The sequence below is a fragment of the Mobula hypostoma genome, chromosome 8, assembly GCF_963921235.1.
Source record: "Mobula hypostoma chromosome 8, sMobHyp1.1, whole genome shotgun sequence".
Lineage (NCBI taxonomy): Eukaryota > Metazoa > Chordata > Chondrichthyes > Myliobatiformes > Myliobatidae > Mobula > Mobula hypostoma.
In genome coordinates, this window is record NC_086104.1 from 109,935,338 (window position 1) to 110,390,597 (window position 455,260).

General features: G+C 45.0%; 5 protein-coding genes and 1 pseudogene across 6 annotated transcripts; 3 read left to right on the forward strand and 3 right to left on the reverse strand.

Annotated features, from left to right (window-relative positions):
- The first annotated feature begins 12,953 nt into the window (after positions 1-12,953).
- On the forward strand, positions 12,954-328,747 carry kif25 (kinesin family member 25). 2 transcript variants are annotated; one of them, XM_063056604.1, is made up of 10 exons: positions 12,954-13,046; positions 16,158-16,223; positions 17,125-17,238; positions 19,762-19,897; positions 22,035-22,138; positions 106,794-106,861; positions 190,273-190,446; positions 284,625-284,779; positions 302,539-302,679; positions 321,168-321,987. In XM_063056604.1, the coding sequence occupies exons 1-10, from the start codon at positions 12,987-12,989 to the stop codon at positions 321,230-321,232; spliced, it is 1,083 nt and encodes a 360-aa protein (XP_062912674.1). In that variant the 5' UTR covers positions 12,954-12,986; the 3' UTR covers positions 321,233-321,987. The 2 variants fall into 2 exon arrangements, with proteins under 2 accessions (XP_062912674.1, XP_062912675.1); XM_063056605.1 differs by lacking the exons at positions 17,125-17,238; positions 321,168-321,987 and adding an exon at positions 328,494-328,747.
- Positions 328,748-333,406: 4,659 nt separating this feature from the next.
- Positions 333,407-340,001, forward strand: LOC134350838 (platelet-activating factor receptor-like; annotated as a pseudogene).
- Positions 340,002-352,736: 12,735 nt separating this feature from the next.
- Positions 352,737-356,112, reverse strand: LOC134350202 (platelet-activating factor receptor-like). The gene has a single exon (XM_063055189.1). The coding sequence runs from the start codon at positions 355,317-355,319 to the stop codon at positions 354,318-354,320; it is 1,002 nt and encodes a 333-aa protein (XP_062911259.1). The 5' UTR covers positions 355,320-356,112; the 3' UTR covers positions 352,737-354,317.
- Positions 356,113-388,775: 32,663 nt separating this feature from the next.
- On the reverse strand, positions 388,776-389,327 carry LOC134351180 (platelet-activating factor receptor-like). Its single transcript, XM_063057291.1, has one exon. The coding sequence runs from the start codon at positions 389,325-389,327 to the stop codon at positions 388,776-388,778; it is 552 nt and encodes a 183-aa protein (XP_062913361.1).
- Positions 389,328-422,812: 33,485 nt separating this feature from the next.
- Positions 422,813-424,419, reverse strand: LOC134351181 (platelet-activating factor receptor-like). The gene has a single exon (XM_063057292.1). It carries the CDS (start codon positions 423,362-423,364, stop codon positions 422,813-422,815), a length of 552 nt encoding a protein of 183 aa, XP_062913362.1. The 5' UTR covers positions 423,365-424,419.
- A 12,189-nt stretch (positions 424,420-436,608) lies between these two features.
- On the forward strand, positions 436,609-440,255 carry LOC134350203 (platelet-activating factor receptor-like). Its single transcript, XM_063055190.1, has one exon. The coding sequence runs from the start codon at positions 437,671-437,673 to the stop codon at positions 438,670-438,672; it is 1,002 nt and encodes a 333-aa protein (XP_062911260.1). The 5' UTR covers positions 436,609-437,670; the 3' UTR covers positions 438,673-440,255.
- Positions 440,256-455,260: the final 15,005 nt, after the last annotated feature.

Genomic DNA, 455,260 nt, shown 5'->3' on the forward strand with positions numbered 1-455,260 from the left:
AAAACACAGCAGGCCAGGCAGCATCTATAGGAAGAGGTACAGTCGATATTTTGGGCCGAGACCCTTCGTCAGAGCATAGTACCATATTGTCTGGACAATAACCTTTCCCTCAGTCAACAAAACAAAAGAGGGGGTGGGAGGCAGGAGAATTGTAACTGAAAAATAAAAATGGCACGATCACTCTGATGCAATTATACTATATAGACTATCTTCTCCACCCCAGTAGCTGCCAAGATGTTGAACAGATATACTGCCAGATTAGTGAAAGGTTTAAAAAGAACAGTTGTTTGTTTTCCTGACTGACTTCAGCTTCCCCAAATATAGACTAGGATCTTAGTGCAAGAGGCTTAAATGGGACAGTGTTCTGTGACTCAGAAGGGGGGGGGCGGGGTGGGTGGAGAAGAGGTGAGCAGCAGTAATAGGGGATTCATTGGTTAGGAGATTCTGTGTGCAAGAAGAAGATTCCCAGATGATACGTTGCCTCCTAAATGCCAGGGTCAAGGGCATCTCAAACTGAGTTGACAGCATTCTGAAGGAGGATGGTAAACAGCCAGGGTTGAGGTCTAACAACAGGAATTCTGCAGATGCTGGAAATTCAAGCAACATACATCAAAGTTGCTGGTGAACGCAGCAGGCCAAGCAGCATCTATAGGAAGAGGCGCAGTCGACGTTTCAGGCTGTTGAGGTCTATATCAGTTTCAATGGCATAGACAGGAAGGGTGATGAGGTCCTGTAAAGTGAGTTCAGATGGTTTGGTGCTGTTAATGGACAGGCCCTCCAAGGTGATGACATCAGGATTGCTACTTGTGCCATGTGCTAGTGAAGCTAGAAATTAAAAGTTAAACAGTTTAACGTCTGGCTAAGGAAATGGTGAGGGTGGGAGGGCTTCAGATTTTTAGACTATTGGACTCTTCTGGGGAAGATGGGACCTGTACAAACTGGATGATTTACACTTGAACTGGAGGGGCTCAAGATCCTTTCAGGAAGGTTTGCTATTGCTACACCGGCAGGTTTAAACTATTAGTTGCAGAGGGATGGAAACCACGGAGAGGTTGTGAAAAAGACATTAAGCCTGCATACAAAGACAAGAACCTAAAGTTTGAGCATGGTGGGACAGATATCCTCAGTTGCAACTATTTCATGCAAGGAATATTATTGGTAAAGCAAATGAGACCATAACATTATAAGATATAGGAACAGAATTAGGCTATTTGACCCATCAAGTCTGCTCTGCCATTTCATCATGGCTGATCCACTTTCCCTCTTAGCCCCAATCTCCTGCCTTCTCCCTGTATCCCTTCATGCCCTAACCAAGCAAGTGAGTCTATCAACCTCTACCTGAAAGACTTGTTCCACAGCCACCTGTGGCAACTAATTTCACAGATTCACCACTCAGGTTGAAGATTTTCCTCCTCATCTCCATTCTAAAAGGATGCTCCTCTGTTCTGAGACTGTGTCCTTGAGTCCTAGACTCTCCCACCATCAGAAACATACTCTCCACGTCAACTCTATTGAGGCCTTACAACATTCAATAGGTTTCAATTAGGTCACCCCTCATTAAGAAATCCAGTGAATTTAGGCCCAAAGCCATCAAACACTCTCCATATTACAAGCCGTTCAATCCTGGAATAATTTTTGTGAGCCCCCCTTTGAATTTCCAGTGTCAGCACATTCTTTCTAAGATAAGGGACAGAAAACTGTTCACAATACTCAAAGTGAGGCCTCACTAGTGCTTTATAACGCCTCAACATTACATCCTTGCTGATCCTCTTGAAATGAATGCCAACATCGTATTTGCCTTCCTCACTGCAGAATCAACCAGCAAATTAACCTTTAGCGAATACTGCACAAGGATTCCCAAACAACAGGAATTTTGCAGATGCTGGAAATTCAAGCAACACACATAAAAGTTGCTGGTGAATGCAGCAGGCCAGGCAGCATCTCTAGGAAGAGGTACAGTCGACGTTTCAGGCCGAGACCCTTTGTCAGGACTAACTGAAAGAAGAGTGAGTAAGGGATTTGAAAGTTGGAGGTGGAGGGGGAGATCCAAAATGATAGGAGAAGACAGGAGGGGGAGGGATGGAGCCAAGAGCTGGACAGGTGATTGACAAAAGGGATATGAGAGGATCATGGGACAGGAGGTCTGGGAAGAAAGACAAGTGGGGGGGGGACCCAGAGGATGGGCAAGAGGTATATTCAGAGGGACAGAGGGAGAAAAAGGACAGTGAGAGAAAGAATGTGTGTATAAAAATAAGTAACAGATGGGGTACGAGGGGGAGGTGGGGCATTAGCGGAAGTTAGAGAAGTCGATGTTCATGCCATCAGGTTGGAGGCTACCCAGACGGAATATAAGGTGTTGTTCCTCCAACCTGAGTGTGGCTTCATCTTTACAGTAGAGGAGGCCGTGGATAGACATGTCAGAATGGGAATGGGATGTGGAATTAAAATGTGTGGCCACTGGGAGATCCTGCTTTCTCTGGCGGACAGAGCGTAGGTGTTCAGCAAAGTGGTCTCCCAGTCTGCGTCGGGTCTCGCCAATATATAAAAGGCCACATCAGGAGCACCGGACGCAGTATATCACCCCAGCTGACTCACAGGTGAAGTGTTGCCTCACCTGGAAGGATTCCCAAGTCCCTTTGTGTGTCTCTTATTTGGATTTTCTGTTTAGAAAATAGCCTGCCCTTTTATTTCTTCTACCAAAGTGCATGACCATGCACTTCCCAACACTGTAAGCTGTTTTAGTCAGCATTTCTCAACCTTTTTGCCCTGGAGGAACCCTTGAAATAATTTTCAAGTCTCAGGGAGCCCCTGCATAAAACTTATTATATCTATAACTCATGGTATGTTAACATGATCAGTAAGTTGTAGATACAATAATCCAAAAATAATTGTCAATGCTCTTTTGAGTAGGAAATGAATTAATTTTTAGCTAACGTTTCTTGAAAAAAAAAACAGGTATAGTAGTCATAGTCATACTTTATTGATCCCAGGGGAAATTGGTTTTCGTTACAGCTGCACCATAAATAATTAAATAGTAATAAAATCATTAATAATTAAATAGTAATATGTAAATTATGCCAGGAAATAAGTCCAGGACCAGCCTATTGGCTCAGGGTGTCTGACCCTCCAAGGGAGGAGTTGTAAAGTTTGATGGCCACAGGCAGGAATGACTTCCTATGACGCTCTGTGTTGCATCTCGGTGGAATGAGTCTCTGACTGAATGTGCACCTGTGCCCAACCAGCACATTATGTAGTGGTTGGGAGACATTGTCCAAGATGGCATGCAACTTGGACAGCATCCTCTTTTCAGACACCACCGTCAGAGAGTCCAATTCCATCCTCACAACATCACTGGCCTTATGAATGAGTTTGTTGATTCTGTTGGTGTCCGCAACCCTCAGCCTGCTGCTCCAGCACACAACAGCAAACATGATAGCACTGGCCACCACAGACTCGTAGAACATCCTCAGCATGATCCGGCAGATGTTAAAGGACCTCAGTCTCCTCGGGAAATAGAGACGGCTCTGACCCTTCTTGTAGACAGCCTCAGTGTTCTTTGACCAGTCCAGTTTATTGTCAATTCGTATCCCCAGGTATTTGTAATCCTCCACCATGTCCACACTGACCCCCCGGATGGAAACAGGGGTCACCGGTACCTTAGTTCTCCTCAGGTCTACCACCAGCTCCTTAGTCTTTTTCACATTAAGCTGCAGATAATTCTGCTCACACCATGTGACAAAGTTTCCTACCGTAGCCCTGTACTCAGCCTCATCTCCCCTGCTGATGCATCCAACTATGGCAGAGTCATCAGGAAACTTCTGAAGATGACAAGACTCTGTGCAGTAGTTGAAGTCTGAGGTGTAAATGGTGAAGAGAAAGGGAGACAAGACAGTCCCCTGTGGAGCCCCAGTACTGCTGATCACTCTGTCGGACACACAGTGTTGCAAGCACACGTATTGTGGTCTGCCAGTCAGGTAATCAAGAATCCATGACAGCAGGGAAGCATCCACCTGCATCGCTGTGCAAAGCTTAGCTTACCTTTATTGAAATTAATCTTTCTTTCCCCCTTCATAAATTTTAAAAACTCAAAGAAAACATAATAAATTTCTCAATTCTGGGTCAAACTTGAGATAAGCACATCTGGATTTCACTTTCAATTGAAATGAGATGACTTCTCTCCTTGCTCTTGATACTTGATAAGCAAGGAAAAGCTTGCTCACATGTAAGAAGTTGAAAACTGCAGCAAAATGTTGATTACTTTCCTATGAATGGCAGGATTCTCTTCTTCCACAGAAATCCAGAACTTGTCCAGTGGCAGGTCATGAGGAAGGAGAGGCTAATTTCACAGCCCCAGTTGGGCAAGTCCATTCAATGCTTGGAAAATACTCTTCACGCTCATCAGCTTACCTCCCCTCCGTGCAATACAGCACTCACCAGTTATCAATGTTCTACTCTATTTCACGTCAAAAACTGAGAATAAACACAATCCTACTGCACACTGCCATACAGGGCTGAAAGATCTCTAATGAGATTGCTAACAGAGCTGCTCAATCACTGCCCACTACTGCAAGAACTAGCATAGTGCAGAGTTTTTTTAAAAAAGGTTTTTTTTATATCACAATCTCTCACGGAACCCTTAGTGATCTCTTGTGGAATCCCAGTTGAGAAACCCTGGTCTAAGTCCTTTTGTAGCCTCTCTATTTCCTCAAAACTACCTGCCTTTTGACTTATAGCGTCTGTGAACTTTGCAACAAAGCCATCATCTAAGTAATTGACGTATACAGTAATGCAATAAGAAGTGGTCCAAACATAGACCCCTGTGGAACACCACTAGTCACTGGCAGCCAACCAGAAAAGGCTCCCTTTATTCCCATTTTGCCTCCTGCCAATCAGCCACTAGTTTATCCATGCTAGAATCTTTTTTGTAATACCATGGGCTCATAGCTTGTTTAGCAGTTGTTTGTGGCACCTTGTCAAAGGGCTGAAAATCCAAGAACACAGAATTTCAGAATCAGGCTTATTAACATTGGCGTGTGTTATGAAATTTGTTAACTTAGCAGCAGCAATACATGATAACACAGAAAGAAAAAAATAAAAATTAGAAAAATATATATTTCTTCAAAGAGTTCCAGTAAATGTCAGGAGAAATTTTCCATTGAGGAATCCATGCTGAGTACGGCCTATTTTATTGTGTGTCTCCAAGTACCCCAAAACCACATCCTTAACAATCAACTCCAACATCTTCCCAACTACTGAGGCCTGACTAACTAGCGTATATTTTCCTTTCTTCTGCCTCTCTCCCTTCTTGAAGAGTGGAGTGACATTTGCAATTTTCCAGTCTTCTGGAACAATCCCAGAATTCAGTGATTCTTGAAAGATATTACTAATGCCTCCACAATCTCTTCAGCCACCTCTTCCAAAACTCGGGTGTACACCATCTGGTCCAGGTGACTTATCTACCTGCAGGCCTTTCAGTTCCCCAAGAACCTTCTCCCGAGTAATGGCAATTTCACACACTTCTGACCCCTGACACTCTGCAAATTCCACCATACTGCTTGTGTCTTCTGAATAGCTTCCAGAAATTCCAGCCATTGCTGTCCTTTTCTGATCAATTTTAGTCAGCTCCTCTCCCATGTCTCTGTAGTTCCACTGTAATACTGATACATCTGAATTTAGCTTCTCCTCAAATTTCAGCATGAATTTGATCATATTATGATCACTTGCTCCTAAGGGTACATTTACAAAAAAGGTCTTTAATCAATTCCGGCTCATTGCACAATACCCAATCCAGAATAGCTGATCCCATAGTGGGCTCAACCACGAGCTGCTCTTAAAAAGAAATCTTGTAGGCATTCTAGAAACTCCCCCTCTTGGGATCCAGCACCAATCTGATTTACAAAGACAGGTGTGTAAAAAGGAAAGATCATTGGGGACTTGAGTCATCCCAACTACAAACTGTTCCAGCTGCTGCCATCTGAGAAACGGTACTGCAGCATGAAAGACAGGACCAACAGGCTCCGGGACAGCTTCTTCCACCAGGCTATCAGACTGCTTAACTCATGCTGACATAACTGTATTTCTATGTTATACTGACTAACCCGTTGTACATACTATTTATTATAAATTACTATAAATTGCACATTGCACATTTAGATGGAGATATAACGTAAAGATTTCTACTCCTTATGTATATGAAAGATGTAAGTAATAAAGTCAATTCAATTCAATTCAATCTACCTACATATTGGAATTCCCCCATGACTATTGGTATGCATTTTCTATTTCCCATTGTAATTTGTAGGCCACATCCTTATTACGGTTTTGGGACCTAAACTCCCATCAAGTTCTTTTTACCCTTGTAGTTCCTTAGCCTCTACCCAGAATGATTCATCACCTTCCGACCCTATGTCGCTCCTTTCTAATGATTTGATTTCACTTTTTAACCAAGAGCCACACCACCCTCTTGTCCTTTCAATACAATGTTAATCCTTGGATGTCAAACTCTAAGCTATAATTTTCTTTCAGCCATGATTCAGAGTTGCCCACAACACCATACATGCCCATTTTTAACATCTTATTCCGTATATAATGTGCATTCAAATATAACACCTTCAGTTCCATATTCACCCTTCTCAATTTTGTCTGCCTCTTACATTGCAACTCATCCTGTTGACTGCAATTTTGCCCTATCATCAGCCTCTCCTTACTAGGAGTCTCACTACAGACTGCCTCTGTTTGTAAACCAGCTACCTCATCCTCAGCACAATCACTCTAGTTCCCATCCCTCCGCCAAATTAGTTTAAATACTCCCAAACAACTCTAGCAAACCTGTCCACGGGGATATTGGTTCCCCTCAGGTTCAGGTGTAACCCATTCCTTTAGAGTATGAATCAGCACATGAAATTCCGATATTGTAAGCATTAATAAGACTTGGTTACAGGATGTACCGGTCTAGCTTAATGTTCCAGGGTTCCATTGTTTTAGACATCATAGCATCATAGTGGGAAGCTATTAAAGGGGGAGGAGTGGCGTTACTTGTCAGAGAAAATGTCATGGCAATGCTCAGACAGGCTGAACTGGAGGGCTCATCTCCTGAAGCTATAGGGGTGTAATTGAGGAATAAGAAAGGGATAACCACATTAACGGGATAATATTATGGATCTAGAGGATTAAGAGGACCAAATTTGTAGAGAGATCACAGACTGTTGCAAGAAAAATCAAATTGTGGTAGTAGGTGATCTTAACTTTCCAATTATTAACTGGGACTCCAGTTAAGGGCTCGATGCATTTAGAGATTGTCAAATGTATTCAGGAATGTTCCTTTAGCAATATACAGAGATCCCAACGAGAGAGAGAGCAATACCGGATCTCCTGTTAGGAGACATGACAGGACAGGGGACAGAAGTGTGTGTAGCGGAACACTTTGGATCTAGTGATTGTAATTCCATTAATTTCAAGGTAATTATGGAGGAGGATAGCATAGCTCCAAGGGTTAAGATTCTAAATTCGAGGAAGGGCAATTTCAATGCCATTAGAAAGGATCTGGCAGGTCTGGATTGGAATATGTTGTTTTCTGGCAAAGAGATTCTTGGTAAGTGGGATGTCTTCAAAAGTGAAATATTAACGGTACAAAGTATTTTCCCGTTGGAATAAAAAGTAAGGATAACAAGCTTAGAGAACTTTTGTTTTCAATAGGTATTGAGGCCCCCATTAAGAAGCAGGAGGTGTGAGGCAGGTTTAGAAAGCAAGGAACAAATGAGATGTACAATTCTTCTGTGTATTCCTGCTGTCTCTTTTTGATGTCTTCTGCTTCCGTTAAGGTCCCTCCCTTCTTTGTCTTTTATTATACTAATTTTTTGAATGAAATGTTCCTTTGATTTCTCTAATCTTCTTGAATAGATCTCTTGTTTTTCCCATTCTGTTGGCTTCTTCAGCTTCTTTCCATCATTCCTTTAAGTAAATTTCCTTATCTTTCCTTATTATCTTCTTGAAATTTGCATTCAGTTGGAGGTATTTGTTCCATTCTCCATTGGCCTTCACTTCTCTTTGCTGCTCAGCCACTTGCAGAGCCTCCACAGAAAGCCATTTTGCTTTCCTGGTTTTCTTTTTGCTTGCAATATTTTTTGTTTTCACCTCTTGTATAACACTCCTTACTTCTATCCATAGTTCTGGCTTTCTCTCTACCAGGTTTAATCCATGAATCTGTTCTTCACCTCCACGGCATATTCTTGAGAGATGCTATCAACATCAAACTTTGCTGGTTCATTGGTTTTCCTGATGCCCTTCAGTTTCATTCTGAATATTACAACAAGCAGCTCTTGATCTGAGCCACAATCTGCTCCAGGTCATGTTTTAGCTGACTGCCTAGAGCTTTTCCATCTCTGATTGCAAAGTATAGAGTCAATCTTATTTTGGTGTTGACCGTCTGGTGATGTCCATGTACAGAGCCGCCTCTTGGGCTGTTGGAAGAGGGTATTTGCTATAACCAGAGAGTTAATTAGGCAAAATTCTACCAGTTGCTGTTCTGTTTCATTTCATACTCCAAGGCCAATGTTGCCTGTTACTCCAAGTGTTCTGTGATGTCCAACTTTTGCATTCTAGTACACACCACATCTACCTGTATACCAACTGCCTCATCCTTTGATCTATCACTCTGTTTCCCACCCCTGCCAAACTAGTTTAAACTATCCCCAACAGCTCTAGCAAATCTGCTTGCAAGGATATTGGTCCTCCTCAAGTTCAGGTGTAATCCATCATTTTTGTACAAGTCATACTTTCCCCAGAAGAGATCCCAGTGATCCACAAATTTGAAACCCTGCCCCATGCACCAATTCCTCAGCCACACATTCATCTACCAAATCATCCTGTTCTTATCCTCTTAGCACCCTGTATTCTTTCTTCAGGACTGCATTCCTTTTTCTACCCATCTTTGGTACCATTATGTGCCATAATTTCTGACTGCTCACTCTTCCCCTTTAGAATGCCATGGACATGATCTGACATGTTCCTGATGCTGGCACTGGGAGGCAACATACCATCTGGGAGTCTCTTTCCCATCCACAGAATCTGCTGTCTGCTCTCCTAACTATTGAATCCCCTATCACCACTACATTCCTCTTTTTCCTTCTTCCCTTCTGAGCCACAGAACCAGAATCAATGCCAGAGTCCTAGTCGCTGTGGCTTTCCCCCAGTAGGTTAGTCACCCTCCACCACACTGCCCCCAACAATTTCCAAAGCTGTATACTTTTTATTGAGGGGAATGGCCACAGGGATACTCTGCACATTCTGACTATTCCCCTTTCTTCTCCTGACAGTCACCCAGTTACCTGCCTCCTGCAACCTAGGGATGACTACCTCCCTGAAGCTCTTATTTGTCACCTCCTCATTCTTCCATATGAGCTGAAGGTCATCGAGCTGCAGCTCCAGTTCCCTAACACAGCTGGAAGCACCTTGTGCAGATGTAGTTATCAAAGAAACTGGAGGTCTCCCAGAACTCCTACATCTGACATAAAGAAAACACCACTGACCTTGCACTCATTTTCACTACACTAGCTAGGCACTAAATCTGTTTATTCTTTTTTACAAATATTACTAAGTAGTATAACATTTTTTTAAGTGAACCAAGTAAATTTAAAAGGAGATTGTGAAGCAACAAAAATCTGCTGGAGGAATTCAGTGGAACTCTGGGAGAGAGGTATCAGGTCAAAACCCTGCAGTTGAGAGCATGTGAAGTGCATGGATATAGTGGGAAAGGATTGAACCAAGAGGGATACACTTTACATGCCTCAAGTTCCTCAACAATTTTCAATTCCCTGGTCCTGACCGCCTCATTTTCACCATGGATATCCAGTCCCTATACACTTCTATTCTCCTATCAAGAAAGCCGTAAAGCTCTCTGTTTCCTTTTGGACAACAGAGTTGACCAGCTTTCTCCACCACCCTCGTCCTTCTGGCAGAACTGATCCTCAAACTCAACAATTTTTTTTCGGCACCTCCCACTTTCTTCAAACTCTAGGTGTAGCCACCGGCATCTGCATGGACCCAAAATATGCCCGCCCTTTCGTTGGCTACATTGAACAGTCCATGTTCCAAACCTTCCCTAGTAATGCTCCCCAACTCTACCTGCGTACATTGACAACTCAATTGGGGCTGCTTCCTGCACCCATGCTGAGCTCATCAATTTAATCAACTTTGCTGTCAGCTTCCACTCTGCCCTTAAATTCACTTGTTCCATTTCTGATACCTTTCTTCCTTTTCTCAAACAGTATCAATGTCTGGAGAGAAACTGTCTACTGATATATTTCATAAACCTACCAACTGTCACACCTACTTTGACAATACTTCTTTCCACACTGTAAAAATGCCATTCCCTGTTCCCAGTTCCTTCATATCTAAACACATCTGTTCCCAGGATCAGTCTTTCCTTTCCATGACATTAAAGATGTCCTCCTTCTTCAAATAACAGGGTTTGCCTTCCTGCACCATTGACGCTGCCCTCACTTGCATCTTCTCCATTTCCCAGACATGCACCCTCATCCCATCTTTCTGCCATCTTAACAGGAAGAGAGCTCCTCTTGTCCTCACCTATGTACCCCACCCCCCATGAGACTCCTCATCCGGCACATCACTCTGTGCAACTTCTACCAAACACACCTTTACACCCTACAACTTTCCACTTTCTGCAGGGATTGCTCCCTCTGTGATTCCCCTGTTCATTTATCCCCCCCCCCCAATAATCTACCACTTGGCACTTATCACTGCAAGCAGCCTAAATGCTACACCTTGTCATACACCTCCTTTCAGGGCCCCAAAAGTCCTTTCAGATTGACACTTCACCTGCCAATCTGTTGGGGTCAACTACGGCTCCTGGTACAACCTTCTCTACATTGGTGAGAACCGATGAAGGGTGGGGGATCGCTTTGTCGAGCACCTTTGCTCCATGCACGAAGAGCAAGATTTCCTGGTGGCCAACCATTTTAATTCCAATCCCCATACCCATTCTGACATGCTGGTGAATGGCCTCCTCACCTACCACAATGAGGCCACTCTCACGCAGGAGGAGCAACACCTCATACTCCGTCTGGGTAGCCTCCAACCTGATGGCATGAACATCAATTCCTCCAACTTCTGACACCTCTTCTTCAATTCCCCACTCTAGCCTCCTCTTACTTCTCTTCTCCTCATCTGCCTATCAACTCCCCCTGGTGCCCCACCTCCTTCCCTTTCTTCCATGGTCCACTTTTCTCTCCTATCAGATTCCCCTTCTTCTCCAGTCTTTTCCTTTTCCACTTATCGCCTCTTAGCTTCTCTCTTCATCCCCCCTCACCCACCCACCTGGCATTAATTATCACCTTCCAGCTTGTATTCCTTCCCTCTCTCCCCAACTTCTTACTCTGGCTTCTTCCCCCTTCCTTTCCAGTCCTGAAGAAGGGTCTCAACCTGAAACATTAACTGTTTATTCCTTTCCATAGATGTTGCCTGACCTAAGGAGTTCATCCAGCATTTTGTGCATATTCTCTGGATTTTCAGCACCTGCAGGATCTCTTGTGTTAAGAATCTCAAGTACCTGCATTTAATTGACTGCTTCTCACACAGCTTCTCCTCACCTCATTCCCCTCAACTGCCCACCCACCTTCCCCTTCACCTGATCTCATCTATCACCTGTCGGCTTGTACTCTTCCCTCCCTCCCCCACATTCTGGCTTCTTTCCCCTCTCCTTCCACTCCTGATGAAGGGTCTTGGCCAGAAATGTTGACTGATTATCTTCTCCATAGACATTGTCTGAGTTACTCCAGCATTTTGTGAAAGGCCTAGATACAGTCAACTTAGAGAGGATACTTTAAATAGCTGAAGAATCTAGGAACAGATGGCACAGCCTCAGTATAGTAGGACATACTCTAGAACAGAGATGAGGAGGAATTTCTTTGGCCAGAGGATGGTGAATCTGTGATATTCGTTGCTACAGATGGCTGTGGATAGCCAAGTCATTGGATATATTTAAAGTGGAGGTTGAAAGGTTCCCAAAATTTACCAGGAAAAGGCAGGAGAATGGGGTTGAGAAGGAAAATAAATCAGCCATATTCAAATGGTGAAAAAGACTCCATGAGTTGAATTGCTAATTCTGTTCCAATGTCTTATGATATAGGGGATTATCAGAGATGTAGTAGCCACAACAAGGTAACTTATTTTGAAGGGGCAAACTCACTTAAGTCAGAGATGGGCAGATGTTGTTCCTTGGGACTAGACCCCTGGGGCCTCTGATGAGATGGCACCAGAATAACAGAAAAAGGATTTCTATAGATACATAATGGAGAGCATTCTGAGTGGTTGTATCGCCGCCAGGTATGGAAGCCCCAGTGTACAGGATCTCAAGGGACTGTAGAAAGTTGTCACTTCAGGCAACTCAATCACGGACAAGAGGAGGACCATTACCAAACAGGATATGCCCCGTTCTCATTACCACCACCAGGGGTTTAGGTACAAGAGCCCGAAGACCCACACTCAACGATTCAGTAACAGCTTCTCCCCCCCCCCCCCCCACCGTCAGATTTCTGAATGGTCCATGAACACGATCTCATTATTCCTTCTTTTGCTCTATTTATTAATTTTTAAAATTTTCAATAACGTTATGTTTCTGACAGCGCAAAACAACACATTTCACGTCAACTAAGTCAGTGATTATAACTCTGATTCTGGGCATACCAGCGGGGAATCGCGGATGATGGGGTAAGCGGGAGGTTCAAGCAACTGTGCCTCACCTCATTCTCTGGTCTTACTAAAGTCAATAAATGTTCTTATTAATAAGAAACGTTCAGCAAACCCGCCGTATTTTCCAACCAGTGCGTTAGACTTCATTGCCGCAATTGGGAGCAACGGTCTGTTCTCCCGCCACTCGCCCGCCCCGACCAATCAGAGTGGTGAGCGCGTGTCAGCGGATTGCGCCGGCGCGGAGGCCCCCTCCCACTCCTGGGCGCGTGAGTCGGCGGATGACGTTCGCGATGAACGTGCTGGAGCAACGGCACCGGCAGCTCGAGCGGGCGATGCGCGTGAGTGGTGACACTGGGGCAGAGCGGGGACGGGGACGGTTATGGTCCCGGTCCCTGTCCCTGTCATTGATGTTTATGGTGGCCTTGGCTGCAGACTCTGTGTGGAGAGAGTGTATATTGTAATCTTAATCCACAATTTTAGCTTTCGTTAGTTATCTCCAGCGCTTGAGTGTTCTTTTGACTAGTAATCACCAGTCTTTAGCTAGTAGCTTTTCCCTAATCTTTGACTATTAGTCTCTAAGTGTTTGTATAATAATCTGCAGTTTTGTTACTGATAATCCCCATCCTTTGACATTAATTCCCACTTTTTGTCTAGCAATGCCCAGATTTTTTTTATTAATATGAAGAACAATAAAACAAATGGCAGATGCTGGGAAATAAAAGGCAAAAAATGTGGTAGTCAACAGGTTTGGTAGCATCTGTGGTGAAAGAAACAGTAAGCATTTCAGGTTGAAGATAGTTTTCAGGACTGGGAATAAGGGAAAAGAAGTCTTCATTAAAATGCGGTGACAGGGTGTTGGAATGGAGAGAGAGAGAGAGAGAGAGAGATAGGAGCATGCTGTCTCTGGGGTCCAATGATCCTGGTTCAATCCTAACATCTGCTTTGTCTGTATGGGTTTCTCCTAGATGTGCTGATTTTCTTCCACATCGCAAAGGTTTGCTTTAAAAATCAGTTATTGGGTTAGTTGGCTGTTGTACATTTACTCATGGGTAGATGATTTGCGGGTGATACAGGGTTGATGGGAATGCCTGAGGGAAATAGGGATTAGTATACTCAGGTGCTCATTGTTGGTGCTAACATGATGGGCTATACAAATCTGAAGCAATTTCTCTCATTCTATCTGAAATGGTCAAAGTTGAGTTTATTTATGCACAAGTGAAATGGAAGATTTACTTACAGCAGTATCACAAGTACATAGCATGATATAACCAGTTGACAAGAAAAATAAATTTTGACAAGAATGTGGAATTAGAACAAAAAAATCAATTTTGGTGCAAAGTGATGAAAGTGGTCATAATGTTGCTAAATTCTAGTGTTCAGGTTGATTCAAGAACCAGATGGTCGAAGGGAAGTAAATGGTCTTGAACCTGATGGTCTGGTTCTTCATGCTTCTGTACCTCCTTCCTGATGGTAGCTGTGAGAAGGTGGCCTGGCCAAGATCGCTGGGATCTTTGATGGATGTAGGTCTTGCGCTAGTGCCTTCTGTAGATAGTATTGATGGTGGGGAGGGATGTGTCTATGATGTACAGGCTTTCTGTCTCTCTGGCAGCTCGAAACGAGCTTTCTGTCTAACACTCAGAAACATGACATTTTATAGAACTGGCGAAGCAAAGAACAGTCAGTTCCATGGATATTCCCACCAAATCAGTTACAGCAAAACTTAATTACCAAGATTAGAGAGTACACTAAATCACGTGTTTTAATTACAGACAAATTCCCTTATCAGTAAAACTTGAATAGACAAAGATAGGAGCGTAGATCAATATGTGAACTCATAAGACATGATGTATGCAGCATGTGTGAACACAGCCCACAGATAGTTCTCAAAGGGACAACTGTGAGTTGTTTAAAAGAAACTGAAGGCAGTTTTTTTTCAGTCAAGGACAGTCTCTCCAACTTTTCACAGAGCAGAACATACACAAGCTGGCACCTAATTTTAACCTGCTATTTAACAGAATCAGAGAATCATTTCTTACTTCCCCAACACTCTTAAACTTCATCAATGCAACCAGTCAGGACACTTTCAACAGAACACCTGTGCAAGTTTGTTAGTGTTTGGTGACATTCTTAACCTCCTAAAGAAGTAAAGATACTGGTGCATTTTCCTTGTGATTGCTTCTTGCGCTGGGCCCAAGGCAGATAATCCAATTTGTTAACACCCAGCAATTTAAACCCTCTCTCCTTCTGGAACTTTGCTCACTAGTACAAAGCATCCACCCTACCACACCCCTCAGTTTGAAAACACACAAAAAAAGCACTACAGATGCTAAAACAAATGCTGGGCACATTCAGCAGTATAAGCTACATTTGTGAAAAGAGAATCAAGATGACAGTTTTTCTCTCCACAGGTGCTGTCTGTCCAAGTGAATGCGTCCATCAAACTCACTTGAGTATTTGCCAACCCTGTTCAATGTTTCCTTATGAGACAACTCCTTTATCTCAGGAATTAACCAATGTTAGTGCACTGAACCATATACAATGCAAGTTTATGCCACTTTAATATGGATGCCAAAACAGTTCCTCTGGCATTTTGGTGTTGCTCTTGATCCCAGTCTTTTGTGCCCCCAACAAGAGAGTGTACATTTTGCTCAAAGCCAAGAGCCCTAACCTTAATGATATGGTAGAGATTCTGGGCTTGTTTTCCTCCGAGCAAAAGAAGCTCAGGAAGTGATAAAGTTATGTTAAATTATGAGGTCTAGACAGGCTGGTAATCAGAATCTTTCTCCTATGGTCGCATTATCAAAAACGTAAGGTCATGGGTTTAAATGAAGAGGAAGGAATTTTAAAGGGAATGTGATTTTTACACAGAGACTTATGTCTGAAACTTGCTGCTAAAGGAAATGGTGGAGTCAGATACTACATTTAAGAGGCATTTGGACAGACATTCAAATAGGCAAGACATTGAAGAATGCGGGAAAATATAGATGGTCAAAAAGGATGGGATGGATATGATGAGCCAAAGGGCTTGTTTATGTGATGTACAATTCTGACCTGGTGCTGTGCGGTGCGTCACTGTTGCATTAGCAGGTGTGACTGTAACACTTAAGGGCAGTCCTGCAGGATTACTTGCACCAGTCTTGTGCAGAATATATACTTTATACTTTATTGTCGCCAAACAATTGATACTAGAATGTACAATCATCACTGCGATATTTGATATGCAGATAAATAACTTGAGTATGCAACCGTGAAATGTAATTTAAAAAAATCTGGATCTGTCCTATCAACTTGAAGCAGTAATCTCTTGCTAATCTTTGCTGTTTGTCCTGCTCAGTGTTCCCAGTACTTCCTGTTTTTACTGCATGTTCCAAAAACTGATGCATTTTGCCTTTAGATTGTTTAAGCTGAGAAGTAAATTTTAAAAAATCCCTTGTCTTCTGTAATTTCAGGGCAAGGAAGAAAGGATTGTTCAGCTAGAAACTGAAAATGCTCTGCTTCACCTGAAACTGGCAAAAGTAATGTTTCCTTTTAATATACCATACAACAAGATAGGGTTACTCAAGCTATATGTTTCCTTCTTGCAGGGAGCCAAGCACCCTTTGAATGGCTGCAACATCCTCCAGACAGTATCATATATAGCAATGTGTTAAGTTAATGTGAAGGGAGTATTTGAAAGTTGCACCATGAAGTTTCTCAGGTTTGAGATGTCTTCATGTCTGCGTCCTTCTCTAGGTCCACTGGAGGCTGAAGAATGCAGACTGTCTTAGGGTTGGATAACTGTATGTGCATGGGTGAGAGGGAGAAACGGGAGAATGTTTTGCTGCTGTTGTTTTGTTGTTTGTTGTTCTGAACATTGTGGGCTTGCTATTTTGGTGCCACTTGCAGGCTGGCCTTATCACATCCTTAGGTGTGTTGATTGTTAACGTAATCGATGCATGTCACTGTATGTTCAACGTACATGTGATAAGTGAATTTGAATCTTGATTATTGCAACATTACACCTTTCTCAGGTATAAATTGGTTGCCTGAAAAGTGACTGAATAACTAGCTAGTAACAGTGTTCTGAAAGAGCAACAGTTTATCCTGTTACCCGTACAATATCAGATCTAAAATACAATTTCAGTCAAATGTCTTTGTACATTCACAATAATGTGTAATATCTATTGACTATCACTTGAAAATCTTGTACTGTCTTCTCTTTGTCCTAAACCATGAGAGTGAGTGCCATTATATGTAAAAGTCATAGTACATTTTTTAAATTCTTTATTTAGCAGTTTTTCTCACACATAATTTATATTAGATGATACTACTACTTTGCATATTTTATACTTTTACCAAGTAGTATGTAAGGAAAAGAATAAATATATCTTATTCAATGAATTCCATGACTGTGTAAGTGTTAATCTGTTTAAATAGTGTCATGGATCAATGAGAGACAGTAGAGAAGAAGCAATGTGTTCACACAGGCATTTAGAGGATATGCAGGTGATTCAGAGAGATGTCAGTATTCAACTGTTTGCAGCAATAAAGGTAAATGCTGTTCTGCTTAGATAATTTATCATGTTTCATCCCAACCTTGTGAGATCATACTTTGTAAATTCCACGCAAATCACTATTTTTTTGTGACAGAGAATTGTTGGCACAATTAGTTCCACATGAGCAGAAAGCTTGCCTTCATCAGTTATCTAATTATCTTAGGATCACCAAACCAAGGAACATTTACAATACTGGAGGTCATTTGCTCCATTGTATGCACCATATGTTACTGATCACTTCTCCCATTGACTTGTGAGCAATGAAGACCGTAAGACACAGGAGTAAAACTGAGCCATTTGGCCTTTCGGGTCTGCTCCGCCATTCAATCATGGCTAATTTATTTTCCCTCTTAACCCCTTTCTCCTGCCTTCTCCCCATAACCTTTGGCACCCTTACTAATCAAGTTATCAACCTCCACTTTAAATATACCCAGTGACTTGGCCTCCACAGCCGTCTGTGGCGATGAATTCCATAGATTCATCGCCCTCTGGCTGAAGAAATTCCTCATCTCTGTTCTGAAGGTCAAAAGAAAGGTAGTTTGCCCTCAGCAGTAATTGCATTTTTTAGCAAAGTGTTAGTAATTATTAGAATCTTGAGAAATAAAACACTGCACATGCTGGAAATCTGTAGTGAAGGAGAAAATACTAGAAGCACTCAGCAGGTCAGACACACATCTGTGGAGAGAAAAGTAAATATTTCAGGTTTTTGATCCTTCCTTGTAACTGGGAATGTTTTATGGAGTAGGTGTTTTATTTGTGGAGACAAGGGAGGGATGAAGGGGACAGAGGGAATACCTAGATGGGGCAGAGACCAAGAAAGGCTGAATGACATTAGTGGTTATTGTGCCTGCTGAGAGAGGGCAATGAATTACGTCTGATTTGATTGGAGGAAATGAATAAAAACAAGAGACAGAAACAAAAAGAACAACAGTACGGATTTTAGAAATCTGGACGAGAATTTTGGAAGTACTGAGCAGTATTTCTGGAGACAGTACTTGTCTGTCATTGGACAGTGTAAAACAGAGCTAATGTTACAGATATTGACCAATTGGCAAATTGTGTATGTTCGTCTTCCTTACTTGCGTGATCAGTCACCATTCACAGTAGAGGTGTTAAAAGTCAATGGAAACTACAAGCTAATAGCCTGTGATACTTTGAAGTTAGTAAAGTAATTGACCCCTAGTTAGTGTTAGCTAAGGCAAAAATTTGGTGAGCAGAGACGTTATGTTAGAACCATGTACTAAATACCACTCTGCCAAGGACAGTTCCAGGACAGGCTGTGAAAGGAGGGTTGGGCATGGGGCTAGTAACCCCATTCCATTTTAGAAAAGCAGTGCTACAGAAACACAAACAGAAGCTCTAAAGACCTTATTCCTGGGAGAGGGAGGATTTTTGAAGATTGGCTATGCCTGGGACAACTTGAAACAGTGGTCCAAGATGGAGGACTCTGGCAAGCTGCAGTCAGTGGTTTATGCCCCTGTAGGGATGATAGGCTTGAGAAAAAGGAGGAACATGTACAACATTGCGATTGCAGCTTGAGAGCCAAATACAGTTCTGGTCTCCACATTACAGGAATGATGTGATTGGACTGGAGAGTGTACTTGGATGTGTATTTGATGGTCTACTGTGCTGGAAGAATGGGTTTGTCACTGTCTTTAATGGGCAGACACAGTAGGATGTAAAGCTTCCTTCACTGTAATAAATTTTCTCAATTTATTTAAAGGATCTAGTGCTTTCCTGGCATATATGATGGATATACACTTCTCGAGCTTCCAGCCAGGTGCAGGTATGAAATATAACTGAAGTTTTCATGTCAAACTCTGCCACCTCTGTTGTTCATGAAGAAAATGGTAGAGTTTGTTATCAAAACGTTGGTTATACTGTAATTGATACCTGTACCCAGCTGGAAGCCTGAGAAGAGTTTATATTTCTCAGATTTCTTCAGAAGTAATATTTTATATGGCTGTAAAGAAGATGAGTTCATTTAAATCCACCTACACATACAGAAGTTCTAAAACACATTCAGCTATCAAAATAGTTAATCTGTACTTTTCATTTCCATGTTGTGTGGAGGTAACTGAAAGAAAACGTTTTTTATTTGTAAAGCAGTAAGGTTCAATAATTTTAAATTTCACTGTTTAACTGACTAAGTGTCATCATTTTCTGAATGACACCATCTAGACTGGTATTGGCATCTTTCTCACCCTCATCCCCTCTCTCATTGAAGGAATTAGTTTAGTTATTAGGTCTAATTGCTTGTTTCATTAGTTCAACATGACATATTCCTATACTATACTGTTCTATTTTCTACAGTAGTGCTTATATGAAGCATTTAAAAATATTTTTATATAGTTTTTACTGACTGTAATTTTAAATGAACAATGGTTAATAAAATATACATACATAGTATTTTAAGATGTTAAAATAACATGAATTTCTCACCATTTATCTTGTGATAAAATGTTTGCTGAGCTTTCAAGTCCTTCTCAATAATTTTGTTTCATCTGTACTTGTGCAGGTCTTGAAGCAAGAGCTAAAGTCCTTGCAGTCACTGGCTAAAGACTTTGAGGAGTTTCAGGAGAAGTACAAGACAGCTTTGAAGGAATTTTTATCTGCCACTGAAAAACAACATGTGAACAATGTGGATGTGAATCGTAAGCATAATGCTATTAAATATAATTTGATAAAGTTTTTCATTCAAATAAAAAAAATCACGTTCCCAAGCTTGACAGAGTTTGGTATGTGAAGCAAGTTGTGGAATGTGTGATTTCCAAGTAAATTTATTATCAAAATATGCATACTATATACTGCGCCTATACCAAGTATTCACCCCCGCCCCCCCCCCAGAAGTTTTCATGTTTTATTGTTTTACAACATTGAATCACAGTGGATTTAATTTGGCTTTTTTGACGGAGATCAACAGAAAAAGATACTTTTGTGTCAAAGTGAAAACAGATCTTTACGAATTGATCTAAATTAATGGCAAATACAAAACACAAAGTAATTGATTGCGTAAGTATTCACCCCCTTCAAGTCAGTATTTAGTAAATGCACCTTTGACAGCAATTACGCCATTGAGTCTCTTTGGATAGGTCTCTATCAGCCTTGCCCATCTGGACACTGCAATTTTCCCCTTTCTTTTTTACAAAATTACTCAAGCTCTGTCAGATTGCATTGTATCATGAGTGAACAGCCCTTTTCAAGTCCAGCCACAAATTCTCAGTTGGACTGAGGTTTTGACTCTGACTTGGCAACTCCAGGACATTAACTTTATTGTTTTTAAGCTACTCCTGTGAAGTTTTGGCTTTATGCTTGAGGTCATTGTCTTACTGGAAAACAAATCTTCTTCCGAGTTGTTCGCTTGCAGACTGCATTAGGTTTTCATCTGGGATTTCCCTGTATTTTGCTGCATTTATTTTACCCTCTACCTTCACAAGCCTTCCAGGGCCTGCTGCAGTGAAGCATCCTAACAACATGATACAGCCACCACCATTCTTCTCAGTAGGAATGGTGTGTTTTTAATGATGTGCGGTGTTCGTGTACATAGCCAAACAGAGCATTTAGTCTGCTGGCCAAAAAATTCAACTTTGGTTTCATCAGACCATAGAACCTTCTTCCTGCTGACTTCAGAGTCTCCCACATGCCTTCTAGCAAACTCTAGCCAAGATTCCATGGGAATTTTTTTCAACAGTGGTTTTCCCTTTGCCACTTCCCCATAAAACTGTGACTGGTGAAACACCTGGCTAACAGTTGTATGCACAGTCTCTTCCATCTCAGCCAATGAAGCTTCTAACTCCTTCAGAGTTGTCATAGGTCTCTTGGTGGCCTCCCTCCCTAGTCCTCTTCTTGCACACTCAATTTTTACAGCCTGCTCTAGGCAGATTTATAGCTGTGCCATACTCTTTTCATTTCTTTATAATTGAGTTAACTGTATCTAAGGGATATTCAGTGACTTGGAAATTTTCTTGTATTCTCTTTTGACTTGTCAAAATTTTCTTTTGAAAACTTGAGAAGTCAAATTTTCTTTTGACTTGTGCCTTTCAATAACCTTTACTTGGAGTTACTTGGAGTGTTATTTTCTCTTCTTGTAGCTTTTGCCAGGATACTGACTCATCAGCAGTTGGAACTCGCAGATACAGGTGTATTTTTACTACAATCAATGGAAATATCTTGACTGCACATGGTGATCTACATTTAACAAATATGTGACTTTTAAAACCATTTGGCTGCACCAGTGATGAATTGTGTGTCATATTAAAGGGAGAGGGGTGAATACTTATGCAATCAATTATTTTGTGTTTTATATTTATAACTAATTTGGGTCACTTTGTAGAGACCTGTTTTTACTTTGACATGAAAGATTTTTCTTTTGATCGGTGTCAAAAAAGCCAAATTAAATCCACTGTGATTCAATGTTGTAAAACAATAAAACATGAAAACTTCTGGGGGTGGGGTCACGAATACTTTTTATAGGCCTTGAGATTTATTTTCTTGCAGGCATCCACAGTAAAATAAAGAAATATGGCAAGGAGTTTACAAAATGTCTCATTGATTTTGATTCAGAAGGAAGGAAAATTATTCACTATTTAAAAGCCTGATTACTTTTGCTGTATGTGAGCACGTACTGAGATATACCCAGAATTAATGGAGTGTGGTAGTTATTCATGAAAAAATACTCCACCAGAGTTAATGGGATGGGAAGAAAGTGGTGGAAGCAGGGATCTGAGGCAAAGTCTGTAGAAGAAAAAGCAGCCAGAATAAAACAGTTATTCTTCTCATCTGTGATTACAGAACTCCAAGAGCGAGTCTTTCAACTCGAAAAATCTCTTCAGGAAGTTAATGGTAGATATAATGCTGAAAAGCAGAAAAGGAAGATGCTTCACAATGCCCTCACTGTAAGTACTATTCTACACATTGTCAAACAACCTCAAACAAAATATAATTGTGTTTGCATTTACTTTTTATATTCTAATACGTTACATAAAATATTCGTTTATCAAATTTAAGGCAGTATATCAATTTCCATTTTTTATTGGAGTATAGTAGTAGTCGCAAACCTTTTTAAGCCCAAGATCCCCTACCTTGGCCTTAGTGAAAGGCAAGATCTACTCACTAAATCGTTTAGAGAAAAAACAACTCAGATTGTACTTCCAACTTGGAGGCCTTTTATTTGGGCTAATTGTATTTGAATTACCTAAAATGCTTTTGTCAAATTTTCAAATTAATTCAACCAAGAAAGCACTGTAACTAGCATATCAAATAGGCCATAGCTGTCTTTCTTTAAGAATATTACAATACTTCATACCTTTTGTAGTAACTTCTACTTTGAAAAAGGACCACTCGACAACTTCATGTCTGGAGGAACAACTTTATCTGGGACGGCAAAACCAATGCAGTGGAGGGGTTTCTACATACATGTGCAGAAAAGACCGGAAATAAAACCCTGCAATCCCGGAAGCAACCTCTGTTTACAAACAGCTTTCCGTAGTGGGAGTATTGCTATATTACCATTATCCTAATTGGTATTAACTTATCTTTATAATGCTCACATTACAGCACTTTTCCCCCTTTAAATTCCAACATTCCCCAAATGTAAAAGAACTGGGAAACAAAAAACAGTGGTGTCATTATCTTGCATACCTCTGAAACTTATACCAGTATCTCAGTAACAGTTTACCAATACAAAACACTTGAAAAACGTGGCAGATTCAACATTCAGTCTAACAAAGGAAACTGTCCATTCAAATATTCAGTTTGCGAGGATGCTGTGCTGAAACAGATGAAAATTATGAAATCTAAGTACAGGAGCTGTCTTACTGACAGACATCTCACAGACTGTCTCAAACTGGCTGTCTGTAGTTATGAGCCAAATTTCAGGGAACTAGCAGAAAGTATTCAGCCCCATTCATCACACTGAGTGCAACAGTCAATTTTTATTCATTTATTTTTCGTGTTGAAATAAAATTAAATAATGAAACATAGAATTAAAGGTGTTGTAATGTGAGCATTATAAAAAAAAGTAATGCTAGTTATAATAATATTTCCAGGTTGCAGGGTTTTACTTCCGGTCTTTTCTACCGCGGTGCATGGTGGGGGAGCTACACACGTGCACTGGGCAGAAAGATCGGAACGAAAACCCCGCAAACCGGAAACAATTTCTCTTTACAAACAGCTTTCAGTAGCAGAAGTATTGCTATATTACCATTATCCTAATTAGTATTACTTATTTTTATAATGCTCACATTACAACAGTATTTGTGTATTTATTTTTCATTTTTTTCGGGATAGAAACATAGAAAATAGATGCAGGAGTAGGCCATTCGGCCCTTTGAGCCTGCACCGCCATTCAGTATGATCATGGCTGATCGTCCAACTCAGAATCCTGTACCTGCCTTCTCTCCATACCCCCTGATCCCTTTAGCCACAAGGGCCATATCTAACTCTCTCTTAAATATAGCCAATGAACTGGCCTCAACTGTTTCCTGTGGCAGAGAATTCCACAGATTCACCACTCTCTGTGCGAAGGAGTTTTTCCTCATCTCGGTCCTAAAAGGCTTCCCCTTTATCCTCAAACTGTGACCCCTCGTTGTGGACTTCCCCAACATCGGGAACAATCTTCCTGCATCTAGCCTGTCCAATCCCTTTAGAATTTTATATGTTTCAATCAGATCCCCCGTCAATCTTCTAAATTCCAGAGAGTATAAGCCTAGTCGATCCAGTCTTTCATCATATGAAAGTCCTGCCATTCCAGGAATCAACCTGGTGAACCTTCTTTGTACTCCCTCTATGGCAAGAATGTCTTTCCTCAGATTAGGGGACCAAAACTGCACACAATACTCCAGGTGTGGTCTCAGAAAGGCCCCGTACAACTGCAGTAGTACCTCCCTGCTCCTGTACTTGAATCCTCTGGTTATGAATGCCAGCATACCATTTGCCTTTTTCACCGCCTGCTGTACCTGCATGCCCACTTTCAATGACTGGTGTATAATGACACCCAGGTCTCGTTGCACCTCCCCTTTTCCTAATCGGCCACTATTCAGATACTAATCTGTTTTCCTGTTCTTGCCACCAAAGTGGATAACCTTACATTTATCCACATTAAATTGCATCTGCCACACCTCTCCCGTGACGGGGCGGCTGAACTCGAACGTCCAGAGGTGGCCTGAGCGGTACTCAGTTGTAACGGGACCTCTCCCCACCCTCATTTTGTGCGTCTCTCCCTCTCCCCCCCCCCACCCATTTGCTGTCCCACAAGCCTGGAAGAAGAGGACACCCCTTCGATCCCCGCCGTGCTGGTCACTTCTCTGCCTGGCCCAGCTCCAGAGACGGGTCCCGGGGAGCGGGAGGGAGCCCGCAGCTCCCCGCTCGCTCGCTGCCGGCTGCGCTCCTCACCGTACCTGGTCGGCGCCCAGCAGCTCGTCCACAGGCACCTGAGGAGGGCGGAAAACGGGACGCGGGAGAGGGGTCAGGCCCAGGCCCCAGATCCCGAGTGGGAACTGGCCATCCGGGGCCAAATCCAGGCCTGGGACGCGGGCGATGAACAGCCCGCAGGGCGAGAACTCAAGCCCTGGGACTCCGACATGAAACGCCTGGAGAAACTTCTGAAATGCCCCCTTCACTGCCACTGCCACTGTGGGGTAACCGGAATCTCTGGAGCAGAAGGCCCCGAATCCTCAGCTTTGCTTGTTTCGGCAGCAGGGGCGAGGTTGAAGGCGGGATCTACTGGGAAGTCTCAAAGATCGACTGGTCGATTGTGATCGACCGGTTGGCAACCACTAGAGTGCAGGATATTGCCACATATTTTGAAGAACACTGTTTTATTTGAGGTTTTTGGTGTGAAATGGTTGAATTCGTTTATTCATGGGACTCAAGACTTCTAGAGTGATTTGGGCTCCAATTCTCTTCATAGTTCAGCGACTATCAATAGCTTTAGTTAACCCACAATTCTGCAATTGAAATGTCAAAGAAATATTACATTAATAAAAGCAAAGACTAATTGTTATTACCAAAGATAATCTCTAGAGTTTAAAGCTAGAGTTAAGATGGCAATTGGAAAAATATGCAACTTGGTGTTTATATGCCAACATTCATAGCTTATATTTCTTAAAAAATTCTATTGATGCAATTTTTTTATTGAATTTCTATGAGGAATGTTTTACTTTCTCACAATCAACATTTAAAGATCCTGTCAAATTGAATTTTATCCTTTTTATTGTTTTTAATGCACATTTAAAGACTGTTCAATAGTTACTAACCCAAATAAGATACATAAAATGTTTTCATGAGAAAGGCTTCTACAGCTCCGAAATACCACCACCAGGTTCAGGAACAGTTATTACCCTTCAACCATCAAGCTCTTGAACCAGCGTGGTACGTTCATTCACCTCAACTGTGAACACAACCTATGGACTCTTTTTCAAGGACTCTCCAACTCATGTACTCAGTATTTACTAATTAATTTATTATTATTGTGTATTTGCAGTTTGTCATCTTTTGCACATTGGTTGCTTGTGTTTTTTGTAGTTTTTTTATTGATCCCATTGTGTTTCTTTGTATCTACTGTGAATGTCTGCAAGCAAATGAATTTCAAGGAAGTATATGGTGACAAATACATACTTAGATAACAAATTAACTTTGAACTTTCTCCAATTAATGTAAACATATAAAGAGAACTGAGAGTTGTGTAGTCTTACATTTTTATCATCTTCTTCCTATTAGTATTTGGAAGAGATCAATATATAGAAAAATCATTTAAGTAATTCACAAAATAAACCTTGGACAGCAAGGTTTACTCCAGAAACAGGTGCACAGGCAACTGTTAATTTCCCTGCAGGAATCAGAAATACTGCATACCTTAGGGCCATGTGTCTGTTTTAATACATTGATTTCTGTCAGTTGATGCTGTTGTAAAAGATCTTGGGAGGTTTTATTCCCTGAAATGTGCTAAATAAGTGCACTTTTTACATTAGGCAATAAAGGGTTTGGCATTTGTACCATGTGGTTATTTGTTTAGATAGGAGTAAAATTCTGGAATATTCTTTCTAGCAACTAATCTAACACTGCATGAGCTCTATTCTTACCTTTCCCTCTACTTTACTAATTTACTAATTAGGCTATCACTAATCCTATCATCATTAAAATTAATTAAACATTTGAAAGCTTATATTTTTAGCCTTTTAATATTTATTATTTTTTCTGACTGAATTAATTTTTGAATATTACTAACAAAGCCAGCATTTAGATACCCTATTGCTCAGCCTTAGATACCCTAGAGAGGTGGTGATAAGCCAATTTCTTTAACCACTGCAGTCCTTCTCGTGAAAGCATTCCCACTATGCTATAGGTAGTGAGTTGATAGGATATATGCCAGGTTTCTACGGGAAGTGAAGGAAGAGGTTAATGCATCCTTGGGAATGATCATTGCGTCCTTACTGGCCATAAGAGTAGTACCAGCTGATTGGGCAGTGGCAAATGTTATTTCTCTGTTTAAGAAAGAAAGAAAGGATAACCCTGAATTGTAGACCAGTGAGTCTTACTTCAGTGGTGGGCAAATTATTGGAGAAGATTTTTAGAGACAGGATTTAGAGTCATTGTCTGATTAGGGATGTCAGTATGGCTTTGTGAGAGGCTAGTCATGCCTCATGAGCCTGATTGAATTCTTTAAGTATGACAAAGCACATTGATGGAGGTGAAGCAGTAGATGTGGTGTATATGTATTTTAGCAAGGCTTTTGGTAAGGTTTCCTTTGGTAGCCTCATTCAGAAAGTCATGGGTCATGGGATCTAGAGAAACTTGGCCGTGTGGATTCAGAATTGGCTTGCCCGTAGAAGGCACAGGGTGGTTTTAGATTGAGCATATTCTGCTTGGATGGCCTGCAGGTTTCTGTTCTGGGACCCCTGCTCTTTATGATTTTTATAAATGATTTAGATGAGGAAGTAGAAGGATGGCTTAGTAACTCTACAGATGACACAAGAATTGGTGGAGTTAAAAATAGTGTAGACAGTTGTAGGTTACAACAGGACATTTGCAGAATGCAGAACTGAACTGGAGAAGTGTAAGCTGATTCAGTTTGGAAGTCTAAATTTGAAGGCAGAATAAGGCTTTATGGCAGGATAATGTAAACACAAAGTCTGCAGATGCTAGAAATTCAAAGAAACATACACAAAATGCTTGAGGAACTGAGCAAGTTGGGCAGCATCTATGGAACTGAATAACAGGATTCTTATCAGTGTGGAGGAGCAGAGAGAATTTGGGGTCCACGAAAAAGGATCCCTCAAAGTTGCCATGCACATTGATAGAGTGGTTAAGAAGACATATGGTGTGTTGGCCTTCATTAGTTGGGGAATGAGTTCAAGAGCTGCGAGATAATGTTGCAGCTCTACAAAACCCTGATTTGACCACACTTGGAATATTGTGTTCAGTTTTGGTTGCCTCATTATAGGAAGGATGTAGAAGCTTTAGAGAAGATACAGAGGAGATTTACCAGGATGCTGCCTGGTCTCGAGAACTTGTCTTAGGAAGACAGGTTGAGCTAGCTAGGGCTTTTTTCTTTGGAGTGAGTGAGGATGAGAAATGACTTGATAGCTATGTACAAGATGATAAGAGGTATTAGATTGAGTAGATACCCAGGGATCTTTACCAAAGGTGGAATGGCTAATACGAAGAGGCATAGTTTTAAGGGCATTTGAGAAACTCTTAGATAAGCACATGGATGATGCAAAAAATGGAGGACTGTAGGAAGGAAGGGTTAGCTTGATCTTAGAGTAGGTTAAAAGGTCGCCACAACATCATTGGCCAAAGGACCTGTACTGTGCTGTAGTGTTCTATATAAACCTACTCCATGATCAATCTACTCTTTTCTCTTACTCAACACATAGCCTTCCATTTTTCTTACATCCATGTGCCTCTCTAAGAATCAATCTCTACTACCGTCTCCATCAGGGCATTTCATGAAACCATAAGACATAGGAGCAGAATTAGACTATTTGGCCCATCAAATCTGCTCTGCTATTCCATCTTGGTTGATTTATTATACCACTTAATCCCATTCTTGTGCTTTCTCCCCATAACCTTTGACATCCTGACTAATCAAGAACCTATCAATCTCCACTTTAAATATACTCAATGACTTAGCCTCCTCAGCTGTCTGTGGCAATTAATTCCAAAGATTTACTACCCTCTGGCGAAAGAAATTCCTCCTCATTTTAGTTCTAAATGGACGCCCCTGTATGCAGAGGCTGTGCCCTCTGGTATTAGACTCACCCACTATAGTGAATACCTTCTCCACATCCACTCTATCCAGGCCTTTCAATATTCGATGGGTTTCAGTGAGATCACCCTCTTCTAATCTCCAGCAAGTATGCCCAGAGCCACTAAATATGTTAACTCTTTCTTTCCTGGAATCATTTTTGTGAACCTCCACTGAGCAGCACATTTTTTTTTAGGTAAGGTGCCCAAAACCGGTCACAATACTCCAAGTGCAGTCTGACCAATGCCTTATAAAGCCTCAGCGTGACATGCTTGCTCTTGTATTCTGTCCTCTTGAAATAAGTGTAACGTTGCATTTGCCTTCATTACTATCAACTCAGCCCTCAAGTTAACTTTTAGGGAATCCTGCACAAGTACACCCAAGTCCCTTTACATCTCTGATTTTTGAATTTTCTCCCTGTTTAGGAAAAAGTCTATGCTTTTATTCCTTCTACCAAAGTGCATGGCCATACACTTTCCTATACTGTATTCCGTCTGCCACTTCCTTGCCCGTTCTCCCAATCTGTCTGACTCCATTTGCAGACTTCCTACTTCCCAAGTACTATCTGCTGTTCCAACTATCTTTGTATCGTCTGCAAATTTGTCCACAAATCCATCAATTCCATTTTCAAAATCATTGACATGTAACATGAAAAGAAATGGTCCCAGTACTGTTCCTGGCGGCACACTGCTCGTCACCGGCAGCCAACCAGGAGATCCCCTTTATTCTCACTCATTGCTTCCTGCCAGTCAGCCAATCTTCTATCCCTGCTAGTATTTTTCTGGTTCTTATCTTGTTAAGCAGCCTCATGTGTTATACCTTGTCAAAGGCCTTCTAAAATTCAAGTAAGCAACATCCACTGACCATCGTTTGTCTATCCAGCTTATTACTTCCTCAAAGAATTCCAACAGATAATCAACCAAGATTTCCCCTTCAGAAAGCCATGCTGACTTTGACATATTTTAACACTTTGGCCCATTTTATCACATGCCTCTAAGTAACCCAAAACTTCATTCTTAATAATGGACTCAAACAGCTTCCCAACCACTGAATTCAGGCTAAGCTGCATATAATTTCCTTTCCTCCTCCCTCCCTGCTTAAAGAGTGGAGCGACATTTGTAATTTTCCAGTCCTCTGGATTTCTGGCCACCCACCACTCTAAAAGAAAAAAGTACTTCTGACACTTACCTTAAACTTCCCTATATTCACCTTAAATTGATGTCCTCTGGTATTGGCCACTGCAGCCCTGGGAAGAAGATGCTGACTCTCCACTCTATGCCTCTTGATACAGCACTATCAAGTCACCTTTCATCCTCCATCTCTCCTAGTACACTCAACCCCTCTTCATAAGACATCCTGGTATCCTGGTAAATCTACTGTGCACCTTTGCTAAAGATTTAACATCTTTTCTAAGATAAGGCAACTAGAACAGTACTCTTAAATATGGCCTCACCAAGGTTTTAAACAGCAGCAACGTTAACCCTATGGCTCTTGAACTCAATCCCCCAACTAATGAAAGCTTTCTTCACTCTCCACGCTCCATGTCATCTGCATCTTAGTAACCCACCCCTTCATTTCCTTATCTAAAGTTTGTTCTTGTTTCGTATGACATTGCATCTGCTTCTGTCTGTTCGAGAGCTAGGGTTGGATCAATCTTTGTGTGGCATCTCATTCACTGCCATTCCAATATGGATGGCCCTGAGTTGGCATTGCCTGATGGAGTCCTTGCAGCACACAAGTCTCCACATGTAATGGGAGATAAGGAGATGGCAGAGGAACTGAACGAGTATTTTGCATCAGTCTTCACTGAGGAAGACATCAGCAGTATACCGGACACTCAAGGGTGGCAGAGAAGAGAAGTGTGCGCAGTCACAATTATGACAGAGAAAGTACTCAGGAAGCTGAATAGTCTAAAGGTAGATAAATCTCCCGGACCAGATGGAATGCACCCACGTGTTCTGAAGCAAGTAGCTGTGGAGGTTGCGGAGGCATTAGCGATGATCTTTCAAAAGTCGATAGATTCTGGCATGGTTCCGGAGGACTGGAAGATTGCAAATGTCACTCCGCTATTTAAGAAGTGGAAAAGGAAGCAAAAAGCAAATTATAGACCTGTTAGCTTGACATCGGTGGTTGGGAAGTTGTTGGAGTCGATTGTCAAGGATGAGGTTACAGAGTACCTGGAGGCATATAACAAGATAGGCAGAACTCAGCATGGATTCCTTAAAGGAAAATCCTGCCTGACAAACCTATTACAATTTTTTGAGGAAATCACCAGTAGGCTAGACAAGGGAGGTGCAGTGGATGTTGTATATTTGGATTTTCAGAAGGCCTTTGACAAGGTGCCACACATGAGGCTACTTAACAAGATAAGAGCCCATGGAATTACGGGAAAGTTACATAAGTGGATAGAGCGTTGGCTGATTGGCAGGAAACAGAGAGTGGGAATAAAGGGATCCTATTCTGGTTGGCTGCCGGTTACCAGTGGTGTTCCACAGGGGTCCATGTTGGGGCTGCTTCTTTTCACATTGCACATCAACGATTTGGATTATGGAATAGATGGCTTTGTGGCTAAGTTTGCTGACGATACGAAGATGGGTGGAGGGGCCAGTACTGCTGAGGAAACAGAGAGTCTGCAGAGAGACTTGGATAGATTGGAAGAATGGGCAGAGAAGTGACAAATGAAATACAATGTTGGAAAGTGTATGGTTATGCACTTTGGCGGAAGAAATAAATCGGCAGACTATTATTTAAATGGGGAAAGAATTCAAAGTTCTGAGATGCAACGGGACTTGGGAGTCCTTGTACAGGATACCCTTAAGGTTAACCTCCAGGTTGAGTCAGTAGTGAAGAAGGCGAATGCAATGTTGGCATTCATTTCTAAAGGAATGGAGTATAGGAGCAGGGATGTGATGTTGAGGTTTTATAAGGCGCTGGTGAGACCTCACTTGAAGTACTGTGGGCAGTTTTGGTCTCCTTATTTAAGAAAGGAAGTGCTGACGTTGGAGAGGGTACAGAGAAGATTCACTAGAATGATTCCGGGAATGAGAGGGTTAACATATGAGGAACGTTTATCCGCTCTTGGACTGTATTCCTTGGAGTTTAGAAGAATGAAGGGAGACCTCATAGAAACGTTTCGAATGTTGAAAGGCATGGACAGAGTGGATGTGGCAAAGTTGTTTCCCATGATGGGGGAGTCTAGTACGAGAGGGCATGACTTAAGGATTGAAGGGCACTCATTCGGAACAGAAATGCGAAGAAATTTTTTTAGTCAGAGGGTGGTGAATCTATGGAATTTGTTGCCACGGGCAGCAGTGGAGGCCAAGTCATTGGGCGTATTTAAGGCAGAGATTGATAGGTATCTGAGTAGCCAGGGCATCAAAGGTTATGGTGAGAAGGCGGGGGAGTGGGACTAAATGGGAGAATGGATCAGCTCATTATAAAATGGCGGAGCAGACTCGATGGGCCAAATGGCCGACTTCTGCTCCTTTGTCTTATGGTCTTATGATGTCAATGTGTTAATCCAGCTCGTGGAGTGTCACAGAAGTACTCACAGAGGACCTGCTGGAGGGCTCATCACAATTTGGGTGGAGCTCAAAAATAAGAAAGACACAATTACACTGATGGGATTATACCGTTGGCCTTCCAATAGCCATTGAGATGTAGAGGATTAGACATGTGGAAGAATTATGAAAATTTACAGAAACAACAGAGTGAGCATTTAAGAAACCTTAGAGTGGGGTCTGCAAATTCACGGTATCGATTGGAACTTCCTTTATACAGAGGCTCTGATGGGGTACGATTTCTTCAATGTAGCCAAGAGGGGTTCTTGAAACAGTATGTGGACACTCCAACAAGAGGAAGAAACATACCAAAGCTGGTTTTGGAAATTGAGCCAGGCCAGGTGACAGTCCTGATAATGGGTGAACATTCTGGACATAGTGACTGCATTACCTTGTGTTTTAAGATAGTTATGAGTAAGGATAAAATCAGGTCTTGCTGGAAGGTAATAAATTGGGAGAGGACAAACTATGACACAATAAAATAGGAGCTAAGGGACATTGATTATAAGCAGCTATTGTTAGACAAATCCACATCGGATATGTGGAAGTTGTTTAAATACCAGCTGAGCAGAGCTCAGGATCAGCATGTTCTGTGAAGGAGCAACGACAAGGATGGTAAGGTAAGGGAATCTTGGATGACCAAAGAGGTCAGGAAGGAAAAGAAAGCATATTTAAACCTTAGGAAGCTAAAATCAAACGGTCCCCTTGGAGAATGTAACAATAGCAAGAAAATACCCAGATAGGCGATGACCAGGAGGAGATTCCCAAGGCATTTTTATATTTATCTTAAGAAGGAGAGTAACACATAAGGACGAAGAACTCAGCAGGTCAGGAAGCATCTATAGAAAGTAATAGAATGTCAATATTTTGGGCCTAGATCACTCTTGTGTTTATAACTAAAGAGAGGGTTTGTCCACTCAAGGTTGAAGGAAGGAAGGAATTTGTGCATGGAATCAGAACAAGTGGCTGAGGTAGTAAATGAGTATATATCAGAATTATGAATGAAGCAAGTGATTGCTGGGGCTTTGACAAAGATCTTTGTGCTTTCACTATCAACAGGCAAGGTTCCAGAGGACTGGAGAGTAGCAGATGTTGTGCCTTTGTTCAAAAAGGAAAATAGGGATAATCCAGGTATTTATAGGCCAGTGAGCCTGATATCAGTGATACAGAAGCAGTTTGAGAGAATATTGAGCTACTGGATTTATGCACATTTGGAAAGGCATGGTCTGCTTCGGGACCATCAGCATGGTTTTTGCAGGGCAGATCATGCCTTCGAAAAGCATAGAAGCATGACAGTTTTAGCACGGAGAGGCTAAGTAAGTGACTTGGGTGAGTGCAAAACTCAAAGGTTTCAGAGAGAAAGTGCAGATGAGAACCGGTAAGCCTGTCTTTTGTTGTCGTCTCTAAGTCCTTAGTCTTTAATTCGGTGTAGGCAGGATTGTAGTTAAGGCAGTGGAATGCTCTTCCTGTGAGATGTACTGGACTTGATGTTGGGTAATGAGCCTGGCCAGGTGACTGGTCTTTCATTGGTGAGCATTTAGAGAATAGTGACACAAGTCCTTAATTTTCAGGGTGGCTATAGATAAGGATAGGTATGGTCCTTGCCGGAGAGTCTTAAATTGGAGTATAGCAAATTATGAAGGCATTAGGCAGGAAGTAAGAGTTAATAAGGAACACCTTTTTTTTCTGGCAAGTCCACATCAGACACGTGGAGGGTCATAGAGTCATATTTAAATCATCCTTCGAGACACATAAGTTGTAGGAAAATTGCTGGAGAAAATTCTTAGGGATAGGATATATGAACAGTTGGAAACCCATGGCCCAATTAGCGAGAATCAGCATGGCTTTGTGCAGTGCAAGTCGTGTCCTACCAAGTTGATTGAGTTTTGATGGAGGTTGAGCAGTGGATGTTGTCTGCGGGGATTTTTGTAAGGCATTTGACAAAGTCCCTCATGAGAGGCTAATCCAGAAGATTAGGATGCATAGGGTCCATGGTGAATTGGCAATTTGGATTCAGAACTGGGTTGCCCATAGAAAACGGAGGGTAGTGTCAAAGGGATTTATTTGAGTGGTGTTCTGCAGGGATTTGTGTTGGGACCTCTGCTGTTTGTGATGTATATAAATGACCTCGTGAAAATGTAGATGGGCGGTTTAGCAAATTTGTGGATAATACCAACACTGGTGGAGTTGTGGATAGTGTAGAAAACTGGCAAAGAATACAGCACAATATAGATCAGTTGCAGATGTGGTCAGAGAAATGGCAGATGGAGTTTGATAAATGATCAGATGGAGTCAGGTAAGTATGAGGTGTTGCACTTTGGTAGGGCAAATACAAGGAGATAGTACACTGTTAAGAGTAAAACCCTTAACAGTGTTGCTGAGCAGAGAGATTTTGGAGTCCAAGTTCATAGCTGCTTGAAAGTGGCTACACAGATTGATAAGGTGGTTAAGAATTCTTATGGAGTACTTGCTTTTATTAGTCAAGGCACTGAGTTCAGAAGTTAAGAAGTTATGTTACAACTTTATTGAACTCTGGATAGTCCACATCTAGAGTATTACATACAGTTCTGGTTGCCCCACTATAGGAAGGATGTTGAGGCTTTGGAGAGGGTGCAGAAGAGGTTACCAGGATGCTCCCTGGTTTAGAGGGCATGTGCTTTCATGAGAAGCTGGACAAACTTGGGTGGTTTTCTCTGGAGAGGTGGAAGCTGAGGGGAAATCTGATAGAGGTTCATAAGATTTTGAGAGGTGTAGATAGAGTAGACAGAGAGTATCTGTTTCCCAGGCTAAAAATGTCGAATACCAGAGGGTCTGTTCCTGTGCTGTACTGTTGTATGTTCTACGTCGGATTTCAGGGTATCTAATAGTCTCCCTGATGAGCTACATCTGCGGCAAATGCACCCAACTTCGTTTTCTGACTGACTAGGTCAAGGAACTGGAACTGGATGTACTCAGGACCATCTGGGAAGCTGAAATCCTCATAGATGAAACTTGAAACTGATGTAGTCACTCCCAGAGTGCAGAATTCGGATAGTAGATGCGTGACCACCAGGAGAAGTAAGGGGAGTAAGAAGTCAGTGCTGGGATCCCTGTGCCATTCCCCTCAGCAACAAGTGTACCCCTTTGGATACTGCTGCAAGGTGACCTATCAGGGCACAGCAGCAGCAGCTAGGCTGTGTGGCCTGCTCTGAGGCTGAGCAGGGAAGGGTAAAGTCAGGCAGAGTAATAGTGATTAGGGGACTCAGTAGTTAGGGGGATGGCTAGGAGATTTTGTGGTCATGAAAGAGATACCAGGAAGGTGTTTTGCTTTCCAGATGGTTTGCTAGTGCCACTTGGGAGGATTTAAACTAGTTTGGCAGGTGAACGGGAACTAGAGCACCAGGTCAGAATGTAGAGGGATGAAGAGAAAGGTAGATCATGGCCTGTAAAAACAGGCAGAACCAAAATAATAGATACAATGGGAGGAATAGTTTGAAGTGTGTGTATTTTAATGCTAGGAGTTTTATAGAGTTTTATGGGTAAAGGTGGTGAACTTGGATCAGTACATGGAACTATGATGCTATAGTGATTTCAGAGACTTGGTTGAGAGAGGGACAGGAATGGGTGCTTAATGTCCCAGGATTTTGATGTTTTAGAAAAGATAGGGAGATAAAGGAGGTTGAGGAGTTGCAGTACCAATATCACATGCATTCACAGGGGACATAATGGAGGCCTCATCTACTGAGTTTATATGGATAGAACTCAAAAATTGGAAGAGTATAATCACTCTGGGATTGTACATCTGTTAGTCTTGCGAGACCATGGATCTGCACCTGGAAAGTCTTCACTCTCCAAGGCGCAGGTCTGGGCAAGGTTGTATGGAAGACAGGCAGTTGCCCATGTTGCAAATCTCCCCTCTCCACGACACTGATGTTGTCCAAGGGAAGGGCATTAGGACCCATACAGCTTGGCACCACTGTTGTCGCAGAGCACTGTGTGATTAAGTGCCTTGCTCAGGGACACAACACGCTGCCTCGGCTGGGGCTCAAACTCACGACCTTCAGATTGCTAGTCGAGTGCCTTAACCATTTGGCCACGTGCTCACAACAGGCCTCCTAATAGCCACAGGGACATTGAGGAACAGATATGTAGGCAGATTAAGGAAAGGTGTAAAAACATTAGGGTTGTTATCATGGGCTTCAGCTTCCCTAATATATACATTTTTCTCTTAGTGCGAGAGACTTAGATGGGGCAGAATTTGTTAGGTACATCTAAGAAGGGTTCTTAAATCAATATGTAGATAGTCTAGTAAGAGGAGGGCTGTACTTTACCTGGTGTTGGGTAATGAGTCCGGTTAAATGACTGAGCTTTCAGTGGGTGAGAAGTTAAAGAATATTCTAAATGGAGAGACAATTCAAAAATCTGAGGTGCAAAGGGACTTGGGAGTCTTTATGCAGGATTCTCTAAAAGTTAATTTGCAGGTTGAGTCAGTAGTGAGAAGGCAAATGTGATGTCAGCACTCATTTCAAGAGGATTAGAATATAAAAGCGAGGATGTAATGTTGAGGCTTTATAACGCTGTGGTGAGGCCTCACTTCCAGTATTGTGAGCAGTTTTGGGCTCCTTATCTTAGAAATGATATGCTGACATTGGAGAGGATTCAAAGAAGGTTCACAGAAATGATTCCAGGATTGAAAGTCTTGCCATATGAAGAGCATTTGATAGCCCTGGGCCTGTACTCACTGGAATTCAGAAGAATGAGGGGTGATCTGCTTACAACAAGGGAAGCAAGAGTCAGATACTAGAGAGTACCCTTGTGGCTGTCCCCCTGAACAATAAGTACTCCTGTTTGAGTACTGTTGGGGAGGACGGCCCACTTGGGGGAGGCAACAGTGGCCGCACCTCCGGCACACAGTCTGGCCCTGTGGCTCAGAAGGGTAAGGAAAGGAAGAGGGTAGGAGGAGTGATAGGAGACTCGATAGTTAGCGGGTCAGACCGGTGATTCTGTGGATGCAGGAAAGAAACACGTATGGTAGTTTGCCTCCCAGGTGCCAGGGTCTGGGATGTTCCTGATCGCGTCTACGGTATCCTGAAATGGGAAGGAGAACAACCAGAGGTCGTGGTACATGTTGGTACCAACGACAAGTAGGAAAAGGGAGGAGGTCCTGAAAACAGACTACAGGGAGTTAGGAAGGAAGTTGAGAAGCAGGACCTCAAAGGTAGTAATATGCAGTAATTACTGCCTGTGCCATGTGACAGTGAGTATAGGAATAGAATGACATGGAGGATAAATGCATGGCTGAGGGATTGGAGCAGGAGTCGGGGATTCAGATTCCTGAATCATTGGGACCTCTTTTGGGGCAGGCATGACCTTTACAAAAAGGATGGGTTGCACTTGAATCCAAGGGTAGGTTACACTTGAATCCAATATCCTGGCGGGGAGGTTTGCTAAGGCTATTGGGGAGAGTTTGAACTAGAATTGCTGGGCAGTGGGAACTGAACTGAAGAGACAGAGGAAGGGACAGTTGGCTCACAAATAAAGAAAGCTTGGAGCCAGTGCAAGAGGGAGGGTAAGGAGGTGATAGAGAAGGGATATGCTCAGACCGATGATTTCAGATGTGTTTATTTTAATGCAAGGAGTATTATGAACAAAGCAAATGAGCTCAGAGCATGGATCAGTACTTGGAGCTATGATGTTGTGACCATTACAGAGACTTCGATGGTTCAGGGGCAGGAATGGTTACTTAGAGTGCCAGGCTTTAGATGTTTCAGAAAGGACAGGGAGTGAGGCAAAAGAGGTGTGGGTGTGGCACTGCTGATCGGAGATAGTGTCATGGCTGCAAAAAAGGAGGAAGTCGCGGAGGGATTGTCTACGGAGTCTCTATCGGTGGAAGTTAGGAACAGGAAGGCATCAATAACTCTACTGGGTGTTTTTTATAGACCACCCAAAAGTCACAGGACAATCAAGGAGCAGATAGGGAGACAGATTTTGGGAAGGTGTAATAATTACATGGTTGTCATAGTGGGAGATTTTAATTTCTCAAATATTGATTGGCAACTCCCTAGAGCAAGGGGTTCAGATGGGTTGGAGTTTGTTAGGTGTGTTCAGGAAGGTTTCTTGACACAATGTGTAGATAAGCCTACAAGAGGAGAGGTGGTACTTGATCTGGTATTGGGAAATGAACCTAGTCAGGTGTCAGGTCTGTCAGTGGGAGAGCATTTTGGAGATAGTGATGACAATTCTATCTCCTTTACCATAGCATCAGAGAGAGATAGGAGCAGACAAGTTAGGAAATCATTTAATTGGAGTACGGGGAAATAGGAGGCTATCAGGCAGGCACTTGAAAGCATAAATTGGGAACAGATATTCTCAGGGAAATGTACAGAAGAAATGTGGCAAATGTTCAGGGCATATTTGTGTGGAGTTCTGCATAGGTACATTCCAATGAGACAGGGAAAGGATGGTAGGGGACAGGAACCGTGGTGTACAAAGGCTATTGAAAATCTAGTCAAGAAGAAAAGAAAAGCTTATGAAAGGTTCAAACAACTAAAGTAATGATAGAGATCCAGAAGATTATAAGGCTAGCAGGAAGGAGCTTATGAATGAAATTAGGAGAGCCAGAAGGGGCCATGAGAAGACTTTGGCGGGCAGGATTAAGGAAACCTCTAAGGCATTCTACAAGTGTGTGAAGAGCAAGAGGATGAGACGTGAGAGAATAAGACCAATCAAGTGTGACAGTAGAAACTTGTGTAAGGGACCAGAGGAAACCGCAGAGGTACTTAATGAATACTTTGCTTCAGTATTCACTATGGAATTATAGACAAGTGAGTCTTACTTCAGTGGTCAGCAAGTTGATGGAAAAGATCCTGAGAAGCAGGATTTATGAACTGTTACGAGAATACACATAAAATTAAGATGTTTGCTGGCCTGGGCTAGCATCAGTGGCATCAGCAGTTGGTCTGCCACCTGCCCTCAGGGGAAGGAGAGATAAGGAACAATGGAGCAGCGTCTGGAGATGTGTAATGAAGGGACGGGGAGGGAGAGCTGTCTGGAGCGGCTCCCCCCTTTGAACCCTGAACTGTTTGAAGTGATGGACAGGCGATACCCCAGCAGGGGGATAAAAAGGGGACAGGTTCGCTAAGACAGACACACGCCACCCGAGGTAACGAGACCCTGGAAGCGGTGCGCCTCTCACGAGTGGGTGAGAAGTGCCAGACAACGACAAGGGTGGAAAGGTACGATCAGCGGGAACCCGGTGTGTGTCCGCCCTTGCCTGGGTGCCGGGTTCACTGCAGAGGATCGACCGCATCTGGAGGAGGGGTCACAGTCGGTGACCTCAGGTGACATCACCAAGGACCCGCCCAAAAGCTGTTTGTGAGCCATCTCGCTGGTCTGTGAGTGAAGCTGTGCTGAATGATGAGTTGTTCCTATTCTATCTCTCTCTTCCCCCACGTTGTCCACCGCCATGGCAACGATTACTGCGAACTGAACTACTAACTGGACTGAACTTTGAGTCATTTTGAAATTGGTCATTTACCCCTAGACAACGATAGAGCTTGATTGATGCTGTTATCTTAATTCTGTGCACATGTGCGTTTATCATCGCTGAACTGTTGCATTTATTATCCTTTCGATTAATGTGTTGCTTGTTTCTTTAATAAAACTTTCTTAGTTCTAGTACTCCAGACTCCAACTGAGTGATCCATTTCTGCTGGTTTGGCAACCCAGTTACGGGGTACGTAACATAAGTGGGGTTCTCGTCCGCGATTTTGAACGCTAAATTTGGGACGGAGTAAATTGATTGGGTTAAAATTCCCGAAAGAAAGAAAAGACAAACAGCAGAAATGGAGGTTGAGGAATTTATAAAGGCGCCGACCTTGGAGGCATTAGAGGATGCCAGGAAATCGGAATTGATAGCTGTGGCCAAACGGGTGAATCTTGCTAAGGTGAAGTCGACAATGAGGAGAGAGGAGATACACAGAGCTATTGTAGAGCACAATGTATCTAAAGGTGTGTTTCCCCAAGGTGAGCTGGGGGTGGTGTCTATTGAAAAACCTGCTGGAGACGCGGTACAGGTACAGCTTGAAAAACTGAGACTCGAGCACGAGTTCCGGGTACGGCAGTTAGAACACGAAGAGAAGCAGTTAGAAAGGCAGGAGAAAGAGAGAGAGTTAGAAAGGCGAGAGAGAGAAAGACAGTTGGAGAGAGAGGAGAAACAGAGGGAAAGGGAATTTGAGCTGGAGAAGTTAAAGATAAGGGCCGAGCAGGGGCTCGTGCCGAACCAAGGTGGAGGGTTCCGGGCGACCCAGGAGGTAAGGCTGGTTCCCCCTTTTGACGATACCGACGTGGATCGGTACTTTCTCCACTTCGAAAAGGTGGCTATAAATCAGGAATGGCCGAGGGATAAGTGGGTTGTTTTACTTCAGAGTGTACTGAAAGGGAAGGCCCAAGAAGCTTACTCCGCTTTATCCGCGGAAGATACCCAGAAGTATGAGGTGGTGAAGGAGGCCATCCTCAGGATTTATGAGTTGGTCCCGGAGGCATACCGGCAGAGGTTCCGGAATGCGAGGAAGCGGTGGGACCGCACGTATTTGGAGTTTGCTCGCGAGATGCAAACATATTGTGAGCGTTGGTGCGCCTCGAAGGGAGTAGAGGGGGATTATGACAGACTGCTGCAGCTGATTCTGATTGAGCAGTTTAAAGGTTGTGTCCCTGAGGGTATGAGACCCTACCTGGATGAGAAAGAGGCAGCCACGTTAGCCGCAACTGCTAAGTTAGCGGATGAGTATGCGTTGACGCATAAAATGAAGGTTGCCCCGAGTAAAGGCTACCAGAAGGGTAGTCAGGACGGCGGGGAGAGTCCGCCGGAAAAGTCAGAAAGTAAGCCGGGGACTAGTGAAAAGGATAAGGTAGACCGGGAGCAGTCTGGTAGGAAGTCTCCTGGGGTCGTCTGTTATAATTGTGGGAAAGCCGGACACTTTGCGTCCAGGTGCTTTGCCCCAAGGAAGGAGACGGGAAAAGGAAAAACGGCAATGTTGAATGGCTGTATTGAGCTGTTAAGCGAACCGCTAGGGAAGGACAGGTCTGAAAAAGTCCAGGAAGGGCGCGAGAGGTTTATCTCGGCCGGACTGGTGTCAGTGAAGGAGAGGTTAAAACCAGTTCCAGTGCGGATCTGGAGAGACACGGGAGCGTGTCAGTCACTAATACTGAAGAGTGTATTAGAGTTTAGCTCAGAGACCCAGACTGGGGAGGTAGAGGTCAAAGGTGTTGGGGAAGGGACAGAGTCAGTCCCTTTGCACCAGATACATTTACAGAGCAACCTGGTCTCTGGACTAGTCACGATCGGGGTGAGGTCCGAATTACCGATGAAAGACGTGGAAGTCGTGCTCGGTAATGACATCGCCGGAGGGATCGTGTTCCCAGTCGTGAGATTGACAGGTCAGCCTGCCAGCATGGAGGCCCCGCCCGCGATGGTGAATTTGGCTGAAACATTTCTGCCAACCTTGTATGAGACAGGGTGTAGTGAGATAAGAGGTAGTGAGGGAGCTGGGACGGACGTAGCAGTAGCCAGGAAAGAATTTGTGCAGACGCAGGAGCGAGACGAGGGGCTGATGGTTTTTGCCGAGACCGCTCTCTCTGACACAGCCTTGACAAGCTATTGTGCGGATGAGGAAGTGCTAAGGAAGAAAGGGAAATCAAGTACAGTACCCGCAGATGAGGAATGGGGGTGGTGCAAAAGAGTTATGGGGATGAGGTTTTTAACATGGCCCACGAGGTACCCCCCGGTGGACATTTTGCGGTGCTGGAGGAAACAGTTGGTGGAATCATGAAAGAGATTTACCGGCTGCCCAGGGGGAAGAATGTTATTGATCATGACCGACGCGAACTGAGACGGTCACCGGCTTTTGATATGCTAACAAACCTAGTCGGTGTTAGCGTGGAAATCAATGAAGCTAGGGGCCCCTTGATAAGAGGAAAAAACCATTTTGAAAAGATTAGGATGGGATCGGTCAGATGGGAGAAGGCTATTGTTTTGGCCAGGTCTCCTGATAAGGTCTCTCCCTTAATCCCCGAACAAAGCGAATCTTTAGAAGGAGTAATTAAACGACTCGCACCTATGTGTTTGATTGTCCCGAGGAAATGCAAAGAACTGGGACGTTGGGTGATTGTGGTTACAATAGGGCGGCCAAGTAAACAACACCCATATTTTTCGAGTAATTCAGTGACTAAAGGGCTGATGAACACAGAGGTGTGTATTGGCAATTTAACACGGCTGTCCGAAGCCAGCTTGATAGTGAACCTTGAAAAAAATGAATTCGGCCACACGAGGGTCACTTACCTGGAAATTGTGGTGACACAGGGGCAGCTGGCAGCGATGCAAGCTACACTGCAGGCTATCGCTGACCTCCCAACCCCGACAGACAAGAGGGCCCTCAGAAGGCTTTTGGAGATGGTGGGGTACTGCAGGAAGTTTTGCAATAACTCTGCGGTCAATACCCATCCCCCTCCTACTAAGCCCTTGCGAGAGAAAACTGAGCCGGAATGGGACGACCCTTGTTGTTGTGGTCCGGGACAAAACCAAATGAGAGGTTACATTGGTCGCAATTCATCAGTGTTTTTGGCCACTATGAAGTTTGCTGAGTTGGAGCCTGGTCTAAGGGATTATTAATAACACGTGTAAAAGGAACAGAAAATGTGATGACTGTCTGTCAAGGTGTGACAGCTTCAAACTCGCTGTGTTAGCCAAATGGCTGATAAAGATGTACATTGTGTATGTATCAAATAATGTAGTCATGTTTGTAATTTTTACCTCCCGGTAAAAATCCTTAAAGGGGGGAAGTGTTACGAGAATACACATAAAATTAAGATGTTTGCTGGCCTGGGCTAGCATCAGTGGCATCAGCAGTTGGTCTGCCACCTGCCCTCAGGGGAAGGAGAGATAAGGAACAATGGAGCAGCGTCTGGAGATGTGTAATGAAGGGACGGGGGAGGGAGAGCTGTCTGGAGCGGCTCCCCCCTTTGAACCCTGAACTGTTTGAAGTGATGGACAGGCGATACCCCAGCAGGGGGATAAAAAGGGGACAGGTTCGCTAAGACAGACACACGCCACCCGAGGTAACGAGACCCTGGAAGCGGTGCGCCTCTCACGAGTGGGTGAGAAGTGCCAGACAACGACAAGGGTGGAAAGGTACGATCAGCGGGAACCCGGTGTGTGTCCGCCCTTGCCTGGGTGCCGGGTTCACTGCAGAGGATCGACCGCATCTGGAGGAGGGGTCACAGTCGGTGACCTCAGGTGACATCACCAAGGACCCGCCCAAAAGCTGTTTGTGAGCCATCTCGCTGGTCTGTGAGTGAAGCTGTGCTGAATGATGAGTTGTTCCTATTCTATCTCTCTCTTCCCCCACGTTGTCCACCGCCATGGCAACGATTACTGCGAACTGAACTACTAACTGGACTGAACTTTGAGTCATTTTGAAATTGGTCATTTACCCCTAGACAACGATAGAGCTTGATTGATGCTGTTATCTTAATTCTGTGCACATGTGCGTTTATCATCGCTGAACTGTTGCATTTATTATCCTTTCGATTAATGTGTTGCTTGTTTCTTTAATAAAACTTTCTTAGTTCTAGTACTCCAGACTCCAACTGAGTGATCCATTTCTGCTGGTTTGGCAACCCAGTTACGGGGTACGTAACATAAGTGGGGTTCTCGTCCGCGATTTTGAACGCTAAATTTGGGACGGAGTAAATTGATTGGGTTAAAATTCCCGAAAGAAAGAAAAGACAAACAGCAGAAATGGAGGTTGAGGAATTTATAAAGGCGCCGACCTTGGAGGCATTAGAGGATGCCAGGAAATCGGAATTGATAGCTGTGGCCAAACGGGTGAATCTTGCTAAGGTGAAGTCGACAATGAGGAGAGAGGAGATACACAGAGCTATTGTAGAGCACAATGTATCTAAAGGTGTGTTTCCCCAAGGTGAGCTGGGGGTGGTGTCTATTGAAAAACCTGCTGGAGACGCGGTACAGGTACAGCTTGAAAAACTGAGACTCGAGCACGAGTTCCGGGTACGGCAGTTAGAACACGAAGAGAAGCAGTTAGAAAGGCAGGAGAAAGAGAGAGAGTTAGAAAGGCGAGAGAGAGAAAGACAGTTGGAGAGAGAGGAGAAACAGAGGGAAAGGGAATTTGAGCTGGAGAAGTTAAAGATAAGGGCCGAGCAGGGGCTCGTGCCGAACCAAGGTGGAGGGTTCCGGGCGACCCAGGAGGTAAGGCTGGTTCCCCCTTTTGACGATACCGACGTGGATCGGTACTTTCTCCACTTCGAAAAGGTGGCTATAAATCAGGAATGGCCGAGGGATAAGTGGGTTGTTTTACTTCAGAGTGTACTGAAAGGGAAGGCCCAAGAAGCTTACTCCGCTTTATCCGCGGAAGATACCCAGAAGTATGAGGTGGTGAAGGAGGCCATCCTCAGGATTTATGAGTTGGTCCCGGAGGCATACCGGCAGAGGTTCCGGAATGCGAGGAAGCGGTGGGACCGCACGTATTTGGAGTTTGCTCGCGAGATGCAAACATATTGTGAGCGTTGGTGCGCCTCGAAGGGAGTAGAGGGGGATTATGACAGACTGCTGCAGCTGATTCTGATTGAGCAGTTTAAAGGTTGTGTCCCTGAGGGTATGAGACCCTACCTGGATGAGAAAGAGGCAGCCACGTTAGCCGCAACTGCTAAGTTAGCGGATGAGTATGCGTTGACGCATAAAATGAAGGTTGCCCCGAGTAAAGGCTACCAGAAGGGTAGTCAGGACGGCGGGGAGAGTCCGCCGGAAAAGTCAGAAAGTAAGCCGGGGACTAGTGAAAAGGATAAGGTAGACCGGGAGCAGTCTGGTAGGAAGTCTCCTGGGGTCGTCTGTTATAATTGTGGGAAAGCCGGACACTTTGCGTCCAGGTGCTTTGCCCCAAGGAAGGAGACGGGAAAAGGAAAAACGGCAATGTTGAATGGCTGTATTGAGCTGTTAAGCGAACCGCTAGGGAAGGACAGGTCTGAAAAAGTCCAGGAAGGGCGCGAGAGGTTTATCTCGGCCGGACTGGTGTCAGTGAAGGAGAGGTTAAAACCAGTTCCAGTGCGGATCTGGAGAGACACGGGAGCGTGTCAGTCACTAATACTGAAGAGTGTATTAGAGTTTAGCTCAGAGACCCAGACTGGGGAGGTAGAGGTCAAAGGTGTTGGGGAAGGGACAGAGTCAGTCCCTTTGCACCAGATACATTTACAGAGCAACCTGGTCTCTGGACTAGTCACGATCGGGGTGAGGTCCGAATTACCGATGAAAGACGTGGAAGTCGTGCTCGGTAATGACATCGCCGGAGGGATCGTGTTCCCAGTCGTGAGATTGACAGGTCAGCCTGCCAGCATGGAGGCCCCGCCCGCGATGGTGAATTTGGCTGAAACATTTCTGCCAACCTTGTATGAGACAGGGTGTAGTGAGATAAGAGGTAGTGAGGGAGCTGGGACGGACGTAGCAGTAGCCAGGAAAGAATTTGTGCAGACGCAGGAGCGAGACGAGGGGCTGATGGTTTTTGCCGAGACCGCTCTCTCTGACACAGCCTTGACAAGCTATTGTGCGGATGAGGAAGTGCTAAGGAAGAAAGGGAAATCAAGTACAGTACCCGCAGATGAGGAATGGGGGTGGTGCAAAAGAGTTATGGGGATGAGGTTTTTAACATGGCCCACGAGGTACCCCCCGGTGGACATTTTGCGGTGCTGGAGGAAACAGTTGGTGGAATCATGAAAGAGATTTACCGGCTGCCCAGGGGGAAGAATGTTATTGATCATGACCGACGCGAACTGAGACGGTCACCGGCTTTTGATATGCTAACAAACCTAGTCGGTGTTAGCGTGGAAATCAATGAAGCTAGGGGCCCCTTGATAAGAGGAAAAAACCATTTTGAAAAGATTAGGATGGGATCGGTCAGATGGGAGAAGGCTATTGTTTTGGCCAGGTCTCCTGATAAGGTCTCTCCCTTAATCCCCGAACAAAGCGAATCTTTAGAAGGAGTAATTAAACGACTCGCACCTATGTGTTTGATTGTCCCGAGGAAATGCAAAGAACTGGGACGTTGGGTGATTGTGGTTACAATAGGGCGGCCAAGTAAACAACACCCATATTTTTCGAGTAATTCAGTGACTAAAGGGCTGATGAACACAGAGGTGTGTATTGGCAATTTAACACGGCTGTCCGAAGCCAGCTTGATAGTGAACCTTGAAAAAAATGAATTCGGCCACACGAGGGTCACTTACCTGGAAATTGTGGTGACACAGGGGCAGCTGGCAGCGATGCAAGCTACACTGCAGGCTATCGCTGACCTCCCAACCCCGACAGACAAGAGGGCCCTCAGAAGGCTTTTGGAGATGGTGGGGTACTGCAGGAAGTTTTGCAATAACTCTGCGGTCAATACCCATCCCCCTCCTACTAAGCCCTTGCGAGAGAAAACTGAGCCGGAATGGGACGACCCTTGTTGTTGTGGTCCGGGACAAAACCAAATGAGAGGTTACATTGGTCGCAATTCATCAGTGTTTTTGGCCACTATGAAGTTTGCTGAGTTGGAGCCTGGTCTAAGGGATTATTAATAACACGTGTAAAAGGAACAGAAAATGTGATGACTGTCTGTCAAGGTGTGACAGCTTCAAACTCGCTGTGTTAGCCAAATGGCTGATAAAGATGTACATTGTGTATGTATCAAATAATGTAGTCATGTTTGTAATTTTTACCTCCCGGTAAAAATCCTTAAAGGGGGGAAGTGTTACGAGAATACACATAAAATTAAGATGTTTGCTGGCCTGGGCTAGCATCAGTGGCATCAGCAGTTGGTCTGCCACCTGCCCTCAGGGGAAGGAGAGATAAGGAACAATGGAGCAGCGTCTGGAGATGTGTAATGAAGGGACGGGGAGGGAGAGCTGTCTGGAGCGGCTCCCCCCTTTGAACCCTGAACTGTTTGAAGTGATGGACAGGCGATACCCCAGCAGGGGGATAAAAAGGGGACAGGTTCGCTAAGACAGACACACGCCACCCGAGGTAACGAGACCCTGGAAGCGGTGCGCCTCTCACGAGTGGGTGAGAAGTGCCAGACAACGACAAGGGTGGAAAGGTACGATCAGCGGGAACCCGGTGTGTGTCCGCCCTTGCCTGGGTGCCGGGTTCACTGCAGAGGATCGACCGCATCTGGAGGAGGGGTCACAGTCGGTGACCTCAGGTGACATCACCAAGGACCCGCCCAAAAGCTGTTTGTGAGCCATCTCGCTGGTCTGTGAGTGAAGCTGTGCTGAATGATGAGTTGTTCCTATTCTATCTCTCTCTTCCCCCACGTTGTCCACCGCCATGGCAACGATTACTGCGAACTGAACTACTAACTGGACTGAACTTTGAGTCATTTTGAAATTGGTCATTTACCCCTAGACAACGATAGAGCTTGATTGATGCTGTTATCTTAATTCTGTGCACATGTGCGTTTATCATCGCTGAACTGTTGCATTTATTATCCTTTCGATTAATGTGTTGCTTGTTTCTTTAATAAAACTTTCTTAGTTCTAGTACTCCAGACTCCAACTGAGTGATCCATTTCTGCTGGTTTGGCAACCCAGTTACGGGGTACGTAACAGAACATTTGGAAAGGCATAATATAATTAAGAATAGTCAGCATAGCTTTGTCAAAGCAGGTTGTGCCTTACAAACCTGATTGAATTTTTTGAGGATGTGACTAAACACATTGATGAAGGTAGAGCCATAGATGTAGTGTATATGGATTTCAGCAAGGCATTTGATAAGGTATTCCATGCAAGGCTTATTGAGAAAGTAAGGAGGCATGGTATCCAAGGGGACAAGGCTTTTGGATCCAGAATTGGCTTGCCCACAGACGGCAAAGAGTGGTTGTAGACGGGTCATATTCTTCATGGAGGTGGGTGACCAGTGCTGTGCCTCAGGGATCTATTCTGGGACCCGTTTTCTTTGTGATTTTTATAAGTGACCTGGATGAGGAAGTGGAGGGATCGGTTAGTAAATTTGCTGATGACACAAAGGTTGGGGTTGTTGTGGATAGTGTAGAGGGCTGACAGGGGTTATAGCAGGACAGTGATAGGATGCAAAACTGGACTGAGAAGTGGCAGATGGAGTTCAACCCAGATAAGTGTGAGGTGGTTCATTTTGGTAGGTCAAATATATATAGAAATTCTACATTCAAATGTAGAATATAGTATTAATGGTAAGACTCCTGGCAGTGTGGAGGATCAGAGGGATCTTGGGGTCCGAGTCCATAGGACACTCAAAGCTACTGCGCAGGTTGACTCTGTGGTTAAGAAGGCATACGGTGCATTGGCCTTTATCAACCGTAGGATTGAGTTTAGGAGCCGAGAGGTAATGTTGGAGCTATACAGGACCCTGGTCAGACCCCATTTGGAGTACTGTGCTCAGTTCTGGTTGCCTCACTGCAGGAAGAATGTGGAAACCATAGAAAGTGTACAGAGGAGATTTACAAGGATGTTGCCTGGATTGGGGAGCGTGCCTTATGAGAATAGGTTGAGTGAACTTGGCCTTTTCTCCTTGGAACAACGGAGGATGAGAGGTGACCTGATAGAGGTGTACAAGATGATGAAAGGCATTGATCGTGTGGATAGTTAGAGGCTTTTTCCCAGGGCTGAAATGGCTGCCACGAGAGGGCACAGTTTTAAGGTGCTTGGAAGCAGATACAGAGGAGATATCAGGAGTAAGTTTTTTATGCAGGGAATGGTGACTGCGTGGAATGGGCTGCCAGCGACGGTGGTGCAGGTGGATATGATAGAGTCTTTTAGGAGATTCCTAGATAGGCACATGGAGCTTAGAAAATAGAGGGCTGTGGATAACCGTACAAACCCCATTTCCAGAAAAGTTGGGATATTTTCCAAAATGCAATAAAAACAAAAATCTGTGATATGTTAATTCATGTGAACCTTTATTTCACTGACAAAAGTACAAAGAAAAGATTTTCAATAGTTTTATTGACCAACTTAATTGTATTTTGTAAATATACACAAATTTAGAATTTGATGGCTGCAACACACTCAACAAAAGTTGGGACAGAGTTAAAATAAGATTGAAAAGTGCACAGAATATTCAAGTAACACTGGTTTAGAAGACTCCACATTAAGCAGGCTAATTGGTAGCAGGTGAGGTATCATGACTGGATATAAAAGTAAAAAGCTCAGTCTTTGCAAGCAAGGATGGATCGTGGCTCACCCCTTTGTGCCAAAATTCGTGAGAGAATTGTTAGTCAGTTCAAAAGGAACATTTCTCAATGCAAGATTGCAGAGGATTTAGGTCTTTCAACATCTACAGTACATAATATTGTGAAAAGATTCAGAGAATTCAGAGACATCTCAGTGCGTAAAGGGCAAGGTCGGAAACCACTGCTGAATGCGCGCGATCTTCAAGCCCTCAGGCGGCACTGCCTAAGAAACCGTCATGCTACTGTGACAATTATAGCCACCTGGGCTCAGGGTTACTTCGGAAAACCATTATCACTCAACACAGTCCGTCGCTGCATCCAGAAATGCAACTTGAAACTATTACACAAGGAGGAAGCCATACATCAACTCTATGCAGAAACGCCGGCGAGTTCTCTGGGCCCGAGCTCATCTCAGATGGACCGAAAGACTGTGGAACCGTGTGCTGTGGTCAGGTGAGTCCACATTTCAGCGAGTTTTTGGAAAAAACGGGCGTTGAGTTCTCCGTGCCAAAGATGAAAACGACCATCCAGATTGTTATCAGCAAAAGGTGCAAAAGCCAGCATCTATGATGATATGGGGGTGCATCAGTGCCCACGGCATGGGTGAGTTGCATGTATGTGAAGGTACCATTGACTCTGAGGCGTATATTAGAATTTTAGAGAGACATATGTTGCCATCAAGGCGTCCTGGGACGTCCATGCTTAGTTCAGCAGGACAATGCCAGACCACATTCTGCATGGGCTACAACAGCGTGGCTGCCAGTCCACATCTATCTCCTATTGAAAATGTATGGAGCATCATGAGGAGGAGAATCAGACAACGGAGACCACAGACTGTTGAGCAGCTGAAGTCTTATATCAAGCAGGAATGGACAAAATTTCCAATTACAAATCTATTGCAATTAGTATCCTCAGTTCCAAAATGATTAAAAAGTGTTATTAAAAGGAAAGGTGATGTAACACAATGGTAAACATGCCTCTGTCCCAACTTTTGTTGAGTGTGTTGCGGCCATCAAATTCTAAATTTGTGTATGTTTACAAAATACAATTAAGTCGGTCAGTAAAACTATTGAAAATCTTTTCTTTGTACTTCTGTCAGTTAAATAAGGATTCACGTGAATTAGCATATCACAGATTTTTGTTTTTATTGCATTTTAGAAAATATCCCAACTTTTCTGGAAATGGGATTTGTACATGTTCAGCACAGAGTTGTGGGCTGAAGGGCCTGTATTGTGCTGTAGGTTTCCTAACACTGGTTTTCTTCAACTTGCCCATTCTATTAGCATATTGTCAATAATAAAATTTAGTTTGTTTAGCTTCTGATAAACATTGCTAATGAAAGACACTTTTCTTGTTAGGAATTACGTGGGAATATTAGAGTGCATTGCAGAGTACGTCCACCTACGTCATTCAGCTCTATGGAAGGTGATGCAAGTATGTTGGAAAGGTAACATATGCTGCACGTTTGTGCTATGTTATTTCCCTTTTCTGTGGCAGCTCAAAAGTTATAAGCGTAATGCCTGTACATTTAGTGCTGATTATAGATGTAGAAGTTAGATTTTTGATAGCAATTGTATTCCCAGCCTCCAAGTCTGTGGGCTACAGAGGGGGGATGGTGACATCCTCATCTAGGCTAGCTGCTGAGTCTTTGAAGATGGATCAGTCTGCCAACTCAAAGCAGTTATGTGTAAGCTCATCTATTTCCTGAGACCAGTACTATGTGACTTCCCAGCTAACACATTGGAGGTGCAGAACATGTTGTTTGAACATCATCTCCTCTGGTATGACTTATTGATTAAGTTCTATGATATTCCATAATTTACTAAATCCTTAGCTTTGTATCAGCCATAGCTGGCACACCTGGTATAGCCCCATTCATTTGACCACTTTGAGCCATCTTGGGCCAGAGAGTCCAAGAGACAGTACTGAGGTTGCACATGGAAACATAGAAAATTTACAGCACAATACAGGCCCTTCAGCCCACAATGCTATGCCGAACATGTACTTACTTTAGAAATTACCTAGAGTTACCCATAGCCCTCTATTTTTCTAAGCTCCATGTACCTGTCCAGAAGTCTCTTAAAAGACCCTTCGTATCTGCTTCCACCGCCATTGCCAGTAGCCGATTCCATGCACTCACCACTCTCTGCATAAAAAAAAAACTTACCCCTGACATCTCTGTACCTAATGTTACGAAATGTAATGTTTTAGAAATGAACCAGCAGCAATAGATTACACATGGAGTTTGGTTTTGATATTAAAACCACTATCTTTATTAGTAACTACTTATAATATAGTAACTTAACCAAGATAAACAAAAGTTAACAGTGTTATGTGTGTAAATATAACTCCCAAACTATTGAGCTTGGGGGAATAAGGCTTAAAGTCTTGAGATGGTAAAGTAGAAAAGTTCAGTAATCCACGAGATAAATGATGGGAGAGAGATATTTGTAATCCAAAGTAAAGTGTCCACAGATTCCACGATGGTAGAACGAGATAACAGTCACCGTAGATCTTGTCTATTGTGCTGTTCCAAATCCACATACGAATTATCACCGAAAGTGACCTGTCACGGGAATATCGTCTTCCAGTGGTTACCACACAACATACCTAGGCAAGGGCTACAAAAGTGGCCCCACAAGATACCCCCCCCCCCCAAAAAATCCACTCCTATGGATTGTACGAAGTGACAGTCACACATTCGTTATGCACACCGTGCCTATGCTTCACCCACCCTTGTGGGCATAAGAGAGTTCTAAGCCCCAGCTGTGACAAGCTGAAGCTTCTGGCTTCCCCAGTCTCTCTCTCTCGACTGAAGGTTGCTCTCTGTATATGAGTTTAAGTTTGCAGCAGCCTGTGACTGATGTCATAGTCCTGCCTCACTTAGGTGCTCTTAAAGTGACAGTTCACGTAAACGAAACCTGTAGGTTCCTAATATTTCCCCCCAAAAAGGGAAATTTTGATCTGCAAGAGCAACATTTTAACTGCTAATTACAATATATAAAACAATACATTTGCAATTGCCATATAACATATTGCAGAGGTGTATACAAATACCAGATTCCATTCCACTATAAACAATACATTGCAAGCTTAACATCTGGAAAGGCAATCAACAATTATATTATCTTTGCCTTTAATGTGAGTTAGCATAATATCATATTCTTGCAAAATCAGACTCCAGTTTTAACAATCTTCTGTTTTTGTCCTTTACCTTACTGAAAAACACTAATGGATTATGATATGTATAAACCACAAGTGGTTTCTGAGCTGGGCAAACATAAACACCAAAATGCTGGAAAGCCAATATGAGTGATAACAACTCTTTCTGTATGGTGGAATAATTTCTTTGATGCTCATTAAATTTCCTTGAAAAGTAAACCACAGGATGTTCAACGTTAAGGCAAACAAGGAAAAGATGGCGGTGCGACGCAGCGCGCAGCGGCCACTCCGGTGAATTATATCTGTTATCTGTCAAGTAGGATGCCGTGCACAATCCTGATTTAATGGAGACAGACGTGAGAGCACAGAAGAACATCTGAAGAATCTTCTGAAATGCCTTCTTCGCTGCCGCTGCTACTGTGTGATCCAGAATCTCCGGAGGAGAAGGCCCGGAGTTCTCGGCTTTGCTTGTTGCTCGGCGGCCAGGGCAGGGTCGAAGCGCTCGGCAGAGGATGGAGCTCGGGAAGCTGTATCGGAGGGGCAGGTCGGAGGCTTGAAGTTTTCGGACGGACTCAGAGTCAGCTGTGGTCAGGTGCTTCCAATGCATCGGCAGTTGTCAGCACCTGGAGGTTTATGGCAGGGAGAGTTTCTCCCTTTTGCCGCCTGCCTTCGGGACTATCGGGAGTCAATTGGAACTTTGAGACTTTTTTTTACTGTGCCCATGGTCTGCTCTTTATCAAGTTATGGTGGTGCTTTGCACTGCTGTAACTATATGTTATGTGGTCCTGTCAGTGTTAGTCTTTGGTTTGTCCTGTTTTGTTTGTGATATCACTCTGGAGGAACATTGTATCATTTCTTAATGCATGCATTTCTAAATGACAATAAATGAGGACTGAGTGTCCTCATGATCTAATCTAATCTAATCATCGTCACCCCTTTGTAATAATACTGCTCGTGCAGCTTCATCACTGGCATCCACAGCTATAGAGAATGGCTTTGTAAAGTCAGGTGCCCTGAGCACAGGTTGGTAACATAAAATGGCTTTTAATTGATCAAATGCCTCCTGTCAAGGTTCTGTCCAAATAAACTTTTCACCCTTCTTCAGAAGATTAGTTAAAGGGAGAATAATATCGGCGAAATTCTTACAGAATTTACGATAATAGCTGACCATTCCCAGAGATCGTCTGAGAGCCTTTTTACCAGTTGGAATGGAAACTTCAGAAATTGCCTGAACAGGAGCCAGCTTACCTTGACCTACAACATAGCCAAGATAGGTCACAATGGCATGGCCAAAATTCACTGCTAGCTAGGTTAACTGTAAGGTTGGCCTTGGAAAGCTTGTCAAACTGCTTTTCTACTGCAGAGATATGAACTTTCCATGTGCCATTTCCTGTGACTAAATCATCAATATAGGCATCTGTGTGTTCTAACCCTCAAATTATAGAATTAATCATTCTCTGGAACGTTCCTGGAGCATTCTTAATCCCAAACGGCAAAACATTGTATTCATACAACCCAGAAGGTGTCACAAACGCAGAAATTTCTCTACCTCTGCCCGTCAAAGGAAGTCAAGTCAAGTCAAGTCAAATTCATTTATAAAGCAGATTTAAAAACAACCCATGTTGACCAAAGTGCTGTACCGTCCATAAAAATTCACAAATACAAGAAACAGATATAAATAACAATGCACACAGCTTATAGGCACAAAATAAACAACACATGAGCCTAAGCACAAGCCAAAAAATCAGCCACATCAGGAAGATTCAAACGCTAGTGAATAAAGGTAAGGCTTGAGCCTGGACCTAAAAGAGTCAATGGAGGGGGCAGATCTGAACTTAAATTTAGATCGTGGGACACACCAATACCCTTTCAACAGATCCATCTTTGTAAGAAACTTAGCTTTTCCAACCTTATCTATGCAATCATCCACCCTAGGGATGGGATTAGCATCTGTTTTTGTTACAGCATTCACCTTTCTATAGTCAGTGCAAAACCTAATACTACCATCTGGTTTAGGTACCATAACACGAGATGAGGTCCAATCTGAAGTTGAAGGCCTAATAATACCATTTTCTAACATATACTCAACTTATTGTTCAGCCAGTTTACATTTTTCTACATTCATGCGATAGGGGTGTTGCTTTATGGGCGTGACCTGACCAACATCTACATCATGTGATGTGACTGTGGTTCTCCTTGGAACATTGGGAAATAAGTCTTTAAACTTCAAAATTAATTCCTTCATTTGTTGTCGTTGCTATGGCTGCAAATGCGCCACCTTGTTATCAATGTTTTCTAGAACAGTCGAATTTGTTAGTCTTACTGGGACAATGTTTGATTTAGAATAAACCTCGGATGCGTCAACTAATTCATTCCTAGGGTTGCCATACTCATTTGTTTTGACAACAACACTCACAAGTGGTGTCTGCTCTTCAAAATATGATTTCAACATACTTACATGTACCAGCTGTGTTGACTTTCGTTGGTCGGGTGTTTTGACTATAAAATTTACATCATCTATTTTAGACACTATTTGATACGGTCCATGGTATTTCGCTTGAAGTGGGTTCGTCAATATCGGAAATAAAACAAGTACCTTTTCTCCCACTTGGAATTTTCTTTCATGAGCCTGTCTGTCATACCAACACTTCATTACAGGTGTCCCCCATTTTCCGAATGTTCACTTTATGACACCTCGCTGTTACAAAAGACCTACATTAGTTACCTGTTTTCGCTAACAGAAGGTATTTTCACTGTTACGAGAAAAGGCAGCATGCGCCGGAACAGCCAAGCTCCTCCCCCGGAACTGCATTCTAGCCGGTATTGCTTAAACACGTGCTTTATCTTGATTTATTTTGTGCATCGCTTAGCAAGATGAGTTCTAAGGTATCGGAAAAACCTAAAAGAGCTCGCAAGGGTGTTAAACTTAGCGTAAAACTAGACATAATTAAGCATTTCGATCGTGGTGAACGAAGTAAGGACATTGTCCGCGCGTTGAACCATTCTCACTATTTATACACAGAGGGAAATGGCGTTTTGTTATTCGTATAAGTAAGTGTTTAACTGTGACAAAACTGCAATTTATTGGAAAAAATTGCCGAGCAAGACATTTGTTTCGATAGAAGAAAAGCAGGCTAAGGGACAGAAGGCATCGAAGGACAAGTTTACCCTAATGCTTATTATTAACGCCACTGGTGATGCTGTCCTTAAGCCTCTACTAGTGTACCATTCAGAAAATTTGAGGGCACTTAAAGGCGTTGATAAGAAAACACTTCCTATTGTGTCCCGTTCACATCCAAGTGGTTGGAATACCCAAGTGCTTTTTTCTGAGTACATGAGTGGATACGTTAGTCCTTTTGTTGAAAAATCCTGTAGAGAAAATAACCTCGATGATAGGTATCTTGTGATTGTCGATAATTGTGCTGCTCATCCACCTGGCATTACCGAGCATGGCGGTAACGTTCGTGTTGCGTTCTTACTGCCGAATACGACATCGTTGCTGCAGCCGTACAACCAAGGCCTAATAGCCACAATTAAGGCTTACTATACACAAAATGTGATGCGTTTTATTGTAAGTACCATTGACAGAGAGGGCAACTCCGAAGCGTCTTTGCAAGAGAGCTGGAAAGAATACAATATAAAATTGGCAATGGCCAACATTGGAGATGCTCTCGATAGGCTAACAGTCTCGTTGAGAAATGGTGTTTGGAAGAAACTGTGTCCCGAAACAGTGAACGATTTTAAAGTCTTTGAACTATCAACAATAAATACGGCAATACAGGTTTCTCCCGCCATCCGAAGGTAGAGCGTTCCTATGAAATGGTTCGTAAGCCGGAATGTCGTAAAGCGAAGAAGCAATTACCATTTATTTATATGGGAAAATTTTGTGAGCGTTCGCAGACCCAAAAATAACCTACCAAATCATGCCAAATAACACATAAAACCTAAAATAACAATAACATATAGTAAAAGCAGGAATGATATGATAAATACACAGCCTATATAAAGTAGAAATACTTTTCCACAATCATTGCCTGCACTGTCCACCGTAGCGAAAATCTCACGCAAGCGCAGTTGGCAAAAACACGGTGCAAGCGCTCTCGGCAGAATATCTCACGCAAGCGCAGTTGGCAAAAGCACTCTCTCCAGTAAACTATAAGCTATGAGACTGCCAAATCATACCAAATAACACGTAAAAATACACAGCCTATATAAAGTAGAAATAATGTATGTACAGTGTGGTATTACTTACGGGAATCGGGAAGACAGTACAGAGCACACTGAAGATGGTGTGTTTGGCTGAGTTGCTGGAGATTGGGGTGGTGCAGTAGCCCCCACCCTCCGGGCAGCGAACTGATACTGATCCACGAAGCATGCAGAGGTACAGCGGTGGCTGGAACACACCCAGAACATCTTTAAGAAAAAAGCCAAAACAAACAAACTAATTAATTAGGTGCCGGGTGGCAGCTAATTCATTAGCATGTTTATTTCGGCTTTTTTCTTAAAGATGTGCTGTGTGCATCCCGGCTACCACTGCATTCTCCATGGATCGGTATCTGCTGCCGGGGGGTTGGGGTGGTGGGACACTGGGGTGTCATCTCATCGTCGTCTGTTTCCATTAGGGCAGGCAGCTCATCTTCTCCTATGTCTGCCTGCCTTGATGTCGAAGGACGAGGTTCGTCGTCTGCTGTGGCTGATGTGGAAGGTTTGAAAAATGACAGTATGCTTGACTGCTTAGCCTTGCGCATTTTTCTATCATACAGTTCTTTGTAAGCACTCAAACCACCTTGCAAATATGCCCTAAACCGATGTACGCTTTCAAAATTAAAGTTGTACTTTATCATTGCAGCGAAAATCTCACGTAGTCACTTTCGGTCCGTTCGCTACTGCATTTGGTTTCGATTGTTGTCCTTTCCTCTTCCAATTGCATCAGCTCTTCATCTATCAGTTCTTGGTCATGGGATGCCAAAACCTCTTCAACATCATCTTCATCAACTTTCACAAGCCAAACTCACTTTGTCCTTACTTCATTCACCATGATCCAAACGCTTAATTATGTCTAGTTTTACACTAAGTGTAACACCCTTATGAGCTCTTTTAGGCTTTTCCGATACCTTAGAACTCATCTTGCAAACGGCTGATCACAGGCACGTGTTTAAGAAATGCCAGCGAGAATGCCGTTCTCGGGGAGAGCGGATGCTTGGGGCGCGTGCTGCCTTTATTCGCGCACTGCTTTTTCTGTGTGCTGCCTTTTTTCGTAACAGTGAAAACACCTTCTGTTAGCAAAAACAGGGAACTAATGTAGGTCTTTTGTAACAGTGAGGTTTGGTAAAGCGAATGTTCAAAAAGCGGGGGACACCTGTAGTGAGTTTGGCTACTGTACATAAATTATTTCTACTTTATATAGGCTGTGCATTTTATGCGTTATTTGGTATGATTTGGCAGCTTCACAGCTTAAAGGTTACTGGAGAGGTTGTTTCTGCCGAGAGTGCTTGCGCCGTGTTTCTGCCAAGAGCGCTTGCGCTGATAGTGCTGCCGTGAGATTTTAGCTGCACTAGACAGTGCTGAAAAGTATTTCTACTTTATCTAAGCTATGTATTTATCATATAATTCCTGCTTTTACTATATGTTTCTGTTATTTTAGGTTTTATGTGTTATTTGGCATGATTTTGTAGGGTTTTTTTTGGGTCTGGGAATGCTCAAAAATTTTTTCCATATTAATGAATGGTAATTCCTTATTACTTTACGATATTCTGGCTTACGAACTGTTTCATAGGAATGCTGTACCTTCGGATAGCGGGGGAAACCTGTATATTCTGAGAAACCTTTAAGTTTTGTCTCGCTCGGCTACAGGCTTGGTGTAATCTTTCCTTGAACTTCAAAACTTAATCTAGCAAGTTGATATTCATGTCCTCTTTAATCCACTGTTCCTTTAATAGGGTCAAAGGTCCCCAAACCCTATGACCAAATACAAGTTCAAATGGACTAAAGCCTAGTGATTCCTGTACAGATTTCTCTTACTGCAAATAAAAGCAAATGAACTCCTTCCTCACAATCCTTCTCATTTTCAACACAGTATGTCTTAATCATGGTTTTGAGGGTAGAATGGAATCTTTCTAAAGCCCCTTGTGATTCTGGATGGTACGCAGATGATGTAGTTTGTTTGGTTCCCAGTTCATAAACTACCTGCTGAAATAATCTAGATGTAAAAGTACTTTCTTGATCAGACTGTATTTCTTTAGGCAAACCAAACAAAGTAAAAAAAAAACTTTAAGAGCCTTTGCCACAGTTTTAGCCTTTATATTTCTGAATGGTATTGCTTCTGGAAATCTGGATGCTGTGCACATGATAGTTAGCAAATACTGATGGCTAGCTTTAGTCTTTGGTAATGGGCCAAACATAATCCACAATAACTTTTGAAAAGGGTTCACCAAATGCAGGTATAGGCTGCAGTGGGGCCACTGGAGTGACCTGATTAGGTTTACCCACAATCTGACAAGTGTGACAAGTTCAACAAACTGTCACAGCATCTTTCCTCAGACTAGGCCAGAAAAAATGTTTCAAAATCTTGTTCACAGTCTTATTTACACCAAGATGACCACCTAAGGGCATACTCTGGGCCAAAGTTAAAATCTCGTTCCTATAGACTTTAGAACTACAATTTGGTGAACAATTGACCACTCCTCTCTTGCAGGTATCTCAGGTGGTTTCCACTTCTTCATTAACATTCCATCTTTGATACAATACCCTACGGCACTTTCTTAATCTCATCATCTGAGAGAGCTATTTCTTTTAAAGCTTCAAAATCAGGGTCTCTGCTCTGTGCTGCTATAAACTCCTTCCTGAACAGAGAAAAATCTTTCTCGTCAGATTTAATACCTGCATCCTGGTGAAACAATGAAGGCAGAAAAATCCCTGACAAGTCATCAAAACCTGAATCCCGATTTTGGCTATCATGGGTAGCAGAATCATGCACAGAACTATCGGCATTGGCTGACTTCTTAGCCATACTTCGAGTTACTGCGCAGGAGGGATAAATGGTAGAATCCATCTGTGGGTTGTCAGTAGTTGGTTTAGTTGTCAGCTGCGCTGCAGGAACAACTTTACCATCTGCTAGGTCATTCCCTAACAGCAAAGTAACATCTTCCACCGGTAAACTGGAGCATAGTCCTATCATAACAGGTCCCGAAACCAACCCTGACTCTAAAGTTACCTTGTGCAGTGGCACAGAAACAATGCCGCCCTCGATACCTTTAATAAGATTTACCTCAGCAGTGTCAGTCTCATCACTAAACTTTAGTATACTATCCAATATAAGTGACTGAGAAGCCCCAGTACTGTATCCCGAAGAATTTTCACTCGTACCGGGGTTGACCCTTTCTTTACTGACACAAACCCATCTGACATAAAATGATCGAATCCTTTCCTGACTCGGTCAGACCTCTCAGTCCTTAACTGAGCCTCATCAGACTGTGCAGAACCCTGTTGGCTTATAGGTGCTTCAACGTGCTGAATGCAAGCATCTGGGACTGCCTCCCTTTCCTCCTCCTTCTTCAGAATGGAACAATTAGCCATAATGTGACCAGCTTTCTTACATTAGTGACAAGTAAGACCAGAATATTTCCCCTTCACTTGCTTCACTTCATCCTTACTCTTGTCAGTAGTCCCAGATTTAATTTCTGGTTTACCCTGACTACCCATGCTACTCTCTTGGAAGCTCTTACTTGGGGTAAACTTAACCTTGTGGGTTATAGCAAATTCATCTGCTAATTCAGCAGACTCCTGTAAAGATAGCAGACTCCTGCAAAGTGGCAGCATCCTTTTCATCTAAATATACCTTTATGGCATTAAGGATGCACCTCTTAAATTCTTCAATTAAAACCAACTCTTTCAAGTTGTCAAAATCATCATCCACATTCTTAGATGTGCACCATCGCTCGAAACATACAGACTTTTCATAAGCAAATTTCACATAAGTCTGGTTCACAGATTTCCTCAAATTTCTAAACCTTTGCCTATAGGCTTCTGGGACCAATTCATAGGCTTTAAGCACAGCCTGTTTCACAATGTCATAATCAGTTGCATTTTCAACTGACAGGGCCAAATAAGCCTGTTGAGCTTTTCCTTTAATTACACTTTGTAAGAGAAGAGGCCAACTCTTTTTTGGCCACTGTAGGCTCTGAACAACTTTCTCAAAATGCTGGAAGTATTTATCAACCTCAGCCTCATCAAATGGAGGGACCAGTTTAACTTCCTGGCTGGCAATAAATGGCACAACCAGTTCCCTAGAACCAGCAACTTCTTTCTCAAGCCTCAACCTATCCATTACAAACCACCTCTGTTTTTCTGCTTCCACCCTTTGTCTGCTTCTTCCCTCTGTTTGCCTGCTTCTCTAGCATCAAATTGCCTTTGTCTTTCTTTATCCTCAGCCTCCAATTTAAGTATATCATACTTCATTTGTTCCAGTCGTAACTGGATCTCCTCTTTACTTACAGGAAACCTCTTTAACACCTCCTCATCAAACACCTGCGTAGATACATAGTGCTCAACTATTTCCCTCTGAATCTCTAGCTTTCTCATAGCCTGCTTTATCTCAGTAAGTTTTAGCTCACTTGCAATGGCCAGCAATTCATCCTTTTTGGCTTTCTCCAATGTCTCAGAGGTTGGCACTTCCAGAAATGCCTCAATATCCATTGCTGCTGATTTCCACACACACAAGTCAAACAAAAGGGATTTGCCCAGTCAGATCAATAATTAATCAATCAATAAGCTCCAATTTTGTTCATGTCATGGACGAGCCCCCAATTTGTTATGAAATGTAATGTTTTAGAAACGAACCAGCAGCAATAGATTACACATAGAGTCTGGTTTTGATGTTAAAACCACTATCTTTATTAGTAACTACTATTAATATAGTAACTTAACCAAAATAAACAAAAGTTAACAGTGTTATGTGTGTAAATATAATTCCCAAACTATTGAGCTTGGGGGAATAAGGCTTAAAGTCTTGAGATGGTAAAGTAGAAAAGTTCAGTAATTCACGAGATAAAATGACAGGAGAGAGATATTTGTAATCCAAAGTAAAATGTTGAGAAAAGGCAATTATGAAGTATTCCACAGATTGCATGATGGTAAAATGACTTAACAGTCACTGTAGATCTTGTCTGTCGTGCCATTCCAAATCTACATACAAATTTTCACCGAAAGTGACCTGTCACGGGAATATCGTCTTCCAGTGGTTACCACACAACATACCCAGGCAAGGGCTACAAAACTGGTCCCACAAGATATCCCCCAAAAAATCCATTTCTATGGATTGTAAGAAGTGACAGTCACACATTTATTATGCACTCTGTGCCGATGTTTATCCCACCCTTGTGGGCATAAGAGAGTTCCAAGCCCCAGCTGTGACAAGCTGAAGCTACTGGCTTCCCCAGTGTCTCTCTGTCTCTCGGCTGAAGGTTGCTGTCTGTGTATGAGTTTAAGTTTGCAGCAGCCTGTGACTGACGTCATAGTTCTGCCTCACTTAGGTGCTCTTAAAGTGACAGTCCACAGTAAAGGAAATCTGTGGGTTTGTAACCCTACTTCCAAGTACCTTAAAACTGTGCCCTCTCGTAATAGCCATTTCAGCCATGGGAAAAAGCCTCTGACTATCTATACAATCAATGCCTCTCATCATCTTATGCACCTCTATCAGGTCACCTCTCATCCTCCACTGCTCCAAGGAGAAAAGGCTGAGATCACTCAACCTATTCTCATAAGGCATGCTCCCCAATCCAGGCAACATCCTTGTAAAATCCTCTGCACCCTTTCTATGGTTTCCACATCCTTCCTGTGGTGAGGTGACCAGAACTGAGCATAGTACTCCAAGCAGAGTCTGACCAGAGTTCTATACAGCTGTAACATTACCTTTTGGCTCTTGAACTCAATCCCACAGTTGATGAAGACCAATGCACTATTTGAGTGTCCTATGGATTTGAACTCCAAGATCCCTCTGATCATCCACTCTGCGAGTAAGCTTTAGTTGTATTATTTTCTGAGTATTTCCTCTCATGGCATGGCTCAAAACCCAGTGTCTGTTTTCAGAGCGTGCTTCAGGCATGTGAGTGACGTGACATGCTCACAAGTGTCAGCTGAGTATAACTAGCCCTTTGATACTGGGCATGTTGCCTTGGGAGAGGACATTGATATTGGTTTGCTCATCTTTGCAGTGAACTTTGAGGAATTTTGAGGTGACAACTTTGAGTTAGATACTCTACAGTGCTTTAAAGTGCCTGCTGTAGTTGGTCCTGGTCTTGGTCCTGGAAAGCTATACAATATTAGAGACCACTACTGCCTGGTACTTCATAAATTTCGTCCCAGGTTTGGTGTTTTGACATTTAAACATCCTTTGTGTTCTCAATTGATCCAAGGGCCAGGCTGGTGCATGGAAGGAGAGGTCCGCCTTCACTGAGATGTGGTTCCTGTGATATTATTTATAGTATTGTTTTGTCATGGTATTTACATTAATTGTAGCTTCGTTTTTAAATAAATGTACTTTAAGTCAATTGCAGCTGAAACATCTCTGATTAACTACCATTTAAAACCCATTGGAACAGGCCTTTGTCAGTACTCTCAGGAGAGTGCTGGCAGGGCCTGAAGATGTATCCTCCGGAATTGTGATTACAACTGATGGGACAGTCATTGTGGGGTCAATGTTGTTTTTGGAGATGGTGAGGAGCAAATTCAGATGGTGGGGTTTCATTTGTGTATGATCTGTCACAATGTAAAAGTCAAAACAAAGTTGAACAATATTACATCTGGATCACCGGCTCCAGGATCTCCATTTTAAAATCTTGGTCTGGTCAAAAAGAACCTTTCTGCAGTGCGTTGTACAATTCCAAATTAAATTTCCATATGTAAGTCATTGTCTATCGTAACACGGTTGCAGGCTCTGGCCTGTAAATAAATAATTTGGACAAAGACTTTTAATTTTCTCAACTCAGTTGACATTTCATTTTCTCCAAATTTATATATATTTAACATTTACCTTTCTATTTTTAATGCAGATTTTAAATTTTTATTTTGCCATAGGGTTAAGTCCAAACTGAAATAATGGAAACATTGAAAAAGGATGCAGGGTTGAGCAGCATAAGGCAAGAAAGGGAAAGAGTATAAAGATTATTTTGGGATCTGGACATTCCTGGCAAGGGCAGTATTTATTGGCGATCCCTCGTTGCCTTGAAAATGTGTTGAGCTGTTTCTGGTACCACTTTATAGTTCTACAACGCTGGTGGGAAGGTAATTCCAGGAGTTTGATGAGGATGTTATAGATGCAATTGGAAATCATAGTGATAGAGCTGAGGATGAGCCAGCAGGTTTACAAGTAGATAATGGGTGTAACATCGTGGAGGAAAATATTGAGAATTAAAGATTTTGATAGACAAAGGGGTTAATCTTAGCTTTCTGAGCATGGAAACCAGTTTGCAGCTTAGTTTGTAATAGATATGGCCTTGGCTTTCAGCAGAGACGGTTCTTAGAATAAGTACTTGCAGTTGCTCATCTTGTAAAAATTAGACTCAAGGATATGAGACAAGCTGTTAATACAAAGTTATACACAGGACTGAATTTTTAATTTTTGGCTGATGCCATGAGTATAGTTTATCACAAGAGAACTGCATGTGAACCTACCTTCCCTTTTCTAATTCACAAGGGCAATTGAACAGCCTTTGCTTTTGCGATTGATTTGTACATGTATAAAAAGAGCTGTACCCTTTGTATTACTTTGAGTTTGAAACCCACTGTTAGAGGTTCCACTCCCACACAATTTTGTAAATAAAGCTCTCTTCAAAGTCCATGTCTAATTTACATTTGATCAACTTTAATCAAATTTCTTTAGCAAATTGATTTCCCTAACAAACATGAATGTAAGGAAGGACAAGCCAATGATTGGGTACAAATGCAGACAGAGCAAAGAATTAAATTGTACCATAGAGGCAAAATTCAGAATGGCAAAGAATGCTGGACTGAAGGTGCTGTATTTAAATGCACATATCATTTGGAATAAGGTAGACAAACTCGTGGCATATTTCAAGATTGGTTGGTATGACGTTGTGAGCATCACTGAGTTGTGGCTGAAAGAAGACCATAGTTGGGAGCTTAACATCAAAGGAAATACTTTGTACCAAAAGGACAACAGGAAGGCATAGGCGATGGTGTGGCTCTGTTGGTAACAGATGGAATTACCTCTTTAGAAAGAGGTGGCATAGGGTCAGAGAATGTTGAATTTTTGTGGGTGGAGTTAAGAAACTGCAAGGGTACAAAAAAAAACCATTATGGGAATCATACATAGGCCTCCAATTAGTAGCCAAGATGTGGGGTTGAGATTGTAAAGGGAGCTGGAAAAGGCATGTAATAAAGGTAATGTCACAATTGTAGTGGGGGACTTCAATATTCAAGGGGATTTGGAAAATCATGTTGGTGTCAGATCACAAGAGAGGGAATTTGTTGAATACCTACAAGATGGCTTTTTGGAGCAGGTTATGCTTGAACCTAGTTGGGGAAAGGCTATCTTAGATCCGGTATTGTGCAATAACCCAGATGTTAGGGGGCTTCACATAAGGAACCCTTAGGAGGCAGTGATCACAATATGGTTGAATTCATGCTGCAATTTGAGAGGGAGAAGCATAAGTTGCATGTGTCAATATCACAGTGGAGTAAAGGGAATTACAGAAGCCTGAGAGAGGAGCTTCCCCAGGTGGATTGGAGGAGGATACTAGTAGGAATGACGGCAGAACAGAGGTGGCTGAAGTTTCTAGGAATAGCTCACAAGGTGCAGGATAGATATATCCCACAAAAGAAGTTGTTCTCAAATGGCAGGGGTAGGCAATCATGGCTGACAAGGGAAGTTAAGGACTCCATAAAAGCCACGGAAAGGACATATAAGGTAGCAAAAGAGAGTGGGAAGTTGTACGGTTAGGAAGCTTTGAAAATCCAACAAAAAGCAACTAAAAAAGCTATAAGAACAGAAAAGATGAAATATGAGGGCAAACTAGCCAATAATATAAAACAGGACACTAGAAGTTTTTTCAGTTATATAAAGAGTAAAAGAGAGATGAGAATTGATATTGGACCACTGGAAGATGATGCTGGTGAAGTAGTAATGGGGATAAGGAAATGGCAGATGAACCTATTGAGTATTTTGCATCAGTCTTCACTGTGGAAGACCCAGCAGTGTGTTAGAAGTCCATGTGTATCGGGGAGCAGGAGAGGGTGCCATTGCTGTTAGAAAGGAAATAGTGCAATGCAAACTCACCTGGGCCAAATGGACTATATCCCAGAGTCCTGAGAGAGGTTGCTCAAGAGATAACAGATGCATTGGTCATGATCTTTCAAGAATCACTTGATTCTGGCACGGTCCCAGAGGACTGGAAAATTGCAAATGCCACTCCACTCTTTAAGAAGGGAGGAAGGCAAAAGAGAGGAAATTATAGGCCAGTTAGCTAAACCTTAGTGCTTGGGTAAGTGTTGGAGTCTATTATTAAGGATGAGGTTTCAGGATACTTGGAGACTAATGATAGAATAAGTCAAAGTCAGCATAGTTTCTGTAAAGAGAAATCTTGCCTGACAAATCTGTTAGAATTTTGTGAGGAAGTAACAAGCAGAGTGGACAAAGGAGAGGCAGTGGATGTCATTTACTTGGATTTTCAGAAGGCATTTGATAAGGTGCCACACATAAGGCTGCTTAACAAGATAAAATCCTGTGGAGCTACAGGAAAGATACTGGCATTGATTGACAGGAGGCAACAAGTACGAATAAAAGGAGCTTTTTCTAGTTGGCTGCAAGTGACTTGTGGTGTTTTTCAAGGGTCAGTATTGGGACCGCTACTATTCACATTACTTGTCAATGATTTGGATAATGGAATTGATGGCTTTGTGGCAAAGTTTACGGATGATATGAAGATAGGTGCAATTGCAACAGGACTTGGACAAATTGGAAGAATGGGCAAAACAGTGGCAGATGGAATACAGTGTTGGGAAATGTATGATAATACATTTTGGCAAAAGGAACAATAGCACAGACTATTATCTAAGTGGGAGAAAATTCAAACACCAGAGGTGCAGAGAGACTTGGGAGTCTTTTTGCCAGACTCCCAGAAGGTTAATTTATAGGTTCAGTCTATGGTAAAGAAGGCAAAGCAATGTTGGCATTTATTTCAAGGGGAATAGAATATAAAAGCAAGGAGATAATGCTGAGCCTTTATAAGACACTAGTCAGGCTGCACTTGGAGTATTGTCAACAGTTTTGGGCTCTATTTCTCAGAAAGGATGTGCTCTCATTGGAGAGAGTCCAGAGGAGGTTCCTGAGGATGATTCCGGGAATGAAGGTGTTAACATATGAGGAGCGTTTGGCAGCTTTGGGCCTGTACTCACTGGAATTTAGAAGAATGTGGGGGATCTCATTGAAACCTACTGAATATTGAAAATACTAGAGAGGGTGGATGTGGAGAGGATGTTTCCAATGGTGGGGGTATGCACGACCAGAGGGCACAGCCTCAAAATTGAGGGACAAGCTTTAAAAACAGAGGTAAGAGGATTTTTTTTTAGCCAGAGAGTAGTGAATCTGTGGAATGCCCTGTTACAGACTGTGGTGGAGGCCAAGTCCATGGGTATATTTAAAGCAGAAGTTGATAGTTTCCTGATTGGTCAGGGAATCAGTCATGATATCTGTATCAAGGATATGGTGAAAAGGCAGGTGTATGGTGTTGAGTGGAATCTCGGATCAGCCATGATGGAATGGTGAAGTAGACTCAACTGAAGCAGAATTAGGCCATTTAGCCTATGTCTTATGGTCTAAATGGTAACATATTTCTGCATCAGGCTGACATGTAAACATTCAATTGCTCTCATCCTTAGGAATTGAGCTGTCCATAATTGGCCTTGTTAAATAACTGCAGTGCATTCTTTTAATGATATATACTGTAAATACTGTATACTGGTAGTGAAGGGATTGAATTCTCGGACTGGTGGATGGGATGTTAATCAGATGGACATCTTTGTCCAGGAATGCTCATAGAGACATAGTGCTACACAGTAAGAAACAACCTTCAGCTCAGCAAGTCTACACTGACCATCAGGCACCCACTTACACTAATTGTGCATGAGTGTGACTTTATTTGCCCCACATTCCCATAATCTTCTCCCAGAATCTGTCATTCACCTACACAGTAGGGACAATTTACAGTATTCTTTTAACTTATTGACCTCATCTTTGGAATGCAGAGGAAACCAAAGCACTGAGGGGAAACCTATATAGTTACACTGCAAACGGACAAACTCCAGGCATACAGATATCATGACTGAAACTGGTTCACCCAAGCTGTGCTGCCACTGTGCTGCCTGTACACTGTTGAGCTCCATAAGTGCTTTTCACGTTGCATTCATGTAAGCAAGTGGAGAGTACTCCATTACCCTCATTACTTGTGCCTTTTAGACAGTGGGAAGATTTGCCGGCGTCCAGCCTACTCTTGTAATTCTAGTGGTATTTATGTAGCTGGTTCAGTCAAGTTTCTGGTGAGTTGTAGGATATTAATGGCAGGCACTTGCTGTTGTCTTTCAAGAGTAGGTATTAAGAGTTCCATTTGCTGAAGATGGTCACTGCCTGCCATCTGGATGAAGTGAATATCACGCATTATACACTCAGTGGCCACTTTATTAGGTACCTTCTATTTTTTTTTCTGTTAAAGGTGGCGCTGGTAACTAACGACTTTGCATGTGCTCCCCCGATCAAACTGCCCTCTCCACTATCCTATACCCGAGAAACCCTTCTAAACCTCCAACCTAGCAAGATCAAGATCAACAACACCCTGGCGAAGCTACTGACCCAGCTGGAGACCATCACGCCAGAACTGCTTATTAAACTCCGGACCGCACCTGGACCCGACCAGTGAGGACCACCACGTTCCCAGAGACCTGTGGCCTGCTACCGTGCCGGAGCGCTTGGAAACACGGCCCATTCCGACCAGCACCTCTCCGGAGCAGATGACCACACAGAAGTGACGGCAGAGACCTCTGTGCCCCAAACGCTTCCCTGGAGCGACCACCGTAAAGCCCAGTTGGAGGCCATCCACAGCTGCCGGAAGTGAGGCCTCCGCAACCGTGACTCGGCTTAAGGACTTGTTTCAGCTGGGAACCCAGCCATCCGGGATTAGGTGTCGGCTTCAGGGCCCGACCCAATTGACAGCCCGGGCCCCCGGCAGCTGGAAGTGGCAGTGGAGCCTCCCTCATTACTCGCCCGACCCGGAGCGTCCGACAACGTGACCTGCCAATCGATCTCCATGGGATATGTCCACTAACTGCAAAGAGCTGACAACAGCACACTGCATCGATGGAAACCTGGAAAGATGCACTACTTACTGAGGAAGCGTGGGAAAAGAGCTGGGCTGCTGGTCAGATTGAAGCTGAGGGGCTTCAGGGTCCCTATGCCCACCATCCTACTAGCTAATGTGTAAGCCATAAAGAACAAGGGGGATGATCTTAAAGGGAGACTCACCTACTGCAGGGAGATGCAGAACTGCTGTGTATTCTGTTTCACCGAGACCTGGCTCTCCCCTGCCATCCCTAACTGTGCCATCTGACCGGAGGGATTTTCGATCCATCAGATGGACGGTAAGACGAGGGGAGGTGGTGTCTGCTTACTGATCAACACTGCGTGGTGCTCGGACACAGTGGCACTGACAAGCTCTTGCAGCCCGGACCTGGAACACCCATCGGTGAAGTATCGTCCCTACTATCTGCCACGTGAATTCACCTCGGTCATACTGACAGCGGTCTACATTCCCCCCCCAGGCAGACGTGGAGTGTGCTCTGAACATACTGTGTGCCAACATCAGTGAACTTGGGACCAGGTATCCGGAGGCTTTGCTCATTACAGCCGGGGACTTTAAACAGGCCAACCTTAGGAAGGCACTGCCAAAGTTACACCAACATGTCTCCTACCCCACTAGAGGCCCGAATATACTTGACCACAGCTACACAACAGTCAAGGTTGCCTACCGTTCCGTCCCATGACCTCACTTCGGAAAATCGGACCATCAGGCCGTACTCCTCCTCCCGGTCTACAAACAGAAACTGAAGCGGGAGGTCACGGTGTCAAAAGTAGTGTCGCGCTGGATGGAGGAAACAGATGAGGTCCTCCGTGACTGATTTGAATTGGTGGACTGGTTAGTATTCAAGGACTCGGCAGCTAACCTTGAGTATGCCTCAGCTGTCACGGACTTTATCTGGAAATGCACGGAGTACTGTGTGTCTCGCAAGACGATCTGTGTATTCCCTAACCGGAAACCTTGGATGAATTATGAGGTCAAGTCCCTTTTAAAGGCTAGAGCTGTGGCTTTTAGGTCCGAGGATACCAGTCGCTACATGGAATCTAGGCGTGAGCTCCGGAAAGCTATTAAGGGCGCCAAGAGACAATATGGAGCCAAGTTGGAAGCCCAGGCTAACCAGAGGGATGCCAGTAGACTATGGCAGGGTCTAAATGAGATCACTGGGCACAAAGAAAAGGCTGGGAATATCGATAACTGTGGCATTTCTCTTCCTGATGAACTTAACGTATTCTACGCAAGATTCGAACAGAAGAGGAGCGTCCCGCTCCCTCCGGATGAACCAGACCTGGTGGTATCGAGATTCATCGCCACTGAGGAGGACGTTAGAAGGGCCTTCCTGAAGATAAATCTAAGGAAGGCGACGGGCTCAGATGGCGTCCCAGGATGGGTTCTCTGGGCCTGTGCAAGCGAGCTAGCTGGAGTGTTTGCTGACATCTTCAACTGCTCCTTGCTTCAGTCTAAGATCCCCTCGTGTTTTAAGAAGGCAACGATAATCCCAGTGCCGAAGAAGAGCAAGGTGGTATGCCTGAATGACTATCGACCTGTGGCTCTGACATCAATTGCTATGAAGTGCTTCGGGAGATTGGTTATGGCACACATCAACCACAGCCGACCGTCAACCTTGACGCTTTGCAATTCGCCTACGGGAGCAACAGGTCAACGACAGATGCCATCTCTCTGGCCCTACGTTCCTCCTTAGAACACCTGGAGAATAAAGATGCATACGTAAGGCTCCTTTTCATTGACTACAGCTCTGCCTTTAATACGATCATTCCAAATAAACTGATTCCTAAGCTCCAGAACCTGGGCCTTAGTACTCAGATCTGCAGCTGGATCTTCAACTTCCTCACAGACAGGACCCAGGCTGCAAAAATAGGGGACAAGCTCTCCTCTGCAATCACTCTGAGCACTGGTGCCCCACAAGGCTGTGTACTCAGCCCCCTGCTGTACTCACTGTACACCCATGATTGTGTAGCCAAGTTTCCATCAAACTCAATATATAAGTTTGCTGATGACACAACAATTGTAGGCCGTATCTCGGGTAATGATGAGTTTGAGTACAGAGAGGAAATTAACAACCTGGTGGCATGGTGTGAAGACAATAACCTATCCCTCAACATCAGCAAGACGAAGGAATTGGTTGTTGACTTCAGAAGGAGCAGCGGACTGCACGACCCAATTTATATTGGTGGTGCGCAAGTGGAATAGGTCAAAAGCTTTAAGTTCCTCGGGGTCAATATCACAAATGACCTGACTTGGTCCAACCAAGCAGAGTTCACTGCTAAGAAGGCCCACCAGTGCCTTTACTTCCTGAGAAAACTAAAGAAATTTGGCCTGTCCCCTAAAGCTCTCACTAATTTTTATAGATGCACCGTAGAAAGCATTCTTCTAAGGGTACATCACAACCTGGTATGGAAGTTGTCCTGTCCAAGACCGAAAGAAGCTGCAGAAGATCATGAACATGGCGCAGCACATCACACAAACCAATCTTCCGTCCTTGGACTCACTTTACACCACACGCTGTCAGAGCAGTGCTGCCAGGATAATCAGGACATGACCCACCCAGCCAACACACTTTTCATCCCTGTTCCGTCCGGGAGAAGGCTCAGGAGCTTGAAGACTCGTACGGCCAGATTTGGGAACAGCTTCTTTCCAACTGTGATAAGACTGCTGAACAGATCCTGACCCAGATCTGGGCCATACCCTCCAAATATCTGGACCTGCCTCTTGGTTTTTTTTGCACTACCTTACTTTCCATTTTTCTATTTTCTATTTATGATTTATAATTTAAGTTTTTAATATTTACTAATTTTTACTATTTCTAATATTTTTAATGTTTAATATTTGTAACCCAGGGAGTGGGAAGCGCAGAATCAAATATCGCTGTGATGATTGTACGTTCTAGTATCAATTGTTTGGCGACAATGAAGAATAAAGTATAAGTATAAAGTGGCCACAGAGTGCATGTTTATGGTTTTCTGCTGCCGTAGCCCATCCACTTCAAGGTTTGACATGTTGTACATTCAGATATACTCTTCTACACACTACTGTTGTAGTGCATGGTTATTTGAAATGCTGTTATCTTCTTATCAGAGAGGAGAAGATTGCGGGCGACGCAGTGCGCAGCGGCCACTCCGGTGAATTGATATCTGTTATTTGTCAAGTAGGGTGCCGTGTGCAATCCTGATTTGATGGAGACAGACGTGAGAGCACGGAGGAACATCTGGAGAAACTTCTGAAATGCCTTCTTCGCTGCTGCTGCGACTGTGTGATCCAGAATCAGAGGAGAAGGCCCCAAGTCCTCGACTTTGCTTGTTGCTCGGCAGCCGGGGGTTGAAGCGCTTGGCAGAAGATGGTGCTCGGGAGGCTGTATTGGAGGGGCTGGTCGGAGGCTCGAAGTTTTCAGATGGACTCAGAGTCGGCTGTGGTCAGGTGGTTACAATGCATCGACAGATGTCGGCGCCTGGAGGTTTATGGCAGAGAGAGTTTCTCCCTTTTGCCGCCTGCCTTCAGGACTATTGGGAGTCGATTGGAACTTTGAGACTTTTTTTTTACCGTGCCCATGGTCTGCTCTTTATCAAATTATGGTATTGCTTTGCACTGCTGTAACTATATGTTATAATTATGTGGTCTTGTCAGTGTTAGTCTTTGGTTTGTTCTGTTTTTTTTATGAGATCACTCTGGAGGAACATTGTATCATTTCTTAATGCATGTATTTCTAATCGACAATAAACGAGAACTAAGTGTCCCCATAATCTGATCTAATCTAATCAGCTTGAACCAGACTGGCCATTCTTCTCTGATATCTCTCATTAACGACACATTCCCCCCCCCCCCACTGAAATGCCACTCACTGGATTTTTTTTTTGTTTTTTTTACCATTCTCTGGAGATTTGTGTGAAAATCTCAAGAGATCAGAAATTTCTGGGGCACTCGAACCACTCCTCCTGGCACTAGCAATCATTCCACAGTCAAAGTTATTTAGATCACATTTCTTCCCCTTTCTGATATTTAATCTGAGCACCAGCTGACTGCCTTGACCATGTCTGTATGTTTTTATGCATTGAGTTGCTGCCACATGATTGGCTGATTAGATATTTTCATTAATGAGTAGTTGTACCTAATAATGTGTCCAATGTGTGTATATTTAAGATAAATATATGACCCTGGTATTGTATGGCGTTAGGTAGTGGAAGATGGTCGACCTGTGATTGTTGGTTCCTGGATGGCAAAAGAAAGAGAAGCATCTAGGCTCATGATATACTAAATCAGGGTTCCCAACCTGGGATCTGTAAACCCCTTGCTTAATAGTATTGTCTATGGCATAAAACAGGTTGGGAACCCTGTACTAAATGTATGTAGAAAGGGAGTTTAAGTGCAAATAGGATCACAATAATAATGAGACAGCAATATTTGATGATTCTGGAGAATTTCAATGGTTGAACAAAGAAGAGGTTAATGGGAAGATATCTAGTTAGTTAGAAAGCTAGGGTAATTAAAGTATCAGGATAGCAGAGGGAAAAATTCAACAATTGAGGGTGCAAGTTTTATGACAGTGGGACAGAGTTCTTGATCAATGATTTTGTCCCAGTGGCATTGGATGAGGAATTAAATGATGGTCAGAACAACACACTGTCGGAACTGCTGTTTTTAAAATTACAAGTAAGAGAGAATCTTCAGATGCTGGAAATCTAAGCAACACACACCAAATGCTGGAGGTACTATGCAGCACCTCTGGAAAAAAAGTACAGTCGACGTTTCAGGCCAAGCCCCTTCAGTAGTACCGTACTTTAAATTATCCCATACAATTTTTTATCACCAGGTATACAGGGCCAGGCATTTGATTTGAAAGATTTTTAGCTCTGTACGGCACTCCCCTTGAGTCAGGTTAGATTTATATAGTGTTATATCAATGTGAACCCACAATCAAGATGCTAGTGCTCCCAATGGGATACAAATATTTCTTCAACATGAAGGACAAGTGCCATAATTAAATAAAATACAATGAGGAAACTTAAGATCATGTCACAAATATGCGTTCAATAAAAGCACAAAATAGGATGTAGCAATAATACTGGAAAGTTGATTGGGATAAATGGAAGAAGCAGCACTAAAAGAAGGGTGAAATAAAAATGTGTACTTAGCCCTCCTTCCCCCAAAGAATCACTTGTAGTAGGGTTCATTTAAAAAAAATTACAAACCCTTATACTGTAAGTAAGAGAAACTAACGCTGAATATGAACAGAGGGCACAGAATCACAAAGGAAATTATATTTGGCACAAAAAGCAGAGAGGAGATATTTGAAGGATCCCCACAGCAGATCAGAGCAGATGAAAGGACAAGAAAGCCCATGATTCTGAATGGAAGGACTTGACTGGAACTTGAAAGTATGAAATCTTTCTTCTGGGGTGAGGTGTTAATTTAGACTTGACTTGGTGCTGTTGGTGATCATTTTTTTTCAAATATTTTCTTACAATGTCAAAAATGAGATCACATCTTTTGAAAGAAGTGACATAGGGTCAGAAGACAGAATCCTTGTGGATAGCATTAAGAAACTACAAGAGTAAAAAGAGGGCAAAAACCTCTCTGCGTTCACCAGCAACTTTGATGTGTGTTGCTTGAATTTCCAGCATCTGCAGAATTCCTCATGTTTAAGGGTAAAAAGACCCTTTGGGGGTTATATACAGGTCTCTAAACAGTAAGTAGCCAGAATCTGTGGTACAAATTACGGCAGGAGATAGAAAAGGTGCATAAAAAAGGTGAATGTAACCAATGATCATAGGACATTTCAATATGTAGATAGATTGGGAAAATCAGGTTGATACTAGATCCCAAGTGAAGGAATTTCTAGAATGCCTACATAGAAACATAGAAAATAGGTGCAGCAGTAGGCCATTCGGCCCTTCGAGCCTGCACCACCATTCAGTATGATCATGGCTGATCATCCAACTCAGAACCCTGTACCAGCCTTCCCTCCATACCCCCTGATCCCTTTAGCCACAAGGGCCATATCTAACTCCCTCTTAAATATAGCCAATGAACTGGCCTCAACTGTTTCCTGTGGCAGAGAATTCCACAGATTCACCACTCTCTGTGTGAAGAAGTTTTTCCTAATCTCGGTCCTAAAAGGCTTCCCCTTTATCCTCAAACTCTGATCTCTCGTTCTGGACTTCCCCAACATCGGGAACAAACTTCCGGCATCTAGCCTGTCCAATCCCTTTAGGATTTTATATGTTTCAATAAGATCCTCCCTCAGTCTTCTAAATTCCAACGAGTATAAGCCTAGTCGATCCAGTCTTTCTTCATATGAAAGTCCTACCATCCCAGGAATCAATCTGGTGAACCTTCTTTGTTTTCCCTCTGTGGCAAGGATGTCTTTCCTCAGGTTAGGGGACCAAAACTGCACACAATACTCCAGGTGTGGTCTCACCAAGGCCTTGTACAACTGCAGTAGTACCTCCCTGCTCCTGTACTCGAATCCTCTCGCTATAAATGCCAGCATACCATTCGCCTTTTTCACCGCCTGCTGTACCTGCATGCCCACTTTCAATGACTGGTGTATACTGACACCCAGGTCTTGTTGCACCTCCCTTTTTCCTAATCGGCCACGATTCAGATAATAATCTGTTTTCCTGTTTTTGCCACCAAGGTGGATAACCTCACATTTATCCACATTAAATTGCATCTGCCATGAATTTGCCCACTCACCTAACCTATCCAAGTCACCCTGCATCGTCTTAGCATCCTCCTCACAGCTAACACTGCCGCCCAGCTTCGTGTCATCCGCAAACTTGGAGATGCTGCATTTAATTCCCTCATCTAAGTCATTAATATATATTGTAAACAACTGGGGTCCCAGCACTGAGCCTTGCGGTACCCCACTAGTCACCGCCTGCCATTCTGAAAAGGTCCCATTTATTCCCACTCTTTGCTTCCTGTCTGCCAACCAATTCTCTATCCACATCAATACCTTACCCCCAGTACCGTGTGCTTTAAGTTTGCACACTAATCTCCTGTGTGGGACCTTGTCAAAAGCCTTTTAAAAATCCAAATATACCACATTCACTGGTTCTCCCCTATCCACTCTACTAGTTACATCCTCAAAAAATTCTGTGAGATTCGTCAGACATGATTTTCCTTTCACAAATCCATGCTGACTTTGTCCGATGATTTCACTGCTTTCCAAATGTGCTGTTATCACATCCTTGATAACTGACTCCAGCAGTTTCCCCACCACCGATGTTAGGCTAACCAGTCTAAAATTCCCCGGTTTCTCTCTCCCTCCTTTTTTAAAAAGTGGGGTTACATTAGCCACCCTCCAATCCTCAGGAACTAGTCCAGAATCTAAAGAGTTTTGAAAAATTATCACTAATGCATCCACTATTTCTTGGGCTACTTCCTTAAGCACTCTGGGATGCAGACCATCTGGCCCTGGGGATTTATCTGCCTTTAATCCCTTCAATTTACCTAACACCACTTCCCTACTAACATGTATTTCCCTCAGTTCCTCCATCTCAGTGGACCCTCTGTCCCCTACTATTTCTGGAAGATTATTTATGTCCTCCTTAGTGAAGACAGAACCAAAGTAATTATTCAATTGGTCTGCCATGTCCTTGCTCCCCATAATCAATTCACCTATTTCTGTCTGTAGGGGACCTACATTTGTCTTAACCAATCTTTTTCTTTTCACATATCTGTAAAAGCTTTTACAGTCAGTTTTTATGTTCCCTGCCAGTTTTCTCTCATAATCTTTTTTCCCTTTCCTAATTAAGCCCTTTGTCCTCCTCTGCTGGACTCTGAATTTCTCCCAGTCCTCAGGTGAGCCACTTTTTCTGGTTAATTTGTATGCTTCTTCTTTGGAATTGTACTATCCCTAATTTCCCTTGTCAGCCATGGGTGCACTACCTTCCCTGATTTTTTCTTTTGCCAAACTGGAATGTACAATTGTTGTAGTTCATCCATGCGATCTTTAAATGCTTGCCATTGCATATCCACAGTCAACGCTTTAAGTGTCATTTGCCGGTCTATCTTAGCTAATTCACGTCTCATACATTCAAAGTTACCCTTCTTTAAGTTCAGAACTTTTGTTTCTGAATTAACTATGTCACTCTCCATCTTAATGAAGAATTCCACCATATTATGGTCACTCTTACCCAAGGGACCTTCATGACAAGATTGCTAATTAACCCTTCCTCATTGCTCAATATCCAGTCTAGAATAGCCTGCTCTCTAGTTGGTTCTTCGACATGCTGGTTCAAAAAACCATCCCGCATACATTCCAAGAAATCCTCTTCCTCAGCACCCTTACCAATTTGGTTCACCCAATCTATATGTAGATTGAAGTCACCCATTATAACTGCTGTTCCTTTATTGCACGCATTTCTAATTTCCTGTCTAATACCATCCCCAACCTCACTACTACTGTTAGGTGGCCTGTATACAACTCCCACCAGCGTTTTCTGCCCCTTAGTGTTATGCAGCTCTACCCATATCGATTCCACATCCTCCCAGCTAATGTCCTTCCTTTCTATTGCGTTAATCTCCTCTCTAACCAGCAATGCTACCCCACCTCCTTTTCTTTCATGTCTATCCCTCCTGAATATTGAATATCCGTGAATGTTGAGCTCCCATCCTTAGTCACCCTGGAGCCCATAGCTCTGTGATCCCAACTATATCATATTCATTAATAACAATCTGCACTTTTAATACATCCACCTTGTTACGAATGCTCCTTGCATTAACACACAAAGCCTTCAGACTCGCTTTTACAACACTCTTAGCCCTTATACAATTATGTTGGAAAGTGGCCCTTTTTGATTTTTGCCCTGGATTTGCCGGCCCGCCACTTTTACATTTCACCTTACTACTTTTTGCTTCTACCCTCATTTTACACCCCTCTGTCTTTCTGCACTTGTTCCCATCCCCTTGTTATGAACTAACCTCCTCTCTCCTAGTCTCTTTAATTTGATTCCCACCCCCAACCATTCTAGTTTAAAGTCACCTCAGTAGCCCTCGCAAATCTCCCCGCCAGGATATTGGTCCCCCTAGGATTCAAGTGTAACCCGTCCTTTTTGTACAGGTCACACCTGCACCAAAAGAGGTCCCAATGATACAAAAGCTTGAATCCCTGTCCCCTGCTCCAGTCCCTCAGCCACGCATTTATCCTCCACCTCATTGCATTCCTACTCTCACTGTCGCGTGGCACAGGCAGTAATCCCGAGATTACTACCTTTGCAGTCCTTTTTCTCAACTCCCTTCCTAACTCCCTATATTCTCCTTTCAGGACCTCTTCCCTTTTCCTGCCTGCGTCATTGGTACCTATATGTACCACAACCTCTGGCTCCTCACCCTCCCACTTCAGGATATCTTGGATGCAATCAGAAGTATCCCGGACCCTGGACTAGGGAGGCCATCCGGGTCTCTGGACTGCATCCACAGAATCGCCTATCTACCCCCTTACTATCGGGTCCCCTATTACAACTGCCCTCCTCTTCCTTTCCCTACCCTTCTGAGCTACAAGGCCGGACTCTGTGCCTGAGGCATCGCTACTGTCGCTTCCCCCGGGTAAGCTGTCCCCCCCAACAGTACTCAAACAGGAGTACCTATTGTCAAGGGGCACAGCCACCAGGGTACTCTCTAGTACCTGACCCTTCCCCTTCCTAATCGTGACCCACTTGTCTGCCTCCCATGGCCCTGGTGTGACCACTTGCTTGTAACTCCTGTCTATCAACTCCTCACTCTCCCTGACCAGACGAAGGTCATCGAGCTGCAGCTCCAGTTCCCTAACACGGTCTCTTAGGAGCTGCATCTTGGTGCACCTGGCGCAGATGTGGACGTCTGGGAGGCTTGGAGACTCCAGGGCCTCCCACATCCGGCACCGAGAACAACAAATTGCCCTCACACTCATACTGCCCCTCTCCTCAAATAACAATGAAAAATGAATACCAAACCCTCTTCGCCTTGCCCTTTTCCACCCAAGCCCGTTGAGCCGAAGCCCTTAAGCCTTCACTCTGCTCCTGGCTCACTCCGCAGCTCGCAATCTATGCTGCCCGCTGTATGAGGCTGTGTTCTTTTTAAATCTTCCGCGCTTCACTGCCCGACGTCACACGCCTGCGCAGTCCCGCCTGTCTGAACGCCGATGGAAAAAAACAGAAAAATTCAAAAATGGCTTCCTCCTCACTCCCGCTCCGATTCTCAGACTTCCTTTTCCGAATTAAACCCAAAGCAGGATCTCTGTCCTTTAAAATCTTCCGCACTTCACTGCCTGTGTAGTCCCGCCTCTCTCAACGCAGATGGAAAAAAAATGAAAAATTCAAAAATGGCTTCCTCCTCACTTCTGCTCCGATTCTCAGACTTCCTTCTCCAAATTACAACACGGCTTTTCAGAGGAACTGGTGGTCGAGCACACTAGTGAAAAGGCAATTCTGGATTGAACATGCGTGAAATGGAAGAGATGTGGTTGAGGACGGGCATTGATGGTGGAGGAAAGGAAGGCCCTTTCTTTGGCAGCGTTAGTAGTGGAGGATGAGAAGCCATTTCACTCTTCTATTTCATGCATGTCTGCTCTTACCCCATCCTCCCGCCACGCTACCAGGGATAGAGTTCCTCTTGTCCTCACCTACCACCTCACCAGCCTCCGCATCCAGCATATAATTCTCCAAAACTTCCATCACCTCCAACAGGGTCCTACCACCAAACACATCTTTCCATCCTCCCACTTTCTGCTTTCCGCAGAGATCGCTCCCTATGCAACTTAGTTGTCCATTTGTCCCTTCTCGCTGATCTCCATCCTGGCACTAATCCTTGCAAGCAGAACAAGTACTACACCTGCCCCTACACCACCTCCTTCACTACCATTCAGGGCCCGAAACAGTCCTTCCAGGTGAGGCAACACATCACCCATGAATCTGTTCGGGTCACATACTGTGTTTGGTGCACCTAGTGTGGCTCTTGTATATTCGTGAGACTCAGTGTAGATTGGGAGACCGCTTCGCTGACCATCCACCAGTACAAGTGGGATCTCCTAGTGGCACCCATTTTAATTCAACTTCCCATTTCCATTCCGATATATCCATTCATGGCCTTCTCCACTGTCAGAATAAGACCACACTTAGGTTGGAGGAACAGCACCTTATATTCCGTTTGAGTAGCCTCCGACCTGATGGCATGAACAGTGATTTCTCAAACTTACAGTGATGCCTTCTCCCCGCCCCTCCCACTTCCCCATTTCCCGTCTGCTTTTCTCTCTCTCTCATGTTATCTCCTTGCCCACCCATCGCCTCCCTCTAGTGCTCCTCCACCCCCCCGCAATTTTTTCTTCCATGGATTCTGTCTCTCACCAATCAACTTCCTAGTTCTTTGTTTCAACCCTCCCCCTCCAAGTTTCACCTATCGCTTGGTGCTTCTCCCTCCCCTCCCCCTACTTTTCATATCTAGTCCTTAGCATTTTTTCTCCAGTCCTGCCAAAGGGTTTTGGCCCGATGCTGCCTGGCCTGCTGAGTTCTTCCAGCATTTTGTGTGTATTGCTCGGATTTCCAGCATCTGCAGATTTTCTTTTGTTTCTAAGTTAGGCCTACTTTATCTCATGCTTCCAAGTACCCTGAAACCTCATCCTTAATAATGGAGTCCAACATCTTCCCAAGCACTAAGCCAGGCCAACTGGCCTATTATTTCCTTTCTTTTGCCTCCCTCCCTTCTTAAGCAGTGGATATTTGTAATTTTTCAGACCTCTGGAACCATTCCAGAATCTAGTGATTCCTGAAAGATCATAACTAATGCCTCCACAAACTTTTCATCTTCCTCTTTCAGAACTCTAGCATGTCGTCCATCTGGTCCATGTGACTTATCTATCTTTTGACCTTTCAGCTTCCCAAGCACCTTCTCCTTAATATTGGCATCTACACTCTCTTCTGCCCCCTACCACTCTCAAATTTCTGGCATACTGCTACTGTCTTCCACAGTGAAGGAAAAGGAAAGGTAAGTTGCATCCAGAATTTCTCTGGTTAGTGGACGATTTCCCTCCACGCCTCTCTGACGCCGTGGGGAATCGCGTACGAGGCAAGTTACAGTAGTGGTTTGCCGTTGCCTTCTGCTGGGTGAATTTCCAAAAGGATCACCAGCTCACAACCCAGCACGGATGGAAAGCGTGCAGGGGAGCCGGATGGATTCGAACTCAGGACCTTTCGTCCCGAAGTCCGATGCTGATGCCACTATGCCACCAGCCGGGTCCCACAGTGAAGACTGATGCAAAATTCTATTAAGTTTGTCTGCCATTTCTACCTTTCAAGCATCATTTTTCAGCAGTCCAATATCCACTCTTACTCTTTGTGTCTTTTTGTATCCTCTTTTATACTATTGGCTAGCGCACCTTTATATTTCATCTTTTCTCCCCTTATAGCTTTATTTGCTTTCTGTTGTTTTTTTAGAAACTTCCCAATCCTCTAATCTCCCATTAAGTTTTGATATATTACATCTCCTCTCTTTTCCTTTTCTGATGTCCTTGACTTCCTTTGTCAGCTATGGTCACCTCATCCCAGTGTGGGCTCCTGTAGATCGGTGAGACGCAACATAGATTGGGATACCGTTTTGTCAAGCACCTTTGCTCCATCTGCCACAAAAAGTGGGATTTCCCAGTAGCCACCCATTTCAATTCTACTTCCCATTCCCATTCCAACATGTCCGTCAAAGTCTTCCTCTACTCCCATGATGAGGCCACACTTAGGTTGGAGCAGCAACACCTTGTATTCCTTCTGGGTAGCCTCCAATCTGTTGGTATGAACATAGATTTCTCAACTTACAGTAATTGCTTCCTTCTCCCTTCACCATTTCCCATTCCTGTTTCCCTCTCTCACCTTATCTCCTTACTTCCCCATCACCTCCCTCTGGTGCTCCTCTCCCTTCCCTTTCTAATGTGGTCTCTGTCCGCTATCAGATTCCCCCTTCTCTGGCCTTTAACTCTTTCATCAATCAACTTCCCAGCTCTTTGTTTCACCCCTCCTCCTCCCAGTTTTACCTTTTACCTGACTCCTTGTACTTCCACCTCCCTTCCCTCCACCTTCTTAGTCTAATTCCTTCCCCTTTCCAATCTTGATGAAGGTCTCAGCTTGAAACATTGATTGTTTCCTCTTTTCCAAAGATGCTACCTGGCTTGCTGAGTTCATCCAGCATTTTGTGTGTGTTCTGTCATATAATCGCTGCCTCCTAAGTCTTTCTTTACCTTAAGAAAGGATGTGTCGGCATTGGAGAGGAGATTTATGGAAATGATCCCGGGAACGAAAGGGTTAATATATGAGAAGTATTTGATGGCTCTAGATCAGTGGTCACTGGAGTTTAGAAGAATGGCAGGGATATCTCATTAAAACTTTATGTAATTGAAAGGCCCAGACAAAGTGGTCATGGAGAGGGTGTTTCCAGTAGTGGGAAAGTCAAGAACCAGAAGGCACAGCCTCAGAAATAGAAGGGTGTAGAACAGAAATGAGGAGGAATTTGGTGATGAAAGGAGGCCAAGTCACTGGGTATATTTAAGGCGGTTCTTGATTTGGAAGGGTGTCAAATGTTACAGGAAGAAGGCAGGAGAATGGGATTGAGAGGAAAATTAAAATAGGATTGAGAGGGAAAATACATCAGCATGATCCAATGGTAGAGCAGACTTGATGGACTGAATGACCTAATTCTGCTTTTGTCTTATGGTCTTACATGATATTTTGTAGGTCTGTTGCTGGATCTGAGCAGGTGATTCATTTCATTAATAATGTGAGTACCATCTCCTTATTATCTAATATTAATATTATTTTTTGGTAATCTACCATAAAAGAATTATTACCTGGCATTTTAGTACAGGCGAGATCTGGTAACCCATTTTTCAGAGAGTGCGTGTGTGCTGATGGAAAGGCCTTGCCAAAGATGCACCCAGCCTGATTTCTGAATATCTTGCAACAATCAAGTCTGGCAAAAGCCAGAAAAGAAAGCTTTTACTTTTGTCATAAATTTAAAAAATAAACCATATGTTGATTTGTATCTTAGAATTTTTGCTTTGATATGCTGTCCTTTATGTCTGCCATAAATTACCATAATCCATCTATTCGTAGAGTTTTTATGAATATACCCTTAATATTGTTAGATCTCTGCAGTGCAGTCTGCAGGATATATAAAGGCCTTGTCTTGAGCTGCTCTGGATCTAACCCATTTGGCATAATTGTAATGCTCATCAGCATAATGAAGACTGGTGGAAGTGTTCGAGGATATCTTTAATCTCTCACTGCTGCAATCAGAGGGTCCCAACTGCTTGAAAAGGGTGACAATCATACCAGAGCCCAATAAGACCAGGGTGAGTTGCCTTAATGACTATCATGTAGTTGCACTCACATCTTCTGTGATAAAGTGCTTTGAGAGGTTGGTCATGACTAGAATCAACTCTTGCCTAAACGTAGACCTGGACCCACTGCAATTTGCATATTGCCACAATATGTCTACAGTGTATGCACTGGCTCTCCACTTGGCCTTGGATCGCCTGGATAATGGTAATATCTATGCCAAGCTGCTACTTACTGACTAGAGCTCAGTGTTCAACATAACCATACCCTCAGTTCCAACCAACAAGCTCCAAAACCTGGGCCTCTGTACCTTCCTCTGCAACTGAATCCTTGACTTCCTCACAAGGAGACCACGGTCAGGACGGATCGGAAATAATATTTCCTTCTCACTGACATTCAGCGCTGGTGCCCCTCAAGGATGTGGGCTTAGCCTACTGCTCTTCTCTCTCACCGCTTGACCATGGTTTTCAGTCGAGCACCGGACGCTCAGAGAGGTTCGGCAGGGGGCGGGCGCTCGGCCGGGGGCCGTGGTCGAGTGGTTGGCGACTTGGGCCGGTTCCCCAACCGGACTTAGTCAGGCAAGGAGGGTGTGAGGACACCCAGCAGGACTAGAAAAAACAAGACCTGACAAAGGGTGAATGAGCTCCTTGTGAGCCAACGGCCATCTTCCGTGGAAGAGATTAAGCCTCACCACGTATTTACGTGCTATGCATCTAGTTAGAAGAGACATGATGAACTTGGGCGCTGCACCATGTGCCTGGATCTGCCCAAGGCCTCCGTCTAAGGAAGGGCCGAGCTCAAAGAAGTGGCCGCAGCTGGAGGCCGACTGGGCCTCGGGCTCGAGTTTGGTGGGGGCGGTGGCAGGCAGTGCCAAGGCGGCCAGCGAGAACAAACTGGAGGAGAGGCTGTACTCGGTGCTGTCGCAAAATCAAAGAAGATGGAGGTGCATAGCCGCCAACCCCGGATTCGGGACGACACCCACAGACTGACTGACTACTCTCTCTCCACACCCATGATTGTGTGGCTAGGCACATCTCAAATGCTATGTATAAATTTGCTGGTGACACAACTATGTTGCAGAATTTCAGATGGTGACAAGGAAGCATACAGGAGTGTGATAGATCAACTGGTTGAATGGGGTCACAGCTACAACCTTGCATTTAACATCATTAAGACCAAGGAATTGATGGTTCAGAATGGAAAGAGTGAGGAGCTTCAAGTTCCTGGGTATCAACATCTCTGATGATCTAGCCTGGGCCCAGCATATTGATACATTTATAAAGAAGGCATGACAGGCAGCTATATTTTATTAGGTGTTTGAGGAGAATTGGTATGTCACCAAAGACACTCGCAGATTTCTACAGATGTACCTTGGAGAGTATTCTAATTGGTTGAAACGCCGATGGGTATGGAGGGGCCACTGCACAGGATTAGAAAAAGCTGCTTAAAGTTGTAAACTCAATCAACTCCATTATGGGCATTTGCCAGGACACCTTCAAAAGGCAATGCTTCGAAAGGCGGCATCCATTATTAAGGACCCCCATCACCCAGGACATGCTCTCTTCTCATTGCTCCCATCAAGGAGGAGGTATAGGAGCCTCTAGACACACACTCAACATCTCAGGAACAGCTTCTTCCTCTCTGCCATCAAATTTCTGAATGCAATAAGCCCACGTACACTACCTCAGGTTTTTCCCACTATTTATTTAATTTAATTTTTTATATACAGTATAGCGGATTCTGGATAATCGGAACCAGTACATTTTGGCCCAATGATGAAGCCATAATTTCATGGAAATAGTTAAAAAGATATTTAAAAAACAGCAAACTACCATTTAACTGAGTAACAAATTATGTATTTAAATGAAATACTGTACAAATTAGTACACGACAAATACTACTACGGTACGATAAAACTGTGTATTAGTTCCCAATAGTTATCGATGGTACATTTGCCATGTTCTTTTGATAGACTATAAACAAACAAAATCAGCATAGATGCAGTAGCTATAAAAAGTATTCATTCCCCCCCTTGGAAGTTTTCATGTTTTATTGTTTTATAACATTGAATCACAGTGGATTTCATTTGGCTTTTTTGACAGTGATCAACAGAAAAAGACTGAGACCCTTTATGAAGACTGGGAAAAAATGAGTTAGAGTAAGAGAGTGGGGAAAGAGGATGAAGAACCACAAGGTGATAGATGAAATGGTGGTCGGGGAGAAGTGAAGTAAAGAGCTGGGAAGTTTATTGGTGAAGGAGATACAAGGCTGGAGAAGGGGAATCTGATAGGAGAGGACAGAAGGCCATGGAAGAAAGAAAAGGGGCAGAAATAGCAGAGAGAGGTGATAGACCCAAAGGAGAAGGTGAGAGAGGGGAATGGTGAATTGTTTGTGGGGGGGGTGGTGGTGCATTACCAGAAGTTCAAGAAGTCGATGTTTATGCCATCAGGTTGGAGGCTATCCCGATGGAATATAAGGTGTTGCTCTTCCAACCTAAGTGTGGCCTCATTGCGACAGCAGAGGAGGCCATTGACTGACATTGGAATGGGAATGGGAAGTGGAAACTGGGAGATACCACTTCATCTGGTAGATGGAGCATGGATGCTTGGTGATGTGGTCTCACCAATATACAGGAGGCCACACCGGGAGCACCAGATGCAGTAGATGACCCCAGCAGACTCACATGTGAAGTGTTGCTGCACCTGGAAGGACTGTTTGGGGTCCTGAATGGTAGTGAGGGAGGAGGTGTAAGTGCAGATGTGGCACTTATTCCGATTGCAAGGGTAAGTGCCAGGAGGGAGATCAGTGGGGAGGGATGAATGAACAAGGGAGATGTTTAGGGAGTAATCTCTGTGGAAAGTAGAAAGTGGGTGGGGGATGGTGGAGGAAAAGACGTGATTGGTGGTGAGATCCCATTGAAGACGGAGGAAGTTGTGGAAAATTATTGTTTGGATGTGGAGGCTGGTCAGGTGGTAGATGAGGTCAGGAGGAACCCTATCCCTGGTACTGTGGCGTGAGGATGATGTGGAGGCAGACATGCGCGAAATGGAAAAGATGTGGTTGAGAGCAGAGTTGATGGAGGAAGGGAAGCCCCTTTCTTTGAAGAAAGAGGACATCTTCTTCGTTCTAGATTGAAACATATCCTGAGAGCAGATGGAGTGGAGACAGAGGAATTGAGAGAAGGGGATGGCTTGGATTCCCAGCATCTGTAGATTTTCTCTTGTAAGTAATTGATTGCATAAGTATTAATCCCCTACAAGTCAGTATTTAGTAGATGCTCCTTTGGCAGCAATTACAGCCGTGAGTCTGTGTGGATAGATCTCTGCCAGCTTGCAAATCTAGACACTGCAATTTTTTCCCATTCTTTACAAAACTGCTCAAGCTCTGTCGGATTGCAATGGGGATCGTGAATGAACAGCCCTTCTCAAGTCCATCCACAAATTTCTCAGTTGTATTGAGGTCTGGACCCTGACTTCGCCACTCTTTACTGTTTTTAAGCCATTCCTGTGTAGCTTTTGGCTTTATGCTTGGGGTCATCATTTTACTGGAAAGCAAATTTTCTTCCAAGGCACAGTTCTCTTGCAGGCTGCATCATGTTTTTTCTTCCAGGATTTCCCTGTATTTTGCTGCATTTATTTTACCCTCTACCTTCACAAGCCTTCCAGGGCCTGCTGCAGTGAAACATCCCCACAACATGATGTAGCCACCACCATGCTTCACAGTAGCATCTTCAAAGATGGTGTGTCTTTGATTATGTGAAGTGTTCGGCTTACGCCAAACATAGCGCTTAGTCTGCTGGCGGAAAAGCTCAAATTTTGGTTTCACTAGATCATAGAACCTCCTTCCAGCTGACTTCAGAGTCTCCACATGCCTTCTGAAAAACTATAGCCGAGATTTCATCTGAGTTTTTTTTCAACAGAGGCTTTCTCTTTGCCACTCTCCCATAAAGCTGCGACTGGTGAAGCACCAGGGCAACAGTTGTATGTGCATTCTCTCCCATTTCAGCCACTGAAGTTTGTAACTCCTCCAGATTTGTCATAGGTCTCTTGGTGCCTTCCCTCCAAGTCCCCTTCTTGCACAGTCACTCAGTTTTTGAGGACGGCCTGCTCTGGGCAGATTTACAGCTGTGCCATATTTTTTCCATTTCTTGGTGGTTGACTTAACTGTACTCCAAGGAATATTCAGTGACTTGGAAATTTTCTTGTATCCATCTCCTGACTTGTGCTTTTAAATAACCTTTTCATGGAGTTGTTTGGAGTGTTCTTTCGGCTTCATGGTGTAGCTTTTGCCAGGATATTGACTCAGCAGCAGTTGGACCTTCCAGATACAGGTGTAGTTTTACAACTTGACTGCATACAGGTTTCTAAAAACAGATCTTCATTTAACGAATTATTTGTCTTCTAAAACCAGTTGGCTGCACCAGTGATGATTTGGTGTGTCATATTAAGGAGGAGGAGGCTGAATACTTATGCAATCAATTATTTTGTGTTTTATATTTGTTTCCTTAAGGTTGTTAGAGTTCCCAATGATATGTGCCTCAAATAACCTCTGACAACCAAGTCCAGCTCCTGGCCTTCACGTGTGGCTTATTTACTAAGCCTGGCTAAACCATTTCTCAACAGGCAGTTTACTGGTGCCTTAAAACCGGTCAATTTGGGCAGATGAGGCTCCTCATCTGTAGTTGGTAGCTTATTCAGGAGAAGGAAAATTCTGTTCTCAAACTTCTGCTGCCTTGCAGCTATACCCAGTTATGGGGAATGCTTCTGGAGTAAACCTCAAGGGAAAAATTGTAGGCTGTATCTCGGGTAATGATGAGTTTGAGTACAGAGAGGAAATTAAGAACCTGGTGGCATGGTGCGAAGACAATAACCTATCCCTCAACGTCAGCAAGACAAAGGAATTGGTTGTTGACTTCAGAAGGAGTAGCAGACTGCATGACCCCATTTACATCGGTGGTGTGCAAGTGGAACAGGTCAAAAGCTTTAAGTTCCTCGAATGACCTAACTTGGTCCAACCAAGCAGAGTCCACTGCCAAGAAGGCCCACCAGCGCATCTACTTCCTGAGAAAACTAAAAAAATTTGGCCTGTCCCCTAAAACCCTCACTAATTTTTATAGATGCACCGTAGAAAGCATTCTTCTAGGGTGCATCACAACCTGGTATGGAAGTTGTCCTGTCCAAGACTGGAAGAAGCTGCAGAAGATCGTGAACACGGCAAAGCACATCACACAAACCAATCTTCTGTCCTTGGACTCACTTTACACCGCACGCTGTTGGAGCAGTGCTGCCAGGATAATAAAGGATACATCCCACCCAGCCAACACACTTTTCGTCTCTCTTCCCTCTGGGAGAAGGCTCAGGAGCTTGAAGACTTGTACGGCCAGATTTGGGAACAGCTTCTTTCCAACTCTGATAAGACTGCTGAACAGATCCTGACCTGGATCTGGGCTGTACCCTCCAAATATCTGGACCTGCATCACGGTTTTTTTGCACTACCTTACTTTCCATTTTTCTATTTTCTATTTATGATTTATAATTTAAATTTTTAATATCTACTATCGATTTGTAATCCAGGGAGTGGGAAGCGCAGAATCAAATATCACTGTGATGATTGTACATTCTAGTATCAGTTGTTTGGCGACAATAAAGTATAAATTCAGAGCTGGAGTCCCTAAGGCAGTCCAACATTGAACTCAACTCCTACAACCAAACTATATCGGTCTCTGTCATTCATCTGGGTTCATCAGATGTGTGGAGAGGGGAAGCTTGCTACATGGGCAACAGCTTGCTCTCCATATTGTACTGGCCAGGCTTGCGTATCTGGACAGATGGTATGTGATATGCATGGTCAAGTCTGACTGATGGAGGCCTCAGAAATTTGTAATTAGATGGGGGTGTCAAGTGATGATGTGGGATTGAGACGTGTAAATCCAGCTCTCCCGTAAAAAATCAGCAAAGTACCGTTTAAACAAAACAAAGTTAATAAATACTTTCCGAAAACTAGTTATAAACTTTGCAAGACTACTTTACGATATGCCTCGTAAACTGCAACAGAAGAAGTCTGTTGTTGCGAAGTCGCTGCGAGATGGGAAGAAAAAAGGGCCTACTGCAACGATGGAGCCTCGGACTCAGGTTGGATCTCCTTCGGAGGAGATGCATTCTATCTCCGGCGTAGAAGAACAGGGAGTAATGGCGGCGATAGCGGTCTCTTGGAAGAGGATGCCGGAAATGCGCATGCGCAAAGAAGAGCACATGCGCAAATCGACACAACTCAAACTACAAGAACCGACAGCCACTGCAACTGAAAGTGACTCAGCGTCAGAATTGAATACCACAGAGAATACAGATGAAGAAGAGGAGGAAGAACTGGAAGAGATTGGAAGTAAAGGAGATGACGGAGACATAAGAGAGGCTTTATTGCAATTAACGGCTGAACTAAGAAAAGTAAGAGCAGAGCTTAGAGACATGAAGATGTGCTATAATAAAGCTATGAAAAGACAGGATAAAATGGATAAGAAGCTTCAGAAGATGGAAAGAACAATGGAGCGTATTAATGATAGAAAAAAACAGAAAATGATCTGCTTGTCTGGAACACGGAAAGAAATTGACTCTTGGAGAAAGTGGACGTGTCGGAAAATTTCAGTAGACTTAATAATATTAAAATTGTTGGTCTTAAAGAAGGTATGGAGGGAGACAATCCAATAGAATTTTTTCAAAGATGGATCCCGGAAACTTTGCAAATGAAAGAGGAGGACCGATCAATTGAAATTGAGCGGGCACATAGAGCTCTAAGACCAAAACCACAAGATGACCAATATCCACTTATCAATTTTAATAAAATTCTTAAGACTTCAAGGCAAAGAAAGGATTCTACAGGCAGCTGCCCAAGCTGCCAAGAATAGAAAAGGGCCATTGATGATTGAAGGGAACAAGATTTTTTTCTACCCTGACATAAGTTATGAACTTTTGAAGAGAAGGAAGAAATTTAATCCAGTAAAAAAAGTCCTATGGGATCACGGTTATCAATTTATATTACGTTATCCTGCAACCTCGAAGATTTTTTTGGCTGGTGGAGAAAAAAGATTTTTTGATGATTACCGGAAAGTGGAGCAGTTTGTGCGAGATTCTCTGAATAATTACCAGATACAAGAACAAACCCAGGGGAGCGAGATGGATTGAAGATGAAGACTGGGTCAAGGAATGGACCTGTTGGATTTTTAAAGGCAGATGAATATATAAATATATTATTAATTATATGGGGGGGGGAAGAAAGGTTAAAATTTGAGGAATACTAGTTGGGAATAGTAACATTATTTATATATATATATATATATATATATATATATAAATTTTTTGTTACGGGGGAGCTGGCAGAAGCACTGACCAATTGCTACACTAATCATGTGTGCAAGCGTGGCTTTAGCCACGACCAGCAAAATGGAGGGGGGTAGTGTTGTGTACCCTTTCATTCACAACATTAGTGGGGGGTATTTTGTTTTTTCTTTTTTTGTATCTTATCTATCTTTTTTTCTCTTTTTGCCTGGATGATTGGGAGGGAAACACATAGCAACATGGTGGAGTTCAAAGAGATTCCCCAAGGAACTATGAGAGTTGAGAAGCTACGTAATGTTTTAGATTGGAGTAACTTTGTTAAGAATAATGACTAATTTATTGAATTTTTTGAGTTTTAATGTTAATGGGCTTAATGGACCAGTGAAAAGAAAAAGAATCTTAACACATATTAAGAAAATGAAGATAGATTTAGCCTTCTTACAGGAAACACATTTAACAGAAACAGAACATCAGAAATTAAAGAGAGATTGGGTGGGTAGTGTTGTTGCAGCTTCATTTAATTCAAAAGCGAGGGGAGTAGCAATTTTGATCAATAAAACGTTACCAATTAGAATACAAAATGTAATAACCGATTCTGCGGGGAGATATGTGATTATACATTGTCAACTTTTTTCTGAATTATGGATTTTTATGAATATTTATGCACCAAATGAAAATGATGCAAAATTCATACAAGAAGCTTTTTTGAATTTGGCTGATGCACATGAAAAAATATTAATAGGAGGAGATTTTAATTTTTGCTTAGACCCAGTCTTAGATAGATCAACTAAGGCTGTTACAAAATCGAAGGTAGTAAATCTAACTTTATCATTGATGAAAGATTTAAATTTGATTGATATATGGAGAAGAATCAATCCTAAAGAAAGAGACTATTCGTTCTATTCTAATAGACATAAAACTTATTCAAGGATAGATTTTTTTCCTATTATCAATGCATATTCAACACAGAGTGAAAAATATGGAATATAAAGCAAGCATATTGTCAGATCATTCTCCTTTATTAATGACAATAATAATGACTGATAAGGAAGAAGTAGCTTATAGATGGAGATTTAATTCAACATTATTAAAACGTCAAGATTTTTGTGATTTTATAAAAAAGCAGATCCAATTTTTTTTGGAAACAAATTCTCATTCAGTGGATGATAAATTTATATTATGGGATGCGATGAAAGCATATTTGAGGGGTCAGATAATAAGTTATACGTCTAAAATCAAGAAAGAATATATGGCAGAACTAGATCAATTGGAAAAAGAGATTACAAAATTAGAAAAAGAATCTCAAAGACATATGTCAGAAGAAAAACGGAGGCAACTTGTCAATAAGTTACAATATAATATGCTTCAGACATATAGAATGGAAAAAGCAATCATAAGAACTAAGCAAAGGTATTATGAGTTAGGTGAGAGAGCACATAAAATTCTTGCTTGGCAGTTGAAAACAGAACAAGCTTCCAAAACAATAAATGCAATTAGAACAAGTGCAAATAAAATAACTTATAAACCTTTAGAAATAAATGAAACCTTCAAAAGTTTCTATTCTGAATTATATCAATCAGAATCACAAAATAATGTTAATGAGATAGAAAGGTTTTTATCACAAGTATCTGTTCCAAAATTGAATTCAGAAGAACAGAAGGAATTAGATATGCCTTTTACATTAAAAGAGGTTGAAGAAGCTTTAGGATCACTCCAAAGTAATAAATCTCCAGGAGAAGATGGTTTTCCACCTGAATTTTATAAAAAGTTTAAAGATTTATTATTTCCTCCCTTTATGGAATTAATACGTCAAGCAGAAAAAATACATAAACTCCTAGAATCTTTTCCAACAGCGATTGTAATAGTATTGCCAAAAAAAGACAGAGATCCTATAAAACCAACATCATACAGGCCTATTTCTTTATTGAATACGGATTATAAAATAATAGCAAAAATTTTATCGAATAGATTATCTAAATATTTACCAAAATTAATACATATGGATCAAACAGGATTTATTAAAAATAGGCAATTGGCAGATAATGTAACTCGGCTACTCAGTATAATTCATTTGGCACAAAAAAGGGAGGAGATGAGTATAGTAGTAGCCTTGGATGCAGGAAAAGCATTTGATAGATTGGAATGGGATTTTTTATTTAAAGTATTAGAAAAATATGGGTTAGGAACATCTTTTATAAACTGGATTAAAACTTTAAATTCTAACCTTAATGCTAAAGTAGTGACAAATACTCAAATTTTAACACCATTCCAGTTAAGAAGGTCAACTAGACAAGGTTGTCCATTATCACTGCTTTATTTGTACCGGCAATAGAGCCATTAACAGAACTAATTAGAATTGATCCAGATATTATGGGTTTTAGAGTTAATCAGGAGGAATATAAAATTAATCTTTTTGCTGATGATGTTTTGATTTACTTAACAAACCCACAACATTCGTTACATAAATTATCTTCTAGATTGGATGAATATGGGAAGGTATCAGGGTATAAAATAAATTGGGATGAAAGTGAAATTTTACCTCTTACTAAAGGAGACTATAGCCAATGTCGATTAGCAACCCAATTTAGATGGCCGGTAAATGGTATAAAGTATTTAGGTATAAGACTTGATAATGATGTAAAGAATTTATATAAATTTAATTATTTACCACTATTGAAAAAAATTCAAGAAGATCTTGACAAACGGATGATACTACCAATAACATTAGTAGGTAGAGTCAATGTTGTAAAAATGAATATATTTCCTAGATTACAGTATTTGTTTCAAACATTACCAATACAATTGCCACAGAAATTTTTTCAAGAGTTAAATAAATGTGTGTGAAAATTTCTTTGGAAAAGTAAGATGTCAAGAATATCATTGGAAGAATTGACATGTAAATTTGAGTTAGGAGGGTTACAACTTCCAAACTTTAAGAATTATTATAAAGCAAATCAACTTAGATTTATTGCATCTTTCTTCGATGATCGAAAACCAGCATGAATTAAAATAGAATTAGACAAGATAGGAGAAAATAGACCTGAAGATTTTATATATAAATGGGAATCTAAATGGATACAGGAAAAGAAAAAATCTCCTATATTAATACATTTGATTGATCTATGGAATAAGATAAATGTTGATAATGAAATACAGAAATACTTATTAGCAAGGAGACCTTTGTTCCAAAACAGACTTATTCCTTTTACAATGGACAATCAACTTTTATATAATTGGTACCAAAAAGGGATTAGATTTATAGGAGACTGTTCTGAATGAGGTATATTGATGTCATTTAAACAACTAAAGGATAAATATAAAATATCAAATAACACTTTCTTTTGTTACCTTCAATTAAGGGCTTACTTAAAAGGCAAGCTGGGTCAAACAATGTTTTTGCCAAAACCTAATGAAATTGAAATTTTAATTCAAAAAGGGAAAATTAAAAAATTTATTTCTTGTATGTATAATTTGATTCAAAAACAGACGATTAAACAAGAAATCTGTAAGTCAAAACAAAAATGGGAAACAGATCTGAATATTAATATTGATGAAACAAATTGGTCAAGACTGTCTTGACAGTATGACAAATACAATAAATGTTCGACTTAGATTAGTACAATATAATTTTTTACACCAATTATATATTACACCACAAAAAATAAATAGATTAAATTCAAATCTATCCAATAAATGCTTTTGGTGTAATCAAGAAATTGGTACTTTCTTACATTCTACTTGGTCTTGTTTTAAAATTCAACCCTTTTGGATAAATTTAAGAGTCTTATTGGAACAAATTACTGGAACTCAACTTCCACATAACCCTGTATTATTTCTACTGGGTGATATTGAAGGGATAAAGCCGGAACTTAAATTGAATAAATATCAGAAAGAATTTATAAAAATTGCACTGGCAGTAGCTAAGAAGGCTATAGCAGTTACTTGGAAATCTGATTCGTATTTAAGTATGAATCGTTGGAACAATGAAATGGCTAGTACTATTCCACTGGAAAAAATTACTTATAATTTAAGAGATAAATATGAAACATTTTTGAATATTTGGCGCCCTTATTTACAAAAGATAGGATGGCACATTTAGTTGCTCCGATAAAGATCTTGGTCCCTTGGGGAAAGTAACGAATAAATATACTAAATTTATTTTGAATCCCATGGAGCATGTGGAAACCTTCCACATCCAGGCGGTTCTTTTTTTTTCTTTCTTTTCTTTTTTAGGTAGGAGTATATATGGGGGGGGAGGGTTAAGGGGAGGGGGGAGGGTGGATAGTATCTTTCCATGTATTCACTTTGAAAACTTAATAAAAATTATATTTAAAAAAAAGAAATTTGTAATTAATTTAGATCACTTTGTAGAGATCTGTTTTCACTTTGACACAGATGTTTTTTTTCTGTAGATCAGTGTCAAAAAAAGACAAAGTAAATCCATAAGACCATAAGATATAGGAGCAGAAGTAGGCCATTTGGTCCATTGAGTCTGCTCCGCCATTCATTCATGGGCTGATCCAACTCTTCCAGTCAACCCCACTCCCCTGCCTTTTCCCCATACCCTTTGATGCCCTGGTTAATCAAGAACCTATCTCATTCTGCTTTGAATGCACCCAATGACTTGGCCTCCACAGCCACTCGTGGCAACAAATTCCACAGGTTTACCACCCTCTGACTAAAGTACTTTCTCCGCACCTCTGTTCTAAATGGACGTCCTTCAAGTCTGAGTCATGAGGAAAGCAAGATGGACTGGGACTTCTTTATAACCCCTGAAACACAAGAGAGGTGACCCATAGGGGTATTTAAAATCATGAGGCATATATTCTCAATCGGTGTGTATAACATCATATAGGTAGTGTGGATAGACACTGATTGGTTCCCAAGGTGAAGTGGCTTATCCAAGAGGGCATAATTTTAAGGTGATTGGAGGAAAGTACAGGGGAGATGTCTGAAGTAGTTTTTTTTTACAGGGAGTGATAAGCATGTGGAAAGTCCTGCCTGGGGCAGTGGTAGAGGCAGGTTCATTAGGGACATTTAGGAGTCTCTTAGATAGGCATATGGATGAATAAAATTGGAGGACAATGTGGGAGGGAAGGGTTAGATTGATTTTGGAACAGGTTAAAAGATTGGCACAACATTGTGGGCTGAAGGGTCTGTGCTTTGCTGTTCTATGTTCCGTGCAGAGCATGGATAGGGTGAATAGTCACAGTCTTTTCCCCAAAGTGGGGATGGGTGGGGGAAGGTGAGTCTAAAGGTAAAGGGCATAGGTTTAAGATGAGAGGGGAAGATAAAAATAAGTAACCTGAGAGGACGTTTTGAAGTGACCAGCAGGTGATGAGAATATGGAATGAGATGCCAGAGGAAGTGGTAGAGATGGAAAAATTACAACTTTAAAATGCATTTACACTGACATATGACTAGGAAAAGTTTAGATGGATATGGGCCTAACACAGGTAAATACGGCTAGTTCAAGCAGGCAGGACGGTTGGCATGGATGGGTTGACCAAAAATCTGTTCTCTTGTCCTATACTCTATGGCCATATATTAAGGGGATTGTGAGATATAATGTTCATACAGAATAGTGGGAATCAAGAAGGAAATCAGCCTTACTTGATGAATGACTGGGAAAATGAGAATTATGATCAGCTGCATCTTTGATTCTTTATTTGCAGTGCCTATAAAAAGTATTCACTCCCCTTGGAAGTTTTCATGTTTTATTGTTTTACAACATTGAATCACAGTGGATTTAGACCATAAGACAAAGGAGCAGAAGTCGGCCATTCGGCCCATCGAGTCTGCCCCACCATTTTATCATGAGCTGATCTATTCTCCCATTTGGTCCCACTCTCCCGCCTTCTCACCATAATCTTTGATGCCCTGGCTACTCAGATACCTATCAATCACTGCCTTAAATGCACCCAATGACTTGGCCTCCACTGCCGCCCGTGGCAACAAATTCCATAGATTCACCACCCTCTGGCTAAAAGTATTGCTTCACATCTCTGTTCTGAATGGGCGCCCTTCAATCCTTAAGTCATGCCATCTCGTACTAGACTCCCCCCACCATGGCAAACAATTTTGCCACATCCACTCTGTCCATGCCTTTCAACATTCGAAATGTTTCTATGAGGTCCCCCTCATTCTTCTAAACTCCAAGGAATACAGTCCAAGAGCGGACAAACGTTCCTCATATGTTAACCCTCTCATTCCTGGAATCATTCTAGTGAATCTTTTCTGAACCCTCTCCAACATAACACATCCTTTCTTAAATAAGGAGCCCAAAACTGCCCACAGTACTCCAAGTGAGGTTTTACCAGTGCTATATAGAGCCTCAACATCACATCCCTGCTCCTATACTCTATTCCTCTAGAAATGAGTGCCAACATTGCATTCACCTTCTTCGCCACCGACTCAGCCTGGAGGTGGCGAAGAAGGTGAAGAAGTCCCGTTGCATCTCAGAACTTTGTATTCTCTCCCCTGTGACTCAAAGTTGTAGAACAACAAACATGAAAACTTCCGGGGGGGGGGGGGCGGTGGTGAATACTTTTTATAGGCACTGCACATGGTACAGATAGTGCATTACCTTTGTACAACGTGTTTGCCATTGCATCCTACAAATGTTCGTTTTCATTCAAGATGATTGTCAGTACCTTAAAATTTTTCAGTTTCAAACTTGTTGAAGTAGTGAAATCATTTAATTTTTACTCCCAGTCATTTCTGGAATCTCCAAGCCTCAATGGTGAAACCACATTGAGCAAAACAGTTCTGAATTGTCTTGCTGCTTATTTCTCACCAACTATCACTGCCATAAATTAGTTCTTTATGAATACAAACACACACAACATACTATTCAAAAACTGTTTGCTTTGAGCTTAATGTAGGGTCTAATGGCCACACAAGTGCACATGACTGATGTTAGTTAGAGACTGTTTGGCAACAGTCTCCTGTCTTAAATAAATGAAGGTAATCCTGAATATTTTCTTGGTTAGTTTTTGATATTTAAGAGTTGTCCAAAATATGCAGCTGCCCCAATTAACCGATGGCTCAATTAACCAAAATCCACTGTATATACTTATGATTATGTCTTGCAATGTATTGCTGCCGAAAAACAACAAATTTCATGGCATATTCTGGTGATATTAAATCTGATTCTTTCTTTCCCTGCCCATTGACATTATCGCCATAATCACAGTGTGTGAGCTGCCAATTACAAGTGTTCTAAGCTGATCCTTACAACAAATTTAAGGCATACTTGAGATACCCCTTTTGATTGTTGGTTGAAGAAGGTTTTAAAATGGGAAATACGATGCTTATTTGTGATTAATAGCTTAGGAACAATGCAAAGAATTCTGAAATTTTATTGAGCTGAAATTTTTCTCTTGTAGTCCTTTCCTAACTTGCAGAGTAATTCCAACATTTTCTAGTTTTATTTTTATGCTCATTTTAAAACAATTTTTGTCTCGAGTTTGTATACAGTCCAGAGAAGAAAGCAGCATCTAATTGATAACTACAAGCACAAAAAGAGAGGCTTCAGTTAGAGAAAGCAAAAGAAAAGAAAAACTAAAGGTTTTCTTTTTCCTTCCCTTCTTTATCTCTGCTCAGCTAGGACAGTAAGAATGTCAGGCAAGAGAGTTTCATGCTCTTCTTGCGGGATGTGGGAAGACAGGGAGACCTTCGGTGTTTCCGAGGACTACAACTGCGAGAAGTGTATCCAGCTGCAGTTTCTAACAATCTGTGTTAAGGAGTTGGAGCTTCAGGAGGCTGAGGGGGTGATAGATAGGACATAGAGAGAGAGAGAGTTACACCTAAGGTGCAGGACACAGGAACTGGGTGACAGTCAGGAAGGGGAAAGGGGTTAAGGAGCCAGTACAGAGTAGACCTGTGGCCATCCCCCTCAACACTGGTATATCACTTTGGATACTGTCGGGAGGTATGACTGAACAGAGGAAAGTCACAGTGGTTGGGTCCCTGGCACTGAGTCTTCCTGAGGAAGGAAGAGGGGAGAAGAGGCATGCTGTGGTAATAAGGAATTCATTAGTTAGGGGAACAGACAGGAGGTTCTGTGGGTGAGAAGGAGATTCCCGGATGGTATGTTGCCTCCCGGGTGCTAGAGTTTGGGACATCTCAGATTGAGTCCTCAGTATTCTTAAGTGGGAGGGTGAACAGCCAGAAGTCGTGGTCCATGTAGGTACCAATGACATGGGTAGGATGTGTGACAAGGTTCTGCATAGGAGCTGGATACTAGATAAGGGGCAGGAACTCCAGGTTTGTGATTGCTACCTGTACCACGTGCTAGTGAGGCAGGATCTAGGAAGATTGTACAGTTCAATATGTGACTAAGGAGTAGGTGTAGGAGGGAGGGCATAAGATTTTTGGATTACTGGGTTCTCTTCATGGGAAGATGGGACCTGTTAAGAAAAGACAGTTTTCACCTGAACTGGAGGGGCACTAGCATCCAACAGGAAGGTTTGTTAATGCTGCATGATGGGGTTTAAACTGGAGTTGAGGGTGAATGGGCAGCTGTAGCACTTAGGCCATTTGCAGGGAAAGTGCCAGGAAGGATGATTGGACAAGGGAATCACAAAAGGAGAGATCCCTGCAGAAAGTGGGGGGGGGGGGTGGAGAAAGAGGTAAAGATATGTTATCTTTTATATTAAAGGGTAGAATCCCTTGGAGATGGAGGATGATGTGCCAGATGCGGAGGCTCATGAGATGGTAGGTAAGGACAGGAGAAACTCTATCACTGTTAAAGCGGTGGGAAGATGGGGTGAGCATGGATGTTCGTAAATGGAGCAGATGCAGGTGAGGGTAGCATCAATGTTGGAGGAAGGGAAACTCCATTCTTTGAAGAAGGGGAACATCTCTGATGCTGTGGAAAGGAAAGCCTCTTGAATGAATGAATTGACTTTATTTCTTACATCCTTCACATACATGAGCAAAAATCTTAATGTTACGTCTCCATCTAAATGTGCAATGTGCAATCATAGTAATTTATAATAATTTATAATAAACAGAACAGTCAGTGTAATATAGAGTACACTCAAATCAGCATGAGTTAATCAGTCTGATGGCCTGGTGGAAGAAGCTGTCCAGGAACCTGTTGGTCCTGGTTTTTACACTGCGGTACAGCTTTCCAGATGGTAGCAGCTGGAATAGATTGTGGTTGGGATGGCTTGGGTCCCCAATGATCCTACAGGCCCTTTTTACACACCTGTCCTTGTAGATGTCCTGAATCATGGGAAGTTCACAACTACAGATGTGCTGAGCTGTGCGCACAACTTAAAGCTGTTTACCCTCTTAACCCCAGATCCATTGATGTCAATAGGGGTTAGCCCATCTCCATTCCTCCTGTAATCCACAACCAGCTCCTTTGTTTTTGCGATGTTGAAGCATAGAAACATAGAAAACCTACAGCACAATACAGGCCCTTCAGCCCACAATGCCGTGCCGAACATGTCCCTACCTTAGAAATTACTAGGGTTACCCATAGCCGTCTATATATTTCTAAGCTCCATGTACCTATCCAAAAGTCTCTTAAAAGACCCTATCATATCCGCCTCCACCACCTTTCCCGGCAGCCCGTTCCACGCACTCACCACTCCCTGTGTAAAAAAACTTAACCCCTGACATCTCCTCTGTACCTACTCCCCAGTACCTTAAACCTGTGCCCTCTTGTGGCAGCCATTTCAGCCCTGGGAAAAAGTCTCTGACTATCCACACAATCAATGCCTCTCATCATGTTATACACCTCTATCAGATGAGGGAGAGATTGTTTTCTTGACACCACTGTGTCAGAGAGATGGCTTCTTCCCTGTAGGTCACCTGGTTATTGTTTGAGATGAGGCCAATCATTGTGTCATTGGCGAATTTAGTTGGCAGATTGGAGCTGTAGGTGGCGATATAGTCATGGGTATACAGGGAGAATAATCTTTATTCTTGCTTTCCAGCACATATGATAACAGAAATCTGTTATTGCAGTGAAATAGATTGATTCACTTATGAAATACTGCTATCATTTTAAAATTACAGAAAATGACTTTTTGGTTTGGCTTGTCAAATCTGACTTATTACATGTATTGATTCATCTGACTGTGTACAGGTATTGTTGCCGGTTAGCTCTGAGGAGGGATCAAATGGGCCAGTGTTTTCTTTGGAAAAGGGGAGGCTGTGAGGGGTATTTAATTGAAAAGTATAAAATTATGTAGTGCCAAGATCGAGTAAATAGTAAAGACCTAGTTTCCTTGACTGAGAGCTTAAAAACAGGGGAAATACAGTAAATTTAAAATTCAAGTTCAAGTCATGGATAGTCATTCAACCATACGTGACTATCCAATACAAACAAAACAATGTTACTCCAGAGCCAAGGTGCAAAACACAGTACCAGTGATACACAGCACAAGGCATATATAGCACATAAAAGACATACAAGATATCAGTAAAATACAGTTACATAAAAAATATGGTCCAAGGCCCTGAGTTCATGAATGTTGCAGCAGTCTCCAGTTGAACATAATAAGGCTTGTCTTTTACCGAGTGAATGCTCGTAGAAGGATGGGGGAGACTACATGGAAGGAAAAAAATCACTGAAGGGTGGTGGGGAACTTAAAGCTTAATGCAAGTGTGGCAGAAACAGAAACCATCATACAAAGAGTATACGAAGAGTCACCGTCTGTAGGACTATGCACCTAAATGCTACAAGGTATGTTGAGGTGTGATTTGGAGGAGTAAGTTGAGGAGTTATTTATAGGTGCAAAGGATTGTTATTAAAAGAGGTTGCCCTCATTAAATACTTCAGATGCTGGGAATCTGAAATAAAAATCAGAAAATAGTGAAGCCTTTGGAGAGTCAGAAGGAACTATGGAAAGAGAACCATTTCATATTGATGAGTTTTCATCAGAGTAGAATGTTAATGTCATGTTTATTGTTATTTGCACAAATACGTGGATGTACAGATGCAATGAGAAACTTACTTGCATCATGGGCGCATAGCATCATATGAGGAGGGTTCACAAGAAAAATAGAAATTAAACATAAATTATAACAATTTTTACAAGGAAGAACACAATTAGGAAGAAAAATCAATGTCTTAAAATAGACATGTCTCAAAATGTCCCTAATGGTCACGGTGTTGCTAAACTACAGTTATACAGTTGTACAGTTTGATGCAAGAACTGAATGGTTGAAGGGAAGTAGTTCTTGAACCTGATGTTATAGAACTTCAGGCTTCTGTACCTCCTGCATGACGATGGCATGGCTCACAGAAGGGAGATCTTTGATGATAGATGTTGCCTTCTTGAAGCACACCCTGTAGATGCCACTGATAGTGGGGAGAAATATGCTTTTCATTACTTGGGCTGAGGTCACTACTCTCTGCAGCTTCTTGCGTTCCTGCATATTCAGTTATTTTTCCAGACTATGAGGATGGTTTCAACAGCACATCTATAGAAGTTTGTCAGAGTGTAGAAATTTAAATGTGTGTAAGGGGGTTTCGACTTTTATGTTACTGCGGAGGCTAATTAAAATGGCGTCTTTGTTATGTTAATCTGGGGAATGCGGCTTTGTTGTGTTAAACGCTGAGAAAGTTTGCGCTAGCAGCTTGTTTTTCCTTTAGAGTGTGATAAGTAAGTGCTATTAACCAATTGGGATAGTTGTTATGGTTTTGGTGTATTTGAAGATACCGTATGCGCGGGGTTTTGGGGCAGAAGGCGGGAGAGCGAGACAGAGGATGGACCAGGTGCTGTGAGTCCGCTAATGGGGTCGGATCCCGAGCGGGACGTTTAGCGAGGAGATGGAGACAGTCTCGTGTGGAGCGTCTGGTCGACCACCGTTGTTGGTCCCAGGCGGCCGGTCGAGGTGGTCTGAGGGGTCGCAGGGTGAAGAAGAAGGTCCTTGAGCTCCAACGGTTTTTGTGCACGAAGAGATTGAACTTTGATAAGTGTGGCGCCTTTTATTTTCCTTTTATATTTTATTCTCTCTTAATTATATAGTTCCAGTAATATCTATAAACTGTATATCATTTAATTGTATCTGGTGTATTGTCTGTTATTTGGGCGGGGTGGGGTACCTCACACAGCATCCACACAAACGAATTACCCAGTTTGGCGGGGCCGAGGCTATTTCCCTAGACGACAGCGAGCCCAGCGACCCTGAGGGTGGCCGGGAGGGGACTACATTGTGTGGGCTTTGTCCGAGATTGAATCTGCTGGTATGCTGTGTGGGTGCCCTGTTTAAATCTGTAATGTGTGTCTCTGTGGGTTATTTGCTGGTTATTGCTGTATGCATGGTGGGTGAGGTCTTTGTTCGAGTTCAGGCTGGCATTGACGAGTTGGAGGTGGCACCCGGGGCTGCCCATGCGGTTGGGAGAGAGAGGAAAGAGTGGCCTGATTTGGAGGTAGGGTCTGCGAATAAATGTTCTAGCTCTGGCAGGCTCTGCCTGGCACTTGGGATAGTGTCCACCGCAAGAGGGGCGGAGGCGTGTGAGACGTGGGCGGAGCGGATCTCTCAGTTGTTAGATGAGTGGCGGGCTCGTTTGAGGGAGAGCGACAGGGATTGGTTGAAAGTTTGAGTAGGCGGACCGGTGACGGTGTTAGAGCTGTCAGGTTCACTTACACCGTAGTGACAGCTGTCAGTTATTTGAAAGAGGGGGAAAAGTTTTCAGTGTGTCTTCTCTGGCGAGGAGGGCGGCTAAATTGCTTGCAGTGCCAGGGGGATCATTTCAGGGGATCAGTTGTTCAGCTGATCAGAGAGGTGTCGGGAAACTTAGTGGAGGACCAGTGGGGGAACGGCTTGGGGTCTCTGGGGAAGCACGTTCCCAGCAATGTACCAATGAACTTCCACAAGGAAAAGACCCTATTCCTGAAGGCTTAGAGGGGCCACGCCCCAGGGTGTCGCTATGGATAGAGGGAAGCGATGCTAAAGCCATCCTCGACCCCGGGGCACAGATCAAGTTGTTGTACAGTTCGTTTTACAACCGGTGTCTGAAGCATTTATCCTTGACAACCGCAAGGGCACCGGAGACTTTGGGTACTAGTGGCAGTAGTTATCCAGAAGACGATGATTAGTTAATGACCCTGGAGTTCATGGGGGCATTGTCTGGGCACCCAGCGTGTCGAGTTGCTTCTGAGGACGTGTGTAGCAGCCTTGAGCCGGTACTGAATTTAAACGAGACCCGGCGGTGGTACGGCTTGGGAAAAGTAGCTGAGGGTGAGACCCTCTTAGTAGATGCTCCGAACTACTACGAGGGAGGGGAGTTGACCGCTGAAGACACCTCAGTGAGAGAGAGGTCGCGGCAACTGGACCCTGGCGGCGTGGAAGATGAAGGCAGCGTGTGTGTGGATTATGCGATGTGGTTTAATGTGCTGCATCTGAGGGGTGGATGTTGCCAGATCCTGAGGAGTGCAGCTGTTGAGCTGAAGGTGGCCTTTACTAGTTCCCTAGGATTCTTCCGATCCGAAAAGATGCCCAGGGGCATATCCGGAGCCCCTGCATCCTTCCCGTGGGGCATGAGGAAGACCATGGGGGAAGTGAAGGTATGTGGAGTTTTGACGTATGTGGATGACCGCCTGGAGCTTGGATTCGCCTGGGGGGACTATGAGGCGAGGCGAGTGGCTGAGCCCGGGCGACCGAAGCGAAGTGTCAAATGTGGAGGAGTTTTTGGCCGGAGGAGTTTGGTGCAATGTGAGGAAAATGACCCGACATAGCAGTTGAACTTCCTGGTGTTGGGACAGACGGTGGTGGACCGGGGAATGGAAACCCAGGTCGTCAATCTGAATGAGACGCAGGGAAGAGAGGGGATTTGCACCGCACTGCGGTCATGTACTGATGAATTAATCCAGCGAGAAGAAACAATGTCCCACCTTCGAAGGGATCAGCAGAAACTCAAGACGTCCATTCAGAACAGATTGGAAGACTTGCAAGTTGGGGAAGATCAAGGAAGTGTTCTGACTAAGGTCAACAGAAAACCGAGAGCCCAGGGAGGGGAGTTTGACTACACTCGAGGAGGTAAAGAAATGGAGGGCAGATCTCGGAAAAGGGAGGCGGACGCTTGAAAGAAACCTGAAGATGACTATCGTGAGTTTAAATGGAGTGGAAAAACTGAAAGTTGACTTGGAAGACGTCCTCAGGAAGAAACAACCAGAGGCTGAACATTCTTTAACTGCTGCTTTTCAGGTCAGGGTGGAAGAAGCTGGTGGGGTAACTGCGTCCCAGATTGAGATGGCCGGGAACCCTGAGTCAGAACTGCGGAGGCTGTGGCGAGAGTTGAAGGAGTCCCCGAAGAAGCTGACGTCTCGACTGCAGGAGGCTGAAGGGGTAGCCCCGGCCAAATGTTTCAGTTTGGAGAAACTTAAACAGCAGCTACCGATCGAGGGAATGAGGAAGGATACGGATTCGAAGGATGATGTGCTGCACATGTGGAACATGCTGCCTTTCGCTAACTTCCCCGTGATTGAGGAAGAGACCTTTGGCCCTTCTCCCACTGAGTCAGCTGTAGTGGGGAGGGCTAGCTGTGGGCAGTCTGAGTTGCGGCAGGATCAGGAAGGAGGAGAGGCGGGGCCCCGGACACGGGACTGGGGGTTCCGAGCTATAATGGTGGCCTGAGTGAGAGAGGAGTTGGCAAGCAGGCCCAAGGTATCCCTAGTAGTGTCTGAACCTTTTGGGTTTAGGTGAGGGGGTACGGAGGTCTTGGAGGGTTAAGAAGCTCCCAGATAGGTTGGTCTATGTAGCGCCCGTGGGACGGGAGTAAGGTCCACTGTTTGGGGAGCACTGTCACTGTGTGTATCTGTGTATGTGTGTTTTGTGTGTCTGCAGGACTGGTTGGCGAGTTATTTAGAAGTCGTGAGGACATGACTTTATTTGGTGGGGGGAGAGTGTAAGGGGGTTTTGACTTATGTTACTGCGGAGGCTAATTAAAATGGCGTCTTTGTTATGTTAATCTGGGGAATGCAGCTTTGTTGTGTTAAACGCTGAGAAAGTTTGTGCTAGCAGCTTGTTTTTCCTTTAGAGTGTGATAAGTAAGTGCTATTAACCAATTGGGATAGTTGTTATGGTTTTGGTGTATTTGAAGATACTGTATGCGTGGGGTTTTGGGGCAGAAGGCGGGAGAGCGAGACAGAGGATGGACCAGGTGCTGTGAGTCCGCTAATGGGGTCGGATCCCGAGCGGGACGTTCGGCGAGGGGACGGAGACGGACTCGTGTGGAGCGTCTGGTCGACCACCGTTGTTGGTCCCAGGCGGCCGGTTGAGGTGGTCCGAGGGGGTCGCAGGGTGAAGAAGGTGGTCCTTGAGCTCCAACGGTTTTTGTGCATGAAGAGATTGAACTTTGATAAGTGTGGCGCCTTTTATTTTCCTTTTATATTTTATTCTCTCTTAATTATATAGTTCCAGTAATATCTACAAACTGTAAATCACTTAATCGTATCTGGTGTATTGTCTGTTATTTGGGCGGGGTGGGGTACCTCACACAGCATCCACACAAACGAATTACCCAGTTTGGCGGGGCCGAGGCTGTTTCCCTAGATGACAGCGAGCCGAGCGGCCCTGAGGGGGTGGCCGGGGGGCTACATGTGTATGATGTAAGGAAAAGGAAAAAAGGAAAGAATATCATCTTCAAAATGGAGGAAGGTAAATTTGATTAAATGACAGAGGATGGTGATTCAAGGCCAAAATGAGCAGTAATGGAAACAGCAGTAAACAAAAAAGCAAACAGTCTAGTTTTGAATTTTTTAATGAGGAAGACTAATGAGTCAGGAGATAAGTCTCTACTCCTTGACCTTGTAATGGGGATGATTATGGGAACTCAGCAGGTTGACCAGTGTCTGTGGAGGGGGGGAGAAATTGTTGATGGCTCAGATTGAAACTCTGCATCCAGAATAAGAATGGAGAGGGGAGATAGCCAGTATAAGGAGGAGAGGGTGAGTGATGAAACAGGGATCAAAGGTGATCGATGGACTGAAGAAGGGATTGAAGGGCAATGGGCAGATTGATCAAGCAAGGAAAGAGGGGGTTAGTTGAAGTTAAGATACAGAGGCAGGAGGAGGATGAGGAACAACACCTCATATTCCACATGGGTAGACTACAAACCAATGCTATGAACAATGAATTTTCCATTTTAAGGCAATTCTCACCTCCATTTAACCCCCACAACCCCCTATCCCCGTTGTTCCTTTTCCCGTATCTTTCTTCTGCACGCTCAGTCCTGATGTAGGGTTTTGACCCAAAATGATGATAATTACTTGCCCCCGCCATCAGATTCCCCACTTCCCTCCAGCAGTTTGTTGCATCTGCAGTCTTTATTTACTTAAGTTACGGCTTCATAATGTAATGAATCTATTTTTGTATGCAGGAAACTATTCAAGTAAAATGCAGTCGCTCTGGTCTTACAGCAGTAAACAAGATGTTTGAATTTGAACGGTAAGTGATAACAGTCACAGTGCATTTCTGATAAATACTAACAAACTGGTGAAAAGAAAGCAATAGGTTGTGTTAACTTATTGCAAAGCTGTTCTGTGTAAACAGTCTCAGTGGCTATAACAAACAGAGACAAATAAATAGCCATACCGGGAACAAAGCTACAAGCTTTGTGCATAAAAGGCAAAAACTAGCCAAGCATCTTGGCACTGGGAGAGACAGAAAAAATGCAGCAAAATGAAAAAAAACAATGGTGAGCTAGAAAACAAGAGTACAAAAGAAATTTGCAAGGTGAATCAAAATGAACACAAAATAATTATAAAGTCCTGACGAAGGGTCTCGGCCTGAAACGTCGACTGCACCTCTTCCTACAGATGCTGCTTGGCCTGCTGTGTTCACCAGCAACTTTGATGTATGTTACAAAATAATTATGATTGAGGTAAAACAGGTGATGAAGAGCAACATTAGCAACTTGTAGAGATATTGGTGACAGTATAAGTGAAAAGACAAAATTAGTATACAATGAATGATTATTTTTGCATTAGTGGTTTTGGGCCCTTTATCTGAGAAAGGATATGCTGCCATTGGAGAGGATGCAAGGAAGATTCACAAGAATGATCCCTGGATTGAAAGAGTTGATGTACGAGGAGCATCTGATAACCCTGGGCCTGTACTCACTGGAATTTTGATGAATGAGGGGAGATCTCATTGAAACCTGTAGAATATTGTAAGGCCTAGATAGAGTGGATGTGGAGAAGATGTTTCCCATAGTGGAGGTGTCTAGCCTCAGAGTACAAGGACATCTCTTTAGAACAGAGATGAGGATGAATTTCACTAACCAGAGTGTGGTGTATTGTGGAATTCATTGCAATAGACAGCTATGGAGGAAAAGTCATTAGATATTTTTAAAATGGAGGTTGATATAGAAACATAGACCATAGAAAACCTACAGCACAATACAGGCCCTTCGGCTGTCAATGCTGTGCCGAACATGTACTTAGTTTAGAAATTACCTGGGGTTACCCATAGTCCTCTATTTTTCTAAACTCCATGTACATATCTTAGAGTCTCTTAAAAGACCCTATTGTATCCGCCTGTACTGCAGTCGCCGGCAGCCCATTCCACGCACTCACCACTCTCTGCATAAAAAACTTACCCCTGACACTTCCTCTGTACCTACTTCCAAGCACCTTAAAACTGTGTCCTCTTGTGTTAGCCATTTCAGCCCTGGGAAAGAGCCTCGGACTATCCACACAATCAATGCCTCTCATCGTTTGCAGTGTGCGCAGCTGCTCCAGAAATGATATCAGTATTTGTTAAGTAGGTACCGTGCACAATTCTGATTTGATGGAGACAGACGTGAGAGCACAGAGGAACATCTGGAGAAACTTCTGAAATGCCTGCTTCGCTGCCGCTGCTACTGTATGTTCCGGAATCTCTGGAGGAGAAGGCCTCTGAATCCTCGGCTTTGCTTGTTTCGGTGGCCGGGACGAGGTTGAAAGCGCTTGGCAGAGGATGGCGCTTGGGAGGCTGTATCGGAGGGGCTGGTCGGAAGCTCAAAGTTTTTGGATGGACTCAGAGTTGGCTGTCGAGTGCTTCCAATATATCGGCATTTGTCAGTTGTCGGTGCTTGGAGGTTTAGGGCAGGGAGAACTTCTCCCTCTTGCCGCCTGCTATCGGGGGCTATTGGAGTCGATCGGGACTTGAGTTTTTTACCGTTCCCATGGTCTGCTCTTCATCAAATTATGGTACTGTTTTGCACTGCTGTAACTATATGTTATAATTATGTGGTTTTGTCAGTGTTAGTCTTTGGTTTGTCCTTTTTTTTGTGATATCACTGGAGGAACATTGTATCATTTTTTAATGCATGCATTTCTAAATGACAATAAACAAGGACTGAGTGTCCTCATAATCTAATCTAATCTTATACACCTCTATCAGCCACTGGCTATATACAGTGCCTGTAAAAAGTATTCACCTCCACTTGGAAGACATCTTGTATTATTGTTTTACAACATTAAATCACAGTGGATTTAATTTGGCTTTTTTGACACTGATCAACAAAAAAAGACTTTTCTGTGTTAAAGTGAAAACAAATTTCTATAAATTGAATTGAATTGGCTTTATTACTTACATCCTTCATATACATGAGGAGTTAAATCTTTACATTACGTCTCTGTCTAAATGTGCAATTTATAGTAATTTATAAAAATAGTATGTACAACAGAACGGTCAATATAACATAGAAATACAGTTGTGTCAGCATGAATTAAGCAATCTGATGGCCTGGTGGAAGAAACTGTCCCGGAGCCTGTTGGTCTTGGCTTTTATGCGGTGGTAGTGTTTCCTGGATGGTAGCAGCTGGAACAATTTGTGGTTGGGGTGACTCAGGTCCCCAATGATCCTTCAGGCCCTTTTTACACACCTGTCTTTGTAAATGTCCTGAATAGTGGGAAGTTCACATCGACAGATGCGCTGAGCTGTCCACACCACTCTCTGCAGAGTCCTGCGATTGAGGGAAATACAGTTCCCATACCAGGCAGTGATGCAGCCAGTCAGGATGCTCTCAATTGTGCCCCTGTAGAAAGTTCTTAGGATTTGGGGGCCCATACCAAACTTCTTCAAATGTTCGAGGTGAAAGAAGCACTGTTGTGCCTTTTTCACCACCCAGCCGGTATGTTCAGACCACATGAAATCCTTGGTGGTGTTTAAGCCAAAGAACTTAAAGCTGTTCACCCTCTTAATCCCAGATCCATTGATGTCAGTAGGGGCTAGCCTGTCTCCATTCCTCCCGGTAGTCCACAACCAGCTCCTTTGTTTTTGCGACATTAAGGGAGAGGTCATTTTTTTGTGTCAGGGTGATGATTTCTTCTCTGTAGGCTGCCTCATTATTATTTGAGATTAATCCAATCAGTGTAGTGTTATCAGCAAACTAAATAGGTCTAAATTAATTACAATGATTAAACACAAAAAATTGATTGCATGATTGCTCATCCCCTTCAAGTCAGTATTTAGTAGATACATCTTTGGCAACAATTACAGCCTTGAGTCTGTGTGGATAGGTCTCGATCAGCTTTGCACATCCGGACATTGTAATTTCACCCCCCTCCCCTGCCATTCTTTACAAAACTGCTCAAACTCTATCAGATTACATGGGAATTTTGAGTGAACAAGTCCAGCCACAAATTCTAAATTTGATTGAGATCTGGACTCTGACTTGGCCACTGCAGGACATTAACTTGGTTGTTTTTAAGCCACTTGTTTTTTTTAGAGACATAGAAACATAGAAACATAGAAAACCTGAAACACAATACAGGCCTTTTGGGGCCACAAAGCTGTGCCGAACGTGTCCTTACCTTAGAACTACTGAGGCTTACCCATAGCTTATTTTTCTAAGCTCCATGTACCTATCTAGGAGTCTCTTAAAAGACCCTATTGCATCCGCCTCCACCACTGCCGCCGGCAGCCCATTCCACGCACTCACCACTCTCTGCATAAAAAACTTCGCCCTGACATCTCCTCTGTACCTACTTTCAAGCACCTTAAAACTATGCCCTCTCGTGCTAGTCATTTCAGCCCTGGGAAAAAGCCTGTGACTGTCCATACAATCAATGCCTCTCATTATCTTGTACACCTCTATCAGGTCACCTCTCATCCTCCGTCACTCCAAGGAGAAAAGGCCAAGTTCACTCAACCTTTTCTCATAAGGCATGCTCCCCAATCCAGGCAACATCCTTGTAAATCTCCTCTGCACCCTTTCTACGGTTTCCACGTTCTTCCTGTAGTGAGGCGACCAGAATTGAGCGCAGTACTCTCAAATGCGGTCTGACCAGGGTCTTATGTAGCTGCAACATTACCTCTTGACTCTTAAACTCAATCCCACGGTTGATGAAGGCCAATGCACTGTATGCCTTCTTAACCACAGAGACAACCTGTGTAGCAGCTTTGAGTGTCCTATGGACTTGGACCCCATGATCGCTCTGATCCTCCACACTGCCAAGAGTCTTACCATTAATACTATATTCTGCCATCATATTTGACCTACCAAAATGAACTACCTTACACTTATCTGGGTTGAACTCCATCTGCCACTTCTCAGCCCAGTTTTGCATCCTATCAATGTCCCATTGTAACCTCTGACAGCCCTCCAATATTATCCACAACACCCCCAACCTTTGTGTCATCAGCAAATTTACTAACCCGTCCCTCCACTTCCTCATCCAGGTCATTTATAAAAATCATGACGAGTAGGGGTCCCAGAACACATTCCTGAAGCACACCACTGGTGACTGAACTCCATGCAGAATATGACCCGTCTACAACAACTCTTTTCCTTGTGCGGGCAAGCCAGTTCTGGATCCACAAAGCAATGTCCCCTTGGATCCCATGGCTCCTTACTTTCTCAATAAGCCTTGCATGGGGTACCTTATCAAATGCCTTGCTGAAATCCATATACACTACATCTATGGCTCTACCCTCATTAATGTGTTTAGTCACATCCTCAAAAAATTCAATCAGGCTCGTAAGGCACGAGTTGCCTTTGACAAAGCCATGCTGTCTATTCCTAATCATGTTATGCCTCTCCAAATGTTCATAAATCCTGCCTCTCAGGATCTTCTTCATCAACTTACCAACCACTGAAGGAGGACTCACGTGTCTATAATTCCCTGGGCTATCTCTACTCCCTTTCTGGAATAAGGGAACAACATCCGCAACCCTCCAATCCTCCGGAACCTCTCCCGTCCTCATTGATGATGCAAAGATCATCGCCAGAGGCTCAGCAATCTCCTCCCTCGCTTCCCACAGTAGCCTGGGGTACATCCTGTCCGGTCCTGGTGACTTATCCAACTTGATGCTTTCCAAAAGCTCCAGCACATCCTCTTTCATAATATCTACATGCTCAAGTTTTTCAGTCTGCTGCAAGTCATCTCTACAATTGCCAAGATCCTTTTCCGTAGTGAATACTGAAGCAAAGTATTCATTAAGTACCTCTGCTATCTCCTCTGGTTCCATACACACTTTTCCATTGTCACACTTGATTGATCCTATTCTCTCACATCTTACCCTCTTGCTCTTCACATACTTGTAGAATGCCTTGGGGTTTTCCTTAATCCTGTCCACCAATGCCTTCTCATAGCCTCTTCGGGCTCTCCTAATTTCATTCTTAAGCGCCTTCCTGCTAGCCTTAAAATCTCCTAGGTCTCTATCATTACCTAGTTTTTTGAATCTTTTGTAAGCTCTTCAATTCTTCTTGACTAGATTTACAACTGCCTTAGTCCACCACTGTTCCTGTACCTTACCATCCTCTCCCTGTCTCTTTGGAACGTACCTATGCAGAACCCCACGCAAATATCCCCTGAACATTTGCCACATTTCTTACATACATTTCCCTGAGAACATCTGTTTCCAATTTATGCTTCCAAGTTCCTGCCTGAGAGTCTCATATTTCCCCTTACTCCAATTAAACATTTCCCTAACTTGTCTGTTCCTGTTGTCCTCCAATGCTATGGTAAAGGTGATAGAAGTGTGATCACTATCTCCAAAATGCTTTCCCACTGAGAGACCTGACACCTGACCAGTTTCATTACCCAATACCAGATCAAGTACAGCCTCTCCTCTTGTAGGCTTGTCTACATATTATGTCAAGAAACCTTCCTGAACACACCGACCAAACTCTACCCCGTCTAAACCCCTCAATCTTGGAAGATGCCAATGGTTGGGGGGTGGGAATCAAATTAAAGAGGCTAGGCGAGAGGAGGTTAGTTCACAACAGGGGGATGGGAACCAGTGCAGAGAGACAGAGGGGTGTAAAGTGAGGGTAGAAGCAAAAAGTACTAAGGAGAAAAGTAAAAGTGGCAGGCCGACAAATCCAGGGCAAGCATTAAAAAGGGCCACTTTTCAACATAATTGTATAAGGGCTAAGAGAGTTGTAAAAGAGCGCCTGAAGGCTTTGTGTGTCAATGCAAGGAGCATTCGTAATAAGGTGGATGAATTGAAAGTGCGGATTGTTATTAATGATTATGATATAGTTGGGATCACAGAGACATGGCTCCAGGGTGACCAAGGATGGGAGCTCAACGTTCAGGGATATTCAATATTCAGGAGGGATAGACATGAAGGAAGGGGAGGTGGGGTGGCGTTGCTGGTTAAAGAAGAGATTAACGCAATAGAAAGGAAGGACATAAGCCGGGAAGATGTGGAATCGATATGGGTAGAGCTGCATAACACTAAGGGGCAGAAGACGCTGGTGGGAGTTGTGTACAGGCCACCTACCAGTAGTAGTGAGGTCGGAGATGGTATTAAACAGGAAATTAGAAATGTGTGCAATAAAGGAAACAGCAGTTATAATGGGTGACTTCAATCTACATGTAGATTGGGTGAACCAAATTGGTAAAGGTGCTGAGGAAGAGGATTTCTTGGAATGTATGCGGGATGGTTTTTTGAACCAACATGTCGAGGAACCAACTAGAGAGCAGGCTATTCTGGACTGGGTTTTGAGCAATGAGGAAGGGTTAATTAGCAATCTTGTCGTGAGAGGCCCCTTGGGTAAGAGTGACCATAATATGGTGGAATTTTTCATTAAGATGGAGAGTGACATAGTTAATTCAGAAACAAAGGTTCTGAACTTAAAGAGGGGTAACTTTAAAGGTATGAGACGTGAATTAGCTAAGATAGACTGGCAAATGACACTTAAAGGATTGACAGTGGATATGCAATGGCAAGCATTTAAAGGTTGCATGGATGAACTACAACAATTGTTCATCCCAGTTTGGCAAAAGAATAAATCAAGGAAGGTAGTGCACCCGTGGCTGACAAGAGAAATTAGGGATAGTATCAATTCCAAAGAAGAAGCATACAAATTAGCCAGAAAAAGTGGCTCACCTGAGGACTGGGAGAAATTCAGAGTTCAGCAGAGGAGGACAAAGGGCTTAATTAGGAAGGGGAAAAAAGATTATGAGAGAAAACTGGCAGGGAACATAAAAACTGATTGTAAAAGCTTTTATAGATATGTAAAAAGGAAAAGACTGGTAAAGACAAATGTAGGTCCCCTACAGACAGAAACAGGTGAATCGATTATGGGGAGCAAGGACATGGCAGACCAATTGAATAATTACTTTGGTTCTGTCTTCACTAAGGAGGACATAAATAATCTTCCAGAAATAGTAGGGGACAGAGGGTCCAGTGAGATGGAGGAACTGAGCGAAATACATGGTAGTAGGGAAGTGGTGTTAGGTAAATTGAAGGGATTGAAGGCAGATAAATCCCCAGGGCCAGATGGTCTGCATCCTAGAGTGCTTAAGGAAGTAGCCCAAGAAATAGTGGATGCATTAGTGATAATTTTTCAAAACTCGTTAGATTCTGGACTAGTTCCTGAGGATTGGAGGGTGGCTAATGTAACCCCACTTTTTAAAAAAGGAGGGAGAGAAACCGGGGAATTATAGACCGGTTAACCTAACGTCGGTGGTGGGGAAACTGCTGGAGTCAGTTATCAAAGATGTGATAACAGCACATTTGGAAAGCGGTGAAATCATCGGACAAAGTCAGCATGGATTTGTGAAAGGAAAATCATGTCTGACGAATCTCATAGAATTTTTTGAGGATGTAACTAGTAGAGTGGATAGGGGAGAACCAGTGGATGTGGTATATTTGGATTTTCAAAAGGCTTTTGACAAGGTCCCACACAGGAGATTCGTGTGCAAACTTAAAGCACACGGTATTGGGGGTAAGGTATTGATGTGGATGGAGAATTGGTTAGCAGACAGGAAGCAAAGAGTGGGAATAAACGGGACCTTTTCAGAATGGCAGGCGGTGACTAGTGGGGTACCACAAGGCTCAGTGCTGGGACCCCAGTTGTTTACAATATATATTAATGACTTGGATGAGGGAATTAAATGCAGCATCTCCAAGTTTGCGGATGACATGAAGCTGGGTGGCAGTGTTAGCTGTGAGGAGGATGCTAAGAGGATGCAGAGTGACTTGGATAGGTTGGGTGAGTGGGCAAACTCATGGCAGATGCAATTTAATGTGGATAAATGTGAAGTTATCCACTTTGGTGGCAAAAATAGGAAAACAGATTATTATCTGAAAGGTGGCCGATTAGGAAAAGGGGAGGTGCAACGAGACCTGGGTGTCATTATACACCAGTCATTGAAAGTGGGCATGCAGGTACAGCAGGCGGTGAAAAAGGCGAATGGTATGCTGGCATTTATAGCGAGAGGATTTGAGTACAGGAGCAGGGAGGTACTACTGCAGTTGTACAAGGCCTTGGTGAGACCACACCTGGAGTATTGTGTGCAGTTTTGGTCCCCTAATCTGAGGAAAGACATCCTTGCCATAGAGGGAGTACAAAGAAGGTTCACCAGATTGATTCCTGGGATGGCAGGACTTTCATATGAAGAAAGACTGGATGAACTGGGCTTGTACTTGTTGGAATTTAGAAGACTGAGGGGGGATCTGATTGAAACGTATAAAATCCTAAAGGGATTGGACAGGCTAGATGCAGGAAGATTGTTCCCGATGTTGGGGAAGTCCAGAACAAGGGGTCACAGTTTGAGGATAAAGGGGAAGCCTTTTAGGACCGAGATTAGGAAAAACTTCTTCACACAGAGAGTGATGAATCTGTGGAATTCTTTGCCACAGGAAACAGTTGAGGCCAGTTCATTGGCTATATTTAAGAGGGAGTTAGATATGGCCCTTGTGGCTACGGGGATCAGGGGGTATGGAAGGAAGGCTGGGGCGGCGTTCTGAGTTGGATGATCAGCCATGATCATAATAAATGGTGGTGCAGGCTCGAAGGGCCAAATGGCCTACTCCTGCACCTATTTTCTATGTTTCTATGTTTAATATTTGGGAAATTAAAATCCCCCACCACAACAACCCTGTTGTTATTACTCCTTTGCAGAATCTCTCTCCCTCTCTGCTCCTTGATATCCCTGTTGCTATTGGGTGGTCTATAAAAAACACCCAGTAGAGTTACTGACCCCTTCCTGTTCCTAACCTCCACCCACAGAGACTCTGTAGACAATCCCTCCATGGCGTCCACCTTTTCTGCAGCCGTGACACTATCTCTGATCAACAGTGCCACTCCCTGACCTCTTTTGCCCCCTTTCCGGTCCTTTCTGAAACATCTAAAGCCTAGCACTTGAAGTAGCCATTCCTACCCCTGCACCATCTGAGTCTCTGTAATGGCCACAACATCATAGCTCCAAGTGCTGATCCATGCTCTAAGCTCATCTGCTTTGTTCATAATACTCCTTGCATTAAAATAGACACATCTCAAACTATCGGTCTGAGCATATCTCTTTTCTATCACCTGCCTATCCTCCCTTTCGCACTGTCTCCAAGCTTTCTCTATTTGTGAGCCAACCTCCCTTTCCTCCATCACTTCAGTTCGGTTCCCACCCCCCAGCAATTCTAGTTTAAACTCTCCCCAGTAGCCTTAACAAACCTCCCCGCCAGGATATTGGACCCCTGGGATTCAAGTGCAACCTGTCCTGCCCCGAAAGAGGTCCCAATGATCCAGAAATCTGAATCCCTGCCCCCTCCTCTAATCCCTCAACCACACATTGATCCTCCACCTCATTCTATTCCTTTATTCACTGTCACGTGGCACAGGCAGTAATCCCAAGATTACTACCTTTGAGGTCTTGCTTCTCAACTTCCTTCCTAACTCCCTGTAGTCTGTTTTCAGGACCTCCTCCCTTTTCCTACCTATGTCGTTGATACCAATGTGTACCCCATGACCTTTGACTGTTCTCCTTCCCACTTCAAGATATGGTGGATGCGATGAGAAACATCCTGGACTCTGGCACCTGGGAGGCAAACTACCATCTACTTTTCTTTCCTGCATCCACAAAATCGCCTGTCTTACCCCCTAACTATGGAGTCCCATATCACAGCTGCCATCCTCTTCCTTTCCCTACCCTTCTGAGCCATAGGGCCAGACTCTGTGCCAGAAGCATGACCACTGTTGCTTCCCCCAGGTAGGCTGTCTCCCCCAACAGTACTCAAACAGGAGTACTTATTGTTAAGGGGGACAGCCACTGGGGCACTCTCTAGCATCTCCCTCTTCCCCTTTCCTCTCCTGACTGTTACCCACTTATCTGTCTCCGTAGGCCCCGGAGTGACTACCTGTCTCTAGCTCCTCTCTATCACATCCTCGCTCTCTCTGACCAGACAAAGTTCATCGAGCTGCATCTCCAGTTCCCTAACATGGTCCCTAAGGAGCTGCAGCTCGATGCACCTGGTGCAGATATGCCATCTGGGAGGCTGGGAGTCTCCTGGACCTCCCACATCTGACACCGCTTACAGAAAATCAGCCTCGCACACATATTTTCTGTCTGTATTCTACATAGATAGATATACTTTATTAATTCCGAGGGAAATTTGGTTTCGTTACAGCCACACCAACCAAGAATAGAGCATAAATATAGCAGTACAAAAAACCCCAACAATCAAACACCAAAATGCAAACTATGCCAGATGGGAAATAAGTCCAGGACCAGTCTATTGGCTCAGGGTGTCTGACCCTCCACTGGAGGAGCTGCACGTTCGATGGCCACAGGCAGGAACGACCTCCCGTGCCGTCAAGTGTTGTATCACGGTGGAATGTGGCCGAAGTCCAACAGTAAGAAGTTCAATATCCATTCTGCAAACGTGTTCCTCGATCGTAATATACCCCGGATTGCACCATCCGTTGTTAGCCAGAACAGTAAGCACCGAACTCCTTTACGCTTACCGTTCTCAGTGCACTTCCGGTCAGCTGGAACGGTATTACCCACCGAACTCCTCTTCTCCAAAAGTCTCTGTTGTCTCGATCTGGTCCTCTTTTCTCGCCTTTGTAATCCCCCTCTGTGTGTTTTCCTCCGGATTTCGGCAGGGTAGATAACCTACCTTGTCTCAACCCTTGATTGCCAAAGCCTTCCTACTCTGTCTCCCTCTACTCCGGCGCCCGTTGTATAAATCTGTCTTCTTTTTAAACTCTTCTCGCTGTTCTCACTGGCTGACCTCCACTCACTTGTGCAGTCGTGCCCCATTCAAACCGCTGAAGAAATAACTGTCACCTTTTGAAATCTTCTCACTTTTAAACTCTTCTCACTGTTCTCACAGAAATGTTTTAAGCCATTTCTGAGTAGCTTTGGCTTTATGCTTGGGATCATTGTCTTGCTGGAAAACAAAGCTTCTCTCAAGTCCCAGTTCTCTTGCAGTCTGCATCAGGTTTTCCTTCAGGATTTCCCTGTATTTTGCTGCATTCATTTTACCCTCTATCTTCACAAGCTTCCAGGGCCTGCTGCAGTGAAGCATCCCCACAGCATGATGCAGCCACCACTGTGCTTCACGGTAGGGAAGATGTGTTTTTGATGATGTGAAATATTTGGCTTATGCCAAACATAGTGCTTAGTCTGCTGGCCGAAAAGCTCAAATTTTGTTTCAACAGATCATAGAAACTTCTCCCAGCTGATTTCAGAGTCTCCCACATGCCTTCTGGCAAATTCCAGCCAAGGTTTCAATGTAAGATTTATTTTCAACAATGGCTTTCTCTTTGCCACTCTCCCATACACCTGCAACTGGTGAAGTACCCGGGCAACGGTTGTTGTATCACATTCTCTCCCATTTCCGCCACTGAAGATTGTAACTCGCCCCGAGTTGACATAGGTTGTTTGGTTGCCTCCCTCACTAGTCCCTTTCTTGTACAGTCACTCAGTTTTTGAGGACTGCCTGCTCTAGGCAGATTTACAGCTGTGCCATATTTTTTCCATTTGCTTTTGTCTTCATGGTGTAGTTTTTTCCAGGATACTGACTCACCAGCACCTGGACCTTCTAAATTCAGATGTATTTTTACTACAATCAATTGAAACACCTTGACTGTACATGGTGATCTCCATTTAACATTATATGACTTCTAAAACCATTTGGCTGTATCAGTGATGATTTGGTGTGTCATATTAAAGGGGATGCAATCAATTATTTTGTGTTTTATCTTTGTAATTTATTTAGATCACTTTGTAGAGATCTGTTTTCACTTTGACATGAAAGAGTCTTTTTCTGTTGATCAGTGTCAAAAAAGCCAAATTAAATCCACTGTGATTCAATGTTATAAGACAATAAAACATGAAAACTTTCAAGAGCAGTGAATAGTTTTTGTAGCCACTGTACTTGCCAATGGCATTATGGAATCCCTAAGATTGTCTTGACCAGCCTTTCTCAACTTTTTTTGCCCTGGAGGAACCTTTGAAATAATTTTCAGGTTTCAGAGAACCCCTGCATAAAAAGTATTATATCTACAGCTTACATTATGTTAGTGTGATCATTAAGTTGCAGATATAATCAAAAATATCTGTCAATGATCTTTTGAGTGGAGGATTAATTTTTAGCTTACCATTCTTGAAATTAATCTCTTTCTTTCCCATTCATAAATTTTTAAAACTCATAAGGCAAACATAATAAATTTCTCAATTCTGGGTTGAACTTGAAACAAGCACACACGAATTTCACCTTCAACTTAAATAAGTCAATTTCTATCCTTGCTCTTGATGCTTGTTAAACAAGAAAAAGCTTGCTCACACATGTAAAAAGTTGAAAATTGCAGGAAAATATTCATTGCTTTCCCAAAAATGGCAGGATACTCTTTCACAGAATCCAGAACTTGTCCAGGGGCAGGTCAGTAAATCTCATCTTGAGTGCATGATCAGAGTGCAGCTCACAAAGTCTTCCTCTTCTCTCAAAGGCAAGCTGTCAGGCTGAGTAGAAGATTCAGAGAAGGGGTCCCTCACCCAGTCATACACTTGTGTTGAAAGGAAGGAAAAATTCTGTTCAATTTTGTTCTACAGTTCTTCCAGAGGTTATCAATAAGACTCAAGACTTTCTGATATCCTTCCTCACGCTTGAGCCCAAGCAGCAATGAAAACGTTTCAATATTTCCTTTTGCAACATGATTTTGCCAAAAGATTCAGTTTCATTTTAAATCCAGGAATCTCGTCACTTGAAATCAAAATATTTTCTCCAAGGTCTTGCAGAGGCCTGTTCAACTAGTACATATGATGAAAAATGTCAGTTAAGTAGGCTAGTTCCTGCCGCCATTCTTCATCTTCAAAGCACTTGGCAAAATCTGGCCTGCTATTTTCTTGAAAGAACTCCTGCAATTCACCTTTCAGCTCAAACACCCTGTTGAGAACTCTTCCTCTGCTAAGCCACTGGATTTCTGTATGTAGCAGGAGATTGGTGTGTTTTTTGTCCAGGTTTTCACACAGTTTTATAAACATTTTCTAGTGAACTGCTCTTAAAGCTACTAAATAACTTGCTCCCTGAGCTTTTTTTAAACTGATTGTGACATTATTTTCAAAAGCTTTAATATGTTTTGAAATTCCAATAGTCATTTTAATTATTCAACACTCTCACGTATCATATGGCTGTGATTTGCAGTTAAGTGTCTTTTCAATTTTGCTGGGGCCTTTGCTACAGTGATGCTAGAAAGCTTATGAACCCTGTGTAATTTTCTCTATTTCTGCATAAATATGACCTAAAATGTGATCAGATCTTCACGTAAGATCTAACACTAGATAAAGAGAACTTAATTAAATAAATAACAAAAAAAAACATTATACTTGCTCATTTGTATATTGAAAAAAAATGATCCAATATTACATTTTTCTCTTGTTGGAAAAACTATGTGAATCTCTGGGATAATGCCTTCTAGAAAAGCTATTTGGAGAAAGTGATTCTAATCAATGAGATGAGATTAGAGGTGCAGATTGTAGAGGTGCCCTGCCCTATATAAAAAAATACACAAAAAGTCAGGTTATTAACAGAACCTGCTCTTCTCAAGAAAGATCTGTTTACGTGCACCATGCCTCAGGGTACATCCACACTACGCCGGATAATTTTGAAAACGCCGGTTTCGAGTAAAAACGACAGGTGTACACACTAAATGTTTTTAAAAATATCTCCGTCCACACTGACATGGGTATTTGGGCGAATTTCCTCTACTGGGCACGTGCAGGACACACAGAAAACAAGCGAAGAGGAAACAGTATACTTAGTGCGCGTTTGTCCAGTTACAGAGTAGAAAAACCTGCAGTAATCTCTGGCATTCACTAAAGTTTCTGTTCTTGCATCCACTATAAGAAAAACACTGAACAAGAATGGTGTTCATGGAAGGACACCACGGAGGAAATTACTGCTCTCCAAAAAAAAAATTGCTGCACATCTCAAGTTTACAAAAGAACACATGGATGTTCAACAATGCTTCTGGGTCAATGTTAAACATAGAAATATAAAAAACCTACAGCACAATACAGGCCCTTCGGCCTACAATGCTGTGTCAAACATGTACTTACTTTAGAAATTAACTAGGGCTACCCATAGCCCTCTATTTTTCTAAGCTCCATGTACCTATCCAGGAGTCTCTTAAAAGGGCCTACCGTATCCACCTCCACCATTGTCGCCGGCAGCCCATTCCACGCACTCACCACCCTCTGCATAAAAAAAAATCTTACCCCTGACATCTCCTCTGTACCTACTTCCAAGCACCTTAAAACTGTACCCTCTCGTGTAGCCATTTCAGCTCTGGGATAACGCCTCTGGCTATCCACATAATCAATGCCTCTCATCTTATACACTTCTATCAAGTCACCTCTCATCCTCCGTCGCTCCAAGGAGAAAAGACCATGTTCACTCAACCTGTTCTTATAGGACATGCTCCCCAATCCAGGCAACATCCTTGTAAATCTCCTGTACACCCTTTCTATAGTTTCCACATCCTTCCTGTAGTGAGGCGACCAGAATTGAGCACAATACTCCAAATGAGGCCTGACCAGGGTGCTATACAGCTGTAACGATACCTTTCGGCTCTTAAACTCAGTCTCATGGTTGACGAAGGCCAATGCACCGTATGCCTTCTTAACCACAGAGTCAACCTGTGCAGTAGCTTTGAGTGTCCTATGGACTCGGACCCCAAGATCTCTCTGATCCTTCACACTGCCAAGAGTCTTACCATTAATACAAAAGTCTGTCATCATATTTGACCTACCAAAATGAGCCACCTCACACTTACCAGGGTTGAACTCCATCTGTCACTTCTCAGCCCAGTTTTGCATCCTATCGATGTCCCGCTGTACAGCCCTTCTCACTATCCACAACATCCCCAACCTTTGTGTCATCAGCAAATTTACTAACCCGTCCCTCCACTTCCTCATCCAGGTCTTTTATAAAAATCACGAAGAGAAGGGGTCCCAGAATAGATCCCTGAGGCACTCCACTGGTGACCGACCTCCATGCAGAATGTGACCTGTCTACAACCACTCTTTGCCATCTGTGTGCAAGCCAATTCTTGATCCACAAAGCAAGGTCCCCTTGGATCCCATACCTCCTTACTTTCTCTGTTCTGTGGATAGATGAGACAAAAATTGAATTTTTTGGCAGAAATGCACATTGCTATGTTTGGAGGCAAAAGGGCACTGCACATCAACACCAAAAGCTTATCCCAAATGCAAAGCATGCTGGACAGAGCATAGTGGTTTTTGGTTGCTCTGGTGCCCCAGGGCCTGTGCAGCTTCCAGTTGTTGAGGGAACAATGAATTCAAAATTGTATCAAGACATTTTACAGGAGAATGTCAGGGTAGCAGTCCATCACCTGAAGCTTAATAGAAGTTGGATGATGCAGCAAGACAATGATAGAAACATAGAAACATAGAAAATAGGTGCAGCAGTAGGCCATTCGGCCCTTTGAGCCTGCACCGCCATTTATTATGATCATGGCTGATCATCCAACTCAGAACCCCGCCCCAGCCTTCCCTCCATACCCCCTGACCCCTGTAGCCACAAGGGCCATATCTAACTCCCTCTTAAACATAGCCAATGAACTGGCCTCAACAGTTTCCCGTGGCAGAGAATTCCACAGATTCACCACTCTCTGTGTGAAGAAGTTTTTCCTAATCTCGGTCCTAAAAGGCTTCCCCTCTATCCTCAAACTGTGACCCCTCGTTCTGGACTTCCCCAACATCGGGAACAATCTTCCTGCATCTAGCCTGTCCAATCCCTTTAGGATCTTATACGTTTCAATCAGATCCCCCCTCAGTCTTCTAAATTCCAACAAGTACAAGCCCAGTTCATCCAGTCTTTCTTCATATGAAAGTCCTGCCATCCCAGGAATCAATCTGGTGAACCTTCTTTGTACTCCCTCTATGGCAAGGATGTCTTTCCTCAGATTAGGGGACCAAAACTGCACACAATACTCCAGGTGTGGTCTCACCAAGACCTTGTACAACTGCAGTAGTACCTCCCTGCTCCTGTACTCGAATCCTCTCGCTATAAATGCCAGCATACCATTCGCCTTTTTCACCACCTGCTGTACCTGCATGCCCACTTTCAAAGACTGGTGTATAATGACACCCAGGTCTCGTTGCACCTCCCCTTTTCCTAATCGGCCACCATTCAGATAATAATCTGTTTTCCTATTTTTGCCACCAAAGTGGATAACTTCACATTTATCCACATTAAATTGCATCTGCCATGAGTTTGCCCACTCACCCAACCTATCCAAGTCACCTTGCATCCTCTTAGCATCCTCCTCACTGCTAACACTGCCACCCAGCTTCGTGTCATCCGCAAACTTGGAGATGCTGCATTTAATTCCCTCATCCAAGTCATTAATATATATTGTAAACAACTGGGGTCCCAGCACTGAGCCTTGCGGTACCCCACTAGTCACCGCCTGCCATTCTGAAAAGGTCCCGTTTATTCCCACTCTTTGCTTCCTGTCTGCTAACCAATTCTCCACCCACACCAATACCTTACCCCCAATACTGTGTGCTTTAAGTTTGCACACTAATCTCCTGTGTGGGACCTTGTCAAAAGCCTTTTGAAAATCCAAATATACCACATCCACTGGTTCTCCCCTATCCACTCTACTAGTTACGTCCTCAAAAAATTCTATGAGATTCGTCAGACATGATTTTCCTTTCACAAATCCATGCTGACTTTGTCCGATCATTTCACCGCTTTCCAAATGTGCTGTTATCACATCCTTGATAACTGACTCCAGCAGTTTCCCCACCACCGACGTTAGGCTAACCGGTCTATAATTCCCCGGTTTCTCTCTCCCTCCTTTTTTAAAAAGTGGGGTTACATTAGCCACCCTCCAATCCTCAGGAACTAGTCCAGAATCTAACGAGTTTTGAAAAATTATCACTAATGCATCCACTATTTCTTGGGCTACTTCCTTAAGCACTCTGGGATGCAGACCATCTGGCCCTGGGGATTTATCTGCCTTCAATCCCTTCAATTTACCTAACACCACTTCCCTACTAACATGTATTTCACTCAGTTCCTCCATCTCACTGGACCCTCTGTCCCTTACTATTTCTGGAAGATTATTTATGTCCTCCTTAGTGAAGACAGAACCAAAGTAATTATTCAATTGGTCTGCTATGTCCTTGCTCCCCATAATCAATTCACCTGTTTCTGTCTGCAGGGGACCTACATTTGTCTTTACCTGTCTTTTCCTTTTTACATATCTATAAAAGCTTTTACAGTCCGTTTTTATGTTCCCCGCCAGTTTTCTCCAATAATCTTTTTTCCCCTTCCTAATTAAGCCCTTTGTCCTCCTCTGCTGAACTCTGAATTTCTCCCAGTCCTCAGGTGAGCCACTTTCTCTGGCTAATTTGTATGCTACTTCTTTGGAATTGATACTATCCCTAATTTCTCTTGTCAGCCACGGGTGCACTACCTTCCTTGATTTATTCTTTTGCCAAACTGGGATGAACAATTGTTGTAGTTCATCTATGCAACCTTTAAATGCTTGCCATTGCATATCCACCGTCAATCCTTTAAGTGTCATTTGCTAGTCTATCTTAGCTAATTCACGTCTCATACCTTCAAAGTTACCCCTCTTTAAGTTCAGAACCTTTGTTTCTGAATTAACTATCTCACTCTCCATATTAATGAAGAATTCCACCATATTATGGTCACTGTTACCCAAGGGGCCTCTCACGACAAGATTGCTAATTAACCCTTCCTCATTGCTCAAAACCCAGTCCAGAATAGCCTGCTCCCTAGTTGGTTCCTCGACATGTTGGTTCAAAAAAACCATCCCGCATACATTGCAAGAAATCCTCTTCCTCAGCACCTTTACCAATTTGGTTCACCGTAAGACAAGATTAAATCAACAACACAATGGTTTAAAAAGAAGAAAATTTGTGATTTGGATTGGTCGAGTCAAAGTACTGATCTTAATTTTATAGAAATGTTGTAGAAGGAACTGGAGCAAGCAGTTCATGTAAGGAAGCCCCCCCCCAACATCCCAGAGTAGAAGCAGTTTTGTAAGGAGGAATGGCCTAAAATTCCTCCAAGCTGACGTGCAGGACTGATCAAGTTACTGGAAACATGGATGAAGTTATTGCTGTACAAGGGGGTCACAGCAGTTACTGAAAGTAAAGGTTCATATACTCTTTCCAACAAATTGATATAATATTGGATCATATTTCTCAATAAATAAATGAGCAAGTATAATTTTTGTGTTATTTATTTAACCGGGGCCTCTTTAGCTTTCGGACTTGCGTGAACATCTGATCACATTTTAGGTCATGTTTACGTGGATATAGAGAAAATTCTACAGGGTTCACAAATTTTCTAGCAACACTGTACATTTGTAAGTTGTTTGCCACAGACTAGGCACGATGGAATAGGACAACTTGGATCACCAGTCCATGTAAAACCTATTGATAAGTAGCTTTCATTGCAAAAACGGATTTTTTTTGTGTCTGTTGTTGCACTAATGCAGTGAAATTACTCAGAAGATTGTAATTCTTCATCATTAACCTTATCAGAATTGTCCATAGGCCTAGGCCTAGAATCCTTCTCTTCCATCTCAGATCTCCTCTTCAAAAATCACCACAATGGACCATCTTTAGAATAATAATTTCCCTCCTATTTCCTACTGCACTGGTAGTTTGTTCACTCCCATAAGTCAGTCAGTGGCGCGTCAGGGTAAGTTAGGAGAGGTAATTCGGGAGGGAGGGGCTGATGTTGCAGCCCAAATTTGGCGAATCCTTTCAATGCTCGGAAAACACACCACGCTCCTCATCAGCTTACCATCCTCTCATCCTTGCAATACAGTGCTCACCAATTATCAACCTACCATCCTCCCCTCAGTGCAATATAGTGCTCACTAATTATCTATGGCCTCCCCAGTCTTGCGTCAGAAACTGAGAATAGACTCAACCAAATAAACACAGTCCAACTGCACTCTGCCATATTGGACTGAGAGACTTCTGACAAGATTGCGAATGGCGCTGATCAGTCATTGCCCACCCCTGTGAGCGCTAGCATCGCGTGTTATGCTCGGATCAAAAAACAATGTTTTTTTAAAATCAGGATCTCTTGCAGAATCCCTAGCAACCTCTCACAGAACCCGAGGGTTCTGCGGAGCCCCGGTTGAGAAACCCTGGTCTTGATGGTTCAGAGAAGTGACCTGTGCATCATTAGGGGAAGCATGCGGGTTGAGGAGCTGATATGATGTAGAGCTGAATATGCAAGATAGTATTCCGCTAACCCTGCCACCTGCCATCTGCCATCTGCCATCTGCCATTTCCACGGTGTCTTTGATGGGGTCACTCAATGTCAGCCACGAGTCACCAGGGCCAACTTATAATATGACCTGGTCGAGAGACCCAACTGGATCTTGACTCAGGGATAAGTCCGAGTCTGAGAACAAGGAGGTGGCAGGTCACAGACCGATGATACTCAGTTAAAAATTACCCAAGGACCATGTCAGGCTCACCTAGGCTGGAAACCAATTCAGGTCTATAATTCAATCGTGTACGGAGGTGTACACTGCTAGTGGGTCTGACATTATAAAACAGTTATAATCACGTGAATTCAGGTCTCTTCCTGCATAATAATGAGATCCAGAACAAGTGGAAACAAACAAACCATGGTGGGCAGTACTGGTGAAAACAGCACCTGTGAGCATAAGTCTGTTACCTGGTAACACCTGTAATAGTAAAGCTGGAGTCAAATCTGTCACCCAATAACACTGGAGCACTATATTGGTAAGCACATGTCTGTCATGTTGGTGTATAGCACAGGTGTACTATACTAAACCTTACCTAATGTTGCAGAGATTTCCAGTGCTGTGAAGTAATACACTTCCTGCCAATGCCACAGCTTTCCATGTAACTTTTCACCCTACGAACTGAAGACCTCTAATATCAAAAGGTAGATTTAACGTATAAAATGGTGGAAGCACTCTGCAGACCAGGCAGCATCTGCAGCAAGACAAATAATCTGTGCTTTTTGAGCTGATGTCCTTTCAATGGTAAAGGACCAGTGATTTCATTTAGCACTGAAGTGAAGTCAAATCTTCATGCAAATTCCAAGGTGGGATTCCATGAGAATATTGTGCAATTATCTGAATAGGAGTTCCCCAAAAATCTTGTTCAAAGTATTCCTCATTAGTTTTCTCCCATAAAAATTCTTTTAATTTGCTCTCACTGTCCATACTTTTACTTCCTCCTTGTGGTTATTTCTGCTTCTTGTTGCAGATTTATTTTAAATTCCTATATGCAATCAACAACTTGTACTCCCCATTACCATAAAGAATCTTAGTCCTGATGCAGGTAAAATTCACTACAATGCTACATCTCTCATGCTAGAAACTGGGAAGTGTCAGGAGGGAGCAGTGACTATTAGTCACTATTACTAAAGAGAAAGTGCATGGGAAACTGAAGGATCTGAAGGTGAATTAATCAGATTCTGGAATGGTTCCCGGGTGAATGGAAAGTAATAAATGTCACTCCATCCTTTAAGAAAAGAGGGAGGCAGAAATCAGGAAATTATAGGCCAGTTAGCCTGACTTCAGTGGTTGGCAAGATGTCAAAGTCCATTATAATGAATGAGATTGTGGAGTAACTGGAGGCACATGGTAAAATAGACAGAAGTCAGAATGATTTCCTCAAGGAGAAATCTTGCCTGACAGACCTGTTAGATTTCTTTGAGTAATTAATAAGCAGGATAAGCAAAGGAGATTCAGAGAATGTTGTTTACTTGGATTTTCCAATGGCCGTCAACAAGCTGCCGCACATGAGGCTGCTAAACAAGATAAGGACCCATGGTATTATAGGAAATAAACTAGCATAGAAAAAAGACTAGGACAATGCAAAGAATTTTAATGAAGGAGGCCTTTTCTGGTTGGCTGCTGTTGACTAGTGATGCTCCTCAAGTGTCGGTGTTGGGTCTGCTAGTTTTCATGTAATATGTTAATGATCTTGATGATGGAATTGATGGTGATATGGCCAAGTTTGCAGATGATACAGAGATAGGTAGAGGTGCAAGTGTTGAGGAAACAGAGAGTTTGCAGAAGGACTTGAACAGATTACATGGACTACACAGACAGGAAGGTTTTCTAGTGCTGTTCTAGGAGTTTAAACTGGAGTTGTAAGGGGATGGAAACCAGTGTGCCAGGGCAGTAAGTGGAGTGGTTGAGGAGAAAGTAGATGTTAAGCCCACCTACAAAGACAGGAACTGAAAGGTTGAGCATGTGGGAGGGATGGTATTGTCAATGAAAATGTTATGGCAATGCTCAGATGGGACAGACTGGAGTGCTTCCCTACTGATGCTATATGGGTAGAATTGAGGAACAAGAAAGGGATAACCATATTAATGGGATATTATAAACCTCCCAATAGTCAGCAAGATTTAGAGTAGGAAATCTGTAGAAGCAGCATACAGTTGCAAGAAAAATAAGGTTAAACTAGTAGGTGATTTTAACTTTCCACATATTGACTGGGACTCCCATACTGTAAAAGGACTCAAATATGTTCAGGAAAGTTTATAAGTCAATACTATATATGGAGATCCCAACCAGACAGATAGTGCTACTTGATCTGTTATTAGGGAACAGACAAGATGTGTGACAGAAGTGTGTGCAAGAGAACACTTTGGATCATAATTCCATTAGTTTCATGGTAATTTTGGAAAAGGATAGGACTAGTCCTCAGGTTGAGATTTTAAGATGGAGAAAGACCAATTATGATGGCATCAGAAAGGATCTAGCAGGCACAGATTGGTTAAGGTTGTTTTCTGGCGAAAGGGTGCTTGTAAGTGGGAGGTCTTCAAATGTGAAATATGGTGAATACAGAGTTTGCATGTGCCTATTAGAGTAAATGACAAAGCAAACAGGTTTAGATAACCTTGGTTTTCAAGGGATATTGAGTCCCTGGCTAAGAAGAAGGGGTTGCATAGCAAGTATAAGCAGCAAAAAACAAATGAGGTACTTGAGGAGTATAAGAAATGCAAGGGAGCACTTAAGAGAGGAATTAGGAGGGCTAAAAGAAGGTATGAGGTTGCTCTGACAGACAAGGTGAAGGAGAATCCCAAGGGTTTCTACAGATATATCAAGAGAAAAATGATAACAAGGGACAAAATTGATCAGCATGGTCATCTGTGTATGGAGATGAAAGAGATTGGAGTGATCATAAATTGAGTTTTTTGCATCCTTATTTACTCAGGAGATGGACATAGAGTCTATAGCAATGAAGTAAAACAGTACTGTATTGAAGTTATGGACAATATCTGGATTACTAAAGAGGAGGTGCTTGTTGCCTTCAGGCATTTAGGGTGGATAAGTTCCCAGGATCTGACAAGATGTACCCTCGGACCTTGTGGAAGGATAATACAGAAATTGCAGGGCTCTGACAGAGAAATTTAAAATGTTGTTAGCCAAGAGTAAGGTACCGCAGGACTGGAGGATACTTAATGCTGTTCAATAAAGGCTCTAAGTTTAAGCCAGGAAATTATGGGCAAGTGAGCCTGAAATCAGGAGTGGGTAAATTATTGTAAAGTATTCTAAGTGATGGAATAATATAAGTATTTGAATTGATAATAACCTGATTAGGGATATACTATATGGCTTTGGGCGTGGTAGGTCATGTCTAACCAATCTTATGGAGTTTTCTGAGGCGGTCACCAGGAAAATTGATGACAGAAATGCAGTGGAAGTAGTCTACATGGACTTTAGCAAAGTCCCGCATGGGAGGCTGGTCCAGAAGGTTCGGTCACTTGGCATTCAGGATGAAATGATGAATTGAATTCAACACTGGCTTAGCAAGGAAGCCAGAGAGTGATAGTACATGTTTGCCTATCTGACTGGAGACCTGTAACTAGGTCTCCAGTGATCAATGCTGGGTCAATATCAATGATCTGGATGATAATGTGGTAAACTGGATCAGCAAATTTGTGGATGACACCAAGATTGGGGGCAAGTGGACAGCGAGGAATGTTATTAGAGCTTGCAGAGGGATCTGGACCAGCTGGAAAAAATAGGCTGAAAACTGGCAGATGGAATTTAATGCAAACTAACGTGAGTCGTTGCACATTAGGGATACTAACCAGGGTATGACTTACATGCTAAATGGTAGGGCACTTTTGGCACATTGCCCTTCATAAATCAGGACATTGAGTACAGAGGTTGGGATGTTATAAAGTTGTATAAGACATTAGTGATGCCTTAGTTAGAGTATCTTGTGGATTTCTGGTCATCTACCTACAGAAAAGATATTGATAAGGTTGGAAAAGTATAGAGAAAATTTATAAGGATGTTGCTGAGACTTGAGAACATAGGTTATCTGGAAAGGTTGAATAGATTAGTATGTTTATTCCCTGATGAGTAAAAGAATGATTTGAGATTTAATAGGGACATACAAAATTATGAGGGATTTAGATCAGGTAAATGCAAAAAGGCTTTTCCACAGAGGCTGGATCAGACTAGAATTAGAGGTCGTAGATTGAGGATGAAAGCTGAAGTGTTTAAGGGAAAGCTGAAGGGGAACGTCTTCACTCAGTGGGTGGTACAAGTGTAGAACAAGGGGTCCACAGAAGTGGTGGATGCGAGTCAAGTGCAACATGATAAGCTCATGGGAAGGAGGAGTACGAAGGGCTATCATCCAGATGTAGGTCAATAGGGCTGGGCGGAGTAACAGTATAGCATGGACTAGATGGGCCAAAGGGCCTGTTTTTGAACTGTGGTGCTCTATAATTATATTAGGAAAATGGGCAAAGAAGTGGCAGATAGAATACAGTGTAGGGACGTGTATGGTCATGCTCTTGGTAGAAGGAATAAAGTTGTAAACTATTTTCTAAACAGGGAGCAATTTCAGAAATCAGAAGTGCAAAGGGGCTTGGAAGTCCCAGTGTAGGAATCCCTAAAGGGTAACTTGCAGTTTGAGTTGGTAGTAAGGAAGACAAATGCATTGTTAGCATTCATATTGAGAGGACTAGAATATATGGTCTTATGGTCTTATTTGGGGCTGAGAGGGAAAATGGATCCGCCATGACAAAATGGCAAAGAAGACTCAATGGGCCAAATGCCCTCATTCTTCTCCTATAACTTATGGTCTTATAAAAGCAAGGATATAATGCTGAAGCTTTATAAGGCATTGGGCAGACTGCACTTTGAGTATTGTGAGCTATTTTGCACCCCATATTTAAGTAAGGGTGTGCTGGCATTGGAGAGAGTCCAGAGAAGGTTTACGAGAATGAACCCGGGAATGAAAGGGTTATCTTATGAGGAGTGTTTGGAACTGGGTCTGTACCCACTGGAGTGTAGAAGGACAAAGGTAAATCTCATTGAAGCCTATCAAATATTGAAAGGCCTAGATAGAATCGAGGTGGAGAGGAATTTTCAAGTAGTGGGAGAATCTAGGTCCAGAGGGCACAGCCTCAGAATAGAAGGCATCTCTTTAGAAAAGAGATGAGGAAGAATTTCTTTAGTCAGGGGGTGGTGAATCTGGAATTCATTGCCACAGACGGCATTGGAGACCAAGTCAGTGGGTATATTTAAAACAGAGGTTGAAGGGTTCTTGATTAGTAAGGGCGTCAAAGTTTACAGGGAGATGGCAGGCAAATGGGGTTGAGAGGGAAACTAATCAGCAATGACCGAATGGCAGAGCAGTTTCAAAGGGCTGATTGGCCTAATTCTGCTCCTATGCTTTGGTCATAATTGATAATAAGTTAACCTGAGATTTGCAATAGCAGATGACATGCTTGAGATGTAGGGATTATTACACTTCAGGTGCTAATGCTAAGTATTTATATCAGTTGACAATGCAGTGGAAATACTGTGTATTTAAAAATGCAAATACAAGGAAATCTGCAGATGCTGAAATTTCAAGCAACACACACAAAAAGTGCTGGTGAACGCAGCAGGCCAGGCAGCAACTATAGGAAGAGGTACAGTCGACATTTCGGGTGGCTTGAAACGTTGACTGTACCTCTTCCTATAGATGCTGCCTAGCCCCACCAGCATTTTTTGTGTGAAATACTGTGTATTTTTGCAGCCCACAGAGGTTTCATCAATGACAATTTCTGTATTTTGTTGTATATTTCTCTCAGTTCTACATTCCAAGTAAGATGAGATTCATTGGGTAAATTCTTTCTTCACAATAGGGTTTATGGTCCTGATGACTCCCAAGAGTCTATTTTTGAGGAAGTTCGCCCTTTACTTACCTCCTTACTGGACGGGTAGGAGCAGTATTTGTTTTTAATTTTGCATTGTTATAGTGAATCAATACTAAAATGGAAGAAGTCTGAAATTCTATTTTAGATCGAGAATTATAGAATAAATAGGTTTAACTGGCAAATTATATTCGAGTGATCTTTAGGGAAGAGTGATCAGAGTTATTCGTCACCATCATTATTATGTGCCATGTCGTATGACTTGAGCAATTATGGTCAATGACTATGAACGGTCTTGGCAAATTTTTCTACAGAAATGGTTTGCCATAGTCTTAGAAACATAGAAACATAGAAAACCTACAGCACAATACAGACCCTTCAGCCCACCAAGCTGTGCCGAACGTGTCCCTATCTTAGAAATTACTAGGCTTACCTATAGCCCTCCATTTTACTAAGCTCCATGTACCTATCTAAAAGTCTTTTAAAAGACCCTATCGTATCCACCTCCACAACCGTTGCTGGCAGCCCATTCCACGCACTCACCACTCTCTGAGTAAAAAACTTACCCCTGACATCTCCTCTGTACCTACTCCCCAGCACCTTAAACCTGTGTCCTCTTGTGGCAACCATTTCAGCCCTGGGAAAAAGCCTCTTCTATTGGGCAGTGTCTTAATAAGATGGGTGACCCCAACCATTATCAATACTCTTCAGAGATTGTCTGCCTGGCATCAGTGGTCGCATAGCCAGGACTTGGGATATGCACCAGTTGCTCATATGACCATCCACCACCTGTTCCCATGGCTTCACTTGGGGGGCTAATAAGGTGCTATATCTTGCCCAAAGCTGACCTGCTAGCTCATGGAGGGAAGGATTGCGTTACACCACCATTGATACAGAAGTATCACCACCCCATCACTCAATGTTATTTTAAAGGTTAAAAGTTGTTTATTTCATCCAAAACTATTCTTTGGTGCAGCTCAAACAGCACCACAGAAGCTTAATACCTTCAAGGTCAAAGTAGATACATATTGGTACTCATTCTTCAAAATACACTTCTCATGTCTGTAAACTCTAATACCAGAGAACATGTGAATCTGCATTCTGGTTTGGAATTGTATATCTGAATCTAAATTAAGTAATGATGAAGGAACAGGAGTATATTTGAATTTTTGGGCAAGTGGGGCTCATCAGCCTTGGACAGCAGCCCGCCTAGGAATAGGAAAACTCTGATTTTAAACCTCCGCGGCCTTGTGGCTTTGGGAGTAAACCCTGAAGAAGAAATCCAGAGCTGGATTCCCTAAGGCTGTTTGGTGTTGTTTACAACTTCACTCTGGCAACCTCTGCGACGATACTGGTGCCAGACTGTATTGGCGTTTGCCTTTCCCTTGGACTACATCAGTGACCTGGAGAGGGGGAACCTGCGGCATGGGCAACACCAGGTTCTTCAAATCTTCCCACCCAGTCTTGCGTCCTGGAGTGGACACAGTCCACCAGAGACGTAAACCCATGATCCCCTGGGATCGATGGCTGCCTACTACTAATACTACTATATTTGAATCTTGTGTTAGATTAAAAGTTACAGTAAGAAGATATTTTCCAAAATAACAGGCTGCTCCGGGACCCATCTGACAGGAAGTACCAGCTTTTTACTCAAAGCCTGAAGATCATTCCATGCACATCACTGTGTGATTGATGGGGTTAGAAGTGCTGTTCTTTGGATAAGTGCCAGGTGATTCAATATGGTCCAAATGAATAACCTTTCCCAGCACCAAAACCAGACATATCCTCTGTAATAACAAGGGTGGATGGAACCTCAACACTTGGCTGCACATTTGGTATGTGTGTTTGACACATAGCTTGATGCAATCACACACAAAGGTAGCCATCAAGACATAACATTACAAAACAACATTACTGAGCATTGCCACAAACAGCTGTGGATGCCAAGTTATTGGATATATTTAAAGCAGAGTTTGATAGTTTCTTGATTAGTAAGGGCATCAAAGATTATAGGGAGAAGGCAGGAGAATGGGATTAAGAGGGTTAATAAATCAGACATAATGGAATAGCTTGAATGGTCCAGTTCTGCTCCTTTGTCCTCAGGTAAAACCTGTAACGGCACCATGAACATCCACATCAGGGTCATCTCAAAGCTCATAACTAGATCTTTCTAAGTATTGAGAGCTGTTCCCCTTCATTCGCCTACCACACCAGTTCAAAGGGAAATTAAGACCTGGCTAGAAGGAGCCAGTATTGCAGAGCTGTTTTGAAAACACTGACTGGAGCATGTTAAAGTGGGCGGCTACCTATGACCATCACATTAACATCGATGAATATGTGGGATCTGTGACTGGCTATACAGAGCAGTGTATTGAGGACATTTTCTTTATTGAACACACCTCTGTGAGGGCAAATCAGAGGTCATAGTTGAAGTGGAAATCCGGGTGCTGCTGAGACATCTGGTCGCTGTCTTCAGTTCAGGGGATATGACGGCCTTCAGGTCAGCAAGAGCCGCACTTTCCTGCGCCATCAGGAAGGCAAAATATACACAAAGAATATACAGCCATTTTTATGACACCACAGACATGAGGTGCATGTGGTAGGGTATTCAGACCATAACAGACTACAAGTCCATCCTGCACGTCAACAACAGTGATGCCTCGCTTCCTGATAAGCTGTATGTTTTTTTGCAAATGGTTTGATGCACAGAATGATGTGCTGGTGGGGATGTTTTCTCCACCCCCCTCCCCCACCCTCAAGGAGCAAGCACTTTGTCTGGCTGCAGCTGATGTGAAGAAGATCCTAGCCGGGGTCAATCCATGTAGAGTTACGGAGTGTAATGATATACCTGTTTGGGTGCTGAAGGACAGTGTAGCCCAGTTAACAGAGCTTCTAACAGACACCTTCAGCATATCTCTGGAATAATCCATTGTCCCCACAGGCTTCAAGGCAGCCACCATTATCCCAGTGTTCAGGAAAGCGACTAATCTACCTTCAAGCAACACACACAGAAGTTGCTGGTGAACTCAGCAGGCCAGGCAGCATCTGTAGGAAGAGGTATAGTTGACGTTTCAGGCCGAGATCTCCGTCGGTGGAGAGGGAGGGGGAGATCCGAAATGATAGGAGAAGACAGGAGGGGGAGGGATGGAGCCAAGAGCTGGAAAGTTGATTGGCAAAAGGGATACAAGGCTGGAGAAGGGAGAGGATCATGGGATGGGAGGAGAGGAGCACCAGAGGAAGATGGAGAACTTATAGTGAGAGGAACAGAGAGAGAAAAAAAGAGGAAAAAAGGGAAAAGAAAAATAAATAAATAAATAAGGGATGGGGTCTGAAGGGGAGGTGGGGCATTAATGGAAGTTAGAGAAGCCAATGTTCATGCCATTAGGTTGGAGGCTACCTAGACAGAATATAAGGTGTTGTTCCTCCAACCTGAGTGTGACTTCATCTTTACAGTAGAGGAGGCCGTTGATAGACATATCAGAATGGGAATGGGACGTGGAATTAAAATGTGTGGCCACTGGGAGATCTTGCTTTCTCTGGCGGACAGAGCGTAGGTGTTCAGCGAAATGGTCTCCCAGCCTGCGTCGGTTTTTTTTTCTTTTCCCTTTTTTTTTCTCTCTTTTTTCTCCCTCTGTCTCTCTCACTATAACTCCTTGCCCATCCTCTGGGCTTCCCCCCTTTCTTTCTCCCTAGGCCTCCTGTCCCATGATCCTGTCCCTTCTCCAGCCTCGTATTCCTTTTGCCAATCAACTTTCCAGCTCTTAGCTTCCTCCCTCCCCCTCCTGTCTTCTCCTATCATTCCGGATCTCCCCCTCCCCCTCCCACTTTCAAATCTCTTACTATCTCTTCTTTCAGTTAGTCCTGACGAAGGGTCTCGGCCCAAAAAGTCGACTGTACCTCTTCCAATAGATGCTGCCTGGCCTGCTGTGTTCACCAGCAATTTTTGTGTGTGTTGCTTGAATTTCCAACATCTGCAGATTTCCTCGTGTTTGTGTTTTTAAATTCACTACTGCGAAGCCTCTTCCAGTGATGCCTACGCTGAAGAAGTTTAAACCTTCTCTTCGACGGGAGTTTAATGAAACCCTCTCTCACTGCTCCCCATCTATAATTTCTTCGGCCCTTCAACTTTTCGACCACATTTTGACTCAGACTCTCTACTACAGCCATATATCCTTCCTTGGAACGTGTCTTCACCGCCAGTTTACTCCAGTTGGCTTCAGGGTTTGTTTTCGAGCCTCTCAATTTGGACCTTCTGAGGATCCCAGGTACTCACATTTTATTGACTCTGCTTCCCATCGCTTCTCCCATCAAGCTCTGAAGGTGACCCTTTCCTCCATAAGAAGCTACTTGGCGTCTCTATCCCAGACCCTTCCATACCTCCAGGACACTTCCTTCGCCATTTGTAATGACCTGCCCGCTATTTCATCCTCTGTCGGATCCATGCCTACAATCGCCGTTTCTTTGACTTTGTCATGTTAGGCAAGGATCGCAAGATCTTACATCTGCAGACAGCAGAGCCTTCTGGCCCCGACGCTAGCAGGCATGAACTTCGGATTGCGGCCCCCACCATTGATCTTGGCGGCTCCACCAACCCAGGGCATATTCAAAACCCAGACTGCAGCACCATCAATGTGGGCTCCAATGACCATGGACACCTTCAAAGCGATTGCGCAACCACCAACTGCAACTCCAGCCTTGAACTCCAGGCCGGGTCTTCACATGCTGCTATTGTGACTCCTGTCTCCCCTTCCCCCACCACCACTCTGCAACTTTGTCTCCCTCAAATCCCACCGTCAGCTCCTGGACCCTCAGAGGCTCCATCTTCCTCTCACCCCAACCCTCCCCTCTCCACTGACACCACCAGCCTCCCCCCCCCACCCTTTGATTCTAGCTCTCAAGACTCCAGCCTTAAACTCCAGGCCGGCTGTTCACGTGCTGCTATTGTGACTCCCGTCTCCCCTTCCCCCACCACCACTCTGCAACCCCATCTCCCTCAGATCCCATCGTCTATTCCTGGGCCCTCAGAGGCTCCTTCTTCCTCTCACCCCAACTCTCCCCTCTCCACTGACACCACCACCCTCCTTCCCTCTCCCTCCTCTGATCCCACTTCTCATCCGTGTGGGGTCTTTACAATCCCCTCCAACCTTCCACTCTCTTAGGCAGAGCACTCTGTCCTCAGTAAGGGCCTCAGCTTTGTCCCCCTTCGCCTACACTTCAGCAAGTTCTTCGTTCGCCATGACGCTGAACTCTTCTTCAGCCGGCTCCGTCTTCGAACCTACTTCTTCGGCAAGGACTCTCCCACCCCCACCGATAACCCCTTCTCCCTTCTTCAACCCTCTTCCTCTTCATGGACACCCCGCTCTGGTTTTCTGCCTGCCCTGGATCTCTTTATTTCTAACTGCCGATGGGACATTAACTGTCTCAACTTCACCGCATCTTGTTCCCATTCTAACCTCACTCCTTCCGAATGCTCTGCTCTCCACTTCCTCCGCACTAATGCTAACCTTACTATAAGACCCGCCCATAAGGCGGGTGCTGTTGTAGTCTGGTGTACTGACCTCTACCTTGCCGATGCACAGCGACAACTCATGGATACCTCCTCTTATTTACCCCTCGATTGTGACCCCGCTAAGGAGAACCAGGCTATTGTCTCCCACACCATCACCAACTTTATCAGCTCAGGGGATCTCCCATCCACTGCTACCAACCTTATAGTTCCCACACCTCGCACTTCCCGTTTCTACCTCCTACCCAAGATCCACAAACCTGCCTGTCCAGATAGACCCATTGTTTCAGCTTGCTCCTGCCCCACCGAACTCATTTCTGCATACCTCAACACTGTTTTATCCCACCTTGTTCAATCCCTTCCCACCTATGTTCGTGACACTTCTCACGCTCTGAATATTTTCAATGATTTTAAGTTCCCTGGACTCCACTGCTTTATTTTCAGCATGGATGTCCAGTCCCTATATACCTCCATCCCCCACTAGGAAGGCCTCAAAGCTCTCCGCTTCTTTTTGGATTCCAGACCTAACCAGTTCCTCTTTACCACCACTCTCCTCCGTCTAGCGGAATTAGTCCTTACTCTTAATAATTTCTCCTTTGGCTCCTTCCACTTCCTCCAAACTAAAGGTGTAGCCATGGGTACCCATATGGGTCCCAGCTATGCCTGCCTTTTTGTTGGCTTTGTGAAACAATCCATGTTCCAAGCCTATTCTGGTATCTGCCCCCACTTTTCCTTCGCTACATTGACGACTGCATTGGCGCTGCTTCCTGCACGCATGCTGAGCTCGTTGACTTTATTAACTTTGCCTCCAACTTTCACCCTCCCTCAAGTTTACCTGGTCCATTTCTGACCTCCCTCCCCTTTCTTGATCTTTCTGTCTCTATCTCTGGAGACAGCTTATCTACTGATGTCTACTATAAACCTATGGACTCTCACAGCTACCTGGACTATTCCTCTTCCCACCTTGTCTCTTGCAAAAATGTCATCCCCTTCTCGTAATTCCTCTGTCTCCGCTGCATCTGCTCTCAGGATGAGGCTTTTCATTCCAGGACAAAGGAGATGTCATCCTTTTTCAGAGAAAGGGGCTTCCCTTCCTCCACCATCAACTCTGCTCTCAAATGCATCTCTCCCATTTCACGCACATCTGCTCTCACCCCATCCTCCCGCCACCCTACTAGGAATAGGGTTCCCCTTGTCCTCACCTACCACCCCACCAGCCTCTGAGTTTGACATATTATTCTCCGTAACTTCCCCCCCCCAACGGGATCCCACCACCAAGCACATCTTTCCCTCCCCTGCCTTTCTGCTTTCCACAGGGATCGTTCACTATGCGACTCCCTTGTCTATTCTTCCCACCCCCCTATCCCTTCCAACCAATCTCCCTCCCGGCACTTATCTTGGTAAGCGGAACAAGTGCTACACATGCCCTTACACTTCCTCCCTCACCACCATTCAGGGCCCCAGACAGTCCTTCCAGGTGAGGCGACATTTCACCTTTGAGTCAACTGTGGTGATATACTGTGTCTGGTGCTCCTGACACAGCCTTCTATATATTGGTGAGACCCGATGCAGGTTGGGAGACCATTTTGATGAACACCTACGCTCTGTCTGCCAAAGAAAGCAGGATCTCTCAGTGGCCACACATTTTAATTCCACGTCCCATTCTTATATGTCTATCCACGGCCTCCTCTACTCTCAAGATGAAGTCACACTCAGGTTGGAGGAACAACATTCCGTCTGGGTAGCCTCCAACCTGATGGCATGAACATTGACTTCTCAAACTTCTGTTAATGCCCCACTTCCCCTTCGTACCCCATCTGTTATTTATTTATTTATTATTCTCTCATTCTCTCTCTCTCTCTCTCTCTCTCTCCCCTCCCCTCCCCCCCCCCCCACTATACAATGTTTTCAGTGCTTTCGTGGCTATCTCAGGGTATTCAGCCTTGACTTTGATCCAGAATGCCAGCCGAGATGTTATGTCAAACATACTTTTCAGCCCACCTTTCGAGGAGTTGATCTTCTTCCCGTGCTGACATGGATGATTCACTGGCGACATTCACAAATGGGTCACGGACCCATTCCTTTGCACGCCTTGGGTTATTTGCGATTGGGAAGTAACGCTCGAATTCTGTCGACAGCGGAGTTAGGTGATCGCGCAGCAGCTGTGAGAAAGACGGTGCAGCCTCAGTCTCTCCCAAAATCCCAGCTAATGTTGGGAATATGTCAAATATGCCCCTGTCCACTTGCTGTCCCCATGTTCCAGTTTGGCTTGAAAGCAGCCGCTTTATCTGCCAACTTGAAGACAGTTGTCATTCTCCCCTGAAGTGACAAATTGAGTTCATTGAGCAGATTGAAGATGTCACACAGATAAGCGAGTTTTGCTATCCATTCCTCGTCACTGAAGTGTGCTGCCAGTGGTGACTTTTTTCCTGAAAGAAATCTCTGCAGCTGCTCTCTTAACTCAAAAACCCTGGCCAGGGCTCTCCCCCTTGATAGCCACCTGACTCCAGTGTGTAAGAGAAAGCGTTTGTGCTCTGCATCCATTTCCTCGCAAAGCTGCTCAAACAGACGTAAGTTAAGGGCTTTTGCTTGGACGTGATTGATAACTTCAACAACGTCACTCAATACGCTGTTAAGATCAGGTGACATTTTTTGGCTTACCAGCATTTCCCTGTGTATGACACAGTGTGTCGACTGGCGTTCAGGAGCAACCTCTTTGACTCGGATAGTGAAACCAGACAGCTGTCCAGTCATAGCTGCAGCCCTGTCTGTGCATATTCTGACAAAGAGTGACCAGTCCAGTTTGCCTGACATGTAGTCATTCAAAGACTTGAATAGTTCTGCCCCAGTTGTGTTAGTTGGCAGCACCAGTGCACACAACATATCCTCCTGAAGATCGTCTTGAAATATATATCGCACATAAACCAGCAGCATTGCCTTGTTGTCGACATCGGTAGTCTCATCGACCTGGATAGCATGCCATGGTGACTCGTTAAGCCGTTCCAACAGCTGTGTTTCGATGTCCTCTGCTATGTCATCGATTCTCCTTGAAACTGTGGTAGCTGAAAGAGAAACCTGTGCGACCTTGTTGGCTGCAGCTTCTCTCAACAGTTCATGGCACATGTCCTTAGCACCAGACAGAATCAATCCTTCACCAACAGTGAAAGGCTTCTTAGCCTTAGCAATACGGCTAGCCACTAAGTACGATGCTCTCAGAGCAGCAGCATTTGTGGAAGTGGTGGCTCTCAGCACTCGCTTCTGTCCCGCTTGCTCACGTTTTTTCCGCTCAAAAAACTCAACGGGTTTGTCTTTAAGTTCAGGGTGCTTGGACTCAAGGTGCCGAAGCAGTTTTGAGGGCTTCATTACCTCATTGGACAGCTTGTCTCCACATATCACTCACAGGGGGCTTGGAGCATGCGAGTCACCGGTCGTAATAAAGCCATATTTCATGTACGACTTCTCATATTTTCTGTTGAAGGAAGCTTTCTTTTTTTTGCAATCTCTGCCTCAGCTGTCTCTGCGTTATCATCATTGTTAGGCCTTTTATGTCCCTTACCACCTCTTCCAAAGAAACTCTCAAGCGATGTTCATTTTTTACTCATACTAGCTGATGACCTCCGGCATGGGTAATAACGACGCGTGCGTTCAAGCTCAACAGTGGGCATGACAGGGAATGAGGAAAGGTGCAGCTGACTCATATCACCAAATCATATCATTTCCTCGTGGCCCGGCAGCACATGCTTTGCGGCCTGGTACCGGTCCGCGGCCTGGTGGTTGGGGACCACTGACTTAGCTGATAAAACCCAGGTAACATTCTAGTATATCTTAGACAGGTATATGGAGGAATTTAAGGTGGGGGGTTATATGGGAGGCAGGGTTTGAGGGCTGGCACAACATTGTCGGCCGAAGGGCCTGTACTGTGCTGTACTATTCTATGTTCTATGTTCTTTGTTCTCTGTACTCTCTCTATTTTGTTGACGTCTCTCCTGTAATTCGGTGACCAAAACTACACAATACTCCAAATTTGACCTCACCAATGCCTTGTACAATTTCAACATTACATCCCAACTCCTATACTCAATGCTCTGATTTATAAGGGCCAAAAGCTCCTATACTCAATGCTCTGATTTATAAAGACCAAAAGCTTTCTTCACCACCCTATCCACATGAGATTCCACCTTCAGGGAACTATGCAGCATTATTCCTAGATCCCTCTGTTCTACTGCATTCTTCAATGTCCTACCGTTTACCATGTATGTCCTACTTTGATTAGTCCTACCAAAATGTAGCACCTCACATTTATCAGCATTAAACTCCATCTGCCATCTTTCAGCCCACTCTTCTAACTGGCCTAAGTCTCTCTGCAAGGTTTGAAAACCTACTTCATTATCCACAACTCCACCTATCTTAGTATTATCTGCATACTTACTCATCCAATTTACTACCCCCTCATCCAGATCATTAATGTATATTACAAACAACATTGGACCCAGTACAGATCCCTGAGGCACACCACTGGTCACCGGCCTCCAATCTGACAAACAGTTATCCACCACTACTCTCCCATCCAGCCACTGCTGAATCCATTTTACTACTTCACTGTTAATACCTAACAATTGAACCTTCCTAACTAACCTTCCATGTGGAACCTTGTCAAAGGCCTTACTGAAGTCCATATAGACAACATCCATGGCTTTACCCTTGTCAACTTTCCGAGTAACCTCTTCAAAAACTTCAATAAGATTTGTCAAACATGACCTTCCACGCACAAATCCATGTTGACTGTTCCTAATCAGACCCTGCCTATCCAGATAATCTCTAAGAATACTTTCCATCAATTTACCCACCACTGACGTCAAACTCATAGGCCGATAATTGGTAGGTTTACTCTTAGAACCATTTTTAAACAATGGAACAACGTGAGCAATACACCAATCCACCGGCACCATCTTCGTTTCTAATGTCATTTGAAATATTTCTGTCAGAGCCCCTGCTATTTCCACCCTAACTTCCCTGAAGGTCCTAGGGAATATCCTGTCAGGACCCAGAGACTTATCCAATTTTACATTCCTTAAAAGCGCCAGTACTTCATCTTCTTTAATCATCATAGTTTCCATAACTTCCCTACCTTTTTCCCTTATCTTACACAATTCAATATCCTTCTCCTTTGTGAATATCGAAGAAAAGAAATTGTTCAGAATCTCCCCCATCTCTTTTGGCTCCACACATAGCCGTCCACTCTGATCCTCTACAGGACCAATTTTATCCCTCACTATCCTTTTGCTATTAATATAACTGTAGAAACCCTTTGGATTTATTTTCACCTTACTTGCCAAAGCAACCTCATATCTTCTTTTAGCTTTTCTAATTTCTTTCTTAAGATTCTTTTTACATTCTTTATATTCCTCGAGCACCTCATTAACTCCAAGCTGCCTATATTTATTGTAGATCCATCTCTTTTTCTGAACCAAGTTTCCTATATCCCTTGAAAACCATGGCTCTCTGAAACTTTTAACCTTTCCTTTCAACCTAACAGGAACATAAAGATTTTGTACTCTCAAAATTTCACCTTTAAATGACCTCCATTTCTCTATTATATCCTTCCCATAAAACAAATTGTCGCAATCCACTCCTTCTAAATCTTTTCGCATCTCCTCAAAGTTAGCCTTTCTCCAATCAAAAATCTCAACCCTGGGTCCAGACCTATCCTTCTCCATAATTATATTGAAACTAATACAATTGTGATCACTGGACCCGAAGTGCTTCCCAACACAAACCTCCGTCACCTGACCTGTCTCATTCCCTAACAGGAGATCCAACACTGCCCCTTCCCTCATTGGTACCTCTATGTATTGCTACAAAAAAACTATCCTGCACACATTTTACAAACTCCAAACCATCCAACCCTCTTACAGTATGGGCTTCCCAGTCTATGTGTGGAAAATTAAAATCTCCCACAATCTCAACCTTGTGCTTACTACAAATATCTGCTATCTCCTTACAAATTTGCTCCTCCAATTCTCGCTCCCCATTAGGTGGTCTATAATACACCCCTATAAGTGTTACTACACCTTTCCCATTCCTCAATTCCACCCAAATAGCCTCCCTAGCCAAGCCCTGTAATCTATCCCGCCAGAGCACCACTATAATATTTTCTCTGACAAGCAATGCAACACTTGTCCTTCCAATTCTGTCACACATGAAGCAATGAAATCCAGGAATATTTAGTTATCAATCACACCCCTCCTGTAACCATGTTTTACTAATAGCTACCACATCATACTTCCAGGTACCAATCCATGCTTTAAGCTCATCTACCTTTCTTATAATGCTCCTAGCAAACAACTTTACTATTTTCTTTTTCTTCCTTCTCCCCTACATCTGTTCCTACACTCTGGTCCCCCCCCCCCTGTATCTAGTTTGAATCCACTGGAGCCTCTCCAGCAAACTTACCTGTTAGAATATTTGTCCCCCTCCAGTTCAGATGTGAACCGTTCCACTGGAACAGGTCCCACCTTCCCTGGAAAACTGCCCAATTATTTATAAATCTGAAGCCCTCCCTCCTGCACCATGTCTTCAGCCACGTGTTGATCTGTGCTATGTTACTATTTCTAAACCTGCCTGCATGTGGCACTGGTAGCAATCCTGAGATTGCTATCCTGGAGGTCCTGTCCTTTAACTTGGTGCCTAACTCCCTAAACTCGCCTTTCAGGACCTCCTCACTCTTCCTACCCACGTCATTGGTCCCTAGATGGACCACGACATCCGTTTGCTTACCCTCCCTCTTGAGAATACTGAGAACTTGATCCGAGATATCGCGGACCTTGGCACTAGGGAGGCAACAGATCATCCGGGATTCTCAATCTCTTCCACAGAACCTCTTATCTGTCCCCCTAACTGTCGAATCCCCTATCACTACTGCTCTCCTCTTTTTCCTCCTTCCCATCTGAGCTGAGGGTCCCGCCTTGGTGCCAGAGACGCAACCACTGCAACTTGTCCCTGGTAGGTCGTCCCCAGCAACAGTATCCAAAATGATTTACTTAATATTGGTGGGAATGGCCACAGAGGTGCTCTGCTCATTCTGTCTATTCCCCTTCCCTCTCCTGACAGTCACCCAGTCACCTGACTCCTGACGGTTAGGGGTGACTATCTCCCTGTAACTCCTGTTCATTTCTGCCTCTGCCTCCCGAAAGATCCGAAGTTGATCCAGCTCCAGCTCCAGTTCCCTAACTCGGTTTGTCAGGAGCTGCAGCTGGATGCACCTTTCATAGATGTAGTCTTCAGGGACAATTGTGCTCGCCCTGACTTCCCACATACTGCAAATGGAGCACTCAACTGCCCTAACTGATGCCTCCATTACCTACTCCTAAGGTAATTAAATTAATTCAAGGAACTTACCTGGGCGTACCTCATTTGGAGTGAAGCTGGTCCTCAGCCTCTGCTCGCCAAAGCCTTCCTACTCTGTCTCCCTCTACTCCATCGCCCACTCCGTTAATCTTCTCTCTTTTAAACTCTCCCGCTGCTTCACAGTCCGACTTACACACGCTTGTGCAGTCGTGCCGTTCAACTGCCGAAGAAATGACCAACCTTCACAATCTTCTCGCTTTTAAACACTCCCGCTGCCTCACGGTCTGACTTACATGCACTTGCGCAGTCATGCCCTATTCAACTGCTGAAGAAATGGCTGGTGATGCTTCCATGTCTTGTCCCAAGACGTTTGTCTTTTTCAGGCTGATAGACCAATAGACAATAGACAATAGGTGCAGGAGTAGGCCATTCAGCCCTTCGAGCCAGCACCACCATTCACTGTGATCATGGCTGATCATCAACAATCAGTACCCTTTTCCCGCCTTCTCCCCATATCCCTTCACTCCGTTATCTTTAAGTGCTCTATCTAACTCTTTTTTGAAAGAATCCAAATTCTTTGCAGGCCTGGGAGAAGCGATCCATCAATATCTGAAGGAGTTGCAGAGTGTGGGTTGTAATTGTGGGTGTCTTCTGCAAACAGCATGTTTCTGATTATAGCCCTTCTCAGAGCAAGGTGGCTCCCCATCAGTGGGGAAGCCATCGCAGACAGGGGGCAAGTAGATGGAGAGATGAAACAAATAACCAATGTGAATATAGGCTCTTACACCAAAGTTACATTTTAATGCCATGTTAGGTGCTTCATTAATTGTTAATTTACATGGTATGCAGTCAAATGAGACAGCCAGTCTGGTGCAAAAGTCAAGTGAATGGTTGGCTATTTCAATGGTACAGTAGAAAATCAAACCAATTGAAATAGATTGAAAACTAGATTATTTAGCCCTTTGTGCCTAGTAGACATTCATTGAAATTATGGATTTTTTTATTTGTAGTTTTGCTGCTTTCTTGTGGTCTGTACCTTGGCCCCATATTTCTTGAAAGCTCAACCAAGCAAAAATTTAGAGATGGAGGTGTAAGAAAGCGCAGATGCTGGAATCTGGAATGGGGAAAAAAAACAAACTCAAGCAGCATCTGTGGAGGAAAATAGATAGTCAATGTTTCAGGTTAAGACCCTTCATCTGCACTTAAAGGTAGAGGGGAGAAAACCACTATAGATGTGAGGGGAAAGGGGTGTAGCAGGTGCTGGTAGGTGATGGATGGATCCAGGTGAGGAGATGTGATAGGCAGATGAAGGAGGGGAGAATGGAAGAGGTGACAGGCTGGGAGGTAAAGGGTGGAGGCAACAAAAGGGTGCAGATGATGGAATCTGATCAGAAAGGAAGGTGGAGCATGGAACCAATTAGGGAGGTGAGAAGGGGATGGGATCAGATAGAATGGGTAAGAGGGAAAAGAAGCAGGGTGATAGGGAGCTGGGTGAGGTGGTGTAAGGAGAACTGGGTAGATCAGAGAAAGAGAAAAGGGTCAGAGGGATAACAAATTACCTTTGGTTTGTAGACTGTCCAGGTGGAATATGGAGTGATGTTCCTCTAGTTTATATTTTGCCTCACACAAGGAGTACAGGAGGCTAAGAACAGGCAGAACAGTGTAGGAACAGGGAGGAGATCTAAAGACAGCCATGCAAGACAGAACTCGGGTGTTGAGTAAAACAGTTGCCTAATCTGCCCTGCGTCTATAGATTTATTGATTACTGTCTTTCTATTCTCCATTATTTCTCTATTCTCAATTCTCTAACAGGTGAGAAAATTGCAGATTTCTAACACCCATTATTTTTTGTGGAAAATACAGCTTCCTTTAACCATTTTCACATGTAGTTTGCCCTCATATTTAAGGTTGTTGGCTAAATCCACACAGTATATTTAGGCATTAACAATTATTCAAAGTGAACAAATCATAGAAACTTAAGCCTTGGCAGGTGTCCATTTGGCCCATCATGTCTGGGTGGGTAAAAATAGATTTTTCAATTGCTCCCGTTTCAAACACTTGTTCAAAATCTTCAGTTTGAGGTAGGTTACAGTTCTTCAGTCAGTCTTGAGCTCAAACATAAGGTTTAGTCCTACTTGGCAATAGATGGCAGCTTTATGATGAAGTTGAAATAACAATTGGTTGCTTTTATCCTCACTATTTTCTGGAGTCTATCTTCTTCAGTAGATTTATAAGTGTTGATAAAAAATGTTTAAATTGTTCCTGTTTAAAGACTGGATTAACCTTCAGTTTTTATCAATCATGTCATTTTGTGTGCCACAGTTCCACATTTTGCACACCACAGTTCCCACGGAGACATTGGATTGCGTAGAGGAAGAGAGTTTTAAAAAACGGAGCGGGGGCAGTCGGCATATTTTATGCACCACAGTTTCCAAGAAGATAGTGTATTGCATAGAGGGAGAGTGAAATCAAAAGGAATGAGTGGGGGTATTCAGCACATTGCATACCACAGTTCCCGAGGAGACTGTAAAAGGGCAGGATGGGAAAGAGTTTGTTAGATGTGTTCAGGAAAGTTTCCTTAATCAGTATGTAGAAGTCCCAACTAGTGAGAGTGCGATACTAAATCTCCTATTAGGGAATGACACAGGGCAAGTGACAGAAGTTTGTGTAGGTGAACACTTTGCATCTAGTTTTGAAACGCCTTTAGTTTCAAAACAATTATGGAAAAGGATAGGTTCTTGGGTTGAGATTCTAAATTGGAGAAAGGCAAATTTTGATGGTAGCAGAAAGGATTTGGCATGTGTGGATTGGGACAGGTTGTTCTCTGGCAAAGGTGTACTTCATAATTGAGAAACCTTCAGAAGTGAAATTTTGAGAGTACAGAGTTTGTATGTTCCTGTCAGAACCAAAGGCAAGGGTAATAGATTTAGGAAACCTCGGATTTTGTGAGATATTAAGGTCTTGGTTAAGGAAAAGGAAGCAGTGCATGGCAGACTTAAGCAGGTAGGAACAAATGAGGTACTTGAGTAAAAGAAGTGCAAGAGAACACTTAAGATGGAAATCAAAAGGGCTGAAAAAAAGCATGAGGTTGCTCTAGCAGACAAGATGAAGGAGAATCCTAAGGGCTTCTACAGAGCAAAAAGATAGTCAGGAATAAAATTATTTCTCTGGCAGATCAGAGTGGTAATCTATGCATGGAGCTGAAAAATATTGGGGTGATCGTAAATGGATTTTTTATGCATCTGTATTTACTCGAGAGACAGACACTGAGTAAGGTGAAGCAGCAGCGACATTATGGACCGTATATAGATTGCAGAGGAGGAGGTGTTTGCTGTCTTGAGGCTAATTAGGGTGGATAGCTAATGTTGTTCCGTTGTTTAAGAAAGAATAATCTAGGAAGTTGTAGGTTGGTGATTCTGACATCAGTAGTGGAAAAGGTATTGGAAGGTGTCTAAGGGTCTGGATATGTAAGTATTTGGATAGTCAGGGACACTGATTAGGGATAGTCAACATGGCTTTGTACATGGTAAGTCATGTCTAACCAATCTTATAGAGTTTTTTGAGGAAGTTACCAGGAAAATTGATGAAGGCAAGGCAGTGGATGTTGTCTACATGGATCTTTGAAAAGCCTTTGCCAAGGTCCCATGTGGGAGATTGGTCATAAATGTTCAGTTGGTTGTCATTCAGGATGAGGTGGTAAATTGGATTAGACATTGGCTTTTCCTGCAAAGCTAGAGAGCAGTTGTAGGTGGTTGTCTCCCTGACTGGAAGCCTCTGACAAGTGGTGTACTGCAGGGATCGGTGCTGGGTCTGTAGGTTTTGCCATCTATATCAACAATCTGAATGATTATATGATAAACTGGATCAGCAAGTTTTTGGATGACATCAACATTGGGGCTGTAGTGGAGAGCAACGAAGACTCTCAAAACTTGCAGTGTGATCTAGACAGTTCTTAACAGTTTATCTTAACAGCTTGCCTTTAGTTTCAATGACTGTTTACAAAATCAATTGGTATAGCTTCAGGTGAATTGCTTACAGAATTTTTCAGTAAAAATGGTGCTTTTCTGCTGGGGCTGAATGAATATTTGTTTGTGATACACTGATCAGAGAATTCATTCCATGGTCTTGGAAGTTTTAGTGTGATCTATCTTCCCTTTCTGAGAAAGCATTTAATGCACTGTAAGATTACACTGGTTAAGTTATTGTAAAATCACAGATGTGTCCTAATGCTTTCTCACATCACATTCCCATGGATTCTCATGTGAAAATCAGTAACATTTCTCACTGCTGATCCCAAAACGATTGTCATAAAGATCTGTACGATAATACCCTGTTCTGATGCCTGTTGCTTTTAGGAAAAAATTCAACATCATTCCTTTGTGATGAAATCAAGCAAGAAATCAAATGCATTTAAGATTTTTCTCAGACAGTATGCCAGGGAAGAAAAAGCAAAATGTTCATTAACTTTTTAAACACTACTCAGAACACTAAATAAAGACTGAAAGACACACATGATTAAGCTGAACTTGAAGATTCATGAATTTGTAATATTGCTTTAAATCCCAAATATTTTAAATATTTATAAAATGGAATACACACTCAATGGCCACTTTATGAAATACCTCTTGTACCTAATAAAGTGGCCATTGAGTGTATGTTTGTGGTCTTCTGCTGCTGTAGCCCATCCACTTCAAGATTCGACATGTGCATTCGGAGATGTTTTTGTGCACACAAATGTTGTAATGCATGATTATTGTGTTACTGTCACCTTTTTGCCAAATTGAACCAGTCTGGCCATTCTCTTCTGACCTCTGTCATTAACAAGGCATTTTCGCCCACCGGACTACCACTCACTAGATTTTTTTTGTTTTTCTCATCAGTCTTTGTAAACTCCAGAGACTGTTGTGCATGAAAATCCCAGGAGATCAGTAATTTCTGAGATACTCAAACCATCCTGTCTAGCACCAACAATTATTTCACGATCAAAGTCACTTTCATCACATTTCTTCCCCATTCTGATGTTTGGTCTAAGCAACAACTGAACCTCTTGACAATCTCTGCATGCTTTTATGCTTTGAGTTGTTGCTACATGGTTGGCCGATTATTATATTAGCATTAATGAGCAGATGTACAGATGTGCCTGGTAAAGTGATCACCAAGTATACTTATTTAAGACCAGATGGTCTATTAAGCATTAATGCATAGAATGCCAGCAGATCTTTTGCATTTCAAGATGTAGCTGAAAATTAGATACACTAGCTTAAATTCAATGGTTCAATGTACTATCAGAGAATGTATACAGAATGAAACCTGAAATTCTTACTCCTCCATGAAACAGGAAAGATCCCAAAGAAGGAATGACAGAAACGTCAGTACCTCAAAGCCCCCTTCCCCCTTCCATGCACAAGCAGCAGCAAAAGCTTCAACATTCCCCCTCCCCTCCCCCACTTGCTCCAGCAAAAGCACAGTTCCCTGCCCTCCACCATGCAAGCAATTAGCAAGAGACCATGATCTAGAGTCCATCAAAAAACTACAGTCCATCCCAATTTGGTATCTCAGACAGGCTCGTTCTTGCAACAAACGCGAACGGGAGACCAGCAGCTTGCTGTTTCAACATTACAATCTTCTGTGTTGTTTCTCTGAGTCCCTCAACTTTAGGACTGACGGGCCTCACCATCAAAAATGATAGATAAAGAGGATCGCTCCAGTGCACGGGCTTTCTTCCGACAGCAGTGCACACTGCCTGCTGTCTTGAAGTTTCAGAATCCTGCAGCGCTTCAGTCGGCACCACTGGTGAGGAACAGGGAATTCCATCAGGCAGCACCCTGAACGTGCACGTCTTCCAGGTTGTACCCGGAGATATTGAAAAGGCAGGCCGCATGGCGAGTCCAAGAACTCATTCGCAGAGAACCGTAGTTTGAGCTGCAGATGTAGATCATGGACTCCAACAGGACCCTGGCCATCTGGAAAAGACAAAAGAGATATAAATGAAGAAGAATAAGCTGTTTTGCAGATGAACTAGATGAAGTCACGTTGGTCTGCAAAAACCTCTGGCGCCATCTTCTTTTTGCCTGAATTCATTTGATTTCCATGGATTAAGTTGGGAGACAGTTGTTTTTGGGAATGAAAGCAATCTCTGACAATAATCAGGTTTCCACGTTAAAGTACACCAAGGTGTTCCTAATATTATGGACTGAACATAGCTAATCTTAATAGTCTGGCCTACATAACTCCCATAAAATTTGAGCCAGTGTTTCAAGGATAAAGACTACAAATATGTTAAGCTGTTGAAGTGAAAGAAATAAGTGCAGTTTTCCAATCTTAATATTTAGTTCTATCTGATGCATTGGTTTATAGTTGAGTGCCTTAAACGTTCAGCTTAGGAACAACGTAACACCACTAAAAGCAAGTATTTTTCTCTATAAGTGATCTTTTAATGTTTAAAGAAAGAAAGATTAATTTTATTTGTCACATTTACAATGAAATAGACAGCAAAATGTGTCATTTTGCATCAAACCAATTCAGTGAAGATTGTGCTGGAGACAACAAACAAGTTTTGCCATGTTTCTCGTGCCACTGTTGCATGTCCACAGCTTACCAACCCTAACCCTAATTATAGGTGTTTGGAATATAGAAGGGAATTGGAGCACCTGAAGGAAATCGACATGGTCACAGGGAGAATGAACAAATTCCTTACAGACAGTTGCAGGAATTGAGCCCCGATTAGTAATCACTCGCGCTGTAAAACGATTGTGCTAACTGCTATTATAAAGTATGTTTACCACTGTTCAAGATATGTGAATTACTGTATATTGTTTTTGAGGATTGGAATTGAACTAGGCATAGTTTTCTGCCTGGTAGCTGAACCTCTTTCCTGTCCTAAGAGAAATTTTCAAGTTAGCCGTCAAAAGTCTCGAAGAGTAGAGAAATTGTACACCTTAAAAATGCTGGAGGAACTCAGCAGGACAGGCAACATCTATGGAAAAAAGTACAGTCAATGTTTTGGGCCTAAACCCTTTGGCAGGACTGAAGAAAAAAAGCTGAGGAGTAGATTTGAAAAGTGAGGGGAGGGGAGAGAGAAATGCCAACTGATAGGTGAAACTTGCAAGAGGAGGGTTGAAGCAAAGAGCTAGGAGGTTGATTGGTGAAAGAGGCAGAAGGTCATGGAAGAAAGAAGAAAGGTGGGGGGGGTGGGGAGGAGCACCGGAGGGAGGTGATGGGTGGGCAAGAAGATAACATGAGAAAGGGACAAGGGGATGGGAAATGGTGAGTGGGTGGAGGGTGTTGGAGACATTACTGGAAGTTTGAGAAATGGATGTTCATGCCATCAGGTTGGAGGCTACCCAAATGGAATATAAAGTGTTGTTCCTCCAACCTAAGTGTGGTCTTATTCCGACAGTGGAGGAGGCCATGGATAGACATGTCGGAATGAGAATGGGAAGTGGAATTAAAATGGGTGGCCGCTGGGAGATCCCGCTTATTCTAGCAGACGGAGCGTAGGTGTTCGGCGAGGCGGTCTCCCAATCTACGTTGGGTCTCACCATTGTACAAGAGGCCACACTGGGAGTACTGAACACAGTATATGACCCCAACAGATTCACAGGTGAAGTGTTGCCTCACCTGGACGGACTGTTTGGGGCCCTGAATGAGGGAGGATTGATTTCTCAAACTTCCAGTAAATGCCTCCACCAATTTCCATCCCCCATCCGCTTGTCCTTCTCTCAAGTTATCTCTTTGCCCACCCATCGCCTCTCTCTAGTGCTACCCCCCACCCACTTTCTTCTTTCTTCCATGGCCTTCTGTCTCTTTCACCAATCAACTTCCTAGCTCTTTGCTTCATTCCTCCCTCTGCAAATTTCAACTATCACCTGGTGTTTTTCTCTCTCCTCCTTCCCCCCCTTTTCAAATCTACTCCTCAGCTTTTCTTCTCTGGTTCTGCCGAAGGGTTTTGGCCCAAAACGTCGACTGTACATTCTTCCATAGATGCTGCCTGGCCTGTTGAGTTCTTCCAGCATTTTGTTGCTCGGATTTCCAGCATCTGCAGACTTTCTCTCGTTTGTAAATTGTATTCCTTGTTATTTTAGCTGTTTGTGATGTGACAGGTGAAGTAATTAAGAATGAAACATAATAAGTAATTTTAAAAGACCTAAAACTCCTTATAATCTGTTACTGTATTCCAGGTACAATGTATGCATCATGGCTTATGGTCAGTCGGGCAGTGGTAAGACATATACTATGCTAGGGCCACATTCTGAAGAAAACTTTACATTTTCCACTGAGCCAAAGGTAGATGAAGGAATTGTCCCAAAAGCTGCAAGAGAATTATACAGGTATAAAGTGCTTTTATCGCCTACTAGAGTTTGTTTGATTTTGGAGCCAAAGGTCTGTGAAACTGCTTGGAGAGGGTGATGGGTTTTTGAAATGGCCTGCCAGCATAATGAGTCATAGTCATACAGCATAGAAACAGGACTTTTAGCTCAACTCTTCCATGCTGTGCGGCCCAACAAGTTCATCTCATTTGCCCGTGTTTAGCCCATTACCCTCTCAACCTCTCCTATCCATATACTTCTCTAGATAACTTTTAAATGTTGCAAATGTGCTCCCTCAACTGCTATTTCACTTTCTAGGACTCTCATCCCATGTTCCCATTATTATTTATTTACTTATTTATTATTATTATTTGGTGTTTGTACTTGCAGTGCCTGTGTGACCCTCAGTCTTGGCCAGCACGTATTCGTCTAGGGGAAGACAACTTCTGACCCTGCCAAACTGAGAAATCTCGTTTGTGTGGGTGCTGCGTGATGTGTTGCCCAGTTACAAATACGCACCGCAAAATATCAGACAGTACACCACATGCAATTAACTGATTGAACTTTATAAATCTTAATCTGAATATAGGGTTAGTAATGAAAGTAAAAAGAAAAAGGGCCCATTTTAAGCGATGTCAGAAGTGCACGTTGGAGCTCACAAAATGGCCATTCATCAGCCATCGACCTCCTCCGAGCGTCACCGACCTTCGGACCCTCGCTCTCGGTCCACTCCGTCCGGTGGTCTACCAGCTCTCTCCATACGCATCTTCCTTCTTCTCCTCTCACCGATCAAAGACTGCGAAAATCTCTCTTCCAGACTCACAAGAAAGAACAACAGCATTCCAAACCTCGTTATCTCTAGTCATAACACAAACATTGCTGCTACTGAGAAACCATTAGATTATCTGTGAAACCTTACAGCATGTTACACTCTTCCCCCCCCGCCCCACCCCACCAAATTTAGTCATGTCCTCATGACGTTGAGATAATTCGCCAACTCTTCCTACAAAACACAAAGCTCAATCCAGGTATAAAAGACAGTGACATAGTTCCCCAACACAGCAGGGGTCATACTCTGTTCCCCTGGTGCTACGTAGGCCAACCTATCTGGTGGTCTCCTAATTCTCTGAGACCTCCGCACCCCATCATCCAACTCTTCAGGTTCCTGCGCTACTGGGGGCACTTCTCTGCCTGACGAGGCATCCCCCGATCTATCACTTGAGGCCACCTGAAATTTGGAGCCCTCTGTCCTGTGATCAGACACCGCTTCCTCCCCTGCAGAGTCCTGCTGCAACCCAGGCTGCCTACAGATAGCCCCCTGCCCCCCGCCACCCCACTTCACCTGTCTCAATGGGAGAAGGGCCGGAGTCTCATCCTCAATCAATGGGGGGTTAGCAAAAGGCAGCATATACCACACATCCAGGTCCTCATCCTCTGAATCAGTATCCCTCTCGGGAGGGGGCTGGCCTAACCTTGCCTTTTGGGAGCCCGGTGGTCACCCCGCATTTCCGAAGAGCCCTTTTACTAGGTGTAGGCTCCAAGTCAGGCTCTGGGTCTACCTGCACCTCTTGACCCAGGGGCAACAGGTGGTTGTCATGCTGGACTGACAGATGCAAAGACAAAAGTACCACAAAAACACTAACACACGTAATTCTTTTTCAAACCTTTATTCTTTACTCATAGCATGCTATGGGGGAAGTTACAGACTGATCTCCCAAAAGAGCCAGTCCAGACACTGCCCCTGAATTACACAGTTCTCCACAATTTATAACATTGATCAGGGAGCAGGAAATCTTACTATTACAAGTTCAGATAATATTAGAATCATTTCAATCACATGCTAAGATACAATTAGATGTAAAATAATCATTGGTCAGTTAGTTATAATTATTTTAAGCCAAAGCTAGCCCATCAGTTCCTTATTCGGACTCTTCCTCTTTTCTCCAGAACATTCTAGCCCCTACACTATACTTCCCATATTTAGCTATACCTTGAGCTGCTTCTGCAAGATCAGATAGTTCCTTATTTGAGCCTTCGCCTGTCTTTAGAGAACAATGACTAGTACGTCACCGGTTGCTGGGTAAAGCTTCCTTTCTGACTGTCTAACACAGTAAGCTAAGGCGCACCCAAAGTGATTGACCATTGTTCTTAGTCTATATCCCTACTTACCCACCCCATCACCCCATCACAGGTTTCCCTGGAAAACTGGTACATTTGGCATCTGACTCTCCACTACATAGGGCATAGCCGCCCAGCAGTCAGCCAACTTATACTTTCCAGGTAGCCCCAGATTCCTTATGAGGACTCTTTCTCCCGGCTGGAGTTGGAAGAACCTCATCTTTTGTTGATACCTCCTCTTATTCCCTTGATTCTGCTTGGCAGCCGCAACCCCAGCTAATTCATAAGCCCTTTTCAGCTCTCTTCTTATGTCAGACACATACTTCAGATATGTCTTCGGTGGCAAGTCACCCTCGTCAGTCCCAAAACAAAGGTCAATAGGCAACCTCGCCTTGCGCCCAAACATCAAATAATATGGCAAGTGGCCAGGTGCTTCATTTTGTGTATAGTTGTAACTGTGAACCAGATGCCCAATATGTTGACTCCACTTGCTCTTCTTGCTGATCTCCAGGGTCCCAAGCATGTCCAGCAAGGTCAGATTAAACTTCTTTGGCTGGGGATCACCCTGCGGGTGATAGGGCATGGTCCTCAACTTCTCAACCCCAAGCATGCCCAGAAACTCATGGATGATCCTGCTCTTGAAATCCCGTCCCTGATCACTATGTATTCGCCTGGAGAGGGCATAATAAACAAAATACTTCTCCCATAACACTTTTGCCACCATAGACGCCCTCTGGTACTTGGTAGGAAAAGCCTGAGCATATCTGGTGTAGTGGTGCGTGATGACTAAGACATTCGCCGTGTTGCTGGCATCGGGTTCTATTGTCAGGAAATCCATACACACCAGGTCCAGAGGCCCCGAACTCTGCAGGTAGGACAAGGGAGCTGCCGCATAGGCAGTGTCTTCCGCTGTATGCTGCGAATGCATGACTTGCAGTATTCTTCGATCTCCGACTTCATTCGGGGCCAGTAGAACCGGTCTCTGAGCAATCCATAGGTCTTTTTCACCCCCAAATGTCCAGAATCATCATGAAGTGACTTCAATGCAATCCTCCGATACTTCTCTGGCAGAACCAGTATAAGCTCTGGTTCTTCAACTCTAACTGAGGCCATTCTCGCAGTAACGGAGGCAGTGACGCGTGTTTCGTCTTCTCCGCCTGAGTCCTGGCTCCCTTTTCGACCACCGCCCAAATGGTACCAATACCCGGATCATCTCACTGAGCAGCTGCCACTTCCCAGACTCAATTTTGGCAGCAGATTGGTCTTCAGAGCAGTCAGGTTACAATAAACTTGGGGGATAGCATCATCAGAAACCCCCAATTGGACCACCACTCGATCCTGCCCCTCCTTTTCCTCTACCTTCACGGTGATAGCAAACTGACACATGGCCTTCAGCCCCAGGGCAGGAACGCTCTCCTACAAATCGTCCGCATCAATGTTCTGTCTTCCCATCTGGTACTTCAGGCTGAAATCATAGGCAGACAACGCTGCCAACCACTGATGGCCTGTGGCATCCAGTTTCACCAAGGTCAGGATATAAGTTAGGGGGTTGTTGTCCGACCTCACCTCAAACTTGGCCCCGTAGAGGTAGTCACTCAGCTTATCCACCACGGCCCATTTTAACCCCAGAAAATCCAACTTGTGTGGGGGATAGTTTTTCTCAGAGGGCGACAGACTTCGGCTGACAAGCGCAATGGGTCTCAACCCGGTGCCCTAATCCTGATACAGGACACCCCCCAAGCCCTCCCGGCTGGCATCCATGTGCAGTACATACGAAAATCGGTGTTCCGCAAAGCCAGCACCGGCACTTGGTTCAGCAGCTCCTTCATCGACTAAAAGGCCTCTTCACAGTTTACATCCCAACTCGGTCCAAATGGCTCTGACGGGTTAAGGTACTCGCCACCCTCCTGTCCCTTTCTCCCCCTCCCTTTCTTTCCCAAGGGAGGGTAACCGCACAGAAGCTGATTCAACAAGTGATTTACTTTTGCGTAGCCTTAAATGAACCTCCGATAGTAACCACAAAACTCGAGGAATGAGCGCAGAGTGCTCACAGTCTGGGGTCTTGGCCAAGTGGAAACCACCTCTATTATAGCTGGATTTAGCTACAGCATCCCGTGAGACTATGTGCTAACAGACGTATTGCAGAACTGGTGCTTGTCCAGGGAAAGTTTTAACCCTTCAGCTTTCAGGCGGCCCAGCACCTTCAGCAGCCTCACTTCATGTTCTTCCAAGGTGGATCCAAATACTATGAGGTCATCCAGATATACCAATACCTCAAGCAAGTTCATATCCCCCACCATCCTCTCTGTGACTCGCTGGAAGGTTGCAGGAGTTCCCAATATGCTCTGGGGCATCCTTTTGAACTGGAAGAATCCCAGGGGACACCTAAAGGCCTTTTCTCTTTGTCAGCCTCACTCATGGGGATCTGGTAATATCCACTTCTCAAATCCAGTACACTGAACCACTTCGCACTACTCAGACAGGCCAGCGCATCTTCAGTCCTCGGGACAGGATACTGGTCAGGGATGGTGCACCTGTTCAGAGTCCTATAGTCCACACACATCTGTACCTTCCTATCCTTCTTCCGGGCTGCTACTATTGGGGACGCATAGGGACTTCGGGACTCAGTGATGATCCCAGCTTCCTTCAGCTTACACAAATGCTGCCTCACGTCTTCCACGTCTGCAGGGGCCAGTCGCTGTGACCTCTCTCTAAATGGGGTGTCCTTGGTCACCCGGATAGCATGATGAGTGCTCTTGGAACAACCCACATCAAACTCATCAGTGGAAAAGACACCTTCCAGCTTCAACATCTTCTCTATCAACCTCCTTTTCCACACCGTAGGCATCGGTGAGTCCCGGAGGTTGAATGACTCCACTGTCAACTTCCCCCCCCCTTTTCCAATAGTTTCTCCCTGGCTTGTCTCACAGGGACACTGGACATTACCGTCTCCGGGAACAGGTGCGCCAGGGGCATCCCCCGCTTGAAGGTGACCTCCCTCTTCGCAGAGTTCCTGACAATCACTGCCATCCTGCTCGCCTGTACAACTGAGGGCTTCTGCAGCTCAGGCCTCACCAATACCCCAGCAGGAAATCCCAACTCCTCCTCGCGGTCTTCGTCACCCTCAGGAACTCTGGGAAATTTGGGGGTCCCCATCACTCTTGCTACTTCCCCGGGCCGGACCACCAGTGGCTTCGACTGGGTGAACCACACGGTCTCTCGTTTAAATTCGGTATCCGGCCCAGTGCAGCCATGCACTTCTTAAAAAGCAGCACGGAACACCGGGTGCACAGACAATGTCCCCAGAAAGCTCTTGCCAGCCTTCTCCTTGCAGGCCCCCATGAGCCTGCTCACAAGAGGGGCGTTGGTTCCCATCAGAATTGAAACGCCGCCCTTCTCAACCAGACCCTGACAAACCAGCACTAAGGTGTCAAGGACCTCAGACACTCCCACATCAGCCTCCGAGAACTACAGCTTCACTGACAAATAACTGTCATATGGATAATCACCGGCACTGGGACCCCAGATCTTCAGTGCCCTGAGTAGTCTCAATGGTAGATGCTTCAGATACCGGGTGTAAAACGAACGGTACAACAACGTGACCTGCGACCTGGTGTCAAGTATGGCTTTAGCATAAATACCGTCTATTTGTAGTGACACACTGGAGCATGGTCCCACTAAGCCTTCAGGAATAGGGTATTTCACTTTTGGGGGGGTTCCCTGGTACATTGCTGGGAATGTGATCCCCTAGAGACACCAGGCTGTTCCCTCACTGGGTCTCCTCTAAGTTTCCCAAGACCTCTCCCTGCTTGGGCACCTGGGGGCTTCCCACCACTCACATTCCCGACGGAAGTGGCCCTCTTCACTACAGTAATAGCAGATGATACTGGCCGCTCCCCTTCTCGCGGAACCCCGGCCACCCACAGCCCTTTGCGTAGTCCGCCCCCTTGGGGGGGTCCCCCTCTCTACCCATCCTATTGTACGGGGGAACCTCCCCAAGGGACATCTGCCACAATCTCCTTTGCCATTCCCTGGGTTGGGCTAGCCGCGGTCACTTCAGCACAAGGGGTGACTACCACGGACTGTACCCTGCTGTCAGAGCCCTTGTGCACCTCCACCGCATTCTCCTCCTCCCGTACCTCTCCAATCAGCTCAACAAAGGAGGGAGGGGTCGCATCTTACAGGACTGTGAGGGACTCCAAGCAATCATGTCCTGTGACTGGGCGCCCTTGGCTATCTGGTCCATTCTTAACTTATCCACCTCAGCCGCCCGAATGACCCCCGCCCCCCTGCGCCGCAAACTATTTAGCTGCCTCTGTAGTCGAAAAATGTAAGCAGAAAGCTTCTCTTCCTTCTCCTGGCTCATGTTCTGAAACCCTGCCATGAGCTCCAGTGGGCTCCATGTGGTACCAAAAGCGCTCTCCAATGCATCTAGACACTCGCCAAGGGTAGTGGAAGGTTGGGTAGTTCTCACAGCTCTTGCCACGTCAGCCGCCAACCCCTTCAAACTTTCAATCAATCTCTGTTGCTTTAAGTCAGCAGAGCACTGCCGCTCATCTCACAACTGAGAGGTCTCCACCCACGTCTCATACTCCTCTTCCCCTTCATGGATGGGCGTTATTCCAGAGAAAATTCTTAACTTCCAGCGGGGACCATCTGCCTGTGCACTGGGCCACTTATTTGCCAGGGAGGTAAGGGCTGATGCCAACTCAGAACTCTCACTCTTCACTGGGTGACAGGGACTAATTAGACATTCCAAATCCGACCACTCTTTCCCCTTACTCCTCAGAAATGATAGAACCTTGTCTTTGAAATCTCCGCCCCCTGCGACGGGACTCAACTTGTGACTCAGCCTGCTCGGCTCCCTTCTCCTCCTCTCTGACAGTATGGACAGGCCATGGCCCCGCCTCACCTCGGGCCCCGATAGACGCTGGCAGTTCCACTACCGTTATGTCAGCACTAGTCTGAACTAAAACAAGGTCTGAACCCGCCATTTTATCAAAAGGCCGCACTACGATCTCAACTTTGCCAATAGCTTTAACCATACACAAAAATCAAATTAACAATTCATCCGGGGTACGAATATCCACCCCCCTCAACACACACGCATTAGTTACCGGTAACCCCACGGAGGTGCACCACCACTCCACCCCAGCAGCATCCATACCAGCACAGATTTAAACACACAGCCCACTGGTTCAGTGCTCAGGGCAATCACACAGTATCCAACAGAATCAATCTTGAACGTAGACCCCACAATTGTGACCCTCAGGATCGGCCAACATGTGTTCATCTAGGCCAAACTGAGAAATCTTGTTTGTGTGGATGCTGCATGATGTGTTGCCCGGTTACAAATACACACTGCAAAATATCAAACAGTACACCACATGCAATTAACTGATTAAACTTTATAAATCTTAATCTAAGTATAGGGTTAGTAAAGAAAATAAAAAGGAAAAGGGCCCATTTTAAGGAAAAAAGTCAAAAGAGCACGTTGGAGCTCACAAATATGGCTATGCATCAACCATCGACCTCCGAGCGTCGCCGACCTTTGGACCCTCACTCTTGGTCCACTCCATCCGGTGGTCTTTCAGCTCTCTCCACATGTGTCTTCCTTCTTCTCTCGCCAACCAAACACCGCAAAAATCTCTCTTCTTGACTCACAAGAAAGAACAACAACATTCCAAACCCCATTATCTCTAGTCATAACCCAAACATTGCTGCTACAGAGAAACCATTACATTATCTGTGAAACCTTACAGCATGTTCCACCTGCAAGAAAATAAATCTCCGAGTTAACGTATACATACTCGACGATAAGTTTGCTTACAACTTTGAAATTTGAATTTTTGGCTGTGCATTCCAAATAAGAGCTGCCCTCTTGTCCCTTTTAAATCTCTTGCCTCTGATCTTAAACCAATACCCTCTTGTTTTTAGCATTCCATCCCTGGGAAAAGAGACTATGCTTTCACCCTGTCTGTGCTCCTTATGATCTTATAAAGCTCTGTCAGGTAATCCCTTCAGTCTTTTATGTTCCAGGGAAGAAACCTCTCCTTGTAACTCAGCCCCACCCCCCACCCAAATCCCGGCAACATTTTGCATTCTTTCAACTTTAGTTACCCCTTTCTTATAACAAGGTGAAATTTCCTATTACAGGGTGAAATGATTAAATTACTCAATGTAATTCAGAGGCCTGGATGAGCGAGATGAAAAAACGATTGAATCCCATCACACCAGCCAGGGAATTTAAATTTGACTAATTAAGTTAATCAACAGTGACCACAAAAGGACCTATATAATTTGCTTATGTCCTTTATGGAAGAGAATCTGCTGAATCTCCCCAGTTCCCAGAGGCTGACCTTTGTCTAACCACGAAAAATCCAAGCAAGCTATTCAGTGGTATGAGGGAAAAAAAGTGTTATCAAATGAGACAAGGAAAAGATATTTCTCAGACCAGAGAGATTCTCTCAAATGTCTTGAATCTGGTGTCAAAACTATTTATACTATCTCCACAGACACGGTTCATATATTTTACTCCAATGTCCTAAAAATTACCAGCATGATCCTATGATTGTTCTGTCCTTGCAGATGGACAGACCTGCTAGAATTGATGGCACAATGTATATAGTTAGTGGGGACTGCTTCATAGAATGCTTAACACTGACTCTGGTCCCTTGATGTTCCATCACATCGAGAAAGAGAGGCCTGTTGATCGTCAGTTGTTTTGCTGATGAATCCTTGATTTACATAGTTCACGGAGAATGATGCAAAAAACACCCAGTAAGCGGCAGTTCTTTGGACACAAACACTTGAGAGAGGTCAGAGGAGAATAGCCAGATCGGTTCAAGCTGACAGGAAGGCAACAGTAATTCAAATAACCATGTGTTACGGTAGTGGTGTGCAGAAGATCATCTCCGAACACACAACACATTGAACCTTGAAGTGGATGGACTATAGCAGCAGAAGATCGTGAACATATACTGAGTAGCCACTTTATTAGGTAGAGGAGATACCTCGGTATTAGGTAGAGGAGTGGCCTCAGTGTGTAACTCTTAATTTTGTTTTTGTCAGGAAAACTTAGCTCTAGACATAACTAGCCTAGATGCTGACATAGATAAAGAGTGAATTCCAGAGGCAAGGTAACAGTGACTGCCTTTGACTTCAAGGCCAACACTTGGCCAAGTGTTGAATAATGAAACAAAAAACATTGAAAGTGAATGAACACTGAGTCCAAAACTCTCCACAGTGAGTTTTAGACTTATACGAGGAATACCAATAATGACCTTAGAGAGTTAAATAGCTGCTGGAAGGAGGCAAATCCATGATGCCTCTGTCCCAAAATGTCTTGGAGATCTTGGAGCCCACAGTCCAGCAATCAAGACGTGATCATTTTTAGTCATTCGTGCTGAAGTTATAAACTACTACCTGAGATCCCTTCCATCACAATCGCCAGCTTTATTGCCAATTCAATTCACTCCATGGGATAACAGGCAGGACCTTACCTACCTGTTTCCCTCCGTCCCATCAGGCAGAAGATACAATAGTGTAAAAGAATATACTGCCAGGCTCGAGGACGGCTTCTCTCCTACTGCTATAATGTTATTGAACGATTCCCTAGTACAATAAGATGGACTCTTCTCTTCACAATCTCCCTCATTTTGACCTTGCAACTTATTGTCTACCTGCAATTCACTTCCTCTGTAACTATAGCATTTTATTCTGCACTCCATTGTTGTATGATCTTCTATTACGTCAATGCATCATTGTAATAAATTGATCTGTACGAACAGCATGCAAGACAAATTTATCAGTGTACCTCAGGTCATGTGAGAATAATAAACACATTTACAAGTGACTGCCTGCAGTGCGGTGAATACCTTGAATGATAATCCCTGACAGTACCCTGGCTAGGAAGTTGAATTCTTCAGCTTCATAACCACTCTAGGCAAGCCATTCTAATACCTTTATAACTTGGAGTACTAGTATCCAACCATTAACATTGAAAATTACCTGGAATACATTCTATCTATAAAAAGCAGGGAAAATCTAGTCACTTCATTCATTGATGTAGAAGTGTTATCATGTGATTACTTACGCAATCCTAGCTGCTCATCTTGGGACTGGCAAGGAGAACCTGGCCAAAGGTCTTATTATAATTGTGGTACAAAGGGTTGTATTCCAGAGGTGAGGGTGATAACCCTTGACATCAAGGCATCAAGGGGTTAATAAAAATCGAGAAGAAAACTTCCTTGTTAAGAAAGATGATTGTGTTACTCAGCTGCAGGACCTCTCCCCTCTCACTCCTCCTCTTCTCACGTGACCATCACCTTGCTCTAGTGCCCATCCTTCTTCCCTTTCTCCCATGGTCCACTGTTCTCTTCTGTCGGATATCTTCTTCAGCTCTTTATGTCTTTCAACTACCACCTCCTACTTCTTACTCTTTCCTCCCTCCTCCAGTAACTCATCTTCCCCTTCAGCTGGTCTTACCATCTTCCCGTTCAGCTGGTCTTACCTCTCACTGCCACCTTCCCAGGTCATGAAATAGTCCTTGTAGTGTGTGGCAAAGACTGAACAACATGCAAATCTTCACAATCAAGTAACAAGTAAAATTTGCCCAGCGTTCCAGATAATTCCTTTCTCCAATTGGAAAAAATAGAATCCAGCTATCAATAGACAATAGGTGCAGAAGTGGGCCACTTGGCCTTTTGAGCCAGCACCATCATTCACTGTGATCATGGCTGATCATCCACAATCAGTACCCTGTTCTTGCATTCTCTCCATATCCCTTCACTCCGCTCTCTTTAAGAGCTCTATCTAACTCTTTCTTGAAAGAATTCAGAGAATTGGCCTCCACTGCCTTCTGTGGCAGAGCATTCCATAGATCCACAACCCTCTGTGTGTCTTCTCTACCCATTCAACAGTACTATCATTGCCAAATCCTGGAGTGGCATACTTCCTATAATGTGGATGGTGAGTGGTCACCATTGATGAGGATCAGCTGCAAAAATCCTATGGTTACATGACAGGTCCGAATAAAGGTATTCTGTTGTGATTGAAATCTCCTCCTGATTCCTTCAAAACCTTTCCATCATTAGAGTTTAAGAGTTTACAGAACTGCTCTAATTCCTGAGATGGAGTGCAGTTCCAATAACACTTGGAAAGCATATTGCTAACCAGAGCCAAGCTCCCAACCAAACTGCTTTTCCATCAGTTTATAAAAGAATTTGTCGTGTCCACATCTAAGGACATCTGTTTAGGGTATGACATTTTGAAGGAATTGGAGGGGGGCCTTTTTTGCCCCTAGAGATTGTTTGGAATCTGTAACACACTGCTTAAGCAGCTGAGTCTCTCACAAAATTGAAATAGGGAGCACTTGAATTACAAAGACATAGAAGATTATGAAGTATTGATAAATGGTATTAGTATAGATGGATACTTAGTGATCTGCATGAATGTGCCTGTTCTGGTACTGTATGACCCCAAGGCTACTTTAGCAACACCTCCAGATTCTGTGACTTCTCTTGTAAGTTTCTGTAGTGTATTTAATATTTAAGTAATATTTTGAGTAATATTGTAAATATGTTGTTTGATTAAGCATTCATCATTGTTTACATAATTCATATGGATTATATTGAAAAGTACATGAGTACCGTATGTCATTATGCCACCACGTCATATTTGCATGCCTTACCAATGAAAAGAAATTAAGTACACACTCCTCCTGGCCTCCCATGTTTTCTTGAGTTACAAAACATATCGGTGGTGACAATAAGTTTTAAAACAAATTCAAGATGACTTACCTACCTGTTGAAGTACAGCACGTTTTTCTTCGCAAGATGAGAGAGACATTTGAGTTAAAAAGAAGTGCCACATGTGTCTCTTTGGCAGGAGAGGGAGACAGTCAAGTTAAAAAAACAAGGCAGAAAGTGGATGTAATTTATGGTTTCATAAACAGTGAGTAGCGGATGATAATTACAATACATAAAAAAGAAGCAGAGGTGCTTCTACGTTGGAAAGATAGACATTCAGTTGCACAACAGGTAACTGGCTGATGTGTTCTGAATGAATAAAGCTGTATATGAAGCAAATAAAATAGCCGATGAAAAGCGAGTGCCAGTGTTACTGAGTAGGTGGAGGAGCATACAGTTTCCATAAAGTTTGACTGCTCCAACCAAATCAGCTGAAATGAACTTTGATGATATTGCAAAAGTAATGCAGAAACACTTAGAACCAAAACCACTGTGATTGCAGAATGCTTTAGGATTCATAAGCAGAATCAAAAGGAAGGGGAGTCCATTTCAGCTTATGCGGCTGAACTGAAGAAATTGTCCAAGCATTGTCAGTTCAGTGATGGACTTAATGATGCACTAGGAGATCACTTAGCTTGTGGAATCTTACAAGAAAGTATTCAAAAACCAACTCCTAACTGAAGCACAACTCTCAAAGGGAAAATACAGTTGAAATCTCTATCAATGGAAACAGCAACCAGAAATATATTTGAGTTGCAGTCAGGAATGAAATTGAGCATGAACAAAATTGCACCAGGGCTGGCCTGGCCAAACAATTTGTGTTACCATTATGGCAGGGACTCATACACTAGACCAACGCAAGTTTAAAGGTAAAACTTGCAGAAAATGACACAAACAAAAAGCATATTGAACAGACAAAAAGCATATTGGACAGGGAAGAGAAAAGGATAAAAAGTCAAGTTCTGGTTTCAAAAAGAGTACTAATCTGTATGCTGCTGAGGAAAATTCTGATAATGATGAGAGTGACAAAGGACTAGGTAGCCTTGAGATTTACTATGTGAAAATTAACAAGGGGAAAACTATATGGCTTGCAGCACATTTGATGACAATTTAAGTAAAATGGAATTGGACACTGGCTTAGATGTTTCTGTCTTCCACAAAATGAGTGTGAATGGCATTTCAAGGATACTGAACTTATACTGGAGAAAAATAATTCCTGTAGGAATAACATTCATAATAGTGAAATACAACAACCACCAAGCCACATTGGGCTTGTCTGCATTGTGGGACCATGACTGGCTGAGATAACTACAACTTGATTGGAGATCCACCCACAACTTGCATGCCACATTGCCTGCAACAGAGTTAACTGAAAGCAAATTTAGAAAGCTACTGGATGATGCCACAGCAGTGTTCAAAGATGGCATTAGAAAACTCAAACATATCAAGAGTAAATTAGGGTTAAATGAAAATACCACACCCAATTTTACAAAGTTCGACAGGTGATAAAGTAGCCAGTGAGCTGGATCTCATGGAGGCTGAATGAATTCTTTCTAAGGTTGAGTGGAGTCCATAGGCAATGCCGGTGGTAAAAAAAAATGGGTTTATGTCATGGTGTGGTCCGTGAAGTCCGCATTCCGGTTCACGGTCCGGTCCGTGGACTCAGGACTCTGGGTCTTCCAGCTGTCCCTTGTTTGAGTTAATCATAGGCACCTGATTTCCATCTTTGGGCTTGCAATATAAGTAGCCTTGGGATTGAGTGTGGGCTGCTGGTTTGTCTTGTCAGTCCCCCTTGGAGCAACCTGCTGATGGAAGGCTAGTGAAACCATTTGTGATCTCTAGACCTGGTTGGAGGACCAGTGTTTCATGGAGCCTTGTTGCCACTTGATGGAGTAGTCTTTGCAGTATGGGTTTGGCTGTTTCCTGGGCCAGCTGAGTGGCTGCCAGCCACTCTGAGCTAGGTAGGAATCTGGCTGTTTCTGTAGCCAGCTGAGTTTGCTGGCTGAACTGAGACTTGGAGCTACCCCGGAGCAGAGATGGAATTGTCTTGTTCTTTGGTGTTTGTCTCTTTTTGTCCTTGCCTCTGTGGGGTAAGCCAGGCCATTTTGCCATTGCCTTCCGGGGTGTCCTGTCTTGTCTTGTCCTTGCCTCTATTGGGTAAGTCCGGCTGTTCTGCCGTTACCTGACGGAGAGACCTGTCCCACCTTGGTGTGGAGATGAAGTTGAGTCCCGGCTTGTCTTAGGATAAGTCCTGGCTCTGTTTATGTTCTGTCCTGTCTCATGTTAGTGTCATGTTAAAGATGAGTCCGGGCTTGTTGAAGGATAAGTTCTGGCTCTATGTTGATGTTCGGTTCCCAGTCTGTCTCTAAGCTTCAAGAACCCTAGCCTCAATGATCCCGCAGCCAAGCTCAAGACTCAAGAACCTAAGCCTCAAGGATCCCCCAGCCTGCAGCCAAGCTCAAGACCCAAGACCCCAGCCTGCAGCCATGTCATGTCCTTGCCTGGTTCTGGGGTCCGAGCCTGAGGCAAGACCCAGGTTCTGGGTCCTTGTCCAGTTTCAGGCTCAGAGTCCAAGCCTTGACTCCTAGTCAATGGTTCCTAGTCCTGGTTCCACTTTACCTAGCCCAAGTCTGCATTCTTGCCCCTGCTGCTTGCCTGAATCCTGTCACGTCCCCACTCTAGTCAAGTCCTGTTCCTTGTGCTTCAGTGTCTGTGTCTTGCATTTGGGTCTGTGACAGTCTATCAGGACCTGTGGTGATTTTAGGGTTACCATCAACCCAGTATTGAAAATAGTTCAATATTGTATGTGGCTTATCAGCGACGTCAACTGAGCTTCACGAAGAGGGACTTCTTGCAGGTCGGCGGTGGTTATTTAAAAAGGGAGCTTCAAGAACGTTTGCCCATTGTATGTGGTCTATCATGACTAGAGCACCAATTGTGTGTTAGATAGCAGGGAAGGTTCAGGCATAAAACGGAGACACTGTCTAGCAGAGTGATCATCGACGGAGTGATCTGAGGCAGAGTAGGGGTTTGGCTCATTCGGGCTTCGGCGATAACAGGCCGAGGAGAGGTAAGCTACCTGTGGGGAATAGAAACAGGAAGTACATCTGTGAAGCTGGTGTTCTGTACTGGATGTCAGATGTGGGATTTCCAGGAGACTCCAGCCTCCCGTCGGCTACATCTATGCCAGGTTCGTCAAGCTGCAGCTCCTTAGGGACCAGGTTAGGGAACCGGAGATGCAGTTTGATGACCTTCGTCTGGTCAGGTAAAGTGAGGAGATGATAAAGAGGAGCTATAGGCAAGTAGACAGGGTCTCGGTAGACAGATAAGTGGGTAACAGTCAGGAGAGGGAAGGGCAAGAGTCCAGATACTAGAGAGTACCCCTAGGGCTGTCCCCCTTAACAATAAGTACTCCTATTTGAATACTGTTGGGGGGGGGGAGGGATGGCCTACCTGAGGGAAGCAATTGGGGGTCAGACAGGCAATTCTGTGGACGCAGGAAGGAAACATGGATGGTAGTTTGCCTCCCAGGTGCCAGGGTCTGGGATGCTTCTGATTTCATCCACGATATCCTGAAGTGGGAAGGTGAACAGCCAGAGGTCGTGGTACATATTGGTACCAAAGACATAGGTAGGAAAAGGGAGGAGGTCCTGAAAGTAGACTACAGGGCGTTAGCAAGGAAGTTGAGAAGCAAGAATTCAAAGGTAGTAATCTCAGGATTACTGCCTGTGCCATGCGACAGTGAGTGTAGGAATAGAATGAGGTGGAGGATAAATGCGTGGCTGAGGGATTGGAGCAGGGGGCAGGGATTCAGATTTCTGTATCATTGGGACCTCTTCTGGGGCAAGCGTGACCCGTACAGAAAGAACGGGTTTTATTTGAATCCGAGGGGGACCAATATCCTGGCAGGGAGGTTTGCTAGGGCTGTTGGGGAGAGTTTAAACTAGTAATCACTGGGGGGGGGGGGAACCAAAATGAAGAGACGGAGGAAGGGGCGGTTGGCTCACAAATAGAGAAAGCTTGGAGACAGTGTGAGAGGGAACATAGGTGATAGAGAAGGGATACGCTCAGACCGATGGTTTGAGATATGTCTATTTTAATGCAAGAAGCATCATGAAGAAAGCGGATGAGCTTAGAGTGTGGATCAGTACTTGGAGCTATGGACAGTGGCTATACTTTATTAGGAGTTTGAACAGATTTAGCATGTCGACAAGTACACTCAGAAACTTGGAGAGCATTCTGACAGGCTGCATCACTGTCTGGTATGGAGGGGCTACTGCACAGGACCAAAAGAAGCTGCAGAAGGTTGTAAATCTAGACAGTTCCATCTTGGGCACTAGCCTACAAAGTACCCAGGACATCTTTGGAGAGCGGTGTCTCAGAAAGGCAGCGTCCATTATTAAGGACCTCCATTACCCACAGCATGCCCTTTTCTCACTGTTACCATCAGGTAGGAGGTACAGAAGCCTGAAGGCACACACTCAGCGATCCAGGAACAGCTTCTTCCCCTCTGCCATCCGATTCTTAAATGGACATTTAGGTATCGGATGGCAGAGGGGAAGAAGCTGTTCCTGACACTACTTCACTTTTTTTTACTATACAGTATTTCTGTTTTTGCACATTTTAAAAAAATCTATTCAATATACATAATTAATTTACTTGTTTATTAAGTTTTATTTTATTTATTATTACTATTTTCTCTCTCTGCTAGATTATGTATTGCATTGAACTGCTGCTGCTAAGTTAACAAATTTCACGTCACATGCTGGTGATAATAATTCTGATTCTGATGTTGTGGCCATTACAGAGGCTTGGATGGCTCAGGGGCAGGAATGGTTACTTAGAGTGTCAGGCTTTAGATGTTTCAGAAAGGACAGGGAGGGAGGTAAAAGAGGTGGGGGCATGGCATTTCTGATCGGGGTAGTGTCACGGCTGCCGAAAAGGAAGAAGTCATGGAGGGATTGTTTACCGAGTCCCTGTGGGTGGAAGTTAGAAACGGAAAGAGGCCAATAACTCTATTGGGTGTTTTTTATAGACCACCCAATAGTAACAGGAACATCAAGGAGCAGATAAGGAGACAGATTCTGGAAAGGTGTAATAATAACTGGGTTGTCATGGTTTCCTGACACAATACGTAGAGAAATCTACAAGAAGAGAGGCTGTACTTGATCTGGTATTGGGAAAAGATCCTTGTCTGGTGTCAGGTCTCTCAGTGGGAGAGCACTTTGGAGATAGTGATGACAATTCTATCTCCTTTACCTTAGCATTGGAGAGGGATAGGAAGGGGCGAGTTAGGAAATGTTATATCATGGTCCGGTCCGTGAAGTCTGTATTCCGGTTCACGGTCTGGTCTGTGGACTCAGGACTCTGTGTCTTCCAGCTGTCCCTTGATTGAGTTAATCATAGGCACCTAATTCCCATCTCGGAGCTTGGAATATAAGTAGCCTTGGGGTTGAGTGTGAGCTGCTGGTTTGTTTTGTCAAGATCCCCTGGGAGCAACGTGCCGGTGGAAGGCTAGAGCGGCCACTTGCCATCTTTGGGCCGCGTTGGGGAATCATCCCCTCATGGAGCCTTGCTGTCAGTGGTCGGAGCTGTCTTTGCGGTATGGATTCGGCTGTTTCCCATGCCAGATGAGTGGCTGCCAGCCACTCCGAGCTAGGTAGGGATCCGGCTGTTTCTGTAGCCAGCTGAGGTTGCTGGCCGAACTGAGACTCTGAGCTACCCTGGAGCAGACATGGAACTGTCTGTCGTTCTTTGGTGTTTATCTCTTCTTGTCCTCACCTCCGTGGGGTAAGTCAGACTGTTTTGCCGTTGCCCTGCGGGGGGCTGGGGGGGGTGGTCCTGTCTCGTCTTGTCCTCGCCTCCGTGGGGTAAGTCAGATCGTTTTGCTGTTGCCCTGGGGGGGATCTGTCTTGTCTTGTCCTCACCTCCGTGGGGTAAGTCAGGCCGCTTTGCTGTTGCCCTGGGGGGGATCTGTCTTGTCTTTGCCTGTGTTGGGTAAGTCCGGCTGTTCTGCCGTTACCCAACAGGTGGACCTGTCCCACCTTGGTGTGGAGAGGTTGAGTCCCGGCTTGTCTAAGTACAAGTCCCGGCTCTATGTCTGTGTACTGTCCTGTCTCATGTTGGTGTCATGTTAACGATGAGTCCCGGCTTTTCGAAGGACAAGTCCAGGCTCTATGTTAATGTTCAATTCCCAGCCAATCTCTCAGATCCAGCCTCTGAGTTATCAGCCTCCACATTTTCAAGACGAAGATCCCGCGGCCAAGCTCCAAGAACCCGAGCCTCGAGGATCCCGCGGCCAAGCTCCAAGAACCCGAGCCTCGAGGATCCCGCGGCCAAGCTCCAAGAACCCGAGCCTCGAGGATCCCGCGGCCAAGCTCCAAGATCCCGAGCCTCGAGGATCCCGCGGCCAAGCTCCAAGATCCCGAGCCTCGAGGATCCCGCGGCCAAGCTCCAAGATCCCGAGCCTCGAGGATCCCGCGGCCAAGCTCCAAGATCCCGAGCCTCGAGGATCCCGCGGCCAAGCTCCAAGATCCCGAGCCTCGAGGATCCCGCGGCCAAGCTCCAAGATCCCGAGCCTCGAGGATCCCGCGGCCAAGCTCCAAGATCCCGAGCCTCGAGGATCCCGCGGCCAAGCTCCAAGATCCCGAGCCTCGAGGATCCCGCGGCCAAGCTCCAAGATCCCGAGCCTCGAGGATCCCGCGGCCAAGCTCCAAGATCCCGAGCCTCGAGGATCCCGCGGCCAAGCTCCAAGATCCCGAGCCTCGAGGATCCCGCGGCCAAGCTCCAAGATCCCAAGCCTCGAGGATCCCGCGGCCAAGCTCCAAGATCCCAAGCCTCGAGGCTCCCACAGCCAAGCTCCAAGAACCAAAGCCTGAAGTCCCCAGCCCCCAAGCTCACGACCCAAGACCACAGCCTCAAGCCTTAAGAGCAAAGGCCCCAGCCTGTCTCCAAGCTCAGGTCTCTTGACCCCAGCCACGTCCTGTCCTGAAGCCATGTCCTGTCCTTGCCTGGTTCTGAGGTCCGAGCCCGAGGCAAGACCCAGGTTCTGGATCCTTGTCCAGTCTCAGGCTCGGAGTGGAAGCCTTGTCTCCTAGTCCATGGTTTCTAGTCCTGGTCCCACTTTCCCTAGCCCAAGTCTGTGTTCTTGTCCCTGCTCCTGGTCTGAATCCTGTCACGTCCCTACTCTAGTCAAGTCGTGATCCTTGTACGTCAGCGTCTGTGTCTCGCATTTGGGTCTGTTCCCAGCACCCCATTGTGACAGTTTAATTGGAGTAAGGGGAAATATGAAGCTATCAGGCAGGAACTTGGAAGCATAAATTGGGAACAGATGTTCTCAGGGAAATGTATGGCAGAAATGTTGCAAACGTTCAGGGGATATTTGCATGGTGTTCTGCATAGGTATGTTCCAATGAGACGGGAAGGATGGTAGAGTACAGGAACCATGATGTACAAAGTCTGTTGAAAATTTTGTCAAGAAAAGAAAAGTTTACAAAAGGTTCAAAAAACTAGATAGATGGAGATCTAGAAGATTATAAGGCTAGCAGGAAGGAGCTTAAGAGTGAAGTTAGGAGAGCCAGAAGGGGCCAGGAGAAGGCTTTGGTGGATAGGATTAAGGAAAACCCCAAAGCATTCTACAAGTATGTGAAGAGCAAGAGGATAAGACGTGAGAGAATAGAACCAATCAAGTGTGACAGTGGAAAAGTGTGTGTGGAACTGGAGGAGATAGCAGTGGTACTTAATGAATATTTTGCTTCAGTATTCACTAAGGAAAAGGATCTTGGTGATTGCAGGGATGATTTACAGCGGATTGAAAAACTTGAGCATATAGACATTAAGAAAGAGGATGTGCTGGAGCTTTTGGAAGGCATCAAGTTGGATAAGTCTCCCGGACCGGACGAGATGTACCCCAGGCTACTGTGGGAGGCGAGGAAGGAGATTGCTGAGCCTCTGGCGATGATCTTTGCATCATCAATGGGGACAGGAGAGGTTCTGGAGGATTGGAGGGTTGCAGCTGTTGTTCCCTTATTCAAGAAAGGGAGTGGAGATAGCCCAGGAAATTATAGACCAGTGAGTCTTACTTCAGTGGTTGGTAAATTGATGGAGAAGATCCTGAGAGGCAGGATTTATGAACATTTGGAGGGACATAATATGATTAGGAATAGTCAGCATAGCTTTGTCAAAGGGAGGCCGTGCCTTATGAGCCTGATTGAATTTTTTTGAGAATGTGACTAAACACGATGAAGGTAGAGCAGTAGATGTAGTGTATGTGGATTTCAGCAAGATAGGTACATGGAGCTTAGATAAACTGAGGGCTCTGTGTAACCCTAGGTAAATTCTAAAGTAAGTACATGCTCGGCACAGCATTGTGGGCCGAAGGACCTTTATAGTGCTGTAGGTTTTCTATGTTTCTAGTTCAATTCTCTGTGCCCAGTATAGAGTCATCTTTGCAAACCTTTCTGAAGGGAAACACTTCAGCAAAGAACATAAGCAATAGGAACAGGAATAGGCCATCTGGCCCATCGAGCCTGCTCCGCCATTCTATAAGATCATGGCTGATCTGGCCATGGACTCGTCTCCACCTACTTGTCTTTAATTTCCCCTGCTATGCTAAAATCTATCCAACCTTGTCTTAAATATATTTACCGAGGTAGCCTCCACTGCTTCATTGGGCAGGGAATTCCACAGATTTGCCACTCTCTGGGAAAAGCAGCTCCTCCTCAGCTCTGCCCTAAATCTACTGCCCTGAATCTTGAGGCTATGTCTCCTAGATCTAGTTTCACCTATCAGTGGAAACAATTTTCCTGCCTCTATCTTATCTATCCCTTTCATGACTTTATGTTTCTATAAGGTCTCCTCTCATTCTTCTGAATCCCAGTGAGTACAGTCCCAGTCAACCCAATCTCCCTTCATAGTCTAAACCCCTCATCTCCGGATCAACCTAGTGAACCTCCTCTGCACCGCTTCCAAAGCTAGTATATCCTTCCTAAAAGCTAGTATATTAGTGAGCTTAACTGATGCCTACCTCTAGATGGAGATGGAAGAACAGTCCAAAGTGTTTCTCTGTATAAATACTCACAAAGTGCTTTACCACTATAATAGGCTTTTGTTTTGGAGTAGCATCTACACATGCACTCTGGTAGAAAGCTGTTGAGGAGATGGTATAAGGCTGCTCAGGCTCTGAATGTTACCTGGATGACATTGTTACTGGTGAGGATGACAAGGAACATCTCCAAAATCTCAAGATAGTGTTAAAAAGATTAGAAGATTATGAACTCAGAGCACAATGTGATAAGTATGTATTATTTAAACCAAGCATCATTTACTGTGCTCACACCATTGACACACAATGATTACACGTGTGCTGAGAAAATTCAAGTAGTGGCAGATGCCCCAAGGCCAAAGAATGTGCCACAGTTGCAATCCTTTTTAGGATTTGTCAATTACTGTAACAGGATCCTGCCAAACCTGGCTACTGTGCTCTACCCTTTGAACTTATTACTACAGATTTGGAAGAAATGGCAATTGACAAAGCAGTGTGAGGTGGCTTTCCAAAAAACAAAGGAAATGGTGACCTCAGACACTGTACGCACACATTATGATCCACATCGTCTAGTGAAGCTTGCGTGTGATGCCTTGCCTTATGGTATAGGTGTAGTCCTGTTGCGAGTGTTAGAAGTGAATGCCTCTTAGCCTTTGCATCACGTTCCCTTACTGCTTCAGAAAAAAAGTTCATGCAGATTGACAGAGGCCTTGAGTCTGGTTTGGGGTGTAAAACATTTCAACCAATACTTGTATGGGAGTGAGTTTACCCTCGTTACTGATTATCAACCACCGGTGTCCATTTTCGTTCCACTGAAGGATGTTCCACGAACAGCAGCAGCATAAATGCAGAGATGGGCTCTGTTTCTTGAAGGACACACTTTAAAGGTCAATTCAAGAGGACATGTAATGGAAATGCTGACAAATTGTCCCATTCACCTTTGAAAAAAGAAATACATCTACCTAAAATATTTACAAAAGAGGACACCCTAATGCAAATCAAAAGTATCCCTATTACTGCAAAAATGATCCAAAAGGAAACTAGAAAAAACTTCATACTGTCTCAGAACTATGTAGCCACTTAAAGTGGCTGGAATATACAGCAAAAATTCCAGCTTCCCCCATTTTTACCAGTGCTATGATGAACTTACCCTTATTGGTGGTTGCTTTATGTGGGGTTTGAGAGTTGTACCATCCAAACTGATATCTAAAATGTTGGAGGACCTACATGCCAGTCATCTAGGTGAGGTCAAAATGAAAGCTTTGCCTCGAAACTTTGGTGGCCTGGGATAGATCAGCGGGGTGAGCAGCTTGCCATGCACTGTTCAGGAGAGCAGCACCTTCCATCCCTGGGAATGACTTGCATTGCACTGGCAGGGGATTCATGTGGATTTTGCAGGACCATTCATAGGTACAAGTTTCTTGGTGGTAGTAGATGCAACTAGAAAGTGGCCAGAAGTGTTCCCAATAACTTCTAGTACAGCCTCACATGCTGTTGAGGTGTTGAGAAGCCTCTTCTCAAGGACTGGTGTTCTAGAACACTTACTCAGTGACATTAGATCAGAGTTTGATGTGAAACAGTTTCAGTCATTCCTGAAAAAGAATGGAATAAGACATACAGTATTACATATGCACCATGCTGCACAACTCCAGATGGCTTGGTGGAAAGGCATATCCACAGTCTAAAGAACACACTGCAAGCAAAGACACCAGAACACACTACAATAACACTGAATCAGGAGCTTGCCAATTTCTTCCTTGCATATCAAAATGCAGCACAGCTAAGCTGTTCCTAGGTCATCCCTTGCACTTACACTTGTATCTCCTCAAACCCAATCTCAGAAGGAGTATGCAGGACTAGTACCTGAGACAAATTGAGAGCTCCTCAAACAAGTAAGTTCAATGTTTCTCTCTTGAACAAGCAGTCTTAGTGAGGGACTACAGAGATTATCAATAGTGGATACTTGGAAAGATTAAGGACAGAACTGGACCACTCTCCTACACTGTGGAGATTGAGTCTGATGTCAACTAGAGGTGACATTTCAATTAGTTGAGATCAGATTTGATTGTTAGAGAAGAAAGGTGACCAAAGCTATCAGAACCACTTCCTGCAGTTGCAGAATTAACTCCTACAACAACTATGGAGGAGGCCCCAGAAACTGGAATTTTTCACAGCCACAAATCTCACCTGCCAAGCAGGTAAAGACATTATACCACAAGAGTTAGAAATCCTCTACTGTGATTAACTCTTTAGGTCTGACTGGGATTCTATATTGAGTTGGGGTTTATAGCTAAAGGGGAAGGAGTGCAGTTTATTTAATATTTGAGTAATATTGTAAATGCATTGTTTCATTAAGTATTCCTTGTTATTTACATAATTCATTATGGGTTATATATAGGAAGTATATGAATGGCACACATCATTACGCCACTATGTCATATTTGCACAACTCGCTAAAGAAACCAAGTACACACGCATCCTGGCTCCCATGTTTTTCTTTTGATTAATTTCTGTAGTTGCAAAACATTAGTTTCCTTCCAAGTAATATACCAACTTGATTTGAATGTTTCAAAGTTCAAAGTAAATTTATTATCAAAGTCCATAAATGTCTCCATATTGTATCTTAAGATTCAATTTCTTGCAGGTATTCACAGTAAAACAGAAATATAAAAGAATCAATGAAAAACTGCACAGAAAGACTGACAAACAACCAATATACAAAATAAGTCCAAGGGTGCAAATAAAAATAAATAAGTAAATAAATAATAGTAGGTGACTTGAGTCAAGTAAGATATTCTCCTGCCTATTGGTAAGTCCTCAGATGGCTGTAGAGATTGATCTGGAATCTACATATTCTGGTGCAATATGGCGGATGTGGTTAGTGGTTGGGTCCTTTGGTTGCTCGGTCTTGACCTCTGCAACACTGCGGAGGTCACTCTCATGTATTGCATCTCCTTCTTGAACAGATTTCCTCCAGGTGTATCTACTGAGTGCAAAGTCTTCCCAGTTTTTAGATGTAATGTTGAATTTCTCCAGGCTGATTTTGATGTTACCCTTGAAGTGTTTCCTTTGCCCACCAGGGGCTTACTGCCTTCCTTTAACTGGGATTAAAGGATCTGTTTGGGGAGGCGTGAGTTAAGCATGCAGGTAGTTCTAAGAATATGAGTTGTAGAGTCTTTGAAATTGACTCCATAAGTTGCGGAATCAGTTCAGAGTTGAGGTGAGTAAAGTTATCCACACAGGCTCAGGAGCCTGATGCTTGAAAAGTATTAACTGTTCTTGAACCTAGTGGTGTGGGGCCTAAGGCTGCTGTAGTTCCTTCCTGCTAGCAGCAGCGAGAAGAGAACATGGCCTCGATGGTGGGGGTCCTTGATGACAAATGCTGCTTTTTTGTGATACTGCTCATTGCAGCCCAATAGTGGAAAGGGCTTTTCCTGTGATGGACTGGGCTGTATCCACCACTTTTTGTAGGTTTTTTGGTTCTTGGGCATTGGTGTTTCCACCAGGCTGCGAATCAATCATTCAGGATACTCTCCACTGTGCATCTAAAGAAACTTGTCAAAGCTTCAGATGACATGCCAAATCTATGCAAGATTCTAAGAAAGTAAGGCACTGTCATGCCTTGTTTGTGATGGCACTTACATGCTGGCACTTATCCCTATTCCTTGGAATAAAATCCTGTAATTTTCCGGAGGACTTCCGAGTCACCAAGAGAATGGCAACGTAGGAAAAGGTCTCTCGACAAAAAAGAACGTAAACTGCCCCAAAGTCGAAATTAGACAAATATTTAGTATTGTATAACTATATCAATAAAAGGGGCAAGGATGGAGTCTAAGTACAAGAAAAAGAAGTCCGCTCAGAAGGCTGATAAATATAAAAAGACGCAGCAAGATGAGGGGCCTAGCTGCCCCACGGCTAGCCAGGACAGAGATAATGTGGAAGAATCGGTGAATCTGACTTTGATTCTTAGAGAGATTCGTGATTTCTGACAAGATATCAACAAACAGCTGGAAGATATTAAAGGAGAAATAGGAAAATCTAATCTGAGGTTGGATGAAGCCGAAGTGAGGATTGTAGGGACTGAGGAGAGGCTGCAAAACGCAGAGGAAGTGATGGGAGAAATGCTGAAGCTACAAGAGCAGCTCCAGTGGAAGCTAATAGACCAAGAAGGCCACAAGAAGGGAAAATGTGAGCATCTATGGAGTCCCCGAAGGACCTGAAGGTAAACCCAGATTGGTGATTCCCTTTGTGGAGAAGCTGCTTAGAGAGAACCTTGAAATACCGGATGCAAAAGACCTATAGATAGAAAGGGCCCACTGCGTGTTAGCACTGTAGCCCCCGGCAGATGCCCAGCCCAGATGGATTGTAGTCAGATTTCTCAGCTACAGAACGAAGGAAGAAGTGCTTAAGCTGGCATGGCAAAAGAAAAGCTTCATGTGGAACAACGTAAAATCAGTTTAGACCACGATTACGCCTCGGGGATTCTTGCCAGATGGAAGAAATATGCAGAAACATGGAGGGTTCTGAAGGAAAACAACATCAGATTTCAGACTCTGTATCCAGCTCAGCTGAGAGTCTTTTATGACGAAGTGGCAAAAACCTACACTACAGTGAAAGAGCCAATGTTGGATCTGGCGGTTCAGGGACTACCCGTAAAAGTTATCACCCAACCGGAGTCGTTACTGGAGAAGATTCGGCAGTGGACATGGCAACCAGTGCGGCGAGGATGCTCCACTCGAACCACAGTGTCAAGCTATAAGGAAAAGCTGCAAGTATTTAGACGTGAATGTACAGAGAGTATAGAATAATTGCGAAATGTCTGAAAAGAGTAAATCGTACTTAAAGGTAAAATGAAAGCTGATAATTGAAAATAATCTAGATGGAATAACTTTAATGATAGCAATATGGTGGAGACAGAAAAAGCAGAGAATTCTCTATGACTGTTCACACTGCGGAGGGCCCTCTAACACAGACTGGAGATAGGGGTTATCCCTCTGAACTGAGATGGGTCGGTGCTCAGGCCTCTCTGTTGGAAGTCGGGAAAAATTTTCAAATGTTCTACGTTCAAAAATGCCTAGGGTTTGGTTTTTGGTTTACTGTTGAGAAGGGATTGCTTACTGTTGGTTTAGAAAAGGAGAGTGTTTTTTTCTCTATTAGAGAAAAATGCAAATTGAACTGGTAAAAATAATTTCCTAAAATGTAAATAGAGTTTTGAATCCAACTAAGAGAAATAAGATTATGTCTAAATTGAAGAAAGAGAGGGCACAAATAGCTTTCCTTCGGGAAATGCACATGAGCCAATCTGAACATGCAAAATTAAGAAGAATGGGCTTTAAGCATGTATTTTATTCATCACATAAATTAGGCCACAAAAGAGGAGTAGCTACTTTAATATCAAGAGCTCTTAATTATGAACATATTTCAGAGACTAAAGACAAGGATGGATGATTTGTAAAAATTACAGGAAGAATAAAAGGTACTAAAATAACATTGCTGAATGTTTATGCTCCACCAGGTTGTGAATGGTCATTCTATAGACACATTTTTGACCTAATGGTCAGCTCTCAAGGGGTAGTAATCTGCGGAGAGAATTTTAATGTTAGGTTAAACCCTGTATTAGATTCTTCAAGAACAATTATTCAGAATAAACCTCTGACTAGGAAAGTGAATTAATTGATGGAGGAGCTGGGAATTATAGCTGTGTGGAGGGAATTACACCCCACTAGTAAAGACTATATGCATTATTCTTTCCCTCATTCAGATTCAAGGATAGACTTTTTTTTATATTTAACATAGATTCAGGATAAAAGAGTGTAATATTGCAACAGTTGATCTGTCAGACCATAATCCAGTCTCTATGTCTCTAATTCTGGAAGGGAAAATGAGGAAAACACTATGGAGGTTAAATTCACATTTACTCAATAACCCAAAAGTAATGGAGAAATTAAGGTTAGAAATCAAAGAATACTTAGACCAAAATGACACTGGAGAAACATCACCAGTGATCTTATGGGATACATTGAAAACTGTACTGTGAAGGAAAATTATTTCCATTACTACTCACATGAAAAAATTCAATGCACAAAAATTAGCAGGCCTTCAAGGAAAATTAAAACAACTTCAAGTTGTAGATAGCAACAAAATTAGTTCTAATTTAAAACAGGAAATTAAAGTGTGAAGTGAAATTGATGATATATACACATTGGAAACTCAAAGAAGCTTTCTTTACCTGAGACAAAAGAATTATGAAGTAGGAGGAAAATCAGCTAGATTATTAGCATATAAATTACATAAACAACAAGCAGACAATAGAATTCATAAAATAAAGAATCCAAAAACAAAGTTTGTGGAGAATAAAATAGGGAAAATTCAAGAGAGTTTTGAAACATATTATCGAGAGCTGTACTCTCAACCCTAGGCCTCCAATGAGCCTTATATAGACACTTTACTGAATCCTTTATATCTACCCAAGCTCACAGATTTATAAAATGAATGCCTATTAGAAACAGTAACTGCCGAAGAACTGAACGTGGCCATCTTTAGATTAAAGGCCGAAAAGTCTCCAGGCTCTGATGGGTTTACCTCAGAGTGGTACAAATCGCTGAAGTCACAGTTAGTTCCATTATTACTTAACACCTTTAATTGGATCTTACTTAGAGGAGAAATTCCACCTTCCTGAAGAGAGGTGATTATCTCAGTTATTCCTAAAGAGGGTAAGGATAAACTAGAATGTGGTAATTCCCAGCCAATCAGTGTTGTTAATTTGGACTACAAATTATTTACATCTATATTAGCTCGTAGACTGGAAAAGCTTCTACCTGGCCTCATCCACTTAGACCAGACTGGATTCATTCAGCAAAGACAAACTCAGGACAACCTAAGGAGAACTTTACACATACTAGAACAGGTAATTAAGAATGGGACAGAGTCAATGGTAGTGGGATTAGATGCTGAGAAAGCTTTTGATTCAGTTCGTTGGGTATTCCTATATAGAGTGTTAGGAAGATTCGGCTTTCAAGAAAAGTTCATTAAAGTAATCCAGACTTTATATGACAGCCCTACAGCTTGCATTAAGATAAATGGGGACCTCTCTAACTCTTTTATTTTAGAGAGAGGAACTAGTCAGGGATGCCCAATTTCTCTCCTTTTTGCACTATACATTCAACCTATTGCCCAACTAATAAAGACAGAGCGAAATTGTAAAAGGTATCAAGGTGGCAGGGATTGAACAGAAGGTGGCGCTATTTGCAGTCTATTTGAGTGAACCAGAAAAAGCATTGTGGATTGTTTATACTAGGGGTCGCCAACCCGTCGGTCGCAATCGACTGGTCGATCTTTGAGACTTTCCCAGTAGATCCCGAAGAAAAATCAAAAATAAATACACAAATACTGTTGTAATGTGAGCATTATAAAAGTAAGCAATACTAATTAGGATAATGGTAATATAACAATATTTTCACTAAAAAGCTGTTTGTAAAGAGAGATTGTTAACAGGTTGCGGGGGTTTGTTTCCGTTCTTTCTGCCCAGTGCGCATGTGTGTAGTTCCCCCGCCATGCACCATGTTTTCAGAGTAGCCTGTGCTGCATCAAAGTGAGCAACCAGATTAGATAAGAGTACAGACTGTCGCAAACGTCAATATACAGCAGTGTCCCCAAACTCCGGGCCGTGAAGCATGCAGAGGTGCAGCGGTAGTTGGGACGCACCCAGCACATCTTTGGGAAAAAAAGCCGAAATAAACAAGTTAATTAATTAGGTGCCGCCCAGCACGTAAATGTCGGCCCAGATCAGAGGCGACACAATCGGCAATCGCTCGTGATATCCTGATAGCATAGCGGAGGCTCCACAAAAGAAGGCGAAAACATACAAATTCCATCCAGAATGGGAAGAGGAATTTCGATTTACCTTGGTGAAAGACAGGTGTGTATTATGTTGTGCCACCAAACACAAGCACTGACTAAAAGAGGGAATCTGGATCGGCACCGCAACACCGACCACCAGGGATTTAAAGATATCTACCCCCCAAAGAGCGCAATTCGGGCCTGGAAAGTTGAGCTGAAATCGGGGTTGAAGGCCCAGCAATCGTTTTCCACAAAACATGCTGCTCAAAATAAGGCTACTATTGAAGCATCATTTCATGTAAGTCACCTTTTGGCTAAACACAAGAAGCCTTTTACAGATGGCGATTTATTCAAGGAAGCAATGGCCATTACCGCAGAGATTGTTTTTAATGACTTTAAAAACAAAAACGGCATCACAACCGCAATACATAATATACCGCTTGGCCCTGCAACAGTGACAAGGAGGGTAGAGTCACTGTCAGAGGACATGGATATTTTTCACTACAATTCAATGAATCCCTGGATGTAATGCAAACAGCTCAGCTTGTTGTATTTGTCAGAATGGCTTTCCAGGATTTTACAACAAGGAGGACTTCCTCACTCTTTTGCAATTAGAGGAAAGAACGAGAGGTGAGGATATTTACAATGAGTTTAAAAAAAATGTCCGTGAAAATGACATCGCCATTCATAAACTGGTGGCAATTACTACTGATGGGGCCGAGCAATGCGCGGTGTGTGCGTTAGTTTTATGGCACTAAAAGTCACTGCCTACTTTGGGTCAACTTATCTATATGAAGCTGCATTTTCACAGATGAAAAATATTAAATCTAAGACCAGGAGCTAACTTACTGACAGACACCTCACTAGGATTGCCAACGTTCTCACTCCCAAATAAGGGACAAAAGTAGCGTCAAATCCCGGGACATTTGTGTTTACCTTGAGAAAGACTACAATGACCGTGAAGCCTTGCGCGGGCACCTATGTGCGCATGCGTGATGTGCCGATTCTTTTACCCCAAGAAACACACATCAAAGTTGCTGGTGAACGCAGCAGGCCAAGCAGCATCTATAGGAAGAGGCGCAGTCGACGTTTCAGGCCGAGACCCTTCGTCAGGACTTTTACCCCAAGAATCGGTTTTGGCTTAATCTTCATTATTTCTACTTTACATAGGCTGTGTATTTATCATATCATTCCTGCTTTTACTATATGTTAGTGTTATTTTAGGTTTTATGTGTTATTTGGTAGGTTATTTTTTTGGGTCTGGGAACGCTCAAAAAATTTTTCCATATAAATTAATGGTAATTGCTTCTTCCGCGTAAAGCATTTCCGCACGAAAGGTTTCATAGGAACGCTCTACCTTAGCGGGGGAAATACGGGACAGTTGGCAATCCTACACCTCACAGACTGTCTCAGACAGGCTGTCTGTAGTTATGAGCCAAATTTCAGGGAACTAGGAGAAAGTATTCAGCCCCAGTCATCACACTGAGTGCAACAGTCAATTTTTATTCATTTATTTTTCGTGTTGAAATAAAATTAAATAATGAAACTTAGAATTAAAGGTGTGAAGTATGTAATATTCTTAAAGAAAGACAGCTATGGCCTGTTTGATATGCTAGTTACAGTGTTTTCTTGTTTGAATTAATTTGAAAGTTTGACAGAAGTATTTTGTGTAATTCAAATACAATTTGCCCAAATAAAAGGCCTCAAATTGTAAGTAAAATCTGAGCTGTTTTTTCTCTAAATGATTTAGTAGGTAGATCTTGCCTTTCACTGAGGTCGAGGTAGGGGATCTTGGGCTTAAAAAGGTTGGTGACCACTAGTTTACACTGTTGGATGAGTTCGGGAAAATATCTGGTTATAAAATTAGTGTAAAGAAAACACAGGTTTTGTCCTTAGATTATACAGCATCCAAAAAATTGCAGGATACATATGATCTTAAGTGGGAATCTAAATCATTAAAATATTTAGGAATAACCCTACCAAAAGATCTTTCATCATGGTCACAGGTAAATTATGGGCCGTTAATTTCAGAGATAAAAGCAGGTATACATAAATGGAATCTTTTTTTAAGTTTAAATTCAAGGATAAATACCATAAAAATGAATATTCTCCTTCAGTTACTTTAACTTTTCTGGGCTTTACCTGTGGAGGTGGACGATAATCAATTCAGGGAATGGGACAAATGGATTTCCCGCTTTATCTGGCAAGGAAAGAAAACTAGAATCTGATTTAATACCTTTTTTTAATATTTTCTTTTATGATTTATAATTTAAATTTTTAACATTTACCATCGATTTGTGATCCAGGGAGTGGGAAGCTCAGAATCAAATATCGCTGTGATGATTGTACGTTCTAGTATCAATTGTTTGGCGACAATAAAGTATAAAGTATGAAGTATAACACCTTACAGTTAGGAAAGGAGGAGGAGGTATGGTTCTTCCTTGCTTGAGAAATTATTATTTTATTTTATTTTTTTGCGTTTTCTTTACATTTATTTTATAACCTGATATTTTCCCAAAGTCATCCAACAGTGTAAACAATCCTATAAATGATTTTTCTGGTTCACTCAGATAGACCAAAACATCATCTGCGAATAACGCCACTTTCTGTTCAATCCCTGCCACCTTGATACCTTTTACAATTTCGCTCTGTCTTATTAGTTGGGCAAGTGGTTCAATATATAGCGCAAAAAGGAGAGGAGAAATTGGGCATCCCTGTCTAGTGCCTCGCTCTAAAATGAAGGAGTCAGAGAGGTCCCCATTTATCTTAATTCGGGCTGTAGGGCTGTCATATAGAGTCTGAATTACTTTAATAAACCTTTCTTGAAAGCCGAATCTTCCTAACACTCTGTATAGGAATGCCCAACTAACCGAATCAAAAGCTTTCTCAGCGTCCAATCCTACTACCATTGTCTCTGTCTCGTTCTTATTAACCTGTTCTAATATGTGCAGAGTTCTCCTTATGTTGCCCTGTGTTTGTCTTTGTTGAATAAATCCAGTCTGGTCTAAATGGATTAGCCCAGGTAAAAGCTTTTCCAATCTGTGCGCTAATATAGATGTAAATAGTTTGTAATCTAAATTAAGAACACTAATTGGCCGATAATTGCCACATTCTAGTTTATCTTTACCCTCTTTAGGAATAACTGAAATAATCGCTTCCCTCCAGGAAGGTGGAGTTTCTCCTCTCTGCAAGATCCAATTAAAGGTGTTAAGTAGTAATGGGGCTAACTGTGTCTTCAGGGACTTGTACCACTCTGAGGTAAACCCATCAGAACCCGGGGACTTTCCAGCCTTTAACCTAGAGATGGCCATGTTCAGTTCTTTGACAGTTACTGGTTCTAATAAACTTTCATTTTGTAAATCTGTAAGTTTAGGTAGATCTAAAAAATTCAATACACTGTCTATATAGGGCTCATTGGGGGCCCGGGGTTGGGAGTACAGCTCTCGATAATATGTTTCAAAACTCTCTTGAATTTTCCCTATTGTACTCTCCACAAGCTTTGTCTTTGGATTCTTTATTTTATGAATTGTATTGTCTGCTTGTTGTTTTCGTAATTTATATGCTAATAATCTAGCTGATTTACCTCCTACTTCATAATTCTTTTGTCTCAGGTAAAGAAAATTTCTTTGAGTTTCCAACGTATAAATATCATCAATTTCACTTTGCAATTTCCTAATTTCCTGTTTTTGATTTGAATTACTTTTGTTGCTATCTACAACTTGAAGTTGTTTTAATTTTCCTTGAAGGTCTGCTAATTTTTGTGCATTGATTTTTTTCATGTGAGTAGTAATGGAAATAATTTTCCCTCTCAGTACAGCTTTCAATGTATCCCATAAAATCACTGGTGATGTTTCTCCCGTGTCATTAAGGTCTAGATATTCTTTGATTTCTCCCCTTAATCTCTCCATTACTTTCGGGTTATTGAGTATATGTGAGTTTAGCCTCCATAGTGTTTTCCTCATTTTCCTTTCCAGGATTAGAGACATAGAGACTGGGCTATGATCCGACAGATCAATTGTTGCAATATTACAGTTTTTTATCCTGAGTCGTTCTGTATTAAAGATAAAGAAATAGTCTATCCTTGAATAGGCTGAATGAGGGAAAGAGTAATATGTATAATCTTTACTAGTAGGGTGTAATTCCCTCCAGACATCTATAATTCCCAACTCCTCCATCAATGAATTCACTTTCCGAGTCAGAGGTTTATTCTGAGTAACTATTCTTGAAGAATCTAATATAGGATTTAATCTAATATTAAAATCCCCTCCACAAATTACTACCCTTCGAGAACTGACCATTAGGTCAAAAATGTGTCTATAAAATGACCATTCACTACCTGGAGGAGCATAAACATTCAGCAATGTTATTTCTGTACCTTCTATTCTTCCTGTGATTTTTACAAACCGTCCTTCTTTGTCTCTAGTCTCTGAAATATGTTCATAATTAAGAGTACTTGATATTAAAGTAGCTACCCCTCTTTTGTGACTCAATTTATATGATGAATAAAATACATGCTTAAAGCCCATTCTTTTTAATTTTCCATGTTCAGATTGGCTCATATGTGTTTCCTGGAGGAAAGCTATTTGTGCCCTCTCTTTTTTCAATTTAGACATAATCTTATTTCTTTTAATTGGATTCAAAACCCCATTAACATTAGAGGAAATTATTTTTACCAATTCAGTTTGCATTTTTCTCTAGTAGAAAAAAAGCACTCTCCTTTTCTAACCAAACAGTAAGCAATCCCTTCTCAACAGTAAACCAGGACATATAACCACACCCTAGACATTTCTGAACGTATAACATTTGAAAATTTTTCCCGACTTCCCACAGTGAGGCCTGAGCACCGACCCGCCTCAGTTCAGAGGGATAACCTCTATCTTCACCCTGTGTTAGAGGGCCCTCAGCAGTTTGAATAATCATAGAGAATTTTCTCCTATTTATGTCTCGACCATATTGCTATCATTCAAGTTATTCCGCCTAGTTTATTTTCAGTTACCAGTCTTCATTTTACGTTTAAGTCGGATTTACTCTTTTCAGTCATTTCTCTTAATTAATCTGTATTCTCTGTATATTCGCGTCTGAATATTTGCAGCTTTTCCTTGTAGTTTGACACTCTGGTTCGAGTGGAGCGTCCTCGCCCCACTAACTGCCACGACTTCTGCCGAATCCTCTCCAGTAGCGACTCCGGTTGGGCGATAACTTTAATAGGTAGTCCCCGGTCCGCCAGGTCCAACGTTGCCTCCTCCACCGTAGCGTAAGTTTTTGTCCCTTCGTCGTAAAAGACTCTCAGCCGAGCTGGATACAGGGTCTGGAATCTGATGTTGTTTTCCTTCAGGACTCTCCGTGTTTCCGTATATTCCTTCTGTCTGGCAAGAATCCCTGGTGCGTAGTCGTGGTCTAAACTGATTTTGCAGTTGTTCCACATGAAACCTTTCTTTTGCCATGCTCTTTTAAGCACCTCTTCCTTCGTTCTGTAACTGAGAAATCTGATCAGAATCGATCTGGGCTGGGCGCCTGCCGGAGGCTGTGGTGCCAACGCGCGTTGAGCCCTTCCTATCTGTAGGTCTTTTGCGGCCGGTATATCAAGGTTCTCTCTAAGCAGCTTCTCCACGAAGGGAATCATCAATCCGGGTTTACCTTCGGTTCCTTCGGGAACTCCGTAGATCCTCACATTTTCCCTTCTCGAGCGGCCTTCTTGATCTATTAGTTTCCACTGGAGCTGGTCTTGTAGCTTCAGCATTTCTGCTATCACTTCCTCGGCGTTTTGTAGCTTCTCTTCAATTCCAACAATCCTCGCTTCGGCTTCATCTATCCGCGAGTTAGTTTTTACTATTTCTCCTTTAATATCTTCCAGCTGTTTGCTGTTATCTTGTCGGAACTCGCGAATCTCTCCGAGAATCAAAGACAGAGTCACCGATTCCCCCTCATTATCTCTGTCCTGGCTTGCCATGGGGGAGCTAGGCCCATCGCCTTGCTGCATCTCTTTATGTTTATCAGCCTTCGAAGCGGACTTTTTATTCTTGTTCTTAGACATCATCCTTGCCCCTTTTATTAATATAGTTATGCAATATTAAGTATTTGTCTAAATTCGATTTTGGGGCAGTTTACCTTCTTTTTTGTCGAGAGACCTTTTCCTTACGCCGCCATTTCCTTGATGACCCGGAAGTCGACCGAGAAATTATTTTTATGCCTCATCGATAACCCCTCTGTTGTATTGGTGTAATAGGGAATATAAGGCTAGATGGAAGGAAATAGAATTTGGATTGGTTGACAGTTTTCCTCTACAGGCCTCAATAGCTGACAAAGGATTGATGGTCCCATTGGAAAAGATTAAAAACAGCTGGATAAATCTCACATTAAAGTATGGCAGAAGGTGGTTAACTCATGTGGAATCAATAACATGTTAAAACTTTTTCAGATAGTATGCTTATGATACTGAATTTCTTCCCAGCAGAGGAGATAGAAGATTTGAAATGTGGATAAAGAAAGGTCTTACAACCTACCCCTCATTCACACATAAAAGTTTGTTACAAAGTTTTCAATCCCTGCAGGACAAACATGGCCTAGAACATAATGACTTTTTTAGGTACCCTCAAGTACGACATCATGTTAACCAGAGTTGTAGATATACAGACTTATCAACAGTAGGATTAGAATTTTTCAAGATTCTGAATTCGGCTTGCAGTTCAATACCTAGTAAATCAGTTTCTCAATTATATAATGCACTCTCCCATGCTAAAAATGTAAACACACTGTATATTAAAGAGAAGTGGGAGAAAGAAGCGGGGTTGGTACTTTCAGAGGAGGCTTGGGGAAAAAAATGCAGCTTCCTGTGGTCTTTGACTAACTCTTTGACTTGGAGAGAACATTGTTGGAAAAATATTATAAGATACTTCAAGACCCCATACCAGGAAAAATACAAAGACACAAACGTGGCGTGTTGGAGAAGGTGTGGCTCCAAGGAGGCAAATCATTTCCATATTTTTTGGGATTGCCCTAAATTAAGTTTATATTGGGAAGGTATTCACAGAACATTAGTTAAGGTATTTAAGACTCAGATACCTCTGAACTTTGAGACTCTCTACTTAGGGCATGTATTGTCTTTGGAACAGAAGAAAGATATAAAGCTGCTGTCGGCCCTTTTCGCGGCAAGTAAGAAATCAATCACCAGAAAGTGGTTAAATCCAACATCACCTACATTAGAAGATTGGCATGAAATCATTTTGGAAATATTTAAAATGGAAACATTGACCTACTCTCTGAGAATTCAAAAGGAAAAATTTTATCAAATTTGGAATAAATGGATTGAATTTATAACCCCAGAGCGAGCAGACTTTAGGTGACTCTTTTAATGGTTTATACTGTTTGTCTCACCAACATAGTAATAGTGTTAACGTAAGAACCCTTGACTCGAATGTTTACTGTTCTTTTTTTTTGGAAAATGTGGAATTAACACAAGTAAAGAAAAGATCTGGGGAAATTTTGGACCAGAAAGAAATGGACCTGAAGAGATACATGGAAATTAGTATTCAACCACTATTATTAATATTTTTATAACAACAATTATCATTATTTAGTTTAATAGTGTGGAATTACAATTGCACATAAACATCTATTTGAGTGCCTAATTATTTTCTATATTATCTCAATGTGCACTTGTGAATGTACAAATTAATATAGATTTAGTCACATACAAAAATGGAAAAGGTTATATATGTAAAAAAAAGTTTGTGTATTACTTGTGAATACCTTATCCAAATAAAAATACAACTTAAAAAATCCTGAAATTTTCCAGTCAACAGCAGTGCTGGTGCACTTCACCACAACTGCTGTGTTTCAAGAAGACTTCACACTGGCAGCTGTGGGTAGCAAATAAATATAACAATCTCTCCCACCCAGCAATGTGCTGATGCAAGAAAAATTACATTCCTTAAAAAGGTGGAATGTAGATTCATGCCAGAAAAGTAACAGTGATTGGTGCGTAATTAATGAATTGTATAGTATTTTAATGCATTGTTACCTTCAGGGCATTATTATATTTGTTATCTTTGCAGTCTGATGTCAGACAGGCCATCTGAAACCTACTCTGTTGAAGTGTCTGTTGTGGAGGTGTACAACAATGATATCGTCGATCTACTGGAAAAATGCAGTGGCGGGAACTTGCATGTAAAACGAGAAGCTGAGACTACTCTTGCTGCTAGTAATAAGATCCCTTTTTTAGCTTCCAAGTAAGTACACTCATTATTGACATTTTTTTTGGTGTGTGAAAGGTTGACTATGCACCCGTCACCAAATGTACCATATAATGAATGAAAATGAATGTGGTATAACACCATAAATCATAAGAGTTAGGAGCAGAATTAGGCCATGTGGCCCATTGAGTTTGCTCTATCATTCCATCATGGCTGATTTATTATTCCTCTCAACCCCATTCTCCCTTCATTTTTCCTGTAACCTTTTACATCCCAACTAATGAAGAACCTATTCACCTCTGCTTTAAATATATTCAATGACTTGACCTCCACAGCCATCTTTGAGGAAAATGAATCCTTTGACTACACCCTCATCCACAGCAGAAAACTGATGCCCGTTTACTTCTTTGTTGAACAGAAGCCCCAGCAGCCCACCACTTCATTCACTTGGCAGGCTTTGTCCTCACATTGAGTAATTTCTCCTTTATTCAAGTTCAAGTTTATTGTCATTCAACCATATGCATGTATATAGCCAAACAAAACATCGTTCCTCTGGTGCCAAGTGCAAAAGGACAGTACACATAGTCACACACTATAGTTACAATCTAGCATATAAAGTCACAAAATAACATTAGCATATTAGTTCCTGACTGGCATGGCCTGAAGATTGACAGGTTGACATAAAGTGCAAGATGCATATTTATGTAAGCCAGTATAATGTAACTGACACCATAATAATAAAACAAACAGTCATATAAATATGTGAAATAGCAATAGTAAAAGATGAAAAGTGACCAGTACAGGATTAGCAACACACATCAAAGTTGCTGGTGAACGCAGCAGGCCAGGCAGCATCTGTAGGAAGAGGTGCAGTCGACGTTTCAGGCCGAGACCCTTCGTCAGGAAGCTGGAAGTTCAAGCAACACACATCAAAGTGCCTGATGAAGGGTCTCGGCCTGAAACGTCGACTGCACCTCTTCCTACAGATGCTGCCTGGCCTGCTGCGTTCACCAGCAGCTTTGATGTGTGTTGCTTGAATTTTCAGCATCTGCAGAATTCCTGTTGTTGCAGTACAGGATTAGAGCGTGTCTGTGAGTTGGGGAGTGGAGTGGAGTGCAGCATGCCATTCACATAAGGTGTACATGTGTTCAAGTTATAGGTTTAGCTGCCTGAGTGCAAAATATTCCTGGCACTTACTAGAACATTGGAACAATCCTTATTTCAGAATTACTTAGGACCCCTCCCTCACCAGTTCTCTGATACATTGATGACTTAACATTGATAAACTGTTAACACAAAAATGCTATATATATAGGCATCTGTTAGTCTCGTGAGACCATGGATTTGCGTATTGGAAGGTTTCCAGGGCGCAGGCCTGGGCAAGGTTGTATGGAAGACCGGCAGTTGCCCATGCTGCAAGTCTTCCCTCTCCACGCCACTGATATTGTCCAAGGGAAGGGCACTAGGACGGATACAGCTTGGCACCGGTGTCGTCGCAGAGCAATGTGTGGTTAAGTGCCTTGCTCAAGGACACAACACGCTGCCTCCCCTGAGGCTTGAACTAGTGACCTTCAGATCACTAGACCGAAGCCTTAACCACTTGGCCACACACCAACACTTATAAATATAAAAGTAATCTTATAAAAAACAATGTACAACTGACTGTTTGTGGCCATAAATACTGGACATACAGTGCCTATAAAAAGTGTTCCCCCGCCCCTTTGGAAGATTTCATATTTTATTGTTTTATAACGTTGAATCACAGTGGATTTAATTTGGCTTTTTTTAACCCTAATCAACAGAAAAAGACTGATTAATGTTAAAGTGAAAATAAGTCTCTACAAAGTGATCTAAATTAATTACAAATGTATACTCAGAGTAATTGATTGCATAAGTATTCATCCCCTTCAAGTCAGTATTTAGTAGATGAACCTTTGGCAGCAATTACTGCCTTGACTCTGTGTGGATAGGTCTCTATCAGCTTTGCACATCTGGAGATTGCAATGTTTCCCCATTCTTCATACAAAACTGTTCAAGCTCTGTCAGATTGCATGGGGATTTGGAGAAGCTGGGCCTCTGGGCCTCTGTACCTCCCTCTGCAATTGAATCCTCGACTTTCTAACCGGAAGACCACAATCTATGAAGATTGGTGATAACATATCCTCCTCACTGACAATCAATACTGGCGCACGTCAGGGGTGTGTGCTTAGCCCACTGCTCTACTTTCTATATACACCTGACTGTGTGGCTAGGCAAAGCTCAAATACCATTTATAAATTTGCTGATGATACAACCATTATTGGTAGAATATCAGATGGTGACGAGAGGGAGGACAGGAGTGAGATATGCCAACTAGTGGAGTGGTGCCGCAGCAACAACCTGACACTCAATGTCAGTGAGACAAAAAAGCTGATTGTGGACTTCAGGAAGGATAAGATGAAGGAACACATATCAATCGTCATGGAGGGATTAGAAGTGGAGTGAATGAGCAGCTTCAAGTTCCTGGGTGTCAAGATCTCTGAGGATCTAACCTGGTCCCAACATATCAATGTAGTTATAAAGAAAGCAAGACTGCAGCTATACTTCATTAGGAGTTTGAAGAGATTTGGCATGTCAACAAATACACTCAAAAACTTTTATAGAATGCCGTGGAGAGCATTCTGACAGGCTGCATCACTGTCTGGTATGGAGGGGCTACTGCACAGGACCGGAAGAAGCTGCAGAAGGTTGTAAATTTAGTCGGCTCCATCTTGGGTACTAGCCTACAAAGTACCCAGGACATCTTCAGGGAGCGGTGTCTCAGAAAGGCAGTGTCCATTATTAAGGATCTCCAGCACCCAGGGCATGCCCTTTTTTCACTGTTACCATCAGGCAGGAGATACAGAAGCCTGAAGGCACACACTCAGCGATTCAGGAACAGCTTCTTCACCTCTGCTATCTGATTCCTAAATGGACATTGAACCCTTGGACACAACCTCTCTTTTTTTAAAATACAGTATTTCTGTTTCTTGCATGGTTTTAATCTATTCAATATACTTATTGATTATTATTATATTTTTTTCTCTTCTATATTATGTATTGCATTGAACTGCTGCTGCTAAGTTAACAAATAATAAACCTGATTCTGATTCTGATCGTGAGTGAACAAACCTTTTCAAGTCCAGCCACAAATTTTCAATTGGATTGAGGTTTGGACTCTGACTTGGCCACTCTAGGACATTCATTTTGTTGTTTTTAAGCCATTCCTGTGTATGGCTTTATGCTCAGGGTCATTGTCTTGCTGGAAAACAAATCTTCTCCCAAATCGCAGATCTCTTGCAAACTGCATCAGGTTCTCCTCCAGGATTTCTCTATATTTTGCTGTATTCACTTTACCCTCTACTATCACAAGCCTTCCAGGTCGTGCTGCAGTGAAGCATCCTTAGCATGATGCAGCCACTACCATGCTTCATGGTAGGGATGGAGCTGAGATTTCATGTGAGGTTTTTTCAACAGTGGCTTTCTCTTGCCACTCTCCCATAAAGCTGCGACTGGTGAAGCCCCTGGCCACAGTTGTATGTGCAGTCTCTTCCACCTCAGCACTGAAGCTTTTAACTCCTCCAGAGTTGTCATAGGTCTCTCAGTGGCCTCCCTCACTGGCCCTTTCTTGCACTGTCACTCAGATTTTGAGTTCGGCCTGCTCTAGGTAGATTTACAGCTGTGCCATATCTTTCCATTTCTTGATGATTGACTTAACTGTACTCCAAGGGAGTAACTTGTAACTTTTACAAGTAACTTGTAAAATTTCCTGTATCCATCTCCTGACTTGTGTTTTTCAACAATCTTTTTGCAGAGATGCTTAGAGTATTCTTTGGTCTTCATTGTGTAGTTTTTGCCAGGATGCTGACTCACCAGCAGCTGGACCTTCCAGATACAGGTGTAGTTTTACTGCAATCAATTGAAACAACTTAATTGCACACAGGTCTCCAAAAACAGATCTCACCAGTCACATAATGATGTGATGCACCAGTGATGATTTGATGTGTCATATCAAAGGGGGCAGGGTGAATACTTATGCAATCGATTATTTCATGCTTTATAATTGTAATTAATTTAGATCACGTTGTAAAGATCTGTTTTCACGTTGACAGGAAAGAATATTTTTCTGTTGATCAGTGTCAAAAAGCCAAATTAAATCCATTATAATTCAATGCTGTAAAACAATAAAACATGTAAACTTCCCAGAGGGGTGTATGTTTTTTATAGGCACTGTAAGATTACCTTGTATACATAAACTAATTGTATGTACATAAAGTGATGCTAGGTGCAGGTGTAGCTGAACACAAGGTGATTGACAGGAAGTAATAAAGTGACAAAGTGACTTGGCAAGAGTAACTCTTCTAGGTAGTAGCAGGATATATGAAAATACAGTAAGACAATAACTGACTCAGTATAGGTATGAGGTGTGGAGTGCAAATGTAAAGTGACAGTGCATTGGGTGGATGAGTGCTGGGGGACCATGGAGTGCAGTAGCTGATGTGGATGACTTCCAAGGCCACTCATCAGAACGGAGGAAGAGAAAAAAATCGAGTTTTCAGTGGCAAAGGAAGTGGGTAGACAAATGGAAATATCTCTCATGGTGTGAAACCAAATGACTTGTATCAGTTTGATTAGTAGTTTGGATAAGATAGATGATAGACGGGAAATGACAGTATCACGGTAGTATTTCAAGTGCACAGATATATAAAAATTAGAAGAGAAGTCAGAAAATAAAAAAAATAAGTTACCTCAAACAGTCTAACAGGAAGGGATCATCACATCCCCAGCTGTAGCGTGACTCTTTATAGAGCCTAATGGCCAAGGGTAAGAAAGACTTCATATAGCACTTTTTCGGGCAGTGCAGTTGTTGTAGTCTATTACTAAAAGTGCTCCTCTGTTCAGCTAAGGTGGCATGCAGAGGATGAAAAACATTGTCCAGAGTTGCCAGGATTTTCCATAGGGTCCTTTGTTCTACCACAGCCTCCAGGGTGTCCAATTTGACTCCTATAACAGAGCCAGCCTTTCTAATCAGTTTATTGAGCCTGAAGGCATCACCTGTGTTGATACTCTTGCCCAAGCCCACCACCACATAACAGATTGTACTGTCGGCAACAGACTGATAGAACATGTGAAGGAGAGGCCTGCATACTCCAAAGAACCTCAGTCTCCTCAGGAAGTAGAGGCAAATCAGGTTCTTCTTGTACACAGCCTCTGCGTTGGTGCTCCACTCAAGTCTGCCATCCAGGTTGGGTGCCCGCTCCTATAGACCGATAGGTCAGAATGAAAGTGAGATGGTAAATTAGAGTGTGTGAGCAGAAGCTCAAGATCATTTCTGTAGATTGAAGACAGATGTCCTAGAAGGCGATAGCCCAGTTAGCATTTGGTTCCTCCAGTATTGAGGAGACCACATTGTGAATACAGTGGTCTAGATGGAGTGCTTATAAATTACTGCTTCTGCTGGAGGGCAGTTTTGGTCTTTGACTGATGGGAAGAGAAAAGGTGAAAGGAAAGTGTTGTGCCTCATGTAGCTGCATGGGAAGAGTGCTATGTTAAAGGTAGTGATATAGAAGAGTGGACCAAGAAGTTGTGAAGGGAGGAATCCTTTCAAACTTCTGAGAGCAGAGAGGAATATGTCTCTAATGATAACATTTTGTTGGAACCGATAGAAATGAGAAGGATAACCTTCTGGCAAGATGGCACTGGTGATGTTCGGTGACGTTTTGCCAGGTCACTCTTCTAGATACTCCTCTTGATATACTTTCTCTGAACTATGATCACTGCAATTGTAATTTGCTTTAAAAGACATACTTTTAAACCACCTAAATGAACTAGCGATTTTACAATCTCCTGAAGGGTTCAGTGAACTTGATGACTCTCAGGAATGCACATGCGTCGGCTTGAAGCAGACGATGGTCAACCATCACCGGAAGAGAGGACATCAGTGTGAACCTCAAGCCAAATTAAAGTGTCAAGGCCCAAGAGCTCCCCTACTCCATGCCAGCCAAGATCCCCACCTGAGCCCATGCCACCTGCCTGTGCTTTATTCGTCTCCTTCACTTCCCATTCCTACCATTGGGTAGGAGGTGCGGGAGTCTTAATCCCACACCATTAGGATCAGAAACAGTTGCTGTCTTACAACCATTTGGCTTCTGGACCGGCGTAGACGGTTTCACTTGCCTCAGCGCTGATCTGACTCCACAGCAAATGGTCTCATTTTCAGGGACCTCTGCAGTTCATGTTCTTAGCATTATTTGTTTAGTTTTTTTTATTATTTGCTCAATTTGTCCTCTTTTGCACATTGATTGTTTGTGAGTCTTTGCTATGTGTGGTTTTGCATGTATTTTATTGTATTTTCTATTATGTACTTCCCTGTGGGTGCCTGCAAGGAAAGAATCTCAAGGTTGTATATGATATACTTACTTTGATAATAAATTTACTTTGAACTTTGAAGCAATTGAATGAGAAGGCTGGTGAGTGGAAGGTCAGGACCAGGGAAACTATAAGTCTATCTCGGGGAAGTGAGTGAGAACAATAGTATGGGACACAGATGAGATATGGTCAAGAGCTCTGTTCTTTCTGCTGGTGGTAAAGCCGCAGTTCAAAGAGAAGGAAGACATTATTGGGAACATCTCTTCATTAGAGCAAATATAACGAGTTGGGAGAAATGTAAGAATGAAGACACTGGAGTAAAAGTCGCTCTGAGAGTTTGTGGGCTTATTCTTGATGAGATTTCAGTTGCTGGAACAAAAAACACAGAAAGGAGGCCTCTGACCCCAATAATGTTCCAATGAAACTAAATATATACAGGACTTAAGGTGCTGTCTGATCAGCTGAGTATTTCTGGTATTTTCTTTTTTTATATTTCCTGGGAATTTATAATGGAAGTTAGCAGAGTGGAATTAGACTTGTAGATATAAATTGTTATTCAAAATGACTATCAAGCAGTTGTTCTTTTAAAATAAATTATCATCAAATAATCCTACTCTTGTCTAATGCTAATTGATCTGATTGACTTACTGTTTGTTATTTCTACTTGGATTAAAGGATATCCCCTCTTTCTACCCTACCTCAATTTTTACTGGCACAGTTTTTTGTGCATAAATCTTATCATCCAGTTTAGAAAGTTACTAGTTTTGTTTTCAAAGCTGGCCTAGCAATCTCAGAATTTATTTAAGGAATGTGAAAGCCAATTTATAACAGTCTCCTAAGACCTACAGTAACTACTTATAAAATAATTTAAAATTATATCAGAAATTGGGCAAAAATTAATCATAATTTCTAACATAAGTACAGAAAATTTCTTGGGTCATAGTAGAAGGGGAACACAAGTATTTTAAAGTGGGTTTAACTGACGGGGAAGCCCTCTTTGCCAGCCTTAAGTTAAGTTATGCTGCAGCAGGCCCAAGTTATTCCTTGAAGACCAGGAGTTGGGGTGGGAAGACACGAATTTGAGGTAGTTGTAAGAGATATAGGTTTATAGAAGATGCCAGTGGCATCTTCCACTGGATTCCGAGAGATCTAGAAAGTGAAGGGGAGTCACAGATAGTCCAGGTAAATTTGAAGAAAAGAGAGACATTGGTTACAAAGGTGATGGAAATGCTGAGTTCTGCACAAGGAAGCAGCAGTGTAGTGGAGAAGGAGATATGGGTGGGAAGGTGGGTTGGTGGTCTGCTAGAATAGGCTTGGAACAAGGACTGTTCCATATAGCCAAGTAAAAGACCGAACTGGCATCTGTTCAAGTGCCCATGACTACTCCTCTTCTGCAGAAAGTCTGAGCAATTGAAAGAAAAGTTGTTGAATCAGGACGAGTTCTGAAAAGCAAATGAATGTGTTAGTGGAGAGGAATTGTCTGAGTCTTTGTTCAGTAAGGAAACAGAGGACACAAGACTTTCATGACAAGGGATCGACATATATGGAGACTGGATATCAATGGTAAAGATGAGCCATTTGGGACTAGGGCATGAGAGGTGTCCAGATGTGAGTAGGAAGGGATTGGGCAGGGAGAGACAGAATGGAGTCCAGGTATGAAGAAATAAATTCAGTATGGTAAGAGTAGGCAGAATTGATGGGCATACCAGCGCAGTCCTGTTTATGGATCTTGGGGAAGAGATAGAAGCAGCCAGTACAGGGTTGGGCCACAATGAATTTGGAGGCCATCGAGGAAAGATGCGATGACACCTGTAATGGTCCAAGACATGATGGACCTGTGTACATTAATGAGTTCATAATCAAAGAGACTGCAATATTAAATTCCCCAGTATAAACTCCATGATCCTCTCAAATGAGAATCCTTGCCACCAAAAAAGTGTACCAAAACATGATCGAGAGAGGTCAGATAAAGAATAAAATTACATTGAATTCAATAGGTTCACTGAAATATATCCTGTTCATGAATTCCTGTTTCAGGTACTTTACTGGCTTGTTACGAGGTCTCTATTTTCTGAGGAATGCCACCTTGCTTAAAGAACATATGTCTCTAAAATTGCTTTCCATGAGGGTCTTCATTCTGCAGGCGTAAATGATGCTGTGACATCAATCTTACATTGTGCGATCATGAAATTTCTTTTAGAATTGCTCCTTTGTGCAGGAACTCTCACCACTGGAGATGATGGTAGTTACCTCTTACCAGATTTCTTTGTTGGTGGGCTTCCTGACAGTAGCCAGGGCGTAGATAGTGCAGAGGTTGCCATGGTAGTGGAGAAGTTAGCCAATCACTTTACGGTGCAAGCAATCACTGATCAGGGTTCAAATCCCACCTCTGTCTGTAGGGAGTTCGTACATTCTCCCTGTGTCTGCGTGGGTTTCCTCCGGGTGCTCTACTTTCCTCCCATATTCCAAAACAAAATGATGTATGGTTAGAATTAGTGAGTTGTGGATATGTCATGTTAGAGTCAAAACATGGCGACACTTGCCTAGCACAATCCTCGCTGATTGATTTGGCAGAAGCAACACTTCTGACTGTATATTTTGATGTACAGATGACAAGTAAAGCTAATCCCTTTTTTCGACATACAGAACCTTCCATAGGCTCATTGAAATATACATCTAGAATAGAGCTTTTGTCCCAACTAATCCATGCCAACCTGAACGAGATCTATTTGCCTGTGTTTGGCCCATATCCATGTACCTGACCAAATGTACCAAATTTTGTAATGGAACTCACCTTTTCACTTTCTTTAGTAGCTCATACCCACCAGCCTCTAACAGGTAAGATGCTGCCAGTGTACATCAGCGATTTTCTGCGGGCTGCAGGAACCTGGACCAGTTTTCCTCTTAAATATGCTCATTTTGAATGACTGAAGCATGTAAATTTCCTCTTAACAACAGACTACAAAATTAAATAAATGATCTTCAAATCTCATGTTGAACGGTTAAATGTGAAGCAGTTAAGTGCAGCACTTTTAAGGGTCACTGCCAAGGCCAGTGCCAAAAACGTGGCAGGAGAGGCGGGATTCAAACCAGGCTGAAACGCAGAGGTTGAAGCCTCCTCTGGTGACCATCTTGTTAGCGAATGTACAGTCACTGGAAAATAAGACTGACGATCTCAGGGCAAGGCTGCTGTATCAGAGGATATGAAGCAGATCTCAGTTGTTGATGCATTGAAACTTGGTTAACAGCAATCACATTGGACGCAGCTATCCATCCAGAAGATTTTATGATTTTCAGAATGGATCAAAACTCGAATTCTGGTAAGGAAAGAGGTGGCGGAGTATATTTTTAAGTCAATTCTTGTTGGTGCATGGACGGTAGGGTTATGTCAAATTCTCGTTTCCCTGACTTACAACAAATAACAATTAAATGTAGACCATTCTACTTGTCTCGGGAGTTCTCACCCGTGATCCTGACCGCAGTTTACATACCACCAATGGCCAATTATAAGCAAGAACTCGTAAAGCTGCACAATGCCGTCTAAGCAAGAAACAGTCCATCCCGGCGTGTATTATAAATTATAATATGTGACTTTAACCAGGCCTGTTTGAAGAAAACCCTGCCCAATTATCACCAACATGTAACCTGTTGCATCAAAGGTCCCAACACACTAGACCACTGCTACACTACAATAAGGAATTGTTCCTCCTGAGACAGCATTTTGGCAAGTTGGATCATTTGACTGTACTCCTGTTTCTTGCATACAGAGTGAGCCGAAAAAGCAAGGGTCCAGGGAGGCTGAGAAACAGTTACAGAATTGCCTTGAGTCAGTGACTGGACTGTGTTCAAGAACTCATCTGAGGACCTGAATGACTACACCAGGGTCGTTACAGACTTTATTGAAACAGCTGTGAATGACTGTGTCCCCATGAAATCATTCAGCATTTTCCCCAATCAAAAGCCCTGGATGAACAGTGAAATCTGGAACCTGCTGAGAGCCAGATCAGAGGCATTCAAGTCTGGAGATCAAGAATACTACAAGAGGTGCAGGTATGATCTCCAGAAAGCCACCTCTTGGGCAAAGTGGAGATTCAGGTCTAGACTGGAATCAACAAGAGGTGTTTGACAGCTGTGGCAGAGTCTGATTGCCGTAACCTCCCATAAAGCTAGATTTTGCAACATAGATGACACGAGAGCCTTGCTTCCAGATGAGCTCAATATAGTCTCACTATCTGAAGATGACATGCTTCAAGAGAGTGAATCCAAGGAAAGCATCCGGTCCAGACGGAGTACCTGGCTGAGTACTGAAGACCTGTGCTGCCCAAATGGTTGGTATATTCACGGTTATCTTAAACCACTCGCTCTGGCAGTGTGTGGTACACACTTGCTTCAAGCAGGCTTTGATCATACCAGTGCCCAAAAAGAGCGTGGTAACCTGCCTCAGTGACTATCGCCCAGTGGCACTTACATTCACGGTGATGAAGTGTTTTGAGAGGCTGGTGTTGAAACATATCAGCTCCTGTCTGAATGGTAAGTTGGATCCGCTCCAATTTACCTACAGAACCAACAGGTCTACAGAAGATGCTATTTCATTGGCTCTTCACATAACCGTGGAACATCTGGACAGCTAAGATGCATACGGTGTCTATAAAAACTATTCACCCCCCTTTGGAAGTTTTCAAATTGTTGTTTCACAACATTGAATCACAGTAGATTTAATTTGGCTTTTTTGACACTGATCAACGGAAGAAGAGTCTTTTGTGTCAAAGTGAAAACAAATCTATACAAAGTGATCTAATTACAAATATAAAGCACAAAATAATTGATCATATAAGTATTCACTCTCCTTTAATATGACACACCAACTCATAACTGGTGCAGTCAATTAGTTTTAAAAGTTAAATGGAGATCTGTATTTTTTTGGAGACCTGTGTGCAGTCAAGGTACTTCAATTGATTGTGGTAAAAATACACCTGTATCTGGAAGGTCCAGCTGCTGGTGAGTCAATATCCTGGCCAAACTACACCATGAAGATAAAAGAACACTTTAAGCAACTCCATGAAAAGTTATTAAAAAGCACAAGTCAGGAGATGGATGCAAGAAAATTTCCAAGTCACTGAATATCCCTCGGAGTACAATTAAGTCAATCATCAAGAAATGGAAAGAATATGGCACAACTGTAAATCAGCCTAGAGAAGGCCTTCCTCAAAAACTGAGTGACCATGTAAGAAGGGAACTAGTGAGGGAGGCCACCAAGAGACCTATGACAACTCTGGAAGAGTTACAAGCTTCAGTGGCTGAGATGGGAGAGACTGTACATAGAACAACTGTTGCTTGAGTGTTTCACCAGTCATAGCTTTATGGGAGAGTGGCAAAGAGAAAGCCACTATTGAAAAAAACTCATGAAATCTCAGCTAGACTTTGCCAGAAGCATGTGAGATACTCTGAATTCAGCTATGAACTGTTGAAACCAAAATTGAGCTTTTTGGCCATCAGACTAAACAATATGTTTAGCTTTATAAGCCAAACACTGAACATCATCAAAACCCATCATCCCTTCCATGAAGCATGGTGGTGGCTGCGTCATGCTGTGGGGTTGCTCCACTACAGCAGGCCCTGGAAGGCTTGTGAAGGTAGAGGGTAAAATGAATGCAGTAAAATACAGGGAGATCCTGGAGGAAAACCTGATGCAGTCTGCAAGAGAACTGTGACTTGGGGTAAGATTTGTTAGCCAGCAAGACAATAACTTCAAGCATAAAACCAAAGTTACACAGGAATGGCTTAAAAACAACAAAGTTAATGTCGTGGAGTGGCCAAATCAGAGTCCAGACTTCAGTCCAATTGAGAATTAGTGGCTGGACATGAAAAGGGCTCTTCACTCACAATCCCCATGCAAATTGACAGAGCTTGAGCAGTTCTGTAAAGAAGAATGGGGCAAAATTGCTGTGTCCAGATGTGCAAAGCTGATAGAGACATATCCACACAGACTCAAGGTTGTAATTGCTGCTAAAGGTGCTAAATACTGACTTGAAGGGGATGAATACTTATGCAATCAATTATTTTGTGTTTCATATTTGTAATTAATTTAGTTCACTTTGTAGAGATCTATTTTCACTTTGACATTAAAGAGTCTTTTTCTGTTGATCAGTGCCAAAAAGAGTGAAATTAAACGTACTGTGATTCAATGTTGTAAAACAATAAAATATAAAAACTTCCAAGGGGGGGGGGTTGAATAATTTTTATAGGTTCTTTATCGATTACAGCTCTGTATTTAACACCATTATTCCCTCAAACCTAATCAGTAAGCACTAAGACCTGAACCTTAATACCCCCTTGTGCAATTGGGAGGCCTCCGAAAGTTAATATTGAGAGTACAGTTTGTATGTCCCTGTCAGGATAAAGGGCAAGGATTACAGATATAGGGAACCTTGATTTTCAAAAGAAAACGGAAGAGATGCATAGCTGGTATAGGCAGTTAGGAAGAAATGAGGTACTTCAGCAGTATAAGAAATGCCAAAATACACTAAAGAAAGAAATCAGGAGGGCTAAAAGAAGACATGAAGCTGCTCTAGCAGACAAGGTGAAGGAGAATCCTAAGATATGCAGATATACAGGATTACAAGAGACAAAATTGTGCCACTGGAAGATCAGAGTGGTAATCTATGCATAGAGCCAAAAGAGATGGGGGAGGTCTTAAATGGATTTTTTTCATCTGTATTTACTTGAAAGATGGACACAGAGTCTTTAGAAGTGAGGCATAGTGGCAGTGAGGTCATGAACCCTATTCAGATTACAGAGGAGCCTTGAGGCAAATTAAGGATGGATAAATCCCCAAAACCTGACAATGTGTTCCCTGAGATCCTGTGGGAGGCAAGTGCAATAACTGCAGGGGCCCTAGCAGAGATATTTAAAACATCCTTAGCCACCATGGTGAGGTGCCAGAGGATTGGAGGATAGCAAATGTTGTTAAATTATTTAAGAAAGGCTCTAAGAATAAGCCAAGAAATTATAGGCTGGTAAGCCTGACATACGTAATGGGGAAGTTATTGGAAAATATTCTAAGGGACAGGATACAGTGGCATGCAAAAGTTTGGGCACCCCAGTCAAAATTTCTGTTACTGTGAATAGTTAAGTGAGTAGAAGATGAACTGATCTCCAAAAGTCATAAAGTTAAAGATGAAACATTCTTTTCAACATTTTAAGATTAGTGTATTATTTTTGTTTTGTACAATTTTAGAGTGGAAAAAAAGGGAAGTAACACCATGCAAAAGTTTGGGCACCCCAAGAGATTTGAACTCTCGGATAAATTTTACCAAGGTCTCAGACCTTAATTGCAAACGTAGATTATTTTGGCTATGGCTTATTCACAGTTATTGTTAGGAAAGGTCAGGTGATGCAAATTTCAAAGCTTTATAAATACCCTACCTCCTCAAACCTTGTCCCAACAATCAGCACCCATGGGCTCCTCTAGGCAGCTGCCTAACACTCTGAAAATCAAAGCAGGAGAAGGCTATAAGAAGATAGCAAAGCATTTTCAGGTAGCCGTTTCCTCAGTTCGTAATGTAATTAAGAAATGGCAATTAACAGAAATGGTTGAGATCAAGTTGAGGTCTGGAAGACCAAAAAAACCTTCCGAGAGAACTGCTTGTAGGATTGCTAGAAAGGCAAATCAAAACCCCCTTTTGACTGCAAAAGACCTTCAGGAAGATTTAGCAGACTCTGGAGTGGTGGTGCACTGTTCTACTGTGCAGCGACACCTGCACAAATGTGAATTTCATGGAAGAGTCATCAGAAGAAAAACTTTCCTGCGTCCTCACCACAAAATTCAGCGTCAGTAGCTTGCAAAGGAACATCTATGTCATCTATGTTTGTGATCTATGTCAATGATCTGGATGATACTGTAATAATGTGGATTAGCAAAGTTTGTGAATGACACCAAGAATGGAGCTGTAGTGGACACCAAGGAAGACTACCAAAGCAAGATCTGCATCAGCTGGAATAATGGACTGAGAAATGGCCAATTGAACTTAATGCAGACAAGCTTGCGGTGTTGCACTTTTGGAGGACCAACTGGGGTAGGTCTTACACAGTAAGCGGTAGAGCACTCAGGAGTATGGTAGAACAGAAGGATCTGGGAATACAGATCCATAATTCCTTGTCATAGGTAGATAAAGCAAGCATGCATGTACAGCAGGCAGTGAGAAAAGCTAATGGCATGCTGGCCTTCATAACAAGGGGAATTGAGTAGAAGAGCAAAGAGGTCCTTCTGCAGCTGTACAGGGCCCTGGTGAGACCACACCTGGAGTACTGTGTGCAGTTTTGGTCTCCAAATTTGAGGAAGGACATTCTTGCTATTGAGGGAGCACAGTGTATGTTCACAAGGTTAATTCCCGGGGTGGCGGGTCTGTCATATGTCGAAAGATTGGAGCGACTGAGCTTGTATACTCTGGAATTTAGAAGGCTGAGAGGGGATCTTATTGAAACATATAAGATTATTAAGGGATTGGACATGCTAGAGGCAGGAAGCATGTTCCTGCTGATGGGTGAGTCCAGAACCAGAGGCCACAGTTTAAGAATTTAGAATGGAGTTGAGGAAAAACTTTTTCACCCAGAGAGTGGTGGATATACGGAATGCTCTGCCCCAGAAGGCTGTGGAGGCCAAGTCTCTGGATGCTTTCCAAAAAGAGATGGATAGAGCTCTTAAAGATAGTGGAATCAAAGGTTATGGGGATAAGGCAAGAACTGGATACTGATAGTGGATGATCAGCCATGATCACAGTGAATGGTGGTGCTGGCTCGAAGGGATGAATGGCCTACTCCTGCACCTATTGTCTATTGTCTATAATGGTAAAGGGAGCTTTTGACACACTGGCCTTCATAAATCAATGTATTGAGTATAGGAGTGGGGATGTTACTCTGAAATTGTATAAGTCATTGGTGAGGTCTAATTTAGAGTATTGTGTGCTGTTTTGGTCACCTGCCTACAGGATGTAAATAAGATTGAAAGAGTACAGAGAATAAATACAATGGTGTTGCCGGGACTTGACGACCTGAGCTACAGGGAAAGGTTGAACTGGTTAGGACTTTGTTCCCTAGAGTGTAGAAGATTGAAGGAGATTTGATCAGAGGTGTACATAATTATGAGGGGTATAGATGGGGTAAATGCAAGCAGGCTTTTTCCACTGAGATTGGGTGAGACTACAACTGGAGGTGATGTGTTAAATGTAATAGGTGTAATGTTTAAGGGGAACATGAAGGAGAACTTCTTCACTCAGAGGGTGGTGAGAGTGTAGAATGAGTTGCGAGCGCAAGTGGCAGATGCGGGTTTGATTTCAACATTTAAGATAAATTTGGATAGATGCATGGATGAGAGGGGTATGGGGGCTATGGTCTGGGTGCAGGCAGATGGGACTAGATGGGCTGAAAGACCTGTTTCTGTATTGTAGTGTTCTATGACTAACTATTTTTCCTCTCTTTTTGCACTTTTTTTTATATATATGTGCAACCCTCAGATTCGGCTGGTGGTGTTAGTCTAGGGAAGACAGCTTTGCCAAACGTGTGGAGTCTGAGGTGCTAAACTTCTTGTTTGTGTGGATGCTGTGTGATCTGTTCCCCCATTACAAATCAGTACCATGGAATAACAGACAGCACACCATATGCAATTAAACGATTTAACTTCATAATTCTTAATTTCGCAAAAGGGTTAGTAAAGAAAAGGGCCCATTTTAATGAAACAGTCTAATGTGCACAAGTTGGAGCTCATGGTTTCTCTTCCATTGGTCCTCCATTGATTTCCCCGGGCTTCGTTAGTTCCCGGCCCCACTCCAAGTCCACTCCATCCTGCTGTTTATGACCTCTCCTTTCTGGCATCTTCGTTCTTCATCTCTTGCCGAACAAAAGACCCAGATCACCTTATTCTCAGGCACATAACAAGAAAAAACACTCCCTTCATTAGATGGCACACATTCCAAAGCCCCCATTATCACTAGCCATAGCCCAAACACTGCTGCTACAGAAAAACTATTACATTTGCAGTGCTCCTACAGAAAGACCATTACATTAGCAGGGAAACCTTTCCTAGGGGGTTACACTCTTCCCCCCCCCCCACCAAATTTAGTCATGTCCTCATGACATTGAGATAATTTGCCAACCCTTCCTGCAAAGCACAAAGTCCAACCCAGGTGCAAAAGGCATAGCTCCCCAAAATGGGAGGGGCCACACTCTGCTATGATCTCCTTTACCACTCCCAGGGTTGGGCTATCTGTGATCACTTCAACACAAGGGGCGACTACTGAGGACTGTACCCTGCTGACGTAGCCCTCCCGCACCTCCAACATGTTTTCCTCCTCCCGTAAATCTCTGATCAGCTCAGCAAATGAGGGAATGTGGTGCATCTTACGAGACAGTCGGAGACCCCAAGCGATCATTCCTGGGACTAGGCACCCTTTGTTATTTGGTCCATTCTTAACTGATCCACCTCAGCCGTCTGAATGGCCCTTCTGCGTCGCAAGGAATTTAGCTGCCTCTCTAGCCAAAAGATGTAGGCAGAAAGCTTCTCCCCCTTCTGACGCATGTTCTGGAACCCCGACGTGAGCTCCATTGGGCTTCCTGCCGTGCCAAATGCATTTTCCAGTGCTCCCATGTAAGCCGCAGCAGTGGCAAGGGGATACTGTGACTTTACAGCTCTCACAACGTCAACAGCCTGCCCCCTCAAACTCTCAACCAATCTCTGTCTCTTTACGTCATCAGAGCACTGCCACTCATCTGACAACTGAGAGGTCTGCTCCACCCAAGTCTCATATTCCTCTTCCCCCCTGGGGGGTGGGCTTTATTCCAGAGAATATTCTTAGTGTCTGATAACTAAGATCCTCTGCCTGTGCACTGGGCCATTTATTCGCCGGAAGGTAATGGCTGATACTAGCTCAGAACTCTCACTATTCACTGGGGGACAGGGACTAATTAGACATTCCAAATCCGACCACTTCTTCCCCTCGCTTCTCAGAAATGAGAGAACCCTGCCTTTCAAGTCTCTGCCCCCGGCTATGAAAGACATGATTTGCGATTCGGTCCGCTCTGCTACACTCTCCTCCTCCTGGAAAGTGTGGACAGCCCACGCATCCCCCTCACTTGGTGCCCCAATAGTTCCAGGCAGTTCCACTACCCCTATGATAGCGCTAGTCTGAACTAAAACAAGGTCTGTGCCCACCCTTTTATCAAACCTCCGCCCCACAATCGTAACTTTGCCAACAGCTTTAACAGTACTTAAAAGTTGAATTAACAATTCACCTGGAGTCTGAATATCTACCCCACTCAACATGCATGCATTTGTTACTGGTAACAAATTTACTGGTAACTCCGTGGATGCACACCACTGCTCAACCCTGGCAGGGTCCATAAACACAGACTTAAACACACAATCCACTGGTTCAATCCTCAGGGCAATCACACAGCATCCAATGAAATCAGTCCTGGAGAAGTCCCCACAATTATAACCCTCAGGTTTGGCCGTCAGCATTAGTCCAGGGAAGACAGTCTCTGGCCCCGCCAAATGTGTGAACTCTAAGGGACAAAACCTCTTGTTTGTGTGGATGCTGTGTGATCTGTTCCCCCGTTACAAATCAGTACCACGAAATAACAGACAGGACACCATATGCAATTAAACAATTTAACTTCATAATTCTTAATTTGACTAAAGGCTTAGTAAAGAAAAGGGCCCATTTTAATGAAAAAGTCTAATGCGCACGTTGGAGCTCACAGTTTCCCTACTGTTGGACCTCCATCAATTTCCCTGGCTTCATCGACTCCCGGCGTCACTCCAAGTTCACTCCGTCCTGCTGTCTACGACCTCTCCTATCTGTCATCTTCTCTCTTCATCTCCCAACGAAGAAAAGACCAGGTCACCTTGTTCTCAGGCACACAACAAGAAAAAACACTCCCTTCATTGGATGGCACATATTCCAAAGCCCCCATTATCTCTAGCCATAGCCCAAACACTGCTGCTACAGAAAAACCATTACATTAGCAGTGCTCCTACAGAATGACCATTACATTAGCAGGGAAACTTTTCCCAGGGTGTAACATATATATATATGTGTGTGTGTATATATATATATATATATATATATATATATATATATATGTATGCTGGAATACAGCAATGTACAATATCTACCCATTAAGAGCGGGTTAAAGAATAGATGTTAAACTTTGCAGTCATCTTGTTGGAAGACAATATTTAATATTGTTATAAGATTAATTTCATTTTTAACATTGACGTTTAGTAAATGGAGGTTTCTGTCATAGTCCAGTTGGTAAAAGTCCGTATTCTGGTTCACGGTCCGGTCCATTGACCCTTGCTCCAGGTTTTCCTATCTACCCTGTTTCTGTCCTTGTTGAGCTAATTAAGGCAGCTGATGCTCGTTGGGGCTGGCTGCATAAATACCTCCAGAGACCAGGGTGTGGTTGCTGGATTGTTCTTGTCCTTACTCCTTGTATCCCTTCCTCTGCCTTCTGATTCCTGGCCTGAAGCCCTGCCTTGTCTTGCTAGTAACTCTCGCCTTGCCTGAAGTTCTGTCTCGCCTTGCTTTGCCAGAAGCCCTGCCTTGTCTTGCTGGTAACTCTCGCCTCACCTGAAGTTACTGACTTGCCTTGCTTTGCCTGTAGCCTTGCCTTGTCTTGCTTTCTGGTCCTGGAGCCACCCTGTACCGAGCTCCCTTCCTGTTCCTTGCCTCCACCCAGGTAACCCAGGCTGTCTTGCCATTACCCGGGGTTGGTTCTGTCCCTTCCTGTCACTTGCCTCTGTCGGGTGGTGATCCGCGCCCTACCCCGGAGGAGCCAAGCCTCGCCTCAAGTCTCAAGTCTCCTGCCTCCAGCCTTGCCTCGCCTCGCCCCAAGTCACCTGCCTCCAGTCTTTCCTCCCCTCATGTCTCCTGCCACCAGGCTCGCCCCGTCTCCTGCCTCCAGCCTCGCCTCTCCCCAAGTCTCCTACCTGCAGCCTCGCCTCGCCCCAAGTCTCCTGCCTCCAGCCTCGCCGAGACCCATGTCTCCTGCCTCCAGCCTCGCCTCGACCTATGTCTCCTGCCTCCAGCCTCCAGCCTCGCCCCGTCTCCTTCCTCCAGTCTCCAGCCTCGTCCCAAGTCTCCTGCCTCCAGCCTCGCCGCGTCCCAAGTCTCCTGCCTCCAGCCTCCAGCCTCACCTCAAGTCTCCTGCCTCCAGCCTCACCCCAAATCTCCAGCCTCCAGCCTCGCCCCATCTCCTGTCTCCAGCCTCGCCTCGCCCCAAGTCTCCTGCCTCCAGCCTCGCCTCGCCCCAAGTCTCCAGCCTCAAGCCTCGCCTCGCCCCATCCCCTGCCTCCAGCCTCGCCTTGCCTCAAGTCTCCTGCCTCCAGCCTCGCCTCGCCTTGCCTCAAATCTCCTGTCTCCAGCCTCGCCTCGCCTCAAGTCTCCTGCCTCCAGCCTCGCCTCGCCTCGCCTCAAATCTCCTGTCTCCAGCCTCGCCTCGCCTCAAGTCTCCTGCCTCCAGCCTCGCCTCGCCTCAAGTCTCCTGCCTCCAGCCTCGCCTCGCCCCAAGTCTCCTGCCTCCAGCCTCACGTCAAGTCTCCTGCCTCCAGCCTCCAGCCTCGCCTCTAGCCTCCTGCCTCCAGCCTCGCTTCAAGTCTCCTGCCTCCAGCCTTGCCTTGCCTCAAGTCTCCTGCCTCCAGCCTCGCCTCGCCCCAAGTCTCCTGCCTCCAGGCTCCAGCCTTGCCTCAAGTCTTCTGCCTCCAGCCTTGCCTCGCCTCAAATCTCCTGCCTCCAGCCTCGCCTCAAGTCTCCAGCCACCAGCCTTGCCTCATCTCCTGCCTCCAGCCTTGCCTCAAGTCTCCTGCCTCCAGCCTTGCCCCAAGTCTCCTGCCTCCAGCCTCGCCTCGCCCCAAGTCTCCTGCCTCCAGACTCTAGCCTCGCCCCAAGTCTCCTGCCTCCAGCCTCCATCCTCCAGCCTCGCCCCATCTCCTGCCTCCAGCCTTGCCTCGCCCAAAGTCTCCTGCCTCCAGCCTCACCTCGCCTCAATTCTCCTGCTTCCAGCCTCGCCTCAAGTCTCCAGCCTCCAACCTCGCCCCAAGTCTCCTGCCTCCAGCCACGCCCGAAGTCTCTTGCCTCCAGCCTCGTCTCACCCCAAGTCTCCTGCCTCCAGCCTTCAGCCTCGCCTCAAGTCTCCTGCCTCCAGCCTCGCTCCAAGTCTCCTGCCTCCAGCCTCGCCCCAAATCTCCTACCTCCAGCCTCATCTCGCCCCAACTCCCCTGCCTCCAGCCTCGCCTCACCACAAGTCTCCTGCCTCCAGTCTCGCCTCGCCCCAAGTCTCTGGCCTCCAGCCTCACCTCGCCCCAAGTCTCTGGCCTCCAGCCTCACCTCGCCCCATCTCCTCCCTCCAGCCTCGCCTCAAGTCTCCTGCCTCCAGCCTCACCTCGCCCCGTCTCCTGCCTCCAGCCTCGCCTTGCCCCAAGTCTCCTGCCTCCAGCCTCGCCTCGCCCCAAGTCTCCTGCCTCCAGCCTCGTCACGCCCCTTCTCCTGCCTCCAGCCTCGTCTCGCCCCGTCTCCTGCCTCCAGCCTCGCCTCGCCCCGTCTCCTGCCTCCAGCCTCGCCTCGCCTCAAGTCTCCTGCCTCCAGCCTCGCCTCGCCTCAAGTCTCCTGCCTCAAGCCTCGCCTCGCCCCGTCTCCTGCCTCCAGCCTCGCCTCGCCCCAAGTCTCCTGCCTCCAGCCTCGCCTCGCCCCACGTCTCCTGCCTCCAGCCTCGCCTCGCCCCACGTCTCCTGCCTCCAGCCTCGCCTCGCCCCACGTCTCCTGCCTCCAGCCTCGCCTCGCCCCACGTCTCCTGCCTCCAGCCTCGCCTCGCCCCACGTCTCCTGCCTCCAGCCTCGCCTCGCCTCGAGTCTCCTGCCTCCAGCCTCGCCTCGCCCCGTCTCCTGATTCCAGTCTCGCCTCAAGTCTCCTGCCTCCAGCCTTGCCTCGCCTCGTCTCCTGCCTGCAGTCTCGCCTCGCCTCAAGTCTTCTGCCTCCAGCCTTGCCTCGCCTCAAATCTCCTGCCTCCAGCCTCGCCTCAAGTCTGCAGCCTCCAGCCTCGCCTAAAGTCTCCTGCCTCCAGCCTTGCCTCAAGACTCCTTTCTCCAGCCTTGCCCCAAATCTCCTGCCTCCAGCCTCGCCTCGCCCCAAGTCTCCTGCCTCCATCCTCCAGCCTCGCCCCAATTCTCCTGCCTCCTGCCTCCAGCCTTGCCTCGCCCCAAGTCTGCTGCCTCCAGCCTCACCTCGCCCCAAGTCTCCTGCCTCCAGCCTCGCCTCGCCCCGTCTCCTGCCTCCAGCCTCGCCTTGCCCCAAGTCTCCTGCCTCCAGCCTCGCCTCGCCCCAAGTCTCCTGCCTCCAGCATCGTCTCGCCCCTTCTCCTGCCTCCAGCCTCGCCTCGCCCCGTCTCCTGCCTCCAGGTTCGCCTCGCCCCATCTCCTGCCTCCAGCCTCGCCTCGCCCGAAGTCACCAGCCTCCAGCCTCGCCTCGCCTCAAATCTCCTGCCTCCAGCCTCGCCTCAAGTCTCCAGCCTCCAGCCTTGCCTCAAGTCTCCATCCTCCAGCCTCGCCTAAAGTCTCCTGCCTCCAGCCTCGCCTCGCCCCAAGTCTCCTGCCTCCATCCTCCAGCCTTGCCCCAAGTCTCCTGCCTTCAGCCTCGCCTCAACCCAAGTCTCCTGCCTTCAGCCTCGCCTCACCCCAAGTCTGCTGCCTCCAGCCTCGCCTCGCCCCAAGTCTCCTGCCTCCAGCCTCGCCTCGCCCCATCTCCTGCCTCCAGCCTCGCCTTGCCCCGTCTCCTGCCTCCAGCCTCGCCTCGCCCCAAGTCTCCTGCCTTCAGCCTCGTCTCGCCCCTTCTCCTGCCTCCAGCCTCGCCCCAAGTCTCCTGCCTCCAGCCTCGCCTCGCCCCGTCTCCTTCCTCCAGCCTTCAGCCTCGCCCCAAGTCTCCTGCCTCAAGCATCGCCTCAACCCAAGTCTCCTGCCTCCAGCCTCGCCTCGCCCCAAGTCTCCTGCCTCCAGCCTCGTCTCGCCCCTTCTCCTGCCTCCAGACACGCCTCGCCCCGTCTCCTGCCTCCAGCCTCGCCTCGCCCCAAGTCTCCTGCCTCCAGCCTCGCCTCGCCCCGTCTCCTGCCTCCAGCCTCGCCTTGCCCCAAGTCTCCTGCCTCCAGCCTCGCCTTGCCCCAAGTCTCCTGCCTCCAGCCTCGCCTCGCCCCAAGTCTCCTGCCTCCAGCATCGTCTCGCCCCTTCTCCTGCCTCCAGCCTCGCCTCGCCCCGTCTCCTGCCTCCAGCCTCGCCTCGCCCCGTCTCCTGCCTCCAGCCTCGCCTCGCCCCAAGTCTCCAGCCTCCAGCCTTGCCTCACCTCAAATCTCCTGCCTCTAGCCTCGCCTCAAGTCTCCAGCCTCCAGCCTCGCCTAAAGTCTCCTTCCTCCAGCCTCGCCTCAAGACTCCTTTCTCCAGCCTTGCCCCAAGTCTCCTGCCTCCAGCCTCGCCTCGCCCCAAGTCTCCTGCCTCCATCCTCCAGCCTCGCCCCAATTCTCCTGCCTCCAGTCTCCAGCCTTGCCCCGTCTCCTGCCTCCAGCCTTGCCTCGCCCCAAGTATCCTGACTCCAGCCTCGCCTCGCCCCAAGTCTCCAGCCTCCAGCCTCGCCTCGCCCCAAGTCTCCTGCCTCCAGCCTCGCCTCGCCCCAAGTCTCCAGCCTCCAGCCTCGTCTCGCCCCTTCTCCTGCCTCCAGCCTCGCCCCAAATCTCCTGCCTCCAGCCTCGCCTCGCCCCGTCTCCTTCCTCCACCCTTCAGCCTCGCCCCAAGTCTCCTGCCTCCTCGCCTCAACCCGTCTCCTGCCTTCAGCCTCGCCTCGCCCCAAGTCTGCTGCCTCCAGCCTCGCCTCGCCCGAAGTCTCCTGCCTCCAGCCTCGCCTCGCCCCGTCTCCTGCCTCCAGCCTCGCCTCGCCCCAAGTCTCCTGCCTCCAGCCTCGCCTCGCCCCAAGTCTCCTGCCTCCAGCCTCGCCTCGCCCCAAGTCTCCTGCCTCCAGCCTAGCCTCGCCCCGTCTCCTGCCTCCAGCCTCGTCTCGCCCCTTCTCCTGCCTCCAGCCTCGCCTCGCCCCATCTCCTGCCTCCAGCCTCGCCTCGCCCCGTCTCCTGCCTCCAGCCTCGCCTCGCCCCAAATCTCCAGCCTCCAGCCTCGCCTCGCCCCAAGTCTCCAGCCTCCAGCCTTGCCTCGCCTCAAATCTCCAGCCTCCAGCCTCGCCTCAAGTCTCCAGCCTCGGCTCGCCCCAAGTCGCCAGCCTCCAGCCTCGCCTCGCCCCAAGTCTCCAGCCTCCAGCCTTGCCTCGCCTCAAATCTCCAGCCTCCAGCCTCACCTCAAGTCTCCAGCCTCCAGCCTCGCCTAAAGTCTCCTGCCTCCAGCCTCGCCTCGCCCCAAGTCTCCTGCCTCCATCCTCCAGCCTTGCCCCAAGTCTCCTGCCTCCAGCCTCGCCTTGCCCCAAGTCTCCTGCCTCCAGCCTCGCCTCGCCCCAAGTCTCCTGCCTCCAGCCTCGTCTCGCCCCTTCTCCTGCCTCCAGCCTCGCCTCGCCCCGTCTCCTGCCTCCAGCCTCGCCTCGACCCGTCTCCTGCTTCGAGCCTCGTCTCGCCCCAAGTCTCCTGCCTCCAGCCTCGCCTCGCCCCACGTCTCCTGCCTCCAGCCTCGCCTCGCCTCAAGTGTCCTGCCTCCAGCCTCGCCTCAAATCTCCTGTCTCCAGCCTCGCCTCGCCTCAAGTTTCCTGCCTCCAGCCTCACCTTGCCTCGCCTCCTGCCTCCAGCCTCGCCTCAAATCTCCTGTCTCCAGCCTCGCCTCGCCTCAAGTCTCCTGCCTCCAGCCTCGCCTCAAGTCTCCTGCCTCCAGCCTTGCCTCGCCCCGTCTCCTGCCTCCAGCCTCCAGCCTCACGTCAAGTCTCCTGCCTCCAGCCTCGCCTCTAGTCTCCTGCCTCCAGCCTTGCCTCGTCTCAAGTCTCTTGCCTTCAGCCTCACCCCAAGTCTCCTGCCTCCAGCCTCACCTCGCCCCAAGTCTCCTGACTCCAGGCTCCAGCCTCACGTCAAGTCTCCTGCCTCCAGCCTCGCCCCAAGTCTCCTGCCTCCAGCCTCGCCTCGCCCCAAATCTCCAGCCTCCAGCCTCGTCTCGCCCCTTCTCCTGCCTCCAGCCTCGCCCCAAATCTCCTGCCTCCAGCCTCGCCTCGCCCCGTCTCCTTCCTCCACCCTTCAGCCTCGCCCCAAGTCTCCTGCCTCCTCGCCTCAACCCGTCTCCTGCCTTCAGCCTCGCCTCGCCCCAAGTCTGCTGCCTCCAGCCTCGCCTCGCCCGAAGTCTCCTGCCTCCAGCCTCGCCTCGCCCCGTCTCCTGCCTCCAGCCTCGCCTCGCCCCAAGTCTCCTGCCTCCAGCCTCGCCTCGCCCCAAGTCTCCTGCCTCCAGCCTCGCCTCGCCCCAAGTCTCCTGCCTCCAGCCTAGCCTCGCCCCGTCTCCTGCCTCCAGCCTCGTCTCGCCCCTTCTCCTGCCTCCAGCCTCGCCTCGCCCCATCTCCTGCCTCCAGCCTCGCCTCGCCCCGTCTCCTGCCTCCAGCCTCGCCTCGCCCCAAATCTCCAGCCTCCAGCCTCGCCTCGCCCCAAGTCTCCAGCCTCCAGCCTTGCCTCGCCTCAAATCTCCAGCCTCCAGCCTCGCCTCAAGTCTCCAGCCTCGGCTCGCCCCAAGTCGCCAGCCTCCAGCCTCGCCTCGCCCCAAGTCTCCAGCCTCCAGCCTTGCCTCGCCTCAAATCTCCAGCCTCCAGCCTCACCTCAAGTCTCCAGCCTCCAGCCTCGCCTAAAGTCTCCTGCCTCCAGCCTCGCCTCGCCCCAAGTCTCCTGCCTCCATCCTCCAGCCTTGCCCCAAGTCTCCTGCCTCCAGCCTCGCCTTGCCCCAAGTCTCCTGCCTCCAGCCTCGCCTCGCCCCAAGTCTCCTGCCTCCAGCCTCGTCTCGCCCCTTCTCCTGCCTCCAGCCTCGCCTCGCCCCGTCTCCTGCCTCCAGCCTCGCCTCGACCCGTCTCCTGCTTCGAGCCTCGTCTCGCCCCAAGTCTCCTGCCTCCAGCCTCGCCTCGCCCCACGTCTCCTGCCTCCAGCCTCGCCTCGCCTCAAGTGTCCTGCCTCCAGCCTCGCCTCAAATCTCCTGTCTCCAGCCTCGCCTCGCCTCAAGTTTCCTGCCTCCAGCCTCACCTTGCCTCGCCTCCTGCCTCCAGCCTCGCCTCAAATCTCCTGTCTCCAGCCTCGCCTCGCCTCAAGTCTCCTGCCTCCAGCCTCGCCTCAAGTCTCCTGCCTCCAGCCTTGCCTCGCCCCGTCTCCTGCCTCCAGCCTCCAGCCTCACGTCAAGTCTCCTGCCTCCAGCCTCGCCTCTAGTCTCCTGCCTCCAGCCTTGCCTCGTCTCAAGTCTCTTGCCTTCAGCCTCACCCCAAGTCTCCTGCCTCCAGGCTCACCTCGCCCCAAGTCTCCTGACTCCAGGCTCCAGCCTCGCCTCAAGTCTCCTGCCTCCAGCCTTGCCTCGCCTCAAATCTCCTGCCTCCAGCCTTGACTCACCTCTCCAGCCTCGCCTCAAGTCTCCTGCCTCCAGCCTTGCCTCGCCCCGTCTCCTGCCTCCATCCTCCAGCCTTGCCACAAGTCTCCTGCCTCCAGCCTCGCCTCGCCCCAAGTCTCCTGCCTCCAGCCTCGTCTCGCCCCTTCTCCTGCCTCCAGCCTCGCCTCGCCCCGTCTCCTGCCTCCAGCCTCGTCTCGCCCCAAGTCTCCTGCCTCCAGCCTCGCCTCGCCCCATGTCTCCTGCCTCCAGCCTCGCCTCGCCCCACGTCTCCTGCCTCCAGCCTCGCCTCACCTCAACTCTCCTGCCTCCAGCCTCGCCTCAAATCTCCTGTCTCCAGTCTCGCCTCGCCTCAAGTTTCCTGCCTGCAGCCTCGCCTTGCCTCGCCTCCTGCCTCCAGCCTCGCCTCAAATCTCCTGTCTCCAGCCTCGCCTAGCCTCAAGTCTCCTGCCTCCAGCCTCGCCCCAAGTCTCCTGCCTCCAGCCTTGCCTCGCCCCAAGTCTCCTGCCTCCAGTCTTGCCTCGCCCCAAGTCTCCTGCCTCCAGCCTCCAGCCTCACGTCAAGTCTCCTGCCTCCAGCCTCCAGCCTCGCCTCTAGTCTCCTGCCTCCAGCCTCACCTCGCCCCAAGTCTCCTGCCTCCAGGCTCCAGCCTCGCCTCAAGTCTCCTGCCTCCAGCCTTGCCTCGCCTCAAGTCTCCAGCCTGCAGCCTCGCCTCACCTCAAGTCTTCTGCCTCCAGCCTTGCCTCGCCTCAAATCTCCTGCCTCCAGCCTCGACTCGTCTCCAGCCTCGCCTTGCCCCAAGTCTCCTGCCTCCAGCCTCGCCTCGCCCCAAGTCTCCTGCCTCCAGCCTCGTCTCGCCCCTTCTCCTGCCTCCAGCCTCGTCTCGCCCCTTCTCCTGCCTCCAGCATCGTCTCGCCCCGTTTCCTGCCTCCAGCCTCGCCTCGCCCCGTCTCCTGCCTCCAGCCTCGCCTCGCCCCGTCTCCTGCCTCCAGCCTCGCCTCGCCTCAAGTCTCCTGCCTCCAGCCTTGCCTCAAATCTCCTGTCTCCAGCCTCGCCTCGCCTCAAGTTTCCTGCCTCCAGCCTCGCCTTGCCTCGCCTCCTGCCTCCAGCCTCGCCTCAAATCTCCTGCCTCCAGCCTCCAGCTTCACGTCAAGTCTCCTGCCTCCAGCCTCCAGCCTCACGTCAAGTCTCCTGCCTCCAGTCTCCAGCCTCGCCTCCAGTCTCCTGCCTCCAGCCTTGCCTCATCTCAAGTCTCTTGCCTTCAGCCTCACCCCAAGTCTCCTGCCTCCAGCCTCACCTCGCCCCTAGTCTCCTGCCTCCAGGCTCCAGCCTCGCCTCAAGTCTCCTGCCTCCAGACTTGCCTCGCCTCAAGTCTCCAGCCTGCAGCCTCGCCTCACCTCAAGTCTTCTGCCTCCAGCCTTGCCTCGCCTCAAATCTCCTGCCTCCAGCCTCGACTCAAGTCTCCAGCCTCGCCTCAAGTCTCCTGCCTCCAGCCTCGCCTTGCCCCAAGTCTCCTGCCTCCAGCCTCGCCTCAAGTCTCCTGCCTCCAGCCTCGCCTTGCCCCAAGTCTCCTGCCTCCAGCCTCGCCTCGCCCCAAGTCTCCTGCCTCCAGCCTCGTCTCGCCCCTTCTCCTGCCTCCAGCCTCGTCTCGCCCCTTCTCCTGCCTCCAGCCTCGCCTCGCCCCGTCTCCTGCCTCCAGCCTCGCCTCGCCCCGTCTCCTGCCTCCAGCCTCGTCTCGCCCCAAGTCTCCTGCCTCCAGCCTCGCCTCACCCCACGTCTCCTGCCTCCAGCCTCGCCTCAAATCTCCTGTCTCCAGCCTCGCCTCGCCTCAAGTTTCCTGCATCCAGCCTCGCCTTGCCTCGCCTCCTGCCTCCAGCCTCGCCTCAAATCTCCTGCCTCCAGCCTCACGTCAAGTCTCCTGCCTCCAGCTTCCAGCCTCGCCTCTAGTCTCCTGCCTCCAGCCTTGCCTCGTCTCAAGTCTCTTGCCTTCAGCCTCACCCCAAGTCTCCTGCCTGCAGCCTCACCTCGCCCCAAGTCTCCTGCCTCCAGCCTCACCTCGCCCCGTCTCCTGCCTCCAGGCTCCAGCCTCGCCTCAAGTCTCCTGCCTCCAGCCTTGCCTCGCCTCAAGTCTCCAGCCTGCAGCCTCGCCTCACCTCAAGTCTTCTGCCTCCAGCCTTGCCTCGCCTCAAATCTCCTGCCTCCAGCCTCGACTCATCTCCAGCCTCGCCTTGCCCCAAGTCTCCTGCCTCCAGCCTCGCCTCACCCCAAGTCTCCTGCCTCCAGCCTCGTCTCGCCCCTTCTCCTGCCTCCAGCCTCGTCTCGCCCCTTCTCCTGCCTCCAGCCTCGTCTCGCCCCTTCTCCTGCCTCCAGCATCGTCTCGCCCCGTTTCCTGCCTCCAGCATCGCCTCGCCCCGTCTCCTGCCTCCAGCCTCGCCTCGCCCCGTCTCCTGCCTCCAGCCTCGCCTCGCCTCAAGTCTCCTGCCTCCAGCCTTGCCTCAAATCTCCTGTCTCCAGCCTCGCCTCGCCTCAAGTTTCCTGCCTCCAGCCTCGCCTTGCCTCGCCTCCTGCCTCCAGCCTCGCCTCAAATCTCCTGCCTCCAGCCTCCAGCTTCACGTCAAGTCTCCTGCCTCCAGCCTCCAGCCTCACGTCAAGTATCCTGCCTCCAGTCTCCAGCCTCGCCTCCAGTCTCCTGCCTCCAGCCTTCCCTCATCTCAAGTCTCTTGCCTTCAGCCTCACCCCAAGTCTCCTGCCTCCAGCCTCACCTCGCCCCTAGTCTCCTGCCTCCAGGTTCCAGCCTCGCCTCAAGTCTCCTGCCTCCAGACTTGCCTCGCCTCAAGTCTCCAGCCTGCAGCCTCGCCTCACCTCAAGTCTTCTGCCTCCAGCCTTGCCTCGCCTCAAATCTCCTGCCTCCAGCCTCGACTCAAGTCTCCAGCCTCGCCTCAAGTCTCCTGCCTCCAGCCTCGCCTTGCCCCAAGTCTCCTGCCTCCAGCCTCGCCTCAAGTCTCCTGCCTCCAGCCTCGCCTTGCCCCAAGTCTCCTGCCTCCAGCCTCGCCTCGCCCCAAGTCTCCTGCCTCCAGCCTCGTCTCGCCCCTTCTCCTGCCTCCAGCCTCGTCTCGCCCCTTCTCCTGCCTCCAGCCTCGCCTCGCCCCGTCTCCTGCCTCCAGCCTCGCCTCGCCCCGTCTCCTGCCTCCAGCCTCGTCTCGCCCCAAGTCTCCTGCCTCCAGCCTCGCCTCACCCCACGTCTCCTGCCTCCGCCTCCAGCCTCGCCTCAAATCTCCTGTCTCCAGCCTCGCCTCGCCTCAAGTTTCCTGCATCCAGCCTCGCCTTGCCTCGCCTCCTGCCTCCAGCCTCGCCTCAAATCTCCTGCCTCCAGCCTCACGTCAAGTCTCCTGCCTCCAGCTTCCAGCCTCGCCTCTAGTCTCCTGCCTCCAGCCTTGCCTCGTCTCAAGTCTCTTGCCTTCAGCCTCACCCCAAGTCTCCTGCCTGCAGCCTCACCTCGCCCCAAGTCTCCTGCCTCCAGGCTCCAGCCTCGCCTCAAGTCTCCTGCCTCCAGCCTTGCCTCGCCTCAAGTCTCCAGCCTGCAGCCTCGCCTCACCTCAAGTCTTCTGCCTCCAGCCTTGCCTCGCCTCAAATCTCCTGCCTCCAGCCTCGACTCAAGTCTCCAGCCTCGCCTCAAGTCTCCTGCCTCCAGCCTCGCCTTGCCCCAAGTCTCCTGCCTCCAGCCTCGCCTCGCCCCAAGTCTCCTGCCTCCAGCCTCGTCTCGCCACTTCTCCTGCCTCCAGCCTCGCCTCGCCCCGTCTCCTGCCTCCAGCCTCGCCTCGCCCCGTCTCCTGCCTCCAGCCTCGCCTCGCCCCGTCTCCTGCCTCCAGTCTCGCCTCGCCCCGTCTCCTGCCTCCAGCCTCGCCTCGCCCCACGTCTCTTGCCTCCAGCCTCGCCTCAACTCAAGTCTCCTGCCTCCAGCCTCGCCTAAAGTCTCCTGCCTCCAGCCTTGCCTCAAATCTCCTGTCTCCAGCCTCGTCTCGCCTCAAGTTTCCTGCCTCCAGCCTCGCCTTGCCTCGCCTCCTGCCTCCAGCCTCGCCTCAAATCTCCTGCCTCCAGCCTCCAGCTTCACGTCAAGTCTCCTGCCTCCAGCCTCCAGCCTCACGTCAAGTCTCCTGCCTCCAGTCTCCAGCCTCGCCTCCAGTCTCCTGCCTCCAGCCTTGCCTCATCTCAAGTCTCTTGCCTTCAGCCTCACCCCAAGTCTCCTGCCTCCAGCCTCACCTCGCCCCTAGCCTCCTGCCTCCAGGCTCCAGCCTCGCCTCACCCCACGTCTCCTCCCTCCAGCCTCGCCTCAAATCTCCTGTCTCCAGCCTCGCCTCGCCTCAAGTTTCCTGCATCCAGCCTCGCCTTGCCTCGCCTCCTGCCTCCAGCCTCGCCTCAAATCTCCTGCCTCCAGCCTCACGTCAAGTCTCCTGCCTCCAGCTTCCAGCCTCGCCTCTAGTCTCCTGCCTCCAGCCTTGCCTCGTCTCAAGTCTCTTGCCTTCAGCCTCACCCCAAGTCTCCTGCCTGCAGCCTCACCTCGCCCCAAGTCTCCTGCCTCCAGCCTCACCTCGCCCCAAGTCTCCTGCCTCCAGGCTCCAGCCTCGCCTCAAGTCTCCTGCCTCCAGCCTTGCCTCGCCTCAAGTCTCCAGCCTGCAGCCTCGCCTCACCTCAAGTCTTCTGCCTCCAGCCTTGCCTCGCCTCAAATCTCCTGCCTCCAGCCTCGACTCATCTCCAGCCTCGCCTTGCCCCAAGTCTCCTGCCTCCAGCCTCGCCTCGCCCCAAGTCTCCTGCCTCCAGCCTCGTCTCGTCCCTTCTCCTGCCTCCAGCCTCGTCTCGCCCCTTCTCCTGCCTCCAGCATCGTCTCGCCCCGTCTCCTGCCTCCAGCATCGGCTCGCCCCGTCTCCTGCCTCCAGCCTCGCCTCGCCCCGTCTCCTGCCTCCAGCCTCGCCTCGCCCCGTCTCCTGCCTCCAGCCTCGCCTCGCCACAAGTCTCCTGCCTCCAGCCTTGCCTCAAATCTCCTGTCTCCAGCCTCGCCTCGCCTCAAGTTTCCTGCCTCCAGCCTCGCCTTGCCTCGCCTCCTGCCTCCAGCCTCGCCTCAAATCTCCTGCCTCCAGCCTCCAGCTTCACGTCAAGTCTCCTGCCTCCAGCCTCCAGCCTCACGTCAAGTCTCCTGCCTCCAGTCTCCAGCCTCGCCTCCAGTCTCCTGCCTCCAGCCTTGCCTCATCTCAAGTCTCTTGCCTTCAGCCTCACCCCAAGTCTCCTGCCTCCAGCCTCACCTCGCCCCTAGTCTCCTGCCTCCAGGCTCCAGCCTCGCCTCAAGTCTCCTGCCTCCAGACTTGCCTCGCCTCAAGTCTCCAGCCTGCAGCCTCGCCTCACCTCAAGTCTTCTGCCTCCAGCCTTGCCTCGCCTCAAATCTCCTGCCTCCAGCCTCGACTCAAGTCTCCAGCCTCGCCTCAAGTCTCCTGCCTCCAGCCTCGCCTTGCCCCAAGTCTCCTGCCTCCAGCCTCGCCTTAAGTCTCCTGCCTCCAGCCTCGCCTTGCCCCAAGTCTCCTGCCTCCAGCCTCGCCTCGCCCCAAGTCTCCTGCCTCCAGCCTCGTCTTGCCCCTTCTCCTGCCTCCAGCCTCGTCTCGCCCCTTCTCCTGCCTCCAGCCTCGCCTCGCCCCGTCTCCTGCCTCCAGCCTCGCCTCGCCCCGTCTCCTGCCTCCAGCCTCGTCTCGCCCCAAGTCTCCTGCCTCCAGCCTCGCCTCACCCCACGTCTCCTGCCTCCAGCCTCGCCTCAAATCTCCTGTCTCCAGCCTCGCCTCGCCTCAAGTTTCCTGCATCCAGCCTCGCCTTGCCTCGCCTCCTGCCTCCAGCCTCGCCTCAAATCTCCTGCCTCCAGCCTCACGTCAAGTCTCCTGCCTCCAGCTTCCAGCCTCGCCTCTAGTCTCCTGCCTCCAGCCTTGCCTCGTCTCAAGTCTCTTGCCTTCAGCCTCACCCCAAGTCTCCTGCCTGCAGCCTCACCTCGCCCCAAGTCTCCTGCCTCCAGGCTCCAGCCTCGCCTCAAGTCTCCTGCCTCCAGCCTTGCCTCGCCTCAAGTCTCCAGCCTGCAGCCTCGCCTCACCTCAAGTCTTCTGCCTCCAGCCTTGCCTCGCCTCAAATCTCCTGCCTCCAGCCTCGACTCAAGTCTCCAGCCTCGCCTCAAGTCTCCTGCCTCCAGCCTCGCCTTGCCCCAAGTCTCCTGCCTCCAGCCTCGCCTCGCCCCAAGTCTCCTGCCTCCAGCCTCGTCTCGCCACTTCTCCTGCCTCCAGCCTCGCCTCGCCCCGTCTCCTGCCTCCAGCCTCGCCTCGCCCCGTCTCCTGCCTCCAGCCTCGCCTCGCCCCGTCTCCTGCCTCCAGCCTCGCCTCGCCCCGTCTCCTGCCTCCAGTCTCGCCTCGCCCCGTCTCCTGCCTCCAGCCTCGCCTCGCCCCACGTCTCCTGCCTCCAGCCTCGCCTAAAGTCTCCTGCCTCCAGCCTTGCCTCAAATCTCCTGTCTCCAGCCTCGTCTCGCCTCAAGTTTCCTGCCTCCAGCCTCGCCTTGCCTCGCCTCCTGCCTCCAGCCTCGCCTCAAATCTCCTGCCTCCAGCCTCCAGCTTCACGTCAAGTCTCCTGCCTCCAGCCTTCAGCCTCACGTCAAGTCTCCTGCCTCCAGTCTCCAGCCTCGCCTCCAGTCTCCTGCCTCCAGCCTTGCCTCATCTCAAGTCTCTTGCCTTCAGCCTCACCCCAAGTCTCCTGCCTCCAGCCTCACCTCGCCCCTAGTCTCCTGCCTCCAGGCTCCAGCCTCGCCTCAAGTCTCCTGCCTCCAGACTTGCCTCGCCTCAAGTCTCCAGCCTGCAGCCTCGCCTCACCTCAAGTCTTCTGCCTCCAGCCTTGCCTCGCCTCAAATCTCCTGCCTCCAGCCTCGACTCAAGTCTCCAGCCTCGCCTCAAGTCTCCTGCCTCCAGCCTCGCCTTGCCCCAAGTCTCCTGCCTCCAGCCTCGCCTCAAGTCTCCTGCCTCCAGCCTCGCCTTGCCCCAAGTCTCCTGCCTCCAGCCTCGGCTCGCCCCAAGTCTCCTGCCTCCAGCCTCGTCTCGCCCCTTCTCCTGCCTCCAGCCTCGTCTCGCCCCTTCTCCTGCCTCCAGCCTCACCTCGCCCCGTCTCCTGCCTCCAGCCTCGCCTCGCCCCGTCTCCTGCCTCCAGCCTCGTCTCGCCCCAAGTCTCCTGCCTCCAGCCTCGCCTCACCCCACGTCTCCTGCCTGCAGCCTCGCCTCGCCTCAAGTCTCCTGCCTCCAGCCTCGCCTCAAATCTCCTGTCTCCAGCCTCGCCTCGCCTCAAGTTTCCTCCATCCAGCCTCGCCTTGCCTCGCCTCCTGCCTCCAGCCTCGCCTCAAATCTCCTGCCTCCAGCCTCACGTCAACTCTCCTGCCTCCAGCTTCCAGCCTCGCCTCTAGTCTTCTGCCTCCAGCCTTGCCTCGTCTCAAGTCTCTTGCCTTCAGCCTCACCCCAAGTCTCCTGCCTGCAGCCTCACCTCGCCCCAAGTCTCCTGCCTCCAGGCTCCAGCCTCGCCTCAAGTCTCCTGCCTCCAGCCTTGCCTCGCCTCAAGTCTCCAGCCTGCAGCCTCGCCTCACCTCAAGTCTTCTGCCTCCAGCCTTGCCTCGCCTCAAATCTCCTGCCTCCAGCCTCGACTCATGTCTCCAGCCTCGCCTCAAGTCTCCTGCCTCCAGCCTCGCCTTGCCCCAAGTCTCCTGCCTCCAGCCTCGCCTTGCCCCAAGTCTCCTGCCTCCAGCCTCGTCTCGCCACTTCTACTGCCTCCAGCCTCGTCTCGCCCCGTCTCCTGCCTCCAGCCTCGCCTCGCCCCGTCTCCTGCCTGCAGCCTCGCCTCGCCCCGTCTCCTGCCTCCAGCCTCGCCTCGCCCCGTCTCCTGCCTCCAGCCTCACCTCGCCCCGTCTCCTGCCTCCAGTCTCGCCTCGCCCCGTCTCCTGCCTCCAGCCTCGCCTCGCCCCACGTCTCCTGCCTCCAGCCTCGCCTCAACTCAAGTCTCCTGCCTCCAGCCTCGCCTAAAGTCTCCTGCCTCCAGCCTCGCCTCAAGACTCCTTTCTCCAGCCTTGCCCCAAGTCTCCTGCTTCCAGCCTCGCCTCACCCCAAGTCTCCTGCCTCCATCCTCCAGCCTCGCCCCAATTCTCCTGCCTCCAGTCTCCAGCCTCGCCCCGTCTCCTGCCTCCAGCCTTGCCTCGCCCCAAGTCTCCTGCCTCCAGCCACGCCTCGCCCCAAGTCTCCAGCCTCCAGCCTCGCCTCGCCCCAAGTCTCCAGCCTCCAGCCTCATCTCGCCCCTTCTCCTGCCTCCAGCCTCGCCCCAAGTCTCCTGCCTCCAGCCTCGCCTCGCCCCGTCTCCTTCCTCCACCCTTCAGCCTCGCCCCAAGTCTCCTGCCTCAAGCCTCGCCTCAACCCAAGTCTCCTGCCTTCAGCCTCGCCTCGCCCCAAGTCTGCTACCTCCAGCCTCGCCTCGCCCCAAGTCTCCTGCCTCCAGCCTCGCCTCGCCCCAAGTCTCCTGCCTCCAGCCTCGCCTTGCCCCAAGTCTCCTGCCTCCAGCCTCGCCTTGCCCCAAGTCTCCTGCCTCCAGCCTCGCCTCGCCCCGTCTCCTGCCTCCAGCCTCGCCTCGCTCCAACTCTCCAGCCTCCAGCCTCGCCTCGCCCCGTCTCCTGCCTCCAGCCTCGCCTCGCTCCAAATCTCCTGCCTCCAGCCTCGCCTCAAATCTCCTGCCTCCAGCCTTGCCTCAAGTCTCCAGCCTCCAGCCTCGCCTCAAGTCTCCATCCTCCAGCCTCGCCTAAAGTCTCCTGCCTCCACCCTCGCCTCGCCCCAAGTCTCCTGCCTCCATCCTCCAGCCTTGCCCCAAGTCTCCTGCCTTCAGCCTCGCCTCAACCCAAGCCTCCTGCCTTCAGCCTCGCCTCACCCCAAGTCTGCTGCGTCCAGCCTCGCCTCGCCCCAAGTCTCCTGCCTCCAGCCTCGCCTCGCCCCATCTCCTGCCTCCAGCCTCGCCTTGCCGCGTCTCCTGCCTCCAGCCTCACCTCGCCCCAAGTCTCCTGCCTTCAGCATCGTCTCGCCCCTTCTCCTGCCTCCAGCCTCGCCTCGCCTCAAGTCTCCTGCCTCCAGCCTCGCCTCAAATCTCCTGTCTCCAGCCTCGCCTCAAGTTTCCTGCCTCCAGCCTCACCTTGCCTCGCCTCCTGCCTCCAGCCTCGCCTCAAATCTCCTGTCTCCAGCCTCGCCTCGCCTCAAGTCTCCTGCCTCCAGCCTCGCCTCAAGTCTCCTGCCTCCAGCCTTGCCTCGCCCCGTCCCCTGCCTCCAGCCTCCAGCCTCACGTCAAGTCTCCTGCCTCCAGCCTCGCCTCTAGTCTCCTGCCTCCAGCCTTGCCTCGTCTCAAGTCTCTTGCCTTCAGCCTCACCCCAAGTCTCCTGCCTCCAGCCTCACCTCGCCCCAAGTCTCCTGACTCCAGGCTCCAGCCTCACGTCAAGTCTCCTGCCTCCAGCCTCGCCTCTAGTCTCCTGCCTCCAGCCTTGCCTCGTCTCAAGTCTAATGCCTTCAGCCTCACCCCAAGTCTCCTGCCTCCAGCCTCACCTCGCCCCAAGTCTCCTGACTCCAGGCTCCAGCCTCGCCTCAAGTCTCCTGTCTCCAGCCTTGCCTCGCCTCAAATCTCCTGCCTCCAGCCTCGACTCAACTCTCCAGCCTGCCTCAAGTCTCCTGCCTCCAGCCTTGCCTCGCCCCGTCTCCTGCCTCCATCCTCCAGCCTTGCCACAAGTCTCCTGCCTCCAGCCTCGCCTTGCCCCAAGTCTCCTGCCTCCAGCCTCGCCTCGCCCCAAGTCTCCTGCCTCCAGCCTCGTCTCGCCCCTTCTCCTGCCTCCAGCCTCGCCTCGCCCCTTCTCCTGCCTCCAGCCTCGCCTCGCCCCGTCTCCTGGCTCCAGCCTCGCCTCGCCCCGTCTCCTGCTTCCAGCCTCGTCTCGCCCCAAGTCTCCTGCCTCCAGCCTCGCCTCGCCCCAAGTCTCCTGCCTCCAGCCTCGTCTCGCCCCTTCTCCTGCCTCCAGCCTCGCCTCGCCCCGTCTCCTGCCTCCAGCCTCGCCTCGCCCCACGTCTCCTGCCTCCAGCCTCGCCTCGCCCCACGTCTCCTGCCTCCAGCCTCGCCTCACCTTAAGTCTCCTGCCTCCAGCCTCGCCTCAAATCTCCTGTCTCCAGCCTCGCATCGACTCAAGTTTCCTGCCTCCAGCCTCGCCTTGCCTCGCCTCCTGCCTCCAGCCTCGCCTCAAATTCCTGTCACCAGCCTCGCCTAGCCTCAAGTCTCCTGCCTCCAGCCTCGCCTCAAGTCTCCTGCCTCCAGCCTTGCCTCGCCCCAAGTCTCCTGCCTCCAGCCTCCAGCCTCACGTCAAGTCTCCTGCCTCCAGCCTCCAGCCTCGCCTCTAGTCTCCTGCCTCCAGCCTTGCCTCGTCTCAAGTCTCTTGCCTTCAGCCTCACCCCAAGTCTCCTGCCTCCAGCCTCACCTCGCCCCAAGTCTCCTGCCTCCAGGCTCCAGCCTCGCCTCAAGTCTCTTGCCTCCAGCCTTGCCTCGCCTCAAGTCTCCAGCCTGCAGCCTCGCCTCACCTCAAGTCTTCTGCCTCCAGCCTTGCCTCGCCTCAAATCTCCTGCCTCCAGCCTCGACTCGTCTCCAGCCTCGCCTTGCCCCAAGTCTCCTGCCTCCACCCTCGCCTCGCCCCAAGTCTCCTGCCTCCATCCTCCAGCCTTGCCCCAAGTCTCCTGCCTTCAGCCTCGCCTCAACCCAAGCCTCCTGCCTTCAGCCTCGCCTCACCCCAAGTCTGCTGCCTCCAGCCTCGCCTCGCCCCAAGTCTCCTGCCTGCAGCCTCGCCTCGCCCCATCTCCTGCCTCCAGCCTCGCCTTGCCCCGTCTCCTGCCTCCAGCCTCACCTCGCCCCAAGTCTCCTGCCTTCAGCATCGTCTCGCCCCTTCTCCTGCCTCCAGCCTCGCCTCGCCTCAAGTCTCCTGCCTCCAGCCTCGCCTCAAATCTCCTGTCTCCAGCCTCGCCTCAAGTTTCCTGCCTCCAGCCTCACCTTGCCTCGCCTCCTGCCTCCAGCCTCGCCTCAAATCTCCTGTCTCCAGCCTCGCCTCGCCTCAAGTCTCCTGCCTCCAGCCTCGCCTCAAGTCTCCTGCCTCCAGCCTTGCCTCGCCCCGTCTCCTGCCTCCAGCCTCCAGCCTCACGTCAAGTCTCCTGCCTCCAGCCTCGCCTCTAGTCTCCTGCCTCCAGCCTTGCCTCGTCTCAAGTCTCTTGCCTTCAGCCTCACCCCAAGTCTCCTGCCTCCAGCCTCACCTCGCCCCAAGTCTCCTGACTCCAGGCTCCAGCCTCACGTCAAGTCTCCTGCCTCCAGCCTCGCCTCTAGTCTCCTGCCTCCAGCCTTGCCTCGTCTCAAGTCTAATGCCTTCAGCCTCACCCCAAGTCTCCTGCCTCCAGCCTCACCTCGCCCCAAGTCTCCTGACTCCAGGCTCCAGCCTCGCCTCAAGTCTCCTGCCTCCAGCCTTGCCTCGCCTCAAATCTCCTGCCTCCAGCCTCGACTCAACTCTCCAGCCTCGCCTCAAGTCTCCTGCCTCCAGCCTTGCCTCGCCCCGTCTCCTGCCTCCATCCTCCAGCCTTGCCACAAGTCTACTGCCTCCAGCCTCGCCTTGCCCCAAGTCTCCTGCCTCCAGCCTCGCCTCGCCCCAAGTCTCCTGCCTCCAGCCAAGTCTCGCCCCTTCTCCTGCCTCCAGCCTCGCCTCGCCCAGTCTCCTGGCTCCAGCCTCGCCTCGCCCCGTCTCCTGCTTCCAGCCTCGTCTCGCCCCAAGTCTCCTGCCTCCAGCCTCGCCTCGCCCCAAGTCTCCTGCCTCCAGCCTCGTCTCGCCCCTTCTCCTGCCTCCAGCCTCGCCTCGCCCCGTCTCCTGCCTCCAGCCTCGCCTCGCCCCACGTCTCCTGCCTCCAGCCTCGCCTCGCCCCACGTCTCCTGCCTCCAGCCTCGCCTCACCTCAAGTCTCCTGCCTCCAGCCTCGCCTCAAATCTCCTGTCTCCAGCCTCGCCTCAAGTTTCCTGCCTCCAGCCTCACCTTGCCTCGCCTCCTGCCTCCAGCCTCGCCTCAAATCTCCTGTCTCCAGCCTCGCCTCGCCTCAAGTCTCCTGCCTCCAGCCTCGCCTCAAGTCTCCTGCCTCCAGCCTTGCCTCGCCCCGTCTCCTGCCTCCAGCCTCCAGCCTCACGTCAAGTCTCCTGCCTCCAGCCTCGCCTCTAGTCTCCTGCCTCCAGCCTTGCCTCGTCTCAAGTCTCTTGCCTTCAGCCTCACCCCAAGTCTCCTGCCTCCAGCCTCACCTCGCCCCAAGTCTCCTGACTCCAGGCTCCAGCCTCACGTCAAGTCTCCTGCCTCCAGCCTCGCCTCTAGTCTCCTGCCTCCAGCCTTGCCTCGTCTCAAGTCTAATGCCTTCAGCCTCACCCCAAGTCTCCTGCCTCCAGCCTCACCTCGCCCCAAGTCTCCTGACTCCAGGCTCCAGCCTCGCCTCAAGTCTCCTGCCTCCAGCCTTGCCTCGCCTCAAATCTCCTGCCTCCAGCCTCGACTCAACTCTCCAGCCTCGCCTCAAGTCTCCTGCCTCCAGCCTTGCCTCGCCCCATCTCCTGCCTCCATCCTCCAGCCTTGCCACAAGTCTACTGCCTCCAGCCTCGCCTTGCCCCAAGTCTCCTGCCTCCAGCCTCGCCTCGCCCCAAGTCTCCTGCCTCCAGCCAAGTCTCGCCCCTTCTCCTGCCTCCAGCCTCGCCTCGCCCAGTCTCCTGGCTCCAGCCTCGCCTCGCCCCGTCTCCTGCTTCCAGCCTCGTCTCGCCCCAAGTCTCCTGCCTCCAGCCTCGCCTCGCCCCAAGTCTCCTGCCTCCAGCCTCGTCTCGCCCCTTCTCCTGCCTCCAGCCTCGCCTCGCCCCGTCTCCTGCCTCCAGCCTCGCCTCGCCCCACGTCTCCTGCCTCCAGCCTCGCCTCGCCCCACGTCTCCTGCCTCCAGCCTCGCCTCACCTCAAGTCTCCTGCCTCCAGCCTCGCCTCAAATCTCCTGTCTCCAGCCTCGCCTCAAGTTTCCTGCCTCCAGCCTCACCTTGCCTCGCCTCCTGCCTCCAGCCTCGCCTCAAATCTCCTGTCTCCAGCCTCGCCTCGCCTCAAGTCTCCTGCCTCCAGCCTCGCCTCAAGTCTCCTGCCTCCAGCCTTGCCTCGCCCCGTCTCCTGCCTCCAGCCTCCAGCCTCACGTCAAGTCTCCTGCCTCCAGCCTCGCCTCTAGTCTCCTGCCTCCAGCCTTGCCTCGTCTCAAGTCTCTTGCCTTCAGCCTCACCCCAAGTCTCCTGCCTCCAGCCTCACCTCGCCCCAAGTCTCCTGACTCCAGGCTCCAGCCTCACGTCAAGTCTCCTGCCTCCAGCCTCGCCTCTAGTCTCCTGCCTCCAGCCTTGCCTCGTCTCAAGTCTAATGCCTTCAGCCTCACCCCAAGTCTCCTGCCTCCAGCCTCACCTCGCCCCAAGTCTCCTGACTCCAGGCTCCAGCCTCGCCTCAAGTCTCCTGCCTCCAGCCTTGCCTCGCCTCAAATCTCCTGCCTCCAGCCTCGACTCAACTCTCCAGCCTCGCCTCAAGTCTCCTGCCTCCAGCCTTGCCTCGCCCCGTCTCCTGCCTCCATCCTCCAGCCTTGCCACAAGTCTACTGCCTCCAGCCTCGCCTTGCCCCAAGTCTCCTGCCTCCAGCCTCGCCTTGCCCCAAGTCTCCTGCCTCCAGCCTCGCCTCGCCCCAAGTCTCCTGCCTCCAGCCAAGTCTCGCCCCTTCTCCTGCCTCCAGCCTCGCCTCGCCCAGTCTCCTGGCTCCAGCCTCGCCTCGTCTCCTGCTTCCAGCCTCGTCTCGCCCCAAGTCTCCTGCCTCCAGCCTCGCCTCGCCCCAAGTCTCCTGCCTCCAGCCTCGCCTCGCCCCGTCTCCTGCCTCCAGCCTCGCCTCGCCCCGTCTCCTGCCTCCAGCCTCGCCTCGCCCCACGTCTCCTGCCTCCAGCCTCGCCTCGCCCCACGTCTCCTGCCTCCAGCCTCGCCTCACCTCAAGTCTCCTGCCTCCAGCCTCGCCTCAAATCTCCTGTCTCCAGCCTCACATCGCCTCAAGTTTCCTGCCTCCAGCCTCGCCTTGCCTCGCCTCCTGCCTCCAGCCTCGCCTCAAATCTCCTGTCTCCAGCCTCGCCTAGCCTCAAGTCTCCTGCCTCCAGCCTCGCCTCAAGTCTCCTGCCTCCAGCCTTGCCTCGCCCCAAGTCTCCTGCCTCCAGCCTCCAGCCTCACGTCAAGTCTCCTGCCTCCAGCCTCCAGCCTCGCCTCTAGTCTCCTGCCTCCAGCCTTGCCTCGTCTCAAGTCTCTTGCCTTCAGCCTCACCCCAAGTCTCCTGCCTCCAGCCTCACCTCGCCCCAAGTCTCCTGCCTCCAGGCTCCAGCCTCGCCTCAAGTCTCCTGCCTCCAGCCTTGCCTCGCCTCAAGTCTCCAGCCTGCAGCCTCGCCTCACCTCAAGTCTTCTGCCTCCAGCCTTGCCTCGCCTCAAATCTCCTGCCTCCAGCCTCGACTCGTCTCCAGATCACCTTGCCCCAAGTCTCCTGCCTCCAGCCTCGCCTCGCCCCAAGTCTCCTGCCTCCAGCCTCGTCTCGCCCCTTCTCCTGCCTCCAGCCTCGTCTCGCCCCTTCTCCTGCCTCCAGCATCGTCTCGCCCCGTCTCCTGCCTCCAGCCTCGCCTCGCCCCGTCTCCTGCCTCCAGCCTCGCCTCGCCCCGTCTCCTGCCTCCAGCCTCGCCTCGCCTCAAGTCTCCTGCCTCCAGCCTCGCCTCAAATCTCCTGTCTCCAGCCTCGCCTCGCCTCAAGTTTCCTGCCTCCAGCCTCGCCTCAAATCTCCTGCCTCCAGCCTCCAGCTTCACGTCAAGTCTCCTGCCTCCAGCCTCCAGCCTCACGTCAAGTCTCCTGCCTCCAGCCTTGCCTCGTCTCAAGTCTCTTGCCTTCAGCCTCACCCCAAGTCTCCTGCCTCCAGCCTCACCTCGCCCCTAGTCTCCTGCCTCCAGGCTCCAGCCTCGCCTCAAGTCTCCTGCCTCCAGACTTGCCTCGCCTCAAGTCTCCAGCCTGCAGCCTCGCCTCACCTCAAGTCTTCTGCCTCCAGCCTTGCCTCACCCCAAGTCTCCTGCCTCCAGCCTCACCTCGCCCCTAGTCTCCTGCCTCCAGGCTCCAGCCTCGCCTCAAGTCTCCTGCCTCCAGACTTGCCTCGCCTCAAGTCTCCAGCCTGCAGCCTCGCCTCACCTCAAGTCTTCTGCCTCCAGCCTTGCCTCGCCTCAAATCTCCTGCCTCCAGCCTCGACTCAAGTCTCCAGCCTCGCCTCAAGTCTCCTGCCTCCAGCCTCGCCTTGCCCCAAGTCTCCTGCCTCCAGCCTCGCCTCAAGTCTCCTGCCTCCAGCCTCGCCTTGCCCCAAGTCTCCTGCCTCCAGCCTCGCCTCGCCCCAAGTCTCCTGCCTCCAGCCTCGTCTCGCCCCTTCTCCTGCCTCCAGCCTCGTCTCGCCCCGTCTCCTGCCTCCAGCCTCGCCTCGCCCCGTCTCCTGCCTCTAGCCTCGCCTCGCCCCGTCTCCTGCCTCCAGCCTCGCCTCGCCCCCTCTCCTGCCTCCCACCTCGCCTCGCCCCGTCTCCTGCTTCCAGCCTCGTCTCGCCCCAAGTCTCCTGCCTCCAGCCTCGCCTCACCCCACGTCTCCTGCCTCCAGCCTCGCCTCGCCTCAAGTCTCCTGCCTCCAGCCTCGCCTCAAATCTCCTGTCTCCAGCCTCGCCTCGCCTCAAGTTTCCTGCCTCCAGCCTCGCCTTGCCTCGCCTCCTGCCTCCAGCCTCGCCTCATATCTCCTGCCTCCAGCCTCCAGCCTCACGTCAAGTCTCCTGCCTCCAGCTTCCAGCCTCGCCTCTAGTCTCCTGCCTCCAGCCTTGCCTCGTCTCAAGTCTCTTGCCTTCAGCATCACCCCAAGTCTCCTGCCTCCAGCCTCACCTCGCCCCAAGTCTCCTGCCTCCAGGCTCCAGCCTCGCCTCAAGTCTCCTGCCTCCAGCCTTGCCTCGCCTCAAGTCTCCAGCCTGCAGCCTCGCCTCACCTCAAGTCTTCTGCCTCCAGCCTTGCCTCGCCTCAAATCTCCTGCCTCCAGCCTCGACTCAAGTCTCCAGCCTCGCCTCAAGTCTCCTGCCTCCAGCCTCGCCTTGCCCCAAGTCTCCTGCCTCCAGCCTCGCCTCGCCCCAAGTCTCCTGCCTCCAGCCTCGTCTCGCCACTTCTCCTGCCTCCAGCCTCGCCTCGCCCCGTCTCCTGCCTCCAGCCTCGCCTCGCCCCGTCTCCTGCCTCCAGCCTCGCCTCGCCCCGTCTCCTGCCTCCAGCCTCGCCTCGCCCCACGTCTCCTGCCTCCAGCCTCGCCTCAAGTCTCCAGCCTCGCCTAAAGTCTCCTGCCTCCAGCCTCGCCTCAAGACTCCTTTCTCCAGCCTTGCCCCAAGTCTCCTGCCTCCAGCCTCGCCTCAAGTCTCCTGCCTCCAGCCTCCAGCCTCGCCCCAATTCTCCTGCCTCCAGTCTCCAGCCTTGCCCCGTCTCCTGCCTCCAGCCTTGCCTCGCCCCAAGTCTCCAGCCTCGCCTCGCCCCAAGTCTCCAGCCTCCAGCCTCATCTCGCCCCTTCTCCTGCCTCCAGCCTCGCCTCAAGTCTCCTTCCTCCAGCCTCGCCTCGCCCCGTCTCCTTCCTCCACTCTTCAGCCTCGCCCCAAGTCTCCTGCCTCAAGCCTCGCCTCAACCCAAGTCTCCTGCCTTCAGCCTCGCCTCGCCCCAAGTCTGCTACCTCCAGCCTCGCCTCGCCCCAAGTCTCCAGCCTCCAGCCTCGCCTCGCCCCAAGTCTCCAGCCTCCAGCCTTGCCTCGCCTCAAATCTCCTGCCTCCAGCCTCGCCTCAAATCTCCTGCCTCCAGCCTTGCCTCAAGTCTCCAGCCTCCAGCCTCGCCTCAAGTCTCCATCCTCCAGCCTCGCCTAATGTCTCCTGCCTCCACCCTCGCCTCGCCCCAAGTCTCCTGCCTCCATCCTCCAGCCTTGCCCCAAGTCTCCTGCCTCCAGCCTCGCCTTGCCCCGTCTCCTGCCTCCAGCCTCACCTCGCCCCAAGTCTCCTGCCTTCAGCATCGTCTCGCCCCTTCTCCTGCCTCCAGCCTCGCCTCGCCTCAAGTCTCCTGCCTCCAGCCTCGCCTCAAATCTCCTGTCTCCAGCCTCGCCTCAAGTTTCCTGCCTCCAGCCGCACCTTGCCTCGCCTCCTGCCTCCAGCCTCGCCTCGCCCCGTCTCCTGCCTCCAGCCTCGCCTCGCCTCAAGTCTCCTGCCTCCAGCCTCGCCTTAAATCTCCTGTCTCCAGCCTCGCCTCGCCTCAAGTTTCCTGCCTCCAGCCTCGCCTTGCCTCGCCTCCTGCCTCCAGCCTCGCCTCAAATCTCCTGCCTCCAGCCTCCAGCTTCACGTCAAGTTTCCTGCCTCCAGCCTCCAGCCTCACGTCAAGTCTCCTGCCTCCAGTCTCCAGCCTCGCCTCTCGTCTCCTGCCTCCAGGCTCCAGCCTCGCCTCAAGTCTCCTGCCTCCAGACTTGCCTCGCCTCAAGTCTACAGCCTGCAGCCTCGCCTCGCCTCAAGTCTCCTGCCTCCAGCCTCGCCTCAAGTCTCCAGCCTCGCTTAAAGTCTCCTGCCTCCAGCCTCGCCTCAAGACTCCTTTCTCCAGCCTTGCCCCAAGTCTCCTGCCTCCAGCCTCGCCTCGCCCCATCTCCTGCCTCCAGCCTCGCCTCGCCCCAAGTCACCAGCCTCCAGCCTCGCCTCGCCTCAAATCTCCTGCCTCCAGCCTCGCCTGAAGTCTCCAGCCTCCAGCCTTGCCTCAAGTCTCCATCCTCCAGCCTCGCCTAAAGTCTCCTGCCTCCAGCCTCGCCTCGCCCCAAGTCTCCTGCCTCCATCCTCCAGCCTTGCCCCAAGTCTCCTGCCTTCAGCCTCGCCTCAACCCAAGTCTCCTGCCTTCAGCCTCGCCTCACCCCAAGTCTGCTGCCTCCAGCCTCGCCTCGCCCCAAGTCTCCTGCCTCCAGCCTCGCCTCGCCCCATCTCCTGCCTCCAGCCTCGCCTTGCCCCGTCTCCTGCCTCGCCTCGCCCCAAGTCTCCTGCCTTCAGCCTCGTCTCGCCCCTTCTCCTGCCTCCAGCCTCGCCCCAAGTCTCCTGCCTCCAGCCTCGCCTCGCCCCGTCTCCTTCCTCCAGCCTTCAGCCTCGCCCCAAGTCTCCTGCCTCAAGCATCGCCTCAACCCAAGTCTCCTGCCTCCAGCCTCGCCTCGCCCCAAGTCTCCTGCCTCCAGCCTCGTCTCGCCCCTTCTCCTGCCTCCAGACACGCCTCGCCCCGTCTCCTGCCTCCAGCCTCGCCTCGCCCCAAGTCTCCTGCCTCCAGCCTCGCCTCGCCCCGTCTCCTGCCTCCAGCCTCGCCTTGCCCCAAGTCTCCTGCCTCCAGCCTCGCCTTGCCCCAAGTCTCCTGCCTCCAGCCTCGCCTCGCCCCAAGTCTCCTGCCTCCAGCATCGTCTCGCCCCTTCTCCTGCCTCCAGCCTCGCCTCGCCCCGTCTCCTGCCTCCAGCCTCGCCTCGCCCCGTCTCCTGCCTCCAGCCTCGCCTCGCCCCAAGTCTCCAGCCTCCAGCCTTGCCTCACCTCAAATCTCCTGCCTCTAGCCTCGCCTCAAGTCTCCAGCCTCCAGCCTCGCCTAAAGTCTCCTTCCTCCAGCCTCGCCTCAAGACTCCTTTCTCCAGCCTTGCCCCAAGTCTCCTGCCTCCAGCCTCGCCTCGCCCCAAGTCTCCTGCCTCCATCCTCCAGCCTCGCCCCAATTCTCCTGCCTCCAGTCTCCAGCCTTGCCCCGTCTCCTGCCTCCAGCCTTGCCTCGCCCCAAGTATCCTGACTCCAGCCTCGCCTCGCCCCAAGTCTCCAGCCTCCAGCCTCGCCTCGCCCCAAGTCTCCTGCCTCCAGCCTCGCCTCGCCCCAAGTCTCCAGCCTCCAGCCTCGTCTCGCCCCTTCTCCTGCCTCCAGCCTCGCCCCAAGTCTCCTGCCTCCAGCCTCGCCTCGCCCCGTCTCCTTCCTCCACCCTTCAGCCTCGCCCCAAGTCTCCTGCCTCCTCGCCTCAACCCAAGTCTCCTGCCTTCAGCCTCGCCTCGCCCCAAGTCTGCTGCCTCCAGCCTCGCCTCGCCCGAAGTCTCCTGCCTCCAGCCTCGCCTCGCCCCGTCTCCTGCCTCCAGCCTCGCCTCGCCCCAAGTCTCCTGCCTCCAGCCTCGCCTCGCCCCAAGTCTCCTGCCTCCAGCCTCGCCTCGCCCCAAGTCTCCTGCCTCCAGCCTCGCCTCGCCCCAAGTCTCCTGCCTCCAGCCTAGCCTCGCCCCGTCTCCTGCCTCCAGCCTCGTCTCGCCCCTTCTCCTGCCTCCAGCCTCGCCTCGCCCCATCTCCTGCCTCCAGCCTCGCCTCGCCCCGTCTCCTGCCTCCAGCCTCGCCTCGCCCCAAGTCTCCAGCCTCCAGCCTCGCCTCGCCCCAAGTCTCCAGCCTCCAGCCTTGCCTCGCCTCAAATCTCCAGCCTCCAGCCTCGCCTCAAGTCTCCAGCCTCGGCTCGCCCCAAGTCGCCAGCCTCCAGCCTCGCCTCGCCCCAAGTCTCCAGCCTCCAGCCTTGCCTCGCCTCAAATCTCCAACCTCCAGCCTCACCTCAAGTCTCCAGCCTCCAGCCTCGCCTAAAGTCTCCTGCCTCCAGCCTCGCCTCGCCCCAAGTCTCCTGCCTCCATCCTCCAGCCTTGCCCCAAGTCTCCTGCCTCCAGCCTCGCCTTGCCCCAAGTCTCCTGCCTCCAGCCTCGCCTCGCCCCAAGTCTCCAGCCTCCAGCCTTGCCTCGCCTCAAATCTCCAGCCTCCAGCCTCACCTCAAGTCTCCAGCCTCCAGCCTCGCCTAAAGTCTCTTGCCTCCAGCCTCGCCTCGCCCCAAGTCTCCTGCCTCCATCCTCCAGCCTTGCCCCAAGTCTCCTGCCTCCAGCCTCGCCTTGCCCCAAGTCTCCTGCCTCCAGCCTCGCCTCGCCCCAAGTCTCCTGCCTCCAGCCTCGTCTCGCCCCTTCTCCTGCCTCCAGCCTCGCCTCGCCCCGTTTCCTGCCTCCAGCCTCGCCTCGCCCCGTCTCCTGCCTCCAGCCTCGCCTCGCCCCGTCTCCTGCCTCCAGCCTCGCCTCGCCCCCTCTCCTGCCTCCCACCTCGCCTCACCCCGTCTCCTGCTTCCAGCCTCGTCTCGCCCCAAGTCTCCTGCCTCCAGCCTCGCCTCACCCCACGTCTCCTGCCTCCAGCCTCGCCTCGCCTCAAGTCTCCTGCCTCTAGCCTCGCCTCAAATCTCCTGTCTCCAGCCTCGCCTCGCCTCAAGTTTCCTGCCTCCAGCCTCGCCTTGGCTCGCCTCCTGCCTCCAGCCTCGCCTCAAATCTCCTGCCTCCAGCCTCACGTCAAGTCTCCTGCCTCCAGCTTCCAGCCTCGCCTCTAGTCTCCTGCCTCCAGCCTTGCCTCGTCTCAAGTCTCTTGCCTTCAGCCTCACCCCAAGTCTCCTGCCTCCAGCCTCACCTCGCCCCAAGTCTCCTGCCTCCAGGCTCCAGCCTCGCCTCAAGTCTCCTGCCTCCAGCCTTGCCTCGCCTCAAGTCTCCAGCCTGCAGCCTCGCCTCACCTCAAGTCTTCTGCCTCCAGCCTTGCCTCGCCTCAAATCTCCTGCCTCCAGCCTCGACTCAAGTCTCCAGCCTCGCCTCAAGTCTCCTGCCTCCAGCCTCGCCTTGCCCCAAGTCTCCTGCCTCCAGCCTCGCCTCGCCCCAAGTCTCCTGCCTCCAGCCTCGTCTCGCCACTTCTCCTGCATCCAGCCTCGTCTCGCCCCGTCTCCTGCCTCCAGCCTCGTCTCGCCCCGTCTCCTGCCTCCAGCCTCGCCTCGCCCCGTCTCCTGCCTCCAGCCTCGCCTCGCCCCGTCTCCTGCCTCCAGCCTCGCCTCGCCCCACGTCTCCTGCCTCCAGCCTCGCCTCGCCTCAAGTCTCCTGCCTCCAGCCTCGCCTCAAGTCTCCAGCCTCGCCTAAAGTCTCCTGCCTCCAGCCTCGCCTCAAGACTCCTTTCTCCAGCCTTGCCCCAAGTCTCCTGCCTCCAGCCTCGCCTCGCCCCAAGTCTCCTGCCTCCATCCTCCAGCCTCGCCCCAATTCTCCTGCCTCCAGTCTCCAGCCTTGCCCCGTCTCCTGCCTCCAGCCTTGCCTCGCCCCAAGTCTCCTGCCTCCAGCCACGCCTCGCCCCAAGTCTCCAGCCTCCAGCCTCGCCTCGCCCCAAGTCTCCAGCCTCCAGCCTCATCTCGCCCCTTCTCCTGCCTCCAGCCTCGCCCCAAGTCTCCTGCCTCCAGCCTCGCCTCGCCCCGTCTCCTTCCTCCACCCTTCAGCCTCGCCCCAAGTCTCCTGCCTCAAGCCTCGCCTCAACCCAAGTCTCCTGCCTTCAGCCTCGCCTCGCCCCAAGTCTCCTGCCTCCAGCCTCGCCTTGCCCCAAGTCTCCTGCCTCCAGCCTCGCCTTGCCCCAAGTCTCCTGCCTCCAGCCTCGCCTCGCCCCGTCTCCTGCCTCCAGCCTCGCCTCGCTCCAAGTCTCCAGCCTCCAGCCTCGCCTCGCCCCAAGTCTCCAGCCTCCAGCCTTGCCTCGCCTCAAATCTCCTGCCTCCAGCCTCGCCTCAAATCTCCTGCCTCCAGCCTTGCCTCAAGTCTCCAGCCTCCAGCCTTGCCTCAAGTCTCCTGCCTCCAGCCTCGCCTCAAGTTTCCTGCCTCCAGCCTCGCCTCGCCTCAAGTCTCCTGCCTCCAGCCTTGCCTCGCCCCAAGCCTCCTGCGTCCAGCCTCACCCTGCCCCAAGTCTCCTGCCTCTACCCTCCAGCCTCGCCCCAAGTCTCCTGCCTCCAGCCTCCAGCCTCGCCCCAAGTCTCCTGCCTCCAGCCTCCAGCCTCGCCCCAAGTCTCCTGCCTCCAGCCTCCAGCCTCGCCCCAAGTCTCCTGCCTCCAGACTAGCCCCGTCTCCTTCCTCCAGCCTCCAGCCTCGCCCCAAGTCTCCTGCCTCCAGCCTCGCCTCAACCCAAGTCTCCTGCCTCCAGACTCGCTCCGTCTCCTTCCTCCAGCCCTGCTTCGCCCCAAGTCTGCTGCCTCCAGCCTCGCCTCCCCCCGTCTCCTGCCTCCTGCCTCGCCTCGCCCCGTCTCCTGCCTCCAGCCTCGCCTCGCCCCGTCTCCTGCCTCCAGCCTCGCCTCGCCCCGTCTCCTGCCTCCAGACTCGCCTCGCCCCAAGTCTCCTGCCTCCAGCCTCGCCTCGCCCCGTCTCCTGTCTCCAGCCTCGCCTTGCCCCAAGTCTCCTGCCTCCAGCCTCGCCTCGCCCCAAGTCTCCTGCCTCCAGCCTCGCCTCGCCCCACGTCTCCTGCCTCCAGCCTCGCCTCGCCTCAAGTCTCCTGCCTCCAGCCTCGCATCGCCCCAAGTCTCCTGCCTCCAGCCTCGTCTCGCCCCGTCTCCTGCCTCCAGCCTTGCCTCGCCCCGTCTCCTGCCTCCAGCCTCGCCTCAAGTCACCTGCCTCCAGCCTCGCCTCGCCTCAAGTCTCCTGCCTTCAGCCTGCAGCCTCGCCCCAAGTCTCCTGCATCCAGCCTCCAGCCTCGCCCTAAGTCTCCTGCCTCCAGCCTCGCCTCGCCCCAAGTCTCCTGCCTCCAGCCTCGCCTCGCCCCAAGTCTCCTGCCTCCAGCCTTGCCTCGCCCCGTCTCCTGCTTCCAGCCTCGCCTCGCCCCAACTCTCCTGCCTCCAGCTTCGCCTCGCCCCAAGTCTCCTGCCTCCAGCCTCGCCTCGCCTCAAGTCTCCTGCCTCCAGCCTTGCCTCGCCCCGTCTCCTGCTTCCAGCCTCGCCTCGCCTCGTCTCCTGCCTGCAGTCTCGCCTCGTCCCGTCTCCTGCCTCCAGCCTCGCCTCGTCCCAAGTCTCCTGTCTCCAGCCTCGCCTTGCCCCAATTCTCCTGCCTCCAGCCTCGCCCCAATTCTCCTGCCTCCAGCCTCGCCCCAAGTCTCCTGCCTCCAACCTCGCCTCGGCTCAAGTCTCCTGCCTCCAGCCTCGCCTCAAGTCTCTTGCCTCCCGCCTTGCCCCAGGTCTCCTGCCTCCAGCCTCGCCTCACCCCAGGTCTCCTGCCTCCAGCCTCGCCTCGCCCCAAGTCTCCTGCCTCCAGCCTCGCCTCACCTCAAGTCTCCTGCCTCCTGCCTCGCCTCGCCCCGTCTCCTGCCTCCAGCCTCGCCTCGCCCCGTCTCCTGCCTCCAGCCTCGCCTCGCCCCGTCTCCTGCCTCCAGACTCGCCTCGCCCCAAGTCTCCTGCCTCCAGCCTCGCCTCGCCCCGTCTCCTGTCTCCAGCCTCGCCTTGCCCCAAGTCTCCTGCCTCCAGCCTCGCCTCGCCCCAAGTCTCCTGCCTCCAGCCTCGCCTCGCCCCAAGTCTCCTGCCTCCAGCCTCGCCTCACCCCAGGTCTCCTGCCTCCAGCCTCGCCTCGCCCCAAGTCTCCTGCCTCCAGCCTCGTCTCGCCCCGTCTCCTGCCTCCAGCCTTGCCTCGCCCCGTCTCCTGCCTCCAGCCTCGCCTCAAGTCACCTGCCTCCAGCCTCGCCTCGCCTCAAGTCTCCTGCCTTCAGCCTGCAGCCTCGCCCCAAGTCTCCTGCATCCAGCCTCCAGCCTCGCCCTAAGTCTCCTGCCTCCAGCCTCGCCTCGCCCCAAGTCTCCTGCCTCCAGCCTCGCCTCGCCCCAAGTCTCCTGCCTCCAGCCTTGCCTCGCCCCGTCTCCTGCTTCCAGCCTCGCCTCGCCCCAACTCTCCTGCCTCCAGCTTCGCCTCGCCCCAAGTCTCCTGCCTCCAGCCTCGCCTCGCCTCAAGTCTCCTGCCTCCAGCCTTGCCTCGCCCCGTCTCCTGCTTCCAGCCTCGCCTCGCCTCGTCTCCTGCCTGCAGTCTCGCCTCGTCCCGTCTCCTGCCTCCAGCCTCGCCTCGTCCCAAGTCTCCTGTCTCCAGCCTCGCCTTGCCCCAATTCTCCTGCCTCCAGCCTCGCCCCAATTCTCCTGCCTCCAGCCTCGCCCCAAGTCTCCTGCCTCCAACCTCGCCTCGGCTCAAGTCTCCTGCCTCCAGCCTCGCCTCAAGTCTCTTGCCTCCAGCCTTGCCCCAGGTCTCCTGCCTCCAGCCTCGCCTCACCCCAGGTCTCCTGCCTCCAGCCTCGCCTCGCCCCAAGTCTCCTGCCTCCAGCCTCGCCTCACCTCAAGTCTCCTGCCTCCAGCCTCCAGCCTCGCCCCGTCTCCTGTCTCCAGACTTGCCTCGCCCCAAGTCTCCAGCCTCCAGCCTCGCCTCGCCCCAAGTCTCCAGCCTCCAGCCTCGCCTCGTCCCATCTCCTGCCTCCTGCCTCGCCTCAAATCTCCTGCCTCCAGCCTCGCCTCAAATCTCCTGCCTCCAGCCTCCAGCCTCGCCCCGTCTCCTGTCCCCAGCTTTCAGCCTCGCCCCAAGTCTCCTGCCTCCAGCCTCGCATCGCCTCAAGTCTCCTGTCTCTAGCCTCGCCTCGCCCCAAGTCTCCTGCCTCCAGACTCCAGCCTCGCCTCAAGTCTACTGCCTCCAGCCTTCAGCCTCACCTCAAGACTCCTGCCTCCAGCCTCCAGCCTCGCCCCATCTCCTGCCTCCAGCCTCCAGCCTCGCCCCAAGTCTCCTGCCTCCAGCCTCCAGCCTCGCCCCAAGTCTCCTGCCTCCAGCCTCGCCCCAAGTCTCCTGCCTCCAGCCTTGCCTCAAGTCTCTTGCCTCCAGCCTCACCTCACCCCAAGTCTCCTGCCGCCAGCCTCGCCTCAAGTCTCCTGCCTCCTGCATCCATCCTCGCCTCGCCTCTAGTCTCCTGGTTTTCCTGTCCTTGTCCTTGCCATCGTCCTGTATCCTCGTCCTATCCCTAGTACTTCAGTGTCTGTGTCTTGCACTTGGGTCTGTTCCCATCCCATGCCCTTATGACAGTTTCACTGTGTTGCTTTTTTTTGCGTTCCCCTATTTCCATGGATCTTTATTTTGGGGTGGAATTGTTGGGAAGGATCTAAATCCAGACCCTAAGTAAACATTGCAGACCACACAAAATGCTGGAGGAACTCAGCAGGCCGGGCAGCATCTATGGGAAAAAGCACAGTTGACGTTTCAGGCCGAAACCCTTCGGCAGGACTGGAGGAAACTGGATCCATTCCTGCCGAAGGGTTTCGCCCCAAAACATCAAGTGTACTTTTTTTCCATAGATGCTGCCTGGCCAGCTGAGTTCCTCCAGCATTTTGTGTGGACTGCTCAGATTTCCAGCATCTGCCGATTTCCTCTTGTTCCTAATTAAACATTTTCCAGAGAGAAAATGAGGTATTATTCTTCTAGTTTGCAGAGGAATATGGACCAGACACAGGCAAACAGGACTAGCTTTGATTAGTACTGACAAACTGGGCCCAAGGACCTGTTTCCGTGCTGTATGACTCAGTAACTTAGGAAATTAATGAGCCCCGCCCCTCTGTCACATTGAGCAAGTTGCTGAGATGTGTCATTGATGTTTTGTGTGCAACGGATTAAGTAGAGCACTTTTAAAATCAGATATGACAGCTCTAAAACTCATTTCAGCTTCTATCCAGACATCAGATATGATGATGACTCAGATAAAAATCTACCCTGTAGATTCCATGGGATCTGGAATAAAAAACAGAACTCAACAGGTCAAGCAGTATCTGTGGAGGGAGCCCTGAATAGACTTATTACCGCAGCCATGTGTCCTTCCTCAGTATATATGTTCAGCGACATATTGTCTCATGCAGTTTCCATCTCATATTTCAGCCCTCAGGATCTCAGGTACGTTCAGTCCCTTCACTGCCTCTCCCAATCATTTGGGATTCTCTATACAGTATCCCATGGGGACAAGGCCTGCCTCTTTTTAGCTGGGATGTTGAGTAGGAACATTCCCCTGGTAGATACTACTTTCTTCCTGTTCACCAGGATTCCCTCCAGCATTCCCTGTTGCTGTTCCTCTGACACTGTCCCTATGATTTGCAAATTGTGCAGCTTGCAGCACACAGTGACAAAGAGAACGGATATGCTTGGCACTTTATGCAGGTACACTCTCTACCCCCAGACTGATGCAAACAATAATGCTGTGCCTTTTCCAGGAGGTGCTTCCATGACCCTCATAATTTCTGTGCTCAGCTACTGTAGTTAGAAAGTGAGCTAGTGAGGGGAACCAGGAAAGGATATGACTCCCCTTCTTAACCCAGGTCCCATCCCAAATTGCTGAAAATGTGCAGCAATGCAGTCTCCCATGGGGTGAGGAGTAATGGCGTTTACATGAAGAATATTTTCTTGGAATCCACAGTCCTCCACACTGAGGAGTGGAATTTTTTCTAAAATGTGATCAACTGCTTGTGAAGTACTATACTGGGCAACTAATTGAGTGCTGGGAAACCGGAAATGCAGGCAAATCCCAGTGCTCAAAGGTTGCCTGTTCCTGTGTGAATATGACTATGTCACATAGTCACACAGAAATATGTCTGAGTTTTCTGAGAATAAAATTGGCTGAGTTCTCAATAAAATAGATCATTGCAGTCAAGACACCACACACCCCAGCCCCTCCTTGTTTGACCCGCTGCCGTCCAGCAAAAGGTTCAGGACACTAAAAGCCAGAACAAGTAGACTGAGGAATAGCTTCTATCCCAGAGCTGTGGCCTCCATCACACCACTCCCACAGAACAGTGACTGAAACTGTGAGCACACACATCCACACACAAGGACTCAAATACTTGCACTAACTGCACTTTGTGCATTACTGTGATATTCTGGTGCTGCTGCAACTTATTTTCTGCTACTTATCTATTAAATACTGTTTTTCTGTTACTGTGTTTTTATCTACCGCTTTATTTAATTGCCTGAGGAAGCCAAACAGAGTTTCATTGTACCTATGTATAATACAATAAAGATCATTCAATTTTGTAGGATCTTATAATTGAATGTTAAGAATCAACATGACCTTAAATTCTACAGAGAAAGCAGTCCAGGCATAGGAACGCAGCTGAAGATCTTCTAACAGAATATCCCTTATCCTGTAATAACATAAGCATGTTATTCAGCAGAGAGGTCCAAGTAGGAGGTAATATCTCTGAAGACCCATGGAGAGATGATTCTTTACTGATAATATACAGTGTAGGAACAATGTCTGTGCCAAGCATGATCCCAAATTAAACTAATCCATTCTGCTTGCACATGATCTACCTCCCTCCCTATTCATATGCCTATCGTAAAACCTCATGAACAAACAATGCCCCTTCGTTTTCAACTTTTTTATATCGGGGGAAAACATTCTGGTTATCTTTCCCATCTACACTGGGCATAATTTTATAAATTTTATTTGCTCTCCTCTCAGCCTCTAAAATTCCAGAGAAAACAATTTAAGTTTGTACGAAGTCACATAGCTCAAACTCTCTAATCCAGGAGGTATTCCTGCAAACTTCTGCATCCTCTCCAAAGCCTCCAGATCCTTCCTGTAATGGGACAATCAGAACTGCATGCAACACTCCAAGTGTGGCCTCACTGATGTCTGCCGTAACTGTGGCATGACTTCCTGACTCTTGTACTCTATGCCCCAAATTATGTAGGAAAACATTATTTGCCTTTTTACCACTCTATTTGCTTGTATTACCATTTTCAGGGAGATATGGGCATAGACCCCAAAATCCCTTTGAACATCAGTGCTGTTAAAGGACCTACTACATTATACAGCATGTTATACTATTAGCTGCTATTGACTGTTATGTTGGTGCCAGAAGTTTTATGATACTTGCAAACTGCCCCCCAACACAATCCTCACTGATTTAATTTGATGCAAAACACTGCATTTCATTATGTTTCGATGTACATGTGATAAATAAAGCTAATTTTAACTCTATATTGCAACTCTATAACTCTATATTGCAGTTTGACTTCCCAAAATGCAACACCTCATACTTGCTTAGATTAAGCTCTACCTGTAATTGATCCATATCCTGCTAGTCCTTTGATGTACTTCTTCACTGCCCACGACTCCAATTTTCACATTATCTACAAACTTATCAAACAGCCCATCACATTGTTAACTAAGTAAATACAGTATACAGTATATATCACATACAACAGAGGTTCCAACACTAATCCCTGCATATTACCATTGGTCATAGACCTCAAGCCAGAATAACACCATTCCACCACTCTTGTCTTCTTTAGACAAGCCAGTTCTGAATCCAAACTACCAATTCAATGTCCTGATACATCCTAATCATCCTAATTCATCCTAACATGCACATACACACGTCTGTTGAACATGGTGGGGAGGGCTTTGCCTGCGATGTGTACACCACTCTTGGTAGGTTTTTCTGTACTTGGCACTGGTGTTTTCAAGTCAAGTCAAATTTATTGTCATTTAGCTATTTATATGTATACAAGGTGTATAACTATTTAAATGAGACAATGTTTCTTTGAACCAGGTTGTAAAGCACAATAGTACATAGAACACACAATAACTTAAGGCAAGGATAAAATCTACAGGCAAATTACTCATAAATAACAAACTGCAGTGTATTAATATTATATCTTATAAGGAACATGACAGCTTAACCAATGACACTTCAAATACAATGCGGCAGGGAGCTCAGAAGCCTAATGGCCAGGGGGAAGAAACTGTTTCTCATCCTGATCGTTCTTGTTTTTGTGCATCGTAGTCTCCTGCCTGATGGTAGAAAGTTAAAGAGGATGCTGGATGGATGGGTGGGTGGGATCCTTAATAATACTGAGGGCTCTGCATATGCAGCACTCCTGACAAATGTCCCCAGTGGATGATAGGGAGACCTTATGATCCTCTCAGCTGTTCTCACAGTCTTTTGTAGGGACTTTTGGTTCACTGCTCTGCTGGTGCCATACCAGATGGAGATGCAACTTGTCAGGACGCTCTCAGTGGTGCTCCTGTAAAAAGCAGTTAATGCTTGGGGTGAGGAGGTAGAGCCTTGCTTGCCTCAGTCTTCTCGGGAAGTGGAGGTGCCGGTGCCTTCTTGTTCAGGGAGGTGATGTTAAGGGACCATGTGAGGACGTACGTAATGTGAACTCCCAGGAACTTGGTGCACTTACTCTCTCTATGGAGAAGCCACGTATTCTCAGAGGGGGATGCTTTGTCTGCACCTTCCTGAAGTCCACAATGATTTCTTTTATCTTCCTCATGTTCCTGTTGCTTTTCTCACAGCAATCCACCAGCTGCTCCACTTCCTCTCTATACTCCATTGTTCTTGATAAGGCCAACCACTGTTGTGTCATCTGCAAACCTGATGACGCAGTTGGAGCTGGAACCTTTACAGTAATGCATCAGCAGTGTGAACAGCAGCAGGCTGAGCACAGCCCGTGGAGTGCCGGTGCTCAGCATAATGGGTTGAGAGACATGGACTGACTGTGGCCTTGCTTTTAAGAAGTTCAGTATCCAGTTGCAGAGGGAGGTTGTGATGCATCCAGTCAGGTTACTCTCCACCAGGCATCTCTAGAAGTCTGTCGAGGCTTTAGATTCCATTCCTAATCTGCACAAACTTCAGAGAGGTCCTGTTGTGTGTTCTTTGTGATGGCACTTGTGTGCTTGTCCTAGGACAGATCCCCTGATGTGATAATACCAAGGAATTTTAACTTACTGATCTTCTCCTTCATTATCCAAGCTTTCCTTAGCTTACTATCTTTGTCCTTCCTCACTACTAGAACATGTTTGTCCCGATCTCTGGTCAGTTGGTCTGATGTGGGCTTCATAACAGCTGTGAATTTTAAAAACGCAAACAATGTCCTGACGAAGGGTCTCGGCCTGAAACGTCGACTGTACCTCTTCCTAGAGATGCTGCCTGGCCTGCTGCGTTCACCAGCAACTTTGATGTGTGTTTCATAACAGCTATTCCCAGTTTACCCTCCACAACACCTGCCAAATAATGGTGACGCTTGTCAACGTTTTTAATGTAACAAAATAATTGTTACTCTATATCTGATGCAGCACAAAAAAACAAGATAACAGAAAAAACAATAAATATACGGTAAATACATAAGATTGCTTATATACATAGATTGATTTTATGTCCATAGAGTGACACTAGGCACAGGAGTATCTGTACACAAGATAATGATAAAGTAGTGGTGGTGTTGGTGCCCCATTTAATACTTGCTCCCTAGATCCAGATTTATCCTATTCATCACTATCTTAAAACATAGGAGTTGTAATCACTATTTCCAATACCTTCTCACATTGAAAGATCAGTCACCTGGCCAGGCTCATTTCCAAATTCAAGGTCTAGTGTGGCCCCTCCTCAAGTTGAAGTATCTGCATATTGGTTCAAGAAACTTACGTATGCATGGAACAAGAACATCAGCAGAGTAGTTAAATCAAATGTTTTTACTGAGTCATGTTACATGCTAGGCAACTTATAGTGTGGAAGTGATATACTTGGCTCGCCAAGATGAGACATCCATACTTGAAAGCCCACACAAGGAGAGAGTGCCCTCTGCATGTAGCAGGCCCAATCTATTCATTATACAATCAGTCACATGAACATTCGCCACATTCTCACGTTCGATCTGATCCAATTCATCCCTACTCTCCCCCAATAGATGGAAACAGCAGCAGAAAGGAATAAATGAGGTAAACTGAGAAAAGTAATGAAATGTCTGTCCCATTTGGTACTGGTCAACTGGCCAGAGCACCCTAGTGGACCGCTGCTGGGAGGCAGCTTCTCCGTCTGTGCCTTCCTGGTTAGCTGATGCTGAGGGCAATGGCCTGTGAATCTCCTCTTGTTCAAGCGTCCATTGGTTCATTTGCTGGGATTCTGGCTTCATCAGCAGAGGATGCTTCTGTGGCTTGCCTTAATCTCCCATCAGTTCACTGGCATATATGATCCAAATGCTGCCAAACAATTTGTCCATGGGCCAGCTCAAGTTCTGTGATTAGCTGTGACATTGTCACACTGAGTTAACCCATCTCACCATCTTGAAAGGTCCAGCATAGAGGGGCAAGAACTTCTTGGACTCTGTGAGGAGGAGCAGTTAGCACAGCCACTGACCAGGTTGGAAGGAGGGAGCTGGTCTGTGTACAGTTGGCCTGGTGTTGTTGGTGCGCTGGGGCATGACTGAGTGCTGCATGAGCTTCTTGCCAGGTCCTCCTGCACCTTGCCACTGCTGGCCCTGCAGAGAGAACTGCAACCTCTAGCTGCTGTCTCGGAAACAATGGAGGAAAAGCCATACTGGGCTTCAAAGGCTGACACACCATTGATGCATTGACCAGTTGATTGTGGGCTACTTCTGCCCAAACAGCATTGAGCGCCTAGACCCCCGGGTTGTCTGAGGCAAAACAGCACAGGTACTTCTCCAGCTCCTAACTGACTCTCCAGTTTGCCCATTGGACCCGAGTACAGACTCACAGAGGTATTAAACAGTGAGCAAAAGGCCTTCGAAAACCTGAGGACAAACTTACAGAGGTGTTAAACAGTGAGCAAAGGTCTTCCAGAACCTGGAGGCAAACTGCAGGCATCTTCCAGAATTCCATGTTGCTGCATCACCAAGTCCGCCGTCTCCTTGGTTGGCGGGAGCTTGGATAGCGGAACAAAATGCGGACCTTTGGAAGAACAGTCAACCACAAAAAAGATGACAGTGTAACCAGACAGGTTGGGGGTAAGGGGTGGTGGTGAAGAAAGACCAGTGATGAAATCCAATGACACATGGAACCAAGGATGCCAGGGAATGGACAACAGATATAGGGGGCCAGCTGGAGCTTGTGTGGGGGTCTTCTGGATGGAGTAGACTGTGCAAACCCGAACATAGCCAGTAATGTCCTCCCTCATCTGAGGCCACCAAATTAACATTCAATGAACTCAATTGGCCTCTGCACTCTGGAGTGCCCCGACATAGGCGAATCATGCTCCCACTACAGCATCTCAGGGCTAGTGGTAGCTGGAGCATAGAGGCACCCAGGCCAGGATCCGCCAGGAAGATTTAGCAGACTCTGGAGTGGTGGTGCACTGTTTTACTGAGCAGTGACACCTGCACAAATATGACCTTCATAGAAGAGTCATCAGAAGAAAACCCTTCCTGCATCCTCACCACAAAATTCGGCGTCAGAAGTTTGCAAAGGAACATCTAAATAAGCCTGATGCATTTTGGAGACAAGTCCTGTGGACTGATGAAGTTAAAATAGAACTTTTTGGCCACAATGAGCAAAGGTATGTTTGAAGAAAAAAGGGTGCAGAATTTCATGGAAAGAACACCTCTCCAACTGTTAAGCACGGGGGTAGATCGATCATGCTTTGGGCTTGTGTTGCAGCCAGTGGCACGGGGAACATTTCACTGGTAGAGGGAAGAATGAATTTAATTAAATACCAGCAAATTCTGGAAACAGACATCATACTGTCTGTAAAAAAGCTGAAGATGAAAAGAGGATGGCTTCTACAACAGGATAATGATCCTAAACACACCTCAAAATCCACAATGCTACCTCAAGAGGTGCAAGCTGAAGGTTTTACCATGGCCCTCACAGTCCCCCGACCTAAACATCATCGAAAATCTGTGGATAGACCTCAAAAGAGCAGTGCATGCAAGATGGCCCAAGAATCTCACAGAACTAGAAGCCTTTTGCAAGGAAGAAACTTATATGGACTTCAGTAAGGCCTTTGACAAGGTTCCACATGGAAGGTTAGTTAGGAAGGTTCAATCGTTGGGCATTAATATCAAAGTAGCAAAGTGGATTCAGCAGTGGCTGGATGGGAGACGCCAGAGAGTAGTGTGTCAGATTGGAGGACGGTGTCTAGTGGTGTGCTTCAAGAATCTGTACTGGGTCCAATGTTGTTTGTCATATATATTAATAATCTGGATGATGGGGTGGTAAATTGGATTAGTAAGTATGCAGATGATACTAAGATAGGTGGCGTTGTGGATAATGAATTAGATTTTCAAAGCTTGCAGAGAGATTTAGGCCAGTTAGAAGAGTGGGCTGAAAGATGGCAGATGGAGTTTAATGCTGAAACATGTGAGGTGCTACATTTTGGTAGGACTAATCAAAATAGGACATACATGGTAAATGGTAGGGCATTGAGGAATGCAGTAGAACAGAGGGATCTAGGAATAATGGTGCATAGTTCCCTGAAGGTGGAACCTCATGTGGATAGGGTGGTGAAGAAAGCTTTTGGTATGCTGGCCTTTATTACTCAGAGCGTTGAGTACAGGTTTCCCCCGCCATCCGAAGGTAGAGCGCTCCTATGAAACGGTTCGTAAGCCGAAATGTCGTAAAGGGAAGAAGCAATTACCATTTATTTATATGAGAAAATTTTGTGAGTGTTCGCAGACCCAAAAATAATCTACCAAATCATGCCAAATAACATATAAAACCTAAAATAGCAGTAACATATAGTAAAAGCAGGAATGATATGATAAATACACGGCCTATATAAAGTAGAAATACTTTTCCACAATCATTACTGAACTGTTCTCCGTAGCGAAAATCTCACGCAAGCGCTGTTGGCAAAAACACGACAGAAGCGCTCTCCAGTAACCTTTAAGCTATGAAGCTGCCAAATCATACCAAATAACATGTAAAAATACACAGCCTATATAAAGTAGAAATAATGTATGTATAGTGTAGTATCACTTACCGGAATTGGTTCAGTGCCGAGCACACTAATGATGGTGTGTTAGGCTGAGTTGGAGTTTAGGTGGTGCAGTGGCCCCCATCCTCCAGGCCGCCGAGCGATACATTGCCGCGAAGCATGCAGGGGTCCAGTGGTAGCCGGGAGGCACACAGCACATCTTGAAAAAAGCCTAAACAAACATGCTAATTAATTAGGTGCTGCCTGGCATGTAATTGTTGGCCCAGAACAATGCCGATTTCCGATTGCATCGTCTCTGATCTGGACCGACAAATACGTGTCAGTGGCACCTAATTAATTAGCATGTTTATTTCGGCTCTTTTCTTAAAGATGTGCTGTGTGCCTCCCAGCTACTGTTGCATTCTCCGCGAATTGGTATCTCTCCGTGGCCTGGGGGTTGGGGTGGTGGGACACGGAGGTGTCATCTCGTCATCCTCTGTTTCCATTAGAGCAGGCAGGTCATCTTCTATCTCTGCCCGCCTCGATGTCGAAGGTCGAGGTTCGTCGTCTGCTGTGGCTGATGTGGAAGGCTTGCTTGACTGCTGAGCCTCGCGCATTTTTCTGTCACACAGTTCTTTGTAAGGATTCAAACCATCTTGCAAATATCCCCTAAACCTACGTACCCCTTCAAAATTAAAGTCGTACTGTATCATTACTCATTCGGTTTCGATTGTTATCCTTTTTTCTTCCAATTGCATCAGCTCTTCATCTGTCAGTTCTTGGTCATGGGATGCCAAACCCTCTTCAACATCATGCTCGTCAGCTTCCACAAGCCAAACTCACGTTGTCCTTACTTTGTTCACCACGATTGAAATGCTTAATTATGTCTAGTTTTACGCTAAGTGTAACATCCTTAGGAGCTCTTTTAGGCTTTTCTGACACCTTAGAACAAACCTTGCAAACAGCTGCTCACAGGCATGTGTTTAAGCAATGCCGGCGAGAATCCGGGGGAGAGCGGCTGCTTGGGGCAGGCGCTGCCTTTTATCGCGCACTGATTTTTTTCGCGCGCTGACTTTTTATCGCGCGCTGCTTTTTGAAAGCGAAAACAGAGTACTAATGTAGGTCTTTCGTAACAGTGAGGTTTCATAAAGTGAACGTTCGAAAAGCGGGGGACACCTGTATAGGAGTTGGGATGTAATGTTGAAATTGTATAAGGCATTGGTGAGGCCAAATTTGGAGTATTGTGTACAGTTCTGGTCACTGAATTATAGGAAAGATGTTAATAAAATTGAGAGAGTACAGAGGAGACTTAGTAAAATGTTGCCTGGGTTTCATCTCCTAAGTTACCGAGAAAGGTTGAACAAGTTAGGTCTTTATTCTTTGGAGCATAGAAGGTTGAGGGGGGACTTGATAGAGGTATTTAAAATTATGAGGGAGATAGATAGAGTTGACGAGGATAGGCATTTTCCATTGAGAATGGGGGAGATTCAAACAAGAGGACATGAGCTGAGAGTTAAAGGGCAAAAGTTTAGGGGTAACATGAGGGGGAACTTCTTTACTCAGAGAGTGGTAGCTGTGTGGAACGAGCTTCCAGCAGAAGTGGTTGAGACAGGTTCGATGTTGTCGTTTAAAGTTAAATTGGATAGATATATGGACAGGAAAGGAATGGAGGGTTATGGGCTGAGTGCAGGTCGGTGGGACTAGATGAGAGTAGGAGTTCGACATGGACTAGAAGGGCCGAGATGGCCTGTTTCCGTGCTGTAATTGTTAAATGGTTATATGGTTATAAGAATGGGTGAAAATCCCCCAAACAAGAATTGAAAGATTCTTAGCTGGCTACAGAAAGTATTTATAAGCTGTGATACTTGCCAAAGGGGGTGTTACTAAGTACTGACCATGCAGGGTGCCCAAACTTTTGTTTCAGGCCCTTTTTCTTTTTTGTTATTTTGAAACTGTAAAAGATGGAAATAAAAAAAGTAATCTTGCTTAAAATATTAAAGAAATGTGTCATTTTTAACATTATGCCTTTTGGAAATCAGGTCATCTTTTACTCGCTTAGCTATTCACAGTAACAAAATTTTGACTGTGGTGCCCAAACTTTTGCATGCCACTGTACATTGGTTCAGTCGAATGGCTATATAAATCATCTGTTCCAGGGAATTGCCCCCAGTCACAACTGGTCAGGTCATCCATCACTCTTTCAGACAGTCCACTATAGAAAGCTGTGAGAAGGGCCTCATCAATCCAATGGCTCTCAGTTCCCAGAGTGCAAAATTCAATGGCGTAGGTCGCCACTGAGCGGGACCCCTGTCTCGGATTCATCAACCTCCGTGCTGCTTCTCATCCACTGACAGGGTGGTCAAAAACCTGCTGCAGCAGGTACTGAAGGTCTCCTGACAGTCACATACTGCAGACCGCTGCTCCCAGAGAGCGGTTACCCACCGGAGAGAATTGAGATCATGTACAGTAAATGACTTGGGTCCTCTCGTGGTTCGGCTGCAGCTCAAAAACAAGAGAACACTGTGACACAAAGCCACAACAGGCCTCTGGGGAGCCATCAAAATGAATTGGGCATTCTCTGGAGATGGCAATCGATGTGTTAGTTGCTGCTGTATGTTGCTCGTGGGGTCTGGTGGGGCCAGAAGTGTGGTCATAGATCAAGCTTGGGGAGTTGGAGGTGGTCGGGCTCTCAACTCCTGGACTGCCTCTGTCACCTGTGCGAGGGTAGTCACGAGCTGCTGTATTTGTTCTTGTGTGCCCATGAGAGTCCCCTGGTTGTTCGAGTGCCACTTGAAAGCTTTCATTGTCTGCTGCGCTCATGTTGGGGCTCAGGCTTGCTGTACTGGTGCAGGCAGGTCTGAGCACAATTGCAGACAGAGACAGAGTTGGTCAAATGACTTCAAACTTTACTTCCACCGTCAGAAGTGCTTAGTACAATTGCCTTGCCCCATTCACTGGTTCAGATTCCAACTAAAATACACAGGCAACTTAAGAGGTCACAGAGGATATAACAAAAATGCTTCAGATAAGCTCTCTCACAAGATCCAAGGCTTCAGGAGAAAATCAGGCAGTCAGTCCACAAAACAAAGTGTGGGTTTCCACATGCTAGATTCTAGGTAAGTCTTTTCTCAGTACCGACACGGGTAAGTAATTCCACAGAGAATGACTAACTCTAGCAGTTGATTCTAACAAACTAAGCGAATGTTAAGACTGATCAACTGGTAGACACAAGCACCAGCTTTAAACACCTCTCTCAATCAGTCTCAGGTGTGTCTCCTAATCCAATTGAGAATTCTCCCAGTGATTAGGGGTGAGGATCTCTGCTCAGATAGGTGACATTATTGCTCTTGGAGGTGTCACCACCTCAAGTGTTACAGGTATGTTGTTTGGCATTCTTCCTAATTAGCAATGCAACTCCTGTACTTCTCTTATCTGCTTCTGTATCATGTCTGAACCATCAAAATCCTGGAACGCTGAGCTGCCAGTCCTGTCCTTCTTGCAGAGCATGTCCTTTTCCTCTGCCTTGAGGTCCTTGTTCAGCCATGAGATCCCCATCCTACCCTGGAACTAGTCACGGCCACAATGGTGCTTTCAGTAATGGAGCACTGGCAGCAATGTCACTACTGAGGCACACACAGAGTGCGTATCTCAGCAGGTTAATGGTGTAAGAGCATTCAAGTGTTAGTTGCAGCTCTCTCTGTGCACCTTGTAGGATGTTTGCTCACCAACAGTCACTTCAGAGGCATCAGGTCAGGTCCCTTGGTGCCAGTAGAATGTTCTTTTATATTGTGGAAGAAAAGCAACAAGCTTATATAAATTGCACCTAGTTTTGCTTCGACTGTTCCTCAACTCAGAATTATCTCCAGTGGATTTACTGCAGAATAGGGTAGAGTCAAAATTCAAATGCTACTCAATCCACTTCCTAGAATTAAGTGGCTGGATGTTTCTGGAAGTGTTCTGCAGCACACACCCAGCAGTGTATCCAAGATCATCATTGTACAGTGTACGTTGGATAGCGTTCTTGGGCAATGAGGATTGAATCTTCAGGTGGAAGATAATATGGGGAAATCTGAGAACTTTTTCAAAAAGATTATCAGTTTAGGAAGGTGGTGCAAAAAATGTGATTCTACAAAAGAAAAAGTATTTCATGATATAGTGTTTCCTCATAAGCCAACTTACAGCCGCTTGTGGAAATATAAACCTTATATGATGTGACCACTGAAGCTTCAGCAGAGGTAGACTTGTAATCCTTCTCTGACTTACAAACACCCAGCAATGTTCATCAATCTGTGACTGCTCAGAAACAAAGGAGCCTGTGGACAACCCTGAAGAGCCCAACCTTTGAAGCCAGGAGTTGTACAACCAAAGCTATTACTGGGAACTACCATGCTAGGCTTTGGACACCACTCCATGGGTACTAGTCTGAATGCTGGTGATATGCTGCAGTCTATTCACTGTTGTACAGCAGTGAGGTCAAGACCAAGAGGAGGCACAAATCTGAAAATAATAAGCCCCTTCAGTTCAGTAGGAAAATAGGACAGATACAGCTACCGAAGTCCTTGCATTTATCATTACGTGCACCACTGGTTGCCAATGTCAGTTTCTACCTTATCTTAAGATAAACCAACTTTGAAACTAGCTCTTGCACGGCCACAAGCATTTATCATCAATCTCTATCTCATCATTCTACATCCTGTTATTGCTTTTTTCTTGTACTAAAAGGAGGGAGATTTGATAGAGGTATACAAAATTACAAGGGTTATAGATAGGGATAATTGCAAACAGGCTTTTTCCACTGAGGTTAGGTAGGACTAGGTAATAGTTTAAGGGTGAAAGGTGGAATATTTAAGGGGGAACTTCTTCATCAGAGGCTGATGCAAGTATGGAACAAACTGCAGCCTGAAGTAGTGGATTTCAATATTTAAGAGAAGTTTGGTTAAGTACGTGGATGAGAGGGCATGGAAGGCTGTGATCCAGGTGTGGGTCAATGGGATGGGACACAATACCAGTTCAGCAGCAGCTAGAGGGGCCAAAAGACCTGTTTCTGTGGTATAATGCTCTGTGACTGCATTGATGTACTTAGGTTTCGAAATGACCTGTATGGATGGCTTGTTAAACTGTTTTCACCGTATCTCGGACTTTTTTTAACTATATCTCAGTGCATTTGACTATAATAAACCAATTCCTTCTCCTCACAGGAAAAAGCATATGGTCTCTTTGTTATCTACTAAGATTGTGGCTGATATGAAATTTGACCTTCATTCCATTTTTTCTGTTCATTTTTCATCACTGTTGACTACACTATGAACAAATATTTTTGAACTAAATGTATTAAAAGATTTGAAGTACATTTATTATCAAAGAATACAACTCTGTGATTTGTCCTCCTGCGGGCAAATATATTAACCAGAATGCTGGAATGCTGGAATTTTTCTTATCCAAAGACTTGAATGGATCACAATCCTCTGAGAGAAGAAATTCTGTCCTAATTGGCCTCCCCCATGTAATTTCCTAATTCTTCATCAGGGAAAATATCTTCACAACATCAATTCTCTCATAAATTTGTATGTTTCAGTTAAGACTGCCTTATTCTTATAGAAACATAGAAAATAGGTGCAGGAGTAGGCCATTCGGCCCTTCGAGCCTGCACCGCCATTTATTATGATCATGGCTGATCATCCAACTCAGAACCCCGCCCCAGCCTTCCCTCCATACCCCCTGACCCCTGTAGCCACAAGGGCCATATCTAACTCCCTCTTAAATATAGCCAATGAACTGGCCTCAACAATTTCCTGTGGCAGAGAATTCCACAGATTCACCACTCTCTGTGTGAAGAAGTTTTTCCTAATCTCAGTCCTAAAAGGCTTCCCCTCTATCCTCAAACTGTGACCCCTCGTTCTGGACTTCCCCAACATCGGGAACAATCTTCCTGCATCTAGCCTGTCCAATCCCTTTAGGATCTTATACGTTTCAATCAGATCCCCCCTCAATCTTCTAAATTCCAATGAGTACAAGCCCAATTCATCCAGTCTTTCTTCATATGAAAGTCCTGCCATCCCAGGAATCAATCTGGTGAACCTTCTTTGTACTCCCTCTATGGCAAAGATGTCTTTCCTCAGATTAGGGGACCAAAACTGCACACAATACTCCAGGTGTGGTCTCACCAAGGCCTTGTACAACTGCAGTAGTACCTCCCTGCTCCTGTACTCGAATCCTCTCGCTATAAATGCCAGCATACCATTCGCCTTTTTCACCGCCTGCTGTACCTGCATGCCCACTTTCAATGACTGGTGTATAATGACACCCAGGTCTCGTTGCACCTCCCCTTTTCCTAATCGGCCACCATTCAGATAATTATCAATTCCATTCTGTTCAATCATTTCTCAAAAACTATGAATCATCCCATAAATCAAACCAATGTATTGCCTCTTAAGGGGAAAAGCCAAAATAGCTACATAGAATATTACAGTATGATAAAGGCCCTTTGGCCCACAATGATGTGTCAAACTCTTAACATACTCCAAGAGCAATCTAAGTCTTCCCTCCCACATACCCTCCCATTTTCCTTTCATCCACATGCCTATCAAGAGTCACTTGAATGCCCCAGTGTATCTACCTCTGCCACCACCCCTGACAGTGCATCCTATGTATTTACCACTCTTTGCATTAAAAAAACTTATCTCGAACATCCCTCTATGCTTTCCTCCAATCCCCTTAAAATGATGCCTTCTCATATTAGCCATTGCCACCCTGGGAAAAAGACGCTGGCTGTCCACTCGATTTATGCCTCTTATTGAGTCACCCCTAACCCTCCTTTGCTTCAATGAGAAAGGCACTAGCTCCCTCAACCTTTCCTCTTAAAGTCTTTCTCTCTAATCCAGGCTGCATCCTGGTAAATCTCCTCTGGACCCTCTCTAGCTTCCACATACTTCCGATAATGAGATGACCAGAACTGAACACAATGTTCCAAGTGTGGCCTATAAAACTGCAAAATTTCCTTGTGGCTTTTGAACTCAATCCCTCAATTAATGAAGACACTTATTGTACACCTTCTTAACCACTCTATGAACTTGCATGGCAAATTTGACAGATCTATGAATGTAGACCCCAAGTTCCCTCTGTTGCTCCAAACTGCTAAGAATCCTGCTGTTAACCTTGTACTCTCCCTTCAAGTTCAACCTTTTACAGTGTATCGCTTCACATTTTCTGGATTGAATTCCATCAGCCCAGCTCTGCATCATGTCAACGTCCCATTGTAATGTATGTCAAACTTCTGCACTATGTTCAACAATAGCAACCTTTGTGTCGTCTGCAAGCTTCCTAACCCAGCCTTCCACTTCCTCCTAGGTCATTTATAAAAATCACAAATAGCAGGGGTCCCAGAACAAATCGCTACAGAACACCACTAGCCATGGACCCCAGACAGAATGCACTCTATCTTAAACCACCATCTGCCTTCTATAGGCAAGCCAATTCTGCATTCACACAGCCAAGTTTCTTTGAATCCCATGCCTCCTGACTATCTGATTGAGCCTATCATGAGGAACTTTGTTGAATGCCTAATTAGAATCGATATACAACACATCCACTGCTCTCCCTTCATCAGTGTGCTTTGTTACATCCTCAAAGAATTCAGTCAGGCTCATGTGACGTGATCTGCCCCTCACAAAGTGATGCTGCCTATTGCTAATCAGACTATGCTTCTCTAGATGCTCGTAAATGCTGTCTCTATGGTTCCACTCGAATATTTTGCCCACCACTGATGTAAGACTAGTTGGTCTATAACTCTCAGGATTATTCTAATTACCTTTTTTAAACAAAGGAATGACATTTGCCAGCCTCCAATCTTCAAGTACTACTCCTGTGGCCAGTAAGGATGCAAAGATCATCACCAAAGGTGCTACAATCTCTTTCCTCACTTCCTGTAGTAACCTGGGGTGTATTCCATCCAACCCCAGAGACTTATCTCTGCTAGGGGTGATGGCAAAGGCAGATTAGGCACATTTAAAAAACTCTTAGATGGGCACATGGATGATAGAACAATAGTGGGTTATGTACAGAGAGAAGGGTTACATCGATCTTATGTAACACATTCTGTGTTGTAATGTGCTATGTTGTAATATTTTTTTTAGAAGTTCTAGATACTGTACTCTCTTTCTTAATGCCGATATGCTTCAGCATATTAACTTGTTCTACGCTGTCCTCACATGGTAAAGATGTTGTCCTGAAGCCTTGAGCAGTTGTAGGAAGGTCTTTTTAATCATCAGATTAGATAACCCCTTTTCAAACACTAACCTGAAAGAACACAGACCTGAAAGTGATGTAGTTATGCAAGTCTGATACACGATACGTAAATCACTCTCATGCCTACAGTTGTACATCTACAAATATTTAGCTCTTCCTCTTCCAAGAATTTTAATACAGTGCAACTACAGCTGCTCAAAAGTGGTAGAAGCAGGTACTCCAAGGGTTAAGTTTAATCAAAGTCCTGTTTTGATATTTTTGAGAACCTTGGCACCACTGACAAGACCTGTATTTATTGCCGACTGTTGGCATAGTGGCATAGTGACATCTACTCCTGGACTTTGAGGTGATTGGTTCAAAGTTGGAATCAGCATGCTTTCCATCGGAATGGGTTGGGTATCAAGCTCGCAACTCGGCCTTGAAAATAACAGACAAATGCTAAAGAAACTGTGTGTTGTGGGAGTCGGAAAATCTAAGGCTGAGCCCAGAGACCCAAGTTCTTTGGGCACAGAGCTTGGAAAAAGCAACACAATGGACTTTTAACATCATAAACCAGTGAGTTGTTTGGTAAGCACAAAATAATCTGCAGATGCTGGGGTCAAAGCATCACTCACAACACGCAGGAGGAACTCAGCAGGTCGGGCAGCATCGGTGGAAAAGATCGGTCGACGTTTCGGGCCGGAACCCTTCGTCAGGACTGTAGAGGGACGGGGCAGAGGCCCTATAAAGAAGGTGGGGGGAGGGTGGGAAGGAGAAGGCTGGTAGGTTCCAGGTGAAAAACCGGTAAGGGGAAAGATAAAGGGGTGCGGGAGGGGGAGCAGGGACGTGATAGGCAGGAAAGGTGAAGAAGGAATAGGGGAAAACAATGGGTAGTAGAAGGAGGCGGAAACATAAGGGAGATGATAGGTAGCTGGGAGGGGGGCAGAGTGACATAGGGGTAGAGGAAGGGAGGGGAAGGGAATTACCGGAAGTTGGAGAATTCTATGTTCATACCAAGGAGCTGGAGACTACCTAGATGGTATATGAGGTGTTGCTTCTCCAACCTGAGTTTAGCCTCATCATGGAAGTAGAGGAGGCCATGTATGGACATATCTGAATGGGAGTGGGAAGCAGAGTTGAAGTGGGTGGCTACTGGGAAATCCTGTCTGTTGTGGCGGACGGAGCGGAGGTGCTCGACGAAGCGGTCCCCCGAAGCGGAGAGGCGTGGAGAGGGAAAGATGTACTTAGTGGTGGGGTCCTGTTGAAGGTGGCGGAAATTGCGGAGGATAATGTGCTGGATCCGGAGACTGGTGGGTGGTAGGTGAGGACAAGGGGAACTCTGTCCCTGTTGGTTGTTCCCTCTCCATCCCTCTCCACTTTCCGCAGGGATCGGTCCCTCCGTGACTCCCTGGTCCACACATCCCTCCCCACGGATCTCCCACCTGGCACTTATCCCTGTAAGCGCAAGTGCAACACCTGTACCTACACCTCCCATTCAGGGCCCCAAACAGTCCTTCCAAGTGAGGCAACACTTCACTTGTGAGTCTGTTGGAGTCATCTATTGCATCCGGTACTCCCGCCTCTACATCGGTGAAACCCAATGCAGATTGGGGGACTGCTTCGTCGAGCACCTCTGCTCCGTCCGCCACAACAGACAGGATCTCCCAGTAGCCACCCACTTCAACTCTGCTTCCCACTACCATTCAGATATGTCTATACATGGCCTCCTCTACTGGCATGATGAGGCTAAACTCAGGCTGGAGGAGCAACACCTCATATACCGTCCAGGTAGTCTCCAGCCCCTTGGTATGAACATAGAATTCTCCAACTTCTGGTAATTCCCTTCCCCTATCCCTATGTCACTCTGCCCCCTCCCCCAGCTGCCTACCACCTCCCTCTTGGTTCTGCCTCCGTCTACTACCCATTGTATTTTTCCGTGTTCTTTCTTCACCTTTCCTGCCTATCACCTCCCTGCTTCCCCTCCCCACCCCTTTATCTTTCCCCTTACTGGTTTTTCACCTGAAACTGACCAGCCTTCTCCTTCCCACCCTCCCCCCACCTTCTTTATAGGGCCTCTGTCCCTTCCCTCTACAGTCCTGACGAAGGGTTCCGGCCCGAAACGTCGACTGATCTTTTCCACAGATGCTGCCCGACCTACTGAGTTCCTCCAGCGTGTTGTGAGAGTTGTTTGGTAAGTCTCCCCTCTCGCTGTGAAATGGAAAGAGAGAGCCTAATAGTGGGTGAACGAGCAGTCCTTGGGGTACTGCAAGTCTGTGTCTTTCCAGTTGCTTTGCTCACATTTGAACACTCGGTGATTGGTACCGGTGCTTTTTCTTGCCAGTGGGGGGAGGGGCAGTTTATGAAAATCAAGAGAGGTGTTAGACAAAGGTGTGTTTTCTCCCCTGATTTATTTAATGTGTACAGTGAAACAATATTACAAAAAATAAGAGACATCTTAGGAATCAAAGTTGGCGGTGAAAACATCAATAATTTCAGATAAGCGGATGACACTGTGTTAATTGCAAGTACGGAGGAAGAACTACAAAACTTAATTGATATAAATGTTGAAGAAAGTGCAAAAATGGGTCTACCTATCAATTGCAAAGAGACAGAATGTATGGTGATATCCAAAAAGAAGGAGAATCCTATCTGCAGGCTGAGAATAAATGGGGAAGACATAAAACAAGTACAGAACTTTTGCTACTTAGGAAGCTGGGTGACATCAGATGGCAGGTGCGACATGGACATCAAAAGAAGAATAGGGATGGCAAAAGCCACCTTTATGAGAATAAAGAGTATACTGACCAATACTAAACTAGGCATGACAACCCAGCTCAGAGTACTGAACTGTTATGTTTATCCAGTTATGATATATGGCCCAGAATGTTGGACAATATCCAGTAACATGAGGAAATGAATTGAAGCAGCAGAAATGTGGTTTTTGAGGAGGATGCAAAGAATATCATGGATGAAACGAAATATCTAACGAGGATGTCATGAACAGAGCAAACAGAAAAAGAGAAATAATGTATGAGATCATGAAAAGGCAATGTAACTTCATTGGACATGTGATTAGGAAAGAGGAGTTAGAATGCACAGTAATTATGGGAAAGATTGAAGGGAAGAAAGCAAGAGGAAGACAAAGACAAATGATAATGGATACAGCAGCCAGAGAACTGAAAATGAATACCAATGAATTGATCCACTTGACCTGAAATAGGAGTGTGTGGGCCATGGCAGTCAAAGCTCAAACTGGGCATGGCACCTGATGATGATGATGATGGGGGGGGAGGGGGGATTGTTGCTGCTGCTTATGCATGGGGGGGAGGGAGGAAACTTTGGGGTTCTAACATTTGACTGTCATTCATGCTTTGTGGCACTCCTCTAATTTTGTGGATGGTTGCGAAGAAAAAGCATTTCAGGATGTATATTGGGGGGGATCCAAACAAGAGGACATGAGTTGAGAGTTAAAGGGCAAAAGTTTAGGGGTAACATGAGGGGGAACTTCTTTACTCAGAGTGGTAGCTGTGTGGAACGAGCTTCCAGCAAAAGTGGTTGAGGCAGGTTCGATGTTGTCGTTTAAAGTTAAATTAGATAGATATATGGACAGGAAAGGAATGGAGGGTTATGGGCTGAGTGCAGGTCGGTGGGACTAGGTGAGAGTAAGAGTTCGGCATGGACTAGAAGGGCCGAGATGGCCTTTTTCTGTGCTGTAATTGTTAGATGGTTATATTGTATACATTTTTCTGACATTAAATTGTACCTTTGAACCTTTGATGCCCACAAGGCATGGAGTGAAACAAATTTCCTTCAGATGTTGTTGTGAACTGTGGCTTTCAACCATTACACTGTAGTTTGTAGATATTACTGCAAACATGTTGTGCCAGTGTTTAGGGTAGTGTTACGAGAATACACATAAAATTAAGATGTTTGCTGGCCTGGGCTAGCATCAGTGGCATCAGCAGTTGGTCTGCCACCTGCCCTCAGGGGAAGGAGAGATAAGGAACAATGGAGCAGCGTCTGGAGATGTGTAATGAAGGGATGTGGGAGGGAGAGCTGTCTGGAGCGGCTCCCCCCTTTGAACCCTGAACTGTTTGAAGTGATGGACAGGCGATACCCCAGCAGGGGGATAAAAAGGGACAGGTTCGCTAAGACAGACACACACGCCACCCGAGGTAACGAGACCCTGGAAGCGGTGCGCCTCTCACGAGTGGTGAGAAGTATCGGACAACGCACAGGGTGGAAAGGTACGATCAGCGGGAACCCGGTGTGTGTCCGCCCTTGCCTGGGTGCCGGGTTCACTGCAGAGGATCGACCGCATCTGGAGGAGGGGTCACAGTCGGTGACCTCAGGTGACATCACCAAGGACCCGCCCAAAAGCTGTTTGTGAGCCATCTCGCTGGTCTGTGAGCCATCTTGCTGGTCTGTGAGTGAAGCCGTTCTGAATGATGAGTTGTTCCTATTCTATCTCTCTCTTCCCCCACGTTGTCCACCGCCATGGCAACGATTACTGCGAACTGAACTACTAAACTGGACTGAACTTTGAGTCATTTTGAAATTGGTCATTTACCCCTAGACAACGATAGAGCTTGATTGATGCTGTTATCTTAATTCTGTGCACATGTGCGTTTATCATCGCTGAACTGTTGCATTTATTATCCTTTCGATTAATGTGTTGCTTGTTTCTTTAATAAAACTTTCTTAGTTCTAGTACTCCAGACTCCAACTGAGTGATCCATTTCTGCTGGTTTGGCAACCCAGTTACGGGGTACGTAACAGTAGTTAATGGGGTGTCAATCAAATTGATTTCCTTGTCCTTGGGTGCTATTGGAGCCACACCCATCTAAACAACGAAGAATATTCTGTCACTCTCCTGATATGCCCTGTGATTGGTTGAAAAACTTTCAGGTATCCAGGGGTGAGTTGATGGGCTTTAACTATAACATCTATACAAAGTATTCATTCCCCCCCCCCAGAAATTTTCATGTTTTATTGTTTTACAACATTGAGTCACAGTGGATTTAATTTAGTTTTTTTGAAACTGATCAACAGAAAAGACCCTTTCACGTCAAAGTGAAAACAAATTTCTGCAAATTGGTCTAAATTTATTACAATTAATAAACATAAAATAATTGATTGCATAATTACTCACCCCTATTAGTTAGTATTTAGGAGATGCACCTTTGGCAGCAATTACAGCCTTGAGTCTGTGTGGATAGGCCTCTACCAGCTTTGCACATCTGGACACTATAATTTTTCCCCATTCTTCTTTTCAAAACTACTCAAAATCTGTCAGGTTACATGGGAATGGTGAGTGAACAGCCCTTTTCAAGTCCAGCCACAAATTCTCAATTGGATTGAGATCTGGACTCTGACTTGGCCACACCAGGATATTAACTTTCATAAAAGTTGCTGGTGAACGCAGCAGGCGAGGCAGCATCTCTAGGAAGAGGTACAGTCGACGTTTCAGGCCGAGACCCTTCGTCAGGCCTAACTGAAAGAAGAGCCAGTAAGAGATTTCAACTTTTATGTGTGTTGCTTGAAATTCCAGCATCTGCAGATTTCCTCGTGTTTGTGAGGACATTAACTTTGTTGTTTTTAAGCTATTACTATGTAGTTTTGCCTTTATGTTCAGGGTCATTGTCTTGCTGGAAAACAAATCTTCTCCCAAGTCACAGTTCTCTTGCAAACTGCATCAGGTTTACCTCCAGGATTTCTCTGTATTTTGCTGCATTCATTTTACCCTCTACCTTCACAAGCTTCCAGGGTCTGCGACAGTATGATGCAGCCATCACCATGCTTCACAGCAGGGATGGTGTGTTTTTGATTATATGCAGTGTTTGGCTTACGCTAAACATAGCGTTCAATCTGATGGCCAAAAAACTCAATTTTGGTTTTATCAGACCATAGAACCTTCTTTAAGCTGACCAGAGTATCCCACATGCCTTCTAGCAACTCTAGCTGAGGTTTCATGTGAGGTTCTTTCAACAGTGGCTTGATCTCTCGTAAAACTGCGGATGGTGAAGCCCCTGGCAACAGTTGTATGTGGAATCTAAGCCATCTCAGCCACTGAAGCTTGTAACTCTTCCAGATTTGTTATAGGTCTCTTAGTGGTCTCCCTCATTAGTCCGCTTCTTGCATGGTCACTCAATTTTTGAGGACGGTCTGCTCTAGGCAGATTTACAGTTGTGCCCTCTTTTCATTTTTGATATTTGACAACTGTACTCCAATTGATGATCAGTGACTCGGAAAATTTCTTATACTCATCTCCAGACTTGTGCTTTTCAATAACCTTTTCATGGAGTTGATGGAGTGTTCTTTTGTGTTCATAGTGTAGTTTCTACCAGAATACTAACTCACCAGTAGTTGCACCTTCCAGATACTACAATTAATTGAAACACCTAAACTGCACACAGTGATCTTCAATTAACTAATTATGTGACTTCTAAAACTAAATGACTGCACCAATGATGATTTGAAGTGTCATCTTTAAGGGGGTGAGTACTTTTGTACTCAATTATTTTGTATTTCATATTTGTAATTCATTTAGATCACTTTGTAGAGATCTGTTTTCACTTTGACACGGAAGAGTCTTTTTCTGTTGATCAGTATCAAAAACAGCCAAATTAAGTCCACTATGACTCAATGTTGTAAAGCAATAAAACTCCAAAGGGTTGAATATTTTTGTAGGCACTGTGTGTGGATAGACTGAAGAAGCTGGGGTTGCTCTAGGAACAAAGGAGATTAGGAGGGTACCTATAGGTAACATCCAAATTCACCACAGACTTAGGCATAGACCCAATCTATTCCTCTTGGCACAGGGATTTGAAAGCCAAGGGACATATAGTCAGTGGTAATTTCATTAGGTACGTCCTCTATCTAATAAAGTGGCCATTGAGTGTATGTTTAAAAATGCAAACACGAGGAAATCTGCAGATGCTGGAATTTCAAGCAACACACATAAAAGTTGCTGGTGAATGCAGCAGGCAGCATCTCTAGGAAGAGGTACAGTCGACATTTCAGGCCAAGACCCTTCGTCAGGACTAACTGAAAGAAGAGCTAGTAAGAAATTTGAAAGTGCGAGGGGGAAGGGGAGATCCAAAATGATAGGAGAAGACAGGAGGGGGAGGGATGGAGCCAAGGGCTGGACAGTTGATTGGCAAAAGGAATATGAGAGGATCATGGGACAGGAGGCCCAGGGAAAAAGAAAAGGGGGAAGGGGGGGAAAACCCGGAGGACAGGCAAGGGGTATAGTGAGGGGGGACAGAGGGAGAAAAAGGAGAGAGGGAAAAAGGATGTGTGTATATAAATAACAGATGGGGTACGAGGGGGAGGTGGGGCATTAGCGGAAGTTTGAGAGGTCAATGTTCATGCCATCAGGTTGGAGGCTACCCAGACAGAATATAAGGTGTTGTTCCTCCAACCTGAGTGTGGCTTCATCTTTATAGTAGAGGAGGCCGTGGATAGACATATCAGAATGGGAATGGGATGTGGAATTAAAATGTGTGGCCACTGGAAGATCCTGCTTTCCCTGGTAGACAGAGCGTAGGTGTTCAGCGAAATGATCTCCCAGTGCGTCGGGTCTCGCCGATATATAGAAGGCCATGTTGGGAGCACCAGACGCAGTATATTACCCCAGCCGACTCACAGGTGAAGTGTCGCCTCACCTGGAAGGACTGTCTGGGGCCCTGAATGGTGGTAAGGGAGGAAGTGTAAGGGCATGTGTAGCACTTGTTCCACTTACAAGGATAAGTGCCAGGAGGGAGATTGGTGGGGAGTGATGGGGGGGACTAATGGACAAGGGAGTTACGTAGGGAGCGATCCCTGTGGAAAGCAGAGGGGGGAGAGGGAAAGGTGTGCTTAGTGGTGGGATCCCGTTGGAGGTGGCGGAAGTTACAGAGACTTATATGTTGGACCTGGAGGCTGGTGGGGTGGTAGGTGAGGACAAGGGGAACCCTATTCCTAGTGGGGTGGTGGGAGGATGGGGTGAGAGCAGATGTGCGTGAAATGGGGAGATGCGTTTGAGAGCAGAGTTGATGGTGGAGGAAGGGAAGCCCCTTTCTTTAAAAAAGGAGGACATCTCCTTCGTCCTGGAATGAAAAGCCTCATCCTGAGAGCAGATGCGGCGGAGATGGAGGAATTGCGAGAAAGGGATGGCATTTTTGCAAGAGACAGGGTGAGAAGAGGAATAGTCCAGGTAGCTGTGAGAATCAGTAGGCTTATAGTAGACATCAGTAGATAAGCTGTCTCCAGAGATAGAGACAGAAAGATCTAGAAAGGGGAGGGAGGTGTCGGAAATGGATCAGGAAAACTTGAGGGCAGGGTGAAAGTTGGAGGCAAAGTTAATGAAGTCAATGAGCTCAGCATGCTTGGAGTGTATGTTTGTTGTCTTCTGCTGCTGTAGTCCATCCACTTCAAGTTTTGACATGTGCATTCAGAGATGCTCTTCTGCACATCACTGTTGTAACACGTAGTTACAGTATTTGAGTTACTGTTGCCTTTCTGTCATGCTGAACTAGTCCGGCCATTTTCCTCTGACTTCTCTTATTAACAAGGCATTTTCATTCACAGAATCTACGCCCACTGGATGTCACTTAGATCACATTCCTTCCCATTCTGATGTTTAGTCTGAGCAACAGCTGAACCTCTTGATCATGCCTGTATGCTTCTCGGCACTGATTTGCTACCACGTGATTGGCTGATGAGATATTTACATTAATGAGCAGGTGTACTTAGTGAAATGGTCACTGAATATAGAATGAAGCCCTTTGAATCAAACAGAGTTGTTTGTTGGATCAATCACGTTATCCTCAGTGAGTGACCTCTGTGAGAGGACACATTATCTGTGGAATTAATTGCCACAGGCAGCTGTGGAGGCCAAGTCTTTCTGTATATTTAGGACAGAGGTTGATAGATTCTTGATTGGTCAGGACTTGAAGGGATTTGAGGTACATTGGGTGTATTGGGAAGGCAGGAGATTGAAGCTGAGAGGGAAAATGGATCAGCCATGGTGAAATGGTGGAGCAGACTCAATGGGCTAAATGGTCTAATAATAATAATAAATGGCTCCTATATCTTATGGTCTTAGAAACATAGAAAACCTACAGGACAATACAGGCCCTTTGGCCCACAATGCTGTGCTGAGCGTGTACTTACTTTAGAAATTAGCCAAGGTTACCCATTGCCCTTAATTTTTCTAAGCTCCATGTACCTATCCAGGAGTCTCTTAAAAGACCCTTATTGTCTCTTAAAAGTCTTATTGTTGCTGTCTTATTGTCTTTCAAGTGGACTGAGGAAAGCCCCTGAGTAATTGCTCTATTATTGTCATGTGTACCAAGGTACAGTGAAAAACATCGATCTGCAGGATAAAAATGCAGGTTAGTCCATCACATCAGTACTTTGAGGTAGTATAAGAAAACAAGCAGTAACAGGATGCAGAATAAAGTGTTACAGTTACAGAGAAGGTACAGTGCAGGAAGACAATAAGATGCAAGGCCATGTTTAGAGAGATTTACTTTACTTTATACTTTATTGTCGCCAAACAATTGGTACTAGAACGTACAATCATCACAGCAATATGTGATTCTGCGCTTCACACTCACTGGATTACAAATATTAAATACTAAAATACTAAAAATAGTTTAAATTAGTAAATATTAAAAATTTAAATTATAAATCATAAATAGAAAATAGAAAAATGGGAAGTAAGGTAGTGCAAAAAAATCTAGAGGTAGGTCCAGATATTTGGAGGGTACGGACCAGATCCGGGTCAGGATCCGTTCAGCAGTCTTATCACAGTTGGAAAGAAGCTGTTCCCAAATCTGGCCGTACGAGTCTTCAAGCTCCTGAACCTTCTCCTGGAGGGAAGAGGGACGAAAAATGTGTTGGTTAGGTGGGCCGTGTCCTTGATTATCCTGGCAGCACTGCTCTGACAGCGTGCGGTCTAAAGTGAGTCCATGGACAGAAGATTGGTTTGTGCGATGTGCTGCGCCATGTTCACGATCTTCTGCAGCTTCTTTCGCTCTTGGACAGGACTCAGTGGTCGCCATGCGGTCCATCCGATGGATCGAAAATCCCTCCAGTCAGATGGCTCAGTCGGGGGTGTCAGGGGAGATCCAGGTCTCGGTGAAACAGAATACACAGCAGTTCTGCATCTCCCTTCAGTAGGTGAGTCTCCCTTTAAGATCATCCACCTTGTTCTCTATGGCTTGCACATTAGCTAGTAGGATGGTGGGCATAGGGACCCTGAAGCCCCTCAGCTTCAATCTGACCAGCAGCCCAGCTCTTTTCCCATGCTTCCTCGGTAAGTAGTGCATCTTTCCGGGTTTCCATTGATTCAGTGTGTTGTTGTCAGCTCTTTGATGTTGGTGGATGCGTCCCTCGGGAATCATTTGGCGGGTTGCGTCATTGGACGCTCCAGGTCGGGCCGACTAACAGGGGAGGCTCCGCTGCCACTTCCATTTGCCAGGGGCCTAGGCTGTCGATTGGGTCAGGCCCCGAAGCCGACATTTGATCCCAGATGGCCGGGCTCCTGGCTGAAACAAGTCCTTAAGCCGAGTCACAGTTGCGGAGGCCTCTGCTCCAGCCGACCCTCGGGCTTGATTTCCAAGGTCTGCGGTGGAGGCCTCACTTCTGGCAACTGTGGATGGCCACCAATGGAGCTTTATGGTGGTCACTCCAGGGAAGCGTTTGGGCACCTTGAGGTCTCTGCCGTCACTTCTGTGTGGTCGTCTGCTCCAGAGAGGTGCTGGTCGGAATGGGCCGTGTCTCCAAGCACTCCGGCACGGTAGCGGACCGCGGGTCTATGGGAATGTGGTGGGCCTCGTTGGTCGGGTCCAGGTGCGGTCTGGAGCTTAAGAAGCAGTTCTGGCGTGATGGTCTCCAGCTGGGTCAGTTGCTTCGCCAGGGTGTTATTGATCTTTATCTTGCTAAATTGATGGTTTAGAAGAGTTTCTTGGGTATAAGATAGTGGAGAGGGCAGTTTGCACGGGAGAGCTTGCGCAAAGTCGCCAGTTACTGGCACCATCTTTAACGAATTTATGAGTCAACCATCTACTCTAGTAAACAAAAGGTCTGTTCAATAGTTGTATTACTACAGGATAGAAGCTGCACTTAAGCCTAGTGGTATGTGCTTTCAGGCATTTGTTTTCTGCCTAATGGGAGGGGAGAGAGGAGAGAATGTCTCTAGTAGGAGGAGTCTTTGATTATGTTGGCTGCTTTACCAATGCAGCAAGATATGTAGAATGAATCCACAGTGAAATTCCTTCTTATCTCCTCATGTGCTGAGCTGTGTCCATAACTTCCTTGGGGTTAGGCATACAACTTAAATGTGTCAAAGCCCAAGTGATTAGGAGAATGGGCAAAGAAGTGGCGGATGAAATATAATATAGGGAAGTGTATGGTCATGTGCTTTGGTGGAACAAATAAAGATGTCAACTATTTTCTAATGGGTAGAAAATTCACAAAACAGAGGTTAACAGGCACTTGGGAGTCCACGTGTAGGATTCCCTTAAGGTTATCTTGCACGTGGAGTTGCTAGTAAGAAGGCAAATACATTGTTAGCATTCATTTCCAGAGGATGAGAATATAAAGACAATGATGTAATGCTGAGGCATTGGTCAGACCACATTTGGAGTTTTGTGAGGAGTTTTGGGCCCAGTCTCCAAGAAAGGATATGCTGGCATTGGAGAGGGTCCAGAGGAGTTTCATGAAAATTATCCCAAGAATAAAAGGGCTAACATGAGGAGTGTTTAATGGCTTTGGGCCTGTACTCGCTTCAGTTTAGAAGAATGAGGGGGTAAGCTCATTGAAATATATTGAATATTGAAAGGCCTAGATGTAGTGGACATTTAGAGAATGTGTCTGATAGTGGAGGGGTCTAGGACTAGAGGACACAACTTCAGAATAGAAGGATGTCTCTTTAAAACAGAAATGAGAAGGAATTTCTTTAGCCAGAGGATGGTGACTCTGTGGAGTTCAATGCCAGACTGTTGTACAGGTCAAGCCATTGGGTATTTAAAGCAGAGGCTGAGAGCTTCTTGATTAGTATGGATGTCAAAGGTTACAGGGAGAATGGGGTTGACAGCGATAATAAATCAGCCCTGATGGAATGGTGGAGCAAACTCAACGTGCAGAATGGCCTAGTTCTACTCTTATGTCTAATGGTCTTATTTACACAACGGCATAATTTCCTTTGACTTTTGACAGAAAAGATATTATCATAGTTCCTTTCTCGTTGAGAAAACTTCTCAGACCTTTACTTCACCCTTCCCCTCCCGGTTTCACCTATCACCTTGTGTTTTTGCCTCCCCTCCTCCCAACCTTTTAATTCTACTCCTTATCTTTCTTTCTCCAGTCCTGCTGAAGAGTCTTGGCTCGAAATGTCGACTGTACTCTTTTTCATAGATGCTGCCTGGCATGCTGAGTTCCTCCAGCATTTTGTGTGTCCCCATTCCCCATGTCAATTTTTAGTTAATTTCTGAAGCTGGTTTGCAGCAATTTATAAGTTCTTAAGTCATGAAAATAATTTGCAAGGTCATGGAATGATGACTTAACATCTTTTGTCTCCATAAATGGGCATGACCTGCTGAGTTCTTTCAGCATTGATTTTGTTTCACTGCAGATCTCAGCATCTGCAGTCTCTTGTCTTGCACTTCTGTAATTCCTTTAGCAGCAGACAAACCCGGAGGTTTTTCATCTGTGCTATTTATGTGTTAGAAAAGAGGAGGATAAAAGAAAGCAACTTGCTTCAAGTTAATGTGCTCTTACCCACAAATACAGAAGCAGACTATGTAGGAAATAATTTAGGGAAGGAAGTAGTGATGTCAAGTTCACTATTGCTTTTGCCTTCCTCTACAAACCATGCACCCCGTGACAGGTTAAAGAACCAGCAGAGATGGAAAACACTTTGGAGTCCAGTATTGCTATTAACTAATGGTATTTATTAGTAACTACGCAATACAGTAATATAAATGCAGATGAATCAAACAGATTAGCAATGATTATATATAAGTAAGTGTGGAATATATATGAAAACCAAGCTTTCTCAAGTCTAGGGGTAAATAGATACAGTCTTACAATAATGAGTAAAGTTCAGTTTAGTTCATGGTATTGAGTTGAGTAGTGATGGAGAGAGAGAGATTTGAGTCTTCAGGTGAGCTGATGCCGTCGATCTTCCCGTTGTCCTCCAAAATCCTTTAGAAGTCACCGACTGTGACCACAACAAAAGGGGACCGTTCTTCTGTGGTGGAGCTATCAACTCAGGTGAGGGTTGGCCACACAAACAACTCCCCACTGGTTATGCCCTGTTCACAGTGAGAGCCACTGATCAATCCTCCAAAAACACTTTATCTGTGGGCTCAACAAAGCTGATTCAGTGTCCAAAATCATGTGTCTGAGGTCCATCATCTGACCTTCTATTTATCTCCCCGTACTGAGTACCAACTGTCATTCAAACAGCTCCTCCCTTCGCTGTCTGTGTAGGAATGTACAAGCAGGCCACGTCCTTGGAGAAAGTATAAACATCTGTGAGAAGTCTTTGTCTCTCTCTCTCTTTAAAACAAGATGTCAGTGTTAAATAACTCTCTCTTTCTCTTTTCAAAAGCACAGTTCATAGGGGTAATTCAGGACCTCGTCACATTAGCAAAAACAACAGCTTGCAAACAATGAAATTTTCATGATTTCACCCCTCCCCTATGTAAATTCCTGATCTGTGAATTCTCTCCAAAGAAAGTAATAGAATCATTAGGCACAGAAGCTGGCCTACCTTTATGCCCATCTACGTTTATTTGCAATAGGTCTGTATCTTTCTGTGCCTTGCCTACTTCATTGTCTAACTAAATCCAGTCACTCCCTATAACTGAAGTCCTCCAAATCATGCTACATCCTGGTGAATCTACTTGGCACCCTCTCTTGTCTCACCACACCCTTTACATAAGTAGTAGATTCAACAGTTTGGAAAAGTGAGGATAGAGTAAAAAGGAAGAGGAGTGCAGGAGATAATAATTTAACTTTCAGTGACAAAGGCAAAATTGAAGAGATGGGACTAAATGTGTTATATTTGAATGCATGAAGTATAAGATGTAAAAGTAGACCATCTTGAAGTGCAATTATAAATTAGCAGGTATGACATAGGCATCACTGAGTTATGGCTGAAAGAAGATCATATTTGGAAAATTAACATCCAGGGATACATATTGCATTGAAAAGACAGGCAGGTAGACAGAAGGGGTAGGGTGGCTCTGTTGATAAAAAATGAAATCAAATATTTAGAAAGAGTGACATAAGATCAGAAGATGTAGAATTCTCGTGGGTAGATTTAAGAAACTGCAAGGCTAACCACACCCTGGTGGGAGTTATATACAGGCCTCTGAACAGCAGTCTGGATGTGGGGTACAACTTACAACAGAAGATGGAAAAGGTATGTTAAAAGAGCAATATTACGATAGTCATTGGAATTTTAATATGCAGTTAGATTGGGAAAATCAGATCGGTGCTGCATTCCAAAAGAAGGAATTTGTAGAGTGCCTACAAGATGGATTTTTAGAGCAATTCATCATAAGACATAGGAGCAGAATTAGGCCATTTGGCCCATTAGTCGGCTCTGCCATTTAATCATAGCTGATCCTTTTATCCCCTCCTTAGCCCCACTCCCCGGCCTTCTCCTCATATCCTTTGATGCCCCCAAACAGTAGTCTGGATGTAGGGTGTAAGTTGAATCAAGAGTTAAAATTGGCATGTCGCAAAGGTACTGCTACAGTTGTTATGGGGGACTTCAACGTGCAGGTAGACTGGAAGAATCAGGTTGGTGCTGGACCCCAAGAAAGGGAGTTTGTGGAGTCCCCCCGAGGTGGATTCTTAGAACAGCTTGTACTGGAGCCTACCAGAGAGAAGGCAATTCTAGATTTAGTGTTGTGCAGTAAACTGGATTTGATCAGAGACCTCGAGGTAAAGGAGCCATTAGGAGGTAGTGACCATAATATGATAAATTTTAATCTACAAATTGAGTGGAAGAAGGGAAAATCGGTAGTGTCAGTATTACAGTTGAACAAAGAGAACTATGGAGCTATGAGGAAGGAGCTGGCCAAAGTTCAATGGAACAATACCCTAGCAGGGATGACAGGGGAACAGCAATGGCAGGTATTTCTGGGAATAACGCCGAAGGTGCAGGATCAGTTCATTCCAAAGAGGAAGAAAGATCCTAAGAGGAGGCCGTGGCTGACAAGGGAAGTAATGGTCAGTATAAAAATAAAAGAGAAGAAGTATAACATAGCAAAGATGAGTGGGAAGCAGGAGGATTGGGAAACTTTTAAAGAGCAACAGAAGATAACTAGAAAGGCAATACGCAGAGAAAAAATGAGGTACGAAGTTAAACTAGCCAAGAATATAAAGGAGGATAGTAAAAGCTTCTTTAGGTATGTGAAAAGGAAAAAAATAGTTAAGACCAAAATTGGGCCCTTGAAGACAGAAACAAGTGAATTTATTATGGGGAACAAGGAAATGGCAGACGAGTTGAACAGGTACTTTGGATCTGTCTTCACTAGGAAAGACACAAACAATCTCCCAGATGTAATAGTGGACAAAGGACCTAGGGTAATGGATGAACTGAAGGAAATTTATGTTAGGCAGGAAATGGCGTTGGATAGACTGTTGGGTCTGAAGGCTGATAAGTCCCCAGGACCTGATGGTCTGCATCCCTGGGTACTTAAGGAGGTGGCTTTAGAAATCGTGGCCGCATTAGTAATCATTTTCCAATGTTCTATAGATTCAGGATCAGTTCCTATGGATTGGAGGGTGGCTAATGTTGTCCCACTTTTCAAGAAACGAGGGAGAGAGAGAAAACAGGGAACTATAGACCGGTTAGCCTGACGTCAGTGGTGGGAAAGATGCTGGAATAAATTATAAAAGATGAAATTATGACACATCTGGATAGCAGTAACAGGATCGGTCTGAGTCAACATGGATTTACGAAGGAGAAATCGTGTTTGACCTATCTTCTGGAATTTTTTGAGGATGTAACTACGAAGAGAGCCAGTGGATGTAGTGTACCTGGACTTTCAGAAAGCCTTTGATAAAGTCCCACATAGGAGATTAGTGGGCAAAATTAGGGCACATGGTATTGGAGGCAGAGTACTGACATGGATTGAAAATTAGCTGACTGACAGGAAACAAAGAGTAGCGATTAACAGGTCCCTTTCGGAATGGCAGGCGGTGACCAGTGGGGTATCGCAGGGTTCGGTGCTGGGACTGCAGCTGTTTACAATATACATTAATGATTTAGATGAAGGATTAAAAATAACGTTAGCAAATTTGCAGATGACACAAAGCTGGGTGGCGGTGTGAAATGTGAGGAGGATGTTATGAGAATGCAGGGTGACTTGGACAGGTTGGATAGTGGATGGATGCATGGCAGATGCAGTTTAATGTGGATAAATGTGAGGTTATCCACTTTGGTGGTAAGAACAGGAAGGCAGATTATTATCTAAATGGAGTCAAGTTAGGAAAAGGGGAAGTACAACGGGATCTAGGTGTTCTTGTACATCAGTCATTGAAAGCAAGCATGCAGGTACAGCAGGCAGTGAAGAAAGCTAATGGCATGCTGGCCTTCATAACAAGGGGAATTGAGTATAGGAGCAAAGAGGTCCTTCTGCAGCTGTACAGGGCCCTGGTGAGACCATACCTGGAGTATTGTGTGCAGTTTTGGTCTCCAAATTTGAGGAAGGGCATTCTTGCTATTGAGGGAGTGCAGCGTAGGTTCACAAGGTTAATTCCCGGGATGGTGGGACTGTTATATGTTGAAAGATTGGAGTGACTAGGCTTGTATACACTGGAATTTAGAAGGATGAGAGGGGATCTGATCGAAACATATAAGATTATTAAGGGATTGGACACACTAGAGGCAGGATGCATGTTCCTGCTGATGGGTGAATCCAGAACCAGAGGTAGGCCATTTAGAACGGAGTTGAGGAAAAACTTTTTCACCCAGAGAGTGGTGGATATGTGGAATGCTCTGCCCAAGAGGGCAGTGGAGGCCAAGTCTCTGGATGCTTTCAAGGAAGAGATGGATAGAGCTCTTAAAGATAGCAGAATCAAAGGTTATGGGGATAAGGCAGGAACTGGATACTGATTGTGGATGATCAGCCATGATCACAGTGAATGGCAGTGCTGGCTCAAAGGGTCGAATGGCCTACTCCTGCACCTATTGTCTATTGTCTATTGATGCTATGTCCAATCAAGAAGCTACCAAGCTCTCTCTTAAATACACCCAATGACCTGGCCTCCACAGCTGCCTGTGGTAATAAATTCCACAAATTCACCACCCTCTGGCTAAAGAAATTCCTCCACGTCTCTGTTTTAAATGGACATCCCTCTTGTCCTTAGACTCCCCCACCATGGGAAATATCCTTTTCACATCTACTTTGTCTAGGCCTTTCAACATTTGAAAGGTTTCAATGAGATCCTCCCTCATTCTTCTAAATTCCTGCGAGTACAGACCCAGAACTATCATACGTTCCTCTTATGATAATCCTTCCATTTCCGGAATCATCCTTGTGAACGTCCTCTGAATCCTCTCCAATGCCGGCACATGAGGATCCCAAAACTGTTCACAATACTCAAGGTGAGACCTCACCAGTGCCTTACAAAGCCAGAGCATCACATCCCTGATCTTGTATTCTAGATCTCTTGAAATGAATGCTAACATTGCATTTGCCTTCCTCACCACCGACTCTACCTGCAAGTTAACCTTTAGGGTGTTCTACACAAGGACACCTAAGTCTCTTTGTATCTTAGAGTTTTGGATTTTCTCCCATTTAGAAAATAGTCCGCACATTTATTTCTACTACCAAAGTGCATAGCCATGCATTTTCCAACATTGTATTCCATTTATCACTCTCTTGCCCGTTCTCCTGTATAAATCCTTCTGCAGCATGCCTGCTTCCTCAACACTACCAAAAAGCCCCTCCAACAATCTTTGTATCATCTGCAAACTTGGCAACAAAGCCATCTATTCCATCATCTAAATAATTGAAATATAGCATAAGAAGATGCGGTCCCAATACTAACCCCAGCGGAACACCATTAATCACTGTCAGCCAACCAGAAGAGGATGCTTTTATTCCCACTCGCTTCCTCTTACCAATCAGCCAATGATCCAACCATGCCAGTACTTTCCTGTAATACCATGGCTCTTAACTTGGTAAGCAGCCTCATGTGTGGCACCTTGTCAAAGACCTTCTGAAAGTCCAAATATTCAACATCCACTGCATCCCGTTATGCTATGTGTAATCTCCTCAAAGAATTCCAACAGGTTCATCAGGCAAGATTTCCCCTTAATGAAACCATGCTGATTTTGTCCTATCTTGCCATCACGTACTCCAAAACCTCATCCTTAACAATTGACTCCAGCATCTTCCCAACCACTGAGGTCAGGCTAACTGGTCTATAATTTTCTTGCTGCTGCATTCCTCCTTTCTTAAACTGTGGAGTGACATTTCCAATTTTCCAGTCCTCTGGCACCATGCCAGAGTCCAATGATTTTTAAAAGATCATTACTAATGTCTGCACAATCTCTCCAGCTACCTCTTTCAGAATCCTAGTATGCAGTTAATCTGGTCCAGGTGACTTATGTACCCTTAGGTCTTTCAGCTTTTTGAACAGCTTCTCCCTTATCTTCCCTCACACCCTTCAATATCTAGCACATTGCTAGTGTCTTCCACAGCAAACACTGGTGGAAAATACTCGTTTAGTTCATCTTCTATTTCCTTGACCCTCGTTATTATTTCTCCTGTCTCATTTTCTAGTGATCCTAGATCAACTTTCAGCTCTCTTTTATTTTTTATACCCTTGAAAATGTCATGGTCCGGTCCTTGAAGTCAGTATTCCGGTTCACGGTCCGGTCCATTGACCCTTGCTCCAGGTTTTCCTATCTACCCTGTTTCTGTTCTTGTTGAGCTCATTGAGGCAGCTGATGCTCGTTGGGGCTGGCTGCATAAATACCTTCAGAGACCCAGGCGTGGCTGCTGGATTGTTCTTATCCTTACTCCTTGTATCCCTTGCTCTGCCTTCTGTTTCCTCGCCTGAAGCCCTGCCTTGTCTTGCCGGTAACTCTCACCTCGCCTGAAGTTCTCATCTCGCCTTACTTTGCCAGAAGCCTTGCCTTGTCTTGCTGGAAACTCTTGCCTCGTCATGCCTGCAATTTTGTCCTGGAGCCTGGCTCCGTTCCTGTCCCTTGCCTCTGCCCAGGTAAGCCAGGCAGTCTTGCTGTTACCTGTGGTTGGTTCTGTCCCTTCCTGTCCCTTGCCTCTGTCGGGTGGTGATCCGCGCCCTGCCCAGGAGTACCGTGCCCTGCCCAGGAGAACCGGACCCTGCCCAGGAGAAGTCTTCCTAGCCTCAAGTCTGTTAGACTCCAGCCTCCTGCCAAGCCTGAAGCCTGAAGACTCCAGCCTCCTGCCTAGCCTCAAGCCTGAAGACTCCAGCCTCCTGCCTAGCCTCAAGCCTGAAGACTCCAGCCTCCTGCCTCCTGCCAAGCCTCGCCTCAAGTCTCTAAGACTTCAGCCTCGTCCTGTCTGCCAGCCAAGCCTCGTCCTTGCCTAGTTCTGGGGTCCGAGCCAGAGGCAAGACCCAGGTACTGGGTCCTTATCCAGTCTCTGGCTCGGAGTCCAAGCCCAGGCTCCTAGCTCTCTTGTCCAGTTCTGTTCCAGGTTCCTGGTTTTTGTGTCCATGTCCTTGCCATCAGCCTATATCCTAGTCCTGTCTCTAGTACTTCAGTGTCTGTGTCTTGGACTTGGGTCCGTTCCCAGCCACCTCCTTATGACAGAAAAAGCTTTTACTATTTTGATATTGTTTGCTAGCTTGCTTTCATATTTCAGCTTTTCCCTCCTAATAATTCTTTTAGTTGCTCTCTGTAGGTTTAAAAAGCTTCCCAATCCTCTATCTTCCCACTAATTTTTGCTTTGTTTTATGCTGTCTCTTTTGCTTTTACATTAGATTTGATTTCCCTTGTCAGCCATGGTTGTACTATTTTGCCATTTGAGTATTTCTTCATTTTTGGAATACATTTATCCTGCACCTTCCTCATTCTTCTCAGAAACTCACACCATTGCTGCTCTGCTGACATCCCTGTCAGCAGCTCCTTCCAATTTACTTTGGCCAAGTCCTCTCTCATACCACTGTAAATTCCCTTACCACTGAAATACTGCTACGTCAGACTTTACTTTCTCCCTATCAAATTTCAAGTTGAACTCAATTACATTATGATTACCATCTCCTAAGGGTTCTTATACCTTAAGCTCCCTAATCGTCTCCGGTTCATTACATAACACCCAATCCAGTATTGTTGATCCCCTAGTAGGCTCAAAAACAAACTGCTCTAAAAAGCCATCTCGTAGGCATTCAACAAACTCACTGTCTTGAGATCCATTTCCAATCTGATTTAACCAATCGACCTGCATGTTGAAATCTCCCATGACTATCATAACATTGCCCTTTTGACACACCTTTTCTATTTCCTGTTGCAATCTGTGGTCCATATCCCAGCTACTGATGTATATAACTGTATATAACTGCCATCAGGGGACCTTTTACCCTTGCAATTTCTTAACTCAACCCAAGGATTCAACATCTTCCAATCCTATGTCACATCTTTCTACTGATTTGATGCCATTCTTTACCAGCAGAACCATGCCACCCCCTCTGTCTACCATGCTATCCCTCCGATACAACGTATAGCCTTGGATATTTAGCTCCCAACTGCAATTTGTGGTTCAGCCCTCTATGGGGAAAAAAAAATCTTGATGGAGTGTTTTGTAATGAACCAGATTAGAGTATGGAGTATAAGAACATAGAACATAGAACATAGAATAGAACAGCACAGTACAGGCCCTTCGACTCACATGTTGTGACGACCCTCAAACCCTGCCTCCCATATAACCCCTCATCTTAAATTCCTCCATATACCTGTCTAGCAGTCTGTTAAATTTCACTAATGTATCTGCCTCCACCACTGACTCAGGCAGTGCATTCTACGCACCAACCACTCTCTGAGTAAAACACCTTCCTCTATATCCCCCTTGAACTTCCTACCCCTTATTTTAAAGCCATGTCCTCTTGTATTGAGCAGTGATGCCCTGGAGAAGAGGCGCTGGATGTCCACTCTATCTATTCCTCTTAATATCTTGTATACCTCTATCATGTCTCCTCTCATCCTCCTTCTCTCCAAGGAGTAAAGACCTGGCTCCCTTAATCTCTGATCATAATGCATACTCTCTAACCAGGCAGCATCCTGGTAAATCTCCTCTGTACCCTTTCCAATGCTTCCACATCCTTCCTACAGTGAGGCGACCAGTACTGGACACAGTACTCCAAGTGTGACCTAACCAGAGTTTTATAGAGCTGCATCATTACCTCGCGACTTTTAAACTCGATCCCTCGAATTATGAAAGCTAATACCCCATAAGTTTTCTTAACTACCCTATCTACCTGTGAGGCAACTTTCAGGGATCTGTGGACATGTACCCCCAGATCCCTCTGCTCTTCCACACTACCAAGTATCCTGCCATTTACTTTTGTACTCTGCCTTGGAGTTTGTCCTTCCAAAGTGTACCACCTCACACTTCTCCAGGTTGAACTCCATTTGCCACTTCTCAGTCCACTTCTGCATCCTATCAATATCTCTGTGCAATCGTCGACAATCCTCTGCATTATCCACAACACCACCAACTATTGTGTCGTCTGCAAACTTGGCAACCCATCCTTCTACCCCCACATCCAGGTCTTTAATAAAAATCACGAAAAGTAGGGGTCCCAGAACTGATCTTTGTAGGACATCACTAGTCACAACCCTCCAATCTGAATGTACTCCCTCCACCACGATCCTCTGCTTTCTGCAGGCATGCCAATTCTGAATCCACCTGGCTAAATCTCCCTGGATCCCATGCCTTCTGACTTTCTGAATAAGTTTACCTTGTGGAACCTTGTCAAATGCCTTACTAAAATCCATGTGGATCACATCCACTGCACTACCCTCATCTATATGCCTGGTCATTTCCTCAAAGAACTCTATCAGGCTTGTTAGACGCGATCTACCCTTCACAAAGCCATGCTGACTGTCCCTGATCAGACCATGATTCTCTAAATGCCCATAGATCCTATCTCTAAGAATCTTTTCGAACAGCTTTCCCACCACAGATGTAAGGCTCACTGGTCTATCCCTACTAACTTTTTTGAACAAGGGGACAACATTTGCCTCCATCCAATCCTCTGGTACCATTCCCGTGGACAACGAGGACATAAAGATCCAAGCCAGAGGCTCAGAAATCTCTTCCCTCACCTTGTGGAGCAGCCTGGGGAATATTCCGTCAGGCCCCGGGGACTTATCCATCCTAATGTATTTTAACAACTCCAACACCTCCTCTCCATTAATATCAACATGCTCCAGAACATCAACCTCACTCATATTGTCCTCACTGTCATCAAGTTCCCTCTCATTGGTGAATACCGAAGAGAAGTATTCATTGAGGACCTCGCTCACTTCCACAGCCTCCAGGCACATCTTCCCACCTTTATATCTAATCGGTCCTACCTTCACTCCTGTCATCCTTTTGTTCTTCACATAATTGAAGAAAGCCTTGTGGTTTTCATTTACTCTACTCGCCAAGGCCTTCTCATGCCCCCTTCTTGCTCTCCTCAGCCCCTTCTTAAGCTCCTTTCTTGCTCCCCTATATTCCTCAATAGACCCACTCTGATCCTTGCTTCCTAAACCTCATGTATGCTGCCTTCTTCCATCTGACTAGATTTTCCACCTCACTTGTCACCCATGGTTCCTTCACCCTACCATTCTTTATCTTCCTCACCAGGACAAATTTATCCCTAACATCCTGCAAGAGATCCCTAAACATCGACCACATGTCCATAGTACATTTCCCTGCAAAAACATCATCCCAATTCACACCCGCAAGTTCTAGCCTTATAGGCTCATAATTTGCCCTTCCCCAATTAAAAATTTTCCTGTCCTCTTTGATTCTATCCTTTTCCATGATAATACTAAAGGCCGGGGAGCGGTGGTCACTGTCCCCCAGATGCTCACCCACTGAGAGATCTGTGGATCTGTGACCTGACCAGGTTCATTACCCAGTACTAGGATCTACTATGGCATTTCCCCTAGTCGGCCTGTCAACATACTATGACAGAAATCCGTCCTGGACACACTTAACAAACTCTGCCCTGTCTAAACCATTGGAACTAATCAGGTGCCAATCAATAGTAGGGAAGTTAAAGTCACCCATGATAACAACCCTGTTATTTTTGCACCTTTCCAAAATCTGCCTCCCAATCTGCTCCTCAATATCTCTGCTGCTACCAGGGGGCCCATAGAATACTCCCAATAGAGTAACTGCTCCCTTCCTGTTCCTGACTTCCACCCATACTGACTCAAAAGAGGATCCTGCTACATTATCCACCCTTTCTGTAGCTGTAATAGTATCCGTGACCAGTAATGTCACCCCTCCACCCCTTTTACCCCCTCTCTATCCCTTTTGAAGCACTGAATTCCAGGAATATTGAGAATCCATTCATGCCCTGGTACCAGCCAAGTCTCTGTAATGGCCACTACATCATAATTCCATGTATGTATCCAAGCTCTCAGTTCATCACCTTTGTTCCTGATGCTTCTTGCATTGAAGTACACACACTTTAGCCCTTCTACTTTACTACCTTTACACCCTTTATTCTGCTTCTCTTTCCTCAAAGCCTCTTTATATGTTAGATCTAGCTTTACTCTATGCACTTCTTCCACTGCTGTATCGCTCCGGGTCCCATCCCCCTTGCAAATTAGTTTAAACCCTCCCAAACCATGCTAGCAAACCTAGCAAACCCCTTCGGAGACAGTGATTGTAGTACAATTCACCCTGCAGTTTGAGAGGGAGAAGCTAAAATCAGATGTTTTGGTAGTACAATGAATTAAAGGGAACTACAGAGGCATGAGAGAATAACTGGCCAAAGTTGATTGGAAGGAGACACTGTGGATATGACAGTAGAACAGCAATGGTCGAATTTCTGGGAGCAATTTGGAAAGCATGGGATCGGTTCATCCCAAAGGAGGAGCATTCTAAAGCATTTGTGGTTGACAAGGAAAGTCAAAGACAGCTTGAAAGTAAAAATTAATAGGAAGCTTTTAAAAACGAAAAGGCAATAAGGACAGAAACAATGAAGTATGAAAGTAAGCTAGCTACTAATATAAAAGAGGTACCAAAATTTTTTTATAGAGGTATAAATAGTAAAACAGATGCCATAGTGGACATCGGACCACTGGAAAATGATGCTGGAGAGATGGTAATGGGGAACAAGGAAATGTTGAAAAAACTGAATAAGTATCTTGCATCACTCTTCACTGTGAAAGTCACCAGTAGCATGCCAGAAATTCGAGAGTATCAGGAGGCAGAATTGAGTACATTTGCTAGAAGGTACTTGGGAAGCTGAAAGGTCTGAAGGTAGATAAGTCACCTGCACCAGATGGACTACACCCCAGGGTTCTGAAAGAGGTAGCTGAAGAGATTGTGGAGGCATGATCTTTCAAGAATCAATAGATTCTGGAAGAGAGGAATATTGCTAATGTCACTCCACTTATTAAACAGGGAGGAAGGCAAAAAAGGAAATTATAGGCTATTTAGCCTGACTTCAGTGGTTGGAAGTATGTTTGAGTCCATTATTAAGGATGAGGTTTTGAGGTACTTAGAAGCACTTGATAAAAAAGACCAAAGTCAACATGGTTTCCGTAAGGGGAAATCTTGCATGATTACTACGTTGGAATTCTTTGAGAAGTAACAGACAAGACAGACAAAAGAGCTAGCAGATGTTGTTGGACTTTCAGAAGGCATTTAACAAGGTGCTGCACATGAGGTTGCTAAACAAGATAAGAGCCCATGGTATTAATAGAAAGATACTCACATGAACTGGCAGGAGGCAAAGAGTGGGAATAAAGGGGGGCCTTTTCTGCTTGGCTGCCAGTGGTCAATGGTGTTCTGCAGGGGCCCACTATTTAATGTTTTATGTCAATAATCTGGATGTTGGTTTTGATAGCTCAATGGTCAAGTTTGTGGAAGTTACAAAGTTAGGTGGATGGGCAATCTGGCCAAGAAAGACTGTGGAATCTGTATGGTCATGCACCTGGTAGAAGGAATAAAGGCATAGACTATTCCCTTAATGGAGACTGAATTCAGAAATCAGAAGGATTTGGGAGTCTTAGTGCAGGATTCCCTATAAGGTTAAGTTGCAGGGTGAGTTGGTAGTAAGGATATATTGAAAGTGGAAATTGATAGATTCTTGATTAGTAAGGGTATCAAAGGATATAGGGAGAAGGCAGGAGAATGGGATTGAGAGGGAAAATATATCAGCCAGTATTGAGTGGCCTAATACTGCCCCTATGTCTTATAATCTTATAGCTGTGGGTGGTATTAACTCTTGTTAAGTGTTTGGGGAAGAAATCATTGTAAAAATCTGTGATAGGAAGTAAAATACATTTTAATATGTGTAACTGACTTATCAGAATTGAAGAAATTCTGTTTTGAAAGGGTGCAGGCAGATAAAGAACAATTGATTTTATGTGCATTGCTTAGGAAAAATTGCCAACACTTGACTTTAAAACATAACCTGGTTACTGTCAGAAAGCAAAGGAAATGAGTGTTGGTTTTCTCCAGGTGATGCTGCTGAAAGACTCAGCTAACCCTCTCTCTACTTTTACTCATTAGTCATTCTGCAATTTCCCCTTAAAACCCAGAACTCGTGTTCCTTCTCATAAAATCTATCTCTAACATCATGATTACTGTTTTTGAGCTTAATTTCACAACTATGCCTTCAGGATCTATCCTGTATGCAGCTTAGGTTTACCAGCCTCAGCTTGTTTAACAAAGCCCAGAGTATGCAGAATTTGTAAGAGCACAGAAGTTTGTTTTTCCTACATAATTTCACTTGTTCATCCATACTCAAAACTGGATAATAGCCATGCAGAACTAGAGGTGTATCCGTGCCATTTTGAAAAGGCTTCATTGTCTTTGATGAAAACAAAGACAGATTTAGACTAGAAGCCAGCATGCAGGTCCTGTAGCTAGGGTTTGACTCTTTGCAAGAGATCAAATAGGATTTTATGTGACCTGCGCAGAATCTGAAACTGTAGTAGGAAAGCCTTCTATCTTAGATTCCATCATTTTGATTCCATAATAGCCACATAATTATCCTTCAAAGTAGCTTTCAAGGAGTACTGGAACCAAAAAAGATGTTTAAGATTTTTGTAATAATGTTTCTTGTTTATTCGTTTGTACATAACTATTTGCCATGTTACAGACATGTTGAGAATCCTACAAGTATTCTGAATGTCATCTCCCATGGTTTACAACATAGAGCCAAGCATCCAACATTAATCCATGCACATTCCTCTCGGTCCCATCTTGTGATAACAATTGCTATAACCACTAAAGCCATTGCTGACAATAGAGCAGGTAAGGAAATCTGAAAATGTTTCCGATTATGGAATTTGTTGATTAATTAAAAGTATTTTTATTTTATTGTTCTAGATGTGTGGATGCAAAACATATCATTACAATCTGCCATTTCCTATCACAGATCACAGTTCAGCACTGTCTTTCCAATCTATTGCTGCTAAGCATTCAACTACAGAGGCTTCTGTATTTTCAAAGCATCTTAAAAGCAAGCTGCAGTTGGTGGATCTTGCTGGCAGTGAATGCATTGGTAATCTGCATTAAATCCTTCCTCGGAACAAATTGCCGCGTTCATGTGTAGAAAAATAGCAATTTTGCTTCATCAGATACCTAGGTGGCAACAAGGGAAGGGTAATTTGATTTGTGAATTTACCAATGGATAACATACACTCAGTGGTCACTTCATTAGACGCCTCTTGTTCGTAATAAAGTGGCCACTGAGTCTATGTTCATGGTCTTCCGCTGCTGCAGCTTTTCCACTTCAGGGTTTGACATGCGCATCCAGAGATGCTGTTCTGTACACCACTGTTGTAAAGCATGGTTGTCTGAGTTACTGTCACTCTCCTGTCAACTTGAAACAGTCTGGTCATTTTCCTCTGACCTCTCTCATTACCAAGGCATTTTTACGAACAAAACTGCTGCTCACCGGATGATGTTTTTTTTTGTTTTTTGCACCATTCTCTGTAAACTCTTGACACTGTTGTGTGAAAACCCCAGGAGATCAGCAGCTTCTGATATACTTAAACCACCCTGTCTAGCTCCAACTATGATTCCACGGTCAAGGTCACAGATCATAATTCTTACCCATTCTGATATTTGGTCTGAACAACAACTAAACCTCTTGACCATGTTTGTGTGGTTTTATGCACTGAGATGCTGCCACATGATTGGCTGATTAGATATTTGTAGTAATGAGCAAGTGTGACTAATAAAGTGGCCACTGAGTGTAGAAAATGCTGAAACATGTGTATCACGTGGCTGGTTTCTCTCTATTGGTAACTTTGATACTGGAATTCCATAGTGTGTGAAAGACAAAGAACCTACAATATGTGATTTTGCACTTCCTATCTCCTGATCTTTGACAGGACTGTGCTAGGTGGGGAAGAAAGCAACTCAGAATCACCTATTTTACATGATTCTAACTCTTCAGCGCAAAAAATGGCCAATGTACACACATAATCAACGTACTTTTTGTCTCATTAGTGTTTAACACAACTAAACACTCATGATGAATGTTGGCTCCTGGTAACAACCCTGAGAGATAGTCGATTAATTTACCACTAAAAAAGAAAAACATGCCAAAATGTTAATGTAGTCTAGAAGTGAAATGGGATTTGATTCTGGTACTGTTGGTAGCATATTGGGTAATCAGACAGCTGTGCATCAGTAAGTCTCCAAGGCTGGGCTTTACAAGGGAGATGGGAAAGCCTTCCACCAATATATTAAGGTCAAAAATATCAGCCATGGTCAAGAGCATATCTTCATGGTGGATCAATCTCTAACAGTCCTGAAGAAGTGTCCAAAATTCATGAAAATAGAAAATCTAGACTGACCATTCTCATGTCTGAGAGATTTGAAAAGGTATTATCAACCCAGCTGTGAGTCAGTAGGCCATTTTAATCACCTTCCTTATCTTGAAAGAGAGAAGATGAATCAGCAAGGAATTCTGTTCCTGATCAAATATTAAATCTTTTGACAATCAGCTGCAAGTTGGTATTGGTGGTATCCCAAGAGTATACAGTGGTGCTGGAAAGTTTGTGAATGCTTTAGAATTTTCTCTGTTTCTGCATAAATATACCCTAAAATATGATCAGATCGTCACATAAGTCCTAAAACTAGATAAAGAGAACCAAATTAAATGAAAGAGACAAAAATACATCATACTTATTTGTTTACTTATTGAAAAAAATGATCTAATATTACATGTATTTTTTGGAAAAAAGTGTGAACTTTTGCTTTCAGTAACTGCTATGACCCCCTTGTAATGGTGTATCTGGTAATTGTTGGACAGTCCTGAACATCGGCTTGGAGGAATTTTAGACTATTCCTCCATACAAAACTGTTTCAGTTCATCAATATTTTTGGGATACCTTACATGAATAGCCCTTTTCAGGTCATGGCACTGAGCTGGCCAATTCAAAAAATAATTTCTTCTTTTTAAACCATTGTTGTTGATTTACTCTTGTGTTTCGGATTATTGTCCTGTTGCACCATCTAACTTCTATTAAGCTTCAGGTGATGGACCACTACCCTGACATTCTCCTGTAAAATATCTTGATACAATTTTGAATTCATTGTTTCCTCGATGATTGCAAGCTGCCCAGGCCCTGAGGCAGATAAAGCAGCCCCAAATCATGATGCTCCTTCCAACATGCTTCACAGTGGTTATGGGGTTTTGATGTTGGTTTGCAGTGCCCCTTTGCCACCAAACATAGCAGTGTGCATTTATGTCAAAAAGTTCCATTTTTCTCTCTGTCCACAGAACATTGTCCCAGAAGATTGTGGAACATCCAGGTGGTCTTTGCAAACTTGAGACATGCAGCAATGTTTTTCTTTGGAGAGCAGTAGTTTCCTCCATGGTGTCCTTCCATAAACACCATTCTTGTTCAGTGTTTTTCTTATAGTGGACACATGAACAGAGACTTTAGCAAGTTCTGCAGGTCTTTTGATGTTGCCCTTGGGTTTGTTTTCATCTCCTTCAGCATTGCACATTGTGCTCTTGGTGTGATCTTTGCAGGACACCCAGTCCTAGGGAAACTAGCAACAGTACTCAATTTCCTCTATTTGCAGACAATTTCTCTTACTGTAGTCTGATGAACACTCTAGAAGTGTGTTTGTAGCCTTTTCCAACTTAATGCATCTCTACAATTCTTCTCCTAAGGATCCCTGTAAGTTGTTTTGATCGAGGCATGGTGCACATAAAGAGATCTTTCCTGAGAAGAGCAGGCTCTGTTAATAACCTGACTTTGTGTGTTTCCTTTCATAGGGCAGGGCACCTCGACAACCCACACCTCCAATCTCAACTCGTTGATTGGAACACCTGACTTCAAATAGCTTTTTTAGAAGGCATTACCCCAGAGGTTCATATAATGTTTTTGAACCTGGACTGTGATTGTTTAAATGGTGTACTCAGTAATGACGAGAAGTACAATTGTTTGTGTGTTATTAGTTTAGGCAGATTGTGTCTATTATTGTGCCTTAGATGAAGATCAGATCACATTTTGTGAGTAATTATTGCAGAAAACCAGGTAATTGCAAAGGATTCACAAACATTTTTTTGCAACTGCAATTCTGCCCTTGGTAAACATGCCATAAAAAGGTACAAGCAAAGAAAGTGAAGCAAGATTAAGAGACTCTAAAATTTCATATTCATTTTGATATTAGGATAAACTTTTTAAGGGGATATAATACTCGGCAACTTTGAAGATACATTCTTCTGTTAGTATTTTCACTGCTTATTCTGAGTTATCAGAGACAGCATGTTCAATCTGTGGTTTAACTTCTGAAAGGTATGTCAGGAGTAACAGGTTCAGCTCTGAGAGAAACTTCATCTATAAATCGCAGCTTATCAGCATTGGCTGATGTGTTTGGAGCACTAGCAGAGCAACGATCGCATATACCTTACCGAAACAGCAAGTTGACTCACCTGCTTCAGGACTCCTTGGGTATGTGTATATTCTGTAAAAGATTTTCATAACAATCAACTATTTTGATATTGAGTACTTGCACTAATACTCATCGTGCATTGCAAGTAAATTCAACCACAGTACACTGCATTTACAAACTGCACCTACACTTCAAATTACCATCAACTTACATTTCATCAGCATGTTTCAAATGCATAAATACTTCTGATTGGGACTTAGCACTTTAAAATTAAAATACTTCATATTTTGTCTGGGTAGCCTCTAACCTAAAGACATGAACATTGATTTCTGTATCTTTTGGTAATTTCTCCCCTCTCCCTCTTCCCTCTTTTTTCATTCCCCAATCTGGCTTCCCTCTTACAATATTTTCTTCTCCTCACCTGACCAGCTCCTCCCTCTGGTGCTGCTCCTCCTTCCCTTTCTTCCATAGTCTACTGTCCTCTCCAATCAGACTCCATCTTCTTCAGCCCTTTACCTCTTATAGCAAATTTGCAGATGGCACAAAGCTGGGTGGCAGTGTGAAATATGAGGAGGATGTTATGAGAATGCAGGGTGACTTGGACAGGCTGGGTGGGTGGGCAGATGCAGTTTAATGTGGATAAATGTGAGGTTATCCACTTTGGTGGTAAGAACAGGAAGGCAGATTATTATCTAAATGGAGTCAAGTTAGGAAAAGGGGAAGTACAACGAGATCTAGGTGTTCTTGTACATCAGTTACTAAAAGCAAGCATGCAAGTACAGCAGGCAGTGCAGAAAGCTAATGGCATGCTGGCCTTCATAACAAGAGGAATTGAGTATAGGAGCAAAGAGGTCCTTCTGCAGCTGCACAGGGCCCTGGTGAGACCACACCTGGAGTATTGTATGCAGTTTTGGTCTCCAAATTTGAGGAAGGACATTCTTGCTATTGAGAGAGTGCAGCATAGGTTCACAAAGTTATCCCTGGGATAGCGGGATTGGCATATGTTGAAAGATTGGAGCGACTGGGATTGTATACACTGGAATTTAGAAGGATGAGAGGGGATCTGATCGAAACATATAAGATTATTAAGAGATTGGACACGCTGGAGGCAGGAAGCATGTTCCCGCTGATGGGTGAGTCCAGAACTAAAGGCCACAATTTAAGAATAAGGGGTAGGCCATTTAGAATGGAGTTGAGGAAAAACTTTTTCACCCAGAGGGTGGTGGATATGTGGAATGCTCTGCCCCAGAAGGCAGTGGAGGCCAAGTCTCTGAATGCTTTCAAGAAAGAGATGGATAGAGCTCTTAAAGTTAGTGGAATCAAAGGTTATGGGGATAAGGCAGGAATTGGATATTGATTGTGGGTGATCAGCCATGATCATATTGAATGGCGGTGCTGGCTTGAAGGGCTGAATGGCCTACTCCTGCACCTATTGTCTATTGTCTATTATACCTGTCACCTTCCACCTTCTTAATTCATCTCCTTCCCTCACCCACCTTGCCTCTCACCTGGTTTCATCGATCACCTGCTAGTTTGTACTCCATTCCCTCTCCCCACCTTCTTATTCTGGCTTTTGCGCTCTTCCATTCAAGTACTGATGAGCTGTGTTAGTCTGAAACGTCGATAGTTTATACTTCTCCCTGGATGCTGCCTAACCTGCTTTCTTAGAAACATAAAAAAAAGCTACAGCACAATACAGGCCCTTCGGCCCACAATCCAGTGCCGAACATGTCCTTACTTTAGAAATTACTTAGGGTTACCCATAGCCCTCTATTCTTCTAGAATTTTGTGAGTGTTGCTCAGAATTGCTGGCATCTGCAGAATCTCTTGTGTTTGGAATTATATTTGTTATGCACATTGAAGAGGTTGCAATAAGCACCACCATTTTAATATGTGGATTAGTATATCAATTTACCAGGTGACCTTGATCTGGTTGCTGAATTAAATTAGTGACTTACGAGTTATTTATTTTTTTTATTTTAGAGATACGATAAGGTATCAAGCCCTTCCAGTCAAACAAGGCCACGCCACTCAATTATGCCCATGTGATTAATTAACCTACTAACGTTTTGGAATGTGGGAGAAAACAAGACCGTTCAGAGGAAACCTACGTGATCACAGGAAGAACGCACCAAACTCCCTACAGAGAGTGGCGGAATTGAACCTGGGTCACTAGTGCTGCGGTAGCATTACCCTAACTTCTAAAATTAAACTGAAGTGACTTAATTGGGCAGCTTATTGGGGTTGTATAGAAGCTGAGACAGAACATGCTGTAAAGAATGGCAGGTAGTCCAATGAGCACAGCAGTATAGTGGTAAAATGACAAGCCTAGTAACTAGAGTTGAAGATTATTAATCAGATACATGAGTCTGAATCTCACCACATCAGGTGGAGAATATAAATTAGATTAACAAATAAATCTGAAATTTTAACAAAAAGGCAATCTTTACAATGGTCACGATGAGACTATGTAATGATAATGTGTTTGGTGACTGCAAAGTTCTGAACACAAGGGAAGACTTTAAGCCTTATCGGCTATAAATACCACAAGTGCTCTCACTAAAGGGAGATAATACTGTAACTACCCAATCTTCAAAGATTAGTTTACTTCCCTGTTTATTCACCATGGTGAGCTTTACTGCCAATATCCAATAATTTGAGTGGTGGGATCACCCGCCCCCCCAACTAACAAAGTAAAACACAGTTCATTTATTTACAGTGATACTTGTTAAGATCCACACAGCGCTCTTAAAACAGATTTAAAACTCAGGGAATTTCTATCTTACACATTTTCTAATTCTTACAGAGGATTTGTATCTTACCTTATCAAATTACAAATCATTTCCGTAGCACAAACCATTTTTGTAGCACAAACCATTTTCAAAGACTAAAGCCAAGCATTCCTCAAATGCAAGGGATAAAGCATAAAGCATGTGTACAAGATGATGACAGGCATTGATCGTGTGGATAGTCCCAGGGTTGAAATGGCTAGTATGAGAGGACACAGTTTTAAGGTGCTTGGAAGCAGGTACAGAGGAGATGTCAGGGGTACATTTTTTTCGCAGAGAGTGGTGAGTGCATGGAATGGGCTGCCGGCAATGATGGCTGTGGCGGATACGATAGGGTCTTTGAAGAGACTCCTGGATAGGTACATGGAGCTTAGAAAAATAGAGGGCTATGGGTAACGCTAGGTAATTTCTAAGATAAGGCCATGTTCAGCACAGCTTTGTGGCCGAAGGGCCTGTATTGTGCTGTAGGTTTTCTATGTCTCTATACAGCAAAAAAAAAGATAAAGGATTTCCAAAACACAGGTACAATTCCTACAAGTTAAAAGACATAGCAAAGATGCAGAGAAACAAGTTGTCCATTGCAGAAACTGAAGCTGGAGAAATAAATTCTAGTTCTTCCATGTTTCTTGATATTCCTTATTCCACTCCTAATCATCTGAACTGCTCTCTAAAGTTATACTCCTTTTCTCCCACTTGAGTGACTTCACCAGCATGTGATATTTCCTTTTGGAGACATGGATCTTAGCTAGTTACCATTAATGTTGTACAGTTAACTTCTGAAACCTTTCATAAATTATTTGGACTACAAACACATCAGAATATCATATATTCTAAATGATATTATCTATCTGTTCTAAGAGCTTCCTTGAACTTAGCAACTTAAGAGTCAGCTTGTCAGTTCAAAACAACCCAAAATAAACAACCCATTGTGTTATACTCTGCTCCTGAGCAATAATAAAGCAGGCCCAGTGACTCTTTACAGACAATCTTCAATGTACAGAGCCTATTTGCAAAGCTGTGTTTTTGACATTAATCTGGTTTCCATTTACACTTTAAAAACTGAAGGCTGACTTCCATTTATGACCAGAAGTTAAACAAAGCAATATAGTTGAAAGTTTACTTACAACTGTTTGTGACCTTTCCAATGGCAGCTGCTATTTAGAAATCAAGCTTAGCAAACATGAGATAGAAGCCAATATATATTGCAACTATCATTAGTAATCATCATCTTCAAGAATTGCATTAGTTCCTGATTGAGTTTTGCAGAATGGAGGATAGTACTGGAAATGGGGCCATAATACTTAGCAAAGGAAGGTCAAATAAAGGGAACTACACACGTAAGAGAGAAAATAGTGGAATCGCTAATATAAAGATTACACCAAGAGAACAAGTAGAATCATAGAGTAATACGACATAGAAGCAGGCCCTTCAGCCCATCTCATCCATGCTAACAAAGAAGCCCTTTAAATTAGCCCCTAGCAAAACATGATAGGTTTAGAAGAGTTCGCATTGATTTAAGAAAGGGAACCTTATTTAACTTATTTATTGGAGTTTTTTGATGATGTGACTGGTAGAATAGGTAAGTATCCTAGGTGTATTTAGATTTTCAAAAAGTTCTAGAAGGGCCCACACAGCAGGTTGGTCAACAAAGTTAGAACCCATGGATTGGGGATACTATACCAATGCAGTCTGAGAATTAATAATTGGACTGTGACAATAAATGGGTATTTCTCCGGTTTATAAACCATAGAAACCATAGAAACTACAGCACAGAAACAGGCCTTTTGGCCCTTCTTGGCTGTGCTGAACCATTTTCTGCCTAGTCCCACTGACCTGCACACGGACCATATGCCTCCATACACCTCCCATCTCTGTATCTGTCCAATTTATTCTTAAATGTTAAAAAAGAATCCGCATTTACCACCTCGTCTGGCAGCTCATTCCATGCTCCCGCCACTCTCTGTGTGAAGAAGCCCCCGCTAATGTTCCCTTTAAACTTTTCCCCCCTCACCCTAAACCCATGTCCTCTGGTTTTTTTCTACCCTTGCCTCAGTGGAAAAAGCCTGCTTGCATTCACTCTATCTATACCCATCATAATTTTATATACCTCTATCAAATCTCCCCTCATTCTTCTAAGCTCTAGGAAATAAAGTCCCAACCTATTCAACCTTTCTCTGTAACTGAGTTTCTCAAGTCCCGGCAACATCCTTGTAAACCTTCTCTGCACTCTTTCAATCTTATTTATATCCTTCCTGTAATTTGGTGACCAAAACTGAACACAATACTCCAGATTCGGCCTCACCAATGCCTTATACAACCTCATCATAACATTCCAGCTCTTATTCTCAATACTTTGATTAATAAAGGCCAATGTACCAAAAGCTCTCTTTACGACCCTATCTACCCGTGACGCCACTTTTAGGGAATTTTGTATCTGTATTCCCAGATCCCTCTGTTCCACTGCACTCCTCAGTGCCTTACCATTAACCCTGTATGTTCTACGTTGGTTTGTCCTTCCAACATGCAATACCTTACACTTGTCAGTATTAAACTCCATCTGCCATTTTTTAGCCCTTTTTCCAGCTGGTCCAAGTCCCTCTGCAGGCTCTGAAAACCTTCCTCACTGTCTACTACACCTCCAATCTTTGTATCATCAACAAACTTGCTGATCCAATTTACCACATTATCATCCAGATCATTGACATAGATGACAAATAACAATGGACCCAGCACTGATCCCTGTGGCACACCACTAGTAACAGGCCTCCACTCAGAGAAGCAATTCTCTACCACCACTCTCTGGCTTCTTCCATCAAGCCAATGTCTAATCCAATTTACCACCTCTCCATGTATACCTAGCGACTGAATTTTCCTAACTAACCTCCCATGCGGGACCTTGTCAAAGGCCTTACTGAAGTCCATGTACACAATATCCACTGCTTTCCCTTCATCCACTTTCCTGGTAACCTCCTCGAAAAACTCCAATAGATTGGTCAAACATGACCTACCATTCACAAAGCTATGTTGACTCTCCCTAATAAGTCCCAGTCTATCCAAATGCTTGTAGATTCTGTCTCTTACTACTCCCTCCAATAACTTACCTACTACCGACGTTAAACTTACTGGCCTATAATTTCCCGGATTACTTTTCGATCCTTTTTTAAACAACAGAACAACATGAGCCACTCTCCAATCCTCCGGCACCTCACCTGTAGACAGCGACATTTTAAATATTTCAGCCAGAGCCCCTGCAATTTCAACACTAGTCTCCTTCAAGGTCCGAGGGAACACCCTGTCAGGTCCCGGGGATTTATCCACTTTAATTTTCCTCAAGACAGCAAGGACCTCCTCCTTTTCGATCTGTACAGTTTCCATGATCTCACTACTTATTTCCCTTAATTCCATAGACTTCCTGCCAGTTTCCTTAGTAAACACAGACGCAAAAAACCTATTTAAGATCTCTCCCATTTCCTTTGGTTCAGCACATAGCCGAACACTCTGATCTTCAAGAGGACCAATTTTATCCCCTACAATCCTTTTGCTCTTAATATACCTGTAAAAGCTCTTTGGATTATCCTTCACTTTGACTGCCAAGGCAACCTCATGTCAAGTTGCAACCAGTGGGGTACCACAGGAGGTCATGCTATTCAGAATCAGATTTATTATTACTGACGTAGGGTGTGAAATTTTTTTGTTTCATCTCAGCAGTACAGTGCAAGTCATATGTTACAAAAATAAATAAAAGGCACAAAAGGGGAATAGAGAGTTAATGTTCATGGACTGTTCCGATAGCTGTTCCTAAAACTTTAAATGTGGGTTTTCAGGCTCATGTACCTTCCCGCCCAGTGGTAGTAATATGAAAGGGCATGTCCCAATGGTGAAGGGTCCTCAAAGATGGATGCTACCTTGAGACACCGCCTCTTGCAAATGTCCTCAATGGTGGGAGGGTTGTGCCTGCGATGGAGCTGATTGAATCTACAACCCTCTGCAGCCTCTTACAATCCTGTGCATTGGAGCCGCCAAACCAGGCAGTGATTCAACCAGTCAGAATGCTCTTCACTGTATATCTGTAGAAATTTGCAAGAGCATTTGGTGACAAACCAAACATTCTCAAACTCCAAGTGAAGGACAGCCATTGGTGTGCCTCCTTCATGATTGCATTAATGTGTTGGTCCAAGGACAGACCCTCTGAGATGTTGATGCCGAGGAACTTGAAGCTGCTCACTCTTTTCACTGCTGAATAGTGTGTGTTCTCCTGACTTCCCCTTCAGTTTTGTTGAGGGAACTAAATGTCACATTTCCAAGTCTGATAATGCAAAACTGGCTCAATTCCACCGCTGTTTGTAAGGAATTTGTATGTTCTCCCCTGAACGTGTTGAGTTTCCCCCCGGTGTTGCAGTTTCCTCCCATTTTCCAAAGCTGTATGGGTTAGTAGTTTAATTGGTCACATTTGTATAATTGGATGGGGTGCACTTGTTGGACCAGAAGTCCCTGATACTGTATCTCTGAATAAATGAATGAATAACTAAATAACTCACTCACTCATCCAGGTTCTAAGTAGTGGAAAGGATGAAAAGAGGCCACAGACAAGTTAAGTGAACAGGCAAGAACATAGAATATAATCTCGAAAATATGAGTTTATTCACTTTGGTGCATAAAACAACAAGTCGGGAGACTCTGTCTACTGCCCAATGGAGTGACACACATTTTGTGTGGCTGCGATTGATTCTTCCTTTTCCCCAGTTTAAACTTAGAATTTTTAACTTTTATTTGCCGGATCTTAGAGGGGAATCGTTGTTATTATGTCACAAGCTTTAAGAAGTGGAAAGCAGGTTTTTGAATTCAGCAATGGAAAGGGGAAAACTGCGAAAGGAAAATCAGATGATATGTCTGTTTGGGCTGAGTGTTTAGAACATTCACTGATGGCTCTCGACAGGAAAATAGACAACAACACGGTAAAACTTGATGTTAACTCTGCTGAGATGAAGTCGTTACGAGAGAGTTTTCAATTTGTGCAGGAAAATATTATTTCCTTGAATTCTTATCTTAAAGAGACAGATAGCGAATAGTTCAGCCCGCTTGCAAAAGTCTCAACATAAGGTTATCGATTTGGAAGCAAGATCTCGTCAGAATAATATTCAAATTGTTGGACTGAAGGAAGGATCTGAGAGTGGGGATTTATTGGACTATTTTGCTAACTTGTTTCAATCTCTGTTTCCGGATATTTTACCTCAACCTCCCGATATTGAAAGAGCACATAGAATTTTCACTTCAAAATCTCAGGATCCGAATAAACCAAGGTCAGTTTTAGTCTGCTTTCTTCGTTTCAAAGTTAAAGACTAAATTATGAAATATACAAGGAAACACAGAGTTTTTAAATTCAAGGGTTCCGAGATTTGTTTTTATGAAGATTATCCACGGGAAGTTATGGACCTGTGGTCTAAATTTGCTCCAACCATGAAGATAGCCTATGATAAGGGATTATTCCAAACAACAGGAATTCTGCAGATGCTGGAAATTCAAGCAACGTACATCAAAGTTGCTGGTGAATGCAGCAGGCCAAGCAGCATCTATAGGAAGAGACGACTGCGCCTCTTCCCATAGATGCTGCTTGGCCTGCTGCGTTCACCAGCAACTTTGATGTACGTTGCAGGGATTATTCCCATCACTTGGCTATTCAGCGCGATTAAAATTATTTCCCAAAGATTTGACTCCATGTGTTTTTCTGGACCCCAAAGCGGCATTGGACTCTATTTCGGTTGCAGCCGAGGTTTGAATGGTTTTAGGTCTGCTGAATAATTGTTATTTCGGAAAGAAAACAGGCTTTGAAGATTTCTGATTTACTTAAGATGTCCTTTGATCGAGGGACCATTTAAAACAGCAAGTCAAAAAATATATGTGAAAGGGAAAGTTGAAGTAACATTTTGTAGTCATAGATTCCCACCAATTGCCCCCCTTGAGAACATCTACCATAAACGCTGCCTAGGCAGGGTGAAAAGCATTATCAGGGATGCATCTCACCCTAACCATGGACTTTTTACTCTCCTCCCATCCGGTAGGCGCTACAGGAGCCTCCGCTCCCGCACCAGCAGGCACAGGAAGAACTTCTTCCCTGAGGCTGTGACACTGCTGAATCTCTCATCACAGCGCTAAGCAGTATTGCAACTGTATTGTACAGTCTCAGTACTTTTCTATTTGTGTGCTTTAGCACTTTTTTATTTGCAGTTATTTTGTAAATAACACTATTCTTTGCATTTCTGGTCAGATGCTAAATGCATTTAATTGGCTTTGTATCTGTACTCGGCACAATGACAATAAAGTTGAATCTAATCTAATTTAATCTAATCTAATCCTACAACACAGAAACTTCGATCCACTATGGCCATGCTAACGTTTTTCCTGTCTCCGTTAATCTCATTTTTTCACATTAGGTCCATATCATTCTATTGAAATTCTACCTAAATATCTCTTAAACATAGTAATTGTATCTGATTCCACCAACTCCCCTAACAGCACATTCCAGATACCAGTCATTCGGTGTAAAATAAAAATCCACTCATCTTCTTTGATACTCCTTCTTCTCACCTGAAGTCTAAAACTATGCTTGTCAAATCATTTGAATATGGCCCAAGTGCAGAGAGAGAGACACTGAAGCAGGTAGACAGTTCATGGACTTTAATGGGCACTTTCATAATTTTAGAGAGAAAGGAAAACAATAAAAGTCAGGCCAACAGGGCTGTTGAATAAAACTCTCAAAATGAAAGTAAAATGCCAACACTGCGGCTGAAAGCAATATCTTAAGTACCAAACGAATACTGCATCTTTTCAAGCATCAGTCAAAATGGTAGTCCTCTGAGAAGGACAAAGGTAAACAGGGAGTGTAACATTGCTGTGCTTTTACCCAAGTCTCAACAAGACTGCAATGAAAAGAAGGGAGTTAAATACCGCCATCATGAAATAGTAATTTGCTGCGTAATTGCCGAACCTACTACACAGCCCGCCTGTTGAGACATGTAGACCCTGCAGCAGAATCTGTGGTTGTGACAGGGCCCTCCTCCCTAGGTGGAGCTCCTGACCTGTGCCCGCTGGAAGTCCTGGATGAGAGGTTTGTCCCAGATGTCATTTGCCATGATCCAAGAACATTTCTCAGAGCCATATCCTTCTCAATCCATGAGTTACTGCACCTTGCCCCATACACACCAGGAGGCCTTGCACGAATAGACCAGGGATCCATCAACCAACTGGCGAGGAGGGGGAGGTGGGGTGACTGGGGCCAGGGGAGAGGTAATAACTGGCTTGAGCTGGGAAACTTTGAACAGTGGGTGGATCTTCATTGATGTTTGTAGGCGCAGTCTATACAAGACCTTGTTGATAGCCTTTTTCACTGCAAATAATCGATCCCACGTAGCACTGGGCCAATTTGCAGTTCTCAACCTTCAGAGAAAGATCCCTTGATGTCAACATTGTAGTTATTCTTGGCCAGAGTCAAACAATGGGAAAGAAAGGCACAAGGATGCAGTTGGCTATTTGCAGAAGAAGGCTGAGAGAGTACAGCTCCAATAGCAACGTCACATGCATCCACCTCAACAATGAGTGGCCAAGATAGGTTCTGGTGTTGCAGTACTGGGGCATTGGCTTACTGCTAGTGTCCCTTTCCAGTCAACTTTGGCCAGTTCACCTCTCATGCCATTGTAATTTCCTTTATTCCACTGAAATACCGACACATTGGAATTTAGTTTCTCCTTCTCAAATTTCAAAGTGAACTTGATCATATTGTGACCACTGTTCCCTAAGGGTTCCTTAACCTTATGCTCTCTTATCACTCCGGGATCATTGAACAACACCCAATCCAGCACAGCTGATCCCCAAGTGGGCTCAACAACAAGCTGTTCTAAAAAGCCATCTCTTAGACATTCTCTCTCTTGAGGCCCAGTACTGACCTGGTTTTCCCAATCCATTTTCATGTTAAAATCCCCGATTATCATGACTTTGCCCTTCTGACACACCTTTTCTACCTCCTGCTGTAATTTGTAATCCACATCTGGCTGCTGTTTGGAGGCCTGTATATTGATGTCTGTATCTGGGCTACCAATCTGTCATCCTATCTCATCTGATCTGTATGTCACAGAAGGCTCAACAATGTGTTTGATTCTTATCTGCATATTTTGTTCTGCAGAGGTTAGATATAAGCAATAAATGCCAGGCCAGCATTGACAGAAAGATTACGGAATGAAGGTTTTTATTCTGCATTAGTTGAATCCAGCTGACATTTTGCTCAAGTGTAGAGAGCAGAAGAGCAAGTTCTACAACAAAAGGGCAAGGAGGGAGAATTCTGATACCCACTTTTCTTTTTGCTATACTGCAAGTTCTCTTTGCCTTCCCAGTGTTATATTTTTTTGCATTCAGTCATGATTGCTGTCAAGTTGCATGGTGTGGTTGCTGTACCAGTTTTGTTTCTTCCTGCAGAGTGAAGTCAAAACTTTGCAAACAGCTCTTATCTCTAACCCTTGTCAGAATGCCTAATTTTTATTTACATTCACACTTCCCTTCACACAGGCTGCAAATGGTTAGTACATGCTACTCTTAGTACATGTTACTGGGGACATATTTACTGGCCAGAGCACTTCTCCCATTTCTGAGGAGGGTGATTCACTTTCCTACTGCAATATTTTTTAAAGGATTCAAAAATAATTAACCTACTTCATCTTCTAGCAAAGTCCACACACAAGCTGCACGTTACTATTAATGTAACAGTATAGAGATTTGTGAATGTCTGGAAATACATGCATCTTTGATCATTTCTGTCTGTCATCATTTTGGGTCAGTTTATTTTCTATTAGCCTGCTGACTATGTCCCACAGCCCTACTGTTACGACACATTGCAGAGACAGAAAAGCCTGCTACTCTGGTGCCCACTTTAACTCATTTGGGCTCAGTCTCTGAGACGGATTGCCTTTGTTCTACCCTTCCCTCTCCGACATTATCTGCTACTTAAACCCATCCAGTTTCCTGTCTTTCCCAGTTCTGATGAAGAATCTAGGATCTGAAACCTTAACTCTTTCTCCATATACAACCCTGAAATTCGTTTTCTTGCATGCATACAAGATGTTGCCCGGCCTGCTAAGTGTTTCTAGTATCTTCCGTTTTGAATTCCGACTTTCAGCTCCTGCATCTCTTTTTTTTAAATTTCCATGTACTGGATCTCCGAGCACTTTACTGAGGAAACTTTGTGCATGTGCTTCTAGTCTCACTGGTGGTGAAATTTGACGTCCCTAATTGAAATATTGATGTTGCAAGTATTTCCTTTAGTTCCTTAAACTCCTCCCCACAATTTTATCAGCAGGCAATGCTGCAAAAGTACTTTTCAGTAAGTTTTTTCATCTTTTATAGCTCACACAGTCACCACAATGGCATAAATTTTCCCCAGTATGGGATCCAGGATTTGTAAATTCAGTCTGCAAGAAAATTTACCCTATTTTTCCTTGAAATGAGAGATTCTCATGCAGCCTTGTCATCCTCCAGTTTTTATGTTAATCTCAGGGGAAAAGAGTGGTTTCCAATGAATCATCTCTTCTGGAAACAAAGTTCAAAGTAAGTTTATTATCGAGGTGCATATATGTCATCACATACTATTCTGGGATTCATTTTCTTCACAATCAATACAAAGAAACACAATAGAATCAATGGAAATCCACACTGATTTTATTGTGTTTCTTTGTATCACTGAATACAAGAAATATTTATGTCACTGAGTTGGTTCAATGATCCCTTGTACAAGAAACAGAAAAATTGCTTTGTCTGTGATTATACGAGTGTGGGATATTTCCATTTCATATTAGGAGATTTCCTTCAAAATTAATGAAACGTTTAGTCATTTTAGAAGCTGCACCAAACAGGGAAATGATAGATGTCCAGCCCTTAAGTGCAATTATGAAGGAAGTGTGGCAGCACCTCTACTTCCTTAGAAATTGCGAAGTCTAAAACTTTGACAAACTTCTACAGATGTGCGGTGGAGAGTATATTGACTGGCTGCATCATGGCCTGGTGTGGAAACACCAATACCCTTCAAAAGAACATCCTACAAAATGTAGTGGATATGGCCCAGTCCATCATGGGTAAAGCCCTCTCCACCATTGAACAGATCTACACATATGCTGTTGCAGGAAAGGACACTCCTCCACCAAGCCATGCTCTCTTCTCACTGCTGCCATCAGGAAGCAGATACAGGAGCATCATAGAAAATAGAACAGTACAGCACAGTACAGGCCCTTCGGCCCACAATGTTGTGACGACCCTTAAACCCTGCCTCCCATATAACCCTCCACCTTAAATTCCTCCATATACCTGTCTAGTAGTCTCTTAAACTTCACTAATGTATCTGCGTCCACCACTGACTCAGGCAGTGCATTCCATGCACCAACCACTCTGAGTAAAAAACCTTCCTCTAATATCCCCCTTGAACTTCCCATCCCTTGAAATTCCCACCCCTTACCTTAAAGCCATGTCCTCTTGTATTGAGCAGTGGTGCCCTGGGGAAGAGGTGCTGGCTGTCCACTCTATCTATTCCTCTTAATATCTTGTATACCTCTATCATGTCTCCTCTCATTCTCCTTCTCTCATGACCCACACCACCAGGTTCAGGAACAGTTATTAGCCCTCATCCATCAGCCTCTTGAACCAGAGGAGATAACTTCACTTGCTCTATCACTGAACTGTTCCACCACATACTAAGCCCACCACAAACGATGGACTCACTTTCAAGGATTCTTCATCTCATGTTGTCAATATCTATCTATCTATCTGTTTGTTTGTTTGTTTATTTATTTATTTATTATTGTTATTAATATTTTATTTTGTATTTGCACAGTGTGATGTCTTTTGCACATTGGTTGTTTGTTTTGTTGGGTGTGATCTTTCATTGATTCTATTGTGTTTCTTGAATGTACTGTGTGTGCATGCAAGATAAATCTCAGGGTTGTATATGGTGACATATTTGTACTTTGACAATAAAAAATTACCTTGAACTTTGAAATATCTCAAATACATGGAAGAGAGACCTCAATGATCCTCTCAGCAGTCCTTGCAATCCTTTGTAATTAGATTCAGATGCCTTGCAATTCCCGGTAACGCAGCTGGTCAGGACACATCAGTGGTGTTCCTGTGAAAATTGGTTAAAATGGGTGGGGAGTGGGTTTGCTCACCTCAGTCTCCTCAGGAAGTGGAGACACCATTGTGACTTCTTGACTAAAGAGGGGCGGCTGGTTTCTGTGATGTGAAGAGCTGTGTCCACTATTAATTTATTCATAATGAGGCAAATTAATAGTGTAAAGCTCATTTTAACTAATGCTGTTCCTCGTCCTTCAGGGGGTGATGCAAAATTGTTGGTGATGGTATGTGTCTCACCCGGACAAAGATATATTACAGAATCTTTGCAGTCTTTAGGATTTGGTTACCGAGCTCGGCAAATACAGAAGGGTCATGCAAGGAAGATTCCAGCACGCCAAGGTAAATGCATATTCTTTAGTTTTGTATTGGTATGAAATACAGTCCTGGAGAACTTTCCTTAGCAACAAACAAATTGCTGGAGGAACTCAGCAGATCATCAATAAAGAGATGATTGATATTTCATCTTGAGACCCTGCATCAGGAGTCACTCTTAAGAGGCTTCAAGATTTCCTTTCTTGGTTTTCTTTACAAAGCAATTATTCAGCTCAGTGGTTCACTCAGTGGCCACTTTATTGGGTACATCTGTACACCTACTTGTTAATGCAGAGCCATTAGACAGATCCCTGCAGAACACCTCTAATTACAGACATCCAGCTAGAATAAATCCATTCAGCCACTACCCTTTATCTTCTATGGGCAAGCCAGTTCTGAATCCAAATGGCCAATTCACCATTGTTCCCATGCTTCTTAATCTTCTGGGTGAGCCTCCCATGATAGACCCTTTCAAACGCTTACTAAAATCCATGTTTACAATAACCACAGCTCAACCTTCATCAATCACCTTAGTCTCCTTGTCAGAAAACTCCATCAAGTTAGTAAGACACAACTTGCTCTACATAAAGCCATGCATGTTCCTGCAATTTAGGCCATGGTTTTCCAAATGCCCATAAACCCTTTCACTATAATTTCTCTCTAGTAACTTCCTGACCACTGATGGGAGACTCACTGTTCTATTATTTCCAAAATTATCTCTGGTTCCCTTCTTGAATAATAGACCAACATTAGCTACTCACCTGTCCTCTGGAACCTCACCTGTGGCTAGAGAGGATGCAAAGATATTGGTTGAGGCCTCAGCAGTCTCTTCACTTGCCTCTCTCAATAACCGAAGATATATCCCATTAGGCCCTGAGTACTTATCTACCTTAACATTCTTTAAGAGACCCAACACTATCCCCTCCTTTACTTTGAAATGCCCTACCATATTAATACTCTTGGCACTGATCTCCCTATCCTCTATGTCCTTCTTGGTAAGCACTGAAGTAAAGCATTCATTAAGGACCTCACGCACATCCTCTGCATCTCAGCACATGTTCTCCCCTTTATCCTTGAGTGGTCCTACCTTCTCCCTAGTTATCCTCTTGCTCTTGATGTAGGTATAGAATGCCTTGGGGTTCTCTTTAATCCTACTTGCCAAGGACTTTTCATGGCCTCTCCTGGCTTTCCTAATTCCTTTCTTGTGTTCTTTTCTGGCTTCTTTATAATCCTCAAGGACTCTGTTTGATTCTACCTTTTAAGATTTATATACTTCTTCTTCTTCTTGACTAAATTCATCACCTCTCTTGACATCCAATGTTCTCTTACCTTGCCATCCATGTCCTTCCTTCTGACTGGAACATACCTCTTCTTTACTCTTGTGCAGTTGGTCTTTAAACACCTTCCACATGTCAGATATGGATTTGCTCCAAAACAACTGCCCTCAATTAACTCTCTCTAGTTCCTGCCTAACACTCTTGTAATTTTCCCTGATCCAGTTTAAAGGTCCGTCACATTGTCCATATTTATCCTTATCTATAGCTCCCTTAAAACTTCAGGAGCTGGGTCACAGTTCTCTAACTACTCAGCCACTGAAAGGTCAGTCACCTGGCTGTGCTCATTACCCAATACTAGATCCAGTACAGGCCTTCCCCTTGTTAGACTATCTACATATTGATTTAAGAAACCCTCCTGGGTTCACCTAACAAATTCTGCCCCATCTAAACGTCTTGCATTGAGAAGGTCCCAGTTTATATTACGAAAGTTGAAATCACCCATGACAACAACTGGATTGCTTTTACTTTATCTGCCTGCATATCTGTTCCTACTGTGGGGTCTGTAGTACAATTCCATCTGAGTGATTGCACCCTTCCTATTTTTGGGTTCTATAGACTCAATTTAATATACATAAAATAATTTATCTTCATAAGTGTATGTTAACTCTGATAAGTCAAATTTGCATTTTCTGACTGTGGTGTTACAAAAGGCTGAATAATGAATTCTAGCATTTTGCTACCTACGCTAACTAAATACCCCACCCCCATTTTTTCTCTTTTGTTTCTTGAATACTGGTGAAGTCTTCCAGTCTGCTGAAACTGTTGAATCATTGAGGGAATTTTGGAAGAACACTACTAATACTGTATGTCCACTACCTCTACAGTCACCTCATAGAATCCTGGCATGCTGGCTGTCAGTTTCATGAGTGTTACCAACATTTAGTCCACTAAATTTCTCCAGTACGTTGCCTTCATGATGATTTGGGATTTCCTTCCATTCCTGCAATGTTTATTGCATCTTCTACAGTGAAGAAGACGGACACCAAATGTCTGCTTAATGGCCTGGACATTTTTTTATTCCCCGTTATAATTTCCTATGGTTCTTTAGACATGTGGCCACTGAGCTGTGATTCAGATTCAGATTCATTTATTTATGACATGTGCATTGACACATACAGTGAAATGCTTTGTTTGCATCAACAACCAGCACAACCCAAGGATGTTCCAGGGACAACCTGCAAGTGTCTTCACACATTCCAGAACCAACAATTGCATGCTTACAATGCTCGGCAGGACAACACAGAAGTCAATAAAACAGAATTCAACAAGCAACATGATAACAACAGCAAAGCAAGCTTCTTTTCTCCATCCAACCCACCTCGCATAAGGACAATTCTCCAGTCCCAGGACGGGCCTCCAGTCTGTAGGCTTCAGCCATCGGATGTTGACTCCCGCACTTCTGATTGACCTTTGAGCTTCAGTCTTCAGTATCAACGCCCAGACTAGCAGATGATGGGACCCCAAACTTGAATACTGGGCTTGCCGACTCACCTACCCTGAGATCCACTGACCTGGGACAGCCCAACATTCGGACTTCCTTCATCCCATGTCCACATTGCTAGCCTTTAAACGCTTGGCTACCTTCTGTAAGGAGCAGGCAGCCTGAATTGCTGTACCTGGAACAGTGATGGCCAGACAGCCCCTCAACTTATTCACCTCCAGCTTTTCCCAGGCAGCTGCAATAGATATCAGTTTTTTACCTACTTCTGTAAAAGGGATGTGGTAAGGCTTAAGGGGAATGCGGACACAGAGGCAACATGATTGTTGAGGAGGAAGGCCTTATTCATGGTACAGGCAGGAATAAATTGAACTCCATACAAGAATTCAAACCTCACAGAGTAATAGGGCACTACAACACAGAAACAGGCTCTTCTCTGGACTAGTAATCGAACCCATGACCTTCTAATTTTCTCTGCGCAAAATAATACCAGCGCTGCACTATTCAGGCATTTTTAACCCTGTTCTCCTACATCTAGTCACATAATCATAAAATACTACAGGAGAGAAACGGGCCCTTCACTCTATCTAGTTTGTGCTGAACTGATATTCTGCCTAGTCCTATCAACCCACACTTGGCCATAGCCCTTCATAACCCTCCAATCCATGTACTTACCTAAATTTCTTCTAAATGTTGAATTATGGATGGTAAAAGTTTTTATAATTGTATAAAGTGGAAAAGGGTGGCTAAAGTGAACATAGGCTCCTTGGAGAACAAGAAGGGGGAATTGATATTGGGTAATGAGGAAATGGCAGAGGCTTTGAATGACTATTTTATGTCGGTCTTCAAGGTGGAGGACATGTCTAACATGCCAAAGAGAGATGTTATGGATGCAATGGAGGGGGGTGAGGACCTCGATAAAATAGCTATCACTAAAGAGGCAGTGCTGAGCAAACTTTTGGGCCTGAAGATAGATAAGTCCCCTGGTCCTGATGGAATGCATCCCAGTGTATTGAAGGAAATGGCAGAAGTTATAGTAGAGGCTTTGGTAATAATTTACTAAAATTCTCTGGACTCTGGACAGGTCCTGGCAGATTGGAAGATGGTGAATGTCACACCACTGTTCAGAAACAGATGCAGGCAAAAGGCAGGTAACTATAGAACAGTTATTTTAACATCTGCGGTTGGGAAAATGCTTGAAGCTATCATTAAGGAAGAAATAGCGAGGTATCTGGAAAGAAATGGATCCACCAGGCAGACACAGCATGGAGTCAGCAAAGGCAGGTCCTGTTTGACAAACTTACTGGAGTTCTTTGAGGATATAACAAGCACAGTGGGTAGAGGGAACAGATGGACGTCATTTACTTGGATTTCCGGAAGGCGTTCAATAAGGTGCTACATAAAAAACTTATCCATAAGATAAGGATGCAAAGGGTTAGGGGTAATGTGTTAGCATGGGTAGAGGATTGGTTAACTAATAGAAAGCAAAGAGTTGGGATACATGGGTGGAACTCTGGCAATCAGTGATGAGCGGTGTGCCACAGGGGTCAGTGCTGGACCCGCAACTGTTCACTGTTCACGATATACATTAACGATCTGGAAGAGGGGACCTAGTGTACTGTATCTAAGTTTGCTGATAACATAAAATTGAGTGGAAAAGCAAATTGTACAAAAGATACGGAGAGTTTGCATGGAGATATAGATAGATTAAGTGAGTAGGCAAGGGTCTGGCAGATGGAGTACAATGTTGGTAAATGTGAGGTCATCCACTTACAAAGGAAAAGTTAAAGAGTGGGTTATTATTTAAATGGCAAAATATTGCAGCATGCTGCTAGGTAGAGGGACTTGGAAGTGCTTGTCATGAATCACAAAAGGTTGGTTTGCAGGTGCAGTAGGCTGTCAAGAAGGCAAATGGAATGTTGACCTTCATTGCTAGAGGGATTGAATTTAAGAGCAGGGGCGTTATGCTGCAACTGTACAGGGTACTGGTGGGGCCACACTTGGAGTACTGCATGCAGTTCTGGTCTCCTTACTTGAGGGAGGATATACTGGCTTTGGAGGTGGTGCAGAGGAGGTTCAGGTTGATTCCAGAAATGAGAGGGTTAGACTATGAGGAGTGATTGAGTTGCCTGGGAAAGTCACTGGAATTCAGAAGAATGAGAGGAGATCTTATAGAAACATATAAAATTATGAAAGGGATAGATAAAATAAATGCAGGAAAGTTGTTTCCACTGATAGGTGAGACTAGAACTAGGGGACATAGCCTCAAGATTTGGGAGAGTAGGTTTAAGATGGTGATGAAGAGGAACTGCTTTTCCCAAAGAGTGGTGAATCTGTGTAATTCTCTGCCCAATGAAGCAGTGGAGGCTACCTCAGTAAAGTCAAGGTTGGATACATTTTTGTATAGTATGGAAATTAAGGGTTATGGGGAAAAGGCAAGTAGGTGGAGATGAGTGCATGGCCAGATCAGACATGATCTTATTGAATGGCAAAGAAGGCTCGATGGGCCAGATGGCCTACTCCTGCTCTTATTTCTTATGTTCTTATAAGATAATCAAGACTTGCACCAGCTGCTCATACGACCATCCACCACCTGCTCCCATGGTGTCACGTGACTCTGCTTTGGTCATGGGGCTACACAGGTGCTAAACCTTGCCCAAGGGTGATCTGTAGGCTAGGAGGGGGAAGGAGCGCCTTACATCTCCTTTGGTAGAGATACTGCCCATAAGGAGGCAATGGCAAACCATTTCCGTAGAAAAACTTGCCAAGAACAATCATAGTCATGGATAGAGAAAAGAATAAAAACAACAGTGTGAAGGGGGTCTTTCCCACAGGCAATGATCAGATTAAAGACAACTGGAAGACCATAATCGCCCATGTCATACGACACAGCACGTAATAATGATGATGATGATGATGATCCCTGTGATCTCTCGGGCTTCCTCCCAAATCCCAAAAGCACGCAGGGTAATAGGTTATTTGGCCTCTGTGTAGGCAAGTATTAGAATCTGGGGGCAATTGATGGAAATGGAGGGAAGAAAAGTTAATGGAAGGATGGAATTGCTCTGGGAGATATCATAGTTTTGGTGATTTAAATATCTTCCTATGCCTTGAGGGCAATTTGAAAATTGAAGTACTGAAAATGGTGAAATATTCAATGGATGTGTTGGTTTATGGTGATTGACCATTCTGATAAATGATCAAAGAGCTGGAATTTGTGTGTGTCTCTCTCCATGGAAGCTATCTGACATATTTCCAGGGTTTTCTTATAGAAGTGAGGTAAACTTCATAAACATCTTGGTGTTAGCCATTGACCAATGGAGGTGGACATCACATAGATAGCCTCCAAATGGCTCTAGGCTAAATAAATAAATGGTAGTAAAGAGGTACTAAAGGTACTACAAGTGAAGGATTGATAAGCAGAGGTCAGTATTATCATAATGTATTTTTCATTGGCAAAGATATAGGACTAAAAATTCTGCTGTATGAAACAATGAATTAAAAAAACACCGAGCACACCATGCTGGCGAATTGTTACCTCACTACAAATACAAAATGGTGAAGGAACTCAGCAGGCCAGGCAGCATCTGTGGAAAAGAGTAAACAGTTGAAGTTTCAGGCCAAGATCCTTCATCAGAACCCTCATGCTGTTTTGGAATAGGCAAAAACAAAGCTATCAACACTGCTGGTGCTATTTTAATGTGCTAAATACTGATGCTGTGCTGATTATTATAGATGGCTATTTTTATGACTGTGCAGCAAGAAACTCCCCAACCCCTCAGCTGTTCACACAGTTCTTCAGAACAGGAAAAGAGCAGACTAATTAGCATGAAGGACTAAACTGAGTAATTTATTGAGAAAGAAAACCAAATAAGGAAAGTTTGTCAGTTTCCAGAACAGATAGTCATCTGCAGCCACTGTGAGAAAGTAATTATTTCACTTGGCTGCATTTTCTGAGGCAGTCCACCATTACTCAGCTGAACTAAGTTCAAGTTTGTTTTTGTCATTGGCATTCATCTCTGGGTATAACTGCTTTAAAAATTAACTTTTTGGAAGCAGCAATCACAGTATAGAGGGCATGACTTAAGGATTGAAGGGCACTCATTCAGAACAGAGATGTGAAACATTTGTTTTAGCCAGAGGGTGGTGAATCTATGGAATTTGTTGCCACGGGCGGCAGTGGAGGCCAAGTCATTTGGTGTATTTAAGGCAGAGATTGATAGGTATCTGAGTAGCTAGGGCATCAAAGGTTATGGTGAGAAGCAGGGGGAGTGGGACTAAATGGGAGAATGGATCAGCTCATGATAAAATGGCGGAGCAGACTCGATGGGCCGAATGGCCGACTTCTGCTCCTTTGTCTTATGGTCTATATTGGCATACATAAACTATGTTATGCTAACTTACACTTGTCATGTTACATGGACACATTAACAGAGCAACACTATTGAGTAGAGTAAAAGGGCAGACTCGGGTAAAACCGGTCTTTTCTCTGCAGCTCAGGTGCCAGAAGTGTAAGTGTTGGTGTCAGAGCCCTATGGAAGTTGGGAGAGAGCATATAAAAGGAGCAAATTCGGGCAAGGTGGGTCTTTTTGGGCTGTACAGGCGAGGTAAGTGTTGGCATCAGAGGCCTACCGAAGTTTAGAGTGCGAATATAAAAGAGCAGGCTCGGGTAAATCTGTTTTTCTCTCAGTGGCTCAGGCATGGGAAGTGTCAGTGTCAGAGCTCTATGGAAGTCTGGAAAGAGAGTATAAAAGTAGCAGATTCGGGCAAGGCCAGTCTTTTTCAGCTGCACAGGCATGTTAAATATCGGTGTCGCAGACCTAAACTCAGCTGCAAATAAAAGGAAGATAGACTCAGGCAGAGCAGCCGTTGTTGGGAGTATTCCAGAGATTTGGTGTGAACAATCAGAGGTACAATCAAGAAGAGGCAAGCCTTTGTTTTTAAGTATAGAGTAGTCAGGTTGGAATGCTACTGCTACTGCTGTCAGATGCGGGAATTCAGGATACCTGACGGTTTCCTTGAAGGCTACAACTTCAACGCCTGACCGACCGGGAATTGGAGCTGGAGTTGGATGTACTCAGGATCATTTGGCAGGCTGAGATATTATAGATGACTCTTTTGAAGAGGTGGTCACACCCTGAGTACAGTAGATGGATAACCACCAGAAGAGGTAAGGGGATATAAGAAGTCGGTGCAGGGTTCCCTCTGGCCATTCCCCTCAGCAACAAGTATGCCTCTTTCGATACTGATGGGGGTGGGGTGGGAATGACCCATCATATCACAGCAGCACCAGCTAGGCTGGTGGCACTGTGGCCAGTTCTGAGGCTTGAGAGGGAAGGGTAAAGTCAGGCAGTACGGTAGTTATAGGTGACTCGATATTTGAGGGGTTAGAAAGGAGATTTTGTGGCCACAATACAGACATCAGAATGGTGTATTGCCTCCCGGGTGCAAGGGTCCAGGATGTATTGGAGCAGCTGCAGGATATTCACAAGGGGGAGGAGCAACAGCCAGAGGTCTTGGTGCATATTGGCACCAATAACATAAGCAGAGGTGGGGAAGAGGTCCTAAGCAGTGGGAATATAGAGTTAGGAAAGAGGCTGAAGAGAAGGACCTCCAAGGTTTTAATTTCCGGAATACTCCCTTTGGCATGGGCTAGTGCAGGTAGGTATGGAGTGGTAGCATGGATGAATGAATGGCTGAGGGGATGATGCAGGGAACAGAGTTTCAAGTTCTTGTATCATTGGAAACTTTTCTGGGGTGGGATAGGTTGCACCTGAACTGGAGGAGAACCAATATCCTGGCTGGGAAGTTTGCTGATACCACTCGGGGCAGTTTAAACTAGTTTTGCAGGAAGCTGGGTACCGGAGCCCCAGATCAGGAACGGAATGATCGGACCAGAAGGTAGATATCAGGGAAAGCATTGAAAGGCCAAATCGAAATAACAGGTATGATGGGTTGGATAGTTTGAAGTGTGTGTATTTTAATGTTTAGAATATTATGGATAAGGGTAAAAGGCGTGGGGTGGAGTTGCACTACTAATCAGAGACAATATCACAGCTGCAGTCAGGGGAGACATAATGGAGGGGTCAGACACTGAGTCTATTTCGGCAGAACTCAGGAATAGGAAGGGTTCAATTGCACTGATAGGATTTTACTACAAACCCCTTAATAGACATTGGGACATTGAGGAACAGATATGTAATCAGATTAAGAAAATGTGTAAAAATGATAGGGATGTTGACATGGTGCATTTCAACTTCCTTAATATAAACCTTATTGCAAGAAATTTAGATGGGGCAGAATTTGTTCTGTGAATCCAGGAAGGTTTCTTACATCAATATGTGAATGGTCCAAAAAGAGGAGGGTCCGTGCTGGATTTAGTGTTAGGTAATGAGCCTGGCCAGGTCACTGACCTTTCAGTGGGTGAATAGTTAGGGAATAGTGACCACTATTCGGGATAGCTGTAGACAAGGATGGGTATGGCCCTTGTGGGAGAGTTTAAATTAGATTAGGGCAAATTACGAGGACATTAGGCAAGAGCTAAGAAGTGTTAATTGGGAACATCTTTTCTCTGGCAAGTGTGGAGGGTGTTTAAAAATCAATTGCATAGAGTACAAGAAAGGTATGTTCCTGTTAGAAGGAAGGACAGGACAGAAAGAAACGAGAATCTTGGATATCCAGAGAGGTGATGAATTTAGTCAAGAAAAAAGTCAGGATCAAATGAAGCACATGAGGAGTATAAAGAACACAGAACATAGAAATTTACAGCACATTCCAGGCCCTTCGGCCCACAATGTTGTGCCAACCATGTAACCTATTCTAGAGACTGCCTAGAATTTCCCTATTTTTCTAAGCTCCATGTACCAATCTAAGAGGCTCTTAAAAGACCTTATTGTATCGGCTTCCACTACCACCACTGGCAGTGCATTCCATGCACCCACCACTCTCTGTGAAAAACTACCCTCGACATCCCCTCAGTACCTATTTCCAAGCACCTCAAAACTATGCCCCCTCATGTTTGCCATTTCAGCCCTGGGAAAAAGCTTGTGGCTATCCACACAATCAATGTCTCTCATCATCTTATACACCTCTATCAGGTCACCTCTCATCCTGCATCGCTCCAAGGATAAAAGGCTAAGTTCACTCAACCTATTCTCCTGAGGTACACTGTCCAATCCAGGCAACATCCTTGTAAATCTCCTCTGCACTTTCTATATAGTATCCATATCCTTCCTGTAGTGAGATGACTGGAACTGAACTCAGTACTCCAAGTGGGGTCTAACCAAGGTCTTATGTAACCAAAGCATTACCTCATGGCTGTTGAACTCAGTCCCACAGTTGATGAATGCCAACACATTAAATGCCTTAACAACACTGTCAACCTGTGCAGTAGCTTTGAGTGTCCTATGGACATGGACCCCAAGATCGCTCAGGTTCTCCACACTGCCAAGTGTCTTACCATTTATATTATATTCTGTCTTTAAATTGGACCTACCAAAATGAACCACTTCACACTTATCTGGGTTGAAGTCCATCTGCCACTTTTCAGCCCAGTTCTGCATCCTATCTACGTCCTGCAGACCTCTGACAACCCTACAGACTATCCACAACACTTCCAGCCTTTGTGTCATCAGCAAACTTACTAACCCAACCTTCTACTTCTTAACCAACACACATCAAAATTGCTGGTGAACGCAGCAGGCCAAGCAGCATCTATAGGAAGAGGCGCAGTCGAAGTTTCAGGCCGAGACCCTTCGTCAGGACTAACTGAAGGAAGAGTGAGTAAGGGATTTGAAAGCTGGAGGGGGAGGGGGAGATCCAAAATGATAGGAGAAGACAGGAGGGGGAGGGATGGAGCCGAGAGCTGGACAGGTGATAGGCAGAAGGGGATACGAGAGGATCATGGGACAGGAGGTCCGGGAAGAAAGACGGGGGGGGGGGGTGACCCAGAGGATGGGCAAGAGGTATATTCAGAGGGACAGAGGGAGAAAAAGGAGAGTGAGAGAAAGAATGTGTGCATAAAAAAGAGTAACAGATGGGGTACGAGGGGGAGGTGGGGCCTAGCGGAAGTTAGAGAAGTCAATGTTCATGCCATCAGGTTGGAGGCTACCCATACGGAATATAAGGTGTTGTTCCTCCAACCTGAGTGTGGCTTCATCTTTACAGTAGAGGAGGCCGTGGATAGACATGTCAGAATGGGAATGGGATGTGGAATTAAAATGTGTGGCCACTGGGAGATCCTGCTTTCTCTGGCGGACAGAGCGTAGATGTTCAGCAAAGCGGTCTCCCAGTCTGCGTCGGGTCTCACCAATATATAAAAGGCCACATCGGGAGCACCGGACGCAGTATATCACCCCAGTCGACTCACAGGTGAAGTGATGCCTCACCTGGAAGGACTGTTTGGGGCCCTGAATGGTGGTAAGGGAGGAAGTGTAAGGGCATGTGTAGCACTTGTTCCGCTTACACGGATAAGTGCCAGGAGGGAGATCAGTGGGGAGGGATGGGGGGGACGAATGGACAAGGGAGTTGTGTAGGGAGCGATTCCTGCGGAATGCAGAGAGAGGGGGGGAGGGAAAGATATGCTTAGTGGTGGGATCCCGTTGGAGGTGGCGGAAGTTACGGAGAATAATATGTTGGACCCGGAGGCTGGTGGGGTGGTAGGTGAGGACCAGGGGAACCCTATTCCTAGTGGGGTGGTGGGAGGATGGAGTGAGAGCAGATATACGTGAAATGGGGGAGATGCGTTTAAGAGCAGAGTTGATAGTGGAGGAAGGGAAGCCCCTTTCTTTAAAAAATGAAGACATCTCCCTCGTCCTAGAATGAAAAGCCTCATCCTGAGAGCAGATGCGGCGGAGACGGAGGAATTGCAAGAAGGGGATGGCGTTTTTGCAAGAGACAGGGTGAGAAGAGGAATAGTCCAGATAGCTGTGAGAGTCCGTAGGCTTATAGTAGACATCAGTGGATAAGCTGTCTCCAGAGATAGAGACAGAAAGATCTAGAAAGGGGAGGGAGGTGTCGGAAATGGACCAGGTAAACTTGAGGGCAGGGTGAAAGTTGGAGGCAAAGTTAATAAAGTCAACGAGTTCTGCATGCGTGCAGGAAGCAGCGCCAATGCAGTCGTCGATGTAGCGAAGGAAAAGTGGGGGACAGATACCAGAATAGGCACGGAACATAGATTGTTCCACAAACCCAACAAAAAGGCAGGCATAGCTAGGACCCATACGGGTGCCCATAGCTACACCTTTAGTTTGGAGGAAATGGGAGGAGCAAAAGGAGAAATTATTAAGAGTAAGGACTAATTCTGCTAGACGGAGCAGAGTGGTGGTAGAGGGGAACTGATTAGGTCTGGAATCCAAAAAGAAGCGTAGAGCTTTGAGACCTTCCTGATGGGGGATGGAAGTATATAGGGACTGGACATCCATGGTGAAAATAAAGCGGTGGGGGCCAGGGAACTTAAAATCATCGAAAAGTTTAAGAGCGTGAGAAGTGTCACGAACATAGGTCGGAAGGGATTGAACAAGGGGTGATAAAACAGTGTCGAGGTATGCAGAAACGAGTTCGGTGGGGCAGGAGCAAGCTGAGACAATAGGTCGGCCAGGACAGGCAGGTTTGTGGATCTTGGGTAGGAGGTAGAAACGGGAAGTGCGGGGTGTGGGAACTATAAGGTTGGTAGCAGTGGATGGGAGATCCCCTGAGCGGATAAAGTCGTTGATAGTGTGGGAGACAATGGCCTGGTGCTCCTTAGTGGGGTCACGATCGAGGGGTAAATAAGAGGAGGTATCCGCGAGTTGTCGCTGTGCCTCGGCAAGGTAGAGGTCAGTAGGCCAGACTACAACAGCACCCCCTTTATCAGCGGGTTTAATAATAATGTTGGGATTAGTGCGGAGGGAGTGGAGAGCAGAGCGTTCCGAAGGAGTGAGGTTGGAATGGGGACGAGGTGCAGTGAAGTCGAGACGGTTGATGTCCCGTCGGCAGTTGGCAATAAAGAGATCCAGAGCAGGCAGAAGACCAGAGCGGGGTGTCCATGAAGAAGAGGAGGGTTGAAGACGGGAGAAGGGGTCATCGGTGGGGGTGGAAGAGTCCTTGCCGAAGAAGTAGGCTCGGAGACGGAGACGGCGGAAGAAAAGTTCCGCATCGTGGCGAACACGGAACTCGCTGAGGTGTGGGCGAAGGGGGACAAACGTGAGGCCCTTACTGAGAACAGAGCGTTCTGCCTCCGACAGTTGAAGGTCGGAGGGGATGGTGAAGACCCGGCACGGATGAGAGCTGGGATCAGAGGAGGGAGGGGGGATGCTGGTGGTGTCAGTGGAGAGGGGAGGGTTGGGGTGAGAGGAAGATGGAGCTTCTGAGGGCCCAGGAGTTGACGGTGGGATCTGAGGAAGACGGGGCTGCGGAGTGGTGGTGGGGGAAGGGGAGACGGGAGTCACAACAGCAGCACATAAAGACCCGGCCTGGAGTTCAAGGCTGGAGTCGCAGTTGGTGGTTGCGTAATCACTTCGAATGTCTCCATGGTCGTTGCTGGAGTCCGGGTTTTGAATATGTCCTGAGGTGTTGGAGCCGCCGAGATCAATGGCAGGGGCCGCAGTTGAAAGTTCATGCCTGCTAGCGTCGGGGCCGGCAGGCTCTGGAGTCCGTAGATGTAAGACCTTGCGATCTTTGCCTAACATGACAAAGTCAAAAAAACGGCGATTGCAGGCGTGGATCCGACGGAGGATGAAATAGCGGGTAGGACCATTACAGACGGCGAAGAAACTGTCCCGAAGGTGTGGAAGCGTCTGGGATAGGGACACCAAGCACCTCCTCATGGCGGAGAGCGTCGCCTTCAGAGCTTGACGGGAGAAGCGGCGAGAGGCAGAGTCAATGAAATGTGAGTACCTGGGATCCTCAGAAGGTCCAAATTGAGAGGCTTGGAAACGAATCCTAAAACCAACTGGAGTAAGCTGGCGACGGAGGCACGTTCCAAGAAAGGATACATGGCTGTGATAGCGAGTTTTGAGTCAAAGTCTGGTCGAAAAGTTGAAGAGCCGAAGAAATCACAGATGGGGAGCAGTGAGAGATGGTTTCACTGAACTCCCGTCGAAGAGAGGATCTAAACTTCTTCGGTGTAGGCATCACCGGAAGAGGCTTCGCAGTAGTGAATTTAAACGCAAACAACAGGAATTCTGCAGATGCTGGAAATTCAAGCAACACACATCAAAATTGCTGGTGAACGCAGCAGGCCAAGCAGCATCTATAGGAAGAGGCGCAGTCGACGTTTCAGGCCGAGACCCTTCGTCAGGACTAACTGAAGGAAGAGTGAGTAAGGGATTTGAAAGCTGGAGGGGGAGGGGGAGATCCAAAATGATAGGAGAAGACAGGAGGGGGAGGGATGGAGCCGAGAGCTGGACAGGTGATAGGCAGAAGGGGATACGAGAGGATCATGGGACGGGAGGTCCGGGAAGAAAGACGGGGGGGGGGTGACCCAGAGGATGGGCAAGAGGTATATTCAGAGGGACAGAGGGAGAAAAAGGAGAGTGAGAGAAAGAATGTGTGCATAAAAAAGAGTAACAGATGGGGTACGAGGGGGAGGTGGGGCCTAGCGGAAGTTAGAGAAGTCAATGTTCATGCCATCAGGTTGGAGGCTACCCATACGGAATATAAGGTGTTGTTCCTCCAACCTGAGTGTGGCTTCATCTTTACAGTAGAGGAGGCCGTGGATAGACATGTCAGAATGGGAATGGGATGTGGAATTAAAATGTGTGGCCACTGGGAGATCCTGCTTTCTCTGGCGGACAGAGCGTAGATGTTCAGCAAAGCGGTCTCCCAGTCTGCGTCGGGTCTCACCAATATATAAAAGGCCACATCGGGAGCACCGGACGCAGTAAATCACCCCAGTCGACTCACAGGTGAAGTGATGCCTCACCTGGAAGGACTGTTTGGGGCCCTGAATGGTGGTAAGGGAGGAAGTGTAAGGGCATGTGTAGCACTTGTTCCGCTTACACGGATAAGTGCCAGGAGGGAGATCAGTGGGGAGGGATGGGGGGGACGAATGGACAAGGGAGTTGTGTAGGGAGCGATCCCTGCGGAATGCAGAGAGGGGGGGGGAGGGAAAGATATGCTTAGTGGTGGGATCCCGTTGGAGGTGGCGGAAGTTACGGAGAATAATATGTTGGACCCGGAGGCTGGTGGGGTGGTAGGTGAGGACCAGGGGAACCCTATTCCTAGTGGGGTGGTGGGAGGATGGAGTGAGAGCAGATATACGTGAAATGGGGGAGATGCGTTTAAGAGCAGAGTTGATAGTCTACTTCATCCAGGTCATTTATAAAAATCACAAAGAGGAGAGGTCTCAGAACAGATCCCAGAAAACAACAGACCACTGGTCACTGACCTCCATGCAGAATATGAACCATCTACAACCATATTTTGCCTTCTGTGGGCAAGCCAATTCTGGATCCACAAAGCAACGTCTCCTTGCATCCCATGCCTCCTTACTTTCTGAATGAGCCTTGCATGGGGAATCTTATCAAATGCCCGTTACTGAAATCCATATACACTACATCCACTGCTCTACCTTCATCAATGTTTTGTTACTTCCTCAAAGAAGTCAGTCAGGCTTATAAGGCACAACCTGCCCTTGACAGAGCCATGCTGACTATCCCAAATCAGATTATGTCTCTCCAAATGCTCATAAATCCTGCCTCTCAAGATCTTCTCCAACAACTCAATGCTTCAACTTATTGGCTCTTTTCCAACAAGCCAAAAAAGAACTAAAGAAGGGAATAAGGAAAGCCTGGGAAAGTCCTTGGTAAGTAGGATCAAGGTGAATCTCAAGGCATTCTGTACATACATTAGGAGCAAGAGGATAACTAGGGAGAGGGTGGGACAACTCATGGATAATGGGGGAACATTTGCTTGGATGCGGAGAATGTGAGTAAGGTACTTAATAAGTATTTTGCTTCAGTATTTACCAAGGAAAAGCATATGAAGGACCGGGAGATCAGTGCTGAGTGTATAAATACATCAGGGCATTTAGATATCAAGGAGGAGGAAGTGTTGAGCCTCCTGATGAGGATTAAGGTGGATAAGTCCCCAGGGGCTGAGGGATTTATCCCAGGTTATTAAAGGAGGCAAGAGAGAATTTTGCTGTTCCCTTGACCAGTATATTCATGTTCTCTCTAGCCACAGGTGATGTCCCAGGGGAGTGATGAATGGCTAATGTTGTACCTCAATTTAAGAAGGGAACAAGGGAAAATCCTGGGAACTACGGACCAATGGTTCTCACATCAGTTGTAGGAAAATTGCTGGAGAAAATTATTAGGGATAGGATATATGAGCATTTGGAAACCCTTGGCCTAATTAGGGAGAGCCAGAGTGGCTTTGTGCATGGCAGCTCATGCCTTACCAACTTGATTGAGATTTTTAACAAGGTAAAAAAGAGGGTAGGGCAGTGATGTTGACTACGTGGATTTTAGTAAGGCACTTGACAGAGTCCCTTATGGGAGGCTAATCCAGAAGATTAAGATGCATGGTGTCTGCAGCGAGTTGGCTGCTTGGATTCAGAAATGGCTTGTGCATAGAAGACAGAAGGTAGTGGTTGAAGGGACTAATTTGTGCTGGAGTTTTGTAATTCATGTTGTTCAACGGGGATCTGTGCTGGGACCTCTGCTGTTCGTGATGTGCAATGTGTAAATGACCTGTGTAAAATCGTAGATCGGTTGGTTAGTAAGTTTACAGATGATACCAAGATTGGTGGAGTTGTGCGTGGTGTAGAAGACTGGCAATGAGATTTACAGGAATTTGTTGTTTCCGACTTGGCAATGCTGCCTGCTGCACTTTCAACAGTGTCCATAGGTCAGCTGCAGGGTCATCAGCTTGGATTCCCGCAATACAATGCGATATAGATTAGTTGCAAAGAAAGACTCTTGAAGCTTAACACAGATATATGCGATGTGAAGCACCGTAGTAAGTCAAATGCAAGCAGACAACACACTGTTAAGGGAAATATCTTTAACAGTGCTGTTCAGCAGAAAGATCCTTGGATCCAAGTTCATTGCTCCTTGAAAGTGACTACACAGGTCGATAAGGTGGTTAACCTTATGGAATATTCGCTTTTATTAGTCGAGGCATTGAGTTCAAAAGTCAGGAGGTTATGTTGCAAATTTATAAAACTCTGGTTAGGCCACATCTGGAGTATTGCATACAGTTCTGGTTGGCCCACTGTAGAAAGGGTGTCAAAGCTTTGGAGAGGATGCAGAAGAGATTTGCCAGGATTCTTCCTGATTTAGAGGCATGTACTATCATGAGAGGCTGGATAAATTTGGGTTGTTTTCTCTGGAGTGCCAGAAGATGAAGTGAGATCCAAGACAGGTTAACAAGATTATAAGAGGCATAGATAGAGGGGACTGTGGGTATCTGTTTCTCAAGGTTGAAATATCTAATACTAGTGGGCATGCATTGAAGGTGAGAAGAGTTAGGTTCAAGGGGATGTGAGGGCTAAGATTTCACTCAGAGAGTTGTGGATGCCTGGTGTGGTGGTAGAGGCAAATACACTGGAGAGTTTTAAGAGACATATGTATAGGCACATGAATGTAAGGGTGATGTAGGATATCGACATAGTGTAAGTAGGAGAGTTTAGTGTTTGCCTATTTTTAATTTCCTTTCTAGCTGCTTTGACACAACATTGTAGGCCTAATGGCCTGTTCCTGTACTGTACTGTTTTAAGTTCTGTGTACTGCAAGGTTGAGAAAGTGAAAAAGAAATATGGTTTGAGGTAGCCTTAGGGTTTCTCAGGTCAGTTCAAGAACCTGATGGCAAAAGCAAGAAGCTATGTTGAACATTGAGATGTTAGTTTTCAGGGTCTGTACCTCCAGCCTGGTGGCAGCATCAAACAAAGTTCATGACCCTGCAGAGATTTGTGGACACAGCTCAACATATCATGGAAACCAGTGTCCACTCCATCAACTCTGTCTATATTCACTGCCTCTGTAAAGCAAATACCCTACCCAACCTGGAATTCTCTCTACTACCCTCTTCCATAAAGCAGAACATACAGAAGTTTGAAAACACATACCACCAAGCTCCAGGACAGCGTTGATCACTCTGTTATAAGGTTATTCAATGATTTTCTAGTACGATAAGATGGACTCTTGGCCTCACGATCTACCTTGTTATGATCTTGCATCTTATCGCGACCTGCAGTGCACTTTCTCTGTGGCTGTATTACTTTCTTCCACACACTGTTATTGCTTAACCTTGTATTACCACAATGTACTGGGTAATGATTTGATCTGCATGAACAGTTTGCAGGGTAAGCTTCTTGCTATACCTCAGAACATGTGACAGTAATAAACCAATTCAATTCCAATTCCATTGTAAGTATGAAGGAGAATCCAGGAGTATGAAGGAAAAGCCATTTCTGTTAGAAGTTGCTGAAGAGTTTTTTGTTCATTGATTGAAAATGATAATTATTGAATTTTAGCTGTTGTAGATCCATAATATAGACCAGAGCGAATTACACTCTGTGGCCAGTTTATTAGGTACACCTATACACTTCATTGCTATATATATATGTAATCAGATAATCATATTTCCACAACTCAGTACATAAAGGCATGCAGACAGAGTCAACAGGCTCAGTTCAAACCAAACACCGGAATTGGAAAGAAATGTGATCTAAGTGATTTTGACTGTGGAATGATTGTTAGGAATAGATGAAGTGGTTTAAGCATCTCAGAAACTCCTTTTCTCCTGGCAATTTACAGAGAATGGTGCGAGAAACAAAAAGCATCATCCAGTGAGCTCCAGCTCTGTGGGCAAAAATGCCTAGTTAATGAGAGAGGTTAGAGGAGAACGGCAAGACTAGCTCAAGCTGACAAGAAGGCAACACTAACTCAAAGACCCACGTGAGACAACAGTGGTGTGCAGAGGAGCATTTCTGAATGCAGATCATGTCAAACCTTGAAGTGGATGGGCAACAGCAGGAGAAGAGCACAGCAGGTTCCACTTCTGTAGTCACTTTAGTCTGGACACTCCTATACCTGATTAAGTGCCCACTGAGTATGTAACTGCTAATTACTACCTTAATAAAACTGCTTTCGTAGATTTTTTTCAGTATTTGTGTTGCTTTTTTAAACATTTAATGATTCTTCTCTTACAATTACAAATTTATACTTTGTAGAGAATACTAGTGGAATATCTTCCCAAAATAACCCCCAAGGAGCTCGTTGAAGTGTTTTCAGCTGACTCATGTATTAAATAAAGAAAAGTAAATACTATGGACCCAGAAATCTAAAACTATGAAGGAAGATTTAGGCAAGATTCCATGAAATGTAATACATGCAGTCTTCATGTTAATAATGATCTTAAAATAAAAAAAAACCTCCAGCTACAGCAAAAAAATAAGGTTAAATGCTACCAAATAGTGGAGCAACAAAAAATCTGTTGGAAGAACTCAGCAGGCCGAGCAGCATCTCGATTAGGATCGACTTGGACCTAGGGGTCCAAAATCCCCTTGGTGATAGGAGGCAGGGTGATGGTAAAAGGATGTCTTTTTCTGATTAGAAGCTTGTGACTGTAGGGATTGATGCTGGGTTTCTTGTTTGGAATTATATAAATAACTTGGATGTGGATGATTAGACAACCTTGACAGTTGGAATCATTGCGAATAACATGGAAGGTTAAAGCAACAGCAGGAAACGGGACAGAGCTTTGTCAGATGGAATTTAGACCTGACAAGTGTGTGCTGATGCATTTTGGGAGGTAAAATAGGAGAAGGACACAAAGCAAACAATAGGGCACCAAGGAATTTTAATAAACTAAGGGCCCAAGGTCATTGTTCACTGAGAGTGGCAATGCTGACAGACAATGTGGTGAAGAAGACATTAAACATGCTTGCATTCATTGGTAGGGGGAAAGAATGTAAGAGTTGGGCATTGTGTTGCAACTTTACAAAGCATAGGTTAGCACGCACTTGGAGCATTATGTGCAGTTTCTGGTCACCACACCTCAGAAAGGACGTGGCAGCACTGGAGAAGATACAGAAGAGATTCACCAGGAAGCTGCCTGGATTGGAGGGCTTCAGTTCTGGACAGAGATTGGATAGACTGGGCTCATTTTCCCTGGAGCAAAGGCTGTTGGGTGACTGATGGAGGCATCAAGATGATAAGATGCAGAGAGAGAGCAGTTAGTTAAATTATTCCTTCCATGACAGGGGTATCAAAATAAGAGGACAAGAGTTTAAAGTGAGAGATAAGATCTTAAAGGAGATCTGATGGGAAGATAATTTACATAGGGTGGTTGATATCTGGGACTCACTGCCAGAGGAGCTGGTGGTGGAATCATGTTGGAGAGGCATTTAGACACACCCATAAATAGGCAAGCCAGAGAAGGATAGTGAGGGTAAGTGGGATTAGCGGCATAGCAAAATGGTCAGCATAGACTACATTGTGGGCTGAAGGAACCATATCTGTGCTGTAAACTCTGTTGCTCTTTTCTACCTTCCTAATTTGGAGTATTGTGCACAGTTCTGATCACCTACCTACAGAAAATATATCAATAAGCCTGAAATAGTGCAGAGAAAATTTAAAATGTTGTTGGCAGGATTGAGGACCTGAGTTGTAGGGAAAGGTTGAATAGGTAGCATAATAGTCTGGAACAGACTAGATGGGCTGAAGGGCCCGTTTCTGTGCTATTCTACGACTATAAATGGAGGGGCAATTTACAGAGGCCAAGTTAACCTTCCAGCCTGTTTTGGGACATGGGAGGAAGCCAGAGTAAACGGTGGAGAACCACTGTCTCAGGTAGGACATTTCAACTTCTCACCGGTAACCCCAGGGTAGGATTGAACTTGTACAGCTGGAGCTATGTGGCGGCAGCACTAATGTGCCCCTACACTGAATGGCAGAGTAGATTTAGGAAGTCCTGTGGCAGTGTGTCGCACAACAAGGGCATTGGATAAAAATGTAAGCCCTCCCGTGTGTCCCTTACAAGTGTCAAAAAAGTCAAAAAAGGAAGTAGGGATAGTCCGAGTAATTATAGACCAGTGAGCCTTACATCTGTGGTGGGAAAGCTGTTGGAAAAGATTCTTAGAGATAGGATCTCTGGGCATTTAGAGAATCATAGTCTGATCTGGGACAGTCAGCATGGCTTTGTGAAGGGCAGATCGTGTCTAACAGGCCTGATAGAGTTCTTTGTGGAGGTGACCAGGCATATAGATGAAGGTAGTGCAGTGGATGTAATCTATATGGATTTTAGTAAGGCATTTGACAAGGTTCCACACGGTAGGCTTATTCAGAAAGTCCGAAGGCATGGGATCCAGGGAAGTTTAGCCAGGTGGATTCAGAATTGGCTTGCCTGCGGAAGGCAGCGGGTCATGGTGGAGGGAGTACATTCAGATTGGAGGATTGTGACTAGTGGTGTCCCACAAGGATCTGTTCTGGGACCTCCACTTTTCGTGATTTTTATTAACGACCTGGATGTGGGGGTAGAAGGGTGGGTTGACACAAAGGTTGGTGGTGTTGTAGATAGTGTAGAAGATTGTCGAAGATTGCAGAGAGACATTGATAGGTTGCAGAAGTGGGCTGAGAAGTGGCAGATGGAGTTCAACCTGGAGAAGTGTGAGGTGGTACACTTTGGAAGGACAAACTCCAAGGCAGAGTACAAAGTAAATGGCAGGATACTTGGTAGTGTGGAGCAGCAGAGGGATCTGGGGGTATATGTCCACAGTTCCCTGAAAGTTGCCTCACAGGTAGATAGGGTAGTTAAGAAAGCTTATGGGGTGTTTGCTTTCATAAGTCGAGGGATAGAGTTTAAGAGTCACGATGTAATGATGCAGCTCTATAAAACTCTGGTTAGGCCATACTTGGAGTACTGTGTCCAGTTCTGGTTGCCTCACTATAGGAAGGATGTGGAAGCATTGGAAAGGGTACAGAGGAGATTTACCAGGATGCTGCCTGGTTTAGAGAGTATGGATTATGATCAGCGATTAAGAGAGCTAGGGCTTTACTCTTTGGAGAGAAGGAGGATGAGAGGAGACATGACAGAGGCGTACAAGATAATAAGAGGAATAGATAAGAGTGGTTAGCCGGCGCCTCTTCCCCAGGGCACCACTGCTCAATACAAGAGGACATGGCTTTAAGGTAAGGGGTGGGAAGTTCAAGGGGGATATTAGAGGAAGGTTTTTAACTCAGAGAGTGGTTGGTGCATGGAATGCACTGCCTGAGTCAGTGGTGGAGGCAGATACACTCGTGAAGTTTAAGAGACTACTGGACAGGTATATGGAGGAATTTAGGGTGGGGGTTATATGGGAGGCAGGGTTTGAGGGTCAGCACAACAGTGTGGGCTGAAGGGCCTGTACTGTGCTGTACTATTCTATGTTCTATGTTTATATATTTTTAACCAGAGCCTATCACTTTGTTTGATTCCATGGTCTTTTACTGCTAAACTGTTGTTTACAATTGCTCTTTTTAAATTCCTGTTTAACTTCAATAACAATCAAATAACATACTAGATTTTTTTTTAATCGATCGTCTTCCTTTCAGCACTAAAGGACTTTGTGATGCACACCATTTCTTAAGACATATTTACGAAAGGGAAAGGTGTATTTTTACTCAAAAACTGGTTTATAGAGGCTTACAAAATTCTGGGGGGCAAAGATAAACAGATAGATTTTTTTCTCTCCTGTACTGGGGAATCTAGAACCAGAGAGGCACAAGGTTAAGGTGAAAGCGGGTCTGAAGACAAAGTTTTTTCCCCTCGAGGATGATGAATAGCTAGTATGGAGCTTGTGGAGGCACATTCCATTGCAAGATTTGAAGAGTATTTGGGCTGGTATTTAGAAAGGGGATGAACACTTAAGCAATCAGTTATTTTGTGCTTTATATTTGTAATTAATTTAGATCACTCTTTAGAGATCTGATTTCACCTTGACACAAACGAACCATTTTCTGTTGATCTGTGTCAAAAATGCCTATTAAATCCACTGTGATTACATGTTCATTCTTTGGGGCACTCCTCTATTTTTGTGGATGTTTGCGAAGAAAAAGCACTTCAGGATGTATATTGTATACATTTCTCTGACATTAAATTGTACCTTTGAACCTTTTGAACCTTTGTTGTGAAATAATAAAACATGAAAACTTCCAAGGGGAGCGAATACTTTTTATAGCCACTGTACGTACTGCCCGTGACCATGTGGGATTCCTCGGAGTACGCCTATTCTCTCACACATTCCAGAGATGTATAGTTAGGGATAGTGAATTGTGGGCCTACTACGTTGGTGCTAGAAGCATGGTAACACTTGTGGGCTGCCTCCACCACAATCCTCAGGGGGTGTTTTCCGTTGAGGGATGGCTGTTAGTGTGGCGCTGTTACGGCTTGGGGCATTCCAGAAATTGGAGTTCAATTCCTGTGCCATCTGTAAGGAGTTTCTACGTTTTTCTTGTCAACATGTGGGTTCCTCAGGGTGCTCTGGTTTCCTCCCACAGTCCAAAGACACTGCTCAGTATGTTCTTTGTGGTCCTATTGGTATGTTCCCGTGCTGTATGGTTCTATGTTCCATGTGGTGCAAGGTTGGGATATGAAAAATAAATATGGTTTGAGGTAGTCTTAGGGTTTCTCCGGTCAGTTCAAGAACCTGACGGCAAAGCAAGAAGTTGTGTTGAACTTTGAAATGTTAGTTTTCATGGTCTGTCCCTCCAGTCTGGTGACAGCATCCAACAACGTTCACGACCCTGCAGAGATTTGTGGACATGGTTCAACACATTATGGAAATCAGCCTCCTCTCCATGGACTCTGTCTATACTTGCAGCTTCTGTAAAGCAAATTCTCCTCCCACCATGGAATTCTCTCTACTCCCCTCTTCCATGAGATACAAAAGTTTGAAAACACGTACCACCTATCATGGTCCCGTCCACGAAGTCCGGGTTCCGGTTCATGGTCCAGTCCGTGGACTCCAGACTCTGGGTTTTCCGGCTGTCCCTTGTTTCAGTTGGGCTTAATCATAGGCACCTGATGCTCGTCTTGGGGCTGGGAATATAAGTGACTCTGGGATCAAATGTGGGTGCTGGTTCGTCTCGTCAGTATTCCGTCCGCACATCTGTGGGGTAAGTCAGGCAGTTGGATCAGTCCCTTCCTGTCCTTTCCTCTGTTGGGTAAGCCAGGCCATCTTTGCTGTTACCCTGAGGCTGGACTGTTCCCTTCTCTTCCCTTTCCTTCTGAAGCCTTGCCTGTTTTGCCGTCAAGTTCTACCACCAGAGCAAGACTTGCTGTGTCTAGATAAGGAACTGTCTATCGTTGTTTGGAACTGTCTCTGTGTCCATGCCTTCGCTAGGTAGGTCCGTCCGTTTGCCGCTACCTTGTGTTGGGAACCGTCTCTGTGTCCACACTTTCGCTAGGTAGGTCCAGCCGTTTGCCGCTACCTTGTGTTGGGAACCATCTCGTTGTATTCAGCATTCTGTGTATGAGTCCAGGCTCTACGTCCTGTTCCCAAGGAAGGGTCCTGGCTCTGTGTTCTGTGTATGAGTCCTGGCCCTACATCCTGTTCCCAAAAAGGGGTCCCGGCTCTGTGTTCCATGTTCCTGTCTCTCAAGTCCAAGGTTCCATGTTCCCATGCTCTAGACCAGGGCTCCGAGCATCCAGTCCTCATCCAAAGCTCCAAGGTTTCTGTCTCCCAAGACCATGTCATGTCCTCGCCTAGTTCCGGGGTCCAAGCCTGAGTCAAGACTCAGGTTCTGGGTCCTTGTCCAGTCTCAGGCTCAGAGTCCAAGCCCAGGCTCCTAGTTCCCAATTCCTTGACCTGGTCCCGCTTTTCTAGCCAAAGTCCTAGCCCAAGTCTGTGTTCCTGTCTCAGTTCCTAGTCTGTGTTCTGTGCCATCCCTGAGCCTATTCTAGTCCAGTTCCTAGTACTTCAGTGTCTATGTCTTGCATTTGGGTCTTCTCCCATTGCCCCCCCCCCACAATAAGATGGACTCTTGACCTCACGATCTACCTTGTTACGATCTTGCACCTTATCACCACCTGCAATGCACTTCCTCTGTAGCTGTATTACTTCCTGCCACACACTGTTATTGCTTAACCTTGTATTACCACAATGTACTGGGTAATAATTTGATCTGCATGAAAAGTTTGCAGGATAAGCTTCTTACTATACCTTAGAATATGTGACAGTAATAAACCAATTCAATTCCAATTCCATTTTAAGTATGAAGGAGAATCCAGAGAATCAGCCGTTTCTGTTAGAAGTTGCTGAAGAGTTTTTTGTTCATTGATTGAAAATGATAATTATTGAATTTTAGCAGTTGTAGGTCCACAATACAGACCAGAGGCAATTACACTCCGTAGCCAGTTTATTAGGTACACCTATACATTTGTTATGTACCCCTAGGGTTCATATTTTCTCTGGACTGTCACTTTAAAATGTCGGGAGAATGAGACTGACTTTTTGACACTGTTTGAGCTGCTCCAGAAAGAGGGAGAGAGAGAGAGAGAGGCAGGTAGAGTTATTTGATGGATAATCGATGTTATGATTTCTCTGCAGCTTGTTTTGAATATACAAAGACACACAGGCACACACACTGTTAGAGTCAAGTTGGATTCGGTCAATGGAAGACATCAGTGAGTCGGTCGCTGGTTTAAACTTCCAGTAGCCCAAAAGGGATGAGTTGGGATCGATCCTGAGTATTGATGAATAACTCTCAAGTTTTCTGCAAATAGAACAAGTTTGTAGGCAGAGAAAATAGGAGAGATAGGTTTGAAACAGAAAGAACCTAGTGACAAAGAGATCACTGTTTGAACTCTCTCTCTAAGTAGCCAGTGAGGGTGAGTTTGTTTCCATTCGACTACAGAAGTGTGATTGTCACTTAGTAATCCACAAGAGTGGGTTCTCTGGTGAAGGAAACCTTTGTGAATACCACATATGTATTTACCCTTTGTCTGGGTGTGGTAGTTCACTGAAGAAAGGCACCCCTGTGGCAAATCAGTCTTGGAGTTATTTTGTATGTCATGAGACTGGATAAGTGGCTATCTCTTTGTGTGTTTGGGCTAACTTTGTGGAGTCTACCAGTGTGTCTAACCCTTGCCTGGTTTGGTAGATTATCACTTGAAGACGGCGCTCTTAAGTTGGTCAAGTTTGGCTAACTTGGAAGTTTCGGAGGACAACGGGAAGAATCGACAGCATCGGCTTATGTGGACAACAAACCTCTCTCTCTCCTCAATTCTACTTAACTCATTAACATGAACTGAACTGACTTCGTTTACCTACTATTGTAAGACTGTATCAATTACCTCTGAAGCTTGAAGAAGTTTGGGTTTATATTTCCACACCTGTATATGCATAAACTCTGCTAACCTGTTTGATTTATCGAGTTTTATATTACTATATTGCATAGTTACTAATAAAAATCATGTTAGTAAACTGTAAAAACAGACTCCAGGTGTATTCCATTTCTGCTGGTTCTTCAACCCGTCCGGGGTCCCTAACAAAATTAGGACCTGCGTCCAGGATCTGAACAAATTGTTTGGGGGCTTAATTGATTTGATTGGGGAAAATCCCTTTCAATTTGTTTGTGTGGAAAAAGAGCAGCAATGGATGTTAGAGTTTTCCTGGCCTTGCCGGACCCTGTGGCTTTGAAGAAAGCTAGAAAGGATGAGTTGCAGAAAATTGCTGAGGAACTGAAACTTACGGAGGTCAAGAAGGGTATGACAAAGGCAGTAATTCGAAGGAAAATAGTTGAACACTATACCTCTGTGAAGCAATTTGACCGGAGGTGTTAAAGGGATTTCCTGCAGGTAAAGAGGAGATCCAGTTACGACTGGAACAAATGAAGTCAGATAGACGTAAGTTCGAGAATGAGCAAGAGCAAAGATAGCACAAGTTGCAATTAAAACAGCTCGCGGCTGAAGAAGCAGAAACACAGAGAGAGTTCGAGAGGGAGATGTGGCAGCTGGGAGGGCCAGTGTTGGACTCCAGTGATCTTTACAGCTTGAAAGAGCTGGATTTGATTGAAGAATTTAAGAAGTGTGTTCCAGATGATGTAAGGGCATACCTCGATGAAAGGGATGCAACTACCTTGCGTGAGTCTGCTAGATTAGCAGACAAGGTGGTTTTAACCCACGAGGTTGAGTTTACTCCAGATGAGAGTTTCCCAGAGAGTAGCTGGGAGGATCAGGGTAACCTGGAATTTGAAACTGGGACTAGTGATGAAGGCCTAGAAGAGGCAGCTGTCCGGATTGCCTATGTTCAGGTTGTTGAAGTACCTGTGGATTCACAGGGTACTGAACCTTGTGTTGAAACTCAGTTAAGGTCTGAGGTGTCAGACTCAGTTGAAAAGGAATGCAGTCCTTTTGGGTCAGATGGACTTGGTTCAGTGAATAAGGGGTTAACCTTGGTACCAGTGGAAATTGAGGATTCTCAGTCATTTGTGTTAGACAGCATTCTAAAAGTTAGTGATGAGACGAGAATTGGTGAGGTAAATTTTATTGACGGTATTGGGAAAAGTATGGTTTCTGAACCTTTGAATAAGGTAAATTTGAAGTCTGGATTGGTTTCAAGACCTTTGACCTTGCTGAGAGAAACAGCTCTCTCAGATGCTGAGACAGTACATGTTAATTTGATACAATAGGTTTTGGAATTTCAGAATAAACAACGTGAGGTTGTTTACCAAATTTGAGATGTGGAGAGACAAAACTTGAAGTGTTGTTTTGACCAAGAGGACCATCTGTGGGTGTTAATATGGAAACCAGTAGAATTAAAGATCTTGAAGATAGAATTAATGGCTTGTTTGGAAGTTCAGTAAATGGGCTTAGTTTAGAAAACATGAGTGATAAGTTGGCACCTGTGAGGGTAAAGTGCAGGGAGTCTGTGAAGATATTTGAGCTGGTAAGCAAGCTGATCACGTGATGGCTAAGTGTTCTGTTTCAAAGTGGAAAAGGGACAATGGGTGGTCAAACGCCATCATGAATAACTCAGAATATCGTCACACACTTCATTGCTATATATATCTAATCAGATAATAATATTGCAGCAACTCAGTACATAAAGGCATGCAGGCAGAGTCAACAGGCTCAGTTCAAACCAAATACCGGAATTGGAAAGAAATGTGATCCAAGTGATTTTGACTGTGGAATGATTGTTAGGAATGGATGAAGTGGCTTAAGCATCTCAGATACTCCTTTTCTCCTGGCAATTTACAGAGAATGGTGCGAGAAACAAAAAGAATCATCCAGTGAGCTCCAGCTCTGTGGGCAAAAATTCCTAGTTAATGAGAGAGGTTAGAGCTGACAAGAAGGCAACACTAACTCAAATACCCACGTGAGACTACAGTGATGTGCAGAAGAGCATTTCTGAATGCAGATCATGTCAAACCTTGAAGTGGATGGGCAACAGCAGGAGAAGAGCACAGCAGGTTCCACTTCTGTAGTCACTTTAGTCTGGACACTCCTATACCTGATAAAGTGCCCACTGAGTATGTAACTGCTAATTACTACCTTAATAAAACCGCTTTCGTAGATTTTTTTCAGTATTTGTGCTGCTTTTTTAAACATTTAATGATTCTTCTCTTATAATTACAAATTTATACTTTGTAGAGAATACTAGTGGAATATCTTCCCAAAATAACCCCCAAGGAGCTCGTTGAAGTGTTTTCAGCTGACTCATGTATTAAATGAAGAAAAGTAAATACTGTGGACTTAGAAATCTAAAACTATGAAGGAAGATTTAGGCAAGATTCCAAGAAATGTAATAAATGCAGTCTTGATGTTAATAATGGTCTTAAAATAAAAAAAATACAAAAATAGCTCCAGCTACAGCAAAAGAATAAGGTTAAATGCTACCAAATATTGGAGCAACAAAGAATCTGTTGGAAGAACTCAGCAGGCCGAGCAGCATCTCGATTAGGATCGACTTGGACCTAGGGGTCCAAAATCCCCTTGGTGATAGGAGGCAGGGTGATGGTAAAAGGATGTCTTTTTCTGATTAGAAGCTTATGACTGTAGGGATTGATGCTGGGTTTCTTGTTTGGAATTATATAAATAACTTGGATGTGGATGATTAGACAACCTTGACAGTTGGAATCATTGCGAATAACATGGAAGGTTAAAGCAACAGCAGGAAACGGGACAGAGCTTTGTCAGATGGAATTTAAACCTGACAAGTGTGTGCTGATGCATTTTGGGAGGTAAAATAGGAGAAGGACACAAAGCAAACAATAGGGCACCAAGGAATTTTAATAAACTAAGGGCCCAAGGTCATTGTTCACTGAGAGTGGCAATGCTGACAGACAATGTGGTGAAGAAGACATTAAACATGCTTGCATTCATTGGTAGGGGGAAAGAATGTAAGAGTTGGGCATTGTGTTGCAACTTTACAAAGCATAGGTTAGCACGCGCTTGGAGCATTATGTGCAGTTTCTGGTTAATACACCTTAGAAAGGACGTGGCAGCACTGGAGAAGATACAGAAGAGATTCACCAGGAAGCTGCCTGGTTTGGAGGGTTTCAGTTCTGGACAGAGATTGGATAGACTGGGCTCATTTTCCCTGGAGCAAAGGCTGTTGGGTGACTGATGGAGGCATCAAGATGATAAGATGCAGAGAGAGAGCAGTTAGTTAAATTATTCCTTCCATGACAGGGGTATCAAAATAAGAGGACAAGAGTTTAAAGTGAGAGATAAGATCTTAAAGGAGATCTGATGGGAAGGTAATTAACATAGGGTGGTTGATATCTGGGACTCACTGCCAGAGGAGCTGGTGGTGGAATCATGTTGGAGAGGCATTTAGACACACCCATAAATAGGCAAGCCAGAGAAGGATAGTGAGGGTAAGTGGGATTAGCGGCATAGCAAAATGGTCAGCATAGACTACATTGTGGGCTGAAGGAACCATATCTGTGCTGTAAACTCTGTCGCTCTTTTCTACCTTCCTAATTTGGAGTATTGTGCACAGTTCTGGTCACCTACCTACAGAAAATATATCAATAAGCCTGAAATAGTGCAGAGAAAATTTAAAATGTTGTTGGCAGGATTGAGGACCTGAGTTGTAGGGAAAGGTTGAATAGGTTAAAACTTTGTTCCCTGGAGCACAGGAGAATGAGGAGAGATTTGATCGAGGTGTACAAAATTATGAATGCTCCCAACCCTGTCTGTGAGAGGAGGAAGGTTGGGCAAGGAGCCAGCATCCTCATCTCCTAAAATCCCAGCGCTACAGAAGCTCCAAGGAACTCATTCCTGGTAGTGGAAGGATACACTAAGAATTGAGCTGTCCCTGGGGACAACCTGAAAGGATGGTCCAGGTGAGCGTCCTATGGCCCAGTGAGGGTGACGGGCTTAAGCAAGCAGACAAAATTATGAGGGGTACAAATAACGTAAGTGCAAGCTGGCTTTTCCACTGACATTGGGTAAGACTAGTATTAGAGGTCGCCAGTTAAGGGTGAAAGATGAAATGTTTAAGACAAACATGAAAGGAACTTTTTCTCTCACAGGGTGGAGAGAGCATGGAACGAGCTTCCAGCACAAGTGGTGGGTGTGGGTCTGATTCCAACATTTGAGAGAAATTTAGATAGGATGGTAGGGCTATGGAGGGCCATGATCCTCGTGCAAGTTGATGGGACTAGGCGGGTAATAGTCCAGCACAGACTAGATGGGCTGAAGGGCCCGCGTCTGTGTTATTCTACGACTATAAATGGAGGGGCAATTTACAGAGGCCATGTTAACCTTCCAGCTTGTTTTGGGACATGGGAGGAAGCCAGAGTAAGCGTTGGAGAACCACTGTCTCAGGTAGGACATGTCAACTTCTCACCGGTAACCCCAGGGTAGGATTGAACTTGTACAGCTGGAGCTAAGTGGCAGCAGCACTAATGTGCCCCTACACTGAATGGCAGAGTAGATTTAGGAAGTCCTGTGGCAGTGTGTCGCACAACAAGGGCATTGGATAAAAAATGTAAGCCCTCCTGCGTGTCCCTTACAAGTGATTGGTCAAAAAGGAGTCTATAGTAGCCGGATAGGGACGACCGCTTCGGACGGGTCACTGACATAACCCTCCTACTAGGCACCTCTCCCGAGCTTAGAACAGCGATCACACCGAAAGCACAATCCTCTCGAGACAGATGTGTTAAACCAGTGGTCAGCGTTTCAGCAGCCATGGGCCATGCCGCACTGCGGACAGGAGGATCTTCAGAGTTCTCTGGCCAAGGGTTCAATCGCGGAATATTCCCAAGGCAGAGTTTCATGGGAATTGAGACATGAAAGAAGTTAAGAAGCAAAGCAGGAAAGTGGTGTTGAGCTTGGGGAAATGACAGCTAACTGCTCATAAAAAACCTCACCCACAACCACCTCCTGCCGCACCTACGCAAGAGCCTCTGGGTCCAACACTGGCGTCGCCAGACAGCCCAGTAGTCCCGTGGAAGCAAGTCCTCCTCCACCCTGTATGATTGTCTAATAAGGACTGAGTTAGAGAGACTGAAACGTTGTCAAACCTCATCGTTCTGCGATTTGGGTGGGTGAGTCCGGTCTCTACCGCTGGCGTGAAACCAGCACCTCTCACCGGAACTGATCCGGCCCTTTCGCCCCATTCCTGGAAATGCCGGTCTCGTCATACGTGGTTTGGTTCTGACTGAAGCGTGAGAGATTTCGACCTCCCTCCTGATCAAAGAGAAGGGAACCTGAAGGGAGGAACGAAAAGAACCAGAGCAGTTAACGCCCTAAGTCCGCGGCAGATTCTGTTCCTGTTTCTAAGACACTTCACACTCGGTATTAGGACTGTGAAATATTATTAACCGTTAGCTCCAGTCCTAGAAGTAAAAAATGAGAGATGTGAAAAAATGAGAGTGAAGCTAACAGAACGAGAGAAGTTGGAAGAGTCTGAGACTGAACTCGCTTGGACACTGATACAATTAACAATCAAGCATTCACATTCGTAGAAGAGCAGCAGCACCTGGGAGTTGTTCAAGAAACTGCGGAGAAAAAAAGTTGATCAGCACCCATCTCACAGTGCTGGGAGGAGATCGGTGGATTTACTGCTGCTTCAGTGGAGACAATTGTCTGGCAAACATGAACTGCACGAGAGACGAATTCTATGAGTTGTCTGCATTTACATCCACATTTTTAGTTGTAATCTACAGACTTCTGGAAAACATTGCAGCATGCTTTTATTTATTATTTAACAAAGCCAATAAAAGACTGACTGCAGTCAAAATCTACATGATCAATTTGACACTGGGGGACCTGATGTTCGTTGTGTTTCTTCCATTCTGGGTCGATTATTACAATAACGGAAGAAGAGATTTCCCAAAAGTGCGTGCGGTTTCTTGGGGTCTCTGTTTTACATGAACACCTACAGCACTCTCTGCTTCTTCTCACTGATAAGCTTCACCCGTTACCTCGCTGTCTCACGGCCGCTGTGAACATCTCAGTCAAAGAAAGTTGTAAGAGCTGTCATCCTTACCGCTGTAATATTGACAGAAACTGTGGGTTGTTCTTTATGGATTTTATTCAAAGGCGATAAGCACACCAATAAAAGACAGGACAACAAAACAAGCTGTTTTGAAAATTACTGCAGTGTCAATGAGTCGACACCTTTGTATTTATTGATCATTCACTCGATTATGGTGCTGACTTTCGCTGTCACCTTCGGTGTGGTGATTGCTAATTACATCCTCATCCTTCGAAAACTTTTGATTGACAAGGTAGCGTTGAGTTTGCCTCAAGGCAAGCTGAAGAAACAGGTTTCCCGAATGGTGCTGATGGTTCTAGTGATCTACAGCCTTTGTTTTCTCCCATACCACATGATCCAACTGCCTTGGGTGCTTTTACAACTTCAGGAAAAGTTTCAATGACATTCACCACATTACTCTGGGCCTGATATGCATCAACTATATTCTGAATCCTATTGTTTACTGCTTCCAAACCATTCACAGTTGATCGCAGTATCCGAATTAGGTGTGAATGTGTTGTTTCTATATTCCAGGTGATTTGTATTATTTTGCTTTGCAAGTAACAATGAGTAACTTTCGTCCTTGTACAACAAAATACAATGGCTTGTTTGCTTAAAACCAGAAAGTACCGATCAGCTCGGAGAAAATCGGTATGAGGTACGGGTTAACACTCTTTCATTTATTTTTATCAGAGCTCTTCACTTCTTTTGATTCAATGGCCATTTTACAGTTAAACTGCTGTTTATAATTGCTCTTTTTAGATTCTCGTTTAACTGTAATAACAATCAAAGAACATACGAGAATTTCTTTTGATCGAATGTGGCTTTTAAGCACTAACAGAATTGCCAGTTCTTAACAGTTATTTACGAAAGGGGAAGCAGTGTTTTTACTCAAAAAGCGTTTTATAGAGGCTCACAAAATTTGGTGTGGGGGGGACAAAGATAAACATAGATTTTTTTATATCCTGGATTGGGGAATCTAAAACCAGAGGGGCACAGATTTAAGATGAAAGAGGGAGAGGTGTAAAGAGGGTCTGCGTAGAAAGTTTTTTCCTAGAAGACGGTGAATAGCTAGTATGGAGCTTGTGGAGGCACATTCCATTGCAATATTCGAAAAGTATTTGGACTGGTAGTTACATAGGCAAATAGCAGAGGAAAACCTGCCCTAATACAGATAGTGGCAGACTAGATCGGCATTGTAGCTGGCCTAAATGAAGTTGGCCAAAGTGTCTGTTTCGCTGCCGTATATTATATGAAACACAGCAGGATTACAGTCTGATGAGTGTGACAACAGTGGCAGGGATGTTACTGGAAAATCTCTGATTTTCTGCAATGGAGTGGCAGGACTTGAGACAGCATGAAGAGGAGAAAATCAGCAGATGCTGTTTGGATAGACAGCATAGTTTTAAGATGAGATACCGTTTCCAAGTGTATGACTCTATCAGCCAATTGATCTCTGGTCATTGTCATGAAGACTGCTGATCTCAGTCAGTAGCAGTTGGGAATTTCAGTGTTTTAGAGCTATGGACGTAGCATAGTCCACCCTTTTTTGATTTCAATTAACCCGTGCTCATGGCAAACCAAACTAATGAGGAGAGCCATCTTATCTGAATGGAGTGGGATAATCATCCCAATAGTAAAGGAAAGGATCCATCCAGTGGCTTTTCCCCAGGAGCTCCAGATCCTTCCCACTTTCGAAAGATGTACTGGTTGATAAGTTAACTGGACGGTGTAAATTATCTCCAGTATAGATGTGCGGTTCAAGCTGCACCCTGTTCTGACCCGGAAATAATTCATCTTTGACTCTAAACCCTAGATCTCCTCCCCAGCAGCATTGTGGGAGCTCTGCCCCAAAGGACTGCAACCCGTCAAGAAGGTATCCCATCATTACTTCTCAAAGGCAGTAAATGTTGGCCATGATTAATACTCATCACACCCCTTCAGTTTTCACTCAGAGTTAAAGAACACAATGTCCCAAACTACACAAAATGAATATGGCTCGTAATAAATTGGAAAAAAATGTTACATCTTGCAATTTTCACAAGATTTGCAGAACATTTCTTACCAGGCCCATTGCTGTTTAATGAAGAGCTGTGTAGCTCCAATTAATGATTTAAATATCTGTGGCCTTTTTTAAGGGTCTGGCACGATGTCTTCATTAAATGAAGGTAAAAGATATTGTACTTTCAGCTCTTTCTCAAGGAGTTTTCCAGTGTTCCAGTATGTTAAAAGTGGAAATTGCTGGTCCGCCATCCGTCTATATATGTGAGAGATTACAATTCATCATCATCATCAGGTGCCATTCCCAGTTTGAGCTTTGACTGCCATGGCCCACACACTCCTGTTTCGGGTCAAGTGGATCAATTCATTGGTATTCATTTTCAGTTCTCTGGCTGCTGTCTCTATCATCATTTGTCTTTGTCTTCCTCTTGCTTTCTCCCCTTCAATCTTTCTCATAATTACCGTGCATTCTAACTCCTCTTTCCTATTCACATGTCCAATGAAATTACGTTGCCTTTTCATGATCTCGTATATTATTTTTCTTGTGTTTGCTCTGTTCATGACATCCTCGTTAGATATTAGTTTCGTCCATGATATTCTTTGCATCCTCCTCAAAAACCACATTTCTGCTGCTTCAATTCATTTTCTCATGTTACTAGTTATTGTCCAACATTCTGAGCCATATAACATAACTGAATAAATGTAACATTTCAGTACTCTGAGGAGGGTTGTCATGCCTAGTTTAGTATTGGTCAGTATACTCTTCATTCTCATAAAGGTGTCTTTTGCCATCCCTATTCTTCTTTTGACGTCCATGTCGCACCTGCCATCTGATGTCACCCAGCTTCCTAAGTAGCAAAAGTTCTGTACTTGTTTTATGTCTTCCCTGTTTATTCTCAGCCTGCAGATAGGATTCCCCTTCCTTTTGGATATCACCATACATTGTCTTTTTGCAGTTGATAGATAGACCCATTTTTGCACTTTCTTCAACAACTATATCAATTAAGTTCTGTAGTTCTTCCTTCGTACTTGCAATTAACACAGTGTCATCCGCATATTTGAAATTATTGATGTTTTCACCGCCAACTTTGATTCCCAGGATGTCTCTTATTTTTTGTAATATTGTTTCACTGTACATATTAAATAAATCAGGGGAGAAAACACACCTTCGTCTAACACCTCTCTTGATTTTCGTAAACTGACTCACTTCTCCATCTATTCTTACAGCGGCAGTTTGTTCCAAGTACAGATTTCTGATTAGGCGGAGGTCTTTCGAATCTAGATCTAGAGTTTCCTGTAATATTTTGAATAAGTTATTGTGCTTCACTTTATCAAAAGCTTTTATGTAGTCGATAAACAAACAAATCTTTTTGCACTTTAATAGCTTGTTCTGATAGTATCCTTAACATCAATATTGCCTTTCTTGTACCTTTATCTTTCACAAATCCACATTGTTCTTTACCTATTTCAGCTTGTATCTTACTTTTAGCTCTTGTCATCAAAGTTCTTAGAAGTATCTTGGTTATGACTATAGTTTGTAATGCAATAAATAAGATGAAGAAAGGAAAGGCAGCAGGTCCTGATGAATTAGTGGTAGAACAAATTAGTGGTCACCAACCTTCTTAAGCCGAAGATCCCCTACCTCGGCCTTACTGAAAGGCAAGATCGACCTACTAAATCGTTTAGAGAAAAAACAGCTCAGATTGTACTTCCAATTTGAGGCCTTTTATTTGGGCTAATTGTATTTTAATTACATAAAATGCTTTTGTCAAACTTTCAAATTAATTCAACCAAGAAAACACTGTAACTAGCATATCAAACAGGCAATAGCAGCATCGAGCTCATCCAATAGCGCCTTGAATAAGCGGTGCTAAAGCACTTTTGCTCGAATCAAGTTTATCAGTTTGACCACCGGTGTCAGTACATGAGAAAAGTCCACGACCTTCCCAGCCAAGGCCTGCTGATGAATCACACAGTGATAATTCAGGAAGCTGGGAAAATCAGGGTCATTACGGCACAGTGCTATAAAACCAACATGCACACCGCGCATTGCTGGGGCCCCATCAGTAGTAATTGCCACCAGTTTATGAATGGGGATGTCATTTTCACGGACTTTTTTTTAACTCATTGTAAATATCCTCACCTCTCGTTCTCTCCTTTAAGTTCAAAAGAGTGAGGAAATCCTCCTTTGTTGTAAAATCCTGGAAAACCATTCTGACAAATACAACAAACTGAGCTGTTTGCATTACATCCAGGGATTCATCGAACTGTTGTGAAAAACATTCACAGTGACAAGTCCTTTAACACTTGTCGATCTACGTCCTCTGAGCCTTCAACCCAGATTTCAGCTTCTCAACTTTCCTGGTATTGGTAAACTGTTACTGAGACACTAGTATAAGATTCAGGGGTACGCAAGCTAATGACACCACTGTTTTTGTTTCCCATTTCTTTACATTTTGGGAATGTTGGAATTTAAAGGGGGAGAAGTGTTGTAATGTGAGCATTATAAAGATAAGTTAATACCAATTAGGATCATGGTAATATAGCAATACTCCCGCTATGGAAAGCTGTTTGTAAGGAGAGATTGTTTCTGGGGTTGCAGGGTTTTCCTTCAGTCTTTTCTGCCCAGTGTGCATTAGTGAAAACCTCTGTATGCGAATATCGTTTTACCATCCTAGTTAGAGTTGTTCCTTTTGGGCATGAAGTTGTCGAGTGGTCCTTTTTCAAAGTAGAAGTTACCACATATTTACATCAAAAGGTTTATCAGACATAATGCATTTGTGTATTTATTTTTAATTTTTTTGAGATCCACTGGGAAAGTCTCAAAGATCAACCGGTTGATCGTGATTGACTGGTTGGCGATCACTACAACAAATTATCGCCCTTGAAGATTATGGAATTGAAAAACTTACTGATTTAATCAATGACATTTGGTAAGACTGGAATAATACCAGAAGAGATGAAAAAGTCAGTATTTATCACTCTTCCTAAGAAACCTGGAGCAACAGAATGTGAATTACATAGGACCATAAATTCAATGAGTCATATCACCAAGATTACATTTACATTTTCTAAATATTTCTGATATTAATGAATCATGGAAAAAGTATTAATAATATTTTGATGTAAATGATAGCATTGTTATTTTTACGCTCTTCAGGCTGAAAATAAACGTGGTGGAATTCATTTTAGTCTGCTAGTTTGAATCTTCTAGTGTTTTTATAATGAGTAATAAGTAGATTAGATTGTTAGGACACTCAGTCCTCATTTATTGTCATTTAGAAATGCATGCATTAAAAAATGATACAATGTTCCTCCAGAAAGATATCACAGAAACACAGGACAAACCAAGACTAAAACTGACAAAACCACAAAATTATAACATATAGTTACAACAGTGCAAAGCAATACCATAATTTGATAAAGAGCAGACCATGGGCACGGTAAAAAAAGTCTCAAGTCCCGATAGCCCCATCATCTCACGCAGATGGTAGAAGGGAGAAACTCTCCCTGCCATGAACCTCCAAGCACCGCAAACTTGCCGATGCGTTGGAAGCACCCGGCCACAGCCGACTCTGAGTCCGTCCGAAAACTTCGAGCCTCCGACCAGCCCTTCAACACTGAGCACCGAGCACCATCTCTGCCGAGCACTTCGACCCCAGCCCTGGCTGCCAAGCAACAGGCAAAGCCGAGGACTCGGGGCCTTCTCCCTCCGGAGACTCTGGATCACACAGTAGCAGTGGCAGCGAAACAGGCATTTCAGAAATTTCACCAGATGTTCCTCTGTGCTCTCACGTCTGTCTCCATCAAATCAGGATTGTGCACGGCATCCTACTTGACAGATAACAGATATCATTCACCGGAGTGGCCGCTGCGCACTGCGTCACACTGCCATCTTCTCCTCCCTCAGTTTAATCACCTTCAGTTTAGGAAACATCCTGTCACATAGGTTTCAATGAGATCCCAACAGATCTCAATTTGTTAATTCCAGTAAGTAGAGGCCCATACTAAGGAGAGGTCATGGTAGGATGGAAGCTGAGGGCAGAAGGCTCTGCAGATACAAGTGACTGGGAAGAGAGAGCTGCACACACACAAGCTTAATGACGGCAAATGAGCTCAAAGGATGCATTTTCAAATCAATGATATCCCACCAACCCAGCTGCACCCCAACAACCAACAACCCCCATTAATCATTCATTCGCCTCATCTCACCTTCACACATCTTCTCTTGTGCAGTGCAGCCCTTCATACACGCAGCTATTCAGCTACAAAAGCCACACCATTGATAGAGCATGTACAACATGCTCTTGCTGCAGGTAGCTCAGGATTAGGAACCAGCAGCATCCCAGAGGGGCAAAGTGGCCTGTGCTTCCTTCACCAGAAAACTCGGCAGTGTCGGAACGATGAAAGATGCCCTAAGCTCTGGTCCACACAGTCACCTCAGTCACTGGAGTGAGAGCCTGCCAGTGAGGTGCCGTCAGAGCACACCTGGAGACCACTCCATACCCCAGGTTCTCGCCAGCCCCTGCTACAGCAAACCTTTTGCTGACATTTTCCTACATTCCCCACAGCTCTACAAGGAACTCTCTCCCAAGGACTGTCCAATTTCCTTTACACAGGATTGATTCTTGCTCCACCACTCTCTGCTGGCTGTGCGCCATGGGTCCTAACAATCAACTGATGAAAAGGCTCTTCTTCATGTCCTAGTAATACACCAGAGAAGCATAACCACAGCCATTCATACCAAGCAGGAGTAAATCAATGCAACTGAGCATGCTGTGTTGTCTAGAAGATGTTACACCACTCATCCGAGATCATCATCATCGTCCACCTCCTCCGTAAAGTTTTTAAATGAAAACTGTCAGCCCCTAAATCTAGTAGTGCAGCCTGTACTTCCTTTTGTTCAACCTTATATGCTTCACATTGCAAGTTATGGAAGTGACTTTAATTTAATTCACAATATTGTCTTTCATTATTTAAAGTCTATAGGGCTTTTGGGGGTAATTTAGTTTTTATTTGATAAAGTACTAGTAGAGGTTTTATTTCCCAACTCTCTACACTCTCTTGAATAGAACACCAGTCCCACTGGTGATGGTAATACACATTTAAGTTCGACTGTCAATCACCATTAAAAATCAGAAAAAGGAGAAGGTCCAACTGCTGGTGAATCAATAACCCTTGCAAAAACTGTATAATGAAGACCAAAGGACACTCCAAGCAACTCTGTGAAAAGGTTATTGAAAAGCACGAGTCAGGAGATCGATACAAGAAAATTTCCAAGACACTGAGTATCCCTTGGAGTACTGTTTAGTCAATCATCAAGAAATGGAAAGAATATGGTACAGCTGTAAATCTGCCTAGAGCAGGCCGTCCTCAAAAACTGTGTGACTGTGCAAGAAGGGGTCTAGTGAGGAAGGCTACCAAGAGACTTATGACAACTTTTCCAGATTTATCAGCTTCAGTGGCTGAGATGGGAGAGACTACATATATAACTGTTGCCTGGGTGCCTTACCAGTCACAGCTTTATGGAAGAGTGGAAACGAGAAAGCTACTGGTGAAAAGAGCTCACATGAAATCTTGGAGACCCTGAAATCAGCTGGGAGATTCTAGGTTGTTCTGTAACCAAAATTGAGCCTTTTGGCCATCAGACTAAATACCATATTTGGCATAAGCCAAACATCGCACATCATCAAAAACACAACATCTCTATTGTGAAACATGGTGGTGGCTGCATCATGCTGTGGGGATATTTCACTGCAGCAGGCCCTGGAAAGCTTTTCAAGGTAGAGCATGAAATGAATGCAGCAAAGTACAGGGAAATCCTGCTGGAAAACCTGATGCAGTCTGCAAGAGAACAGCGACTTTGCAGAGTACTTGTTTTCCAGCAAGACAATGACCCCAAGTAGAAAGTCAAAGCTGCACAGGAATGGCCTGAAGTGGCCAAGACAGAGTCCTCAGTCAATTGAGAATTTGTGGCAGGAGTTGAATATGGCTGTTCCCTTATGATCCCCTTGCAATCTGACAGAGCTTGAGCAGTTTTGTAAAGACAATGGGGTAAAATTGCGTGCCCAGATGTGGAAAGCTGATAGAGACGTATCCACACAGACTCAAGGCTGTAATTGCTGCCAAAGGTACATCTACTAAGGTACATCTACTAAATACTGACTTGATGGCTTGAATACTTATGCAATCAATTATTTTGTTTCATTTTTGTAATTAACTGAGATCACTTTGTAGAGACATAATTTCACTTTTACACGAAGGAATCTTTTTCTGCTGATCAGTGGCAAAAAAAGCCAAATTAAATCCTCTGTGAATCAATGTTGTAAAACAATAAAACATGAAAACCTCCAAGAGATGTGAATACATTTTTATAGGCACTGTACAAACTCCTTAGGCTTCCCTGTTAGGAAATGAACCCCAGTCGATGATTGCTGGTCCTGTAAAGCACAATTCTAACCATTATGCTTGTGCACCTGCTGCGGTGCTGCCAATGTCCACCTGCTTTCCACAGTTCACATTCTAAAGGTTTTAAAGGATGGCTTTCAGTACTTTCTTTGCTGTTGGCATAAATTTTGGCTTAACAGACTTCTGTAACCTTGCACCATTTTCATACAGTGTGAACAAATGATACACAGTACTGTGCAACAGTCTGAGTCACAGATATATAACCATATAACAATTACAGCACGGAAACAGGCCATCTCGGCCCTCCTAGTCTGTGCCGAACTCCTACTCTCACCCAATCCCACCGACCTGCACTCAGCCCATAACCCTCCATTCCTTTCCTGTCCATATAGCCGTCCAATTTAACTTTAAATGACAACATCGAACCTGCCTCAACCACTTCTGCTGGAAGCTCGTTCCACACAGCTACCACTCTCTGAGTAAAGAAGTTCCCCCTCATGTTACCCCTAAACTTTTGCCCTTTAACTCTCAACTCATGTCCTCTTGTTTGAATCTCCCCCATTCTCAATGGAAAAAGCCTATCCATGCCAACTCTATCAATCCCCCTCATAATTTTAAACACCTCTATCAAGTCGCCCCGCAACCTTCTACGCTCCAAAGAATAAAGACCTAACTTGTTCAACCTTTCTCTGTAACTTAGGAGATGAAACCCAGGCAACATTTTAGTAAATCTCCTCTGTACTCTCTCAATTTTATTGACATCTTTCCTATAATTCAGTGACCAGAACTGTACACAATACTCCAAATTTGGCCTTACCAATGCCATATATATATATATATGTGTGTGTGTGTGTGTGTGTGTGTGTGTGTTGGGGGGGAGGTTAGGAAGAGGGGAATCAGGAATCTTGGTTGGGAAAAGTGGGAAGCATTCTCTAATGATCATTAAACTATTTGGAATCAAATTACCTTGCCTGGTGTCTGAGGGCTGGGTGTGTCTGCACCCGCATCACTGGCACACACCATCCCTGCCCCCCCCCCACTGCCACCCTCAGCCCCTGGCACTCCTTCTCTGCACCCTGTCCCATATCCCTCCACCCTCGCCATTCCCAACAGCCTTGGCTCGAGCAGACTTACACACTCGCTCTCTGTACCACGTTGTGTACCTCAGTCTTTTCACAATATGGTGCACAACAATAGGGAAGTGAGTTTGAAGCTGTGTGAAACTTTCATTCAGCCAAAACGCATGTTTCTGTGCTGTATCCAGCTCACAACTGAAATATTGTTTTTATTTCTGGCCACCTCACTTCAGGAAGGTTAGGAAGATTCTTGACATGGTGTTTGAATGTTTTCAGAGTCGAAGGATTTCATCTCCAATGTTTGACCAGAGCAGCTGCAGTTCTTTTCCATTGGAATCAAGAAGGGATTAGGTGGAGGTGTGGAGAAGATTTCAAGGTTCAGAGTAAATTGATTATAAAACTAGATACAGAATCTGTCACAGTGAGATTATTTTTCTTGCAGGCAATTATAATAGAAAAAATAAATAGGATAGAATCAACGATCAACTACACACAAAGGCTGACAAACAACCAATGTGCTAAAGAAGATAAGCTGTGTAAGTAACAAAATGTTAATAATAAATAAACAAGCAGGCAAGTAAATAACTAAATAATAGATAAATAAATTTTGAGAACATGAGTTGTAGAGTACCTGAAATTTAGTTCAATGGTTGTGGAATCGGTTCAGAGTTTCGGATCCAGCTTAGAAAATGCAGCACTTTTAGAGAGAGTGAATAGAGAGAAACTGCCTCCATTAGCAGATGGTGCAGAGGCAGGAACACGTAGATCGAAGGCTCTGAGAAAAACTTCATGGAGGGCTGGGCTGTTATTGTGATTGGATGCCTGTGGCTAGTGTTGACCCACAAGGGTTGGTACTGGGCCCCTTGCTGTTGCTTTGGGCAAAATCATGATTTGGGTTTAGGTGTAGGAGGCATAATCAGAAATTTACAGATGATGTAGAACTTTGGTGGAGTGGTTGACAATGTTTGCTATAATCTTAGGCTACAGGATGATATTAATGTGTTGTTGAAATGGGCTAAAAATGACAGCTGAAGTTTAATTCAACAAATGTAAGGCAGTGTACTTTAGGGATGCTGATGAAACTAGGGGGTACACCATAAATGGTAGGGCCCTAAGAGTATCGGCAACAGAGGGACTTTGGCGCTCTAGTCCAAAGATCCTTGAATATGGTGGTGAAGCAGATAACTTTATAAGAAAGCTTATGGGAAGCTGGCTCGCATTAGTGGAGCCATTGAGTGGGTGAACAGGGAGGATATGCTCCAACTTTATGGAACATTGGTCAGATGTTGACTGGATTACCACATGCATTACTGGTCAGGAAAGGGTGCAGGGGAGCTACACCAGAATGTCTCCTGAGGTTTCAGCAACGAGGAGAGACTGGAATGGAAGAGGTTAAGAGAAAGGGTGGGGTATGCATCCACCTATCAGCTACTTACAGTGCAGTCCAAACATCTCTCACCCAGCGTCTCCACAACAGTCCCACCTCCAGTCATGCAAAGATAAGACTAATGACACTCTCATTAGCTCTATGACTCTTAGCGACCCTCGTGTGATCGCTATACCTTTAAAGAGTGCATAAGCTGGAAAACTACCCACCATGGATCAAGGACTCAGGGTGGTGGACAGGTTGTCTTGGAGGAGTGGAGGTTGGTGGCTCTGGCTGTGAATGGCATGATGATGTTGGGAAATAGTGTAGGTTCACGTAGGGGGAGAATGTGGAAAAGGAACTGGAGATGGTGGTCTTGGCGAGTGTGAGTTGGTGGAAGGAAGTTGGAAGGAAGTTGAATGTCGATCTGGAAAACAGAAAAAGAAACATAATATGGGAATGATTTCAAGTGATGTAAAGGTAGTGTGGGAGATATTGAAAAATAGGAAAGAAGACTTAAAGGTAATGTTTAAAGTTGATGTGGAACACTCTTCTTCTATCAATCTCATTAAATAACTACAGAGTTAAAATTGGCCATAGGAAATATAGATTGTGCTTGTACTTTAAGAGGAGGTGATGAGTTAACAGTGTGAGAAAGCATTACAATTGAAGACTCTGCTTGGCAAAAAGTTAGTGTCTCTGTTGCCTAATGAAAATTAAGGTATTCGAGGTGTTATAATGGATGGCCCAGTGGAGATTTCAATAGAAGACTTTAAATCTCATTTATTGGGAGGCGAGGTTAATGAGGTAAAGAGATTGCAAGTAGTCAGAAATGGGGTAAGGATGGATAGTTTATCTATATTGATATGTTTTGATGAAATGAAGCTCTCTGATAGAGTTAGTTTGGGGTATATTAGTTATAATATATGAGCTTATGCAATGGCCTTGCAAAAAGTTAAACCGAAATTTTTGCAAAGTACCAGTCAAAGAACAGAATATGAAGTCAGAGGCTATATGTTGGCATCAAACTTCTCTCACTAAAGATACTTTACTAGTTGATAAAATGAAGTTTGTGATGTTCATAACAGATGTGGTGAAGAGTACTGCTCAAACAGCTATTTGTACTGAGAAATTTAAAACTATTGTGAAAGCTGCTGAAAAGTATCTGGCTACAGCTGGTGTGATGTGGGGAGCTGTAAATGAAGCTCTGATGGGTGGGGAATCTGTATTTCAGTCTCTTCGTGAAGGAACACGATGAGCATAAGAATATTGCAGTGCAATGCGAGAAGCTGGATTTCTGACGGTCAAGACCTTAAGTTTATTTCAGATTTATCAAATCCACCTGGTGTTACATGTATTGAGTAATCCTGGTTGTCAACACATTTAAGTTTTTCCTTGTTGAGTTATATTGTAATTAGGCATGATAGATTAGTTGGTAGAGGGGTTGGTGTTGCAATTTTATAAGGAAAGGGATAAGACATAGAGTTGTGGATGTAAATGAAGTATATGAGGCACTTGTAGTGGAAGTATTTGATTCCACAGGTAGGGGCATTAAATTGATAATTTGTTACAACCCTTGTAGAAAGCTTTCGATTGACTTCAAAGGTTTCAAAGGTACATTAAAGGTCAGAGACATGTATACAATATACATCCTGAAATGCTTTCCCTTTGCAAACATCCACGAAAAACGGAGGAGTGCTCCCATAGAATGAATGACAGTTAAATATTAGAACCCCAAAGTCCCCCCCACTCCCCTCCCTCCTGCAAAAAAAAACATCAGCACCCACCAGCAAGCACACAAGCATGCAGCAAAACAATAGCAAAGACAAAGACTTGCAGTACTCCAAAGACTGCTCATTCACCCACTATTCAACATACCACAGGCTCATTCTCTCCCTAATGAGGGAGAAAGAGGTGTCTCTGTTTCACAATGAGAGGGGAGACATACCAAACAACTCACTGGTTTACGATGTTAAGAGTCCATTGCGTCACTTTTATTGAGATCTGTGCCTAAAGATCTCAGGCCCCTGGGCACACAGCCTTAGATCTTTCATCTACCATGACACTTCGTTCTTCCTCTAGGACACCGACCTACGATCCACCTGTCTCCAGAGCCACGAGATCTCGGGCCTCCAAAGGTGAGCGTAGCTCTTAGGCCGCACCCATAGTGTGCCGAATAACATCCAGTCGCGAAACACTGAGAGCAGCTCCCATTCCCGCAAAGAATTGTAGGCAGCGTGGAACTACAGGTCAGGGTCTTCAAAATAACCCTGAAAAAAAAAAGGGAAAAATAGAGATGTTAAAGTTAGAAATAGAGCTCTTTCCAAAGATGCAGGCAAAGGAGTCGCCATTAGGGGCCATTGATTCTCCTAAGTCTCCTCCAAGCATATGTACCTTTAGCTCACTAAGGATTGTATGGGGTGGGGATTTTAATGCGCATAGTTCACTATGTTTGCAGAATGATGGTAATGGTTTGATTGTAGAAGAATTTTAGATATTCACATCTTGTGTGTCTTAATGATGGGAGGGGTACGAGATTTAATGTTCATAATTGTTCTTAAACTGCCATAGATTTAACTGTAGTTTGGAACATTCTGGCTGGAGTGAGTGAGTGAGAGAGATGTCATGGGAGATGAAACATTGGGGAGTGATCATTTTCCTATATTTATAAGCTTGGGTGTAGATTTGTATTCGTGACAGAAAGGAACCTTTAGGACATGGAATTTTGGTAAAGCAAATATGGAAAAGTTTAAGGCTTTGTGTGATGAACGTCTGTCTGGGTGAATGTTGAGGATGATGTGGATTTCTGCAATGAAATGTTATGCAAACTGCAGTGGAAGTGATTTCTATTAAAAAGGGTATTAGTAAGAGAAAGGCTGTACCATGATGGACTGAGGAGTGTGCAGAGGCAATTAGGGAGAGAAATAAGGCATGTAGGAAAGTTAAGAAGTATCACTCTCTGAGTGACCTTATTAAGTATAAAAGAGCATAGATCGTGGTGAGGAAAGTAGTGAAGGTTGCGAAAAATTGTGATAGAATTGGAAGGGATACTAAACTTGGAGAACTTGGGGAATGATTAAAACTTATGGTTGGGGGGAGGAATTCAGAGGGCTAGGGACATTCCAGTATTGATTAAAGAAGGTAATACGAGTATTATTGAAATAGAGAAAGTTGTGTTGGTGGCTCGGTCACTTCCTGCAATTTATAATCAAGACAGTTTAAGTGCAGAGGCTAAACAATGTAGGGCTAAGGTTCTAAGTGAATTCCCTGATGTGTTGGAAGCTAGCTATAGCAATGATAGTATTAGTGATGTAGAGTTTTCTTTGTGTGAATTTAAGAAAGCTGTTAATAGTACAGGTCAAACTGCTTCAGGAAAGGAAAGGAAAATTGTTATTGTAGGATCAAACATATGGTTGACATCTCTCTTGAGATGATGTTAAAACTTTTGAATCATATTTGGAGTTTAGACCATCTTCTCTCCTCATGGAAAATGGCAGTAGAAGTGCCTGTTCTAAAACCTGAAACCACCCCCATCAGATCCTTCTAGTTGTAGATCAATAATGTCCTATTTGTGTAAACTTATGGAATGTATGGTAATAAAGTGGTTGAGTTATACTTTAGAAAAAAGAGGTGATATAACATTTTATCAGAGCAGATTTCAGAAGAGTAGAATTACATTGGATTCAGTTTTATGCTTGGAAGATGATATTAGGAAAACACCGGTAAACAAAGAAATTGTAACAGCAGTACTTTTTGATATAGAAAAACATATCATATGTTATGGAGGGGAAGTCTTTTGATTAAATTATGGAAATTAGGAGTGAGAGGAAGGCTATCTCTTTGAGTTTTTTATTGGGACGGTCTTTTCAGATAAGGGTAGGTAAGGTACATTCGAGCTTCTATGAGATAGAGAATGGGAACCCACAAGGCAGTATTTGTAGCCCTCTGTTATTTAATATTATGATTAATGATATTTTCTCTGAGATAGGTACTGAGGTTGGTAAATCACTTTTGGTAGATGATGGAGCTTTATGGATCAGAGGTAGAAATTTCAATTTAACTGTATGTAGGATGCAATTAGTGGTTAATAAGGTTGAACTGAGGGGTTTTAAGCTTTCTGTAGCTGAAACACAAGTTGTATGTTTTACAAGGAGGATCAATAGACCCGCACTTCATTTTAAATTAGATAGTCAAATTCTGGAAGAAGTGTCATTGGCAAGGTTTCTTGGTTTGTGGTTGGATAATATGCTGGCACTGAAGCATCATATCAGTAAGATAATTGACAAATGTAAAGGGACACTAAATATCCTTAGGTGCCTACTTGCATATTCCTGGGGTGCTACAGGAAAATCTCTGTTGACCAGTTATACTTGTTTATTAGATCTGTATTTGATTATGGCTGTGTGGCTTATGGATCAGCTTCAGCTTTACCTTTAAAATGTTTGGATGTGATACAAGCACAGACTTTAAGACTATGTTGTGTACAGTGAGGTCATCTCCTGTTTTGGATTTACTGGTTGAACTGGGACAATTCCCCTTACAGTTGTGGAGTTTGAAGTTGATGTTAACGTACTGGATTAAATTGAGGGGCAGAGGAATGATCACCCTGTTATAAGTGTGTTGGAAGACTGTTGGGAACATCAGAAGAATGTTTTTAGTTTTGGCCGGCTATGTTCCCCACCGTGGTTTTTTCCCAATGAGTTTCGTTGATTTCAGGTTGCATGATTTAATGAAGTTCAAGGATCGAGATATGCCTGAGAGTCTGTTGGTTGATCTATATTTTAAGGAAAATTATTGTGATATGTTAACAATTTTTATTGATGGATGAAAAGATAATTTAACAGAAAATATCAGTGTGGCTGTTTATGTGACTGAACTACAGGTAACAATAAAGAAACGTCTTACAAACTATTTATCAGCATATATTGCAGAGCTGGTTACCATCATTTCGGGCCTACAATGGGTGGAGAAAATCTGTCCTTGCAAAGTTATAATTTCTTCAGAATCTTTTTCCGTTTTAAGTGGTCTTAAAACAGGTCATCCCAGCAGTAGACCAGATTTACTGTTGGAAGTTCTTCAAACTTTATTTCACATTCAAAGTTATTGGTGCTCATGTCAGCTTCTTATGGGTCCCTGTATATAGAAGTGTTGAGGGGAATGAGTGGGTTGATTTTTTGGCCAAAAAAATGGTTAAAAGTTCATTTCTGGATATAGACCTTCCACTTAGCAAATCAGAAGCTAAGGGGTTAGTGGGACTAAGATTTTTAGGGAATTATGCAAGACACAAGAGGAGACGCGTGAAAGTGAGGTGAGGCAAATATCACAACCACAGATCCAGCAGCGCAGTAGATACGGCAATTGCACTTGTGAATTTGCACGTGTCAGCTAATTATTGTTTAATCATGATAGTATTTAACTCCATACTTGTCGTCATAGTGCTTGTTGAGACTTGGACAGAGCACAGCAACACTTCGCTGCCTGTTTGCTTTCAGCCTTCCCTGAGAAATTGGAGTTTCAAGTCAATTGACTCTGAAGACTAGCGGTATTCGTTTAATGTTTAGATTTTCTTTTCAGCTGCAGTCTAGACTTCATTTCCCATTTGAGAGTTTTAGTTAATGGCCCTATTTGGCCTAGCATTTATTGTTTATTTTCCCTTTAACACTGTTCGCATTAAAGTTTGTGAACTATTGACCTGCTTCAGTGTCTCTCACTCCGCACTTGGGCCATATCCAAACCTGGTAACAGCAAATGAATGATTAGTAGTGGTTGCTGGTTGTTGGGGTGCAGCTGGGTTGGTGGGATATCATGGTTTTGAAAATGCATGCTTTGCCTGAGCTCATTTGACCTGTCATTAAGCTTCCTCCTGCTCTCTGTATTCGTGCAGTTCTCCTTCATTGTCTTCTGCACTCTCTCTTCCTTCCCAGTCACTTGTATCTGCCGAGCCTTTTGCAGCCCCCCCCCACCCCAAAACTTCTATACCACCACGACCTCTGCCTAGTCTGGGCCTCTACTCGCTGGATTTTAGAAGTATGAGGGGGGAGGGGATCTCATTGAAACCTATCAAATATTGAAATGTTGAGATAGAGTGGCTGTGAAGAGGATGTTTCCTTTGGGGAGGGAGTCTAGGATCAGAGGACACAGCCTCAAAATAGAGGGACATCTGTTTAAAACAGATGAAGAGGAATTTTTTAGCCAGTGGGTGGTGAATCTGTGCAAACTGATGTCTTACAATGAGAGTACAATGATGTCTTGCAGTGAGAGTAACAAGACTAATGCTTGTCACATTTTCCATTCCAACACTTTTTAAAAAAAGTTTCAAAGTGACACTTCAGGGTTATTAAATTTACCAGAGCAGGACTGAGCAACGAAGGAACCAAAGGAAATAATCTCCCAAGCAGAGAAGTGATACAGACACATCAGATATAATCAACCAAGCAAGATACAGAATTCTACAGGAAATGTTGCAAGGGAAGGACATGAAATAAATAAAAGTTGCATACCCAGTGGCCACTTTATGAGCTGCATCAGTACACTTCTTTGTTAATGCAAATATCTATTCAGCCAATCATGTGGCAGCAACTCAATGCATATAAGCATGCAGACATGGTCAAGAGGTTCAGTTGTTGTTCAGACCAAACATCAGAATGTTGAAGAAATGTGATCCAAGTGATTTTAACTGTGGTATGATTGTTGGTACCATATGGGGTGGTTTGAGTATCTCAGAAACGGTTGTTCTCCTGGGGTTTTCATGCACAACAGTCTGTAGAGTTTACAGAGAATGGTGTGGCTGGTTCAAGCTGACAGGAAGGTGTCAGTAACTAAGATAACCATGCGTGTGCAGGAGCATCTCTGAATGCACAACTCGTCAAACCTTGATGGGCTATAGCAGCAGAAGATCATGAAGATACACTCAGTGGCCATTTTATTAGTTACAAGATGTACCTAATGAAGTGGCCACTGAATGTAAAGAAGGTAAGTTAAACTGAAGGTAATTATTTCCCATAATGAAGACACTAGAAGATTGAATATAGCAGACTAAAATGAATTCTACCACATTTATTTTCAGCCCGAAGAGCAGGAAAATAACACTACTATCATTTACATCAAAATATTATTAATATTTGTCACGATTCACTAGTGTCAGAAATATTTAGAAATTGTAATTGTAATCTCTCACATGCATAGTCAGAGTGCTGGTCAGTAATTTCCAACTTTTAACATACTGGAATTCTGGAAAAATTACTCAAGAAAGAGCTGAAAGCAATATAACTTTTGCCCTCATTTAATGAAGACATTGTGCATAACCCTAAAAAAAAAGCCACAAATATTTATACAATAAATTGGAGCTGCACAGCTCTTCATTAAACAGCAATGGGCCTGGTAAGAAATATTCTGCAAATCTTGTAAAATCTCAAGTTGCATCATTTTCTCACATTTTTTTTACAAGACGTTCATTTTGTGTAGTTTGGGACATTGTGTTCTTTAACTCTGAGTGAAAACTGAAGGGGTGTGATGAGTATTAATCATGGCCAACATTTACTGCCTTTGAGAAGTAATGATGGGATACCTTCTTGACGGGTTGCAGTCCTTTGGGGCAGAGCTCCCACAATGCTGCTGGGGAGGAGATCTAGGGTTTAGAGTCAAAGATGAATTATTTCCGGGTCAGAACAGGGTGCAGCTTGAACCGCACGTCTATACTGGAGATAATTTACACAGTCCAGTTAACTTATCAACCAGTACATCTTTCGAAAGTGGGAAGGATCTGGAGCTCCTGGGGAAAAGCCACTGGATGGATCCTTTCCTTTACTATTGGGATGATTATCCTACTCCATTCAGATAAAACGGCTCTCCTCATTAGTTCTGTTTGCCATGAGCACGGGTTAATTGAAATCAAAAAGGGTGGACTATGCTCCATCCATAGCTCTAAAGCACTGAAATTCCCAACTGCTACTGACTGAGACCAGCTGACTTCATGACAATGACCAGAGATCAACTGGCTGATAGAGTCATACATATCGCAATGGAATGCGCCTCCACAAGCTCCATACTAGCTATTCACCATCCTCGAGGGGGAAAAAAAAACCTTCTCCTCAGACCCTCTTAACATTTCACTCTTTTTCACCTTAACCCTGTGCATCTCCGGTTCTAGATTCCCCAATCCAGGAGATTAAAAAAAAATCTATCTATGTTCATCTCTGTTCCTCCCTGTTTTTGTGAGCCTCTATAAAACGCTTTTTGAATAAAAACACCGCTTCCCCATTGTAAATAACTCTTAAGAACTGGCAATTTCCTTAGTGCTTAAAGGAAGATTTCGATGAAAAAAAAATCTAGTATGTTATTTGATTGTTATTGAAGTTAAACGGAAATGTAAAAAGAGCAATTGTAAACAACAGTTTAACAGTAAAAAGCCATGGAATCAAACGAAGTGATCGGCTCTGGTAAAAATACATGAAGCAGTGTGTTAACCCGTAGTTCGTACAGATTTTCTCGGAGCTGGTCGGTAGTCTGGTTGTAAGCAAACAAGCCGCTGCGTTTTTTTTGGACAACGGGGAAAGTTACTCATCGTTACTTGCAAAGCAAAATAATACAAATCACTGAAAATATACAATCAATACATTCACACCGAATTGGGATACTGCGATCAACTGTGAATGGTTTGAGATTTTTGCCTCTTCAGAACACAGTTATTCCTGAGGTAGCCCATCCACTCTCTCAGGTATTGTCTGAAATCTTCGGTCAGAAAACAGTAAACAATAGGATCCAGAACACAGTTGATACACATCAGGCCCAGAGTAACGTGGTGAACGTCGTTGAAACTCTTCCTGAAGGTGCCATCTCCAGGTTTCGTGAAGTTGAGAACGTAAACCACCCAAGGCAGTTGGATCATGTGGTATGGGAGAAAACAAAGGCTGTAGATCACTAGAACCATCAGCACCATTCGGGAAGCCCGTTTCTTCAGCTTGCCTTGAGGCAAACTCAACGCTACCTTGTCAATCAAAAGTTTTCGAAGGATGAGGATATAATTAGCAATCACCACCCCGAAGGTGACAGCGAAAGTCAGCGCCATAATCGAGTGAATGATCAATAAACGCGATCGTTCTGACTCATTGTCGCTGCAGTAATTTTCGAAACAGCTTGTTTTGTTGTCCGGTCTTTTATTGGTGTGGTTACTGTTTGTGATCAAAATAGGTATAGAAGCACCCAGAGTTCCTGTCCATATTACAGCGGTAAGGATGACAGCTCTTACCACCTGCTTCGTCTGAGCTGTTTTCAGCGGCCGTGAGACAGCGAGGTAGCGGCTGAAGCTTATCAGTGACAAGAAGCAGAGAGTGCTGTAGGTGTTGATGTAAAACAGAGACCCAAAGAAACCGCACGCACGGTCGGATAATCTCCAGTTTCTTCCGTTATTGTAATAATCGACCCAGACTGGAAGAAACACAACGAACATCAGGTCCGCCAGTGTCAAATTGATCATGTAGATTTTGACTTCAGTCAGTCTTTTATTGGCTTTGTTGTATAATAAATAAAAGCATGCTACGATGTTTTCCGGAAGCCCTATAATAAAGAGAAGACTGTAGATTACAACGAAAAATCTGGGTGTAAATGCAGACGACTCGTATAATTTGTCGTTCGTGCAGGTCATGTTTGCCGCCGGTCACCCAGTGAAAGTAGCACAATTGTCTCCGTGAAGCTGCGGTAAATCCACCGATCACCTCCCTGCACTGTGCGAGATGGGTGCTGATCAAGTTTTTACTCCGCAGTTGCGTGAACAACTCCCAGATGCCGTTCTTCTACGAATGTGAATGCTTGATTGTTAATTGTATCAGTGTCCAAGCGAGTTCAGTCTCAGACCCTTCCAACTTCTCTCGTTCTGTTAGCTTGACTCCAGATGGAGAAAGTCTCGTCTTTTCAGTTACTTCTAGGACTGGAGCTAACGGTCAATAATATTTCGCAGTCCTAAAACCGAATGTGAAGTGTCATAGAAACAGGAACAGAATCTGCCGCGGACTTAGGGCGTTAACTGTTCTGGTTCTTTTCGTTCCTCCCTTCAGGTTCCCTTCTCTTTGATCAGGAGGGAGGTCGAAATCTCTCACGCTTCAGTCAGAACCAAAGTTCACGTATGGCGAGACCGGCATTTCCAGGAATGGGGCGAAAGGGCCGGATCAGTTCCGGTGAGAGGTGCTGGTTTCACGCCAGCGGTAGAGACCGGACTCACCCACCCAAATCGCAGAACGATGAGGTTTGACAACGTTTCAGTCTCTCTAACTCAGTCCTTATTAGACAATCATACAGGGTGGAGGAGGACTTGCTTCCACGGGACTACTGGGCTGTCTGGCGACGCCAGTGTTGGACCCAGAGGCTCTTGCGTAGGTGCGGCAGGAGGTGGTTGTGGGTGAGGTTTTTTATGAGCAGTTAGCTGTCATTTCCCCAAGCTCAACGCCACTTTCCTGCTTTGCTTCTTAACTTCTTTCATGTCTCAATTCCCATGAAACTCTGCCTTGGGAATATTCCGCGATTGAACCCTTGGCTAGTGTCACACGGGGGGAGGGGGCGGGATTGGGAGCAAGGGTGGACCCAAATGCAAGACACATCTTGTGAGGTTACTTAGATTTAGTTTATAGTTCGATACCAGGAGAGCTAGGCAGGAGCATGAGTAGCGAACTGGACAAGGACTGAGGACTACCACTAGGCTGGGACTAAGGGTCTGGGCTAGGACTCGGAATTGGATCCCAGAACTAGAGGAGACATGAAGAGGCTAGAGTATGGACTCGGAGCCAGAGACTGGGCAAGGACCCAGTACCTGGGTCTTGCCTCGGGCTCGGACCACAGAACCAGGCTAGGACACGACATCGCGAGGGAGAGGAGGAACATGGGAACACAGAGCCTCGGTCTCTGGAGATCAGGTACATGGAACCATGGACACATACACAGAACACAAAGCTGGGACCCCTCCTTGGGAACAGGACATAGTGCCGGGACTCACACATAGAACAGAGAGCCGGGACCCCTCCTTGGGTACAGGACATAGGGCTGGGACTCATGACCCCCGCGGGGCAACGGCAAGACTTACCCCACGGAGGAGAGGACAAAACAAGACAAACACCAAAGAACACAGTTTCTATCTAGCTCCAGCGATAGAACTAGGTGCAGGGGAGGGCTACAGACGAAAGCTAGAAGCTAGAGGGGCAGAGAAGGAATTCAGACAGAGAGGTAGGACAGGAATCACAGACCACCAGGTCCAGGACTTGATAGGTACTCGGATGCTGCCAGGGCCAGGACTTGACTTGGTACTTGGATGCCACCAGGGCCAGGACTTGACTTGGTACTCGGATGCCGCCGGAGCCAGGACGTGGTACTTGGAACCTCTGGGTAGTGGCGAGCTCTAGACTCGGCCCAGGAACAGTAGACAGTGGCTCCTGATTCTCTCTGGTGGGTTAACTGACGGACCCACCTTGATGAGGAAACTTTGCAGGCTCGCTTCGACGAGGTAACTGGACAGGGTTGCTCCAGTGAGGAAGGGCGAATTACCGGCACTCACTTCAGCGGAAACTAGGCTTGCTCCAGCAGATGACATCGGCACACCGTACCTTTGATGACTTTGCAGATGCTCCCACGCCGAACGGCTGAAAGCTGGAAACTGTAAATTACTGGTTCAGCCGAGCATCAATTGCCTCTAATCACCAAAGCCAAGGGACACGGGAAAACAGGGAATCAACGGTCTGGATCGTAACATAAACAAGGTAAATTGAAAGGGACCCCGATCCAGACCATGACACCCTTGGCTAAAGATCTGTGAAGATCCTCCTGTCCGCAGTCCGTCATGGCCCACGGCTGCTGAAAAGTTGACCACTGCTTTAATACAGCTGTCTCGAGAGGATTGTGCTTTCAGTGTGATTGTTGTTCTAAGCTCGGGAAAGCTGCCTAGTTGGAGGATTGGGTCAGTGAACCGTCCGAAGTGGTCATCCTTTCCCAGCTCCTATAGGCTCCTTTTTGACCAATCACATGTAAGAGACACGCAGGAGGGCTTACATTTTTATCCAATGCCCTTGTTGTGCGACACACTGCCACAGGACTTCCTAAATCTACTCTGCCATTCAGTGTAGGGGCACATTAGTGTTGCTGCCACTTAGCTCCAGCTGTACAAGTTCAATCCTACCCTGGGGTTACCGGTGAGAAGTTGACATGTCCTACCTGAGACAGTGTTCTCCACCGTTTACTCTGGCTTCCTCCCATGTCCCAAAACAGGCTAGAAGGTTAACTTGGCCTCTGTAAATTGCCCCTCCATTTATAGTCATAGAATAGCACAGAAACGGGCCCTTCAGCCCATCTAGTCTGTTCCAGACTATTATGCTACCTATTCAACCTTTCCCTACAACTCAGGTCCTCAATCCTGCCAACAACATTTTAAATTTTCTCTGCACTATTTCAGGCTTATTGATATATTTTCTGTAGGTAGGTGACCAGAACTGTGCACAATACTCCAAATTAGGAAGGTAGAAAAGAGCAACAGAGTTTACAGCACAGATATGGTTCCTTCAGCCCACAATGTAGTCTATGCTGACCATTTTGCTATGCCGCTAATCCCACTTACCCTCACTATCCTTCTCTGGCTTGCCTATTTATGGGTGTGTCTAAATGCCTCTCCAACATGATTCCACCACCAGCTCCTCTGGCAGTGAGTCCCAGATATCAACCACCCTATGTTAATTATCTTCCCATCAGATCTCCTTTAAGATCTTATCTCCCACTTTAAACTCTTGTCCTCTTATTTTGATACCCCTGTCATGGAAGGAATAATTTAACTAACTGCTCTCTCTCTGCATCTTATCATCTTGATGCCTCCATCAGTCACCCAACAGCCTTTGCTCCAGGGAAAATGAGCCCAGTCTATCCAATCTCTGTCCAGAACTGAAGCCCTCCAAACCAGGCAGCTTCCTGGTGAATCTCTTCTGTATCTTCTCCAGTGCTGCCACGTCCTTTCTGAGGTGTGGTGACCAGAAACTGCACATAATGCTCCAAGTGTGTGCTAACCAAAGGTTCTAAAAACTAGGTAATGATAGGAATAGAAACATAGAAACATAGAAAATAGGTGCAGGAGTAGGCCATTCGGCCCTTCGAGCCTGCACCGCCATTTATTATGATCATGGCTGATCCTCCAACTCAGAACCCCGCCCCAGCCTTCCCTCCATACCCCCTGACCCCCGTAGCCACAAGGGCCATATCTAACTCCCTCTTAAATATAGCCAATGAACTGGCCTCAACTGTTTCCTGTGGCAGAGAATTCCACAGGTTCACCACTCTCTGTGTGAAGAAGTTTTTCCTAATCTCAGTCCTAAAAGGCTTCCCCTCTATCCTCAAACTGTGGCCCCTCGTTCTGGACTTCCCCAACATCGGGAACAATCTTCCTGCATCGAGCCTGTCCAATCCCTTTAGGATCTTATACGTTTCAATCAGATCCCCCCTCAATCTTCTAAATTCCAACGAGTACAAGCCCAGTTCATCCAGTCTTTCTTCATATGAAAGTCCTGCCATCCCAGGAATCAATCTGGTGAACCTTCTTTGTACTCCCTCTATGGCAAGGATGTCTTTCCTCAGATTAGGGGACCAAAACTGCACACAATACTCCAGGTGTGGTCTCACCAAGGCCTTGTATAACTGCAGTAGTACCTGCCTGCTCCTGTACTCGAATCCTCTCGCTATAAATGCCAGCATACCATTCGCCTTTTTCACCGCCTGCTGTACCTGCATGCCCACTTTCAATGACTGGTGTATAATGACACCCAGGTCTCATTGCACCTCCCCTTTTCCTAATCGGCCACCATTCAGATAATAATCTGTTTTCGTATTTTTGCCACCAAAGTGGATAACTTCACATTTATCCACATTAAATTGCATCTGCCATGAATTTGCCCACTCACCTAACCTATCCAAGTCACCCTGCATCCTCTTAGCATCCTCCTCACTGCTAACACTGCCACCCAGCTTCGTGTCATCCGCAAACTTGGAGATGCTGCATTTAATTCCCTCATCCAAGTCATTAATATATATTGTAAACAACTGGGGTCCCAGCACTGAGCCTTGCGGTACCCCACAAGTTACCGCCTGCCATTCTGAAAAGGTCCCGTTTATTCCCACTCTTTGCTTCCTGTCTGCTAACCAATTCTCCACCCACACCAATACCTTACCCCCAATACTGTGTGCTTTAAGTTTGCACACTAATCTCCTGTGTGGGACCTTGTCAAAAGCCTTTTGAAAATCCAAATATACCACATCCACTGGTTCTCCCCTATCCACTCTACTAGTTACATCCTCAAAAAATTCTATGAGATTCGTCAGACATGATTTTCCTTTCACAAATCCATGCTGACTTTGTCCTATCATTTCACCACTTTCCAAATGTGCTGTTAATCTAGAAGATTATAAGGCTAGCAGGAAAGAGTTTAAGAATGAAATTAGGAGAACCAGAAGCGGCCATGAGAAGGCATTGACGGACAGGATTAAGGAAAACCCAAGGCATTCTACAAGTATGTGAAGTACAAAAGGATAAGACATGAGAGAATCAAGTGTGACAGTGGAAAAGTGTGTACGGAATTGGAGGAAATAGTGGAGGTACTTAATGGATACTTTGCTTCGGTCTTCTCTATGGAAAGGATCTTGGCGATTGTAGGGATGACTTGCAGTGGACTGAAAAGCTGTAGATATCCAGGAAAAGGATGTGCTGGAGCTTTTGGGAAGCATCAAGTTGGATAAGTCACTGGGATCGGACAGGATGTACCCCAGGCTACTGTGGGAAGCGAGGGAGGAGATTGCTGAGCCTCTGGCAATGATCTTTGCATTATCAATGAGGACGGGAGAGGTTCTGGAGGATTGGAGGGTTGTGGTTCCCTTATTCAAGAAAGTGTGTAGGGATAGACCAGGAAATTATACGCCAGTGAGTCTTACTTCAGTGGTTGGTAAGTTGAGGGAGAAGATCCTGAGAGGCAGGATTTATGAACATTTGGAGGGGCATAATATGATTGGGAATAGTCAACATAGCTTTGTTAAAGGCAGGTTGTGCCATACGAGTCTGATTAAATCTTTTGAGGATCTGATTAAACACATTGATGAAGATGGAGCCGTAGATGTAGTGTATATGCATTTTAGCAAGGCATTTAATAAGATAACCCATGCAAGGCTTATTGAGAAAGTAAGGAGACATGGGATCCAAGGGGACATTGCTTTGTGGATCCAGAACTGGCTTGCCCACAGAAGGCAGAGATTGCTTGTAGATGGGTCATATTCTGCATGGAGGCCGGGGACCAGCGGTGTGCCTCAGGGATCTGTTCCGGGACCCCTACTCTGTGATTTTTATAAATGACCTGGATGAGGAAGTGGAGGAATGAGTTAGTAAATTTGCTGATGACACAAATGTTGGGGGTGTTGTGGATAGTGTGGAGGGCTGTCAGAGGTTACAACAGGACATTGATAGAATGCAATACTGGGCTGAGAAGTGGCAGATGGAGTTCAACCCAGACAAGTGTGAGATGGTTCATTTTGGTAGGTCAAATATGATGGCAGAATATAGTGTTAATGGTAAGACTCTTGGCAGTGTGGAGGATCAGAGGGATCCTGGGGTCCGAGTCTGTAGGACACTCAAAGCTGCTACACAGGTTGACTGTGTGGTTAAGGCGGCATACGGTGTATTGGCCTTCATCAACCGTGGGATTGAGTTTAAGAGCCAAGAGGTAATGTTGCAGCTATATAGGACCCTGGTCAGACTCCACTTGGAGTACTGTGCTCAGTTCTACTCACCTCACTATAGGAAGGACGTGGAAACCATAGAAAGGGTGCAGAGGAGATTTACAAGGATGTTGTCTAGATTGGGGAGCATGCCTTATGAGAATAGGTTGAGTGAACTCGGCCTTTTCTCCTTGGAACAACGGAGGATGAGAGGTGACCTGATAGAAATATACAAGATAATGAGAGGCATTGATCATGTGGATAATCAGAGGCTTTTCCCCAGGGCTGAAATTGCTAACACAAGAGGACATAGTTTTAAGGTGATTGGAAGTAGGTACAGAGGAGATGTCAGTGGTAAGTTTTTTCACGCAGAGAGCGGTGAGTGCGTGAAATGGGCTGCCAGCAACGATGGTGGAGGTGGATACAATAGAGTCTTTTAAGAGACTCCTGGATAGGTAACTGGAGCTTAGAAAAATAGAGGGCTATGGGTAAAGCCTAGGTAGTTCTAAAGTAGGAACATGTTCAGCACAGCTTTGTGGGCCAAAGGGCCTGTATCGTGCACTAGGTTTTCTATCTTTCTACATATAGGAGTGTCCAGACTAAAGTGACTACAGAAGTGGAAACTGCTGTGCTCTTCTCCTGCTGTTGCCCATCCACTTCAAGGTTTGACATGATCTGCATTCAGAAATGCTCTTCTGCACACCACTGTTGTCTCACGTGGGTCTTTGAGTTAGTGTTGCCTTCTTGTCAGCTTGAACTAGTCTGGCCACTCTCCTCTAACCTCTCTCATTAACTAGGCATTTTTGCCCACAGAGCTGGAGCTCACTGGATGATTCTTTTTGTTTCTCGCACCATTCTCTGTAAATTGCCAAGAGGAAAGGAGTTTCTGAGATGCTTAAACCACTTCATCCATTCCTAACAATCATTCCACAGTCAAAATCACTTAGATCACATTTCTTTCCAATTCCGGTGTTTGGTTTGAACTGAGTCTGTTGTCTCTGTCTGCATGCCTTAATGTACTGAGTTGCTGCAATATGATTGTCTGATTACATATATATAGCAATGAAGTGTATAGGTGTACCTAATAAACTGGCCACAGAGTATAATTCCCTCTGGTCTGTATTATGGACCTACAGCAGCTAAAATTCAATAATTATCATTTTCAATCAATGAACAAAAAACTCTTCAGCAACTTCTAACAGAAACAACTTATTGTCTGGATCCTCCTTCATACTTTCAATGGAATTGGAACTGAATTGGTTTATTCCTGTCACACATACTGAGGTATAGCAAGAAGCTTACCCTGCAAACTGTTCATGCAGATCAAATCATTACCCAGTACATTGTGGTAATACAAGGTTAAGCAATAACAGTGTGTGGAAGAAAGTAATACAGCCACAGAGAAAGTGCACTGCAGGTCGCGATAAGATGCAAGATCATAACAAGGTAGATCGTGAGGCCAAGAGTCCATCTTATCCTACTAGAAAATCATCCAATAATCTTATAACAGAGTGATCAAAGGTATCCTTGAGCTTGGTGGTATGTGTTTTCGAACTCCTGTATCTTATGGAAGAGGGTAGTAGAGAGAATTCCATGGTGGGAGGAGAATTTGCTTTACAGAAGCTGCAAGTATAGACAGAGTCCATGGAGGGGAGGCTGATTTCCATAATGTGTTGAACCGTGTCCACAAATCTCTGCAGGGTCATGATCTTTGTTGGATGCTGCCATCAGTCTGGAGGTACAGACCATGAAAACTAACATTTCAAAGTTCAACACAATTTCTTGCTTTGCCGTCAGGTTCTTGAACTGACCGGAGAAACCCTAAGACTACCTCAAACCATGTTAATTTTTCGCTATCCCAACCTTGCACCACATGGAACATAGAACCATACAGCACAGGAACAGACCAATAGGACCACAAAGAACATACTGAGCAGTGTCTTTGGACAGTGGGAGGAAACCAGAGTACCCTGAGGAAACCCACATGTTGACGAGAAAAACATAGAAGCTCCTTACAGATGGCACAGGAATTGAACTCCGATTTCTGGAATGCCCCGAGCCATAGCAATGCCGCACTAACAACCATCCCTCAACAGCCAACACCTCCTGAGGATTGTGGTGGAGGCAGCCCACAAGTGTCACCATGCTTCTAGCACCAACGTAGTAAGCCCACAATTCACTATCCCTAACTATACATCTCTGGAATGTGTGAATGTAGACCTGGACAACAGAAAAAGAAACATAATATTGGAATGATTTCAAGTGATGGAGAGGAAGGGTGGGATGTATTGAAAAAGAGTAAAGAAGACTTCAAAGAATTGTTTAACTTTGACCTTGAACATCCAACTTCTATCAATCCCATTAAATTAACTATAGAGTTAAAATCAGCCATTTGGAATACAGATTATGCTTGTACTTTAGGAGGAGGGAAAGTGTTAATCGTTTGGAAGGATAAAAGCAGTGTTGGAAGGTATTACAATTGAAGACTTTACTTGGCAAAAAGAAAGTATCTATGTTGCGTAATGAGGTGTTAGTGGTGTTATAACGGGTATTCTGGTGGAGATTGCAAGTAGTCAGAAATGGGGAATGGATGCAGAGTTTTTTTGGATTGATATGTTTTGATGATAAAGTTCCCTGATAAAGTTAATTTGAATTATGGTACTCATAATGCACGAGCTTATATTCTACCTCTGGTTAGATGTTACAAATGTGAGAGGTTTGGGTGTATAGCGGCAGTATGTCGTGAGATACTATGATGGTGGGGAACATAAGCATGAAGATTCTGAAGGTGAATAGTTTCATTGTAATTGTGGAGGAAAACATAGTGCAACTGATAGAGGATGTGAAGTGCTTAAGGAAGTAGCTGAAGTTCAACAGGTTAAAGTACAGTTAGGAGTATCTTATGCGGAGGCCATACAAAACGTTAAACCAAGCATTGATGAAGAGTTACCAGTCAGAGAACGGAATATGAAGTCAGAGGCTATATGTCGGCATCATACTTCTCTCACTAAAAATACTTTACTACTGGATACAATAAGTTTGTAATGTTCATAACAGATGTGGTGAACCGTACTGCTCAAACATTTAGTTGTACTGAGAAAATTGAAATAATTGTGAAAGCTGCTGGAAAGTATTTAGGTATAACAAGTGGGAAGCTGTAAATGAAGCTGTGATGGGTGGGGTATCTGTATTTCAGTCTCTTTGTGAAGGTGCATAATTGACACAAGAATATTGCAATGGAATGTGAGAAGCCAGATTTCTAATGGTCAAGACTTAAAAGTTTATTTCAGATGTATCAAATCTACCCGATGTTGTATGTATTCAGGAAACCTGGTTGTTACCACATTTAAGTTTTTCCTTGCAGGATTATATTGTACAAACCCCATTTCCAGAAAAGTTGGGATATTTTCCAAAATGCAATAAAAACAAAAATCTGCGATATGTTAATTCACGTGAACCTTTATTTAACTGACAAAAGTACAAAGAAAAGATTTTCAATAGTTTTACTGACCAACTTAATTGTATTTTGTAAATATACACAAATTTAGAATTTGATCTGCAACACACTCTAAAGTTGGGGACAGATTTAAAATAAGATTGAAAAGTGCACAGAAAAGTCATGCTACTGTGACAATTATAGCCACCTGGGCTGGGAGTACTTCAGAAAACCATTGTCATTCGACACAGTCCGTCGCTGCATCCAGAAATGCAACTTGAAACTGTATTACGCAAGGAGGAAGCCATACACCAACTCTATGCAGAAACACCGGCGAGTTCTCTGGGCCCGAGCTCATCTCAGATGGACCGAAAGACTGTGGAACCGTGTGCTGTGGTCAGGTGAGTCCACATTTCAGCTAGTTTTCGGAAAAAACGGGCGTCGAGTTCTCCGTGCCAAAGATGAAAACGACCATCCAGATTGTTATCAGCGAAAGGTGCAAAAGCCAGCATCAGTGATGGTGTGGGGGTGCATCAGTGCCCACGGCATGGGTGAGTTGCATGTATGTGAAGGTACCATTGACTCTGAGGCGTATATTAGGATTTTAGAGAGACATATGTTGCCATCAAGGTGATGTCTCTTCCCGGGACATCCATGCTTATTCCAGCAGGACAATGCCAGACCACATTCTGCACGGGCTACAACAGCATGGCTTTGTAGACACAGAGTGCATGTGCTTGACTGGCCTGCTGCCAGTCCAGATCTATCTCCTATTGAAAATGTATGAAGCATCATGAGGAGGAGAATCAGACAACGAAGACCACGGACTGTTGAGCAGCTTGAAGTCTTATATCAAGCAGGAATGGACTAAATTTCCAATTGCAAGTCTACTACAATTAGTATCCTCCGTTCCAAAATGATTAAAAAGTGTTATTAAAAGGAAAGGTGATGTAACACAATGGTAAACATGCCTCTGCCCGAACTTTTGTTGAGTGTGTTGCAGCCATCAAATTCTAAATTTGTGTATGTTTATAAAATACAATTAAGTTGGTCAGTAAAACTATTGAAAATCTTTTCTTTGTACTTTTGTCAGTTAAATAAAGGTTCACGTGAATTAACATATCACAGATTTTTGTTTTTATTGCATTTTGGAAAATATCCCAACTTTTCTGGAAATAGGGTTTGTAATTAAGCATGATAGGTTAGTTGGTAGAGGGGTTGGTGTTGTAAATCTTATGAGCAAAGGGATAGGACATAGAGTTGCGGATGTAAATTAAGTCCATCAGGAAATGTAGAAGTATTAGATCAGAAGGTTGGGACATTAGAGTGGTAATTTTTATAACCCTTGTTGAAAGCTCTCAATTGATTTGCTGGTAAGCATTTGCAGCTCTGGCTCACCAAAGGTCAGAAGGTGTGGAGATTTTAATGCACATAGTTCACTGTGGGGTTGTTCACAAAATGATGGTAATGTTTTGATGGTAGAAGAATTTTTAGTTATTCCACATTTTGTGTGTCCTAATGATGGGAGAGGCACGAGACTTAATGTTCATAATTGCTCTTAAACTGCCATAGATTTAACTGCAGTTTCGAACATTCTGGCTGGAGTGAGTGAGTGAGATGTCATGGGAGGTGCAACATTGGGAAGTGGTCATTTTCCCTATATTTATAAGATTGGCTTTGGATTTATATTGGTGACAGAAGGGCACCTTTAGGACATGGAATTTTGGTAAAGCAAATATGGAGAAGTTTAAGGCTTTGTGTGATGAACATCTGTCAGGGCTGAATGTTGAGGATGATGTGGATTTCTGCAATGAAATGTTATGCAAACTGCAGTGGAAGTGATTCCTATTAAATAGGGTATTAATAGGATAAAGGCTGTACTGTGGTGCAGAGGCAATTAGGGAGAGAAATAAGGCGTTTAGGAAAGTGAAGAAGTATCACTCTCCGAGTGACGTTATTAAGTGTAAAAGAGCATAGATCGTGGTGAGGAAAGTAGTGAAAATCACAAAAAAAAGTGTTTACTGGAGGTCATATTGTGATAGTATTGGAAGGTGTATTAGACTTGGAGATGTGTGGGGAATGATTAAGAAAATGGGAGGGGCATTAATTGATAGGGCGAATAACATTCCAATATTGATTAAAGAAAGTAATACGATTGTTACTGAAATAGAGATGGTTTAGTTACTGGCTTCGTCATTTGCTGCAATTCATGATCAAAATAATGTAAGTGAAGAAGCTAAACCCTGATGTGTTGGAAGCCAGCTGTAGCAATGATAGTATTAGTGACGTAGAGTATCCTTTGTGTGAATTTAAGAAAGCTATGAATAGTACAGATCAGATGGCTCCAGAAAAAGATGATACATGTTATTGAATGTTTAAACAGATGGCTGACAACTATCTGCAGATAACATTAAACTCTTTGAAACTTATTTGGAGTTTAGGCAATCTTCCTTCCTCATGGAAAATGACAGTAGTGTTGCCTATTCTAAAACCTGGGAAAACTCCCATTGGATGTTTCTGGTTATAGACTAACATCCAATTTGTGTAAACCTATGGAACGTATGGTAATAGATCAGTTAAATTATATTTTGGAAAAAAAAGTGATCTAGCGTTTTATCAGAGCGGATTTCAGAAGGGTAAAATGACATTGGATTCAGTTTTAAGTTTGGAAGATGATACTTGGAAAGTACAGATAAATAAAGAAGTTGGAACAGCAATAGTTTTTTTTTTGAAACAGCGATGTGGTGCAGTAAATTTGTCTCCTGGTTCAACTTTACTGGTTGAAGTGGGACAATTGCCCTTACAGTTGAGGAGGCTGAAGTTGATGATAACATACAGGATTAAATTGAGGGGCAGAGGAGAGATCATCCCGTTAAAAGTGTGTTGGAAGACTGTTGGGAACATGACAAGAAGAATGTTTTTAGTTTTGGGTGGCTGTGTTCTTATCACGCTAGGAACATGGGTTTGCTGGTTTATGCAATATGACTCACTGTAGCTTTTTCAGTAACCCCGCTGTGGTTTTTCCCAATGATTTTAGGTTACATGATTTAATGAAGTCCAAGGATCCAGATATGCCTGAGAGTCTGTTGTAAAGAACATTATTGTGTGGATGAAAAGATAGTTTAACAGGGAATGTTGGTGTAGCTGTTTATGTGCCTGAATTACAGGTAACAATAAAGAAACATCTTTCTGCAGAGATGGTTGTCATCATTTTGGGTGGAGGAAATCTGTCCTTGCAAAGGTATAATTTGTTCAGATTCTGTTTGAGTTTTACCTAGGCTTAAACAGGTCATTCTTGCAGTAGGTCAGATTTACTGCTGGAAGTTCTTCAAACTGCAACAAAAAAAGCGACGAAACGGACTTTTAACATCGTAAACCAGCGGGTTGTTATTGTAAGTGAGGAAACAGATTCCGTAGGTCTCTAAGGCGAGGACTCTGGGCATAGTCTTGGTAGTAAAGTATTTTATTTACAGAAGGCAAGCATGGGAAAATGGCAACAGAAGCAATGCGCACATGCACACAGTTTATAGTAGTCGGATCAGCAATAAAACACACGCGGGCAATTAATAAAATCGTGTGGGAACAAAGTACACACACACACACATATACAACCAAGGGAAAAGTCAATACCATACCCGACACCCTTGACTCTGTGCAGACACGGCGCTTATGATATTAGGGACGACACCCACCCCCTAACCCTATTCAATGCACAACTCACCAACGGCAGGGTGGTCCCTCGGAGGTAGCAAAAAAGAGAAAGGGTCTGTCTGTCTGTCTGTATCTTGTTTTACGGCAGTCGGCATCCAGCTTAATGGTGCATTACCGCCATAAGAAAGGGTCAAGCACAGGTGGCTTCCTCTATAGTGCAGCAGGGCTGACGAGTCCAGCCCAGGTGATTCACAGGGGAGCCAATGGCTCGGTGCCAGCAGGGTTAAGCTGATTACAAAGGCCAATTGCCCGAGGTCAAGTACAAGGCTAATTAAAGGGGCCAATGGTTAGGTGTGCATTGATGGGCGAGGAAGGGTCAAACCTTGATTGGCAGGTGGCGTGTCTTTCGACCAGGTAAATGGGCAGTGCTGTCACGTGACAGTCACAACCCCTCCAATACAGTTGTTGTTATGTCTCCCGCTCACTGTGAAAATGGGGAACACCTCCCTCTCCCTTGCCAGGGAGAGAGAGAACCTGTGGTTTGTCGAATGTCAGATGAAAGGCAAAGCCTTTGGGGTAACTTTGGTCTGTGTCTTTGCTATTGGTTAGCATACACTTGAGCTTGGTGACGGTACTGATGCGCTTTTTTTTTGCTGGTGGACAGAGGGGGGATCGTTGCTCGCTGCCACTTACGCGCAGGAGGGGGAACTTTGGGGTTCTCATGTTTAACTGTCATTCATTCTTTGGGGCACTTCTCTGTTTTCATGGAGGTTTGCGAAGAAAAAGTATTTCAGGATGTATATTGTGTACATTTCTCTGACATTAAATTTGATGTTTGAGCCTTTGAAACTGTTGATCTCCTGGGGTTTTCAGGCACAAGTCTGTAGAGTTTACAGTTTACAGTAGGAATAAATGTTGCATACCTAGTGGCCACTTTATCAGGTGCCTCTTGTTCATTAATGCAAATAACTATTCAGCCAATTCTGTGGCAGCAACTCAATGCATAAAGGCATGCAGAAATGGTGAAGAGGTCCAGTTGTTGTTCAGACCAAACATCAGAATGTTGAAGAAATTATCTATCTATCTGTATATCTCCCTATCTATCTCTCTATCTCCCTATCAATCTCTCTCTCTATCTGTCTCTAACTATCTCTATCTTTCTCACTATCTATTTATCTCTGCACCTATCTCTCTATCTCCCAATGTATCTACCTCATTATCTCTCTCTATCTTCCTATCTCACTATCGCTCTTTCTATATCTCTATCTTTATCTCTCTATCCTTCTATCTATCTCTGTCTCTGTATTGCTCTCTCTGTCTCTCTCCCTCCATCTCTATCACTCTGTCTCTCTATCTTACTATTGATCTCTCTGTCTGCCTTTATCTCTCTATCTCTCTAACTATCTCTCTATCTCTCCATCTCTCTTTCTCTCCATCTCTCTCTGTCTCTTTATCTCTCTATATATCTCTATCTCCCTATATATATATGTATCTACCCATCTCTCTATCTGAAAATCTTCCTTTCTATCTCCATATCCCTCTGTCTATCTCATCTATCTCCCTATCTCTCTCTATCTCTCTCCATCTCTATATCTATTTCTCTATCTTTCTACACTCTATCTCCCTATATCTCCCTATCTAGCTATCAAATCTCCCTATCTATCTGCCTATCTCTCTGTCTCCCTATCTACCTCTCAATTCTCTCTATCTCCCTATTTATGTCCCTCTCTATCTCTATCTCCCCCTCTCTATCCCTCTAATTATCTATCTCTCTATCTCTCTATCTATCTCCTTATCAATCTCTCTCTCTGTCTCTTTCTGTCCCTCTATCTATCTATATATCTCCACATCTATCTCTCTTTCCCTCTCTATCTATCTCCCCATCTCTCTATCTTATTATCTCTCTATATATTCCTATCTTGATATCTCTCTATCTCTATCTCTGTATCCTTCTATCTCTCTCTCTGTTGCACTCTCTCTCTCCATCTCTATCTTACTATTTATATCACTCTCTATCTCTCCATCTCCCTCTCCCTCCATCTCCCTCTCTCCTCCATCTCCTTCTCTATCCCTCCATCTCTATCTACCTCACTATCTATCTCCATATCTCGTTATCTCTCACTCACTATCTATCTATATATATCTATATATATATATATATATATATATATATATATATATATATCCATATCTTTTTCTCTCTCTCCCTATCTCTCTCTATCACCCCATCTCTCTCTCCCTATCTCTCTCTCACTCTCCCCATCTATCTCTCTATCCTTGTATATCTCTCTTTCTCCCTATCCATCTCCTTCTATCTCTCCCTCTCTCAATCTCCCTGTATCAATCTCCCTTTAACAATCTCCATGTCCCTATCTCTCCATATCACTCTGTCTTTCTCTGTATCTCTCTTTATCATCTCCCTCTGTCTACCTCCCTCTATCTATCTTTCTATCTTTCTCTCTCTCTATCTCCCGTCTCTATCTCTCCCCCGTCTCTATCTCTCCCCGTCTATCTTTTTATCTCTCTATCTCTCTAATTATCTATCTCTCTATCTCTGTATCTCGTTCTATCTCGATCTCCATATCTCTGTATCTCTTTCTATCTCTCTCCATATCTCTGTCTCTCATTCTATGTCTCTCTGTCCTTCTGGCTCTCTCGCTGTCTCTCCATCCTATTCTTTCTCTATCTCCACGACTATCTCTCTAGCTCTCTCTATATATTTCTCTCTCTCTCTCCCTGTCACATTTCTGAGGGTGGAAGGCGGGACCAAAGACATTTACAATGAAAGAACGGAGGAAATTGTGCCGCAACTGAATCTGTACTGGCTTCAGTTCAGTGCTAATAGTTCACCTCATTAAAACACTTTGCAGAAAAGTTTTGGGCCCTTCAGATAAGAAAAGGTGTGCTGGCATTAGAAAGGTCCAGAGGAGGTTTAAGAACATCATCCCGAGATTGAAAACCGTAATGCATGAGGAACATTTCGAGATGAGAAGAATGAGGGGGGTGCGGAGATCTCATTGAAAACTATGAAAGGCCTAAAAAGAGTGGACATGGACAGGATTTTCCAAGTGCTTGAGAGTCTGTGACCAGAGAGCACAGTGTTAAGCTTCAAGGATGTCACTTCAAAAGAGTTAATGGGGAATTTCTTTAACTAGAGTGTGGTGAAACTATGGAACTCATTGTGACAGATGGTTGTGGATGGCAAGTCGTTGGGTATATTTCAACCTTGATTAGTAAGGGAGTCAAAGGGTATGGAGAGGAGAGGCAAGAGAACGCAGAAAGGGATAGTAAATCAGCTATTATGCAACAGCAGAGCAGACTTGACAGACCAAATGACCTAATTTGCTCCTATGCTTAATATTGTTATTGACTTGTGGTCAGTGCAGCAACACACAGAAAATGCTGGAGGACCTCAGAAGATCAGACAGCATTCATGGAAGGGAATAAACTGTCGTCTTTTTGGGCCAATAGCCTTCATCAGGACTGGAAAGGAAGGGAGCAGAAGCCACAATAAAGTTGTGTGGGGAGGTGATGGAGTACATCTTGGCAGGTGATAGGTGGGAGCTGATGAGGGAGAAGATGGGTGAGTGAAGGTGGAAAAGGGAGGGTGAAGTAAGAAGCGGGGAAGTGATAGGTGGAAAAGGTGAAAGGCTGAAGATGAAGGAATCTGATAGGAGAGCAGACTGGACCATGGGAAAGAGGGAAGGAGGGAGGTCATGGGCAGTTGAGAACAAAGGGGCTGAGAGGTGAAACAGAATTAGGAATGGAAAAAAAGAGAAGGAGGAAGGGGAGAAAACACTGTCAAGGGAGAAAAATCAATGTTCAATAACATCACACCTTACCTTCAGATGCTCGAGGGAAAATAGTCCCACTCCAAGACTCGAGTTCTTCAGTCCCAGTAACATCTTTTCTGCAGCATTTCCAGCGAAATGACATCATTGATGCCTGTTGCTGGAGGGTGAAGGAGAAGGAAGGAGCCGGTGACATGCAGGTCAGGGAGGCCTGGCTGTTAGTCCAAGAATCTCACAGGTCAGGATCATCCAGTTGCCAGGAGAGATGGGGCAACACAGTAGCATAGTAGTTAGCAATAAGTTCCGATTTCGATTCGTACCGCAGTCTGTAAGCGGTTTGTACAATCTCTCTGTGACTGTGTGGGTTTCCTCCGTGTGCTTCATTTTCCTCTCACATCGCAAAGACGTGTGGGTTAGGGTTAGTGAGTTGTGAGCACACTATGTTCGTGCTGAAGCACGAAGTCAATTGCGGCTGCTCCCAACACATTCTCCCTGTGACTGCGTGTATTTCCTCTGGCTGATCTGGTTTACTCCCACTTTCCAAAGAAAGCATGGTGACACTTGCAGGCTGTGCCCAGTACACAGACGGGTCTTTCAATTTCTGTATTTCACTGTATGCTTCAGTGCACAGGTGACAAATAAAGCTTATCTTTCGTTGAGGCACCACAGTCGGGTAGCGGTTAGTGTGACGCTATTACAGCTCGGGATGTCAGAGCTCAGAGTTCAACTCTGGCGCCAACTGGAATGAGTCTGGACATCCTTCCCATGGGTGCTCGTCTTTCCTCTGGGTGCTCGTCTTTCCTCCAAGTGCTCCAGTTTCACTCCCACAGTCCAAAGACATACCAATTAATCTATTAATTGGTCATTGTCACTTGTCTGGTAATTTGGCTAGGGTTAACTTGCTGCATTGTTGTGCAGTGTGCTACAAGAACCAAAAGGGCTTATTCCACACTGTTATTCTAAATAAAAATAATTTTCAAAGTTACTTGTTAATATGCAGTACCATACCTGAAGCAAGCCAAGGTACCCAGCAGTGGGGCACAGCCCCACCCAGACCCAAGCAGAGGCATTCAGTTCCATCCAGACAGAAACAGCAGGAAAAGGTCCCATCAAAACCTAAACAGCAGCATATGGTCATATCAGAAACACACACACACACACACACACACACACACACACACACACAGATGAGAAGTGTGGAGGAAGTTTATTTTTGGCAGAGTACTGGGTGCCTGGAATGGGCTGTGAAGGGTGGCGGAGGAAAGAAATATCATAATCTTGGTCAGATGTCGTCTGGGACATGAATATGCACCAGAAACAAACACAAAACACTGGAGGATCTCAACAAGTCAAGCAGCATTGATGGTCTTGACTCAAAATGTCAACCATTTTACCTCCTCTGTAGTTGCTGCCTTATCTGCTGGGTTCCTCCATCATTATTGCTCAAGACTTCCAGCATCTGCTGAATCTCTTGTTCTGAGATTAAAGAAGAGGGGACTAAGTTAAGGTGTATAAGACGATAAGGGGGGTAGAGTGATGATAGCCACCAACTTTTTCAGAGTGGAAATTACTCACATAATGGGGCATAATTTTAAGGTGTCTGCTGAAAGTGTCACCTTCCTGTCAGCTTGAACCAGTTTGGCCATTCTCCTCTAATCTCTGTCAACAAGGAGTTTTCACCCAATGAACTGACACCCACTGGCTGCTTTTTCTCTCCCACACCTTTCTTTGTAATTTGTAGAGACCAGTTTCTGAGATACCAGTTATCACCAGTTTCTGAGATACTCAAACCACCCAGTCTGGCACCAACAATCATTCCACAATCAACGTCACTTAGATCACAATTTTTCCCTATTCTGATGTTTAGACTGAACACACAACTGAACCTCTTCATCATGTCTTCCTGCTTTTATCCATTGAGTTGCAGCCACACGATTGACCGATAAAATATTTGCATAGAAGGACAGGTGTACAGTGACCACTGAGAAGGTTCTTTGTTCAAACCATCAGGATAACCCTCTTTCAGCAGCAGAAGGCACCACTGAGACAGCCATGATTCATCAAGGGATTGAGATGAAGATCTGCAAGATAATAAAACCCTGGTTAAACCACACTTGCAGCAACACACACAAAATGCTGAAGATACTCAGCGAGGCCAGGCAGCATCTATGGAAAACAGTACAGTCAACGTTTCGGGCTGAGACCCTTCGGCAGGACTATGTTCAGTATTGTGTTCAGTTCTGGTTGCCTCATCAATTTGTTTTGTCCTTGAGGTGGTGGTGATGAGCCATGACAGTCTTTCTGCTGAAGGGCCTCCCACAGTCGTGCTGTAGCAGGAATTCCAGGGTTAAGTCAAGATGCCAAAGTATCAATGATACAGAGCAACACACACAAAATGCTGGAGGAACTCAGCAGGCCAGGCAGTATCTATGGAAATGAATAAACAGTTGACATTTCAAGATGAGAGCCGGTATCGGGACTGGATGAGAAGGTGGAAGATGGCGGAAAAAGAAGGGGGGGGGGGGGGAGGCGACAATTGAAGCCCAGTGGCTGGGGGAGGAGGGATGAAGCAAGCAGCTGGGATGTGATGGGTGCAAAAGGTAAAGGGCTGGAGATGAAGGAATCTGACAGGAGAGGAGAGTGGACCATGGGATAAGGTGAAAGAGTAGCGGCACTGGGGGGTGATAGGCAGATGAGGAGAAGTGGTAAGATGAGAGTGGGGAATTGAAGAAGAGGGGAGGGTGAGCAGGAATAATTACCGGAAGTAATGAGTTCCATCAAAGGGTCTCAGTTAAAATTAGTTGTTATATTTCTAACCGCAAAACAAAGTAACTTGTATCAGTGACAATAATCCCAATTCTCATTGTGTGCCCCTGTACCTTATGGGTTTATGTACTTCCAGCTCAGGATACATGACATGGAGGTGAACTAGTTCCCATGTGCCTGCTGCCTTTGACTTTGACACGCAGATAGACTTGGCTGCCACTGGTGAAATGGCACCCTCATTCCTGGCACAAATAGCAAAGGATACTGGTCCAGTAGCTCTCTCCATTTCACAGGGTTCATCTGGGGCTGCTTGGAGCATGACCTCCATTTTCTTGGTGCTGATGGTGAGATGAACGTTGTCACAAACAGTGGAAAACTTGTCAATCATGTCTTGCATGTCGAACTTAGAGCGCAGTCATCAATGAATAGGATATCTCTCAGCACCGTCTCTTTGACATTAGTAATGACTTGAAGCCTGCGCAGGTTGAACAGCTTGCCATCCATCCTGTATTTGATGTGGATTCCAAGATACTGCCCTGGAATGCATCAGTCAACCTCACACTGAACATTATGCTGTACATCTGCTCTCACTCCATCCTCCCGCCACCCCACTAGGAATAGGGTTCCCCTGGTCCTCACCTACCACCCTACCAGCCTCCGGGTCCAACATATTATTCTCCGTAACTTCTGCCACCTCCAACGGGATCCCACCACTAAGCACATCTTTCCCTCCCCCCCCCCGCTTTCTGCAGGGATCGCTCCCTACGCGACTCCCTTGTCCATTCGTCCCCCCCATCCCTCCCCACTGATCTCCCTCCTGGCACTTATCCGTGTAAGCGGAACAATTGCTACACATGCCCTTACACTTCCTCCCTTACCACCATTCAGGGCCCCAAACACTCCTTCCAGGTGAGGCAACACTTCACCTGTGAGTCGACTGGGGTGATATACTGCGTCCGGTGCTCCCGATGTGGCCTTTTATATATTGGCGAGACCCAACGCAGACTGGGAGACTGCTTTGCTGAACATCTACGCTCTGTCCGCCAGAGAAAGCAGGATCTCCCAATGGCCACACATTTTAATTCCACATCCCATTCCCATTCTGACATGTCTATCCACGGCCTCCTCTACTGTAAAGATGAAGCCACACTCAGGTTGGAGGAACAACACCTTATATTCCGTCTGGGTAGCCTCCAACCTGATGGCATGAACATCGACTTCTCTAACTTCCGCTAAGGCCCCACCTCCCCCTTGAACCCCATCTGTTACTTATTTTTATGCACATATTCTTTCTCTCACTCTCCTTTTTCTCCCTCAGTCCCTCTGAATATACCTCTTGCCCATCCTCTGGCTCCCCCCCGCTTGTCTTTCTTCCTGGACCTCCTGTCCCATGATCCTCTCGTATCCCCTTTTGCCAATCACCTGTCCAGCTCTTGACTCCATCCCTCCCCCTCCTGTCTTCTCCTATCATTTTGCATCTTCCCCTCCCCCTCCAGCTTTCAAATCCCTTACTCACTCTTCCTTCAGTTAGTCCTGATGAAGGGTCTCTGCCTGAAACGTCGACTGCACCTCTTCCAAGAGATGCTGCCTGGCCTGCTGCGTTCACCAGCAACTTTGATGTGTGTTGCTTGAATTTCCAGCATCTGCAGAATTCCTGTTATTATGCTGACAAGGGTGGGCTCCAGCATACAGGCCATTTGTGACTGAGTTACCATCATCGGGCACACTGACTGACATCCTGTAATGAAACTGCTCGACCATGGTGATGAAAATGCCAGGGCAACTAAACTTCACCATGATCTTCCATAGTCCCTCTCGGCTCACAGGGTCAAAGGTCTTGGTTCGATTGAAGAAAGTGGTGTCGAGCTGTCCGTTCTGCTCCTGGCATTTTTCCTGCAGTTGTCTCATAGCAAGGATCATATGGATAGTTTCTTTTCCTTCCCTTAAGCGGCACTGCCTTTCTGGGAGATGACCTCATTCCAGATGAGCATTGAGCCTGTCTAGCAGGACTCTGGCTAAGATTTTCCTCAATACTGAGAGCTAACAGATCCCTCTGTGGTCGTCACATGCTTGGCAGTTTCTCTTCCTCTTTTACAGGTGTACAATGGATACATCCTTCATTTCTTGCAGAATCTGAGCCTTCTCCGAGAAGGACTGCAGGAGCTCCATCAGTTTGCAGGTGAAGAGTGAACCACCTGTTTTGTAGACCTTCCTTTTTTTGGAAAAGAGAGTCCATCTCATGGTTGACATCAACTTGATCAAGACACGTTTATGGAGAATGGTTTGTTCAGCACAGCTTCAAAATGCTCAGCCCATCTGTCCAGAATCTTGGTCTGCTCAGTGATGAGTGTGGTGCCACTTGCACTTAGGAGTGGCGAGATCCAGGAAGGACGATAGCGATAGTGTTTTTATCTCATTGTAGAATCTCTTCGAGTCATGCCTTTCCGCAAAGACCAGAATCTTGTCGGCATTTTTGCAGAGCCAAGTCTTGCAGCTTTCTGAATTTGGCTTGAATTATTCTGCATGTATTGGCAAATGTTGTCTTCTTGGAGATCCAAGAAGGATCATTCTGATTGGCTTTGTGTAGCCTGTGCCTTTCCTGTAGGAGAGCTTTCACCTGCCTATCATTCTTGTCTAAACAATCTTGGTTCTTCCTTGTTGTATGGCCAAAGACCTCGAAGGAGGCAGAGTGAACACGATTTCTGAAAGTAGTCCAGTCATCTTTAATATGCCCTCCAAGATGAACATCGGCGAGCTGTGACTGCAAGCTATGAACCAAGTGGTCTGCAGTAGTACCCGATTTCAGCTTGCTGACATTGAGCTTATTGCAAATTTCCTTGCCCGGGGACATCATTTGGGTTAGATGTGGACGTTAAGTTTGGAAAAATTGGACGGTGGTCTGTCCAGCAATCTGCGCCACATAAGGCTTTGGTCATTCTGACATTGTGTCTGTCACGTCTTCTGGTGATGACATAGTCAATCAGATGCCAGTGAGGATGCATCCAAGAGGTCTGGCAGGTGAAAGACTGTGTTGGTCATGCATGACACAACTTTTCAGAAGAAGCAGGCAGTTACTGTTGCATTTGCCTGCCCCACAGTGCTCTTGGACTCCATCCCAGGTGATCGTGGTCTCTTTCCACTCGACCAATGAAATCTCCAAGGACAAGGAGCTTGCCTGTTCTTGGTACAATCACAATCAGAGAATCAGGCTCTCCATAGAACTTGTTTTTGGGTTAGTCATCGTCAGGCTGCAAGCGCTGATCAGTGTAATATTGCATTTGTTCCTCAGGGTCATTAGATGATCATTGAATCCTTTTGGCAGACCAGTAAGCTTTCGGACAAGGTGATTCTTGATAGGAAATCCAACTTCTGCTTCACGATGTTCGGTGCTGCTGCGTCCACTCCAGAAGAATGTGTAGCCACCACCTGCTTCTGTCAGTAGGCCTTCGTTGGCCAGGTGAGTCTCCGAGAAAGCTGCCATGTTCATCTTGTAACTTCTCTAGTTCTCTGGCCACCAAAGCACTTCTTCTCTCAGTGATGTCAGACCTGCTGCTTCTACCCAGATCACAGCTGCCTTTAGGCAGCAAATCTAGTAGCTTCAATATGGTGTTGTACCATGAATAGAGGTCTAATCACTGCATTGTTGGCCCCTTGGACAAATATTTCTGTAAACTTTCTTTAAAAACTCTCCGTCCCACCATCCCGCCAAGACTTCCACGTCACTCAGATTTGGTTCCTGGCCAACTTGAAGACCTTTTGCGAGTTGCACCACACTGTCTCACAGTAATCTTGCAGCTTGTAAAAGTGGAACTTTATCCATGAGTGAGGCTTGATCTTCAGCAGATGGCTACCCCTGAGCATGATTTTGATATCTTTATCCACAATGAAGACCCGAGGAAAATAAAGAGAACGCATCAGTCAAAGTAGAGAGTGGGAAGGTAATGAAGGGGAAGAGGAAGGGAGGGAGGGGAGAGGGAAGTGAAACAGGAGTAAGCAGTAGGGAATTAGGAAGGCAGGGGACAGAAGCTTTGGGCAGGAGAAGGGTGGTATTGTGCAGGAAAAGGCAAGGAATTGCAAGAAATAAGATAGAATACTTAACCACAGTACAGGTACATCGGCCCAGAATGCTGTTCTACTTCTAACTTACTCTAATATCAAGCGACCTATGTGACAGAAAGATTTCCCTCCCGGATGAACTCTATGCCTTTTATGCTCACTTTGACTGACAGAACACGGAGGCACCATTATGAGCTCCTACAGCGCCAGACGACCCAAGATTTTAGTTTCTGAAGCCAATGTGAGGGCATCTTCAGGAGAGTTAACCCACGGAAAGCATCCAGCCCAGTCAGTATACCTGGCCAACTGTGAAAGACCTATGCTCATCAACTGGCCAGAGTATTTACTGTTCTCTTTAATGGCAATCCGAGTACCCATCAGCCTCAAGCAGGTATCGATCATACCGGAGCCCAATAAGAATGAGGTAATCTTGCTCAATGACCACCATCCAGTAGTGCATACTTTCACTGGTGTTGCAACACGACAACTCCTCCAATCTGCCTACCGTCACAACAGGTCACAGCAGATGCTCTTTCATTGGCTCTTCACTCAACCCCAGAACATCTGGACAGGGAAGATGAACACATTGACTACAGCTCAGTATTCAAAACCATCAGTGCATCAAAACTAATCAGAACACTCCAACACCTCGAAATCGATACGTACTTGTGCAAATGGGTCCTCAATTTCCTCCCTTATGGAGCCCAGTCAGTTCAGACTGGCAACATCACTTGCACAATCTCCATCAACACGGGTACATCACAAGGCAGTGTGCTTAAGCCCAAACTCGACTCGCTTTGTACAACTGTGAGGCTAATCTTGCTCCATTGCTATATTCTACTTTGCTGATAACACTGATGTTGTTGGCTGAATCAAAGCTGGTGACAAATCAACATATTGGGAGATTGAAAATCCAGATGAATAGAGCCACAGCAACAACTTCTCATTGAACATGAGTCAACCAGTTCACCTCCAACACTACTCTCCTCCATCTGGTGGAACTTGTCCTCACTCTCAATGATTTCTCTTTTGGCTCCTCCCACTTCCTTCAAACAAAAGGTGTAGCCGTGGACACTCGCATGGGTCCCAGCTATGCCTGCCTTTCTCTCAGTGACGTGCAACAGTCCATGTTATCAACCTACACCAGTGTCACTCGCTGACTTTTCTTACACTACATCGACGACTGCATCGGTGCTGCACCCATGCCGAGCATGTCAACATCATCAACTATGCCTCCAACTTACACCCTACCCTCAAATTCGCCTGGTCCATTTCAGACACCTCCCTCCCCTTTCTCAATCTCTGTCTCTGTCTCTGGTGCCTCTAAAAAACCCTCTGACTCTCAGCTACCTCAACTGTACCTCTCCCCACCCTGTTACTTGCAAAAATGCAATCCCCTTCTCAATTCCTCCGACTCTGACAGATTTGCTCTCAGGATGAGGCTTTTCTTTCCAGAACGAAGGAGACGTCCTCCTTGTTCTGGGAGGGAGGTTTGCACATGCAGTTGTGGAGGGTTTAAACTGGATTTGCAGAGGGGTGGGAACCGAAGCGAAGAGGCAGAAGATGGGGCAGTTGGCACACAAGTAGAGGCAGTTTGTGGGGAGTTTTTGAGGAAGGATAAGCTGATGATGGAGCAAAGATGCACTCACCCAGATGATTTGAGATGTGTCTATTTCAGTGCAAGGAGTATCAGAAACAAGGTGGATGAACTTTGAACTATGATGTTGTGGCTATTTCACAGATGTCTCAGGGGCAAGAATGGCTGCTGAGTGTATCAGGCTTCACACATTTGAAAAAGACAGGGAGGGAGGCAAAAGAGGTGGAGGACTGCCATTGTTACTCCGGGATAGTTTTTTATACACAACCCAATAGTAACAGGGACATTGAGGAGCAGATAGGGAGGCAGTTTATGGAAAGGAGTAATAATAACGGAGTTGTTGCGGTGGGAGATTTTAATTTCCCAAATATTGATTGGCATCTCCTGGAGTGAGGGGTTTAGATGGGGTAGGGTTTGTTAAGTGTGTCCAGAAAGGATTCATGACACAATATGTAGATAAGCCTACAAGGCTGTACTTGATCTGGTATTGGGAAATGAACCTGGTCAGATGTCAGGTTCTCAGTGGGAGAGCATTTTGGAGATAGTGATCACAATTCTATCTCCTTTACCATAGCATTAGAGAGGGATAGGAACAGACAAGTTAGGGAAACGTTTAATTGGAGTAAGGGGAAATACGAGGATATCAGGCAGGAACTTAGAAGCATAAATTGGAAACATATGTTCACAGGGAAACGTAAAGAAAAAATGTGGCAAATATTCAGGGGATATTTGCATGGGGTTCTGAGTAGGTACGTTCCAATGAGATATGGAAAGGATGGTAGGGTACAAGATCCGTGGTGTACAAAGGCCGTTGTAAATCTAGTCAAGAAGAAAAGAAGAGCTTACAAAAGGTTCAAAAGCTAGGTAATGACATGAATCTAGAAGATAAGACTAGCAGGAAGGAGTTTAAGAATGAAATTAGGAGAGCCAGGAGGGGCCATGAGAAGGCCTTGGCGGACAGGATTAAGGAAATCCCCAAGGCATTCTACAAGTATGTGAATAGCAAGAGGATAAGATCTGAGAGAATAGGACCTATCAAATGTGACAATGGAAAAGTGTGCATGGAACCGGAGGAAATAGTGGAGGTACTGAATGAATACTTTGCTTCAGTATTCATTACAGAAAGGATTTTGGCGATCGTAGGGATGACTTGCAGTGGAGTGAAAAGCTTGAGCATGTAGGTGTTAAGGAAGAGGATGTGCTGGAGCTTTTGGAAAGCATCAAGTTGGGTAAGTCACTGGGATCGGACGGGATGTACCCCAGCTACTGTGGGAGGTGAGGGAGGAGATTGCTGAGCCTCTGGCAATGATCTTTGCATCATCAATGAGGACGGGAGAGGTTCCGGAGGATTGGACGGTTGCAGATGTTGTGAGGGTGAAGAGCCAGAGGTCCTGGTACATATAGGTACCAATGACATAGGTAGGAAAAGGGATGAGGTCCTGAAAGAAGAATATAGGGAGCTAGGAAGGGAGTTGAGAAAAAGGACCGCAAAGGTAGTAATCTCGGGATTACTGCCTGTGCCACGCGACAGTGAGAGTAGGAATGCGATGAGGTGGAGGATAAATGCGTGGCTGAGGGATTGGAGCAGGGGACAGGGATTCAAGTTTTTGGATCATTGGGACCTCTTTTGGCGCAGGTGTGACCTGTACAAAAAGGACGGGTTACACTTAAATCCTAGGGGGACCAATATCCTGGCAGGGAGATTAGCGGGGGCTACTGAGGTGACTTTAAACTAGAATGGTTGGGGGGTGGGAATCAAATTAAAGCGGCTAGGTGTGAGGAGGTTAGTTCACAACAGAGGGATGGGAACCAGTGCAGAGAGACAGAGGGGTGTAAAGTGAGCGTAGAAGCAAAAAGTACAAAGGGGAAAAGTAAAAGTGGCAGGCCGACAAATCCAGGGCAAGCATTAAAAAGGGCTAAGAGAGTTGTAAATGAGCGCCTGAAGGCTTTATGTGTCAATGCAAGGAGCATTCGTAATAAGGTGGATGAATTGAAAGTGCAGATTGTTATTAATGATTATGATATAGTTGGGATCACAGAGACATGGCTCCAGGGTGACCAGGGATGGGAGCTCAACGTTCAGGGATATTCAATATTCAGGAGGGATAGACATGAAGGAAGGGGAGGTGGGGTGGCGTTGCTGGTTAAAAAAGAGATTAACGCAATAGAAAGGAAGGACATAAGCCGGGAAGATGTGGAATCGATATGGGTAGAGCTGCGTAACACTAAGGGGCAGAAGACGCTGGTGGGAGTTGTGTACAGGCCACCTAACAGTAGTAGTGAGGTCGGAGATGGTATTAAACAGGAAATTAGAAATGTGTGCAATAAAGGAACAGCAGTTATAATGGGTGACTTCAATCTACATGTAGACTGGGTGAACCAAATTGGTAAAGGTGCTGAGGAAGAGGATTTCTTGGAATGTATGCGGGATGGTTTTTTGAACCAACATGTCGAGGAACCGACTAGAGAGCAGGCTATTCTGGACTGGGTTTTGAGCAATGAGGAAGGGTTAATTAGCGATCTTGTCGTGAGAGGCCCCTTGGGTAAGAGTGACCATAATATGGTGGAATTCTTCATTAACATGGAGAGTGACGTAGTTAATTCAGAAACAAAGGATCTGAACTTAAAGAGGGGTAACTTTGAAGGTATGAGACGTGAATTAGCTAAGATAGACTGGCAAATGACACTTCAAGGATTGACGGTGGATATGCAATGGCAGGCATTTAAAGGTTGCATGGATGAACTACAACAATTGTTCATCCCAGTTTGGCAAAAGAATAAATCAAGGAAGGTAGTGCACCCGTGGCTGACAAGAGAAATTAGGGATAGTATCAATTCCAAAGAAGTAGCATACAAATTAGCCAGAGAAAGTGGCTCACCTGAGGACTGGGAGAAATTCAGAGTTCAGCAGAGGAGGACAAAGGGCTTAATTAGGAAGGGGAAAAAAGATTATGAGAGAAAACTGGCAGAGAACATAAAAACGGACTGTAAAAGCTTTTATAGATATGTAAAAAGGAAAAGACTGATAAAGACAAATGTAGGTCCCCTGCAAACAGAAACAGGTGAATTGATTATGGGGAGCAAGGACATGGCAGAGCAATTGAATAATTACTTTGGTTCTGTCTTCACTAAGGAGGACATAAATAATCTTCCAGAAATAGTAAGGGACAGAGGGTCCAGTGAGATGGAGGAACTGAGCGAAATACATGTTAGTAGGGAAGTGGTGTTAGGTAAATTGAAGGGATTGAAGGCAGATAAATCCCCAGGGCCAGATGGTCTGCATCCCAGAGTGCTTAAGGAAGTGGCCCAAGAAATAGTGGATGCATTAGTGATAATTTTTCAAAACTCGTTAGATTCTGGACTAGTTCCTGAGGATTGGAGGGTGGCTAATGTAACCCCACTTTTTAAAAAAGGAGGGAGAGAGAAACCGGGGAATGATAGGCCGGTTAGCCTAACGTCGGTGGTGGGGAAACTGCTGGAGTCAGTTATCAAGGATGTGATAACAGCACATTTGGAAAGCGGTGAAATGATCGGACAAAGTCAGCATGGATTTGTGAAAGGAAAATCATGTCTGACGAATCTCATAGAATTTTTTGAGGATGTAACTAGTAGAGTGGATAGGGGAGAACCAGTGGATGTGGTATATTTGGATTTTCAAAAGGCTTTTGACAAGGTCCCACACAGGAGATTAGTGTGCAAACTTAAAGCACACAGTATTGGGGGTAAGGTATTGGTGTGGGTGGAGAATTGGTTAGCAGACAGGAAGCAAAGAGTGGGAATAAACGGGACCTTTTCAGAATGGCAGGCGGTGACTAGTGGGGTACCACAAGGCTCAGTGCTGGGACCCCAGTTGTTTACAATATATATTAATGACTTGGATGAGGGAATTAAATGCAGCATCTCCAAGTTTGCGGATGACACGAAGCTGGGTGGCAGTGTTAGCAGTGAGGAGGATGCTAAGAGGATGCAGGGTGACTTGGATAGGTTGGGTGAGTGGGCAAACTCATGGCAGATGCAATTTAATGTGGATAAATGTGAAGTTATCCACTTTGGTGGCAAAAATAGGAAAACAGATTATTATCTGAATGGTGGCCGATTAGGAAAAGGGGAGGTGCAACGAGACCTGGGTGTCATTATACACCAGTCATTGAAAGTGGGCATGCAGGTACAGCAGGCGGTGAAAAAGGCGAATGGTATGCTGGCATTTATAGCGAGAGGATTCGAGTACAGGAGCAGGGAGGTACTACTGCAGTTGTACAAGGCCTTGGTGAGACCACACCTGGAGTATTGTGTGCAGTTTTGGTCCCCTAATCTGAGGAAAGACATCTTTGCCATAGAGGGAGTACAAAGAAGGTTCACCAGATTGATTCCTGGGATGGCAGGTCTTTCATATGAAGAAAGACTGGATGAACTGGGCTTGTACTCGTTGGAATTTAGAAGATTGAGGGGGGATCTGATTGAAACGTATAAGATCCTAAAGGGATTGGACAGGCTAGATGCGGGAAGATTGTTCCCGATGTTGGGGAGGTCTAGAACGAGGGGTCACAGTTTGAGGATAGAGGGGAAGCCTTTTAGGACCGAGGTTAGGAAAAACTTCTTCACACAGAGAGTGGTGAATCTGTGGAATTCTCTGCCACAGCAAACTGTTGAGGCCAGTTCATTAGCTATGTTTAAAAGGAAGTTAGATATGGCCCTTGTGGCTACAGGGGTCAGGGGGTATGGAGGGAAGGCTGGGTTCTGAGTTGGATGATCAGCCATGATCATAATAAATGGCGGTGCAGGCTCGAAGGGCCGAATGGCCTACTCCTGCACCTATTTTCTATGTTTCTATGTTTCTATGTTTCTATGTTGTTCCCTTATTCAAGAAAGGGAGTAGAGATAGCCCAGGAAATTATAGACCAGTGAGTCTTACCCTCAGTAAGTTGATGGAGAAGATCCTGAGAGGCAGGATTTACGAACATTTGGAGAGGCATAATATGATTAGGAATAGTCAGCATGGCTTTGTCAAAGGCAGGTTGTGCCTTATGAGCCCGAATGAATTTTTTGAGGATGTGACTAAGCACGTTGATGAAGGTAGAGCCGTAGATGTAATGTATATGGATTTTAGCAAGGCATTTGATTAGGTCCATGTAAGGCTTATTGAGAAAGTAAGGAGGCAGGGGATCCAAGGGAATATTGTTTTGTGAATCCAGAACTGGCTTGGACACAGAAGGCAAAGAGTGGTTGTAGATGGGTCATATCCTGCATGGAGGTCAGTGACCCGTGGTGTGCCTCAGGGATCTGTTCTGGGACCTCTTCTCTTTGTGATTTTTATAAATGACCTGGATGAGGAAGTGGAAGGATGGGTTAGAAAACTTGCTGATGACACAAAGGTTGGGGTGTTGTGGATGATGTGGAGGGTTGTCGGAGGTTACAATGGGACATCGATAGGATGCAAATCTGGGCTGAGAAGTGGCAGATGGAGTTCAACCCAGATAACTGTGAAGTATTTCATTTTTGTAGGTCAAATATGATGGCAGAATATAGTATTAATGGTAAGATTCTTGGCAGTCTGGAGGGATCTTGGGGTCCGAGTCCATAGGACACTCAAAGCTGCTGCGCAAGTTGACTCTGTGGTTAAGAAAGTATACGGTGCATTGCTCTTCATCAATCATGGGATTGAATTTAAGAGCCGAGAGGTAATGTTACAGCTATATAGGACCCTGGTCAGATCCCACTTGGAGTACTGTGCTCAATTCTGGTTGCCTCACAATAAGAAGGACATGGAAACCATAGAAAGTGTGCAGCACACATCAAAGTTGCTGGTGAACGCAGCAGGCCAAGCAGCATCTATAGGAAGAGGTGCAGTTGACGTTTCAGGCCGAGACCCTTCGTCAGGACTAACTGAAGGAAGAGTGAGTAAGGGATTTGAAAGTTGGAGCGGGAGGGGGAGATCCAAAATGATAGGAGAAGACAGGAGGGGGAGGGATAGAGCCAAGAGCTGGACAGGTGATTGGCAAAAGGGGATACGAGAGGATCATGGGACAGGAGGTCCGGGAAGAAAGACGGTGGGGGGGGGGGACCCAGAGGATGGGTAAGGGGTATATTCAGAGGGACAGAGGGAGAAAAAGGAGAGTGAGAGAAAGAATGTGTGCATAAAAATAAGTAACAGATGGGGTGCGAGGGGGAGGTGGGGCCTTAGCGCAAGTTAGAGAAGTCGATGTTCATGCCATCAAGTTGGAGGCTACCCAGACGGAATATAAGGTGTTGTTCCTCCAACCTGAGTGTGGCTTCATCTTTACAGTAGAGGAGGCCGTGGATAGACATGTCAGAATGGGAATGGGATGTGGAATTAAAATGTGTGGCCATTGGGAGATCCTGCTTTCTCTGGTGGACAAAGCGTAGATGTTCAGCAAAGCAGTCTCCCAGTCTGCGTCGTGTCTCGCCAATATATAAAAGGCCACATCGGGAGCACCGGACGCAGTATATCACCCCAGTCATCTCACAGGTGAAGTGTTGCCTCACCTGGAAGGAGTGTTTGGGGCCCTGAATGGTGGTAAGGGAGGAAGTGTAAGGGCATGTGTAGCACTTGTTCCGCTTACACGGATAAGTGCAAGGAGGGAGATCAGTGGGGAGGGATGGGGGGGACGAATGGACAAGGGAGTTGTGTAGGGAGCGATCCCTGCGGAATGCAGAGGGGGGGGAGGGAAAGATGTGCTTAGTGGTGGGATTCCGTTGGAGGTGGCAGAAGTTATGGAGAATAATATGTTGGACCCGGAGGCTGGTGGGGTGGTAGGTGAGGACCAGGGGAACCCTATTCCTAGTGGGGTGGAGGGAGGATGGAGTGAGAGCAGATGTACGTGAAATGGGGGAGATGCGTTTAAGAGCAGAGTTGATAGTGGAGGAAGGGAAACCTCTTTCTTTAAAAAAGGAAGACATCTCCCTCGTCCTAGAATGAAAAGCCTCATCCTGAGAGCAGATGCGGCGGAGATGGAGGAATTGCGAGAAGGGGATGGCGTTTTTGCAAGAGACAGGGTGAGAAGAGGAATAGTCCAGATAGCTGTGAGAGTCAGTAGGCTTATAGTAGACATCAGTGGATAAGCTGTCTCCAGAGACGGAGACAGAAAGATCTAGAAAGGGGAGGGAGGTGTCGGAAATGGACCAGGTAAACTTGAGGGCAGGGTGAAAGTTGGAGGCAAAGTTAATAAAGTCAACGAGTTCTGCATGCGTGCAGGAAGCAGCGCCAATGCAGTCGTCGATGTAGCGAAGGAAAAGTGGGGGACAGATACCAAAATAGGCACGGAACATAGATTGTTCCACAAACCCAACAAAAAGGCAGGCATAGCTAGGACCCATACGAGTGCCCATGGCTACACCTTTAGTTTGGAGGAAGTGGGAGGAGCTAAAGGAGAAATTATTAAGAGTAAGGACTAATCCCGTTAGACGGAGCAGAGTGGTGGTAGAGGGGAACTGATTAGGTCTGGAATCCAAAAAGAAGCGGAGAGCTTTGAGACCTTCCTGATGGGGGATGGAAGTATATAAGGACTGGACATCCATGGTGAAAATAAAGCGGTCCGGGGCCAGGGAACTTAAAATCATCGAAAAGTTTAAGAGCGTGAGAAAGAGTGCAAAGGAGATTTACATGGATGTTGCCTGGACTGGGGAGCATGCCTTATGAGAATAGGTTGAGTGAACTTGGCCTTTTCTCCTTGGAGCGACCGAGGATGAGAGGTGACCTGATAGAGGTGTACAAGATAATGAGGGGCATTGATTGTGTCGATAGTCAGAAGCTTTTTCCCAGGGCTGAAATGGCTAGCACAAGAGGACATAGTTTTAAGGTGCTTGGAAGTAGGTACAGAGGAGATGCCAGGAGTAAGTTTTTTTACGCAGAGAGTGGTGAGTGCATGCAATGGGCTGCCGGCGGTGTTGGCGGAAGCGGAAACAATAGGGTCTTTTAAGAGACTCCTGGGTAGTTACATGGAGCTTCGAAAAATAGAGGGCTATGGGTAACCCTGGGTAATTTCAAAGGTAAGGGCATGTTCGGCACAGCTTTGTTGGCTGAAGGGCCTGTATTGTGCTGTAGTTTTCTATGTTTCCATGTTTCTAAACCTGATCCCACCGGTCATTCACATAATTTTCAAAACAACTTGTTTTGTTGTCCTCTCTTTTATTGGTGTGGTTACTGTTTGTGATCAAAATAGGTATAGAAGCACCCAGAGTTCCTGTCCATATTACAGCGGTAAGGATGACAGCTCTTACCACCTGCTTCGTCTGAGCTGTTTTCAGCGGCCGTGAGACAGCGAGGTAGCGGCTGAAGCTTATCAGTGACAAGAAGCAGAGAGTGCTGTAGGTGTTGATGTAAAACAGAGACCCAAAGAAACCGCACGCACGGTCGGATAATCTCCAGTTTCTTCCGTTATTGTAATAATCGACCCAGACTGGAAGAAACACAACGAACATCAGGTCCGCCAGTGTCAAATTGATCATGTAGATTTTGACTTCAGTCAGTCTTTTATTGGCTTTGTTGTATAATAAATAAAAGCATGCTACGATGTTTTCCGGAAGCCCTATAATAAAGAGAAGACTGTAGATTACAACGAAAAATCTGGGTGCAAATGCAGATGACTGGTATAATTTGTCGTTCGTGCAGGTCATGTTTGCCGCCGGTCACCCAGTGAAAGTAGCACAATTGTCTCCGTGAAGCTGCGGTAAATCCACCGATCACCTCCCTGCACTGTGCGAGATGGGTGCTGATCAAGTTTTTACTCCGCAGTTGCGTGAACAACTCCCAGATGCCGTTCTTCTACGAATGTGAATGCTTGATTGTTAATTGTATCAGTGTCCAAGCGAGTTCAGTCTCAGACCCTTCCAACTTCTCTCGTTCTGTTAGCTTGACTCCAGATGGAGAAAGTCTCGTCTTTTCAGTTACTTCTAGGACTGGAGCTAACGGTCAATAATATTTCGCAGTCCTAATACCGAATGTGAAGTGTCATAGAAACAGGAACAGAATCTGCCGCGGACTTAGGGCGTTAACTGTTCTGGTTCTTTTCGTTCCTCCCTTCAGGTTCCCTTCTCTTTGATCAGGAGGGAGGTCGAAATCTCTCACGCTTCAGTCAGAACCAAAGTTCACGTATGGCGAGACCGGCATTTCCAGGAATGGGGCGAAAGGGCCGGATCAGTTCCGGTGAGAGGTGCTGGTTTCACACCAGCGGTAGAGACCGGACTCACCCACCCAAATCGCAGAACGATGAGGTTTGACAACGTTTCAGTCTCTCTAACTCAGTCCTTATTAGACAATCATACAGGGTGGAGGAGGACTTGCTTCCACGGGACTACTGGGCTGTCTGGCGACGCCAGTGTTGGACCCAGAGGCTCTTGCGTAGGTGCGGCAGGAGGTGGTTGTGGGTGAGGTTTTTTATGAGCAGTTAGCTGTCATTTCCCCAAGCTCAACGCCACTTTCCTGCTTTGCTTCTTAACTTCTTTCATGTCTCAATTCCCATGAAACTCTGCCTTGGGAATATTCCGCGATTGAACCCTTGGCTAGTGTCACAAGGGGGGAGGGGGCGGGATTGGGAGCAAGGGTGGACCCAAATGCAAGACACATCTTGTGAGGTTACTTAGATTTAGTTTATAGTTCGATACCAGGAGAGCTAGGCAGGAGCATGAGTAGCGAACTGGACAAGGACTGAGGACTACCACTAGGCTGGGACTAAGGGTCTGGGCTAGGACTCGGAATTGGATCCCAGAACTAGAGGAGACATGAAGAGGCTAGAGTATGGACTCGGAGCCAGAGACTGGGCAAGGACCCAGTACCTGGGTCTTGCCTCGGGCTCGGACCACAGAACCAGGCTAGGACACGACATCGCGAGGGAGAGGAGGAACATGGGAACACAGAGCCTCGGTCTCTGGAGATCAGGTACATGGAACCATGGACACATACACAGAACACAAAGCTGGGACCCCTCCTTGGGAACAGGACATAGTGCCGGGACTCACACATAGAACAGAGAGCCGGGACCCCTCCTTGGGTACAGGACATAGGGCTGGGACTCATGACCCCCGCGGGGCAACGGCAAGACTTACCCCACGGAGGAGAGGACAAAACAAGACAAACACCAAAGAACACAGTTTCTATCTAGCTCCAGCGATAGAACTAGGTGCAGGGGAGGGCTACAGATGAAAGCTAGAAGCTAGAGGGGCAGAGAAGGAATTCAGACAGAGAGGTAGGACAGGAATCACAGACCACCAGGTCCAGGACTTGATAGGTACTCGGATGCTGCCAGGGCCAGGACTTGACTTGGTACTTGGATGCCACCAGGGCCAGGACTTGACTTGATACTCGGATGCCACCAGGGCCAGGACTTGACTTGGTACTCGGATGCCGCCGGAGCCAGGACGTGGTACTTGGAACCTCTGGGTAGTGGCGAGCTCTAGACTCGGCCCAGGAACAGTAGACAGTGGCTCCTGATTCTCTCTGGCGGGTTAACTGACGGACCCACCTTGATGAGGAAACTTTGCAGGCTCGCTTCGACGAGGTAACTGGACAGGGTTGCTCCAGTGAGGAAGGGCGAATTACCGGCACTCACTTCAGCGGAAACTAGGCTTGCTCCAGCAGATGACATCGGCACACCGTACCTTTGATGACTTTGCAGATGCTCCCACGCCGAACGGCTGAAAGCTGGAAACTGTAAATTACTGGTTCAGCCGAGCATCAATTGCCTCTAATCACCAAAGCCAAGGGACACGGGAAAACAGGGAATCAACGGTCTGGATCGTAACATAAACAAGGTAAATTGAAAGGGACCCCGATCCAGACCATGACACCCTTGGCTAAAGATCTGTGAAGATCCTCCTGTCCGCAGTCCGTCATGGCCCACGGCTGCTGAAAAGTTGACCACTGCTTTAATACAGCTGTCTCGAGAGGATTGTGCTTTCAGTGTGATTGTTGTTCTAAGCTCGGGAAAGCTGCCTAGTTGGAGGATTGGGTCAGTGAACCGTCCGAAGTGGTCATCCTTTCCCAGCTCCTATAGGCTCCTTTTTGACCAATCACATGTAAGAGACACGCAGGAGGGCTTACATTTTTATCCAATGCCCTTGTTGTGCGACACACTGCCACAGGACTTCCTAAATCTACTCTGCCATTCAGTGTAGGGGCACATTAGTGTTGCTGCCACTTAGCTCCAGCTGTACAAGTTCAATCCTACCCTGGGGTTACCGGTGAGAAGTTGACATGTCCTACCTGAGACAGTGTTCTCCACCGTTTACTCTGGCTTCCTCCCATGTCCCAAAACAGGCTAGAAGGTTAACTTGGCCTCTGTAAATTGCCCCTCCATTTATAGTCATAGAATAGCACAGAAACGGGCCCTTCAGCCCATCTAGTCTGTTCCAGACTATTATGCTACCTATTCAACCTTTCCCTACAACTCAGGTCCTCAATCCTGCCAACAACATTTTAAATTTTCTCTGCACTATTTCAGGCTTATTGATATATTTTCTGTAGGTAGGTGACCAGAACTGTGCACAATACTCCAAATTAGGAAGGTAGAAAAGAGCAACAGAGTTTACAGCACAGATATGGTTCCTTCAGCCCACAATGTAGTCTATGCTGACCATTTTGCTATGCCGCTAATCCCACTTACCCTCACTATCCTTCTCTGGCTTGCCTATTTATGGGTGTGTCTAAATGCCTCTCCAACATGATTCCACCACCAGCTCCTCTGGCAGTGAGTCCCAGATATCAACCACCCTATGTTAATTATCTTCCCATCAGATCTCCTTTAAGATCTTATCTCCCACTTTAAACTCTTGTCCTCTTATTTTGATACCCCTGTCATGGAAGGAATAATTTAACTAACTGCTCTCTCTCTGCATCTTATCATCTTGATGCCTCCATCAGTCACCCAACAGCCTTTGCTCCAGGGAAAATGAGCCCAGTCTATCCAATCTCTGTCCAGAACTGAAGCCCTCCAAACCAGGCAGCTTCCTGGTGAATCTCTTCTGTATCTTCTCCAGTGCTGCCACGTCCTTTCTGAGGTGTGGTGACCAGAAACTGCACATAATGCTCCAAGTGTGTGCTAACCAAAGGTTCTAAAAACTAGGTAATGATAGGAATAGAAACATAGAAACATAGAAAATAGGTGCAGGAGTAGGCCATTCGGCCCTTCGAGCCTGCACCGCCATTTATTATGATCATGGCTGATCCTCCAACTCAGAACCCCGCCCCAGCCTTCCCTCCATACCCCCTGACCCCCGTAGCCACAAGGGCCATATCTAACTCCCTCTTAAATATAGCCAATGAACTGGCCTCAACTGTTTCCTGTGGCAGAGAATTCCACAGGTTCACCACTCTCTGTGTGAAGAAGTTTTTCCTAATCTCAGTCCTAAAAGGCTTCCCCTCTATCCTCAAACTGTGGCCCCTCGTTCTGGACTTCCCCAACATCGGGAACAATCTTCCTGCATCTAGCCTGTCCAATCCCTTTAGGATCTTATACGTTTCAATCAGATCCCCCCTCAATCTTCTAAATTCCAACGAGTACAAGCCCAGTTCATCCAGTCTTTCTTCATATGAAAGTCCTGCCATCCCAGGAATCAATCTGGTGAACCTTCTTTGTACTCCCTCTATGGCAAGGATGTCTTTCCTCAGATTAGGGGACCAAAACTGCACACAATACTCCAGGTGTGGTCTCACCAAGGCCTTGTATAACTGCAGTAGTACCTCCCTGCTCCTGTACTCGAATCCTCTCACTATAAATGCCAGCATACCATTCGCCTTTTTCACCGCCTGCTGTACCTGCATGCCCACTTTCAATGACTGGTGTATAATGACACCCAGGTCTCATTGCACCTCCCCTTTTCCTAATCGGCCACCATTCAGATAATAATCTGTTTTCGTATTTTTGCCACCAAAGTGGATAACTTCACATTTATCCACATTAAATTGCATCTGCCATGAATTTGCCCACTCACCTAACCTATCCAAGTCACCCTGCATCCTCTTAGCATCCTCCTCACTGCTAACACTGCCACCCAGCTTCGTGTCATCCGCAAACTTGGAGATGCTGCATTTAATTCCCTCATCCAAGTCATTAATATATATTGTAAACAACTGGGGTCCCAGCACTGAGCCTTGCGGTACCCCACAAGTTACCGCCTGCCATTCTGAAAAGGTCCCGTTTATTCCCACTCTTTGCTTCCTGTCTGCTAACCAATTCTCCACCCACACCAATACCTTACCCCCAATACTGTGTGCTTTAAGTTTGCACACTAATCTCCTGTGTGGGACCTTGTCAAAAGCCTTTTGAAAATCCAAATATACCACATCCACTGGTTCTCCCCTATCCACTCTACTAGTTACATCCTCAAAAAATTCTATGAGATTCGTCAGACATGATTTTCCTTTCACAAATCCATGCTGACTTTGTCCTATCATTTCACCACTTTCCAAATGTGCTGTTAATCTAGAAGATTATAAGGCTAGCAGGAAAGAGTTTAAGAATGAAATTAGGAGAACCAGAAGCGGCCATGAGAAGGCATTGACGGACAGGATTAAGGAAAACCCAAGGCATTCTACAAGTATGTGAAGTACAAAAGGATAAGACATGAGAGAATCAAGTGTGACAGTGGAAAAGTGTGTACGGAATTGGAGGAAATAGTGGAGGTACTTAATGGATACTTTGCTTCGGTCTTCTCTATGGAAAGGATCTTGGCGATTGTAGGGATGACTTGCAGTGGACTGAAAAGCTGTAGATATCCAGGAAAAGGATGTGCTGGAGCTTTTGGGAAGCATCAAGTTGGATAAGTCACTGGGATCGGACAGGATGTACCCCAGGCTACTGTGGGAAGCGAGGGAGGAGATTGCTGAGCCTCTGGCAATGATCTTTGCATTATCAATGAGGACGGGAGAGGTTCTGGAGGATTGGAGGGTTGTGGTTCCCTTATTCAAGAAAGTGTGTAGGGATAGACCAGGAAATTATACGCCAGTGAGTCTTACTTCAGTGGTTGGTAAGTTGAGGGAGAAGATCCTGAGAGGCAGGATTTATGAACATTTGGAGGGGCATAATATGATTGGGAATAGTCAACATAGCTTTGTTAAAGGCAGGTTGTGCCATACGAGTCTGATTAAATCTTTTGAGGATCTGATTAAACACATTGATGAAGATGGAGCCGTAGATGTAGTGTATATGCATTTTAGCAAGGCATTTAATAAGATAACCCATGCAAGGCTTATTGAGAAAGTAAGGAGACATGGGATCCAAGGGGACATTGCTTTGTGGATCCAGAACTGGCTTGCCCACAAGAAGGCAGAGATTGCTTGTAGATGGGTCATATTCTGCATGGAGGCCGGGGACCAGCGGTGTGCCTCAGGGATCTGTTCCGGGACCCCTACTCTGTGATTTTTATAAATGACCTGGATGAGGAAGTGGAGGAATGAGTTAGTAAATTTGCTGATGACACAAATGTTGGGGGTGTTGTGGATAGTGTGGAGGGCTGTCAGAGGTTACAACAGGACATTGATAGAATGCAATACTGGGCTGAGAAGTGGCAGATGGAGTTCAACCCAGACAAGTGTGAGATGGTTCATTTTGGTAGGTCAAATATGATGGCAGAATATAGTGTTAATGGTAAGACTCTCGGCAGTGTGGAGGATCAGAGGGATCCTGGGGTCCGAGTCTGTAGGACACTCAAAGCTGCTACACAGGTTGACTGTGTGGTTAAGGCGGCATACGGTGTATTGGCCTTCATCAACCGTGGGATTGAGTTTAAGAGCCAAGAGGTAATGTTGCAGCTATATAGGACCCTGGTCAGACTCCACTTGGAGTACTGTGCTCAGTTCTACTCACCTCACTATAGGAAGGACGTGGAAACCATAGAAAGGGTGCAGAGGAGATTTACAAGGATGTTGTCTAGATTGGGGAGCATGCCTTATGAGAATAGGTTGAGTGAACTCGGCCTTTTCTCCTTGGAACAACGGAGGATGAGAGGTGACCTGATAGAAATATACAAGATAATGAGAGGCATTGATCATGTGGATAATCAGAGGCTTTTCCCCAGGGCTGAAATTGCTAACACAAGAGGACATAGTTTTAAGGTGATTGGAAGTAGGTACAGAGGAGATGTCAGTGGTAAGTTTTTTCACGCAGAGAGCGGTGAGTGCGTGAAATGGGCTGCCAGCAACGATGGTGGAGGTGGATACAATAGAGTCTTTTAAGAGACTCCTGGATAGGTAACTGGAGCTTAGAAAAATAGAGGGCTATGGGTAAAGCCTAGGTAGTTCTAAAGTAGGAACATGTTCAGCACAGCTTTGTGGGCCAAAGGGCCTGTATCGTGCACTAGGTTTTCTATCTTTCTACATATAGGAGTGTCCAGACTAAAGTGACTACAGAAGTGGAAACTGCTGTGCTCTTCTCCTGCTGTTGCCCATCCACTTCAAGGTTTGACATGATCTGCATTCAGAAATGCTCTTCTGCACACCACTGTTGTCTCACGTGGGTCTTTGAGTTAGTGTTGCCTTCTTGTCAGCTTGAACTAGTCTGGCCACTCTCCTCTAACCTCTCTCATTAACTAGGCATTTTTGCCCACAGAGCTGGAGCTCACTGGATGATTCTTTTTGTTTCTCGCACCATTCTCTGTAAATTGCCAAGAGGAAAGGAGTTTCTGAGATGCTTAAACCACTTCATCCATTCCTAACAATCATTCCACAGTCAAAATCACTTAGATCACATTTCTTTCCAATTCCGGTGTTTGGTTTGAACTGAGTCTGTTGTCTCTGTCTGCATGCCTTAATGTACTGAGTTGCTGCAATATGATTGTCTGATTACATATATATAGCAATGAAGTGTATAGGTGTACCTAATAAACTGGCCACAGAGTATAATTCCCTCTGGTCTGTATTATGGACCTACAGCAGCTAAAATTCAATAATTATCATTTTCAATCAATGAACAAAAAACTCTTCAGCAACTTCTAACAGAAACAACTTATTGTCTGGATCCTCCTTCATACTTTCAATGGAATTGGAACTGAATTGGTTTATTCCTGTCACACATACTGAGGTATAGCAAGAAGCTTACCCTGCAAACTGTTCATGCAGATCAAATCATTACCCAGTACATTGTGGTAATACAAGGTTAAGCAATAACAGTGTGTGGAAGAAAGTAATACAGCCACAGAGAAAGTGCACTGCAGGTCGCGATAAGATGCAAGATCATAACAAGGTAGATCGTGAGGCCAAGAGTCCATCTTATCCTACTAGAAAATCATCCAATAATCTTATAACAGAGTGATCAAAGGTATCCTTGAGCTTGGTGGTATGTGTTTTCGAACTCCTGTATCTTATGGAAGAGGGTAGTAGAGAGAATTCCATGGTGGGAGGAGAATTTGCTTTACAGAAGCTGCAAGTATAGACAGAGTCCATGGAGGGGAGGCTGATTTCCATAATGTGTTGAACCGTGTCCACAAATCTCTGCAGGGTCATGATCTTTGTTGGATGCTGCCATCAGTCTGGAGGTACAGACCATGAAAACTAACATTTCAAAGTTCAACACAATTTCTTGCTTTGCCGTCAGGTTCTTGAACTGACCGGAGAAACCCTAAGACTACCTCAAACCATGTTAATTTTTCGCTATCCCAACCTTGCACCACATGGAACATAGAACCATACAGCACAGGAACAGACCAATAGGACCACAAAGAACATACTGAGCAGTGTCTTTGGACAGTGGGAGGAAACCAGAGTACCCTGAGGAAACCCACATGTTGACGAGAAAAACATAGAAGCTCCTTACAGATGGCACAGGAATTGAACTCCGATTTCTGGAATGCCCCGAGCCATAGCAATGCCGCACTAACAACCATCCCTCAACAGCCAACACCTCCTGAGGATTGTGGTGGAGGCAGCCCACAAGTGTCACCATGCTTCTAGCACCAACGTAGTAAGCCCACAATTCACTATCCCTAACTATACATCTCTGGAATGTGTGAATCTAGACCTGGACAACAGAAAAAGAAACATAATATTGGAATGATTTCAAGTGATGGAGAGGAAGGGTGGGATGTATTGAAAAAGAGTAAAGAAGACTTCAAAGAATTGTTTAACTTTGACCTTGAACATCCAACTTCTATCAATCCCATTAAATTAACTATAGAGTTAAAATCAGCCATTTGGAATACAGATTATGCTTGTACTTTAGGAGGAGGGAAAGTGTTAATCGTTTGGAAGGATAAAAGCAGTGTTGGAAGGTATTACAATTGAAGACTTTACTTGGCAAAAAGAAAGTATCTATGTTGCGTAATGAGGTGTTAGTGGTGTTATAACGGGTATTCTGGTGGAGATTGCAAGTAGTCAGAAATGGGGAATGGATGCAGAGTTTTTTTGGATTGATATGTTTTGATGATAAAGTTCCCTGATAAAGTTAATTTGAATTATGGTACTCATAATGCACGAGCTTATATTCTACCTCTGGTTAGATGTTACAAATGTGAGAGGTTTGGGTGTATAGCGGCAGTATGTCGTGAGATACTATGATGGTGGGGAACATAAGCATGAAGATTCTGAAGGTGAATAGTTTCATTGTAATTGTGGAGGAAAACATAGTGCAACTGATAGAGGATGTGAAGTGCTTAAGGAAGTAGCTGAAGTTCAACAGGTTAAAGTACAGTTAGGAGTATCTTATGCGGAGGCCATACAAAACGTTAAACCAAGCATTGATGAAGAGTTACCAGTCAGAGAACGGAATATGAAGTCAGAGGCTATATGTCGGCATCATACTTCTCTCACTAAAAATACTTTACTACTGGATACAATAAGTTTGTAATGTTCATAACAGATGTGGTGAACCGTACTGCTCAAACATTTAGTTGTACTGAGAAAATTGAAATAATTGTGAAAGCTGCTGGAAAGTATTTAGGTATAACAAGTGGGAAGCTGTAAATGAAGCTGTGATGGGTGGGGTATCTGTATTTCAGTCTCTTTGTGAAGGTGCATAATTGACACAAGAATATTGCAATGGAATGTGAGAAGCCAGATTTCTAATGGTCAAGACTTAAAAGTTTATTTCAGATGTATCAAATCTACCCGATGTTGTATGTATTCAGGAAACCTGGTTGTTACCACATTTAAGTTTTTCCTTGCAGGATTATATTGTACAAACCCCATTTCCAGAAAAGTTGGGATATTTTCCAAAATGCAATAAAAACAAAAATCTGCGATATGTTAATTCACGTGAACCTTTATTTAACTGACAAAAGTACAAAGAAAAGATTTTCAATAGTTTTACTGACCAACTTAATTGTATTTTGTAAATATACACAAATTTAGAATTTGATCTGCAACACACTCTAAAGTTGGGGACAGATTTAAAATAAGATTGAAAAGTGCACAGAAAAGTCATGCTACTGTGACAATTATAGCCACCTGGGCTGGGAGTACTTCAGAAAACCATTGTCATTCGACACAGTCCGTCGCTGCATCCAGAAATGCAACTTGAAACTGTATTACGCAAGGAGGAAGCCATACACCAACTCTATGCAGAAACACCGGCGAGTTCTCTGGGCCCGAGCTCATCTCAGATGGACCGAAAGACTGTGGAACCGTGTGCTGTGGTCAGGTGAGTCCACATTTCAGCTAGTTTTCGGAAAAAACGGGCGTCGAGTTCTCCGTGCCAAAGATGAAAACGACCATCCAGATTGTTATCAGCGAAAGGTGCAAAAGCCAGCATCAGTGATGGTGTGGGGGTGCATCAGTGCCCACGGCATGGGTGAGTTGCATGTATGTGAAGGTACCATTGACTCTGAGGCGTATATTAGGATTTTAGAGAGACATATGTTGCCATCAAGGTGATGTCTCTTCCCGGGACATCCATGCTTATTCCAGCAGGACAATGCCAGACCACATTCTGCACGGGCTACAACAGCATGGCTTTGTAGACACAGAGTGCATGTGCTTGACTGGCCTGCTGCCAGTCCAGATCTATCTCCTATTGAAAATGTATGAAGCATCATGAGGAGGAGAATCAGACAACGAAGACCACGGACTGTTGAGCAGCTTGAAGTCTTATATCAAGCAGGAATGGACTAAATTTCCAATTGCAAGTCTACTACAATTAGTATCCTCCGTTCCAAAATGATTAAAAAGTGTTATTAAAAGGAAAGGTGATGTAACACAATGGTAAACATGCCTCTGCCCGAACTTTTGTTGAGTGTGTTGCAGCCATCAAATTCTAAATTTGTGTATGTTTATAAAATACAATTAAGTTGGTCAGTAAAACTATTGAAAATCTTTTCTTTGTACTTTTGTCAGTTAAATAAAGGTTCACGTGAATTAACATATCACAGATTTTTGTTTTTATTGCATTTTGGAAAATATCCCAACTTTTCTGGAAATAGGGTTTGTAATTAAGCATGATAGGTTAGTTGGTAGAGGGGTTGGTGTTGTAAATCTTATGAGCAAAGGGATAGGACATAGAGTTGCGGATGTAAATTAAGTCCATCAGGAAATGTAGAAGTATTAGATCAGAAGGTTGGGACATTAGAGTGGTAATTTTTATAACCCTTGTTGAAAGCTCTCAATTGATTTGCTGGTAAGCATTTGCAGCTCTGGCTCACCAAAGGTCAGAAGGTGTGGAGATTTTAATGCACATAGTTCACTGTGGGGTTGTTCACAAAATGATGGTAATGTTTTGATGGTAGAAGAATTTTTAGTTATTCCACATTTTGTGTGTCCTAATGATGGGAGAGGCACGAGACTTAATGTTCATAATTGCTCTTAAACTGCCATAGATTTAACTGCAGTTTCGAACATTCTGGCTGGAGTGAGTGAGTGAGATGTCATGGGAGGTGCAACATTGGGAAGTGGTCATTTTCCCTATATTTATAAGATTGGCTTTGGATTTATATTGGTGACAGAAGGGCACCTTTAGGACATGGAATTTTGGTAAAGCAAATATGGAGAAGTTTAAGGCTTTGTGTGATGAACATCTGTCAGGGCTGAATGTTGAGGATGATGTGGATTTCTGCAATGAAATGTTATGCAAACTGCAGTGGAAGTGATTCCTATTAAATAGGGTATTAATAGGATAAAGGCTGTACTGTGGTGCAGAGGCAATTAGGGAGAGAAATAAGGCGTTTAGGAAAGTGAAGAAGTATCACTCTCCGAGTGACGTTATTAAGTGTAAAAGAGCATAGATCGTGGTGAGGAAAGTAGTGAAAATCACAAAAAAAAGTGTTTACTGGAGGTCATATTGTGATAGTATTGGAAGGTGTATTAGACTTGGAGATGTGTGGGGAATGATTAAGAAAATGGGAGGGGCATTAATTGATAGGGCGAATAACATTCCAATATTGATTAAAGAAAGTAATACGATTGTTACTGAAATAGAGATGGTTTAGTTACTGGCTTCGTCATTTGCTGCAATTCATGATCAAAATAATGTAAGTGAAGAAGCTAAACCCTGATGTGTTGGAAGCCAGCTGTAGCAATGATAGTATTAGTGACGTAGAGTATCCTTTGTGTGAATTTAAGAAAGCTATGAATAGTACAGATCAGATGGCTCCAGAAAAAGATGATACATGTTATTGAATGTTTAAACAGATGGCTGACAACTATCTGCAGATAACATTAAACTCTTTGAAACTTATTTGGAGTTTAGGCAATCTTCCTTCCTCATGGAAAATGACAGTAGTGTTGCCTATTCTAAAACCTGGGAAAACTCCCATTGGATGTTTCTGGTTATAGACTAACATCCAATTTGTGTAAACCTATGGAACGTATGGTAATAGATCAGTTAAATTATATTTTGGAAAAAAAAAGTGATCTAGCGTTTTATCAGAGCGGATTTCAGAAGGGTAAAATGACATTGGATTCAGTTTTAAGTTTGGAAGATGATACTTGGAAAGTACAGATAAATAAAGAAGTTGGAACAGCAATAGTTTTTTTTTTGAAACAGCGATGTGGTGCAGTAAATTTGTCTCCTGGTTCAACTTTACTGGTTGAAGTGGGACAATTGCCCTTACAGTTGAGGAGGCTGAAGTTGATGATAACATACAGGATTAAATTGAGGGGCAGAGGAGAGATCATCCCGTTAAAAGTGTGTTGGAAGACTGTTGGGAACATGACAAGAAGAATGTTTTTAGTTTTGGGTGGCTGTGTTCTTATCACGCTAGGAACATGGGTTTGCTGGTTTATGCAATATGACTCACTGTAGCTTTTTCAGTAACCCCGCTGTGGTTTTTCCCAATGATTTTAGGTTACATGATTTAATGAAGTCCAAGGATCCAGATATGCCTGAGAGTCTGTTGTAAAGAACATTATTGTGTGGATGAAAAGATAGTTTAACAGGGAATGTTGGTGTAGCTGTTTATGTGCCTGAATTACAGGTAACAATAAAGAAACATCTTTCTGCAGAGATGGTTGTCATCATTTTGGGTGGAGGAAATCTGTCCTTGCAAAGGTATAATTTGTTCAGATTCTGTTTGAGTTTTACCTAGGCTTAAACAGGTCATTCTTGCAGTAGGTCAGATTTACTGCTGGAAGTTCTTCAAACTGCAACAAAAAAAGCGACGAAACGGACTTTTAACATCGTAAACCAGCGGGTTGTTATTGTAAGTGAGGAAACAGATTCCGTAGGTCTCTAAGGCGAGGACTCTGGGCATAGTCTTGGTAGTAAAGTATTTTATTTACAGAAGGCAAGCATGGGAAAATGGCAACAGAAGCAATGCGCACATGCACACAGTTTATAGTAGTCGGATCAGCAATAAAACACACGCGGGCAATTAATAAAATCGTGTGGGAACAAAGTACACACACACACACATATACAACCAAGGGAAAAGTCAATACCATACCCGACACCCTTGACTCTGTGCAGACACGGCGCTTATGATATTAGGGACGACACCCACCCCCTAACCCTATTCAATGCACAACTCACCAACGGCAGGGTGGTCCCTCGGAGGTAGCAAAAAAGAGAAAGGGTCTGTCTGTCTGTCTGTATCTTGTTTTACGGCAGTCGGCATCCAGCTTAATGGTGCATTACCGCCATAAGAAAGGGTCAAGCACAGGTGGCTTCCTCTATAGTGCAGCAGGGCTGACGAGTCCAGCCCAGGTGATTCACAGGGGAGCCAATGGCTCGGTGCCAGCAGGGTTAAGCTGATTACAAAGGCCAATTGCCCGAGGTCAAGTACAAGGCTAATTAAAGGGGCCAATGGTTAGGTGTGCATTGATGGGCGAGGAAGGGTCAAACCTTGATTGGCAGGTGGCGTGTCTTTCGACCAGGTAAATGGGCAGTGCTGTCACGTGACAGTCACAACCCCTCCAATACAGTTGTTGTTATGTCTCCCGCTCACTGTGAAAATGGGGAACACCTCCCTCTCCCTTGCCAGGGAGAGAGAGAACCTGTGGTTTGTCGAATGTCAGATGAAAGGCAAAGCCTTTGGGGTAACTTTGGTCTGTGTCTTTGCTATTGGTTAGCATACACTTGAGCTTGGTGACGGTACTGATGCGCTTTTTTTTTGCTGGTGGACAGAGGGGGGATCGTTGCTCGCTGCCACTTACGCGCAGGAGGGGGAACTTTGGGGTTCTCATGTTTAACTGTCATTCATTCTTTGGGGCACTTCTCTGTTTTCATGGAGGTTTGCGAAGAAAAAGTATTTCAGGATGTATATTGTGTACATTTCTCTGACATTAAATTTGATGTTTGAGCCTTTGAAACTGTTGATCTCCTGGGGTTTTCAGGCACAAGTCTGTAGAGTTTACAGTTTACAGTAGGAATAAATGTTGCATACCTAGTGGCCACTTTATCAGGTGCCTCTTGTTCATTAATGCAAATAACTATTCAGCCAATTCTGTGGCAGCAACTCAATGCATAAAGGCATGCAGAAATGGTGAAGAGGTCCAGTTGTTGTTCAGACCAAACATCAGAATGTTGAAGAAATTATCTATCTATCTGTATATCTCCCTATCTATCTCTCTATCTCCCTATCAATCTCTCTCTCTATCTGTCTCTAACTATCTCTATCTTTCTCACTATCTATTTATCTCTGCACCTATCTCTCTATCTCCCAATGTATCTACCTCATTATCTCTCTCTATCTTCCTATCTCACTATCGCTCTTTCTATATCTCTATCTTTATCTCTCTATCCTTCTATCTATCTCTGTCTCTGTATTGCTCTCTCTGTCTCTCTCCCTCCATCTCTATCACTCTGTCTCTCTATCTTACTATTGATCTCTCTGTCTGCCTTTATCTCTCTATCTCTCTAACTATCTCTCTATCTCTCCATCTCTCTTTCTCTCCATCTCTCTCTGTCTCTTTATCTCTCTATATATCTCTATCTCCCTATATATATATGTATCTACCCATCTCTCTATCTGAAAATCTTCCTTTCTATCTCCATATCCCTCTGTCTATCTCATCTATCTCCCTATCTCTCTCTATCTCTCTCCATCTCTATATCTATTTCTCTATCTTTCTACACTCTATCTCCCTATATCTCCCTATCTAGCTATCAAATCTCCCTATCTATCTGCCTATCTCTCTGTCTCCCTATCTACCTCTCAATTCTCTCTATCTCCCTATTTATGTCCCTCTCTATCTCTATCTCCCCCTCTCTATCCCTCTAATTATCTATCTCTCTATCTCTCTATCTATCTCCTTATCAATCTCTCTCTCTGTCTCTTTCTGTCCCTCTATCTATCTATATATCTCCACATCTATCTCTCTTTCCCTCTCTATCTATCTCCCCATCTCTCTATCTTATTATCTCTCTATATATTCCTATCTTGATATCTCTCTATCTCTATCTCTGTATCCTTCTATCTCTCTCTCTGTTGCACTCTCTCTCTCCATCTCTATCTTACTATTTATATCACTCTCTATCTCTCCATCTCCCTCTCCCTCCATCTCCCTCTCTCCTCCATCTCCTTCTCTATCCCTCCATCTCTATCTACCTCACTATCTATCTCCATATCTCGTTATCTCTCACTCACTATCTATCTATATATATCTATATATATATATATATATATATATATATATATCCATATCTTTTTCTCTCTCTCCCTATCTCTCTCTATCACCCCATCTCTCTCTCCCTATCTCTCTCTCACTCTCCCCATCTATCTCTCTATCCTTGTATATCTCTCTTTCTCCCTATCCATCTCCTTCTATCTCTCCCTCTCTCAATCTCCCTGTATCAATCTCCCTTTAACAATCTCCATGTCCCTATCTCTCCATATCACTCTGTCTTTCTCTGTATCTCTCTTTATCATCTCCCTCTGTCTACCTCCCTCTATCTATCTTTCTATCTTTCTCTCTCTCTATCTCCCGTCTCTATCTCTCCCCCGTCTCTATCTCTCCCCGTCTATCTTTTTATCTCTCTATCTCTCTAATTATCTATCTCTCTATCTCTGTATCTCGTTCTATCTCGATCTCCATATCTCTGTATCTCTTTCTATCTCTCTCCATATCTCTGTCTCTCATTCTATGTCTCTCTGTCCTTCTGGCTCTCTCGCTGTCTCTCCATCCTATTCTTTCTCTATCTCCACGACTATCTCTCTAGCTCTCTCTATATATTTCTCTCTCTCTCTCCCTGTCACATTTCTGAGGGTGGAAGGCGGGACCAAAGACATTTACAATGAAAGAACGGAGGAAATTGTGCCGCAACTGAATCTGTACTGGCTTCAGTTCAGTGCTAATAGTTCACCTCATTAAAACACTTTGCAGAAAAGTTTTGGGCCCTTCAGATAAGAAAAGGTGTGCTGGCATTAGAAAGGTCCAGAGGAGGTTTAAGAACATCATCCCGAGATTGAAAACCGTAATGCATGAGGAACATTTCGAGATGAGAAGAATGAGGGGGGTGCGGAGATCTCATTGAAAACTATGAAAGGCCTAAAAAGAGTGGACATGGACAGGATTTTCCAAGTGCTTGAGAGTCTGTGACCAGAGAGCACAGTGTTAAGCTTCAAGGATGTCACTTCAAAAGAGTTAATGGGGAATTTCTTTAACTAGAGTGTGGTGAAACTATGGAACTCATTGTGACAGATGGTTGTGGATGGCAAGTCGTTGGGTATATTTCAACCTTGATTAGTAAGGGAGTCAAAGGGTATGGAGAGGAGAGGCAAGAGAACGCAGAAAGGGATAGTAAATCAGCTATTATGCAACAGCAGAGCAGACTTGACAGACCAAATGACCTAATTTGCTCCTATGCTTAATATTGTTATTGACTTGTGGTCAGTGCAGCAACACACAGAAAATGCTGGAGGACCTCAGAAGATCAGACAGCATTCATGGAAGGGAATAAACTGTCGTCTTTTTGGGCCAATAGCCTTCATCAGGACTGGAAAGGAAGGGAGCAGAAGCCACAATAAAGTTGTGTGGGGAGGTGATGGAGTACATCTTGGCAGGTGATAGGTGGGAGCTGATGAGGGAGAAGATGGGTGAGTGAAGGTGGAAAAGGGAGGGTGAAGTAAGAAGTGGGGAAGTGATAGGTGGAAAAGGTGAAAGGCTGAAGATGAAGGAATCTGATAGGAGAGCAGACTGGACCATGGGAAAGAGGGAAGGAGGGAGGTCATGGGCAGTTGAGAACAAAGGGGCTGAGAGGTGAAACAGAATTAGGAATGGAAAAAAAGAGAAGGAGGAAGGGGAGAAAACACTGTCAAGGGAGAAAAATCAATGTTCAATAACATCACACCTTACCTTCAGATGCTCGAGGGAAAATAGTCCCACTCCAAGACTCGAGTTCTTCAGTCCCAGTAACATCTTTTCTGCAGCATTTCCAGCGAAATGACATCATTGATGCCTGTTGCTGGAGGGTGAAGGAGAAGGAAGGAGCCGGTGACATGCAGGTCAGGGAGGCCTGGCTGTTAGTCCAAGAATCTCACAGGTCAGGATCATCCAGTTGCCAGGAGAGATGGGGCAACACAGTAGCATAGTAGTTAGCAATAAGTTCCGATTTCGATTCGTACCGCAGTCTGTAAGCGGTTTGTACAATCTCTCTGTGACTGTGTGGGTTTCCTCCGTGTGCTTCATTTTCCTCTCACATCGCAAAGACGTGTGGGTTAGGGTTAGTGAGTTGTGAGCACACTATGTTCGTGCTGAAGCACGAAGTCAATTGCGGCTGCTCCCAACACATTCTCCCTGTGACTGCGTGTATTTCCTCTGGCTGATCTGGTTTACTCCCACTTTCCAAAGAAAGCATGGTGACACTTGCAGGCTGTGCCCAGTACACAGACGGGTCTTTCAATTTCTGTATTTCACTGTATGCTTCAGTGCACAGGTGACAAATAAAGCTTATCTTTCGTTGAGGCACCACAGTCGGGTAGCGGTTAGTGTGACGCTATTACAGCTCGGGATGTCAGAGCTCAGAGTTCAACTCTGGCGCCAACTGGAATGAGTCTGGACATCCTTCCCATGGGTGCTCGTCTTTCCTCTGGGTGCTCGTCTTTCCTCCAAGTGCTCCAGTTTCACTCCCACAGTCCAAAGACATACCAATTAATCTATTAATTGGTCATTGTCACTTGTCTGGTAATTTGGCTAGGGTTAACTTGCTGCATTGTTGTGCAGTGTGCTACAAGAACCAAAAGGGCTTATTCCACACTGTTATTCTAAATAAAAATAATTTTCAAAGTTACTTGTTAATATGCAGTACCATACCTGAAGCAAGCCAAGGTACCCAGCAGTGGGGCACAGCCCCACCCAGACCCAAGCAGAGGCATTCAGTTCCATCCAGACAGAAACAGCAGGAAAAGGTCCCATCAAAACCTAAACAGCAGCATATGGTCATATCAGAAACACACACACACACACACACACACACACACACACACACACAGATGAGAAGTGTGGAGGAAGTTTATTTTTGGCAGAGTACTGGGTGCCTGGAATGGGCTGTGAAGGGTGGCGGAGGAAAGAAATATCATAATCTTGGTCAGATGTCGTCTGGGACATGAATATGCACCAGAAACAAACACAAAACACTGGAGGATCTCAACAAGTCAAGCAGCATTGATGGTCTTGACTCAAAATGTCAACCATTTTACCTCCTCTGTAGTTGCTGCCTTATCTGCTGGGTTCCTCCATCATTATTGCTCAAGACTTCCAGCATCTGCTGAATCTCTTGTTCTGAGATTAAAGAAGAGGGGACTAAGTTAAGGTGTATAAGACGATAAGGGGGGTAGAGTGATGATAGCCACCAACTTTTTCAGAGTGGAAATTACTCACATAATGGGGCATAATTTTAAGGTGTCTGCTGAAAGTGTCACCTTCCTGTCAGCTTGAACCAGTTTGGCCATTCTCCTCTAATCTCTGTCAACAAGGAGTTTTCACCCAATGAACTGACACCCACTGGCTGCTTTTTCTCTCCCACACCTTTCTTTGTAATTTGTAGAGACCAGTTTCTGAGATACCAGTTATCACCAGTTTCTGAGATACTCAAACCACCCAGTCTGGCACCAACAATCATTCCACAATCAACGTCACTTAGATCACAATTTTTCCCTATTCTGATGTTTAGACTGAACACACAACTGAACCTCTTCATCATGTCTTCCTGCTTTTATCCATTGAGTTGCAGCCACACGATTGACCGATAAAATATTTGCATAGAAGGACAGGTGTACAGTGACCACTGAGAAGGTTCTTTGTTCAAACCATCAGGATAACCCTCTTTCAGCAGCAGAAGGCACCACTGAGACAGCCATGATTCATCAAGGGATTGAGATGAAGATCTGCAAGATAATAAAACCCTGGTTAAACCACACTTGCAGCAACACACACAAAATGCTGAAGATACTCAGCGAGGCCAGGCAGCATCTATGGAAAACAGTACAGTCAACGTTTCGGGCCGAGACCCTTCGGCAGGACTATGTTCAGTATTGTGTTCAGTTCTGGTTGCCTCATCAATTTGTTTTGTCCTTGAGGTGGTGGTGATGAGCCATGACAGTCTTTCTGCTGAAGGGCCTCCCACAGTCGTGCTGTAGCAGGAATTCCAGGGTTAAGTCAAGATGCCAAAGTATCAATGATACAGAGCAACACACACAAAATGCTGGAGGAACTCAGCAGGCCAGGCAGTATCTATGGAAATGAATAAACAGTTGACATTTCAAGATGAGAGCCGGTATCGGGACTGGATGAGAAGGTGGAAGATGGCGGAAAAAGAAGGTGGGGGGGGGGGAGGCGACAATTGAAGCCCAGTGGCTGGGGGAGGAGGGATGAAGCAAGCAGCTGGGATGTGATGGGTGCAAAAGGTAAAGGGCTGGAGATGAAGGAATCTGACAGGAGAGGAGAGTGGACCATGGGATAAGGTGAAAGAGTAGCGGCACTGGGGGGTGATAGGCAGATGAGGAGAAGTGGTAAGATGAGAGTGGGGAATTGAAGAAGAGGGGAGGGTGAGCAGGAATAATTACCGGAAGTAATGAGTTCCATCAAAGGGTCTCAGTTAAAATTAGTTGTTATATTTCTAACCGCAAAACAAAGTAACTTGTATCAGTGACAATAATCCCAATTCTCATTGTGTGCCCCTGTACCTTATGGGTTTATGTACTTCCAGCTCAGGATACATGACATGGAGGTGAACTAGTTCCCATGTGCCTGCTGCCTTTGACTTTGACACGCAGATAGACTTGGCTGCCACTGGTGAAATGGCACCCTCATTCCTGGCACAAATAGCAAAGGATACTGGTCCAGTAGCTCTCTCCATTTCACAGGGTTCATCTGGGGCTGCTTGGAGCATGACCTCCATTTTCTTGGTGCTGATGGTGAGATGAACGTTGTCACAAACAGTGGAAAACTTGTCAATCATGTCTTGCATGTCGAACTTAGAGCGCAGTCATCAATGAATAGGATATCTCTCAGCACCGTCTCTTTGACATTAGTAATGACTTGAAGCCTGCGCAGGTTGAACAGCTTGCCATCCATCCTGTATTTGATGTGGATTCCAAGATACTGCCCTGGAATGCATCAGTCAACCTCACACTGAACATTATGCTGTACATCTGCTCTCACTCCATCCTCCCGCCACCCCACTAGGAATAGGGTTCCCCTGGTCCTCACCTACCACCCTACCAGCCTCCGGGTCCAACATATTATTCTCCGTAACTTCTGCCACCTCCAACGGGATCCCACCACTAAGCACATCTTTCCCTCCCCCCCCCCGCTTTCTGCAGGGATCGCTCCCTACGCGACTCCCTTGTCCATTCGTCCCCCCCATCCCTCCCCACTGATCTCCCTCCTGGCACTTATCCGTGTAAGCGGAACAATTGCTACACATGCCCTTACACTTCCTCCCTTACCACCATTCAGGGCCCCAAACACTCCTTCCAGGTGAGGCAACACTTCACCTGTGAGTCGACTGGGGTGATATACTGCGTCCGGTGCTCCCGATGTGGCCTTTTATATATTGGCGAGACCCAACGCAGACTGGGAGACTGCTTTGCTGAACATCTACGCTCTGTCCGCCAGAGAAAGCAGGATCTCCCAATGGCCACACATTTTAATTCCACATCCCATTCCCATTCTGACATGTCTATCCACGGCCTCCTCTACTGTAAAGATGAAGCCACACTCAGGTTGGAGGAACAACACCTTATATTCCGTCTGGGTAGCCTCCAACCTGATGGCATGAACATCGACTTCTCTAACTTCCGCTAAGGCCCCACCTCCCCCTTGAACCCCATCTGTTACTTATTTTTATGCACATATTCTTTCTCTCACTCTCCTTTTTCTCCCTCAGTCCCTCTGAATATACCTCTTGCCCATCCTCTGGCTCCCCCCCGCTTGTCTTTCTTCCTGGACCTCCTGTCCCATGATCCTCTCGTATCCCCTTTTGCCAATCACCTGTCCAGCTCTTGACTCCATCCCTCCCCCTCCTGTCTTCTCCTATCATTTTGCATCTTCCCCTCCCCCTCCAGCTTTCAAATCCCTTACTCACTCTTCCTTCAGTTAGTCCTGATGAAGGGTCTCTGCCTGAAACGTCGACTGCACCTCTTCCAAGAGATGCTGCCTGGCCTGCTGCGTTCACCAGCAACTTTGATGTGTGTTGCTTGAATTTCCAGCATCTGCAGAATTCCTGTTATTATGCTGACAAGGGTGGGCTCCAGCATACAGGCCATTTGTGACTGAGTTACCATCATCGGGCACACTGACTGACATCCTGTAATGAAACTGCTCGACCATGGTGATGAAAATGCCAGGGCAACTAAACTTCACCATGATCTTCCATAGTCCCTCTCGGCTCACAGGGTCAAAGGTCTTGGTTCGATTGAAGAAAGTGGTGTCGAGCTGTCCGTTCTGCTCCTGGCATTTTTCCTGCAGTTGTCTCATAGCAAGGATCATATGGATAGTTTCTTTTCCTTCCCTTAAGCGGCACTGCCTTTCTGGGAGATGACCTCATTCCAGATGAGCATTGAGCCTGTCTAGCAGGACTCTGGCTAAGATTTTCCTCAATACTGAGAGCTAACAGATCCCTCTGTGGTCGTCACATGCTTGGCAGTTTCTCTTCCTCTTTTACAGGTGTACAATGGATACATCCTTCATTTCTTGCAGAATCTGAGCCTTCTCCGAGAAGGACTGCAGGAGCTCCATCAGTTTGCAGGTGAAGAGTGAACCACCTGTTTTGTAGACCTTCCTTTTTTTGGAAAAGAGAGTCCATCTCATGGTTGACATCAACTTGATCAAGACACGTTTATGGAGAATGGTTTGTTCAGCACAGCTTCAAAATGCTCAGCCCATCTGTCCAGAATCTTGGTCTGCTCAGTGATGAGTGTGGTGCCACTTGCACTTAGGAGTGGCGAGATCCAGGAAGGACGATAGCGATAGTGTTTTTATCTCATTGTAGAATCTCTTCGAGTCATGCCTTTCCGCAAAGACCAGAATCTTGTCGGCATTTTTGCAGAGCCAAGTCTTGCAGCTTTCTGAATTTGGCTTGAATTATTCTGCATGTATTGGCAAATGTTGTCTTCTTGGAGATCCAAGAAGGATCATTCTGATTGGCTTTGTGTAGCCTGTGCCTTTCCTGTAGGAGAGCTTTCACCTGCCTATCATTCTTGTCTAAACAATCTTGGTTCTTCCTTGTTGTATGGCCAAAGACCTCGAAGGAGGCAGAGTGAACACGATTTCTGAAAGTAGTCCAGTCATCTTTAATATGCCCTCCAAGATGAACATCGGCGAGCTGTGACTGCAAGCTATGAACCAAGTGGTCTGCAGTAGTACCCGATTTCAGCTTGCTGACATTGAGCTTATTGCAAATTTCCTTGCCCGGGGACATCATTTGGGTTAGATGTGGACGTTAAGTTTGGAAAAATTGGACGGTGGTCTGTCCAGCAATCTGCGCCACATAAGGCTTTGGTCATTCTGACATTGTGTCTGTCACGTCTTCTGGTGATGACATAGTCAATCAGATGCCAGTGAGGATGCATCCAAGAGGTCTGGCAGGTGAAAGACTGTGTTGGTCATGCATGACACAACTTTTCAGAAGAAGCAGGCAGTTACTGTTGCATTTGCCTGCCCCACAGTGCTCTTGGACTCCATCCCAGGTGATCGTGGTCTCTTTCCACTCGACCAATGAAATCTCCAAGGACAAGGAGCTTGCCTGTTCTTGGTACAATCACAATCAGAGAATCAGGCTCTCCATAGAACTTGTTTTTGGGTTAGTCATCGTCAGGCTGCAAGCGCTGATCAGTGTAATATTGCATTTGTTCCTCAGGGTCATTAGATGATCATTGAATCCTTTTGGCAGACCAGTAAGCTTTCGGACAAGGTGATTCTTGATAGGAAATCCAACTTCTGCTTCACGATGTTCGGTGCTGCTGCGTCCACTCCAGAAGAATGTGTAGCCACCACCTGCTTCTGTCAGTAGGCCTTCGTTGGCCAGGTGAGTCTCCGAGAAAGCTGCCATGTTCATCTTGTAACTTCTCTAGTTCTCTGGCCACCAAAGCACTTCTTCTCTCAGTGATGTCAGACCTGCTGCTTCTACCCAGATCACAGCTGCCTTTAGGCAGCAAATCTAGTAGCTTCAATATGGTGTTGTACCATGAATAGAGGTCTAATCACTGCATTGTTGGCCCCTTGGACAAATATTTCTGTAAACTTTCTTTAAAAACTCTCCGTCCCACCATCCCGCCAAGACTTCCACGTCACTCAGATTTGGTTCCTGGCCAACTTGAAGACCTTTTGCGAGTTGCACCACACTGTCTCACAGTAATCTTGCAGCTTGTAAAAGTGGAACTTTATCCATGAGTGAGGCTTGATCTTCAGCAGATGGCTACCCCTGAGCATGATTTTGATATCTTTATCCACAATGAAGACCCGAGGAAAATAAAGAGAACGCATCAGTCAAAGTAGAGAGTGGGAAGGTAATGAAGGGGAAGAGGAAGGGAGGGAGGGGAGAGGGAAGTGAAACAGGAGTAAGCAGTAGGGAATTAGGAAGGCAGGGGACAGAAGCTTTGGGCAGGAGAAGGGTGGTATTGTGCAGGAAAAGGCAAGGAATTGCAAGAAATAAGATAGAATACTTAACCACAGTACAGGTACATCGGCCCAGAATGCTGTTCTACTTCTAACTTACTCTAATATCAAGCGACCTATGTGACAGAAAGATTTCCCTCCCGGATGAACTCTATGCCTTTTATGCTCACTTTGACTGACAGAACACGGAGGCACCATTATGAGCTCCTACAGCGCCAGACGACCCAAGATTTTAGTTTCTGAAGCCAATGTGAGGGCATCTTCAGGAGAGTTAACCCACGGAAAGCATCCAGCCCAGTCAGTATACCTGGCCAACTGTGAAAGACCTATGCTCATCAACTGGCCAGAGTATTTACTGTTCTCTTTAATGGCAATCCGAGTACCCATCAGCCTCAAGCAGGTATCGATCATACCGGAGCCCAATAAGAATGAGGTAATCTTGCTCAATGACCACCATCCAGTAGTGCATACTTTCACTGGTGTTGCAACACGACAACTCCTCCAATCTGCCTACCGTCACAACAGGTCACAGCAGATGCTCTTTCATTGGCTCTTCACTCAACCCCAGAACATCTGGACAGGGAAGATGAACACATTGACTACAGCTCAGTATTCAAAACCATCAGTGCATCAAAACTAATCAGAACACTCCAACACCTCGAAATCGATACGTACTTGTGCAAATGGGTCCTCAATTTCCTCCCTTATGGAGCCCAGTCAGTTCAGACTGGCAACATCACTTGCACAATCTCCATCAACACGGGTACATCACAAGGCAGTGTGCTTAAGCCCAAACTCGACTCGCTTTGTACAACTGTGAGGCTAATCTTGCTCCATTGCTATATTCTACTTTGCTGATAACACTGATGTTGTTGGCTGAATCAAAGCTGGTGACAAATCAACATATTGGGAGATTGAAAATCCAGATGAATAGAGCCACAGCAACAACTTCTCATTGAACATGAGTCAACCAGTTCACCTCCAACACTACTCTCCTCCATCTGGTGGAACTTGTCCTCACTCTCAATGATTTCTCTTTTGGCTCCTCCCACTTCCTTCAAACAAAAGGTGTAGCCGTGGACACTCGCATGGGTCCCAGCTATGCCTGCCTTTCTCTCAGTGACGTGCAACAGTCCATGTTATCAACCTACACCAGTGTCACTCGCTGACTTTTCTTACACTACATCGACGACTGCATCGGTGCTGCACCCATGCCGAGCATGTCAACATCATCAACTATGCCTCCAACTTACACCCTACCCTCAAATTCGCCTGGTCCATTTCAGACACCTCCCTCCCCTTTCTCAATCTCTGTCTCTGTCTCTGGTGCCTCTAAAAAACCCTCTGACTCTCAGCTACCTCAACTGTACCTCTCCCCACCCTGTTACTTGCAAAAATGCAATCCCCTTCTCAATTCCTCCGACTCTGACAGATTTGCTCTCAGGATGAGGCTTTTCTTTCCAGAACGAAGGAGACGTCCTCCTTGTTCTGGGAGGGAGGTTTGCACATGCAGTTGTGGAGGGTTTAAACTGGATTTGCAGAGGGGTGGGAACCGAAGCGAAGAGGCAGAAGATGGGGCAGTTGGCACACAAGTAGAGGCAGTTTGTGGGGAGTTTTTGAGGAAGGATAAGCTGATGATGGAGCAAAGATGCACTCACCCAGATGATTTGAGATGTGTCTATTTCAGTGCAAGGAGTATCAGAAACAAGGTGGATGAACTTTGAACTATGATGTTGTGGCTATTTCACAGATGTCTCAGGGGCAAGAATGGCTGCTGAGTGTATCAGGCTTCACACATTTGAAAAAGACAGGGAGGGAGGCAAAAGAGGTGGAGGACTGCCATTGTTACTCCGGGATAGTTTTTTATACACAACCCAATAGTAACAGGGACATTGAGGAGCAGATAGGGAGGCAGTTTATGGAAAGGAGTAATAATAACGGAGTTGTTGCGGTGGGAGATTTTAATTTCCCAAATATTGATTGGCATCTCCTGGAGTGAGGGGTTTAGATGGGGTAGGGTTTGTTAAGTGTGTCCAGAAAGGATTCATGACACAATATGTAGATAAGCCTACAAGGCTGTACTTGATCTGGTATTGGGAAATGAACCTGGTCAGATGTCAGGTTCTCAGTGGGAGAGCATTTTGGAGATAGTGATCACAATTCTATCTCCTTTACCATAGCATTAGAGAGGGATAGGAACAGACAAGTTAGGGAAACGTTTAATTGGAGTAAGGGGAAATACGAGGATATCAGGCAGGAACTTAGAAGCATAAATTGGAAACATATGTTCACAGGGAAACGTAAAGAAAAAATGTGGCAAATATTCAGGGGATATTTGCATGGGGTTCTGAGTAGGTACGTTCCAATGAGATATGGAAAGGATGGTAGGGTACAAGATCCGTGGTGTACAAAGGCCATTGTAAATCTAGTCAAGAAGAAAAGAAGAGCTTACAAAAGGTTCAAAAGCTAGGTAATGACATGAATCTAGAAGATAAGACTAGCAGGAAGGAGTTTAAGAATGAAATTAGGAGAGCCAGGAGGGGCCATGAGAAGGCCTTGGCGGACAGGATTAAGGAAATCCCCAAGGCATTCTACAAGTATGTGAATAGCAAGAGGATAAGATCTGAGAGAATAGGACCTATCAAATGTGACAATGGAAAAGTGTGCATGGAACCGGAGGAAATAGTGGAGGTACTGAATGAATACTTTGCTTCAGTATTCATTACAGAAAGGATTTTGGCGATCGTAGGGATGACTTGCAGTGGAGTGAAAAGCTTGAGCATGTAGGTGTTAAGGAAGAGGATGTGCTGGAGCTTTTGGAAAGCATCAAGTTGGGTAAGTCACTGGGATCGGACGGGATGTACCCCAGCTACTGTGGGAGGTGAGGGAGGAGATTGCTGAGCCTCTGGCAATGATCTTTGCATCATCAATGAGGACGGGAGAGGTTCCGGAGGATTGGACGGTTGCAGATGTTGTGAGGGTGAAGAGCCAGAGGTCCTGGTACATATAGGTACCAATGACATAGGTAGGAAAAGGGATGAGGTCCTGAAAGAAGAATATAGGGAGCTAGGAAGGGAGTTGAGAAAAAGGACCGCAAAGGTAGTAATCTCGGGATTACTGCCTGTGCCACGCGACAGTGAGAGTAGGAATGCGATGAGGTGGAGGATAAATGCGTGGCTGAGGGATTGGAGCAGGGGACAGGGATTCAAGTTTTTGGATCATTGGGACCTCTTTTGGCGCAGGTGTGACCTGTACAAAAAGGACGGGTTACACTTAAATCCTAGGGGGACCAATATCCTGGCAGGGAGATTAGCGGGGGCTACTGAGGTGACTTTAAACTAGAATGGTTGGGGGGTGGGAATCAAATTAAAGCGGCTAGGTGTGAGGAGGTTAGTTCACAACAGAGGGATGGGAACCAGTGCAGAGAGACAGAGGGGTGTAAAGTGAGCGTAGAAGCAAAAAGTACAAAGGGGAAAAGTAAAAGTGGCAGGCCGACAAATCCAGGGCAAGCATTAAAAAGGGCTAAGAGAGTTGTAAATGAGCGCCTGAAGGCTTTATGTGTCAATGCAAGGAGCATTCGTAATAAGGTGGATGAATTGAAAGTGCAGATTGTTATTAATGATTATGATATAGTTGGGATCACAGAGACATGGCTCCAGGGTGACCAGGGATGGGAGCTCAACGTTCAGGGATATTCAATATTCAGGAGGGATAGACATGAAGGAAGGGGAGGTGGGGTGGCGTTGCTGGTTAAAAAAGAGATTAACGCAATAGAAAGGAAGGACATAAGCCGGGAAGATGTGGAATCGATATGGGTAGAGCTGCGTAACACTAAGGGGCAGAAGACGCTGGTGGGAGTTGTGTACAGGCCACCTAACAGTAGTAGTGAGGTCGGAGATGGTATTAAACAGGAAATTAGAAATGTGTGCAATAAAGGAACAGCAGTTATAATGGGTGACTTCAATCTACATGTAGACTGGGTGAACCAAATTGGTAAAGGTGCTGAGGAAGAGGATTTCTTGGAATGTATGCGGGATGGTTTTTTGAACCAACATGTCGAGGAACCGACTAGAGAGCAGGCTATTCTGGACTGGGTTTTGAGCAATGAGGAAGGGTTAATTAGCGATCTTGTCGTGAGAGGCCCCTTGGGTAAGAGTGACCATAATATGGTGGAATTCTTCATTAACATGGAGAGTGACGTAGTTAATTCAGAAACAAAGGATCTGAACTTAAAGAGGGGTAACTTTGAAGGTATGAGACGTGAATTAGCTAAGATAGACTGGCAAATGACACTTCAAGGATTGACGGTGGATATGCAATGGCAGGCATTTAAAGGTTGCATGGATGAACTACAACAATTGTTCATCCCAGTTTGGCAAAAGAATAAATCAAGGAAGGTAGTGCACCCGTGGCTGACAAGAGAAATTAGGGATAGTATCAATTCCAAAGAAGTAGCATACAAATTAGCCAGAGAAAGTGGCTCACCTGAGGACTGGGAGAAATTCAGAGTTCAGCAGAGGAGGACAAAGGGCTTAATTAGGAAGGGGAAAAAAGATTATGAGAGAAAACTGGCAGAGAACATAAAAACGGACTGTAAAAGCTTTTATAGATATGTAAAAAGGAAAAGACTGATAAAGACAAATGTAGGTCCCCTGCAAACAGAAACAGGTGAATTGATTATGGGGAGCAAGGACATGGCAGAGCAATTGAATAATTACTTTGGTTCTGTCTTCACTAAGGAGGACATAAATAATCTTCCAGAAATAGTAAGGGACAGAGGGTCCAGTGAGATGGAGGAACTGAGCGAAATACATGTTAGTAGGGAAGTGGTGTTAGGTAAATTGAAGGGATTGAAGGCAGATAAATCCCCAGGGCCAGATGGTCTGCATCCCAGAGTGCTTAAGGAAGTGGCCCAAGAAATAGTGGATGCATTAGTGATAATTTTTCAAAACTCGTTAGATTCTGGACTAGTTCCTGAGGATTGGAGGGTGGCTAATGTAACCCCACTTTTTAAAAAAGGAGGGAGAGAGAAACCGGGGAATGATAGGCCGGTTAGCCTAACGTCGGTGGTGGGGAAACTGCTGGAGTCAGTTATCAAGGATGTGATAACAGCACATTTGGAAAGCGGTGAAATGATCGGACAAAGTCAGCATGGATTTGTGAAAGGAAAATCATGTCTGACGAATCTCATAGAATTTTTTGAGGATGTAACTAGTAGAGTGGATAGGGGAGAACCAGTGGATGTGGTATATTTGGATTTTCAAAAGGCTTTTGACAAGGTCCCACACAGGAGATTAGTGTGCAAACTTAAAGCACACAGTATTGGGGGTAAGGTATTGGTGTGGGTGGAGAATTGGTTAGCAGACAGGAAGCAAAGAGTGGGAATAAACGGGACCTTTTCAGAATGGCAGGCGGTGACTAGTGGGGTACCGCAAGGCTCAGTGCTGGGACCCCAGTTGTTTACAATATATATTAATGACTTGGATGAGGGAATTAAATGCAGCATCTCCAAGTTTGCGGATGACACGAAGCTGGGTGGCAGTGTTAGCAGTGAGGAGGATGCTAAGAGGATGCAGGGTGACTTGGATAGGTTGGGTGAGTGGGCAAACTCATGGCAGATGCAATTTAATGTGGATAAATGTGAAGTTATCCACTTTGGTGGCAAAAATAGGAAAACAGATTATTATCTGAATGGTGGCCGATTAGGAAAAGGGGAGGTGCAACGAGACCTGGGTGTCATTATACACCAGTCATTGAAAGTGGGCATGCAGGTACAGCAGGCGGTGAAAAAGGCGAACGGTATGCTGGCATTTATAGCGAGAGGATTCGAGTACAGGAGCAGGGAGGTACTACTGCAGTTGTACAAGGCCTTGGTGAGACCACACCTGGAGTATTGTGTGCAGTTTTGGTCCCCTAATCTGAGGAAAGACATCTTTGCCATAGAGGGAGTACAAAGAAGGTTCACCAGATTGATTCCTGGGATGGCAGGTCTTTCATATGAAGAAAGACTGGATGAACTGGGCTTGTACTCGTTGGAATTTAGAAGATTGAGGGGGGATCTGATTGAAACGTATAAGATCCTAAAGGGATTGGACAGGCTAGATGCGGGAAGATTGTTCCCGATGTTGGGGAGGTCTAGAACGAGGGGTCACAGTTTGAGGATAGAGGGGAAGCCTTTTAGGACCGAGGTTAGGAAAAACTTCTTCACACAGAGAGTGGTGAATCTGTGGAATTCTCTGCCACAGCAAACTGTTGAGGCCAGTTCATTAGCTATGTTTAAAAGGAAGTTAGATATGGCCCTTGTGGCTACAGGGGTCAGGGGGTATGGAGGGAAGGCTGGGTTCTGAGTTGGATGATCAGCCATGATCATAATAAATGGCGGTGCAGGCTCGAAGGGCCGAATGGCCTACTCCTGCACCTATTTTCTATGTTTCTATGTTTCTATGTTTCTATGTTGTTCCCTTATTCAAGAAAGGGAGTAGAGATAGCCCAGGAAATTATAGACCAGTGAGTCTTACCCTCAGTAAGTTGATGGAGAAGATCCTGAGAGGCAGGATTTACGAACATTTGGAGAGGCATAATATGATTAGGAATAGTCAGCATGGCTTTGTCAAAGGCAGGTTGTGCCTTATGAGCCCGAATGAATTTTTTGAGGATGTGACTAAGCACGTTGATGAAGGTAGAGCCGTAGATGTAATGTATATGGATTTTAGCAAGGCATTTGATAAGGTCCATGTAAGGCTTATTGAGAAAGTAAGGAGGCAGGGGATCCAAGGGAATATTGTTTTGTGAATCCAGAACTGGCTTGGACACAGAAGGCAAAGAGTGGTTGTAGATGGGTCATATCCTGCATGGAGGTCAGTGACCCGTGGTGTGCCTCAGGGATCTGTTCTGGGACCTCTTCTCTTTGTGATTTTTATAAATGACCTGGATGAGGAAGTGGAAGGATGGGTTAGAAAACTTGCTGATGACACAAAGGTTGGGGTGTTGTGGATGATGTGGAGGGTTGTCGGAGGTTACAATGGGACATCGATAGGATGCAAATCTGGGCTGAGAAGTGGCAGATGGAGTTCAACCCAGATAACTGTGAAGTATTTCATTTTTGTAGGTCAAATATGATGGCAGAATATAGTATTAATGGTAAGATTCTTGGCAGTCTGGAGGGATCTTGGGGTCCGAGTCCATAGGACACTCAAAGCTGCTGCGCAAGTTGACTCTGTGGTTAAGAAAGTATACGGTGCATTGCTCTTCATCAATCATGGGATTGAATTTAAGAGCCGAGAGGTAATGTTACAGCTATATAGGACCCTGGTCAGATCCCACTTGGAGTACTGTGCTCAATTCTGGTCGCCTCACAATAAGAAGGACATGGAAACCATAGAAAGTGTGCAGCACACATCAAAGTTGCTGGTGAACGCAGCAGGCCAAGCAGCATCTATAGGAAGAGGTGCAGTTGACGTTTCAGGCCGAGACCCTTCGTCAGGACTAACTGAAGGAAGAGTGAGTAAGGGATTTGAAAGTTGGAGCGGGAGGGGGAGATCCAAAATGATAGGAGAAGACAGGAGGGGGAGGGATGGAGCCAAGAGCTGGACAGGTGATTGGCAAAAGGGGATACGAGAGGATCATGGGACAGGAGGTCCGGGAAGAAAGACGGTGGGGGGGGGGGGACCCAGAGGATGGGTAAGGGGTATATTCAGAGGGACAGAGGGAGAAAAAGGAGAGTGAGAGAAAGAATGTGTGCATAAAAATAAGTAACAGATGGGGTACGAGGGGGAGGTGGGGCCTTAGCGCAAGTTAGAGAAGTCGATGTTCATGCCATCAAGTTGGAGGCTACCCAGACGGAATATAAGGTGTTGTTCCTCCAACCTGAGTGTGGCTTCATCTTTACAGTAGAGGAGGCCGTGGATAGACATGTCAGAATGGGAATGGGATGTGGAATTAAAATGTGTGGCCATTGGGAGATCCTGCTTTCTCTGGTGGACAGAGCGTAGATGTTCAGCAAAGCAGTCTCCCAGTCTGCGTCGTGTCTCGCCAATATATAAAAGGCCACATCGGGAGCACCGGACGCAGTATATCACCCCAGTCATCTCACAGGTGAAGTGTTGCCTCACCTGGAAGGAGTGTTTGGGGCCCTGAATGGTGGTAAGGGAGGAAGTGTAAGGGCATGTGTAGCACTTGTTCCGCTTACACGGATAAGTGCAAGGAGGGAGATCAGTGGGGAGGGATGGGGGGGACGAATGGACAAGGGAGTTGTGTAGGGAGCGATCCCTGCGGAATGCAGAGGGGGGGGGGGAAAGATGTGCTTAGTGGTGGGATTCCGTTGGAGGTGGCAGAAGTTATGGAGAATAATATGTTGGACCCGGAGGCTGGTGGGGTGGTAGGTGAGGACCAGGGGAACCCTATTCCTAGTGGGGTGGAGGGAGGATGGAGTGAGAGCAGATGTACGTGAAATGGGGGAGATGCGTTTAAGAGCAGAGTTGATAGTGGAGGAAGGGAAACCTCTTTCTTTAAAAAAGGAAGACATCTCCCTCGTCCTAGAATGAAAAGCCTCATCCTGAGAGCAGATGCGGCGGAGATGGAGGAATTGCGAGAAGGGGATGGCGTTTTTGCAAGAGACAGGGTGAGAAGAGGAATAGTCCAGATAGCTGTGAGAGTCAGTAGGCTTATAGTAGACATCAGTGGATAAGCTGTCTCCAGAGACGGAGACAGAAAGATCTAGAAAGGGGAGGGAGGTGTCGGAAATGGACCAGGTAAACTTGAGGGCAGGGTGAAAGTTGGAGGCAAAGTTAATAAAGTCAACGAGTTCTGCATGCGTGCAGGAAGCAGCGCCAATGCAGTCGTCGATGTAGCGAAGGAAAAGTGGGGGACAGATACCAAAATAGGCACGGAACATAGATTGTTCCACAAACCCAACAAAAAGGCAGGCATAGCTAGGACCCATACGAGTGCCCATGGCTACACCTTTAGTTTGGAGGAAGTGGGAGGAGCTAAAGGAGAAATTATTAAGAGTAAGGACTAATCCCGTTAGACGGAGCAGAGTGGTGGTAGAGGGGAACTGATTAGGTCTGGAATCCAAAAAGAAGCGGAGAGCTTTGAGACCTTCCTGATGGGGGATGGAAGTATATAAGGACTGGACATCCATGGTGAAAATAAAGCGGTCCGGGGCCAGGGAACTTAAAATCATCGAAAAGTTTAAGAGCGTGAGAAAGAGTGCAAAGGAGATTTACATGGATGTTGCCTGGACTGGGGAGCATGCCTTATGAGAATAGGTTGAGTGAACTTGGCCTTTTCTCCTTGGAGCGACCGAGGATGAGAGGTGACCTGATAGAGGTGTACAAGATAATGAGGGGCATTGATTGTGTCGATAGTCAGAAGCTTTTTCCCAGGGCTGAAATGGCTAGCACAAGAGGACATAGTTTTAAGGTGCTTGGAAGTAGGTACAGAGGAGATGCCAGGAGTAAGTTTTTTTACGCAGAGAGTGGTGAGTGCATGCAATGGGCTGCCGGCGGTGTTGGCGGAAGCGGAAACAATAGGGTCTTTTAAGAGACTCCTGGGTAGTTACATGGAGCTTCGAAAAATAGAGGGCTATGGGTAACCCTGGGTAATTTCAAAGGTAAGGGCATGTTCGGCACAGCTTTGTTGGCTGAAGGGCCTGTATTGTGCTGTAGTTTTCTATGTTTCCATGTTTCTAAACCTGATCCCACCGGTCATTCACATAATTTTCAAAACAACTTGTTTTGTTGTCCGGTCTTTTATTGGTGTGGTTGCTGTTTGTGATCAAAATAGGTATAGAAGCACCCAGAGTTCCTGTCCATATTACAGCGGTAAGGATGACAGCTCTTACCACCTGCTTCGTCTGAGCTGTTTTCAGCGGCCGTGAGACAGCGAGGTAGCGGCTGAAGCTTATCAGTGACAAGAAGCAGAGAGTGCTGTAGGTGTTGATGTAAAACAGAGACCCAAAGAAACCGCACGCACGGTCGGATAATCTCCAGTTTCTTCCGTTATTGTAATAATCGACCCAGACTGGAAGAAACACAACGAACATCAGGTCCGCCAGTGTCAAATTGATCATGTAGATTTTGACTTCAGTCAGTCTTTTATTGGCTTTGTTGTATAATAAATAAAAGCATGCTACGATGTTTTCCGGAAGCCCTATAATAAAGAGAAGACTGTAGATTACAACGAAAAATCTGGGTGTAAATGCAGATGACTGGTATAATTTGTCGTTCGTGCAGGTCATGTTTGCCGCCGGTCACCCAGTGAAAGGAGCACAATTGTCTCCGTGAAGCTGCGGTAAATCCACCGATCACCTCCCTGCACTGTGCGAGATGGGTGCTGATCAAGTTTTTACTCCGCAGTTGCGTGAACAACTCCCAGATGCCGTTCTTCTACGAATGTGAATGCTTGATTGTTACTTGTATCAGTGTCCAAGCGAGTTCAGTCTCAGACCCTTCCAACTTCTCTCGTTCTGTTAGCTTGACTCCAGATGGAGAAAGTCTCGTCTTTTCAGTTACTTCTAGGACTGGAGCTAACGGTCAATAATATTTCGCAGTCCTAATACCGAATGTGAAGTGTCATAGAAACAGGAACAGAATCTGCCGCGGACTTAGGGCGTTAACTGTTCTGGTTCTTTTCGTTCCTCCCTTCAGGTTCCCTTCTCTTTGATCAGGAGGGAGGTCGAAATCTCTCACGCTTCAGTCAGAACCAAAGTTCACGTATGGCGAGACCGGCATTTCCAGGAATGGGGCGAAAGGGCCGGATCAGTTCCGGTGAGAGGTGCTGGTTTCACGCCAGCGGTAGAGACCGGACTCACCCACCCAAATCGCAGAACGATGAGGTTTGACAACGTTTCAGTCTCTCTAACTCAGTCCTTATTAGACAATCATACAGGGTGGAGGAGGACTTGCTTCCACGGGACTACTGGGCTGTCTGGCGACGCCAGTGTTGGACCCAGAGGCTCTCGCGTAGGTGCGGCAGGAGGTGGTTGTGGGTGAGGTTTTTTATGAGCAGTTAGCTGTCATTTCCCCAAGCTCAACGCCACTTCCCTGCTTTGCTTCTTAACTTCTTTCATGTCTCAATTCCCATGAAACTCTGCCTTGGGAATATTCCGCGATTGAACCCTTGGCCAGAGAACTCTGAAGATCCTCCTGTCCGCAGTGCGGCATGGCCCATGGCTGCTGAAACGCTGACCACTGGTTTAACACATCTGTCTCGAGAGGATTGTGCTTTCGGTGTGATCGCTGTTCTAAGCTCGGGAGAGGTGCCTAGTAGGAGGGTTATGTCAGTGACCCGTCCGAAGCGGTCGTCCCTATCCGGCTACTATAGACTCCTTTTTGACCAATCACTTGTAAGGGACACGCAGGAGGGCTTACATTTTTATCCAATGCCCTTGTTGTGCGACACACTGCCACAGGACTTCCTAAATCTACTCTGCCATTCAGTGTAGGGGCACATTAGTGCTGCTGCCACTTAGCTCCAGCTGTACAAGTTCAATCCTACCCTGGGGTTACCGGTGAGAAGTTGACATGTCCTACCTGACAGTGGTTCTCCAACGCTTACTCTGGCTTCCTCCCATGTCCCAAAACAGGCTGGAAGGTTAACATGGCCTCTGTAAATTGCCCCTCCATTTATAGTCGTAGAATAACACAGAAGCGGGCCCTTCAGCCCATCTAGTCTGTGCTGGACTATTACCCGCCTAGTCCCATCAACTTGCACGAGGAGCATGGCCCTCCATAGCCCTACCATCCTATCTAAATTTCTCTCAAATGTTGGAATCAGACCCACACCCACCACTTGTGCTGGAAGCTCGTTCCATGCTCTCTCCACCCTGTGAGAGAAAAAGTTCCTTTCATGTTTGCCCTAAATATGTCATCTTTCACCCTTAACTGGCGACCTCTAATACTAGTCTTACCCAATGTCAGTGGAAAAGCCAGCTTGCACTTACGTTATTTGTACCCCTCATAATTTTGTCTGCTTGCTTAAGCCCGTCACCCTCACTGGGCCATAGGACGCTCACCTGGACCATCCTTTCAGGTTGTCCCCAGGGACAGCTCATCTTCTTAGTGTATCCTTCCACTACCAGGAATGAGTTCCTTGGAGCTTCTGTAGCGCTGGGATTTTAGGAGATGAGGATGCTGGCTCCTTGCCCAACCTTCCTCCTCTCACAGAGAGTTGGGAGCATTCATAATTTTGTACACCTCGATCAAATCTCTCCTCATTCTCCTGTGCTCCAGGGAACAAAGTTTTAACCTATTCCACCTTTCCCTACAACTCAGGTCCTCAATCCTGCCAACAACATTTTAAATTTTCTCTGCACTCTTTCAGGCTTATTGATATATTTTCTGTAGGTAGGTGACCAGAACTGTGCACAATACTCCAAATTAGGAAGGTAGAAAAGAGCAACAGAGTTTACAGCACAGATATGGTTCCTTCAGCCCACAATGTAGTCTATGCTGACCATTTTGCTATGCCGCTAATCCCACTTACCCTCACTATCCTTCTCTGGCTTGCCTATTTATGGGTGTGTCTAAATGCCTCTCCAACATGATTCCACCACCAGCTCCTCTGGCAGTGAGTCCCAGATATCAACCACCCTATGTAAATTATCTTCCCATCAGATCTCCTTTAAGATCTTATCTCTCACTTTAAACTCTTGTCCTCTTATTTTGATACCCCTGTCATGGAAGGAATAATTTAACTAACTGCTCTCTCTCTGCATCTTATCATCTTGATGCCTCCATCAGTCACCCAACAGCCTTTGCTCCAGGGAAAATGAGCCCAGTCTATCCAATCTCTGTCCAGAACTGAAGCCCTCCAAACCAGGCAGCTTCCTGGTGAATCTCTTCTGTATCTTCTCCAGTGCTGCCACGTCCTTTCTAAGGTGTATTAACCAGAAACTGCACATAATGCTCCAAGCGCTTGCTAACCTATGCTTTGTAAAGTTGCAACACAATGCCCAACTCTTACATTCTTTCCCCCTACCAATGAATGCAAGCATGTTTAATGTCTTCTTCACCACATTGTCTGTCAGCATTGCCACTCTCAGTGAACAATGACCTTGGGCCCTTAGTTTATTAAAATTCCTTGGTGCCCTATTGTTTGCTTTGTGTCCTTCTCCTATTTTACCTCCCAAAATGCATCAGCACACACTTGTCAGGTTTAAATTCCATCTGACAAAGCTCTGTCCCGTTTCCTGCTGTTGCTTTAACCTTCCATGTTATTCGCAATGATTCCAACTGTCAAGGTTGTCTAATCATCCACATCCAAGTTATTTATATAATTCCAAACAAGAAACCCAGCATCAAGCCCTACAGTCACAAGCTTCTAATCAGAAAAAAAACATCCTTTTACCATCACCCACTGCTTCCTATCACCAAGGGGATTTTAGACTCCCAGGTCCAAGTCGATCCCAATCGAGATGCTGCTCGGCCTGCTGAGTTCTTCCAACAGGTTCTTTGTTGCTCCAATATTTGGTAGCATTTAACCTTATTCTTTTGCTGTAGCTGGAGGTATTTTTGTTTTTTTTTATTTTAAGACCATTATTAACATCAAGACTGCATGTATTACATTTCATGGCATCTTGCCTAAATCTTCCTTCATAGTTTTAGATTTCTAAGTCCACAGTATTTACTTTTCTTCATTTAATACATGAGTCAGCTGAAAACACTTCAACGAGCTCCTTGGGGGTTATTTTGGGAAGATATTCCACTAGTATTCTCCACAAAGTATAAATTTGTAATTATAAGAGAAGAATCATTAAATGTTTAAAAAAGCAGCACAAATAATGAAAAAAATCTACGAAAGCGGTTTTATTAAGGTAGTAATTAGCAGTTACATACTCAGTGGGCACTTCATCAGGTATAGGAGTGTCCAGACTAAAGTGACTACAGAAGTGGAACCTGCTGTGCTCTTCTCCTGCTGTTGCCCATCCACTTCAAGGTTTGACATGATCTGCATTCAGAAATGCTCTTCTGCACATCACTGTAGTCTCACGTGGGTATTTGAGTTAGTGTTGCCTTCTTGTCAGCTCTAACCTCTCTCATTAACTAGGCATTTTTGCCCACCGAGCTGGAACTCACTGGATGATTCTTTTTGTTTCTCGCACCATTCTCTGTAAATTGCCAGGAGAAAAGGAGTATCTGAGATGCTTAAGCCACTTCATCCATTCCTAACAATCATTCCACAGTCAAAATCACTTGGATCACATTTCTGTCCAATTCCGGTATTTGGTTTGAACTGAGCCTGTTGACTCTGCCTGCATGCCTTTATGTACTGAGTTGCTGCAATATTATTATCTGATTAGATATATATAGCAATGAAGTGTGTGACGATATTCTGAGTTATTCATGATGGCGTTTGACCACCCATTGTCCCTTTTCCACTTTGAAACAGAACACTTAGCCATCACGTGATCAGCTTGCTTACCAGCTCAAATATCTTCACAGACTCCCTGAACTTTACCCTCACAGGTGCCAACTTATCACTCATGTTTTCTAAACTAAGCCCATTTACTGAACTTCCAAACAAGCCATTAATTCTATCTTCAAGATCTTTAATTCTACTGGTTTCCATATTAACACCCACAGATGGTCCTCTTGGTCAAAACAACACTTCAAGTTTTGTCTCTCCACATCTCAAATTTGGTAAACAACCTCACGTTGTTTATTCTGAAATTCCAAAACCTATTGTATCAAATTAACATGTACTGTCTCAGCATCTGAGAGAGCTGTTTCTCTCAGCAAGGTCAAAGGTCTTGAAACCAATCCAGACTTCAAATTTACCTTATTCAAAGGTTCAGAAACCATACTTTTCCCAATACCGTCAATAAAATTTACCTCACCAATTCTCGTCTCATCACTAACTTTTAGAATGCTGTCTAACACAAATGACTGAGAATCCTCAATTTCCACTGGTACCAAGGTTAACCCCTTATTCACTGAACCAAGTCCATCTGACCCAAAAGGACTGCATTCCTTTTCAACTGAGTCTGACACCTCAGACCTTAACTGAGTTTCAACACAAGGTTCAGTACCCTGTGAATCCACAGGTACTTCAACAACCTGAACATAGGCAATCCGGACAGCTGCCTCTTCTAGGCCTTCATCACTAGTCCCAGTTTCAAATTCCAGGTTACCCTGATCCTCCCAGCTACTCTCTGGGAAACTCTCATCTGGAGTAAACTCAACCTCGTGGGTTAAAACCACCTTGTCTGCTAATCTAGCAGACTCACGCAAGGTAGTTGCATCCCTTTCATCGAGGTATGCCCTTACATCATCTGGAACACACTTCTTAAATTCTTCAATCAAATCCAGCTCTTTCAAGCTGTAAAGATCACTGGAGTCCAACACTGGCCCTCCCAGCTGCCACATCTCCCTCTCGAACTCTCTCTGTGTTTCTGCTTCTTCAGCCGCGAGCTGTTTTAATTGCAACTTGTGCTATCTTTGCTCTTGCTCATTCTCGAACTTACGTCTATCTGACTTCATTTGTTCCAGTCGTAACTGGATCTCCTCTTTACCTGCAGGAAATCCCTTTAACACCTCCGGTCAAATTGCTTCACAGAGGTATAGTGTTCAACTATTTTCCTTCGAATTACTGCCTTTGTCATACCCTTCTTGACCTCCGTAAGTTTCAGTTCCTCAGCAATTTTCTGCAACTCATCCTTTCTAGCTTTCTTCAAAGCCACAGGGTCCGGCAAGGCCAGGAAAACTCTAACATCCATTGCTGCTCTTTTTCCACACAAACAAATTGAAAGGGATTTTCCCCAATCAAATCAATTAAGCCCCCAAACAATTTGTTCAGATCCTGGACGCAGGTCCTAATTTTGTTAGGGACCCCGGACGGGTTGAAGAACCAGCAGAAATGGAATACACCTGGAGTCTGTTTTTACAGTTTACTAACATGATTTTTATTAGTAACTATGCAATATAGTAATATAAAACTCGATAAATCAAACAGGTTAGCAGAGTTTATGCATATACAGGTGTGGAAATATAAACCCAAACTTCTTCAAGCTTCAGAGGTAATTGATACAGTCTTACAATAGTAGGTAAACGAAGTCAGTTCAGTTCATGTTAATGAGTTAAGTAGAATTGAGGAGAGAGAGAGGTTTGTTGTCCACATAAGCCGATGCTGTCGATTCTTCCCGTTGTCCTCCGAAACTTCCAAGTTAGCCAAACTTGACCAACTTAAGAGCGCCGTCTTCAAGTGATAATCTACCAAACCAGGCAAGGGTTAGACACACTGGTAGACTCCACAAAGTTAGCCCAAACACACAAAGAGATAGCCACTTATCCAGTCTCATGACATACAAAATAACTCCAAGACTGATTTGCCACAGGGGTGCCTTTCTTCAGTGAACTACCACACCCAGACAAAGGGTAAATACACATGTGGTATTCACAAAGGTTTCCTTCACCAGAGAACCCACTCTTGTGGATTACTAAGTGACAATCACACTTCTGTAGTCGAATGGAAACAAACTCACCCTCACTGGCTACTTAGAGAGAGAGTTCAAACAGTGATCTCTTTGTCACTAGGTTCTTTCTGTTTCAAACCTATCTCTCCTATTTTCTCTGCCTACAAACTTGTTCTATTTGCAGAAAACTTGAGAGTTATTCATCAATACTCAGGATCGATCCCAACTCATCCCTTTTGGGCTACTGGAAGTTTAAACCAGCGACCGACTCATTGATGTCTTCCATTGACCGAATCCAACTTGACTCTAACAGTGTGTGTGCCTGTGTGTCTTTGTATATTCAAAACAAGCTGCAGAGAAATCATAACATCGATTATCCATCAAATAACTCTACCTGCCTCTCTCTCTCTCTCTCCCTCTTTCTGGAGCAGCTCAAACAGTGTCAAAAAGTCAGTCTCATTCTCCCGACATTTTAAAGTGACAGTCCAGAGAAAATATGAACCCTAGGGGTACATAACAAATGTATAGGTGTACCTAATAAACTGGCTACGGAGTGTAATTGCCTCTGGTCTGTATTGTGGACCTACAACTGCTAAAATTCAATAATTATCATTTTCAATCAATGAACAAAAAACTCTTCAGCAACTTCTAACAGAAACGGCTGATTCTCTGGATTCTCCTTCATACTTAAAATGGAATTGGAATTGAATTGGTTTATTACTGTCACATATTCTAAGGTATAGTAAGAAGCTTATCCTGCAAACTTTTCATGCAGATCAAATTATTACCCAGTACATTGTGGTAATACAAGGTTAAGCAATAACAGTGTGTGGCAGGAAGTAATACAGCTACAGAGGAAGTGCATTGCAGGTGGTGATAAGGTGCAAGATCGTAACAAGGTAGATCGTGAGGTCAAGAGTCCATCTTATTGTGGGGGGGGGCAATGGGAGAAGACCCAAATGCAAGACATAGACACTGAAGTACTAGGAACTGGACTAGAATAGGCTCAGGGATGGCACAGAACACAGACTAGGAACTGAGACAGGAACACAGACTTGGGCTAGGACTTTGGCTAGAAAAGCGGGACCAGGTCAAGGAATTGGGAACTAGGAGCCTGGGCTTGGACTCTGAGCCTGAGACTGGACAAGGACCCAGAACCTGAGTCTTGACTCAGGCTTGGACCCCGGAACTAGGCGAGGACATGACATGGTCTTGGGAGACAGAAACCTTGGAGCTTTGGATGAGGACTGGATGCTCGGAGCCCTGGTCTAGAGCATGGGAACATGGAACCTTGGACTTGAGAGACAGGAACATGGAACACAGAGCCGGGACCCCTTTTTGGGAACAGGATGTAGGGCCAGGACTCATACACAGAACACAGAGCCAGGACCCTTCCTTGGGAACAGGACGTAGAGCCTGGACTCATACACAGAATGCTGAATACAACGAGATGGTTCCCAACACAAGGTAGCGGCAAACGGCTGGACCTACCTAGCGAAAGTGTGGACACAGAGACGGTTCCCAACACAAGGTAGCGGCAAACGGACGGACCTACCTAGCGAAGGCATGGACACAGAGACAGTTCCAAACAACGATAGACAGTTCCTTATCTAGACACAGCAAGTCTTGCTCTGGTGGTAGAACTTGACGGCAAAACAGGCAAGGCTTCAGAAGGAAAGGGAAGAGAAGGGAACAGTCCAGCCTCAGGGTAACAGCAAAGATGGCCTGGCTTACCCAACAGAGGAAAGGACAGGAAGGGACTGATCCAACTGCCTGACTTACCCCACAGATGTGCGGACGGAATACTGACGAGACGAACCAGCACCCACATTTGATCCCAGAGTCACTTATATTCCCAGCCCCAAGACGAGCATCAGGTGCCTATGATTAAGCCCAACTGAAACAAGGGACAGCCGGAAAACCCAGAGTCTGGAGTCCACGGACTGGACCATGAACCGGAACCCGGACTTCGTGGACGGGACCATGATAGGTGGTACGTGTTTTCAAACTTTTGTATCTCATGGAAGAGGGGAGTAGAGAGAATTCCATGGTGGGAGGAGAATTTGCTTTACACAAACTGCAAGTATAGACAGAGTCCATGGAGAGGAGGCTGATTTCCATAATGTGTTGAACCGTGTCCACAAATCTCTGCAGGGTCGTGAACATTGTTGGATGCTGTCACCAGACTGGAGGTACAGACCATGAAAACTAACATTTCAAACTTCAACACAACTTCTTGCTTTGCCGTCAGGTTCTTGAACTGACCGGAGAAACCCTAAGACTACCTCAAACCATATTTATTTTTCATATCCCAACCTTGCACCACATGGAACATAGAACCATACAGCACAGGAACAGACCAATAGGACCACAAACAATATACTGAGCAGTGTCCTTGGACTGTGGGAGGAAACCAGAGCACCCTGAGGAACCCACATGTTGACAAGAAAAACGTAGAAACTCCTTACAGATGGCACAGGAATTGAACTCCAATTTCTGGAATGCCCCAAGCCGTAACAGCACCACACTAACAGCCATCCCTCAACGGAAAACACCCCCTGAGGATTGTGGTGGAGGCAGCCCACAAGTGTTACCATGCTTCTAGCACCAACGTAGTAGGCCCACAATTCACTATCCCTAACTATACATCTCTGGAATGTGTGAGAGAATAGGCGTACTCCGAGGAATCCCACATGGTCACGGGCAGTACGTACAGTGGCTATAAAAAGTATTCGCTCCCCTTGGAAGTTTTCATGTTTTATTATTTCACAACAAAGGTTCAAAAGGTTCAAAGGTACAATTTAATGTCAGAGAAATGTATACAATATACATCCTGAAATGCTTTTTCTTCGCAAACATCCACAAAAATAGAGTGCCCCAAAGAATGAACATGTAATCACAGTGGATTTAATAGGCATTTTTGACACAGATCAACAGAAAATGATTCTTTTGTGTCAAGGTGAAATCAGATCTCTACAGAGTGATCTAAATTAATTACAAATATAAAGCACAAAATAACTGATTGCTTAAGTGTTCATCCCCTTTCTAAATACCAGCCCAAATACTCTTCAAATCTTGCAATGGAATGTGCCTCCACAAGCTCCATACTAGCTATTCATCATCCTCGAGGGGAAAAAACTTTGTCTTCAGACCCACTTTCACCTTAACCTTGTGCCTCTCTGGTTCTAGATTCCCCAGTACAGGAGAGAAAAAAATCTATCTGTTTATCTTTGCCCCCCAGAATTTTGTAAGCCTCTATAAACCAGTTTTTGAGTAAAAATACACCTTTCCCTTTCGTAAATATGTCTTAAGAAATGGTGTGCATCACAAAGTCCTTTAGTGCTGAAAGGAAGACGATCGATTAAAAAAAAATCTAGTATGTTATTTGATTGTTATTGAAGTTAAACAGGAATTTAAAAAGAGCAATTGTAAACAACAGTTTAACAGTAAAAGACCATGGAATCAAACAAAGTGATAGGCTCTGGTTAAAAATATATGAACATAGAACATAGAACATAGAATAGTACAGCACAGTACAGGCCCTTTAGCCCACACTGTTGTGCTGACCCTCAAACCCTGCCTCCCATATAACCCCCCACCCTAAATTCCTCCATATACCTGTCCAGTAGTCTCTTAAACTTCACGAGTGTATCTGCCTCCACCACTGACTCAGGCAGTGCATTCCATGCACCAACCACTCTCTGAGTTAAAAACCTTCCTCTAATATCCCCCTTGAACTTCCCACCCCTTACCTTAAAGCCATGTCCTCTTGTATTGAGCAGTGGTGCCCTGGGGAAGAGGCGCCGGCTAACCACTCTTATCTATTCCTCTTATTATCTTGTACGCCTCTGTCATGTCTCCTCTCATCCTCCTTCTCTCCAAAGAGTAAAGCCCTAGCTCTCTTAATCGCTGATCATAATCCATACTCTCTAAACCAGGCAGCATCCTGGTAAATCTCCTCTGTACCCTTTCCAATGCTTCCACATCCTTCCTATAGTGAGGCGACCAGAACTGGACACAGTACTCCAAGTATGGCCTAACCAGAGTTTTATAGAGCTGCATCATTACATCGTGACTCTTAAACTCTATCCCTCGACTTATGAAAGCAAACACCCCATAAGCTTTCTTAACTACCCTATCTACCTGTGAGGCAACTTTCAGGGAACTGTGGACATATACCCCCAGATCCCTCTGCTGCTCCACACTACCAAGTATCCTGCCATTTACTTTGTACTCTGCCTTGGAGTTTGTCCTTCCAAAGTGTACCACCTCACACTTCTCCAGGTTGAACTCCATCTGCCACTTCTCAGCCCACTTCTGCAACCTATCAATGTCTCTCTGCAATCTTCGACAATCTTCTACACTATCTACAACACCACCAACCTTTGTGTCAACCCACCCTTCTACCCCCACATCCAGGTCATTAATAAAAATCACGAAAAGTGGAGGTCCCAGAACAGATCCTTGTGGGACACCACTAGTCACAATCCTCCAATCTGAATGTACTCCCTCCACCATGACCCGCTGCCTTCCGCAGGCAAGCCAATTCTGAATCCACCTGGCTAAACTTCCCTGGATTCCATGCCTTCGGACTTTCTGAATAAGCCTACCGTGTGGAACCTTGTCAAATGCCTTACTAAAATCCATATAGATCACATCCACTGCACTACCTTCATCTATATGCCTGGTCACCTCCACAAAGAACTCTATCAGGCTTGTTAGACACGATCTGCCCTTCACAAAGCCATGCTGACTGTCCCAGATCAGACTATGATTCTCTAAATGCCCAGAGATCCTATCTCTAAGAATCTTTTCCAACAGCTTTCCCACCACAGACGTAAGGCTCACTGGTCTATAATTACTTGGACTATCCCTACTTCCTTTTTTGAACAAGGGGACAACATTCGCCTCCCTCCAATCCTCCAGTACCATTCCCGTGGACAACGAGGACATAAAGATCCTTGCCAGAGACTCAGCAATCTCTTCCCTCGCCTCATGGAACAGCCTGGGGAATATACCGTCATGCCCCGGGGACTTATCCGTCCTAATGTATTTTAACAACTCCAACACCTCCTCTCCCTTAATATCAACATGCTCCAGAATATCAACTTCACTCATACTGTCCTCACCATCAAGTTCCCTCTCATTGGTGAATACTGAAGAGAAGTATTCATTGAGGACCTCACTCACTTCCACAGCCTCCAGGCACATCTTCCCACCTTTATACCTAATCGGTCCTACCTTCACTCCTGTCATCCTTTTGTTCTTCACATAATTGAAGAATGCCTTGGGGTTTTCCTTTACCCTACTCGCCAAGGCCTTCTCATGCCCCCTTCTTGCTCTTCTCAGCCCCTTCTTAAGCCCCTTTCTTGCTTCCCTATAATCCTCAATAGACCCATCTAATCCTTGCTTCCTAACCCTCATGTATGCTGCCTTCTTCCACCTGACAAGATTTTCCACCTCACTTGTCACCCATGGCTCCTTCACCCTACCATTCTTTATCTTCCTCACCGGGACAAATTTAGCCCTAACATTCTGCAAGAGATCTCTAAACATCAACCACATGTCCATAGTACATTTCCCGGCAAAAACATCATCCCAATTCACACCCGCAAGTTCGAGCCTTATAGCCTCATAACTTGCCCTTCCCCAATTAAAAATTTTCCTGTCCTCTCTGATTCTATCCTTTTCCATAATAATGCTAAAGGCCAGGAATGATGGTCTACTGAGAGATCTGTGACCTGACCCAGTTCATTACCCAGTACTAGATCTAGTATGGCATTCCCCCTAGTCAGCCTGTCAACATACTGTGACAGGAATCTTTACTGGACACACTTAACAAACTCTGCCCCATCTAAACCCTTGGAAATAATCAGGTGCCAATCAATATTAGGGAAGTTAAAGTCACCCATGATAACAACCCTGTTATTTTTGCACCTTTCCAAAATCTGCCTCCCAATTTGCTCCTCTGTATCTCTGCCGCTACCAGGCAGCCTATAGAATACCCCCAGTAGAGTAATTGCTCCCTTCCTGTTCCTGACTTCCACCCATACTGACTCAAAAGAGGATCTTGCTACATTACCCACCCTTTCTGTAGCTGTAATAGTATCCCTGACCAGTAATGCCACCCCTCCACCCCTTTTCCCCCCTCTCTATCCCTTTTAAAGCACTGAAATCCAGGAATATTGAGAATTCATTCCTGCCCTGGTGCCAGCCAAGTCTCTGTAATGCCACTACATCATAATTCCATGTATGTATCCAAGCTCTCAGTTCATCACCTTTGTTCCTGATGCTTCTTGCATTGAGGTACACACACTTCAGCCCTTCTGCCTTACTACCTTTACACCGTTTATTCTGCTTCTCTTTCCTCAAAGCCTCTCTGTATGTTAGATCTGGCTTTACTCCATGCACTTCTTTCACTGCTCTATCACTCCGGGTCCCATCCCCCTTGCAAATTAGTTTAAACCCTCCCGAACCATGCTAGCAAACCTACCTGCAAGGATATTGCTCCCCCTCGAGTTCAGGTGCAACCCATCCAGTCTGTGCAGGTCCCACCTTCCCCAGAAGAGATCCCAATGATCCAAAAATCTAAAACCCTGCTCCCTGCACCAACTCCTCAGCCACGCATTCAACTGCCATCTCCTCCAATTCTTACCATCACCGTCACGTAGCACTGGCAGCAATCCTGAGAACGCCACCCTTGAGGTCCTGTTCTTCAGCCTTCTGCCTAGTTCCCGAAACTCACACTTCAGGACCTCATCCCTCTTCCTGCCTATGTCGTGTTCTGAAAGTGTGTTAACCTCTACTTCGCACAGATTTCCTCCGAGCTGGTCGGTACACTCTGGTTGTAAGCAAAGAAGCCGTTGTGTTTTTTGTACAACGAGGAAAGTGGCTCGTCGTTACTGGCAAAGCAATATAATACAAATTACTGAGAATATACAAACAATACATTTACTGTACACCTAATTGGGGTACTGTGATCAACTGTGAATGGTTAGAGATTTTTGCATGAGTGGATTTAAGGATGCGATTGATCAAAACAGAGCCTATTGCAGCCGGGTAGGGACGACCGCTTCAGACGGTTCGCTGACCCAAGCCCTCCAACTAGGCACCTCTCCTGAGCTTAGAACAGCGATCACACCGAAAGCACAATCCTCTCGAGACAGATGTGTTAAACCAGTGGTCAGCGTTTCAGCAGCCATGGGCCATGCCGCACTGCGGACAGGAGGATCTTCAGAGTTCTCTAGCCAAGGGTTCAATCGCGGAATATTCCCAAGGCAGAGTTTCATGGGAATTGAGACATGAAAGAAGTTAAGAAGCAAAGCAGGGAAGTGGCGTTGAGCTTGGGGAAATGACAGCTAACTGCTCATAAAAAACCTCACCCACAACCACCTCCTGCCGCACCTACGCAAGAGCCTCTGGGTCCAACACTGGCGTCGCCAGACAGCCCAGTAGTCCCGTGGAAGCAAGTCCTCCTCCACCCTGTATGATTGTCTAATAAGGACTGAGTTAGAGAGACTGAAACGTTGTCAAACCTCATCGTTCTGCGATTTGGGTGGGTGAGTCCGGTCTCTACCGCTGGCGTGAAACCAGCACCTCTCACCGGAACTGATCCGGCCCTTTCGCCCCATTCCTGGAAATGCCGGTCTCGCCATACGTGAACTTTGGTTCTGACTGAAGCGTGAGAGATTTCGACCTCCCTCCTGATCAAAGAGAAGGGAACCTGAAGGGAGGAACGAAAAGAACCAGAACAGTTAACGCCCTAAGTCCGCGGCAGATTCTGTTCCTGTTTCTATGACACTTCACATTCGGTTTTAGGACTGCGAAATATTATTGACCGTTAGCTCCAGTCCTAGAAGTAACTGAAAAGACGAGACTTTCTCCATCTGGAGTCAAGCTAACAGAACGAGAGAAGTTGGAAGGGTCTGAGACTGAACTCGCTTGGACACTGATACAATTAACAATCAAGCATTCACATTCGTAGAAGAACGGCATCTGGGAGTTGTTCACGCAACTGCGGAGTAAAAACTTGATCAGCACCCATCTCGCACAGTGCAGGGAGGTGATCGGTGGATTTACCGCAGCTTCACGGAGACAATTGTGCTACTTTCACTGGGTGACCGGCGGCAAACATGACCTGCACGAACGACAAATTATACCAGTCATCTGCATTTACACCCAGATTTTTCGTTGTAATCTACAGTCTTCTCTTTATTATAGGGCTTCCGGAAAACATCGTAGCATGCTTTTATTTATTATACAACAAAGCCAATAAAAGACTGACTGAAGTCAAAATCTACATGATCAATTTGACACTGGCGGACCTGATGTTCGTTGTGTTTCTTCCAGTCTGGGTCGATTATTACAATAACGGAAGAAACTGGAGATTATCCGACCGTGCGTGCGGTTTCTTTGGGTCTCTGTTTTACATCAACACCTACAGCACTCTCTGCTTCTTGTCACTGATAAGCTTCAGCCGCTACCTCGCTGTCTCACGGCCGCTGAAAACAGCTCAGACGAAGCAGGTGGTAAGAGCTGTCATCCTTACCGCTGTAATATGGACAGGAACTCTGGGTGCTTCTATACCTATTTTGATCACAAACAGTAACCACACCAATAAAAGACCGGACAGCAAAACAAGCTGTTTCGAAAATTACTGCAGCGACAATGAGTCAGAACGATCGCGTTTATTGATCATTCACTCGATTATGGCGCTGACTTTCGCTGTCACCTTCGGGGTGGTGATTGCTAATTATATCCTCATCCTTCGAAAACTTTTGATTGACAAGGTAGCGTTGAGTTTGCCTCAAGGCAAGCTGAAGAAACGGGCTTCCCGAATGGTGCTGATGGTTCTAGTGATCTACAGCCTTTGTTTTCTCCCATACCACATCATCCAACTGCCTTGGGTGGTTTACGTTCTCAACTTCACGAAACCTGGAGATGGCACCTTCAGGAAGAGTTTCAACGACGTTCACCACGTTACTCTGGGCCTGATGTGTATCAACTGTGTTCTGGATCCTATTGTTTACTGTTTTCTGACCGAAGATTTCAGACAATACCTGAGAGAGTGGATGGGCTACCTCAGGAATAACTGTGTTCTGAAGAGGCAAAAATCTCAAACCATTCACAGTTGATCGCAGTATCCCAATTCGGTGTGAATGTATTGATTGTATATTTTCAGTGATTTGTATTATTTTGCTTTGCAAGTAACGATGAGTAACTTTCCCCGTTGTCCAAAAAAAACGCAGCGGCTTGTTTGTTTACAACCAGACTACCGACCAGCTCCGAGAAAATCTGTACGAACTACGGGTTAACACACTGCTTCATGTATTTTTACCAGAGCCGATCACTTCGTTTGATTCCATGGCTTTTTACTGTTAAACTGTTGTTTACAATTGCTCTTTTTACATTTCCGTTTAACTTCAATAACAATCAAATAACATACTAGATTTTTTTTTCATCGAAATCTTCCTTTAAGCACTAAGGAAATTGCCAGTTCTTAAGAGTTATTTACAATGGGGAAGCGGTGTTTTTATTCAAAAAGCGTTTTATAGAGGCTCACAAAAACAGGGAGGAACAGAGATTAACATAGATTTTTTTTTAATCTCCTGGATTGGGGAATCTAGAACCGGAGATGCACAGGGTTAAGGTGAAAAAGAGTGAAATGTTAAGAGGGTCTGAGGAGAAGGTTTTTTCCCCCCCTCGAGGATGGTGAATAGCTAGTATGGAGCTTGTGGAGGCGCATTCCATTGCGATATGTATGACTCTATCACGCAGTTGATCTCTGGTCATTGTCATGAAGTCAGCTGGTCTCAGTCAGTAGCAGTTGGGAATTTCAATGTCTTAGTGCTATGGATGGCGCATAGTCCACCCTTTTTTGATTTCAATTAACCCGTGCTCATGGCAAACAGAACTAATGAGGAGAGCCGTTTTATCTGAATGGAGTAGGATAATCATCCCAATAGTAAAGGAAAGGATCCATCCAGTAGCTTTTCCCCAGGAGCTCCAGATCCTTCCCACTTTCGAAAGATGTACTGGTTGATAAGTTAACTGGACGGTGTAAATTATCTCCAGTATAGATGTGCGGTTCAAGCTGCACCCTGTTCTGACCCGGAAATAATTCATCTTTGACTCTAAACCCTAGATCTCCTCCCCAGCAGCATTGTGGGAGCTCTGCCCCAAAGGACTGCAACCCGTCAAGAAGGTATCCCATCATTACTTCTCAAAGGCAGTAAATGTTGGCCATGATTAATACTCATCACACCCCTTCAGTTTTCACTCAGAGTTAAAGAACACAATGTCCCAATCTGTACAAAATGAACGTCTTGTAAAAAAAAATGTGAGAAAATGATGCAACTTGAGATTTTACAAGATTTGCAGAATATTTCTTACCAGGCCCATTGCTGTTTAATGAAGAGCTGTGCAGCTCCAATTTATTGTATAAATATTTGTGGCTTTTTTTTTTAGGGTTATGCACAATGTCTTCATTAAATGAGGGCAAAAGTTATATTGTTTTCAGCTCTTGAGTAATTTTTCCAGAATTCCAGTATGTTAAAAGTTGGAAATTACTGACCAGCACTCTGACTATGCATGTGAGAGATTACAATTACAATTTCTAAATATTTCTGACACTGGTGAATCATGACAAATATTAATAATATTTTGATGTAAATGATAGTAGTGTTATTTTCCTGCTCTTCGGGCTGAAAATAAATGTGGTAGAATTCATTTTAGTCTGCTATATTCAATCTTCTAGTGTCTTCATTATGGGTAATAATTACCTTCAGTTTAACTTACCTTCTTTACATTCAGTGGCCACTTCATTAGGTACATCTTGTAACTAATAAAATGGCCACTGAGTGTATCTTCATGATCTTCTGCTGCTATAGCCCATCAAGGTTTGACGAGTTGTGCATTCAGAGATGCTCCTGCACACGCATGGTTATCTTAGTTACTGACACCTTCCTGTCAGCTTGAACCAGCCACACCATTCTCTGTAAACTCTACAGACTGTTGTGCATGAAAACCCCAGGAGAACAACCGTTTCTGAGATACTCAAACCACCCCATATGGTACCAACAATCATACCACAGTTAAAATCACTTGGATCATATTTCTTCAACATTCTGATGTTTGGTCTGAACAACAACTGAACCTCTTGACCATGTCTGCATGCTTTTATGCATTGAGTTGCTGCCACATGATTGGCTGAATAGATATTTGCATTAACAAAGAAGTGTACTGATGCAGCTCATAAAGTGGCCACTGGGTATGCAACTTTTATTTATTTCATGTCCTTCCCTTGCAACATTTCCTGTAGAATTCTGTATCTTGCTTGGTTGATTATATCTGATGTGTCTGTATCACTTCTCTGCTTGGGAGATTATTTCCTTTGGTTCCTTCGTTGCTCAGTCCTGCTCTGGTAAATTTAATAACCCTGAAGTGTCACTTTGAAACTTTTTTTTAAAAGGGTTGGAATGGAAAATGTGACAAGCATTAGTCTTGTTACTCTCACTGCAAGACATCATTGTACTCTCATTGTAAGACATCAGTTTGCACAGATTCACCACCCACTGGCTAAAAAATTCCTCTTCATCTGTTTTAAACAGATGTCCCTCTATTTTGAGGCTGTGTCCTCTGATCCTAGACTCCCTCCCCAAAGGAAACATCCTCTTCACAGCCACTCTATCTCAACATTTCAATATTTGATAGGTTTCAATGAGATCCCCTCCCCCCTCATACTTCTTAAATCCAGCGAGTAGAGGCCCAGACTAGGCAGAGGTCGTGGTGGTATAGAAGTTTTGGGGTGGGGGGGGGGCTGCAAAAGGCTCAGCAGATACAAGTGACTGGGAAGGAAGAGAGAGTGCAGAAGACAATGAAGGAGAACTGTACGAATACAGAGAGCAGGAGGAAGCTTAATGACAGGTCAAATGAGCTCAGGCAAAGCATGCATTTTCAAAACCATGATATCCCACCAACCCAGCTGCACCCCAACAACCAGCAACCACTACTAATCATTCATTTGCTGTTACCAGGTTTGGATATGGCCCAAGTGCGGAGTGAGAGACACTGAAGCAGGTCAATAGTTCACAAACTTTAATGCGAACAGTGTTAAAGGGAAAATAAACAATAAATGCTAGGCCAAATAGGGCCATTAACTAAAACTCTCAAATGGGAAATGAAGTCTAGACTGCAGCTGAAAAGAAAATCTAAACATTAAACGAATACCGCTAGTCTTCAGAGTCAATTGACTTGAAACTCCAATTTCTCAGGGAAGGCTGAAAGCAAACAGGCAGCGAAGTGTTGCTGTGCTCTGTCCAAGTCTCAACAAGCACTATGACGACAAGTATGGAGTTAAATACTATCATGATTAAACAATAATTAGCTGACATGTGCAAATTCACAAGTGCAATTGCCGTATCTACTGCGCTGCTGGATCTGTGGTTGTGATATTTGCCTCACCTCACTTTCACGCGTCTCCTCTTGTGTCTTGCATAATTCCCTAAAAATCTTAGTCCCACTAACCCCTTAGCTTCTGATTTGCTAAGTGGAAGGTCTATATCCAGAAATGAACTTTTAACCATTTTTTTGGCCAAAAAATCAACCCAGTCATTCCCCTCAACACTTCTATATACAGGGACCCATAAGAAGCTGACATGAGCACCAATATCTTTGAATGTGAAATAAAGTTTGAAGAACTTCCAACAGTAAATCTGGTCTACTGCTGGGATGACCTGTTTTAAGACCACTTAAAACGGAAAAAGATTCTGAAGAAATTATAACTTTGCAAGGACAGATTTTCTCCACCCATTGTAGGCCCAAAATGATGGTAACCAGCTCTGCAATATATGCTGATAAATAGTTTGTAAGACGTTTCTTTATTGTTACCTGTAGTCAGTCACATAAACAGCCACACTGATATTTTCTGTTAAATTATCTTTTCATCCATCAATAAAAATTGTTAACATATCACAATAATTTTCCTTAAAATATTGATCAACCAACAGACTCTCAGGCATATCTTGATCCTTGAACTTCATTAAATCATGCAACCTGAAATCAACGAAACTCATTGGGAAAAAACCACAGTGGGGAACATAGTCGGCCAAAACTAAAAACATTCTTGTGATGTTCCCAACAGTCATCCAACACACTTATAACAGGGTGATCATTCCTCTGCCCCTCAATTTAATCCAGTACGTTAACATCAAATTCAAACTCCACAACTGTGAGGGTAATTGTCCCAGTTCAACCAGTAAATCCAAAACAGGAGATGACCTCACTGTACACAACATAGTCTTAAAGTCTGTGCTTGTATCACATCCAAACGTTTTAAAGGTAAAGCTGAAGCTGATCCATAAGCCACACAGCCATAATCAAATACAGATCTAATTAAACAAGTATAACTGGACAACAGAGATTTTCCTGTAGCACCCCAGGAATATGCAAGTAGACACCTAAGGATATTTAGTGTCCCTTTACACTTGTCAATTATCTTACTGATATGATGCTTCAGTGCCAGCATATTATCCAACCACAAACCAAGAAACCTTGCCAATGACATTTCTTCCAGAATTTGACTATCTAATTTAAAATGAAGTGCGGGTCTATTGATCCTCCTTGTAAAACATACAACTTGTGTTTCAGCTACAGAAAGCTTAAAACCCCTCAGTTCAACCTTATTAACCACTAATTGCATCCTACATACAGTTAAATTGAAATTTCTACCTCTGATCCATAAAGCTCCATCATCTACCAAAAGTGATTTACCAACCTCAGTACCTATCTCAGAGAAAATATCATTAATCATAATATTAAATAACAGAGGGCTACAAATACTGCCTTGTGGGTTCCCATTCTCTATCTCATAGAAGCTCGAATGTACCTTACCTACCCTTATCTGAAAAGACCGTCCCAATAAAAAACTCAAAGAGATAGCCTTCCTCTCACTCCTAATTTCCATAATTTAATCAAAAGACTTCCCCTCCATAACATATGATATGTTTTTCTATATCAAAAAGTACTGCTGTTACAATTTCTTTGTTTACCGGTGTTTTCCTAATATCATCTTCCAAGCATAAAACTGAATCCAATGTAATTCTACTCTTCTGAAATCTGCTCTGATAAAATGTTATATCACCTCTTTTTTCTAAAGTATAACTCAACCACTTTATTACCGTACATCCATAAGTTTACACAAATAGGACATTATTGGTCTACAACTAGAAGGATCCGATGGGGGTGGTTTCAGGTTTTAGAACAGGCACTTCTACTGCCATTTTCCATGAGGAGAGAAGATGGTCTAAACTCCAAATATGATTCAAAAGTTTTAACATCATCTCAAGAGAGATGTCAATCATATGTTTGATCCTACAATAACAATTTTCCTTTCCTTTCCTGAAGCAGTTTGACCTGTACTATTAACAGCTTTCTTAAATTCACACAAAGAAAACTCTACATCACTAATACTATCATTGCTATAGCTAGCTTCCAACACATCAGGGAATTCACTTAGAACCTTAGCCCTACATTGTTTAGCCTCTGCACTTAAACTGTCTTGATTATAAATTGCAGGAAGTGACCGAGCCACCAACACAACTTTCTCTATTTCAATAATACTCGTATTACCTTCTTTAATCAATACTGGAATGTCCCTCGCCCTCTGAATTCCTCCTCCCAACCATAAGTTTTAATCATTCCCCAAGTTCTCCAAGTTTAGTATCCCTTCCAATTCTATCACAATTTTTCGCAACCTTCACTACTTTCCTCACCACGATCTATGCTCTTTTATACTTAATAAGATTGTCACTCAGAGAGTGATACTTCTTAACTTTCCTACATGCCTTATTTCTCTCCCTAATTGCCTCTGCACACTCCTCAGTCCATCATGGTACAGCCTTTCTCTTACTAATACCCTTTTTAATAGGAATCACTTCCACTGCAGTTTGCATAACATTTCATTGCAGAAATCCACATCATCCTCAACATTCACCCAGACAGACGTTCATCACACAAAGCCTTAAACTTCTCCATATTTGCTTTACCAAAATTCCATGTCCTAAAGGTTCCTTTCTGTCACGAATACAAATCTATACCCAAGCTTATAAATATAGGAAAATGATCACTCCCCAATGTTTCATCTCCCATGACATCTCTCTCGCTCACTCACTCCAGCCAGAATGTTCCAAACTACAGTTAAATCTATGGCAGTTTAAGAACAATTATGAACATTAAATCTCGTACCCCTCCCATCATTAAGACACACAAGATGTGAATATCTAAAATTCTTCTACAATCAAACCATTACCATCATTCTGCAAACATAGTGAACTATGCGCATTAAAATCCCCACCCCATACAATCCTTAGTAAGCTAAAGGTACATATGCTTGGAGGAGACTTAGGAGAATCAATGGCCCCTAATGGCAACTCCTTTGCCTGCATCTTTGGAAAGAGCTCTATTTCTAACTTTAACATCTCTATTTTCCCCTTTTTTTTTCAGGGTTATTTTGAAGACCCTGACCTGTAGTTCCACGCTGCCTACAATTCTTTGCGGGAATGGGAGCTGCTCTCAGGGTTTCGCGACTGGATGTTATTCGGCACACCAAGGGTGCGGCCTAAGAGCTACGCTCACCTTTGGAGGCCCGAGATCTCGTGGCTCTGGAGACAGGTGGATCGTAGGTCGGTGTCCTAGAGGAAGAACGAAGTGTCATGGTAGATGAAAGATCTAAGGCTGTGTGCCCAGGGGCCTGAGATCTTTAGGCACAGATCTCAATAAAAGTGACGCAATGGACTCTTAACATCGTAAACCAGTGAATTGTTTGGTATGTCTCCCCTCTCATTGTGAAACAGAGACACCTCTTTCTCCCTCATTAGGGAGAGAATGAGCCTGTGGTATGTTGAATAGTGGGTGAATGAGCAGTCTTTGGAGTACTGCAAGTCTTTGTCTTTGCTATTGTTTTGCTGCATGCTTGTGTGCTTGCTGGTGGGTGCTGATGTTTTTTTTTGCAGGAGGGAGGGGAGTGGGGGGCACTTTGGGGTTCTAATTTTTAACTGTCATTCATTCTATGGGAGCACTCCTCCGTTTTTCATGGATGTTTGCAAAGGGAAAGCATTTCAGGATGTATATTGTATACATGTCTCTGACCTTTAATGTACCTTTGAAACCTTTGAAGTCAATCGAAAGCTTTCTACAAGGGTTGTAACAAATTATCAATTTAATGCCCCTACCTGTGGAATCAAATACTTCCCCTACAAGTGCCTCATATACTTCATTTACATCCACAACTCTATGTCTTATCCCTTTCCTTATAAAATTGCAACACCAACCCCTCTACCAACTAATCTATCATGCCTAATTACAATATAACTCAACAAGGAAAAACTTAAATGTGTTAACAGTCAAGTTTACTCAATACATGTAACACCAGGTGGATTTGATAAATCTGAAATAAACTTAAGGTCTTGACCGTCAGAAATCCAGCTTCTCGCATTCCACTGCAATATTCTTATGCCCATCGTGTTCCTTCATGAAGAGACTGAAATACAGATTCCCCACCCATCAGAGCTTCATTTACAGCTCCCCACATCACACCAGCTATAGCCAGATACTTTTCAGCAGCTTTCACAATAGTTTTAAATTTCTCAGTACAAATAGCTGTTTGAGCAGTACTCTTCACCACATCTGTTATGAACATCACAAACTTCATTTTATCAACTAGTAAAGTATCTTTAGTGAGAGAAGTTTGATGCCAACATATAGCCTCTGACTTCACATTCTGTTCTTAGACTGGTACTTTGCAAAAATTTCGGTTTAACTTTTTGCAAGGCCATTGCATAAGACACAACTTACTGTACTTTAACGTGTTGAACATCAGCTGCCTTCTTAAGCACTTCACATCCTCTTTAAGCTGCATTATGTTCTCCTCCGCAGTTACAACATTTAAACTTCACACCTTTACAATCTTCATACTTATCTTGCCCACCACACTGACTAAGTCTTAGTTTCCCATGAAATACTGCTGTAACATGCCCAAACCTCTGACATTTGTTGCATCGAAGCAGGGGTAGAATACAAACTCATACATTATAACTAACATACCCCAAAGTAACTCTATCAGAGAGCTTCATTTCATCAAAACATATCAATATAGATAAACTATCCATCCTTACCCCATTTCTGACTACTTGCAATCTCTTTACCTCATTAACCTCGCCTCCCAATAAATGAGATTTAAAGTCTTCTATTGAAATCTCCACTGGGCCATCCATTATAACACCTCTAATACCTCCATTTTCATTAGGCAACAGAGACACTAACCTTTTGCCAAGCAGAGTCTTCAATTGTAATGCCTTCTCACACTGTTAACTCATCACCTCCTCTTAAAGTACAAGCACAATCTATATTCCCTATGGCCAATTTTAACTCTGTAGTTATTTAATGAGATTGATAGAAGAAGAGTGTTCCACATCAAATTTAAACATTACCTTTAAGTCTTGTTTCCTATTTTTCAATATCTCCCACACTACCTTTTCATTACTTGAAATCATTCCCATATTATGTTTCTTTTTCTGTTTTCCAGATCGACATTCAACTTCCTTCCAACTTCCTTCCACCAACCCACACTCGCCAAGACCACCATCTCCAGTTCCTTTTCCACATTCTCCCCCTACGTGAACCTACACTATTTCCCAACATCATCATGAAATTCACAGCCAGAGCCACCAACCTCCACTCCTCCAAGACAACCTGTCCACCACCCTGAGTCCTTGATCCATGGTGGGTAGTTTTCCAGCTTATGCACTCTTTAAAGGTATAGCGATCACACGAGGGTCGCTAAGAGTCATAGAGCTAATGAGAGTGTCATTTGTCTTATCTTTGCATGACTGGAGGTGGGAACTGTTGTGGAGACGCTGGGTGAGAGATGTTTGGACTGCACTGTAAGTAGCTGATAGGTGGATGCATACCCCACCCTTTCTCTTAACCTCTTCCATTCCAGTCTCTCCTCGTTGCTGAAACCTCAAGAGACATTCTGGTGTAGCTCCCCTGCACCCTTTCCTGACCAGTAATGCATGTGGTAATCCAGTCAACATCTGACCAATGTTCCATAAAGTTGGAGTATATCCTCCCTGTTCACCCACTCAATGGCTCCACTAATGCGAGCCAGCTTCCCATAAGCTTTCTTATAAAGTTATCTGCTTCACCACCATATTCAAGGATCTTTGGACTAGAGCGCCAAAGTCCCTCTGTTGCCGATACTCTTAGGGCCCTACCATTTATGGTGTACCCCCTAGTTTCATCAGCATCCCTAAAGTACACTGCCTTACATTTGTTGAATTAAACTTCAGCTGTCATTTTTAGCCCATTTCAACAACACATTAATATCATCCTGTAGCCTAAGATTATAGCAAACACTGTCAACCACTCCACCAAAGTTCTACATCGTCTGTAAATTTCTGATTATGCCTCCTACACCTAAACCCAAATCATGATTTTGCCCAAAGCAACAGCAAGGGGCCCAGTACCAACCCTTGTGGGTCAACACTAGCCACGGGCATCCAATCACAATAACAGCCCAGCCCTCCATGAAGTTTTTCTCAGAGCCTTCGATCTACGTGTTCCTGCCTCTGCACCATCTGCTAATGGAGGCAGGTTCTCTCTATTCACTCTCTCTAAAAGTGCTGCATTTTCTAAGCTGGATCCGAAACTCTGAACCGATTCCACAACCATTGAACTAACTTTCAGGTACTCTACAACTCATGTTCTCAAAATTTATTTATCTATTATTTAGTTATTTACTTGCCTGTGTGTTTATTTCTTTATTTATTAATAAATGTGTCAGGGGCTGGGAGGTGGTCATATGGGTGCAGACACACCCAGCCCTGAGACACCAAGCAAGGTAATTTGATTCCAAACAAATAGTTTAATGATCATTACAGAATGCTTCCCACTCCCTTCCCCTTTTCCCAACCATGATTCCCCTCTGCCTGCCCCCTCCCCACCCTCCCCCACGTAGAACTGTGCTTTACAGGACCAGCAATCATCAGTTGGAGCTCATTTCCTAACATGGACCCTAAGGAGTTTGTACATGCCTATAAAAAGTATTCACATCTCTTGGGAGTTTTCATGTTTTATTGTTTTACAACATTGATTCACAGTGGATTTAATTTGGCGTTTTTTGTCAACAGAAAAAGGTTCTTTCCTGTCAAAGTAAAAGCAGATCCCTACAAAGTAATGTAAGTTAATTACAAAATAAAACACAAAATAGTAGATTGTATAACTACTCACTCTATTTAGAAAATGCACAATTGGGAGCAATTGCAGTCTTGAGTCTGTGTGGATAGGTGTCAAACAGCTTTGCACATCTGGGGACTGCAATTTTCTTCCATTCTTCTTTATAAAACTACTCAAATTCTTTTAAATCCAGCCGCAAATTTCTCAATTGGATTGAGGCCTGGACTCTGACTTGGCCACTCTAGAACATTAAGTTTGTTGTTTTTAAATCATTCCTGTGTAGCATTGGCTTTATACTTGGGGTCATTGTCTTGCTGGAAAACAAGTCTTCTCCCAAGTCATGATTTTCTTGCAGACTGCATCAGGTTTCCCTCCGGATTTCCCTGTGTTTTGTGGCATTCATTTTACCCCCTACCTTCTCAAGCCTTCCTGGGCCTGCTGTAGTGAAGCATCCCCACAGTATGATGCAGCCCCCACCATGCTTCACAGTAGGGATGTTGTGTTTTTGACGATGTGCAGAGTTTGACTTATGCCAAACATAACATTTAGTCTGATGGCTAAAAAGTTCAATTTTGGTTTCATCAGACTATAGAACCTTCTTCCAGCTGAATTTAGAGTCTCCCACATCCCTTCTGGCAAACTCCAGCCGAGGTTTCATCTGAGTTTTTTCCAACAGTGGCTTTCTCTTTGCCACTCTCCTGTAAAGCTGCAGCTGGTGAAGCACTCGGATAACAGTTGTTGTCTGCACAGTCTCTCCCATCTCAGCCAACGAAGCTTGTAACTCCTCTGGAGTTATAGGTCTCTTGGTGGCCTCCCTCACTAGACCCCTTCTTGCATGGTCACTCAGTTTTCGAGGACGGCCTGCTCTAGGCAGATTTACACCTGTGCCATATTCTTTCCATTACTTAACTGTACTCCAAGGGGTACTCAGTGTCTTGCAAATTTTCTTGTATCCAACTCCTGACTTGTGCTTTTCAATAATCTTTTCATGGAGTTGCTTAGAGTGTTATTTTGTCTTCATGGTGCAGTTTTTGCTAGGATATTGACTCACTAGCAGTTAAACCTTCCAGATACAGGTGTATTTTTACTATAATCAATTGAAACACCTCGACTGCACACAGGTTTCCAAAACAGATGTCCATTTAATTAATTATGTGATTTCTAAAACTTGTTGTCTGCACCAGTGATGATTTGGTGTGCCATATGAAAGCAGGTGGATACTTAAGCAATCAATTATTTTGTGCTTTATATTTGTAATTAATTTAGTTTGCTTTGTAGAGAACTGTTTTCACTTTGACACTAAAGAATCTGTGTGTGTCATAAAAGCCAAATTGAAGCCACTGTGATTCAATGTTGTAAAACAATAAAACTTAAAACTTCCAAGGGGGGAGTGAATACTTTTTATAGGCACTGTACGTACTGCCTGTGACCATGTGGGATTCCACTGGGTACTTCCATTCTCTCACACATTCCAGAGACATAGATAGGGTTAGTGAATTATGGGCCTGCTATGTTGGTTCCAGAAGCATGGTAACACTTGTGGGCTGCCCTCACCACAATCTTTGGGAGGTGTTGGCCATTGAGGGATGGCTGTTTGTGCGGTGCTGTTACGGCTTGGGGCATTCCAGAAATCGGAGTTCAATTCCCATGCCATCTGTAAGGAATTTATATGTTCTCCTTGTCAACATGTGGGTTTCCTCAGAGTGCTCTGGTTTACTCCCACAGTCCAAGGATACTGGTTAGTATGTTCATTTGTCATTGTAAAATGACACTAGCATGTCATCTGGAAACCTTGACCTCTGGGTTTCTGCTGCAGCGACCTTCTTCCCCCTCTACAGCCTGTTAACTGGAGCTTTGCTTCCAACTGGTTGTTACTGCTTTCTCTTTCTAATGCCATACTTTAGAAGATTTCCCTTTTTGAACTCTGCGATGGGCTTATTGAACAGCTCTGATCATTCAGTCTGCTGTGTCACTCATGCAAACCCTATATTCAGTGTCAAGTGGCAAGACCAAACATTGTGAGGCTCCTCCATCCCAATATGAAGGAGCTGAGAGTCTTTGCTGGTCCAATGTGCATTTTTGACCTTACAAACCACCTCAACCTGACCCATGTACTTTATTGTCTACCTGCACTGCTCTATCTTCCTAATTATGGCACTTTATTCTGCATTCTGTGATCCTTTTCCCTCAGTCATTTGAATACTTTTTGCTATTGTTGAGCAGAGTTTAATAAATGTTTATGTTTGTTTATAAAACCTGACTCAATTATATATTCATTGTTGCTGGTCACGTGCCAAAATTGGGGGCTTGTCTGGGATTGTTCCGATTTTGAGCTTAAGTGCTTGTTTAATTATCAATCTGATTTGGAAAAGGGAAATACTCGATTCTTTTGTTTGATTCGTCTGTGGGTGGTATTTGGCAGCAACGAATATTGACGAGTTTATGGCATCGCCAGACCCGGACTTATTAGCGAAGGTGAAAAAGGGTGATGTATCCGAGATTGCTAGAATTAAAGGAATTATGAAGGTTACAACAAAGCCAGTAAATCAGAGAAAAATCATGGCATACTATAAAGAGTCGGGTGATTTTGATGAAGAAATGTCAGATATGTTTCCAATGAGTAATCTAGAGATGCAGTTACATATCGAACAAATAAAGTTAAAGCAATTAGAAGCTGATTTTGAATGAAGTTGGTTGGAAGCTGCAAATAAACAGAAGGAATTCAAAGCTGGCAAAGCCGATAAACTGAAGGAATTCTCAGCTAGAGAAGTCAATAAACGGAGGGAATTTGAAGAAAGAGAAGCAAATAAAAAGAGGGAATTTGAACTTGCGATGGCGGAATTAAAGTCCGAGAATCAGTCCTCTGGTTCTAGTAAACAGTTTGTTGCTAGTCGCGAAGTTATATTGGCTCCTCCATTTAATGAAACAAAAGTGGACAAATATTTCCAACATTCTGAAATTATTGCTCTGATTTCAGAGTGGCCAAAAGATAAATGGCCAGTGATGTTACAAAGTGTAATTAAAGGTTAGGCACAACAAAGTTTATACAGCTTTAACTGCTGAGCAAGCACTTGATTATGATATTGTGAAGCAGCATACACTGAAAGTGTATGAACTGGTTCCAGAAGCTTATAGAGAAAGATTCAGAAATTTGAAGAAATCTGTGGAAAAAACTTATGTGGAATTTGCCTATGATAAATCTGTGTGTTTTGAGTGATGGGTTTCCTCTAAAACCGTGAATGGGGGGTATAATAAATTAAAAGAGTTGATTTTATTGGAGGAATTTAAAAGGAGCATCCCTGTTGAAGTAAGGACATACTTAAATGAAAGGGACACTGCTACATTGCAGGAGTCTGCTAAATTAGCAGATGAGTATGCTTTAATCCACAAGAGTAAATTACTTCCAGGTAGAACTTTAAAAAAAAAACAGCACAGAGAGTCAAGGTAAACCAGAAATTAAATCAGAAGTTAGTGAGAAAGGTAAGGATGAAGTGAAACATGTGAAGGAAAGACAATTTGGTCCTATTTGTAATTATTGTAAGAAATCTGGTCATGTAATAGCTAATTGTTTCCAATTGAAGAAGAAGGAGAAGGAGGCAGTACCAGATGCTTGTGTGTGCAACATATTGAAACACCTGCAAATCCAGAGGGTTCGATAAATACAAATGAAGATTTTTCAGAGTCTGACCAAGTTAAGAGGGGATATGATCATTTTATAACCGAAGGATTTGTATCCTTGAAAGAGGGATCCACTCCAGTACCAATAAAAATCCCTAGGGATACTGGAGTTTCTCAGTCACTTATATTAGACAGTGTTCTAAGGTTTAGTGATGGGTCTGGACACTGGTGAGGTAAACTATACACCAGGTGTTGGGAGTGCCCTTATGCCTGTACATTTGCATAAAGTAAATTTAAGGTCAGGGTTAGTTACAAGACTTGATAAAGTAATGACTACAACACAGTTTACCTGTGAATGATGTTTCTTTATTGTTAGGAAATAGCAGCAGATGGACAAGTTTTTCCTGAAGTGCATTTGACAATAAAACCCATTTCTGCGGAACCAAAGATGGATTCTAACACCGATTCCTCCTGTATTGTAACCCGAACTATGGCTAAAAAGATTGATGTGCAGGATGGGTCTGTTACCCATAACTGTTCAACTCGGAATTCGAATTTTGAGGATGTGTCAGAAACTTTCTTATCTTCATCGTTTAATCAAGATTCTTGTAGTAAGTCTGACCATGAAGATTTGTCTCTGTCTCAGAAGGAGATGATAGCAGAGCAGAGTAGAGACCCTGAAGCTCTTCCAGGTAGTGAAATTGAGAAGGTGCCAGTAGGATATTATTTTGAGAAGGGAGTATTAATGAGGAAGTGGAGATCATCTACAATTCCTGCAAGTGAGGAATGAAAAGTTTTTCACCAGGCAGTGGTTCCTAAAGTTTATTGGAATGAGATTTTAACTATGGCTCATAGTGTGCCCTTGGGTGACCATCAAGGTGTGAAGAAAACTGTGAACAAGGTTTTTAAACATTTTCACTGGCCTGGTTTAAAAAAAGATGTGGTGATATTTTGCAGAACGTGTCATACTTGTCAAATTGTGGGTAAACCTAATCAAGTTACTCCAGTGGCCTCATTCTAACCTATTCCTGCATTTGGTGAACCATTTTCCAAAATTATTGTAGATTGTGTGGGCCCATTGCCAAAAACCAAAACTGGCCATCAATATTTGCTGACCATCATGTGCACAGCGTCTAGGTTTCCAGAGGCAATACCAATTAGGAATATAATGGCTAAAACTGTAATAAAGGCTCTTATAAAATTCTTTACTTAGTTTGGGTTGCCTAAGGAAATACAATCTGACCAAGGTCGTAATTTTATGTCTGGATTGTTCCAGCAGATAGTTTATAAACCGGGAGCAAAACAGATTACCTCGTCTGCATACCATCCAGAATCGCAGGGAGCCTTGGAGAGGTTTCATTCTACCCTCAAACTTATGATTAGGACGTATTGTGTGGAAAATGAAAATGATTGGGTTGAGGGTGTACATTTACTTCTATTTGCAGTATGGGAGTCAGTGCAGGAATCCCTAGGTTTTAGTACTCTTGAACTTGTGTTTGGGCATAGAGTTAGAGGACATTTGGCCTTGTTTAAAGAACAGTGGATTAATAAAGAGGTACATACTAATTTGCTGGATTATGTTTTAAAATTTAAGGTAAGATTGCATAAAGCTTGTAGCTTAGCTAGGGAAAATTTAAAATCTGCTCAGGAGAAAATGAAAACTTGGTATGATAAAGAAGCTAGAATGGGGTCATTTAAGCCTGTAGATAAGGAGTTGGTTCTTTTCCGGTGCAAACAAACCCTTTACAAGCTAAATTTCATGGTCCTTATGAGGCTAAAGTGAATGATGTGGATTATGTGATAAAAAATACCAAATCAAAGAAGGCCAACACAGCTTTGTCATATAAATATGATAAAACCGTATTATGAGAAACAGTCTGCTACTATGACTGTTGTGGTCGATAATAATGAGTCTGATCCCACGGGGTACTTATGGATGATTCATCTGAAACTCATTTTAAACCCAATATTATTTCTGCCAGGTTGCCAAACTCAACAATTCTGGAAAATATTGACGAGAAATTAGCTCATTTAGAACCAGAGCAGAGGCAGCAGATGGAATGGTTAATTTTTAAATATAGGGATTTATTTCCAGATGTTCCTAAAAGAACCACAGTAGCTTCACATGTTGTAGATGTTGGAGATGCCAAACCCATAAAGCAACATCCATATCGGATGAACATGGAAAAATGTGAACTTGCTGAACAAGAAATTAAGTATACTTTAGAGAATAATATTATTAGACCTTCAAATTCGAATTGGAGCTCACTGTGTGTTATGGTGCCTAAGCCAGACAATAGTATTCAGTTTTGTACTGATTACAGAAAGGTGAATGCTCTGACAAAAACTGATGCATATCCTATCCCTGGAGTGGATGATTGTGTGCATAACATGGGAAAAGCAAAGTTCCTTACAAAGATTGATTTGTTAAAAGGTTATTGGTGTGTTCCATTGACAGATAGAGGTAGAGAGATTTCTGCATTTGTAACCCCACCTGGGTTATATGAATATAATCTTCTTCCCTTTTGGATGAAGAATGCACCAGGTACTTTCCAGTGGATGATTAATTCTGTGATTCATGGGTTAAAAGATACAGATGCCTATATTGATGATTTAGTTACAGGAAATGATATTTGGGAAGCACATATTACTGCGGTGGAGAAACTATTTGAAAGGTTTTCAAAAGCTAACTTAACTATTAACTTAGCTAAAAGTGAATTTGGTCATACCACTGTGACTTACCTTGGTTATGTTGTGGGTCAAGGTAAGTTATCTCCTGTTCAGGCAAAAGTTTGGGCAATTTTAGAGGTACCCACTCCAACTGATAAAAAGACTCTCAGAAGATTTTTTTGGGAATGGTAGGATATTACC

Excerpts from the sequence above, each read along its gene's own strand:
- LOC134350203 (XM_063055190.1), top strand. The coding sequence starts at position 437,671 with ATGACCTGCACGAACGACAAATTATACCAGTCATCTGCATTTACACCC.
- LOC134350202 (XM_063055189.1), bottom strand. The coding sequence starts at position 355,319 with ATGACCTGCACGAACGACAAATTATACGAGTCGTCTGCATTTACACCC.
- LOC134351180 (XM_063057291.1), bottom strand. The coding sequence starts at position 389,327 with ATGACCTGCACGAACGACAAATTATACCAGTCATCTGCATTTGCACCC.
- kif25 (XM_063056604.1), top strand. The coding sequence starts at position 12,987 with ATGACGTTCGCGATGAACGTGCTGGAGCAACGGCACCGGCAGCTCGAG. Across the intron at positions 13,047-16,157 it reads AGCTCGAGCGGGCGATGCGC|GGCAAGGAAGAAAGGATTGT; the intron begins GTGAGTGGTGAC and ends CTGTAATTTCAG. Across the intron at positions 106,862-190,272 it reads AAGATGTTTGAATTTGAACG|TCTGATGTCAGACAGGCCAT; the intron begins GTAAGTGATAAC and ends TTATCTTTGCAG.
- LOC134351181 (XM_063057292.1), bottom strand. The coding sequence starts at position 423,364 with ATGACCTGCACGAACGACAAATTATACCAGTCATCTGCATTTACACCC.